We start from the raw sequence: 484,043 nt of genomic DNA, 5'->3' as shown, positions 1-484,043 counted from the left end.
TAGTCCAGTCAGCACCTCCAGGAAGGACCTCGCGGCAGATACAGGGGACTTAGCCTGTATAGTCAAAGATTTCCAGATAACTGACTGTATCAGGAGAGAGGGATTAGGAGAAGAGGGAGAGGGGAGAAGAGTAGCAGTTACTGTACTGAATTTTTCCCCAAGTACATGTATTGCACATTCTTTTTTTAATTGTAAAATAGACAGATTATCAACTTTCTTATTATATGCTGCACCTAACACAGTACCTGAAATAGTTGGTGTTCAATAATGTACATTAAATAAATTAATGGAGTGCGATAGAGGAAAATAAGGAACTTCAAATCAGAAGTCTTGATTTGAGTCTGAGACTACTCTAATGCCAGTTGTACAGTTGCCTGCCCTTGTACAGATCACTTAGTCTCCATAAGTCTCCATATTTCTACCTGCAAACTGAGAATAATACTATCCACCATCCCTAAATCAGGCAGGTGACAGACTCAAATAAAATAGAGCATATGAAAACTTTTTAAACTTTTTTTCTTTTTGAGACGGTGTCTTGCCCTGTTGCCCAGGCTGGAGTGCAATGGCGCCATCTCGGCTCACTGCAACCTCTGCCTCCCGGGTTCAAACGATTCTCCTGCCTCAGCCTCCCGAGTAGCTGGGATTACAGGCACAGGCCACCACGCCCAGCTAATTTTTGTACTTTTAGTAGAGACAGGGTTTCACCATTTTGGCCAGGCTGGTCTCGAACTCCTGACCTCGGCCCGCCTCGGCCTCCTAAAGTGCTGGGATTACAGGCGTGAGCCACCGCACCTGTCTGAAAACATTTTTTAAATTGCTTAGCATTAAATATATAAAAAATTGCTTTTGTTGTTCTCAATTTTTTTTCAGGAACTCATTTAGAGATTTAACATTAATCTATCTCTTGAGCTTCACAGTTGTAAGCATTCTAAAATACCTCACTGAAAAGTTAATACTATGTAGCAATACTCTGACTTCAGATCTCACTGTGCAACTACCATGGGTGGTTTTCTTTGGCGGTGGCTCCTATCCTCTAAGAATCTGTGTAGGTGGAGATCCAGGTTACTGTCCGGATCGTGCTGTTTGGGGTGGTGCTAAAGACAGATAACCATCTTCATCCTCTCTGATCAACACCCTTAATAGCTATAAGATATATTGGTTTCTCCATCCTTTCAGCAAATATTTATTAGTGGCTGCAATGTGCTGAGCATTGGTACTGGAAATGCAGTAACGAACAAGACAGACAAGGTCTTGATACCTAGGGAGAGTTCTTTATAATAGGAGAGAGGGTAGGAACAGGAAAATGAAGTAAGTACTGTTTGTGATGTGCAGTTTGAGGAGTCAACAAAGAGTGATGTAATATTGACAGTAATTGGAGTAGACCACTTCAGATAGGATGAATGGGCAAGGCTTCTCTGAATAGGTGTGATGTGAGCAGAGATGTGTAATGCAGCAGGCCTGTGCTTATCCGGACAGAAAGAAGAGCATGCAAAGACTTAAGGATGGAGTGTGCTCGGCATGTGCGCAGACAACAGGGAAGCAGGACTGTGAGAGTGGTAAAGAAGACAGGACAGGGAGTGGGGCCAGATCGTGTCTAGCCTTGTAGGTCATGAGAAAGCCTTTGATTACATTCTGAGAGAAATGAGAAGCACGTGGAGGGTTTTGAGCAGAGAACTGACAAGATTTGACATCAATTTCTGATCACACTCTGATTGCTGTGTGACTGCAGGCCATGTGAGGATGAATGCAGGATGACCAGTAATGAGATGATGATGGCTTAGTGTCCCTAATGGAGGTGGAGGTGGCACACAGTCTGGATGTATTTTGAAGATGGAGCTGTCATGATTTACTGATGGGTTGGGAGTAAGCTGCATTAGTTTCCTAAGATTATCATAACAAATTACTGCAACTAATGTTTTCGTTGGCTGAAAACAACAGAAATTGATTCCTTCACAGTTCTGGGGGCTAGAAGTCCAAAATCAAGGTGTCAGCAGGGCCTCTCCAAAGGCTCGAGTAGAGAATCCTTCCTTGCCTCTTCTAGCTTCTGGTGGCTCCAGGTGTTCTTTGGCCTCTGCCAGCATACCTCCAATCTCTGCCTCTGTGCCAGCACACCTCCAATCTCTGCCTCTGTCTCCACATGGCCTTCCCCTCCATGTCTCTGTGTCTCAAATCTCCTTCTGCCTTTCTCTTATAAGCATACTTCCTTATAAGTGCATACTCATTCCGCTTAGGCCCCACCCTAAATCCAGAATGATATCATCTCAATATATTTGTAGGTCTTATGAAGATCCTGTTTCCAAATAAGTTCACAGTAACAAGTTCCAGGTGGGCATATCTTTTTTGGGGGGTGGGCACTATTCAACCCACTACATGGACAATGAGGTAAGATGAGCTTTGAAGTTAACCTTGATTTACATTTACTATGTTTTATGTTTTACTTACCACTTTTCATTTGAACTTCAAAAGAACTATGTGTGGCAGGTATTATTATTCCATTATTAGAAACGTGGAAACTAAGGCTATGAAAATGGTGCATAGAGCTGGAGATGGAACCTAGAATCCTTAGGCTGTACCTCAACTGCTTGCCTGCTTTGTGGGTGGTAAGGTAAGAAGATTTCTTCTTAGATGGCAGACAATGAAGGGAGTCAATGGAAAATTATGGGAGAACGAAGAGCTGCTTGGTTTGTTATTTTTTCAGTCATTGCTAACAACTCATCAAATTCTTCCTTATAGGAATTCTCTAACATGATAGAATTCATTTGTGAGCTATAGTGAGTGAGCAAGTGCTATGGTGGAATTTTGCTTTACTTGCTCATGAACATAGGCAAACAAAAAAACTCTTCCCTATTTGAGTGGAGCTTTTTTTTCTAGCCCAAATCAGGTTTATTAGGTCTATTCTTAAATATTCTTGGTTTTTTTTGTTTTTGTTTTGTTTTGTTTTGTTTTTGAGATGGAGTCTTGCTCTGTTGCCAGGCTGAAGTGCAGTGGCGCTATGTCGGCTCACTGCAACCTCCGCCTCCCGGGTTCAAGCAATTCTCCTGCCTCAGCCTCCAGAGTAACTGGGACTACAGGCTCCCGCCACCACACCCAGCTAATTTTTGCATTTTTAGTAGAGATGGGGTTTCACCATGTTGGCCAGGGTGGTCTCGATCTCTTGACCTCGTGTTCCGCCCGCCTTGGCCTCCCAAAGTGCTGGGATTACAGGCTGAGCCACTGCACCCGGCCTATTCTTAAATATTCTTAAGATAGTCCTTAATGTTCATAATATTCATATGAATATGCAAACATTCAAAAATATTCATATGAATATTTCCAGGCAGATAAGAGATGAGGCTGAGACTAGGTATCTGTAACATAACCAGGAGTAGAGGCAGAGCTGATTCTGGCTTGAGAAATGATGGGCTCTGCTGGGAGACCAGGCTCTGAGAACAGGCTGTGAGTTATACAACCAAAAAGAACACTTCAGCAGGTAATGCCAAGGGTACTGGCTGAGACACAGAGATCAGAAGCCCACACCCACATTCAGCACTCAACCACGCCGAGGATAAGTAAGCTCCTTTTGCAACCAGGAAAAAGGAGGAGCCTTGTCTCAAACGTTGCATAGGACACACTTGTTCTAAAAAAAGAAATTATTGTTCATTTGAAATTCAAATTTAGGAGGCAAGTGAGCTGAAGCTTAGAGTGTGAGAGGCAATGTAGCATGGACTGGGACATCAGCTGGCACCAAAAATCCTGGATTGGAATCTTGGCTCTGCTGGGTCATCAGCTAACCTTGGACCTTTCACTTAAAACAGTCTCTCCATTAACACCTATAAAGTGGAGCAAATAGTCATATTAATACCTACCTCATAGTTTTTGTATGAAGATTAAATGACTTAATAGGTGTGGAGTGCTTAGCACAGTGCCTAACTCACAGTGTTAGCTCTTATTCTTTGAGTTTAAAATTGCCTAAATATTCATCTTCATCTCATAATAACTATTTTAAACCAAAAGGACCTTTATTTGGCTGAGTCTGAATTGTAACTTCCAAATCAAGGTTTGTTTGCTAGTTTGCTTTCAACTAAAGGAAATGTAATAAGATATAGTGGGACCCTACCTCTCAATTTGTCTGGGACACTCCCACTTTAGGGTTGTTGTCCCAGCATGATTTTTTAAAGTACCCACCTCTTATTCTAAAAAATGTTCCAATTTGGACAGTAGAATTTATGGGTTATCCTATTACAGAGATATCAAGAAGTCACTCATTTTTACACGAGTTCAGTGTGAAAATTTCAATACCTGTCCTTTGCCCCTCCACACAGTCATCACTAGAGTCTATTTTAATTTTCCTTAAAGAAGAGCAAACTCAGCCTGTGTCCCACTTGTTCGTGGCCTATAGCTTAGTGTGTCCCTTTAATACAAGTGGAAACTGAACAGCCAGAAGAAACCTTCCCTAACACTGAAACCAATGGTGAATTTAGTAAACGCTCTGCAGAAGATATGGAAGAGAAACAAGCATTGAAAAGATCTAGAAACACTGATGAGATGGTTGAGTTACACATTCTGCTTCAGAACAAGAATGCTGGGGCAGTGATTGGAGAAGGAGGCAAGAATATTAAGGCTCCCTGTATAGACTACAGTGCCAGTGTTTCAGTCCCAGATAGCAGTGGCCCCGAGTGCGTACTGAGTATCAGTGCTGGTATTGAAACAATTGGAGAAATTCTAAAGAAAATCATCCCTACCTTGGAAGAGGGCCTCCAGTTGCCATTACTCACTGCAACCAGCCAGCTCCTGCTGGAATCTGATGCTGTGGAATGCTTAAATTACCAACACTATAAAGGAAGAGACTTTGAGGGGGAGTTGAAGCTGTTGATTTATCAGAGTCTAGCAGGAGGAATATTGGGGTCAAAGGTGCTAAAATCAAAGAACTTTGAGAGAACGCTCAAACAACCATCAAGCTTTTCTAGGAATGCTGTTCTCATCCCACTGACAGAGTTGTTCTTATTGGAGGAAAACCCAATAGGGTTGTAGAGTGCATAAAGATCATCCTTGATCTTATATCTGAGTCTCCCATCAAAGGACCTGCACAGCCTTATGATCCCAGTTTTTACAATGAAACCTATGATTATGGTGGTTTTACAATGATGTTTGATGACCGCCCTGGACGCCCAGTGGGATTTCCAATGTGGGGAAGAGGTGGTTTTGACAGAATGCCTCCTGGTTGGGGTGGGCGTCCCATGCCTCCATCTAGAAGAGACATGAGCCCTCATTGAGGACCACCTCCTTCTCCTACTGGACGAGGTGGCCGGGGTGGTAGCAGAGCTCGGAATCTTCCTCTTCCTCCACCATCACCACCTAGAGGGGAAGACCTAATGGCCTAGGACAGAAGAGGGAGACCTGGAGACTGTTATGATGACATGGTTGGTTTCAGTCCTGATGAAACTTGGAACTCTGCAATAGATACATGGAGCCCATCGGAATGGCAGATGGCTTATGAACCACAGGGTGGCTCCGGATATGATTATTCCTATGCAGGGATTGGTGGCTCATATGGTGATCTTGGTGGATCTATTACTACTGCACAAGTAACTATTCCCAAAGATTTGACTGGATCTATTATTGGCAAAGGTGGTCAGTGGATTAAACAAATCGGTCATGAGTTGGGAGCTTCAATCAAAATTGATGAGCCTTTAGAAGGATCCGAAGATCAGATCACTATCATTACAGGAACACAGGACCAGATACAGAATGCACAATATTTGCTGCAGAACAATGTGAAGCAGTATTCTGGAAAGTTTTTCTAAGACTAGTGAAGAACTGGAGGAGTCCTGCATCTTTTTTTTTTATTTGCTTCTGTTTAAAAAGCCAACATTCCTCTGCTTTGTAGGTGTTCTGCATTTGAAGTGTAGTGAAATCTTTGCTGTTCACCAGATGTAATGTTTTAGTTCCTTACAAATAGGGTTGTGGGGGAAGGCCGTGCAAAAACTAACATTGAAATTTTGAAACAGCAGCAGAGTGAGTGGATTTTATTTTTTGTTATTGTTGATGGTTTAAAAAAAATTCCCCCCATGTAATTATTGCGAACACCTTGCTTTGTGGTCACTGTAACATTTGGGGGGTGGGACAGGGAGGAAAAGTAACAATAGTCCACATGTCCCTGGCATCTGTTCAGAGCAGTGTGCAGAATATAATGCTCTTTTTAAAGAAACATTTTATGATTTTTAAAATAAATTTAGTGAACCTATTTTTTGTGGTCATTTTTTTTAAGACAGTCATTTTAAAATGGTGGCTGAATTTCTCCACCCCCAAACTAAACACTAAGTTTGATTTTCAGCTCCTCTGTTGGATATGTAAGTGCATCTCTTCTTGGACATAGGCAAAATAACTCGGCAAACTTAGTTCTGGTGATTTCTTGATGGTTTGAAAGCCTATTTCTGGGAATAAATTCCAACATACATATTCATGCTTATAAAAAGCTGGGGATTTTTGGTTTGTTTTTGCAAATGCTTGCCCCTGCTTTTCAACAATTTTCTATGTTAGTGGTTGTGAAGAACTAAAGTGGGGAGCAGTACTACAAATTGAGTAATGGTATGAGTATATACCAGAATTCTGATTGGCAGCAAGTTTTATTAATCAGAATAACACTTGGTTATGGAAGTGACTGATGCTGAAAAAAATTGATTATTTTTATTAGATAATTTCTCACCTATAAACTGTCAACTTGCTCTAATGTCTTATTAAACTTTATAAAATACATATATACTTGTTTTTCCATTGTATGCAAATTGAAAGAAAAAGATGTACCATTTCTCTGTTGTATGTTGGATTATGTAGGAAATGTTTGTGTACAATTCAAAAAAAGATGAAAAAAGTTCCTGTGGATGTTTTGCGTAGTATATTGGCATTTGTAATGATAGTTAAAATTCACTTGCAAATAAATAAAACACCCATGATGCTAGATTTGATATGTGACCAATTTGAACAAGGGTTGATTGACACCTATAAAATTTATTGAAACGTTCCTCTTACAAGGAAATACAGTAATCTTAAATTGTAAAAAAAGAAAGAAAAAGAAAAAAGAAGAGCAAACTCAATTGTTTTTCTCAAATACATATTTATGAAAACGTCTATCACTCCTTCTTTCTCATATGGTAAAATCTTAAAAACTCAACTTACTCTTGCTTTCTAGACTCTTCTCCTTTTCCTACGTCCTGCTCCATATTTCCCAGGCACCCACTGCAAGAATCTGCCCTACCGAAGCCTGAAGCCGTGCACCTTTGCCCCTATCAATCCCTTTACCTGAGCATGTTTTTCCCTTTCCACCTTCTACTAATAGGTATTCTTCACTTTTCAAGGACTTGCTCAAAGTTTTCTTCTACCATAAAATCTTTTTACATTGTAGTATTGTTGGCCGTACATGCTTATATTCTCTATTCATTTATGAGCTCCTTGATGGTAGTAACTTTGGGTTTAGAATACCACTACATTCAAATTTTTACGTGAGTGAGTACTACGAACATGTTTTGAATTTAGTTGAATTTTCTATTAAGATTCATGTGCAGCACACACATAGCAAAACATCCTCATAATCATCTTTTTTCTTCTCCAAATATGAGTTCACTAAAAATATTCTTGTAGGAGACAGAACAAATGTTTCTTTTGAAAAATTTGAAATTTTCCTTTGAATAAGAAACCATGCCACTAAAATTAGTTCTCTGGCCAAGGAATCCCTGTTAATATGCAATAACATATTGCAGAGTATTCTAATTGTTTTCTAGAATTTTGTGTTTTTACAAAGTTAAAAGTTTGCATAACTTCAAGCAATAGCTCTCAGTGCATGATACCTCCTAAATATTTATATCTGTAGTAGTGTTTCTCAAGACTTTTAATTCACAGAACATTCCACTTTTCCCTTTTAATTTTTATGATAGTTTAGAAAAGGAAACATAACACAATTGTTCCTACAAGCACCTTCATTTTCAAGCAATATTTAAAGCTCAGGGCCATGTGCTTTTTCTTTTGTCAACTCAGCTTTTCTTTAATGCTTAGAAGTGAAATTTTGACAAGAGAGCCTGTGAGGTGAATGAGTCCAATTTATGTAACTCCCCAATCAAACCAGCTGCATGGGAACAGCCATTTGGTGTCCTTCTGCTTCCTATCTCATAGAACTGCTTCTAAGCAGGTCAGCAGGGTTAGGTGGAAAATACACTAGATTAGGAATCTAGCACAGCTTCTGCCACTAATTAACAAAGCAACTCTTGTCTGACGGTTACCTTCTCTGAGCTTTAATTTCCTCCCCTGATGAGTGAGGGATAGTTAAACGATTTCTGTAGTGAGCATTCATTATGGTTAGCTTCCTAACTAGACAAAAGAAAATAAGACATTCTTCCTTATCAACATAGATGAAAAGGCTAACTCTGGGCACACTGCCTCGGAGTTAGCCCCGCAAACAAAAAAAGAAAAAACAAAAAAAATTCTAGGTGAAATGTTAGAAAATTGAATTGGGTGATAGTGATGATGATGATTGATGATATACATTGTGACTAAGTAATGTTGTTTTCCTCCCAGGAATAGAAGAGTGGTCCTACGTCAGAAAAATTTATTGATGATTTAACAAATTTAAAAAGAAAAGGAATCTGATAATACCAGTAGATACAGTTAAAAACATTTGATAAAATTGAACTCTTATTCATAACTCTTGTTAAACTAGGAATAGAAGCAATCATTAACCTGATAAAGGACATGTACAAAATAACATAGCCAACACACTTAAGTAGTGAGATAGAAGCCTTTCATTTAAAGTAACAATGTAAAAAGAGATAAAAAAAATTTTAACATGGAAAAAACACAGCTATCCTTATTTGTAGTAAAAATTCCTGTTGAAATGATCCAGTAGGTAGTACTTGTACTTCTTTTCAAGCTCCCAGTGATCTTCACCAGTCCACAGCCTTAAACAACATCTGTATGCTAATGACTTCCATCTCTATATGTCCAACCATAACTTCTCTCCTAAACTCTACAACTGTTTAATAGCTTCACTTTGGTGTCTAGGCAGGAGACTAATTAAAACTCTCAGTGTTTCCCCAAAATATCCTGCCCCTGTTGTACTCTTCCTACTCAGTAAATGGCAACTGTGCTTTTCTAGTTGCTCTGATAAAAAGCACCATGGGTCCAATCCAACATCACCAGTAATAAGTCATGTTGAGAGAATGTACTTTTGATATAAAGTAATGAAAATGACACTTTTCCTCGGTGGTCTTCCTCCTTCAAAACCGTAATCCCAGTGTAATCATGAGAATAGAGAGATATTCTGCAGTATATCTGGCCAGTATTCCTCAAAACTGTCACGGTCATTGAAAACAAGAGAAGCCTGAGAAACTGTCATAGGCAAGAGGAGCCTAAGAAGACAATGACAGCTAAATGTACTGTGCTGTGGAAAGAAACAAAGAGAACCTAAATTAGAGCAAGAAAAGGCTATTTAGAGCTTACTATAGCAGAGGAGTAGCCACCATCACTTGCATTTGGTGGAAACTCAAAGGCAGACTCACAGCAGTGGAAAAGCTTCAGAGTGGGAAAAAGAGAAGCTTCAGATTGGAGGCTTTTATCATGGGGAAGCTGTAGGTGGGCCAAACAGAAGCAGGGTTAAGGATGCAGTCATTCATTTAACGGAGATTGGTCGACCATTCAAGTGCCTCCTAAGTACTTGGGACTTAAATGGCTTCCTTTAGTTTGTCTTAAGTTGGAAGCTGCGGCAAAAATTACAGAAGCTGTTTGTCATTAGGTTCTGGCCATGTGGGGCCAATTGCTATAGGGCTTGTTGTTTAGCTTCCTGGACTGGTTGCTACAGGTTGTGGGTCAGAGCTCTGTTTTTATATATGGTCTGTCATTACCCACTGGGTATTCAGTCTCTCCGTGGTATCCTGCATGAGATCCTGGAACAGAAAAAGGCATTAGGTAAAAACTAAGGAAACTGAATACAAGTATGGGCTTTAGTTAATAAAAATGTAGCAATATTGGCTCATTACTTGTAACAAATGTGCCATACTTATGTAAGATGTTATTAATAATAAGCAAACTGCACTATCCTTTCAATTTTTCTGTGAATCTGAAGGTGTTCTAAAAGTAAGTTTATTTTAAACACACACACACACACACACACACACACACACACACCTTGGAGACCTCCTTGACTCCTCACTTTCCCTCTCACTCCACATCCAGTCCTTTAGCAAATTCTGTCAGCTCCACAGAGGAAACAGTCAGTGTTTGACCACTTCCCCTCCACCCTCCTGCTCCCACCTGAGCCCCGATTTCACCCAGTGTCACTTGGAAATCTCACTAGCACTGTAACGGCCCACTTGCTCCACATCTGCTTGTCTGTGGTGCTTTTCCACAGAGCTTTACCATGGCCTGCAAGACCCAAGTGACCCAATCCCTGCCCCCACCGCCTTCAGCCCTCACTTCCTACCACCCTTTCCCTCACTCCCTCTGTTCCATCGCCCTGGCCTAGTGGTGTTTCCAGCTCCCTCACATCTTGGGCTCTTTGCAGCTGCTCCCTCTTGCTGAATGGAGTCCTGTTTCCTCATATCATCTGTCCCAGGGAGGCCTTCCCTGAACACCTTGCTTCATTTTTCTTCATAACACTGAGCACTTCCTGATATTATAATATAAATCTATTTGTTTACTGTCCATCTTCCATAAATATAAGCTTATGAACTCAAGGGCAAGTCTGTCTGTTTCATTCACCACTGTATCCTCAATGTTAGCCCCAAGTACTTAGTAGACAGCCAATCTTCATTAAGTGAATAAATAAATGAATGCACCAAGGATCATAAAGTTTCATCAGTGCACTGCAGTTGCTGATGCTGCAGAGTGCTCTTATCATTCTTTTCCAAAAGGCTCATAATTTGCTCCCATCGTATCAAAAATATTCCAGAGATAATTTAGTTCTTCGTTTCCTTCACATACATAAAATTCATTTTACTTAATGTGAGTCAATTAAACTTGGCCTCAGAATATGATCTAAGATGGGAGCTAAGATTCCTTCCAAAATTTATATGCATAGGCATGTGGCATTGCCCACAGCTTAAATTTCTAGAAGCTACAATTCCTGGAAATATTTCAAAATATTCACACGACCAACATTTATTGAGTAAAGCACTATGCTAGAAGCCATATACCAGAAATAACAGGAACTAATTCCTTCCCTAAAGGAGATTACAGGCAGCAGGAAATATATCTATCAAAGCACAAAAAATGCAAGAATAAAAAATGCCAGATACTATAACAGAAGTACACAGAAAATGATGCAGAGAACACAAACTGTATGGCATAACTACACAGTGTTGTATGAAAAGAGAAGGGTAATTGGGAGAAGAGTCATTGCAGCTGGCAGTCAGGAAACAGATCTGTGGTGGTTTTGTTATTCTCTATATTTGTTCATACACTATTACTTTTTTTTTTTTTTGAGACAGTCTTACTCTGTCACTCAGGCTGGAGTGCGGTGGCATGATCTCGGCTCACTACAACCTCCGTCTCCTGGGTTCAAGGGATTCTCCTGCCTCAGCCTCCAGAGTAGCTGGGATTACAGGTGCCCATCACCACGCCTGGCTAATTTTCTGTATTTTTAGTAGAGACGGGGTTTCACCATGTTGGCCAGGCTGGTCTTGAACTCCTGACCTCAGGTGATCCACTCACCTCAGCCTCCCAAAATGCTAGGATTACAGGGGTGAACCACTGCGCCTGGCCTGACTATTACTTTTATGGAAAAAAAAGCCAGTCCTTTTCAAGACTCTTTCTTTGAGTTCATGATGCTGCATTCATCTGTTCTCCAACTCCTTTTAACTTCTGCTTATCTCTTCCAAATTTACTTTCTTTTAGGTCTCTCTACCTTCTTATTTGAGAGATACTTATTTCAAGTGAGTATCAGGCCCTGGAATCATTTAACAAGGGCTGGCTCTGTCACCTTTTATTTCTGCTGTCCCCAGACGCACACTTATGAGAGATGACACCAGGACTTAAATCATGTTCCTCTGCTCCAGTCGAGAATGGCAGGAACCAGTACATAGTCAACTAACTTTTAGCATTTGGCTTGCAAGAGATTTTCACCGGCCACTGCCCCACTGCCCACATCTATCTCCCTTCACCCCACCACTACATTAGACAGAAAGGGTCTGTATTAGTTCATTTTCATGCTGCTGATAAAGACATACCTGAGACTGGGCAATTTACGAAAGAAAGAGGTTTAATGGACTCACAGTTCCGTGTGCCTGGGGAGGCCTCACAATCATGGCAGAAGGCAAAAGTCACGTCCCACATGGTGGCAGACAAGAGAAGAGAATGAGAACCAAGCAAAAAGGGTTTCCGCTTATAAAACCGTTAGATCTCATGAGACTTTTTCACTACGATGAGAACAGTATGGGGGAAACTGCCCCCCAAGATTCAATTATCTCCCACTGGGTCCCTCCCACAACACGAGGGAATTATGGGAGCTACAATTCAAGGTGAGATTTAGGTGGGGACACAGCCAAACCATATCAGGGTCAGACTCTTGGCGTATCTCTTTACAAGATGGCAAACCCAATTGTATATTCCCTGCTTATACACAAGAGAAAGAATCTACATTCAAAGCCTTAACAGAAACACTTGATTCTACATCTCCCTCTCTAATCTTTCTCTAGAATGTCAGTTCCAGTTTCTAACCACATAGAAAGCTCACTATCTTCTCAAATGCAATCAGATAAAAGATAAATTAATTACCTTATCCATGAAACTATTTTCAGATTTTGCCTTTTTAATTTTATTAATACTGTCATTATTATGCAGTAATTATAAATAATACCCCACAGCTCTCCCTCCTGCACCAACTATAGTCATCAAAATTCTGAAACTGTAAAGCTTTCTATGGCCTTTTGCATCAATGGCTTTATCATCCCCACAGCTCTGGTGCAAATTTAAGGCCTGTGCTGGAACTCTTGACCCCAACTCAGATTTCTGCATACCACCACCAGGCTGACCACATGATCCTTGCTTGAAAACTTTGATTTCCCTCACTTGACTACAGGATAAAGTCCAAATCCTTTAGCTTAGATTTCAGATTGTACTAACATGGTCCCATTCAACTTTCAACTCTACTACCTCCTTACCTAAACCTTCCATGAAGAGAGTAGATTGCCAATTATTTAACTTGTATTAATTCTGAATATTTAGTTCATTTTAATCTTTTGCTAATCCCAGCAATGCTATATTGATCCTACTTAGATATGTCTCATTTTACACATGTGCAAGTATTATCTGTAGAATAAGTTCTCAAAAGTAGTGTTGTTTGATCAAATGATATGTGTCTTTGGAATTTCAATGGATATCGCCAAGTCGCTCTGCATTGATGTCATACCAGTTTATACTCTCACCAGTGAACTATGAGTGCCTGCTTCCCTACTTCTTCTCCAACTACAGTTTGTTACCAAAGATTTGAATCTTTGCTAATTTACAGGTGTGTTTATCATATTAAGAGTAAAATTATTTTATGTGTTTAAGGTTATTTGTGCTTCTTTTGCTGTGATCTCCATCTTATATTATCTTCTTGATTTTTAAAAGTTAGTTTATGGGAGATCTTCACACCATAAGAAAATTAGACCTATATATGCAATGCATGTTGCAAATATTTTGACTTCTTTGTGATATGAATTCTGTCTTTGTGTGTGTGTGTGTGCATGTTGCCATATATAAACTTTTTCTAGAGCAAAATTTATTATATCTTTAAAATCAGCTCATCTATATTAAAATAAAGCTCAGATGGTATTTTTATGGGGATCCTATATTTTAAAATATAGATTAAAAAGATTCATTTTAATTTATATTGTCTTATAGATAGGGTCTCACTACATTGACTAGGCTGGCTTGGAACTTTTGGACTCAAGTCATCCTCCCACCTCAGCCCCTGAGTAGTTGGAACTACTGGCACATGCCATTGTGCCTGGCAAAAATATAGACAAATATTTTTCATAAGCTTCTCTTAGGTATTTAATCTTTTTTCTTGCCATTATTGATAGAGTCTTTTATTACATTTTATAGTTGATTATTGCTTGCATATAGGAAGGCTATTTATTTAATATTAATTTTGTAACCAGTCACCTTACTGAACTGGCTTGTTTCCAATAGCTTATGAATTGATTTGCTTTTATTTACTCTTCCTTTACCATATTTTTACTTCTTATATTCATATTTTCATCTTATAATTTTGAAAAATTGACTAAGGTTTTATTTGTGGTCTAAAATATGGTCAGTTTACTCCAATGCTTTGTGGGTATGTGAAAAGAATGTGAAGTCATGGAATTTAATTCCATGCAGAGCAATTAGTTAGCAAACTTAACTTATTACTTACATTATTTATGTGTTCCATTTACAAACTTATTTTTTATTCACTTGCTATGTCATGAACTGAGATATGGGCATTAAAACTGCCTGTACCTAATGTGTTTCTATTTCCTCTTGTGTTTCCTGTAATTTTTGCTTTAAGTATGTTGATACGAGGTTATTTTATTCATAGATATACATAATGATGAGATCATTGAAGTGGATTGTATCCTTTATTATTTTCTTTACATTTGTCTGATAGGCCTTTACTCATTCTTTTGTTTTCGTTTTTTCTGAGTTATTTTATCTTAGATACATATCTTGAATTTGAAAATATAATTACATTTTGCTTTATGATTTAGTTTGAGACTTTTTAAAATGAGGAGTTAATCTACTTACCTTTATTTATATGGCATATATGTTTACTTTTTATCTGATATATTTCATATTATATTTCATATTGTGTTTTCAGTTATTTTTTTCCTTTTTATAATTTTTTGTTATATCATCTATAATATTTTGTATATGTGTGTATTGTCTGGTAATTTGGAGAGTTCATGTTTTTGTACTAATGGTTATATTTATAACTACTACTTTATGTTGTATATTTAACTTTATGTATTAGCATCTATTGATTCCCTACTATGAGAAAAGATGAAACCAGTATACACCCATGGTTCTCCTGACTGCTACCATCTCACTTCAGTTGATTATATATTTTTGGTAGTATCTACCTTTTCTCTTTTTTGAGACAGGGTCTCACTCTGTCACCCAGGCTGGAGTGCAGTGTTGCGATCACGGCTGACTGCGGTCTCAACCTCTCTGGGTTCAGGTGATCCTCCCACCTCAGGCTCCCAAGTAGCTGGGACTACAGGTGCACCCCATTACACCTGGTTAATTTCTTTGTATTTTTTGTAGAGACGGGGGTTTCTTATGTTGCCCATGTTGGTCTCGAAATCCTGGGCTCAAGCCATCTACCCACCTCATCCTTCCAAAGTGCTGGGATTACAGGTGTGAGCTATCACTCTCAGTGGTAGTATTTACCTTTAAATTTTAAAATGAGACACTTGTGTTACTTGACTTACGGGCTTAATATGATTCCCAAGACCCTTCCTAGTCTTCTGGTCTGTACCTCCAATCTAAACTTCTTACATCTAATCTGAGAGTCAAAATCAGAGTCTAGACAAGCTTAAAACTAAGTCACTGTGGCAGAAAATCTGAGCAGGGCAATATAAAAATTAGCAGCTATGGGCAAATCTGGGATCTATATTTTCAGAAATTTGGGCAAAGAGAAGCAAGGAAGCATTATAGGAAGCAATGATTTTCAATTAAATTTGGAGGAGCAAAATAAAATGGACTTTGTAAGAATACTCTTGGAAATGAATATGAAGTTTGTGAAGTTAGAATCTATGAAGGAGTCGGTGAAGCCAAGTTCATGTTCTGAATGTGGGATTTCTGCTGCCACTATCTAATGAAGACAGGTGCTTCTTGTTGTAAAGCTAAATATATGGCCCAGTGCGGTGGCTCACACCTGTAATCCCAGCACTTTGGGAGGCAGAGGTGGGCGGATCACCTGAGGTCAGGAGTTCGAGACCAGCCTGACCAATATAGTGAAACCCCGCCTCTACTAAAAATACAAGAATTAGCCAGGCATGGTTGCAACTGCCTGTAGTCTCAGCTACTCAGGAGGCTAAGGCAAGAGAATCGCTTGAACCCGGGAGGCGGAGGTTGAAGTGAGCCAAGATCGCGCCATTGCACTCCAGCTTGGGGGACAAGAGCGAGACTTCATCTCAAAAAAAAAAAGAAAAGAGATAATGTGGGCCTTCTTCATTTATCAATATCAGAACCCTTCTACCTGAATATAGGCAAAGTAAAGCCCTATATAACTAGAAACATCTATCAGAAGGAACAGTAGACGAGTGGTGTGCTCACTGGAACATATATAGATTAAACACGAAAAAGGTGTTAGGACTGATTACTGACACATTTCTTACATTACTCACCAACACTGGTGTTGGCTGGAAAAACAAATCAAGCAGCCAAAGATGTAAGAATATAAAACTACAGTATTAAGGGTAATTGTTCTGGTTTTCAGACATAAAAATATCTTGGCAACTGTTGTAACTACTGCCAGACACTCCAACAGTCTGATTTTGTCATGAGATTTTATTTCTCCTTAACGAAGCAACTAAAAATCAGTAAAAAATCCTACTTGTACAAAATTCTAACATAAAATCTTGACTGTGTAAGCATTTTTAAAAGTCAAAACAAATTTAAGAAATGAAATTTTGCATCCATGTTATCTTTGGAAGAATAATGATCAAATCAAAACTTCAACTGTAATACCATGTTATTATGATCATCAAATCCAAATTTGACAAAACATTAAGCAATGTAAATTTAATTTCAGAAATAGAGAGTAGAAAATTTTTTCCTCAAAATGAAAAAATTATTGATTGTTTCATGAGACTCCATATGCAGGTTCAATTCCTGTATGCTTGCATTGTTGAGGGTGAGATTAGGTTGAAGGTTAGTAGGAAATTAATAAGGTGGAATTGGGCTGGCCCAAGGAAACCTGGAAACTTTGTTATGAACACATGGTGTTGGGTTTTCTAGGAACCCCGGAAACAAAGAACAACCACTGCTGAAGCTACAATTTTGTAAATTGTTAGTGCCTGAAGTATTGCTCCCTCCACTTTGCTTGTTTTTTTTTTACTTACAGCTATAAGAGGTATAGTTGACATACAACTCATCCATTTAAAGTATACAATCCAATGGCTTTAGTATATTCACAGAGCTGTGTATCCATCACCGTAATCAATTTTAGAACATTCTCACCACCCCAAAAGGAATCTCTATACCCCTTAGTCATGGGCAGGTGATGACCTGCCCATACCCCTAGCAGACCTCACCCCTAGTGCTAGGCAACTATTAATCTGCTTTCCATTGCTACAGATTTGCCTTTCCAATTTACCTATTTGAAATGAATGGAATCAGACAATATGGGGCCCTTTATGACTGGTGTCTTTCACTTAACATATTTTCAAAATTTATTCATATATCAGTACTTTATTTCTTATTATTGATGAAAAATATCCTACTGTATGAATGACACACATTTTATTCATCCATTCATCAATTGATGGGCATTTGGGTTGTTTCCGCTTTTTGGTTATTATGAATAAGGGTGTTGTGAACATTCATGTACAAGTTTTTATGTGGACATGTGTTTTCATTTCTCTTGTGTATACACTTCAGAGTCTAATTGCTGGATCATAGAGTAACTCAGTGTTAAATCTTTTGAGCAACTGTCGGTCTGTTTTCATAAATGGCTGCAATGTTTTATGTTTCCACCAGCAATATGAGAGTTCCAATTACTCCAAATCCTTGTTAACACTTGTTATTATCTGTTCATAGTATTCCTTCATAATCCTTTTTATTTATGCAAGGTAATGTCCCCTGCTTCATTTCTGATTTTAGTAAGTTAAGTCTCCTCTGTTTTTCTTTGGTCAGTTTAGCTGAGGTTTGTCAATTTTGTCTATTCTTTCAAAAAACAAAGTTCTGGTTTTGTTGATTTTCTTCATGGTTTTTCTAGGCCCTGTTTCATTAATTTCTGCTCGAATCCTAATTTTCTTCCTTGTTTGCATTGCATTTAGTTTTCTTTTCTACTGTCTTAGGTGAAATGTTAAGCTGTTGATTTGAGGTCTTTCTTCTTTCTTAATATAGGTATTTACAGCTATACATTTCCTTTTAAGCACTGCTTTAGCTACGTCCTGTGAGTTTCATTATGTTGTGTCTTCATTTTCATTCATGTCAAATTATTTTCTAATTTTCCTTGCTATGTGCTTATCATTTTTTTGAAGATTGTCTAAACTGTCCAATTTGACAGCCACCAGCCCCATATGACTACTTAAATTTAAATTGAAACATAATAAAATAAAATAAATTTGTTCTTCAGTCATACTAGCCACATTTCAAGTGCTAATTAGCTACATTTGGTGAATGCCTACTATATTTGACAGTGGACAAAAACATTTCCATCATTTTACAACATTCTGTTGGGCAGCACTGCATAAGCATTCTCAGAGAGTGGAATATTCAAAGATGAAGTGTCAGTTCACAAGATAGCTTACTGCTCATTTTCAAATGCCACATAGTGTATAAATTTCAATCCAGTTCAGTGCCTCATTTGCTTAATATATTCTCTTATTCACAGTAGTCTCTCAACAGGAATGCTTTTTATGTTATGCAGCCTCAAAAGTTGATCTTTTTGTTAGATCATCTCTGGCATCTTCAACTACACTTTTGCTTCTGCTACTGCTCCTGGTGATTTCTTGCCCATCTTCTCCTACATTGTTTAGTAACTATCAAGTAGTAATGTTCATAAAGAAAGGGAAAGCTAGAAGAGTTAATAAATGCTGAATGTCTACTGTGTACCAGGCTCTCTCTGGAGCTTCTCATGTATTAGCTCACTCAAATCCAAAATAATTCTAGGAGGTAAATATTTTTATTTTCTGATGAGAAAAAAAAAATCAGTTTCTAAAATGTAAGGACAGAAGCCCACACAAATTATAAGTGAGAGAACCAGGATTTGAATCTTTGTTAGGCTCCAAAACCCTCTCTCTCTTGCTTATTTAATTAATCAACTTTATTTTTTAGAGCCATTTTAGGTTTACAGAAAAAATAAGCAGAAGATACAGAGGGTTTCTATTTATCACCCCAATCACAGTTTCTCATTTTATTAACATCGTGCATTAGTGTAGTAAATTTGTTACAATTAATGAACTAATATTGATGCACTATTATTAACTAAAATGCATAGTTTACATTAAGGTTCACTCTGTGTGTTGTACAGTTCTATGGGCTTTTGCAAAGGTATGATTCATATATCCACCATTATAATATGGTACAAAATAGTTTCACTGCCCCAAATTTCCCTATATTCCAACCATTCATTCCTCCTTCCCTCACTTTGAATGCCTGGAAACCACTGCTCTTTTTATTGTCTCCATAGTTTCGCCTTTTCCAGAATGTCATATACTTGGCATTATATGCTGTGTAGTCTTTTCAGGCTGCTTTCCTTTACTTGGTAATATGCATTTCATGTTCCTCTATGTCTTTTCATGACATGATGGCTCATTTTTTCTATCACTGGAAAATAGTCTATTGCATGACTCTGTAACAGTTTGCTTATGCATTAGCCTATTGAAGAACATCTTGGTTGCTTCCATGTTTTAACAATTATGAATAAAGCTGCTATAAACATTAATTTACAAGTTTTTGTGTATATATAAGTATTCAACTCATTTGGGCAAATATCAAAGAGCACAATTGTTGGACTGCAAGGTAAGAGCATGTTTAGATTTGCAAGAAACTACCAAACTGTCTTCCAAAGCAGTTGTGCCATTTTGCATTCTCACTAACTTTGAATGAGGGTTCCTGTTGCCCCACATCCTTGTCAGCATTTGGTGTTGTCAATCTCTTGAATTTTAGCCATTCTATGGGTGGTAGCGATATCTCAATATTGTTTTAATTTGCAATTCCCTAATAACATATGATGTTGAGCATTTTTTCAGATGCTTATTTGCCATCCGTATATCTTCTTTGATTATGTGTCTGCTCAGACCTTTTGCCCATTTTTAAATTTGGTTGTGTATTTTCTCATTGTTGAATCCTAAGGGTTACATTTTTAAGAGGTAGACTGTGTCTTTCAAGGAATTGGTCCATTTCATCTAGGTTATCAAATCTGTGGTCATAGAGTTGTTCCTAATATTCCTTTATTATCCTTTTAATACCCATTAAATCAGGAGTGATGGCCTGTCTTTCATTTCTGTATTAGTAATTTGTATCTTCTCTCATTTTTCCTTAGTTAGCCTGGCTAGAGCTTTATCATTCTATTGATCTTTTCAAAAAGCAAGCTTTTAATTTCATCATTTTTCTTTATTGGTTTCCCCTTTTAAATTACATTGATTTCTGCTCTTATGCTTATTATTTCTTTTCTTCTGCTTCATTTGGATTAAATTTGCTCTTCTTTTGCTACTTTCTCAAGGTGGAAGCCTTGATTGTTGATTTGGGATTTTCCAGGTATCTTTCTGTTATTAATTTCTAATTTAATTCCATTGTGGTCTGAGAGTACACTTTTAATAACTTCTATTCTTCTAAATTTGTTAAGGTGTATTTTATGGCCCAGAATATGGGCTTTCTTCGTAAACGTTCCATGTGAGCTTGAGAAGAATCTGTATTCTGCTGTTGGTGAAATATTCTATAAATGTCAATTTAGATTCACTTGATTGATAGTGCTGTTCCGTTCAACTATGTCCTTAATGATTTTCTGCTTGCTGGATCTGCCAATTACTAATAGAGGGATGTTGAAGTCTCTAATTACAATAGTAGATTCATTTATTTCTCCTTGCAGTTCTGCCAGTTTTTGGCTCACACATTTTGATGTTGCGTTGTTAGGTGCATAGACATTAAGAATTGTTATGTCTTCTTGGACATATGACTCCTTTATCATTATGCAATATGCCTCTTTATCCCTGACAACATTTCTTGCTCTTAAAAATCTGCTTTGAATGACATTAATATAGCTACTTCAGCTTTCTTATGATTAGTATTAGCATGGTGTATCTTTCTCTATTTCTTTATTTTTAATCTATCTGTGTCTTTAAGTTTCTTGTAGACAACATATAGTTGGGTCTTGTTTTTAATCTATTGTGATACTCTGTAAATTAAATGGTTATTTATTTATTCATTGATTCATTTTTCCTCCCACAAGTTTTATTTGTTATTATTTGTGTGTGTGTGTGCAACAAGAACACTTAACATAATACAGTATTAACTATAGGCACTATGTTATACAGTAGATCTCTAGGATTTATTCATCTTGTGTAACTGAAACTTGCATCCTTTAACTAATACCTCACCAAACCCCTACCCCCACCCCAAACCAGCCCCTGGCAACCATCATTCTACTCTTAGCTTCTGTGAGTTGGACTGTTTTAGATTCCTCATACAAGTGGGACCAAATGGTTTTCGTCTTTCTATCCAGCTTATTTCTAAGTGATATATTTAGACAATGATGTTTCATATGGTTATTGGTATAATTGGATTAATATATACCATAATTGTTACTGTTTTCTATGTGTTGCCCTTATTTTTTGTTTCCTGTTTTTGTCTTCCACTCTTTTTCTGTCTTCTGTGATTTTAGATAAACATTTTATACAATTCCATTTCTCTCCTGTCTTTGCAAATAAATTATGCTTTCACTTTTTATTTTTTAGTGGTTGCCCTAGAGTTAACGATTTGCAATTACAACTAACCCATGTACACTTTCAAATAACACTATACCACTTCACAAGTAATGCAAATTCCCAATGTTTTCCTCCCATCCCTTACAACATTGCTATTATTCTTTTCCCTATCCCCAAACTGAGTACAATATTGCTGTTATTCTTTAGAACAAATTGTTATCTGCTAAATCAACTAAGAAAAATAAAATATTTTATTTTGCTTTCATTTATTTCTTCTCTAATGCTCTTCCTTTATGTAAATCAGAGTTACCGACCTATATGATTTTCCTTCTTTTTGAAAGACTTTCAGAATATCTCATGTTCAACTAGTCTACTGGATACAAATTCCCTACTTTTTAATTTGTTGAGAAATTATTTCTACTTCACTTTTGAAAGATAATTTTGCTGGGTGCAGAATTCTAGGTTGGTTTTTCTTGTTTCAACACTTTAAATATTATGCACCACTGTCTTCTCACTCGTGGTTTCTTTTCTTTTCTTTCTTTCCTTCCTTCTTTCTCTTTCTTTCTTTCTTTCTTTCTCTTTCTTTCTTCTTTCCTTCCTTCCTTCCTTCCTTGCTTCCCTTCCCTTCCCTTTCCTTCCTTCCTTCCTCTTTCTCTTTCTTTCCTTTCTTTCTCTTTCTTTCTTTCTTTCTTTCTTTCTTTCTTTCTTTCTTTCTTTCTTTCTTTCTTTCTTTCTTTCAAAACAGGGTCTCCCTCTGTCACCCAGGCTGGAGTACAGTGGCATGATCTCAGCTCACTGCTACCTCTGCTTCCTGAGTTCAGGTGATTCTTGTGCTTCCTAGCCACCTGAGTAGCTGGGATTACAGGTGTGTGCCACCACATCTGGCTAATTTTGGTATTTTCTGTAGAGATGGGGTTTCGCCATGTTGGCCAGGCTGGTCCCGAACTCCTAAACTCAAGTGATCCTCCCACCTCAGCCTCCCAAAATGCTGGGATTACAGATGTGAGCCACCATGCTGGGCCCTACATGGTTTCTACATAAAAGCCTGATGTAATTATCATCTTTGCTCCTCTATAAGTAAGGTGGGTTTCTTTTCCCCTCTGGCTTCTTTTAAGACATTATTTTTGTCTTTGCTTTTCTGTGGTTTAAATGTGATTTGCCTATGTATAGATTTTGGGGGGATATTTATCCTGCTTTGTGTTCTCTGAGCTTCCTGAATCTGTGATCTGGTGTCTCATTAATTTGGAGAAAATTCTCTGTCATTATTGCTTCAAATGTTGCTTCTGTTTCTTTCTCTTTCTTCTCCTTCTGGTATTCCCATTATATGTATTTATACCTTTGGCAATTGTCCCACAATTTTGGGGTATACTATTCTGTTTTTATTCATTCTTTTTTCTCTTTGCTTTTCAGTTTGAGATGTTTTTACTGATATATTTTTATTTTTTAATTTTTTATTTTATTATTATTATACTTTAAGTTTTAAGGTACATGTGCACAATGTGCAGGTTAGTGCTGATATATTTTTAATTTCACTGATTCTTTTCTCAGCCATGTCCAGTCTACTGATAAGTAATCGAAGGCATTCCTCCCTTCTATTGCAGGATTTTTAATTTGTATAATAGCATTTACTTTTGAGTCTTTCGTAGAGTTTTCATATTTGTATTTACACTACCCATCAATTGTTGCATGTTGTCCACTTTTTCCATTAGAACCCTTAGCATATCACTCAGAATTCTTTCAGATTCCAAGTCTGATAATTCTAAAATTTCTGCCATATATGAGTCTAGTTGTGAGGCCTGCTCTGTCTCTTCACACTGTGGTTTTCACCTTTTTTCATGCCTTGTAATTTTTTGATGGAAGCTAAATATGAAGTACTGGGTAAAAAAAACAGATAAACATGTCCTTATTGTGAGGTTTTATGGTTTATATATTTTATGTCTTTATTGTGAGGTTTTATGTCTTTAGTTTCATGTCTTTAGTGTGAGGTTTTATGTCTTTAGTGTGAGGTTTTATATGACTGGGAGTTTGACTGTGTTTCCTCTTTGCAGTAGCACTGTCAGAGGCTAAAGTTTCCTCTGGCTTCCCTGTTTTTGTCTCCTCTGTTGTCTTTGGATTTCCCTGGACACTTCTTAAATCATTCCTGAGGTTTGCAGTTCTTTCCACTGTAATTCCTGTTGTTGTACAGGAACCCTATTAAGGAGAAGTAAGGTGTAGAGTGAAGGAAATTGTTCATAGTCCTAAAATTTGCTTCAGTATTTTAGTGAGCCTGTGCCCCTGGACCATGACACAGTCATAAATTTGTTGTATTTCCTCTAGCACAAAATGACAGGTTAGGCTGAATCATGTCAAGAGCCTCAGCTAGTGCTATCTAAATTCTCTGATTGCAATAATTTAATCTCTTAGTTTGGAAATATCTTTGTGTCATTTTTGTAAACATCCACTAGGGGGAGAGAAAATGTGTCTCTCATCAGTAACAGGATAACAGGTAGACAGGAAAGGACATTCCCACAACAACATTTGGATATGCTCAGTTTTTCCCCACAATGAATGCTCTACTTAAAGTAAAACAGCAATCTGAACATTTTGAAGATGTTCTTAAAACATCTTTATTGGAGATTTATTACTTAAGTAAAGTTGTCTTATTGCTTCTGGGAATTTTACCAAAGGCCATTAGAGGGAGCTCAAAGCTTTTAAAATAATATATATATACATATATTTTTCTTTCTCTGCTTTCAGCACTTGGTTGTCATTGCTAGCACTTTATTCTTAAGGCCCTGAATTTTCCTCATTTTTTTAAAAGATCAATTGAAATGCAGGAGATTTACCCTAATGTGTGTACCTGAGAATAAAAAGAGAAAAAATTGCTTTTAACGAATTACTTAAATAATATAAACATGTCATTGAAGTATCACAGTATTTAGAGAACAGTCCATTTTCATTATAACCATGTGAAGAATAAGAAATTACTTTAGAGATTCTCATAAATTAAAATTTTTTAAAAGGAATGAATTGCTTTCTAAAAAACACAAAGAATATACATGATCTAATACAACAAAATCTATAAGCAACATCTTACTGGCATTTAGTAAAGGTTAAATCCTTACTCTATATAGGCAATTTTTCCCATGTAATTATATTTTAGTTTAAATTAAATTTTAGGTATACAAATTTTGATCCACAGGGATTTTTTGGTAATTCTGTTCTAATTATTTTTTAATTTCCATTATCTTCTTTGATTTATGACTTATTTAAAACTGTGTTTTAAACTTTCCAACTGTATGAGGATTTTATCTTTATTTTTTGATTTCTAATTTTGTTACATTGAGATACAAGAATGGGTCTACATTATGTTGGGTTTTTTTTTAAGGCTCAAATTTTGGGTGCAGGTAGGTGTGTGTGTGTGTGTGTGTGCGCGCATGTGTAAGAGAAAGAGAAGATTTTAGCTGTGACTTTTTTGTTGTCTCGATGTTTCAGCTAAAGTCTCAGCTTCTCAATGTGCATGTTTGCTGGGCATCTAAGATAATGTGAGACTGGGTTTACAAAACTTAAATCATCCTTCGCTTCAAATGCTGTATGAAACCAGGCTAGAGAATTGGTTATGGGATGATAAAGATGAAGAAAAGAAGTACAGTATTTCTTTAAAGAGAAAATTGGAGAATCATGATGTTTCTCGTCTCCATCTAGATGTGGCGCTAATGCTACTCTCATTTTAATCACAGCCAGGGACATATATTGACAGAAACAATCAAAGAGCAAGACAGATGCTCCCTCGAATTTGAGGACACAGTAATTGGTATGGGGTTCATGAGTAAATATATTCTAAAAGTTAGAGCCAAAGTGATCTGCTTAGAAATGGACTGCACTTTCATAGTCTGTTAGGGCAAAAGTGAATGTACATTTCTCTCAAGATTTTATGGCTACTTGGGAGGGACATACTACCTAAAAGTATTACTTAGAAGAATAGGTAGCCACAACAGTAGGGTGAGCTGCTAGAATCTAGTAGCTAAGCTTAGGATTTGTAAGCTGTATGCATAAGCAATACTGCGGGATCTTTCACAGTTTTTTACAAAACCGCCTTTAAAAGAAAGAGCATTGCGTGTGGAATACAAAGCAAAGCTTCATACCAGATTGTGACCCTGTGAGCCTTGAAAAATTGTTTTCTCCTTAATGCCCCTTTTATATCCTTCCTTCTCTTCCCATTGACCAAAAGCACATCCAGGAAGTGAGAAGGGGGTGTACCAAGAAAGAGGAAAGAAGCCAACCATGCCCTGCTTTCTCGTTGTAAGTTTTTGAACCCATGTGAGCTGAGCTGGGGAAGGAGAATCATCTAAAATTGGATGAGAATGTAGGGTTTATATTTGACTATGCTGTATTTTATCACATGAAAATGATTAGAAGAGCTATAAAACTTGTCAATATTTCATTCAGGAGCAAAGTCTTTAGAAGTTGAAAGATTAGTTAGTTTCTCCTTGCACTTTGCAACAAGCTTGATAGTTCAATATACCATGTATAAGGATACAAACAAATATAGCCACATTCTTATCCATATCTATTTCTATATCTATGCTATGTACACACACACACACACACACACACACGTTAGCCCAAGATGGTTAATTCGATTTTTTAAATGTGTATACTTTTCCCAATGTTTGACATTTTCTACTTTTTCTCGAAATTCTTCAAATTTTCTTTACATAGTTTGAAGCTATCTTGTTCACATGGGTTCAGAATTATGGCTTACGGGTAAATTGTTTATTTAGCCACATGTTGGAATTTGGTTGTCCCTAATAAATCTTTTGCCTTACATTCTCTTTTGTTTGAAATTAATGTAATAACAACCACCTTCTTTTGGTTAGTGTTTGCTTTTCCATCTTTGATATTTCTATTTTTCTGCACCATTATGCTTTAAGTATGTGGTTTTTTTGTTTTGTTTTGTTTTTAGCTGGAGTCTTGCTCTGTCACCCAGGCTGGAGTGCAGTGGCACTATCTCAGTTCACTGCAACCTCTGCCTCCTGGCATTTAGTAAAGGTTAAATCCTTACTCTATACAGGCAATTTTTCCCCTAACATATGTATTTATATTTCCCTTTCAATTAAATTTTAGGTACACAATTTTTGTATTTTTAGGAGAGACAGGATTGCACCTTGTTGGCCAGGCTGGTCTCAAACTACTGGCCTCAGGTGATCTGCCAGCCTCAGCCTCCCAAAGTGCTGGGATTACAGTCATGAGCCGTTGTACCTGGCCCTTTTGAGTACGTCTTTTAAATAGCACAGAGCTGGGTTTTGTTATTTTACACAATATAAAACTCTTTGTCTTTTATCTGGAAAGTTTAATTCATTTTATTATTATTATTATTTTTATTTTAGATTTATTTCTATCATCTTATTTTGTGCTTTTTATCTCTACCAGTTTTCTATGCTGCTTTTTCCTTCTTTCTCATTCTCAATTGGATTAACCTAATTTTTTATATTTTCTTTTTGCACCATCACTAATTCCACTTTGCATTGATTTTATTTCTATATTTTATAGGTATACTTCACTGAATAAGTTAATTTTCATAAAGTCATGCAAGAAGCTTAAAAATCAGAACTTTCATGTGTAGGCTTATGAGGAAAAGGAGCAAGCCTAGCCTGTCTATTCTTAAATCCCACTCCCCAGAGGCAATCAGTTTAAACACTTTAGTTCTTTCTTCTAATAATTATCTTTATTGTCTCTAAATAATATTTTTTCTGCTGCTTTTTGAATTTTTTATTTTGGATACTGTCTGTTGACTTGCTCCTACGGCTATTGCCCTGGGACTTTCTTTACTATTTTCCTGATATTTCTATATTGGATCCTGTACTTCCTAGACCCCATGGCTTCTTGTTTCCTAGTCCACCAGCTTATTTTGGGAAAATACATCCTTCTGCAGATTACTAAAATTGGATGCCTGGAGGAGAATTCTTCTCAGAACTTACATATCTGAAAATATATTTATCCTACTCTCACACTTGATTATTAGTGAGGTATGAAGATATGAAATTTTAAATTAACAATCATTATCCCTTAGAATCTTAAAAGCATTTTTCCATTGCTTTATCCCTTCCCACATTCTGTTGACAAGTGCAATGTCATTCTCTATATGACTTCATTATTTCTCTCAGAAACTTTCAAGTTTATCTCTTAATTGCTCGTGTTCTGATATTTCACAGTGATGCGCTTTGGTAAGAGGTTTCTTTTCCTTCATTGATTATCCTTTACACTCAGTGGGGCTCTCCAGTCTACAGTCTCATATCCTTAGGCCCTCAAATGTTTTGTACTGTGTTTTTGATACTTTCGTTTTCTGAGTTTTCTCTTTTTTTCTTTTCTTCATAAATTACCCAGTCTCGTGTATTCCTTCATAGCACCACAAACAAACACAAAACAAATTAGCAGAAGAAAGAGAAAATAATGTAACTCCCTCATCTGTTAGGTCAGGGGTCCCCCCCATTCCCTAGATCGTGGATCCGTACTGGCCTGTGGCCTATTAGGAAGCAGGCTGCACAGCAGGAGATAAGCAGTGGGTGGGCAAGCATTACCATCTGGGCTCCAGCTCCTGTCAGATCAGCAGGCATTAGATTCTCACAGGAGTTGGAACCCTATTGTGAACTGCACACGGAAGGGGTCTAGGTTGTGCCCTCCTTAAGAGAATCTAATGCCTGATGATCTGAGGTGGAACAGTTTCATCCCAAAACCATCCCCCATCCCCATCCATGGAAAAATCATCTTCCCTGAAACCAGTTCCTGGTGCCAAAAGGGTTGGGGACCGCTGTGTTGACTTATTAGATATCATTGGCCAAGAAAGTTTTATCTTCTCCCCTTCAGCATTTTGGCCATGCTATCTGCGAAAGTACTCAACGAAATCAGTCAGTTGTATAAAATTAATATTTTTGAGAATTCATACCTTAGTGGTTAGGAACACAGGATCTGGAGTCAGACTGCCTGAGTTTAAAGGTTTAAAGGCTGGCTCCTCCACCACCTAGTTTATGACCTTGGACAAGTTCTTTAGCCTCTGTTTTGTCACTTGTAAAATGAGGATAATAATGGTTCTTACCATTAATTCTCCATGTTGTGAATATGAAATTAGTCAATAATGTAGAGCTTAGAACATTGACTGGCATGTATGCTGGTAGTTACCCAGCTATGCATAAACTACTGGCAGGGCACTCGGTGAGGTATTGGGAATACTAAGCTGAACAGGGTTCTTATTGCAGGAAGATAGGAAATTGATCTTGAGCTAAACATTTGTCAAAAAGGATAGATTAATGATTGAGTGGGAACAGAAACCAAATAAACTTGGCAAAAACCTTGATATAAACCACTACCTTTGATTTATTTAAGGAAAAGTAGATTTAGCTCTTACTACCTGTATTAATGGGAAGAGCAGTGGTGCCGATAATCACAAACAGAAGATGATCTGAAATTCATTTCCATTTGGCTTTGAAAAGTCTGACATTATTATTCAGGGGCCATTTGTCTTAGTATGTCTTACTGAAGTCAATATTAAAATGATTTTTCATTTTATGAAGACAACAGTCCATGGTAGAAGGAAATAGCACACATCTTGGCAAGGAAAAGCCAATTTGGATCATTAATTGGTTGCAGAGAATTCACAAGTTATATAAATACAGACAGAGAAAAACAAGCATTAGTAAAATCTCTCGAGTGAAACGGTAATTCAATATGAGTGTAAAATCATTTCAATTGAAAAAGAGGGGTTAAAATCTAAGAATTTATTATATCATTGAATTAAACTAAATTCTTAATGTGAATGAATTTAAAGTTTATCTTTGTTTCACACAGGTTAGATTACAATCTTTGCACTGTCATAATATATGCTTTAAGGAGGTAGTTGAAATTAAGATAAAATATTGCAACAATTTGTTTTTTCTTTAACATCATCTAAACTCTATCTGCTGTGGAATACAGAAAGAGGCACAGTTTCATATTGAGATAGCTTTCTAAAATTATGATAGGATGAAAGATCGATGACAGAACTAAAGTATAGAATTTAAAAATTATAAGTTATGATATGTCATTTTTGTAACGTTCATTTAGGTGAAAAATCTTTTTGGAAATATAGAATGTAATGTTGATATAATTGTGATTTCCACTCAGAAGATTTGTGAATCTCTATTTATGCCAGCTATTTTATTTCTTTTTTCTTAAGCTTTTGTTGAAAACAAAACTTTTGTTGAAAATAGTGAAACATGATATGAATTTCCTGCCGTAGATATTTTCCACTTTTACCAAATAGAAATTTGAAGGGCCCAATGGAGAACCTGTCTAATAGATTTTCCTAATGGTTTTTTTCTATTCATTTTGACTATATTAATTCACAGAATTATCTTTACTAACAACAAACTCTAATAGTAAATCCATTTTAAAATATTTGTTGGTGGTACTAAATGGTAGACTGCAAGGAAAAAAGAGTAATGAGACATGTAGTAATGCAAAATTCAATCAAGCATCTGTTTGTGATAGTGCAGGAATGCAATGATATGGGAGTTGAAATGCATTTTATCATGAAAGGCATCAAAATTCAACATGGGATTTCTGAAACTTTTGAGGGAAATCCTGTCAAATGGGGGCCTGCTAACACAATACTTTCACCCTTAGAATAAGCTATTATGTTTCATACATTTAAACATTCCACTATTTTTTTTTCTGCCAGAAGCGTAGAATTCTGAACTCCAGCAGACAATGCACAGAAACCCAAAGATCAATGTGTTTCTAAAGGATTATATTGCTGTCAATGCTTCCCAGCCTGTTTATTTATTGTGAGAAACTTAACTCCTTCAAGCTTTTCAGTAATTCACCCCTTTTGTCCATGTCAAGATGAAGTGGTCTCTTGTTTCTAACAATGGACTATTTGCTGATCACATCATCAAAGCCACTGGAAGTGCACAAAGCAAGGAGGCATGTCACACTGTGCAAATGGCCTTCAGCTTGACTGCCATGGCACCGCCACCATTGTGTCACATACGTGGCAAAGCCAGTGCCACAGAGGACACAGAGTCATCAGGACAGACCATCACCCAGGATGGGAGAATTCGCTTAAAATACAGAGTCCATGACCATACTCATGGGGACATATTTTGCATTCATTATTGATAGCAGCAAACCATGAACAGAATTTTCAACCCTGCCTGAAAGATGACTCGAAATAAAAGGAGAGAATGGGAGAATATAATCAGAGAAGACTGTATTAAAGGACGATTCTTCCCCACAGGGAGAAGGCATATTTGATTTAGTAACAATTCCTCTTGGATTTTGCTTGCATTTGCTTCCTTTGTTCACGAGAATCTGGCAGTTTTAGGTACCATTGAATCCCGTGTTTCAAGTTGGTAAATGAGGCCTGTTTTCTTAGAAAGTTGTATGCTAACAGTAAAAAAAAAGGGGGAGGGGCATTGTACAATACTTTCCCTCACTTTTATAAGAAAATCACTATCACAATTAGGCATTTCCTCTACACTCAATCTGTACAAAATCGATTTTATTTCTCACATTGTATTGTCATTTTCATGTAAATGTTCGTATCCTCCATTATCCTGTAAGTGCCTCATGGGCACATACAATGTCCCTGTCATTCCTTGTTTACTTAAAAAAAAGTTTGCAAATCTAATATTTGGACATGGTTAACAAAAATTAGTACAAAAGTATATACAATAAAAAAAAACTTTCCTTCTCACTACAGAATGACTGTCCTTTAGCCAGAAGCAATTACCATTGGTTTTCGTGTGCATGTTCTTCAAGAAATGTTCTGTGCATATAAAATGTTTATAACATGGTGGTATGTTACATGATCTTTCCTGAACACTGTTTATTTCCCTTTAACAGTATTTTTTTGCCTAACTTTTCACATGAGCCTATGATCTATGGATATGACATATTTTATTAACAAATTTCTTATGAATGAACATTTGGATGGTTTCCAGTTGCTTTTGTTACAAACAAGACCTCAATAAACATACTAATTACATTTTTATGTACATATATGAGTATAACTGGATGCTAAATTTCTAAAATAGAATTTCTAAGTTAAAAAAGGCTATCACTTAAATTTTGTAAGATATTTCTGAACCTCACTAAATTTTACTTCCATCAACAGTGTATGATAGTCTCTTTTCCCCATGACTTTGACAATGATGTGTATCACCAAACGTGATGACCTTTTCCAATCATGTAAGTGAAACATGACGTCTTATCTAAATCTGTGTTTTTTAAAGTAATGAATGAATTTGAGCATTTAAAAACATGTATATATACTAGTTATATTTTATAAGGTATTTTGTACTGTAATTGTGGTTAGTTTTAGAAAATATTGGAAGAGTAGAATGCAAGGCGTATTCTCTGTCTTCAGAGTATAAAGTTCAATTCATCTTATTAAGTTACTTTAAGTCCTTTCTAGTCTCTTTTTTTCTGATCTATTTGTCTACTTTGTCATGAACTGACTTTAGGAGTTAAAGCCTCTTACTATTATAATGTTTATCATTTTTCTTGTATTTCTTATTATTTTGATTTATAAATTCTGATGTTATATTTGTTTTGATAAATAGTTTATTGAACCACTTATTGATATAAGTTGTCTTTCTGGTCTTATTTAATGTTGCCTACCTGAGTTTAGCAGTCTGATATTAACATTAAATTTCCTGATTTTTGTAATATTTTCCTGTAATACTTTCCTGTAATATTTTACTTACACCTTCACTTGTAACATTTCAAACACTTTATTGTTTATATGTATTTTGTATATCCAACTAGTTGTTTTATTTTTTATCTGTATGTTGTTTATATTACCTGTATATCATTTATACTGACATGTTAATGTTTATACTATTTACATTTGTATGTGGCATATGTATTTGATCTTTTTTTGCCATTTTGTTTTATGCCTTCTGTTTTCAATACTTTTTTAGATTTTAATATTTTGCTCTATTGATGTGTTTTGTTTACTTTTGTGTGTCCATGCTTTTCCTACCAATTTGGAAGTTTTTTTTTTTTTTTCCTCAGTGGATTTATAACTTGATGTAATTTACTTAAATTTTTATTCCTTTATCAACTTTAGACAGCATCTATAAAAATGTAAATTTTTACTGTAAAAATGAAGAATTAATATACTATCTCACATTTCCCACTGAGATGAGGAATTCACCAAACTGTACCATTGGATTTTTGGTGGCTATAATGTATACATTACAGTATGTATGAACTTAGGCAACTAATTTGAATGTGTATGACAGCTTCCATACACATTCAAATTAGTTGTACTTTTCCAAACAAGGGATTATTAATAAGACTTCTTAGGAAGTTCAACCTATCTTTGGAGAACTCCGAGTTTTAGAGAACTCACTGCCTGAGATGATTAGAAGAAAACAATACATTTTCTTGTGGCTTCCTCCCTTGACCATGTCCAATTTGCTCTGCTCTCAGCAACACTTCTCCACGGATAGAGGATCTGGGTTATGGCTGTTGTCTAAGTTCATGAAAAGTAATGAAGCACAAGGGATCAAATATAGCTTACCAAGCCACATTTAAACTAAAGTCTATTTATTTGTCTACTCTTGGTGGCTAACACAAAGTTAATTCTTAGTTAACATTTGTTAAATTAAGAACAAAAGAGTCATCTCTAGAGATTCTGGAGTATATCCATACTGTAATGTATACTTTGCCAATAAGTAATTCCTATACTTGCTTTTTTATTTTTACAGTAAATGTCAGTTACCTTGTACCTATGCTTCACAATGTTGTTTCTGAAATTATGTATCATTCTTATATCTTTAAGATCAGAGTTAAAATTTGTGACAAATGAAATAATGTGGATTTGATAAAGGAGAGAGCTTCTCTTTGTTTAAGAAAGGAAGGAATAGGCTGGGCGCGGTGGCTCACGCCTGTAATCCCAGCCACTTTGGGAGGCTGAGGTGGGCAGATCATGAGATCAGGAGATCAAGACCATCCTGGCTAACACGGTGAAACCCCATCTCTACTAAAAATACAAAAAAAATTAGCTGGGCGTGGTGGCAGGCGCCTGTAGTCCCAGCTACTTGGGAGGCTGAGGCAGGAGAATGGCATGAACCCAGGAGGCGGAGCTTGCAATGAGCCGAGATCGCACCACTGCACTCCAGCCTGGGCGACAGAGTGAGACTCCGTCAAAAAAAAAAAAAACAAAAAAGAAGGAATAAATATAAGGAAATACATTTTTAAAAATAAATTGCCTTTCACATTTGACCTTAGTCATCAACTAATATCATGGTTTATAACATCACATTAATTCATGTTAAAAAGATTCACTTCTAAAATTGCAGTAACATAGTTGCTATGGTTTGAATGTGTCCCCCAAAAAGCATGTGTTGGAAACTTAATCCCCAATGCAACAGTATTGGGAGGTGTTTAGGTTATGAGGGCTCCACCTTCATGAATGAATTAATGCTGATTATAAGAAGGCTGGAGGTAGGGGGAACCAGGGGACAGAGAGAGATTTGTTAAAGGATACAATATTATAGTGAGGTAGGAATAATCAGCTCTAGTGTTCCATAGCACTATAGGATGACTATAGTTAACAGTAGTATATTTTTGCAAATAGCTAGAATAGAGGATATTGAAAGTTCCCAATCCAAAGAAGTGATACATTTTTGAGATAATGGATATGTTTTATTCCTTGATTAGATCAATACACATTGTACGTATCAAAACATCACTGTGTACCTTATAAATATATACAATTAGTATGTGTTGATTAAACATTTTTAAAAATATTTTTGGGGCAGAGGTGGGGAGGTAGCTTATTAAAAATGCAGGTACTGGCCCCATCCCTAGTGAGTCTGAGAGATTTCATGGCTGGAGGACAGAGGAGACGGGCTGGAAAGGTAGAACTGAGAGCAGAGGTGATTCTGGTTGTGAAAACAGATTCACAGACTAGTGCCTAGGCCAGAAAGGCATTGAAGAAGAAGGCAGGAAACAGACAGGAGGCAGGTTCTGCACTCATGTTAAGGAAGGAGGAATGTTAAGGAGGGTAGATTTTTGTTTCTGGAGGAGTTTGCAGAACTAGGCAGCCCTAAATTATGTGAATATTTTTTCTACCCATACCTTTGAGGTAATATTTAATAAAGTTAAATATTTCAATCTAGAGGGTAGACCTAAGGTGACTTTGATCATGACACTCAAGAAATGAGATGGTTATCACTTCAGATTTATGGAGAAGTGATAGTTGTTACCCTCAAGCTCTAATGCTTCTTCTGCAGCCAGTTTTGATACTATGTGAGCCCCAGGTGTCAGAGCATCCTTCACCATATACTACAGCTTGGCCTCACTTTTTACAATGAGAAGATGGGTATGTTAATTCATTCTACTATAGTAACCATATATATATATGGATATACACATGATAAATAAGATGAATGCACTGTTATATATAAATACATATTTATGTTTCTCATAACATCATCTTGTATATCTTAAATATACACAATAAAATTTATTTTTAAATAATGTTAATATAAACTAAAACTTCTAAGGCCCCCAACCATCTGAATGGACTCCTTCCTTGGTCAGGCACTGCAAAATGTAACCTGAAAGACTGGTTCAGGCAGTGATAAAAAGCGGGGGTCAGATATGCCTCATTATACCCCTCTAGCATTAACATCAAACAGACTTAAGTCTGATAAGAAACATATACAATTTATTCTCTCTGAAGCCTGTTACCTGGAGGTAGCATGATAAAAGTTTTATCTTAAGGATAAAACTCTGGTCGCCACAACCTCTTTCAACCAATTGCAAACAGAAAAATTTTAAATCTACGTATAACCTGGAAGTCCTCCCCACCTTCAAGTTGTCCCACCTTTGGAACTGAACCACTGTATATCTTGTGTATTTTATTGATGTCTCATCCCTAAGATGTATAAAATCAAGCTGTGCCCTGACCACCTTGGGCACATGTTCTCAGAGTCTCCTGAGGGCTGTATCATGGGCCAGGTTCACTCATATTTGGTTCAGAATAAATCTCTTAAAACATATTACAGAGTTTGACTCTTTTCATTGACATTAAATAAATTAATTAAATTGAAGGCTTAAGGCTGTGGCTGCAAATTTGATCTCTTGCTCTCTCTTGCCCTCTCTTTCCCTCTCTTTGCCCTTCTGCCAAGTTATGATGCAGCAAGATGGTCCTCACCAGATGCCAGGGCCTGATTTTGGGCTCCCCAGCATCCAGAAGTGTGAGAAATCAAGTTCTATTATTTATAAGTTACCCAGTCTCATGTGTTCTGTTATAGCAGCACAAAATGGACTAAGGCAACATATAACTCATTTAATATATTTTTAACTGTTTTGTTGTTTGTTTTACAACTTAAACACAAAATGTTTACACTTCACACGTCGATCTTCCACCCTCACCCTCCTATGCACATACACACGCACACACACACACACACACACACACATTTGTCTCTAATTATTCCTTTTCTTAATACACTGATTTAACCACAGGAATCTTGACAAAAGTACGCTAGCAAAAGGGTCTGTGAGTCTGAAGGGCTTTATTGTTCTTTTCCCAGTAGTTATTTTTAACATTATATTTAACTAATAATCAAATAGAGGAGTCGAAGATAAGGAAAGTAGTCTCCTAAATCCTATTTTCCAATGTTGGTCTTTCTGCCTGATGAAAGGGCCATATGTAAGTGCCCACTGTAATATGCAACCACTCTAATTTTCCTGCCCTAAACGTTGAACCAAATGCTTTTTAATTATTATTCTTTTTGCTAATTAACACTGTCCCCCATCACACCCCCATTAATTTCTTATGCTCATAGGCACCAGCAAAAGGCTTTGTAGGAGATTTTGCCTTAGGTATATTTGTCCCTCTAATAAGAGAACCTCTTTTTATTCTGGGGACAGAGGATGGTGGGGAGAGAGAGAAAAAAAGAAACATAAGAAAGAGAAAGAAACACATGAAAGAGAATTTAAAAAACTTTTTATTAAATGCATGTTGATGTCTATCACCAGACATTTAATTCTTCTCTACTCCATCTTGTATCAACCTCTGAAAATTTCAAATAAGAAAACTAGACCTTGGTTCATCGTATGGAATGGGAATCTACTAACAACTTGCTCTTTTCTTCTTTTCTTTTCTTTCTTTTCTTTTTTAAGGTGGTGTTTCACTCTTGTTACCCAGGCTGGAGTGCAATGGCACGATCTCGGCTCACTGCCATCTCTGCCTCCCGGGTTCCAGCGATTCTTCTGCCTCAGCCTCCTGAGTAGCTGGGATTACAGGTGCTCACCACTGTTCCCGGCTAATTTTTATATTTTTAGGAGAGACAGGATTTCATCATGTTGACCAGGATGGTCTCAAACTCCTGACCTCAGGTGATCCCCCATCCTTGGCCTCCCAAAGTGCTGGGATTACAGGCGTGAGCCATCTCACTCGTCCTGCTTTTTTCTTTTAAGGTGAAAACATTTATAGATAGGTTGGCACTAAATCTTTCAGATGGTAATTTGGCTACAAGCATCAGATACTTTAGACTTTTGTGTGTCCCTTGAGTCATAAATGGCACTTTTAAACATTTTCCTAAGGAGATAATTAAAGCTAAACAAATGTGTTATAGTACTGTCTTATTAATACTGAAAAATTAGAAGCAACATAAATATCCAGAGAGACATCACTAAATAAATTATATGGTAAATATATAGAAGAGACTAATAAAAGCTATTACAAATATAGAAGAATGTTTAATAACATTTAATGATAAAGAAAACTGTTCAATGAGAAAAGATTTCAAGACAGAACACACAGTGTGATCTTTGTGTTGTTTGTTTAAGGAGAACAAAATGTTATTTGTTCCTGTCTCTGGAAGGCAATTTTATTTTCCTTTATCTGGATTAAAATAATTCACAATGGGTATGTGCTGAATTGGTAAATAAAAATAATTATAAATAGTCATTGAAAAAAATAACAAATAAGATGAATGCATTAGGGTTTATAACATATTCTAAGCACAGGTAAATAATTTTCTCTTATGTTTTAACCAGTTTATCACCCCCAACAAATGTTTACCAGTCTTACAATTGATTTGACAGTACAGACTATCCTGTACTTCTGATGGTTTGACTTAAGATTTTTCAGCTTTTACGATGGTGCAAAAGCAATACACGTTCAGTAGTAACTGAACTTTGAGTACTAATACAACCATTCTGTTTTTCACTTTCAGTACAATATTCAATGAATTACATGAGATATTTAATGTTTTATTATAAAATCAACTTTGTGTTAGATGATTTTGCCCAACTCTAGGCTAATGTAAGTGTTCTGAGCACATATAACATAGGCAAGGCTATGCTATGATGTTTGGTAGGTTAGATGTATTAAATGCATTTTTAACTTCTTATGATATTTTCAGCTTCCAATGGGTTTATCAGGATGTAACTCCCTCATAAGTTGGGGAGCATCTGTATGTGCTCTAAATCATGAGTCCTATGAAGCATCATCAATCATAATGCTATGGGGATACAGAATCACTTTTATATAAGCTTTTGGAAGCTGTTACCTCTCTCTCAATGACCTAAGGTTCCATGTCCTTTCTTGACCCTGTAATTGCCTTCTTGAGAGTTTAATTAAAATTTTTGTCAAGTCCATAAAACGAATATCCCTGAGACCCTTTTAGAGAACCTCCATTGAAGCCTACTGGGTTATTTCCCTGATGATCAGAATAGTTTAGTAGGTTTAAAGATAAATGTTAGCTTTTACATTCCCAATGACATACAATAAGACCAAAATTTGCACATCCAAATTTTGACCTTTGCTACTAAAAAAGTAAGTATTTGAACCTTTTGGGTTGATTGCCATTTATTCAAAGTTTGTAAAGATCACAATGCCAGACATCTAAGAAATGATTCAAATTCAAGCATTTCTATACAATGCATTCCACTTTAGGCACACATGCTTATAGCCAAGCCAAAATCAAACTGTGCTCTTGGTATGAGGGCTAAGGCTCAAGTCAAACTGCTGTTTGCCTCTCTGGGTATTCTCTAACCTGGACATCCCACAGATGGATCTCTGCTGGGTCAGAGAGCACTCACCAAATGTTCATGGGATTCCTTTGCAAATTGTTATTAATCTGTACTGTTTCTCCTCTGATTGGACATAAATCTATGGCAGGAGCTTAGGTTTTTCATTCCAGCCTTGAAGGATGTCTAGTTCTTCCTGAGTTTGTATTGAGGTAGAATTCCACTTTTTGCATAACACTTTTGGTTTCTGAGTGAAGCTTTGACGTAGGAGAATTCAAAGCCCTGCAATGGAAAGTGCCAAGTTATCATGAGACTGGACTTTCTGCATTTCGTATTGCTGTTTCACAAAAATTTCATGATACTAAGGAAAAACAAATAGCAAATCCTTGGGGCATTATATCTGTGTGGACATGATAATGAATTACATTCTAATGTAAGCTTTTAGCTGTGGACTAACTAAAAAAAAGCCTAGCCCCATCTGATTGATGCGCTGAAGGATTGTGAACGAATCTTTTGCTTTCAAAAGTGATAAATGACCATACTCTGTTTTAATTTAAGCCATGGAAATACATTTTTTAAAAATGCAGTATAGATTACATGTGATTCTGAATCTGTGCAGCACATTCTTTGATAGCAGAAGCAAAGATGATACCATGTATTGAAAAGTAATAAGACCATTGAACAAGGTATCTGAAAATAATTGCAAAGAAATAAAAGGTTAACAGAGGTATCCAACCCTTGTTTCTCTTGGGTTTGTCTTACTAATTTAAGCAACTGTTTTGATGCCTTGATCAGAGATCAATGAAATCACATTGCTTAAAATAGAAGTGATTTATTGCCCAGCAGTGTCTTGACATAAAAGGATTCAGCCATTATTTCATATATGTTGGATGAGAAAAACAAGAAAAAAAAGTATAGAATCATGCAGTTTGTATGCATTTTAGACTCTTTCAAGAAAATAAAGCAGCAGTCTGACTTAAGCAGTATAAGAACATTTACTTACATTTATTTTAATGACAATTTTAATAAATATTGTGAACCTTATTCTTAGGCTGCATATTTTGCATTTTAATATTTTAGAACTTTTATTGTAGTCTGAGACCAGCAGGTACTGAGAAGAGATGGAGAACATTAACATTTTTCTCTTGGCTTTGCCATCATACCCTAGGAAAAATGGCTGCTGTATGAAAGGAAGATAATTCACTTTAGACTGGAAGCTCCCACAGGGTAAGGATAATTTTTTTACATACAATATGTCATATGGCACCATATATATAATATATTTATATATTTATATATTATAAATATATTTATATTTATACAAGTTACATAAAATAATAAAAATTAAACTTTTCAATATGCAAATTTCTTCTATTATTAAAAGAAAAGGAACAGTTGAAATGTTAATCATTACAAATTCCCAGTAATACAAAATGGGTCCTTTTAATTCTAGTGTTGAACTAAGGAGCAAGAACCTTTGGCATATTCAAGAAGAAGGAGTGAATCCAGCATTTATTCTGCAAGGCAATTTCATGTCCATAGTTTTAGGAAGTCATAAAAGTCATTAAACATAGAAGTTCTACTTTAGGCTCCCAGTTTCTGTTCTGGCACATAAGGAGCTTGTAAATCGCCATTCCATCCTTAAAAGGGTAAAAAGCTAAACAAACTGAAAAACAACAACTCTTCTCAGATCTGTCAGAGAAGTAAGTCCACAGGGCAAATCACTGCTCCCAAAACTGGAGAGACAGACAGGGGGATACAGAGAATCACGATTTACTGAAGCAGAAACCCAGGAATAGGAACCTCTACAGGAACGAGTGTCAAGGTGGGAAAGCCTAAACTGTAATTGACAAATCGCTGGCGGCTCAGTATGGACAAGTTTGAGAGCTGGAAACTCCAGTGGGGGGCTCAGTCATGGGGATCCTCAGTGCTTCTGAGAGTTTTACCTTCAGGAGCTGGACCTGGTCCTCACAGTGAATATTACGGAAAAAAAAATCCACTCTTGCTAGGAGGAGAAAAAATGGCCATTTTGAAATCTTCCAGAGCATTCTGTTCTGCTTTACAAGTCCTGCCTACAGGACAAACTATCTTATCAGAGCCTAACCTGCTGGGGTTTTATCACAGCTAAACTGTTGTTGGGAAAGGAAAATATCCAACTCCAGCCCCCTGTAGCCATCCTGTCTCACCTAAGAGGGATGGGTATACTAAACAGCACCTGTGAAGTTCACAGCTCAAGGGTACAGGCTTACCAAAAGATGGAGACTAATAAATACCAGGACTATAGAATGCTTCCCCTCCCCCTACACCTTACTACTACTTTACTAAAGGTTTATTTGTTACATTTTCTTCACCCAGTACATCATGCCCACCTTTCAGTAAAAAATTACAAGGCATTTGAAAAGGAAAAATACAGTTTGAAGGACCAGAGCCAGAGTCAAATACGTAAGGAATGTTGGAATTATCAGACCAGGAAATTTTTAAAAACCTAATTAATATGCTAACGCTTTTAATGGAAAAAGTAGGCAACAATGCAAGAACAAATGGATAATGTAAGTATTTGCTGCTGTTAAGAATGCAAAATGGTGCAGCCACTTTGGAAGACAGTTTGACAGTTTCTTACAAAACTAAACATACTCTTACCATATGATCCAACAATCATCCTACTTGGTATTTACCCAAATGAGATGAAAACTCATATCCATACAAAAACCTACACATGGATGTTTATAGCGGCTTTATTTATCATTGCCAAAACTTGGAAGTAATCAAGATGTCCTTTGCAGGTAAATGGATAAGCAAACTGTGGTACATGTAGACAATACAATATTATTCAACACTAAAAGGCAATGAGCTATCAAGCCATGAAAAACTTGGAAAAAACATAAATACACATTAGTAAGTGAAAGAAGTTGATCTAAAATGGATATATACTGTATGATTGCAACTGTAAAACATTCTGGAAAGACAAAACTATGGAACTAGAGAAAGGGTCAGTCGTTATCAGATGTGTAGGAGGAGGAAAAATACAGAGAATTTTTAGATAGTAAAACTATTCTGTGTGATACTACAGTTGTGGACACATTTCATTTATACATTTGTCCAAACCTGTAGAATGCACAACACAAAGAGTGAACCTTAATATAAATTATGGACTTTGGGTAATGACGGGGTGTCAATGTAGGTTCATTGATTGTAGCACATGTACCATTGTGGCAGGAAATATGGATGGGGGAAAGTTGTGCATGTATAGGGAGAGAAGGTAAATGGGAACTCCCTGTACTTTCCACTCAATTTTGCTGTGATCCTAAAACCTTTCAAAAAATAAAGTTTATCATTATAGTTAAATATGATATTTCACTTATATAAGATCATCTCTGTATTAAAAATAATATTTATTGTTTTTATAGCAGCATTATCCCAAAAAGGTTGGAATCTTTCCAGAAATTATCTGATGGACTTTAAACGTTTCCATCCTTATTTCTTTAATGTGGTCAGCTACTAGAAATGCCAGATGACACCCATAAGATGGAAGGCAAAGTTGTTTAAACAGTGCTCCCCATAAAGTTCATCTTAGAGCTGCATAGGTTAAATTAGGATTTGGGACTACCAATCTTATTCTTTCCATGTTTACACCCATGACCCTATTCTGTAAGAATTTATTGCACGACATGTCAGCACAGCAATGTATTTATGACATTTTGCTATTTCTAGGAAATCACATTTATGTCTCTTCTTTCTTGATCCTTCAAGAATGATAATTTTGGTAAATTCTAGCTTCAACAGATTATCTCAGTTACTCTTAAGCTATTTTATGTTATTTTCCAGCAGGTAGCACATTCACTTGGAGTTTTAAAATATTGTACACTGTACATGCTGTGACAATTCTATGAGGAAAAATCAAGTCAATATCTTTCCTTTTCAAGTAAATAAACTAGACTCAATGAGATGAATTACCTTGATCAAGATCACACAAGGTATCAAAACTGGAAATCTGTCAACAGTCTTGTCATTTTCACATTGTCTCTTGTTTCTATATCGTTCTCAAAATGATTTACCAATTTAGAGTACATTCCTTTCAATCCTAGAAAGAATTTGAGGTAGCCACAATAAAAGCCGCTTCCACAGCACTGCAAAAATAGACAATAAAGATAGTAAGGTACAGAGAGAAGGTAAGATAAATAAATACAGAGACTTAAATAATGACTGTGACTAACCATTAAGTTGAGATGAGATTTCCTTAATTATAATGGCAAAATCTTCTGCGCATTATAAAGCAATGCTACTTGGAAGAGGTAGCATGGTTTGTGCATGGTGGGGTGAGAGGAAAAGGAGAGGAGTTCAAGAAAGGATGGAATGATCCTCTATATCCTAGTAGAGATAAGTCAAATCAACATCTTTAAGTTCTACTTAAGAATGTAGCAAGCTGCCTATTCTAATTAGAAAAGAAGTGGGGATGTACAAGCATCCTTCTCCACTTTTGCATGCTTCAAGTGGCAAGATGCTGAGAACAGCTGTGAGTAAAAATGTCAAGAAGAAATCCACCACAGCCAGAGGATTTGGATACTGGCTGATCATATTCAAAAGCGCTGGGTTCACCAGCCAGCTCTGTCACTGGGTAAGGGGACACTACATTCACTGCCTCTCTGAGCAGCTACTGATTGTCTCCGATTCCTCTGAGGCTTCCCTCGAATAATTTGCTTTCCATTCGCCTCTGAACTGATTTCTAACAATGTAGAGCTCTGACTACAGAAGTGGTGAGTCTGGTTTTTAAAAATGAATAATTCAGGATGTGAACAGCCAAGCAAATGTTTTCCTGGAAGGCATCACCTTGTGTAGTAACACCATTATTCTAAGAGATGCTGTCTTGGCTTAAATCAGTCTGCCTTTAAAACCAGTAACAGTCACAAAGGAAATTTGTATTGCATTATGTAATATAGTAATACCTCATGTACGTTGCTTTATTGAGCTTCTCAGATACTGCATGGTTGCTGTTGTTTTGTCCAATTGAAGGTCTGTGGCAATTCTGCATTGCGCAAGTCTATTGGTGCCCATTTTCCAACAGCATGTTCTCACTTTATAACTGTGTCACATTTTGGATATTCTTGCAATATTTCAAATTTTTTATTATAATTATATCTGTTATGGTGATCCGTGATCAGTGACCTTTGATATTACTACTGTAATTGTTTTGGGGCACCACAAACTATGTGGATAGATGATGAACTTAATCGATGAATGTTGTATGTGTTCGAACTGCTCTACCAACTGGCAGTTCCCTTGACTTTCTCCCTCTCCCTGAGCCTCACTATTCCCTGAGACACTACAATATTTAATTAGGCCAATTAATAATCCCACAATGCTTGTAAGTGTTCAAGTGAAAGGAGGAGTTGCATGTCTCTCGCTTTCAATTAAAAGCTAGAAATGATTAAGCTTACTGAGGAAGGTGTGTCGAAAGCCAAAATAGGCTGAAAGCTAGGCCTCTTGTGCCAAACAGTTAGTCAAGTTAGGAATGCAAAGCAAAGTCCTTGAAAGAAATTGAACGTGCTACTCAAGTGAACACATGAGTGATTTAAAAAGTGAAAGAGTCTTATTGCTAGGAGAGAGAAAGTTTGAGTGGTCTGGGTAGAAGATCAAACCAGCTACAACATTCCTTTAAGCCAAAGCCTAATCCAGAGCGAGTCCCTAACTCTCTTTAGTTCTGTGAAGGCTGAGAGAGGTGAGAAAGCTGCAGACCAAAAGTTGAAGCTGACAGAGATCCGTTCATGAGGCTTAGGGGAAAGAAACCATCTCCATAACACATAAGGGCAGGGTGAAGCAAGAAGTGCTGACGTAGAAGCTGCTGCAAGTTATCCAGAAGGTCTAGCTAAGATCACTGATAAAGATAAGTACACTAACAACAGATTTTCAGTGTCAGTGAAACAGACTCGTATTGAAAGAAGATGCATCTAGGACTTTTATAGCTAGAAAGGGAACATCAGTGTCTGGCTTCAAGTTTTCAAAGGACAGGCTGACTCTGGTTAGGGGCTAATGCAGCTGGTGACTTTAAGTTAAAGCCAATGCTCATCTACTATTCTGCAAATCCTACTACCTTTAAGAATTATGCTAAATTTAGTCTTCCTGTGCTCTGTAAATGTAACAGCAAAACCTGGATGACGGCATATCTGTTTACAGTATGGTTTACTGAATATTTTAATTCCACCATTAAGACCTGCTGCTCTTAAAATAATATTCCTTTCAAAATATTACTGCTCACTGACAATGTACCTAGTCACCCAAGAGTTCTGCAGAGATGTACAAGGATATTAATGTTGTTTTCATGGCTGCTGGTACGATATCCATTCTGTAGTCTATGGGTCAATGATCAAGTCCAACTTCAAGTCTTTTTATTTAAAAAATATGTATTATAGAGTTATAGCTGCCTGGAAAAGATTCATCATTCTAGATGCCATGAAGAACAATTGTGATTCATGGGAGGAGGTGAAAATACTAACATTAATAGTAGTTTGGATGAAATTGATTTCAGTCCTCATGGATGACTTTGAGAGGTTTAAGACTTCAGGGAAGGAAGTAGCTATAGATGTCATAGATATAGCAAGAGAACTAGAATTAGAACTGAAGATGTCACTGAATTGCTGCAATCTAATGTTATAGCACATAAGGAGTTACTTTTTATGGAGGAGCAAAGAAAGTGATTTCTTGAGATGAAATCTACTCATAAAGATGCTGTGACCATTGTTGAAATGACAATAAAGGGCTTAGAATATTATATAAATTTATTCTTAGAGAAGTGGCAGAGTTTGAGAAGATTGACCCCAATTTTTGAAAGAAGTTCTACTATGGGTAATATGCTATCAAGCAGCATCACATGCTACAGAGAAATCTTGCATGAAAGGAAGAGTCAATCAATGCAACAAATTTCATTGTTGTCTTATATTTAGAAAACATCTCAGCCACTTCAACCTTCAGCAACAACCACCCTGATAAGTCAGCTACCATCCACATTAAGGTAAGATCGTAAACTACCGAAAAGATGATTTGTCGAAGGCTCAGCAGTTTTTAGCAATAAAGTATTTTTAATTATGTTCATTTTTAGATATAATGCTATAATGCACATAATGCACACTTAATAGGCTATAGTATTGTGTAAACATAACTTTAATATGCACTGGAAAACCAAAACATTTGTGTGACTCACTTTATTATGATAGTATCTTTATTGCAGTGATCTGGGACCTGCAATATATCTGAGGTATATGCCTGTATGTAAAGTTGCATGACAGTGTTTTAATAGATTGTGCTTAGTCTTTAAGCTTTCACTTAATGGCAATGTGGCTTCTTAATATTTATGATATTTAATACTGATTTTTGTCTTAAAAGTGTCTAAAACATTTAGTGAGTCACATAATGTTTTTATATTGGCTCACGCCATCAAAAACTTTCAGTGGGAACCTATCTTACATGTACCATGTGCTGATCTCAAAGAAAAATGAGTTTTCTCACCAAAGGAAAAATGCTCTTTTAATGACAAAAAGGCATTTTTCTATTAATTAATATACATGGTTCCTCACTCTGGGTTTAAGGGTATTCATTGGCAATCATCTTATACTTTTCTCTAAGAGGGAAAAGAGCAATATTGTAAGCCTCTGTATCTTTTTTCTTGCACTGTTTTCTCCCTTTCTCCACTTTATAAATAATGCATCGTTCCTGAAGTCCAACATTTCAGAGCCTGTCAAGGGTCTCTCTCAATATCGCAGGCAAGTAAGAAAAATCTAGCCTTTCATTCTGGTGTTTTAAGATTACCTTTTTTGAATGGCTTAACTCTAGTTTGTTTTCTGCCAGAAGTAAGATCTACCTGCAGTACAAATAAAATATTCAGTACACTTTATTTTTACTTAATTTGCAGCTGAAACCAAGGATAAAGGCCAACCATTGCTATTTATCAATGCCCAGCTAATTAGTGAGTAAAAAGATGAAAGTGAATCTTTTAAAAACTAGTCTAATATGAAGAAAACAACAGTTAACTGAGCTCTTATAACATAGTCATCTATTTTTAATGGCCTCTGTTAATTAGGCATGCATCCTGGGAAAAGTCTCCAGTGGGCTCTAATAAAGTTAAGGAACACTGTCTGTGTATACTTATAAACAATTGATTAAATAGCTTTGTGCATCAGTGCATTTCTTTTTCTGAAAGGCAATTCATAAATAAATCCTCATGCAAAGAGTTTATATATTAAAGGGAATCTGGGACCTTTTAGTAAAGTCATCCTCCAACTCAGTGTTTCACAGGAAAGCCGCTAGAGAATAGAACTCCTCCAGGGCCAAATAATTCATTGGATGATCTATTAACAAAAGAGGGAATCCAATTTCCATCATCTATTCCTGGTAAAATGAGTATATCAGAAATATATACACTTGAGGAGACCCAGTTCATGGCATTTTCCTTACTTGAATGGATAAACGCTGTGGACATCAATTTTCCTAGACATAAAATGAACAAGTAGGAGAAAACCTGCTCTCAGCTCCTTTCCAGCTCCTCTACTGTATAAGTCAATATCAGTGGCTTGGGTAGAGACCTTGTAACCCCTGCTTGAACAATCAGAAATCAAGGTTGTGGTAAACTAGTAATGTGCTGAGGCAGCTCATACAGACTTATGAGAGCCAATTGTTAAATTTTCCAGAATTTCATGAGCCACTTGTTAAACACAGCCATTATTAAAATTATTATAGCTAGGTGTGGTGGCTCACACCTATAATCCTAGCACTTTGGGAGGCCGAGGCTAGTGAATCACTTGAGCCCAGGAGTTTGAGCCCAGCTTGGGCAACACAGTAAAACCCTGTCTGTACAAAAAATAGAAAAATTAGCCAGGGTAGTGGTGCACACCTGTAATCCCAGCTATGTGGGAGGATCACTGGAGCCCAGGATGTTCAGGTCACAGTGAGCTGTGATCACACCACTGCACTCCAGCCTAGTGACAGAGTGAGACCCTGTCTCAAAAAAAAAAAAAAAAAGAAAAAATTAAAGTATTTGTTACCTTTTACTATTAGCTATGTCCTTGAGGTTAGTTGCATCTATTGTATCTGTAGTGTGAAAATGCTGTATAATGGTGAGCTACTCAGCATCTCTTTCTTACTCTGCATTCAGGGATGACATGTTGGAAGCTTGAAATTACCCATGGTGGGAGGATTTACACTATAGGAACAGTTAGGTGCTACACATCAGTGCCTTCTAATTTTATTTTATTTTATTTTATTTTATTTTACTTTATTTTTGAGATGGAGTCTCACTCTGTCGCCCAGGCTGGAGTGCAGTGGTGCCGTCTCGGCTCACTGCAGCCTCCACCTCCTGGGTTCAAGCGATTCTCCTGTGTCAGCTTCCCGAGTAGCTGGGACTACAGGCATGCGCCACTGCACCCAGCTAATTTTTGCATTTTTCGTAGAGACGGGGTTTCACCATGCTGGCCAGGCTGGTCTTGAACTCCTGACTTCAAGTGATCCGCCCGCCTTGGCCTCCCAGAGTGCTGGGATTATAGGCGTGATTATCTGGCTTTTAAAAATTTTTTAGTGAGTTGGTTTTTCAACATTTACCAGCATACCACTGAGGTCACTGGGCTGAGACCAAGCAGAGGGAGCAGTGGATTTAAGTAAGGGAATCAGAGTCCCACCATAAAGCAGACTACACAGATGTCTCTATAGGGTGAATTCCACATGAAATATTTTTGCCTAGGTAGATGGGCTCCTATATTCTCTTTAGCCTGATGCAAGTTGGGTCCTGTAAGGAGAGATGGAAGGAAGGAGAGTTGGATAAGCAGAATCTTAGACTGAAAAAGCAGTTCTAAGGTAGTTTAGGTCAGGCCAAAGTGGAGTCTTTTAGCCAAAGTCACCCATCAAAGGGGTCCTGCACCTCACAAAAATAGGCCTTCCTTAATTTTCCCCTGTGCTCAATCATTGCCTGAGAGCAGCCTGTTGAAAGTGTAGTCCTGGTGCAAATGTGGTGTAGGCAGCCACAAGGGCAAAGGTAGAGATGAGAGAAGTGCAGGGAAGAAGATGGTGGGGGCTGGAGGGAGAATGAAGATCAGCAAATAGACCAACTTGGCTGTAATGGAGGACTCATAGAAGCAAAGAAGGGAAATGTTGAATGTAACATTTCTCATTAAAATGCATTGCTTAGTGTCACCTATTGACACATATAATGAAAATGCTCTTGACACACAAAAACTCTAAAGCTGGGGCTCTTAGCTTTGTGGATAAGTATCAAAGACCTGACTTGAGCCTTGAAGTAAAAGAAAATATTTTTCTAAACAGACAGGCTCTTTTTATCCTATATCCCTTTAGGTTACCAGCTTCCTGAATTTGCAGCTCTCATTCTGAATTATTGCAATTGTAGGATGTGAAAGGAGAATATTTCCCCGTCACCTAAGATGAATGCTGAGGAAGAACAAAGCCAAATTTGGCATTGACAAAGTAAGAAGAAGCCATTATTCATTTATTCAATCAATCAATATTTATTGAGCCTTTGCCATGTGCCAAACAGCAGTAAACCATACAGAAAAGATCTTACCCTCATGGAGCTTACATTCTAGTTAGAAAGGCAAACAATAAATGAATAAACAAAATAATAATACATCTTCAAATACTAAGCCTCACGAAGTCAATCAAGCAGGGTAATAGGATATAGAATGATAGTCCTATACCACACAGGTGATCAAGAAAGGCCTTCCTCCAGAAGTGATGACTGAGCAGCAGGCAACATTAGAGCTTTTCCCTTTCCTGTTGAAAACTATAATTTTACTCTCACTATTCTGGTTTCCTTTGCTAAGAAAAACTGCATCTCACCTAACATAGCCTCCACTTTATATTGACTCCATTCTCTATTTACCACCTGCTCGAAAGCTAATATGTATTATAGATACACACATTGAAGCAGAATAGCCTGTACTAGTTTCTTAGTTCCAAGAGCATTTGTTAAAAAGAATCCTCCTAATATTTTTCAGGATGACAAAAAATAATTTTTAAATGATAATGACTAGAATCTCACAAATGTGTAAACAAGATCGTGGGGATTTTTTTTCAATGTTTACTTTTTTCTTTAAAAACAATAGTTTCCTTTATGTTTTCCCCTCAAAGCATAAGGGTAAAAAATAAACAAGTTCTTATACCTTTAGATATATATGACTTAAGCATTATTTTCTTGAATTGTTAAATTCTATTCGGTTTTGGAAAATTTGTTAATATACAAAATATCGGGGCCAGAAAAACTAAAACTCTTTTCTTTATTGTTACACTGAACATTAGATAACTATCTAATATTTAGATATTTAAGTTGGGGCAAAATAAGTATTTTGGCTTGCCTCTACATTCGCATGTTGATATACTAATTAAATCATTATACTCAGTCTTATTGTCAAGCCAGGTTTACCAACCATCCATACAAACTAGGTAATAAGAAAGATGATCTCCTTCCCATTAACTATAAAATCAATCCTACAACATGACTTTAAACATTGGAATGTGATAACAAATGCTAGCTCTGTCATTCATAATCCTTTGTGACATGATGGCTAGAATTCAAGCATTGAAACCAGTGTTGAGCCTCCAGAAGTGCGTGTGATGTGTAATGGCTACTGGGTCAGTACACTTTGACTTCCTACAGTCTCTCAATTCTTCACCTTAATTTCAGTATGTATGGAATCTGCAGTTCCCTTCCAAACACTTGGGAAGCCATGTCTCAAGCTGCTGATCATGATTGGCCTCCAGAGAAGACTGTTTTTGTTTGTTCTTCTAATTGTCCCTAATGTCCAAGATGCAGGTAAAGCAAAGCTGGTCTGTACAGCCAGTTAGAAGCCTAGAAAATGGAAAAGCTCAAATGTTAATTCAGCAGTGTATTCTCCGTTTTGTGGAGTGTTCAGCAGAGATTACAAGAAATCAATGGACTTCAAGTTCTGGTCTTAGGTATTTAAAGATTATCTGTTCCATAAACCTCTCCATTATATTCCAATCATTGAATATACCATGGTGGATTAGCCACTGTGTGGCATATTTGGATTTTTCTGTTTCTTAATCTTCAGTATAAAAAAGTTCAGGTCATCAACATAGAAGGAAGTACAGCATGCCATAGGCCAAGAGCCACACAAGGCTTCCAAAATTTTCAGGTTGAATTTTTTTTCTGATTCTTTAATAGCAATTCAATTAATCCAGATAAACAGGAGCATCTGTCTCACCAGTCCATCCTGGCCAGATTATCCAGTGCCAGTCCATCATGTAGGTTCCTTCTCTTCTTCCTGTTGCCACTGTCTCTGTCTGGTCTAAACTAGTTGGGGTCAGAGATTTGAAGCAGAATGAAATGAGAGCTATTTAACAATCTGCTGTCAGGTAGCCATTGCTGTCCTGGGAGGAGGGACAGCTTATGCTACCGCTGGAGAATAGCAGGCAGGTGCATAATCCACTTTGCCAGGCAGTCACCTGTCCTGACCTATGTGGCTTTCTCCTTATTCCTGCTCCCACCTTACACTTTTCCTATTTGATGCAATTATCTTTCCTGTGTAAGCCATATGTTAATTCTGCTTGTACAATTCTAAGTTTGTTTTTCTATCCTTAGAGTTCAGAAATTTGACTAGGATGTATTTCCCTCCATAGTATTTTATTAATTCTGTTTCATTAATGTGGTAAATCCTTTTATATCTGAAATAAAGATCTGAAGATCTGAGATTCATATTATGGAAAGGCGTAGTTTATGGAAGTTTTTTCTATTATTTCTTTGATTTCTACTTCTCCATGATTCCTTATTTCTTCTTCTGGATTAGCAACTACTTAACTATTGGGTCTCTTGGACCAGTCTTTTCTGTTTTCTCAACTATGATTTCAATTTTTGAAAATTTACTCTCCTAAGTCTCAGCAGTTAACATACAAAATCCATGTGCAAAAATCACTAACATTCCTATACACAAACAACAGTCAAGCTGAGAGCCAAATCAGAAACCCAATCCCATTCACAATTGCCACAAAAAGAATAAAATACTGAGGAATACAGCTAACTAGGAGGTGAAAAATCTCTTCAAGGAGAACTACAGAACACTGCTCAAAGAAATCACAGGTGACACAAACAAATAAAAAAAGTTCTATGCTAATGGATAGGAAGAATCAATATCATGAAAATGGTCATACTACACAAAGCAACTTATAGATTCAATGCTATTCCTATTAAACTACCATTGACATTCTTCACAGCAGTAGAAAAACCTTTTTTAAAATTCATATGGAGCCAAAAAAGGGCCCAAATAGCTAAGGCATTCCTAAGCAGAAAGAACAAAGCTGGAGGCATCACACTACCTGACTTCTAACTGTACTACAGGGCTACAGTAACCAAAACAGCACGGTACTGGCACAAAAACAGACACATAGACCAATGGAGCAGAATAGAGAACCCAGAAATAAGGCCACACACCTACATCTATCTAATCTTCTACAGGCCTGACAAAAAGAAGCAATGGGGGAGAGAGTCCCTATTTAATAAATGCTGCTGGGATAACTGGCTAGCCATATGCAGAAGATTGGAACTGGACCCCTTCCTTACACCATATTAAAAAATCAACTCAAGATGGATTGAAGACTTAAATGTAAAACCCAAAACTATAAAAACCCTGGAAGACAACCTGGGCAATACCATCCTGGACATAGCAACAGGCAAAGATTTCATGACGAGGATGCCAAAAGCAATTGCAACAAAAGCAAAAATTGACAAACGGGATCTAATTAAACTGAAGAGCTTCTGCACAATAAAGGAAACTATCAACATAGTGAAAAGACAACAGAATGAGGGAAAATTTTTGCAAACTGTGCATATGACAAATGTCTAATATCCAGCATCTTTAAGGAACTTAAACAAACTTACAAGAAAAAAACCATTAAAAAGTGGGCAAAGAACATAAACAGACACTTTTCAAAAGAAGACATATATGCAGCCAACAAGCATGTAAAAAAAAGCTCAACATCACTGATCATTAGAGAAATACAAATCAAAACCACAATGAGATACTATCTTACATCAGTCAGAATGGCTATTACTAAAATGTCAAAAAATAACAGATCCTGGCAAGGTTGCAGAAAAAAAGGATCATTTATACACTGTTGATGGGAGTGTAAATTAGTTCAACCATTGTGGAAGATAGTGTAACAATTCCTCAAGGATCTAAAAACAGAAATACCATTTGACCCAGTAATCCCATTACTGGGTATATACCCATAGGAGTATAAATTGTTCTATTATTAAAGACACATGCACACGTGTTCTTTGCAGCACTATTCACAATAGCAAAGACATAGGATCAACCTAAATGCCCATCCATGGCAGATTGGATAAGGAAAATGTGGTACACACGGAATACTCTGCAGTCATAAAAAAGAACAAAATCATGTCCTTTTCAGGAACATGGATGGAGCTGGAGGCCATTATCCTTAGCAAACTAAGGCAGAAACAGAAAACCAGATACCACATGTTCGCACTTATAAGTGTGAGCTAAATGATGAGAACACATGGACACATTGAGGGGAACAACACACAATGGGGCTTATCGGTGGGAGGAGGGAGAGTATCAGGAAAAATAACTAATGGGTACTAGGCTTAATAACTAGGTGACGAAATAATCTGTACCAAAAAACTCCATGATACACGTTTTCCTATGTAACAAACCTGTATATGTACCCCTGAACTTAAAAGGTAAAAATAAAAATAAAAATAAATAAAAACATATTGCTTTTGTTTTTACATCCTTCTATTGAATTTTTTAAATTAGGAAATCATTATTTCTAGTTCCAGGGGCCTCTCTCTTGTCCTGTGACTGTAACACTTCAAGAGTTTTAATCATATTTTATCTAGGTTTTCTTCTATTTTCTACATTAGCTCTACCTCCATAGTAGACGCTTATTGCAGTTTTTCAGTTTAATCTCTTCTAACTGGGCTGCAATGTTCCTGAGTGGGTTGTGATCTTTCTTTGTCTATTTATACTGAGAGGGTGCAGGTTTGTATTGCCTCTGATTTGACAGTTAGGGTAGGCATTTTTTCTTTAGTGACTAGCTGGTGATTAGTTTAGTCCCTTTGTTGTTTGTTTATTTGTTTCTTTTTTGAGACAAGGTCTCACTCTGTGGCTCAGGCTGGAGTGCAGCGGTGCGATCATGGCTCACTGCAGCCTTAAACCTTTAGGCTCAAGCAATCCTCCTATCTCAGCCTCCCGAGTAGCTGGGACTACAGGTGCACATCACCATGCCCAGATAATTTTTTGTATTTTTTGTAGGTACTGGGTTTTGTCATGTTGCCCAGGCTGGTCTCAAACTCCTGGGCTCAAACAGTCCTCTTGCCTCAGCCTCCCAAAGTGCTGGAATTACAGGCATGAGCTACCAAACCCAGCCTTATCCCTTTTACTGATGTAAGTGGCAGAAGGCCTCAGTTCACGAGTCCAAGTGGAGATAGGTTGACCTCAGCCCAATGTGGAAACTGCCTCTCCTAAGTGCCATCACCCGGGGAATAGTTTGCCTCTTTCATTGCCGCATAATGCAAACAGCAGAAACATTTCTACCTTCCTTTCTCTTTGTGTATCCACCCAAGATAGCTGACTCTCATCATGCACCCTCTCCACCTCGCATTAACTCTCATTTACATCTTTAGCCCCAACTGGCACATTCTTTCAAGGACTTGATGCCTCCCTGTATGCAGAACCCCTTCTGGTTGCCAAAACCAGCCCTTGACTTTTTCTGGATGGTCATATTCTCTAGAATGTTCCCAGGTCACCATTTTCCTCAGAAACTCACATCCAAATGTTGTAAAAGCATTCCTAATTCCAATTAGATAACATGTTACTGGAAAATATAAACATATTATTGCTTTCCTAAATTACATCTCTAGAAATAAATTATGTATGGAATTTTGTGCTAGTATAAAAATAGATCAGGATATGGTCATTCAAATGTATAGCTTCTATAATATTCATTAAATACTCTCTTCTGATCTATTAGCCCCATCATTCATCTGGTTATTGCAAACTGGTTCATATTATTAGCTAATTTTTCATAATAGCAATGTCAGCTAACATTTACGAGGTGCTTAGTGTATGCCAGGCACTGAAGTGTTTTGTATGTATAAAGTTATTAAATTCTCACAAACCCTATGAAATTTATTGTACTGTTACTTCCAATGTATTGCAATATAGAAACCAAGGCCTTAAGAGGCTAACTTAACCCACAGAACCACAGTCACACAGCCAGCCAGATGCTTTATTTCCCTAACTAAATAATGAAGGACTCCAAAACAGCTCATGCCTTACACGTCTCTGCATCCCCAGCTGTGCTTGGCATTCAGGGCCCCAGTAAAGAAACAGCTATTGAAAGAAGAAACAATGTTTTACTCATGTTTGGTCCCTGCTCCGCAGTGCTATAATGCAAATGTTTCAAAGATGTTTTAGTCATAAATGAAAGTACTAATGGGCACTGAGATTTAGAAAGCAAATCCACATAAGATAACCTAAAGCTAGTTACAGAAGACTTGACTCTCAGCCCCTAACCTGAGTTCCAGGGATCCAAATATGAATAAAATGTTGCCTCTGTCCTTCAAGAACAAGAAAAAATATTATTTTTTCCATACGAGCACAAGGTTTTTTCTCTCATTAATCAACAGTAGAATCAGATATAGAAAGAAACACTAGAGTTTTTTATTAGAAAGTTTATTGCATTAATCTATAAACTCATTTGGTGATATAAATGACAATGTAGGCTAAGAATGATGAAAGTTTATCATCTTTGGAAAATAGAGATATTTCAACGCTGAAAGCATTTTTTGTTTGTTTGCCACAACCAAGTAAACCCTAATGTATTTTGATTTTTCTTTTTAAAAATATAGATTGCAATTCAGTCATATCAAAATTAAGCCTAGACCAAATACTGAACTAGCATAAGCAGACCCAGTGTTAGGACATCAATATTAACAGGACTCTAAACGGGCAGTTTGCTGTACATCTTTAGTTAATAAACAAGCAACCATCCATACCACGTAATTCACACTTGCATATGCATGTACACTTTCATGACGTGAAGCCTTTAAGACCAAAATCTCCCTTAAACATTCAGCTTGAATAATAAAGACATGTTGCCTAGAGATAGAAAATTCATTATTTTAAAAAATATAACCTTAAAACTTGATTTTTTATGATTTTGTTTAAGCATAAAGTGGACTACTAATATTGACATCAATTATAAATGATATTGTGGTACCCTTGTTTAACTTTTGCAACATTTACCATTTAAAAATCTCAATAATTGACAGCTACTGTGGCTCTTTGGGGGTCAAGATGACCACACTTTCATAAAGTTGTTTGCATTTCTCAGAACACACAGTCATTATGCTGATGGATTTGGTTCAGTCAGGTTATAACTGTCCTATTATAAAGTTCTATGGTTGGTTTTCCTGAAATTGGTGAATATAAATTCCATAAAGATAATGCTAAACATATTAAACTCTCTGTTAACATTACTACTGTATCATAGGACAGCAATTAATGTCAAACACTGTAAATAATTGTAAAATGTTCCTTACTATCATATAATTAACCTCAAATAACATATTTTCCTTATTAAAGCAAACATGAGTTATCATGTGGGCAAGTTCTGATGTACTTATATATAAATACAAATAACTTATAAATTTTCTGATACATCAACTTCTAAGGAAGGAATAATAGTTTGGCTAACAATACTATATGAATGGCGTTTGCTAAGTATCTCTAAACTCCTTTACTGCTTTGACCACCATGGGATACAGAAAGGAAATTAGTTATAGGGTCCAAAATTAACATGGGCTCAAAGTTCATGAGAATAGATTCACTTGGTATGAAGAGTGACATCAATGTCAAATTAAATTCGATACATCTGGAAAAGTTCCTAAAGTTTGTAATTTCAGAGGGAAAATTTTGCCAAGATTCTTTTGTTTTCTCTTTAATTCTCATTCTAACAAAAGTATTCCTTTCTTTACCCAAATTGATATCAAAATATTTAGAAAATTTTGCCTTCTTAACAAGACCTCTCCAAATGTAACACGTAGTTTTACAACATCCAAATTGCTATGTGTGTCCTGATGTTTGAAAAGTCCTGAGTAAGCTCTAATAAGAATTGCCTCAGGTACAAATGTCATTTCAGGACATCAGCTAACTGGAGTGATTTACTTGTCAAAAAGAGCACACAGGAAGGGATGGCAGTGGCCCCTTGGAGTCCACATCTATTGTCCAGATTTTCTTTTTTAAGTTGCTGTTGCCTTTGTACAGCAAGCTTTCAATTTATTAATAGTGGAATAAGAAAAGAAACAGTTGTTTTTTTGACCTATCTCTAGAGAACAATGGGGAAATTCAAATTTACCATGGAGCTCTGAAGAGATGATCTTTAAAAGGGGGAAAATGTCTTATTTTTTCTTACCAAAAAGGACCCCGATGGCTACTGACTCACACGTGTCTCAATTAGATGCCTATCACCTAGAGTTGGGAGCCAGCCAGTGGTTAACTATTGGAATAAATCGTTTCTAAGGCATGTTCCAGGTCATTCCTTATTTCCTTGAATTGACTTTGGAGTTCCTCAAAATGAACAGCCACCAATGCAGTGAGTGTCCTAAGTGTGTCTGCTGTATTATCCATCTGATCAAACCACCATCATACGTGCCGATGTGTGACATGAAATAACTGGATATTCCAACTCGATACCTGGCAGGGATAATCACTTATGTGCACTACTAGCAGAAGGGTTGCACATACATATTTGTTAACTGACTCACTGAGACACAATGCCATATAGGATTTCATGTCTTTAAAAGATTGAAGACCACTGTTTCTCTTATAAAGTTGTTTCCTTATTCAGTTTTTCAGCCCCTTTGCTTGGTCAAGTAGATCAACAAAAGAGAAACTGGCTTTCCTGCATTGTGTCAGCATTCTCATATTGCAAGATAAGTCTGGTTTGCCTGGAACAGTCCTGATTTAAGTTCATTACAAGATAATTATTAATAATGCCCTCCATTTACTCTCAAGAGTGTCCCAGTTTGGATGGTCAATTCTATGATCACCATAATGAGAGTTTTTTTTAAGATGAGTCTGTGGTACTCATCAGTAACAATGTTTCCTTTCTGCTCCCTTTCTCCCTGGTTTAACCAAGGCTCAGAACCAACAGATCAAAAGGAACTCTATTTTGGAATATTAAAAAGCATCTCTATTTCATTTATAAGCCAATCACTTGTGGTTACTATACTATTTTAGTAACGACCAATTTTAATCAATTCAAATTATATATTTTCATCTTGTCCCTCCAAAAGAAAAAAGAACAATGCATTTTTATCAAGCAAAAGATAAGTGGCAATAATACAAGGAACAACGAACATATAATATTTTTTCATTAACAATCCAAACACTACAAAACATAGAATATGCAATTTAAAAATGGAAATACAAATTAATGAAAAGTTGGGTACATGTCACATTAGCAATGCAAAAGACCAGCTTAAGCATAGTTTCTCTAAATTGACAATTAATAAAAGGAAAGTGCCCTTTCTCAAATATGCACAAAAATATTTCAGTCACTTCTAGGGAAAGATTAATCAAAATGTTCCGCTAATTCTATATTACAGCATGTATTACTAATGGTTTACAGAACGTAAGCGTCATCTTGCATTTAAAATTTACAACCTTTATCAATCATTACACACTCATTCCATCCAGTCTGTCAAAAATAAAATTATTTCATTTCTATATTTATGAAATAACTATTGATATGTTATGAATCTCAAGTGGTGAATATGTGTGATGGAGCCAGTGATCAGAATAATGTCATAGATCTGAAGTTGGTTGAGGGTCAAACAGAGAAAACCACCTCTGCCTGGCACATTTGTGTATTGCCTTCTGCAATACTTCCTACTATTTCTAAAATTAATTGTATATTTTCTCATTCTAAACAAAATCTAAGATTTTTGTATTTAAATTTTCTGTCCACTTTTAGAGTATATTCAAAGTCTGTCCAGTTATACCACCTGACAGAATGTTTCCTCCTGCATTCATATTATCCCTACAATTCTGAGTCCAGTTGAATAAAGTTAAGAATCAGGAGTTAACAATATGTTCCTTTTCTTCTACATGTTCAGTGATTCCCACTTTCAGGAAGTAAATTTTATGGTAAACTGTACAATCCTAGGTAGAGCTGTATGATGCCAATGAGAGAGAAAATATTCAAATTTTAATTTTTCAAGCAACAATGCCAATGTCCACTGCAACCTGCGTCTCCGAGGGAGTTCTGCAAGTTCATGCTTTCAGCCAACATCTTACAATAAGTCATGCTTCACGGGTATAGTTCTAAAACTAACAGCAATGGCAAACCACATCTCTAACTCCTTCGAATCCACCTGAACAAAAAGCACCTATAGTCCGTGTCAGCCTCAGCTTTCAGCTTTCTGGTTCATGTCCAACAATTGCCCACCGAATTGACTAACATTCACATGAAAGTGGCAAAATTGAGGATGGAGAAGAACCAAACAGCAGTTCTGGAAAGGGTTCCAGTGGCTACCAAGCGGTCCTTTGGTGTCATTCACTGTTGCTGCTGCTGTTGCTGCTGCTACCGCCACTGTCCTCTTGCTTAGGGGAGGATGAACTGTCTCGGACTGGCAGCAGGTCATAATGACAAGGGATGTGACTGTTCTTTGGGAGGTCGTATGGATCCTGGGAGAGATGCCCATTATTGCTGAATACTCCTTGGACAACACTCACTGTAGGTTCTGTGATAACCAAGGACATATTAATTTATCAGCAATGGAAATGTTTTTAAAAAGAATATGGCATTTCTTGCAAATGTCAAATACACCAAAGGGACTTTTAAAAAAATATAAGAAAATGCTGGTTTTAAAAACATGATTTTAAAAATCATCACATACAGGTGGCAACTCTGTGTAGTTGGATCAACTGGCAAACACAAATGGTGTTCAGAACAAAAGGAGGACCACATAATCAGGATGAAGACATTAAGGGAATATACAGAATCCTGGAAGTAAATCATGGTCTGAAAAACACCTTGGGGATAAGGTAGGCCAAGCCCCTTATTCCACAGGTGAGAAGACTGACATTCTCAAACGTTAATTCAGTTCATGAAAACACTCAACAAGTTCACAACTTTAGGACTCAAGACTCAGGCTCTCATTTGAGTTCCCATCCTACTGTGGCAGGTTTGTGGGACAGTTTAAAGGAGAATTGTTACTGACTTTCCAAAAATAAATTTAGTTCACTTTAACTTGCATTTTAAAAAGCTGTCTTAATACTTTAAAAATAAATTATTTTGTATATTTTTTCCCGGGGACATATCTGGCATAAAATAAATTACTAGTAGTAAAGTAGACACTTCATTTACAAGTAGTAGAGAATATTTTAAAGTTAAAATCATAAATACTCAGAGAGATATAGAAATAGAGACAGAGAGAGAGAGAGAGAGAAATGAAAATATATAGCCCTATTGTTTAGCCAACAGTAGTGGTGGAATGTTTTATCATTTCCCAAGTGGTATCTGCAAAAGACAATCAAAATAACTCCAATTTTAAATTGAATTCATATTAATTTGCATCACATTCACATCAGAGAATATTACTGCTATTTTGGACAAGTTTAAAAGTAAAATGTTTCAATCTTGCTAAACGCATTATATTAATATAATGAACCAGGAAATGGAATCACCTGTTTAATCCACTTGAACCATTTGTTTTGGCTAAGTAGATATATTAGCTAATATGATACATATGCTACCCACATGTGTGCCAAAATATTCACTATGGTTACAAAACAAAAGATGGATGATTAGGTGAAAAATAAAGAAACTTTACCTTAAATTTTTCTAAATAATATTTTCCCTGGAAAATTCCTTCGGCACCAATTAATATGATCGCTAAAAACACAGGTCGCATCTATTAATAAAATACGGTGACAAAACCCCGTCTCTACCCAAAAGACAAAAAATTAGCTGGGCGTGGTAGTGCATGCCTGTGGTGCCAGCTACTTGGGAGGCTGAAGTGGGAGGATGGCTTGAGCCCGGGAGGTGGAGGTTGCAGTGAGCTGAGACTGTGCCACTGCACACCACCTGGGTGACAGACAGACCCCATCTCAAAAAAACATATAAAATAAAATAAAATAAAATAAAATAAAATAAAATAAAATAAAATAAAATAAAATAAGGACCATTATTTTCAATAAGATTTCTATGACCTGCAACTATTATATTCGTAAAGACTTTAAAATTGTTTTTAAAAACTTATGCACTCAGTTCTTTCTATGGTTAAGAGAACTCACCAACTTCATAGACATTCTTGTTGGCTGAAGTTGAGTTATTGATCTCTGCATATGGGGAATCTCTTCGTGCTGGCGATTTCATCTCCACATAACCACACTCTGAGCTTTTCGGGATAAGTACAGGTGGGTCTTTAATAGTGGCATATGGGTTCTCAGAACTGCTTAGGGAGCAGTTACTTGAATTATATTCAGAATTCTTTCCCAGGTCTGTGAAGAGAAATGAGAAGAGAAAGCTAATGCTGTGTCACTGGCAACATCATTTCTTGGTGATATTTTACTGTTTTTCTTCATAGCTAGGTTTCCATAATTCTACACACTGAAAATAATACTGTACCTTTTCCACTTGTTTTGGAGAGAATCTGCTATAAAATGACCCATCCCTAAAGTAGTTTTAGCTCCTCTCCAAGATGAGTACTGACATCAATATCATTAACTGATTTCATTTTTATGATCACATTCAAATATAATCAATTACGTTCTGTTTTATTAATAGAAAATTTACAGAAGTTCAATCAAGAAACCAGCTGTTGATGGCCCCAGGAGCATCAAGAGGGCTCTATTATCATGACAAGAAGGCATTTGTGCTGGGAGGACTCCTAGTAAAAGCTCTGTACTAGGCACCTAATCATGCACACCCATCCTAAACAGCAGACCTTGGTCAACATGTAACCATGTGGATCTTTTCTTATTGTCCCTGCTATTTCCCTTTATATGTTTCCGTCTCCCCATAAGCCATATTTCTTTCAAATGAAATATGAGTGTTTCCTCAGAAAACTGAATCTTTTGTTCCCCAAAGACTTAAGCTCTACCAAGGACCACCTCTGGTCACTTTCTTGATGTCAGTCACACATGTTTGTGTGTTTGCTGTAGTAACTGACCACACTAAAAATTCTACATTTTCTCTTGCCATTCTAGCTTGTTTAAAAAATATTTCAGTCTTTGAGGTTAAAAAAAAAATTTAATTGTGCTTCTGATTTCTTCTTCAAATTTACACGATACCTTTTAAGGATTTTCCCATATAGCTTCTGTCAAGTCCAAAAGCACCTGTAATAAAGGAAGAAAAAAACACCCAGTGAGAACTGAAAGGAAGAAAAACCCCATCCAGTATCCCAAGGTCCTGGAAGAGGATCTCCCACTGCAGCAAACAACCAGGCTGCTGCTCTTCAAGCCTTTACACCAGATCAGTTGTCCCAGATGTCCCCAGTGCTTAGAATTAAACACACACACATTTGGTCATTCACCTAGTCATTTACAGTGACTCAGGAAAAGCTAGTCAAAACAGGATAGAAACTGAGGCCCAGAGATAAATCAGTATACTTGATTCAAGGTTGCAGTGAAAAGAAAGGATACAGCCAAGACCAGAGTTGACATTTCACACCTACGTGCAGCTCTTTCAAGGCTCTGATGGTTTTCAAATAGTTTTCCCAATAATCATTATTCGGTTATATTATTGTCTTCACTATAAGCATGTTTTCTGGAGACTGGAAGCTTCAAACACTGTTGACTAACACTTTACAGGTGATACTAGCTCTTGCCCTTCTTTATTCAGCTTTTCATAATTTGACTTTTCCAGGTATGGGGACATAATTGTGTATGAGCCTGGATACACACAAAAAAACCTGCTTTCTCATTGGAAAATGGCCAGCCTTTATTTCGTGGGTGTGGGGAGGGAAATAGGAGTGTTCTGGCTCATGCTGGAAAAATTGAGCATGTAGGCAAGAGAACCTGCAACCACTTACAGAAATCAATCAGGTCACAAGCTTGTTGTATAAAATATAAGCATTTAATCACAAATTCGCACTACTAAAAACAAAATAAGAGGACGTTACCTAGCCCATTTTATACTATCTGGTGTATACATGCAAAATTGCATTGTTAATACTGCATGGGAATCAATTATTCTATTGGAGCTGTGTTGTGACAAAAAAGGAGAAAACTATAGATTAGGAGACAAAGGAATTACATGTTATAACTTATTGGCCATAGGACTTTGGGCAAGATGTTCCACCCTCTGAGTGTCAATTTTCTCATCTCTAAAATGGGGAAAACAAAATTTGCCTTCCAGCCTTCCAGGGTTTTTGTCATCATTAAGTGAAACACAGCATATGAAAAGGCTTTGTAAACTCTGAAGCACCATACAAATGAAGTGTGTCAATTACTCTAATGCTCAGTGCATTATACTACCCTCTGCTTCAGTCTTTCCTTAAGCACTCCAAGGCATTTTCAATTGCCTTTCAAAAGAATATTACAGGCCAGGTGCGGTGGCTCATGCCTGTAATCCCAGGACTTTGGGAGGCCAAGGTGGGTGGATTGCTTGAGCCCAGGAGTTCGAGACCAGCCTGGGCAATATGGCAAAACTTCATCACTAATCTTTTGAAATACAATACAATACAATACAATACAATACAATACAATACAATAAGAATGTTACAGACTTAGGTTAAAAGCAGAGAGTAAAGTAACAACTAGCAATGAACATTCCAGGTAAGTATTTGAGAATGTTAAGGAAATGATATCCTTGCCACTGTGCATGCATCTCTTAGAGTGATGTTAAGCTCAAGTTCTGATGTTGGTGTCCTGTGGGGATCACTGAGTAAGCACACACTGTTGTGGAGAAGGAAGCAGCCTCTCCTAAAGGGAGAGGGTCTGTCAGATATCAATCATCGTGGGACAGGAAATGGGAATATTTTCCTCTCTTAGGCACACTCTCTTGCATCTGGGTTGTGAAGAGTCTAACCAAGCCCATAGCTGGGGGGAAGGGCACACGGTTATGCAGGGAGGCAGCATAAATGGGTGTGTAGTGAAGAATTAACCTTATCAAAGAAAGGGGTGGCCTTTGCCCTCAGCTCCTGGGAGGTGATCTTGAAGTCCTTGGACTGTCCTGCCCAATAGGAGTGCTTTTGTTCACCCGGAGGCCCAGGGATACACTGGATAGTGTAACCAAGTGATTTATGGTGGGGGGTTTGGGCCATATGGTATCATCTCCACCTCTGGAAGGGGAAAGACTAAAGGTCAATCATGTCTACATGATGGGAGTCAATCATGTCTACATGATGGGAGTCAATCATGTCTACATGATGGGAGTCAATCATGTCTATATGACTGAGCCCCCCATAAACTGTAACCATGAGAATGCCCATTCAATGAGTTCAGTGAGTCCTTGTAGCAAAATGTTGATCCTGAGGGTCGTCTTGGTGATCCTTCAACTTGTAGCTGATGTCAGAAGTCAGGGTGGTCTTGGGAATTCCCAGAAGAGGACCCATGAAGATGGGGCACAGTCTGTGGCCTCTGAGAACAGCTTTATCAAGGAGCTCTGTCTATGCTCCTCTTTGCCAAATACTCTTGGCCATCTCCAGACTGTAGCAAAGTCTTATTAAATGCCCATTTTAATCTTAGCTGTGCAGTGGCTAGCCTTCCACCAAGGTGTGAAAGAGAGAACCAGCATGGAGCAGATAGTAAGTTAGGGAATAAGAGCTGGGGCTATGAGGCCAGACACCCCTGCCAGATTCTGTCTTCATTGCCTTGGAGGATCAGGGAGCTGTTTTAATGAGGGAGCAGTCAGGATTCCCTATAAACTCCTATATATACCCATCCCTGGAGCAGGGCTTTCAAATGCTTGGTTTAATTTAATTCACAAAACGAGCCAGTACATGGTTATTACTCCCATTTCACAAATGAACGAATCAAGGGTAAGTGAGGGTAAGTGACTGGCCCAGTGCTATATCTCAGGGTCTTTTGTGTCTAGTTCAAGGCTCTTTCAGATACCATGACAACAACTATTCCATCATTTAAAGCACCTGTACGCTTTATCATCCATAACATGCCTGACTCTGTCCTTTGTGAAGAACTTTTTCTGTGCAACAACTTTAAAGGGATGTTAAATGCAGAATTATTCCTGAGTGAGAACAAACCAAGAAGATCCAGAATTTCCAATGAAGATCCTAGGTTCCTAACACTCAGTCCCTTGGGTCTCATTGAGCCAGAAAGCAGAGACATTTACATATGACCAGTACAGTGATGCCGTATCTTCTGGAGTCTTCACAGTGGTCTAAGATAGAACAAGATGACTTTTCTTTCACTAGCGCTGGTTGGTATTTTGCTGAATATCAATTCATATATTCCTTTGAGCTAAATTATAAATGTAATTAAGACTCCTAAAAAGTCTCCTTTAATGTTAGATGATGTTACCAATAAGCATATTGTGAGTCTCGTATGTAAATAATTTTACTGTGGTTAGAAATACTCATCCTATTGATAAAAATGGTATAGAATACAGATAAAAGTTAGGAATTTGTACAGCGAGCGTGATAACGACTACACTATGGAAATGACTAAGAATTTGTATTCACCAGTAAAACATTTTTATTTCCATAGAAAGAGGCATTCCCACAGGGATCAGTTCCTATGACTGGCTCAGAGAACTTGACACTGCTTACAGGAGAAGCAGTGTTTAAGGGGAGCAGTCAGAAGATCAACTTTGAAATCTGGCTTTACCCCTTTCCTTCTTTGAAATTTCAGACAAGAGGGTTAACCTCTCTGTGCCTCCCAGCCTATTCCTCTACAAAACAAGATTCATAGGAGAGAGTCCACCCAGGAGGATCATCCAATTTAGCAAATAGGCCAAGTGTGGTGGCTCATGCCTGTAATCCCAGCACTTCGGGAGGCTGAGGCAAGAAGATCACTTGAGGTCAGGAGATTGAGACCAGCCTGGCCAACATGGAGAAACCCTGTCTCTACTGAAAATGCAAAAATCAGCCAGGCATGGTGGTGCACATCTGTAATCCCAGCTGCTTGGGAGGCTAAGGCAGGAGAATCACTTGAACCCAGAAGGCAGATCTTGCAGTGAGCCGAGATCACGCCACTGCACTACAGCCTAGACGACAGAGCGAGACTCTGTCTCAAAAACAAAAACAAAAACAAAACAAAACATTAGCAAATGAAAATACACAAAGGTCAGTTATATTAAAATTTAAAAGAAACAAAACATAATCTTTAGTGTATATCCCATGTAATATCTGTGATATGTTTATACAAAAAAATTTGTTGCTGATCTATCTGAAATTCAAATTTAACTGGGATTTCTGGCACCTACCTCCAAATAAATGTACGTGAAAGGATTTGCTATCCGTAAGACACTGCACACCTGTAAGTTACTACATCATCAAACTCCTGTCTGAAAATATGGGGTACAGGCTTGGAAACTGCACTGCATAATTAATGGTGTATCACAGAAGTTCTTTAAGTATGGACCAAGCATTCCTGCCCCCTTTTCAGGAGGCCTATGAGATCAAAACTATATATACACATATATATTTTAAGAGGTGAGTCTCGCTATGTCATCCAGATCAGACTCAAACTCCTGGGCTCAAGCAATCCTCCTGCCTCAGGCTCCCAAGTAGCTGGGGCTATAGGCCTGTGCCATTGTGCCCAGCTGCAAAACTATTTCCATAACAATACAACAACAATATTTGCCATTTTCACTCTAATTCTCTTTCAAGTGTACAGTGGAGTTTTTCAGAAGCTACACAAAGTATGAAATCAAAACCAACTGAACGTAAAAGCAGACATGATAATCCAGCTATCTTCTATTAAGCTGGACATTAAAGAGATTTTTTTATAAAAATGTAAAATAGCATTGCTCTCACTAATTTTGAAGGGTTTTGGAAAATGTAGTTTTTTTAATAAAAACACAATTTATGTTACCATGAAATGTGATTATTATTAATTTAAATAAACATTCTATTTTTTCTAGTTTTTATTTACATATTAAATTTCATTTAGTATGGTAAATATAAATAGATATAGCCCCTATCAACAGAAGCTCTTTTGGGTCCTCAATAAATTTTAAGAATGCAAAGGAGTCCTAATTTCAAAAAGTTTGAGAACCACTGATCCACTATATTCCTGTTGGTATCTCTGATTCCTCACCTGAAAGGGAAGGGGATCTCAAGTACAGATACCCTATATCAAAAGAGAACAAGGAAGAGCACACAGCTTGAGCCAAGCTGACAGGGTCGAATACTAGCTCTAACATTTAATAGGCGATGAGGTCCTGTGCAAGTAACATAACCTTGTTATGACTCAGTTTCTCAACTGTAACATGCAGATGGTGATAACAATAGTACCCATCTATTAGAGTACTTGTGAGAATTAAGTTAACAGGCATAGAGCAAGAATGTAAGCTACGAGCAGGCAGAGATCCCAATCTCTTTTGATCAATTCCTGGCACATAGTAGGAACTCAATAAATGTTTGTTGAATAGATAAAGCCCTTAGGACAGTAGATAGCCCTGTACAGGTGTTAGGCATAATTCTGCTATTGTGCTTTTTGATGCAAGTTTTCAATAGAACACCTTGGCACAAACAGAGATCCCCGACTGTTTCAGGGACTGACAGGTCAAGGTGCTTCTGGGGACGTGCGTTGGGAGAACTCACCGAGCTCGTTGAGGTAGCCGCCATGTTTCCAGTCAGCCGGCAATGTCCCAGTGCAGTCCCCCACAGGGCCTCTCTTCCCAGGGTTCACATTTTTAAGATTCACAAACAGTTGATTGTTTTTTGACTGATAAAAATATAAACAATGAAAGATTAAAAACAAAATACAATGCGGCACAGCACAGCGTTATGGACCTGGGGAAAAGTCCAGGGCACATATTGAGGACCAGTCCTTAGAGTGACCTGAGCTCAGGGGCCGAGGTGACTGCTTGTAACCTGGTGGGACTTGCAAGCTGGCAGGAGTTCATGTCCTTCAGTCCTAGTTACTCCCTCCACCACCTCAAGATCTTCATTTCACTCTGTCATCCTGTGCCAGTTAGACCTTATTTGGATTTATACACATGTAACTTTGATTTGGAAAAAAAAAAAAAACTCTTGGTCTAAGCTCTCCCATCAAAAATTGTATGTTTGTGTGAATCACAGGTGACTCTTAGCAGTTATCCTAGGCATAAACATGAGGATAAGATTATCTGCTTTGCCTCCTTCCCTGAATTTGTATGAGAATAAATTGATGAATGTGAAAGTCTCTGGGGAATGTGGAGTGATATTTAACCATGAAGCACTATAATTAAAATCTATAGCTGCATTAATTAAATTACAACTGGATTAACTTAATTAGCTTGATTTTTTTTCTAATAGAGCACTGGAATTAGACAACAGAGATTAGAAATATAATTTGGGTATGACTGGAAAAAAGAAATGTTTGAGACTTCAGAGCATTGTGGGGAAGACCTGGGGTGAGTTGGGTGCTATTAGAGTAGCAGCTCTGGGTTCTAGACACTCTGTCTCCAACCGCTCTGTGACTCAGTTTCCTCATCTGTAAAATTGGCATAATAATCACTCTTGATTTATAGGACTGGTGTGAAGATTAAATGAGTTTATATTTTTTAAGTGATTAGAAATGCTTGGCACATAATATTAGGTTGTTGCTATGTGACCACTGTTGACCTACAAAAATAGCAATTTCATGTGGTTCAACCCAAATCAGTGCCTATTACTGTTGTTGTTACTAAAGCACAGGTGGCCAGGAAAGGGTACTGGAGGACGGGCGGTCAGAAGAGACACACTTGGAGATTTTGCCCACGGCTGATTCTGCTATAGGTCTTTATGTTTTTGTTAATGTCATTATGAGTCATTATTTTAAAATCTCATGTAAAATTAGAAACGTGTTTCTAAAGCAGTGTAATGGAAACAGTACAGATTGTAGAGACAGAGAGACTTTGACTCACACAGCAGCTGCCTCACTCATTATCGGGAAGCTATGTCTGGAAGTAACTTAAACTCCCTACTACTCAGGTTTTCATCAGTAAACTTGAGATTCCCAAAGCACACTCAGAGGACTGTTTAGAGGAATAAATTAGATAATATATGTAAAGTACCTAGAACAGCCTCTGGTGAACAGCGGCCCTCAATAAATGCTGGTTTCCTTCCTCTCTCCCCAGCCCACTTCCAAAGACTTGAGCCAATTCCTCTCACCTTCGTGACAGTCATCCTGTCCCTGTTGTTGACGTGAGGGGATGTGGCACACTGGGTGAGCGTGTGGTAACTGGGATTGGTGAAGTAGTGGCTATTAGCATTTCCACCATTGCTGTGAGGAAGGGTTCCTGCAAGAAGGGAAGGAAATGGTTAAGGCAGCAGGTTCCCATAAATGTGTGTGAAAAAAGGGAATCAAAATAACAAAACAGGCCCAGCGAGGTGGCTCACGCCTGTAATCCCAGCACTTTGGGAGGCCCAGGCAGGCAGATGACGAGGTCAGGAGATCGAGACCATCCTGGCTAACACAGTAAAACCCCATCTCTACTAAAAGTACAAAAAAATTAGCCGGGCATGGTAGCATGCGCCTGTAGTCCCAGCTACTCGGAAGGCTCAGGCAGAAGAATCGCTTGAACCCCGGAGGTAGAGGTTACAGTGAGCCGAGATCGCACCACTGCACTCCAGTCTGGTGACAGAGCGAGACTCCATCTCTAAATAAATAAACAAATAAATAAATAACAGAACAAATGTCTGGACTCCTTCCATATCACAAGCTGGGCAGAATCTCCTCCTGCCCAGCCTACTCAGCAAAGCTTCTAGAAGCAACAGGCCTCTACCTTCCTAACTGCCTCCTTGGAAAAGTATGAAAGCTTGTGAACAAATGTGAAACTGAAAGAACCAATTATTTAAGATCCATAGGAGTGGCTGCCTAGGCCTAAATTTAAAATAGAGTCAAGCAGGCCTTTGCTGACTAAGGATCACAGCTGTACTCTGAGTTCCCTGAAAACCCAGCTTTTTATCTTTGGGTCTTTCAGAGCTCAGCTGAACCAACCAATCAGAGCTTACCTGCCTTAGCTAATCAGGGCTTAGCTTTATCAAACGATCAGGGTTCAGCTGTGTCAACCAACCAGAACTCAGCTGCACTGATCAATTAGAATTAAACCAGTTTCAATCCTTCACTTTCCTAAAAGGGCCTGATTGGAAGCTGGGTGGGGACTTTTGCTATAAAACCCAAGTCTTCCCTTTGTTCTCTGAACTGCACTTTCATTTTACACTGGCTGCAAGTCCTGGGTTTGCAAACCGTTCACTGGAATAAAATCTCTTTCCCCCAAATTCCTTTTCAGAGAACTTTTGTTCACAGTATCCACAGATAACTGCTCTTTGCTTTGGGGCTGGTACAGCTGGGAAGGTATCATTTGAAGCTACTCTGCAACTTTCCTTTTTTTAAACACTTGAGTTCTTGACACAATAATTCTGCACTGAAAATGCACTACATTTTTTAATTTAAATTTACATTTTTAAATGTAAATCAGCTACTTCTCATATTTCCATGGAATTTTGTAGTTTTAAACATGTAACCAACCAGAAGGCCTTCAATAATCACCCAAAAAGTAATAAAGATTTTAAACTTTTAAATTCCTCCATGTAAATGGTTGCTTCTACTGATGGTTGATTATAATTTTATTTTTCCTTTTATGAGGCATTGTGACAGAACAGAAAAAATCAAGAGTTTTCTTAAAGGGCTGCCTTGGTTCTTACTAATACCAAAAAGCTGTTTCTGATATAACTTTGTTCCCTTCAGTTAACGATTCGGGTAGGCCTAGGGAGAGGCTGGGAAGCACATAGAAAGTACCCTCATTCAGAGACAGGAGAACTGGTCCAGCTCCCTAATCTGATCCATGACCTTGGTAAACTTATCATCCTCTCTTCCTCCCCACCCCCGTCACATATGACAAAAGCTTGAGGCTGGATACAAAGCTCCTTATGGATTGAAATTCCCTAAATCTAAACCACAAACACAATGAGCTCAATTTTAAAACCCTTATAGCAAACCACAGAATGACAATTTACTATTGTTGAAATAAAAAACTCATCTCTAGCAATGTATATCTTTTCCAAACATAGAATTCTCTCGATGAGAATTGACAGAAACAATGGACAGCACAGCCAAACACCCAGTTTTAAGGAACCAGAATGAAATTTAACTTTTCAAGAAGCAAAATGCCTCTCTTGCCTCTGCTCTTACCTGAAATGGTATAATCTGCATTGATGACCCTCATAGCAGGGGTGTAGGTAACTGCTGGCATGCTTGATTCCTTTCCCTTCTGCTTGTGTCTATAAATAATGAACAATGCCAGTAGGAAGAGAACAACTAGGACAAGAATGATGATGCCCGCAATGGCCCCGATCTGGTAGGAATCAGCAGGGAGAGCAGTACTGGTTCGGCTTAAGCTGTTCAGATTTCCAACTATGATAACACCAGCTAGAAAAAGAAGAGAGACTTGAGAAAGGATGACAATGTGCTGGATAAACGTTTGATCTCTACTTACAAAAACCTCCTTCTGTGCTAATGCCGGCATATTTTCAGTTCATAAAACATTAATTTGGAAACAGAGCACGAAGAAAAAGCAAACATTCCTCATTGTCAGATGTTGTTGGCCTATCCATGCCCAGAGAAAGGCTGCTGTAAGCCTCAAAAAGAGACAGAAGCTGGGCACAGTGATGCGTGCCCGGAGTTCCAGCTACTCAGGAGACTGAGGCAGGAGAACTGGTCTAGCCTAGCAGTTAGAGACCAGCCTGGCCAACATAGCAAGACCCTGTCCCTAAAAAAATATAAAGAAAGAGACAGGATTTTCTGAACCCAAAGAGATTCAACAGTAGGGTTTGAGAGCTTCTTATATATTTCTGATTAAATACTTAGACTGGCAATTAATTTGGGGTAACAATTTATCTAATTTTTTTTTGCTTTATTATTCAATACTGAGCTTATGCAGAGTTAAATGCTAAATGTCCCAACTGCTTAACCAAATTTTATGTCTATCCTTAGCATTTCTAAGAGTAATTTTCCTTCCAAGCAAGCATAACACCATTATAAATCTAGTCTAAGAACAGGATCTACCTTTTGCTAATTTCAATGGGTCTTTTACCTCAGAAGATATTGTTCTGTGCAAAGTTATTTTCCATGACAGAAAGATTTGTCCTGATAATACCTGATAGCATTACCCTAACACCTTACTCATTAAATTCAAAATTCGGCATTACATAGTTCTTCCTTATGGTCCATCAAGTGATAACGCTAAAGGCATGGGTTGAGATTCAAGAAATCTGGCATCTAAAAAAATTGACCTAGATATTCTGAACTTTCCCTTAAGCTTTCAGGCTGCAGTTTTATCATCTATAAATGAGAAAAGAGGCCTCCATGTCACTGCTTCCAGCTCAAGTAATTGTTCCTATGATTTTATGATTCTAAATGCTGAAGGACCTTTTTACAAAACAATCTGCCCTGAAACACAGACCACCAAGGATAATGTAGTGAGATTACAGAGTATTTGTAATTATGACGTGATAATGAAAGATCGCATTCTATTGTTATGACAGTCAAATGTAAATCATAAGCATGTAAAAGTTATTTTACCAAAGAAATTAAATGTTGTAAATATTTACATGGTCTGCAGTTTAAGATTACTCCATCTACAACAGTGTATCAATTTTCTAAAGCCTTTTATAGCCCAACTGCTTATTGCCTACCAGGGAGTACCACGTGCAGTAAGAGCTGTGGCTCTCTGGAGGGCACGCTTCAGAACCATCAGAAGCACTTTCTCAAAGTCCCCAACCCCAGAATCGGAATTTCCCAAATAGGATCATGTACCTGACAACTATTCCCAGGTCGTTATGACATACACCCCAATTAAAAACCAGGGGCACAAGTTTTACAAAAAGTTAAACATATGTCTACTATATACCCCAATTATTCTACTCCTAGGTATTTACCCAAGAGAAATGAAAGCACATGTCCATGCAAAAACTTGATTCACTCTTGTTCATAGCAGCTTTATCTGTAATAGCCCCAAACTGGAAACAATCCACCTGTCCATCAGCACATGAATAGGTAAACAAATTATAGTATATCCATACAATGGAATAGTATTCAGCAATGAAAAGAACTGAATTGTTGATATGTGCTACAACATGGTTCCATTTCAAAATAATTATGCTGAGTAAACAAAGCCAGACCCAAAAGAGTACAGTATGATTTCATTTATATAAAATTCTAGAAAATGAAAACTAATCTATACTGACAGAAAAGAGATGAGTGATTACCTGGGGCTTAAGGGGTGGTAGAAGTAGGGAGGGGCATGAGGAAACACACGGTGATGGATATTTCATTTATTATGGTGATGGTTTCATAGGTATATAGATAGTCGAGATTTTATTAAATTGTACACATTAAATAGGTGTGTTTTTTGTGTATCAATTACACCTCAATAAAGCTGAAAAAAAATCATAGACCCAGTAGAAAGTTCATGAGTTTTGGAATAACAAAAATCTGGCACAAAAGCTGTGACATATTCTAGTATTAGCTATGTGACTTTGGGAAAATTACTCAGCCTCTCTAAGTTTTTGTTTCTTTATCTGCAGGACAGCAACAATAAGGCATTCATCTGGCAATTAAATAAGTAACCAATTATGCCATTTAGAGTTGTGGTGAAGATTCTGCTGGATAACATAAGTGAAAATACTTCACATTGCCTGGTACATGGTGTTCACACAATACTACAGTGCTACAAACATTAGCTACTATATTTACCTTGATCACATCTTGCTCCCTTCCATCCGGGGCTGCAGTAACAGGTCCCGGTGATGTGGTCGCAGGTGGAGTTGTTCAGACAATCACATATCTGGCGACAGCCATAGCCATATGTTCCTGCAGGGCACTCTAGAGAAGGAAAGTCAAATGTAGCTTTCCAACCTTGGGAATTTGGAGCAAGGCTGTCTCTGACTGCAAGCCCTGCACATCTAGAGCTGAGTCCTTTCAGGGGATTCCTATTGAGGCTGACTTGTACCCCCAAGAGTGTCCCAGAACTGGACAGCATTCCTGGAATCATGGTGGCACTCACAGTCCAGACTGCACAGGGCTAGAGACAGGGCTGCTCAACATTAGAGCTCCTGACACTTTCAGCTGCTACATACTTACCTCTATGATGTGTATATGGAGAGTCTGTGGAATTCCCATGGAACAGATGAAGATAATCACTAAGGGCAATTTGATACAAGTCCACCAGGCAAAACTGTAGGCTGGAAGGGGCCTAGACTGAAGAGCACTAAAGATGCTTTCTTGAGAACATATATATTTTACTGTAGGCTCAGGGATCTTCATAAACGCACATTCTCAATTGAATTAGCCAGGAATAGGGGAAGATGCAAACAATAAGTTTTGCTGATTTTCTAGGTAAGAACTTCATTTGCTATGGAGTGATTCAAACTCTGGATTTTGTTGAAGTCTTGAAGACGAAAGTAATAGGATTCTTACTATGCGGTCTTAATAAGAGTTAGGCATGAATTTCAAAGGATAGTGTAAGCATGTTGAATCTAAAAATCTTCGTGACAAAATATTGATATTTTTCATAAAGTGAGCAGCAGGGGGCAATGTGCTATTATTATTAGAATTCTCTGTCAAACACAGGGTTTCTGTTTACAAATAAGCATTGGGAGAAGTCTCCAAAAATAGGGACACTTTAATTTGCTGTTGAGAGTAATCATGGAAGCACTTAAGAGGTTTTCTTATTTAATAAGACCTTAACCAGTCATCTGGCATTCAAGTAAAATTTTGAGCCTATTCTGGTTTCCATGCATATTTAGACATTTATACACAGACACACAATATTTATATGCACAATAGAGTTATGTATGCAACTGTGTCACTCAGTCAGGATCTGTTTCATGACTCAATGAAACAGTGATGCAAAACTAAAATTGGGCTGTCTCTGTTGTGAGCTGATTCCTGGACATCACTTTTGTTACATTTGCTAGAAAGAGGATATGCAAAAATACCCTAGGGTTTAGCACATAAAATTGAGGCAACCAGGTTCAGAGTGGCTCTGTGAGGTGCCAGTGGAGTGGGGTGGGGAGGGGTGCTTTATTGTCAGAGTCCTGCTATCCTGATCAATCTTTCCAGGCCACACCACTCCTATGGCCATAATCTTGGCAGATCCTTCCCAAGAGTACAACCTCTGGTGAACAGGAATTGTTCTTCACCTTTTCCTGCCCAAAAGGTTTTATCACAAGAAAGTGGGTCTGATACAGCCCTAAGCCCTTATTTATTTATCGTGAATACTGAAAGAAAGTCATAGAGGAAAGGAATAATAAACTAATTTGCAATATTCAATTTTATTAAGACTAATGTTTTTATAACTCTGTGAGGGGATGCATAGCTAGTGGGGTGGAAATAAAAAAATAAGGATGAGTAATTCCAATGGCATATTCTCCCCCAGTGGGACTTAAACAAAATTTTAAGGCAGTATGTTGTCTGGAAGGTTGTTAAGACTAAGATGAGAAGTTGTTAATGGAAGCAGTATAAAAGTACGATCTAGAGAAGGTTGTTGAAAGGGTGGCAATGTTTGCATGGATTTGTTCCCTCACCAGCAACAGGGATTGGCCCTGGGCCACCAGCCCTCCTCCCCACCGCATGTACTGTCCTCCAATGTGAGACCCGGGTTCTGCCTCTGCCATGAAGAAAGCTCGACTGGATCTTTTAAGGCTCTGAGCAGCCACATTCCAAAAATAAGAAGGAGAGGAAGGGAGAGCCCAAAAGAACAGAATGGAAAACTTGAATTCTGTCTTCATTCTTGTAGTCACACCTCCTCCGCCCAGAGCAGTGAGTAACCAGCGATGATCCCAGGGAGGCCTGACCTCTGGGAGGGGAAGTCAGTCAGGCTGAGAAGTAACCAGCCATCAGCTCAAACAACCTCGGAGTGGTGAATTCTGCCTTAATATTTCCTGGCATCTAGGAAATGTGATTCTAGAGGAAAAAAATACCACCCAGTGATGCCACACTCTCATACTTACTCTGCTCACAGTGCCGTCCCATGAATCCAGTGCGGCAAGTACACTGCCCGGAAATGTGGTCGCAGTCAGCTCCGTTTTGACATTGGCATATCAGTGCACAATCTTTTCCATAAAACCCTAGAGGACATCCTGTGGGAGGAGGGAGGACAGTAGGAGTCAAGAGGCTGCTGAAGAGAAACACTTGGAGGCTCGTGCCTCTAACATATTTGTGTTTAAACTTGAATGACACTGAGCCATCAGAGAATACAGTGAATAGTACATATCTCAGCTTGCCACAAGAGCTTCTTTGAAGTCCCAAGACAGGGCTCTTGCAAGGAGGTTGTAATTCATAAGCAGGAGGCAGAAGAGTTCCATTCCTGTCAGTGTAACCATCACTGGTACCCCTGGAGGCAAGACTAGTGCCTTCTAACAAAATATCCCTTCAATCCTGGAAGAATAGGACATTTCCTTTCATTCTTTCACATTTCTACTAGAATCCTGGACTCAAATTCCAATGGACTGAGACGGGTACTTTATATTAAAATTACCTGTATGCTTTTACTTGTAGTACAGAACATCTCTATTGTTGCTACTAGCCTTGTCCACTGTATCTGTTATTATCTTAGATAATATCAACTTCCCTGAAGAGGTGTACTAGAATGCTTACCTTAAAAAACAATTGTACTTCACAGGTGCTTTGTAAAAAGCAATAACCCTTCACACTGCTGCATGATTTTCAATGCTTAGACCGGCGAGTCTCTTGAGCTAAAGACACCCACAAATTCTGTTGGCTTACATGGGCTGGCAGCTGCCCTGCAAGAGTGTCTTGGGGATCTCTGGCGTGATGAAAGATTCAATGCAGGCTGATTCAATGATTGTTTCCAAATATTACATATGCTTTTCATTTTCTCATTTTCTTATGGAACTTTCAAGAAGCAGAGGCAGTGCCCAGATGCCAGTACGCACTGATGACTCCCTGCTGTCATGCATTTATTTAGCACCTACTCTGTGCCAGATTCTTTTCATGCATTCTCTTGTTTAATCTTTACAGCAGGCCAGAAATGCAGGGATGGATATTCCCATCTTGTAGACAGGAACTAAGCCCCAAGTACCCTAAGTCACACAGCTGGCAACTGGCAGGACGGCAGGGCCATGATTCAAACGCAGGGAGGTCTGGCTCTGGACCCCATGTTGTTCCCACTGTATCATGTTACTTGCACTTGAAAAAGGGTTCTCTGTTTGAAGCACGTTCTAATTTTAGAATTATAAATAATATCTTACAAGTACCTTTCTCTAAGAAGTTAAACAATATTTATGGATATACGAACTCTGAAGAATATGCTTGGGCCAGCTACCTTCCTTGCCAATTATCCTTTTCAACTCCTCGTTCAAGGTCTACATTATCTTCTAGAAAGTTTCTAAAGACTTTTTCAGCCTATTCTTTAATTATGTACTCTAATTAGTATTAAATAAGAATTGCTCAATTTCAGACCCATCTGTCCTCCTCAGCTTCTTGCTATTATTTTAAAATATACGCTATTATTAGTACTTAACCATAACACATGCCTTCCTTTCTTGTCTCCTTTATTCAACCGAAGGTAAGAGGTCAGAGAATGATCTTCCTTCCCCAATGATGCTCAGCTTTGGAGTAAGTACTTTGCACACTATATCCTATCATGCTAAAAGCCTAATGGAAGAAAAAATGATTAGGATGCTATGAATTACAAAATGGGGAAAAGAACTAGGGCAGTGGCTCTCAAAGCATGTTCCCAGCCTGGCATTACTACCAGTTGATAAAAATGGCAATTCTCAGGTGCCAGCCCAGACTCGCTGCTTCCGGCTTTCTGGGGATGGAACTAGCTTCTGTGTTTGTTGTGTCCTCCAGGTGATTCTGAAGCTTGCTACCATTCGAAAAACACGGAACTCCACCTTTTCCAAGAGCGCACATTAAATCAGGCAGTGAGGCTTGTTGTCTTCTCTACCTTTCTAATCTCTATACTTATCCTAACTTTTGTGCCGTTAAAGGATTGAGAATTTGATCCATATAAATATGATTTGGTTAAAGGAGAGAAGAGAAATAAACTGCATACCATCACACAGCATTGCTCTACCTCAGTGGAGATAGAACCTAGAGACAGAATACTTGGAATGAAGTAGCTCTTAATCACTTAGAGAAATTTATATGTCTACAGGTCATTAGGAGAGGGAAGTACTCCAACCTCAGGGACCTTTGTTGAGCTCCAGTCACGCATGCGGAGGGTAAGGCTGTTTCCTCCTTGGACAAGGCTCCCCTTGGTGAGCCTCAGAAGGCTTGTCACTTACTCTGAGTGCAGTAGAGCCCTGTCCAGCCAGGAGTGCATTTACATTCCCCATCGTAGGCGCTGCAGAAAGCTCCATTGTGGCAGTTGCACGTGTGGATGCAGTTTGGGCCCCAGTGGGCAGGTGGACATGCTGAAATTACAGGTGTGGAGAAGTCCATCAGAGTTCTGAGGCCAATACTAAGTAGGGAGAATTCCATCCACCTCTACACATCTCCCTGCATGTGAGAGGTTAGCAGTGTACATCAGGACTAAGAAAGCACACTGCTCTGAATTCTGCACTAAATCCCAGATGGCCATGGCAACTTCAACAACGACTGTCATTACTGACATATGTATTCATTTACAACTGCAGAGTGAGGTGGCTGGGGCAAAAATCACCTCAAGTTTACAGATTCAGTTATTAAACAAACACATATTCAACACCTACTATGTACCCAACACTGTTCCAGGCACAAGGGAGATAGCAGAGGATAAGACAAAGTCCAAACCATCCTCTGGAAGCTTCTATTTTGGTAGGGGAGGCAGGCAAACCAACCAACCAACCAACAAAATGAAAAATCAATGGTGGTAGGTATTATGAAAAAACATAAGGAGGATAAGGAAGACAATAATTTTGGGAGCTACTCCTCTGAGGAAGGCCTCTGTGAGGAGAGGACATTTGAGCAGAGATAAGGTGTGGAAAATGACTTGACTCAAGAGAGGTTAAAGGACCCAAGGCCGCATGTAGCTCATGTTCACAATTTCTAAATCCTGTACCCTTCAGTCTACTCTAGAGTTGCCACTTCAGGCTCCTTTTAAATATTGAGGTTCCCAGCGGTATGTAAAAATTGGTTTCCTTGTAAAAACTCTTAACTGGAAGATCCAGAAAATAATACAATTAAATCATTAGGGGTCACTGCCGATTGAAGAGACATCAGAAAGTCAGATAAAGTATCTGTGAAATAATAACATAAGATCAGGGGGTAAAATAATTTCACTGACAAAAAATACTTTTTATTCATATTAATACTTTAGGAACATAATTGCATAAAAGGAGGACCACCTGTAATTTCTATATGGCTACCCCATAGGGAATGTGGACCAATAAAGACAATCAATAATACATATGAAGTAACTTTTTAAATGAAAAAAATTCTTCCATAATTGTGTGCACCGTTTTTGTCCAAGAGCAAGGGGAAAATACTAGCTGACACTTGAGGTCTCGAGTGAGCATTGGAACAAATTTTCTAAATACAACACCCTAATTTTACAGATGAAGAAACTGAGCACACAAAAGGTTAATAGTGACTCGTACAAGGTCACATAGATTAATAAAAATATTTGTTATTTGTTAGACACATACAGCTTTCCCAAAGCCACAGTGAGACTCAGTGAAAACTGTTGAAGCGTCTAGCCCATTTGATGCTCAGTGAAGCACTCTTTACCTAAAACAACCTATTCCTTAGATGATATTTAACCAGCTTCTGTAAACCCATTTATGTTCACAATATATTTTTCTGAGGTAACCCACTGCCATTAGGTTTTTCTCCCTATATTTGTTATGATCAGAGAATGGGAATAAGCATCACTCAACTTTATATTCCCAAAAGGTAAACGTAGAGATAGTGCTTTAAAAAATCATTTTCCCAAGGACACCTGCCCCTTTAAATGTACCCCTTTAAGTTTTCAAAGTCTGTGTTTTCACTGTGAAGGACTTTGCTCTCTTTAGACAGGCTCACAATCAGCTAAGAAGAAATATGAAGATGGTTCCATAGAGTTCATAAGGGAATCAATGAAATCAATGATCCCCAGGAGAAGCAAAGGCTTTTGCCAAATAAGTCAGCTTCCTGTGGAGTGATTATTGGGACAGGCAACACTATAGTCTCCATTCATAGTTGTGTTTCTATTTTTATTCCTTTCAGCACATTCCTCCTCCAAATGAGGAAGGGACAAATTTCCAAAATAAAGACTACTTTTTAAAGGAGCAATATAAATCAATCATTTTATGACAATGATATTGGACCTTTTACTCTTCCCAAACCCATATGCCCAACCATCAGTCAGAGCCCTTGCAACACATGTAGATTTAAACAGACTGATTTCTTCTGACGTGATGCCCCCAGAATGGAGTGAAATCATATCGCATAACACTTCTTTCACCAAAGAGCTACACTTCTGAGATTTATTAGCTCTCTTCCCTTATTCCTAAAAAATGGGGTACAGCCTGGACTACTTATGGAAAAAATTAACATTCAGAAAAAAATCTTCCAGCAAAAAATATATTGCTCATCAATTAGTATTTGCAGGTTGCTTGTAACTGTGAAGTTTGAATTAAATTATCAATAAAGCACCATGTAAAATGACTGCACACAGTCATTCTTTGATTTCTCTTATGTGCATGATGGGGGAATTCAATATAAACTGAGAGTGTTTCATAAAATTTAAAATGAATGAAACCAGATTACCCCATACATATGCTATTCTTTGGTCGAAAGTTGAATACTTTTAGACATTGCACTGACCCTTTCAAAACATTCATGAATGACTTATAGTCAATGTCATTTTTTTCATGACATGGGTGCTCTAAGAGTCATCTATATAGTCCCTTATAAGGTCACACAATTCCTGTCTGAAATCCAGTGGTGTGGAAGGCACTTGGGTGATGCCAAGGTGAAGCTAAGCATATTAGGTGGGCAGTTCGCTCAGGTTCCCAATAGGTTTCTAAGGCTCACATCATTTAATTCCATTTTTTCTTTCTCTGTAATTAACTCTCCAGATAAACACAAAATGAAGAGATAGATTTCTCAATACAGCTGTTTTTGCTTTATTTCAATGGACGATGAATCACTGAAAAGGGGATAAGCAAAATGTTACATATTTAGGTTCTTTCCAAGACATTATTTGGATTTAAACATAGGACCATTGCATAGAGGTCATAATGGGAAAAAAAAAAGAATTTAAAAAAAGAATTTAAAGTAGAATATGTCTTTTAATTAGTCATATATTCTTTCTTGATTATATAAACACACTCATACTTCAATCCTAAAGAATCTGAAAACAAACAAATAAGACCAGTTTATTAATTGTTCTCAGACAAGACTTACGTTGAGAGCAGTCACTGCCGATCCAACCGGGGTAACACTGACAAGATCTGTCAATGGGGTTACAGGTTCCGTTGTTGGTGCAGGTACAAATTCCTGCACAGTTTTTCCCAAATCTGCCACTGGGACACACTGTGAATAAGCTATAGGTCAGTAACTCACAATCAAAACCCCTCTCGTAGAACCCTAGAATCTTAGCACAGGAAATAACTTTAAAGGTCACAGGCCCAGCTGCTCATTGGTAGCTATCTCTGCTCAACAGCATCCTTCATCTTGAATGGGCTCATTTTTACAAATCCATGAAGCCAAAGATTTGCATTAAGGCATCACAAACCAGGGGACATCATTGCACTTCTAGAAATATGACTTCACGACTTCTTGCTCTGGGAGTCTAAAATTCTTCCGCATATTGATTTTTTATGGGAGGACATGTCCAGCTAAAACTGAAGAGTAGCACATCTCAGGAAATAAAAAGGTTTTGTTGGAGTGGCAAGCCAGCTTTTCCAAAGCTCAAAGTCCTATCTGAGAAGCTGCAGACACAGCACAGCAGAAGACATTCCCAGCAGACAGCTGAAAACATGGCCTTCAGGAAGGCCAAGGGGAGGCCTGAGGACAGACTCTCCCGGGCGTGCTCATCACCACCCAGCTGTCCAGGATGCTTCATGCCTTACCTTCATTGCAGAGGGCGCCTGTGAAGCCAGGCAAGCAGTCACACAGGCCGGTGATGTGGTGGCAGGGCCCGCTGCTGTGAACGCACTGTGGGCATGTCTGGCTGCAGCGATGCCCATAAAAACCAGGGGAGCAGACTGAAAACAGAAGGGAAATCAGCAGTTATCCTTCTGAGATGCGTTTGTCTCGCATTCCAGATCGGGATCTAGTTAAAGTTTGAGAGGTTAAAAAGCAAAACCTTAAAAAAAAGTAAAAAAGATACGGAGAATTTTCCAAGTAGAAAACAAGAACAACGAAGGAACAAAGGAACTCTTTAATGAGGAAAAGAAGCCACTAAACTCTGAGTTTCTTGAGAGCAAGCAAATGTCTTAGTCTTCTTTATTTTCCCATTTAAGGCCCCAGTTAGCTCAAGTCTTGGCATAAAGCAGGGCTCCAGGAATTTTCATTGAATAAATAAAGAGATAAAAAAATTGAAATACTAATAAGTCTCAAATAAGTACTCTCAAACCATTTGTTGATTCTTTATTCTTTAAGAGTCGTTTCTGGCAATAAAAATCGATCAACAGTCAAAATTTGAAGATTTTTCCTCCTCAAAATGGTCCAGGTTAATGACTGTAATCGAAAAGTGATTAACCAAAATGCTATATACTTAAGTTCTTGCCAAGATATTATTCAGATTTAAATATATGATAACTGCATAGAATTCTTATGGGGGGAAAGGCAATTTAAAAAATTACAATAGTATAACTTATAATTAGTTACATATTCTTTTTTGATTGCATTTACTAAAAGATTATTTAATCTTCTAACTCAGAAGTCTTAAGGACCAATGTCAACAGTCTCCTTTTTCAACTTTGCAATTCCATTTTCCCCATAGCACTAATTTTAAGACTACTAGCAGGATGAATGATTTGCCTCAAGGTTTGGCTGATGTTGACGTCTGGTAATTGAGGTAAGGCCAATGCCAAATTGCTGAATAACATATTTACAGGTCAGTGAATTTCTAGAACACCATTCCAAAGCTTTCAGGAAGGGTGAAGAAATATATCCTGATGGTTGTGCCAGTGAGGCAATGAAGTAATTATTGAGAAGAAATGGTTAAATCCCCATCTGTTAGGTTAGTTCTGAAGGCTGGAAAGAATGAAGCTCTTAGGGAAGTGCTCTCAACACAGTTCTGCAAAGGACAAGTGAACCATTACACTCTCTTTTGCCTTCAACTGCAACAGGACATCACTATAAACTGAGAGGTGGGACAGAGATCATTATTCAATACATGGTGCCCAGGGAAGGGAAGGTGGAAATTACTGCCTAATGAGACACTTACTCCTCTGACAAGTGGTGCCTCGGAAGCCTGGTGCACACTCGCAGATGCCATCATCGGGGGAGCATGAAGCCCCATTTTTACAGTAGCAGGGCAGGGAGCAGTTGGGGCCCCAGCGTCCCTCAGCACACACGCTGTCACAGTGGACACCTGAAATAATGCACATGGGGCAAGGCTGAGTGAGAGGCAGTGCGGAGTTTCCACAGATGCTAATTCAAAGATGAGGACTAAGCTCACAGTGTTAAACCTGAGGATCACCAGCAGCAATGAATGGAGAGTTACCATCTTATAAATATCAATACACAGTATCATAACATTAAAATAATACCCAGAACGATTTTCTATGGAGTCACGAAGAAGGAATAACAAACTTTTGTTATATTGATTTTTCTTCTTCAGGAGGAGGCAATAAAGTGGAAGCCCAAGGGCTCTGTCTATTGCAAGTAAAATTTATCAACAATACGATATCTTTTAGCCCTTGGTGACTTCCTCCTCCTCCTCCCATTCTTTGTTTTCACAGAGAAATAAAGTGTAAAAGGATAAGGCAATGAATAGTTCCATAAAATGTTTTACATAAAGAAAACCATCCCCTGGATTAAACAAATAAACATAATCTTAAAATAACTTGATGGTGCATTGTGCAGAACAGAAAGATGCACTGACACGTGCCACCAAATTCCTCCTTAAAAATCTTACCTGACATTGGAGAGATATTGGCAGAATATCACAACTGACATTATTTGTAGCTGTTGTCTATGCTATCGATTATTATGAAACTGTATGCAGGTGTTTAACTCTCATTTCAAATACTGAGAAACTTTAGAATTAAAAAAAATGACAAAAGGAAACAGAAAGGAAAGCCAAGTTTGCAAAAATAAAACTAAAACCAGGTTTTATTTGAGATAAATAAAAGTCTCTTCTGTACATTCGTATTGGAAATACAACAGGGGCCTCTTTCTTGCCAGAATTCCTCACAACTCAAAGAAATGTTCTTCACATTGAAAGGCAATAAGTTATAATTAGTAGTGAACTGGCAGTTGCTGGCCTCAGACCAAATGAAAACACATTAAGAGCAAGCACGCAGACCCTCCAAGATTCCAGAATACTAACAACCACCCAGTACCACGATGCTGAGACGGTCATGTCTTGTGTTACAGTTTTGGCTTCTAAAGTAATCAGGCAAAAAGTCACCACAGTCTGAACCTTAACATGGAAGCAGTCCCAAACTATAATATGAATGTTGCTAATTGGTACACCATTTCCGGTGAACACTGGAATAGCAAGAAGATCCACTTTTTACTGTTCCTGTTTTTTTCCTTCTGAAAGTCTCCCACGTGGTAAAGGCCATTAAATAGGCAAGAAAGCATGCAGACCTCATTGTGTCTAGCTTGACCCAACAATAGACTTTTATTTCATTCGGACCATGGGCTGAAGAAAGGAGACCAGGTCTGTTCATAAACCAATTGGGGTTTAAATGTTTCCCATAGAATAAAGTATGAAATCTGGGCCTACTATGTTGATTTTTTTCTTGCAATCATAAATATATTATCTTTTTTTTTCAAATCTCTTTTGAAAATCTGAGATGAAATTGCCAACTCTACCCTCCCCAGATGTGATACATCAGCCTCAGAATCTTACCTGGAATTTATATCCACACCTATACTGGGCAGAAGCTTCAAACATATTAAGCAGTAAACCACTTCAAAACGAGGCTGCAAACCTAAACTTTGTTTTGAGAAATTAAAGAAAGTACCAACAAGGGTAACCTGCTAAACACTTCACTCTCAATTCAAATTCAGGTCCTAGACTCTGACCGTGAGCCAAGACTCCTGCTTAACAACAGCTAAGATGGGGACACCTGCTTATCACAGAGACTTAGACAATCAACCCAGGGCATTTTGGTCTGATGCCATCAAGACAAATCCCAACGAAGATTTTGAAGAAGTGGAAACTGAGTAATTATCTGGTTAATCTGACTGATCATCATCCTGAAAAAGCAGTCCCGATTTTTTATGCTTTTTTGTTAGGGTGGGGACTTGGGGGACAGGTAAGATTTAGCCATTTATGATGACTTAGTTTATCAACTACTTGCCAAATCACTACTTCAAATTGCACTTAATAAATTCAGTTAAGATGGAATGGAGTACACTTTAGGTCAAAAGTATTTGCTGCTTTTTTATATCATAGGTTATCATGATTTATGTACAGCTTAGCCTATTCTCAATCAGAGCATGTTAAGAAAAATGACTACAGGCCAGATAGGCAAATCTGAATAAAGAGATCCTCTCTTTCATAACTGATTCCTCTTCCCTTAAGAGGTTTGTTCAGCTGATTAGCCTAGCCATCAGTCATAATCAACTATATCCTGGTAATGTTTGTATAAGTAACAAGGCCCACCCTATAGCAAGAAGATCCACTGCAGAGATAAGCTTGTTTCATATGGTTTACCCATCATTTCATTTCCAGAGAATCATAGCAAATTCTATAGATCATTGATCAAACCTTCTGTGTCCAATCATATAAGCATCTTTCAACAGACCCAAGCTTACTTGAAAATAACTTTTAGTTTAGAATTGCAAAGAAATGTTTCCTTTGAATATAAATTATAAAAATTCTATTACCAACACCCTCTTAAAAATTCAAGCCCTTTTATTTACTCTGTCATCAGTAAAAAATGAGTCAGCATTTTGCAGATACTAATGCCTAATCTATGTGAAGATAAATATCAAGTATGTCTCAGTTAGGGGGCAATTCCAGGGAAAGGCGTGGAGTTGTCTTTCCTCCTCTTGCTGTACCCTCTTCTCCTATTGCTGCTTCTCCCCTTCTGGCCCTCTGTGCCCTCCTAGTTATTTTTCCCTTCATCTTACAGTCAGAAAAGGACAAGATACATTTATTATTGCTGAGTAGTACCTTCTCTGGAGAATATTGATATTCTAAGAGAGCATGCATTCTAAGAGCCTAAGAAATAAATATCTAATTGTGGAATTTCAGGCAGTAAGTATCACGAAGAGAGTGTTGGGTAAGTGTTTCTCTAAGTCGCACCAGGTATATGACTGCTGATGTGACTTCCATGTAAGGATAACCCTGCAATGAAATATTCTCCAGGATGAAGAGTTGTAAGTTTTGCTTTAACCATTATTTCTGGCTCTGTGTGGGTACATGTGTATTATTTATATTTATCTCCTCTTATTTTTTGCCAGCTTTGCTAGGGTCCTACAAAACATCTTTTTGTTTCCTTGTTTGTCAAAGGCAGAAAAGGAAACCCAACTCAGCAAACATTCAAGGGATCTGGCCAGCTACTGGTTTGCTGTGAGAAGTTTTCTTAAAAATGTAACTCCAGGGTGATAATGACCACAGAACAGGCACACCCTGCTCTGCCTGGGGATCATGATCAGGAAGGGAGGTAGCTTGTGAAGGGGGAAGAGGACTGCAGGCTAAGGGAACAGTGGTGGCAAAGCTCAGAGGCCCAAAGAAGTGTCTGTCCTTTGGGAATTGCAAGTGTTGGGTACAGCTAAAACTCAGGGGCTGGGGAGAGCAGGTGAGGCATCTGGGCAGCCAAGCAGTGGCCACGTTGAGTTGAGCCAAGAACGCCATGCTATAGAGTGTGAACCTCCCCCTGGTGTTAACAGGGACCAAATGAACAATTTTAAGAAGGAAGGGGCACAACTAAATTTGTGCTTTATAGGAGGGCAGAAGATGGCCGGAAGATGTTGAGCCTGGGAAGAAAGAAAACCTGTCAGGTGCTCTTTTACCTGCAGAACCCCCATTTGGGGTTCCCCAAATAAAAAAATGATCAAAGTGACAAGGCATGAAACTAAGTCAATGTCAGCAGAGATGCGGGGAAGAGGAATTCTGGAGAGATATAGAAGAAAATGCAGATGAAGACTCCCCTCCAATTCTCCACCAAAGGCAATTAATTCTGGCAGCTCCCTGAGGGAGAGACAATGCCTGTTTTTGCTCACCATAGCACCTAGCACATGGGAGGTGTTAAATAAATATTTGTCGAATGAATCGATACACATAATTCCTATTTCCTGTATGATATTCAGGACCACTTTCCAATGGGATGGAGCAACCACAGCATTCTTTGCTTTCCTGAATAAGTCTTCACTCAAACCAGGAAGCCCAACATATTTATAGGTTGTATATCAAAAATGGTGACCCTTCCCTGCTAAGGAGGTGGAGATGTCTGCCTTGCTTATTCTTGAGCAGATACACATTTAGGGGCTCAGGTCTGTGTTTTTACATGTAAGCCCAGATTATTAGGCCATAAAAGAATTATATGACATCTTAAGGAAATTCCTTCAGAAGTTTTAGCAAAAAACAGATAAAAACTTTAATAGTTCAGGAAATAACTTCTAAAATATTGGGAAGAAGGGGCAACGTGGGAAGGGGGTAGGTTTAAATCTGCAGCCATCTCTGGTTCAATGGGAGCATTTCTTTTCTGATAAATGTTCTAATGCTGATAAGGAGATCTGTAAGGGACTGTTTTTGCCACGACTGAGGACAAAGAGCTCTTTGATAGCCTCCACAAGTTGCTAGGCAATGGCTGAATGATCGTGATAAACTTCAGCTAAGCAGCTCTAAAGAAATGTTCGTGCAATTAATGCCTGAAGCATTATGCCAGCGGCCTCAATGTGAAATCAGCATTCACTGGGCATTTGTGATTGCATGAATGCAGTAAATAAATCATCTGGGGTGTCATTCTTTCCCCTCTCATAGATATAACCCCAAATCCTTGTCTTACTTGATTGCTTATATTCCTTATGCCAGTATTCCAATATTTGGAGCGTTAGTGAATGAAGGAAATTATTTTGATTCAATGTCTAGTTCCTGGGCAACAAGCTATTAAACATATATTAGAGCAAAGAGAGATATTTGTTAATAATAATTGGGCTTGGTAATTATAAGATGGAGGAACTATAGTATTTAGTCACAACACTTTTTCTGCTTTTCTAATCCTTTGACCAACAAAGCAGTGGCATAGTGTAGTGTAGTGTAGTGTAGTGTAGCGTAGTGTAGTGTAGTACAGTGTAGTGTGGTGTAGTATAGAGAAGTTATTCACTGGTATATCCATCTCTGCTGATACAGCGACTGTCCTGATGCAATGTGAGCTTCTGCAGGATGGGAGTTGGCATCACTTCCTCTCCGTGTTCCCAGCACCCAAGCATTATGGTTGCATAGAACCTGGAGACACTCAACAAATGGTTGTTAAACCAAATCTTTCTATTTGGATACTATGGATTTTAAAGACCCAGTAAAAAAGAATCTGCTTTATATAGTTCAACAAAGTTGAAAAAAGTCTTAATAAGTCATATAAATCAGAGGTGTTTGCCTTTGCACTTGCAAGACAAAAAAAAAAAAAAAAAAAAAAAAACCAGACACCATGGCCTGCCTCAGTCTGGACCCAGATAAAAGCAAGTAGAAAGGATTGCTAGGCAGATCTTGGAGCTTTGGTTTTTTCTGTGGCCTTTTTTTGTGGGGGGAAATGAGCACCTCCCTTCACCCTCACAGCAGGGGCCCAGCCTTCTGCTTTTATATGATCCCCTCTCCCAAGACCAAACAGACAGACATATACATATGAACCTGCAGACACACTCTCCAGACCTCAATACCCAAAAGGGTCAGATAGTGAGTCATTTGTACTTGTGACTGATTGGGTGCAGGCATGTTAATTAAACTCATTTGACTAAAGTTATTACCTCCAACTTGGATTTGCACTTATATGTCACTGGACAAAGGAAGGTAGGTCTCCCCTTATTTTAACAGTTCAGGCATCCCTTAGCTGCATGAGACATCACTTCACGACAGATTAGTCCCTGAAGTAGCAGCTCACTCACTCAGCTGGTCAAACTTGCTGTTTGGTAAAACATGGAAAGGAGAGCTTTCCTTGTGGAGGGAGGATGCGGCCACTCTAGGCCTGGTTCTGCTTGCTGGGAAGAGCGGAGAAGTGGGCTCTTCGCATCAACTTGCCCACAGGTGCTCCTCCTTCCAATTCCACCCTTCCTGGCTGGGCTCAGATGAGCCCCCAACCTCTCCTCTTATTCTCCTTCCCCTCCCCTTACAATTATACCATGCCTTGATAGTCTCTCCTCTCTTTCTCAAGATCCCTAGAGTTTCATTGGGTGTCCTATTCTCCTTTTTATCTGTTTAGTGTTTAACTTTTTTATTCTGGTATAAACACATCCTTGAACCTCCTCTTCTCATTTGCCATTGATTATGTGGTTTCTGTCAAAGAAATGCACCCCAGACCCCAAGCTCTTCAATAACTAGAGTAATATGACACAGCAGATGCCACTATGCAGACCGTAACTGCCACTGCCTGCCTGGGTCACCAGGGCAGACAAAGCCACCAAGTAAGGTTTTGCAAGTTGTGCACTATGCAAGAGCCCCTGCCCAAGGGGCTAAGTTGGGGCAGAAATCCGGCTTGCACTTCATGTGCCAAAGAGTACATCCTGAGGGATTTCCAAATCTTTTCCAAATTTGTATCAAAGTTGCTTTCTGGATGGGCAGAGGCTCCATAATCTTCCTCCTCCTCAGCCACTTTCCAAATTCTCATTTAGTAGGTGTGAGGTGGGGACTGGGAATATGCAAGTTCAAAGAGTTCCCAGGTGACAGTGATCTTAGCCAGGGCTGGGAATGAGGCCGGACACCGCACATGTTCCCAGTCAGCTGGAATGAAATCTTGATTAGCTGTAATGCTCAGCAAATGGGTGTTCTGGCTGACTGAAGTCAGAGCAGAAAAGAAGACATAAACTTCAGCCTGTTTCTGTAATTTTGGGAAAATGCTTTTATAAAGTATATCACTCCACTACTCTGGAAACACACATACATAAGTATACACAAACACTCATAATTATATTTCATTGACATCTGAAATTTCAGTATAATCATTTTGAAAAGCGAGCCTCATTTTATAGCAGAGAGAGAGAGAGAGAGTGTGTGTGTGTACCAGAGGTCCAGAAGTGTAGGAGAAGCAGCATAGGACACAGCCTAAATCCTGAATGGTATTTCATTTTCCTCATTCTTCTACTGCAATCTGCCTCTTTTTGATAAAATGGTGTATTGGCTAAAAATGACAATAAATTAAGGTTTTAAATAACCACATACTACAATAAAATGGTACTTTTTTTGGAAATAGGATCTAAAATGTCAAACACAACTTTTATTTTGTTTACTTTTCATAACAGTATATTTTGAGGACTTATTTTATGACTAGGTAAAATAGGACTATCAATTATAATAGAAATAAAAAAGCCTCAGTTGCTTTGAGAGAACAGTCAAATGCTAGATAGTGGGTTGAAGTTATAAGAAATGGTGGATGTGGGTACACAGTAAGACAGCAAGCCATCTTCCTTGGCATCTCACCTTAGGGTGAGACTTCCTCAATTTAGTCATGTCAATTCCTTTGTAAAGAGGAACAAGGCCCTCCTGACTCTTATCTCTGGCTCCAAATCCAACTGATCAGCCTCTCCCCACAGTGTCCACAGTTGACGGAGCACTTAAGGCCATCTTGTTGATTTGATCAGGGGAAGAGCCCTGGCTTCTGTGTCAGATTTCACTGATTTATTCATAAAAGCCTCACTACACACAAGCCTCCTATCCTACATACTGCTGCCCTGTCCAGGGATACTTAACAGTTCACCTACAGCAATCTCAGCAACAGGGATGAGAGGAAATAGAATTGCTCGCTTCCCTGGGCTTATGTTTATCTTTTGACCTCAAACCTGGTGTCTTAAATGGAAAGTAAAACCTTCTTTATGTTCAAAAAGGTCCTAACAGGGTACTAACCCTAAACAATTTTATGGGTAAAAAATTATTAGTCTGTCCAGTGTAGACAATGAAATGATGACCTTTGTAAATAATATACAGAAGCTGCTCTTTCTTTAAAAAAAAAAATAAGCCAATTCTTGGTCCAATTGTAGGTGTTTTTTGGAACTTCAGTAATTTTCTTTTCCTCTACATGTGTTTTTGTATACCAAGTGTATTCTGTAATTGTGAGGGATGACCTCACAGCAGGCTTAGATACTGACAGATGCCTACAGACCAACAGCCCACACAGAAGACCCAGAAATGAGACACTGGGGCAACTTAGCTGGTCTAGGAGCAATAATGACTGACAGGCCATGAGGCAGAGATGGTAGGCAACAAGCAATAGAGCAGCATGAAGCAGTAGTCTTCCCGTTTAGAGAAGCAGGCCGGCCACAGATGGACAGAGGATTACAAGATTACATTGTGTGACAAAGCCACTGCATTCCCGTAGGAGCTTGATAGGTCTAAGGCCAGATGGGATAATTTGTCTTACCCCATGACCCAGACTGTGGAATGCAACTAACACATTTTCCGGCTGGCTTCAGGCCAAATCCTATCTCTTGCTCTTCTCATGTACACTAGAGTGTGCCTTTCACAGGATAGTTCTAAATCATCAAAGCAGGTGGACACTTGAGCAGTGACTGGTGTGTTCAGGAACACCTCACATTCTTTCTATCTTTATAAGACAGAAGTAGATTTGGTGGAGTGTTGTATAAAACAAAAGATGTGGTCTCTCTGTTAGAAAATTCTGAATTTGCCAGAAGGTTTAAAATTTTATTTTGCTTCACCGTGGTCATTGAGAAATTAGTATCGATCTCTCCATTTGAGAACTTCAAGAACCCTAGTGAAGTCACAAAATCTGGTTCAATCCCTAGTTGATGCAGTTTTAACATTTGGGGATGAAGAGCCAAGCTGAAACATTGGAAGGCAGAATTTCCTATTGTGAAGTCAAGTTATCTCAGGTGTTGCAAGTCAAGATGGAACTACAGGGTTGGGGAGGCCTCGTGTCTGTGGGTAGCTCGTATTGGTAGAAAATAAAGTCCATTGCACCAGCCTTAGCCTGTTTCCCAAGGTAGCTCTCAGACACTAGAAATCAAGCACATGACAGTTCCTCTCAGTTTACTCCTTTAGAAACCAAAGAAGCTCTCAACATTTTCCAAGGGGCTGAGAGACACTACTGAAGAGGTTGCTGGTGACATCCCATGTTTATGAATCTGAAGACTTCATATTGTTAAGTGGACAGTATTCCCCAAATTGATCTATAGATTCAATCTCCATTAAATTTCCACCTTGCTTCTTTGTGGAAATTAACATATTGATGTTACCATTCACATGGAAATTCAAGGACCCAGAATAGTCAAAACAATCCTGAAAAAGAAAAACCAATTTAAAAGGATTTCAATTTCTCAGTTTTAATGCTTCCTCCTAAGCTACAATAATCAAAACTGTATGGTGCTGGCATAAGGAGAGACATATAGACAAATGAAATGAAATACAGAGTCCAGAAATAAATCCTCTCACATTTATGGAATGCTGAATTTTAAAAAGGGTATCAAGACAATTCAGTGGGGGAAAGAATAGTCTTTTCACAAATAGTGCTGGGACAACTGGATAGCCACATGCAAAAGAATTAAGTTGGACCCCTACCTCATATTGTATGTAAAAATCACCTCAGAATGGATCAAATATCTAAATACAGAAGCTAAAACTATAAAATTTTTAGGAGAAACATGGACATAAATCTTGTGACCTTGGATCAGGCAATTTTTTTTACATTTAACACCAAAAGCACAAGCAATGAAATAAAAAAGATAAACTAGACTTCATCAAAATAAAAACTTTTCTGCTGCAAAAGTCATCATCAAGAAAGGAAAAAATAACCCAAAGAATGGAAGAAAATATTTGTAAATTATATATCTGATAAGGACATATATCTAAAAAATATAAAGATTATAACGCCATAGTAAAAAGAAAATCCAGTTAAAAAATGAACAAAGAGTCTGAGTAGGGATTTATATAAAGAAGATAATAGAGATGACCAATAAATGCACAGAAAGATGTTCAATATCATCAGCCATCATGGAAATGGAAAGCAAAACCACAATGAGATACCACTGAACACTGACTAGGATGGCTAGAATCAAAAAGTCAGATAATAACTAGTGCTGGTGAGGAAATGAAAAAAATAGAACCCTCGTATATTACTGGTAGGAATGTAAAGTAGTCCTAGAAGAAGAACAATGTTTTTGCTCATGATACTTGGAAGGTGGCACTAAATATCTTAGCAAGTCTGTATACCATGAGCAGAAACTTCTTCTTTCAGTATCACTTTTAGCTTGATAAACTTCCTGGCTGAAACCGTGAAGCTATATAAATAAGGAGAAACTCCCACCCTGTGGTTACAGAATTTGTACTCAATCATATTATGAATTTGTCATGACCAGAACATTATCGTAAAAAAAGAAAGTTTTAAAACTTTTACTTCCAGCAATGAACATTTTAATATTTGCATATTAACCATACAATAATATGCATATGCATATTCACCATATTAATATCTGTATTTTTTTGCCTCACTAAGGTGACCCTTGTCATATTTTTAGGGTTTATTTCAATCATTCTTTCTTCAGTGCTCAAAATATACCACAGTGGTCTTGCTGAACTCTTCAAAGCAATTCACATTTTCCCCATCTTGCTGGCCTGAATTTTGACAGCTGGACCTTACTTGTAGCTCAAGAGAACTGCCCCTACACAAATCAACAAAAAATCAGTCCTGGATTATAGATTAAAGGTTTCAGTTTACTGGAAACTTTATCGAATTTTCATTTTTTTTGAAAAGTTGACTTGTGTGTGTTTCTGTGAAGTGATAAGGAACAGCACTAGGTGTTAAGTTGGCGGGTTTCACCTTTCAATTAGCGGTCCTTGGCTCTCACCTGACCACCCGGGGAGGCAGCGGCAATGGCCCGTGGTAGGGTGGCAGCCATCTGCGTGGCTGCAGTCGCAGCGCTCAGCACAGTTCAGCCCGTACGTGCCATCCTGCATGGAAAACAGCATCAAAGGCAGCAATGAGGGCCTGGGAAAACCCACAACAGAAGAGGAAAAGGCCACTGTCAGCCATTTCACATACAGTACCCTGCTGTCCCAAACGCTTCTTACAGGGATGTATCTTTATTTTTTTTTCTTTTTTTTTTGAGATGGAGTCTCGCTCTGTTGCCCAGACTGGAGTGCAGTGGTGTGATTTCAGCTCAGCGCAACCTCGGCCTCCCGGGTTGAAGGAATTCTCAGCCTCCCGAGTAGCTGGGACTATAGGCACCTGCCACCTTGCCAGGCTAATTTTTGTATTTTTAGTAGAGACAGGGTTTCACCTTGTTGGTCAGGCTGGTCTCGAACTCCTGACCTCAGGTGATCCACTCGCCTCAGCCTCCCAAAGTGTTTGGATTACAGACGTGAGCCACCGCACCCAGCCAGAGGGATGCATCTTAATCACCTCTTTCTATGTCTTCTTAGTCCCCAAAATATAGGCTCCAGGAAGTCAGTGTTTTAAAGTCACTCAAACCCTAGTTTATGCCTGACACAACGGTTGGGACATATAAATAGTGAAGCCAATCATGCCAACACACTTTAAAAATTTTTTTAATTATAAAATTATAGTTTTAAAACTATAATTTTAGAGCTTTTTTGTGTGGGTCAGGGTCATTTTTTTTTTTTTTTTTTGAGACGGAGTCTCACTCTTTCACCCAGGCCGGACGGCAGTGGCGCTATCTCGGCTCACTGCAAGCTCTGCCTCCCGGGTTCACACCATTCTCCTGCCTATTTATATTTTATAAAATATTAAAATATTTATAATTTAAAAAATTTTTAAATTATAAACTAATCTTAAAAATTATAGTTTTTTTGTTATTTCTTTTTTTTATTATTATACTTTAAGTTTTACGGTACATGTGCACATTGTGCAGGTTAGTTACATATGTATACATGTGCCATGCTGGTGCGCTGCACCCACTAACTCGTCATCTAGCATTAGGTATATCTCCCAATGCTATCCCTCCCCCCTCCCCCCTCCCCACCACAGTCCCCAGAGTGTGATATTCCCCTTCCTGTGTCCATGTGATCTCATTGTTCAATTCCCACCTATGAGTGAGAATATGCGGTGTTTGGTCTTTTGTTCCTGCGATAGTTTACTGAGAATGATGGTTTCCAGTTTCATCCATGTCCCTACAAAGGACATGAACTCATCATTTTTTATGGCTGCATAGTATTCCATGGTGTATATGTGCCACATTTTCTTAATCCAGTCTATCATTGCTGGACATTTGGGTTGGTTCCAAGTCTTTGCTATTGTGAATAATGCCGCAATAAACATACGTGTGCATGTGTCTTTATAGCAGCATGATCCATAGTCATTTGGGTATATACCCAGTAATGGGATGGCTGGGTCAAATGTTATTTCTAGTTCTAGATCCCTGAGGAATCGCCACACTGACTTATAGTTTTAATTGAATTAAGTTCATTGCCATAAGTTGCCAATGAGATACATGGTACTATAAAGAAAAATGAAGATATTTTGTTACTTTTCTCTGATTATTATCCTGCTTTTCAGGAAGAAGTCTAAGCCACACAAAATATCCTGACTCACAGTCCTAAGTATGAGTTGACACACCTCCTTGCTCCTCCCCTTCCAGATCTTTTATATTTTCATGTGCACGTCAGTTTGGATGGTCTGATGGAGACAAGACTCCTCATAGACATGATTGTTTTGTTTATGGAGAAAGAATGGAAAGTTCAGCTCTTTCACCACAGATCCTGGAAAATGAGGGAGGCACTACAAGCCTTCCCAACACCACCCAAGAACTAAGAGAAACAGGGGTACAGAATTACCACAGAGGAGGAACATGGGAACCAGCATAGACAGGTAGTGGGTGCTAGATGAATAATTATTTGTCTAGAACTTGTTAAAATAAGAAAAAGAAAACAATCATTTTGTAGACCCCACCAATGTTTGATACAGCTACACAGGATTTAGTTTTGTCATGATATGAACCACTAAACCCTCAGCCTTCACTGATTTACTAACTCCTCTAAGGTATGAAAAAGGACGAGATTGTGCCAGGGGCTTTGCTTTGTCTACAATCAGATAGGGAGTAAAAAGTGATCTTCAAGCTCATCTCCAAGTACTGATAATTTGTTCACTAGACTGATGAGAGGCAGCAAAGCTGACAGCTCTGTCCATGGGATATCCATGAGTGGGATCCTTTCTACTTTGGGAAGTGGGTTGTACTTAATGAGGAGGAAGCCCAGAGAGACAAGAGCATTGTGGAAGGCCCTTCTCCAGGGGCCCAGTTCAGGGGGTCACATTGTTAACTCGCCATCAGATGATGTCCTGGAGGCAGAGAACACACACCACAGAGAGAATGCCTAATGGCTCAGGAGAAAATAATTGCTATAGAAAGAAAGAGTGATGGAAAAGAAATCAGCAGCTTACTCCAGAATGCACTTCCCGTTTGCACTCCCTGACAGCTTGAGGTAGATGCAGTATGAGATTTCTAATGACCTGTATCTCCAAAGTAGGTCAAGGGAATAGAGTGAGCTATAGGGACATCTTAAGAAATTCTTGTGGCTCCAGAGATACTTATGTTAAAAGACATTGTTTCCAAACCTTCTTTCAACACTTCCATGAGCATTTCTATGACATCAGTCACCACCCTCCTTTCAACTCCCTGCCACTTTCTACCATAAAGGCAGGGAGATTTCCATGATAATGGAAACAAAATATTTGGAGACCAGTACTGTTCACTGGCTGCCACCAAGAGATGGGTGAATAAGAAACAGAAAGTAAAGGGTGGGGGTTGAGGAAACTGAACAAGATGAAGGAAAAGAAGGAAGAAATTCTCGCAGAGCCTATCTAACCAGTTTCCATGTCTATCTCTTTTCCAATCCTACGTCCAATTTGAATCCAAATACCTGGATTCTTCCAGTAGTTACCGAAGTTGGGTTCACAGTGAGCCACTTGAAGTCAGGAAAACTGCAAAAAGAAGCCAACTTTACAACATCAGTTCCTCACAGGCGTTTTCCGTCAGGGCGCTGATTTGTGCATACCTGGCAGGGAAGTTCGCATTTCTCCCCGCGCCATCCAGGTGCACACGTGCAGGTCCCGTCCAGGGTGTTGCAGGCTCCCCCGTTGAGGCACTGGCATGTTAAGTTACAGCCAAAGCCCCATGTGCCACTGGGACATCTGATGGAGCAGTCCACCCCGTGCCAGCCTGTGCGACAAGAACGCCAGAGCATGTGAGCGAACAAAGGCAGCAGGGAGCCTTGTTGAGCCTTTCCAAACCACGTTTCTCTTTAGAAACGCCTTGGAGATGCAAGCCCCAGCCACAGCAGCAGAGAGCACTGGTTCTGCCAAGTTAGGCCTCCATCAGGAATGAACAGAAGGCACCCCTGAGGACCCAAACAGCCATGTGTGTTGTGTGATCTGTTGAGGATGCTAGCACTGCATACTAGTGGACTACTGAAAAAGAGATATAGAGTCAAAGCACCTTTAATGGGCAGTGATGCACACTGTGGAATGCTGAGTTTTGTTCAGATCAGGAAAGTGAAATATTTATATGGAAGGGAGACGAAGGATTCTGCTTGAAAACACAACACCATCTTTAAAGCAGGACCCCATTAACCAGCAACTGTGTATATCCAGGATCCTGGCTGCACCTATGGATGGACACGTTCTAGTGCTCATATAAAATTGGTGCTTGGCTGCGTTTCTTGTCATGATTCCAAGCCAGTCAATTTAGGGGCATGAACACATGTCTGCTTGTTTACTCTTCCCAAAAGTGCACCGACACAGAGACTTTTGGAGCTGGCAGTGACTTCAGAGATCATCTAATGTGAGCCTCTTCCCTTGACTCAGGAAAGCGTTCCAGCCCATACTGGATGAGGGGCTTGTGGAGGTCAGACACTGAATTTTGGTGCAACTGGAGCTAGTACCCTGGTTAAGGTTTTTCTTTTTTGTGTCTTTAGGAGATAACGTGACCAGGATCAAATTAAAGACTTATTTACCCATTCTTACCTGCCTTGCAAGTACAAGACCCGTCCACCGGAGAGCAGACTGCATCATTTTTACAGCCACAGCGAGAGGAACAGTTTATCCCATAGGTTCCCAGAGGGCATGGGGTAGAGCAGTCAATTCCCTAGACAGGTACAAGTAGCAAAATGCATTCAATTTTGCCAACTGAAATAAGGCCAACACAAATAAACAAAAATATATCTTGGCAATGCTAATTATACTTCCTCTCTAATTTTAACACACTGTATTTTTAAAATTTTGTCATAATGTCACCACTATACAAATTTTAGAAATTTAAGGGCAACACTAGCTGGTCTATGTTTAGGATATATTATTAAATGGGATCCAAAAAAGCTCGCACCTACATTAGCTTTGCCTTCATAGCAGAACTAAAACAAAACAACAATAAAAACCCTTTTTCATTGCTCGGACAAGTAGATATATAAAAATAAATTGTATCTGTAAAATTACTCTCAATAAATAAACATCAATATGAACTATACATTAGATCTCAACCCTTCCTAGACATCCTTGTATGATATGTAATATTTTTAGTAGGTAAAGCAAAGCAACAACAGAACACATTCAGCAACATGATTCACTTTATCCGACAGGGAGCTTTAAACGCAGAATTAAGCTACCAAAGGCAACTGGAGGTCATCTCCTTTCAAAACAGAAGGGACTCTTAAGACAAAGCTAATTCAAGGGCTGAACCAAAGGGTTATGACATAGGTTAGAAAACCCTTTATAAAGTCCTCTCAGCTCTGTGACTTTATGATCCACCAGTTCTACATTATGTGCTCTGGAATAATCATCAACATTCTTCATAGTTCAATGTGCTCTTTAAAATGGGAAGGAATAATTCAAGAACAACACATTCTCCTTTAAAGCAAAGATTCCTAGCCTATCACTACGAAATCTTAGAAACTGTAAGCAAAATTCTGCTCTATTATGCATGGAATACAGACATATTTATAGGGTCTGGATTTTCAAAGGGACCTAAAAACTTATGTACTACCAACTACAGAATGTAAATACATTACAAATGCTAACTCGATGTGTCTTCAAATTTTGTGGAATTAAAAACAAAAGCTGTCAACAATAATAATCTACTTGGAAAAGTAACTTCTTTGTCACCTATAAAACACAATAAAATAAATTACTTAAGGAATAATTATAATATACTTTCTGACATGTGTTTATATTAAAAATTAATGCCACATTTATAGTTTTACCAGCTTTCGCAGTCATTATTCTAAGGTAATTCCTTATATCTCTATTAGCATTTTTCCCCTCATTTTCTCTCTCTCATTAATGATGTGGATGACTTTAGCACATTCACTGTATTTCACTGGAGGTCATATAAATCATGGTACTGAGATGCTTCACACCGCACCCCTCTTCTCCTTCCTCCAGAGCCCTAGTCACTCACTTTGAATCCTGGGGCACAGGTGCACTTTCCAGTCACACTGTCACAGTCTGCCCCATTTTGGCAGCTGCAGATCTGCTGGCAAGCTTCCCCGTAGAATCCAGGAGAACATGTCTCATTACAGTAGAGTCCTGACCAGCCCGGCTTGCAGGCACATTCTCCAGACATGGGGTGACAGCTGAGAGACATGGATGAAAGGAATAAGTCACTTTGGGGTAAACATGACACCCAACTTCTGTGCAAATGTTGCTTTAGCAATGATCACTAAATGTGTGGGTAATTCCATGCAGAATAATTCAAACTTCATTCCCAGGCTTGGTATGATTTAATTAATTGGCTGAAACCTGATGGGTACTACAGGAACGTTGTATGAAATCAGCATCATCAGCATCATCTCTAGCAGGATGTATTACAACCACATCCTTTTGTCTGAAATTCTTTTTAATTCTCTTAAATTGAATGCACTAATTTTGTAAGAGGTCAACTCTATGAGAGGAGCTAAAAAAAACTCCATCCAATGGACAATACCAAACCAGTTAACTAGTATGATGTCCCAGGAACACCAAAAGCAGTGACCTTGTCAGCCTGTTTCTCCTCTCAGTTCCCTATACCTGGTAGCTGGCAGCTGTCTCCACCTGAAACAGCAGCCGCATTGACCCACCAGGCAACCAGCTGTTGCTCCATAGCAAATGGACATATCAGCTGCGCTGAGATGCACGCGTAAGTGAGTTGACACAATAGGGCCCTCTGTGGCATGCTGGCTCAAAACACATGTGCTTCTCACCACTAGAAAATCTTAACAATCAAACTAGTTCTCCTGACAACAGGAAGACTGTTTAAAGATGGTCTTCCTTGCCTGATGGAGCTAAAACCCTCCCTTAACTAGGGCCAAAAACAAACACCTGTGTCATATCCATACATTTGCTAAGTGACCTCCCATCAGAGGACTGTTCATAGATTTTCTACTCTTGGAAAGAATGACAACCTGGGAGGGATGAAGACTGAGGATGTAATCCCAGTTCTCCCACTACCTAAGTAGCCTCAGTGAAATACAGCTTCCTTGGGCCTGATGTCCTAGTCTGCCAAGTGAGGGTCTCAGCCACGCCCCATAATCTTATATCCTATATTCCTCCTCCTCCTTGTTCAGAAAATTCCTGTGGGTTGAACAGTTTGGTGCTCATTTTTGGAATTTTATTTAAATATACTTTTAGACCCCTGCTGCACCTTAGTGTTCACAGGCAAGGGCCTAGAAATTCATCAAACACTCAGAAAACATGGCATGAAGAATACCTAAGTACAGTTCTACATATAAGGTGGTTTCTTGAGTGCAGGTTTAGATTCACAGGACCAGGGCGTGAGTCTCAGATCTACTTAGAACTACTCAAGTCTGCTTATCTTCTATTATCCTTGGGCCAATTTCTTATCCTTGAGCAGTCACATGGCATCTCCACGGCATCTCAAACTTAACATGTCAAAAACTGAGCCCTTGGGCCAGGCATGGTGGCTCAAACTTGTAATCCCAGCACTTTGGGAGGCTGAGGCGGGTGGATCACGAGGTCAGGAGATCTAGACCATCCTGGCTAACATGGTGAAACCTCGTCTCTACTAAAAAACACAAAAAATTAGCGGGGCGTGGTGGTGGGCATCTGTAGTCCCAGCTACTCAGGAGGCTGAGGCAGGAGAATGGTGTGAACCTGGGAGGTGGAGCTTGCAGTGAGCCGAGATCACGCCACTGCACTCCAGCCTGGGGACAGAGCGAGACTCCGTCTCAAAAAAAAACAAAAACAAAAACAAAAACTGAGCCCTTGTTCTTTCCCTCAGTATCTACCCCTAATTGTCCAAATTTTCATAAATAGCACCATCAGTCACTTAGTTTATCTAGAAGTTTTTTTTTTTTTTTTTTTTGAGATGGAGTCTTTCTCTGTCGCCCAGGCTGGAGTGCAGTGGCACGATCTCAGCTCACTACAATCTCCACCATTCAAGTGATTCTTCTGCCTCAGCCTCCCGAGTAGCTGGGATTACAGGCGTGTGCCCCATGCCCAGCTAATTTTTGTATTTTTAGTAGAGATGGAATTTCACCATTTTGGCCAGGCTGATCTCGAACTCCTGACCTCAAGTGATCTGCCCGTCTCAGCCTCCCAAAGTGCTGGGATTATAAGCGTGAGCCACCATGCCTGGCCTAGGGGTTATTCTTGATAACTTCTTCTGCCTCCTCACTAGAATTTAACCATTCTAACTCCAAAATATATTTTGAATCCACCCACATCCCTTTATCTTCACTGTCCTCATTCTGCTCCAGCCAATGCCATCTATCTCCTCACCTCCTGAACAGCCTTCCAACTGTGCTGCCCATCTCCACTCATGCCTTATCACCTAAAGAGTAAATCATATCATTCTCCTTCTTAAAACTCTGCAAAGGCTCCCCACTACCCTTAGAAAAAAATCCAGACTGTTTAATATAGCTACAGTGACTATAAAATTTATTGTCTAAACCAGGGCATTTTTAAGAGTGAAGAGAGAGCTGCTAATAATTATACTAGGACAACAGGCCTAAACCAGACTGTCCTTGTGAAACCTGATATACAATCACCCTAAATACAGCCCGTGGGGCCTCATCATCTGGCCACTGCCTACTCCTCAACCTCTTCTTTCATCATTATTCTCTCTTTATTGCTATGCTTGACCACATTGGATTTCTCCTAGTTTGTAAAAGCATCATTTTTTTTTTTCAACTTAGGGGCGTCCACATGGGCTATTCCATGTTCTTAGGATGCAGTTTCCTTACTCTCTGCCTATTTCTCTCCAGTTTGTCTTTCCAGTCTCAGCTTAAACATCCCTTCCTCAAAGAAACCTTCCCTGTCCACCCAAATTGAAGGTAGGTCTCTCCACTTACACTCTTCCTTACCACCCTGATCCTTCTTCCCATCTCACTTTTCACAATCTATAATTCTGTTTATTTTTCCAGTCCTTTAATGTCTTCCTTCTCTTCTACACTGTGAGTTCCAGGAGGGCCAGAATTAAATCTGTTTTGCCACCTTTCACGGGCACATGGTAGGCCCACAGTAAATGCAGATTGAATGAATAAGTGAAAATGCCACAGGTGATACACAGCGGATGTGACTCCAGGGATCTAGCTTTCCCACATTAATCTGCTTCTCCCTGACATCTCAGAGTCACTGAACAATGTTAAATTATACTCAGTACATATGTATACAAAGGGGAAGATTTCCTCTAAAATTCGTTTTTAAAATGTCAAAGTCTTGGCTTAAAGGAAATAGCCATTAATCACAGAGAACAACTCATGAATGTCACCATGTTTGTGATGATATTGTAAGTGAACGCACAGACCAGGAGTCAGCATTTACTGGGCACTGAGTAAGTCTCAGCAATGTGCTGAGCACCATTTAGTTCAATCCTCACAACCATCCTAGACGGTATGATCCCATTTTATAAATGAGAAAATAGAGGCCTAGAAAGGGTAAATTATTTATTCAAAGTCTCACACAGGTAGTGAGGCAGAATCAAACTTGAACCCAGGTTTGCTTTTATACCAAAGAAAAGGGAGGTTTGCTAACAGCCTGCTGAGGGGACCAGACATGAAGGACAATTGCTAAGATTTAGAATTTGGCACATATAAAGGGGTCAACAGGATCAGTAAAAACAAATATTGTACAAAAAACGGGAAATTTTTAAGTTTACTTCAGTAAGTCCTTACATTTGATAAAGGGAAAAGAAATATTTCAAGTGATAGATTGGTTTAAGTAGCCTACCTTATCTTAACATATTGTAAAACAAATGATATTTTTGGTAGAAAATATTACTTTACATTGAAAAGTAGAAAACAGTATTCATGGTGTAGACATAATGTTAAAGAAAATAGACAATTTGGATGACAATGAATTCAACAAAGCAAGAGGCAGGCTGAGAAATTGATATTCAATGCCCCCCAGTGAGTGTTAGTGCAGCACACTGGTTTTCAGATTGATTGACACCAAAATTAGTATTCTGCAATTTATAATTAGATGTAGGAAGCTAGAGCACTTTGGAGGCATTTGATGGGTTCTCATGCAGGCAGCTTAATTGGTAATGAGATTTACATGTTGTTGTAGAAGCAGCAGTTTGGAGGTTGAAGGGTGATATACTCATTACCTGTTTTCTGTCTAAAGAACAGATTGCTTTGTGTATATGAAAATAGGATTATACACATATGGGAATAGTTGTCATTTTATAAACACATATAACTATATACATATATTCCAGGAAACTGTTTAATAGTTGAATTACAACAAAAGTCCAATACTATATAATATTGGCTGAAACAGAGTCATTGAACTTCTTTTTATTCATTTCCTTAGATGTTATTAATGATCAAATATAATGACAATTACATGACATTTGCAAATAGGCACATCCGGATTGTCCATGGCTATTAAATGTCTTTATTACCAAAAGCAGTTAATCTATCTCTCTATATTGCATGTGGAATATTATTAAATCTCAAATTTTATTTTCTTGTTCAAAATTATTTCCACCATAACAGTTAGTTTTCAGTTGAAAAGTCCAGGTCACAGTGAATATCTTTAGGCTCAATAATACTGCTAAAGTTTGAAATACTAATATTACTTATAAATATATTTAAATTCATTTCAGCTCTATGATAGATTGCAAAATAAAAATGGCTACAAATTCTTTGCAACACCTCCCATCGAGAGGTGGGGTATATTGAATCTGGACTTGGTTAGATGACTTGCCTTATCTAAAGGGATATTAGCGAACATGACATAACCAAAGGCTTAAAAAGTGTATGTTGGGGGTCTGTACTGTCTTCTGTTTTAGAAACCAGTCACCATGTGAAAAAGCCCAGGCTAGCCTGCTAGATACTGGAGATGTGTGGCTCAGTCACCCCCATCACCCAGCCAAATGCCAGACATGTGAGTGAGGATATCCAGGACCAATTAGCCTCCAGTTGATCTGCCAGCTGAACACAAGGAGACCAGCAGAAGAACCACCAAGTTGAGCCTAGCCCACATAGTCAAGCAAAAAATCATCAGTTAGTAAATAATTGTTATTTTATGTCATTAGGTTTGGAGTAGTTTTTTTGTTTGTTTGTTTGTTTGTTTTTTAATGCTGCAAAAGCTACCTGATTCAAACCCTTACCCAACTATATGGCTAAAATATATGTCAATGTGTATATCCATAGAACTCAATATGTACCTAAAGACAATGTACATTATTAATTTACACTGTATTTGTTATCTCATTAATTATAATGGAAGGCTTTAGTATATCATAAATTATGTAACAGCAAGGCTCCACTTGCTTGATAAATGCTAATGTGAACAAACTAGACTTTCAATTAATACAAGGATTCTATGCCTTTTGGTTTGAAGGGACCTTGGGCTTCCAGGAATTTTACACATAGAAGTTTAAGATATAAGAACTAGATAGATGGCTCCAATGATTAATTCAACAAGATAGAGTCATATAATCAACATTAAACTTGTTTTAATAGAAATTCGTAAAAGCTAATCTTTAAAAATACCTTTCATGATTTACAAAATCATGAAAAGACTGATTTTTTAAAATATTCGGATTATTTGGTATACAATATTAGACAGATTTTAGTGTTATTGATCTATGTAATTGTCAAAAAATGTCATGTACTTCTTTGTTAACACATATATGCTTAGGTACATATGACCTATGTCAAAATTACCACAGTATTGCCATCAATTAACTAATTCTCCACTTTGCACCTTGCCACTACTAATATGGTATCCAATTCCAACAAAACCAACATGCTCTCTGCTTCTCCAATTCTTCTCATAGCAGAGCTCTTCCTTTGCATAGATTTATTATTCCATTTGATTTCAGTTGTCTCTATGTACAACGGAACAGCACACTGGTGTAATGTTCTTAGTTGTCACTACATGAGGCTTACTTTTTGCTGCAATAAGACTTATACTGTAGGAAAGGGACCCAAATTCATGACTTGTCCCTAATCCTGCCAGCTCCTTAAATATTAGAGAGTTGAAAAACAAAACCCTGTGGAGATTATTCATTTTTATTCCCCCAAATATTTACGTAAACTTGTCAAGTAAAGAAAGGCAATATTTTCCAATGAAGAAAACCAAAGTTGACTAATGTGGCTTACAAAGTTACTTGAATCATATTGAGAATACACTTCTTTCGTATGTCCCACTAAAATGTATTACAGCACACATATGCGCGCACACACACACACACACACAGAGTGCAAACTCTATATTTTTGTTACTAACAATGGTTTAAAGAAGAGACCAACCACACGCTTTTGTTTACTTTTAACTTCTATGCATTTGGGATTTGATGTGGCTATGAGTTATCTTTCAGAAGTATAAATGAAGTAACAGCTGTGCTGAATGCAAATAAAGTAATTCTAGTAAGATCTGAACTGCTATATAACGCACTACATTTTTGTCAAACTCAGCTTTTCCAGCAGTCTGCAAAGGAGGCCCAGAATTCTAAGTTATGTGTATCTGGTCCCTGGGGGAGGGAAAGAAGAAACAGGGGTAAGAAGACATTTTCAGGGCAGACAAGGTAGAGTAGGGTGGGTAGGATCGTGGTTTCCTGTTCTCAAATTCTTGGAGAGGTTTTTGAGCTAAAAGTCCCTTGTGAGTTCTATGTCAGAGTAATCAATTCGAAAAAGATATTTCACATGTGACAGCCACATGTGAAACACTTTCACAAAACTTCCACCAGTTCACTTCCTCTCTCTAGCCTTTTTTTTTCTTCCACAGATGTGCTGTCGAATAAAAGATGCTGCAGTAAGAATCACTTTTTGATATTTTTGCATACTAAATTTGGCTAAACTCCTTGTCTCTCATTGCATCTTTGCTTCTAAGGGAATGTCACAGAATCCCTTGCTTAAGGGAAAGTTCTACTAACCTCAGCAAATTTTGTCTTTATCAGTGGTCATTAATAGAGAATAGAATTTGCTATCCACCAGTAAACCATTGAACAATTTTAGCACCTCAAATGTAGACCATCACACATTAAGTTAAAATGTCTTCCTTTTACTTGGCGATTCCTGCCCAGAGTAGCCTAGAGGCAGGAGGGGGCTTGGGGTGAGAATCACTCTATCAATCCCTCCTTCCAAATCCTGAAAACCAAGGTTAAAACTTTCACAGGACACGTCCTTCCAGGGGAAGCTGACACTCACCTATGAGTGTTTTCCAAGTGGCAGGGACACCGTTTGTCACATTTGATGCCGTAGAGCCCCTCAGGACACAGGCGTGCTTCGCAGTGCTCGCCAGCAAAGCCTGCTTCACAGAGGCATGCGCCGCTCACGTGGTAACACTTCCCTCCATTGACACACTGGCAGGTCTCAGCACAGAGAACGCCATAGGTCCCAACAGGACACTCATCCTGGCACCTACCAAGCAAGAGGCAGAAGCAAGAAGAAAGATTAGTTAGTGCCATGTGAAAATAAACAGTTAATTTGGAATGGTTTTGTTATGCATAAATCGAAGCTGCTTTTTGGTCTTGCAATTATTTAGTGATTGTCCCATTACAGGGATGAAAAGCGTTAAGATACATTACTCTGGCTACATATTGTAGTAACAGCAGCATGACCTGTAGAAAACAAAAACAAAACAAATAACAACAGCAACAAAATGAAACCAAAACAAAAATAGGAGCTTAGGACACGAGGCATGTTTACACTTGGTGCTTGCCAAAGTTACATAGCACTTTAATAGATACTAAGAAAATGGGGAAAAAATTTTCAAATGTTAGTCCATAATTATGAAATTTCAAAACATACTTTCCCAATTCCAAAGAGAAAACTTTGTGTCAAATTTGAAACTAAATTTTAATTCTCTTGGCTTTTATGTGGACATTAATTTTTAATCTTAGCCACGTTTCTACTCTTACTCAAAGCTGAATGGTAATCATTCCTCCTCAGTTAGAAAGTTCTTTAACTAATAAGCCAAGTCCTCTTTAGATCTGGGAAACTCTGAGCTACCAAAATCAGACGTCCTCGATTCCAACATGGGAAGTGCCTGCCAGTAGGAAGGCTTGGAGTTTTCTAACACGAAGTGTTTGGCTAGTGGGGTATTGCCCTCTGTTGGGAAGAAGGGCTGCCAAATGGCAAGGAGTAAAGATCAGCCCTCAAAAATTCACTTTATTATCTTTTTAAAAGTGGCATTGGAGCTCTGTCCAAGAGAAAGGATATGCTCTAGGTAAGACGAATGAGGTGGGAGCTGAGTTGCTAGAGGGAATCGTGATAGAAAAGAGAAAATGATCTCTCATTGCTCCATGGAAAGCACAAATAGTTCTTAGACTAGCCAAGTTTCTTTTTGACTAGGCCAGGTGACTGGCTCTCTGCAGCAGAAGGGGAGGTTTCTGCCAAGGGAAGGAGACAGGGCTTTGCCCAGCCGAGCACTTGCCGCAAGAAGGGTACACTTTGTCTCGGCAGCCACTTCCCATGTGGCTCTCAAGTCAGGCCAGAACCAGAGTCCAAAATGTAGGTCAGCCTTGCATTTTTTAGATCTGTATCATGTGAGCAGTAAGGCATAATAACAAATTCAACCACACTTAAAAGAAGCAGAAAAGAAACATACTTCAAAGAAATAGCGTTTCCACAAAACTTTGCATATTTTTAATGATAGGGTGCAACAAGTAACAATACCAGGGTGGGAGGAATTCTATTTTAGTGTAGAGGACAAATCTTGATACTTTTTTTTGAGACAGGTTCTGCCTCTATCACCCAGACTGGAGTGCAGTGGTGCCATCATAGCTCACTGTAACCTCGAACTCCTGGGCTCAATTGACCCTCCCACCTCTGCCGCCTGAGTAGCTAGGACCACAGGCACTCGCCACCATGTCAGGCTAATTTTTAAATTTTTTGTAAAGATGAGGTCTTGCTATGTTACCCAGGCTGGTTTCAAACTCCTAGACTCAAGTGATGCTCCCGCCTCAGCCTCCCAAAATGTTGGGATTATAGGAATGAGCCACTTGGACCAGCCCCTTCGATGCTTTTCTGGTTACCTCTGGCTCTAGCATATATTTAATGTGATGGAGACAAGGAAAAGAATCTCATGTAAATTTAGTTTCACAGATTCTAGACATCTTCAGGTGTATTTGTTAACAGGTAAAACCTTCAACTGCTCAACAAACCATTAGAAAAGTTATGGAGTAATTGAACTAATACTCAGCATAAAATAAAACGTGTGCCTAAAAGTTATACATGGGTACACCTATTTTTGGACCAGAGTGTATTTTTAAAAGGTGCTCTTTATTTTTAACCTCTAAGAAGCTTCAATAAGCCAAGTCATTTAGTTTCTTCCTTAAAGATGTAAACTTTAAGGAAATAAATGCTTAGGTACAATAATGTGGTCTCATTATGGCTCCTACTGAAGGCTGTCAGGACAACTTTTCAACCTGTCTGTTAGATTTTCTTGCAAGTCAGTTCCAAAAGGAAAAAGGTAAAGATAAATAATATCATTTTCTGTCTCCTAAAAGGATTTGAAAACAAACCCAAATGTTAAGTTTTAAACTATCTTCATTATTTCAACTTGGTAAAAAGCACAGCTTTAAAAGTGGTTGAAAGTAGTATAGATCGGAAGCCTGGGAAAGTATCTGTTACCAAATTACAGGGAACCAGTGTGTATATTTTATCATATCTTGGCAGAGACTTCCTTTCTCAGGAAAAATAAAATCTATAATAGCTGGCCTTGACCCACATTTACATTTCTAACCTACAATTAAACACACTACTAGTTTGCATTATAAATATAAAACAAAAAGTCCTATTTGAATGTTACTTACTAAAGCAGCCATTATTTAAGCTGGATTCATATTCCCATTTTATGTTTTGTCAATGTTGCACTTGTAGGACAATCCTGTTAATAATAGTTATGTCTACTTCTATCTGCCAAAGGAAAATGGTAGGATATCTTTCTAGAAGTATATATTTTCCATCTTGAAAATAAACATAATCATGAAATAGCTGATGCCTGTCTGATTGGCTGCATTAAAAGTCTTTATCAAGCAGTTTTATCTCCTTCTTGGTCTCTTTATCTTCAAGAAGCACCATTTCCCAACAAATTTTATGCCCTTAATGCTGCTTCTGCGGTTCCAAATGGAACAGAAGCTCTCAAAAATCAGTGAAATAGGAAATGCATTTTCTTAGGACAGATAGCAGAAAAGTAATAAAGATAGAGCAATAAATATCAGCCACAGTAGACATATGGAAATTTGGGGTTTCTAATTTTTTTACATTTCAAGTAATGTCCTGGAATTGGTAAGAATGGATAAGCATTAAGTAGAGATAAAGTATTAACACATCAATTCCCAAAACCAGTGAGGGTCATAGACTGGTTTTAATATTGTTTCTATTATTATGTTGCATGTCATTGTGAACTTAAGGAAAAAAGGAAGTGAGTTAACGTGTAAGGGGTGACAGGTACCGCTTTCACCCCTGACCTTCTGTGCATGTCCTTCCCTAGAGCGATTTGAATAGTTAGGCCAAACCATGATTTAGTGTGAAAGAATCGCATTCTTCATTAAACCTGGAATCTATGAATCAGCTGCCTACCTTTCTAACATCCAGAACTGCTGCTCTGGGGGAAATGTAAAAAGCACTGGGAAAGAGCCAACATTTCCACGCTCCTAGACACAGGAAAGAGTTCCTCCATTGACGACCAATGCTGCATTCCCCCAATTCCTGTCTATAATTTTTGACTTCACCTCCTTTCACCCACATTTATCTTCACCTTTAGGGTACTATGGAACACAGACTTGGCAGAGCTGTTTTGGACTTCACCTTAACAGAGTTCATCACTGAGTCATGTATCCCTTCATCCAGCTAATACTCACTGAGCACCAATCATGTGCATGGGCCCCTAATAGGCTGTCGCAGGGCCCAGAGTGATCCTACGGCAGCACTATCGGCATTCGAAACTGTTTTAACCCCTTCAGAAGGTGTTTTTTAAGGATCTGGAAACCATTGTCTCTTCACTCTTACTTGACTGTGTCATGTTACATTTACTCACCACAATATCCTCTCAACCTTTCCACAAACCCCAAAGCCTTTTATTTGGGCAATCTATGCACTACTCTGCCAGCCTACAGGGTGCCTGTTTGGATTTTTCTTATTTCCCTCTGGCGGGGAGGACTGTCCCCACATCCTGGGAATTCTGTGCAGGCTCCTAGGGCCGGCAGCCCTCTGCCCTAACCTCACTGATCAAATTTCGCTGACTTCTCAAAACAAGGGAAATGGCAAATTAAGACCCCAGCCTATCAAGGCCTTTCTCCCCACACCTCCCGCCACAGACTGCCTCATGGCCATTCGTTGTTGTCCTTTCATAGTGACAAATGTGTTTGTTGTGTATATGTGTTAACTATAGAGCCCAGACAGGGATAACAGCTGAAAACAGGAATCATGTCACTCACTGGCTCATCAGAAAAACAATAGTTACAAGAGCAGCAGGTCGAGAAGCAAGTTCTCTCTTTACTTCCCTTCTCTTTCTCTGGCCCCTGGCCTTCCTTGGCTCAAATGTAAAATTTATCTGAAAATTAACTGTTATTCCCTTTCCCTGTACTCCAGATGAAATAGGTATAAGCTCATTTGCCTTGTATGTTTATTGTTCTTGTGCTACCTCTAGTTTGAAATTTAAATCCCTAGAGGGCAAAAAAAAAAAAAAATTATATTGCCATTTTAGTGGCCTAAAATATGACAAGAAACTATTATTAAGATAGTGCTTGGTCTTGTGCCTCCCTTACCCCAACTCATTTTTCTATAATAAGATGTTAAATGGATCCAGAAATTATCTAACAGCCTAATCTATCCAAAATACAACCTAAAACCAGGATGTCAGTTACAAAATCTGAGTAGTCCAATTACATGTTATAAAAACTGTGTACTAAGGATGTCAATAATTCATTGCATGAAAAATTAAAGGAAAAATATGTAATTATATTAGCAAAAGAAAAAAAGGCATTTAATGAAATTAAGCAGCTACTATTAACAAAATTTTTAATTAAAAAAAGGGATTTAAAAAACTACTTAAGAATGAAGAAAATAATTTACTAAATACCAATAGCAAACATGAAACTATACTGAAGCCATTTCCAATAAATTTGGAAACAAGACAGGGATTTTTACTTTTACTGCTGTTTGTCAACATTAATTTGGAGGCTCAAATTTATGCAATAATTCAAGGAAATGAAATAATCATTATACATATTGAAAAGAAAAGACTAACTTATGTTTATTTGTAGATGATATGATAGTATAACTAAATAACTCCAGAGTTTGCTAAAAACAACATTAAAATTACCTTGAAAGTTTGGTAGTATGAATAAATTAAAAAGTAAATAGTCAAAAGCAAGTTTTTCTTCAACCAGAAATATCCAATTACAGGCAGAAATGAAATTTTAAAAAATTACAAAATACTCAGAAATAAATTTAATAAGAAAGTACAGGGTCTAAGTTGGAGGCAGGAGGGAACAAACATGACAGTATCTTATTAAAAGTCATAAAATTAGACCAAGATTTTAGAAAGAGAAAAAATAAGGGAAAAAAAGTTGAAGGAATTCTTAATTCAAAGACATCATAAAAAATAATGATAGCTAATATTTATGCAGCTTGTAAACAGCACTCAAACTGATAATCACTAGTATTTACACAGTTCATAGAAATTGCTCTAGAATAATAAAATCTAATATTGATAAGTTCCAGGGCTGTTTTAAATGTTTTAACACACTAACTTATTTAATCCTTACAACCCTAGAGAGAAGCACAATTATTATTAGGATGTTACAGACAAAGGTGTTTCCAACGCCTGTAATCTTAGCACTTTGGGAGGCCGAGGCAGGCAGATTGCCTGAGCTCAGGAGTTCGATACCAACCTGGGCAACACAGTGAAACCCCATCTCTACTAAAATACAAAAAATTAGCCTGATATGGCAGCATGCGCCTGTAATCCCAACTACTAGGGAGGCTGAGGCAGAAGAATTGCTTGAACCCGGGAGATGGAAGTTGTGGTGAGCCGAGATCATGCCACTGCACTCCAGCCTGGGGGACAAAACAAGACTCCATCTCAAAAAAAAAAAAAAAGTGTTTCCAGGGACACATTTACCTAAACCTAGATTCCAAATAATTGTTTTCAATCACTATGACCTTCTGCCTCTCAAGTCTCTTCTCAAATCCTACACACACATCCAGTGAGCCTGGCTACCTAGTCTTCCAGGACATGATAGATTCAAGAGCATTAAAAGAAGGATGCACACATCATGTTAAAAATTTTCTGTAGAGCAAAGAATACAATCAACAAAGTGAAGAGCCAGCCCACAGAATGAGATAAAGTATTTCCAAACTATCCATCTGACAAGGGGTTATAGGTTGGTGTAAAAGTAATTGCGGTCTTCACCGTTACTTTCAATGGTAAAAACCGCAATTACTTTTGCACCAACCTAATAACCAGCATATATAAGGAGCTCAAACAATTCTATAGGAAAAAGTCTAATATTCCAATCAAAAATAGGCAAACGATTTGAATAGACATTTCTTGAAAGAAAACATACAAATGGCAAACAGGCATATGAAAAGGTGCTCAACACAATTGATCATCAGAGAAATGCAAATCAAAACTACAATGATTTGCATTTATATATGCAATGAGATATAATCTCAAGCCAGTTAAAAATGGCTTATATCCAAAAGACAGGCAACAGCAAATGCTGGTGAGGATGCAGAGAAAAGGGAACCCTTGTACACTGTGAGTGGGAATGTAAATTAGTACAACCACTATGGAGAACAGTTTGGAGGTTCCTCAAAAAACTAAAAATTGAGCTACCTTATGATCCAGCAATCCCACTGCTGGGTATATACCCAAAGAAAGGAAATCAGTATATGGAAATGATATCTGCACTCCTATGTTTGTTGCAGCACTGTTTACAATAGCTAAGATTTGGAAGCAACCTACGTGTCTATCAACAGACGAAAGGATAAAGAAAATGTGGTACATATACACAATGGAGTACTATTCAGCCATAAAAAGAATGAGATCCAGTAATTTGCAACAACATGGATAGAACTGGAGATCATTATGTTAAATGAAATAAGCTAGGCACAGAAAGACAAACATCACATGTTCTCACTTATTTGTAGGATCTAAAAATCAAAACAATTGAACTCATGGACACAGAGAGTAGAAGAATGGTTACCAGAGGCTGGGAAGGATATTGGGAGGGTGTGGAGGAAATGGGGATGGTTAATGGGTACCAAAAAAATTAGAAAGAATGACTAAGACCTATTATTTGATAGCATATGGGGTGACTATGGTCAATAGTAACTTAATTGTACTTTCTGAAATAATTTGAAGAGTGTAATTGAATTGCTGGTAACTCAAAGGATAAATACTTGAGGGGATGGATACCCCATTCCGCATGATGTGCTTAGTTCACATTGCAAGCCTGTATCAAAACATCTCATGTACCCCATAAATATATACAACTACTATGTGCCCACAAAAAAATAAAAATAAAAAAATTAAAGAAAAAGAAGTAGGGTGTGCAAAGCGCTCTGAGATAACAGTTTACCATTAAATACAGAGGATGATAAACAGCGGCAGTAAGACCTGCATGAGCACAGCCATTTTTTCTGTTTCGTGTGGGACCAGAGGGCCCTATAAGTTCCAGCAGATCTGACTCTATCGCCACCACACAATATAATGATCAATATTCTTAACAGAATACTGAATCATAAGAAAGTAACTTTATACTTTTGAAAGGTACCTAAGTACACATCCCATTTAAAAATAAATCTATCACCAAGTACTTACAATGTAAGTGGCAGTACTAAACACTCAGCTCTCTAGAATGACATTTTCATCATGGGTTCTGAATAGCTGATATTTTATGGTCTTTTTTTTAGTGCTTTTTCTGTTATCTTCAATTTACCATTGCTATTTATGATTCAGTTTCTATACACTGAATTAGGATAGAATCTGTCAAACACATTGAGGCTGTATAGCTACTTCTGAAATATTATGGAAGAGTCATGGACACATGGTATTGAAGATGCTCCCCAGACCCTACAAACTTTCCTTTCACATCATTATAAACAGTCAGAGAAATACAAGGGCATCCCTTACCGTTCCCCTGTGTATCCTGGACTGCAATGACATTGGCCTGTGGCAGCATCACACGTCCCTCCATTATGGCACTGGCATTCTTGGGAACAGTTCTTTCCAAAGCGACCCTCGGGGCAAGGCTGACCACACACTGTGCCCTGCATTCAAAGAGACTTGGAAAATTAGATGGGCCTCCAGCCAGGGAAAGACAACTGATGGATGAAGAAGAAAAGAGAGGAAATAGAAAGGAGGGATGGGGAACAGGGCTGCAAGAAAATTAGATTAGAGAATTTTAGAGCACATAAACTGTTCATCATCTTTAAAATATTAGAAACATTAAATTGACTTAATTACTCAGTAAGCCCAAATCTCAAGATACATTCAAAGACGGCTGAATAGTAATGCTAAGCAAAATCCATATTAAAAACTGAAGTTTAAAACAAAGTTACATCAAATTATTATGGCAACCTAAGGAATGTATAAATCCTCATAAGTGTTATTCCTTGTGTCTTACATGCACAATAAGTCAACAATACTTATTGAGCATCCGTTACATAAATGGCAACATCTGCCGCACATGGAATATCCAAATGCTTTACCATGTGTTCTAGAGAAAATACATGTTTTATCATTGGCTTTATTTCTTAAAATGTAGCATAACACAAGATTGAAATTTTGTGTACCTGAATTAACAATCACATTGCCGAAGACAGACTTCTACAGGAACGAACCTAGACATTTATTTCAGAAGAAAAACATTTTATTTTCAGCAGATTCAACAAGCATTGCTGAGCCAAGATCAATAGGAAAACTTATTTCCTGGGGAGAAAAACCAAGAGAGTAACTTGGATATTTCTCCTCACCCTAGAGGCTGTCCATCTTGTCAAGCACAGTCATTATATTTACTCCAATCTTGCGTGGATAGGAATAAGATACTGTACCAACAAGTCAATGAAATACTCTTGTTTTCTTCTTCACTTGGCTGTATCACTTGGGCTCATAGCTTCTCATCTATTTATTGGAGTTATAATTAGACAAACAACATATCCCAAATAACAGGGATTTTTCTAATGTTTTTAACTATTGGAAGCTGTTGCTCTGTCCTCCCTCTCTCTAAAAAAAGGCAGACTGTGGGCACTCTGAAATTGGAGGCTAGTGAACACCAGATGGTTTCCTAAATGTTTATTCTGGACAGCATAAGAAAATACATTTCCTCTAACTCCTGGCTACCCACAAAGGCAGTTGGTGTGCTAATTAAGTCTCCTCTGGTGGTTTCTAGCTATCTACAAACAGGGAAATTTCTTCCACAGACTCTTGGAATGGAAAAGGCCTTTGAGAGATGATTCGAATCAGCACTACTGAGAATCATCTATGTGCCTGTGTTGAGCTAAGCACTGAGAATCAAAGATAAGGTAACAACCCTCAATTAGCTCACAATGTGGGGAGGGGAACGGATGTAAAAATCGCTCTAGTCTCTCCATTCTAGCCTGACATGGTATACTTAATGTGAGGTAAAAGCATGACTGTAGGAATAACATACTGAAGGTCAGTCTGTGGTAAGCAGGGGTGAAAATTCTCACTCTCCCAGGGCCTGACTTAACTACCCATAATGGTCCCACATAAGCTTCAGAAATGCGCTGAAATATTTTCATGCATAAAGATTAACATTCACAAGCAGCTTTAAAGAGGACATGATTTCTCTTAGTTTCAATATGAAGGTATGTGTGTCTATAGGAATATATATTCATCTTTGAAAAGCACCTAGGATGACAGCACAAATAACATGTTGTAAAGAAGAAGTATAAATTGAAAGCTCAGCTACACAGGAGAAAAAAACAAACTGAAGCATTTTTGAAGCAGAAGTAAGGTAAGGGGCCCAGGACACAGATAAAGAGGTGAGGGGAGGCTCCCTTAGGCCGCTAGGGAGGGGTCCATCTGTCCACGTGCTGGGACTCATAACCCAAGCCTGTGGTTACCATTAACCCACATCCTGACCATCCCAACTGAGAAGAGCTTCAGCCTCAAGGCAAGGCAGCTCCACAGACAATATCTACACAGAAGTCCTAGGAGTAAAAGGCCTGAAGTTCCTTATCCAAAGAGCATGGAGTTCTCAACACTCTGCTGCTCCAGCAAAATACTTTCATTGCAAAAGACCAACACTGGCAAAAGGCTGAGTATAGGAAATGAAAGAATAGGAGGAGTCAGAAATAACCCAGCTTCTTTACCTCAGACAACTAAGAGAGAAGTGTTAGTTTTAACCAAGACAAAAAAGGTAGAGAAGGAGTAGCCTTACTAAAGGCTTGGGTGTACAAGTTTGGATTTATTAAATTTATTATCATTGACTCTGCCAGGCCTGCTCAAACCTGCTCAGTACTCCTTAAACAGCTTCTTTTTCACCTTGTCTTCATCCTCAGGCACTCAAAGTTCTCCTCTCTCTCTAACTCCATTGCCTCATGCTGTTTCTCCATGCTTTGGCTCCAGAATGAACTTTGTCTGGGCTACTCACCATTTCTAACCCTCTCAGATCTGATTTTTATTGTATACTTGTCCCAATGGCCTTGACATTTAAACTGTTCTTACTTCCCAAGACCCTCATGGAAAAGTGGACTCCAGGTCTCCTTTGTTCCATAGCCACAAGAAAAGGCAATACCAGACCAATTCTACTACCAGGTCTGGCTTTGGAGACTCTAGCTTGGGCATTGCCCAAAGAGACGGTGGCTTTGTGTCTATAGGTTATCAAGGTTGGGGTGACAAATATAAATCTAAGCTCAAGGCAGGTAAGATCAAAATCTGGAAAAACCATCAAGTACTTCTTAAAGCTATGGGTCTGGATGAGATTGCCAGAGTGGATTTATGGTGAGAAAAGAGAAGAACAAGACTTAAACCTACGAAATCTTGTAATGAAGAAGTATGCAGAAGAAGGGAGATTAGAAAAAGGATCTTTAGTATGAAAGGTAAGAGACGGGATGATTAGAAAAATAGAAGGCAAAGGGATTAAGGAAGGGAGGTTGGTACTCAACAGAGTGAAAAGCTTTGGAGAAATGAAGCTGAATGAGAACAGAAGGGTCTTGGTAATTAAGTCCGTTGTAACCTCTGAAAGAACAGCTTTAGCACTGCTCATGGAAATAGAAGATGATAAAAAAGTCAATTGCTCTGTTAAATAGTTTGTTAATGAAGGAAACAGATATCGGTTGCTCACTCATCTGCCTTCAAGCAGACACAGGCACAAACCAACTCAGAGAGATGACATCAATATTATTATATTTCCTGATTTCAGATGTCTAATTTGAAGCTAATTGTCACTGTGTATTCTACATAACTCTAAGCATGTGAAATTGCTACACGAAGAAAGGGTATTCTCGTCAAAATTTGGAAAACATGTTCAATAGCTTCCTCTTGGATTATCACACTCAAGGCTCTGAGAAGTCCTGCAATACTTGATAAATGTGGTTTACCTCAATGTATCCCCAGATTTCTATGATTTTTTTTCACGTGACACTTGCACTGTTAAGAATAATGTTCCCAAAGAACAACAGCAACTCATGGAACAAAATTATGAAAATGATTGTTAAATAAATCCAGTGTTTATCAGCACTGACTGTCATGTGAGACTAGATATTTGTCTCTCTTTTTTTTATCCTTAAGGGAAATGCAGGACAGATGGCCACTACCCTTTACATGACAACCTTCAATGCACTTCAAGTCTAGGACTAAATCACCTTCTTCTGTCTCCTCAGAACTGAAGAGTTTCAGATTTAAAATGGCTTGAGTCTTTCCAATTTTGGAATCTTCAACCATCATGGTAACTTTCCTTTGTGCTAAAGTCTCCTGCATGTGTATGCACTGAGTATCCTGGAATGGGTGACTTTGGGGCAGGGGCAGAGGAGGTGGGAAGGAAGCTTACCATCCAGCCAGAAGGGCAAGAGCATTCTCCAGTGACGTGATGACACACTCCTCCATTTTGACAAGGACATCTCTGCTCACACTGTGGACCATGTTTACCAGGAGGACAAAGATCCTCACAGCTGAGGGATTAACATGTGACAAAGGACACTGTTATTTCCCAGACACATGACCCTCGGGTTCACTGTACACAGGGTCCCCAAAATAGACAAGCTTTCTGTGTTCAATAACTGTTCATTTAATTAATTAACATCAAGAACATTAATCATATTGCCTGGAAGTGTCTTTGAGGAGTCACCCAGTCCTTCCCTTTGTTTGGGGGTACTTTCTAATAAAGCCATTTCGGTTTGAAGAGAAGCTATCCTATCTGAGAACACTGAGGAAGAAAACTGGCCAAACACTCATTGATGACAGGAACTTCTCATGTAACACTTATAAAGCACTTGTGCTCCAGTTTAAGTCTACTTTTGTTTATATGTTTGTTCTGTTCCCAAAGAAAATTGAGATGTTGCACATCACACCCTTTGTGCACATATTCATCATCCATTTTTTTTTTTAATTTTTAAAATTTTACTTTAAGTTCCAGGATACATGTGCAGAATATGCAGGTTTGTTACATAGGTGTACATGTGCCATGGCGGTTTGCTGCACCTATCAACCTGTCATCTAGGTTTTAAGCCCTGCATGCATTAGGTATTTGTCCTAATGCTCTCCCTCCCCTTTCCCCCCACCCCCAGACAGACCCCAGTGTGTGATGCTCCCCTCCCTGTGTCCATGTGTTCTCATTGTTCAACTCCCACTTATGAGTGAGAACATGCGGTGTTTGGTTTTCTGTTCCTGTGTTAGTTTGCTGAGAATGATGGCTTCCAGCTTCATCCATGTCCCTGCAAAGGACATGAACTCCTTCTCATCATCCATTTTTGGTGTTCCCTCCTACTGACTGACAAGTTTCCCTTCCCTCACCCACCCACGTGTCGCATGGCCCTTCTTCTTTAAGCCTTTGTCTTTCCTGCTGTCCTGGGAAATCGCTCCAAGTTTCCCAGAGCCCAGTTCCATTGTGGTCTTGATGAAAACCCATAAAAGCAATATTAACAATTAAACAGTTTGAGATAATCATCAATTCTGAAAATCAGAGCTTTCTAGGCTAATGCAATTTTTTTCTTTAGCTCCACTCTACAGGCGTTTAACACTGTTGGCAGGAAGTGTTTACCTAATCAGCCACATTTTGTTTTTTCAAGTTTTAGTTCTTTGATTTATAAATGTAATTTTCTCAGTAAGGGAAGAGGATTTTTCTATCTCTTACTTTTTTTTTAGCAACTTCTGCCTCTTAATTCTGTTGGTGAATAGAAGTGAACTGAAGAATGCCCTTCCAACAAAATAAAGACAGTGGAGGTTAAGTAGTTGCTTGAATGTTCCTCAGAAAGAATTAAACTATGTGTGTGCACAAAATCTACATAGATGTAATACATATATCTTCACATTCACAAAGCAATATGTATCCATGAGCATTAAATAACGTATGTATCCCTAAGAGTTAATCTTATATTATGGATTATTTTTAACACCTTCCTCCTTTTCTCTTCTAATGCACTGAACCCACCCAGCTTTCCCCAGCTAATTAATTGCCACAAAGAGCAAAAAGACATGGACCATTAACAACCAGCAGTATAAATGAACATAATCTCAGGAGATCCAAACAGAATCCCAAATATGCCCCAACAACCCCCAAATAGTGCCATTCAACACAACATCCTGACTGACCCTCTCTCTCTTTGCCTGCTAGAAGGAAAGCATGGAAGCTGACCCTTAGATTCAGGCTGGGATCTGATGTGCAAGGGCCAAACAGCAGCAGCACCTAGTGGCCATCACTGCTGACCTCTATAACTGTGCCTGCAGCCTAGACCCATCAGTAACTCTTCAGGCAGCAATGCAAACTGAGGCACAAGAAATATGATGGCAGCAGCAGCATGAATGGAGAGGGTGGGTGGGCTCTGCTCTGCTGCTAGGCAGCATGTGACTTACAAGGCTCCGGTGTATCCTGGTGGGCAGCGGCATCCCCCCGTGACGTGGTCGCAGGTGGCTCCATTCTGGCACTGGCATCTCTGATGACAGTCGTTACCATAGGTGCCCTGCTCACAGCGGTCCTCGCAGCGCCAGCCCCGGAAGCCCGCAGCACAGTGGCAAGCCCCGGTGATGGGGTTGCACAGAGCCCCATTTTTGCACTGGCACCGGCTGGTGCAGTGGGGACCCCAGTGATCACCATCGCAGGCTGAGGTTGAGGAGAGAAACAGTGGATATCAGTGGGTAAGGGAGAACCAGATTTCTTCGCCTCTCGGGGAGAATGGCTTGGTGACCTCTCATCGCCATTCATTAGCTGGACATCAGGGCCCTGGCCCCAACCCATGGCAATGCTTCACAAACTGGTGCTCAGCACCAACTGGGCCACCTCCTGTCACTCCATTGCTTAATTATCACTTCATTGACAATCATGTCAATAAATAAATAAAAAGTCTCCATGCCTTTACTCAGACTGTGTTCTGCATTCAGAGTGTGGAGTTTGATGTGGCTAGAGAAGTGGGCTAGGGGAAGAGCTCAGGGGTTCTGCAAGGAGAGCAGGCTGGCTAGGCAGACGGGAATGATCAGCTCATGCAGGGACTTTTTTGCATATTAAGGGGTTTGGATTGCATCTTGTGAACAAGGGATTGGTAGTGAAAGATTTTAAGAAGGGAGAGCACAGATTTGCCTCCTCCTAGGTGTGTGGAAGGAGCTGACGATGAGAGGCAGAGAGATGGAGCAGGAAAAAATGGCAACAGTCCAGATGACCATCACAGGCAGTAACCGTGAAAAGGGAGAGGGGACACAGAGTCAGAAGTACTGGGGAGTGGACTGACCCTGCTACAGGTCTGGGCCAGAGTCCTGAGTCCTCTAAGAAGTAAACTACTGATCTGCTTTTAAGATATCAGTCAACGGTGGCTCACGCCTGTAATCCCAGCACTTTGGGAGGCCGAGACGGGCGGATCACGAGGTCAGGAAATCAAGACCATCCTGGCTAACACGGTGAAACCCCGTCTCTACTAAAAATACAAAAAATTAGCAGGGCATGGTGGCGGGCGCCTGTAGTCCCAGCTACTCGGGAGGCTGAGGCAGGAGAATGGCGTGAACCCGGGAGGCGGAGCTTGCAGTGAGCTAAGACTGCGCCACTGCACTCCAGCCTGGGGGACAGAGCAAGACTCCGTCTCAAAAAAAAAAAAAAAAAAAAAAAGATATCAGTCAAAACATCTGTGTTTGGAAGGTAATCTGAATTACTGACCAAAAAAAAGGGCAGAAAAAATGGACAAATATGCTTAAATATATTGACATATTTAAAAAATAAGACAAGCCTGAAGCCGAAGAATGCAAATTAAATGAAAAGATAATAGGCAAACGAAACCAGGTAAAAGACAAAGGAAGAAAATGGCATTTGAGAGATATATTTAAAGTGCAGTTCCAAAGAAAAGAAAGAGTGGCTGCAATACAAAAGTCAGTGAGTAGAAAAGGGGAGCAGGGAAGGAAAAAAACTTCAATTCCAGACATTCTAAAAAATTAAAGAGGGTGATGATAAACAAAATCTACTCTTAGTATGTATTGCTGAGCCAGCGGTATATTTATTAGATGCTATAAAAATCACTTGAAGAAGAAGCACCCTGCCTAGAGCTCAAAATAAACTGCTTTTACGATTAAAAAAAAGTTTCATTTCATAAAAATTTTGTAACTTCAACAGATCTGGAATAAATTGTTCAAAAGAAAAAAACTCTAGGTACACAGCAAACAACTCATCAGAAGTACTGAATTCGTCTTCCAATATTAGACTCTACCTTGGATTTCATAATATCAAAAGGTTTAAATGAATAGTTCTGTTTTTAATCAGTATGACTTTGGTCTCATTAGTACTTTAATAAACACACTTTAATACAATTAAAAACAATGAGAGAGAATTATTGAACCTAAAGCAGATCAAGAAAGCAATTACCTAAGAACTCACAATCTTCTTTCACAAAATAAGATTAGGTGGTAGTTTCAAAATGAGACTGAAGCCTAATTGTTATTCATATGAGTTGTTTCTTTTATTGCCTATGGATATGGACAATGAGTCTTTTTTCCTCTGTAATTCTTTTAATCTAGGATCTCAAAAGAAAAAAATCTTTAAGAAAATTACATGGTATGTCCCTTTTGATCTCAGCTACCCCAGGTAGAGAAGACTCCATCCTGTTTTGAAGGGACTCCAAAATAAATTACACAGGCCTTTGTAACTTGTTACTTGATTCATCAATCCTCAAGAGTAAGAAAAATCATTCCGTATGAGCCAAATCCATTATCTTATCATTGAATCCTTTTTTTCTCCTGACTTTTTCACAATATAGTAAACCAGTTCACCACTCTCCTCTGTATTAAAAATGACCTTATTCCCAAACGTGAATGCAGCTTGGCCTGCTCTTCTCTAAATACTACAACTCCAATACTTTTCCATAGTTTCAAAAAGTTTATTCAATTTCATTTATCCTTTCACTGAATGCTCTCCAAAGTTTCCATGTCCCTCTTAACTTCTAGGAACCTCAGATATTGAATTAAATATCTGTCAACTCCGTATGTTCAGTAGAGAATTAGTTGACCAACAAAAAAGAAATTTTACCTAATAAAAATTACTTTGATAAAAACAAGAAGATCATGTCAAAACACTTTTAAAAATCATGGTGGGTTATTACAGAATTTTCCCCCATGTGACACTGTGGTCAGGGTGGCCCCAAGCACATACACTTTACAGAACATGTTTTATATAACAAGAGAGAGGTAGGGAGAAGTAGAGGAACTGAGGGGACAGAACTGATTTTTCCTCTTCTTCACAACCCTGTTCTACACCTCATTCAACAACTTATCTCCCAGTGGGGCAGTCAGGCAGACACCAGCTCTGTTTTCTTAGGATTAGAACAAAAAAAAAGAACAAAAAAAACTTTGAAGATATCTTATCATAATACAAGTGAGTTTATAGCAGAAACTGATAACTATCAGCATAGAAAAATGGGTTTCAGGCTTTTCAAGAAATATTATCATGCTGACATGGTTAATTTCCTGGCTATGTCCAAGCATGATGACATGTTTTCAAGTGATAGCTTCCCCACTTCGGGCTATATTTTCCTAAAATGCCACTAATACATGGACCTCACAATGTGAATACCATACATCAACATGGTCTATTCAGGAAAAAAATCCACATGTTTACAGACAAATAGGTATAAGAACAAGTAGGACACAGAAACCTGGGTTGAATTCAGACATTACCGTGACTTCCTTTCCTTTCTTCATTTGTCATATTTAACCACTTCAATGCATCCATTTTTAAATGTATCCCAGTGAGTTACACAGTCTACAGCACATAAGCCAGCTCTCATCCCTGATAACTACAAGGGTACACTGACTTTGTCTAGACTGGAGGCAGAATTCATTCCTTATGTTTAGTGCAGAATTTGACCAGTTATCCTGAATTCAAGTACCACGTTTGGAGAGACAGCTCGGAGAAGGTCTGAATTCAAACTATCTGACATCTTTTCCTTAACACCTCACTCTAATCTCACAGGACAAGAGTTTCTTTCACTCCACAAGAGAAAGTGACTGGTTGGCTACTCCTACTAACAACTTAGAAAATATATAGTTAACATGAAAATAGCTTGAGTATCCTAATTTTAAAAAAGAAGTAAAGGAACAAAATTTTATTTCAGATTAAACTGAAAGTGACCTAAATGCTAGTGAGCAAGTGCCGACTCATTTTCAGCCTCTGGTTTCAGTTCTAACTGCGCTAACCACCGGAAATGGGCTCTCAGATGCAAGATGCCCAGATTCATGCAGATATTTCATGGAATGGCTTAATGAGAGTCTCAGACAGGCACAGACAGCTTGCTCTAATAAGCTCTCATAATAAGTTGGAAGTTTAAACTGCTGGGTACTACTTGGATTACATATAATCCAAGCTCCAGTCCGTAAGTGAAAACTAGTAGAGAACTGGATCTTCTCAAGACAATAGACTCACATTGGAACCCTTACGGTTATAACTTCCAATACCCCAGTAACCCCAGGTTACATTCACGGGCTGGGTACTGAAGTTCATTCAAGTGATATTTTTTAAGTACCTGTCATGTGTCAGACGTGGTGCTAGGCTGGAATTCAAAGGAAAATAAAGAGCACAGGCTTCCAGTGGCTTTCCATTTAATGACAGAGACATCAAGTCTGAAGCAATACAATACTGAATAATAAGTAATAAGGTCAGGGGATGGATTAGGTACAACGGAAAACATAAGGAGATGGTACTTAACCAACCAGTGTTGGTGCATCAGAAAAGGCTTCCCAGCTAAACTGATGCCTAAACTGAGACCAAAAGGCAGGGTGTGCCACATTTAGGTACAGGGTAGAGGACTGTTAAGTAGGAAGTCTGGGTGTGAGGGGTGCAGGGGCTGCAGGGAATGATACATGCAACAGCCAAAAGCTTATGAACACGAACTTGATTCTCTCTGCTATTGTACTATGGCCATTATCATTTTCACAGCTCTGTACACAACAAAAAGAAGTAGAAATAACTATGGAGAGATAGTAGACCTGTCCTCTTGCTCCCTCAGTACTCCCCAGCCTTCGAAATGCAGCTCAGGAAACTCTGTCCTTAGGCACACTTTTGAGAACCGATCTAAGATGCTCTCTGAAAATGGCATTATCTATTTTCCGTGTCATTCACTTTGAACTCAGATGATAATTTTTCTTTATTTTACTTTTTGTAGAGATGGGGTCTCACGATGTTGCCCAGGCTCATCTTGAACTCCAGGCCTCAAGAGATCCTCCAGCCTTGGCCTCCCAAAGTTCTAGGATTACAGGTGTGAGCCACTGTGCCCAGCAACTAGTTCATAATCTTTATATTTGCTTGCCTTGTTCTGTAATTTCCAAATGAAATGGAATTTCATAGATGTTAGGAGGCAATGACACTCTTTCTTCATTTCAGCAGAGTCAATAGAAGGTTTTGTACTATCATGAATGACAGTCATCTGTTTGACAATGATGATTAGATGCATTCTGATTTCAGAGGTGAAAATCTGTGCACCCTGAGTCATAATAATAATAATAATGTTGAGACTGATACTTACAGTGATAATGGTAGCCTCTCCCTTTGTGTGGAAACCAGCACTCTTTTTTTTTTTAGACAGGGTCTCACTCTGTCACCCAGGCTGCAGTGCAGTGGTGCGATCTTGGCTCTCTGCAGCCTTAACCTTCCCTGGGCTCAAGTGATCCTCCCACCTGAGTAGCTGGGACTATAGATGCATGCCGCCATGACCGGCTTATTTTTTGTATTTTTGGTAGAGATGAGGTTTCATCATGTTGCCCAGGCTGGTCTTGAACTCCTGAGCTCAAGCTATCTGCGCACCTTGGCATCCCAAAGTGCTGGTATTACAGGAATGAGCTGCTGCACCCAGCTAGAAACCAGCACTCTTATATAGTACTACAGGACAGTAAATTACCACATCCTTATTAGAAATTAGTCTGGCAAAGTCTAATAAAGCCCCTTTACCATAAATTCTTCTCTTGGGAGTTTTTCCTAAAGAAATAAGCATGTATGTGTGTGTGAGTGTGTGTGTGTGTGTGTGTGTGTGTGTGTGTGTGCGTGCGCATGCATGTGTGTGTGTATGTATATATACACATAAAGACAATAACCATTCATAAAAGATAAATAGCTAACTCATTAATAATACCTTAGCATGCCCATAGACACTGTTCCAAGCATTGCGATAGATTAACTCTCATAGTGACCCTATGAAACAAGTGCTATTGTTGTCCCTATTATGTAGATGAAGAAATTGAGATCCAGGTGACTTGCTCAAAGTTACGCAGGTAGCAAGGGGTGAAGCACAGACCTCCTGCCTCCAGAGTCCATGTTCTAAACCACTATATTTCACTCTCTCCAAAGCTATAAGGACATTTATCCTAGCACTGATTATAACAATAAATTGAAAACAACCTAGTTTTCCAGGAATAGGCAGCTGGTGAAAAAATTTTGGTACAGTCATACAATGGAATACTATTGATTAATTAAATGATTTTTATAGAAGATGATTTTATGAACTGGAACAATATTTATGATATCATAATTATAAAAAGTAGATTTAAAAAAGGCCAGGCACAGTGGCTTCTGCCTGTGATCCCAGCACTTTGTGAAGCTGAGACAAGAGTATCATTTGAGGTCAGGAGTTAGAGACCAGCCTGGAAAACACAGCAAGCCCCTACCTCTACAAAAATATACAAAAATTAGCCCAGCGTGGTGGCTTGCACTGGTAGTCTCAGCTACTCAGGAGGCTAAGGTGGTAGGATCACTTGAGCCCAGGAGGTTGAGGCTGCAGTGAGTCGTGATTGCTCTACTGAACTCCAATCTGGATGACAGAGTGGGATTCTGTCTCAAAAAAAAAAAAATGCCCCATGTAATCCAATTTTAGCAATATACCAGAATGAACCTGATGAAACTGTCATTAATTCAGGTAAGGATGCAGCAACTGCATATGGTTGAAACTACTATCTGGGGAAAAGAGAGAAAAGGGTTAAAATGAGAAAGAGAGACAGAGCTACAGTGAAATGGCATCAGTGGGTATCTCTGGGTCTTGAGATTATGCATGATTATTCTTTTATTCATTTGGTTTAACCAGGTTTTCTAAATGTTTTACAGTAAATATGTATCCTTTTGGCAGTAAAAGAAAATCAAGCAGTAAGGTTTTTTAAATGGTTCTATCTGCTGGGCATTTACATCATGCCAGGTTCAGTGCTTTATGCTTTACATATCTCTTTCTTTTTAAAAAGGAAGTATATGTGCGGGTTTGTTATGAAGGTAAACTCGTGTCATGGGGGTTTGTCATACAGATTATTTCATCACCCAAGTACTAAGCCTAGTACCTAATAGTTATTTTTTTCTGATCCTCTCCCTCCTCCCACCCTCCACTTGCCAATAGGCCACAGTGTCTGTTGTTCCTCTTTATGTGTCCATGTGTTCTCGGCATTTAGCTCCCACTTATAAATGAGAACATGCAGTATTTTGTTTTCTGTTCCTGCATTAGTATGCTAAGGATAATGGCCTCCAGCTCCATCCATGTCCCTGCAAAGAACATGATCTCATTCTCTTATATGGCTGCACAGTATTCCATGGTGTATTTGTAGCACCTTTTCTTTATCCAATCTGCCATTGATGGCCATTTAGGTTGATGCCATGTCTTTGCTATTGTGAACAGGGCTGCAATGAACATTGACCTGCATGTCTCTTTATGTTGGAACAATTTATATTCCTCTGGATATATACCCAATAATGGGATTCTTGGGTTGAATGGTAGTTCTGCTTTCAGCTCTTTGAGGAATCGCCACACTGTTTTCACAATAATTGAACTAATTTACACTCCAACCAACAGGGTATTCCCTTTTCCCAACAACCTCGCCAGCATCTGTTATTTTTTGACTTTTTAATAGTAACCATTCTGACTGGATTACAGCTATTTCTAGTCCTCATGACAATTATGACAAGCACATAGAGGATATTTAGGATTAGAACATTTAGGTAAAATGTCCCAAAACTAGTCAGTGGTGGCATCAGTACTCAAACCCAAGGCTTTCTGCATACAAAAGGTCAAGGGCTTTACATGAGGCCATTCTGCTCCTGAAGTGCTGAAATGATATGTTTCGGTTAAGTATAATATTCCACCATTATATTTCTCATCTAATATGAAACCAGCACTCTTTCTAAGGCAGAGCAACAAATGATTAATGATTCACTGAGTAAGGCTTTGGGGGTCAGCCAATTACTCAGTATTTAGGGACACTGAGAAAGAAATTACCTCAGTATTGAGAACATAAGACATTTCTCAAAGAAAAAATAAAATTGGCCAGGGGCAGTGGCTCATGCCTGCAGTCCCAGCACTTTGGGAGGCTGAGGCGGGTGGATCACGAGGTCAGGAGATCGAGACCATCCTGGCTAACACGGTGAAACTCTGTCTCTACTAAAAATACAAAAAATTAGCCGGGCATGGTGGCGGGTGCCTGTAGTCCCAGCTACTTGGGAGGCTGAGGCAGGAGAATGGTGTGAACCCAGGAGGCGGAGTTTGCAGTGAGCTGAGATCGCGCCACTGCACTCCAGCCTGGGCGACAGAGCCAGACTCTGTCTCAAAAAATAAATAAAAAAAAAAAAAAATAAATAAATAAATAGAAAAAAGAAAATTAAGGAGCTAGCCAGATTTGAAGAGCTTCTAGAAGTTGATAATAATTCTATGTAGGCTGGGCATGGTGGCTTACGCTGGTAATTCCAGCACTTTGGGAGGCTGAGGTGGGTGGATTGCTTGAGCTCAAGAGTTAGAGACCAGGCTGGGTAACATGGTGAAATCCCATCTCTATAAAAGATGCAAAAGTGAGCTGAATGTGGTGGCATGCATCTGTAGTCCCAGCTACTCAGGAGGCTGAGGAGGAAGGATTGCTTGAGTCCAGGAGGTCGAGGCTGCAGTGAACTGAGATGGTGCCACTGCTCTCCAGCCTGGGTGACAGAGTGAGATCCTGCCTCAAAATGATAATAATGATAATACTATACAAACAAAAAAGCTAGAAAACTTGCTATGAACATAGTATCAATGTCATTAGCTTTAAGAGTATATGGATCTGAAAATTAGGCCCATGTAGTACCTGGCACATGGCTGGCATTCAGAAAATATCTGGTGAATAAATGAGAGTGATTGTGAGTGTAGAGCGCTATAACTTTCACAAGCAGAGAAACCCAGAAAATCATCATCAAAATTCTAGGTACATTCTTCTCTCCTAACCTGCCTCAAACCCTCAGCCTAATTTTCCATGCAAACGACATGAAACAGAGAGTGGAGGGGGAGGCTTTCTAAGATACACTGAGTTTCTAACATGTGCCAGGCATTATTACATTATGAGGGACATTATGCAGCTATTTTATTTAAACCTCACAATAACTCAATGAGTTAGATATAATTATTCCAATATTTCCATTTGCAAAATGAACTCAAATGGCAATTTGCTCAAAGCCACTTGGCGTTTGAGTGGCAAAAGCAAGGGTTCAACCCAAATCCATCAATGCAATGTCTCCAAAGCTGCAATCATCCCTTATACCACGCTGACCACCCCAAAGAAGTGATGGTCATCAATTACAAAACCGGAATCAGTGCAGATTAACTGCTTCTGCCTGGTTTTCAAAGGGGAACATTCTAGAACAAATGTCTCACAACTGTTTATCTGAGAAATAATAGTTGTTTGCTTAAAATGACAGTTCCCAGGCTTCAAGATGTAGCAGCAGGTTCATCAGAATAGTTTTGATAAGGAATATCCTATCATGTCCATAATCACACAGGTATTGACAAAAAAACAGGCATTAGAAAAAGTCTTTGAACACATGGAGAGAATCTAGTAAATCTCTTGTTTTCAGGTAGACAAAGGACAAGAAAGGGGGCACGATTAGAGTTAAACAGAAATGTTAAATGGAGAGGTGCTCTGGAGGAAGGAATAAGGGTACATTAATACATTGTCTCATCCAAAGGACTCCATCAGCAACCAACGAAGCAATTGATAAAAATAGATGAACTCATTTTGCCCTTTAAGAAAGAAGTGATGTTTACCATCATGCTCACCTTGTTACAAAATTCCTCAATCACTAGCTGGCTCAAGGAGGGACTGTAGCCTCTTTACATTGCCTAGACCTGGGCCCTAGCTAGCCCATGGCCAATTCATCGCTATGGAACCTTGGGGTAGTCTGCAACCTTTATTTTTTGTAAAATGAAGATGGTGGAACACACTAATTACACAAAAAGTACTTTTTGTTATATGTGACACTGCACAGATCTAGTAACAGCAGAAATTCCCTGATTTGCACATTGGGATGTCCCAGCCCAGCAAAAAGAATGCCCTAGAAAAACATCCTCCAACTGTGTATGAAGCTGCACTAACGTGTCTGACCTTGGTTTGTATTATTTGTTTGTCTTGCATGAATCATTCATGCCAGAAAGGACAACTTAGTTCTCACAATGTAAAATTTCAAAAACGAAATTGCCCAGTAACTCTATCAAGAAAAAACAAGGCTTGGACCTTTTATTCATTTTTACAAAGACAACTGGAGTGAGTTCAGGCCTGCAAGGAAACCCAGAACTACTTTACATTTAGTCTTTTTCATTGCCAATTAAAAACTGGAGTTTAGACATTTCCTACTTGCTGGTGACTGTATGTCCAGAAGTATAGGCTTGTATATGGGGTCCGGAAATATGAAAGGAGAAATAAACAAAAACATGACTTTCTTAGCAATCCCCACTTTAGTATAAAAAGATGTCATAAATAAAATCTGGACAGCATTGCCAAATTGAGAGGCACCAAATAACCTCACTGCCTTGATTTTTCTTCAGTTTATCTATGCCCATGGTTCACCAACTAAGACAACAGATACAACCTTAAATGCATTTTGAACTGTAAGATGCTTATTAAAGGAACTGATTCTAAATGACAGCAACAGAAATGCCCAGTTCTGTGTACCTGTACTAGGTGTAAACAAACCCTAGATGAACTGAGCAGGTCAGGTGTTTTTTATTGTTTGTTTTGTTTGTTTGTTTTTAGAGACAGGTTCTCACTGTGCTACCTAGACTGGAGTGCAGTGGCACAAACATAGCTCACTGTAACCTCTAACTCCTGGGCTTGATCGATCCTCCCACCTCAGCCTCTAGAGTAGCTAGAACTACAAGAACATGCTACCATGCCCAGATGATTTTTTAAAAATATTTTGTAGAGACAAGGTCTCACTACGATGCCCAGGCTGGTCTTGAACTCCTGGCCTCAAGCAGTGCTCCTGCCTGGGCCTCCCAAAGTGCAGGGATTATAGTCATGAGCCACCATACACAGCCACGTTGTTGTTGTTATTGTTGTTGTTTTAAAGTCTTAGTTTAATAGCCTTGGGATCTAATTGTTGAATTATATAGCGGTCAAGAACTTTAAGATACATCTCTACCAGATACTTACAGTGGGATAACATATCAAATCTTAGAATATCAAGCTTATCATAGGGAAAGAGATGTCCGCTTATAATACATAACTAACCCCACTGGTGTTACTGTTTGCAATAACTAACACTACATATGCCTTCAATATTATAAATGTCGGCCCGGCACAGTGGCTCATGCCTGTAATTCCAGCACTTTGGCAGGCCAAGTCGGGCAGATCACCTGAGGTCAGGAGTATGAGACCAGCCTCGCCAACATGGCGAAACCCCATCTCTACTAAAAATACAAAAATTAGCCAGGCATGGTGGTGCGTACCTGTAATCCCAGCACTCAGGAGGCTGAGGCAGGAGAATCACTTGAGCCAAGATCACACCACTGCATTCCAGCCTAGGCAACAGAGTGAGACTCTGTTTCAAAAAAAAAAAAATTATAAATATCAAGTATTTATTAGGATGCATCAAAATCAGTATACTGACTTGACAATATATATTTATATGAGGTTTGGCTATAATGTTCTCCATGGACTTTAAACATAGGAAAATCCATGACTACGAGATAAATTAATAGAGAAGAAAATTTAATACTTTATAGTCTAAAACATGGGCAAAGTACAAATAAGTCACTTTCAAGAAAATATCTCTACAGAGTGCCTTTTAGAGGAGACCAAAATAATTTTCCACTGTCTCAAAGGATAGAAAAACATGGTTCTTCCTGAAACATACACCCTTTCTTCTTAAGCCTCAGTTCCCTGAGGGTCTTTTATCTCCCTGGGATTTCATTCCTTGCGCTTCAGGCTAACAAGGCTGTGGTGTGTCATTCCCTTTGTTAATGGTAGAAGAAAAGATCCTCATTCAAAACATCAAGCACTTTAAAAATAAAACAACTTTGTAAAGCTTTTCCATCCATGAAGAAGAACAATAAAAATGTATTTTCCAGATACTCTGAAAGCACTAAAACCCCACGTCCTTCACATGTCAAAAACCCCTCTGGAGAGCTGACAGAGTGCCAACAATCACCGTGGACAACCACCCAGTGCTGTTTATATTAATTTTATTCAGTGACTGAGAGAGAACCTTTATTCTTCTTTTAAAATGTTTGTTAAATGAACTGTCATTTTATAACTTCAGTGTAAGCTTATCTCAAATTATGAACCAGAAAAAGGGGTGTGAAATATTTATTCTCTATTGTGCTGAAGTGCAAATGTTGATGTGTCTCTATGACAACATATTGATGACCCTATTCACGGTGCAGGAAAATCTCAAGGATATAACTTGTAGGCTAAAATTACATAATTTGGGAGGATTACATTCATTCACTGATGTGAAAAGAATAATAACAACCTCAGGAGCCCTTATAAGATGTCTTGCTATAAAAAGTCTTGTCATATTTTTATTCTGTTGATCATTTATTCTTTCATTAAAAATTTGTTAAGCATCTTCTCTGGCTACGAAGTTCTATTTATTGAGCACTTACTACTTGCTCCTTACCAAGACATGTACCATAGCTAAGATTTCCTTATCTATTGGAAGAGACTGGCCCACAGTGAGATTTATCACAAAAGAATGTGCTAGGTGTTACAAGACATAGGATTGCACACATTGCTGGGGAACATACAGGACCTATGTCCATGTACCTTTGGGCAGTGGAGAGAAAGGAGGGGGAGAGAAGGTTTCCCAGAGGAAGTAGGAATTGAGATGAATATTAAAGGATGAATATTCAGGACCACTGTTGTGAAAATGCTTATTATCTTCCTTCTGGACACATGAGGATAAAGGATAAAGGCTTTCAATGACTTCCCTAAAATCTCAGAGTAAGAAAACTAGAATCCTTAATGCTAATTGTTTGGTCTGAAAGATTTAATATGGTTTTCTTGAGAAAAAAATTTAAATGATGGGACTATGAGAGACTATGAATAATGCTATAACAAAGGCTCATGTACCCACAGCAGAGACTTAACTGTTTATGAACATTGTATAACATTTGTTTCCTCACTGAATTCAAGAAATAAAACATGGCAGATAAAGTCCTATCTGACTCCTTTGTGCCTGGTTCCCAGCTCTTTCCCTACCCTTTTCCCAAAGGTAAATGCTGTGATAGTTTTAATATATGTTCTTCTTGTTTGTGGGTGTGTTGGGGGGTGTATTTAGAAATAAGATATAGAATTATTTTATATATGTATTAGCTTTATATAAAATGTTCATGTTGCTGTGAATCTTTTGTTTTCACCCAATATTATGATATTGAGATTTACTTTTTATTTTTATTTATTTATTTATTTATCTCACTCTGTCTCCGAGGCTGGAGTGCAGTGGCGTGAGCCTAGCTCACTGCAGCCTTGAACTCCTCAGCTCAAGTAATACTCCCACCTCAGCCTGCTTGGTAGCTAGGACTATAAGCTGATTAATAATGATAAATCTGCTAATATAATGGAATGCTATATACAAGTTTATAGTAATGGAGTTCATTATTATACTATAAACTGCTATGTAACATTTCACTATATTAACAGCCTCCAAAAAATTTACCTTTTCCCATATACACAGATATTTTTAGTTGTTTCCAAATTTTCACTGTTAAAAAGATGCAAATAATCTATCTCCTAATACATGTTTCCACAAAATATATAAACAAATTATAAAGAAGTAGAAATAAAAATTGCTAGGTTACATGGTCCACACATTAAAATTCTACTCTAGACATAGTCAAATTGATCTCTCAAGTTACTCTGCCAATTTACCTTCATGGAAGTGGTATGTGGAAGCTTCCTTTCACATCCTTGGCAACACTTAACTTTTTAACCATTGCCAGACTTCTTAACCATTGCCAATCTGATGGTGAGAAATGACATCTTGTTTCTTTATTATGTACTTTTCTGTTATTACAAAGATTAGCATATTGTCATGTTCATTGGTCAATCAGGTTTCTCGCCTCTGAATTACCTCATCCTACCCTTTGCCTATTTTAAAGTTCAGAGGTTCTTTTACTTATTAATTTGTGGGGGTTCTTTACATATTTTATAAATAATCATTTGTCTGTTTACTTATGCTGCAAAAATATTTTCCTAATCTCTCACTTCTCCTTTAACTTTGCATATAGTATCTTCTGTCTTAAAAATCTTTTAAACTCTGATGTGGCCTAAATATTCTAAAAGCTAATTTAAGGCATGGATAAATCTGCTTATATAATACTGATTTTACCACATAAGTTTCTTTTTTCTTAAAATGGCTGCTTTTCTTTAATGTATGAACAAAAATTTCCAATTATATACTAACATCAAGTTCAAATCAATTCCATTAAAATTTAGACTTTCTTTACAAGCTACCTACCTCCACTAGTTTTATGCAAAAATAGTGAGTAGTAAAACCATTTGGTTTTCACAGAATTTTAAGATGACACCATTTATTTATGGACCAAGAGCTATGTTCTTATAAACTCTACTATTTGTCCTACTGGAATAGTCTGTATAACTAGGACAAATATTATTGTCTTTTTACTTCTGCCCTTCATGAGTTTTATCCATCTCAAGAACACTTAATTTTCTCCAGGCTATAGGCACAAATGTTCAAACTCATTAAAATTAACTAGGTTGTGTATGAATTTTAAAAATACTTTGATCAAAGAAGGAAAAAGAGTCATTAGCTTTTGGGGGGAAATTCTGACCTGGGGAAATTTTCAAGTGTTTTAAAAAGTTCTTTAACACACTCACAAAAAATAAGATATCAGATATAGCCATGACAGACGCCGAATTATAAAAATAAACCAGAACAGGCTGGGTGCGGTGGCTCACGCCTGTAATCCCAACACTTTGGGAGGCCAAGGTGGGTGGATCATTTGAGGTCAGGAGTTTGAGACCAGCCTGGCCCACATGGTGAAACCCCGCCTCTACTAAAAATACAAAAATTAGCTGAGCATGGTGGTGGGCTCCTGTAGTCCCAGCTACTCAGGAGGCTGAGGCAGGAGAATCACTTGAACCAAGGAGGTGGAGGTTGCAGTCAGTTGAGATCACGCCACTGCACTCCAGCCTGGGTGACAGAGCGAGACTCTTGTCTCGAGAAAAACAAAAACAAAAACAAAAAGAAACAACAACAAAAAACAATAAAATAAACTAGAACACCTAGTTTCAGCCAATGGACAGTGGACAGTATAATCCCCTGAGACAAGACACACATGGCTCTATTAGAATCGGGCAGTAGCCCAAGACAATAGGAGAGGGAAACAAGCAGGTCTACAGCACCATCTCGTACATATTATCACTTCACTCTGAGCACGGCAGCCAGCAAGCACATTGGTACAGTCAGAAAATGGTTTGTATATGTTTCATGTATATGTTTATATGAAAGAAATTATAAAGATTTATGATCTAATATTTCTGCTCCCTGTACAAACATTCTTTTAAACTGGGCTGTTATTTCCTGCTATTTATTTAATTAAAGAGGAGTCTAAGAAGATTAATGAAATTCGACTCATCACTATGTGATTAGAAATAATTTGTAGTCTGCATTTCTTTGCCTAATTTCTTACTGTTCATTTGCAGTTTGTATGCATTTGTACACCATTTGGGTACAAATTTAACAACTAAGTTCTACATCCTCACATAGAATTTCTACCTTGAGAAGTAATATGAGAAAGTTTAGATAGCAAAATTGTTAAACATTCTCCACTCAAACAAGGGCTGATTTTCAAACACCTTCCTTAGTCATGGGGCCACCATTTCGGAAGTCACTCCTCCATCTCAGTAATAACCTTGATGTTTACACTATAATTTTTTCTCTCTTGAGGGTGAAGAACTCCGAGACACACATTTTCCTCAAAGTTCACAGAAACCACACCCAGTACATCTTGCCTGACTTCTATAATTTCATTGCAGCTACCAGTCTATGGCCAGGGGATCTTCTGCCAAGTCATTAAGAATGAATGTGTCAGCTGGGCGCGGTGGCTCACACCTGTAATCCCAGCACTTTGGGAGGCCGAGGCGGGCGAATCATGAGGTCAGGAGTTCGAGACCAGACTGGCCAACATGGTGAAACCACGCCTCTACTAAAAATATAAAAAGTTAGCTGGTCATGGTGACAGGCACCTGTAATCCCAGCTACTTGAGAGGCTGAGGCAGGAGAATCACTTGAACCCAGGAGGCGGGGGTTGCAGTGAGCCAAGATTGCACCACTGCACTCCAGCCCGGGTGACAATGCGAGACTCCATCTCAAAAAAAGAAAAGAAAAGAAAAAAAAAAAAAAGAATGTGTCTACACTGCACATAGCCAAGGTGCGTCCTGAAGCCACAGAAGCCTGAGCAACCTTAGGCCACTGAAGGAAGGACTTCGCATCATGCCCTCTCTGTCGAAAACCTTTGGTCCCTTCCTCCCTGGCTGCTCCACATGCTTTGCCAATCTGTTTGTTTATATACTTCAGCTCCTCTATCAAACTAAGAGCCCCTAGAAAGAAGAGGCAGTGTCTTACTCATCTCTCATGTCTCATTTTTATATCTGTCACCGCTCCTGGCACATTTACGCCTTCATTCCTTCCATCCACAAATATTTATTAAGCATAACTGAGTGCCCAGGACTGTGCTAGACATTCAGTGATAGCTAGACAGCAGGTATAAAACAGACAAAAACCCATGTTTTCATGGGGCTTACATCCTGGAGGGGAAGACAGACAAGAAAAAAAAAAAACAAGTTAACAAATCAAGTATTTTTAGAAAGTTCCTATTTAAAAACGTGAAAAAGGAGATATGATACAGAGTAATAGGGTCATACTCTGCATATGGAGGTCAGAGATAGTGTCTGTATGGTGGTGGCACTTAGGCTGACTAACTGACCTACAGAAGCCAGCCGTGTGGCCAGGCGTGGTGCCTCACACTCGTAATTTCAGCACTTTGGAAAGAAGCTGAGGTGGGCAGATCTCTTGAGGTCAGGAGTTTGAGACCAGCCTGGCCAACATGGTGAAATCCCATCTCTACCAAAAATACAAAAATTAGCCAGGCATGGTAGTGGGCGCCTGTAATCCCAGCTACTCAGGAGGCTGAGAGACAAGAATCACTTGAACCCGGGAGGCACAGGTTGCAGTGAGCCGAGATTGTGCCACTGCACTCCAGCCTGGGCAACACAGTGAGACTCCGTCTCAAAAAAAAAAAAAAAAGAAGCTGGCCATATAAAGAACCAGGGAGACGAGTATTATTCTGAGCAGAGGAAATATCAAGTGCAAAGGCAAAAATAAAACTAGTGTGTTCCATAAATGAAGGGCAGAGACTGAGCAGTGTGATACCCTGAAAGGTAGAAGAATGAGAAGGCATCAGGGAAACAGGAAGGAATAGATCATGCATGGCTGGATGGATTGTGCTCAGGGCTTTGGAGTGTATTCTAACTGTAAGGGGAAATTCCAGCCAGTTTTGGGAAGGAGAGCAGCATGCTCTAAAGTACATTTTTACAAGATCACGCTAGTCTGACTCTGGTCATAGATAATTGACTTGGGTGGCATCTGAGGAAGAAGCAGGGAGACCAGCAAAGAGACTACCGTGATCACCAGTTTAGAGAGAATGTGGCATGGACTGGACTGGCAGCAGTAGGGATAATGAGAAGAGGTTGGATTGGGTTATATTTTGGAGTTGAACCAACAAGATTTGCTGAAAAATGAATATTGCACCAAGTATCAAAAAAAAGAAAAAGAAAAATCAATGAATGATATGAAGTGGAGTTAAACAACATGACAGCCCAGTCTTATCTTTAAAGCCACTGCATGAACTCACTAGCACAAGTAATTTAAACATCATTAGTATTCTCACTATGCCAGAAGCAATATAAACTGGATATGATTTCATCTGGTAAGGACATCTGTGATCAGAGGTTGGAAATAATGCACCAAAAAAAAAAAAAACAAAATAAAACTTTACTAGGTCTTCTGTCAGGGGAATCTTGTGGCAAGCAACTGTGGACAGAGAGAGCCTCCATTTAAAACAGGGTGTAGGGGGCGGGGCACGGTGGCCCATGCCTGTAATTCCCAACACTTTGGGAGGCTGAGGCAGGAGGATCTCTTGAGCCCCAGAGTAGGGACCTGCATGGGAGACATGGGGAGACCCTGCCTCTACAAAAAATAAAAAAATTAGCTGGGTTTGGTGGTGTGTGCCTGTTGTCCCAGCTACTCGGGAGGCTGAGGTGGGAAGATGGCATGATCCCAGGAGGTCGAGGCTGCAGTGAGCTATGGTCACACCACTGCACTTCAACCTGTGTGACAGAGCAAGACCCAGTCTCAAAAATAAATAAGTAAATAAAGAAGGGTGTGGCCTGTGAGACAGGAAGAGATGTCACAAAGGGCTGCCCCATCCTCTGTTCAGTCAAAAGACTGGGCCATGTGTGAAGAAGTGTGGTGTAAGCTATGTTTGTCACACAAGGAATCATAAGTAGCATTTACTTGTCATTATATACTGCCATGCACAGCACTGGAGAATACCTGTTAAGTCTTCATTTAATCCCCACAAGCCTATGAGTATAATAGATATTCTTATCCTTGTTCAAAGCATGAGGAAAGGGAGGCACAGAAACATCACAGAAAGGAGAGCAGTTAGGGGGATAGCAATTCCATTCCAGGATGGGTGACAGAGGGTGGTGGTAGTAGTTCTTTGCCCCTCCTGAAAGTGGCAAAGAACAGTCCAAATTTTGGACTCCTTAGGAAAGGCAAAATCAGCAGTTTCTGTCTGTGACCTCTATCAAACTATTTGGATGGTCCATCAGTGAAACTACCTTTCGGACCGTTCTGATGAACTGTTCAGAACCCAGTCCTTCCCAGTTATCATCATCAGCCTGACCCCAACACCAGTGAACCCAACTGATCTACTCTTATTCTTGCTGCTCCATCAACCTGATTTCGAAAGTAATTCTGACAGCACAACAGGCCTGTTAATGACTGCAGCGAGGACTGGGCTCCCAGCATCTACTCTCCGCAGACAGCATCGATCCCACCATTGTTGCCAGTCAATAGATCTTTACAGCAGACTTTGCTAGGAAATATGTCAGCTTTTTGTGCCTTACATTTCTGGCTCATAATATCCTTCAAATGGATTCCCCCATTCGAATATCCTGCAGGCAAAATCTTATTACTTTCTCCATGCTGTACATCATGCCTGCTTTACACAAAAGGTTATCAGTGTTCCTTACGCTGCACCTGAAAATGTTTGAGCTAGTCTTGCCTCCTAGGGATATTTTCACTACTGCCAAGTATATTTAACCGGAATGCTATTAGTGACTCAATAAAACCCAAGTTTGGAGTTTCTAGACCAAAGCTAATTTCTATTTTTGCCGCTATGTGGTACTAATGTCAAAAGCAAAGAGCCCGAAGGACAAGCATTTGAAAACCATATGCTGGCTGATTTAGGACTCTACCATTTGTGCCCTATAGCTGTAGGTGAAATAGATTTCTCTATAGATGTTTGGGAAATTATAAATAGGATTATATGGAATAAGAAAACAAATGTGTTATTGCTATTCATACAAAAGGTTTAAAGGATTTCCATCACAAAGAAAGATCTCAGGAGTTGCATATACATATTGCTTAAAGTAAGTCATACATAAAATCACAGAATTGAAAAGGATCATAAATAGAATCTGCCCCAACATTCACAAGATTATGAATGAGGAAAGTCTAGATGGGTGCCATTATGAATTCATCATCTCTAGTATTAATGGGCCCTCAACGTCTCTCAGAGGGTTTATTTTCATAATCGTCCGGTGTCATCTGCCCCTGTCTCCTGCTCTCATTCTCCTCTCTGTTGCTGATTCTTGCTACTTTCAGTAAACCTGTTTTCCAACTTCTGTTAGCCCCATACCATGGTGATTAAAGTTACTGGCTCTGAATGAGATGCAAGTTTGGCTCCACCACTTAATAGATACATAAATTCAGGCAACTCACCTAAATGTTCTGCACCTCCGTTTCCTCATCTGTAAACTAGGAACAATAACTGCAACCATCTTATAGTATGTTATGGCCATTAAGAGAGTAATTCCTGTAAAGCTCTTATAATGATGATTGCATATCAAGTGTTCAATAAAGGTGAACTATTACTATCATCATGATCATCAATGTAACCATCCTTCTGCCCCCTTTTATATCAGCAGACTCTCTCTCCTGCCAGTTTATCAAGAGAAGGAAGGTCATCTGATATAGACTTCCTCAGATTCTCCATCCCATTGCCCACCAGCACCCTTGACACCTAGAAACCTGTTTACACCTATTCTGGCCATGCTTTTCTTCCTCATTCTATTGGGAATGGGCAGTACTCCTCACTAATCTCTCTGTCAGTGCCCAGGATCCCATCCCATCTGCCAGCTGTCTTCTCAGGAGCCTTGTTGCCTCTATTCCGCAATCCACTCTCTCAACCCAGTCTCCAGCCTCTCCCTCTTTTCTTTCACCATCTTCTCAGCTTCTGAGTCTTTTTTCACCTTAAAACATAGACAAAGGCATGAAAACAAAAAACTTTTTCTTGACCCTACACTTACTTCTCTTGACCCTACACTTACTTCTTACTAACTATTTCTTTGCTTCCTCTCCTTGGCTTCTCAGAGAAGTTTCTGGAAGAGAAGTCTATTGCAATCTGTTTTCTGTCCCCAACTGAAAGTGAAGGGCTGTACACTCTTAGCCCTTGTCTCCCTTGTCCACTCAGAAAATCTCTCACTACCTTATCTGACTCCATCCAGTTTCCCTCAATCTACTTCTTCTACAGAGGCAGTTCTCTTTCTTTCACTTTATTTTTCTCCCAAGCTATGAGCTCTGTCAGAGCAGCAACCATTACTCATTTGTTCCTTTATCCCCAGCATTCAATGCAGTCCCTTGCACACAGTAATCATTCAATGAAAGTTCACAAAATGAACACATGAACGACCTTCTCAGAATCATATAGAATCATATGGTTCCTTCAATCTAATTAAATGGAAGTTTTACTGTGCTCCAACCACATGCCAGGCACAATGGAGGCTTACAGAGATTAATAACATATGGCCTTTGCCCTCCAGGAGTTGTTTATCATCCAGTGAGGGGAGAAGAGCAATGGAGGATTGATGCATGGGCAGATAAATTGATGGGGGGAAGAACAGAGCTAGAGCAGGGAAGAGGGGAGGGAAGAAGGAGATGGGATAAAATAGATTAATGTCATTCACTCATAAAAGCTAGGATACGCATTAGGATGCCAATAAAGGTAAAACACATGTGTGCTTTTTTAAAACAATAATTTAATCAAATTTAAAAAGAAGGAATATGTCTAAGCCTAGTCAAATAAATCATGATTTCATTTTGGGAGAACAAACTTTTTACAATTCTCTGACATACCTGGTTTTTTATACAGAGAATACATTGAGACCCAGGAAAGCCAGGAACACTGACTGTTTGTCACAGGCAGGAACCCTTCCCTCAGCTGCCAAGGTAAACAGACATATCAAATCTCAAAGAGAAGCCTTTTGAAACTGGACTGAAAGTATTTGTCAGTCCCTTAATCACCCATGTATTTTAGAAAGGAAAAAAAAGATAGCTATGTAGGACAGTTATCAATTGATTACCATCTGACCATTTTAGACTCCTAATGTCAGTAAAAGGAGTTAAACTTCTGGTTGGAGTGATTGATCCAGATTATCAAGGGAAAATTGGGTTGCTGCTGCACAGGGAGGGAACACCTAGGTCTGGAACCCGAGGATTCTGTGGAATACCTCTTAATACTCCCATGACAGTAATGAAGTTGATGACAAATGTCAACAACCAGAAAAAAGGCAGGACAAGTAGGAATGCAGATCTTTCAGTAATGAAGGTTTGAGCCACTCCACCAGGTAAATAACCCCAAGTAACTGAAGTTTGGGCTGAGAGTGGGGGAAATATGGGATGGGAAGTAGAAGAGGGAAGCCATAGATATCAGTTACTACCTTGTGACCAATTACATGAAAGACATTTGTAATAGCTCTTAATGTTTGTTATTTGTTTGTTATATGTATGTGTTTATTTTATTTGCTATTTTCTTTTTTTCCTTTCTGTTTTACATGCTAGTTGTTTCAAGTTAACTTTAGTATCTAGGAAACAGAATATTCAGTAGAACTGTGACTTAATTTGAAAAAAATTTAATATAACCAGCAATGAATCCAATGAATGTTGGGACTTGCATCTCCTCATTTTAGGAAGAGAGTATGAGCATGTTCACTTCTAAGATGAATTGCTGTATATTAGGTGGAAATACAGGGGGTTTTTTTATGTATAGGAATGCAAACGTGTGTGGAGGGTGCATATAGGAATTGGATAACCAAAGGAGTATGCATCAACAGTTATCAGTTTATTGCCTTTCAGCTCTAAATTTATCCTTCATTGCCTGCTCTACAAAAATGGATATGTGCCCTCCAAATATTTTTCTATTGCCGGTTGGCCAAATGTTAAGTATTTTCAATAGGGGGCGCTAGAGAGACATTGCAAAAGGAGTTTTTCCATTCTATTTCCAGTGCACTCAGAGCACGTAGTGCACTAGTGCTCTTGGCTCCTAAAGCACCAAGCTTCTGCAATGTAAGCACAGTGCCAATAGCTGCTCCAGTACCTGGCTCCTGGAGCACCTACGGCTTTTCCAATGCCTTGTTTCTGTAGCACAAATTGCTTATCCAGAACCAAGCTCTTGCAGCACGGACAGCTTCTCTAGCATCCCGCTCCTGCAGTACACTGTGGCTAGCTGCACCCATCAGCCAACGACTTCCCCTTTTTTGTAGCAGAGTGCTTCTGGTGAGACTTTTCCATGAAGAGTTTTTTCCAAAGTCCTATAAAAGTTCTAGAGGGCATATTTCCAGCAAGTTCTGCTAGGATAGTACCACAGCACCTCTCTGGATCTGAGTGAGCTGTGACTGTGCCCTCTCCAGCAGGTCTGGATCACACCCTTAGTGGGGTTTCCTTTTTGGACATTCTATGTCCACCTTAGAGGTAGTGGTTGCTTCTTATATCTGCTATTCCTATATTCTCTAGAGATCTATCTACTTCTTACTAGCCCATTCCTCATTACTCCAATCTCCTGTTACAGTTAGTTAATATTCTTTATATTAAACTTTCTCCTTTCCAGTTACTCTGTGTTGCAGTAGCAGTGACCACACCAGCACCTAGATCTTGGTTTATAAATACCACTCTACAATAAAAGGTACCAAGGCTTCTTTGAAAAATAGTTCATTTTAGGGCTGCAGTAGGAAAAATAAAAAATGAGCCTGGAATATCTTCTAGCACCAGAAAGTAAGAAAGCACTCAAAATCAAAAAGATGAGTCATGTCAAAGAGACACAATGGGTTGGGCGCAGTGGCTCACACCTGTAATCCCAGCATTTTGGGAGGCCGAGGTGGGTGGATCACCTGAGGTCAGGACTTCAAGACCAGCCTGGGCAATATGGTGAAACCCCGTCTCTGCTAAAAATACAAAAATTAGCCAGGTGTGGTGGCACATGCCTGTAAGCCCAGCTACTAGGGAGGCTGAAGCATGAGAATTGCTTGAACCCAGGAGGCAGAGGTTGCAGTGAGCCAGGATCAGCCATTGCACTCCAGCCTGGGTGACAGAGCGAGACTCTGTCTAAAAACAAAACAAAAAAAAGACACAATGGCCAAAGCTGGAATGACCTGGGCAACAAAATAAATTATGTAATACTGTTTTATAACCCAAAATGTCAAATAAATATACATGAGTTCTTACTGATATAAATAAATGTTGGAATAAATGCAGGAGAAGAAGCAAATCTTCCTTACAGAAAAATTCCAAATAATATAGGCAGATATTCCTTCCTCAAAGACATGGAGCTTGAGTCCTGCCCTTCATCCCCGAAGGCTCGATAGTCTTAGTGACTTGCTTCTGCAGAGTAGAGTACAGAAAGGGGAAAATTGTAACTTTATGTGGAGAAGCCTAGCACACTACCTTAACCAAGTGATGACATCAGTGATGTCACATGGATATCATGATATCATGTGAAGAGAAAGAGCACTTCAATTCTGGTATTCTCTTCAAAACTCATAACCCACGTCTGATCATGAGAAAAGCACCAGACAAACACAGATTGGGGAACATTCTACAGGATACCTGGCCAGTTCTCCTCTAGACTATCAATTTCAAGGTCACGAAAACAAGGAAAGACTGAGAAACTGTCACAGACCAGAGAAGGCAGGGGAGACATGACAGTGAAATGTAGTGTGTTGGCCTGAGCTGGAATCCGGAAGAGAAAGAGGACGTTAGTGGAAAAATTGATAAAATCCAAATAACATCTGCAGTTGATTGAATAGTAATATACTATGGTCAGTTTCCCAGTTTTGACAAACTATAGTAATTTAAGAAGTTAACAATGGGGGAGACTGGGTTTGAGCACACAGGAGCTCTGTACTATCTTTGCAACTTTTCTATAAGTCTAAAAGTGTTCCAAAATAAAACCAATTTGTATTTTAAAAATTTAAAAATTACTGTGGTTTCTATCTCCTAATTGGATCTTAAGTGATACAAGGAGCCAGTCTAATTATCAAAGCAATTATATTATGGATCTAATGTCCACCATCAAATTGATGCATAACAATAACCAAAGAGGGGGGGAGATGGAAATAGAATCCTTAGAAATTAGGCCATTTAAACTCTGCTAAGTAGCATATTACTAGACAATAGATTTTGGTTCCAGAATTATCTAGTCAAGAATGAACAAAATGATACATTTCCTGACATTAGGTTGATTGCCACAGACAAAACCCAGATAGCAAGACCTATATTCTGGGTTCAACTCAGAATATCATTTTTTTACCTGCTTAAAAAGGTATCAAAGATGTTTTTCTCAGAACACCTTTAAACATTTCAGACATCTGTTCATGTTTATTTGTGCTTTTGCTCATCATAAAGCCAAAACGTGAGTTGTAAAAAATAAACTAAAATTTGCTTCAATATCATATTTCAGTGTTAAAAGAACATCTGTTCTCAGAATTCTAGAGTCTTCATTAAACTCCAAAATAAAGCAATGGTTTATTTTCTAGAAGGTCCTAATCAGTTCTAGAGAGTCTAAAACCCATGTAGGCTTTTGTTTTGCTTACACAATCACTTCAGTCTGAGCCCTTAGCGCGAGGTAGTCTGCAATTCTTAGGAGACAAAGTATGAATACAACTGAAGTTATTCTGTAGCATTCTTGCCCTGGAATTAGTGGCAAACCACATAGTTTTAAATGACTAATACGCCCACTCTTCCCTATCCCACTAGTTTATAATAATGTTATTTTTCTTCAAGATGTCTAGGCACAACTGATTTTTAAACTGGAAAAGTTAATGAAAGCAACATCACATTTGAGGTCAGTCGGCCAGAAAAATGGACATGAGCCAAATCCGACATCCCAAACATTTTGCCTCAATGGCGTGTGAACAAAATGCCCACTCTCCTCCTGATTTCCAACAGAAGCAAAACAAAACCCTGCAAGACAGTTTTCCCCTGGAATTGAGAAGCCTGTCAGGGGCAGAAAGACACACACATACACACACACACACACACACACACACACACCGAGTCCCAGTCCCTGTTTAAGGTACAGTTAAAAGGCTCTTTCACACCAAGTGTTCTGTGCACAGACAGCACAAGGGCTTCCCCTGGAGAAGCTGCTTCAAGGACAGCCAAGAGATCACAAGTCCGAAACAAGTAGTCCTAGCAAGATAAAGAATAATCTCCCCAATTCCAAAATAAGCAAGTAAAAATTTTAAAAATCAGCTTATTGAAATAAGTCCATTCAGACTAATTTCAAAAAATTACTTGGTGGCAATGAAGAGAAATGTGTGCTCTCATGCGAACTTGCTAACTTTTTAAAACGATGGCTTCCTTTTTCAAAATGTAATGTTTCACGCATTACAATTTAGTTGCACTTTAATTCCTTCTCACGTTTCTCAAGGCGAAAAAAGAAGTATAAAGGAAAAGGAAGTGGATGCAATTACGTGTACAGCAACAAGTTAGCCAGAAGATTTTGGTTTAAACTGTGAAATTTAGAAAAGCAACTGTATTACACGACATTCCATGATATAATCTTTGTGATAATGCATATGAAATGTTACGTGTAGACTGCTTTTAGTCCAAAATACCATCATTTTAGAATTATAATTCTAACATAATGGAGACAAATTATATACTATGTTAGGAATTGATTTAACAAGTACCAAAATTTTCATGAATTTTCTTTTATTACAGATAGGTCTCCCTAAAGTTATCTGAACAAGTACTCGTTATTTGCATCTCAGAATTCAGAGACAAAAAGATATGTTAGTGTCAAAAATGCCAATTTCACTTCTGAGTTAAAAACCAACAGGTGGTAAATTTTAATCACCAAGAGATTTTCTTAGAGAAATCAACAGGTAAAAACAGAAGTTAGGATACAATAGTTATGTTACCACAACTGCCTTACTGAGGTAAGGAATCTAAATTGTGGACCCTACTCTAGAAAATGCATTCATATCCACAGAAGTATGAGCTGTTGTATGATCGTTGAAATTTCCTTCTTTCCAAGAACTTTTCTTTATACTTAATTAACGAATAATGTATATGTACATGTACAGATTTAAAAGAAACTGTATGGCTGAGTTGGTCGTGGCATTTACACTATGCTCTGTGTAGGGATGAAGAGGGAAAGCATGGCTCAGGGTCATCTGCAGACGAGGAGGGCCTTACAGCAAAAACATCCCGAGACAGACAACAGCAGGTGGAAACTTACCACTGGAGCAGTTGGTCCCTCCCCAGCCAGGCTCACACTGACAGGTGTTTGGAGCAATGCAGCGACCATGGACACATTTATCAGCACAGTGGGCTGTCAGAGAGAAAATCAATCAAATAAAGAAAGTTGGCACAAGAAAAAAAAGCCAACAACACAGCTGTTGCACATCCAAGTCTCAAGTATCACTTAAAAACAACATGCATGCTTGATAATTTTCTTCAGTCCGTTCCTCAGCCCTCTTACAGTCTGCTGTAGGACCAAACAATTCCCCTTCTTATTTTGGTATCACCAAATAAATCCCATCATTTCTACTATTCTATTCTACTTCATGCTAAATTAGAAAAGAAGTTTCAAGGAAAATTGCCTAATTCACTCTTTAAAAAAATTATCAGTGAGTATCAAATATTCCTTTTTGTTTCAGAAGAAGCCTATATAGAGAAACAAAACACAAAGCAAGATATCAGGGCCTCAGAGTGACAGAGTAGATGGGGAGTATTATGATTATGTATTATGATTTTTTTTACATAATACATTCACCAGAAACAATAGTCACACTTCTTTGTGAACACGTTGTTCACAACTATGACACAGCAGAATTGCTTGCTCTTTTTCTTTTTCTTTTTTTTTTTTATTATACTTTAAGTTTTAGGGTACATGTGCACATTGTGCAGGTTAGTTACATATGTATACATGTGCCATGCTGGTGGTGGCACATATACACCATGCTTGCTCTTTTTCTGTTGGGGAGAATATTTGAAAAATTCCACCCAGGTCTTTGGGAAACAGTAAATCTCAATCCTCTTTCATTAGTAAAGATCTTAGGTGTACTCAACCCTTGGAGACAAAAGGGGCATCACTGCAAACATGAGTGAATGGACAGTCTGATGATTTCCAAAATAGGCATTAAAATATGCTGTGCCAAATCTTAGCATTATCATCAACCTTAGTACCATGCACATCAGTTAAACATTCTTTAAAATATCTGGATATATACATAATTGTGAGAACGACTTAAAGGGTTTGGGGTTCAGATATTCTAAAATTTTATTTAAGGGTGGGATGAGGTGCTCTGTACTTTAGAGATGCATTTTATTAGTGTATGTCTTATTACAAAAGACTTACTGCTCAAATATATAAAACACCAAAAAGTAAAATAAGCCTTATCTCCAGTAGCTCAAACTGGTAACATTTTTGTGGATGTAGAACCTTCAGAAATTTTTTTCCTACATATTTTTCTCCTCAAAAAAATAGAATCATATTTTTCAATGTGCTTTTTCCACTTAATATAATGGCAGTATTATTTCCATGTCATTAATATTAATATATGTGATTTATGCACTAAGGTGTATATTTAATATGTATGTATATATGTATATACACATGTGTGCACACACTCACAGTGCATTTATATTGCTGAACCAAAAATGACTACTTCTAAGGTCTTGATCATAAGATTTAGAGATGAAGATATATAAGGGAGGGCATTTTAGGTGAAGAGAAAGCAAAAGCAACAGGTAAAAAGAGAAACAAATGAAATAAGTTCTGTTGGGTGCAGTGTTTGGGGCAATAGCTTTGCAAGGTAGAGAGAGAGACCCTGAAAAACAAATTAAGGTGTTGGGGCTTTATTCTGAGAATTCGCTAGGAACAGTTTAATGAAAAGTATACATTTGTTATAAGAAACCAACAGGGAGAGGACACCACAATGAAATAAAGTGGCCATAAATTTTGGAAAACACAACCTCTCTTGCTATCATCAGAATAACTCTTTAGCACCTAGGCGATTTAGTGAGGAATACCAGGACTGGTAACCTTGGGACCCTGGTCCAGGGTAGAGTTTTCTGGTACTAGAGTTTGAAGGAAGTGCTTAGCAACCTCATAATATTTGAGTCAGACAATTACATATTTCAATTACAAATTGCAATTAAAAGCAGAACTTGCCTGTAACATATGAACACACTGGCCCTGCATTATTTTGATTTTTGCTGCCAAGTTAAGTCAGTATGTGCCAACTTCAGGGTTCAGTGTCTGCTTCCACCTCTAGGTATGTGTTTGAACTTGTAGATGTCATCCATTTGTAAGCACAAGGTACTGGTCTTTTGTTAAAATTTAGATATGTACATACCTAAAGCCAGCAAACTACCATACTTGAGTGTGGGAAGTTCAACTAAATGTCACAGTAGGCTTGGGTCTAACAGTGCAGGGTATGCTCTGGATGCTATCTCACACTGTGTTAAATGGCAGCATGGGTACAGGAGACTCTCCTACCAGTGAGAGCTCTGGCACCAACTGTAAATATGTCAACACGAGAGGGTTTTGCCTCCCACTTGTCTTAGGTACTGATGGCATCTATGTTTGCAGCTATTACAGTGAACAGCCTTCAGACCCAAGTTTACCAATTCTTCTTCTTCAACATAGTAAAGCTACTAAAATTCTGTTTGAATATTTCCAGAAGTTTTAAAAATTAGATACTCTTTGCCTTTAATGTGAAACAAGACTTCTTTGACACTGTGCATTTAAACCAAAACACAGAAATTGAATGTGGTGGCTGATGAAAGGAAGTATTCTCCATATTCTTGAATTTCAGACTTTTGTGTTTAATAGTGTAGTTCTCACCAATTAACTTCATACTAAAGAAATGTTATAAATGTTCATTTATATGGTAAATTTATATTAATACTACTTAAATTGTTTTTATATCTTGGGCATCTATGTAAGATTTTATTTGACAAAAGGATTAATATTACCATTTGAGAATTTGAAAAGTTCTGGGTACTCAAAAAGCTGGATTCCATCAGAGCAACCTGGAGTTTTGTATTCATCTAGCAAGAAGCTGGCTATGAGGGGAGAATATTTCCAGTATTCTATGGACAGGTCTCAATTCACTGCTCTCCCTTTCTTCTCTATCCTTTCATTTTTTTTCACTTTTTATCTTCATTTTCACTTTTTACCACTCGTCTTTCTCTCCCACACACTACTTATTTGATATACACCATAGAAGCTGGAGATTAAAATTTGGTTTTAATTGTAGTTGTGTTGACTCTTAACTCCAGGATGACACCAATTGAGTTCCACCTGAATCAACTGGTAAGAAAGGTAAGATTGAGCAAGCCAGCCTAGCACCCTGCTCTAATATCAAGATAACTTATTAGATTGGGTAAATAAATGCATGACAAGTTAAGCATATGTTCCAGAGAAGTAAGAATCAGAATTGCATATGGTTGGATCCCAATCCATTGGTTTTTTGTTGCTTTTATTTTGTTAACTCCAAAAAAGATAATAAGTAAATTTCTAAGTTCAGAATCAAAGGAGACCTGCTTCAGAATGTTTTGAGATTGCTAGATAATCACACAATGTTCTCGTGTGATTCCTGATAGTGCAAACTTTGTGTTTTATGAAATGAATTCCAAGAAGTTCAGTCAATTGTAATAATTTTTTTAAAAAATCCGTGATGGTAATTTTAAAATATGGATTACATTTATGAAAACCTTGAGCTAACATTTGGCCGAAGTCTGAAACAAAATGTGGATGCGTCATTACCAGAAAACAAATTTGCCTGTAAGTTAATTAGGAATTGGAAGGGGGAATCTGCTTCCCTAATGATTTCTTTTTTCTTAATTAAAGCTAAAGCCAATGGAATCACCTCTGAGCATTGATGCCTAAAGGCAAATAATGATCTAAATGATGAGAAATATTGTTGGGATGGAGTCTAAAAGGAAAGAACACAAAATCCTACTTCCATGATGGAGAATCTTCACACATTAGACTCCCTTATACAAGTGCCATCTCTGCTGCATGCCCTTTTCCACCATCTCTGGGCTCTCCACATCCAGCAACAAACCTCGTTAAAGATGGAAAAGAGCAAAGGGAAGCAACAGAGGAAGGCAGAGTAAGCTATAGAACTCTCTTTATTCTCTGATGTCCCAACTCACCAAGGTGTAGAAACACTGACTATGGCACATTCATGACACAGATGCCCACACCACCACCAAGAGATTAGCTGACCTCAATTACTACCTTGGTCTTACCTCCCCTATTCAGCTTCAAATGCCACCTACTCTGGGTGCTGCTTCTATAACTAACATGCTCCAAATGAAAAACCAATGTAGGCTAAAGACATTAATTGTTCATGTGGAAAAACCCAAAATGAACTAGAAAAGAAAAAAGGGAACAGAGGTCCACTTAGCAGATGTTCAGTAGCAGAGATATAAAGAATAGGTACAAAGGACCCATTATAAGTGTGGCTGTCCCATGAATGGGAATAGATATTTTATTCCCTACCCATGTCCTTTCTTCTTTTTTTAAAAGGGCAATTAAAACTAGAATAACCTAAGCAAAGATAGTCTATCCAAAATGATTTCTTTTCTGCACCGATCTTTAAGAAAATCATTAAAGATCATATTCTGAGTCCAAATCTTTTTTAGAGGCCAGATATAAGCTGAATCTCAACCTACTCTCAGTATGCTCCTTCAGACACAGCAAGCTGCACAGGGCAGCCAAGACGTCTTTTCCCTCAAGAACTAGGAGGCAAGAGACACTAATGAGAAGAACAGGCCATGTCTTTGAAACGAAAGCTGTGGACAGTCTGTCTGCCTGATGGACAGGTGGGCACTGACATGATGACCCTGGAATCTTCTCTAATTAGGCTCCTGTTTCAGTCTCAGTTCCTAAATCCATTTAAATCCCATTACCAATGACATGGACCTCATTCCTTTTACTTGTAAATACTTGGCTTTAATACTGAGAGCCATTAACTATACTCAATAGTTTTTCTTCTGCCACATACAATTCCCTTTGGATTTTCACCTAGGGATGGCAAAAAAGTGAAAGGAGGAGTAGAAATACTAAAGACTTCTTTATAAATCAATTATATCTCTAAAGACAGTATATACCATTGTCTTAAAGAATATATTTATTTAAATTAATATGGAAAATGTTTTCAGAATCAAAATAGTTTTTTAAAACAATTATCCAATAGAAACACAAACCTTCCAGCTAACCTATCTGTCACCAGAAGTTCCTTTTATTCTGATGCTATGAGCAAACAGTGTAAGTCACAAATCTTATTTTCTCTCATTTATTCAGTGAGTTGCTACAGAGGAATATAGAGTTTTAGAGTTAAAGGTGCCTTTACTGAGCATCATTCCTGCATTTTTCAGACAAGAAAACAGATCAGGAAAATGGGTAATTTCCCCAATATTCATAGTTGGTATTAAAGACAGAAATAGGATTAAACCCTGGTCCCTGACTCCCAGTGGACCAAAATATAAGATGGATTTTAATGGGAGTGAGAGGGAGTAGGGGTGAAAAGGATGATAGAGGGTGTTCTGGGTCAGATACCATGGCAGGTGTACTAGATGGCCAGGAGTCAGGAGTCAGAAGATTCGAAGGAGGAAGGAGAAAGAAGCAAACAGAGAGTTGACTTCCAAGATATACTTTATCTTCCCCACACTTTTATCTGAGGACTATTACATGCAAAGTCCTTACAAAATTACAAAGTGCACAGGAATCATTTTGCTTTCATATTTCCAAACATTATATTGCAGCCTACCCTATTGTGTTTGCTTATAAAAAGGAAAGGGAATTCTCTTTTTCTTCAGTTAAATATGTACTGATGCACTAGGTACACTGATAGGCACTACTGTGTATATTAAGATGGCAGACTGGGAACTCTTAGTCTGTAAAGGAAATCTGATGTAGATCCATCAAACTCAATAAATGCAGAGTAGAATCCAGGGATAATAAGAGAGGTTTCAGAAAAATACTGTGAGAGCATATTGAATGATTCAATTTATTTGAAATGTCCAAATGGACAATTCCATATGGATAGACAGGATATTAGTTGGTTGTCTGGGGATGTGGGTTAATGCGGATTGATGGGTAATAGGTACAGGGGTTGTATTGAGATGATGAAAATGTTCGAAACTTGATTATGTGATGGCTGTACAACTTTGTGAATATACTAAAAATGGTTGAATTGTACACTTTAAATGGTTGAATTGTATGGTATGTGAATTACATCTCAACAAAACTGTTATAACAATACTGTGGGGACTGTGGAAGCAGTTAATTCCAACTGGGGTGAGATCAAGGGGATCTCATGAAAGATAAAACATCTGAGCTGAAAAAGTGGATATCTTTGAAATAATGTTGCAGGGAGGAGTGCCCAAAAACAGCTGCTTCACACACTTTTTTCCTTGCATCCCATCCCTGAAGTTGCATAATGTTTTACCTGGGGTCAAGGGCTCTTACCCCACAGCCACCAGTGGTCCACATGTGTGATGTCCATAAATGGCTGATCAGTGGTGGAAAGAGCTTGAGAATGCTAGGAACCTAGATGTTTGCACTTAGTAAATGTAATAATAATAATACAAAAACTTTGTATCTATAAGTCTTTTCTCTCCATTCCTTATAGGGCTTTCGTGTCATTTAAGGGCAAGTACAAAGAGCTATTACTGGCAGTATCTTTGGCAGACATTGCCAATTGTATACCCAATGTCTATTCTTCCTTCAACCCTTATTAACAGAATCTTACTTGTACCAGGGCCAGCAGTGATGTCAGCAATAAACTACATTTATTGGCCCTCTTTCTAGATTGAAATGCCCATGTGGAAAACAGTTTCAAGAGACAGATTCAGGTGGTAAGTGCGACTCCCCTTCTCTTACTCCTTCCTGCTGTCTGGTGTGTAGACATGGCTGAATCTGCAAAAAGCACCAGGCAACTCTGAGGGAAGGACCAAGAGAATCATGGAACCCTTCACTCTGAATTCTTTGCATGGATAAATAAGTGCCATAAACCACCCACTTCCAGACTTATCATGACATAAGGATCCTTATTATGTATATGTTCCTATTTTTCAAATCTCTATTTATTGCAGCAAAACATGATTTGTAACTAATACACTGCTCTTTTGAACGATCTTTCAGGTGAGTCAGTTACTAAATTAAATAAAAATCTATACTAGCAGAAAAATGGAAGACCCATCTATATAAGGAGGAGATACAAGAACTCAGAACTTCTGCCATACATTTTAAGTAAAGGTGTCACGGCCTAGTGCAAGTGGGATGACCAAAAGATATGAGGGGAATTAGAAATCTGGCCATTAGATACATACCTCATTCTCTCCCTGAAACATCATTTTGCCTCAAATTACAATGTGAGAAGAGTTAAATGTGGATACTATAAACCCCAAAACAACCACAAAAACAATACAACTAACAGTTATAGCTAGTAAGCCAATGAAGAAGATAAAATAGAATTATAAAAAATATTCAACTTAAAATAAAAGTATAAAAGAGAAAAATGAGAACAAAAAACAGATAGGACAAGCAGAAATCAAATCTAACTACATCAATAATCATATTAACCATAAATGGTCTAATATCTAAATTAAAAGACAGATATTAACAGATTGGATTAACAATGTAAGACCTAACAATATGCTGCTTATAAGTACAAGAAACACACTTGATAAAAACACAAATATTTGGCCGGGTGCGGTAGGTCACGCCTGTAATCCCAGCACTTTGGGAGGCTGAGGCGGGCGGATCACGAGGTCAGGAGATCGAGACCATCCTGGCAAACACGGTGAAACCTCATCTCTACTAAAAATACAAAAAAATTAGCCGGGCGTGGTGGCAGGCGCCTGTAGTCCCAGCTACTCGGGAGGCAGGAGAATGGCGTGAACCCGGGAGGCAGAGCTTGCAGTGAGCCGAGATCGCACCACTGAACTCCAGTCTGGGTGACAGAGCAAGACTCCGTCTCAAAAAAAAAAAAAAAAATTTTTTTTAAAGTAAAGGTATGTAAAAAAAAAAAAAACCATACTAACGCTAATCAAAAGAAAGCTGGAGTAGCTATATTAATATCAAATGAAGATTCCAGAACAAAGACTATTATTAGAGATAATGAAGGTCACTTTATAATGATAACATGTTCAATTCATTATAATGAAATAATAATCCTAAACATTTATGCATCTAATAACAGTTTCAAAAACTGCAATGAGAAATAGATACAATTAAAGCAGGAGATTTGAATAACTTGTCTTAATAATTGATACAACAATTAAAAAGAAAATAAAAGATATAGTAGATTTGAAACTAAAAACCAACTTGATGTAATTAATATTTATAGTACGCTCCACCCAATAACAGCAGAATATATTTGCTTTTCAAGAACATACAGAACAATAATCAAGTTATATCATATTCTATGAAATAAAACAAATCTCAATCAATTTTAAAAGATTCAACGCATACAAAGTAGTTTTCTAACCATAAGGAAATTTAGTTAGAAATCAGTAACAGCAAGATATCTGGAAAATCCTTCTAAATATTTGGAACTGAATAACATACTTCTAAATAACTCAAAGTCAATGAAGAAATCAAAAGATATATTAATCAGAAAGTATTTTAAAGTAAATGAAAACAAAATCACAACATGTCAAAATTGTCAAATGCTCTTAAAGCAGCACATAGAGGAAATTTTATAGCACCAAATGCCTACATTATGAAAGAAGAAAACTCTGAAATTATCTCAGCTTCCACCTTAAGAAACTAGAAAATAAAGATCAAATTAAACCCCAGTGAAAGGGGGAGTAAAAGAAATAATAAAAATCAAAGCTGAAATCAATAAAATAAAAAACAGAAAAGCAAAAGAGAAAATCAACAAAAGTAAAACCTAGTTCTTTGAGAAGATCAGCAAAATGGATCAACTTCTAACCATACTTATCAGGAAAAAAAGAGAGAAGACACAAATTACCGGTATTAGAAATGAGAGAAGTGATATCACCATAAAATCTATAGATTTTTTTACAGGTAAATGTTAATAAAAACTTTATGCCAATAAATTTGATAACCTAAATGAAATGAAGAAACTGCTAAAGCTTATTCAAGTAGAAATAAATAACCTGAATGGACCTATATATTTTAAAGCAATTAAATTATAGTTAAAAGCTTTCCCATTTTAAAAAACCTCCAATTCCAGATGGTTTCAATGATGAATTATACCAAGCATTAAAAGAAGAAATAATACCAATTCTTAAAAAAACTTATTCCAGAAAATTGAAGGCCAGAGACTACTTCCCAGCTTCCCAACTGTGAGGCCAAAATTACCTTAACACTAAAACCAGAGACATTTGCAGTAAGAAAGAAACAAACTACAAACAAGTATCACTCACATAGGTGCAAAGATTCTAAACAAAATTTTAGTGAATTAAATCCAACAATATGTAAAAGGATTAAACTTTATGACCATGTGAGGTTTGTTCCAACATATATATATATACACACACACACATATATATACACATATATATATACCTTCATACATATATATATATAACCTATATATATAGTTCCTTCATATATATACATATAAAACCTAAGTAGACCTGAATGATACAATAATCACATATATGATTATTTCAAAAGATGCCTGCATTTAGCAAGCATTTAGAAAAATGTATTTATTCCTAACAAAAAATTTCTGCAAACTAGAAACAGAAGGGCGTTTCCTCAACCTGATAAAGGGCAAATATGTAAAACCTACTACTAACATAGTCAATGGTAAAAGAATGAAATGCTTTCCTCTAAGATTAACAACAGAACAAGGATTCTTGCTCTTACAATTTCTATTCAGCACGATACTGGGGGTTCTAGCAAGTGTAATAAGGCAAGGAAAAGAAATAAAGCTTATATAGATTAGGAAGGAAGAAGTAAAACTGCCTTAATTTACAGACTATGTAAATATATGTATTTAGAAAATCTAATGGAATTTACAAAAAAACTACTAAAAAAAGAGCACTTAACAAAATTATAGATAAAAGTCACTATGCAAAACCTCAATTATATTTCTATATATTAGCAACAATCAGAAATTGAATAGCCATTTACAATAACATCAAAAAATATGAAATACTTAAGGACAAATCAAGCCAAAGATGTGAAGGACCTGTACACTAAAAACAAACAACATTGTTGAGAGAAAGTAAAGAAGAATTGAAAAAAACTGTCAATCAATTTGATCTATTTGACATTTATAGAACACTTTACCCAACAACAGCACAATATACACATTATCTTAAATAGTGAGACAGCACTTGTTTGTGAGTCAGATGACTCTATTAATAAGATATCGATTCTCCTCCAATAGTTGTATAGATTCAAAGCAATACCAAACATTTCCAGATTTTGGCTATTTCAAATAAAGTATCTCTGAACACTTCTGTATCAACTACCAAGTGGTTCAGCCATTCAACTCCAGGTATTACCCAAGAGAAATGAAAGCATATGTATGCCCATACAAAGATGTGTACATAAGTTTTCAGAGAAGTTTTATGTGTAATTGTCAAAAACTGGAAAAAATCCAAATGTGCTAAGTACATGAAAGTATAAATTGTGGTATAGCTATACAATAGAATCCTACTCAGCAATAAAAAGGAATGAGCTAACAGTGCATAGGGCAATGTCATAAATCTCAAAATGATTATGATGAGTGAAAGAAATCAGATATAAAAGCGAGCATACTCTATGAGTCCACTTATATAAAGCTCTAGAAAATACCAAGTAATCTAGAGTGACAGAAAGCTGATCAATGGTTGCCTGAGCAGGGAGGGGTGGATAGGAGAAATTACAAAAGGGTATGAGGAAACATTCGTATGTGACGTATAGGTTCACTATCATAATTGAGGTGAGGGTTTAAGGGTTGTGTACATATGTCAATATTTATCAAATTGTACCTTTTAAAATGTGCAGCTTATTGTATGTCAATTTTACCTCCATAAAGCTGTTTAAACAACAAAAAAAAACCCTAGAGTATGAGGAGAACTTTTAGAGAGAGGCAAAGAGCCCTCTCTCCATAGAGAAAAAAAAAAATCTGAGCTAACACTCAAATCCTCTATGTACATACTATTCAATTTAACTAAGAGTCTGTCATCACTGGAGGGTAGAGCTCTTCAAATGCCTATGAAGGTATTGGCTTTAGACCCTCCCAATAAATATTTATTTGGGGAACTGCTAATACTAAAAAATGACAATGCGATGTTCTACTAAGCTTTTCCTCTACAAAGTAATTGACTTATACAGAAAAAAAAAAAAAAAAAACCAGCTTGTGTTGAAATAGTCTGTTGTAATGGATCCCACACAAGGGATTGAAATACCATCTGTGGAGCACATAATCCTATTCATTTATTTGAAAACAGAAAGAGTTTTTAGCTTAATTCCACACTTATATAGGCATTATCTATTCTGGCCACAACTCTCACAGTGTGTCTCTATAGGTTGAGTCAGATTTAAGTAACGTAAGTAACATGAACTTAATGGACTATAACATCAAAATGTTAACCAGCACTGGAATAAACTCTAGTTTTCCTGAGCACAAATTCCTAACAACTGAACCTACAACAGGTCTGATGATACAACTGCAAATTGATTCAATTTGAGAAGGATTTCAAAATCGTCAGCATATTGTTTAGGGAAGAAATCAGAAGGAAGGTACCTTCATTTGGGACAAATTATTTACCAGCTGGTCCTGCCATGTCTGTATCTATAAGGAAAGCATGACGCTTCTATGCACAGGAAGTGCCATCCCAGGCTCTTCTGTTTTTAGAATGGCATTTCTCTTGCCCTGACCACTCTCTATGGAGCCATGAAATTCTTTTACAAATATTGTTTCCCACAGCATGTTTTCCACCACATGGCATTTCCCCTGGTCTGCCCTATTTCATCTTGCTGTCATTTTGCTTCCGGTTATCCAATACATCTGAATCACATATGAATAATAAACGCCAGCCCTAGAGAAAGTTAATAGGGCAGTGGAAGTCATAATTAGAGTACCACTTTTCCCACTCAGTTTCTTTTGCCCCTTCTCCCTCCTTAGTGGTGGTCCCTGGACATTTCCTCTAGAACTCTGGTGCCCTCATGTTCTTTCCACTCTCTTTCCCTGTCTACACCAGCTTGAGAATAAATGGAGTCAATGACTAATAACAACAGCTGAGATTATTTCCCTTGTCAGGAACCTTTGCATTTTGGTATGAAAGTCTTAATTCAAATGTATAAATCAAGCAGTTAGAATTTCTTCAAAAGGAGAAGTGTTACAGTTTCAAGAGAAAGCTGGCAGCAGAACTTTTGCTATGAGAATGCCCCAAAACCAGGGAACACAAACTCAAATGCCTTCAGAGGCCACATGGATAAATTAAAGAACTATTACAAATCAGGTTAGACCTGGGGAAATTCAGGGAGCACTTGCTCATCCAAAGTGGGATGCTTCCCTTCAGTTTCTTGTCTGTTGCCACATAGGAATATCAAGCCAGTGTTACCAATAGCCTGATTTTTCCATGGGAGATGAAAGTCTCAAGTTTTAAGTTAAAATTGTTTAAAATATAAAATTGTATGGGCCCTAAAACCCCTACAATTATGCATCAGATCATCCAGCCCCTGCTAAGTGATGGTCCTAAAAGAACACAGAATAAAGGGATTTTAAGTTCTTAGATGGGTCACTTTTTTTTTCTTTCTCCTGTTTTTAAATTTTATTTATTTATTTATTTATTTATTTTGAGGCAGGGTCTTGCTCTGTCACCTATCCTGGAGTGCAGTGGCACAATCTCAGCTCACTGTAACCTCTACCTCCCAGGCTGAAGTGATCCTCCCACCTCAGTCTCCCTTTTGTCTTCATTTCACTTTTTTGACCCTGTATCAGCTGCCCGATCTATCATTTATATAGCTATTTTGATTCTTTTCTTTCTCTCTACCCTATTAACCGATCATGTAGTTATTTTGAATTTCACATCAGGAGCCACTTTATATGCATATTTATTGACAGCTCTACTTTTGGTGAACAACTGTTTGTCATAAAATACCTCTGTTGATAATAGTTCAAAATATGGGGGAGAGGTCCAGAAGAAGTTGTCCCCATCAATGAGGCAATAAAATACGCATCTCCTCCATGCCATAGCAAAGGTAAGGAAGTATCTATTATAGCCTTCCAGCTTCAACTAAAGCTTTCCCTTTCTTGAGTTGTTAGAACAGATAATATAATTGTCCTTAGAAGAAATTACAGGTCCAAAGAGTCTCAAATAAATTATAAATATTTAAAATTACCCAGTGTATGTTTATAGAAAACAAAATCCCTCAAAGCAGTGTTTTCCAAGTAAGTAGATCCAGAGAACTATTTCTTCCATTATGTTCTTGGGGAAAGAAAAGGGAAGAGGGTATAGGGAGTAAGGAATTCCATGGTCAAAAAAGTTTGAGACATGCCTTTACTGCAGGCATTCCCAGAGCCTTTAATAGGCTGAAGCAAATCTTCAAGAAATGGGATCCAACATACTGCATTTCCCAAACTAATTGGATAATGCAACAGTGAATTCTGCAGGATGAGTATTCCATATCTCACACTAGAGGGATTCAACTACAGATAATGCCTAGGATCCAAGTTTCTGGAAACCTATTCTCCTCCCTGGATCAACATGTATGTTTCATTCATGGTGGCATATTTCCTTTTATGTCCCTCAATTTCATGCTAAGTACAATAAATTAACTTAGCTATTGTTTTTTAGCTTAAATCTACATTACTTTGACAGCCATATCTTTAAACTTGCCATAACCACTTTTGCCCTTCCAACGTGGCCAGCCGGTCAGGGAGGCCCACCTTGAGCTAATGCTGCCTTCTGTCACTTGAATCAAGAAGTCTGAGTTTCTCTGTCTTAACTCTCTTGGAGCTCTCTGATTTTTTTCCAGCCTTTTTTAGAATTGGTTATCAATAAGCAATATAGGTCTGGACCTTGGGATATTACTACAACCAAAGGAAAGAAGAATGTCAGTGCAGCATTGATTCTACCAGCACATCAATCTCTCCCTCCTTTAGTGTCTCTTGTGTGTGGCCCAGACGGATGCACTAGGTTTACCACTGGATTATCTGTAAAAGCGCTGGCAGGCGCTATCCCAGACTAAAAACATCCAAGTTCTGTCACCACCTGGTCATGTCAATGTTTTGTGGTTGGTCACTTAGATCAAACTGTGTTTTTTCCATTATTTTTAAATTACTTTGCCCTGAAAAGATTTGAACCATAGTACAATAAAAATTGCTTCTCAGTTCTTGGCTTTTATTTTAGCCGTTTTCTATCCCTGCAAGGGGATTGCATAAATTATTAGGCCTGTAAAAATCCTACCTGTCCTGCAAAGACTGCAATTTCAGGAACTAATTTTCTAGAGATAAGGCAAGGATTTTTTCATTATTTCCTTTTGACCCTGTCTCCATGGGACTCTAAAGTCAGGCTTTCTCAAGAGAAAAAAAAAAAAAATAGGCAGCAGACATAATCTCCTTCTGTTTAGATTGAGGCTATCTTGAATTTATAGTGGGTTTTTAAAAAATTAAATTCTTAGTTTCTATTTATAAAATCCTAAACACTGAGCAAGCACCGTCAATCAGTAAAGCAACAAAGGTTTCTTGTTATTTATTAGATTTCCTATCTTCCCTGCTAGCAGAGACCAACAACCCAAACTGGAAAGCAGAAGTTTAGGTTCCGATAGATGTGTGGGAAAATTGGAATTTCTGCTGGCACGGTATGTGGACAAAAGGCCTTCCCCTGTATTTACTGGTAGGTTCCTCTGAACCACGTCGGACACCATAGCAACAGAGTACAGGGTCCCTATGGAAACAGGAAAAAAATCCACTGCTGGTGGCAGGGAGGGCATCATGGGTAGGTATATTTGGGAACATACCATCTGATTGTTGTCAGTCAGGCTCTCTTTGACTAGCTTAACAGGATTGTCTCACTTTTATCTCTACTCGAAAGGATCTGCTTAAATGGATCAAAAGACTATGGTTTTTTTTTTAATATTTGACAAGATCACAATTTTATCATTAAACAAGCCTGAGAGAATCAAACAAATCCAAAACAGAAGGCTCTGTCTGCCTCAAACTCCAATAAGAGGTACTCCTCCTTTCCTGAAGGTCTCCCTTTGCTTCCCCAAATCCACCCAAGGAGCCTAGCTCTCCCCTAAACAGACCTCTGCCGAAGGCTAACTCTTCTCACCCCAAAACAAGGCATCTTCCCTGCACTGCAGCTCCTCTCAGCCTGAAGAATCTGGGCCCTAAACTTTTCAGCAGGAAAAGACCAAAATGATACAAAGCCAGGATAAATAATTAAATGTGTCCTCACATAATTGTAAGGTAGGGAAAGAAACTATCTTCAGTTCAGCTCTTCCCAGAAGCCGTGCCCAATTTGCTCAAGCCTGCCAATCCCTCTCCTAATCAGACCCCCCTGTGGCTGACACTGAGGCAAAACATAGCCATTGAAAATCCTTTCCCATCCCCAACACAAAACTGTTGACAATATGATCCCGAGTTAAGCATGTCAAATATTCCAGCTCACAAAGGAAGGTAATTTTTTGCTGGGGACAATAGCAAGAACAGTAAATATAACTTCTCACTTAAATGACAGACATAGGTATAACAGGAGCCTTTGGCCAGGTGTGTGATTCAGGAGCCTCAGTTGCTATCTCCATGATTCCAGAATGCCACAGGATACTATGCAGTCAAATACAGGGATGGCAAATGAGGCGCACTCGGGCCACCCATTGCCACTCCAATCCCGTGGCAGAAATCACTAGTGAGTCACTCTGCTCTTTCTCTCTTAGCCCAGACACAGCCTCAGAATCCTTCTAAACACAATGTTCCAGGCAGCCACTTCCAAGAGGTAGCACTCCCTTTCCCAAAAGAAAGCTTTTTGTTAATTCCAGTCTAAAATAACATAATATTCTAATTTAAAAAAGAAGAAATAAAGAAAAACGTATTATATGGCAAACAGTTATTGTGACGCCCAAAGTGCCACCTGTGTAGCATATCTGCCTCCTGGAAGGAAAAGAGTCCTGGGTTAGTGAACTGCAGGTGTTTTTAAGCCCTCGCCTCAAAATTTGGGCTTAAAACCCATTGTTTTCTGAAGCATGACATTCAAACAAGGGTAAAGTTCATCTACAGAACTATTTTTCATATAGACACCAACCACAGTTCCAGCTCCTTATCTGCCCACAGCCGGTTCAATTTTACATAAAGTTGGCCAAGTTAAAAATCAGCTGTGAATATTCATTCACTGCTCTGGTAATCAATTGTCACACTCCTTTCTGTTAAGAACAGGAAATCATATACAGTTCAGTGTGTGGGAGTTAAGGCTTCTTATTTACGGTTCCAAAGTTCTCTTAACCAGTGCCAACGACAGGCAGGACACATCCATGGGAACTGATCTCTCACCATCAGAGCTGGCCTGCCAGGCAATAAAGTGGGTTACCCAGTCCCCAAACCTCTTCCCTCTGTCCTTCTTACAAGCCACACTTGCCTGGACGCCCCCATGAGAACTTGAACTTTGAGTTACCATTTGACTTTCTCCATCTAACAAAAACAGAGTTAGCAGACTTAAGTCTACCCCAAACAAAATAATCATCAGAACAGTCCCTTCCTTTACAGCAGTATCCAGCGGGAGAAGACAAGGCATGTGGGGCAAAGAGAATGGGAGCTGGACTGGAGAAGGGACCCCTGGCCATCTCCTTTGTCCATTCACGATTCTGCTGCAAGCGGCGCTGCTTACAATGATTCGCTTTCTCTGCCATCAGTGGAGATGAAGCCAAGAACATCCGACTGAGAATGTATGGCCAGCCTTCTCTCTGGATTAACCAATCCTTCCCACAGAGGGTAGCTGCCAACTTCCCACTCTGCTCTTCTGCTGCTTTTCCTGTGAGCTTTTCCAAGTCCCATGTTACTAAATCTATAAGCAGTCCCCAACATGCTAAGAGGTCGGGTTTCAAAGATGTGTTTGGAAACCAGTTGTGTAAATTTTCTTGGAGTTATAATGTTGTAAATAATGGTTAGGTCCCTAGGGCAACCTCAATAGTTGTTCATTTATTCCAGCATGTGCCTGAATGAACCACAGTATGTGGGGATCACGAGTCTCTCTCCTTTCCATAGGTCAAGCCATTCACATATCAGTTTGGACTGCCAAGAGCTTACCTCACTGCCAGAAATCAGAGATCATTCCTCTATCCACAATGCTCATGGGAGAGGTAGGTAGTAGGAGAAGACAAGAAATTTCCCTGGCTCCAGATCATCCCTGCAAACTGCAAACAGTTGAGGTCTTGGGAAAGGAGGCCTAATGGAACTATGGGGTGAGGAGAGAACGAGCATCCGTGATGTCGATGAGGGCAAGAGCTAGGAAGGGCCTGGGCCTCCTGCTGCTGCTGCTGGGCACATCCATGGGAACTGAGCTCTCTGGGGCATATGTTAGTAAAGTCTCTCTCTCAAACTGTCTTCTTTATCAGCCCCCAAATCAACCTGTTTCTCTTTCATTTGCCACTGTCCCCTGTTGCTTCTATTCATTGTTCTTATGGCTCTCTGAAGAACAAGGCAGTCTCACTGTATCTCCCACCCTGGTCCTGGCCCTAAAGCCAAAATACAAATGGTAAATAAATGCTTTTTTTTTTTGTCTTTCTTTTTGAGACAGAGTCTCACTCTGTCGCCCAGGCTGAAGTGCAATGTCGCCATCTCGGCTCCGGCTCACTGCAACCTCCACCTCCTGGGTTCAAGCAATTCTCCTGTGTCGGCCTCCCAAGTAACTGGGATTACAGGTGTGCATCACCAGGCCCAGCTAATTTTTGTATTTTAGTAAAGACGAGGTTTCGCCATGTTGGCCAGGCTAGTCTCGAACTCCTGACCTCAGGTGATCTGCCTGCCTCGGCCTCCCAAAATGCTAGGATTACAGGAGTGAGCCACCATGCCCAGCAATAAACATAAGTTTTTAAAGTGAACAGCATTATTAATGATTAGGAAATGCAAAATAAAGCTAGGTACCATTTTTCACCCAAAAGGTTGAAAGCAATAATAATACTTAGGTCAGCAGAAATGTAAGGAAGTGGGTACCCTCATACATTACTGGTGGTCATGTAAGTTGTTACAACCTGTCTGGACAGCAATTTGGCAATGTGTCTCAAAATGCATTAAAATGTGGCTAAGATTATTCCTGTCTCCCAATATCCATTTTACCCTTCCCAGAGAAATATATATATTTATATATATTTTTACTGGGCCTCTGACCACACAGACTAAAGATGCATTTGCAGCTTGGTGAGACCAAGTGACCAGTGGGATATAAAAGGAACATGATCACTTCTAGGAACCTTCCTTAAGAAACAGTTGGCATTGCCATTTGCCTCTTTCTCCCACCTATTCTGTCTGTTGATGTGTGGAGGTCAATAATGGTACATGGAAATGAAGACCATAACTTTGTAAATGTTAAAATGATGTCCCATTGCACTTTGCAAGTCTCATGGCTATGTTTGGAAGTGAAATCACGACCTCTAAGGTCATCTTGTTCACTCTCTTCCACCTTGCCTTTGGGCTCATTCCATGTGTAGTGTGAAGTTACAGGAGTGGCAGAATAAAGATGCCCTTGTAGCTTGGCGAGAGCACGTGACAAAGAGATGGTGGAGCAGAAAGGTAAAAACTGCTTGAGTCCCCTGCTGGCTTGCCTACTTCTAGGCACTACATAGCCAAATCTAATTCTAAATGATACAGTATGCATACCTCTCATTCCAGAAATTCCACTTAAAATAATTTATTGTATGAATCACTAACACATGCAAAGGGATAAATAAAATGATGCTCCCTGTAGCCGCAAAACTACGTGTGCCTAACGTTAGTATATATTAATATAGTAAAATGTAATTATAAGATTATTATTTAGATGTAATTGATAGACAAGAAAATATGTCTACAATATAATACAAATGAACAAAGCAGCTTACAAAAAATATGCATGGCATAACCTACAAATTTATGTTGAATTTAAAGAAATGGAAATATATCTGGAAAGATACAAACAAAAATGGCAGGACTATGAATGATTTATTTTCTCTTTTTGCTCATCTGCTTTCCAGTTTTTTACACAGATAAAAAAATAGCTTCACTATGAAAAATAATTTTAGGTAATTAAAAAATATATACAACAAAAAATCCAATTTTACTCTTTTAGTTATTTTTTAAAGTACGATTAAATTATTACTGACTATAATCACCCTGTTGTGCTATCAAACACTAGATCTTATTCATTCTATTTTTTCTACCCATTAACCATCCCCATTTTCCCCCTACCCCACCCCCACTATCCTTCCCATCCTCTGGTAACCATCATTCTACTCTCTACCCCCATGAGTATAATTGAATTGTTTTCAACACAAATAATAAATGCTTGAGGTGATGAATACCCCATTTACCCTGATGAGATTATTACATATTGTATGCCTGTGTCAAAATATCCCATACACTCCATAAATATATACACCTACTATGTATCCATAAAAACTACAACTTCAAAATTTTTTTAAAAATCAATGAAAAAAATATATATACAACAAATTTATGTCTTTTTTGAAGTGGCCTAGGTGTTTTACTTCTGATAAACAGTGTAGCACAGTTGAGAAGGGAAGGGCCCAGGGGTCTTTCCCTTCCTTCCACAGTTTGTATTTCATTCCTTCTGTTTAGTACAGACTGAGCCCTGAAGAACATCAACAGTGATTTACTCATCCTTCAGTCTTCGGTGTGCCTGCTGTTTAGAAAGGAAGGAGAGAAGAAGGGGAAAAAATGGAGGAGAGACAAAAGGAGGAAGAGAACCAAGGAAGGAAGAAAAAAGGAATGGAGGGCAGGAAGGGGCAGGGAGAAAAGAAGGAGAAAGTGAAGCAAGACAGGCACAGCAATTGGGAGGGAACAGACATTAACAGACAAGCTTGGGACACACAATATTCAAGACAACTTGAGTTATACAAATTTTTATCTTAGGAACAAGGTCAAAATTCTAAATTAGAGAACTATCTGGAGCCTTGGGCAGGCTGAAAGGTGGGGACAAAGAAATGGGAAGTGTCTAGAGATTGCTGATATTGCAGATGAAATTAACACCCTGGAGAAAGAGCTACACCAGTGTCACTGGTGTAACTTCAGACTATATGTGAGATGAGCCCAAAGGCAAAGTGGAAGAGAGTGAACAAGATGAACTTAGAGGTTGTGATTTCACTTCCAAACATAGCCGTGAAATTTGGAAAATGCAATGGGATATCATTTTAACATTTACAAGAAATAAAGGACCACACATCTTATAAGATTTTCATATAAGAATTATATTAAAAGAATACATAATTCTGTCAATTATCATGGTACTTAGGCCAAAAATATTTACATATCTCAATGACCAAAGATATGCACAAAAATTTAATCAATCAGAGTAGCCAACTGGATTGAGAGTTCTAATCTAATTTGAAACTAGTACTAGGAAATAATATGTCTTACATTGAATGAATACTGGGTACGCCATCTAGAACAGGTGGTAGGTTCAGTATGATCCATCAAGGTAGTAGTCAAGGACCATGTTCTCTGATATTTAAAATCTTCAGAAAAAATATTGTGTAGCCTAAAAAAAACAAAAAACAAAAAAAGGAAGTCCTGTCCCATGCTGCTACGATATGGCTGGATCTCAAGGACATTATGGTTACCGTAAGTGAAATAAGCCAGTCATGAAAGGACGAATACTGTCTGATTCCACTTATATGAAGGACTTAAAGTAGTCAAAATCATAAAAACATAAAGTAGAAAGGTGGTTGCCAAGGGCTGGAGGTGGGTAGGGGTAGTTAGTGTTTAATGAGTCTAGAGTTTCTGTTTTGTAAGACAAAAATGTTCTAAAGATATGTTGCACAAAAATGTGACTATATTTAATACTGCTGAATGGTACACTTAAAAATAGTTAAAATGGTAAATTTAATGTCATGTGTTTTTACCGTATAAAAATAAATATCAAGAAATTCAATGAATTGAAGAGACTACCAAACTTATATTAAAAATTAAACCAAAAATTATGAGGTGATGCTTAGAAGGTAACTATCTTTCAACCTTGTGAAGATTTTCAGTTAAGCACAGAAATGTGAGAGAGAATCAAAATCTATAGCGTTCATATTTTTAGTTTTAAGAGGACATTTATAATATTTAAGAGAATGTGGTCCGTAGAATAAAAGGTCAGCTTACTAATTTTATTCTTTAAATGTGTACTGGAATAATTGATTTTAAAATGTTATTTTAAAGTTTAATCTTACTAATACAAATTTTTTTTTGAGATGGATTCTCGCTCTTGTCACCTTTCAAAGCGCTGGAATTACAGGCGTGAGCCACCGCGTCCAGCCTATATTTTAACATTTTAGAGTTCATAAGATTTCACCTTATTTGTAAGTTGGGCTTATTAGATTTACAAAAATTATTTAAGTATATGGGAAGGTTTGTCAGCCTGGAAGCTGAATTATTTAAAATGAAAATCAAATCTATTAAATGTACGAATTCCATTTTAAAAATTTGAAGGTGTTTAAGTTTATAAAACATTAGTCAAAGGCTTCTTAATGTGTTTGTTAAATTTGTTAGACCAATGAATGAAACATCTGTCAGCTGAATTTTGCTTAAGAAGCAACTATGTTTTTGGATTTATAACTATAGTAAATCAAATACTAATTATTAAAAACAAAGTAAATCTCTGAATAGGTTTTTTCATATTGCATATACGTGTGTGCACATATGCACCCACCTACACATATAGAAGCACACAAACTTCACGTTTAACAAATACTAAATAGTAGTTAGCATATTTGGGTGATCTGGCTTATTGTATGAAAAATTCATTGCCTTTGTAGTTTGAGATAAAAAAATCAAAAAAGTATTTTTGATATAAAAATAATTCCACATTTAAATTTGATTGCATTTCCATTTTAAAATAGCTACATGTGTTACAAAGCTAGAATCAGAAAAAGAAGGCAGGCTTTTTCATTTCAGGGACACTCTTCTGCTGAGAGAAAAGCAAAAGACAATACATTTTATATGACTAGAAAGGAAGATTTGATCATATTTATTATCTCTAATCACAGTAGTCATAAGCACATGGATATAAGCAAATGGATCATGGTGCATAGTTTAGCAAGTCAGTTTGATATTCGTGATAAAGAATTGCCATGAGAATTACTTTAAACTTCATGAAAATCTTATGGCTTAATATTTACTCAACTTTAGAGCTACAGCAGAAGAATTCTTATCTTCTAATTGAAATCCAAACATCACAAATATTACTAAAATCAAGTCCAGAACCATCACTTTCAGTTAGTTAATACTGTACATGCAAGTCTTTTGCATTTTTCAAAACACTTTAATATATCTTACTAGATCCTAACAGCAACCCTACATGATTAATAGGCATGAGAACCCATCTTACAGATTAAGAAGTGAGGTTCACAGAAATCAAGGATGTTGTGTCCCAGGGACATTACACATGCAGGGTAGCTTTGGGATTTGAACCTAGGTTTAATTCATGTGTTTTCTCCATTCTATGTTAACAATCTGAACTGAACTTTTTTTTATTGGAGGCCAAAAGGGAGAGATAATAAATATAACAGTTTTCCTTGGAAAACTATACATTGGTCATGTGCACTCCACTTAGGATGTCCATATTTGAATTTACAGTCAAATGATGGTTATATGTTGAAAGCAGAGAATAGTATCCAGTGATTTCTCAACCATAAACATTTAAACTAATCATACTTCTTGCTTCTCTATCTCCCTAACATAACTATAGTTCCTATACATGCATTAGGATTAATGTATGTAACAAAAAAGTGTTGGTTAACTCTAAGCCATCCCATGAAGAACCACAGAAGTCTCTCGAATACATAAATATTTATTATAAAAACTGATATGTGTTAAGGAAAATATATTGGAATGTGTTTGGATCAATATTTATTTAGGTACAAGAACTGAGATTTAAATCAATAGCAATTTTATAAGAGGCAGTTATGTGACATTAAAAAACATACAATATATATGTATACACACAACACAAACACATATATACAAGTACACATATGTATATGTACACACACATATATTACAACTATTTCATTCCTCTGGACATTTCTCAATTTCATTTCTCTGAGGATTTCTTTATTAATGCAGGTGGAGCATCCCTAATGCAAAAACCCAAAAGCCAAAATGCTCCAAAATCTGAAAATATTTTGAGTACTGACATGAAGCCACAAGTGGAAAATTTCATTCCTGAGCTCCTGTCATAGTCAAAACAGTCAAAATCTTGTTTCATACACAAAATTATTTAAAATGTTGTATAAAAATACCTTTAAGTTATATGTATAAGATATATATAAAATATAAATTAATTTCATGCTTAGACTTGAGTTCCATCCCCAGAATATCTCATCATGGATGTGAAAATATTCCTAAACTCAGAAAAATCCAAAATCTGAAACACTTCTGGTCTCAAGCATTTTGGATACTCAACCTGTACTTAAAATTCTCCAAATTATTATGACCAAGAACACAAAAGCAAATGCAACAAAAACAAAGATAAATAGATGGGACTTAATTAAACTAAAAAGCTTCTGCACAGCAAAAGAAATAATCACCACAGTAAACAGACAACCCACAGAGTGGGAGAAAATCTTCACAATCTATACATCTGACAAAGGACTAATATTCAGAATCTACGAGAAGCTCAAACAAATCAGCAAGAAAAAACAAACAAACAATCCCATCAAAAAGTGGGCTAAGGACATAAATAGACAATTCTCAAAAGAAGATATATAAATGGCCAACAAACATATGAAAAAATGCTCAACAGCACTAATGATCAGGGAAATGCAAATCAAAACCATAATATGATACCACCTTACTCCTGCAAGAATGGCCATAATTAAAAAATTCAAAAATAATAGATGTCGGTGTGGATGTGGCGAAAAAGGAACACTTCTACACTGTTGGTGGGAACATAAACTAGTACAACCACTATGGAAAACGGTGTGGAGATTCCTTAAAGAACTAAAAGTAGATCTACCATTTGATTCAGCAATCCCACTATTGGGTATCTAGCAGAGGAAAAGAAGTCATTATACGAAAAAGATACTTGCACATGCATGTTTATAGCAACACAATTCGCAATTGCAAAATTAAGGAACAAGCCGAAATGCCCATCAATCAACAAGTAAAGAAAATGTGACAAATACATACATACATACATACATACACACCATGGAATGCTACTCATCCATAAAAAGGAATTAAATAATGACATTTGCAGCACCTGGATGGAATTGGGAACCGTTATTCTAAGTGAAGTCACTCAGGAATGGAAAACCAAACATTGTATATTCTGTCTTATTAAGTAGGAGCTAAGCCATGAGGATGCAAAGGCATACGAATGATACGATAGGCTTTGGGGACTTAAGGGAAAGCGTGGGAGGTGGGTGAAGGATAAAAGACTAGACGCTGAGTACAGTGTACATTACTCGGTTGATGGGTGCACCAAAATCTCAGAATTCGCCAATAAAGAACTTATTCATATAACCAAACACTACCTGTTCCTTAAAAAACAATTGAAATAAAAGAAAAATCTCCAAATCAAAAATAATGAAACATGTCTAAATTCTTACCACAGATCAGGCAAGAATATTAATCTTAAAGGATGAACAAATTTAGAGTCTAATTAAATTTATAAACAGAGTAAAACCACCACAAGGAATCACAGATTTCTTCCTGTCCTAGTAATATTTTAATTAAAAAATTTCCAATCCTTTCTTTTTTTCAAATCACATTCTAAGAAAAGGCTTTTAACCACACTGTTGCCCACACTCTCTGCTCTGGTCTTTCCTGCCTGATGACATGCATTGGTCTTTCGGACAGACAGCCTTGTTAGTCAAAGTCTGCTCTGTGGACCAGGAGTTCCACACAGCCTGAGGGTTCAGTAGAAATGCATACCTTTGGGCCCCACTCTGGACCCATGGAATCAGAATCTGCATTTTACCAGCCTCCCCAAAAGTTCTGTGTGCTCATTCCAGTCAGAAGCAGAGCCAGTCTCTTCATCATGCTCTATACACAAGAAAACTAGAGTTTTCTTCTCCAAGAATCTCCACAGCTGACAGAATGAAGAGCCATTCAGTGACCACCTGCTGCTTCTATTGCACATAAACATGAAATGAGAGCCTCGTCCTGGGACAGTTTCCATGTGAATCTACATGAAAGACTAACTCCAGGACGCTCTGGCCCTCAATGTATTAATATGAAACTTAAAATCTTCAGGATCTTTCTGAGCTACTGTCCTTTTCCCTGGAACCTTGACAGTACAGAGAAGGCAGGAGCACCTGACTAGGCTGCCTTGCTAAATTTCCCAAAAGTTTAGAAACTGCAGCAGTAACAAGAATCCTGAATATCCACTAACGATACCTGTAAGGTCAGCGATCAGTCCTCTGGTCGATGTAGACAGAATCACCGCATGTGTAAGATCTATTTACTTAATTTCTCTAAAGTTCTTTGTTTTCAAGAACATTTTAAAAATCCAATTTCAAAAGAAAAGAGATTTTTACTGATTTTAGTCACCTTAAAAAGAGAGATGGAATTGAACATAGAGAACAGAGAATTTTCTCAACTTTTTTTTTCAAGGCAAAATTATTTAATACGTATGTTTTTTTTAAATATTTGAAGTCATGTAATGAGATGCAGCTGAGAATTTCTTGACAACATGTGACATGGACAGGAGTTGGATAATCGTTGGTTCATAAGCTACTCTGCCAATTTCATTTATTTTATTTAGGTAAAGCATCTCATTCTCTGTTCAGCATAAATATCTGCATCCTCCTCCTCCACTCACCACCGATTGATCAGAATAAAAAAGTTATTTAATTTCTCAAAGCCACATTTTCCTCATCTTTAACATGGGTATGATTATATCTGCCTCATAATGTTTTAGAAATTTTATAAGATAATGTATACACCTGGTACGTAGTAAGCACACAATAAATTTAACCATGACTTCGTTGTTGTCTGAAATGCATTAAAAAAGATACTTAGACTGCAAAACTCTTTGATGGCAGAAAGTATGTCTGGCTCACATATACATACATAATCTTTAGGGTCTAGCTCACTGGTTTTTACATTGTAGGTCAATCAATGCATGTTTTATTCAATTGAATTGAATCTACTGTGTTGAGTCTGATTTTTCCTGTGAAAGAGGAAATGACTACGATAAAGGAACAATGACTTCCTTTATATGGACAAGTAGAATAGAAACCTGCTTTTCTCCCAAAACAAGTTAAACTAAGCTGCATGGTCCTACCACCATCCTGGTGACATCTACAAGCTGTCCTTATGGTTCTGAGACTGGCACTATTCCATAGACTCCTTCACAAGGTGAGCCTGGCTCCTGGAGGCCACTCAGCTCCCCTTCCTCAATCATAGCTGACTCTGAACTGGCAGCCCACTCTTCAGTAAAGTCTCTGGAGCCTAGAGAAGATGACTTTTTTTTTTTAAGAGACGGGGTCTCCCTATGTTGCCCATGCTGGTCTCGAATGCCTGGGCTCAACGGATCCTCCCACCTCAGCCTCCCAAAGTGCTGGGATTACAGGCATGAGCCACCATGCTTGGCCCTGAGAAGATCATTCTTCACCAAACATATCCCTGACAATTTTCTAATGAAGAGCTACTTTTAATATTTGTGAAGTGTTCTGATCTCTGAAAGTGGGAGGAGTGGGTGAGGGGAAGATAAGAACCAAAAGGACATGTCACTAACACTTGATAACGAAGACAGCCGGTCAGGTCCCCACAGGAAACCTCAGAAAGCTGTGGAAAGAGGGTGAGGCAGCTGGCAGTTCCATGTCAAGCCTCCAGAATGACCATCTACAGTGGGGTCTATCATGGAGGAGCGGGTGGGGCAGGATGAAACAGAGGTGGGGAGGGAGGGGAAGACAGGACCTGCTCTCCTGAAGGTGCTACTTGAGTACATAAAAGAAACTTGTTTCAAATACAGGTATTTGCATTAAATCATCCTTGTTTTCCTTCTAGGTAAACTACCAAGAATTAATTTGAAATGATGACTGATTCCTGTATTTAATTTATCTTGGTGACTGGAAACAGTTAAGAAAGGTGACCATGTTATCTGTCTGGCAGCAAAACTTGGTAGAAAAAAAGAGACTATGAAAACACAAACAAGAATCATGTATTTTTTGTTCCTTCTCTATCTACAAGCTTGCCTCACTTGTGCCAACTGTGAAGAGTACAGAAAAGTCACTGGGAGTCACCTCCAAGAACAAAGAAGCGTAACAATTGTTGGGCAGGGTGGGGGTGTGGGGAAGCAATGAAATCAAGACATCAGAGTGGAGAGACACAAAATATTTTAGAGACCAGAGACCAACAGCTTCCAGGCCAGTGAGACTAGAGAGTAAGCTGATTAAATATATTAGCATATCTAAAGGAAAAAATGTTGCAGTCTCAGGGGCAGTTGGTCAGCAAGAGGCCTAGAAAAAAGGAGAATTTTTGAGGCAAATGCTAGAGGTGGCCATTCAAGCAGTTTGGGGGATGCTTTGCAAGCTGTCTAGCAGGAGAGAAAATGTATTTTTACCCATGTAATTTCAGGCATGATAGTGCTAGTGGAATTGCCTAACTTTCTAAGAAGGGCTGCACTACTGAGTTAAAAAACAGAGGTGTTGAATTATGCGGCTGATGCCAGGAAACATTGAAGCTGTCTCTCTAACTGAGCTTGCTTGGATCTACACTCCCCCACCAGCTTGCCAGTGAAATCTAGCATCCCACATGCCAGGCCTTCAGGGAGAGAAGGTATGGCCAGAAGACAGGCACAAGCACCTTTCCAAGTTTTGTATGAGTTAGGAAAATAGCATCCTGGCTTCATATACAAATTCTATGACCCCTGGGTTAATAGAAATGTGTGCTGGGAGGCAGAAGTACTCTCTTGGTATGTTGATGGTTGTGCTTGTAAGGTTGAACCCAGGTAAAGGCATCAAGATAATGTCACCGAAGGCCTCTGGGAAATGGCCAGCCTGAGTGGCCAGGCCTCCCCAATCCCCACCCCTGTGTGTACTCCACACTGCTTTCTTTTGAAAATTTCCCATCAGCCTGGGCCACTGAGATCTGCTCATGATTATTCTCTAAGATGTTTGATTATAAACATGTAATTTTTCTTATTCAGCATCATTATTAATCAAAGAAATGCAAATTAAGAAAAAATTAGTGAAAGGAAGATTGGCTCAGGGTATAAGCAAAAAGCCATTCTCATTTACTGCTGGTGGGTATTTAAATTAGAAATACACCGAAAGTCTTAAAATATGTACACTTCTAATCCAGCAATTCTACTGCTAGGAATTTATCTTTACTTAATGAAGGATATGAACAATTATTTAACCACAATGATGTCCTTTAGAGTAGTTTACGATAGGTAAAATTTGGAAATTGTGTGACCATTCAACAGCTGAGATTGATTAAACAAATATTTATAATGCAACAATATACTGACATTTGCAATATGTTACAGAAGTATAATTACTGACCAGGAAAAATATTCACAACGTATTTTTATTTTCTTCTTTTTGCTTAGTTACATATTCTAATTTTTCTTTCTATGAACATGTATTATTAAATATAGCCCTGATTCTGAATCCAAGCTAAGGAGCTGCCCCTGTCTGCATACAGAATAGAATCCAGGGGTTGGAAGAAAGATGAGATATGTACTATTCCAAGCCCTATCTCTGAGACAGCAAAGGAACCTCCAAGACGTATAAATGGTTTATCTGAGGCCACCCAGCCAAGTGATGGTAGAACCAGTGATATCACTGGGCTTTCCAGATTCTTAAGCTGAGATCTATCCAGTCATTCCTGGTGCCTCCAAATTACAGCAGAACCTTCTCTCTATGCTACTCAACATCAGCATCTCAACTCAGAAAGCAGAGCTGTCCCTCTAGCTGTGTGTTGAGCCATAATACTCAAATAAAATAGTCTTTAATGATCTCTCTTCTAAGTGACCTATACACAAAGAAAGAAATCTCAATTGCAAACTGCATCTCACATGCATCTCATATTCTAGGATTCTCTGAAGTGTGTCATAAGGTACCAAACTTCTCTCAAGACATCTCAGAATGAACTGGTGAAGTGGGGAGGATAGAGAAGAGGGAAAATGACAATGAAAAGAAGTTCTATTTTGTGATGCAGACTTATTGTCATTTTTTAATGTGAAAACTCCTCTACATTTAATAAGCCTCATCATTCTGTGCACCAGAAAAGAATATGCTGGCCTCTCGGAAGTTGACTCAGGTCAGCTGCAGGAAAGTTAGGTCTCTGTTCTCTTCTGGGACCCAGGTCCAATGAGTCCTGACCAATTTCCAATGAGACATTTATTGAAGAATTATAATTTACATCACCACATCCGGCCTTGAATCATCTTTCTGTAACAGCTGTTTTCACCTTAAGCAACATTCATTTGGAGACTTTGGATGAGACAGGAGGACAGAGTTAATGTTTCCTTCATTATACAAGCCAAGGAAAAGTAGCAACCAGAGGGAAAAGGAATGTTCCAAGACACCCATCTCCCCAGGCCTCTATCTCAGCTGCTATTAATGGAAGCAAACCAGCACTGGGAAAAACTAGCGAATCTCAAAGGGGTGAAAGTCTTACTTACGGACACACATTTCCCCACTTTCATAAAATCCAGGACAACACTGAGACTTGCGCCTATACATAGTCTTCTCCCCATGTCGATAGGCTGTCCGATAGCTGACTCTATAGAGAAGGAAAAATTAGCTATTAAACATAATAAAAGTCTGAAAAGCAAAGTATTTCAAACTAGTTATGAAGAAATATGGAATACATGTCTAGACCAATATAATACTAACTTATCAATTTGCTAAGAAGATATTAAGATTCCCTATTGAAGCCAATCTATGCTTTATTTTAAGGGGTCAGTAGTTTCATGATTTCCCTCTTTCACTTATCTTAAGATATGTTGAAAAGTATTGATTAATTCATATATGATACCCATCAAAGCATCATTCACTTACATATGTTTTAAAGGAAGAATTCAGAGAATTCCCTTAAAAACCTTAGGGCAGTCTCATCCCATTATAATATAGAAGACTAACAGACAAAAGACCTCTCCATTGAACTAAAGTGCCATTTATTCACTGATTCACTTACATAGCATGTGTTTATTGAGCACTTACTATATCCTGGGCACTGTTCTAGACACTGGGGAAAGAGCAGTGAGCAAAACAATACAAATCCCTTGCTCTCAAGGAACTTACATTTTACTTGGGAAGACAGATCTGGCTGAATTTGTTAAAGTAAGGACATGCATTAAACAAATGATTAGATCATATAATGGCAGGTAATGATTACATGCTGTGAAGAAAAATAAAGCCTGAGTCAGGGAATAGAATGTGACAGGCGGGAAATGCTAATTTACACAGAGTGGCCAAGGCCAGCTTGTGTGAAGAAATGACATTGAGCATAACATCATTTAGTGCAGTACAATCAGCAGATGCTGCACTCAAGGCATAACTCATACACTATAAATGTTAGTATACTACCAATAAAATTAGGGCATCAGAGTTCCCTTCTATACTAACATTAATATTTAATTATATTTTAGTTTTGTTTCTGTGTTCACATTTATAGAAAAAAAATACATCTTGTTTTACTTAAGGGTCAATTTAAGTTAGCCTAAATTGAGTCAGATGTTCAACTGGAAACATATGCGAAGATATGAATTGCTTGACATCTGCTGCTGTCCATAGGTAACAGTGTCTCCCCCAGTTATGCGCAACACAGAGGCTAGATGAATTCTTGTTAACAAATGATGGTAAACAGCAGACACTTTCTCTGCAGTTAGGCTGTAAGCTCCTTTAGGGCATGGGCTACCTTTCTGCTTTTCTACATCCCCTGTGATTTGGCACAAAAATAAGACAAGAGCAAGCCCTCAATACCTATTCACTGAATGAATGGATGCACTTTCTGCTGTCATTAATATCTCTGTATTAGAATCTATTCCCAGTTAGCCAAACTCACAAACATGCCTGAGCTTCTATTACCTGTGCCGCGTGCATTTAAACCAGTTTAGAATGTCAGTGCAGCTTGTGTAGTAAATTTGATCAAAAGGATGTGGGTATGACTCTTGCACAGTCACTGAGTAGCTGAAAAGAAATGGAAAAATAAGAAATCAGTATTTCTCTTTTTTAAATTAATAATATACTATGTATTTAAAAGTTTGTAAGCTAAATTATCTCCATTTGCAACTCCATAGTGACTTTTAACAGAGAATTTCCATGTTTTTATGGGTTTTTATTTAAACTAGAACCCCAAAAGGATCCATTTTAACAATACATTTAAAATACAACGATTTGTGCTGTAAATTTTAAAGAAAATTCTCTTTTACTCCTCACTATAAACCCTAATATTCCCAAATTTAAAAATACCACTCCCTATTTTTCTGCATTTAATTCCCTCCTCTTACCCCAGGGCTCAAAGCATAACAAAGATCATTCACAGAAGGTTTTCATTCTAAGTCTGCATGCAAATAATGTTACTCAGCAAAGAAACAATTCAAGTAAAGTAATAGAGTGCATTTTGCTACTGATTCTTAAAATATCAGAAAGAACATATTTACTCTAGTTGGAACTTGGAATAATTTGATTTCAGGCAATGGAAGACTATACAGTATACAACAACTAAATAAATACTATAAAGTAGTCTTTAAACCTGGTTCTAAACATATGGCTGAGACAATTAGCCTAAAATAATCATACCAACAGCTTGCTACTACTTAAATAGTCTGTTTTCCAATACATTTTCACTAACAGGTTCTTGTTAGAGTGAAAACATACAAGCCTATGGGCCTAAGAACATGGGTGGAAAACATCCATGAAATATGAAGAATACTCACTGTTCAATTCCAGACTTCTTCATTTTAAACAGTCTATTACATGCTAAAGAGCTTAGTGTCTGCCTATAAGAAAACATGGATAATCTTCTCCAAACAATTTATTCTATTTGCTTTAATTCTCTTAAAGATTTTCAGTAAAATCTTTAATTCACACAAACAAAAAAATGGGCCATAATCACAGACTCATTTGCTGCAAATCAATAGCCCAAGTTCACTAATAGGAAGGAAGGAAGTTAAAATGCCAGCATGAAGAATTCAGGTTAGACAGAACCTTCTCATTTGAAAAGCTATGTGGTGCTAGCCTCACAAACAATGGGTTTTCTTTCTGCAGCTGGTCTCTGGTAGTCATTATGTATCAGGCTTCAATAGGACAGCCATGAAATAATCGTACTATTCATAGTTTTGTGTATTTCATTCTTTGGGATATTGCAATTTATTTCTAGGTAAATTTAGGGACCCTTCATAAATGTTGGGCAATGAAACAGGCTCTGTTGAAAAGAGCACTGGATTAGAAGGTTATAATTCTGTACTGACACTGAGAAACTGGGAGATGTTCAGCAGATAACCTCACTTCCCTGGGTCCTCATGATCACGTTTTAAAATAAAAGGAGTCAGAGATGGTGTTGAAGATCCCCTCTTATTTAGCATCCTGAATCTCTAACATATACTTTAGATGACTGTTTCTTTCTACCTCCAACAAATGTTACCCATTGCTACCTGCAAAAATAAGTTCAGATGAGGATACAGTGTGCAAATGCCTGCATGCTATGATGTAACCCTTTTGGGTAAAGCAAGAGGCCCCTGCTAAAATATTAATATTCTTGGAATGACATATCACATTAAGCTATCTGTATTTTCTTCAGAACCCTAGCAGTGTCCTGAGGTTCTAAGACTTCCTTACCAATATTTTTTCCTCCTGTGAAATTAAATAATTCAAATTTAAAGCTATTGGAACTTTAAATTATTTTGAGCCTTGAGAGGAATATAACTATGTGGCCTGAGTCATGCAGCAGGCAGCTGCAACTTCTTTTTCCTATAAATGATTAGAAATAACCAAATGGCATCAGAGATAAGACCCCCTCAGATCATTACCCTTCCTCATGAAATGTTGAAGCAATCTTCCTTGAAATGTAGCAAACTGTAATCAATCAAATCACTGTAACATATGTACTGGCTTTCTATGGAAAATGTCGAACCTTACTAAACTTCTCTGTTTCTGCCTATATAGGTGAAACTTTAACTTCCCCACTTGGGAACACTGAGCCCATTCCTTTGAAGTCTGTTTTCTGTATGGCCATCCTCAAATTTTGCGCCCGAATAAACTCAATACTTAATCATATTTTCTGACTCTCATTGTTTAAAGTTGACACTTTCTATCCAGCTGCTTGTAAATAGCTGAATCTTAAGGCCTACAGCATTATATCTCTGTTCCATTTCTAGTGGAGAACAAAGTGAATGAATGTCCTCTGTGTATACAACTGGTGTACAGGTACAGTCCTACATCACCTATGAGCAAAATAGAGCAACTTACCACATATGCTATAAGAACAAAAAAGAAGCCACTCTAAATTAATGCCAGTTGGGAGAAAAAATTTATTCAACCAGTCTCTACAGTACTAATTTAGCTGAACTAAATTCATTTGTTGGAACTAGACCTGATACAGAGTTTCCAGAAAATTTCAAAGGCCATGTTATGATATTCAAGTCCGTGTGCCTTGGAGTGCAAAAGTTATCATCAGTAAATGCATCCTGGCCAGTTCTATTTGATGTGGATGGAAGAACCAATTCCATAAGCAAACAAGTAAAATGTTTTCACTGATTTCTAGGAACCAAAAAGAGTTTTTAAATGAGAGGGAATGTTGGAGTACATCAATTTCCTCTTCTTGTCACTTGCTGCTCACCAATAGCTCTTTTATTAAAAGGACAATCAAAGTATTTAGGATTTCAATTCAACAAACATTTATTGAGCAACTTCTATGCAATTCCTGCCCTCAAGGAGCTCTCAACCTAATGAGAGACCAATATTTAAATGCTGAAAGTAATATAATATAGCTTTCCATGGAGAAATATATATAGCTTGGGGGAAATAGGAGTATAAAATTCATTATGTTTTGAGTATTTCTCCTCAATCTTGGCTCTACTCATTAAAATTATTTTGACACTCAAACCCAGTACAGAACTGACTGCATATAAATTATTTTGAACTATATTAAACTATAGTACAACTAATTTAACTATGTTAAACTACAGTTCAACTAATTTAACTATAGTTAAATTACTGTGTAAACTTAAGTGGACGCTTCAGTTTCTGACCGATGATAATTACCTGCCTAATTATCATCGGTCAGAAACTGAAGCGTCCACTTAAGCTTATAGGAGAAAGGTACTAAGCCTTTTCAACATGAATTTCTTTTCTGTTGTTTCTTACACATTATTTTTCTTTCTATACAGTTTTTCCTTTTTTTCATTTGTAAAGGTATTATAATCACACTATGGAATTTGGAAAACACATTTTTAAAAAACAGAGCAAGAGACAGAACTCCATAGCTCTCACATAACCACCAACAGCATGTTGTTGTGCTTCTTTACAGTTTCCAGGAGGTTTTAGTCTTTGGTTGAGGGTATTTCTAAATTCTTAGGTTATAATAATCATGCCATGCACATATTTCTAAAACATTCTTTTTTAACTTGAGTATATCATAAGCATTTTCCCATGTTAGTACATAGTCTTCAAATTATGACTGCCAAATACTTTGTAAGTGACTACACCTATTTTGCTCAATACCCACCAATCATTAGGCAATTAAGTTGTCATTCTTCAAGGGGTCCATTTTCTGGAAGTGATGTGTTTGAATCATGAAGAAAAGTGTCTTCAAGAATGGGCCTGCCTCCTCTGGTCTTTATCACGGCCACTATGGCCAGTGCTTAGGCTGCTGGCCTAATTAGCTCCTCTGCTAACACTCCATACCTCCACATTCACCAGCAGCTGCTCCTGAAGTCACAGAGTGTGAGGGCACCACCTCTATTATCTGGTCCAATCCTACTTTCATTGACAATGAGCAACACTGAGCTTCCATATAGCGTCAGCAGTAACACCAAGACCCTCAGACACTGTCCTGCCCCATTCTCTCTCAAACATCACTATAGAACATTTAAAGCTTCTAAAACAGACAAGGAGTGGGAAACTGGAATTTTAAAAATCTGATCCCAATTCTGCACAACTTTCAGCATTCAGAGGCAAAACTCTTTATTTCCTGTTTGTTTGTTTAATCTTCTCAAACATACTGAAAATATATCATTGCCGTGATTTTAATCTATTAAGTATTATCTGGGGAGAAACCCCAGCAAGATTTAATTTAAGGTCAAAGAACCAGGGAGTGGGGGAGGAGATGGAGAATAAGGGGAGGAAGCCATTATCACTTGGGCACGTTCCAAAGTGGTTAATTACATTTTACCTGCCTAAATTATCTTGTTACTTTAATCAGATATGGTAATAATCTTCATTTCTTATCTCTGCTTGCTTCAGGACTGCTGATTCAATTACTCTCCCTTCTGTGTTAGTAATTGAAGGTTTGGTCAAAGTGTGGTTTCTCTTCACTTGTGCCTTCTTTAGAAGAAACCCCACTGAATGGAAAAGCTCAAATTCATAGAATACAGAAAGAAGGTTAGGAGAAGGAATAGATAATTTCTAGAGTTATTCATTTTCCAAAAAGACACTGTACAGAGTTCCTTTAATCATAAACACCCCTTGAGTATTTTAAATGATTTCATTTTCTTTAATTTCATTTTATGTACAATTTCTTACAATCACAATCGCTGCATTAAAACAAGGCACATCTCTATTTCAAAATAAATATTCAGATATCAATTGGGATGCAGCTAGAAGCCATTGATGGAAGTATTTTTGTTTAGTGCTTCTCAAACTTGAATATGCAGACAAACCTCCCTGGGATCTTGTTAAAATGCAGATTTTGATTTAGTAGGTCTGGGGTGGGACCTGAGAGTCTGTATTTCTAACAAGTTCATGCCTCAGCTCTGCAAACCACAGTCTGAGAAGTAACCTCCAGGTGATTGCATGGTTCTGAGCCATTGGGTACAGGTGGTTTTGAGCATAAGAAGAGCTTAAAATGAGCTCTACTACCAGAATTATGCCCTTGGAGCTCATCTTCCTCTCCCCATTTCAGTTCAAGCCCATTTACATTTTTGAAAATACTAGACGAACCTGTCACCTGTGCCTTTATTTGATCATTTTAATTTATCTTCTATACTGGTCCCCATTCTTATCAAAACAATTCTACTTTCTTTTACCTTTCTTCTAGAAATCATTATCTAGCCTTACAACAGAAAATTTATCAGTAAGAAGATTATAGCTGTTAACTCTTCTTCCTGGCAGTACATTTAAAAAAACTGGAAGTTTTTTTCATCATTTTCCTATTTGTTCACATTCAATTTCCCTCCCCCTTCGTGAGCATTTTAGAGTTTGCACTAATCACTTGCACAGTTGTTGGGTTCTATTAGGTTTAGAGATTAATGTGCCCCTTGTCTATCTGTCTTTCTCACTCTCCATGCCCCTCCCACATTGATGTACATATTTAGTCATTTCGTTTCCTATCAGAAGATGAACTCACTCATTCAACAATTTATTAAACACATGCCACATGCAAGGCAGTGTTTTAGACAGTGGGAATTATCAGTGGTGAACCAGACAATGCACTTATGCATTGGCAGCTCTGGTCAACTGCTGACCAGGGAAGCAGGACAAAATGTGTATTTATAAGTGGGTGCCGGATTATTTGAAGCCTTGAAATTGTTTTCTCTCTCTCTCTTTTTTTTATTTTATTTTATTTTTTGAGGCAGGGTCCGCTCTGTCACCCAGGCTGGAGTGCAGTGGCATTATCTCAGCTCACTACAGCCTCCACCTCCTGAGTTCAAGTGATTCCTGTGCCTCAGCCCCCCAAGTAGCTGGATTACAGGCATGCACCACCACACTTGGCTTTTTGTATTTTTAGTAGAGATGGGGCTTTGCCATGTTGGCCAGGCTGGTCTCAAAATCCTGGCCTCAAGTGATCTATCTGCCTCGGCCTCCCAACGTGCTGGGATTACAGGCTTGAGCCACCGCACCCAGCCTTTTTTCTCTTATAGTCTTTCCCTCAGAGAGTTCATCTGTTCACATCTCACATCTCATCATGCTGGATATTCCCAAATCTATATTCCCAAATACTTCCAGGCCCATATTTTAAACTGATTTTATAAACACAACGTGGCAAACCCACACTAACCCCTTCCCTTTCAAATCAAATCTCTTTCTTTTATTTTTCCATATGCGCAATGTCATCTGGATTACTTCACACAGCAAGTTCTAAATCCTCGTCTTCTCTGCCTCCTTCACTTCCTCAGTCAATGTATTATCAAGATCTGTTGATTCTTATTTCACAGCATCTCACAAACTTGACTTTTCCTCCCATCCCAAATCTATCATCCCTCCAAGAAGTTCAACCACCAATGGTCTCTTCCTTTACTAAATTTGACCTGTACCCATTGATGTAGCCAATGATTCATGACTTTAATAAGTATTTATTATATATTTTATTGATGAAATGCCTTATGGGAGGTGCTGTAAATATTATAAAGAGCACTAATAGGAAGTCCTTCTGCTTAAATTCTGTATAATGTAGTTAATACCACAAATATATAGAACTTTATTATATACATATATTCTCTCTGCAGCTTTAAGTTTCATAATAATATATAACTCCATTGACTAATCAGGTAATTATGTTTTAATTACCCTGCTTGTAACACTACCAATGGAGGTAGGGATAAGCCCTTACCAAAAATAATACTGAGTGAGAAACCAGCATGTCCCCAGAATAATACCACTGCTGTGCTTGAGAGGCTCTGGGCTTTATGCATCCTAACAGTGGGGAACAAAGGTGATTAGAATGTGTGCTCTGTGGTTTGCTAATCATGGTGCTGAAGATCAAGAGTTTGATATAATTGTACTTACAGCTATTAAAAATACATATTACCCTCCAGTACTTAACATCTTCTCTTTGTTTAAAACACTTGCATTTACACTTTTTGGATAAAGATAATTTCTGGGAAATTCAAGTAGCACATTAGAGCAGAGCCAACTGGACTTAATTGTACTGCAATATCGCTGGATGGGTTTGCACTATTTTTGTGTTCCAAAAGGGACTATAAAGTCCCAGAGGATGATCTACTGTTTTGTACTTTCTACTGCAAATTGCTCATATCTAGACATTACATCATCTGCCTTCATATAACCACACCCTCCTCCAATACGGTACTAACTCTGCTCTGGTCGTGCACAGTTCTTGGTGGTCCACATGGCACTGATTTCAAACTGCCAAACTGCCTCCCCTTCCAAGATCCCCTTCCAATCATTGCAACCCACTCATCTTATTCAGTTCTTCAAGAGCATCTCAGGGGACACTACCTCTATGCAGCCTTGCCAGTTTACACCAAATTCAGGTCTCCCTTTTCAAGCCATCTACAGCAAAATTCTTTTAAATCTCATATATTTCAATACTTTAGTATATTATCTCATGCTGCTTTCCACTTCTCACTCATGGGTTCCCATGCATAAGTCCAGCTCCCCAAAATTAATGCAAATTCAAATCAGAGACAAGACCTTAGGAAGATCTTTTAATTGTGCTATTAATGTCTTCCCTGAATCTTACAATTGCACCTGCATTAGAATTAGATATATCAAGACTTTTTTCACATAATGTATATGCTATAAGACAAAGGTGACTAACACTACCTAATTTGCTAGCTATGACTAATGATTTTTACATAAAAGTAATTTCACAATCTCTTCACAAATTCTAATTTTATACATCTGACTGATAATTACAGTATATAAGGGAACTTCTCAGCAATTCTTTGTCAGGCTGCTTTCAGAACCATTACCTTTCCCAGTGGCTACACACATTAGGGTCTTCGAGATTCAGAGGTGATGCTGTCCCAATCCAGTGGCATAACAATAAACAAATAAAGCTCAGGCATGAGTTCAAAGAAATAACCATTTTTTTCTGAAGAACAACCTACAAGAAAAAAAAATCCCAATTAGAAATGCATCGAAATGACTCACACAGAATTCTTTTCAGTACAGCAATCACCAGGTACCAGTTGTCACTGGGGCTGAAATGTGCATAACAAGCCATGTATTTCAATAGCCAGGTCACCAAATTCCACGGTCCAGGAGACAGGGGTGTTTCTTATGTTGTGCAGGGTGGCTACTATTTTGTAAATTACTAAAATATGCAAATCATCATCAATTGCCAGAAGAACAAAAGCCCTTCTCATTTATGCCAGCCAATATTAAAGAAATCTACCAGAACAATTCAGAGCAACACAAGCCTCCACATTCTCTCACCTGGTGTATTTCCCTTCTAGAAGAGGAGGGCACACAGAGGTAGCTGGCCTCATTTGTTCTAGAAAATAAATGATGAAACAGAAGCTCCATCGAATCAAGAGAGAGGTACCTCAGGCTCAAACTGAGATTCATTTGATAAGTCACTCAATGCACTGAATGCCTGCTCCATCCTAGTCATCATGCAAAGACTGGATATAAAACACAGAACCAGTCCCTATCTCTGCCTGTTAAGATACTTATAATTTAGTAATCATGACATAAGTTTCTTAAACATAGTGCTTCAATTTCTCCATCTGCTGAACAGAAATGAAACCAAACATCTCACAGGGGTTTCTAAAAACTAGATTATACATAGAAAAAAAGGTAAAGCTGTTTGCAGGTCAATGTTAGAGAAAATGAACCTAAAGACTGTAAAGTAACATATTTAAAAGCTTGGAAAATAGATAGGCTGGCAAAGGAGATTGAAGAGGGTGAATGTTCCAGGCAGAGGCATCCACATGTAAGGGAGGGCCAGGTGCATTTAGGGAGTTCAAGTTAATTCATGGCAAGAGAAAGGGGACAGCTGGAGAAAGAGACAGAGGGTGAGTCGCAATGGGTTTCATAAGCCATTGTGCAGTAGGGAACTTCATCCAAGGATAACATGGAGCTAGTAAATGGTGCAGAGTGGCATTAGAAGAATGACTCTAGCTGCAAGGGGAGGCTCTTGGAGGGAGGCCAGGTAAGACATGACTGTGAGCAGATCAAGGCAGCAGCAATGGGGTTGCAGGAAGTGGAGTGGCTCTGGGAGATTTTTAGGATGCGGAATCGACAGGACTTGTCTATTGAACATGGATTAAGGGAGGGGAGGAGCTTCTGGTTTAGCCCCTTGTGGGGATTGTTAGCCCCTCGCTGATATGGGACTCATAGAAGCCCTCCTCTGTGGAGGGGAAGCTTTCAGTTCAGTTTTAGATAGGTCAAGTTGAAGGTTCCTCTGATATCATCAAGCAAAGCCACCTACAAGCATTTATTGAACACATACGATATGCTAGGACCTGCGCCAGGCCCGGGTGTGTAACACGTGTAATGGTTTGCACCTGAGAATCACACGCACTCCTGCAGCCTCTGGAATTTAGTAAGAAGGAAAAGTTTAATTGTCATACTATGTCATCTAATCATTATAAAAATGGATACAAAATTAGAAATCACTGATCCATTTCTTAATTACAAACAAAATAAGTGCCAACCTGCCTGTTGGTAAACTAGTGAAACTAGTAATAATGAGCCAGATTATTTGAGCAAAGCAGTGATTTTCTGGGTGGGAGCTAGCATTTTAAGAAGTTATACTCATTTTCCATGCCAAGAAGTTTTTAATATTCGGGAACCAAATATATTGAATAATAACTTTATGGCTTGAAAAGACAAATTTATCTTAAAACAAACAAATAAACAATAATAACAGCAAAAAACAAACAACTTTAGGAAATAGTTTATCATTCAAATTCAGGACAGATCAAATGAGGAAATATTAAATTCTTCAAAATCAAGATTCTTTAAGTATACTATGACAAGTTACCTATTGCTGACTCAACAAAGGCTAAAAGAAAATGTTTGACTTGGAATAAGGAAAAAATCATGAATTTGTAGTATAATTAAAAGATATTGTGTAAGCCATTAAAGAAGCTGTAAAATCTTAAAAAGGATATTTCAATGGTCACTAAATAATTCCAATAGATAAAGCGTAAATAGGTAACCAAAATTAACTTATAGATTAATTCAAATTATTGACATTTCTCACATGCATCATGAAGTTGTAAAATCTGAAGCTTAACATTATATAAAGAAGCTCAGACACAGTACTGAGCCATTTATGTGAATTATCTATGTAATCCTTACAGCAACTTAACTAAGAAGTAGTAGTTTTTATTGTCCCTGTTTTACAGTTGAAGCCATGTAATATACAGCTAGTGTTTTCCTCATCCATCAAAAAAATCTTTAATATATTTGGCTGTAACAAATGAGCATGGCAATTATTTCCTGTCTCATTGCTTTATCTATGTGAGGAGAAGTATTTCCCTTCAATGAAGTGTGAAATGTGTTTAACTTTCATTCTTTCCTCAAAGACATGAAGGCTGGTAAGCAGTAACCTACTCATAAACAATTACCCCAAATTGGAAAGTTTATTTCCTGAGTCATCTCAGACTCAAACCATCCATTTACCAATTAGAAATGTTTAGTCTGTAAAGTTAGAAATTGCCACAAGCCATGAATCAAAGTCCCAAAACAAGAAAGAAGTTGTGAGTTTTATTTTAATGTAAAAATATTGACACTAATCTTCTGGTTTCTCTTCTTGCTTTGTATCTGATGCGTTGCCCTGTGAAGAGGAGATGACAGAGAAAAAGCAGAATTTGGCCACCTTCTCATTGCTTTGGAAGTTCAGTATACAGAAATATCAAACTGCATTGAAAAGTCGCAGGTACCATTTTTGAAAGAAAAAATATCAGTACATTGAAAAATATGTGTGTGTGTGTATATGTGTGGATGTGTGTGTGTATTACTTGGTATCTTTGTCCCAATACATTTTCCTAATTAAAATTAGAAAATTAACTGAGCTCTAGAATAGTCTGAAAAACCAAAAAGAATTGTTTGATCAAGAGGCAAGGATCATGCAAATTCAAATAAGCTGGTTAAAACTGTTTGAGAAAATAACACAGATGTTATAGACGATGAGGAGAGAAGACATCTCACAAATATGCCAATAAGCTGTAGAGAAGTAAGAAACACAGCATTTCTCCAAATTAGGAAACATGGACTGTCCTTTCATTCTATCTTGTTTAATAAAGGCACTGAGATGCAATCAAAATCAGAAGTTGATAGGACATTTAGGCCAGGCGTGGTGGCTCACTCCTGTAGTCCCAGCACTTTGGGAGGCAGAGGCGGGTGGATCACCTGAGGTCAGGAGTTCGAAACCACCCTGGCCAACATGGTGAAACCCCGTCTCTACTAAAAAATAGAAGAAATTAGCCAGGCATGCTGGCAGGTGCCTATAATCCCAGCTACTTGGGAGGCTGAGGCAGAAGAATTGCTTGAACCTGGGAGGCGGAGGCTGCTGCAATGAGCCAAGATCGTGCCATTGCACTCCAGCCTGGGCAACAGGAGTGAAACTCTATCTCAAAAAAAAAAAAAAAGAAAAGAAAAGAAAAGAAAAGAAAAAAGAAGCAGATAGGGCATTCATTTACTTTTTCCCTATCTTCCTTGTTTTCTTCTATAGGTTTTTGTGAGTAAACATAGTCAGTACCCTTTTTCCACTATGCCTACTCTGAAGAAGGAAAGTCCAGTAAATTTACTCTTCCTCATTTCTCTCTTCTATGCTGTGTCATCGTGTCTTATAATTTTCCACTTTGGAATGCAAATGAAAACAAAATGCAATTTTTTAAAAATAGTATTATTTCAATTGAAAACAAAGGCAGTGCAGTGGTGATTTGCTTCATTAAGATAGACATTTTGAATATATTCAAATCTCTAAATTGGGTGTTGGCTACCCTCACCCACTCAGACTTCCTCTTCAAATAACTTTCCTTATGATTCCGTTTAACAAAATTTAAAATGTAAAAAAAAAAAAAGAGTCATTTGCATGAACCCCCTAGTGCCAAACTTGATTGCATTTCAGATCATTCACTTAATTATTATGGAAAAATCAAAACAAAATCAGTACAACTGATTAGCATTGCTAAAGTGCTCCTCCTATTAGAAAGGGAAACAGCCCACAGAGTTAACCCTTGCTGCCTGGGTTTTGCAGCTCCACTTGGAAGGCAAGCTTTGCTTATTCTACCACAAAAACCTCAGTAAATAATCAGGATGAATAAAATCCTTACAATGGATGAGTCTTAGTTCTGATGATAAGCAGTAGTTTCTTTATCATTGAGTTAAAGAGAAATAAATAATGGGGTGTTGACTTACTAATTTATTTTTGAAACAACAGAGGGGAAAATTATTCCAGACGATTCCTTTTGGCTCCAAAATCTATTTTCTTCCTAGAATCAATTAAGTGCACACATAGAAATAACTTCGGTACCCTCAACCAGTTTTTTCTCAAGCTCATTTTCTGCTACTCACATATCACTAAGATTCTCTCACATATCTCTAAGTTAAATTAAAACAAATTTATTGATTAAGAATAGCCACTTTTCAACAAGAGCCATCCATTTCACCTGACCACTCCATCGTGTTATCTATAAAGGATGTACTCACTGTTCCTCAAACTACTCAGAAAGGCCGGCAGAGGCAGTGTGCTAAGTTCTTCCTGGAGCTTTGAGGCCGTGAACAGGGAAGAAATGGTCCAGCTTCAGTGCATTAAAGATGTAGGATGAGTAATGCTTGCTGGTTGCCCTGAGAACAATCTCAGATGAGGACTTCCATGGAAATACTAGTTTGCTGATGAAAGGAATCCTTAAGGCATTAGCATGACTTCTCTGTTCACTGAGCAAGGCTAGTTATTCTAATAACATATTATCCAGGTATGACTATTCATTTCAAACAGTACAAGTGCTATATTTACTTTGTTTTGAGGGCCTCATGTCATTTTGCTAACATCAAACCCACAACAAGCATATTCTAAATCAAATTAAATCACATAATGGCAGGAACAGAGTATTCATTTAAGTTAAATGAGTGTGCCTACCAGCATTAATAAAAGAGAGGCCAGGTGCGGTGGCTCACTCCCATAATCCTAATACTTTGGGAAGCCGAGGTAGGAGGATGACTTGAGCCCAGGAGTTTGTGACTAGCCTCAGCAACATAGCAAGACCACATCCTTATTTAAAAAAAAAATTAGCCAGGCTTGGTGGCATGCACCTGTAGTCCCAGCTACTGAGAGGGGTGGAGTATAGGGTGAGGTAGGAGGATCGCTTGAGCCTCGGAGGTCAAGGCTGCAGTGAGCTGTGATTGTGGCACTGCATTCCAGCTGGGTGGCAGAGCAAGTCCCTGTCTAAAAAAAAAAAATATATATATATATATATATATACACATATATGTATATATATATATACACATATATGTATATATATATACACATATATGTGTATATATATATATACATATATGTGTATATATATATACTCTCAAATCTGTTTATAAACTTAAAATGGTTTTATAAACAAGCCCCCCCTCCACAAAAAAATCCCTAAACATTAGCATGAAGTGAAGTTTACTAATGGTTCTAATTCTTTGGGCACTTCACATCAAACAAAAACTGGGCAAGTCACTGACAATGTCCAGTGCTGAGCTATCCCGAAGGAGCTCACAGCCCCACATGGAAAATGGCCACAAACTGACCTATTCAATCAGCATGATGCACACCATGATTAAGACCAGAATAAGCTGCTATGGGAACAGAGACGTGGCCCTACCTACCTAAACAGCCAACCCCACGGTCATTATATAGGTGGTGTTAAGGGATAATTTGGGGAAGACCCTGGTAATTCACTCATCATCAGCTCTGGAAAATCCTCTACAATGTCTCTGTGAATCCATCACCCACAACATATGAGGGAAAAAATCTACAAACAATACTCATTAAAGATCTAAGGGCAAGAAACTATGGCAACTCCTGTGACTTGTAAAGCACAGTCTCTGCCCATAATAGCTTAAAATCTACTAAGGAAAAAATTATAATCAAAATATGATTATTTGCCAAATGAGTCCGTTTAGAGATGACTTGCCAGAGTTTTAAGAGGAGAGGAAGCCAACAAGAGCTATGAAGGCTCATGAAGAAAGTCAAACTTGAGCAGGGACTTGAAAAAGAAAGGAAACTAGAAATCACTGAGTGGCACCTCACACTAGCAATGAAACCTCACTGAGTCCACAGGAGAGGGTCTATTATCCCCATGCAGGGAATACTGAGATTAAACGTCTCCCTGGAAGTCAGACAATCAGGTAAGAGCAGATATACGAACAGGCCTGGCTGATGGCGACAATGCCTGTGACCAGCCCTCAGCATCACACCTGGATAAAAGGAAGCTTCTGAGTAAATAAAAACTCAAGGAGGGGCCACAAGGCAAAGAGAAAGATAAGAGCCAAGCCTTGAGGGTGGAGAGCAGAAGGTTTTATAACAGATTGTGAGAAGTAACGCTAGAAAGGAGGGTGGTGTTTGGTGGTGATAAAGGGCCTTCAGCACCAAGCTAAGGGGTTCAGTTTAATTCTTCCTCTCTGCAGTAGAATTTACTTGAAGTCTTTGAGCAAGGGCATTATTTGATGAAAGAGGTGTTTGGGAGATTAACAGAGAAGGTGTGCAAAAATCAACCAAGGGACCAAATCCTTTGGAGGCAAAGACAGAGCGTGGAGGTTACTGCACTCACGTGTGAAGTGGAACGACCTTCCTAGGGTGGTAGCCTAGGAATCAGAAGTGTGCGAGAAACCAATGAGAGAAAGAATCAGCAGGACTGGGAGAAATAATAGAAATTATGGTAGAGATCAAGGAGAGCTGTTTTGGGTTTAAAGCATTCTGAATCCCCTGGTTATATCTTCTGGGTTCAATCTGTTTATTTCCTACTGAGAAAACAAGTTACTTCTCTTTTTTATTAGAGAAAGAAACTTCAAACACTATTTCTTGTTCCAAACTTTGATGAATAAAATCATATTTATTTTTCCAAATTTGTCATAATTTGATACACTTCAATAACATCCCTACTCATTCTTCTCAACCTTAAGAGTCTTAATTTTCCTGGCCTGTCCACCAAAATAAAAAGCCCTCTTAGCGTTTTTATAAAGTTCACTCTTTTTTTCCTCTTTTTTTCAACGCTGCTACAGCAACCATAATTATACCCTATTATTGTAGCCAGCCTCCAAGATGGCCTCCAATGATCCCTGCCTGTGTAAGCCCTTCTCACAATGAATAAGTGGGCTTCTATAACCAACAGAATATTACAGAAATGATAAACTTCCAAACTAGGTCATAGAAGGCACTGAAATTCCCATCTCACTTCTTTGAACACCATTTCACAGGAAGCCAGCTGCTATGATATTCGGATGCTCAAGCAGCCATATGGAGAGACCAACACAGTAAGGAACTGAGGCCTCCTGCTAACAGCTGTGTGAGTGATCCATCTTGGGAGTGGATCCTCTAGCCCCTGTTAAACCTTTAGATGACTGCAGCCCTTGCTAACATACTTATTATAAACTCATGAGACCCTGAGCTAGAACCACCAGCTAAGCTACTCTCAACTTCCTAGCCCACAGAAACTGTGAGTAATAAATCTTTGTTGCTTTAGGCCACTAATTTTTGAGTTCATGTGAAGCAGCAATATATAACCAATATGCCTATGTTTAAGTATGTCATACCAAAATTAGTTTTACTTCCAAAACACCTCCTAATAATGCCCATCATTTCATTGGCATCTTTAGTAGCATTAACATACAGAAGTAACCACCTGCAATGATTCTGAAATCTTTTCTCTACATTGTAACTCCTGGCAAGAGCTCATCATCTTCTAATCACAGTTTGAGTTATTTTGTGCCAAGGGGCATAACCTCACAATGCCTGTACTTTGAGGTACATCTGCTATTCTTCCACACAGGGCACCATCCCAGATTATCTGGCCATTTAGGCATAGTCATCTAGCATGTGACTTTCTAGAAGAATTGACCTGCCTCATCATAACTTGGAGAGTTCATCATGTGCTGTGTGTAGGTCACTTATAAAATATTAAATAAATGAATTTCAGACTGTTCACTGGGTTACTTTTTCATCTACAAATAAATGTTTCTTTTATTTTTCCGCACTTGGGCTACTTTTCTATGATTATCCCTGATCAGTAATAAATAACAATTTAATTTTTAAAACTTTTTATTTTAAAATAATTTCAAATTTACTTGAAAGTTACAAAAATACCACAAAGAATGCCTGTGCATATATATATATGCATATATATGTATATGCAATGTGTGTGTTTGTGCGTATGTATATATATATACACACACATTGTATGTGTATACACACATTGTGTAAATATATATATACACATTATATATGTTTTTTGTAATCATTTAAGGGTAATTTGTGCATATCAGGCTCCTTTACTTCTAAATACTTCAGTGTGCATTTCCTAAGAATAAGGACATTTACTTGTATAATTATCGTACAATGATACACAAAAAATTTAACATTAATGCAATAGTACCAATTTAATCCATAGACCTAATTCAAATTTCATCAGCTGTTGTACTCATGTGATTACTTTAACAATTTTTCACATGGACACTTTTCAAATGCTTTGCCAATGAACAAACATTTGTTATTTCAACCAGCAAACACTGGTGAAGGCCATGTTTACCCTCAAAGAATTAACAATCTAATGTGAGAGTAGTACCACGTAGATGGTAATGACAGGGCAATGTAAAATGTGATTAGGGTCAAAGGAGGATTACAAAACATGTATGGGCATTCAGAAAGCACTTACAACCAGTGAATGGGGATAACAGATAGCATTATTGAAGACTCCACAGAAAAGGTCTTTAAGAAACTTTTTGCTGGGTAGATGGAGCAGTATAGGCAGAGGAATCAGTAAGAGGGAAGGCAGGAGAAAGTGAGTGCTCAGAGGAAAGGCAAAGAGGCAGGATTGTTTGAAGCACAGTGTGAAAGTGAGTGGGAAAGGAAGTTTAGGGCCAGATCAGGAATGGCAATGAATATTATGGCTTGAGATTTACTCAAGGTGAAACATCCAAACACCTCATGAGACCTCAGGCAGTTCAACAGTGAAGGAATCTGAGAAAAATGACCCAGAAAATGGAACATGATCAAACCAGGAGGAAAAGAAGACTTAGGGCTTTTTTGTTCTTTTAACCAAAAGCATTATTATTATTTTTTTTTTTTTGCAAAAGCGCTAATTGAAGAAGCTGAAAGATTTCCACTTTGACCAATCCTCTGATGATACAAGCAGGGGAAAAAATCCAATCACAACAGAATAAATGACAAAAGAAGGCAATTTCCTTGAGAAAAGAAAAGTCAAATTATAATAAGGAGAAGGAGGAGCAAATATAATTCTCTGACATGTAGCAGGGTACTTGAGCATCATCAGATTCTTCAGTCTTTCCCTTCCCATGGTAGGGGGAGGACAGGGACACTGAGAGGAAGCCTGAGTACAGGCAAGGTCCCTCTCTCGGGAAGATCCTTTTCAGTGGCGTCTGCAGCAACGGTCAGAAGGATGCTAACAGATATTCTGCCCCCATCACTGGCATGACAAGGGGCACCTACATGTCATCTGCTCTCCTATCTTTGGGTCATTAAGCTGACCTTCAAATACTGAAACATTCACTATTAGGACACAGATGAGCAATCCAAGTTAAGCCTTCCTTTCCTCAAAGGTCAAAAGAAAACCCCATAGAGGAACAAAGACCTGATGAGGAAAAGAATTTCTGTAAAACCAAAATCTTAGAAAATTTTCCTGTCAACTAAATCTATCCAGATTCCATTAAGGCAAGCATGAGCACACACATGCATGAACACGCACACACACACATACATACACACACACATACATACACACACACATACACACACACACACCCTGAGCATTCCTCTAACAGGATACAGAAATTTGAGTTTTTAAACATTTACTTGGCTCCCAAGAGTTTCTAGAGCAATACATATGTCCAGAATCCACAGAGCTCTTGTGTAAGAAATAGTAGAACAGAATGTTAGAGTTGAAGGCCTTCATGGAGTCCAATCAAAATCCTTTCATTTTATGGATAAAATAATAGAAGGTCAAGTTAAGATGACTTGGCCATGATCACAGAGCTCATTTGTAGGTGGCTCAACACTAGAACCCAGAACTCAGTTCTCTTAACTTATAGTCAAATCACCTGTCCATCAGGTAAAACAGTCTCAGTCTTTCTAAAATAACACTTCACCTGTGCATTGTAGCAATAAACGCTTCTTGTAATGCATATTCACTAAAAGTTAGATACTCTAAGAGACTAAGCTACTTCCTGGTCAAAACTGAATATGTGAATTGGAAAGTACAAAAGATATTTCCATATTTACACTGTACAGATGTTTTGAATAATCAGTGACATTTGTGACTCAACTGCCATTCTTCCCAGTGGACTCAGTTCTGAACCACTAACCCAGACCAGGAAGCAGAGTGACCACAGGTATCTCGCAGCAGGCATTGCCACAAAAGAATCTGAACACATTTATCCTCATGGTTTTAAGCCCACATTGTCAAAGGCTTTGAAGATTTGAGGCAAAATGCGAGGAAACTGCTGAGGAAGTATAAGTAGGTAAAAGAATGTCAGTATTCAAAGCTGCATTTGGTCAGGATATTCAGGAGAAAATGCTTGGGCAGCCTCACCTCCCACTTCCACTTCCTGGCCAATCGCATATGTATGCAAATATACAAAGCCACAACCCAAATCCCATCTTTATGACTCTTAAAATGGGGCTTTGTTTCAGTAGATAAAGTGCCACATGCTGAATTAGCAACACCACTTCCTGTGGTATCTAGACTGATCTTTCACTCAAGAAATGACCCTGTCTGACCCTAATGGTTGGAGAACAATCTCATATTGTTAGGAAATCGAGTGTCATTTTCCATATTACTTCCTTCATTCACATCATCCATAATTATCTCTTCTAATTTCCCTGTGTCTCCTGGTTTGTCCTTCCCTGCCATTTTTAGTGAAATTCAGGACCTGATGCCATGGGGGCAGGTGGAGACAATGACAGGGGTAAATTCTAGTCTGATGCAGCATCAAACTGATCACTCACAGGTTACTGGCTCCCTCTCTGTTTTATTTCCTTTTCAGAAACATCAGTCAGGAAAGCAGCTTTCATGGCACGCAAACTTATAATGAGAGTGATATTTTCTCTTTGCTTTTCTTATAAACCTCCAGAATGCCTAAGATTCATCGACTTTTGTGTGAACATAGCCTTTAGCAGAAAGCTGGTCCAACACTCTAATTTTACAGATGATGATGCTGTGGTCTGGAGAAATTAAAAGTATGCCCAAGGTCACAAAGCTATTTTCTAAATGGCTTCTCCTTAGGCCACTATTAGCCAAAATTCAAGATCCTGTCAGTTTGTCTTGCCCAATAATATGAATTGCTATACGCAAAGATAATAAAGATGCAATTACTTTCTTTCTGTGGCTGATGCCACTGTTAATAGAGTACAAATATAGAGATAATTGGCCCTAGGGTGCTTATAAAAGTTTAACGGTAAAAAATTGATTAGTTAGCCAAAGACTTTAATAAGGCAACTTGTGAGTGCTCCTTTTCATTCCCAGGAGGAAGAGCTCGCAGTGAATTATGTCTACTCAATCTATGCATCAAAGGAGCAGATTAGATACAAGCATGGTAGAAGTTTTGCCAATGGCCATGTGAAAGAGCTGATGGAAGGTAAACTGACATCTCCTAATTTCCTCAGTGCAATGATGCCTTCTTTGTTCTCTGCAGTATCCTCAGTACCTAAAACAGCACCCAGCACAGCAAATGAATGAATGAATCTAAACAAAGACATAGAGACGAGTCCACTATGTAAATCTGAACAAATAATTTAAGAAAAGAAAAACTAGTTTAAAGAAGAAAAGCAAGGCCAGGCACAGTGGCTCATGCCTGTAATCCTAATACCTTGGGAGGCCGAGGTAGGTGGATCACTTGAGGTCAAGAGTTCAAGACCAGACTGGCCAACATGGTAAAACCCTGTCTCTACTAAAAATACAAAAATTAGCCAGGCATGGTGGCAGATGTCTGTAATCCCAGCTATTTGGGAGGCTGAAGCAGGAGAATCACTTGAACCCGGGAAGCAGGGGTTGCAGTGAGCCAAGATCATACCACTGCACTCCAGCCTGGGCAACAGAGCCAGACTCCATCAAGAAAGAAAGAGAGAAAGGAAGGGATGGAGGAAGGGAGGGAGGGAGGGAGGGAGGGAGGGAGGTAATGAAAGAGAGAAGGAAAGAAAAGGGTTTGGAACAAGATTTAGAATTGGTGAGTTTGACAAATAAAAGTTTATTGAAAAATGTATATTTCAAGTCACAGGTTTTTCAGGAATTAGCAATTTTTATATACCATTAGGCAATTGTGCATTGCTTATGTACCGTAAAAATATTCTCTTCTGTTATTTTTTAAAAGTTCTGGGAAAGGAGTTTGAGTTTGTTTGTTTGCTTGCAATTGGGCATACATAGTTTTACAACTTTATAGGCTTACCAGCATTTTAGTTTTTCCTCCCCTCATTCTCAGCCAATTATGTTTGATCTGCTTATTGGCAGTGTTTTTCATTAACCTATTTTTTTATGTTTAACTCAATTTTTCAATGGCAAGATTGTTGGAGAGTTCTCATCTCTTACTTCATGCATTTTTAAGCTTTGTATATTCTAGGATGATTTTACAAGTTTTTAAAGCATATCATCTGGCTACTTCATCTGCTTTTCAAAGTTCTTGTAGATGCATTTTTAGCCAGTGATGCCAACCATGGCTACTTGGTATGTTCCCATGATTTAAAACTGTTTATCATTTTTTATCTTAGCAAAAACTTCTATCAGGGATGAGGAAATGGCCACTTTTTTGGTTGGATATTCCTGAAAACATCATCAAGTTTTTATCCCTCAGTTTGACTTTTTACTGTAAAGATAAAATGGGTGTGTTAGGTCAGGCTGCTGCAACCAAGTGCCATAAACAGGGTGCCTTAAAAACAGCAGAAACTTATTTCTCACAGTTCTGGAGGCTGGAAGTCCAGAATCAAGGCGCTGGCAGATTCAGTGTCTGGGGAGGGGCTGCTTCCTGATTCATAGATGGTGCCTTCTCCTTGTGTTCTCACATGGTGCAAGGCGCAAGGCAGCACTCTGAGGTCTCTTTTATAAGGGCACTAATCATATTTACTGATCCCATTACTGAGAGCAAAGTTTCAAAACCAATGTCAAGAAACACTAACTTTGACTAGTTTTTCAGTTTGATCAGTTCATCCTTTTTACCAATCAACTCAATTCCTCCTCCACACTGTCACCAATGCTTTAAAAACACAAGTCAGAACATCACACTCCCCCCTCACTTTTTTTTTTATTATACTTTAAGTTCTAGGGGGTACATGTGCACAACATGCAAGTTTGTTACATATGTATACATGTACCATGTTGGTTTGCTGCACCCATTAACTCGTCATTTACATTAGGTATTTCTCCTAATGCCATCCCTCCCCCATGACAGGGGACACATGACAGGCCCTGGTGTGTGATGCTCCCCACCCTGTGTCCAAGTGTTCTCATTGTTCAATTCCCACGTATGAGTGAGAACACGGGGTGTTTGGTTTTCTGTCCTTGTGATAGTTTGCTCAGAATGATGGTTTCCAGCTTCATCCATGTCCCTGCAAAGGACATGAACTCATCCTTTTTTATGGCTGCATAGTATTCCGTGGTGTGTATGTGCCACATTTTCTATGTAGAAAGCTGAAACTGGATCCCTTCCTTACACCTTATAAAAAAATTAATTCAAGATGGATTAAATGTTAGACCTAAAACCATAAAAACCCTAGAAGAAACCTAGGCAATACCATTCAGGACATAGGCATGGGCACAGACTTCATGACTAAAACACCAAAAGCAATGGCAACAAAAGCCAAAATTGACAAATGGGATCTAATTAAACTAAAGAGCTTCTGCACAGCAAAAGAAACTACCATCAGAGCGGACACGCAGAATGGGAGAAAATTTTTGCAATCTACCCATCTGACAAAGGGCTAATATCCAGAATCTACAAAGAACTTTAACAAATTTACAAGAAAAAAACAAACAACCCCACACTCCCCTTCTTAAAAGCTTTTGAGAGCTTGCCTTTTAGGTAAAATTCAAACTGGCATTTAAGACTCAAGATATCTGAGTCCAGCCTCATCACTCAACAAACTCATGTATATGTCACTTGAACAATTCTCAGGTACTTGATTTTCCCCAAACACTAGAGGTTTTCACTCCTCTGTCTTCGCCCATGCTGTTCCTTCTTGGAATGCCCTTAACTATCTGGTCAACTTAATTCTCACTCATTCTTTAAGGATCAACTGTCACTTTCTTTTAGAAGAGCTCCCTGGCTAACCTTGTCATTCTTCTTCTTTGCTCCTGTAACACCCTGAAACATCCCAAGAGTAGCTGATGTGTTCTTCGTCAGAGTAGTAACACACACCACACCGCTCATCTCTCCACTAGCTACCAAACTCCTTAATGTCAGAATGGTACACTGTTCATCTCTACATGTTCTTGGTATTCTTGAATGAATGTATGGCCCACAGGAAAAATAAAGCTCAGAATATGCAAATCACTTGTTCTGGAACCCTGAAATCATTATTCTTAATATTTAAAAGGCAGAAATGGAAGGTCAAGATTATCATTTAATTGCTAATATACAACTGCAGTGGAAAATCCTAGAGTTGTAACAAAATGATTGCAATACCAGTGATTATAAATATGGAAAAACACTGAAAGTTTTGTTTGGGGGATATTTGTTTTAATTAGAGATAAAAAATATATAGTCTCTGAAAAGAACGTATGGGCACTTTCAATGGCTTAATTAATAGTTAATCATTCTGTAAATTCATTTAAAGCTTAAGGCTTTCTACTCATTAGCCTTCCTGTATTGTCAATAATTGGACCTGCTCAAACATGGCTGCATTGGTGATGATTCTTGCAGGCATGGTATTCATATCAGCTGAGGGCAAGGTGAGGTGACTATGAGCAAACATTTGACAGCAGCAAGGGAGCATCCAGGAGGGGCTGGGAGTCATGCAGCAGAAGCCAGCAGGAAGTAATAAAGCAAGATAAGGAGGCAGAGCAAAGGTGCAATGGCACCAAACTTATATGGCAGACTTTTGTTGCACTAAAGCGTCTTCTGAAGTGTTGCATCTCCATTGATAAAAAGCACAATTCCTGGGGCCTGCCTGTGGGCCTGGTACAGGGACCCATTTCAGCAAACTTCACCAGAAAGAACAATGTGTGGGAATATACCCTAGGATGAACCTTCAGTAATTAGCAGATTGCTACGGTCTACAGCAACTGAAAGACTGCTCTGCTTCAACATGTTCTTGGAGTGTTAGATTAGCACACTTTAGAAAATAAAAAGATTTTTATTACAAACTGATTCAAAATATATGCTTGAAATATAGACAGAAAGAAAAAGGGTTATTTTGTTTTGGTTTTTTTTTTAAGACAGGGTCTCACTCTGTCACCCAGGCTGGAGTGCAGTGACACAATCACAGCTCACCGCCGCCTCAACCTCCCAAACTGAATGGATCCTCTCACCTCAGCCTCCTGAGTAGCTGGGACTACACATGCATTCCAACACACCTGGCTAATTTTTGTATTTTTGTAGAGACGGGTCTCATCATATTGCCCATGCTGGTCTTGAACTCCTGGGCTCAAGCAATTCACCTCTATCAGCCTCCAAAAGTTCTGGGATTACAGCCATGGGCCACCACGCCCGGCAAGATTCATATATTTTTAAGTTTTAATTTTGAGAAGGAATTAAGATCTGTGATGGTCTTTGATGAAGGTCACATTGTGACTATAAATTTTAAAATATATTAATGGACCCCAAATGTACATAAGTGTTTGTATATTACCCAAATAAGGCAAGAATTTCCTTTATGCACAGGTGGGCATAAATGCACACCAAGTATAATGTTAAAAATAAATACATAAATAAACTGGAACATTAATATCAAGATAATTACAGTTTTTATGGGGAAAAAACCTTTAATTTTAAGCAGGTTCTGATAACTCTTTAAGGGCAATTTGAACTAAGGAAGCTAAAGGTTTTTGAACTAACACTGAGTTCTGAACTCAGCAGGGCCACAAGCTTTGCAACCTCTGACATTTTCGTTAATCTCTTCTGTTCTTGTCCTCATCAAATGTCATTTCCCTGTTGCCTTTATTATAAATTCTCTCCCTCAGCTCCTTTTTTTTAAGATTCAAAGTCTTTAATAGCAGTATCTTCATTTTACCGCAAATATTGGAAACAACAGCAGCCAAAAGCACTTAAAATTAAGTGCACCCCATCACAATGAATACATTCATTTCCTTCTTATAAAGACAGTTTCCATAAACTATATTACTGTCATTTGTTCAAGATTTTAAACTTCCTAATCATTTAACTTAAACAGGAAAATAAAATCTAATGAACGTAAACCATACATGAAGAATATCTCAATTGAAGAATCTATGAAGGGTGGAAATAGTTCCTGCCTGGAATATATTTTTCCTATCCCGCTAATTTGAAAGAGCCTATGATTCATTCCTAAAATTCCCTTAGTCCAACATGTAAGCCTCCCTAATTGTTTGAAATTCAAACCATTACATAAGCTTTCTGTCAACTTACTTCTCTCTTTGCAATAATTTATTTTCTCATCTAAGATCTACTTAACAGTGTGTTCAGGACATAAGTAAAAATTCTCTAGTCTTTTCACTAGAAACTGCATAGAAATCTCTAACGGAACCAACTCTCCACATCCTTCATCTGATATTTCTCCATTGCCTTGGGCTGCTGGTCATCTTTTGACATAACCAATCCCACCTCTTCAACTAGACTGTTGGGTCCTTGAAAGCAGAGCCCATGGTTTTGTCTTGTCTCCTATTCTACTCCTCCCTGACTTCTACTTCTCTCCCCATCTGCAAGAATATATAGATGATCAATATACGGTTGCTAAGTAAGAACAATACCAGGATCTATAAAGTCATGAAACATTAAAGTATATTGAGCACTTGAGGAGAGTCAAGAGATCATATCCTGTGAGTCCCAGACAACCGATCCAGAGGGGTGAGGTGGGAGAGAAATAACAGAGTGGGATCCATAACTGGGGAGAACAGATGCCTCAGCAGGCAGCCTGGGTAACTGAGAAACAATCCCTGAAGTGACCTATTCCGCCAGGAGGTGGCGCTTCAGCTCAGGGCCGCCCTTGGTTGGCCAACTTTCCACTTCATCTTCAAGGCATCTCCCCGAACCTACAGAAATATCTCCCCACCAGCAATGGAACCGAAAGTAAAACATGAGGTGTATCATCCCAGAAAGTCTTGCCCTTCTTAGGAAAAACTATAAGGAAGTTATTCTGAATCTTATTTAAAGAAAAGCTTTACTTTTTCAGCAATTGAATAATCCTGAGGGAGGTGTCTGCCTGACCACAAGTCTTCCCCAATGTATCTGGGAGTTCTCACTTTTAGATACAAGGTGTATATAGGGGTGGTTTCTTAAAACAAATTTTAATGTGGCAAAATCTGAGTCTGTACATTGCTGATTTTACATTTAGCAAGAAACATGTTTAACATCAATGGAGGAAAAGGTTGTCTAAATGGATAAAGGTAGTAAAAAGTGAATTGTAAATATTGTTTCAGACGAGAAAACAAATATGAAGTGCCATAAAGGTTAGTACTGTTTTTATATGTGTCCGTGCATATAAGTGTGTACAAATGTTAAATACACACAAATTACATTTTAGGCTAATCGGATGAGTAGGTTAAGTTTATGCTTTATTAACACAAGAATTGAAATTATAATTAAATCTTGATTCTTCTCCATAAATCATATGCTTTATGGGTCAGGTTAAGAGAATCTAGTCAACTACAAATTCTCTTAGAGGTACCCTGAAAACTCAGAAGTATGCATTTGGAGAAAGATAATAAAGCAATAATCTTACAAAGTGGATCTATGGCTACATGGAATTAGAAAAAAACAAAAAAATTATCTCTGGGATATAGATGTGGCTTCCAAATCTACACGATCCCATAGAGCCGTGTCAGAAAGACAGCCATCCTTTCCCAAGAGCCCCAGGGTCACAGAGAACCAGCCTTCACAATCCAGGAAGAGCTAAAGAGAAAGTTTTCAGCTGTGTGTTCTTGCTGTTGAGAACGTATACTTTTTCTACCTGTCCCAAGTCATTAAATTCTTAGATTAATTTCCTTTAATGATGAGCCAGATTCATGTTCATCATTTAAAAAGAAAGAAAAACAACCTTAATGAAGACATTTGCCTTAGAAACTGCCACAATCAAAGACAGACCTTTTCAGATGTAATTAAATTTTTTTCAAGATAATTTATCTTATTAAAATATGGTAATTTACCATGGTTTCAGGTTATCTGAAACCTTTCTAAGATTGAAAGCTATAGTTAATTTCTTGCTATAAGCAGTAAAATTGAACCTAAGAGAGTCAGAGAACATTTTACATTTACAAAAGCACACAAAAGCTAAAACTGTTTATTTATATCCAAGGTACTTATAGGAAACTGGTTGTACCCCAGGATTCTGCATATGGTTTGGTATTGGAGTGCAAAGCACAACCCAGAAAGAACATAACTGTCCTGGCTAAAAGGATCCAACCTTCCCTCTGAGGCATCCTTGCTGATAAGAACTTCAGAAGAAAGTCCTTACAGAGATGTAAGTTTTTACCACATCAGTATGCCCAATTCAAAACTCTGTGCGATTGGGGGTTTAATGAAGCACTTTGTTATTCTCTGAAACAAAAATGAAAAAATAGAGACAGTTCTTCAGGCTTAATTACCACATCTGTTATTAGGCCCTTTACTGTGATTGACTGGAGTGTATGTCGGACACGGTGCCAAAAAGCTCCCCATAAAAGCAGCTTCCTGCTCACTGCCTGAATGGCATTGGTCTCTGTTATGACCAGGATTTCTATGGCAAACAAGCAAAGCCTGGTGCCCACAAGCCACTGTGCCAGCTGAAGGCACTTTTTCCTGGTGCCAGTTAAGATAGAAGTGGGACCTGGGCTGCTTGCTCTGACTTCCATCCCTCTTTGCCTTCTCTCCCTCCTTCAAAACTGACCATGCTTCCCTGGAGACCATGAAAAGGAGGCACAGGGAGAGAGGAAGGAGCAAGGCGAGATGAGGTGGGGGCTGAGCTGTGGTTTTGTTAGGATGCCTACTTGCACACATTAAAATTAGGAGTTGTGATGGGATGCTGCTGATTTAAAGCATTTCCTAGCTCCTGCGGTAATTATGACTTTTTAAAGTGCACGCAACACTGAGAAGCTGGCTTCTCTGGATATCTAGTCCCTTAGATGATTGAGGCCCTGTGAATAAAAATGATTCTTTTTGAAGACCATCACCAAATGAGATTTCAGGAATTTAACACTGCATTCTGTAACATGCATATTAGAGAAACTTACTGCCAGCCTTCCTTGACATCAGTAAAACTATTCTCCGACTTCTTCAAGCCTATACATAGGCGAGTGAGGGATCTACTAATTAAACTACAGTTCATTTGAAAAGAGTTCTCTTTATGAAGTATGTCATCATTCAACTTCTTAAAACTGCAAATTCCAGACACAGTTCTCTGTATTCCTGAGTCAATTTACTGTGCAGGCAGCAGCACAGGGACAATTATTGGCACACAAAACCATTTTTCATACCAGACGTACAAGCATAAAAGCAAACACCTCACATCTGAACACATGCTGGGTAGGAAAATACTCAAATACTCACCTAACTCAAAACTGTCTGTCTAAAGTAAACAGCAGCCCTATGGCTCAGAAGTCCACAGCTGTGACATAAGTAAAGAGAAAAGACTAAAACTTACATAACATTTAAATATATGCTTCTGGAACTGCCAAGTGTAAAGAAGAATGTCCTTCAGGCTGTCTCTGTATTTAGTTTGCTCTTCAAGATGAGATTGTATGAATTTATGATGTACTCCCCAGTTGCTTTTTTATACTAAGCAATATCTACAGTGTTTGGATGTGTAGTTACTATTAAATGGTGATTTTTGTACACAGAATATAATCCAGAAATAATAGTGAGTAAAGTATAAGAAACTGGCAGGGAGGAAAAGGATTTTCAATTAGAAGCATTTTACCAACACTTAATAGAAATAAGAGGAATATATTGTGTTTTCTAAAAGGGAATGAACATTTATAAAAAGTCACTGTCTATATACTTGGAGAAGTTTCAGGCATGGAATATTATGTCTTTGGGAGGGGGACTGAGGTTCCTTAGAGGTTCAGCTAGGGGCCTGCTCACTTTTCAGCAATCTTTCCAGCCTGAGGACAAAAGGAGGGTGCTTTAGGAAGTAGATCTCAGCCTTCTTAGACAAATGGCAGTCCAGTTTGGTGTCACAGACTCCTTGCAAGTCTTGATTGCTAAAGAACCCACTCATATGCCCCAGACATTCTGAAACCTGCCCTTTCTCTCCTTAGCCCCTATAGTACAAATGATTGAGGCTATTTTCAAACTAAGTGTTTCCCTCACTCCCTCTTTTCTTTTTATCCATAAATGAGCCTTTGTGATCTCCCTGAGAAGAAGAGAAGAGAATGATAGAGCATGGTGAAAGTGGAATCAACCAATTCCCAAGTAATAAAAAGGCCACTCTCCAAACAAGTAAAAAAGAGACATCTCAGAGCAAAATCCCTTCAAAGAGAAATTTCTACAAGTAATGGTTTTTGTGGTATTACAGAGAAAGGGGCTATCCTTAAAAAAAAATCTAAAAGCAATTGGCAATGATTCTTGGATATGATACTAAAAGCACAAGCAATAAAAGAGAAAACAGATAAACTGGACTTCATCAAAATTAAAAAATTTTTGCAACAAAGGACATTATCAACAGAGTGAAAACACAACCCACAGAATGAGAGAAAATATTTGTAATACATGATAAAGGATCAATATCAACAATATAAAAAGAACTCCTACAACATAGCAGTAACAAAACAGACAACCTAATTAAAATATGGGCAAATAACTTGCATAGACATTTTTTAAAAGAAGATATACCAATGGCCAATATGCACATTTAAAAAAGGCCATATCACTAATCATTAGGGAAATGTAAATCAAACCACAATGCGATAACTTCACACTGATTAGGATTGCTATTATCACCCCCTCCGAAACAAAGAAAGAAAGAAAGAAAGAAAGTAAGTATTGGCAAGGATGTGGAAAAATTGGAACTCTTGTGCATTGCTGACGGAAATGTAAAATGGAGCAGCCACTGTAGAAAAACAGTATGGTGATTCCTCAAAAAACATGGAATTACCATATGTTGCAGCAATTCCCCTTCTGGGTATATATACCCAAAAAAGAATTGAAAGCAGGGAATTGAACAGATATTTGTACACCAATGTTCATAGCAGCACTATTCACAATACTCAAAAGGTGGAAATGACACATATGTCCATTAATGAATGAATGGATAAACACAATGTGGTATATACTACAATTGAATATTATTTAGCCTCAAAAAGCAATGAAACTGGCACATGCGACAACTTGGCTGGACTTTGACGACATTATTCTAAGTAAAATCAGCCAGTTACAAAAGAATAAATACTGTCTGATTCCATTTATATGAAGTACATAGAGTAGTCAAATTCATAAAGACAGAAAGTAGAATGGTGGTTGCCAGGGGCTGGAGTAAGAGGAAAATGGGGAGCTGCTATTTAATGGGTACAGAGTTTAAATTTGGGATCATGAAAAATTCTGGAGATGGATGGTGGTGATGGTTTCACAACAGTGTGAATGTATTTAAAATGCCACAGAACCATACATTAAAAATGCTGAATTGTATGGTATGTTATGTGCATTTTACCACAATATTTTACAAAGTCTAAAAGCAAGCTAGTATTAAAGCGTAAGTAACAGATGTCTGCCCAAAAGGTGAGAACTCCTTGTTTACTTCTTTTCACTACTCATCTGCATGATTAAGACAGACATTCATGAATTCTTCCATGGATCACAAGGACTGCACATGGACTGGTAATGCAGTTGCTAGGACTTGAAAGTGGAAGGAGGGAAAACATAATGACAACAGTGTGATCCTGTGTCAGGCTGGTCTCTTCACCCCCTTCTCCTTGGGCCAGTGTCCCAGAATTTTACCTCTCATTCTGGAGAGCTCTAAAACAGATGGCAATCCCTCCAGAACCCATACACAGAAACCAAAATAGAGCAATTTAACTTTCTCTTAACCTTTTATTTTAATTTTTTTGTATTTTTACTTTTATTTATTCTTATTATTTTTTTAATTATACTTTAAGTTTTAGGGTACGTGTGCACAACATGCAGGTTAGTTACATATGTATACATGTGCCATGTTGTTGTGCTGCACCCATTAACTCGTCATTTAACATTAGGTATATCTCCTAATGCTATCCCTCCCCCTTCCCCCCACCCCACAACAGGCCCCAGTGTGTGATGTTCCCCTTCCTGTGTCCATGTGTTCTCATTGTTCAATTCCCACCTATGAGTGAGAACATGCGGTGTTTGGTTTTTCGTCCTTGGGATAGTTTGCTGAGAATGATGGTTTCCAGCTTCATCCATGTCCCTACAAAAGACATGAACTCATCATTTTTTATGGCTGCATAGTATTCCATGGTGTATATGTGCCACATTTTCTTAACTTTAAGTACACGGAAACCAAAAGGGCGTCAAGCATTTCGAAGCCACTGTGCAATGTCAGAATTCCAGCTCTCGACGATAGCCTGCCTGAATTCAAACTGATTTGTTTGTTGAACTTGGAATATCTTAGGGATCTGGACCTGTTTGTGTTCCTTACGTTCTCAGAAAAGTTCTAAGGAATTTGAGGTTTTAAAGGAGTTTGTCTTTCTCAATTTCAATTCTTATTTCCCTAATTTGGATTTTCTGCATCATAACAAAGTCAGTTTGATTTTGGGTTTTATTTTTCTCCTCTCTCGTAATTGCTAATGAAGTTAAGATTACAAAAAACAATGCTTTTTGAGTACAGAATGCAGATCTCAAGCCCTCCTGGCAGGTACTCCCACAGAGCAGTTGTTATTTATAATACCTATAGGGAGAAAAGAGCTTAAAAGATCAAGTCACGCTGCACTTCCCAACAAAGCAGGCCACAGCTGTAAAACGGACTGTGAGCAACTGCTCCATGAGGGGACAGCGAGACTTCTGTTTTCCTACAGGGTCTGCTCAGGTCATCGCATGTGGCATGGATTAGAATCCCAGGGCTCTATTTCCCCATGGAGGGGGACCAGGGTTTACACACCACACTCCTGAACCGAAGCTCTGTGCCATCAGGGTCTCTTGGCATACAGAAAACAGACTTTACAACATTTTTAAAGCCAACAATTTCCTTTTTTTTAATTTGTAAGTTCAAAATAAAAGAAGATAGCAACATTAATTTTTATACATGTTCCCAAAGATCTATCATGGTGGGGTGGAAGAAAATATCTCCATCATGGATAGAAGAAAATTTGGATTTGGTCTGAAGTTAGTGAAATTTTGAGACTAGGCTAAAGTTGTATTTGAAGAGACATGTCAGTAGAGCTCTTTAGGCTGTGCCCTCACCATGAGCCAACATAGAGGAAGAGCACCCAGGGAAACAGCTGCCCCACAGATATTAGATATTAGTACTCATCCTCAAAATAAACACTTTTGTCACGCAGTCTTATAACTTCCATTCGGTGTGCAGCTCCGTGGCCAGGCAAAACATCTAGCCCAGGCGAAGCTGGGGCTCTGCCATAGCTTTTGCCAGTGATGAACCCTGCCCACCCCATTCCCACCACTCAGCTGCACCCCAACAGCCCAGACATGGCCCCAGAGGCTCCCTAGTCAAGTTCACAGGGTTGGGAAGGGCCTTTTTGATCTCTTTGTCTTGTGAAGAAAGAAACTGAGACACAGAAGAGTTTTCTCAGGTGTCTAACATCATATGGTGTGGCAAAGCTACAACTCAAGGCAAGGTCTTTAGGCTCCAGATCCAGTATTTTTTTGAGTATTCTGGGTTATCTAACAGAACTCTAGGGGAGAAGTGTGCTCCTTTCACTCTGGAAGGATTTCTTTGTTGTTGTTTCATTCAAGGCCATGCCAAAGCAAAATAAAACAAACATTTTCATGGATTAGTGACATTGGCCTTGAAATCTGCATCACTGTCAATGCTTTTCATTTGCTCCAGGATTAGAAAACATTAAAAAAATTACCTCAAGTTGATGCAATTCTAAAAGCAGGCAGCTAAGCTTGGCTCATGAGTAATGCTGGAATCTCAAACTCGGCTGATTCCACCACCCCCCACAACCCAGCATAAAGTACCTTTAAGATAAAACTTGAACTGAGTCAATGAAGCGAAACCTCCTGAAAGCATGTCTCTCCTTAGGTAGCTCCGCTTCGCCTGGACTTCTTTCCTCTAACCATGGGTTCCCCATTGGGCCTTCAACAAGGAATCTGAGGCCCAGCGCTAACCACCCGCGAGCATCTTCGCTTAGCTGCCAACAATGCTGGGCCACAGTGAATGGATGGGATGGCCACTGCACATGGCTCTTTCTTCTGGGGCACAGCAGCCGGAGCCAAGCTGTGAGGCCCAGTCCCCTCCTCATTTCTGTAAGTGCACCATGGAAGAAGGGCATAGTAGTTCCCAGCATACGCTAAATGGGTTTTGCTCTACCTGGAGTTTTACTTATGCTGGATCCAAATCCTAGACACAGATTGGGAAGTTGCTTGTTTTTTTTTAAAGAACTGTTCCTTAGAACTCAGTGACAAACCTTGCCTGGCTTGCACAGACCTTTCTTCACTCACTAACACTTTGTTCTGAAAATCTGCCTGTCAGGACTTGGTTGCCATCCTTCTCAGCAGTGACATATTCACCATTAAAGGAAACAGAGAGGGCACAGTCAGCCACTAACCCATGAAAACACTGTAGTCTCTCTTATGTACCAGTGAATGGATCCACACGCCACCGGGGCCCTAATTACATGGCCTCATTTTTGTAAATAGCACAACCTGGCCAAGAAATGAAAAATGGTCTTCCAAATTCTCTAGCTCAGCAGAAAACTCCTTAGGTTAAGCTATAAGAAAGCTTCCTTGGGTGAAGAGTTAATGTCTCAGTTAATGCCTACCACACCTGAACTCTAGAAAAAGTCAGAAAGATCAGAGTCCTGTCCTTTAGGGAAAGAGCTACACATAAGCACATGCTCGAGCTTCTATAAACAGATTAAGGTGATCACTTTCTGAAGATATTTGGCTTTCATAGCAATTCAGTATAGTTCAATATCTTCAACCAAAGATGATTGTGCAGGGAGGTGACAACTAGACCTAGACGGTTAGCTTATAGGATATTCATAATCATAAAAATCAGATTCTATAGCAGCCATGGACTTCAGTGAGGCACTCTAAACCATCCCCAGTGGCTGCACAAACAAAACAGCATTTACATACTGCCTTGGAAGGAAAGCAAGGGACTTTTTTTTCCAGCCCTAGCTTGGCAGAGCTCCACATCACAAGCTTTTTTGTCTCTGTTTTTGCTTTGTTGTTTTTTTTAATGGCGGAAGAGAAGTGCCTTTGCTTCAGGTTGGCCTTCACCAAAATAAAAGTGGACCATCTGGCTTAGCTATAGTGAGGAACTCTCCACACCTGAATCCTTGTCTGGGTTCAGGCACAGTCATCACTCTTCTGGAAGCAGGATCTCTTGGGTGCAAGGAACCACCTCACATGTCTCCTAGCCTAGGTGAAGTGTTTCCTCACTGGCAGGCCTCTGCTACTCAGCCTCCCCTCACACTTTCACCCCCTCAAATCTGGGTGCATCCTATGAAAACACAGCTATGAGGCCAATTGTTCAATAACTAAAAGTCTGAAATACAAACTGTCCAGGCTCTTTCCTTACCTCATATTCTCCGACGATGGTTCTCACTAGTTTTGATCTATTTCACTGCTCATTAGCACCTCCTGTAGAGGAAAAATGAGTCTTGGGGGAATTTTAACCAACAAATTCTGTAACCTTTTGGCCTCACTAATGTATGGTAGGAAATAAAGTCAACATTATCCATTTAAATGAGTATTAGGACTGTGGGTTAGGTTCAGTTTTTCTTGTTTTTCTTATGTCACCACAATTCTGAATAATCTTGAAATTAGGTCCACAAATACTCTTTTAATGCTTTCGTCTGCTCAGGCTGTTAACAAAATACCATAGACAGGGTGGCTTAGCCAATAGAAATTTATTTCTTATGGTTCTGGAGTCAGGAAGTCCAAGATCAAGGTCCTAGCCAATTTGGTTTCTGGTAAGGGCTCTCTTTCTCGAATACACTCATAGGAACACACCCCCAGGCCAGTTGCAGTGGATCACCCCTGTAATTCCAGAACTTTAGGAGGCCAAGGCAGGTGGATCACTTGAGGTCATGAGTTCGAGACCAGCCAGGCCAACATGGCAAAACCCTGTCTCTACCAAAAAATACAAAAATTAGCAGGGCATGGCGGCAGGCACCTGTAGTCCCAGTTACCTGGGAGGCTGAGGTGGGAGAATCACTTGAACCCAGGAGGCAGAGGTTACAGTGAGCTGAGACGATGCCACTGCCCTCCAGCCTGAGCGATAGAGGGAGACTTTGTCTCAAAAAATAATAACAGTAAACAAAAAAAGAACATACGTCCTGATAGTTGTTCTAGTTGGCTATTTCATCCAAGCTCATGGAAAGGGGCACAGAGGCACAGAGAGCTGAGGAGGCCCATAGCCCTTATGATGTGGTAACACAAAGAAATTAAATTCAAACTATGGCTTCTCCAGAGGGAGACTAGATGTCCTGAGGTCAGGTCACCTCTCAGGCTCTCTCAGGCCAGGATGCTTCAAAAGACTTCTTGATTCAGGGTCTAGAAGGAGCATTATCTAGAAGCTTCTGCCCAAAACAAGACCAGAACTGTGGTCTGTTGGAAAGAAGAATTTTGCAGCTTGCCTGAATTAGGAAGGCAGAGTTTGTATGCTAATTAATTCAACAAGTTCAATGTCCAAAATCATACGGCATATTAAGGAGAGCTCAGACCTGAGATACAATATGCCAGGATTCTGAAATAGACTCACTCAGTTAAAAACAGAAGTGACCTAGACAAATCCTTGAGTAGAAATTAAAATCTCAGATACAAAAAACAAGAAAGCCCTACTGAGCATTTGCTATATGCCAGGTACTATCCTAAGTCCTTTTCATTTATTTTCTCAATTAAACTTCATAACAGCTCTATTAAAGAGCTACCATAATTATCCCCTCTTAAATTATAAGGAAACTGAAGCGTAGAGTAACTGTTTCATGGACATACATTCAGTTAACAATGGGGCAAGCCAGGATTCAAAGCCAAGAAATCTGATTCTAGGACCCATACCCCACTACATTCTAATACATCCACACCTTAACTTTTCAACTACATTTGTCCACTGGACATAGAAGTCAATGCTTGAAATGTGTACTAGAATGCAACTCCAGGAGGGCAGGAAATGTGTTTAATCTTAGATATTGCCCTGTCCCTAGCATAGAAGATTGCATGAAGTATGAGGGCTCAATCAATATTTACTGAATAAATAATGATGGGTTGTGTTGCAATTAGTGAAATTACTGCAACAGTCTCCTTATTGTCTTCCCCATTTTTATTTCATTTTCTATTTTTATTATCAATGATAAGCCTTTGCTATCTACTGCCTGGTGAATTTAACTTAAGCACTGGCAGCCGGGTTTCCAGGACTTCACTACTTGGCTCCAACCTACACTTCCAACCTTATTGCTTTTTTTTTTTTTTTTTTTTTTGAGATGGAGTCTCGATCTGTTGTCCAGACTGGAGTGCAGTAGTGCAATCTCGGCTCACTGCAACTTCTGCCTCCTGGGTTCAAGCGATTCTCCTGCCTCAGCCTCCCGAGTAGCTGGGATTATAGGCACACACCACCATGCCCAGCTAATTTTTGAATTTTAGTAGAGACTGGGTTTCGCCATGTTGGCCAGGCTGGTCTCAAACTCTTGACCTCAAGTGATCCGCCCACCTTGGCCTCCCAAAGTGCTAGGCTTATAGGCATGAGCCACTGCACCGACCCCAACCTTATCTCTTGATATTCCATTATACAAATCCTTTAGTCTGGCCATCCCTGCTTGTCCTTGCCCATACTCCTCTCCCTCCCCAGGGCTGTACATTTCTGCCATTGGGGTACTCTCTCCTCTTCTGTGATTACACAAAGCTCACAAATCTTTCAATGTCCCATCTCTTCCAAGAAGCCTTCTCTGGTCACCAAATCCGGTGATCTCTCCTTCTGAGATGGATTCACTTGGAACAGATTACCTGCTTCCTCCTCCTTTCCTTTCCTCATAAACAGACTGGCAAGGCACTGAAGGCTGCATCTTGCCATTTTTGGCATTCTCCTCAGTATGCAACAAAGGCTTGCCTCATAGCACACACGTGACCAGGGGTCAACTGATCTATGCAGACACATCTCACCTAAAAGCAAACATCTGCTGATTTTTTTGAAATAATTTTTTTAACCTTTAAAAAATTTGCATAACCAAACATTCATCATTTTAACCCTGTTGTGCAACCATCATCACTATCTAGTTCTGGAATATTTCCATTGTCCTAAAAGAAAAAGCCATGCCCATCAAACAGTCACTCCTAATTTTTCCCTTCCCCCAGACCCCGGAAATCACTAATCTACTTTCTGTCTCTGTTGAGTTGCCTCTTCTAGATATTTTATATAAATGAAACCACACAATATGTGGTCTTTTGTGTCTAGCTTTTTTCACTTAGCATAATGTTGCTAAGGTTCATCCATGTTGTAGCATGTATCATACATACTTCATTTCTTTCCATGACTAAATAATATTCCATTCTGTAAATATATCACATTTTGTTTATCCATTTATCAGTTGATGGACATTTGGGTTGTTTCCACCAAAAATAATTGTTTTGGCTGTTGTGAATAATGCTGCTAGGAGCATTTGTACACAAGACATTGTTTGAACACCTGTTTTCAATTCTGTTGACATCTTACTAAGGAAAAACAAATTCATTCACTAGCAGCCTCATCCTAATTCTATAGTTAAGATAAATAATTTTTTGTTTAGTAACATACTATCTTAAAAGACATTTATGCTTATAAGTAAATTTAACTGTTTTGTATTCCAAAATATTGTAAATTCCTTATAGTTTATGACTTCTATCAGAGACTACATTTTCTAACATCTGCATTTAATTAATAGAATCTTATTTAAGCATTTGAATGATTCTTTCATGAGAAGCAGACCTGATTCCTAGATATGTTAATTATTCTTCCCTATTTTAACATTACTTGGTGTTAAATAATAATAACTAATATATATTGAGCATTTACTATGTGCCTACCACTATGCTAAATGCAACAATCTTTGAAGTATATGCTATTATCTTTTCACATTTGATGAAAAGAGGCTTTAGAGAGCTTGAGTAGCCTGCCCAAAGTCACCAAGATGTCAGTGGTAGAGAAGGGATTCCAGCCCAGTTTGTCATACCTCATACAGTAAATGACAAGGTCAGCAATAGACCCAGAACATCAGAATCTTGTCTGTTAACCCACAACTTTAATCACATGTGTTTGTGTAAATCAACATCCAACCTGTAAGTCCAATGGCCAAAATGAAGGGTACACATTTAGTACTCAGACCTCTCATAGATGTGCTGCACCCATTTCAAAGCGAAGGGCCCCAAACTCTCTTTTGGAGAAAAAAAAAATGCTCCTATTTTCTCCATTTCAGTCTACCAACTCCATATTACAAAAGCAAGCTGGAATGTTCTATCAGTACAATGACTCATGGCTCACTTTAGTATAATATATGCAGCGCCACACTGATGGAGGACAAGGGTCTTCTCAAGAGAAAAAGGACGACAGGTTGTTCTGGGACTGGAAGCATGGGTTTGCAGGTATTGCTCCTGTGGCTCACTGAGGAGCTCAGGAAGTGTCAGTGGAAATGAGTGACGGAGATAAACCAAAGACTTCACCCCTCATATCAACTCATCCCAGTTAGAGAAATCAGAGGGAAACAAAGCATTCCACTATTAGACCATAAGAGAGATGTCATCCAAAGATTCAGGAAAACATCCATAATCCATAGAGTCTTCTTCTGATTTCTCCTGACAGACTAAAATGAATGAAAGGAGGGTGGAAAGTGGGAATGAAAAGATTTGCTGCTTGGCCAACTTAGAGAGGTGCATTTGTTTTAGATTCTAAAGAGTGGGGCTCTGCTAACACTATTGATCTCTTAGGCACTGGAGTTGCTGCCTAGAGAAGTAAAGCAATCACCTATGATGGTGCTAATGCATTGCATTCTGACACACAGCTCTCTGACTGTAGAAGTAAGGGTGAATTGATGGGTATTTAAAGCTCTAGGCCCTCCCAGCTGCACCAGGATTCAAATTATGTGAGAGTTTCCAGTTTCCCATCATGGTAGATTCTTAATTCTACATTAAACATGGGGCTTTAATTTTTGGATTTTTTATTGAAGTGTAAAATGCAGACAGAAAAAAAGCCATAAATCAAAACTGAACAGGTCAATAAGTTTTCACAAACTGAACATACCCATAACAACCAGTGCTTAGATTAAACGTAATGTCAGCATCCCAGAAGCCCTCGTTGGGCAGGACCCTTATTCTGACACAAAACTAAGTCCCATTAAGCATCCTATGCCTACAAAAGCATTTAGTATTATATATACTACTTGGGACACAAACAACAACAGTAAAAGGGACCATTTAACTTTCCTATTTTTTAAAAAAGTGCTGTACCTACACAGAACTTCAAGGATAGCACAGTATTCGGGCCTGGAAGCACTGAGGGCAAGCCTCTCTATATCACACAAATGGGGAGCCAAATGAACAGGCCTAATGGCAACAAATTGAAAATTAATGAACTAATCAGGAGAGTGTTTAGCACAGTCCTTTCACCACCCACGAAGTCTCCTCTTCCCATTCTCCACTTCAAAGTCATCTATATCATTGGCAAAACCATTTAGTAAAGAAGAAACAAACTGTAACAGAGGGGGGGAATGAAAACATAATGAAGAAAATAAAGCCACTTGCCTCTCTGAAATCCGCTTGCTTCTCCTTCTTTAATGGATTTGCAATGATAATCTATAATCAAGGTACAATGACAGACATAATTACTAGGAGCTCTAAGTGACCTCAAGCAAATCACATATTGCCCTCTCCTGGACACAAACCTCTTATCTCAGAGACAAAAGGATTCCTACTGGCCAGGGAACACCAGCTGCCTAACACTTGGTGTAAATGGACTCTCCAGAACCCATCACGTCCAGAAAAGGCTTTCCCTGTTCTGCCTCATTCAAGTCTGTATTCTGTGCCTAACTTAAAAAAGAAAAAAAGGAAAGAAAAGAAAAGCCACCTACAAGTATCCACAGGAACTAGGAACTAAGTCTCCCTTTGAAAGAAACCCAGAGGCAAAGGCTGAATGAATGACATACTTTTTCATAAAGGGAGTAATCAGGCTAAAAGAACAATCCTGTGGAAAAAGTCTGCGACCTTTGCAAAGGCTGTGACCTTGAATTTGAATCTTCTTCTGACACAAAGAATGTAAGCAATTGTTGGGCTCAGGATTAGATCTTTACAGGAAGTTTGCAACCCTTTCCCTCCAGGGCTAGAATCCAGTTTGAAAGTTAGGGGTGAGGGAGGGTATCTAGATGGCATCTGGAGAGTCCCCCAGCCTCATAACTGTCCAAACTTATCAATAACTTTCCAATGGCACTCATTGTATTTCAGACTCAAAAAATTCTTAGCTTCAAAACAGCTATCTAGATCTGGAAGGGAATTATTTATATATACACAGTGACCATTCCCAGGAACACAGAATTGTTCTCTGAAGTCATAGACCTTGATTTAGGCAGGCTTTCAGATCAGGTACCTTTGATGAGCCTGGGGACACAGGGAGGCTTTTTTATTTTTTAAATCAGTAATAAAATCCTGCAATCAGATAAGTCCTGCAATCAGTGTGATGCAGCAGAAAATAATTCTTCCTTGGCCAAAGATCCACTGGCTTTTTGACAGACTTGTGTTCCCCCAACGCCATGTCTGCAGCTCCAAAACCAGAGGATTAATGATGCTTCCTTGGAATTACTTTTTTCCTTCCCAGATCCTACTTCTGACACATTGCTGCAAGTAGTTTAACTGTGGAAGGCCTTGACCTCCTTTCTTTGTCTCTCTGATTTAAGTGTGTCTGTTTCCTTGGGGCTACCAAGCTCAGTTGGACGGCTGGCCGCAGCGGAATGGCACATCAGCCAACCCCTGAACAATGGGTCCTTTTCTCTGGCTGTCACATGAACAGCGTTGTGTTACAGCCATTGTCCCTTCAAGTAGAGAGGAGAGGCACGGGTTCTCACAGACCAGCTATTCTCTGTGACCCCCTCTGGCCAAGTCACTAAAATTTAAAAACACACAAAAAAGGCATGCCTTTTGAATGGGGCACTATAAGTCCAACAAGGATTATCATGCATATATGGGCCACCTGCATCAGCACACCTTGTTAAAAATACACATCCTGGGACCCCACTACGCACCTACCGAATCAAAATCTAGGGAGGAGCCAGTATCTGCAGGTGATTCTCATGCCTCTGAAGTCAGAGCACAGGGTAAACATGCCTCAAGCATTTCTAACCTCACTCATGGTCTGATTTTGCACATCTGTTTAAGGAACCAACTGAAAGCAGGGAGGATACTGGAAGGACAAATACTTTATATTGTGGTTATCAAATCTTAGTGTTGGGGGAAAAACACCTGAGACGAAGACAGGTGAGAACGATGAGGGCTTCAGACGATAATAGGAATGTGGGTGTGGGTCATCAATGAGCAAGAGAGGAGGAGTGCAGGGACAGCAGGACAGCGCTGAAGCCACCTGGTGGAGGTGGTAGCCTTCAGAAAAAGATGGGCGGTGAGAAAGTGGCAATGGTAGGATGAACTGTTAGAAAGCAAGGATGTTTAGTATTTAGTTTTAAGTGTTAAGATATGAACTCTTTCCATAGTCCCAAACCTTAAAGTTCTAAACACTCAAGCCACACATTTGGTGGCATTTTATGAAGTGAAGGTTATTCGTGGCTGGGTGAGTGGCTTCAGATCATTTTAAACTTCTTAAGGGAAAATATGAATTCAGATCCAGGTGACACTAGAAGAAACATGAGCCCTGTCTCCGTCTCTAGCCCCAAGAATCCCATAGTGGTTGAAAGGAAGAACAGTTTTCTCATTTTACACCTTCTCATGGAATAGGGAGGAAGATTTCTAGCCAATTTTTACTTGAATCTCAATAGGTCCCCCTAATCCTATCTAGTTTCTATAAAATAACTGCAGTGTAATGTGAAGGGTTCCTTTAATGCAGATAGTACTATGGGGATGGGCAGGTCCTGTAAGTGCCTATTATAAAATTATTCTCAAATGTAAACTCGCCACTACTATGGAATGGTTTAATCACTATTGCTTGAAGATGCTTTGTAAATTCCTGCCACCACATGTTTGCTGAGCCCATTGCCCCACCTAAGATGCCCCATCCATTCAAATCTCTCCTTCAAGGTCCCACACTGCCAGGAAGCCTCCAGTGAGCTCTTGTGGCAGCTCTCAAAACTGCTACTTGGCTCTTACTATACCCAGGCTTACCTGCTCAGTTGTTGTTTTTTTTTAATTGTTGAGGGTACATAGTAGATGTATATATTTATGGGTTACATGAGATATTTTATATGGGCATGCAATGTGTACTTTTTTAGTCTGTTTTTTTCCTCAAAGGCAAGAGCTTCTTGGTAATTACACATGGTATTTTCCCCTATGCCCTACACAGCTAATAAATATCTGATAAACAGCCAGGTGCAGTGGCTCATGCCTGTAATTCCAGTACTTTGAGAGGCTGAGGCAGGCAGATCACTTGAGGTCAGGAGTTCGAGACCAGCCTGGCCAATATGGCAAAACCTCGTCTCTACTAAAAATACAAAAATTAGTCAGGTATGTTGACACATGCCTGTAATCCCAGCTACTCGGGATGCTGAGGCAGGAGGATCGCTTGAACCCCAGAGGTGGAGGTTGCAGTGAGTTGAGATTGCGCCATTGCACTCCAGCCTGGGCAACAAGAATGAAACTCCATTTCAAGAAACAAAACAAAACAAAACAAAAAAAACTGGTGGAACAAAAAGTAACTCTCCAACCTATTACTTTTTTAAAGAACCAAGTCACATCCTTTTATCAATTCTTGATCCAAACTCAAGTACTTTTCTCAAGATGTCAATAGGGGTGGATATTTAAATTTTTTTGTTTTGATTGTAGGATTAGTCTTCTATGCCACCAAGCAAAAATTTCATAGTTCTATTTCACTCTGTGAGGAACAAGTTAAATTTGTGTGTTTTAGTTTTCAATTTGCCATCAAAAATTATTTTTTAAGAAAGCCAGAATTCTTCAGCAGAAGGTATTCAAAAGATCCATCTTGGGAACCACCACCTGTGGCTATGTTGAGAAACAGCCAAATCTGTACAGCTCATCTGGGTCAGACGAGACATTAATGACAAGGCACTTAGTCATCCTCTAGGATGTTCCCAAAGATAAGATGTTTTTAACAGATGCTAATATCCTGCACATGTACCTATCAAGATGAGGTTTTCCATACTGAAATACTGTTTTCTTTGTCTTAGAAGTGGGAAGGGGTACAATTTATTGCCCTCTAAGTAGGAAATTGAGGTGGTTAAATGCTTTACATAGTTTCTTTATCTAGGAGTATAAATCACTAGAAATGAAATAAGAAAGGAAATCACTAGAAATGAACAACCATAATAACAGGATGTATTATCACATTCACACTTTCCAGATTGGCTAATGCCACAGAGTTTGCATTATCAAATAACACCCACACAGTGACTTGCCATTCCACAAATAAAGTTCTATAAAGTAAAATAACATTGGTTTGTACCTTCTTTTTCCCTCATAGTATGAGAAATCCTTTTACTAAATGCTCTAAATTAGTCCTCTGCAATAACTATATTTAAAAAGAGTTAGAATGATCATGGTGAACAATAATGCAAAATGGTAAAGAGAGACAAAAGGTAAATTAAAAATTTCAGGACATTCAGATATGAAGAATGAATGAATGACTGAATAAAGAGATTAGGAGACCAGTTAAAAGACTTTCAAAGGTTGGCAGAAAATGATACAGGCTTATGCTAAGCTAGAAAAAGTTCATTTCAGAAACATAATTTTAAAAGAAGACAAATCAACAGAACCCAGTGAATCTTACATTAATTCTTAAAACTAAACTAATTATTAAAACCAGATACTGGGTACACACCCTTGAGAAACTGAGAGTAAAGGCAGTCCTCAATATTGCTTCGTTTGAAGTCCATCAATGTGGATATTTGTACTACATCTACTGATGCTACTACCTCCCTGCCCTGTGTCATGATGACACTCAGATGCCAGCTAATGAATGAACTTTTTATGTTGTTTATTTTATGGTGCAGCTGCCCTAAGCCAATAGTTCAATTTTTGCAGAATCACCATCCTTGTCATTACCCAGAGAATTATTCATTCACTTATTCAAATGTTACTGCATATTTTCATTATTACAAAAAAGTGAATGGGAAATGGGAAAATTAAAAGCCTAATAGTAAATATGAGAAGTGTTTGTCTCATAAACTAAGTAAGACAAAGGTAGAAGTTATTAGACATGCCAAAAATGGCAAATCTTTTCATCTGAATCAGACATTTATTGAAATAAATGTCAACTGTTATTGAAATGAGGAGAAAATAACCAAAATTGTGTAAAGTTTAAAGAAAGAAAAATTAGAAAATGGAGTATACACTGAATGCTGTGTCTAAATAGCAAGATATAATTAGAGATTTCATAATATATTTGGCTCTCTATGGCCAGAATCCCTTATAATATGTAGGCTTTTATACAATCTTCAGACCTATTTTCAGGAATGTGTCCTTTCAGGAAAGAAGGAAAGACAGTATTGAACCAGTCACCATGTTTCTGATCAAATACAAAAACAGAGGCAGAAGTGTTTTATAAATGGAAAAGCACAGAGCAAAGTTGGTTTTTATTGGCATTGGCACTTCCTTTCCAGTGCTCTGACACGTCATTCCAAAAACCAAACCAAAACCATCCTAAAGGATAAGCTCAGCTCTTCATTATACTGCCTGCAATAATGTTCAACATGTAACATTAATTCAGTGGCATTTGGTGTTTCATAAGTCCTCTTAGGATATTCTGTCTTGTCCTTTTTCTACTCCAAGTTATTTTATTATTATTATTATTATTATTATTATTATTATTATTATTATTTGAGACAGAGTCTCACTCTGTCACCCAGGCTGGAGTGCAGTGTCGCGATCTCAGCTCACTGCAACCTCTGCCTCCCAAGTTCAAGTGATCCTTGTGCCTCAGCCTCCCAAGTAGTTGGGATTACAGGTGTGTGCTACCACTCACGGCTAATTCTGGTATTTTTAGTAGAGACAGGATTTCACATTTTGGCCAGGCTGGTCTAGGATCCCTGGCCTCAAGTGATCTTCCCACCTCAGCCTCACAAAGTGCTGGGATTACAGGCATGAGGCACCATGCCCAGCCCCACTTGAAGTTATTAACTTCCTAGGCTATGTCTAGCCAAATTGGAAATTCCCAACTGGCTTTTCCACACCCTCCATATGTATACAATACTGTCCCAACCACTTTGTCTGATAAGAAAATGTTGACTATCATTCATCCATTTACTTTTCTCCAACATTCTTTAGGCATTTATTCCATAACTACTATGGGCCACCCACTTGTATAAGAGCTTACAATAAGGAATGATGAACTCACCAATCTGTTAGGGATAAACATTCAGATAATAAATATGGCTGATACAATGTGATTATGCTATATTAAATCTATCCACAAGAATGGGAACTCGCATGAGATATCGCTAAGTTTATGAGAGAATTGGGAAAAACTTCAGAGGGAAAGTCTTCAAAGGGATTTGAATAGTGTCTTAAAAGATAAATGGGCGGTAAGTGGTTGGTTAGACAGGAAAGAGGGTCAAAGACATTTTCAGAGGAAGGAACAGCATATACAGCTGGGTCATGGAAGAGTGAAAGTGCACAGCGTATTCTTGAGATAGTAACAAGATCAAGATCAGTGGGAGCTGGAGAGCTGGGGACCAGAGAAGCAGAAAATAACCCTGAGAAGTGCTGCAAAGGTGGTCTTGTGCATAGTGGTAAGGAGGTGAGACTTTATGCTGTAAGCCAGTGTTTCTCCAAATGTGATCTGACGTCAGCTTTACCAGGTTCACCTGGAGATCTCAAAATGCAGATTACTGGCCCTTACTTCTGGGGTGAAGCCCTGGAATCTATATTTTCAACATGCTCCCAGGTAACACTGACATTCACCATCCAGAGAGCTGCCAAAGATTTTTAAACAAGGGAATAACATAATCAGATTTGCATTTTAGAAATACACTATTAACCCAAGCAGACAATCACAAAGAAGGTAAATTCACTGCTGCTAAATGAGCATGTGACTTGAGTTTTGCATTAGAATCACCTGGGGAACTTGTAAAAATGCAGACTTCTCACAACTCACAGAAGACTTACTACATCTAAATCAAGGCAGAAGGGATTAGGGTTTATATAGTTTGAACCATACAAAATTGCCATTTATTTAGGTCAAAAATGGTCAAATATGAACAATTTCTCATAGTTCATTCTAATATTTTAACAAGTCTCCCCACTTCATGCTTCTGGTATAAACCAAAGTCTGAGAATAGTGAAATACAGACAGAGATAAACGCTTTTCCCTTTTCATTAATTATCGATGTTGTTACTCACTTTGATTAATATGCAAAGATGGAAGTAACATAATTTATGTACCTAAAACAAATGTTAAAAGAGAAAAGTGGGGGTTCAAAAACAGCCACCAATGAAGTAAGGCAGCTAATTTAAGGATTTTGGAGCCAGAAGGAACACTGGAGATTATTCTACTCTTTCCCCACCTCTCAACACAAGTTTATACATAATAAAACTGATGCCTAAATGGAGAAAAGCAATCTGCTTGAGGTCATAAGGAATATGTTGTTCAATTTCTCAATGATACGTGCTTTTTATGTGCTCTTATGAGCATTTTAACAGGTATGGAAATTGTGTAGCTAAAAATACTTGGGATTTAATTTATAGAGTGCTAGGTCACACACTTGAAATGGGAGGAGGCACATAAAGCCAATACTCATGCATAGCCATTTTTAAAATATAAAACCTAAAACAGTGCTTGACATGTAATAGATGTTTAATAAATACTTACTGAACAAATGAGTGACCTCTAAAAAATAGGTTAAAGAAAGTATATTAATGCAAAGGATTTCCAAGGAGGTATACACGCTGTGAACTGAGTGTAGATTTCCCACCTCCTCACCTGTTCCAAGTAGTCTTTGGTGCCCATCCATGACCCACCACCCTATAAATTCCAGCTCTGCCATATACACCTTTATTTTTCCAACTGAAAGTGCCACAACAAAAAAGCAATACAAAGATCATGTCTGAGCTAAGTTTGACAATAGGTGGTAGTGAAGCTTACAGATGAGCACAGTCTTCAAAGTCCATCCAAATAGGAATAATAGCTAGCACTTACTGACAGCTAATAGAAGCTATACTAGAGGGATACAACAATAGTTAATGCTAGCTATACAATAATAATAAAGCTAATTTGTGCCTACTATGTGTCAGGCTTGTTAGTCCTTCACATGCATTAACTTACTTAATCCCTTTAACAATTGTCTGATGTAAGTGCTATTATTATCATTTTGATTTTACATATGTGGATAAACAGATTAAGTAACTTACCCCAAAATCACAGAACTGAAAAGTGGCAGAGTTGTGAGCTGAACCCAGGCTGGCGGGTGCCCAGAGTTTACCAACTGAACTCTTTGACCTCTCAGTGGTAAAATTAAAAGTTCCCTGCAAGCTGACCTCTTGGAGCACTCGTGTCAGGAAGATGACATTTCTGGATAATATAAGTTGGCCCCAGTATTTCTGTCCATAAGGAATGAAGCATTTTTATTTGGGAACCCTATACACAAAGTGAGACCCAGGATATAAAGGAGTAAGGCAAGAAGAACAAGAAGAAATGTCATTCTCTTCTGCCTTGGCACAGCATGGTTATCACAGCCTAAGAACAATAATAATGGCTAATTTTGGCTAATAAGATCTCCAACTTTGACTTTCTCCTAAACAATGTGGGTCCTTGCATGAGGATATTTTCTAAAGCAGCAGCAAAGATATTGCCATCATTCATTTGCTCAGTGGTGTCACTAAGAAAAATACTTCCAGAAAGAAAATTAAGGCCAAAACACTTCCTTAAACCAGGCGTAAAAGTCCTCTAACAAGGAATTTAAAAGAAAAAGATCAACACCGGATTTATCTTTCTTAAGTAACTATCACTTGAAAAACCGTCCCTCCCAGCACTCCTTAAGGAGCCAAGCATACTGACAAGGCCCCTTTGGTCTAAGACTGCGACCTCACACCCCTACTGATCGCTGAGAACTCAGGAAGGGGGAGCATCCCGCCAGCCTAGAGCGTTATCTGCACAATCTGAATACCAAGGACGGGAGAAAGAGAAGTTTAGAGAACAGTGAAGATCCCAGAAAGGAAGTTCAACTGACCTAGAAGAAAGGGCCCAGCTGAAACTGCCTTTCAAGCTCAGTCCGATTCCCCACAAATCTCCCTACATCCAGCTATATCGCCCGGCAAAATGAAACAAACACAAGGTAAGGCAATACAAGGGCAGGAATTATGCAAAATAAAATGCGTAATGAGGATGTCTCTCCATCAAAAATACTCCAGGATTTTCCTACACAATCCCATGTAACAAAACCAAATGCAAACAACAATAAACCCTTAAGAAGCCCATGAACAACGCAGACTGAGCCCATCTCGCCCCACCTCACGCCGCACCCCGGTACCCTGGCTAAGGAAAATGTGACCCCCGCCCATGAGAAGCCTTCCGGCGTCCGGCCAAGGTCCAGCAGCCGCCGGAGTTGAGTTTGCCCGACTCTTACCCAGGTCCAGAGATCTTGAGAATCGCAGCGCAACCTTTTCTCCCCGGTCTTCACCCAAAGCCAGCCAAGACACAAAATCTGTTCCAATCAACGCGGTTAGCGTCCAAGCAGCGTCCCAGAAGAAAGCGATCTTTGGGAGTCTTCTTTCAGGCGTAAAGGTGGAGAAGCGGGAAAGAGGAACGTCTCAACGCGTTCCCAGTCGCCCAGTTTTGCGCACCGGGAAAGTACTTGCTGCAAACTTGAACAAGGTTTTCTCTGTCTGGCCCGAGATGCTGGAGGGGGTGGGGGCGGGTAACCCGAGCCGGGGCCGGGATTCGAGCAGTTGCCGCTGCTGCAGCTGCTGCTGCCGGGGCAGTGGCCGCTGGGGGGTTGTAGCTTGGCGCCGCGCGCAGTCCCAAGCGCAACATGCAGGATCTTCCCGGCCTGACTGCTGCACCTCGATCGTGAGTCGCCCCTGCCTGAGCGGCTTCCACCGCCTGGTGGGTGACCCCGCCAAAGGCCTGGTCGCGAAGTTAGCAAATGTTGGGGTCACCGCAGGGGGTGACCGAAGGGGTGTCAGAGTGGGTGCCCGCCTGATTCCCAACCCACGTTGGGTGCAAGTCCCTCGTCAGAGTCCCTGGGAGGTGTTCTAGACCCTCTGTAAGGATTTGTGGGACGGTGGCCGGCGCCCGAGCGGCCAACTGGAGTGGACGGCGGGTCCTCAGTGGTGTCAGGGGAGAAAGCGCAAAGGTGGGACCCAGAAAGGATGGTGATTAAGCTGTGCCAGAGAATGTGATGTGGCAGCAAAGTACATGGAAAGGTGGGGCGGGGAGGTGAAGGCAGAGGGTGGAGGGTGGGATAGTCTGCTTTACCATGGAGGGGCGGAGAGAGAACTCCCCGGACGCGCAGGAAAATCCCCCCAGGTCTTCGGAGGCCTCTCGCGGCAATTTATTGGGGAATGGCTCCCTCTGCCGACTCGCCGAGGAGGCCCCGGGAGGCCCAGTGATGGAATGTTAAAACCATGAACGGGCTTTTCCATTTGTGGGTTAGACAGGACATGAATTCTGGAATCTGCTTCTCTGACTGTCCATCTTCCTCTTCCAGACTAAAGAGTTTTCCAGCTTTTACAAGACCCCAAAAGATACAAATTTGACTGCTGCAAAGTTCTTTCTTGTGTCGTTGAATTCTATCCCCCTCTCCCCACAAAAAACAAAAACAGGCTTAAGCCCCATAACCACTCCAGGTAACCATCTCCTACCAGGCTTCTCTTCCTCCCATTAATAAGAACTCTTTCTTTTTAGAGAGACTTCAAGAGCGTTCGAGTCCCTACTCAATAACACTCCTGGAAAATAGTACAGACTCCATATTATGTTTGAGTGAATAAATGAATGGAATGAATGAACATAGATATGTTTGAAGCCCCTCACCATCCTCTTTACTCTCCCCGGAAATACACAGGGGAAGACTGTTTTGGTGTTTGTTTGTTTGTTTAGCAGTCATCATTGCCCCTTCTCTGGTAACAGTACCTCCATTTTTCTTTGAGATACCATCCCTGCCACAAGGACAGCAGTCTGGGTGGGAAGGTCAGTCAGGATGGTCCAGCTTTTCCCTGTCCAGAAGAGAGCAACTGACCTCAGCTAAGCCCCTCAGGCCCTCTCTGCCAGGAGTTGGAACTTTGATCTGGGCAGCACAGGCACAAATAATTCTAGAGGTGATTAATCCATATGGCTGTTTTCTAAGGAAATTGGCTGTTAGTTCATGCCACTTATTACCCAAAGATATTTTGCTTTATGAAACTTGGTTGCCCCACTTTCCTTTTAATTTTTTAATCAACTTTATTGGGGGATAAGTTACATTCCATATATTACACTCATATTAATTATACAGCTTCATGAGTTTTGAATAATGTACACACCCATGTAACCACTGCTTCAATCAAGATAATGAACAATTCCATCACCTCAGAGGGTTGTCTTGCACCCCTTTAAAGTCAACTTCTATCCCACCTCATATTTGGCCCACTTAGCAGTTTTCTGTAACTACAGATTAGATTTGTCTTTTCTAACATTTCATATGAATGGAATCACTTACATATTCCTTTGTGTCTGACTTCCTTCACTCCACACAATGTTTTTGAAACTCATTAATGTTGTGCCTGTATCTGAAGTTTGTTCCTTTTTATTGCTGAGTAGTATTCCATTGTATGGATATACCACAATTTGTTTACCAGTTTACCAAATGATGGACATTGGGGATGTTTTCAATATGGGGTTATTATGAATAAAGCTGCTAGGAACAATCTTTAACAAGTCCTTTTGTGGACATACATTATTATTTTTCTTATCTTACAGGAGTAAAATTATTAATACAGTAACTGTGTGTTTAACTATACATAAAGATGAACTGCTTTCCAAAGTGGAAAACATTTTACATTCTCACCAGCAAGATATGATAATTGCTTCACATCCTCATCAACACTGGGTAGTTTCTGTCTTCTTATTTTTGCCATTCTAGTAAGTATATAGTGGTATCACATCATGGTTTTAATTTGCGTTTCCCTACTGACTAATGATGGTGACCATAAAAGATGTTTACCAGCTTTTCATGTGCTCTCATGCCACCTGTTCTTTGATAAAGTGTCTGAATTTATTGCCCAATTTTTAATCAAGTCTTTGGATTCTTATTATTGAGTTGTAGGAGTTCTTTATATACCAGGCATTTGTTAGATATGTATATAACAAATATACACTCCCAGTCTGTTTCTTGTCTTTCAGTTTCTTAATAGTGTCTTTCAAACAGCAGTTTTTAATTTTGATGAAGTCCAATTTATCAAGTGTGTTTTTGTGTGTGTGTGGTTGTACTTGTTAGGTTTTACATAAGTAATCTTTGCTTACCCCAAGGTCATGAAGATTTTCTATGGCTTCTTATAGAAGCTTACAGTTTTAGCTGTTATATTTAGGTCTACAATCTATTTGATGTTAACCTTTGTGTATGGTATGAAGTAAGGGCTGAGGTTCATTATTGTCTACATGGATATCCAGTTGTTTTGGCACCATTTGTTGAGAAGATTATCTTTTTTCCCATTGAGCAACTGGATACCTTTATTGAAAATCAATTCGCCATAGATGAGTGAGTCTATTTCAGGATTCACTCATTATTCCTTTCATTTGATTTATATTTCTATTCCTATGCCAAAACCATACTGTTCAGATTGCTATAACTTTATAATAGGACTCCAACTTAGATGTAATAAGTCTTCCAACTGTGCTCCTTTTATTTTTTTTCAAAATTTGTTCAACTCTTCAGCTTTTGTTTTTGTTTTTATTTGGTTTTCATCTTCCATGTAAATTTCAGAATTCGCTTGTCAATGTTTTAAAAATTCACTTTTCTAATTGAGAGTGCCTTGAATCCATTGATCAATTTAAGGAGAACTGACATAACAATATCGATTCCTCTAACCTATGAACATGTTATATCTCTCCATTAATTTAGGTATTCTTTAATTTTTCTCAGCAATATTTTGTAGGTTTGAACATGGCAGTATTACACACAATTTAAAAAATGAATCCCTAAGTATTTTATTTTTAATATTTCATAAATTGAATTATTTTTGAGTTCTTGTTTCCAATTGTTCATTGCTAGTATGGAGAAATACAGTGGAATTTTGTGCAGTACCCTCACATTTTGCAACATGGCTAAATTTACTTATTCGTTCTAGTAGTTTTTCTTTTTCAGTTTGCTTAGGATTTTCTACATGCTCTGCTTCTTTTATTTATTTGTCTTGCCTTATTTCACTGGATAGGATGCCCAGTAAACACTGAATACAAATGCTAAAATTTAGTATCCCATCCTTGTTGCTCATCATAAACCAAAGCAATCTGTCTTGTACCATTAAGTAGGATGTTAGTTGTAAGTTTCATTAAACTCCCTTTATTAATTGAGAAATTCCTTCTATTTATAGTTCATTAGAAATTGTTTATTTTACCATGAGTGACTATTTAATTTTGTCGAATGTTTTTCTGTATCAGTTGAAATTATTATACGGTTTTTCTCCTTTTTTCTGTTAGTTAATTGAACTGCTTATTAAACTTGCCTTGCATTCTTGGGTTAAAGCTTACTTGGTCCATGTAATGTATTATACATTTGATATACTGTTGGATTTGATTTGCTAAAATTTGTTCAGGATATTTGTGTCTATACTCATTAAAATTATTGGTCTGCGTTTTTATTTTCTTGTTATCTCTTTGGTTAGAAGTTCATCAATTTTTAAAAATCAATTCAAAGGATCAGACTTTAGTTTCATTGATTTTTTTCTATTACTTACACATTTTCTACTTTGTTGATTTTAGCTCTTACCTTTACTATTTCCTTCCTTCTATATACATTAGATTTATTTTTCTCTTCTTTTTTCTTTAATTTCTTAAAGTCAAATTTTTGCTTATTGATTTTTAGATTTCTTTTTTCTTATATAAGCATTTAAAATTATAAACTCCTCTCTAATAACTACTGTAACCATGTTCCACAAATTTTGATAACCTGTTTATATAGTTCAAAATATTTTTTCTTTAACCCATAGGTTATATAGAACACTGTAATTTAATTTCCAAATTTCAGGGAATTTTTTAGGTATTTGTTTTATTGATACATAATGTTTTACATATTTGCAGAATACATGTGAAAATTTGTTACATGCATAGAGTATGTTAAAAGGGGAGCATCTCGGGTATTCATCACCTTGAGCATTTATCATTACTATGTGTTAGGAACATTTCTAGTCCTCTCTTCTAGCTACTTTGAAATTACAACACATGGCTGCTAACAATAGTCACCCTTCTCTGCTACTGACCATTAGAACCTACAACTTCTATCTAACTGAATATTTATACTTATTAACCAACCTCTCTTCATGTCTCCCTCTCACTCACACACTCTTCCCAACATTTGGTATCCATTATTTCACTTTCTACCTTCAAAAGATCAACTTTCTTAGCTCCCACATATGAGTGAAAACATGTGATATTCCTCTTTCTGTACTTGGCTTATTTCACTTAATGTCCTCCAGTTCCATCCATGTTGCTGCAAATAACACGATTCCAATTTTTTATGGCCGAATAGTATTCCACTTTGTGTATATACCACGTTTTTTAATCCATTCATCAATTGATGGATGCTTACATGGATTCCATCTCTTTGCTATTATGAATAGTGCTGCAATAAGCATGGGGCACAGGTATCCTTCTGATACATTGATTTCACTTCCTTTGATTAAATACCCAGTAGTGGGATTCAGATATATTTTTATTTATTTTAATTTAATTTTATTACAGCCAGCGAGAATAGTTCATCTTATTTCAATGCTTTTAAATGTGCTGAGACTTGCTTTATGGCAAAAATATGGTCTTTCTTGGTGAATGGTTCATGTGCACCTGAAAACAATGTACAACTGCTGCTGCTATTGGGTAGATTGTTCTAAAAATGTCAACTGGGTCTCATTAGTTGACACTGTTTGTCAAGTCTTCTATTTCCTTACTAATCTTTACTATCTTTATTCTGAACACTACAACATAACTAATGCAATCTTAGATTAAGTAGACTTTTTTGTTGGTGGTAACTATATCACTCTGTTAACATAGAATTTATAATCTACTAAAATTCCAATTATTTTTCATATTTGCTATTAATCTTGACGTCTTAAAATATTATTTGTATTTTTAGTTGAGAATTTCATAGTAATTTTATAAGACTGTTCATTTAGGTCTATCAAATTCCATTTTTGTATATGCAGTCCATCTTTAGAACCTGTCAAGGGCTTGGTGGAGCTAACTCTTTTCCTAGTATATTAGCTAGGCAGCTTGAAATCATGATATTGGGAATTGATCAGAAGGCCACGATGCTCTTGAACAAATAATTATTAGACATGTAGAAGCAGATAGAAATAAAATGCATATTCTAACGGAGACTTTCCTCTCCATTTATATTTATTCACATCCTGTAGTACAGTCATTCAACTGCTGATAAATTCTACAATTCTATTATTACATCCAGTCTACTTTCTTCATCTGATCCACAAGGATTTTATGAGATATTTTTTCAATTACCTTATAAATCCAGAGATATTCTCATTTGTTCCATTTACCTGTCTGCTAATATTTTGAATAAAGAAAACTAAGTCACCCTACCAGTTCTACCTCTTAGCAAACAAGATTGGCTTCTTATACCCATAATTTCCTTTCAGTAGTGCTCTCAAATTATGCTTCTAAATCTATGATTTAAAAGCTTGCTTAGTTACAGCAATAGACTAGAGTTCACAGAGTTTACCTTCTTCCCACTTAAAAAAATAGAAGTGGGGGTTACAGCAGAGTGTAAACTCATAAGTATGGCAGAAGGTTATCATTTTTTTTACTTCATTCAATTCTAACAACAAGAGGCATGTATAATTATTCCTGCTTTACAGGTAAGAAAAAGAAGGCTCAGAGAGATCAATTATCTTGCCCATGATCCCATATCTAGTGAGTGGCAGAGGGAGGACTGACCCTGGGTCTGACTTCAAAGCTTATGCTCTCTCTACCACTTCACCTGCCTCAGAACTACATCTGTTTATTCTGGTCTTCTGATTGCTTACTGTGGTTCCTCAAATCTCACCATTATGCTATGTTTAAACACTTTTTCCTCATAGTCACTGAAAATCTACACTGAAAAAAAAAATGTTCAGGAGCCTTAAAGCTCTTGTGTGTACACAGCTTTATCTCTCCCCACAACACAAATGCAGGCAAGATTGGAAGAGGTCATGTCTTTAGCCATAGGTCTCAGCCAAGGGACGTAGAGGATTAGAAAGGTGGGGTTCTTGGCCCATGAGTCTCCTCCCAGATGCCTTCATTTCGGTCTTCTTCTTCCAGTCCTAGATATTTTTTAAGCTCCCTTCTCCAGTATGAGTCTTGTCCAGGTTTTTGAAAAGATCACTGTCTTTTAAAGGTAGTGGAGGAAGAAAGGGAAGAGCAGAACAATGGATGAGGAAATTGTATTTGCAGCCTTGGACCGTGTATCAGGAGTTAGGAGTACTTTTCTGTCTTCTTCATGTAACATGTCTTCACAGATTTAAGGCAATCCTAGTATTCTTACTTTGAAAGGGGCAACAATGGGATTCCAAATTCATCCGTTTATTTCCCCTAGCTTAGTGTTTTCCCCCCAAAAAAGTTTTAATATGATCCACAGTAAGAAGTACATTTTTCATTATGAACAAATTCTTATCTTTGTAAGTATATAATTAGAACAGGTTTCATGAAACAACACTTACTCTTACCATATGTAATGCCCTCTCATGTTTTCTTAACGATGCTTCTCGAACTTTAATGTGCTCATTCATCAGCTAGAGATTTTGTTAAATATGAGGTTCTGATTCAGTATCCAGGGTGGAGACCGCATTTTAACAAACTCCTACGTGGATGCTTCTGTTTCTTGGATTTCACTTTGAGAAGCAAAGTTCTATTCTGTATTGTTTTATTTAAATGTTAAATTACTTTTAGGACTCCCAAATGTGTCTGGACTGGCAGTTTGTAAAAGCATTGCTGGTGTATTGGGGCAGCATGCCTATCTAGGATATTCTTGTAAACATAGACTTACTGTGGAGTGGGATCATGCTTGGAAGTAGTTCAGCAAGAAACAGGATTTATCTTCCATATACCAAGACCAGAGAATCACAGAAGTAAAGACATGAATATCTTCCTGAAATTGCTTTTTTTAAAATTTCAACATTTGATATAGTGAATACATCTATTACAATTTGGAATAAATAAATCTAAATATTCTGCATAATGAGGACTTATGAATGTGTGTGAAAAGAAAGTTGCAAAAGTTGACTGAAGGTGAATATGGCAATGATGTAAGTATCAGGGGGAATAAAACATTTCCTGTAGTATGATCTTTTGTCTGCAATATGAATGCATACTGTATCAGTCAGGGTTCTTGTTTTCAAGTAACACAAACCAACTCCAACTAACTTAATAAAAACAACACTGAGGGATTCCAGAAGAGAGGGCAGCTGGGAGGCCCAAAGTTAAAAATGAGCAAGAATCCCTTTAGAGGACTGGGAAAAAAAAAATCGAAGCCATGGTCTCAGAGCTGAACCAATCTGGTCAGGCTGTCCCTGCTGAGATTGATGAACTTGAACCATTTCTTTCCTTAGTCTTCACATGATGCTCTCAAGATCAAAGTCACAGGAGAGAGCATTCATTTGACTGAACTTAGGTTTTGCACTTCCTCCTGACTATTCTGAGAAAACAGGAAGGCTTTGGCCCTTCAAACTTCCATAGTGAGACAGGTGCCTGATACACCATCCTTCCAGAAGCACAGAAAAGTGGGGAGAGGGGATGTTGTCCCAAAAAGAAAAGAGGATGCCACTGGGAAAAGAAACTATTAGATTGGTACAAAAATAATTCCAGGTTTTGCCATTAAAAGTAATTAGAAGTAATGGCAAAGCCTGCAATTACTTTTGCACCAATGCAATAGATTCTAAGTCATCAATAAACTATACTGGACACAGCACTGCGAATTGGTCAGGCCTTTATTACAAGTATAGCAGTAAAGTAAATGGGATTTCAATTTTGGGGAACCATGGGCATAGTCTCAGAGAGTAAATCATAATTGGTGCATATTCGAACGTGTATCCAAATCCACTCCTTGAAGGACTTAATAAAAGGCATCAGAAAACCAACTTCGACACCACCAGCAACCACTGCTGCAGCTACCCCAACCCCTATTCCTTTTCCCCTATAGGAAAAAACTAAGAAACTCAAGAGGAGTCATCAGAATTCCTGCCATGTGGGAGTCATCAACCCAACGGGTGACTTTTTTCTGCTCCACATATAAGAGGTAAGAGGAATATTTCTACCCTCCTATGACAGGTTAAGTAAAAATGGAGGGGGAAGCAAGAGAAATAATCACAGTGATGAAGAATACTAGCAAGAGGTAGAAACCAGCCATCTCCAACCCTAGTTAGACTTCTGTGAAGTGGGGCAGGCAGATTTACTCTCCCCACACATTTCAACAGGAGGAAAGGAATTGGAAAGAGATAGTAGGCAGCTTCTGTTCCCATTGTTTGGTGAGGCAAAAATGCCTGAGTTTCCTTAGGGCCAAATCGACACCACAAGAGGTATCTGGGCTTAAGCAATCTTGTCCCTACCCTGCCTAAGAGGGTTGCCTGCTAGTGGAGGAGCACAGCCAAGGAGCGGGAGCTGAAGGTGGAGGGGGCAGAAGAACTCGGGTTGTGGTCATCACCCACATCAGATGCCTGTGCAACTGGGGCCCCTGCTAGGCCTACTGAAGAGCCTGCCCATGCCCTGCCCTTCAGCAGTGTCCAGACATCTGCCACAGGCACAGTTGGCCATCCCGTGTGCACCACAGCAGCAGCAGCAGCTAAGCAGATGCCTGTCCTTTCCTTCATCCCTGCTCCAAGACCCCAACACTCCAGGAGATACAGAAAAGATGAAGGAAGAGCGGGAAGCAGAGGAGCAGGAGAGAAGCAATGTACACACAATTCCCCCAGGGTAGGACCACTGGCCCCTGGTCACACCTGGACTGACAGGAAGAGTGAAAAAGTGGATATAATCTGAGACTCGAGATATAAACTTAACTTTTTAAACCTGAAAGTGTCTGAAATGCCACAGACGCTTCCTGAGACGTCGTGAAGGGACAGAAAACTCTCATCAAAGCATGCCTGAAAACAATGTAGGAGAAATCAAATAAAAGGGCTTCATGTTAGTATCCCACTGACTCTCCAATAAACTGGTTACACAGCAAAAGAAACTGACTTCCAGTACTTTAAGCAGAAAAGGAATTTATCGAGAAGCTACTGGGTGCTGAGTATAACACCCAGAGGGCTGGAAGACTAGGTTAGGAAGATGGTGCAAGGACAGAATGAAGTTCTGCTCCCAGGGTTAAAATCATTCCTCGGAACTGGTCTGGGAAAGCCCTGCCACTGGATGCCAGATGCTGGAGTTCTCACCGTCAATGCCTTCAGCCCTGGACACTGACTCTGAGGCAACCACTGCCTCTGGGAATAGGAGGTTGCTGACTTCCCTGAGCTGCCAAAAGAATTCTCCATTGTCCCAGGTTCCAATTCAAAGCCCAGGGCTGATGCATCTGATTGGCCGAGCCCCAGACGCATGCCCAAGGCCCCTTTAGAAAGGAGTCCTAAGAAGCAAGTATATGCCCTTTGTTGTTTCTCTCCTGCGAGGAAAGCTCTTCCTCTAAGCAAGTCTCATAAGCAGCGTTGCTATAAGCCCATACGGTGCTTTGTGCAAAATGAGGAAAATGCATGCCTCTAGTTGGGAAAATAAGCAGGAATCTTTCCTTTCTCCAGTGGCTACAGAACACTGTCAGGAATCAGGGATCACAGCATGCCTGGATTTCAGTCTCACGTGCCCTCTCTGCTGGGAGCCTTTGTGCAGTGCACAAACTGCACGCGTGTATGTAGTAGCCCTGCTAATAAGGTGAGTGTTTCTCAAATACAAACGGGAATGCAACTGAGGTAACAAATACATACTACAGGAGACTTCAGACAGGGAGAAACACAGTTGACAGATGATGAGCACACAACTTGATGGGGGCCAGTGGAGAAATGCTATTATGAAACCAAGACAAGTGAACAAAAGCCAGGCAAATATTGGACTTGGCTGAGCACACACTTCATGTATTAATAAAACTGAACCACCATCATGAGGAGCATCTCTTTGCATCTTGTATGGAATTTGTCCTCCAATGAATGGAGGCATCAAGTAATATTGACAGAGAGAAGGCACATCTGAATCATCACGCAGAATTACTTAGAACCAGCAAATGTTTAATCAGTGCAAATGTTATGATTTACAACACCACCCCTCCTGAATGAGAGGATCATTTTCTCATATTTAACAAAGAAGATTTATTTTAAAATTTTGTATGTTTTCATGTTAAAATTAATATTCATTTGTTCACAAGTACGACAATAATTTAGCCAAGTGTTTTTGAAAGAAAACAGTGGATATTATTTTAATACAATATAATAATATATAAACTCTTTTGCCCACATATTCATGATCAAATTAAAAGTAAATACTAGTGAGTTATTGCTATTTTCATCCTGAAAGTAATAGAAATAGAAATAGAAAAGACAAATAGATTGATCAGATCATTTTATATCAACTAGTCAGGAGGGAAAAAGCAGATTTGATTCAATTAAGTGATTTGTCTATAACACCATCCTGCATCAGATCAATTGTATTGTGCATGCATTACCCTGTCAAGCTTCTACATTGGTTGATTTTACAGATGCTATGTCTGGAGTCTCTTTCTATAGTAGGGTGCTGGGTTGATAGTCTATTTGGGGAGGGTTCAAATTAGAATGGAAGGAGAAATATTTGACACAGAGTATTGTCTTTCAAGTTTTATTCTAAACTGTAGCAAAAAAGTGAGGCAGTAATTAGACAGGGATATAAGATCACAGGAGAGTTTTCTGCGGTGGGAGGAACTGCTGTTTTCATATGCTGTTGGGAATGACCCGTGGAGATCCAGTGTGGCTGAGGGGTGGCTTGCTATCACTCCAACACTATTTCTGAGAATTCTTGGCTATTTTAGTATTCTCTGTGGATGACCTTTTCAACAATCCTGGGCACTCAGTTCCAGGATCTCCTTTCTTCCAATGAACATGTTCTCCATCCTACCTCAGCTACTCACTACTATTGCCACAACCTAGACTTTGTCATGATCAATAATTGCAGCCTCTCCATAATCTCAGTTTCAAGCACCTCACTCTTCCATAATTATTTTTCTAACTCTCTTGTTCACTCAGTCTGGAGCACCAACTCAAATAATTCTTCTAATAAATCAGTATCCAAATCCATTGATCCTAGCCTTTTCATGTTCCTCAACATTTTACGTCTTTGCCTCCCTCCTTACTTGGCTTAAATACCATGGTCAGTCGTCATGGTAATTTACTTCCATACACTCAACTCATTTGCTCCTCTCTTGCTGCATTTTACTCACCCGGCAAAATCCCAGTGCTGGTTCAGTCCAACTCTCCACAAACTCCATGGTGGCACTGGTGCAATTTAATGTGTTGGAGAAAAGTAAAAATACAAACATTAATGAGCATCACTCTAAATTCATGACTACTAGTACTAAGTGGATCCTTGGCACTACCCAGCAACCCAATTATATCTCCTTAGTTCACTTGCTCTTCCATTCTTCTAGATGGTGACCTTCTCTCTTTTCAAACATCCAATATCTCTTCTTTCATCTTCACTGTCAGTTGAAGACCTTGCTTCTCATTTCCCTATTTCACTGAGAAAACTGAAGCAATTAGAGAAGAATCTCCACAAACTTCTGCAACTACAGCTGGTCATCCACCTTCATGTCTGGTCGTGTGCTTTGTCTTCCCTCCTGATGAATTGACCACACTCTCATTTAAGGCCGTCCTCCTCACTTATGCACTAAATTCTTTCCCTTGGGCCTCCCAAATGACGTGGATTTCTCCATGTCTTTCCTGCATTATTAATTCTCTCCTCTCAACAAGAGTATTCCCATCAGCATTCACAAATATCTCTTCCACTTAAAAAAAGAACTTTGGTTCTCCTCCTACAGCTATTCTCTTCACTGTAAACTCCTTGAATTAAATTTCTAAACTTAGTATCTTCATATAGTTTCCTTCTATTCTCTCTTAAATCTCCTCTAATCAGGGTTTTGGCCCCAACCCTCAATTTAATACTGCTCTCTTTTTTTTTCAAGGTAATCAAATGAGATCCAAGTTGCTGAAACCAATTGTCAGAAACATTTTTCTCTTCCCTTCATTGAATATCTTCCTTGACTTGATATCCTGGATGCCAGACTTTTTATAGTTTTCCCTTTTTCTCTCTGGTGGCTCCTTCTGTGTTACCTTTGTTGGTTTCTTCACATCTTTCCAACCTCTAAATTTTGAAGCACCCAGGTCTCAGTCATTGGATCACTTTTCTTTTCTAGCTACAATAACTCAATAAACTATCTCATTCAGGCTCAGAACTATAAATCCCATTCCTTTACTGACCACTCCTAAATGTAGATCTTCAGCCTTGACCTCTGCCCAGCTGTCTCCTGGACATCACCACTTGGTTCACAGATGGGCATCTCAAAATTAATATGTTCAAAACCCAACTCCTAATTTTCCCCCAAAAGTCTGCCCTTCCCAAATTCATCCTTGTCATCTCCATCTCAGCAAATGGCATCTTTATCCTTTCATTTGCTTATATCAAAAACCTTGGTGTCATCCTTGAGCTGCTCTTTCTCTGACACCCTCCATTCAAACTATAAGCAAATTCTGTAGGCTCTACCTTCAAAATACATTCACCAACCTACTCCAGACCTTCATCATTACCCCTGAATTAATGCAGTGGTCTCTTTATTGTTCTCCCTGTTTCTGACCTTAACCCTCCACCAATCACTCCCAGTGCCACAGCTAAAGTTATCTTGTTAAAACATAAGTTAGATCATGTTTCTCTCTTACTCTAGCCCCCATGTTCTCCCATCTTACAGTCAAAGTGTTCACAGTGCCTCTGTTTCAAGTCTTGTTCTCCAGAAAATGGACTCTGGGATGGAGATTTGTAAGCAGGAGGTTTCTTGGGTTTGCTCTCAGGAGTAACACTTGTAAGGAAGTGAGGAAAGCAGAATTTGGCAGAAGGACCAGTGGACTGTGATATAGTTACAATAGGCCCACAGAGCTGGCCTGAATTGAGGCAAGGGCACCCAACTCCTATACTCCCTCCAGGACAGTCTTTGGATGTAGTCTGCTCCCAGGAGACAGCATAACCTTGCAAATGAAGTTCTTTTCTGTTGAAGGCAATTCCAGATGAGGAACTGAGCTAGGAGCCATCTACATCCAAAAACTCTTGCACCTGGGGAAATGAGTGCCTTGGTCCTGAAGTGCCCATGGTATCCACTACTCTCAGTGCTTCTTGGTTTTATCTTCTGCTCTCCTCTTGCTCTATACTTCAGATACTTTGCTCTCCTCTTGCTCTATACTTCAGATACTTTGCTCTCCTCTTGCTCTATACTTCAGATACTTTGGTCCCCTTGCTTTTCTTCAAATACACCAGACTGACTTCTACCTTAGAGCCCTTGCAGTTCCCTCTGCCTGGAATGTGTGGCTTGCTCCCTGATCTCCTGCACATCTTACTCAAATTTCATCTTCTCAGTGAGCCTTCTTATTCAGTATTGTAGCCCATCACCCCTTCCCCAACACACCTGATCCCCTTTACCATGCTCTACCTTTTCTTTTTTAATACCACTTTTCACCTTCTACTATCCTATATAATTTACTTATTCATTATGTTTATTGTTTGCTATGTCTTTCTCCCACTAAAATAAAAACTTCTTAATCTTTGCCTATTTTGTGTACTGATGTATCTCAAGCATGAAGAGGTGTCCTCATGCATAGCAATTCTCAAATATAATGAATATATTTTAAACAAAAGTTTTATAACTCAGTAGAGGATTTTTGTTTTCCACTTGGAAATTATCTTTCCTAAGTAGGAAACTCTTTTTAACATCACAGTCTTCTGAATATGAATTTATTAAGTCACTTAATCCATTTGCCCAAACCACAGAGTTGCCCAAACACAGCTCTCAGTTGAAGCAGGCTTATCTCTCAGATTATAATAATTATCTCACTCCTGCTATAAAAGTAAAGGAAGGGAGGAGAAGCTGCACATAATGAATTAATTAATCAAGGCTTTAATTTTTCTTTAAACCCAGGGAATTCATATCAGCCTGCCTTGTTATTTACCCAACTACCCTCTGGGATATTAATATTATATCCTGCAGTTTACAGCCTTAAATGGTCATGATGTGTTTACACAGGTGAAGAGCAAGTGCTCTGGCAGAGCCTTTCCTTACATTTCTTGTACATTAATTTACCTCAGAGTCTTCACACTCTGGAATGTCACTGACATGAAAACAACAGAAGGTTGTTTCACTAAGTGCAGTGCTTTGACTACACTAAGAAAAAGATAGTTATGTTTATATGGTTATAATACGGTAAACAAGGGAATTGGAGCCCCTAGCAAGACTTTCCTGGTTACCCAGCCCTGCTCAGCCACCCCTACTACCCTTTGGGCTGGCTGACCTATCAGTTGGGGAAGCTCTGCTAGATTAGCTGATGTCATAGGAAGTGAATTCTAACCAATTGGTGAGTGAAACCAATCCTCTATGACAAATATGATTCACAATTTCAAATTGCTTTCTTCATCAAATAGTCTCACAAATATCTTTTCCTATAACAAAAACAGTCTACTCTCGGTGTCAACAATCCCTTGAATTTTTAAATAAACATTTAAATATGTAGGAAAGTCCTTCACCCCTTCTGTTGGATTTGTCTATTGACACTCAGCCCACCTTATAAACTTTTCCATCCTTCCTTACAGTGTAGAGGCCAGAAGCCTGAGAAGTATATTTCTGTGACATCCTAGCCAGCAGAGTTCTGGAGGTATTTTTAGTCTCCATCTTAAAGATAAATTCACATGATCTTTGAAAGGCAGCAGTAAGGCAGAAATTATTTCTCTTCTTTCTCTGGCAGCAGTAGAAGGCATAGCATGGGCCTCCTAAATGTGAGCTTCTGTAGTAGTTTCTATGTCCCTTGCCATTCCACCCATCTTGGGGCTACAAAGTCCCATGAGATAAGCAGGAGCTTCCTGCAAGCTCCCAACTCTGATAGATAGAGACTCTAACTTTCTGTGGTGCTGCACCTAAAAGTTAGTGGCAGGCCCCTGACTCACTCTCCTTCAGCCCTTGATTATTTAAGCACCTGATGCATTGTAGTAAATCCTCTACTTGAAACACTTGGAATGCTTTTCATATTATTGCCTGATCCCTTCTTATAAAACAGGCATAGACACTTTCCTTTCTGATATAAGACAGGCAATAAACATATACTTTAACTTTCGTTTTATGGTAACAGATATGTTAGTACTGTCTAAGCTTTTTCCTATCTATTTAACATGATACAATGATGGCTAGCCCAGGGCTTGTCTGCTGGTGCCTCAACAGACTTTCATTCTTTCAATTTCCTATTAAACTACCAACAAGCACTATGGTTTTTCCTTCAGTTATTTCTTAGCCAAGGGTAAATTAAAGAATATGAGGCTTATAATTTTCTGTTACTGTTATTACACAAAACACATGACCAGAAAAATGAGAGGGATATGGATCCCTAAAGAAAAAGCAAGGGCTTTTCTAGAAAAAAATGGTAAATAAATTTAGAGAATCAAACAAAATATTCACTACCATCTAACTACCTGAACATAAAAGTCATCTTTATCTCATACATCACATCAAAACAAATTTCAGAGAGATAAAAGATTTAAGTATTAAAGTAAATGACCCATAAGAATACTTGAAGACAATCTCAGTAATTACTTTTAAAACCCTTGCTTGAGAAAACATTTTCTAAGTGTGACACCAAAGGCAAAATCCATTTTAAAAAAATAGATTTTTAAAATCTTTTGATTTTAGAAGTTCTAAAATATATCAAAATTTAAAATAATATAATAGTTTCCACCACCTACATTTCACAATTACGGCATAGTTGGTTTACCATCTGTTTTTATTCTAAAGTATCATTCTAAAGTAAATTTAAAATATGAAAATACTTTACTTCTAAATGCTTCAGCATAGATCTCCAAAAAATTGAAATATACTCTTACAAAACCATGATACCTTTATCACACCTAGCAAAACTGAAAATAACTCTATTGTATTATCTAATATCTATTAGTCCATTTTCAGGTTCCTTCATTGAAACAAAAATTTTTCACAAAATTATTTCCGTTCAGATCAGGATCAATCATTACATTTGGTTGTTAGCTCTTTTAAGTAAGTCTTTTAAAATCTAGAACAATATCTTCTGCCCCTCCTTTTTTTCCCCATGATACTGACTTTTATAAGATCTCAGATCTGTTTGGGTTTCTTTGTAGAAAACACAACATTCTGGGCTGATTGTTTTTTCATGGTGTTATTTAACATTATTTAAGATTGCTAGATTTCATTCTGAAAAAAGAATTGAGATAGACATCCAGAGCTGTCCAGTGGAATTTTCTACAATGATGGAAATGCTCTATATCTATGCTGTTCATTAAGGTCACATGGTCATTCAGCACTTGAGGTATAGCTGGTGTGAACAAAGAAATGAGTTTTAATTTCATTTAATTTAATTTTAACTAATTTAAATTCTAAACTTAAATATTACATGCGGCTAATGCCTGCTGAATCATTTAAAGTACCTATATGCTGCCTGTACATAAGTAGGTATTTGATAAATGTTAGTTCTTTGGCCTTCCAAATATAGTTTACGAAAAGCATGCTATCAAATATACTACTATATAGATTCAAATGAAGCTGTGTGTGTGACCTTATCATGTAATTAAGACCTTTTCAAAAGCAGAGAAGTAAAGGCCATCTGTTTACTTCAGGAATCTTCATGATCAGCCCCAATTGCTATGGTTATCTGGTTTCATTATCCACATGAAAATATCTCATAAGTAGTGCAGTTATTCTGCAGTCTGTATCTTTAACATATATACATAAGGCTTAAGAGTTAGAATTCAAGGGATCCAAGATGGCCAATTAGAAGCAGCTGCAGTGCATGGCGCTCACAGAGCAGAATGAAAGCAGGGAGTGAATACAGCACCTTCAACTGAAATATCCAGGTACTCACATTGGGACTGATGAGGGGAAACAACTCGACCCATGGAGAACGAAGAAAAGCAGTGTGGGGCAATAGCCCACCCAAGAGCAACATTGAGCCAAGGGAACCCCCACCCCTGGCCAAGGGAAGCAGTGAGTGAATGCACCACCCTGGGAAACCACACTTCTCCGACAGATCTTTACAACCTTCAGATTAGGAGATCCCCTTGTGAGCCCATGCCATCGGGGTTTTGGGTCCAACACACACTGCTGTGTGGAGTCTTGGCAGAGCAGCTGCCCCAGCATGCACAAAGACCTGGGAGTTTTACATACTCCAGCCCCAGGATCCCCAACAAATGTGGCTGCAACTCAGGCAAGGAGGGAGGTCTGTACATACCCCTAGGAAGGGGATCTAGAGATTGCCCTCTCTCACCACCCCTATTTTGGAAGTTCTGGCCATAGTATTGGAAGATCTGGCCAGGGCAATCAGGCAAGAGAAAGAAATAAAGGGTATTCGAATAAGAAGAGAGGAAGTCAAACTATCTCCGTTTGCAGATGACATGCTCCTATATCTAGAAAACCCTATCATCTCAACCTAAAAGCTTCCTAAGCTGATAAGCAACTTCAGCAAAGTTCCTAAGCTGATAAGCAACTTCAGCAAAGTCTCAGAATACAAAATCAGTGTGCAAAAATCGCTAGCATTCCTATACACCAAAAACAGGCAAGCTGAGAGCCAAATCATGAATGAACTTCCATTCCCAATTGCCACAAAAAGAATAAAATACCAAGGAATACAGCTAACAAGGGAAATGAAGGATCTCTTCAAGGAGAACTACAAACCACAGCTCAAGGAAATCAGAGAGGACAGAAACAAATGGAAAAACATCCCATGCTCATGGATAGGAAGAATCAATATCGTGAAAATGGCCATACAGTCCAAAGCAATTTACATATTCAATTCTATTTCCATTAAACTACCATTGACATTCTTCACAGAATTGGAAAAAAACTATTTTAAAATTCATATAGAACCCAAAAAGAGCCTGAGTAGCCAAGGCAATCCCAAGCAAAATGAACAAAGCTGGAGGCAAACTATACTAACTATACTACCGGGCTACAGTAACCAAAACAGCATGGTACTGGTACTGGTACAAGAACAGACACATAGATCAATGGAACAAAATAGAGAACCCAGAAATAAGATGGCACACCTACAACCATCTGATCTTCAACTAACCTGACAAAATAAGCAATGGAGAAAGGATTCCCTATTTAATAAATGGTGCCATAAGAACTGGCTAGCCATATGCAGAAAATTGAAACTGGACTCCTTCTTTACACCATATACAAAAATCAACTCAAGATGGATTAAAGACTTTAATGTCAAACCCAGAACTATAAAAACTCTAGAAGAAAATCTAGGCAATACCATTCAGGACACAGGCACAGGCAAAGGTTTCATGACAAAGACCCCAAAAGCAATCGCAACAAAAGCAAAAATTGACCAATGGGATCTAATTAAACTTAAGAGCTTCTGCACAGGAAAAGAAACTCGAAATAGTGTATTAATCCATTCTCAAGCTGCCATAAAGAAATACCTGAGACTGGGTGATTAATAAAGGAAAGAGATTTAATTGAGTCGTAGTTCCACGGGGCTGGGGAGGCCTCAGGAAACTTACAATCATGGCAGAAGTGGAAGGAAACACATCTTTTCCCCATGGCAGCAGGAAGGAGAAATGCCAAGCAAAGGGGGAAAAGCCCCTTATATAACCATCAGATCTTGTAAGAACTCACTCACTATCAGGAGAACAGCATGGGGGGTGACCACCCCCATGACCACCCACTGGGTCCCTCCCATGACACATGGGGATTATGGGAACTACAATTCAAGATGAGATTTTGGTGAGGACACAGCCAAACCATATCAAACAGAGTAAACAAACAACCTACAGAATGGGAGAAAATGTTTGCAATCTATGCACCTGACAAAGGTCTAATATCCAGCATCTATAAGGAACTTAAACAAATTTATAAGAAAAAAAAACCCCACTAAAAAGTAGGCAAAGGACATGAACAGCCACTTCTCAAAAGAAGACATACATGTGGCCACAAACATATTTTAAAAAGCTCAACATCACTGATCACTAGAGAAATGCAAATCAAAACCACAATGAGATACCATCTCACACCAGTCAGAATGGCTATTATTAAAAAGTCAAGAAACAGGTGCTGGTGAGGTTATGGAGAGAAAGGAACACTTTTACACTGTTGGTAGGAGTGTAAATTAGTTCAACCATTGTGGAAGATAGTGTGGTAATTCCTCAAAGACCTACAGGCAGAAATACCATTTGACCCAGCCATCCCATTACTGGGTATATACCCAAAGGAATATAAATCATCTACTATAAAGACACATGCACATATATGTTTATTGCAGCACTATTCACAAAAGGAAAGACATGGAATTAACCATCAATGATAGACGGGATAAAGAAAATATGTGGCACACATACACCCTGGAATACTATACAGCCATGAAAAGAAATGAGATCATGTCCTTTGCAGGGACTTGGATGGAGCTGGAGGCCATTATCCTTAGCAAACTAATGCAGGAAAATATAACCAAATACCACATGTTCTCACTTATAAGTGGGAGCTAAATTATGAAAACACATGGGCACATGGCAGGGAACAACACAAACTGGGTCCTATCAGAGGGCAGGGGGTGGGAGGAGGAAGAGGATCAGGAAGAACAGCTAATGGATGCTGGGCTTAATACCTGGGTAATGTTGACAGTGGGGTGTTAAAGTCTCCCATTATTATTGTGTGGGAGTCTAACTCTCTTTGTAAGTCTCTAAGGACTTGCTTTACAAATCTGGGTGCTCCTGTATTGGGTGCATATATATTTAAGATAGTTAGCTCTTCTTGTTGAATTGATCCCTTTACCACTATGTAATGGCCTTCTTTGTCTCTTTTGATCTTTGTTGGTTTAAAGTCTGTTTTATCAGAGACTAGGATTGCAACCCCTGCCTTTTTTTGTTTTCCATTTGCTTGGTAGATCTTCCTCCATCCCTTTATTTTGAGCCTATGTGTGTCTCTGCAGATGAGATGGGTCTCCTGAATACAGCACACTGATGGGTCTTGACTCTTTATCCAATTTGCCAGTCTGTGTCTTTTAATTGGAGCATTTAGCCCATTTACATTTAAGGTTAATATTGTTATGTGTGAATTTGATCCTGTCATTATGATGTTAGCTGGTTATTTTGCTCATTAGTTGATGCAGTTTCTTCCCAGCATCGATGGTCTTTACAATTTGGCATGTTTTTGCAGTGGCTGGTACTGGTTGTTCTTTTCCATGTTTAGTGCTTCCTTCAGCAGCTCTTTTAGGGCAGGCCTGGCGGTGACAAAATTTCTCAGCATTTGCTTGTCTGTAAAGGATTTTATTTCTCCTTCACTTATGAAGCTTAGTTTGGCTGGATATGAAATTCTGTGTTGAAAATTCTTTTCTTTAAGAATGTTGAATATTGGCCCCCACTCTCTTCTGGCTTGTAGAGTTTCTGCTGAGAGATCCACTGTTAGTCTGATGGGTTTCCCTTTGTGTGTAACCCGACCTTTCTCTCTGGCTGCCCTTAACATTTTTTCCCTCATTTCAACTTTGGTGACTCTGACAATTATGTGTCTTGGAGTTGCTCTTCTCGAGGAGTGTGGCGTTTTCTGTATTTCCTGAATCTGAATGTTGGCCTGCCTTGCTAGATTGGGGAATTTCTCCTGGATAATATCCTGAAGAGTGTTTTCCAACTTGGTTCCATTCTCTCCATCACTTTCAGGTACATCAATCAGACATAGATTTGGTCTTTTCACATAGTCCCATATTTCTTGGAGGCTTTGTTCATTTCTTTGTACACTTTTTTCTGTAAACTTCTCTTCTTGCTTCATTTCATTCATTTGATCTTCCATCACTGATACCCTTTCTTCCAGTTGATCAAATCGGCTACTGAAGCTTGTGCATTTGTCACGTAGTTCTTGTGCCATGGTTTTCAGCTCAATCAGGTCATTTAAGGACTTCTCTACACTGGTTATTCTAGTTAGCCATTCATTCTAACCTTTTTTCAAGGTTTTTAACTTCTTTTCATTGGGTTTGAACTTGCTCCTTTAGCTCAGAGTAGTTTGATCATCTGAAGCCTTCTTCTCTCAACTCGTCAAAATCATTCTCCATCTAGCTTTGTTCCATTGCTGGTGAGGAGATGCGTTCCTTTGGAGGGGGAGAGGTGCTCTGATTTTTAGAATTTTCAGCATTTCTGCTCTGTTTTTTCCCCATCTTTGTGGTTTTGTCTACCTTTGGTCTTTGATGATGGTGACCAACAGATGGGGTTTTGGTGTGGATGTCCTTTCTGTTTGTTAGTTTTCCTTCTAACAGTCAGGACCCTCAGCTGCAGGTCTGTTGGAGTGCGCTGGAGGGCCATTCCAGACCCTGTTTGCCTGGGTATCAGCAGCGGAGGCTGCAGAACAGCAAATATTGCTGAACAGCAAATGTTGCTGCCTGATCGTTCCTCTGGAAGCTTCGTCTCAAAGGGGTACCTGGATGAGTGAAGTGTCAGTCTGCCCCTACTTGGGGGTGCCTCCCAGTTAGGCTACTCAGAGGTCAGGGACCCACCTGAGGAGGCAGTCTGTCCGTTCTCAGATCTCAAACTCCGTGCTAGGAGAACCACTACTCTCTTCAAAGCTGTCAGACAGGGACATTTAAGTCTGCAGAGGTTTCTGCTGCCTTTTGTTCAGCTATGCCCTACCCCCTCCACCTCTGTAGGTGGAGTCTACAGAGGCAGGCAGGCCTCCTTGAGTTGTGGTGGGCTCCACCCAGTTCAAGCTTCCTGGCTGCTTTGTTTACCTACTCCAGCCTCACCAATGGCGGGCACCCCTCCCACAGCCTCGCTGCCGCCTTACAGTTCTGTCAACATTAGACAGATCAACGAAACAGAAAGTTAACAAGGATATCCAGGAATTGAACTCAGCTCTACACCAAGCGGACCTAATAGACATCTACAGAACTCTCCACCCCAAATCAACAGAATACACATTCTTCTCAGCACCACATCGCACTTATTCCAAAATTGACCACTTAGTTGGAAGTAAAGCACTCCTCAGCAAATGTAAAAGAACAGAAATTATAACAAACTGTCTCTCAGACCACAGTGCAATCAAACTAGAACTCAGGATTAAGAAACTCACTCAAAACTGCTCAACTACATGGAAACTGAACAACCTGCTCCTGAATGACTACTTGGTACATAATGAAATGAAGGCAGAAATAGATGTTCTTTGAAACCAATGAGAACAAAGACACAACATACCAGAATCTCTGGGACACATTTAAAGTAGTGTGTAGAGGGAAATTTATAGCACTAAATGTCCACAAGAGAAAGCAGGAAAGATCTAAAATTGACACCCTAACATCACAATTAAAAGAACTAGAGAAGCAAGAGCAAACACATTCAAAAGCTAGCAGAAGGCAAGAAATAACTAAGATCATAGCAGAACTGAAGGAGACAGAGACACAAAAAAACCCTTCAAAAAATCCATGAATCCAGGAGCTGGTTTTTTGAGAAGATCGACAAAATTGATAGACCACTAGCAAGACTAATAAAGAAGAAAAGAGAGAAGAATCAAATAGACATAATAAAAAATGATAAAGGGGATATCACCACTGATCCCACAGAAATACAGACTACCATCAGAGAGTACTATAAACACCTCTATGCAAATAAACTAGAAAATCTAGAAGAAATGGATAAATTCCTGGACACATACACCCTCCCAAGATTAAACCAGGAATAACTTGAATCCCTGAATAGACCAATAACAGGCTCTGAAATTGAGGCAATAATTAATAGCCTACCAACCAAAAAAAGTCCAGGACCAGACTGATTCACAGCTAAATTCTACCAGAGGTACAAGGAGGAGCTGGTACCATTCCTTCTGAAACTATTCCCATCAATAGAAAAAGAGGGAATCCTCCCTAACTCATTTTATGAAGCCAGCATCATCCTGATACCAAAGCCTGACAGAGACACAACAAAAAAAAGAGAATTTTAGACCAATATCCCTGATGAACATTGATGCAAAAATCCTCAATAAAATACTGGCAAACCGAATCCAGCAGCACATCAAAAAGCTTATCCACCATGACCAAGTGGGCTTCATCCCTGGGATGCAAGGCTGGTTCAACATACACAAATCAATAAATGTAATCCAGCATATAAACAGAACCAAAGACAAAAACCACATGATTATCTCAATAGATGCAGAAAAGGCCTTTGACAAAATTCAACAACCCTTCATGCTAAAAACTCTCAATAAATTAGGTATTGATGGGCTGTATCTCAAAATAATAAGAGCTATTTATGACAAACCCACAGCCAATATCATACTGAATGGACAAAAACTGGAAGCATTCCCTTTGAAAACTGGCACAAGACAGGGATGCCCTCTCTCACCACTCCTATTCAACATAGTGTTGGAAGTTCTGGCCAGGGAAATCAGGCAGGAGAAAGAAATAAAGGGTATTCAATTAGGAAGAGAAGAAGTCAAATCATCCCTGTTTGCAGATGACATGATTGTATATCTAGAAAACCCCATTGTCTCAGCCCAAAATCTCCTTAAGCTGATAAGCAACTTCAGCGAAGTCTCAGGATACAAAATTAATATGCAAAAATCACAAGCATTCTTATACACCAATAACAGACAAACAGAGAGCTAAATCATGAATGAACTCCCATTCACAATTGCTTCAAAGAGAAAAAAATACCCAGGAATCCAACTTACAAGGGATGTGAAGGACCTCTTCAAGGAGAACTATAAACCACTGCTCAACAAAATAAAAGAGGATACAAACAAATGGAAGAACATTCCATGCTCATGGATAGGAAGAATCAATATCATGAAAATGGCCATACTGCCCAAGGTAATTTATAGACTCAATGCCATCCCCATCAAGCTACCAATGACTTTCTTCAAAGAATTGGAAAAAACTACTTTAAAGTTCATATGGAACCAAAAAAGAGCCCGCATTTCCAAGACAATCCTAAGCCAAAAGAACAAAGCTGGAGGCATCAAGCTACCTGACTTCAAACTATACTACAAGGCTACAGTAACCAAAACAGCATGGTACTGGTACCAAAACAGAGATATAAACCAATGGAACAGAACAGAGCCCTCAGAAATAATACCACACATCTAGAACCACCTGATCTTTGACAAACCTGACAAAAACAAGAAATGAGTAAAGGATTCCCTATTTAATAAATGGTGCTGGGAAAACTGGCTAGCCATATATAGAAAGCTGAAACTGGATCCCTTCCTTACACCTTATACAAAAATTAATTCAAGATGGATTAAAGACTTAAATGTTAGACCTAAAACCATAAAAACCCTAGAAGAAAACCTAGGCAATACCATTCAGGACATAGGCATGGGAAAGGACTTCATGTCTAAAACACCAAAAGCAATGGCAACAAAAGCCAAAATTGACAAACAGGATCTAATTAAACTAAGGAGCTTCTGCACAGCAAAAGAAACTACCATCAGAGTGAACAGGCAACCTACAGAATGGGAGAAAATTTTTGCAATCTACTCATCTGAGAAAGGGCTAATATCCAGAGTCTACAAAGAACTCAAACAAATTTACAAGAAAAAAACAAACAACCCCATCAACAAGTGGGCAAAGGATATGAACAGACACTTCTCAAAAGAAGACATTTATGCAGCCAACAGACACATGAAAAAATGCTCATCACCACTGGCCATCAGAGAAATGCAAATAAAAACCACAATGAGATACCATATCACACCAGTTAGAATGGCGATCATTAAAAAGTCAGGAAACAACAGGTGCTGGAGAGGATGTGGAGATATAGGAACACTTTTACATTGTTGGTGGGACTGCATACTAGTTCAACCATTGTGGAAGACAGTGTGGTGATTCCTCAAGGATCTAGAACTAGAAATACCATTTGACCCAGCCATCCCATTACTGGGTATATACCCAAAGGATTATAAATCATGCTGCTATAAAGGCACAGGCACATGTATGTTTATTGTGGCACTATTCACAATAGCAAAGACTTGGAACCAACCAAAATGTCCATCAATGATAGACTGGATTAAGAAAATGTGGCACATATACACCATGGAATACTATGCAGCCAGAAAAAAAGGATGAGTTCATGTCCTTTGTAGGGACATGGATGAAGCTGGAAACCATCATTCTCAGCAAACTATTTCAAGAACAAAAAACCAAACACCGCATGTTCTCACTCATAGGTGGGAACCGAACAATGAGAACACTTGGATACAAGAAGGGGAACATCACACACTGGGGCCTGTTGTGGGGAGGGGGAAGGGAGGAGGGAAAGCGTTAGGAAATATACCTAATGTAAATGACGAGTTAATGGGTGCAGCACACCAACATGGCACATGTATACATATGTAACAAACCTGCACGTTGTGCACATGTACCCTAGAACTTAAAGTATAATAAAAAAAAATACCTGGGTAATGGGATGATCTGTGCAGCAAACCACCATGGCACATGTTTACCTCTGTAACAAACCTGCACATCCTGCACATGTATCCCAGAAATGAAAAAAAAGTTGGAAATTTTAAAAAAGAGTTAAAATTCACATTTTCTGAAGCAGCTACCCTTTTTCTTTATTTTTCTTTCAAATTGTTTTTAGCATGTATTTAGGATTACTTAGACCAAGCCAGGACAATGAGATTCAATCCTGAAACTTTTTTCAAACTTGGAAAGAGGATCTCTTTTCCATGGGATTGAAAATAGAGCTCCTGAGAGCCTGCCTGATGGAGAGTGCAACACAGAGAAAAGCAGAACTAAGACACAGAGAGAAGGAGTTCCATTTTGACTTCTAGATCCAACCATGCCTGCAGCTGAGCTTGTTCACTGAGTAAGATTATCACTATACTTTTCAGTTTTATGAGCCAATAAATCCCTCACTTTTCTTCAGCTAATTTGGATTGGTTTCTGTCTTTCACACCTAAAACAGTGCTATCAAAATGTAACAATCAAAAGTACATAGAATTTGGAATCAGACAAACTAGATTCTAATATATCTCTGATACAGTTTCCACCTCTAGAGATAATAATTCCCTCTTCCTAGGCCTGTTATGAGGATTAAATGAGATGGTATGTTAGAGATGCTCTGAATATGCTAGTTTCCTTTTTGAATTTGAGAGTTATATTGATACCACATCCTTGAGTTTTCACATAGTGTTTTCCTTTCCTGTAGTTCATTAAAAAGTACCTTATTTATACCCATATGTAACGTGAGGTCATCTGGGCCTAAATTGAAAAGGGATAGGGGCAATTTATACAACTGGTAACGGAAAGTTTCCCTCCTACTTTCATAAGAGAATCAGTTTGGTGAGGAATACTATTTGTCTTTGGGTCGTCAGACCCAAAACAGTGGCTGTGAATTTGTGTTGCTCTTCCCACAGTCTATTTCTTTTAAATTACTGTCATAATGTAATGGGAATTACATTGTGCAGGCTCTGGTCACATGATGCAGTTCCTTTTGCCTTCTCAAATGTAACCATGTGTGGAATCTCCATCATTGTCACTGAAGATTTACTTACCTTTTATGATCATACTGGATTTAAGTTAAGTACCTTGGTAATCGAACAGAATATAATTTACTAATCATTTACAGGATTACTTAGCCTAAAAACCAACACAGTAAAATACAGTAAGCATGTTTATGTCTGTTCAAATCCCATATTAATAAAGATGATCATATTAATCAATTCAAATGCATTTTCAAGAAAATATTCCTGGCATAGAAGATTAGAAATATGCTTAAGCTAAATTTAGAATTCAGGAAAAGTAATCCTACAGCTTACTTTCCACTATTTTTTTCCCTTCAACTAAGCTCTTAAGCTGAATAAATTAAAGTCTCCCAAGATGTTTAAACAGTTTAGTCTATATTAGTATGCTATGGTTCATTATAAAATACAATTGTAAAACCATTGCCAAATTACCCTCTAATACCTGCTTAGTCATAACTGGAAATCTATAGCAAAGGCATGAATGTCCTGCTTATCTATTAATTTTAGCTTCTTATCTATAATTATTCACCTCCCCCTGAGAATCCCTCTTCCTTCACCAAATCTTATTCCTGTCTCTGACACGCTGCATCACATTCATGAACCCATCTTCCCAATCTGTCAGGCAAAGGGCTGCTTTCTATTGTCTAATATTCAGTCTAAAATAATCTTGTACCTTTAAGATTTTCTTTCCTTCTTTTAAAAGCTTACCATAGTATGTTTCAAATTGTTTTGAAATTAAGAAAAGCAAGGCAATATACCTTTAAAGGTAGACAACACCTCATACGCTCATATGCATATATTTCTTAGAGAAGTAGGACTTTTTTGTTGTTACTCTTTTATCTTAACATGGCTACTATTGTTACTTTCAGCAAGTACTATACTAATTTGCCCCACTCCACACCCATCTCATCTCTATTTCTACCAGTGTATGGCAGGATAAAACTTCAAAGTATTAATTAATAACAAAATTTTCCTCATCTCTACCAAGGCCCTCCTTTTCAGGCAGTTTTACTTAAGGATCCAATCTAAGAGAAGAAAGAGATAGAGATAGAGAACAAAAGTGTGGAAGGCAGAAATATCTGGAAAGATATAGGACAGAGTTTTTCTTAGACTCAATTTTAGAATTCTCTGGACTAGGGAGAAGGAAGAACAGAGATGAGAGAAATAAAATAGAGTGAGCTGGGATCCCACATTCTGCATCCATCCCAAGATTTGAGGGTGATAAATTGATCCTTGATAGGTTTAGGATCTTTGAACAAAAGGAGGCATGTGGCTTGCTTTCTGTCTAGACACCCAAGAGACAGCAACCCCCACAGAAGCCTAATGCTTATGGTAGTTAGGTGCTAAATACTGTGGGTTGGTCCCCACCCTTGTAAACTCTCTCATATCACAGGGGCTAGACGTCTGGAAACTAGATTTTCCAATTTCCATTTTTAGCCTAATTTTAGTTCCAGACCTGCCAGTGGAAGGGACTTGCACAAGATTAAAGGGAAGTGCTGGGACACCTGGATAGCCATATGCAAAAGAATGAAGTTGGACCCCTTCCTTACATCATACACAAAAATTAACTCAAAATGGATCTAAGATCTAATTGTACCTACTAAATCTGTAAAATTCTTAGAAGATAACATAGAGAGTAAATCTTCATGATTTCAGATTTGGCAATAGATTTTTAGATATGATACCCAAAGCACAAGCAGCAAAAGGAATTACAGGTAAATTAGACTTCATCAAAATTAAAAACTCTCATATACCAAAGGGCAGTAAGAAAAAGTGGAAAGACAGACTATGATATAAGAGAAAATATTTGCAAATCATGTATCCGACAAGGTGCTTGTATCTAGAACACATAAAAAAGTATTATAACTCAATAATAAAAAGACAAATGATCCAATTAAAAACTGGGCAAAGCATCTGAACAGACATTTCTCCAAAGAAGATATACTAATGGCTAATAAGCACAAGAAAAAATGTTCAATATTATTAGACATTAGGGAAATGCAAATCAAAATCACAATGGAATATCACTTCATACCCACTAAGAAGGCAATAATAAAATTTTTTTTAAAAAACAGATAATAAGAACTGCCAGTGATAATGTGGAGAAATTGGAACCTTCATATATTGCTGGTGGGAATGTAAAATGGGGCAGCTGCTTTACAATCAGTATAGCAATTCTTCAAAAGGTTAGAGTTAGCATATGAACCAGCAATTCCACTCCTAAGTATACACTCAACATGTATAATTCCACACAAAACCTTGTACACAAATGGTCATAGCAACATTATTTACAATAACCAAAAAGTAGAAATAACCCAAAGTTCATTAACTAATGAATGGATAAGTAAAACGTGGTATATTGATACTATGCAATATATTTAGTAATCAGACCACATGAAATATTGACACATATTACAACAAGAATGAATGAACCATAACACTGAGAACATTATGCTAAGTGAAAGTATCCATTACAAACGGCCACTTATTGTAAGATTCTATTTCTATGAAATGTCCGGATTAGGCAAACCTATACAGACAAAAAGCAGATTACTGATTGCCCAGAGCCAGATAGTGGGGTATAAGGGGATTTGGATTGAGGGGTGATGTCTAACGAGAAGGAACTTCTTTCTGGAGGTAATGAAATATTCTAAAATTTATAGTGGTGATGAATTCACAACTCTGAATACACTAAAGGCATTGAATTATATATTTTAAATGATTGGATTGTATGGTATATAAACTATATCTCAATAAATCTGTTTATTAAAAAATGAAAAGGAAGAAGGAAGGCAGAGGCACATCTTCTCCTGGCTTTGGCTTTGGAGCAGAGTGCCCCGTAGGAACTGCACTACAGTTCCTGTTCCTACTACTGTAGGAACTACAGGAACAAACGAGAATAGTTTCAGAGGAATGAGGGATTGCGCAGTTGTGGTTTCCTGCAGGAGCAGTAGCATCTTCCTAAAGTTCCTGAGCACTGACTAACATCATATTATCCCCCTTCCTTTTGTCTCTTTTATCCCTTCCAATAATTTTGTCACTTAACTCCCTTTGTTAAAATCCACTCTGCTCGAAATGCCTAGAGTGGTTTGTTTTCCTAACTAAATTCTGATTGGTAGTTTTACTCAGAGAATATCCATCTTCCTTGTTCTCTTCCTAATACATTTTTAAATTTTGTCCAGATACTCATCTCTCCACCACGTAGCCAACTACAACAGGAGACAGTGAGTGACAGAGTTACCTCAGCTTCAGGGTTCAGCCTGATTTTGGTCTAAGAGTAATTCCATTTATCTTTCTAAGAATTGGTTCAGAAACGAGCATGCGACCTAGTTATGACAATGAGACATGAAGGGAGGTTTACCAGAAACTTCTGGGAACACTCTTTATTCTTAAGTATGAATCATGAGAAACCAACTAGATATAAAAGAGAAATCCCTATTTTCTCCTTACACCTATCAAACAACCAAGACAGGAGTCTGCTTAAGAACAAAGGTGACAGGTCAGAGGCAGTGTAGAGAAACACAGAGAACCTGGGTGTTTAATTGCATTATTGAACGGTTGGATCAACACAGCCTGAAACCCACCTTACCTCTTGAATTCTTTTTTATTTTTTTTACATTTATTTATTTATTTACTTATTTATTTATTTATTTGTGAGATGGAGACTCACTCTGTTGCCCAGGCTGGAGTGCAGTGGCGTGATCTCAGCTCACTGCAACCTCTGCCTCCCAGGTTCAAGTGATTCTCCTGCCTCAGCCTCCTGAGTAGATGGGATTATAGGTACACACCACCATGCCTGGCTAATTTTTGTATTTTTAGTAGAGACAGGGTTTCACCATGTTGGCCAGGCTGGTCTCGAACTCCTGACCTCAGCTGATCTGCCCACCTCAGTCTCCCAAAGTGCTGGGATTACAGGCATGAGCCACCGTGCCCGGCCACCTCTTGAATTCTTATACAGTATAAGCTAGTTTCACTTAGGTAGTTTAAGATAAGTTTCTTGTTATTCACAGCTGGAAACATGTTAACTGACACCCTGAAATACCATGACACTGCAGTCTCTCTAGGCAGAGAGGGCTTGAGACAACTCCCCAGTTTCCCATGGTTCCAGAGTGGCACAAGACATCATCCAAAAGTTACCCCTAAAAGCTGAGCAATTTAGCTGAGAGGGGGCTGATATACCTGGAGGGGTCTTGCAGCCATGATTAGGGGATACAGCAGTATAAGCCACACAAAACCAGAAACATTGTAGGAATGTGGACATTATATTGGATATCACAACAGCAGGATAATGACAACCAGGAACCAGATAATTTCTAGGTCACAGCAAATTCCACACAGGACAGATGATGTCCTGAGACCACACTCTCCCCCATTGACATTTCAGTGCAACTCAAGGACCTATCATCCCTCAGACCTTGGAAGAATGAAGAATGGACTCTGTTAATTTTCTACCACCAAATAGAATGGAAGCTCAAAATAGAGATTGTTAGATCATGGAAAAATAAAAAGTTATAGACTGAGAAGATCATAGCCCTAGAAGTGTATATCCCAATTATACAGAACTAGGTCTTTGGCCTGGGAGTGGCAGATGATTATTTTGATCATCTTGAGCATCGCCTCCCCCATTCTGTGTTTACCAATCCTGCATCATGGAGGGTCACAATCAGCCTCACTCTATCCTCCTCTGCTTCCTATTCTCATCTGGAATTGTTCAGATTTCAAGCTCAGATCATCTCATAAATGTAAATTATATTGTAATGGGCTCTTGGACACAGCTAAGATCAGAAGTCTTACTGTATAACTGTGGCCCCCTCAGCCATTCTCCAATGACCCTCACCATCATAGTCGCCTTGATCAAAAGATGGATATATAACTAGGTGTCCCAGTCTGTTTTGTGTTACTATAAGAGAATACCATAGACTGCGTAGTTTGTAGTGAACAGAAATTTATTTCTCAAAGTTCTGGAGGCTGGGAAGTTCAAGATCAAGGACCTGTAAACTGCAAGCTGCCTTCTTGTTACATCACACATGATGAAATGCATCACATGGCAGAAGGACAAAAAGAGGATGGGAGAGAGCAAGAGAGAGCAAATCCATTACTGCAATTACAGCATTAGTCCATTCATTAGGGTGGAACACTCATAACCTAAATACCTATTAGAGGCCCCACCTTCCAGTACCATCACAATGGCAATTAAATTTTGACATAAGTTTTGGAAGAAACAAACAAACCTTAGCACTAGGTAAGGGAAACTCAGAGAAATGTCTATAAATTTTGTCCTACAATCCTATTTTTTCCTTGTGTATCTTTCAAAGTAATATTGCTCCAAATCTGAAGCAAAAAAATCAAATAATTACTAACGGATGATATTCAACTCAAAATTGCTCTAACTTGGAACATGAAAGTACTTATAACTCTGTTCTATAATTAATTTTGTAGAATTTAAGGTACAGTGCTTGAATCCACTACTACCATTACATAATTCCTTATTTCTTTATTTTCTTCATCCTCATTTGTATTCCAAACTCTTAAAACTAATCTCATTTTCTCAGTGTTGTCATAGATTACCCCAAAGAGAGAATGACTGATGCTAACATAAAAGTCATTTGGTCTCAATTCTGAGATTAGGAAAATTTTTTCATGCTTTTATTCCAGCAGGAAGAGAATTTGCTATGCAAGCAAGAATACTGAGCACAATTGGAAATTAAAGCTAAGTATCAGATTGATGGGTCTCCATCTGATTCATATTGTCACCCATCTATTTCAACAATTTAAACCCATGGACTTGCAGAAAATAGTTTCATCACTATGTTACAGATATTCTTCAGTTGAGCACTTGATAGCAAATGTTATTCAAATAGTAGAAACAAATCTTAATTTTTAATAAATGTGAAAAAATAAGTCTGTTTACTCTTTGTGACAGCTCTTACAACTTTCAAATATATAAGTAATATTTAGCAATTATGTACATACCTATTTCTAAGAAATCTAAGTTAGAATTATACATTTTTTTGTCTCCAAAAAGTTGAGTTTCTGCCTAGGTCAGTTTGCTAAGAACAAAGCTTTCTTATAATGCTTGAAAGTGTTGGGGGTACAGAAAAAGATACCCCTAATATGGCACTCAGGACTTCCTGAGACTGTCACAGGCATGTCCCTAACCTTGGCAAAATAAACGTCTAAATTGATTGAGACTTTTCTCAGATACTTCTTGGTTTACAAAGGTAATCCTTTTTATTTGCCCTGCTGAGGCACAAGAAGCAGTACCACAAAATATGGCGCTTGTCATGCTGAGTTCTTTGAATCAAAGAAAATTGAAAAGCCTCAGAAATAAGCCACAGAACCAGTCTCTCTGACCTTCCCCCAAAGCCCTGTCTCTGGTATTCTCTTTCTTTCCCAAAGAACCAGGAGGGATTCTCTCTGGAATTTCCTTATTTGACTAAGAAAGCATTTTTTTTTTTTTTGAATCAAAAGAAATGCAATTGTCTTAAGACTGTCCCCTAGGAATCTCATCAAATAGCCAGGAAAGATTAACCACTGGAGAAGAGTCAATTCCCACAGAGAAGGGACTGGGAGTCACTCCCACACACAGACAGACTTTTCATCTATAAGAAGTAGCTCCAAGAGATTAACTGGGAGACTCTATCTGCATAAGACAACCTTTGCTCACAATGAAGTTCTGCCTCTCACCTTGCAGCCACTTCCTCCAGAGCTCACAGAAACTTTGCCCAAGGCCATTGTTCTTGGGACTCATTCATTTCCCCTGCAAATCATTTACTCCTATACCTTACTCCCCATCTCCCTCTTCCTTATGAAGAAGAGTATATAACCAACTGGACCTCATGGGATTAGGGCAATCACTGTCCTGTGATTCTCCCCAGGGCACATTAAATAAATTTTGTATGGCTTTTTCTCCTATTAATCTTCCTTTCATCAGTTTATTTTCAGTGAGTCTTCAGAGGGTGAAGGGGAAGCTTTCCCTCTTCTACCCTACAAAGCTTTATTTTTAATATTTCTATAAAATGTTGACTTACAAACTTGCAATTAGACCATGTGATATAAGTTACTATGGTTAAAGAAAAACATATTCATGACACTTGTTAAAGCAGACTTTACTCAAAGCAAGGGAGCCCTTAGCAATAGGTATAGGGACCACAGTAATAGGGTCTCACTGCAAGGGAGAGAGATCAAACTCAACTCTGACTTCAATAAGAACAAGTGGGGATTTATGACCATGGAGCAGGATTGTGGGGGTGGTCAGTGGAAGGAAAATTACTAAAAGAAAACATCAAGGATAAAGGATATCCTTGAGGAAACATCAATAATAAACATCAGGGATAATTATTAACAGGAAACATCAAGGACTATCTCCTTTGGTCAAAACAACTGTTGTAAAAAACTGTGTATGTTAACTTAAAATTATAAACTAAGTTTGTCATCACAGGTTGTTTTTACTCACCAACTTAATGAGAATTAATCCATTTGAATATCACCTGATCAAGCTCAAATTATTCCAATCTGTGTAAATAGATTGGAGGAAATTTTTTTTAACATTTCTTAACATTTAAAAACACAGCTTGTAAATATGTATTTAAAGAAAAGGGTCTAACAGATTAATTTTAAAACACAATACCAGGTACAATTTTAACTTACAGGCACAGATGACTGCAGAGGCTTCCAGGCTTTGGTTAGGGCAGTCATGGGAGCCCAGATTTCCCAGAGGATACCAGTGGTTGGTTTGAGCTGGGGGATGCAGAAGCAACAGCAGTTTTCTCTGGTGCCTGTTGGGGCAGTGGCAGTAGCATTTCCTCCCTAGGTCAGTTCTGTAGCACAGTTCCCTGGAATCTACTCAATAAAGTGCTCCCCACAAACAAGGTTGTAAACCATGAAAGAGGAAGACATAGAATCCAACAAATGGGAGCTCCAACATCAAAAAAAGGAGGTTGTGTTCCCAGGATGACAATGAAAGGAATGTCCTGAAACACGGCAAGACAGTAAGACTAGAAAGAGACGAATCCATTGTGGAGTGGAAGGATGGATTCAAAATCCATATTTTCAAGAACTGGAGTTCTTAGATTTTCCTTAAGTGCTTGAATGTATTAAGAGGTTCTTATTTTCATTCTTACTCTCTCCTCCCCTTTAGCTCTATCCATTGTATTGAAACCACCTTTGCAAAGTTTATGGCAGTGAGAGAAATGTAGCATGGCTAAATCCATCTTGCTTCTAGCTTCATAGGCTGGCTGTCCTCACTCATTCCTGGGTGTAGGCCAAGCAAGGATGATAATAGTTCTTCCCTAAAACTGCCCCTCTCCTTGTCTGGGGACTGAAATTGCCTTTGTAAGACTATTGAAAGGCTATGAGATTAGGATTATAAGACGGGCCTGAATTTTGCTAAAATGTAGGCATAGTTAAATGATAACCAGTCATTGTTCCCTAGCTTGCTTTTCTATATAATCTCTTGCCGCTCAGTTGTCACGAGGCCAGAGATCACAAGATTTGTGACTTCCTCAATTGCCCCTATAGATAACATCACTATTGTAAAACCTAAGATTGGTCTTTTGAGATGATTTTCAGACTTTTGCATTCTGGCAACCAACTGACTCCACCTGGACCTGTGACTCATGATTCAACCAGTCCTGCAGCCCCCACCCAGAGGCTGACTCAGTACATAAAGACTGTGTTCCACATTCCTATGATTTCATCCCCAACCAATCAACAGCACTCATTCCCTGGCCCTCTGCCCACCAAATTATCCATACAAACCATAGCCTCTGAGTTTTCAATGAGGCTGATCTGAGTAATAAATTCCCATCTTCTGCTTGGCTAGTTCTACATTAATTAAACTCTTTCTCTCCTGCAATACCACTGTCTCAGTGAGTTGGTTTTATCTGTGCAGGGGGCAAAAAGAACCTGTCAGGTGATTATGATATCAATATCAATAACAAAGCAACATTTTTTTTTTGAGATGGAGTCTCACTTTGTCACCCAGGCTGTAGTACAGTGGCGTGATCTTGGCTTACTGCAACCTCCGCCTCCTGGGTTTGAGCAATTCTCCTGCCTCAGCCTCCCAAGTAGCTTGGATTACAGGCATGCACCACCACACCCGGCTAATTTTTGTATTTTTAGTAGAGACGAGGTTTCGCCATGTTTGCCAGGCTGGTCTTGAACTCCTGACCTCAGGTGATCACCCACCTCAACCTCCCAAAGTGCTAGGATTACAGGTGTGAGCCACTGCACCCAGCCACAATGCAACTTTTAAAAAATGAAATAATTATTAGCTTTTCTGGAAAAGCTTTATCTCTTTTAACCTATGAAAAGTATTAATATTTGTCATAAAAAAAGCTTTTGCATTTTTTAGAAGAAACAGTGCTTCATTTCTATTATAAAAGGAAATTGTAGAATATTGTGACACTCACCTGTGAATGCTATTTATATAGACACTATAATTTTAACACTGTATATGAATAGAACCAAAGAAGATTAAATGTGCATTTGTGTAGGGTGTATTTGAGTTGGGGGACGGAGACTGGTTGGGGTTTGAGGAGTGGTTAAGAAAACTAAATCCTATCTTCAATAGTAGGAAATCAATAGATAATATTCAAAACTGAAAAAGAAAAACAAAACTTAAATAGCAGAAAAATCTGCTTATTTGAAAATATGGATGTAAATACCAGTAAAAACTGCTTAAACTGTTGGAAATTTTTTACTTTGGAAATGGGAATCAGAAGCTAGAAAGTGCAAAGCTGTAGATTGCTGTTATAAGCTAGCAGAACTCAGCATAAAGTGAATATGTATGACTTTGACAAAAATAAAAATTAAAATTTTAAATAAGAACTATTTTTCAATTTTTTCTCAAATTACATTATTGTTTTTTATTAGAATTGCATTGAGTTTATAGAAAGATAATTTAAGGAGAACTGACATCTTTCTAATTCTGAGTATTTTCCTTTAGAAACATGGTTGAGACTTCTTTTCTATTCTCAAAAAAAGTTTATCATTTTCTTGTTATAAGTCCTGTGAATTTTCTGTTATTTTTGCCTGGGCCTGCTATATCATTTTTGCTATTATAATGACATCCTTTTCCATTATATACGTATGATAACTGGCTGTTTCTAGTGTGCAGGAAAGCTCTATATTTTTCTTGTAACTTGACACCTTACCAAATGCCCTATCTCCTAATACTTTTTCAACTCATTATCTTCAGTTTTCTAGGTAGAGAATCATATAAATGTATAAATAACTATAATTGTGTATTATAATTTTCTTTTCCTATATATGACATTTCTTTTATATAGCCTATTGCATTGGTTAGTACTTATTAAACACAGCTTTAATAATCATAATAGTTGATTGTATTGCTTCCAACTTGAATAGGAATACTCCCGGTTTTCCCTAACATGAATATTATTTTCTATTGCTATCAGATAGAAGCTTGATTATCTATTTCTTTCATATCTAGGACTTCCCCTATCTAAACACTCCTTCATACTTTATCATATTTGTATTTGCCTCTATACCAGAATTTAGAATAATCCCTGGCTCAATAAATTTTTTTTAAACAAATAGATCAATAGGTGGAAAAGTCACCTCTAGACAATCACATGCTTTGTCTCTTTTAACCTATGAAAAGCATTAATATTTGTCAAAGTGTTAAATCACTTTTGCATTTTTAGAAGAAACAGTACTTCATTATTAACTGGATTTTTCAGCACTTTATTTTAAATGTTTGTATCCATGTTTATGAGTATGAATTGTAGTGTGTTATCCCTATGTTATCTTTGTCAAATTTGGCTTCATGATTATGCTAGCCATATTAAATGAATTAAAATTCATCACTCTGTCTCAAAAAAAAATTCATGTCTTTGCGCTGAAACAGTGCTAAAGTCATAGGAATTAGATATTAAGAGCATTTGTCAAGAAAACAACCTGCCTCCTGGTCTTTCTTTGAGATCTTCAGTAGCTATTCTTCTATTATGTTTCATTGTCCTTTATTATACAAGATGTGTATAAGTGGACTTTCATCATAGAAAGTTAAAACTATACCTAATTGAAAAGACTAAAAATGCAGTCTGTCTCTCTCACCCTATCCCACCCATCCCCAGAGTTAACCACAATTAACAATTTAGTACTTTTATTTTCATTATTTTTCCTACGCCCTCACATATTTATATGTAAACACAACGTGCAAGTATATGTGCATTAATACATGTGTAAAGAATAAATAGAGCTATTCTGAAACTACTCTTTCACTTATTCCTTGAAAAGCTTTTCACATATATATTATAAATGATATGAAACTATATGTACTTCATCCTTTTTAATAGCTGCATAGTATTCAACATTATGGCTTTACCATACACTATTTAACTACTCTTCTACTATGAGTATTTGGATGTTTCCCTCTTTTCACTATCATGAACAAACCTGCCATGATCATTCTTGTACATAGACTTTTAGGCCCACTGCATGCAAAATATTCTTCAGAATAAGATCATAAATGTGGAATAACTAAGTAAAAAAAAAAGGCAGTTTTAATCTTAATAGATAGTAAAAAAATTTTCTCCAAAAAAATTTTGTCATCTTATCCTCCTACCAATAAGGTATCATTGTGTTAATCTATCATATCCTTACTAACCCTGGGTATTATAAAGCTTCTATAATTTTGTTAATCTGATTAGTGAAAATTGATTAAAATGTATCACATTAATTTACATTTATCTGATTAGTGAAAATTGATTAAAATGTATCACATTAATTTACATTTATCTGATTACCAATGAGGTTGAATATTTTGTAGGGTTTATTGAACATTTGTATTTCTTTTTCTATAAATTGCTTTTTAATATCCCTCATTCATTTTTCTATTGGAGGGATTGTTATTTTCCTATTGATGCTTAGTGATATTAATCCTTTGCTAATATAATGCAAATATATATCCAGGCTGAAGGTTGTCTATTATGTTACTACGTCTTTTGCATGCAGAAGTTTCCTTTTAAATTTTAATGTATTTAAATATTTGATTATTTTCCTTTATGGTTTTAATGTTTTATATCTTACTTCAATAGGCTTTCTTTACCCCAAGCTTATATTTTTTCTGCAGCTATGTCTAGTACTTTTATGTTTGGCTTTTTGGGTATGGTTTAAGGCATATGTCTAAATGTATTTCTTTCAAAATGGATAACCAATCACCCCTAACTGTATTGCTTTGAAAATGGATAACCAAGCTTCACCCTAATTTGTAAAGTAATTCATTTTCCTACTTAATTATTTGCCATTTTTATTATTAATAGCAGCAAGCACTTACATAGTTCTGACCATATTTCAGGCACTCTTCTAAGTGCTTTCTGTATATTAATGTATTTAATCTTCACAACAACCATAAGACGTAGGTAGTATAATGATCCCTCTTTTACACATAAGGAAACCAAGGCACAAAGAGTTTAAGTAACTTCAAGAACGCACAGCTACTGTGTGGCCTGGCTTGAGATCCAGTGCTCTTTACTATACTAAACCCTGATGTGCATACTGCTCCTCCTAGATTCCATCCAATCTTATTAACCAATATCTCTGCCTATACCTGCGCAAACCCCATACTTTTATATTTTCAAATTTGTTTTAATTTTTGAAAGACAAGTTTACCTCATTTTTTCTTCTAGGAGTTTTCCAGGTTACTTGCTATTTTGTCTACCATTTGACCAATAAAATAGCATGTTAAGTTTCATAAATAATGATTAGGATTGCATTACATTTCTAAATTAACTTGAGGAGGACTGATATCTCAAAAAAATCGTCTTCTGTTTAGGAAAGTCCTGCATATCTGCATTATTGGATTTTTTTCTATATTTTACAGTTTTCAACATATGAATCTTACAACTGTTAGGGTTTTTTATTATTATTGTAAATAGGTTTTTTTCTCTGTTTCATTCTTTAGTATATTATTGATAATATATAGGAAAGCATTGATTTTTTTCTATGTTAATTTTGTATCTGTCGTACTGAATTTTACTGATTCTAATAATTTTTTCAGATAATTCCTTGGATTTGCATGGCAATCTTTAGTTTCCAAATAATTATATCTGTGTCTTTTCTTTATAATATTTATGTGTCATGTTATTCTTTTTTGGTCTGTATATATTTGCATTGGTTAGAGTTAGGCCCTCTATTACAAGGTTAAAAGACAACAGTGCTGGGAGCAAGTTTATCTTGTCTCTAACTTTAGTAGGAATGTTTCTAATGATTTACATCACACATGGTGTTTATTCTTGTTTTATGCTAATCTTTATTAGTTCAATGAAGTTTCCTTCTATTGCTAGCTCACCAACACTTATTGTTTACTTGTTTTTAATCACAAATGATTATTGAATTTTAGCAAATACATTTTTGCCCATATTGAAATGTCATAAATTTTTTTATCTATTTATATAGTAAATTATATTAATGGATTTTCTTGTGTTGAGTCATCCTTGTATTAATAATAGCTGCATTTAATGTATTCATCCTATGTGCCAGAAATGATGTTAAACATAGTTATTAGGTAAATACATGTTTAAGATTACTGTCTCTTCTTGACAAACTGATCTTTCTTATGAAAGTTTTTTTAATCTATAGTAATAATCCTCATCTTGAAGTCTATTTTGCCTGATATTAACATAGCCACATAAGTTTTATTCATGGTTACTATTTGTATGGTATATATTTGCTATCGTTTAAATGGGCCCCCAAAAAGCATGTGTTGGAAACTTAATTACCATTTTAATAGTATTAAGAGGTAAGACCATTAAGAGGTAATTAGGCCATAAGGGCTCCTCCCTCCTAAATAAATCAACGCTGTTATCACAGGAGTGGGTTTGCCATAAAGGGGTAAATTTGCATTCCTCCTTTCACTCTTCTGCCATGTGAACAACAGTGTTGCCTCCTCTGTTGGATGCAGTATTCAAGATGACATCTTGGAGGTGGAGACCAGAACCTCCCAGACACTAAACCTGCTGCTGCCTTGATCTTAGACTTCTCAGCTTCCAAAACGGCAATAAATAAATTTTTATTCTTTATAAATTACCCAGTCTCAGGGATTCCACAGCACAAAACAGAATGAGCCACAATTTTTTATGTCTTTCCTTTCAACCTAGCTATGTGGTTTTATTTAAAGAGACTTTCTTACAGACAGCTTTTAGTTGGCTCCTGTTTTTATATCCAGTCCAATAATCTCTGCCTCATAATTGTAATATTTAGTACATTTACATTCAATGTAATAAATGGTTGACTTTAATTTTACTATCTTGCAGTTCATATTCTATTTGTTCCATCTCATGTTTGTATGTTTGTTTCTTTTATTTGTCCTTTTCTACCTTCTGAAATCAATGAAATATGATTTAGTACTCTATTTTATTGCCTCTATCTCTATTGGGTATTTCTCTCTTCTCCTCCTCCCCTTCCTCCTCCTTCTTCTTCTCTCTCTCTCTCTCTCTCTGTGTATGTATTAGTGATTGCACCAGGGATTATAGTATATATTTTTAACTTATCACAGTCTACTTCTAATTAATACTGTAACACTTCACATAGAATATAAGAATCTTCCAACAGTAGAATCCCATTTACCCCACCCAATTTGTAATGCTATTGTCATTTTTACTATTACATATATTAGAAATGCCACAACACAGTACCCAAGCCACAACGCATTGTTATTATTTTTGCTTGAACCAGTCAATTATGTTTTAAAGAAATTTAAAGGTGAGAAAATAAAATTTACTCATATTTGCCCACGTTTACCATGTCCAATGATCTTCATTCCTTCCTATAGTTCTAAGTTTTATCTTCAGCTTGATGAACTTTCTTTAGCATTTCTTTTAGTACCATGGCTATTGTGGACAAATAGTTTCAGTTTACATTAATTTAATTTTTTTTTTTACTTTTCAATCTAGAAGAATACTTTAAAAGACATACTGCTTTGGTGTTTTTAGATCTGCAGATTGATTTTTTTTTCACCAAGTTCACCTTTCGTTATTATTTCTTGGAATAGTTCTGATTCATTCTCCTTTTCCTTTTCTTCTGAGACTTCCCTACATATGGGACAACTGATATTATCCCACAAGATTCTGAGGCTCTATCCATGTTTTAAAATATATTTTCTCTTTGTTTTTCCATTTTGTTATCTTCCATCATTGTGTTTTTCAATTCTCTGATCTTTTATTCTGCATTATCCAATCTCCTCTTGAGCCACTGAGGGAAATTATTACTTCTAGTATTTTTAGTTAGGTATTTTTTATACCCTGCTTTTCTCTTTTGAGATTTCCTACCTGTCCATTCATTACATTCATGTTTTCATTTAAATCTTTGAACATGTGTATAAACATTGTTTTAAAAACTGTGTTCTAACTCCAAAATCTGAATCATCTCAGGATCTCTTTCTATTGTATTTTTTTAAATCTTTGTTATGGGTCATATTTTCCTGGTTCTTTGCCTCTATAGTAATTTTCTATTGCACATAAAATGTTGCAGATGATCTATTATACACAGTTTGGATTATATTGCCTCCCTTTTAAAGGTATAATATTTTGTTCTGGCCAGCAACTACACAACTGGCTCATTCTCTTGATCCTTCAGGCTTCATTTTATGCTTTGTTTGGGCTAGGTTATACCCCTTTTTTACTTAAATCCCTAGATATGATCATAGTCCTTGTTTCTATAGAGTGGTTTCAACTAAATGACTGACGCATATGGTGAAGTCTTTCCATTATAGCTGGGCTAAGACTGCAATATCTCTTAGCAGTGCAGATCTCTGGCATTTCCTTTCCTTTGTTAGCTCCTTTGCAGCTTCTACTTTTCAGAATTGTGAGGTCTTGCAGAATCTCGACCTGACGTGTAAAGCCCACACCAGCTCTCAGCCAAAAAGCTAAGAAGAATATCTACACAGACTTCTGGGACTTTTCCTCTTTACTGCTTCTCCCTCTCTGGAATCCTACCCTGCAAATTCCAGCTTTCTCTAGAGCCCTGTGTTTCCATTTCTGCCCCCTCAGCTCAATCAGACTAATGATCTTCACTTGGTCTCCATTTCTCTGTGCCCCACATTCAGGAAAGTGCTCCCAGATATAAAATGTGGTGCTTACCTCATGTTATTTCTGTCTCTCTAAGACTCTAATCCTACACTGCCAATTTTCCAATGCCTAAAATGGTCACTTTACATATTTTCTTTCATTGTAGTGTGAGGGTAAATCCAACAGCAGTTACTCCATTATGGCCTGTAAATAAAGTTGCATAGATAAATCAAATTCATGAGCTTTTTATTCCTTCTGTCTTACTTCATAGATTCTTTAAATTTTTCTTCTTCTTCTTCTTCTTCCTCTTGTTCTTCTTCTTCTTCTTCTCTCTCTCTCTCTTTCTCTCGCTCTCTCTCCCCCACCCCCCACCACACACACACTTTGCTGTCTTTTGGAATAATAATACTTTCTGGGAGTTCTTTTTTCTCCTCTAATGGTCTCTTTTAAAATTTGTTTTGTCTAAAATTTTGTAAAACATGTTTTAATTTATTCTCCATCAATGTTAAGAACCCAGAAACATATATAGACCCTTCTTTTTCAGGCTGAAAACTATTATGCTTTACTTCCTCTTTCCCTCTTCATCTCACACCTCCAGGGAACTTTAGGTCATTCATTTATGTATGTATGGTGTGTCTATATATAGATATAGATATAGATATAGATATAGATATAGATATATTCTTTTGATACATATGTTATTATATATTATTTATTATATATAATATAATCATATATTATTTTAAACATTTATAAATTATATGTAATAGTATATATTATCTATTATTTTACATATTTATAAATATTATAAATTATATATAAAGATATAAATATAATTTATAAATATTTTATGTAAACATAAAATATATGTTTTAAATCTAAATTTTATATATGTATATCTTTTCAAAATTTATTGTTGTAAATTTCACTTAGTTTCACAACCACATTACAAACTACTCTTTAGACTTAAATCTAAGTTTTTATTGCTCACTGCTATTTTTTTTTTAATTATACTTTAAGTTCTGGGATACACGTGCAGAATGTGCAGGTTTGTTACATAGGTATACATGTGCCATGGTAATTTGCTGCACCCATCAACCCGTCATCTACATTAGGCATTTCTCCTAATGCTATCCCTCCCCTTGCTCCCCACCCCCCAACAGGCCCTGGTGTGTGATGTTCCCCTCCCTGTACCCATATATTCTCATTGTTCAGCTCCCACTTATGAGTGAGAACATGCAGTGTTTGGTTTTCTGTTTCTGTGTTAGTTTGCTGAGAATGGTGGTTTCCAGCTTCATCCATGTTCTGGCAAAGAACATGAACTCATTCTTCTTACGGCTGCATAGTAGTCTATGTTGTATATGTGCCACATTTTCTTTATCCAGTCTATCATTGATGGGCATTTGGATTGGTTCCAAGTCTTTGCTATTGTGAACAGTGCTACAATAAACATACATGTGCATATATCTTTATAGCAGAATGATTTATAATCCTTTGAGTATATACCCAGTAATGGGATTGCTGGGTCAAATGGTATTTCTGGTTCTAGATCCTTGAGGAATCGCCACATTGTCTTCCACAATGATTGAACTAATTTACACTCCCACCAACAGTGTAAAAGCATTCCTATTACTCCACATCCTCTCCAGCATCTGTTGTTTCCTGACTTTTTAATGATCACCATTCTAACTGGCGTGAGATGATATCTCATTGTGGTTTTGATTTGCATTTCTCTAATGACCAGTGATTATGAGCTTTTTTTCATATGTTTGTTGGCTGCATAAATGTCTTCTTTTGAGAAGTGTCTGTTCATATCCTTCACCCATTTTTGATGGGGTTGTTTGTTTTTTTCCTGTAAATTTGTTTAAGTTCCCTATAGATTCTGGATATTAGCCCTTTGTCAGATGGATAGATTGCAAAACTTTTATTCCATTCTCTAGGTTGCCTATTCACTCTGATGATAGTTTCTTTTGCTGTGAAGAAGCTCTTTAGTTTAATCAGATCGCATTTGTTAATTTTGGCTTTTGTTGCCATTGCGTTTGGTGTTTTAGTCATGAAGTCTTTGCCCATGCCTATGTCCTGAATGGTATTGCCTAGGTTTTCTTCTATGGTTTTTACGGTTTGGGGTCTTATGTTTAAGTCTTTAATCCATCTTGAGTTCATTTTTGTATAAGGTGTAAGGAAGGGGTCTAGTTTCAGTTTTCTGCATATTGCTAGCTAGTTTTCCCAACACCATTTATTAAATAAGGAGTCCTTTCCCCATTCCTTGTGTTTTGTCAGGTTTGTCAAAGATCAGTTGGTTGTAGATGTGTGGCATTATTTCTGAGGCCTCTGTTCTGTTCCATTGGTCTATATATCTGTTTTGGTACCAGTAGCATGCTGTTTTGGTTACTATAGCTTTGTAGTATAGTTTGAAGACAGGTAGTGTGATGCCTCCAGCTTTGTCCTTTTTGCTTAGGATTGTCTTGGCTATACGGGCTCTTTTTTGGTTCCATATGAAATTTAAAATAGTTTTTTTCTAATTCTGTGAAGAAAGTCAATGGTAGCTTCATGGGGATAGCATTGAATCTATACATTACTTTGGGCAGCATGGCCATTTTAACAATATTGATTCTTCCTATCCATGAGCATGGAATGTTTTTCCATTTGTTTGTGTCCTCTCCTATTTCCTTGAGCAGCTCACTGCTATTTTTTAAACATGTCTTTACATTTCTAAAATTCTTTATTTTGATTAGCTTTTTCTTAAAGGTACACTTTGTTTTTTTTTTTTTTAAAGCATATGTGAGTCATACAATTTCTGAATTCTTGCAAATCTGAACCAGGCTTTGATTTGCCTTGCATTTTGATAATAGCTTGGTTTAGTATATAATTATTGGAACATAATTTCTTTTCTTCAGAAGTCACACATTTTCTCTCAGGTTTTCTAATGTTAGTGTTGCAAATAAGAAGTCCAATGTCATTTAAACTTGTGGGGTGGGGGGTGACATTTTTTCCTAGCTGGCTGCTTCTAGCATTTGTTCTTTATCCAGAATATGGTGAACCACCTGAATATGGCCTTTTTTCATTATGCCTGCCCAGTCTTCGGTAAGCTTTCTCTATGTGAAGACTGAATTCTTCAACTTGGAAAAAATGCCTTCTTCTATTTCTTTGGCTATTGCTTTCATTCATCCATACTGTTTTCTCCTTCTGGAACTCCTGTGATAATGATACCATTTCTTTTTTTTTTTTTTTTTTCGGAGTCTCGCACTGTCACCTGGGCTGGAGGCTGCAGTGCAGTGGCACGATAGCCCAATAATACTATTACTTTTGCTTTCATCTTTCCTGCCTCTTGACTGTCTTCTAAATTGCCAGTTCTTGAAATTTATGCCCTACATTCTGGAAGAATTTTTTTTTTTTTTTTTTTTTTTGGACAGAGTTTCTCTCTTGTTGCCCAGGCTGGAGTGCAATGGCGCAGTCTTGGCTCACTGCAACCTCCACCTCCTGGGTTCAAGCTATTCTCCTGCCTCAGCCTCCCAGGTAGTTGGGATTACAGGCATGCGCCACCATGCCCAGCTAATTTTGTATTTTTAGTAGAGACGGGGTTTCTCCATGTTAGTCAGGCTAGTCTTGAACTCCCAACCTCAGGTGATCCGCCTGCCTCCACCTCCCAAACCGCTGGGATTACAGGCATGAGCCACCATGCCCAGCAGAAGAATGCTTTATAGTTACTCTTCTCTTCATTTTCAAGACATATTTTTGGTCTCTAGATTTTGACTGGTGATTTTTCTCTTATCTTTACAGTGGAAGAATTCGTTTTTCCAGCATGAACAGCCAAAATGTGAACAGTGGCTTATTAGTGACCCCCTCATTTACTACCACCTCTAGCATTTCCAACTAAAACTCCTGAGCTTCATCGATATAGGTAAAAAGTTTCTGATGATGATACACAAATGACCTTTTTACAACCCTTTTACATGTTTTGGATTATTTCTTTCTAGAATAGGAAAGAGGAAGTCATCAGATGTAATCAGGATACCATCTTTGTCACAAAAGATTCCATTTATTTTTTCTAGACTGTGATGAAAGAAACTTTGTATTTGTTTCTCACTTAAGAAAAATAAATTTTTTAAGAAAGAAAAATTGGACATACTCAACTTCCTTCCTTACAGAGAAATAGGAAAGTTATTTAAATTTCAACATTCTTATGAAAAGAGCTTTTTTGGGAGGGATAAATTTTTTACTTACTTTCCCCCACTAAAAACATTTTGAAATACATTCCTTGAAACCATCTTTAACAGTCCTGAATTTACTATGAACTTCTGTGTCCAACTGCCCAAACAAGGACAGGGAAATATGCCCATGAAAGTTAACCTCTGCTGAAAACAACCATGAGGTAGAAAAAACAATGGAAACATCTGTATTTTATCCTGACAATATGTTCTCTCTTATTCTGGAAGCACAGGATGTCTTTACTCTGTCAGCTGCAAAAATATTATCTCTCTGCAGGAATGAAATAAGTGTGGAATATATATTATGCTACCACATTACATGCATACCTAAGCAGAAAACAAAGAAAATAGCCATTTAATATATAACTTAGTTTTGCCTCCAGGGACAGATAAAAATTTTTATTATAATACCTAAATGGTACAGTCCATAAATATACATGGGAAATGTGATAGGGCGAAGTCAGGCTCTTTTGGCTAGATACTTGTGGCTAAAAATTTATCATCTGACCCTCATCCTAATCTTTCCTTCAAATAGACATAAAGTAGGCTATATTTTTTGTGAGGTCCAGGAATCTGGGGGCAATGGAGATCAAAACCTATCACCATTTTTTAGCAAACAATTCATTTTTAAACGTCTGTGGAAAATAACTATTGGCTGATATCTTTCAGTTCCATTTCAAACGTTTTACCTTATGCAGTTTACCTAATAAACAATCAAGTTACTAAAAAAAAATAAAAAACAGTAACTAAGTTGATAATTTAATAACTTCGGATGATTCTGAAGGCTTAGTTGTGTTTACCCTTTTTGAAATCAATAACTTTTCATTTGGAATTTTAAATCCACTTTAATGAGCATTCTGCTAGCAGCAGTTTAAGATCCGAACCTATACAAACAAAAGTAATAGAGGATTTTACCTAGATTACAATTTATACTTACCTTTTGCAGACCACATCACTGATTTGAATGTATAAATCCCTGCAATTTCATTATATATGCCTCTTAAAATTTTTTAATGCTTTTAACCAGAGAAGGGGTTATATAGGAAGAGTATTCCCAATGTAAGAAGTCTTAATGTTGCTCAGATATTTGCAACATGACTGACATGGTTCTTCTAGTACTGGTGCTGTCTTTGGAAGCTTTTACAGAGCAACGACATGACTTCCTTATAGGCAGTAAATGAGAAACATCCTATGATAATGCCACTGGCTTTCTACATAAGCTGCCTGTTGTATGTCTTATCAAATTGAAGCATTTGTCAACATACAAACCTTGTTTCTTTGTATCTTCACATTCATTCACTGATTTCATGCTGACAGTGTGTTCTGCATTGTTCCCCTCCCTGTACGTAACCTTTTGGGGTCATGTAATCTATCCCTATAAAACTAAGTGGAAGCATCTCCCATAAACAAGGAGCTATATCTACTGTTTCTAAAATCCACTCTCTGGCACCATACCATAGGGACCCAAGCAGCTCTGGAGTCTCCAGAGGGTGCTCAAGAGGGAAATTATAGCCTTTGGGCTCCTCAGTGCCTCCCTGTGAGATGCTGTGCTGTCTTGCACTGTAGCTTCCTGGAAGCATTTTATAGCTATCACACCCTAATGTACCAAAACTGTACAATCCCCTCAAAATTTATGAAATTCTTCATAAAAAGTGATTATTTCACCCTCTGTTATAGATCTACTTTCCACAGAAGCTCAAAAAAGTAATTTTTAATGGCTAAAACCACAATTACTTTTGCACCAAACTAATAGTCCTTGAACCATGGTGGAACACATAGCACCAAGTAATGCCTCCCCATTTTGCCCCTCTCCCAGCAGTCTTGTAACAAATCCTCTCCTTAAGCCCCCCACCAAAAAATCATATCACATAAATTGACACCCAGGCACAATCCAAACCCCAGTTTAGGCTCAGCTGGAGCCTTTTACCCCATCTGTAAATATCCAAAATTCACCCTATATCAATGAATAACTTACTGTGTTGCTTCATGAACATTCCTTTGTTACCTATAAGAAGAGAGCTTACCTGAGAATGACAGTAGCACAGGGCAAAGCAAGCCAGGAGATGAAGAGACACCCCTATCAACCTCATCTGAGTCCCTGAAACCAACCTCCACCTTTGCTTTCCACAGTTATATGTGGCAGTAAATTCCCTTTGTTGCTTAAGTTAACTTGAGTTTGGTTATATGTCACTTGCAACTGAAATAATCTTGACAAATACACTAATAATTATCAAATTTTATTGGGTTATATAAATATCAGTGCCTCGGGAACTTGAAACAACAAATCCCAGAGATGTGCAACCATAAACACTATATAGCCTGATGAGTGATTTAATTAAATATGTACATATAGATCATTGCCCAAGCCACATATATAAAAATAAGGAGAGATAAATCTGAAGGAGAAGGAAAAATCTTTTGCATTTTGACACAACTTATTAAGCAGAAGACATCTGCCCAATGTCTAGGTCTGGAAAGATAAATTATTCCATTTTATGTTGTTATTAAATTGTATTACTCTTCATTAAAGTTAAATGCATTTGGAGGAATTAAGCTTATCAAAAATTTGGCAGTGTAATATAAGTGATGATTCTTTGTTTATTTGACAACATCCTCCTGTGAGTTGATTCACAATTTTAATTTTAGAAAACAATATTTCCTTCATAGGGGCTGACAGAATGATGTGAACTGCTGCATCATTTTGCATGAAGTCATATTGATTGTGAAAGGAAACAGAAGCCAAGTGACTTAACCAATTTTTCAAGGAGCATTATGACAATAATGTTTCCATATTGTCAGAGGGGATCACATCAATTTAAGAACTAAAATTCAGCTTCAGGAGACAATCACCTGTCCTTTTGAAGATAAGTACAAAGGAATTCTATGAAGATAAAAATTCTAAATAATGTTAGTGAAAAAATAGTTTAAAATGTATGAAATTATGTGTCGATATCAAGCACCTTCTATGGATACAATGATGAGCAAAACAGAGACATCAGAGAGCTTTCAACCTAGAGAAAGGCATTAGCCAATCACAGAGAATTATAATTCCAACTAGGATGTTACCAGAGAAATGGACCTGCTACCAGGCCCATGCTGGGGCTTCATGCTAAGCAAATAGACCAGGGAAGGATTTCATAAAGAAGTGATATTGAACTGATATTTAAAGAATGAATAAGCCCTGACTTGATAAAGAGGGAAAACAGCATTCTGGTCTGAGGGACAAGCCTCTACATAGGTGTAGAGAAGACTGGGGCAAGAATAAGAGACCTAAAACTGCCCTGAGGCCAGAACCCAGGGAAAGGAGCCCGTGAGTGAGGAGTTTCCTCCTAAAATACTCGATAGACTTTGAATGGTTTCAGGCAGGGCTTGTGTGATCAGTTTTGCATTTTAAAAAACATCACCTTGGCTTCAGGCTGGATAATAAATGGGGGATGGGGTCAGGGTCCAGGCAAGGGAAAATAGTAGCTGGGTCTGGGTAGAAGTAGGGGTGAGGGTAAGACACAGGTAGAGAAGTCATCTGTCATGGCAGCTTATCCTCATCAAACATTTATTGAGAGTCAGCAGCAGGAAATCTGACTAAATCATTCCTTTTTAAAAACTCTTTATTGGGCAAAAATCTCAAACACCTCAAAGAGTAGACAGAATAATCTAATGAACCCCTATATGCTCAACCCTAAGCGCCAACAACAATCAATGCTGGCCTAATCTTGCCTGATCTATATTCCCAATCTTTCTCTACTCCCAGATATATTTTTAAATTATGAACATTTCAAACCTTCAGAAAAGTCATGAGAGTACTACAACAATCATCCATTTAACATTCATTTAGATCCACTGTTAACATTTTGTTAACTTTATATAAAGTATATACATGTAAAACTGTGTGTGTGTGTGTATATATATATAATATATATACATATATACTGTGCATATTCTCTCTCTCCCGTGTGTGTGTGTGTGTGTGTGTGTCTTCCATCATCTATCCCCTAAGAGCAAAGGCATTCTCTTATACAACCAGCATATAATTATTGCTCAGGAACTTTAACATTATCTAATATACAGTCCAAATTCAAAATTTCCCATGTGTTCCAATAACATCCTGTATAGCTGTTTTTTCCCCCCGATCCAGGATCCAAATAATGCTCATGCATTTATTTTGTTATCCTGTCTCTTTAGTCTCCATCAATCTCAAGCGTTCCTCAGCGTTTGTGTCTTTCATGACATTGATGCCTGTGAAGGGTCCTGGCCAGCGGCTTTGCAGGATGTCCTTTAATGTGTGTTTGTCTGATTGTTTACTCATGATTAGATTGAGGTGAAACATTTTGGCAGTACTATCGCATAGGTGATGTTTGTCCTTCTCAATATATCACCTCAGGAGCCACATGATGTCAGTTGTACCATTACTGATGATGATTCTTTCACTTTTCTAACCTATTGAGTTCATATCCTATAGACATAATCCATTACTTTGGAAACCAGACAAGGACTGCAAAATATAATTTCTATTTCCTCATGAGCCATCTTAATACCAAGAGACATTTACACAGATCATTTATACAGACAAAACTTTATTGGTTGTATTCACAAAAGGTGGTTATAGATCATAAATAGACACGGATGGGGGATGAATATCTTACAGCAATTAGAAGATATTAGTAAGTTTGGGAATTAGAATCTGGAGAAGAAGTGAAGTGTGGAGGTGAAGCACATCACCTCAGGAGCCAGACCGCCCTGCCACTTCCCACCCGTGTGACTTTGGGCAAGTTACTTAACCTTTCTCTGTCCACATCTGTAACATGGGATGTCACAGAACTCTTCCTATATGGCTGGTGTCAACACTGGGTTGCTACATGAGCAGTGCCTGGCATACCACAAGCTGTCAATGAGATGATGATGATGATGGTAATGTTTCCAGAGAAGGACCACTAACCTCCATGTGTTGACTAAAGGAAGACCTTGGTTTTTTTTAATATATAAAAAATATTGTCTGAGGCCAGGCATGGTGGCTCACACCTGTAATCCCAGAAATTTGGGAACCTGAGGTGGGTAGACCACTTGAGTTCAGGAGTTCGAGACCAGCCTGGACAACATGGCAAAGCCCCGTCTCTACTAAAAATACAGAAATTAGCTGGGTGTGGTGGTGCATGTCTGTAGTCCCAGCTACTCGGGAGGCTGAGGCAGGAGAATTGCTTGAACCCGGGAGGTGGAGGTTGCAGTGAGCCAAGATTGCACCATTGCACTCCAGCCTGAGTGACAGAGCAAGACTCCATCTCAGTATATACATATATATATATATATATATATATATAGTCTGAAGTTTATACCCTGTTAAAAACATAATATGGTAAAATGTCAACACATTTGTATAAAATCATCAACATCATTTAATGAGAACTACATAGGGTAAAAGAGTTTGATTTTAACAGTTAGATGACTAGCATTAACATTTCCCAAATATTCAGTAGAAGACACCATAGGGTAGAAACATCTAGATGACAGAAATAGAGGAAGGGAGCAGGGAGAAGCAAGGGAAGGGCAAAGAGGTGGAGGGAGAGGGAAAGTCCCACATCCCTGGCCCTGAGTCCTCAAATCTCACCCTGCCCAGGACTTAAAATTACTGCCCTTTCTACCACTCACAGGCTTGCTTCCCTAAACAGTCCCGTCTGGGCTTCTTCCTGCTGTAGGATTTAAAAATCCAGGCTTTCATTATTGTCTCCCCAACTCAGCCTACCTACCATACCCAAAACAAAACACACATAGCATGTTTTCTTTTTCTTCTTCTTCTCTTATTTTTCAGTGAAGTCCCACCATTTATCAAAGTTAAATAACTTTTTTTTATTTTTTTGGAGACAGAGTCTAGCTCTGTTGCCCAGGCTGGAGTACAGTGGTGTGATCTCAGCTTACTCTAACATCTGCCTCCTGGGTTCAAGTGATTCTCCTGCCTCAGCCTCCCAAGTAGCTGGGATTACAGGCACCCACCACCACGCCCAGCTAGTTTTGTATTTTTCGTATAGACAGGGTTTCACTGTGTTGGCCAGGCTGGTCTTGAACTCGTGACCTCGTGATCTACCCACCTTGGCCTCCCAGTGCTGGGATTACAATCATGAGCCACCACGCCTGGCCGAAGTTAAATAACTTCTACAACAGGCATGAATTTTACAGTCCCAAAACCCAGATGTGCAAACATAAAACCCCCCTTTTTTTTTAAACTGACTTAGATCACAAGACCCACTTCCACAAATGGAAAAATATCTTACTGCCAATTCAAGGAAAACGCAGACATTTCTGGGATTTCTTTCTTAGTTTCTTTGGGTAAATAGGAAGTCAATATGGAATTCATACTCTCTCTTATTTCCTTCTGTTCTCTCCATCACTCCCTAAATCTGGGGGCAACAGGTACAGCAGCTTGAGCTGCAGAAAAGAAAGAAAGGATTCTCTCAGTTCTCTCAAGGAGACTGTCTAGAACAGCAGACTGTTCTAATCTTGATTACAAATAATCAAGTAAATGCCCAATTGTAATATAGGTAAGTTTCCCAAAAATGTTTTGGGAGTACAGAGCAAGTATAAAGAAGCATAAACTCAGTTCAAAGGGCCAGAGAAGCTTCCAAGAGGAGGCAGTTTTTAAGTTTTATCTTAAAGAGTGAGATGGAGACAGTAAGTTTAAGAAGACAGGGAAGGATATCTCAGAAAGCATTTGCTAAGGCATGGAATAGTGGGAGAGGGGGACGTCCTTGGGAAATAGAAGTAGTTCTGTCCAGCTGGAGCACAGGGCATGCTCAGAATACTGGGTAGGAGATGAGTCTAGAGAGATGAACACACTGTACATCAAGCCAAAGGATTTGGAGTGTCTTCTCTAGACCAGGGCTTGGCAAACTGTACATGGAGTCCAAATATAGCCTGGTTTTGTAAACAAAGTTGAACTGAACACAGCCATACTCATTTGTTTACATACTGTCTTCAGCTGCCTTCATGCTTCAACATCAGAGTTCAGTAGTTATGGCAGAGTGTATATGGCCACCAAAGCCTAGTATATTTACTATCCAGCTCTTTACCTTAAAAGTTTGCTAGCTGGGCCTGGTGGCTCACGCCTGTAATCCCAGCACTTTGGGAGGCTGAGGTGGGCAGATCATAAGGTCAAGAGATGGAGACCATCCTGGCCAACATGGTGAAACCCCATCTCTACTAAAAATACAAAAATTAGCTGGGCATGGTGGCGCATGCCTGTAGTCCCAGCTACTTGGGAGGCTGAGGCAAGAGAATCACTTGAACCCTGGAGGCAGAGGTTGGAGTGAGCCGAGATCGCACCCCTGTACTCCAGCCTGGTGACAGAGCGAGACTCTGTCTCAAAAAAAAAAAAGTTTGCCGACCCTGGGCTAACCCACTTCAGTAATATATGCACCCTCTTTAAAAGGATAAATTATCCTAGAGCCAAAACTCCACTTAAGTATTGTTAGTATATTGTTATTTAGATATAAAATTAAGTGCAAGCATCTTATGCTTATAGCTCTTTTGCAACTATAAAAATGTGTATAAACTAACAAAAACAATACAATTCAAATTAATTTATTAATTCAATGTGAATGATGACATCACTTGTATGGAGACAGATTTCCATGCAGGAGACAGATTTGGTGCAGGTACCAAAATCAATTGTCAGTACTCAGCTCCAAGGAAGACATTGAGGTGATCCACAATTGTTCATGTTTTAAAATATCATCCAAATGAAAACACAATAATTTAAAAATTACCGCAGAGAGCTGCAGATTCTGGATGACATGCAGTTACTGAAGAAATCTAACAGACAGCTATTCATATGGCAACAAATAGCTAAAAACAACTAGTCCAAACTAGGTGAACCCAAGGGGTAGCAATGGATTAGAGAGAAGAGGACACATTTGAGAATATTCAGTACACTATCTGGACAAAACGTTAAACATCAAATGGTTGTGGGGAGGAAGAAACATAAGGGAAGATTCAGGAATGACTCACAGGTTTCTGGCGTGGGCATGTGTGCTCACCGAGGTGAATAAACACAAAGGAGGTAAAAGCTTGGGAGAGAAAGACACTAAGATCCCTTGGGTATGTTGAATTTAAGGCATCTGTGAAACTAGTTCTTATTCTGAATAAAGTTGGATGTATAGGACAATGCAGTTATAAGCAATAACTGGCTCATAAAGATATGCAAGTTGGAGGCCAGGCACGGTGGCTCACACCTGTAATCCCAGCACTTTGGGAGGCCAAGGCGGGTGGATTGCCTGAGGTGAGATGTTCGCAACCAGTCTGGCCAACATGGTAAAACCCTATCTCTAGTAAAAATACAAAAAAATTAGCTGGGCATGGTGGCATGTGCCTGTAATCCCAGCTACTCGGCAGGCTGAGGCAGGGGAATTGCTTGAACCAGGGAGGTGGAGGTTGCAGTGAGCCGAGATTGTGCCACTGCACTCCAGCCTGGGTGACAGAGTGGGACTCCATCTCAAAAAAAGAAAAAAAAAAGATATGGAAGTCGGAAATAAGTTGTTATTGAACTACCAATATAGATGAGATGATAGCCCACATAGAAAAGTAAAAAGTGAGAGAAGAAAGCACTAAAAGACACTTAACAAAGAACTGGCCATTATAGGGAGCTTTCTAAATAACTACATTTATGAATCCCTAAATATAATCAATTCAGTATGATCTATGTGAATGGAGGGAAATTATAATATGCATAATATGAGATACCAATACAAAAGTTATTTCTTTTTGGTGGATTCATTTTGGTGGATGCATAGAGGAGAGATGCATTGATAGAAGATTTATTTATGTTCGCTAAAATTTGGTTTGCTCTCCCAGGAGGCACATTAACTTGGATAAAAGGACAAAATGGTACAGAATGTGGCAGTCACTGTTAGTTGTCTATTCAATATCCATTTCTTCTTTACAAACCAACCTGAATTTTTCTCAGTGGCAATGTGCCTAGCTGAAAACTTTATTTCCCCGCCCACTCTGCACCTATGAATGGCCATGGAACACAGTTCTGGCCAATGAAATACAAGTGAAAGTCAAAGGATGAAACTTCTGTGGAAGCTCTTTAAAAGGCACATAGACTCAAGTGACTGGATGCTTTGTGCATACCTTCTTCCTTCCTAGATACGTCGTGTTGGAGGTGGAGCCACAATATTGTGACCACCAGGCCCCAAAAGCATGGTAAGGATTACTGAGCGTAAATACAGGAGGATCCTGGGGGCTTCACAAATCCTCAGTATGAGCCCTGACTCTGCTTCCAGATGTAAATAAGAATAACTGGATCCCTAATTTTTTAAGTCACTTTTTTTCTGGGTTTCTGTTACTTGAGGCCTAGTGAATTTCTCCCTACACAGAAGGCCTATTTGAAAATGGTCTCAGCTAAAAAATCCCCACAGATAGCTTTCAAAGTTAATGTAATGTCCAGGAATAAATGAAAAGTTGATTCCCACCTAGATGCAACAGGAAACCTCTCAACCCTATTACTAGGGCCACCTGCTTCAGCCTTGATTAAATGAAGTGAAGGAAAAAAGGAAGTGGGCAGCCCAGAGTTAAGCTGGCCATGACAAATGAGTTCCCCGTAAGACTGTATCCTCCAAATCTCCAATTTCTAGCATCCTCTACTGTGCTTTCTTTTTGCTTTTCATCTTTCTTTCCATTCTTAATCTAATGGGAAAAAAAGTGAATAATAAAGTATGAATACTATTATTCATTAACCTTCAGTGCCTTCTCACTGTCCACCCAGTTAAGCATATGAAGGATGATTTATTGAATTATTAATTTGTGCTTTTTATTGCCAGTGTTTTCGTCTCCTATTCCAAGCAAGTAGCCAGGCTAATTGCCGCCTTACTTCAGGGAAGTTTGTGGCAGAAGCTTGAAAGCAAATGACCTACTACACCTGCTTGTGTCCTGGTCTTCAAGAGCTTGGGTTCCTGAAGTGGATTATGCTGGAGGAACACAGGTAGAAGCAGAAGTAACAAAGGAGAGAAGGAGACTGCCCTACTGCCCTATACCAGGAAGGTGTGGTGGTTTCCACAATCATCAAGGGGCCTGTGTCCTACTTCTAGCAGAACCTGGGGAAGAAGACAAGGACTCTGCGGGGCCTAACTGTGTGGTGAAGCTAGGGAGGCTGTACCCTTGGCAACAGGGCTTCCATTGTGAAGAAAGATGCCTGCAGGCCAAGAAGAGCAGAGAAACAGAGTCACTGCCATTCAACAGTTCATGACAACTTCAACAATAGGGCCACCATAATGAGCCAAAAATTAGGAGCAATTCTCCTGTGTTTTAAGGAACCAAAAAGTCTCTGAGAGACTGAAGAAGAGAGAACACCCAAATGACAGATTAAATTTACCTCCAGCAAGGTGGGATTAAGGCTCACAGAAACATCCAGCACACTCTACTCACATCTACTGGGGTCCAAGGCCTCAACAGCACAGTCTCCTCAACCTGCTGCTCCAGACATTTCGCTTTTCTTCCTCTGCTTGAATCCTACAATTGCGATGCTTTCCTGCCTCTGTGTTTGCTTGGAATTTTTTGTCCTTTGGCAATTTAATGCATGTATTCATCCATTTAATAATAAGTGCCCATCTTTTCTATCTTCAAATACTTGCCCTTCATAAGGTTCTCCCTGACCCCTCTGAAAAGCCATAATTTCCTCCTTTACATCTCCAAGTTTTGTACTTCTCTTGGGACATTTACCCTGTACTACTTTTTGTTACCATTTCACATCTGCTCCCCCTAACATCTTAAACATTTATTGAACATCTACTAAGCATCCTAAAGACAGTGACTGTTTCCCAAGTACCTAGCATAACACCATATGCCATTGACCTTAGGACACTAAACTGAACAGAGCACAGAGCCTGCCCTCAAAGTTCTCAAAGTCTATGTATCATGCTCAGAGATCACAGGATTGTATGTAGTAGCTTCTCAGCCTTTGTTGATCTTGATTGTCAGCATTTTAAAGCTCCATTCAGCTACTTATATAAAATTTAAGCAAAATGAGGAAGATAATTTCATTGGAGAGAAAGCTTCTGGATGCTTCAGAATATGCCACCTCACCTGAATGGTAACCATTACACTTGTAAATAAGATAAAATAGCAAGAAAAATATAAACATATGCTTTGATTATTTCCTTTTTGAAAATCAATAAGATCATTTTTATTTTCAAAGAAAATGTGCAAATAAAAATATTGTTACCGCTTATTTGAAATCCATGAAAAATGCTGAGGTGAAGGAACTGTTGTCCAAAAACTGCTTTCTCTTCCTGGGCTTACTTCCTTTGCCTTCATTGTTTTCTGCTGCCACTGCTGCTTTGGAATTTGCTGTTATGTGTAATAAACTCCATCACAGTGTCTGTGGATAAATCAAGAAATATTCACTGGAGATCTTATCACAGGCCACAGTCCAGACTTAATCCCTGCTCTCCCTTCCCACGCTTCTCAGTCTGTTTAGGCTCTCTCTCTTCTTCCAAATTCTCCATTCTCCTGATTCTATTAGCCTTTGGAGGCGACCTTTCTGTTTTCCGTCTCCCAAGTATGTCACACACCTATATCACAGTGGGCTAATGAAGGAAGGGGCACTGGCCAGGAATCAAGAAGCCTAAGTTCATTTGGTCATTTATTCAATCAACAAATATTTTTGAGTATTTTCTATGTACCAGGCCTTGGTCTAAGCCTTGGAAAGTGGTAATGAACAACATAGTGAAATCCCCAGCTTACATTCTAGTGGATAAAGATAAGTATACAGATTATCAGGAAGATTATAGATGGTGATAAATGCTATGAAGAAAATAAAGGGGTTGATGTGATAGAGTAATTTTACAGGGTCACTTGGAGTGCAGCTGTCAGGGAAGGCTTTTCTGCCATTTAAGCAGAGACCTGATGGATGGGAAGGTGCTAACCAGATTCCAAGAAAGAGTGTTTCTGGCATCACATCCCTAATATGCCCAAGACACAGGAAGGAGGCCATGTGGCAACAGCAGGGAGCAGGAAGAAGAGAGGGACCCTAGCAAGATCAGCAGAAAAGGATGAGCTCATGGCGGATCTAGCAGCCATGCTGAGGAGTTTCGATTTTAATCTAAGAGTATGAGATTTATTTGATGTGCTTTAAGCAGAGGAACGAAACCATTTCATTTTTGTAAACATCACGATGACTACAGGGTGAAGAGTGGAATTAGAAATATCAGTTAGGAGATTACTGCATAAACTCAGGAGAGAGAAGGGGAGGATTCAGTTCTTTAGAGCTGAAGCTTATAGGAGTTACAAATGGATCCCGTGTAAGAGGTAGCGGGGAGTCACCAAGATAGTGTCCAGATTTGGGCTAAAAGGCTTGGGTGGATGGTGGGTGCCCTTCACTGACACAGGACAGCATTCCAAGCCTGCCTTGCCCAACTCTGGGCAATTTTGCCTCTTCAACTTTGAAATAAAGGCGCTGAAAGGGACTGAATAAGTGGCCCCAGGCACTTTTCCAGCACTAAAATACCACAGTTCTATTGGGTTATTAGGACACAAATATGTTTTTCTTGCTTCCCATTAAGAAAATAACACAAGATTTAAAATGACAGAGGCTGAGATTCAAATCAAAGATCCACAAACCCACGTGGTATTGGCAAACAGATTCCACGTGCCTCAGTCTCCCCATCTGCAAAATGGAATCACAAAACAGGCCTGCCTCACTGTGCTGCTGGGAGGGATACATAATATATGTAAGGAGCCTGGAATATAAGCGTTCTTGGTCAGTCCCACATTCTCCTTTCCTGACAGACCCAACAATTGTTTATTTTCTTTCTTTCATTCATCTCACTTTCTAAGTCTCTTGGCTCTAGGACTTTTCTCCAAGGATGAACTAAGATCTGGGACTCCCAGAGCAGATTTCACTTGTGTCCTTCCCTCCCTGGGGTGGTGGCTTAGTCCTGGACCTCTCTGCCTTCCCGCTTGGATGTAGACCATTTAAAGGGTGAGCGCCATGCAGTTAGCTTCAAGCCTGGGGACACCGGGGTTTCAACACCAGGGTTTTAATATCGGAGCTTAATTTTGACGCATACTTTTCCCTGCCTTCCAGCTCCACCCCTTTCCCTGATCAATGGGGCTAGGAAGGGGAAAAAGTGAACAGCAAAAACCAGTCCTGAGAAGAAAATGGGATGGAATGGCTGCTGATGAGAGAGATCTCATCCCCTGAAATCCCACCAATACGCTTTTTTGCTGCCGATGGCCATAGTACTTCACACTTGGGGAACGACATGGACAAACTACAAGGGATATTACAGTCTCATCTGCTGCCTAAAACTAAATTACCAAAAACTAAAATTTTAGATGCCATAAAAATTCACTGATGAACTCTTTCGTTTTTCTTATTGATGCCTCTCTTTTTCATTTATCTTAATTGCCCATTTTTGCTTTCAGGAATAAAGCCAAAAAAAACCAGAATTCTCCAAGTGTCAAGCAAAAACACATACTTTGCACACGTTTCTCGAGGTCCAGCCCGAAAGCCTGCGCCCTGGGCGTCCCTGCTTCGGCCGCTAGAGGGGGGTGCGCTGCTCGCTCCCCTCCCTCCACCTCCCGCGTAGCCTGCGGGCCCCTGGCGGCCCAGGGCATGGGGCAGAGACGCCATGCCGGCTGATACACACGCCCAGAGGAGGTGAGGGAGGAAGCCACTTGAAAATAAACAGGTGCCGTAAAGGGCATAGGTAGCTTGCCCGGGTTTCCTGCTTCCTGGTCGCTCGCGCTCGCCTCCCCGCCGCCTCGCCTCCCCTCGAGCAGCCTCCGCACCCCGTTCTTTCACTCCTCGGCGAGTGAGCTCCTGGCAGCCTCACCCTTTTGCACATGACGCGTCTCCCCGGGTCTCCCGCAGGCAGGCCTCGCTCCTCCCTCCGCCAGGCCTGCCCGGGAGGCCTCGACCCGGCGAGGTGACCCGCCCCAGGGTCGCCAGCGCGAGGACGAGGCTGGCGGTGCGCTGCTTCCTCAGAGCCGCTTCCTCAGAGCCGGCTGCGGCGGGCCCGGGCGGGAACCACGGAGCCCAGTGCACCAGCCTCCTCGGTGCTACCGCGGGACACAGAGGAAACAGGAACAGCTGGTTTCTGTGGGCAGGCCCCGGGCTGGAACTAGAGCCAGGGTAAGGGAAGCAATAATAACATCTCACATTTGCAAGAGGGCTTTATGCTTTCCAAAACGCACTCACAAATACTCTGGCTTATGTTACTTCCTGTAAGGTGCGCAAGTATTAGGGACCCCTTTTTACAAGTGAGAAAACTGAGCCCATAGGAAGGTTAAGCATTAGTGACAGAGCTGGACTGGACTCCAACGCCACGGTGAGAGGTTTGCCCAAACATCCCTGACCTGTGTAACATCTGTCAGGAGCTTAGCGCGATGAAGATCAGATGACTCAGCGGCTCCAAAGCTTGAGAGCCCTTACTGTGGCCCTTTACTGTGTCCAGGTGCGGCCGGCGGGGGACAGGGAAAGAGATCACAGCGAAGACCCAGAAGAAACAAAAGGCAAGCGAATGTAAGAGCTTCACCACCTTCCCACTCCAGGACGGTGGACAACAAGAGGTTTGAAAGCTGTGATGTCCTCACTGTCTTCCTTCCCTCTCATGGAATGAAAAGTCGTTTTTGCCAGAATATTATACCTGCAAGATCTCACGGGGAGGAGACTGCAGCCCACCCGCTGGAAATTTTTGCCTACAGAAAGCTTCCGTTTTTTTGCAACCCAAAGACAGACTTTTATAGCCTCTCCAACTCCCCTTGAATTTTTAAGAGAGAGAAAGAAAAGCCCCAAAGTGAAAGATAGTGGTCATTTATGCCTTGGAAAGATAAACGGGTGTTTTAGTTTTGTTTTTAAATGAATTTTCCTTTTCTAAAGAATTTCAAAAAATTAGTGGGAGTTGAGGTGAGGCATGTGTTTTATATTTTTATATCCACTTTAGTAGGTTTTAATATAACGTCTTGAGTCCCTTTTGAATTTCTTTACGACCCAGGTCAAGCTGCCCTGATTCAGGTTCCACGCAGCTAAAAATTAAGTTGTAGCTTCCATCCATGTCACAAATATGTAAGCTGGGGAGGTAACCTACTATCAGGCCATATTTACAGAATGGCTAAAAAACTAAGCTAAACTTCTCGAAGATGTCAATACCTAAGTGTCTTTGGGATACTTCCTGAAACTACCTGTGAGAATCTGTTCATTTTTTCTTTTAATTAGGGCTTTATTTTACTGAAAAAAAAAATAACTTGAATGAAGAGAGCCAAAGTACATGGTGATGTGAGTGTGAGTCATGGAACTTGTTCTTTTTTCTGAATAATTATTTCACTTAAGAAGGCATCCAGATACATCCAGATAATTTGACTATTTGCCGACCTCTTGGATGTACCATAGATTCTTATGCACTGGATCCTTGAAGACTTAACGCTTCAGGATGGCATGCTGGGCACACAAGTTCACTTCCCCCTTGCAAAGCCACATGACATTTACGGTAAAGAAATAAGGCAGAAATAAAGCCATGACACTACTGTGACCAGAAGGAAGACCATCCGAGAGAAATATACTTTTGTGAAGTTCTTGGCAAGAAGAAAGAGGAGAGGCCCAGGCCGGGCGCTGTAGCTCAGGCCTGTAGTCCCAGCACTTTGGGAGGCCAAGGCGGATGGATTACAAGGTCAGGAGATCGAGACCATCCTTGCTAACACGGTGAAACCCCGTCTCTACTAAAAGTACAAAAAATTAGCCGGGCATGGTGGTGGGCGCCTGTAGTCCCAGCTATTGGGGAGGCTAAGGCAGGAGAATGGCGTGAACCCAGGAGGTGGAGCTTGTAGTGAGCCGAGATCATGCCACTGCACTCCAGCCTGGGCAACACTGCAAGACTCCGTCTCAAAAAAAAAAAAAAAAAGAAAAGATAAGATAAATAAAATTGATAATTTGACTATTTGCCAACCTCTTGGATGTACCATAGATTCTTATGCATTGGATCCTTGAAGACTTACACTTCAGGATGGCATGCCGGGCACACAAGTTCACTTCCCCCTTGCGAAGCCACATGACATTTATGGTAAAGAAATAAGGCAGAAATAAAGTCATGACACTACTGTGACCAGTGCAGTGGCATGACCATAACTCACTGCAGCCTCAAATTCCTGGGCTCAAGGGATCCTCCTACCTCAGCCTACTATGGAGTAGCTGAGACTACAGGCACGTGCCACCATGCTTATCTAATTTTTTTTTTAAGTACTGGTAGAGATGGGTACCTTGCTTTGTTGCCCAGGCTAGTCTTAAACTCCAGGCCTCAAACCATGCTCCCACCCCAGCCTCCTGAAGCACCAGGATTACAGGCATGAGCCACTGCATCAAGCCCAAAAGAGGCTTCTTATAAAAAAGGAACAACCAGAAAACAAGAAAGGGTTACTGGAAATTAAAAATATGGCTAAGGTGCCTCGTTAGCTCAGTCGGTAGCACTTCAGTCTCATAAAAATATGGCTGCTAAAAAATTTTACCTGTAACACAAACACTGAAAAATGAAATCAAGGAAATCTACCAAAATGATGAGTAAAAAGAAATCAAAAGTATGAAACAAAAGTTATAATCAGAGAATCAATAGAAGTCCTATACCCGCCTAACAGAACTGTCAGAAGAAAGCTGAAAAAAAAATGTGCAGGAGAAAATCATTGAATAAACCATAGGTGAAGAACGGATAAACAAAATGTGGTATATACATACAATGAAATATTATCCAGTCACAAAAAGGAAAGGAGCTACATGCTACAACATGGATGAACCTTGACAACATTATGCTGAGTGAAAAAAACCAGGCACAAAGGCCACATATTGTATGATTCCATTTATATGAAAAGTCCAGAATAGGCAAAGCCATAGAGACAGAGAGTAAATTAGTGGTTTCCCGGGACTGCGGGAAAGGGGTAATGAGTGAGTGATTGCTAATGGGTGTGGGATTTCTTTTGGGGGTGATGAAAATGTTCTGAAGCTAGATTGTGGTGATGGTTGCACAGCTTTGTAAATATAAAAAAAAACCATTTCTTTGTATGCTTTAAAAGGGTGAATTTTATGGTGTGTGAATTATTTTATTTTTAACTAAAGAAAAAATAGTAGAAGAAAATCTCCAGAACTGAAAATAAAAAGATTGAAGGTTCTATATGAAGCAGAGTAAATATATAGATACTCTCAAATTCATTCTTGTGGAATTAAACACTAAAGAAGGGCAGGGAAAAATGCTAAAGAGTGTCAAGAAAAAAGTTACAGAAAAATTAAAATAAAATTGGCATCGAACTTCTCATTTGAAATACCACCAGAAGAAAATGGAACAATGCCTTTTTCACAGTTCTGTAGGAATATGTTATTGACCAAATTAGGATAGGAAATCAGACACCTAGGAAAATAATATCTTCTAAGAAAGTTTTTTTTCATTCAACAACAGTATAACTAAGAAGCTGATGTCTTTGTGATATCATGAAGAACACGTGTGTTTCTGTTTGCAACAAGAAAAATGTAAGACAATTAGCAATTTTGGATAAAAAAAAAAGTTTCAAGAACCAGTGTGTAAATATGAACAACTAAAGTGTGGCATGATTTTGAAGAAATTGAGTGTGAAGAAAGAGAATCCATTTGATCTCAATGCCTAGAACATGCTTCTATGACTAGTTTAGTGACATAGGATTACATTCCATTTTCTGGGGATTAAACCGCTTAATTCTGCATTTAATTATATATAATGTAAAAAATGTGAAAAGTGGCACTTATTGATTTAAAGCTATAAATGTAGCTGTAGAGGAAATGTAATACATGTGGGGAATAGTAGAAAATAAATTCTTTCAAAGTAGGGAAGGAATATATACTGTCTAAATAATGTGTTCAGTATAGAAGAATAGGCAAATTACCCTAAATTACAGTCTAACCATCAGAGGACTGAAACAGAAGCAATTAAAAGTAGTTGCCTCTGAGGAGGACACTGGGAGCTCGGAATAATACTTGTACTTGCTATTTAACACCATGATATATTTTTCAACATTTTGCTTTACCATATGCATGTATGACATAATTTTTTAAATTATACTTTAAGTTCTAGGTTAACTGTGCACAAAGTGCAGGTTTGTTACATAGGTATACACGTGCCATGTTGGTTTGCTGCACCCATCAACTCATCATTTACATTAGGTATTTCTCCTAAAGCTATCCCTCCCCCAGCCCTCCACCCCAACAGGCTCCAGTGTGTGATGTTCCCTGCCCTGTGTATGACATGAATTTTTTTAAGAGAGAAAGAACAATTTCCACGCTTGCAAATTGGCTGTATCATTAGAAATACTTCCAGCAGCAGCATACAGAAACCTTTACTAACAGTGGCTTGCATCATGACATTTGCTGTTTGTTTAAAAAGTGATCTAGAGGTAGGCAGAAGGAACTGACTGCAGTTGATTTGGTGGCTTGATGACATCAGCAAGGGCTCAGTTTCTTCCCATCTGTCTGCTCTGCCACCCAAAGTTCTGGCTATGGTCTCCACTCAAGAGCCCAACATAGCTGCTGGCTCCAGGAACCAGTTTTCTCACAGCCACATGCAGTCTCAGGAAGGAAATTACAGAAACAAAAAGGACTAACTTCCACATGATGATCACCTTTTATTTTCTTTTCTGGAAGCCACCATCCCTTCCTTCTCCAACCCATTCAGCTCCTTTCCATCCTTCTCTTGCATTTCATTGGCCGGAATTAGGTCACTTCCTCACCTCTGAACCAATCACAGGGAATTTAGTTCACCGGAACGGAAGCAGATCTATCATATCTCATCATCTGGAGCTGAGCACATTGCTCCCTGAACAAAATTGGTGTTCTTAATAAAGAAGAAGAGGGCATTGACTGTTAGGTAGGCAATAACTGGGTCTACCAGGCTGACTGACTGATTAACCAGCTACCATCCCTTATGAGACAATTGCCAGCCTGTCTGTCAGAGTCACAAAGCCTGGAATCTCTCACAACGAAAGGCTATACAATTCTGAGGCCTTGGTCCTATGTTAATTTAATGTGGATTAATCTTTTGAGTTAAAACCATTTAGTCATGTGTTGGCATCTGCAAATTAACACTGGCTTCTGGGGAGAAACTCTGGAGAAAAAAAAATCACATCACTGCATTTTTCAAAGGTTCAACATCAAAAATTTATCAAGTGTAAAAACCCAGTCTGTTTGATACTGTTAAAATGATTAATATTACAAATAGCTGCTAGAAACAAGGCACATCTGACAACCTGAAGGACTGGAAGGAGAGGCAAACATTTTCCTTTCTGAAGTAGGAAAAGTTAGTTTCATCATTTGCATTTTCCCTCCCTCATATCATTTTATGTCTCTGGCACATTTCCTAAATCAAAGACTTTCCTGGGGATTCTATTTATCAGACAGGTATTGGCTTGCTTTTCAGCAGCCCTATCATAGTTGATTTACTAATATACTCTATAGACTTTCTGCACAATCTATACAGCTAAGGCCCATAGTGCCTCATAATTCCCACCTATTTTAAGTGAAAGACTTAATGTGTAGATGGGATCTGACATATGAGTGCTGCTCACCAGTTCACTGTCAGAGCAGGTCTGAATAATTAGCACCAGCAGCTCTTCTTTGCAGTTATTAATACCTTATATCATAAATGTCAAGCATAGCACAAAGATGCAACTGGAAAACCTCCGAAGGGAAGGGAGCCCATAAATCATGAAGGTTTCACTCTATTTTTCTTCCATTTTACTATCAGAGAATAAACCCAGGGTGGTGAGATTTAAAATCCTGCCCGCCTCTTATTTATTACTTAGCATGGGGCCTTTCCTGAAGCTGGACCCTGGAGGAAGGGCTGATGGGAAGGAGACACCTCAGGCGGGGAGGGATAATGATGCATTCAGGGGTGAGGGGTAAGTGGAAAACAAAACCTCTCAGCAGCACTCCCGGACAGTTCTGTGCCCCTTACCCGTGTGGCTGTGTTGTGTACATTTGGGACTTAGAGGCTGGGAGATTGTACAGTACAGGCTATTGGAGGGGTTGCTTATAAAAAATCATAACCCCCTGCCCTACTCAGCGAAGAAAATATTCTCTTTTATGGTTGGAGAACAAGTGTGAGAATGAATGTTGTAATGTAATGTTCATAAATTTTAATGAACATGCTGAGGACACCAGGCCCTAAATAAACACCTCATTCAAACTAGGCCCTAGCTCTGCAGTTAGCAAGGCCACATCCAACCTCACCTCCAACAGTAGGTATCACTCTTCTAACTGCAATTTAATTTAATTTAATTTAATTTAGAGATGAGGAAGTCTGTACTGCTGAAAAAAACAAAAGCAAAAAACTATTCTATCCTAAGAACTTTGGCACTTTGGCTATTAGAAGGTTCCCACTATATTTAGCTGAGGTTAGTTTCTCTGAAACTCCTTTTGGTTCATCCTACTTCCCCTTCTAGGGTCCCATGGGGATAATTCTACCTTTGTTGTTGTTGTTGTTGTTGTTGTTGTTGTTGTTGTTGTTGTTGTTGTTTTTGAGACAGGATCTCACTCTGTCTCCCAGGCTGGAATGCAGTGGCACAATTAGGGCTCACTGCAGCCTCAACCTCCTAGGTTCAATCAGTCCTCCCACCTCAGGTTCCTAAGTAGCTGAGACTACAAGTGGGTGCCACCACACCTGGCTATTTTTTTTTTAATTTGGGATTTGAGGGTACATGTGAAGTTTTGTTACATAGATAAACATGTGTCACAGGGGTTTGTTGTACATGTTATTACATCACCTAGTTATTAAGCTTAGTACCCAATAGTTATCTTTTCTGCTCCTCTCCCTCCTCCCACCCTTCTCCCTCTGATAGGCCCCAGTGCCTGTCATTTCCTTTTTCATGTGCATAAGTTCTTATCACTTAGCTCCCACTTATAAGTGAGAACATGCAGTATTTGATTTTCTATTCCTGTGTTAGTTTGCTAAGGATGATAGCCTCCAGCTCTATCCATGTTCCCACAAAAGATATGATCTCATTTTTTTATGGCTGCATAATATTCCATGGTATATATGTACCACATTTTCTTGTCCAGTCTGTCATTGATGGGCATTTAGGTTGATTCCATATCTTTGCTGTTGTGAATAGTGTTGCAATGAACATTTGCATGCATGTGTCTTTATGGTAAAATGTGTTATATTCATCTGGGTATATATCTGGAGGACTTGCTGGGTCAAATGGTAGTTCTGCTTTTAGCTCTTTGAGGAATTGCCATACTGCTTTCCACGTGGCTGAACTAATTTACACTCCCACTGAAAATTTATGAGTTCCCTTTTCTCCACAACCTTGCCAGTGCCAGCATCTGTTGTTTTTGTTTTTGTTTTTGACTTTTTATTAATAGCCATTCTGACTAGTGTGAGATGGTATCTCATTATGGTTTTAATTTGCATTTCTCTAATGATCAGTGATATTGAGCTTTTTTTAATATGCTTGTTGGCCACATGTATGTCATCTTTTGAGAAGTGTCTCTTCATGTCCTTTGCCCAGTTTTTAATGAGGTTGTTTTTCTCTTGTACATTTGTTTAAGTTCCTTATATATGATGTTAGACCTTTGTCAGATGCATAGTTTGCAAATATTTTCTCCCATTCTGTAGGTTGTCTATGCACTCTAATAATAGTTTATTTTGCTGTGCAGAAGCTCTTTAGTTTAAGTGGGTCCCATTTGTCAATTTTTGCTTTTGTCGTGATTGCTTTTAGTGTCTTTGTCATGAAATCTTTGCCTGTTTCTAGGTCCAGGATGGTATTGCCTAGGTTGTCTTCCGTGTTTTTATAGTTTTGGGTTTTACATTTAAGTCTTTAATCCTTCTTGAGTTGATTTTTGTACGTGGTGTAAAGAAGGGGTCCAGTTTCAATCCTTTGCATATGGAGAGCCAATTATCCCTGCACCATTTATAAAATAGGGTATATTTTCCCATTGCTTTTTTTTGTCAGCTTTGTCAAAGATCAGATGGTTGTAGATGTGTGGCCTCATTTCTGGGCTCTCTATTCTGTTGCATTGGTCTATGTGCCTGTTTTTGTACCAGTACCATGCTGTTTTGGTCACTGTAGCCTTGTAGTATAGTTTGAAGTTGGGTAATGGGATGCCTCCAGCTTTGTTCTCTTTGCTTAGGATTGTCTTGGCTATTCAGGCTCTTTTTTGGTTCCATATAAATTTTTAAATAATTTTTTCTAGTTCTGTGATGAATGTTTTGGTAGTTTGATAGGAATAGCATTGAATCTGTAAATTGTTTTGGGCAGTATGGCCATTTTAATGATTCTGATTCTTCCTATCCATGAGCATGGGATGTTTTTTCCATTTGTTTGTGCCTTCTCTGAGTTTTTTGAGCAGTGTTTTGTAATTCTCATTGTAGAGATCCTTGACCTCCCTGATTAGGTGTATTCCTAGGTATTTTATTTTTTATGTGTAGCAATTGTGAGTAGGATTTTGATTTCTGATTTGTCTCTCAGTTTGGTTGTTGTTGGTATATAGGAATGCTTGTGATTTTTGTACATTGATTTTGTATCTTGTAACTTTGCTGAAGGTGCTTATCAGCTGAAGGAGCTTTTGGGTCAAGACTATGGGGTTTTCTAGATATAGAATCATGCCATCTGCAAACAGAGATAGTTTGACTTCCTCTCTTCCTAATTGAATACACCTTATTTCTTTCTCTTGCCTGATTGCTCTGGCTAGGATTTCCAAAACTGTGTTGAATAGGAGTAGGGAGAGAGGGCATCCTTGTCTTGTGCCAGTTTTCAAGGGGAATGCTTCCAGCTTTTGCCCATTCATTATAATGTTGGCTGTGGGTTTGTCATAGATGGCTCTTATTATTTTGAGGTATGTTCCTTTAATACCTAGTTTATTGAGAGTTTTTAACATGAAGAGATGTTGAATTTTATCAAAAGCCTTTTTTATATCTATTGAGATAATCATATGGTATTTGTCTTTAGTTCTGTTTCTGTGATGAGTCATATTAATTGATTTTCTTTTTTTGTGTGTGATTTTTTTTTATTATGCTTTAAGTTTTAGGGTACATGTGCACATTGTGCAGGTTAGTTACATATGTATACATGTGCCATGCTGGTGCACTGCACCCACTAACTCGTGATCTAGCATTAGGTATATCTCCCAATGCTATCCCTCCCCCTTCCCCCCACCCCACAACAGTCCCCAGAGTGTGATATTCCCCTTCCTGTGTCCATGTAATCTCATTGTTCAATTCCCACCTATGAGTGAGAATATGCGGTGTTTGGTTTTTTGTTCTTGCGATAGTTTACTGAGAATGATGATTTCCAATTTCATCCATGTCCCTACAAAGGACATGAACTCATCATTTTTTATGGCTGCATAGTATTCCATGGTGTATATGTGCCACATTTGCTTAATCCAGTCTATCATTGTTGGACATTTGGGTTGGTTCCAAGTCTTTGCTATCGTGAATAATGCCGCAATAAACATACGTGAGCATGTGTCTTTATAGCAGCATGATTTATAGTCCTTTGGGTATATACCCAGTCATGGGATGGCTGGGTCAAATGGTATTTCCAGTTCTAGATCCCTGAGAAATCGCCACACTGACTTCCACAATGGTTGAACTAGTTTACAGTCCCACCAACAGTGTAAAAGTGTTCCTATTTCTCCACATCCTCTCTAGCACCTGTTGTTTCCTGACTTTTTAATGATTGCCATTCTAACTGGTGTGAGATGGTATCTCATTGTGGTTTTGATTTGCGTTTCTCTAATGGCCAGTGATGATGAGCATTTTTTCATGTGTTTTTTGGCTGCATAAATGTCTTCTTTTGAGAAGTGTCTGTTCATGTCCTTCGCCCACTTTTTGATGGGGCTGTTTGTTTTTTTCTTGTAAATTTGTTTGAGTTCATTGTAGATTCTGGATATTAGCCCTTTGTCAGATGAGTAGGTTGCGAAAATTTTCTCCCATTTTGTGGGTTGCCTGTTCACTCTGATGGTAGTTTCTTTTGCTGTGCAGAAGCTCTTTAGTTTAATTAGATCCCATTTGTCAATTTTGGCTTTTGTTGCCATTGCCTTTGGTGTTTTAGACATGAAGTCCTTGCCCATGCCTATATCCTGAATGGTAATGCCTAGGTTTTCTTCTAGGGTTTTTATGGTTTTAGGTCTAACGTTTAAGTCTTCAATCCATCTTGAATTGATTTTTGTATAAGGTGTAAGGAAGGGATCCAGTTTCAGCTTTCTACATATGGCTAGCCAGTTTTCCCAGCACCATTTATTAAATAGGGAATCCTTTCCCCATTGCTTGTTTTTCTCAGGTTTGTCAAAGATCAGATAGTTGTAGATATGCGGCATTATTTCTGAGGGCTCTGTTCTGTTCCATTGATCTATATCTCTGTTTTGGTACCAGTAGCGTGCTGTTTTGGTTACTGTAGCCTTGTAGTATAGTTTGAAGTCAGGTAGTGTGATGCCTCCAGCTTTGTTCTTTTGGCTTAGGATTGACTTGGCGATGCGGGCTCTTTTTTGGTCCCATATGAACTTTAAAGTAGTTTTTTCCAATTCTGTGAAGAAAGGCATTGGTAGCTTGATGGGGATGGCATTGAATCTATAAATTACCTTGGGCAGTATGGCCATTTTCACGATATTGATTCTTCCTACCCATGAGCATGGAATGTTCTTCCATTTGTTTGTATCCTCTTTTATTTCCTTGAGCAGTGGTTTGTAGTTCTCCTTGAAGAGGTCCTTCACATCCCTTGTAAGTTGGATTCCTAGGTATTTTATTCTCTTTGAAGCAATTGTGAATGGGAGTTCACTCATGATTTGGCTCTCTGTTTGTCTGTTGTTGCTGTATAAGAATGCTTGTGATTTTTGTACATTGATTTTGTATCCTGAGACTTTGCTGAAGTTGCTTATCAGCTTAAGGAGATTTTGGGCTGAGACAATGGGGTTTTCTAGATATACAGTCATGTCGTCTGCAAACAGGGACAATTTGACTTCCTCTTTTCCTAATTGAATACTCTTTATTTCCTTCTCCTGCCTAATTGCCCTGGCCAGAACTTCCAACACTACGTTGAATAAGAATGGTGAGAGAGGGCATCCCTGTCTTGTCCCAGTTTTCAAAGGGAATGCTTCCAGTTTTTGCCCATTCAGTATGATATTGGCTATGGGTTTGTCATAGATAGCTCTTATTATTTTGAAATACGTCCCATCAATACCTAATTTATTGAGAGTTTTTAGCATGAAGGGTTGTTGAATTTTGTCAAAGGCTTTTTCTGCATCTATTGAGATAATCATGTGGTTTTTGTCTTTGGCTCTGTTTATATGCTGGATTACATTTATTGATTTGCGTATATTGAACCAGCCTTGCATCCCAGGGATGAAGCCCACTTGATCATGGTGGATAAGCTTTTTGATGTGCTGCTGGATTCGTTTTGCCAGTATTTTATTGAGGATTTTTGCATCAATGTTCATCAAGGATATTGGTCTAAAATTCTCTTTTTTGGTTGTGTCTCTGCCTGGCTTTGGTATCAGAATGATGCTGGCCTCATAAAATGAATTAGGGAGGATTCCCTCTTTTTCTATTGATGGGAATAGTTTCAGAAGGAATGGTACCAGTTCCTCCTTGTACCTCTGGTAGAATTCGGCTGTGAATCCATCTGGTCCTGGACTCTTTTTGGTTGGTAAGCTATTGATTATTGCCACAATTTCAGCTCCTGTTATTGGTCTATTCAGAGATTCAACTTCTTCCTGGTTTAGTCTTGGGAGAGTGTATGTGTCGAGGAATGTATCCATTTCTTCTAGATTTTCTAGTTTATTTGCGTAGAGGTGTTTGTAGTATTCTCTGATGGTAGTTTGTATTTCTGTGGGATCGGTGGTGATATCCCCTTTATCATTTTTTATTGCGTCTATTTGATTCTTCTCTCTTTTTTTCTTTATTAGTCTTGCTAGCAGTCTATCAATTTTGTTGATCCTTTCAAAAAACCAGCTCTTGGATTCATTAATTTTTTGAAGGGTTTTTTGTGTCTCTATTTCCTTCAGTTCTGCTCTGATTTTAGTTATTTCTTGCCTTCTGCTAGCTTTTGAATGTGTTTGCTCTTGCTTTTCTAGTTCTTTTAATTGTGATGTTAGGGTGTCAATTTTGGATCTTTCCTGCTTTCTCTTGTGGGCATTTAGTGCCATAAATTTCTCTCTACACACTGCTTTGAATGCGTCCCAGAGATTCTGGTATGTTGTGTCTTTGTTGTCGTTGGTTTCAAAGAACATCTTTAGTTCTGCCTTCATTTCGTTATGTACCCTGTAGTCATTCAGGAGCAGATTGTTCAGTTTCCATGTAGTTGAGTGGTTTTGAGTGAGATTCTTAATCCTGAGTTCTAGTTTGATTGCACTGTGGTCTGAGAGATAGTTTGTTATAATTTCTGTTCTTTTACATTTGCTGAGGAGAGCTTTACTTCCAAGTATGTGGTCAGTTTTGGAATAGGTGTGGTGTGGTGCTGAAAAAAATGTATATTCTGTTGATTTGGGGTGGAGAGTTCTGTAGATGTCTATTAGGTCTGCTTGGTGCAGAGCTGAGTTCAATTCCTGGGTATCCTTGTTGACTTTCTGTCTCGTTGATCTGTCTAATGTTGACAGTGGGGTGTTAAAGTCTCCCATTATTAATGTGTGGGAGTCTAAGTCTCTTTGTAGGTCACTCAGGACTTGCTTTATGAATCTTGGTGCTCCTGTATTGGGTGCATGTATATTTAGGATAGTTAGCTCTTCTTGTTGAATTGATCCCTTTATCATTATGTAATGGCCTTCTTTGTCTCTTTTGATCTTTGTTGGTTTAAAGTCTGTTTTATCAGAAACTAGGATTGCACCCCCTGCCTTTTTTTGTTTTCCATTTGCTTGGTAGATCTTCCTTCATCCTTTTATTTTGAGCCTATGTGTGTCTCTGCACGTGAGATGGGTTTCCTGAATACAGCACACTGATGGGTCTTGACTCTTTATCCAATTTGCCAGTCTGTGTCTTTTAATTGGAGCATTTAGTCCATTTACATTTAAAGTTAATATTGTTATGTGTGAATTTGATCCTGTCATTATGATGTTAGCTGGTTATTTTGCTCATTAGTTGATGCGGTTTCTTCCTAGTCTTGATGGTCTTTACATTTTGGCATGATTTTGCAGCAGCTGGTACCGGTTGTTCCTTTCCATATTTAGCGCTAATTGATTTTCATATGTTGAGCCATCCCAGGGATGAAGCCTACTTGATCGTGGTGGATTAGCTTTTTGATGTGCTGCTGGATTTTGTTTGCCAGTATTTTAGTATATGTGCTGCCAAAGTGAGCATGTTTGCCAGTATTTTGTTGAAGATTTTTGTATCAATGTTCATCAAGGATATTGGTCTAACGTTTTCTGTTTTTGTTATGCCTATGCCAGGTTTTGGTATCAAGATGATGCTGGCCTCATAGAATGAGTTGGGGAGAAGTCTCTCCTCCTCAATTTTTTGGAATAGTTTCTGTAGGAATGGTATCAGCTCTTATTTGTACATCTGGTAGAATTCATCTGTGAATCCATCAGGTCCTGGGCTTTTGTTGTTGGTGGTGGTGGTAAGCTATTTATTACTGATTCAATTTCAGAGCTTGTTATTGGTCTGTTCAGGGAATCCATTTCTTTCTGGCTCAGTCTTAGGAGGGTTAATTTCTGTGTATCTTCTTTTTCTTCTGGAATTCCTTTGTGTAGTTGAAAGATGCTGCCTCAGACCTCCTGCACAGCAAGCTGACCAACCCTAGGCTCTTTCAGCATTCATCATGTGACAAAATTTCAGTCCCTCCTCTCAGTGAAGCACTGACTACCTGGCCCTCTTAAAGTAAATTCACCCAAACAATAAGTAAAATACAATAGCAACAACAACAATAATAATGCTTATTAATTTTTCAGCACTTACTGTGTGCCAGGTACTCTGCTAGGTGCTTTATTTTTTATCATCTTATTTCATTCTTACAAAAACACTATGCAGTAGCTGTTTTTATACCCCCAATTTACAGATGAAGAAACTAAAATTCAAAAACATAAGGTGCTACCTTTACATGGTCCATATGAGGCACAGTCAGGATTGACTATGGCTGAAGTTCTTAGCCCCTGCACCATCACCTGGAGCCAGAACTATCACTTCCCTACTTTGACGAATATGAGGAAGGACTGAATTTACTCTTTTTATTGGCTCTTAGGGATTTTTTTCCCAAATCTGTATCTTCAGCCTACACCTCTGTCTTGGGTTCTAGATTTTTATATCCAACTGCCTACTGGACACCAACCACTTGGACAAGTCCTGGTTGCCTCAAACTCAACATGTTCAAAGCTGAATACATCACCTGCTCTCCCAAATATGCTCCTCTCCTGCTGTTCCCAAAATCAGAAAATGGCTTCACGATCAGCTCAGTCATCTCAAGAGCAAATGCTGAGAGTCACCCTTGAATCCTTCTGTTGCCTCCACATTCAAACCATCACCATATCCTTGATTTCTCTACTGTATATTTTTCATATGTGTCCACTTCTTTCCATCTGCACTCTCATTAGTGAAGGCCACCAACATCTCTCATCTGAATGCCTGCAATACCTCCTCACAGGTCACCAGGCATCTAGTTTTGCCCCTGTCCTGCCCTTCCCTCATCTAGAGTGAAGCCAGTAGGAACCTTCCAAAATGAAAATCTGATTAAGTCACTTCTTTGCTTAAAACTTTTTTATGGTTTCACAGCCCATGAAAATAGTATCCAATGTCTTTAAGTGCATTGCAAAACTCTTCAAGTCCTCCCTCTCCAATCCTTCTAGTCCTCCCTCCCCAGTTTCATCACTCATTATATACCCCATAACCTTTATGCCAGAGTTGTCATGAACCTCCTCCCATTCCTTCAGTATTTTATGTCTTTTTGCCTTCAGGTCTTTACACATGTTGTTCCTTCATATTGAAATATTCTTTCCTCTCCCCATTGCCTGGTAGATTAACTCCTGTTTATCCTTCAGATGTCAGCCTTAATGTCACTCTCTCAAGGTGAACATCCCTGAATTCTCTGATGCATTACATAGGATACCGTTTTTATTCTGACATTGTATGTGTCACCCTTTATTGTTAAGAAACATTTAAATAAGAAATATTTAATTGTTAATAAACAGTTTTAAATAAAAAATATTTAATTGTTTCCATAAGGAAATTAATTGTGTCTGTCTTACTCGTCATTAAATCCCGGAATATCGTTAAAGCACTAAACAAAGATAAGGCTTGAAAAATATTTGTTGACCAATGAATAAAGGAATTAATGAATATTCATAAAAGTAGGGAAGTGATAGTTCTGGCTCCAGGTGACGGAGCAGGGGCTAAGAACTTCAGCCTTAGTCAATCCTGACTGTGCCTTCTATGGACCATGTAAGGGTAGCACCTTATGTTTTTGAGTTTCTGTTTCTTAATCTGTAAATCGAGGGTATAAAAATGAACGAATGCCAGTTGAAATCCTGGTCAAACAGTGCACCTAAGAATCTCTTCTTCAACATGTATGTGTGAACTTGACATTTTGGATTCCAGAGAGGATATCACATTTATTCCCCACTAACCTTCCTGTTGTTGGGTTCAGAACATTTTTTTCGGATTGCTGAGATGTTTTCAGATCCTGATTCTCTTACCTATTCTCTAGCATATTAGCTATCACTGCCAATTTCATGTTATCTGAAAACTTGATTAGCATATCTTCTGTATCTTCATTAAGCAAGGGCAGAGCTAGTGACCCCCCATTAGATACCCATCTCTATTAATCAGCACCTATTGAGTATGCTAATTCAATCAGGTTCAAACATGCTACATTTTCTCATCCTCAAGAATATCATGGGTAAACTTGTCAAGAGCCTTGATGAAGCCCAAATCAAGATTACTATAATTCTCCAAACCCACAATTCTCAATTTTCTTGGCCTATCACACTGACAGATAATATTCAGATAGTATCCCCTGAGCATACTGAAGTTGTTGTGAAATTCCCAGAAGCAAAACTAAAACTCTACCTCTCCCTCTCTCTCCCACTAAAGAAATCATACTGTGGAGCAACTGGATGACTGGGGCTGTAATGACAGCCAGCAGGAGTCCTGGCTATTCTAGAGCTGAGGCTCAGCTGTGTGCCTGACAGCTGGCCACCGAGTGGTCACTCCTACCTACACAGCATTTCTGCAATTCATGCTTGGGCAGTCAGCCTGTCTGTCCCCTCCAAGGAGAATGCAACATTTCAGCAACCTTACCTCTGCCCTGACTCTACATTCTTCTTAGATGGCACTTTATTCTTCCTGATTCCATTTCCTGGTGGTCTGCAAACATACTGGAATGAAAATAGATCTATGTGGTTAAACTGATTCAATTAAAATCAGTAGAGACTAAGAAGGGCAAGGACCTTTTACCTGGAGAACTAGATATTCCACCAAAACAATTGTATTGTGAAGCACCAATTGGCTATGCAACGCATTACCCCACTGCCCTAGTTGGCTGACTCTGAAGTCCTAGAATTGCATGAGATGACTAATGCCAGCATAAACTATATCCATGAATGAAGCAGGGATCAGTGAGACATACGTCATCTACTGCACACTGATTGCAGGAGGCATCGAAGCAATTGAGACAGAAAAAATATGTTTATTCTTTGACAGTGAAACCACTTTAATTACTGGTGCTGGGTAAGGTCTCTTGGGCAGGGTCCTCAAAGAAAACTAGAAATTGAATTCTCTAAGAGAGTGGGTACAAAGAATTGTGATATTGTAACATCCCATTTCTAATCTACCATGCTTTGTGGACTAAGATTCTATCTATATACTGGCAATCAGATCAGTAGAAGACAACAGTCGAGAGAAATACAGAGAAAACAGCTAGAGCAGAGATATGTCAGATGTCCAGGCAGTGAGGGAACGTAAATGTGAGATTGGACCAAGAACTTGTGAAATAGGCAGACATAAGGATTACTGGTTGTGGCATTTACTGCTCATTGCCTCCTAAGTCCTCTCCCCAGTACTTTCTTGTAAAAGAATCCTGAATTTTTTAAAGCAGGATACATTGTTATTTAGCTAAAAGATGATATTTTCCATGTTCCCTCTCAGTCAGCTTAGGATATAACTAGTTTTGGCCAACGAGCTGTGTGAAGAGGTGTTGCATGCTAAGTTCAGGAAATCTTCTTGTAAGGGAGGGGGTACATTCCTTCTCTTACCTTCCTGCATCATGCCTTGGAATGGTGATATAATGGCTAGACCCAGGTAGAATTCTTGGACTGTGAGGTGGCCTTGAGAATAGAAACCACACACAGAACACAGCAAAACCAGTGCCTGTTTCTGGCCCTGTTGCTGCCACACCAGCCCTGGATTGCCTTATCTCCAGGTTTCCTTTGTGTGAGCAAGATATAAACTATCTTGTCTAAGATATAATTTTTCAGGGCATTGTTCCTTGCAGCCAAAGCTCCAAATCATCTCTGCTCCCTCTTCTAAGTGTTCGCAAAAGACCCAGGCTCAGCTCCCCTGTCTGGCTGCCCATGCTTATCACAGGAAGAGCCAGGCCAGTTAGCTCAGGCCTCACTCTTACAAGGGTCCTCAAATGTAAGCTTTTAAGCTCCTCCTCAAATGAGATTTTACAGAGTCTTTGTGGGACTTCTGGTGTTAAAAGCATTGATTTGTCTGCCACATTTAGAATCCTGTTTTGAAATTTTTTATATTTTTTTAGTATCCCAAATGTCTTAGTCTGCTTTGTGTCACTATAAAGGAATATCTGAGGTTGGGTAATTTATAAATAAAGAGGATTATTTAGCTCATAGTTCTGCCCCCTGTACAAGAAGCATGGTGCCAGCATCTGCTTGGCTTCTAGTGAGGGCTTCTGGGCTGTGTCAAAACATGGTAGAGAAGGTCCAAGGGAAAGCGGGCATGTTCAAACCTATGGGGCATCCTGGCTTTATAACAACCCACTCCTGAGGGAATTAATCCATTCCCCTGAGGACTGAGCCAGTCTTGAAAATGATAGAACTTACAACCCCAGAAGGACACTGAGCCACTCATGAGAGATCCACCACCATGACCCAAACACCTCCTACCAGGCCCCACCTCCCAACACTAGATCAAATTTCAACATGAGATTTGGTGGGGACAAACAAACCATATTCAAACCATAGTATTAAGACCCTCAAATAAATAGAAGCCACGCATAGCCCAAGGGTGACTTTGCTTGCTGCCATTGGTCTCCTATCAGTACTGATGGCAGAACCTGGTCTAAGACTCTTATGGTCCCTCATTTCTCCCAACTGTCCCCAGAACAGAGTCCTAAACAAATAACACCTAAGTCACCAGTGAAGTTAAGGTTTGATCACTTTTAATTTTTTTTTTTTTTTTTTTGAGATGGAGTCTTACTCTGTCACCAAGGCTGGAGTGCAGTGGTGCGATCTCAGCTCACTGCAACCTCTGTCTCCCAGATTCAAGCGATTCTCCTGCCTCTGCCTCCCCCAAGTAGCTGGGACTACAGGCACTCAGCCACCACGCCCATCTAATTTTTGTATTTTCAGTAGAGACGGGGTTTCACCATGTTGGCCAGGCTGGTCTTGAACTCCTGACCTCAGGTAATCTGCCCACCTTGGCCTCCCAGAGTGCTGGGATTACAGGCATGAGCCATCATGCCTGGCCCATTTAAGATTCTTGTTTGGCTATTCTAAAATTCACATGGAACCAAAAAACAGCCCAAATAGCCAAGGCAATCCTAAGCAAAAAGAACAAAGCTGGGGGCATCAAGCTACCTGCCTTCAAACTATATTATAGGGCTACAGTAACCAAAACAGCATAGCACTGTTACAAAAACAGACACATAGGCCAATGGAACAGAATAGAGAATCCAGAAATAAAGCCACACACCGACAGCCATTGGATCTTCAACAAAGTCTACTAAAATAAACAGTGGGGAAAGGACTCCCTATTCAACAAATGGTGCTGGGATAACTGGCTAGCTATATGCAGAAGAATGAAACTTTACCCTTACCTTTCCCCATATACAAAAATTAACTCAAGATATATTAAGGATTTAAATATAATACCTCAAACTATAAGAATCCTAGAAGAAAACCTAGGAAACCCTATTTGGGACACTGGCCTTGAAAAATAATTTATGGCTAAGTCCCTAGAAGCAATTGCAACAAAACACAAAAATTGACGAGTTGGACCTAATTAAACTTCTTAAAGAGCTTCTGTACAGCAAAAGAAATTGTCACAGAGCAAACAGAAAACGTACAGAAAGTGAGAAAATATTTGCAAACTATGCATTCAACAAAGGTCTAATATCCAGAATCTATAAGGAACTTATAAACCAATAAGCAAAATATAAATAACCCCATTATAAAATGGGCAAAGGACATGAACAGACACTTCTCAAAAAATATATATATAAGTAGCCAACAAACATGAAAAAATGCTCATCGGCTGGGTGCAGTGGCTCACACCTGTAATCCCAGCACTTTGGGAGGCCAAGCGGGCAGATCACCTGAGGTCAGGAGTTCTAGACCAGCCTGGCCAACATGTTAAAACCCCTTCTCTATAAAAATATGAAAAACTTAGCTGGGCTGGTGGTGGGCACCTGTAATCCCAGCTACTCAGGAGGCTGAGGCAGGAGAATCACTTGAACCCGGGAGGCAGAGGTTGCAGTGAGCCGAAATCACAACACTACACTCCAGCCTGGGTGACAGAGTGAGACTCCATCTCAAAAAAAAAAGAAAACTCATCATCACTAATCATCATAGAAGTGCAAATCAAAACCACAATGAAATGCCATCTCGCACCAGCCAGAATAACTATTATTAAAAGGTCAAAAAACAGCAGATGTTGGCAAGGCTGAGGAGGAAAGGAAAGGGAATGCTTATACACTGTTGGTGAGAATGTAAATTAGTTCAGCCACTGTGAGAAGCAGTTTGGGGGTTTGTCAAAGAACTTAAGACAGAACTACCATTAGACCCAGCAATCCCATTACTGAGTATATATTCAAAAGAAAATAAATCATTCTACCACAAGACACATGCACTCATATGTTCATTGCAGTACTATTCACAATAGCAAATACATGGAATCAACCTAGGTGCTCATCAGTGGTGGATTGCATAAAGAAAATATGGTACATCTATACCATGGAATACTATGCAGCCATAAAAAACAATGAAGTCATATCCTTTGCAGCAACATGAATGCAGCTGGAGTCCATTATCCTAAGCAAATTAACGCAGGAACAGAAAACCAAATGCCACATATTCTTACATATAAGTGGAAACTTAACACTGGGTACTCATGGACAAAAGGTGGCAACAATAGACACTGGGGACTACTAGAGAATGGAGAGAGGGAGGGGGAAAAGGGTTGAAAAATAAACTATTGGGTACTATATTCACTCACTACCTGGGTGACAAGATCAATTGTACCCCAAACCTCAGCATCACACAATATACCCATGTAAAAAATGTGCACATGTAGCCCCTGAATCTAAAATATACATTGAAATTATCTAAATAAATAATTTATAAATTTAAAATTTAATGTTTGAGGAAATAGATGGGAGAACAGATTGTTGTGTTGCAGCCAGCCCAGTTCTATACATCTGAACAGGAGAGTAAGGGAGGTAGGCTCCATGCCTCTGGTGGAGTTCAAAGTGAACAAGAAGATGCCACCTGAGAAGGGAATTGGATGACAAACTCAGCTTTCACTCAGGACCCTCAGCTCCAACAGCCCTTGCTAATCATGCTTCTTGTCATAACCCAGGGTCAAAGTCTTCTGGGGAGAGGGGGCAGTGATCAAGCTCAAGGGCTGTGTGTTCTGGAGGGCATCTCCTCCATGGAAAGATGCCTCAGAGAAACTGGAGCCCAGCTACCATCTATGAAGAAAGGTTGCAGTGGGATCCCTGGGGACTGTGGGATGAGAGCCTTCACTGATCCTCAGGTCTAACTCATTACTTTGCAGGCAGCAACACTGTCAGCCTGATATCAGAGCTGGTGGATCAAGTGGCTATTCCTACTCTCCTGCTCAGGGAATAACATGACCCAGATGGTTGTCACCCCCAATAAAGACCCCATAGAGAGAAAAGATTGCCATCCCCTGTGTTAGAGAGGCAAAAGGTATATCCTCAAATATCTTAGTTCCCCTTACTAACACATTTAGCTCTGTCATTATGAATTTATCTACAGCTTTCTAAAAAGCCTGTATAGTTTCCATTTCTTTTCTCTTGGGATAACAAGTTCCATGGTTTCATTATCCATAATGACAGGCGGCTGGTCATTCCACTGATTTGTTCTAAATTACGCAGCATTTTCAAGTCTGGATAATGCAACCTTTTAAATTAGGTCAACTATTCTGTCACCATGTCCAACAGTCACAGGGTTGTTACTGAACTTGAACAAGAGTCGGTCCCCATCTGGCAGTCACAAAACAAGCTGAGCCTGGCTTTAAGGATCAAAAGGCATCCATTCCTCTCCACCTTCTGGAGAACTTGGGCCTCTGGACTCGTCTGGATTACTATCCCTTGAGATAAGGCTAGGGATCAGTCTCTAAGGAAATTATAGGGAAATCATGTGGTAGCAGCTTCAACAAAGCAAGATCAGTTGCTTGTGTTCTTCTTGTCACCCCAGCACTCCCCTAGACACCTGCCCTGTTCCCATAGCAAAAGTTAAACTCTTCATCTTCACATCAATAAGTAAAATATCTTTATCCAAATAGAATAAAGCAAATTCATGGACCACAGCTGAGCCTCTCTGACTATCAGGTATAAAACTATAGTCTCTCTTGCATGAACATCTATTTTTTTCTGACTATCCATCTATCCTTTCTTCTCAGGCTCTTGGTTTTTCTATGAACTCGAGCAATCTTATCATTTTTTCAGGAGATAGCTGAATCAAAGTAGGTACATTTCTGAATCCAAAAAAAAAGAGAGTGATATTAGATCAAAAGGAAATATTTTAAGTGATTTCTAGATTCTAAGGGTATCCTAACTCTCCATCTTTGAGCTTCATCCCTATCTTTGACATATTTCAATTGGTAAGTTATGAAGTAATTAAAATATTTCTCCCAGGCTCCCTAGTTCTTACCTAACTGCAAATTGGTTTTTCTTCAGCTCTTAGCAATTCTCATCTGATGTACTTTATGACCAGAAATTCAGGCTACCATGGGACTATTTTGACCATTTTGGAAGGAGTCAATATTGTTCTGCTGGAAAAAACTAATTCTAAAGTATCAAGCAGGCATTCATTGGCCACACAATCATTCCGTCTGACAGTGATGATAATATTCCAAGTCACTGAATGTTGTCATTTACTTTCAAGTCATTGGGTCCTTACCATGTGCTGAATGCCTCATTCTGTGATCTGTCGAGGCTTTTGATGGAGTAATTTCTCCTAGTGAGTTTTCTGTTAAAATTTGTTCACATATAAACCACCCATATCATTTACCAATTCCATTTGACATTTGCTAAAATATAACCCCAAGATGAGTTCATGAGTTTGGAAATGGTATATAATGCAAGTCTCAAAGAAATCTGAAACACAGGTGATCATTATAGCTGATTGTCTTTTGGAATTGCTGAACAATGCTTGGGGCAAAATACTGTCCACAATGCTAAGGAGAATAGTACTTGTAAAGTTCCTACCTTCTACTTTGGACATTGAAACCTAAATAGGGGAAAATCTTAAGGCCCACTGTTAACACCATTGTTTGATGAGCTCCAAGGTTCAATATAACATAAAGTTATATTGACCCCCAAACATGCTCCCCTATGTAGGGAAGAATATTCCCTATCTTTATCAGCAGGGTGTTTTTATTCAGTACATGTGAAGGTTTTCTCCAATATATTTCTAATTTGTGGTTAAGTCACCCTCATAAGGGACATTTCAGAAGCAGATATCCCTGGAAAATATTGCATATCACACATATTGCCATTTCTAACAAAGTCTTTTAAAGTAAACTTGGGGTTGATTCACAGAAGTATTCATGTTGCATTTTCATTTTGAATATTTAAAAACTCCTCTTACCTGGTTCTTTAACAAAGAAAAGAACAAAGGAAGCCAGCCCAAGAATAGTCAGAATATCTTGGTCTGAAAAAGCAAGAAAAAGGCATCTAAAGACTATCTAAAAGTTCTAGTCCCTCTAGTGTGCCTCGGCAGCCACTGGGCAAGCATCTATTCAGTAAAATCCTGCTGGTTTTCAGTTTTCACTTTGTCTTTTTACAAGCATAGCCTGCACGCTCTGGGCCCACAAGATGAGTGATTAGGGAGGTGTCAAGTGGAGAAATGCTGCCAAGCCTGGCAAATGAGTTTGTAGTTAATGTCAATGCCGGTTTTTCCAGATGCTTTCAAATATTTGAAGGACATTGCTTGAATGATGAGCTTTTAACCTTGCAGCTGGTCATTTGTTTTTCTGATTAGGACATGCCACTGTCTCAACTTCCAGGTGGTTGTTCACCGTAGGCAATAATGGCCTCTTGTTTACTAATCTCCAAACTGTGCCACATGTTCCTGGCTCATCATCATGTGTAATCCTGCCTCTGAGTGCCAAACAATTGTGGAGAATCACTTTTGATCTTTTTCTCTTTGTTGTGTCAGAGATAATCATAGAATATTTAAAAGTCTAGCATTTACAGAGGGAAACAAATAGTGTGTGTGTGTGTGTGTGTGTGTGTTTTAAGACAGCAAATGTGGAATCAGGGAGTTCCAAAACACAGAGCAAAACAATTCAACAAAATGCATTTTCCAAAGTAAAATAAGGAAAGATGAAACCCAGGTAAAAACACCACCTCAGAAATGTTTTACATTAGCCAATTGCTATGGTTTAAATGTCCCCTCCAAAATTCATGTTGAAACTTAATCTCCAATGTGTCAAGTATTGAAAGGCAGGGTCTTTAAGAGGTGAATGGATTGTATCAATTCATTCATTGCTTAATGTATTAATAATGGGTTATAATGGGAGTGATACTGATGGCTTTACAAGAAGAGGAAGAGAGACTTGAGCCAGCACATTCAATCTTCTCACCATGTGATTCCCTGTACCACCCTGAGACTATCCTGAGTCCCTACCAGCAAGAAGGCCCTTACCAGATGCAGCCCTGGAGCTTGGATTAAACCTGCATAACTATCTTTATAAATTACCCAATTTCAGGTATTCTGTTGGAAGCAACAAAAAACAGACTAAGACACCAATCAAGCCCTAAACTTTACAGTTTAGCATTTCATTTGTTGCATTTATAATTTACTTAATTTCTATCCATCCATACCCTCCCCTTGTGAACTTTAATAAAATCAGGGATTTTAGCAAAACCCCAGTGGTATGTACTTTCAGAATTGGGCAAAATTCCATTATTATAGTAGGCTCTGAATGATTGTTTTATTCTCTGCATAAGAGAAAGCCATGATTGCTAAGACTACAGTGGTGCATAATACAGTAAATCAGCTTAATGATGTGTGAATAAAACTATATTAAGAAAAAAAGGCTTGTTTCCCTGGATTCAAAAGGAGAAAGAAAAAAAACAATTCTGGGTGCTTCAGGGAGACCAGAAAATCTATACCACAGAGTTCTAGGATTTTTTTCAAAGCCTTAAACCAACATGAGAAAACTGAAGTATCTTGGCCAAAAGCAGTCTCATGAATAACCCACTGAGAGTGAGATCTCAGCTTGGTTTTATATTTACATAATGTATCCAGAAGTTAAAAATTTGAAAAGCACCGAAGAACTAATCATGGCTTGAAGGGGTATGCTGGGGAGGTGGTGAGAGAACACTCTTTTTTCCATGTCAACATGAGATCCTAATGTTCATTGCAGTTGTCATAACAACTGTTTTTAAATAAAATTTGTATTATTCATCAAATATTGGCATCCAGAACATGGTGCCATCTAAAAATTATCACCTATTCTTATATCCATACAACTGGCTTGTGTGGCTAAGGGAGAGAAAAGGTATAATTCTGTGTCATGGCAGAGATTCTCAGCTAAGAAGGGAAGGCTTCCAAGAATGCTCCATTGTCCCAATTTGCTCCTCTAATTTCCCATTTTCAGAATCATCACCCACCTGTGCCAGAAAATATTTGGGGGATAGAGCAGAGTGATACAGCCAACAAGACAATGGTTCAAGTTGCTGTACACTAAATGGGAAACATCAGTGAATAATACAAAAGGCTACAGTATAAGCCCCTTTCCTATTCCAAGTTCCTGCCCCCTGGCCATAGCTAACCCTCATACTAGTTTGTATGCATATGCAAACATATATTTTTATTTTTTCATTATTTCATTCAACATTTAAAATTGTATACACACTGTTCTGCACCTGAATCTTTTCACTTAACATATCCTGGAGAATACTTAATAACAGTAGTATATAGAGAGCTACTTTATTTTTTTTCCCGACAGCATGGCTTCATTTCTATTGGTTGCTGTTTAGCTTATTTCAGTGTTTTGGCCCTGTAAATAACACTGCAATGTGTATCTTGGCCTTTTGTCTTTATTGCCATAGCCTTTCAATGGGCCTCCTTGTCTTCCACATTAATCCTCTCCAGCTTTCTAATTTTCCACATTCCCTCAGAATATCTCCAAATTCCTCAGTAGGTAAAAATCCTCCATTTGGTGCCGCCTGTCTTTTAGCCTCACCTCCTACCACTACCCACCAAGCACTCATCATGCTGCCCGTGCTGAAGCAACAGCTAAAATACTGCTGGTTTACTCATGCTGCCATACTCTTGACATCATTTATCTTGAATCCTTCTTGGAACTTGCTGGATGTGCTAGGAATGATAGTAAGATTGACCTTGAGTTCTGAACCTGAACCCTCCAGGGAAGCCATATTTAACCGCTTGCTGCCCGCTCAGGTTCCACCTGATGATCCCAGCTAAGACTCAGACACCTACAATAAACACACCTGCAGCTTTTTGTATGAGGTGGGAGCTGACCTGTGCCTACCATCTGCCTCCTAACACCTTGCCTGGACCTCTGACCCTGCCTTGCTGTGGCTGCTCCAACCCATGAAATGCCATAAGCAAATTGCCTGGCATACAAAAAGAATACTCAAATAAAATTCTTTCCTGAAGGCACTCTAGTTCCTACTTGTGTTAGGCCATTGTCTACATGATATAAAGAAATAACTGAGGCTGGGTAATTTATAAGAAAAGAAGTTTAATTGATTCATGGTTCTACAGGCTGTACAAGCATAGTGCTGGCATCTGCTCAGCTGCTTGAGAGCCTCAGGGAGCTTTTACTTACGGCAGAAGGTGAAGAGGGAACAGGTATGTTGCATGGCCAGAGCAGGGGCAAGAGAGAGGGTAGGAGGTGCCACACACTTTTAAACAACTAGATCTTGAGAGAACTCACTATTGCGAGGATAGCACCAAGCCACAAGAGATCTGCCCCCATGACCCAATCATCTCCCACCAGGCCCCACCTTCAACATTAGGGATTACATTTCAACTTGAGATTTAGATTTATTTATTTATTTAGATTTTTCACTATGCCACTTCCCTGTTTTGATCAAAGATCCAGGCACATTTCCTGGTTCTTCACAGTTAGTCTTCTGGTCCACTTTCAATCTGACAATACCAGGCATTGCCAGTTTCACCAGTCAGCAAATTTTCTTCCTCCAAACGCCTTTCCTGGCATTACTTCACCCAAGTTAAAGATCAAATTTCCTCAATTCTAAAGTAGGATGATACTGTCCAGCTGGTGAAATGCCGTTTTCCACCCTACAAAGATATTGGCACAGGACAAATATATGTTTGTTCATCAGGGCATATTCAAACAAACAGAAGTAACAAAAGTATAATACTGGCATGTCCCTTTGTCCCCTCTCCAAAACCTACCATTACTGCATGCCACAGACAGTTAAATAGAGAAGCCACACACTTCAAAATGTGACTGTGGCTAAATAGTGTACCACTCATGCATTGTGTTCAAGGATGCAGTTGACATTGATGCAATATGCCAAGCATTAGCAGGAAGATCTTTAACCAATGCCTTTTAAAATGAATATTGAGTCTGATTCCTGCCCCTACCCCGCTTTCCCTCTATAAACACTCATGGGAGAGCTAGGGGGAAGATTCTCTTTAGAATGAGGTCAGTCTTATGAGCAAATGGATGAATGGTCTATGTGTCATAATGTAAACAATGAGGGAACTCTGTTTCAAAACATCCCCCATGGGACCAATTGTTAGATTTATTTCCTTGCAGTAAGCCATTGTCTACAGAATAGCAATACTAAAATACAAATATCTCCTTTGGCAGGGGCAGCAATACATTAATGCAAGAAGAAAAATCTCTACACATTTGTATTTAGCAATTGCTACTCTGTTCAAAGATATTTTAAAGTAGATATTTAAGAAGAAAGAAAAAAAGACATAAGTCCTTTAAGAAATAGGTTGTTCTAGAAAACAGTATTAATCATATACTGTTATGTGAGGAAGGCAGATTATAAATGAATTTATAATAGTCCCATTTTTGTAAATGAAAAAATGTGTAAATACCAGACTGCCATCCTTCCTCTTAAAAAGACTGGAAGAATAGTTTCCACAATGTTCGTAGTGCTAATAGCCAAGGGGTAGAATATGAGAGATTTTTTAATCTTCATTTTATCTACTTCTTTTGCTTCAATTTTTAATGAACATACATTTCTATAAGAAAATATCCTTAAAATTTATATGTATATATTCATGCACTTTTCTGTATGTTTCTAGGTTTAATTAAAGCATATCCTTAATGGAGAAGAGCATTTTATGTGAAGTAGAATGAATAATTGGGATTTGAAAGGGAGAAGGATACATTGCACAGATACTTTCTCTCCTGAGAGCTGAACCATGTAACCTAAGGAAAATTTTTTTTTTCTCTGAGACAAATGAGATTCAGAGCAGGTAGAATGAACAGAAAAGGCCCTGGGAATGCTTTTGGTACATGGGCACACCTTGCCTTCTTCCTGAGGAGTTCCACGAAGGTAACAAAATTTGAGACATTTCCTTCCTGGGCTTTGACATTTGAGCGAAGCTTTCTGAGTTATGGGAGTGGCTGTGTAGGTCCTTTTCTGTTTTTTGTTTGTTTGTTTGTTTTGTTTTTACTTTATTGTAGTAAAACACAACATGAGATCTAGTCTCAAATTTTTACGTGTACAGTACATTGTTGCTGACTATCGGTACAGTGTTTTACAGATCTCTAGAGCTTATTTATCTTGCTTAACTGAAACTTTATGCCTATTGATTAGACATAATCAATAAGGAATCATTTAGGGAATCTCACCATTTACCTCTCCCCACAGCAAATATCATTCCACTCTTCAATTTTATGAATTTGATTATTTTTGATACCTCATATAGATGGAATCATTTGTCTTTCCATGACGGGATTATTTCATTTAGTGTAATGAAATATGCTCAAAGTTCTTTCATGTTGTTCACATATGGCAGGATTTCCTTTTGTTAAGGCTGAATCATATTTCACTGTTTGTATATACTGCATTTTCTTTATGCATGCATCTGCTGATGAACATTTAGGTTGTTTACATATCTTGGTTGTTGTGGCAATGAACATGAAAATAAAAATATCTTTTCAAAATATTTTTTAAGTAAATATCAAGAAGTGGGATTGCTGGATCAAAGGCAGTTCTATTTTTAATTTTTTAAAGAATTTCCATACTGTTTTGCATAGTGGCTGCATCATTTTGCATTCCATAAACAGTGTGCAAGAGTTCCAATCTCTCCACATGCGTGCCAATACTTGTTACCTTTTGGTTCTTTGATAATACTTATCCTGACAGGTGTAAGGTAATAGCTCGTTGTGGTTTTGATTTGCACTTCCCTAATGATTAGTGACATTGAGGATTTTTTCCTATACCTATTGGCCATGTGTATATCTTCTTTGAATAAACAGCTATTCATGGCCTTAGCTCATTTTTTAATTAGGTTCTACAACTATTGAGCTGTAGATGTGCTTTATATATTTCACAGATTAACCCCTTATCAGATATATGGTTTGCAAATATTTTCTTCCATTCTATTGATCATTTCTTCACTCTGTTGATTATTTCCTTTGATGTGCAGAGGCTTTTAATTTCATATAGTCTCACTTGTTCATTTTTGGTTTTGTTGCCCATGCTTTTGGTGTTATGTTCATGAAATCAGTATCAAGACCAATGTCAGGAAGCTTTTCCTCTATGTTTTCTTCAATGGGTTCTTCAGTTTCAGGTCTTGTGTTTAAGTCTTTAATTAATTTTGAGTTGATTTTTTGCATACAGTTTAACATATGGGTCTAATTCATTATTTTGCAGTGGACATCCAGTTTTCCCAACACCATTTGTTGAAGAGACTATTCCTTCCCCATTGTGTATTTCTGGTATCCTTGTCAAAGATCAGTTGACTGTATATATGGATTTATTTCTGGTTATATGTATATCATATACATATACCTGGTAATAGGTATATGGATTTATTTCTGGGCTCTTTATTTTCTTCCACTGATCTGTATGTCTGTCTTTATGTCAGTACCATACTGTTTTCATTACTGTGGTTTTCTAAAAGTATTGTGAAATGAGGAAGTATGATGCCTGCACCTTTGTGCTTTCTGAGGATCAATTTGGCTATTCTTGGGCTTTTGTGGTTTCATATGAATCACAGAATTTTTTTTCTATTTCTGTACAAAATGCCACTGAGATTTTAATAAGGGTTGCATTGAACCTGTAAATCACTGTGAGTATGGATATTTTAACAATACTAAGTCTTCCATTCTATGAACGCAGGATGTCTTTCCATTTGTTTGCATCTTTTTAAATTTCTTTCATCAGTGTTTTCTGGTTTTCTGTATACAAGTCTTTCACCTCTTCAGTATATGCTTAAGTTTTTATTCTTTTTGGTGCTATTATAGATGGAAATGTTTTCCTAATTTCCTTTTCAGAGAGTTTGTTGTTAGTATACAGAAACACAACTGACTTTTATATATTGATTTTGTATCCTGCAATTTTACTGAATTTGTTTAATAGTTCTAGAGGTTTTTTTTCCTTGAATCTTTAAAATTTTGTAAGTATATAAGATCATGTTGTCTGTAAACAGAGCTGTTTTGTTTTCTCCTTTCTGATTTGGATGTCTTTTGTCTCTTTTTCTTTCTTAATTGCTCTGACTAGGACTTCCAGTACCATATTGTATACATATGTTGCTGTGCTCCTGGTCTTAGACGAAATGCTTTCCGGTTTTTGACCACTGAGTGTAATGTTAGCTGTGGGCTTTTCATATACAACCTTCATTATATTGAGGTACTTTCTATTCCTAACTTGTTGAAGATTTTTTGTTATGAAAGGGTACTCAATTTTTTCAAATGCTTTTTCTGTATCTATTGCAAGGATCATGTGATTTTTATCCTTTTCTTCTGTTAATGTGGTATATCACATTAATTGATTTTTGTATATTGAACCATCCTTGCAGACTAAGGATAAATTACACTTGGTCATTGTGCATTTTTTTAATAATTATTATACTTTAAGTTCTAGGGTACATGTACACAACGTGCAGGTTTGTTACATAGGTGTATATGTGCCTTGTTGGTTTGCTGCACCCATTAACTCGTCATTTACATTAGGTATTTCTTCTAATGCTATCCCTACCCCTGCTCCCCACCCCAAGACAGGCCCCAGGTTGACACGTTCACTGCCCTGTGTCTAAGTGTTCTCATTATTCAATTCCCACCTAAGAGTGAGAACATGCGGTGTTTGGTTTTCTGTCCTTGTGATAGTTTGCTGAGAATGATGGATTCCAGCTTCATCCATGTCCCTGTAAAGGACATGAACTCATCATTTTTTAGGGCTGCATAGTATTCCATGGTGTATATGTGCCACATTTGCTTAATCCAGTGTATCATTGATGGACATCTGGGTTGATTCCAAGTCTTTGCTATTGTGAATAGTGCCGCAATAAACATGCATGTGCATATGTCTTTATAGCAGCATGATTTTAATCCTTTGGGTCAAATGGTCAAAGGTATTTGGGTCAAATGGTATTTCTAGTTCTAGATCCTTGAGGAATCACCACACTGTCTTCTACAATGGTTGAACTAGTTTACACTCCCACCAACGTGTAAAAGTGTTCCTATTTCTCCACATCCTCTCCAGCATCTGTTGTTTCCTGACTTTTTAATAATCACCATTTTAACTGTTGTGAGATGGTATCTTATTGTAATTTTGATTTGCATTTCTCTGATGACCAGTGATGATGAGCATTTTTTCATGTGTCTGTTGGCTACATAAATGTCTTCTTTTGAGAAGTGTCTGTTTATATCCTTTGCCCACTTTTTGATGGGGTTGTTTTTTCTTATAAATTTGTTTAAGTTCTTTGTAGATTCTGGATATTAGCCCCTTGTCAGATGGGTAGATTGCAAAAATTTTCTGCCATTCTGTAGGTCACCATTCACTCTGATGGTAGCTTCTTTTGCTGTGCCAAAGCTACTTAGTTTAATTAGATCCCATTGGTCTATTTTGGCTTTTGTTGCCATTGCTTTTGGTGTTTTAGTCATGAACTCTTTGCCCATGCCTATGCCCTCAATGGCATTGCCTAGGTTTTCTTCTAGGGTTTTTATGGTTTTAGGTCTAACATTTAAGTCTTTAATCCATCTTGAATTAATTTTTGTATAAGGTGTAAGGAAGGGATCCAGTTTCAGCTTTCTACATATGGCTAGCCAGTTTCTCCAGCACCGTTTATTAAATAGGGAATCCTTTCCCCATTTGTTGTGTTTCAAAGGTTTGTCAAAGATCAAATGGTTGTAGATGTGTGGTGTTATTTCTGAGGCCTCTCTTCTGTTCCATTGGTCTATATCTCTGTTTTGGTACCAGTACCATGCTGTTTTGGTTACTGTAGCCTTGTAGTATAGTTTGAAGTTAGGTAGCTGATGCCTCCAGCTTTGTTCTTTTGGCTTAGGATTGTCTTGTTAAATGTGGGCTCTTTTTTGGTTCCATATGAACTTTAAAGTAGTTTTTTCCAATTTTTTGAAGAAAGTCATTGGCAGCTTGATGGGGATGGCATTGAATCTATAAATTACCTTGGGCAATATGGCCATTTTCACGATATTGATTCTTCCTATCCATGAGCATGGAATGTTCTTCCATTTGTTTGTGTCCTCTTTTATTTTGTTGAGCAGTGGTTTATAGTTCTCCTAGAAGAGGTCCTTCACATCCCTTGTAAGTTGGATTCCTAGGTATTTTTTTCTCTTTGAAGCAATTGTGAATGGGAGTTCATTCATGATTTAGCTCTCTGTTTGTCTGTTATTGGTGTATAAGAATGCTTGTGATTTTTGCATATTAATTTTGTATCCTGAGACTTCGCTGAAGTTGCTTATGAGCTTAAGGAGATTTTGGGCTGAGACAATGGGGTTTTCTAGATATACAATCATGTCATCTGCAAACAGGGATGATTTGACTTCTTCTCTTCCTAATTGAATACTCTTTATTTCTTTCTCTTGCCTGATTGCCCTGGCCAGAACTCCCAACACTATGTTGAATAGGAGTGGTGAGAGAGGGCATCCCTGTCTTGTGCCAGTTTTCAAAGGGAATGCTTCCAGTTTTTGCCCATTCCATATGATATTGGCTGTGGATTTGTCATAAATAGCTCTTATTATTTTGAGATATGTCCCATCAATACCTAATTTACTGAGAGTTTTTAGCATGAAGAGATGTTGAATTTTGTCAAAGGCCTTTTCTGCGTCTGTTGAGATAATAGTGTGGTTTTTGTAATTGGTTCTGTTTATGTGATGTACTATGTTTATTGATTTGCATATGTTGAACCAGCCTTGCATTCCAGGGATGAAGCTGACTTGATTGTGATGGATAAGCTTTTTGATGTGCTGCTGGATTCGGTTTGCCAGTATTTTATTGAGGATTTTCACATCGATGTTCATCAGGGATATTGGTCTAAAATTCTCTTTTTTTGTTGTGTCTCTGCCAGGCTTTGGTATCAGGATGATACTGGCCTCATAAAATGAGTTAGGGAGGATTCCCTCTTTTTCTATTGATTGGAATAGTTTCAGAAGGAATGGTACCAGCTCCTCCTTGTACCTCTGGTAGAATTTGGCTGTGAATCTATCTGGTCCTGGACTTTTTTTGGTTGGTAGTCTATTAATTATTGCCTCAATTTCAGAGCCTGTTATTGGTCTATTCAGGGATTCAAGTTATTCCTAGTTTAGTCTTGGGAGGGTGTACGTGTCCAGGAATTTATCCATTTCTTCTAGATTTTCTAGTTTATTTGCATAGAGGTGTTTATAGTATTCTCTGATGGTAGTTTGTATTTCTGTGGGATTGGTGATGATATCCCCTTTATCATTTTTTATTGTGCCTATTTGATTCTTCTCTCTTTTCTTCTTTATTAGTCTTGCAAGCGGTCTATCAATTTTGTTGATCTTCTCAAAAAACCAGCTCCTGGATTCATTGATTTTTTGAAGGGTTTTTTATATCTCTATCTCCTTCAGTTCTGCTCTGATCTTAGTTATTTCTTGCCTTCTGCTAGCTTTTGAATGTGTTTGCTCTTGCTTCTCTAGTTCTTTTAATTGTGATGTTAGGGTGTCAATTTTAGATATTTCCTGCTTTCTCTTGTGGGCATTTAGTGCTATAAATTTCCCTCTACGCACTGCTTTATATGTTTCCCAGAGATTCTGGTACATTGTGTCTTTGTTCTCATTGGTTTCAAAGAACATCTTTATTTCTGCCTTCATTTCATTATTTATCCAGTAGTCATTCAGGAGCAGGTTGTTCAGTTTCCAGGTAGTTGTGTGGTTGTGAATGAGTTTCCCAATCCTGAGTTCTAATTTGATTGCACTGTGGTCTGAGAGACAGTTTGTTGTGATTTATTTTCTTTTACATTTGCTGAGGAGTGCTTTACTTCCAACTATGTGGTCAATTTTGGAATAAGTGCGTTGTGGTGCCGAGAAGAATGTATATTCTGTTGAGCTGGGGTGGAGAGTTCTGTAGATGTCTATTAGGTCTGCTTGGTGCAGAGCTGAGTTCAAGTCCTGGATATCCTTGTTAGCCTTCTGTCTTGTTGATCTGTCTAATATTGACAGTGGGTTGTTAAACTCTCCCATTATTATTGTGTGGGAATCTAAGTCTCTTTGTAGTTCTCTAAGGACTTGCTTTATGAAAATGGGTGCTCCTGTATTGGGTGCATATATATTTAGGATAGTTCGCTCTTCTTGTTGAATTGATCCCTTTACCATCATGTAATGGCCTTCTTTGTCTCTTTTGATCTTTGTTGGTTTAAAGTCTATTTTATCAGAGACTAGAATTGCAACCCCTGCTTTTTTTTGCATTCCATTTTCTTGGTAGGTCTTCCTCTATCCCTTTATTTTGAGCCTATGTGTGTCTCTGCAGATGAGATGGGTCTACTGAATACAGCACACTGATGGGTCTTGACTCTTTATCCAATTTGCCAGTCTGTGTCTTTTAATTGGGGCATTCAGCCCATTTACATTTAAGGTTAACATTATTATGTGTGAATTTGATCCTGTCATTATGATGTTAGCTGGTTATTTTGCCCATTAGTTGATGCAGTTTCTTCCTAGCATCAATGGCCTTTACAATTTGGCATGTTTTTGCAGTGTCTGGTACCAGTTGTTCCTTTCCATGTTTAGTGCTTCCTTCAGGAGCTCTTGTAAGGCAGGCCTGGTGGTGACAAAATCTCTCAGCATTTGCTTGTCTGTAAAGGATTTTATTTCTCCTTCACTTATGAAGCTTAGTTTGGCTGGATATGAAATTCTGGGTTGAAAATTCTTTTCTTTAAGGGTGTTGAGTATTGGCTTCCACTCTCTTCTGGCTTATAGAGTTTCTACCGAGAGATCTGCTGTTAGTCTGATGGGCTTCCCTTTGTGGGTAACCCAACCTTTCTTTCTGGCTGCCCTTAACATTTTTTCCTTCATTTCAACCATGGTGAATTTGACAATTATGTGCCTTGGGGTTGATATTCTCAAGGAGTATCTTTGTGGTGTTCTCTGTATTTCCTAAATTTGAATGTTGGCCTGCCTTGCTAGGTTGGGGAAGTTCTCCTGGATAATATCCTGCAGAGTGTTTTCCAACTTGGTTCCATTCTCCCTGTCACTTTCAGGTACACCAATCAAATGTAGATGTGGTCTTTTCACATAGTCCCATATTTCTTGGAGGCTTTGTTTGTTTCTTTTTATTCTTTTTCTCTAAACTTCTCACTTTATTTCATTAATTTGATCTTCAATCACTGATATCCTTTCTTCCACTTGATCAAATTGGCTATTGAAGCTTGTGCATATGTTATGTAGTTCTCGTGCCATGGTTTTCAGCTCCCAGGTCATTCAAGGTCTTCTCTACACTGTTGATTCTAGTTAGCCTTTTCAAAGTTTTCAGCTTCCTTGTGATGGGTTCGAACATCCTCCTTTAGCTCAGAGAAGTTTGTTATTACAGACCTTCTGAAGCCTACTTCTGTCAGCTCGTCAAAGTCATTCTCCATCCAGCTTTGTTCCATTGCTGGCAAGGAGCTGTGATCCTTTGGAGGAGAAGAGGTGCTCCGGTTTTTAGAATTTTCAGCTTTTCTGCTCTGGTTTCTCCCCATCTTTGTGGTTTTATCTACCTTTGGTTTTTGATGCTGGTGATGTACAGATGGGGTTTTGGTGTGGATGTCCTTTTTGTTGATGTTGATGCTATTCCTTTCTGTTTGTTAGTTTTCCTTCTAACAGTCAGGTCCCTCAGTTGCAGGTCTGTTGGAGTTTGCTGGAGGTCCAGTCCAGACCCTGTTTGCCTGAGTATCACCAGCAGAGGCTGCAGAACAGCAAATATTGCAGAACAGCAAATATTGCTGCCTGATCCTTCCTCTGGAAGCTTCATCCCAGAGGGGCACCTGCCTTTTCGAGGTGTCAGTTGGCCCCTACTGGGAGATGTCTCCCAGTTAGGCTATACAGGGGTCAGGGACCCACTTGAGGAGGCAGTCTGTCCATTCTCTGAGCTCAAACACCATGATGGGAGAACCACTGCTCTCTTCAGAGCTGTCAGACAGGGACGTATAAGTCTGCAGAAGTTTCTGCTGCCTTTTATTCAGCTATGCCCTGCCCCCAGAGGTGGAGTCTACAGAAGCAACAGGCCTTGCTGAACTGCAGTGGGCTCCACCCAGTTCAAGCTTCCCCAGATGCTTTGTTTACCTACTCAAGCCTCAGCAATGTAGACGAACCTCCCCCTGCCAGGCTGCTGCCTCGCAGGTCGATCTCAGACTGCTGCATTAGCAGTGAGCAAGGCTCAGTGGGAGTGGGATCCACTGAGCCAGGTGCAAGATATAATCTTCTGGTGTGCCATTTGCTAAGACCATTGGAAAAGCGCAGTATTTGGGCAAGAGTGTCCCATTTTTCCAGATACAGTCTGTCATGGCTTCCGTTGGCTAGGAAAGGGAAATTCCCCAACCCCTTGCTCTTTCTGGGTGAAGTGATGCCCCACCCTGCTTTGGCTTGCCCTCCGTGGGCTACACCCACTGTCCAACCAGTCCCAGTGAGATGAACCAGGTACCTCAGTTGGAAATGCAGAAATCACCCATCTTCTGCATCAGTCATACTGGGAGCTGCAGACAAGAGCTGTTCCTATTCGACCATCTTGGAACAGAATCCATGTATGATTTTTTTAATGTGCTGTTGGATTTGGTTTGCTGGTATTTTGTTGAGAGTTTTTCTTAAGAGTTTGGAAGTATTCCTTCCTCTTCAATTTTTTGGAAGAGTTTGAGAAGAATTGACATTAATTCTGTAAATGTTTGGTAGAATTCAACAATGAAATCATCTGGTCCTGAGCTTTTCTTTGTTGGGAGGTTTTTGATTACTGATTCAATCTCCATAGTAGCTATAAGATTGTTCAGACTTCTGCCATAATTTAGCTTTGGTAGATTGTATGTTTCTATGAATTTATCCATTTCTTCTAGGTTATTCAGTTTTTTTTTTTGGTGTATAATTCTTCATAGTAGTGTCTTATGAATCTTCTTATTTATGTGGCATCAGTTGTAATATCTTTTTTCATTTCTGATTTTATTTATTTGAGTCTACTCTCTTTTGTTCTTAGCCTAGCTAAAGGTTGTCTATTTTGTTTATCCTTTCAAAAATCCAACTCTTCATTTGCTGATGTTTTTCTATTTCATTTATTTCTGCTCTAATCTTTGCTATTTCCTTCCTTCTGCTAACTTTGTGATTAGTTTTTTCTTATTTTTCTAGTTACTTTAGCTATAAAGTTAGGTTGTTTATTTGAGAACTTTCTTCTTTTATAGTGCAGATTTTTATTGCTCAAACTTCCCTTGTAGTGTTGCTTTTGTTGTATCTCATAAGTTTTGGCATGTTGTGTTTTCATTTTCATTTGTCTCAAGGTATTTCTAATTTCCTTTTTTCTATTTCCCCTTTGACCCAGTGATTGTTCAAGAGTGTGTTGATTCATTTTCATATTCCTGTGAATTTTCCCATTTTACTTGTGCTATTGATTTCAAGTTTCATTCCATCAATGTCAGAAAATGATTTCAATCTTCTTAAACTTGTCAAAACTGTGTTATGACCTGACATGTAAGCTATCCTGGAGAATGTTCTATGTACTCTTGAGAAGAATAGGTGCTGTTGTTGGGTAGAATGTTCTATATATGTCTATCAGATCCATTTGGCCGATAATGTTGTTCATATCCTCCATTTCCTTATTGGTAGTCTGCCTGGATGTTCTATTATTGAAAATTGGGTAGTGAAATTTTCTACAATTATTGTATTGTTGTCTACTTCTCCCTTCATTTCTGACAATGTTTGCCATATATATTTAGGTGTTCTGATGCTAGGTGCAAATGTATTTATTCCTGGTGGATTGAACATTTTATCATTATATAATGTCCTACTTTGTCTCTTGTAATAGTTTTGACTTACAATTTATTTTGACTGATGTAGGTATTGCCAACCCTGCTCTCCTTTGGTTACCATTTGCATGCAATATCTTTTTCTATCTCCTTACTTTCAGCCTATGTGTGTCTTTAAATCTAAAATGAGTTTCTTATAAAGAGCGTATAGTTGGTCTCATTTTTAATCCATTCAGCTATTTTATGTCTTTTGATTAGAGAGTTTAACTCATTTACATTTAAAGTAATTATTAATAAAGAATAATTTACTATCACAACTTTGTTAATTGTTTTCTGTTAGCCTTGTAATTCTTCTACCTGTCTTTTCCTTTCTTGCTGCCTTCTTTTGTGTTTTAAAAAAATTTTTGGTATTGATAGGCTTTGATTCCTTTCTTCTTTGGGGTAACTTCTATTTTTTGTGTATGATTTCTTTGGGACTTACATAAAATATCTTTTACTTATAATATCTTATAACAGTCTGTTTTAAGCCAGTAACAACTTAAATTTGATCATGTACCAAAACTCCATACTTTAATTTCTCCTCCCCCTACATACATTCATTTTATGTTATTGCTGTCACATTTTATATTATTCATATTGTGCATTTTAACATATTTTTAGTTATATTTATTTTTTATACTTTTTCCTTTAACTTTTATGCTTTTTAAAGCGATTTTCCCACCACCGTTACAGTAATGCAGTATTTTGTATTTGTCCATATATTTACCTCTACCAATGAGTTTCATACTTTCTTATGCTATCATACTTCTACTTGGCATCCTTTCGTTTCAACTTTAAGAACTCCCTTTAGCATTTCTTGTAAGGCATGTCTGGTGGTGATAAACTTCCTCAGCTCTTGTTTACCCCTGGAAAAGCTGTCTTCACCAGACAAACAAAAGCTGAGGATTTCCATCACACAGGTAATTTGTCTACGAGTTGTTGCTGGATTGATGTGTTTGTAGGAGAAGACGGGTCCAGGGCTTCCTACTCCACAATCTTGCTGACATCAGTTACTGTATATAGGTTTCTGAACAGCAGAAATATTGAAGGAAAAAGAAATATTCTCTCCAAGAAATAAAAAGGAAAAAAATGGAATTAGGTTAAGTAGAAATAGCTTAAAGTTAATGCTTATATAATCATTATACCCAGGTTAAATTATCATTCATATTAAGAAAATCAATATTTACTTTTCAAAACAGTATGTTTGAAACGGGGAAAGCTTGTTTAGTTGACCATAAATTTTTCTTGATATGCAATGCTATCCAGCTTCTCTTTCTTTTCCTCACTCCCTCCATGATTTTCTCCTCCATAAGGCCAACAAGAAAAACAAAAAGGAAAATAAGAATATGCCACAGCTATGCTTTCCCAGTAAGGCTATGCTGGTTTTATTTGCATGGGTTTATAGTGAATGTTCCAATAATCAAATCAGAGTGCAGGCTTTCAAAATCTTTCATTTCTAAACTCTGAGCAGAGTAGTACATCAATTAATAAAAGAAAAGCCTTTTTAAAAATTGCACAGTACATTTTAGTTTATAAAATGCTTTTATATTTTCTCATTTCATCCTCAAACCAACTCAATTTAAATAGCTACTTCAAGTGTCCATTTCTAGCTTTTTCCTGCATGGAATTCATTCCTTTACTTCTTTTGGTAATAGACCTCTCAATTTTCCTTTGATGAGGCACCTCCCTGCCCTTTGCAGATAATTTGGGTGAGACTGACTTTATTCCATCTCCACATCTAAGTCTGGATATGTTTCTCAGGCTTGGGCTATCAGTGTAGTCCACTTTCTTGGCCACGGTGATTGTTGAGAGACAAATACACGACTTGAATCAGTCCCATAGACTAAATTATGGGATTTTCCCAAAGTAGATACAAGAGGCAGGTCACAGAAAGAAAGTAAGAAGGTGCTAAAGACTACTGTGATCAAATCTACCATTTTTCCAGGAGCCAGTACTCTGGACTTTGGGCCTACCCAGGGTAACCAGCCATTTCAGTTGGCTTTGAACTGAGGTGTCTCTTAGGAACGCTTAAACCAGGAAAGCCCTGGACAAACTGGGATAAATTGTTTACTCTACCAGTCACCACAGTGCCACGTAAAGTAAGAGCTTCACAGCCTGGAAGGGAGATCAAAATATTTCTTCCTTACCAAGGAAGACCAATGGTTATCACCCTCCCCTACTCCAAGAGAATAAGTATCCAAAGTGCCAGGCAACAATTTTAGAGAAAATGAATCTAGCAGTGACCATTTCCCTTATTCTATTCAATCCTTAAATGTTTAACCAAAAAAAAAAAAAAAAATCTAAGATCATTTTTTAACAGCCTCATTTTTCAATTATCAAGTGCTAAATTAAAATGGAATGCAAACACTAAAATTTAACACACTGCTAAAAATGTACATGTCTAAAATATTAATAGCAACTCTAAATGATTTATAATGCCCTCTTGGGCATATTTTATGATTTATTGATGTCATTTTAGTGGCTCTATGGGCGACAGAGTCACCTCACTGTGTGTGTGCTCCGGCGGGTTTCTGGGCTTGTTACTCAGTAAACTACACACTCAGACCTTTGCCGCATGCACATGAGATGATAGGTGAAGTAGAAAAAGTAAAGATGTTAAATTTTTCCATAAATCAAAGAATCCTAGGGCTAAAAGGCTTTAAAAGTGGTTATTTCTTGTTTTCTCAACTTCATGCAGGGCCACACTGGGGCTATCTTCAATGGTTGTGAATTTCACAACCTCCCTTGTTGATTTATGATATCAGTCTTTGTCGACAAGAAATGCTACTTTGGAGCTAACGTTTACCCTTTCTGTATCAAGTAAAGCTTGTTTTCTGGAGAATAGCTCATAACATTTTTGGTAGTTAACTTCCTGTGTTTGACCTAATCATGCATTTTTCAAATCCTTCTGTTCATCCCACAGACATGATTGCTCCGCCCTCCACGCTATGATTTGCTTCTAGTTTCTCTGCAAGCTTCCTAGGACTCTCTCAGATTCTGCTACTCAAAATTTGCTCTCACTGAAATTGGGTTTGTCTTTTTCTTCTTCCCTGGACACTGTCCTCCATCTCTCAGCTGTTTCTCCCTTCCCAGAAACCTAAAGCTCTGATTCTGCCCTCTGGACAAACAGACCTTCTTTCCTTTCATCTTCCTTCCACTGTCAGCCACACACACCCAAGCAGTAGCCACATAGGCCTATGCTTCTGGGAAACTGCCCATGCTCAAAGGTACTATTCCATAGTGGGTGCAGTGGCACATATCTGTAGTGCCAGCTGCTTGGGAGCCTGAGACAGTAGGATCGCTTGAGCACAGGAGTTCGAGGCTATATTGTGCTATGACCACACCTGAGAAGAGTCACTGCACTCCAGCCTCGGTGATATAGCAAGAGACCCTTGCTCAAAACAAATAAATACAAGCTACCATTCTTTTCCCCCAGCTGCCCCCCACTTCAAAATTCCAAACCCTTCAATATAGGGATGTATGGATATGGGAAGTTAGGAAGGCAGCATTCTGAAAGCCCATCAAATTAAATCATGTTGACACTGCATTTCTCCCTATTTGAAAGTATAACCAAGACCCAGAATTCTGTGTAATATTCATAAACTAGCAAAAAAAAAATCTCAGAGTCTTTTAGTCTATTTTTTTACATATAATAAACTGAAGTTATAGAGATAAATAACTTTCTTAAGGTCACAGAACTTGAAGGAATAGTACTGGGACTTGGATTAATTGTCGCATTCCAGGGCCTACCTCCTTATCCATCATACCAGACCTATACATGTCTATGTAACAGTGGTATCTATGCCATTTGGCCTCTGCCACTAAGCAGCAGAACATACAGCAATTGTCATATATCCCCAAAGTTTTAAAGTCATGTCCCTGCTTAGAGCGGAGATAGCTATGGAATGCTTTATATATTTTTAATTGTATATCACACCCCTGGCCCTTAAAGCCAGAATGACCCCTCCATACCTTGTGCCTTCTCTTGCCCATCAAAGTAAGTCTTAAATTCTTGCTGGTGTCAAGACAAAGCCTCAGGTCATTCCCGAGTTATAACACTCCCTCCCATCTTTTTTAATCCTGACCTTATTTGAGTTTAACCCATTTCACTGAGCTTAGAATCCTTGGTTCCTTATATTTAAGTTTGATCTTCAGCTTTCCTGGTTGTTTTCTGTGGTAGCCCATGTTGCAGGCCCCCCCTCAAGAAAGAACACGTTGCCCAGGAGTGGAGTTAGCAGACAATTCCAGCTGTTAACTCATTCAGGCCTGCTTCAGCTTTTGAGCCCACATCAAACTATTTTTTGGGTGGCCCCCAGGCATAACCATCCACTAATGCTGACTCCTGTAATGAGCAATCTGTGCTCAGAGCTCTCTAGTGGGCTGGCACATACTTTGTCCGATCAGCATCATGGTCTGACAGCGCCTCACGTCCAATCCTTACTTTCCCCTTTTCTCTTCACAAACGTTACTCTCCAGTGCAGTAAATCTATTGCACTCCTCGTTCTGTCTCAGCATCTGGTCCCCAGAGGTCTGAACCAACACCTCCTACTACTCAAGTGAGAGCTCCCACTAAACCTAGTTCCAGTTACTTATCCTAACTGGCACCTGGCTAGGCCTGGCTAGTACCCCCTAGACATCTATGATTAGCAAGGTGCTTAATTATACACCAGCACTCAAAAAACTGGTGCATATTGAGTAACCATAGTATTTTCATGTCTTCATGAGCAGAATCATCTCTTCTAAATGTCTGAGATAAAGACGAAATGTGGCAAATTTTAACATCATGCTTCTGTGTCTCCTATAGTTCCTATGGTGAATTGTTTGTCAGAGTTTAAACTTTAGTAATTACATATAACATCTTAAGATCATTGGGTACTGCATGTGTAATTATAGTGTTGTAATTTAGTAAGGAAAAGCAAATGTCACCAAAATAAGACCAGAAGTCACTAGCCATGTCTGATGAAAAACTTCTGTGACCCTGAGTCATTTCTATGACCCTGAATCAGTGATATTGAACTGGAGTTCCAAAAGTAAGTCAAATACTGGGTAAAGAAAAATAATTGGACAAAAAATAGTACCTATCAGGTAGGGTCGTTGTTAAGGTTAAACCATGCTACTCAAAGGGTGGATCCTGGACTAGCAGCAGCACCATCATCTGGAAGCTTGTTAGAGGTGTGGAATCTTGAGCCCCATCCAAGGCCTAGGGAGTCAGAATCTACATTGTAACAAGATCTCCAGGTGACTTGTGTGCACATAAAGGTTGAAAACCATGGAGTTGAGGATATAATGTACATCAAACACTTAATACAGTGTTTGGCATGTAGCAACCCACTCAATAGATACTACTTGTTATTGTTTTTGTTATTATAATTGTTAATTTCATTCTGAATCATCTTGGGAAGGCATATACTTAGGAACCTGAGCTTTCCAATCTGTAAAACGAAGATCATAATAATATTCAACTACCTGAGGACCAGATGAACTTTTAAAGCCCTTTCAAACTCTAGGAGACCTCTGTGATTTGCTCAGGATGACATAATGGTAATGGTTAATATTTCAGCAGCATTAACTATGTGTCAAGCACATGTTCCTAGTGCTTTACATGTATAATCTTGTTTAATCATCCAAGGATGCCATGAGATAGGTACTATTTTAATGCTTATTTTATAGATGAATAAAATGAAGCATGGAGAGATTAAATAACTTGCTCAATAAAACACACAAGGATAAAGTCTGGATTTGAACTTTGGAAGTCTGGTGTGACAAACCACATTCTTAATGCTTTCCCTCTAGCCAGGCCATGAAAAAGAGACTTAAACTAAACTGACTGCAATACAACCAGTGCATTTAAATGTAGCATTTAACACATCATGGCCACAGCAGGCAACATTCAGTCTATAGGTTCTCAAATCTGGCTGCACATTGCATGTTAAAGTATTTTTTAAAGAGTGGAGATTTTTAAAAATACAGACTTCTTAACTGTCATTCCCAGAAATTCTGTTTCAGTGGAAGAGTGGCTCAAGCTTCTTATTTCTAAAAAATTGAAGATAATTCTGATACAGAATCAAGATTGAGAATGTGCAGGAAGATAGGTGAACAAGCCATTTTTCTGTATTCAGTATGTGGCAAGTTAAACTTCTTTTCAAAGTAATTGGAAGGAATCTGGAGGGGAGGGAGGGAGGGAAGGAGGAAGAAAGGAAGGAAGGAATTTAAAAAGAGAAGGAGAAGGAGAGGTTGGTTTGTTATGGAAGTATGAGCAATTCTCCCTAACTCCTGCAACACATCCTTGTGTCTAAGTGGGTTTCCTGCACATGGCGTAGATGGGAATTGCACATCTCCTGAGCCTTTGTTGCTTGGGAATGATGAATGGCATTGAGTAGGAGCTGTCTTGGTACCACTCAGTGGAGGAATCCATTTTCACCTTGACTCCATGAGGGACATACTTTTTCAGCAAAAAAGGGGGTGAATAGAACCCTTCACATCACCTAAGACAATAGTGAGAGGACTACACCACCTCTGGAAGAGAGAGTGTGGATGCAAGACAGTGCTTAGATGAGAAGTATGGAGTGGAGCGGCTGCATAGACTCCATAGTTGGCACCCAGGTGCACAGGGAAAGTAAAGCATCTGCATTTTCCAGAGCATTCCAGACACAAGCAGGTCTATAGAAACAGTTCATAAAGCCTACACTCAAAGCAAACTTTAGCCCTGATATACATAGAGCCAAAGAAATGTCTGAAAATAGCAATATGGGCTCATCTGATAGCCTGGGACATTGAAGAGCATGGACTATTGACAAGAAAAAGGGGAAGCCCAGAGAACAGATATCCTAACAGAAAATGTTCCCTGAACCACTCATGCAGAGGAGGAAACACTGAAAAGGGATATCAAATTCCAGTTTATGATAGCTCATAGGTTGTTATCTACATTAATGCTGAAGTTGGAAACTAGTTTTAATTGTAGGGTTTGGATTCAATCATTCTCAACAAATCATTCTATTATCTTTGTAAAGCCCTTAGTTAAAGAGACCCTCGAGATTACCAGACAGAGATACCTGGACCAAAGAGACCCATGCTGAACATTACAGCTAGGGTTGGGTGCCCAACTTGAGTAAACAGAAAAGCTTAGAAAGCACTACCTCAAGCTTGCTTTTGCTCTCAGTGTATAACCCATATATTGCCATCCCTCAAAGCCGTGGAAAGATAATGGGTGAGCAAACATGAAGAAAAATCACTCCTTCTGTGAACAGGGTATTTTGAATTGAAAAAGATGGCATAATGCACTAGACTACAACATACATTCATCCTAGATTTGAATGGAGTGAAATCAATAGCTGAAATTGAGGAGGCATTTAGATTAAAAACAAGTAGATAATATTTTATAAATAAAGCTTTAATTAGCATTTATTCTTAAGTAAAATATTACAAATTTCACTTTCATTGTTACTTAACATCCCAGAATTCCTCACAAATGTCTGAGTACAAGGGAGTAAGCACAGAGGTGAATAATTCATGCAGAATATAGAGCCATAGATAAAAAGAGAAGAGCAGTTGATTGGTTTTTTTCCCCAAGAAATTGTTAATGTTACATTACATTTTATTGAACCAGCCTCAAAAAATAACAGAGCCTGAATATTATTATTGCAGTTATTACCTTTCCTTTCCAAGTGCCATATCTTGTTCTCTCTTGAGTTGATACATTCTGATTACTTTTGCTTACTGTAGAGATTTCCTTTTTTAGTGAAAAATACTCCACTAGAACCTCTTGTATTCAAATTTCTTCAAGTTATAACCACTTGCTATCAAATTTAAATAATCTCCCATATCTTATTGGAATCAGTGTGTTCATTTCCAACCTACACCTTCTATTTAATACATGGAATTGTTCCGTAGTGCCCTTTCTCTTTCACTACAAAGGACAAATGTGTCTTTCATTAGTCACAGTCGTAGCTCCAGCCCCACATCGCCCAAGGAATCAGGACAGCTGACACAACATCTGTGCAAATATGACTATGGCGGAATTGAGTGTGACTGAATGATTCCGTGAGTCCAATTCACCTTGGATTAAGCTAGGGAACCAATTTCCAGGACCTTGAAAACAGCTGTCATGGAGCAGACAGGCCATTTAGCAAGAGGCACAGATATGGGGACTGGCTTGGGCCATTTGCTTCTTTTCATTTCCAGAAAAGCTCCAGCAGCCCGTCCTGCTCCACGTTTCCTATCAGACTTATCATTGTTTTTTGAAACTGTGTTGCTCACCCTAGTGTGTGGATCCAATGATGCATCAAGTGTTTCTGTTTGTATGGGGGTTTTTTTTTTGTTTTATGATTTGGGTTTTCTTGTTTTTGTTTGCTGTTGTTGCCATTATATTTATTGGTTGCTATTCAGAGAAGCTAAGGTCAGAGTTCTTTATGTTCGGCTTTAAGCTATTAGGCTCTTCTTTCCTATCTTTGATCAAAAGTATAATTTTGCATGGAAGAAATATAGAAATTGGATTAAAGTGTATCTTTGTGAGTTGTAGAAACTAGCTTGGGTTCAACAGGGGCAACTTGAGAGGGGGTGCTTTGGACACAGAAAAATCATGTCAGATCTAGGCTTCCCTGTTTGCACTCCTTTCTCTCCCCCATCCTGTCATCTTCAGCTGCTCGAAAAAAATATTAAATTACAGGTAACCAGAGTTGCTAGTGTCAAGAGAAATTGAGAGAGAATATCAGTAAAATATGTGTAACCAGTACATCTTATTTCACAGCCTGTATCTTGAATAACAGCCAACCTCATTCCAGGAGGGTCCCCAATGCAGTGTTCCAGCCCCCAGTGTCCATATTAACAGGAAATCAGTGTATCTGTTAGACCCCTTACACCTTTCATACATCGAATACTTCCGGGATGCTAAGTAGCCTGAGAAGGGAGTCCTGCTAATTCCTATCTCACTATTTTGCTACTTTGGAGCCAAAGGTTCTCCCTTAACGTTGGAGATTTTAGCAAGCATTACAAAAGCTGATTGATTTACGATGCACAGTCACACTAAAGGCATCTGAGGCCTAAGCAGCTTGGAAGTGACTTCTTCTGCACCGATCCTGCTGTTTCTCCTGGTGCTTAGATATGGTCCTAAGTGATCAGGTGAGGCGAGGCATCCACCCATTCACACCCTGCCCGGGCTACAGTGGTTTTTCCAGTTTCCATGCCTTAGAATTCCAATCCCTTAATGGTGGGCTCAGCCAAGAAGTTCCACATCAACCTTACTGGGCTTCTAGTTGTAGCTCTTTAGATTCACTCCACAGCCTTTTCCCCAGATCAGGAGGCCCATCCTGAAATCCTGGAATGTTGGTGTCAGAAACCTCATGGTCCCAAAATTACCTGCCCACCCCTTCTTTCTCTTTTTTCTTTTTCTTTTCTTTTCTTTTCTTTTTTTTTTTGACAGAGTCTCCCTCTGTTGCCCAGGCTGGAGTGCAGTGGCACGATCTCGGCTCACTGTGACCTCTGCCTCCCGGGTTCAAGCGATTCTCCCACCTCACCCCCGCAAGTAGCAGGGATTACAGGCATGCGCCACCACACCTCCTTCTTTCTATTTTTAGGCCCAAGCCTAGGGTCACATCCTACCACCTAATGAGTGAAATACTCTTCAGAGGAGGAAAACCCACTAACAACTGCTACTTGAGGATCTATAACTCCTACACCCCAAAGTCCGTTTAGACACAAGGCAGTCATCTGCTTTCATATATAATGTTTTCTTGAAAATGTGTGTAACAGTCAAATATGATAATATTGAAAGATTTACTGGCATCAATTTCATATGCACAAAAATATATTTAATTATGTTGTTAATATACATTGTGGTGAAAGTGGTCATTTCTGATAATAAGGAAATGGGGAGGGGTGAAGTGAGGAAACAAAGGCTGCTTTTCGTAAGACAACAGAACTCTTTGTCTCTTTAAAATATGACCTTTTGCCAGGCACAGTGGTTTACACTTGTCATCCCAGCACTTTGGGAGGCCAAGGCAGGAGGATCACTTGAAGCTAGGAGTTCAAGACCAGCCTGGAGAACAAAGCGAGACTCCATCTCTATCAAAAATTTTAAAAATTAGCTGGGCACAGAGTCCCAGCTACTCAGGAGGCTGAAGTGGGAGGATCTCTTGCATACAGGAATCTGAGGCTGCAGTGAGCTATGTATGATTGTGCTACTGCACTCCAGCCTGGGCAACAGAGTGAAGCCCTGTCTGTAAAAACTAATAATGATAAGTAAATAAAATATGATTATATAAAAACAGAAAAATTAAGAATAAATACTACTTTGAGATAAAACAGAAAAGCTTTAGAGAGAAGAAGCAAATCATATACATGGTCTCAAAACGGAATGGCTTTGGACTTCTCAGCAACAACGCTAGAAACCAGAGACATTGGAGAAATGCTTTCTAATTTTTGAAGAAAATGGTTTCGAAATTAGAATTCTATACCTGACCAAACTTATGTCTTACAGAAGGACAAGGACATCTTTAGGCATACAAGGGATATATTGGCCAAGTTAGTTTAGCAAGGCAGAAATTACTGTAGCCGGTTTAAGCCAAAAGGACTAGTTATGACATAGTGAGAGCTCAAGACTGAGGGAAGGAAACGGATTGTGCTTCCAGTTGTGACACCCAGCTCCACAGCACAACGCTGCTCACACAAGCCACGAAACCAGGAGGCTACTGCCACCAGTGCCAGTTCCAACCTATGGCCTCTGCCATCACCAGGAAGTTGACAAATCAGGTGCTATGGTTGCACATTTAGACTCCAGAGTCCTGCTGTACTGCCGGGCCCAGAGCTGCACCAGCAAAGTAACAACCTCAGACCCTGGCTTTTTCCCAAATAATTCAGTTCTGGACCCAGATTTTGAATCTGGCACAGATGCAGTTGACTGGTGGAATCAAAACCACATGTCTGCAATCTCACAACTGGAAAATGACCTGAAAAATCTTCTTTGTTAGGAATGCAGAATTTATAACGTGGGAAACTGCTAAAACAATGTTCGGAAACTGGAGCCAGCCTGAATAACAACTGACCACTATGCATAGACATACATTTTACCTTTTACAGACTCTCTTAGGACGCTATTAGAAGATACTAGTTTCTTCACCAAACATGAGAATGAATCAAGAAAGAGGTAGATACAAAATTAGGAAACTGGAAATCTAACATAAGGAGGCAGGCAAAGGAAATTCCCAAGATCCTGATGAAGGGAAGGTGTGAACAGAATCCAGCATAGAGCAGGAAGTTAGAGCCCGCACGGAGGTTGAGGAGGAATCGGAGAGATTGCCTGATGTGTTCAACTCTATTGAAAGTATCCTACAACTGTCAGAGAATTAAGATAGGCACGTGATTCACTGAACAACTTGGGTAGCTGGGGGAAGACAAGTATTAATCCTAAGAAAATAAAATGTTATATAAGAAAAGGAATATAATCTTAGTGTGCTACATGTCTAAGGTGTGAACTGTATTCACATGGACACAATGGTATAAACATGGAGTGCTGATAATGAAAACAACTATATTGGAACTATACTGGAAGAATGAAGAACATATATTGTTCAACTATATTGGAATTGAAGAAATGAAGTAAGGAAGGGAAGAGAATCTGTGGCAAGGCCAACACAGTGATCACCTGGGCTAGCTTCTCATTCTCCATGCAAGGAAGCCAAAGAAAATAGCTAACATTTTAAAATCAAGAAATAATGATATAGGCATTTATTTAGAATGTGGAAGCAAATACCAGGAAAAAAAAAAAGCAAAAATAAAAGTTGAAAATTTTTGCCTTAAGGGAGCAGAATTGTGGAGTACAGAAGGGTTGGGACTGTTAATTTTTATTATAAGCCTGACAGTATTGTTCGACTTTTAACGTATATGTACACATGTGCATGTGTGCATGCACACACACACACATTAAAATAAAAAGTAAATGTAGAGAACAGCATCTCTTGCTGTACCTTCATAGCCTTTCCCTCCCTAAGACTCATCCATCTCCTGTCTCCGTTTCTTTCCTTTCTATGATACACCTGCTCATTCTATAAACCATTCTTTCATCCTGTCAAGATGAAAAACTACATTGGCCACTGGCTGCTTCTGAAAATCAACCCTAGAGAAACTATAGAAGCCAGAGGGAAACATATTTGAGAAACTAATAACAAATCATAAAATAAAACACTGTGAGAAGGCCCCAGGGGAGTCTGAAGACTCAGGATTGTTGTATGTTGGGGGAGGGAAAAGAGAGAATTGATTCAGCCTGGGGGAAAGGCAGCCATAAGTAGCTACTAGAAGGAGGTCAAAGGGGAACAGCATTTCTGTTTCTGTTCTGCCACGTGGACCATCACGGCCTGCCCAATCACCACCGAGATTGGTATCAGCAGCCTAAGCTACAGGTGTCAGGAGGGTGCTACAAGTGCGGTACCAAAGCCCTGCAGGAAGGAGGAGGAATGAAAGGCAGGCGTGTGCAAACCAGTATCCTGGGCATTCACTGCTGTACTACTCCCATTCCAAACCCCCAGGGAACGCGAATGAAATCTATGCAGACTGCTTTTAGAGAGTTTAAATATGAAACATGGACTACACACATTCTGTCCGGAATCGGTTCCTTCCAGTGAGTTCTTGGTCTCACTGACTTCAAAAATGAAGCTTCGGACCCTCGCAATGAGTGTTACAGTTCTTAAAGATGGTGTGTCCGAAGTTTGTTCCTTCAGATGCTCAGATGTGTCCGGAGTTTCTTCCTTCTGATGGATTTGTGGTCTCGCTAACCTCAAGAATGAAGCTGCAGACCTTCGCCGTGTTGCAGCTCTTAAAGGTGGCGCATCCAGAGGTGTTCATTCCTTCTGGTGGGTTCGTGATCTTGCTGGCTTCAGGAGTGAAGCTGCAGACCTTCACAGTGAGTGTTACACTTCATAAAGGTAGTGCAGACCCAAAGAGGGAGCAGCAGCAAGATTTATTGTGAAGACCAAAAGAACAAAGCTTCCACAGCGTGGAAAGGTACCTGAGCGGTTTGCTGCTGCTGGCTCCGGTGGCCAGCTTTTATTCCCTTATTTGGTGCCGCCCATGTCCTGCTGATTGGTCCATTTTACAGAGTGCTGATTGGTCCATTTTACAGAGTGCTGATTGGTGCGTTTTTACAGAGTGCTGATTGGTGCGTTTACAAACCTTTAGCTAGACACAGAGTGCTGATTGGTGCGTTTTTACAGAGTGCTGATTAGTGTATTTACAAACCTTTAGCTAGACACAGAGCACTGATTGGTGCGTTTACAATCCTTTAGCTAGACAGAAAAGTTCTCCAAGTTCCCACCTGACCCAGCAGCCCAGGTGGCTTCACCTCTCAACATGATTTGGCCATGGTGGGAAAATTGGGATAATCACCATCAGTTCTTCAGGCCCCGAGGTTCTATCCCCTGGGCAGTTTCCAAAGTTTTAATTCATTTGGAGGTACATAAACTGCAGGCTGGGATTTAGCCCTTTTCCAACACATAGCCGTGGCTAGTAACTAATAATCCAGGAGGAAGAGTTTTCAAGACAACATAATCAAAGAGCCATATAAAGAATACAACTATCACATAAGAAAGACAACAAACTCAACAACATAAGCCATCTAAATTAGGATTATGAGAAGAGGTGGACCAAGAAATTAATATAGTGATGATAAATATATGAAGAGGTTAAGGCTGATAATCAGCAATATGAAGCAAGAATGAGAAAACATAAAAAAGGACCAAGTTGAATATTAAGGATGGGATATATAACAGTTGAAGTAAATAAAACAATGAATAAGGTATATAGCCAAGTGGATAAAGGTGATGAATAAAGCAGTGAGTTGGAAGAACAGATGGAGAAGCTCTCTTAGAGGTCAGCAAGAAAGGGTGAAGAGACAGGAAATGTAAAAGAAAGCTAGGAGATGTGGAGTGTGGAAGGAGAGTGCAAATACTTGTGAGCAGTGGCTTTGTAATGTGTCAATGTGACTAGACTGAACTGTGCTTCCTAAAATTCCCTTTCCTGTATATTTCTAATTAGGGTGGGCCACAAGAGAGAACCCTGTGAAAGGTTTGCTGGGCATTAGCCCTTGTCTGCCAGCTCTCCTTCTTTGTGGGAAGCATCAGTGGAGCCTCCAGCTTCCCCACTAAGCTTCTCTGACTCTGGGCCAGGTGTGTGCTTGGCAACTATGATGCAGGACTCCGGTTTCTGCAATAAACAAACATGCACAATCAAAGTTAAAGGCAATAATCACTAATACAAATTGTAGTCTGTCCTCGTGGGCTCCAGTTTGTGGGTTCCAGCTTGTTCTTGCTCACCTCCACTTTACTTCACCTCCCCTTCCCAACTGTCTGCTCTGTATTTCAAAGCTCTAGCATTGGAAGTACAGATAATCTTCTTACAGAGGCTGCTTGACCAGCTCTTACAATTTCATTAGGTCAAATCCCTGCGATGTATATATTCCCATTCACCATTCCTATCATATTGATATTGTCTCAAATTTTAATTATAAGTTGTTTTAGATAAATTGTAGGTATGGTTTTTTTCTCACTTTAGTGAGGATATACAAACTTTACCGAGGAATTTTATCACCTTTACCATATTTCTTAAATATTAAGGATTGCTTCAAACATGTTTTCAGTATGTATCTTTTTGTGGCGAAACTTCATTCTTGGTCTTATCTAAAGCATATATATTAGGCCATCATAGTTGAAAGACAATTTGGCTGGATATACAATTCTAGGTTCAAATTTATTTTCCTTTGAGACAGGATCCCACTCTGTTACTCAGGCTGGAGTGCAGTCGCACGATCACAGCTCACTGCAGCCTCCACCTCCTCAGGGTTAAGGTGATCCTCCCACCTCAGCTTCCAAAGTAGCTGGTACTATAGGAATGCACCACCATGCCTGGCTAATTTTTATATTTTTTGTGGAGACAGGGTTTTGCCATGTTGCCCAGGCTGGTCTGGAACTCCTGGGCTCAAGCAATTCACTTGCCTCCACCTCCCGAAGTGCTGGGATTACAGACATGAGCCACTGTGCCTGACCTTTCCTTTGATATTTAAAAAACATTTTTTTCCCTTTTGTCATCTTCTGTGTACTGTTCAAATCTTATTTTTGTTCTAATTGCTGATCTCTTCACTATCTCTGGAAGTTTTTTTAATTCTTTCCTTATCTTTGATGTTCTTAAATTCTATTGTGATGTTTCCAGGTTTAGACTTTTTCCCATCTCTTATTTTTCTCTCTTTCTGAAGCTGGGTATAATAGGGTTCATTCAGAGAAGCAGATCCATTAGGATATATTTCTGCAAGTTAATATATATGCATTCATATATATAAATATGAACAATAACTAATATATATACACGAGTCCACTAAATTGTCCAGTTAGGATGAATATACAGACATTGATAAATTTAAGAAATTAACAGGAATAAATAAATATGAGTAAGGGTCTTCAGGCTAGCCATAATGAAACCAAAATAGAATATATAATTTTCAAGCCAGTAGAAAACAAATGAAAGTGGAGTAAATTGAAAATATAAAATATGGAATAAATAATTCCTAATATAATAAAAATTACAATAAATATAAATGGTTTTAGTTCACAAATGAAAAGACAAATACTCTGTATGTTATTAAGAAGTAAAAATGAAATCCAAAAATATGTTTTCTATGACAAACATTCTTAAAACCAAAAGACATAATAAGTTTGAAAATGAAAGAGTGAAAGACAAAAAAAAAAAAAACAAAACCAGAAACCTAAAGAATTCCAGAATTGCATTCATAATAGCTGACAAAAGAGAATTTAATGTGGGGGGTAAATAAAACAACAGTGAGAAGATATAACCATTGCAAATATACATGTGCACCTAATAATAGGTTACACTAACTGTATAGTAGAGAAACAGATAAATCACTGGGAGTTTTTTTTAACACCCAACTATCAAAAATTTACTAAGCAGTATGTTGAGAGCCTCTTAGACTATCCACCTCTGCGTTGCTTTGCTGTTCGTGACATGAGACAGACAGTTGCCACGGGTGTCATCAAAGCAGTGGACAAGAAGGCTGCTGGAGTTGGCAAGGTCACCAAGTCTGCCCAGAAAGCCCAAATGAATATTACCCCTAATACCTGCAACCTCAGTCTTAATCAGTGGTGAAGGAATGGTCTCAGAACTGTTTGTTTCAATTGGCCATTTAAGTTTAATAGTAAAAGACTGGTTAATGAAAGCAATGCATCATAAAACCTTCAGAAGGAAAGGAGAATGTCTTGTGGACCACTTTGGTGTGTGTGTGTCTGTGTGTGTGGCAGTTTTAAGTTATTAGTTTTTAAAATTAGTACTTTTTAATGGAAACAACTTGACCACAGATCTCTCACAGAATTTTGAGACACATTAAAACAAATTTTAATGAGAAAAAAAGTACTAAGCAAAAATTAAACAGATTTTTATCTAAACATTATAATTAATAGACTCATACTATTAATTATATTGTTCAGATCTTTAATATGTATGTTCCAATGGTATGATTTATATATATATATATGCTACAATAGTTTATGCAACAACTAGCACATACATATTTTTAGAATCATGCACATATTTACACTAGTAGACTAGGTTTACAGAAAGTTCCAATAAACCCAGGGACAATATTATGCAGATTTTTTATTGAAACAAGATCTAACTCTGTCACCCAGGCTGGAGTGCAGGGACATGATCATAGATCATTGCAATCTCTAACTCCTGGGCTCAAGCCATCCCTACCACCTCAGTCTTCTGAATAGCTAGAACTACTACAGATGCACATCACCCCACCCAACTATTTTTCAAGAATTTTTTTGTACACACAGGGTCTTGCTATGTGCCCAGTCTGGTCTCAAACTCCTGGGCTCTAGGGATCCTCCCTCCTCTGCCTCCCAAAATGCTGGGATTACAGGCATGAGCCACTGCACCCAGACTTCATGCAGATTTTATCTTCTAAACATGAGATAATACAAGAAATTAATAATACAAAACTTTTACAAATGTCTCAAATTCTGAAGGTAACATATTGCTAAATAACTCACAGGTTAAAAATGAAATTATAATCAAAATGAGTAAATACCTAGAATTGAATGAACTTGGAAATACAAAATATATGGTACATAACTAAAGTATTATTTAGAAAGAACATTTATACCTTTAAATATGTTTATGAAGAAACAATAAAAGTTGAAACAAAGTATGCTAAGCATCCAACTCAAGAAGTTATAAAAAAGAACATCAAAGCAAACCCAAAGAAGAAAAAAGATATAATAAAGGAAACAATATAATACATTTTTTAAGTAGAAGAGATTTATAAAACTAAAAAGCTCTATTTTTGAAAAGATTGCTAAGATAAACTTTTGATAAAAGTGAATAAGGAGAAAAGGAGACAACAAAGGTAAATAAAACGCTGATCAAAAAATAAAGATAGGAAAATAATTACAGGTTTCAAAAGAGATAAAATAAATAAATTCCTGGAAAATATATAAAATGCCAAACTAACCCAAGAAGAAAAAGGAAACTTAAAATAGACTCACAAGGATTAAGGAAATTTAATTGGTAGTTAAATCTCCAAACCAAAGATCTCCAGGCCTGCCGGCATGCTTTCAAAATGAACTCTATCAAACTTGGTTTTTGTTGTTGTTGTTGTTGTTGTTTTGAGACAGGGTCTCGCTCTGTCACCCAGGCTGGAGTGTAGTAGCATGATTGTAGCTCACTGCAATCTTGAACTTCTGGGATTAAAGGATCTTCCTGCCATAGCCTCTGGAGTAGCTGGGACTACATACGGGTATGAGCTACCTCATGCCGGCCTCTATCAAACTTTCAAAAACTAATTCCTGTTTTATAAATTATTCCAGAAAATGCAAAAAAAAAAAAAAGAGTTTCAATTCATTTTATAAAGCTAATATAATCTCATTTTCCTTATTGCTTCTGGATTTTACCCATAGTTTAGAAACTTTTCCCAACTCACAGATTGTAGAGGACTTCATCCTACCTTCTCTAGAACTTGTGTGATTTCATTTTATTTTTACATTTATCTCTTAGAGCCATTTGAAATTTATTCCAGTATGTGCTATAAATAATAGGTCTGATATTCTCTATTCCCATGTAACTACACACAGCTCACAGGCGCCAATTGTTAAATTTTCAGGGATTTTGTGAGCTGATTGTTAAACATAGCCATTATTACAAAATAAATTATATCAACTTAAAATAAAATAAATCATGTTAGAAATGAAGCTAATAAATATTCACAACTTATCATTCATATTACTTTGATACATTTTACTACTATCAAGACTTCTGAGGTTATTTATATCTATCGTGTCCATACAATGGAAATACTATAAGCATGGAATGCTGCTATGCATCTTTTCCCAAGTCTTTATTTCATGATGCCATACTGATAGCATGAAATTGGCTATGGTGGGAGCATTTACATCACAAAAGTTAGTGATGCTAAAATCAGGGCTTAATTTATTATTTCATTGATTGTGTAGAACAAGGATCACTATGGCCAGTAGGCCAAATCCAGCCTGCCAGCTGTTTGTGTAAATAAAGTTTTACTGGAAGACAGCCACAGCTCTTTGTTCACTATCATCCATGGCTGCTTTTATGCTTTCATGGCAGTTGAATAGTTGCAACAGATACCATATGGACCAAAAAGCATAAAATATTTCCTATCTGGCCTTTACAGAAAACCCTAGTCTAGACTTTAAAAGATAACAGAGAAAATGTTAGCAGCATAGATTAATTTTAAAAGTGTATGATAGGCAGTCTCAGTATGAGGGCAGCTGAAGCAGCTGGCTCAATTAAGATGAGGCTTCTGCTACTTCTCCTGGTGGTGTCGGCAGTGGTGGCCAACCTGGGCAGCATGCCCAGCAAGAGATTAAAGATGCAATACACCACAGGGCCACCGCTCAAGTTCTAGATTTCTGTTTCCTAAGGTTACAGGTGGGTGTTTGAGGAGCACATGTGGGTTATTAGCCAGCAGTACCCAGACATCACACTGAAGGAGAGAATTACCTCCCTCAACCAATATATAGACACATAGCATCTTTCCTGACAGCCTTCAATCCATTACTAATAGTGTTAATAATTGTTGTCAAGGATCCTTTTGCTTTCTTTGGCATACAAGCTCCTAGCCTTCGGTGAAATACATAGCATAGATAAAAAACAATCACAACTTCTGGAAATCAAGGACACACTTAGAGAAATGCAAAATGAACTGGAAAGTCTCAGCAATAGAATCAGACAAGCAGAAGAAAGAACTTCAGAGCTCAAAGACAAGGTTTTTGAATTAACCCAATCCAACAAAGACAAAGAAAAAATAATTTAAAAAATGGACAAACCCTCCAAGAAATTTGGGATTATGTTAAATGACCAAACCTAAGATTAATTGGTGTTCCTGAGGAAGAAGAGAAATCTAAGTTGGAAAATATATTTAAGGGAATAATTGAGGAAAACTTCCCAACTTTGCTAGAAATCTAGATATCCAAATACAAGAAGCTCAAAGAACACCTGAGAAATTTATAGCAAAAAGATAATCACTTAGGCACATAGTCATCACGTTATCTAAAGTCAAGGCGAAGGAAAGAATCTTAAGAGGTATGAGGCAAAGCACCAGGTAACCTCTAAAGGAAAACCTAGCAGATTAACAGCAGATTTCTCAGCAGAAATCCTACAAGCTAGAAGAGATTGGGGCCCTATCTTCAGACTCCTTAAACAAAACCATTATCAGCCAAGAGTTTTGTGTCCCGCAGAACTAAGCTTCATAAATGAAGGAAAGATACAGTCTTTTTCTGACAAACAAATGCTGAGAGAATTCACCAGTATCAAGCCAACGCTACAAGAATGGCTAAAGGAGCTCTAAATCTTGAAACAAATCCTTGAAATACACTAAAATAGAACCTCCTTCAAGCATAAATCTCACAGTGCCTACAAAACAAAAACACAATTAAAAAAAAAACAGGTATTCAGGCAACAAACGACAAATAGCACCACGAATAGAACAGGACCTCACATCTCACTACTAAACGTTGAAAGAAAATGGCCTAAATGCTCCAGTTAAAAAATACAGAATGGCAGAATGGATAAGAATTCACCAACCAAGTAACTACTGTCTTTAAGAGACTCATCTAACACATAAGGACTCACATAAACTTAAGGTAAAGGGATAGAAATAGACATTTCATGCAAATGGACATCAAAAGCAAGCAGGAGTAGCTATTCTTATATTAGGCAAAATGAGCTTTAAAGCAATGGCAGTTAAAAAAAGACAAAGAGGGACATTATATAATGATGAAAGGACTTATCCAACAGGAAAGTTTCACAATTCTAAATATATATGCACCTAACACTGGAGCTCCCAAATTTATAAAACAATTCCTACTAGGCCTAAGAAATGAGATAGACAGCAACATAATAATAGTGGGTAACTTCAATACTCCACTGACAGCACTAGACAGGTCATCAAGACAGAAAGTCAACAAGGAAACAATGGATTTAAACTATACCCTAGAACAAATGGACTTAACAGATATTTACAGAACATTCTGCCCAGCAACTGCAGAATATACATTCTATTCATCAGCACATGGAACATTCTCCATGTTAGACCATATGATAGGCCACAAAACAAGTCTTAATACATTTAAGAAAACTGAAATTAAATCAAGTACTCTCTCAGACCACAGTGGAATAAAATTGGAAATCAACTCCAAAGGAACCCTCAAATACATGGAAATTAAATAACCTGCTCCTGAATGATCGTTGGGTCAACAATAAAATCAAGATGAAAATTTTAAAATTATTTGAACTGAATGATAATAGTGACACAACCTATCAAAACCTCTGGAATACAGCAAAGACCTTGCTAAGAGGAAAATTCATAGCATTAAATGTCTATATCAAAAAGTCTGAAAGAGCACAAATAGACAATCTAAGGTCACACCTCAAGGAAAGAAACAAACAAGAATGAGCCAAACCCAAACCCTGCAGAAGAAAATAAATAACAAAGATCAGAGCAGAATTAAATGAAATTAAAACCAAAAAATACAAAAGATAAATGAAACAAAAACCTGGTTCTTTGAAAAGATAAATAAAATTGGCCCGGTGCGGTGGCTTACGCCTGTAATCCCAGCACTTTGGGAGGCTGAGGTGGGTGGATCACGAGGTCAGGAGATCAAGACCATCCTGGCTAACACGGTGAAACCCCATCTCTACTAAAAATACAAAAAAATTTAGCCAGGTGTGGTGTCGGGCTCCTGTGGTCCCAGCTACTCAGGAGGCTGAGGCAGGAGAATGGCGTGAACCTGGGAGGTAGAGCTTGCAGTGAGCCGAGATCGCGCCATTGCACTCCAGCCTGGGCGACAGAGCAAGACTCCATCTCAAAAAAGAAAAAAGAAAAGAAAAGATAAATAAAATTGATAGACCACTAGTGAGATTAACCAAGAAAAGAAGAGAGAAGATCCAAATAAGCTCAATTAGAAATGAAACAGGAGATATTACTACTGATACCAGAGAAATACAAAAGATTATTCAAGGCTAGTATGAACAGCTTTACACACATAAACTAGAAAACCTAGAGGAAATGGGTAAATTCCTGGAAATATGCAATCCCCCTAGATTAAAACAGGAAGAAATAGAAATGCTATTCTATTCTAAAACCAATAACAAGCAGCAAGATTGAAATGGTAATTTTAAAAACCTCCAACAAAAAAAGTCCAGGATCAAATGGATTCACAGTTGAATTCTTTCAGACATTCAAAGAATTTGTACCAATCCTATTGATATTATTCCACAAGATAAAGAGGGAATCCTCTTTAAGTCATTCTATGAAGCCGGTATCACTCTAATACAAAAATCAGGAAAGGACATAGCAAAAAAAGAAAGCTACAGACCAATATCCCTGATGAATACAAATGCAAAAATCCTTAACAAACTATTAGCTAACCAAATCCATCAGAATATCAAAAAGATAATCCACCATGATCAAGTGGGTTTCATACCAAAGATAGTTTGACATAGGCAAGTCAATAAATGTGATACACTACATAAACAGAATTAAAACCAAAAATCACATTATCATCTCAATCAATGCAGAAAAAGCATTTGACAAAATCTAGCATTCCTTTATGATTAAAACCCTCAGCAAAATCAGCATAGAAGGGACATACCTTAACGTAATAAAAGTTATCTATGACAAACCCACAGCCGAAGTAATACTGAATGGGGAAAAGTTGATAGCATTCCCCCTGAGAACTGGAACAAGACAAGGATGTCCACTCTCACCACTTCTATTCAACATAGTACTGGAAGTCCTAGCCAGAGCAATTAGACAAGAGAAAGAAATAAAGGGCATCCAAATTGGTGAAGAGGAAGTCAAACTGTCGCTGTTTGCTGATGATATGATAGTATACCTAGAAAACCCTAAAGACTCCAACAGAAAGCTCCTAGAACTAATAAATGAATTCAGCAGTTTCAGGATACAAAATTAATGTACACAAATCAGTAGCTCTGCTATACACCAACAACAACCAAGCTGAGAATCAAATCAAGAACTCAACCCCCTTTACAATAGCTGCAAAAAAAAAAAAAAATAATAATAATAATAATAATAATAAATAACACTTTGGAATATACCTAACAAAGGAGATAAAAGACCTCTACAAGGAAAACTACAAAACACTGCTGAAAGAAACAAATCTGGAGGCATCACATTATCTGACTTCAAACTATACTATAAAGCCATAGTCACCAAAACAGCATGGTACTGGTAGAAAAATGAGAGCAGCAGTAGAAAGACCAATAGTGGCAGCAGGTGGCAACAGAGTCTCCACCTGGACAAGTCCAGCAGCTGAAGTGGCAGTCACGAGTATGACACTAGTGGGGGCAACTACAGTGGCGTCTTGCATAGTTATAGCTTCCCAGCACCAAAAATTACTCGGGCAGGGCGAGTCGCGCAGCAGCTCCTGGGGTGGAGGGGTGGAGGGGTGGAGTCGCTTTCCTCTGGGGCCACCTCTTCAGCTCTTGTCCTAGCTGAGTGAGGAAGCGGTGGAGGATGGCCTGTTTCATGAGTTCAAAGGCTTCAGGGATGTAAGGGTCAAAATCAATTACCTGTCTGGTTCTGGCAGTGGAGATGAGCTGGTAGTCTTTGTGAACTTCCCACAGCCAGAGGACGCGCGGGTGGCCAAGCACGCAGAGGCAGCCTGGTGCTCTCTGACTTGCCTCTGAAGACAGAAGCTGTGCATGGGAGCAGGCACCACAGCTGCTCCCCTTTAGACAAAGATATTTATCCTCCATCAGCCAGTGTGGTGGGAGCCTCTGTAGGTGGTCACCCGCACTCCCCTGCAGGTGGTGGAGGCCAGAGATCACTTTCCCCTGGTGGTGCGGCTTTGGGATACAGAGACTAGGTCTGCAGCAGATGGCTCTTGGCTGCCTACCCTCTCCACCTCTGCCACCATTGCCTGGAGAGCTGGAAAGAAAAGGAGACTATCTGTTCTATGAGAGAGTGCCCCCAGCATACAGTCTTAAACCAAGGGAGGGAGCTGAAGCAGATGCTGCTCCTTTCAGAAAAGTGGATGAGATGTCACCCAAGGATCATCATAGAACTAACCAGATGCTTTTCTTGGGCAACCTAGACACAACTGTAACAGAGAGTGACATAAGAAGGGCATTTGATCGCTTTGGAGTCATCACAGAAGTAGATATCAAGAGCCCTTTTCTTGGCCAGAGCAGTAATTACGGCTTTCTCAAATTTGAGAACCTAGATATGTCCCACAGGGCCAAATTAGCAATGTTCAGCAAAATTATAATTTGGAATCCTATCAAAATTGGTTATGGTAAAGCTACACACACCACCCGCCTCTGGGTGGGTGGCCTGAAACCTTGGATGCCTCTTGCTGCCCTGACATGAGAGTTTGACCAACTTGGCACCATACACCCCACAGACTACAGAAAGGTGATAGTTGGGTGTATATCCAGTATGAAAGCCTGGATGCAGTGCACGCTGCCTGGACCCATATGCAGGACTTCCCACTTGGTGGCCCAGATCACCACCTTAGAGTAGACTTTGCAGACACCAAACGTCGTTACCAGCAACAATATATGCAGCCTCTGCCCTTGACTCATTATGAGCTGGTGACAGATGCTTTTGGACATCAAGCCCTTGACCCTTTGAGGGGTGCTTAGGATAGGACACCACCCTTACTATACAGAGATTGTGATAGAGACCTTTATCCTGATTCAGATTGGGTGCCACCCCCACCCCCAATCGGAGAAGGCGGCACTGGGACTGCAGCTACTGCTGTGCCTGCTTACGAGCCACTGAATAGCCTGGATCACAGGCGGGATAGTTGTTGGTCTTTGGACAGGGACAGAGGTGATCAAGATCTGCCCAGCAGCAGAGACCAGCCTGGTAAGCAAAAGCTGCCTGAGGAGAGTGGAGGACGGCATCTCGATAGGTCTCCTGAGAGTGACTGCCCACAAAAATGTCACTGCGCTCCTTCTTCTGACCACAGTCCAGAATTGAGCAGTAGCCAGGATCCTTACAACAGCAACAATAATCCATCTTCCCGTCTTCTCTTGGAAAGGCCCTCTCCAATCAGAGACGGATGAGGTAGTTTGGAGAAGAGCCAGGATGACAAGCGAGACCATAAAAACTCTGCCTCAGCTGAGTGGATAGGAAGCACCACTGAGGGGAAAAACCTTCTGAAAAAAGAAGACCACACTGATGGGAGTGGACCTAGCACAAACACTGCTTCCTGGAAGCTGAAGTCTCTTCCCAGAAACAGGATGAGGGGACAGCCCCTGTGGCAGCAGCCTCTCCCAAACTCTGTTTGGCCTGGCAGGGCATGCTTCTACTGAAGAACAGCAACTTTCCTTCCAACATTCCAACATGCAGTTGTTGCAGGGTGACCTGCAAGTGGCTAGCAGTCTTTTTGTGGAGGGCCAAAGTGGCCCAGCTCAGGATCACTCAGTGTCTCTGTTTAGACCAGCCCAAGTTGGATGAAGTAACTCGATGCATCAAAGTAGCAGGGCCTAATGGTTATGCCATTCTTCTGGCTGTGCCTGGAAGTTCTGACAGCCGGTCCTCCTCTTCCTCAGACACTGTCACTTCTACTAAGAGGCTGCTTAGGAGCCTTGTGTCCTATTTAAAGCAAAAGCAGGTACCCAGGGTGATCAGCCTGGTGAGGGGGGCACAACAAAGACAAGGAAAACGCCGGGATCCTTCTTGCCTTCCCACCTTGTGAGCTCTCCCACCAATTCCTGGATTCCAAGGCACTGGCTAAATCTGAAGAAGATTACCTGGTCATGATTATTGTCCATGCAAAACTGGTTGAACAGCAGATGGAGATGTGGAATTCAAAGCTCTAATGGACCTTTTTGAAGAGAAATTGTGGCTTATGTGGAATTTACGTGGCCCTCTGATGGAAGAAAGGTAATCTATTTAGTATTTGTGCATTTCACTAAAATGGCAGCTTAAAGTTTTGTATCTGCCATTGTGATGCCAATGCCAGTGTTTTAAGTGGGGAAAAAAATGACCTGTTTGCTTTGTGCTATGTACATAAGATTTCTAGAAGAGTAAAGAAAAACCTTTTTGATGGCTCACACAGCTTAAGAGTAGCTGTCTCTCAAACATGCACTCACAGTTGAGCTGCTTTTGTTTTATTCTAAATAAATTGTTTCTTTTGAAGAAAAAAAAGAAGTAGGCACACAGACCAATGGAACAGACTAGAGAACCCAAAATAAAGCCAAATACTTACAGCCAACTGATCTTTGAGAAAGCAAACAAAAACATAAAGTGGGGAAAGGACACCCGATTCAACAATTGGTGCTGGGATAATTGGCAAGCTACATGTAAGAGAATGAAACAGGATCCTTATCTCTCACCTTATACAAAAATCAACCAAGATGGATCAAGAACTTAAATCTGAGACCTGAAACCATAAAAATTCTAGACAATAACATCAGAAAAACACTTCTAAACATTGGCTTAGGCAAAGATTTCATGACCAAGAACCCAAAAGCAAATGCAACAAAAACAAAGATAAATAGGTGGGACTTAATTAAACTAAAGAGTTTTTGCATTGCAAAAGAAACAATCAGCAGAATAAACAGACAACCCACAGAGTGGGAGAAAATCTTCACAGTCTATACATCTGACAAAGGATTAATATCCAGAATCTACAAGGAACTCAAACAAATTAGAAAAAAACAAACAATCGCATCAAAAAGTGGGCTAAAGACATGAATAGACAATTCTCAAAACAAGATATACAGATGGCCAACAAACATATGAAAAAGTGCTCAACATCACTAATGATCAGGGATATGCAAATCAAAACCACAGTGCACTAACACCTTACTCCCACAAGAATGGCCATAATAAAAAAATAATAGATGCTGGCGTGGATGCGGTGAAAAGGGAACACTTCTACACTGCTGGTGGGAATGTAAACTAGTACAACCACTATGGGAAACAGTGTGGAGAACAGTTTGGAGACCTTGTAGAACTACCATTTGATCCAGCAATCCCACTACTGGTTATCTACCCAGAGGAAAAGAAGTCATTATTCGAAAAAGATACTTGCACACTCACGTTTATAGCAGCACAATTCATAATTGCAAAAATATAGAACCAGCCCAAATGCCTATCAATCAACAAGTGGGTAAAAGAAACTGTGGTGTGTGTGTGTGTGTGTGTGTATATATATATCACATATATATATATGTGATGATTGATGAGTGCACCAAAATCTCAGAAATCACCACTAAATAACTTATTCATGTAACCAAACACTACTTGTTCCCCAAAAACCTATTGAAATAAAAAATAAAGTATACTATTAAGATTGTTTAATTTGTATATTTGTAGCTGTTACATTGTGAATAGCAAAAATAATGGCAAATAATCTCCCAATATTTAAAAGGTATTATCCAATGCAGCAAGGAAGTCACATCTTTGATAAACAAGTCAATATTCAATGTCTTTGTCATTTTACTCTATATGGTATGGTAAATGAAAATATCAACTGACATTCATGTGACAACTCATGTGACATTCATGTAACTTATCAATTACAATCATAAATTGGTTATGGATAGAAAAGTTCAGCAAAAATCAAGAAAAGCATTCTGTGAGAATTTATGAATCACTTAGAATTTATAATAGAAAGAATTGTATATTTTATTATTATTTTTAAATGCTTGCTAAACATCCTTTCTATCGGTAAAATTTATACTATACATACATACACACACATATATATATGCACATACATGTGTATTAAATATTTACCAGGCCAACGCCAGCTACACAGCATCCCAGTTCCACTTATTAAAAAACTTTATCACTCTAGTTTAAAGTGAACAACACAATAGAACTATTACCTATGGTACCTACTCAGAACTATAATGCAAAGAATAATATTTTAAGTTTGATCAGCTGAATTCCATTGATACATATTGTGCAGAATTTTTCCTAGTTGTATTAATCTTTCTAAAGTAACCACAATCCTTCCTATATTTTTTAAAATACTTGTTTTTTAAAATGTATCTTTTCCTTACTGATTTGAGAGGCTGTCTTTATTGTATACTAAATTTCCAAATGCACTTCTACTTTATTTCTCATTTTTCTATTTTTTGTCCCATTAGTCTGTCTGCCTATTTGTGTGTCAATACCAAATTATGTTAATTATAAAGGGTTTATGGTATATTCTAATTTTTGGTAAAAGAAACTCCTCCCACTCTCACTTGATTGCTTTTCTTTTTCAGGGTGTTTGGCTCTTCTTGTTTGATGTCCTTTCAGGTAAATTTTATAATCAACTTGTCTATTTGGGGGTTGTGGGGATGAAATCTGATTATATTCTTATTGGGTATTTCACAAGTTTATAAATTAAAATAGTGAGAATGTTATTTTTTATGATGTTGAGTTTTTCTGTCCAAGAACAAGGTACATTTTTTCATTTGTTGCAATCAACTTTTGTAATTTTCAAGTGTATTTTTCTCATATAGGATTTGGATACTTGTAATTGAGTTTATAACTTGGCACTTACTTTCTTTGTTATATCATAAATGAGAGGATTCTCTTCCATTATATTTTGTAATGGGTTTTGTTTATATTACAAAAGCAATTGATTTTTAAATGTTAATTTTGTGAGCTGCTACGTTACTATTTTTTTTATTTGAGGTAAGTTTTTATCAATTGTTTCGGATTTTCCAGATATATAATCATGTCATCTGAAAATATCTCTTCACTTCCAATTACTGTATCCTCCAGTTGTTTTCTCTTATCTAATTACAATGGTCAATAGCTTCAAAATAATGTCATAGAGGAGTAGAAATTGGTCCCTTTCTAGAACCTGACTTTAGTGGGAAAGTTTTCAGTGTCTCCTTATTAAGATGCTAGGTTTGGGGCTGAATTATATTTATCATTGAGGAAGTGTAGTAGGGCAAATAGTGGCCTCAAATATCAGGTCCTATTTCCTAAAACCTGTAAATGTTACCTCATATGGCAAAGGCTTTGCGGACATGATTAAATTAAGGATTTTGAGATAGAGAGATTATCCTTGATTATGTGAGAGGGCCCTAAATGCAATCACATGAGAGGAAGACAGAGGGAGATTTTACATATGCAAAGAAGAAAAAGGCAATGTGACCATGGTGGCATAGACGGGGGAGATGCAGCCACAAGCCAAGGAATGCCAAAAGGTGGAAGAGGCAAGAAACAGATTCTCCCCTGGAACCTCCATAGGCAGTGCAGACCAGCCAACACCTTTGTTTTGGCCCAATGATACTCATTTTGAACTGCTTCTTATTAAAAAAAACCTCTTGTCTCCAAAACTATGAAAAAATAGATTTGTTGTTTTAAGCCACCTATTTTATGATAATTTGTTCCAGCAGCCTCAGGAAACTATGACAGGAAATATCCAATAAATCTCTTTTCTTAAGTCTTTTTAACATAACTAATAACATTATTAAATGTCTCCTCTCCATCTGTGGATACAATAGTAACTTTTTTCTCATCTTTATTAATATGATGAATTATATTGACTTATTTCCTTGGATTAAATCACCTTTATATTCCTGGAATAAATTCCACTAAGTAATGATGTATTTTTTTTTAACATTCTGTTGGGTTGTCTTTGCTGATCTTTTAAGATTTTTGCATCAATACCCATAAGTGAGACTGGCGTGGGGTTTGTTTTGATTTTTCTTTTATTGGTGCAACCTGTCTCAAGTTTTGAGATCAATGTCATGCTCAATTCATAAAGCAAATTCAGAAGTTTAATTTTCTATTCTCAGCAATAATGTAAGTAGTATTATTATTAGACGATTTTCAAGGTTTGGCAGAATTCTATGCAAACATCTGAGATTGGTGCTTTTTACTATGGGGAAACTCATTAATTACTTTTTGATATTTATATTTCTTCTGTGATATTGATCAGTATAGACTTTCTGTCTCTGTCAATTTTGAAAACATATTTATCTGTAAAAATTATCCACTTCACTTTGGTATTTATATAATATTTAATTTATATGTATAATATATATAACATACATTTATCTATTATATATATATTATTTTAGAGACAGGATCTTGCTCTGTCACCCAGGCTAGTGTGCAGTGGCAAGGTCATAGCTCACTGTAACTTAAACTTTTAGGTTAAAGTGATCCTCCCATCTCTGCCTCCTACGTAGCTAGGACTACAGGCATGCGCCACCACATTCAGCTAATTTTTTTTATTTTTTGGAGAAACAAGGTCTCGTTATGTTGCCTAGGCTGGTCTCAAACTCCTGGCCTCAAGTGGTCCTCCCACTTGGTGTTACACTTGTGAGCCACTGTGCTCAGCCTAGTATTTGTCTTTGTTTTGAATAGATTTGGGCAAAATGGCTTTATGATTATAAAAACTTCCCTTTTCATCCTTATTGCTCTCTTGTCATTTCTAATTTTATGTATTTGTCCTTTCTTTTTTCCTCCATTACATTAACTAATGAGTATCTATCCTGTAATTTTTTTAATGACAACTTTGGGGTATTTGTTAATTCCACTGCTTTAATTTTATCTCATTAATATCTGCTTTTGTCTTTATTAATTTTCCTGCTGCTTTATTTTGAAATACATTGTTCTTTTTCTAGCTGTTTGCATTTGGTATTTAACTCATATTCTCATTTTTAAATTATTCCTGCAATAGACACTTAATGCTGTAAATATTTTCCTGATAATTGCTTTAGCCATATCCCATAGCTCTAATATGTTTTCATTTTCATGATTTTCAAAACTTTGAATTTTATATTACATTTTCCTTTAAAACCCCAAATCATTTAAGAACATGTTTTAAATTTTCAAATTGAACAGATCTTTTAATATTTTGTTATTATTTCTATTATGTTATATCAAGCTCAGAAAATGTGTTTCATTTCTTTAGAATTTATTAAGGTTTTTTGTAATTTAAGATAAGGTCAGTTTTTATGAATGTTTCATGAACACTTAAAGAGATTATGAAGTATGAAGTCTCTGTTTTCAGTGTTCAGGGTTCAATGCATCTATAGAATTATATTCATGCACCACATGCATGACATTTAGGTCATAATGACATATAGGTCAACAATGGACAGCCTATTTGATAGTGGTCCCATAAGATTATAATACTGTATTTTATGGTGTCTTTTCTATGTTTAGATACACAAATACTTACCATTATATTATAATTGCCTACAGTATTCAGTACCGTAACATGAACATGAACATGTTTGTAGCCTAGGAACAATAGGCTATACCATATATCCTGAGTATGTGGTAGGCTCTACCATCTAGGTTTGTGTAAGTATACTCTATGATGCTTGCAAAATGATAAAATTGCGTAAAAATGTCTTTCTCAGACTGTATCCCTGTCATTAAATGGTGCATGGCTATGTATTATTTGTTGTTGTTTAGGTCTTCTAATTTTTTTCCACTTGATCTCTCTTGTATGCTGATAGCACTTAGCAGCCTTTACTTTTGATCAATTTGCTTTTATTTGAAGTTCATGGCTCACTTTTTCCCCCATGAAATTATTACATTTATTATTCTGGTATCTTCTGGCATAAAACAGTACTATCATAAAGTCTGGTGACAATCTGGCTTTCCCCTTATTAATGACTTTTTTTTGTCTTGGATGCCCAAAGGATTTATTTTCGTTCCTTTTTAAAATAAAGTCCAATCATTTCACTAGACTATATCTTGGTTTTAGCTGTTCTGAGTCAATTTTCTCAGGAACACAGTGGATCTTTTCAATATATGCTTTCAAATTGTTTTTTATTTTGGAAAAATTTTCTTCAATCATAGTGTTTAATATATATTCTCTTTCATTGACTTCTCCAGGGGCTCCTTTTGTTTGTATTTTGGATCTCCTTTGCCTACATTCTATGTTTATCTCTTTCTCTTATATCATTATTCTCTCCTTTTTCATGTCTTTTTTATTTATAAAAATGTCATCCTTTCCACCTTTTACTTAAGACATTATCAGTTGTATCCACTTGCCTTCTTTATGTCTATAATGATTTTTAAATTTTATTTCTAATTCTTTATTGAGTCATCCCTCTTTTCAAGGCATTTTTTCTCAATGAACACATCTTTAGTATCTCTCATTCTGCTTTATGTTGTTGTTTAAGTTTTGTAATTTTTAAAATTTCTGTATCTTCATTTTAAATATTAGGTAGAAATTTTAATTTATTTTCATCTCTATTGGCATGCTTTCACTGTCTGTAGAGAGGTTATTCTGCTCCTTATTCTTTTCTTTTTATAATTTTTTATGAGATGTGACTGTTCCTCTAGCTAGCACTACCTTTGTGCTTTGTGCTCTAACTAAAATGACCTTTGTATCTTTGTGGCTACATGTTCTGAGATTTACCTTCTCTGCTTCCTTCACTTTTACCTGGGCCCTTTCTTTTTGTCCCTATTGTTTCTGTTCAGCTTGATTTATATTGTACTTGCTTCAGTTTCTTCTAAGAGTGGAGTTTTGTTTTGAAATGAAACTTCTGTTTATTAATTTTAAGAGTTTATAAACCCAGGTAGCTCCAGAATAGTCAGACTTTATTGTAATTATAGCACACTTGCATTCTCTTACAAATTGAACCTTGTAGAACATTACCCTCTCCCATCCCCAATTTTAGCTTCTCTTCCCTTCTTGCCTCACTGTGCTTTCCAATGAGTACATCATGGCAATTTGAGGCTTTTCCTATTCATAGGACCATTAGAAATTCAGTTGCCATTCCTCCACTTTGTCCTACTCAAATTCTGATACACAGGACTGGGATACAACAGTGGTTTGCTCCCACTATTTAGAGGGTCATCACGATACCTTGTTATCTAGCTGTATTTTAGATATCGTCTTGAGTCCTTAGTTTAGATGTTACTGTTCCTCTATCTATTTTTATGAGGCAATATGGAGAGAGTCAAAGTTATATGGCCATCTTCCCAGAATACCAACCACAATTCTTACTGGAGAAACTTTAGGTGTATTCCTTTTAAGATTGGGAACAAAACAGGAATGTGCTTGATTACCACTACTGCTTATTGTAACTCTAGAGGTCATGACCAAAATATAAAGAAAATAAGTACAAAGTGTAAAAATTGAAAGAAATAAGACAAAATTTTGGGTAAACATGTGATCATCTACCTATAAAAATCCACGAGAATGAATAAAATGATTACTATAACTATTCAGATAGTTCAGCATGGATGCCAGATAAACACTTAATATAAAAATTTAAAACTTACAAAATCACAAAAGTCATATTAGAAAATTTGAAACAAAAACTACCACTTACAATTTAAAACTATATAGTATTAGGAATTAATTTAACCAAGACTATGCAAGACTACTATAGAGAAAAAATGAAACTACAATGAAGAATATAAAGATAACCTAACAAATAAGAAGACAATTCATATTCTTGGATGAGATGACTAAATATTATAAAGATGATAATTATCTCCAAATTGATCCACAAATTCAATGTAATACTAATCAAAATGCCAGTTGCATTTTTTGAGGAACTGATAAATACAGTTTTAAAATTTTATAGGAGAACAGATATATACAAATATTTAGATAAATGATGAAAAAGAAGACTTAAGAAAAAAACTTGCCATACAAGTTTTTTTCTACAAGTACATCATCAGATATACAATGAAGCCATTTTAAAAAAGAAAAGTGTGGTATGCACTTCAAGAACAGGCATATAGACCAAAGCAACCAGATAGAATGCTCAGCATCAGACACAGATCTGCTCAGAGTCAGACCTAGAGAGACTCTTATTTTATTTCCAATTTAGGTGACACCACAATTCAAATGGGAAAGAATTCATTATTTTGGAGTCAGTACTGGGAAAATTGAGTCATTACATGAAGAAAAATAAAGTAATTTTTGGACCAAAAGTGGTCACCAGGGGTATTAAAAATCTAAATGTAAAGATAAAACTATCAAGTTAATAGGAGAAAATGTAGGAAAATATCTTTGTAACTTATAAGAAAAAAACTTTTTAAACAAAACCCAAAGATACAAACCATAAAGTAAGAAATTTATGAATATGATTAAAGTAAAACTAAGGATATCTAGTCAATGATCAAAATGATGAATAAAGTTAAGAGACTAAAATTGGGGGAAGATATTTGCAAAATGTAAAATTAATGAGGGACCAATATACAGAATAGAAATCCTGCAAAGCAACTAGAAATCCTGCAAAGCAACTAGAAAAAGATAGGATCCCCAAAATAAAATGGACAAAGGACATGGCAAAGTAATTTACAAGAAAGAAAACCAAAAGACTAAGAAGCACATGAAGAGGTATTCTACTTAATGAGTACTCATAGAAATGCAAATTAAACAAAAATGAAGTCAGATCTTCCCAACTTGATCTATAGATTCAATGCAATACCAGTCAAAATCCCAGCAAGTTTGACAATCTGATTGTAAAGTTTATATAGGGAGGCAAAAGACCTAGAATAGCCAACACAATATTGAAGAGAACAAAGTTGCTGAACTGACATTACCCAACTTTAAGACTTACTGTTATAAATCTAATAGTAATCAAGACACTGTGGTATTGAAGAAAGAATAGATGGATCAATGAAACAGAATAAAGAGCCCAGAAATAGACTCACATGAATATAGTCAACTGATTTTTGACAAAGGAGCAAAAGCATTCACTGGGGAAGAGATATTATTTTTCCACAAATGGTGCTGGAACAACTGGACATCACATGCAAAAAAAATGAATCTAGACACAGCTTTCTATACCCTTCACAAAAATTAACACAAAATGGATCACAAACCTATATGTGAATGCAACACTATAAAAACTCCTGAAATACAGGAGATACAACACCAAAGGCACAATTCATGAAATAAATAATTGATAAACTGGACTTCATTAAAATTAAAAACTTCTGTTCTGTGAAAGACACTGTCAAGGGACTACAAAGACAAGCCACAGACTAGGAGGAAGTATTTGCAAGACATATCTGATAAGGACCTGTTATTCAAAATATACAATGAACTCTTAAAACTAAAATGAACTAAACAATAAAAAATAAGAAAATAAGTGGGAGATAAGGCCAAGATGGCCGATTAGAAGCAGCTGAGGTCTGTGGCACTCACAGAGAGGAACGAAAGGGCCAAGTGAATACGGCACCTTCAACCAAAATATCCAGGTACCCACACTGGGACTAATCAGGGAAACAACCCACGGAGAACGAAGTAAAGCAGGGTGGGGCTGTGGCACCAAGGGAACCCCCACCCCCAGCCAAGGGAAGTGGTGAGTGATTTTGTGACCCCCGGAAACCATGTTTCTCCCACGATCTTTGCAACCCATGGATCAGGACCCCTCATGGGCCCACCCCACTAGGGCCTTGGGTCCCACACACAGAGCCTTGTGAAGTCTCGGCATAGCCGCTACCCAGGCATGCACAGAGAGACCCAGGAGCTTTACATACTCCAGCCCTGGGATCACTAGCAAGGGTGTCTGCAGCTCAGACAAGGTGGGAGGTCATGCATACCCTTAGGAAGGGGGCTGAATCCAGGGGGCCAAGCAACATCAGTCTGCAGGCCCCATTTCCATGGCACCTCACAAGATAAAGACCCACTAGCTTGGAATTACAGCCAGCGACCAGCAACAGGGTGGAGCCTGCCTGAGAAGGGATGGAGTCCCCGGGAGGAGGAGTGGGCTGCCATCTCTGCTGTCTGGCCAACTCAGCTCTTCCAGCCTAAGAGCTCTGGAAAATCCAAAAGGTCCAGACAAGGAAGGGTCACCACAAGCACAGCATAGCTGCTTTAACAGAATGTGGCCAGACTGCTTCTTGAAGCAGGACCCTGATCCATTCTTCCTCACTGGGCCCAACCTCCTAGCCAGGGACTCCAGCCACCCCGCCTGTATTCCATAAACAGAGCTCTGATCTCTCACTGAGATGGGGTGTGTGTGTGTGTACGTGTGTGTGTGTGTGTGTGTGTGCGCATGTTTGGGAGGGGAATGGGGATGGACCGCCATCTTGGTTGTTTGGAGTACTCAGCCATTCCAGCCTGCATGCTTTGGAGAGTCCAAGCCAATGGGAGCAGATGCTGTTCCCCAGCACAGCATGGCTATTTTGTCCAGGCATGGCCTGACTACTTCTTTAAGCAGGACCCTAACCTATTCCTCCTCATAGGGCGGCTCCTCCCAGCTAGGGCCTCCAGCCACCACCACCTGTGTTCTATACAGTTCTAATGTCTCCCAGGATTGGAGTGCCCAGAGGGACAGGGCAGGTTGCCACCTTGGCTATTCAGGCATCTCAGCTTGTCCAGCCTGTGGGCCTTGGAGAGCCCAAACTGATCAGGGACTGAAAGGATCCCCAACACAGCACAGCTGCTCTACCATAAAGTAGCCAGACTGCTTCTTTAAGTGGGTCCTTGATCCTGTTCCTCCTGACAAGGTGAGACCTCCCAACTGGGGTACCCAGCCACCTCCTCCAGGTGCCTTCCAGCTGACAACAGGTCAGTACACCCCTGGGATGGAGCTTCCAGGGGAAATGGCAACCTGCCATCTTTACTGTTTCACAGCCTTCACTGGTGGTGATACCTCCTGGTATGGGAAAAACTAAGATGACCAGGGTCTGGAGCAGACCCCCAGCAAACTGCAGCAGCCCTGTGGAAGAGTAGCCAGACTGTTAAAAACAAACAGAAAACAACAACAACAAAACACACACACAAACCCCATCCAAAAGTCAGCAACTTCAAAGATCAAAGGTAGATAAGCCCACAAAGATAAGAAAGAATCAGTGCAAAAACAATGAAAACTCAAAACACCAGTGTGCCCCTTTTCCCCCATATGACCACAATACCTCTCTAGCAAGGACTCAGAACTGGGTTGAGGCTGAGATGACTGAAATGACAGAATTAGGCTTCAGAATGTGGATAAAAACAAACTTTGCTAAGCTAAAGGAGCATATTGTAACCCAATGCAAAGAAGCTAAGAATCGTGATAAAACAATGCAGGAGCTGACAGCCAAAATATCCAGTTTAAAGAGGAACACAACCGACCTGATAGAGCTGAAAAACATACTACAAGAACTTCACAATGCAATCACAAGTAATAATAGCAGAATAGACCAAGTGGAAGAAAGAATCTCAGAGTTTGAAGACTATCTTTCTGAAATAAGACAAGCAGAAAAGGATAGATAAAAAAGAATGAAAAGTAATGAACAAAACCTCCAGTAAGTACGGGATTATGTAAAGAGACCAAATCTACGACTGATTTGGGTACCTGAAAGAGACAGGGAGAATGGAACCAGTTTGGAAAACATACTTCATGATATCATCCAGGAGAACTTCCCCAACCTAGAAGACAGGCCAACATTTAAATTCAGGAAATGCAGAGAACCCCAGTAAGATACTCCATGAGAAGATCATCCCCAAGGCACATAATCATCAGATTCTTCAATGTCAAAATGACAGAAAAAATGTTAAGGGCAGCCAGAGAGAGAGGCCAGGTCTCCTACAAAGGGAAGCCCATCAGACTAACAGCAGACCTCTCTGTGGAAACCCTACAAGCCAGAAGAGATTGGGGGCTAATATTCAACATTCTTAAAGAAAGAATTTCCAACCCACAATTTCATATCTGGCCAAACTAAGTATCATAAGGAAGGAGCAATAAGATCCTTTTCAAACAAGGAAATGTTGAGGGAATTCTTTACCACCAGACCTTCCTTACAAGAGCTCCAGAAGGAAGCACTAAATACAGAAAGGAAAGACCATTACCAGCCACTACAAAAACACACTGAAGCACACAGACCAGTGACACTATGAAGCAACCACATAAACAAGTCTGCAAAATAGCCAGCTAACATCATGATGACAGGATCAAATCCACACATAACAATACTAACCTTAAATATAAATGGACTAAATGCCCCAATTAAAAGACACAGAATGGCAACTTGGATAAAGAAACAAGACCCATTGGCATGCTGCCTTCAAGAGACACATTTCACATGCGAAGACACACATAGGCTCAAAATAAAGTGGTGGAGAAAAATTTACCAAGCAAATGGAAAACAGAAAAAGGAAGGAGTTGCAATCCCAGTTTCTGACAAAACAGACTTTAAGCCAACAAAGATGAAAAAAGACAAAGAAGGGCATTACATAATGGTGAAGGGTTCAATTCAACAAGAAGAGCTAACTATCCTAAATATGTATGCACCCAATACAGGAGCACACAGATTCATAAAGCAAGTTCTTATAGACCTTCAAAGAGACAGACTCCCATGCAAAATAGTGGGAGGCTTTATCACCCCACTGACTATATGAGACAGATCATCAAGACAGAAAATTAACAAAGATATTCAGGATCTGAACTCAGCTTGGGATCAAGTGGACCTGATAGGTATCTACAGAACCCTCCACCCCAAAACAACAGAATATACATTCTTCTTATTGCCACATAGCACTTACTCTAAAACTGATCACATAATCAGAAGTAAAACACTCCTCAGCAAATGCAAAATAACTAAAATTATAACAAACAGCCTCTTGGACCACAGCACAATCAAATTAGAACTCAAGATTAAGAAATTCACTAAAAACTATACAACTACATGGAAATTGAACAACCTGCTCCTGAATAATTTTGGGTAAATAATGAAATTAGGGCAGAAATCAAGAAGTTCTTTGAAACTAATAAGAACAAAGATACAACATACCAGAATCTCAGTTGCAGCTAAAGCAGTGTTAAGAGGGAAATTTATAGCACTAAAATGCCCACATTGAAGAGCTAGAAACACCTCAAGTTAAGCTAACACCACAACTAAAAGAACTAGAGAATCGGCCAGATGCAGTGGCTCATACCTGTAATCCCAGCACTTTGGGAGGTCGAGGCAGGCAGATCACAAGGTCAGGAGATCGAGACCATCCTGGCCAACATGATGAAACTCTGTCTCTACTAAAAATACAAAAATTAGCTGGGTGTGGTGGTGCACATCTGTAATCCCAGCTACTCAGGAGGTTGAGGCAGGAGAATGGCTTGAACCCGGGAAGCACAGATTGCAGTGAGCTGAGATCATGCAACTGCACTCCAGCCCGGCAACAGAGTGAAATTCCATTTGGGAGGACGAGGTAGGCGGATCACCTGAGGTGAGGAGTTCAAGACCAGGCTGACTAACATGGAGAAACCCTGTCTCTACTAGAAATACAAAAAAAATTAGCCAGGTGTGGTGGCACATGCCTGTAATCCCAGCTACTCTGGAGGCTGAGGCAGGAGAATCACTTGAACCCAGGGGGCAGTGGTTGCGGTGAGCCGAGATCGCGCCGTTGCACACCAGCCTAGGCAACAAGAGTGAAACTCTATCTCAAAAAAAAAAAAAGAAAAAAAAAAGCTAGAGATTCAAGAGCAAATAAACCTCGAAGCTAGCAGAAGAGAAGAAATAACCAAGATCAGAGCTGAACTGAAGGAGATAGAGAAATGAAAAACCCTTCAAAAAATCAACAAATCCAGAAGCTGGTTTTTTGAAAAAATTAATAAAATAGAAAGACCAGTAGCTAGACTAATAAAGAAAAAAAGAGAGAAGATTCAAATAAATACATTCAGAAATGATAAGGGGGATATCACCACTGACCCCAAAGATATACACATAACCATCAATACTGTAAGCACCTCTATGCACAGAAACTAGAAAATATAGAAGAAATGGATACATTCCTGGACACATACCCTCTCCCAAGACTGAAAGAGGAAGGCATTGAATCCCTGAATAGATCAATAATGAGTTCTGAAATTGAGGCAGTAAAAAATAGCCCACCAACCAACCAAAAAAAAAGCCCAGGACCAGAAGGATTCACAGCTAAATTCTATTCAAGGTACAAAGAAGAGCTGGTACCATTCCTACTGAAACTATTCTAAAAAATTGAAAAGGAGGGACTCCTCCCTAACTTATTCCATGAGGCCAGCATCATCCTGATACCAAAACCTGGTATAGATAACAACAAAAAAAGAATATTTCTGGCCAATATCCTTGATGAATATCAATGCAAAAATCCTCAAAAAATATTGGTGAACCAAATCCTGCAGCACATCAAAAAGCTTATCTACCACGATCAAGTAGACTTCATCCCTGGGATGCAAGGCTGGTTCAACATATGCAAATCAATAAATGTGATTCATCACATAAACAGAAATAAAGACAAAAACCACCTGATTATCTCAGTAGAAGCAGAAAAGGCCTTTGATAAAATTCAACATTGCTTCATGTTAAAAACTCTCAATAATCTAGGTATTGAAGGAACATACTTCAAAGTAATAAGGGTCACCTGTGACAAACCCACAGCCAATGTCACACTGAGTGGGCAAAAGCTGGAAGCATTCTCCTTGAAAACTGGAAAAAGACAAGGTTGCCCTCTCTCACCACTCCTATTCAACATAGTATTGGAAGTTCTGGCCAGAGCAATCAAGCAAGAGAAAGAAATAAAGGGTATTCAAATAGGAAGAAAGGAAGTCAAACTATTGTTTTGAAGATGACATGATCCTATATCTAGAAAACCCCATTATCTCAACCCAAAAGCTTCTTTTTTTTGTCTGTTTGGTTTTTTTTTTTTTAGATGGAATCTTGCTCTGTCACCCAGGCTGAAGTGTAGTGGCACGATCTTGGCTCACTGCAACCTCCGCCTCCCATATTTAAGTGATTCTCCTGCCTCAGCCTCCCTGGTAGCTGTGATTACAGGCACACACCACCAAGCCTGGCTAATTTTTGTACTTTTAGTAGACACAGGGTTTCACTATGTTAGCCAGGCTGGTCTCGAACTTCTGATCCCAGATGATCTGCCCGCCTTGGCCTCCCAAAGTGCTGGGATTACAGGCATGAGCCACCATGCCTGGCCTCAGCCCAAAAGCTTCTTAAGCTGATAAGCAACTTCAGCAAATTCTCAGGATACAAAATCAATGTACAAAAATCACTATCATTCCTATGCATCAACAACAGGCAACCAGAGAGCCAAATTGTGAATAAAGTCCTATTTACAATTGCCACAAAAAGAATAAAATACATAGGAATACAGCTAACAAGGGAAATGAAGGACCTCTTCAAGGAGAACTACAAAACACTGCTCAAAGAAATCAGGGATGACACAAACAAATGGAAAAACATTTGATGCTCATGGATAGGAAGAATCAAAAAAGTACAAATCTGGAGGCATCACGCTTACCAACTTCAAACTATGCTACACGGCTACAGTAACCAAAACAGTATGGTACTAGTACAAGAACAGACACATCGAGCAATGGAATGGAATAGAGAACCCAGAAATAAGACCACACACCTACAACCATCTGATCTTTGACAAACCTGACAAAAGCAATGGGAAAGGATTCCCTCTTAATAAATGATGCTGGGAGAACTGGCTAGCCATATGCAGAAAATTGAAACCGGACCCCTTCCTTACACCACATACAAAAATCAACTCAAGATGGATTAAAGGCATAAATGTAAAACCCAAAACCGTAAAAACCCTAGAAGAAAACCTAGGCAATACCATTTAAGACATAAGCACAGGCAAAGATTTCATGACAAAGACACTGAAAGCAATTGCAACAACAGGAAAAATTGACAAATGTGATTTAATTAAACTTAAGAGCTTCTGCACAGCAAAAGAAACTACTAACAGACTAAACATACAACCTACAGAATGGGAGAAAATGTTTACAATCTGTGCATCTGACAAAGGTCTAATATCCAGCATCTATAGGGAACTTAAACAAATTTACAAGAAAAAAACAAGACTTCATTAAAAAGTGAGCAAAGGACATGAATAGACACTTCTCAAGACATACATGTGGCTAACAAACATATGTAAAAAAGCTCACTATCACTGATCATTAGAGAAATGCAAATGAAAACCACAATGAGATACCATCTCACACCAGTCAGAATGGCTACTATTAAAAAGTCAAAAAACAACAGATGCTGGCAAGGTTATGGAGAAAAAGGAACACCTTTACACTATTGGTGTGAGTGTAAATTAGTTCAACCATTGTGGAAGACAGTGTGGCAATTCCTTAAAGACCTAGGGGCAGAAATATCATTCAACTGCACAATCCCATTACCAGTTATATACCCAAAGGAATATAAATCATTTTATTTTAAAGATGTACACATGTATATTCATTGCAGCATTATTCGCAATAGCAAAGACATGGAATCAACCTAAAAGGCCATCAATGATAGACTGAATAAAGAAAATGTGGTACATATACACCATGGAATACTATGCAGCCATAAAAAGGAGCAAGATCATGTCCCTTGCAGGGACATGGATGGAGCTGAAGGCCATTATCCTTAGCAAACTAACACAGGAGCAGTAAAACAAATACCATATGTTCTCACTTATAAGTGGGAGCTGAATGATGAGAACACACAGAGGAAAACAACACACACTGGAGCCTGTTGGAAGGTGGGCGGTGGGAGGAGGGAGAGGATCAGGAAGAATAACTAATGGATGCTGCGCTTAATACCTGGGTGATGGGATGATCTGTGCAGCAAACCCCCATGGCACATGTTTACCTATGTAACAAACCTGTACATGCTGCACATGTACCCCTGAACTTAAAATAAAAGTTGGAAATTTAAAAAAAAGAAAGAATATAACCAAAAAGAAGCCATAAGAAAGCTAAACAATAAGAAAATAACCAGCCAGGCACAGTGGCTCACACTTGTAATCCCAGCACTTTGGAAGGCCAAAGCAGGAGGATGGCTTAAGTCCAGAAGGTCAAGGCTGCAGTGACCCATGATCATGCCACTGCATGACAGAGCAAGTTCCTGTCTCAAAACACAAAAAAGAAAGAAAGAAAATAAGCAACTTGATTTAAAAATGGGGCTGGGTACGGTGGCTTATGCCTGTAATCCCAGCGCTTTGGGAAGCTGAGGTGGGCAGATCACTTGAGGTCAGGAGTTCAAGACCAGCCTGGCCAATGTGGTGAAACCCCATTTCTACTAAAAATACAAAAATAAGCAGGACATGGTGGCTTACACCTGTAGTCCCAGCTACTCTTGAGGCTGAGGCGGGACAGTCACTTGAACCCAGAAGACAGAGGTTGCAATGAGCCATGATCACGCCACTGCACTTCAGCCTGGGCAACAGAGTGAGACCCTGTCTCAAAAATTAATTAATTAATTAATTAAAAATAAAAATGGGCAAAAGACCTGGACATCTCGCCAAAGAACATATACAGATGGCAAATGATCATAGGAAAATATATTTCACATCATACATCATTAAGGAAACACAAATTCAAACAATATTGAGATACCACTATGTGCCCATAAAAATGGCCAAAATTCAGAACACTGACAATACCAAATGCTGGTGAAGATGGAATAACAGGAACTGCCATCAAGAACACAAAATGGTACAGCCACTTTGGATGACAATTTGGCTGTTTCTTAAAAAACTAAACATACTCTTACCATACAACGCAGCAATCATGTTCCTTGTTATTTATCCAAATGAGTTGAAAATTTATATCCACAAAAAAAACCCATACACATATGTTTATAGTGTATAATTGTTCATAACTGCCAAATATTGTTCATAATTGCCAAAACTTAGAAGCAAACATGACATCCTTCAGTAGGTAAATGGATAAAGAAACTGTGATAGATCTGTTATGGTTTGGATATTATTTGTTTGTCCCCATCAAAACTCATGTTGAAATTTGATCCCCAATGTGGTGGTTTTGGGAGGTGGGGCCTAGTGGGAAGTGTATGGGTCACAGGGAAAATCCTTCGTGAATGACTTAGTGCCATTCTCACAGTAGTGAGTGAGTTCTCATTCTGGTGAGACTGGGTTACTTCTCCAGGAATATTTTAGTTCCCTCAAGAGTGGGTTGTTATAAAATTAGGAAGCCCCTTGATTCTCTCTCTTTGTGTGTGACCCCTTCCTCTTTGAACTTTTCCACCGTGTTATGATGTGACATAGAAGTCCTCACCAGAAGCCAGTTTAGTGCCCTTGAACTTCTCAGCCTGAAGAACTGTGAGCTAAATAAACCTCTTTTCTTTATACATTCTCAGGTATTCTGTTTTACCAACACAAAATGGACAAAGACAACATCTAACTAAAGGAACATTATTCAGTACTAAAAAGAAATTAGCTATCAAGCCATGAAAGTTAATGGAGGAACCTCAAATGCATGTTACTGAGTAAAAGAAGCCAATCTGAAAAGGATATATACTGTATGATTCCAACCATATAACATTTTGGAAAAAACAAAACTATGAAAACAGCAAAAAGATCAGTGGTTGCCAGAGGATAAGGAGGAAGAAAGGGGTGAATTGGCCAACCACAGAGAATTTTTTTTTTCTGAGATGGAGTTCCTCTATTGTTGCCCAGGCTAGAGTGCAATGACGCGATCTTGGCTCACTGCAACCTCTACCTCCAGGGTTCAAGCGATTCTCCTGCCTCAGCCTCCCGAGTAGCTGGGATTACAGGCATGCACCACCACACCCAGCTAATTTTGTATTTTTAGTAGAGATGGGGTTTCTCCGTGTTGGTCAGGCTGGTCTCAAATTCCTGACCTCAGGTGATCCACCCACCTCAACCTCCCAAAGTGCTGGGATTACAGGTGTGAGCCACCGTGCCTGTCTCCGCAGAGAATTTTTAAAGCAGTGACACTATTGCATATGTTACTATAATGGTGAATACATCTCATCATACATTTGTCAGAACTTATAGAAGATGCAACACCAAGAGGAAACCCTAATGAAAACTGCCGACTTTAGGTAATAATGATGTGTAGATGTAGGTTCATCAGTTATAACAAATATACTACTCTGGTGCCAGATGTTGATTATGGGAGAGAGTGGTGAAGGGTGGGGGGAAGCTATGAGAACTTTCTGTACCTTCTGCTCAATTTTACTGTGAATCTAAAACTGCTCTAAAAATTAAATCTACTTAAAAAAACAAAAAGAAAACAAATGAGGCATCACTTTACTCTTGTAATATGTGCAGATATTAGGAAGCTGGGAAATGCCAAGTGTTAGTGGAGAGGTGGGGATATCATGCACTTCTGGAGGACACGGAAATAGGCCTACATTCTATATCACAATTTGGTACCTCTATAGCACCATTTGGTCAGATTGGGTGTTCACATAACTAGGACCCATTCCTTAGTACCTATCCCAAATATAGTCTCTCACATCTAGAAAGGGACATCTGAGAAAATGTACATTTCAATGTTGCTTGTAGGGACAGAGAGTCAGGGTCCATCTGGGTGTTCATTACCTGGTGTAGAGGAAGTGAACGTGGATAGGTGAAGTATGATTGTTGCAGAAGTTAAAAAGCCACAGTTCTGATGTGCATATAGCAACATGTATATTAAAAATAGTGAAAAAGAAAGATATAGAATGAGATATAGAACACAGTACCATTAAAAGAAAATTTAAAATATGTGTACACCAAAGAATACATACAAATAAAAAGATCCTCATTAAATACATTGGAATAGTTTCTTATGTGGGAGGAGAAAAATAGGAGTGAGGAATGTCCATAGAAGTTTTAATAGAGTTTTAAAAAAACTAAATAGCAGCTTTGTGTGGACCAGCAGTAATAATATACCATAAACTGAGGAGTGTGATTAATCTAAATCTCTATATGTGAGATACAACTATTAGTTGATTGGTAGCTAGATATACATGACAGACAGATATAATACATAGAGATGATAGATTAGATAGATATGACTGATAGGTAGATAGATAGAGATAAAGAGAACATTCTCTCTTCCATTATGGCCATTGAAATACCAACACTACCACCACCAAACCCAGAGAGTTCTATTCTCAATCCATTTGACCTTGTTCTTGTTATGTAACTGTGAAACTCTTATTCAAAAAACAAAATACTAAGGCTTCTTATTCAGGACATAAGTACAGTGCACCCAATCTTCTAGATTCTGGAACATCCTAGAGGGAAATGTGCAAATGTATGGTGGCATAGAGGACACATTTGGAGAACTACATTGAGCACATTTAGAATCCCGTTATAACTGCAATTTAGAGTGAGAAAAGAGAGCTCTAGGAGATTAATCTACAGAGGGAGATAAGGTTAGATCAGTTCACAGATCGTAGATGAGGCTAAGGAGTTTAAATTTGGACCTGAGGTAAATGGGGAGTCATCAAAGAATATTAAGCAAAGATGAGAATGACCTGATTTGTATTTAGAAAGATTACTCTGATTGTAACATGGAGAAAAGGGGGACAGGAAGACAGAGCCAGTTAGAAGGATGTTGCATTTGTCCATGCTAGGGCATTCATGAATTTAACAAGGGACCTTGGTAGCCTGACTGTGTTAGTAGATTAGACATACAATTGTAAAGGCAAAGCACTAGACAAAATAATTTCCACAGGTCCCCCCCAGCTCCATGATTTTCAAATTCCATTTATGTTATACTCAATCAAAGACAGGAGTGATGAGGCATAAGCAGAGAAATTTTCAGATTTGTGATCAATATGCAGAACTCATGCTCCGCAGACAGAGGCATTAAAGGCTATGCATGATGCTGATTGCCTGGATAATTCTCTGTGATCAAGCACACTTTACAATTAATGATAAACTTTTGTGGTTCAGGTGAGATCTGCTGTTTTTAAAAGTTTTGGTATTTGAAATTTCATGGGAAAACTCTGTCAAATTTAATGTTGAATATCCTAAATAGGGGCAGAAGTATTTTAACTTCACAAGAGTCACTTCTGTGTCTCCCACCCTAAATAAGATTGGATTTGATAGGAAAATCTAGGGCATTGCCATGACAATTACCAGGCTTAGTCTTAGTTCCACTTGGGCTTTATATAACTCCAATCAGACAAAAAGCAGAGGGCTGTGAGGAGCAGAGCGGGTGCTCACCTCTGCTTCTTGTTATTAGGGCATTCGGACTCCAACAGTAACCCAACATGACAGTAAGCCGCTGGTTCTAAACCCTGGCTGTATGTTAGAATCACCTGAAGATCTTTAAAAAAAAAAAAAAAAAAAATCACTGGTGCCTAGGCCCTATCCCTAGAATTTTGTATTTAATTGGTCTGGAGTGAGAAGGCTTTAAAAGTTTCCCAGGTGATTTTAATGTGCAACCAGAGTTAAGAACCACCACTAGGTAATTATCACAGCAATTCTCAAGGTGCTGCCCAGAAAGAGCTGGAGGCTGGCAACATTTTCCAAGTGGCTGCCAGTCTGGATTCTTGCATGTTTGAATTATTTCATAGGTTGGGCAAAAATATGGATTTATCACACTAAAAACAAATCTGTTGTTGGGAGAAAATATTTGCAAACCATACAGCTGATATGGGGTTAATATCCAAAATATTTAAGGAATTCATAAAGCTTGATAGCAAAAAAAAAACTTAAATACTCGATTTAAAAATGGTCAAAGGACCTAAACAGATAGTTTTCAAAAGAAGATATACAAATGAACAACAGGTATATTAAAAAAAAAATCCTCAACATCACTAATTATTCGGGAAATGCAGATCAAAACCACAATGAGATCTAATCTCACTCCAGTTAGAATGGTTATTACCAAAAAGATGAAAATAACAAATGTTGGCAAGAATGTAGATAAACAGGAACCCTTGTACACCATTGGTGGGAATATAAATTGGTACCACCATTATGGAAATGGTGTCTCCTCCAAATTTATTGAGTTTCCTCCAAAAATTAAAAATAAAACTACCATATGGATCCAGCAATCCAACTTCTGGTTATTGTATCCAAAAGCAATGAAATCATGATCTTGAAGGGATATGTGCACTTTCATGTTCACTGCAGCATCATTCACAATAGCCAAGATGTGGAAACAATCTGAATGTCTATCAACAAGTGAATAAAGAAAATGTGGTGCAGGCCGGGCATGGTGGCTCACGCCTGTAATTCCAGCACTTCGGGAGGCCGATGCAGGCGAATCATGAGGTCAGGAGATCGAGACCATCTTGGCTAACACGATGAAACCCTGTGTCTACTAAAAATACAAAAAATTAGCCGGGTGTGGTGGCAGGCACCTATAGTCCCAGCTACATGGGAGGCTGAGGCAGGAGAATGCCATGAACCCAGGAGGTGGAGCATGCAGTGAGCCAAGATCACACCACTGCACTCCAGCCTGGGCGACAGAGCAAGACTCTGACTCAAAAAAAAAAAAAAAAAGAAAGAAAGAAAGAAAGAAAGAAAGAAAGAAAAAGAAAACATGGTGCATATACACAATAGAATATTATTCAGCCATAAAAAAGAAAATTCTGCCATTTGTGACAACATAAATGAACCTAGAGAACATTATGCTAAGCAAAATAAACTAGACACATAAAGATATATACAGCATAGACTCACTTATATGTGTGATATGGTTTGGATCTCTGTCCCTGCCCAAATTTTATGTCGAACTGTAATCCCCAGTGTTGGAGGTGTAGCCTGGTGGGAGGTGACTGGATTATGGGTGTAGATCCTTCAAGAATAGTTTAGCACCATCCCCTTGGTGCTGTTCTAGTAGTGAGTTCTTGTGAGATCTGGTTGTTTAAAAGTGTGTAGTACCTCCCCTCTCTCTCTCCTGTGCCTGCTCCTGCTTTGCCTTCTGCCATGAGTAAAAGCTTCCTGAGGCCTCCCCAAAAGCAGAAGCCGCTATGCTTCTTGTACAGCCTGCAGAACCGTGAGCCAATTAAACCTCTTTTCTTTATAAATTACCTAGTCTCAGGTATTTCTTTATAGCAGTGTGAGATCAGCCTAATACAATGTGGAATCTAAACTAGTTAAACTCATAGAAACAGAGAGTAGAATGGCAGTTGCCCAGGGAGATGTTGGTCAAAGGGTACAATCATTCCGCTATAAGCTGAATAAGTTCTGGGGATCTCATGTACAGCCTCGTGACTACAGTTAGTAATACTCTGTTGTTTACTGGAAATTTGCTAAGAGATCTCAAGCATTCTTACCAGAAATACACACACACAATCATAATTGTTAGGGTGATGGATGTGTTAATTTACTCTATTATAGTAATCATTTCACAATGTGTATATATCTCAAGTTACCACATTCACATCTTGTATATATATGTGTATAAATTGTATTTTTTATTTTACCTCAATAAAGCTGGGGGGTGGATAAAATAGATGAAATAAGACAACAAATCAGTTATATCATTGGTGACCCATCTACATCCTGGTTGGGTTTTTTTTTATTATTATTATACTTTAAGTTCTAGGGTACATGTGCACAACATGCAAGTTTGTTACATATGTATACATGTGCTATGTTGGTGTGCTGCACCCATTAACTCGTCATTTACGTTAGGTATATCTCCTAATGCTATCCCTCCCCCCTCCCCCGACCCACGACAGGCCCCGGTGTGTGATGTTCCCCTTCCTGTGTCCAAGTGTTCTCATTGTTCAATTTCCACCTATGAGTGAGAACATGCGGTGTTTGCTTTTTTGTCCTTGTGATAGTTTGCTGAGAATGTTGGTTTCTAGCTCCATCCATGTCCCTATAAAGGACACGAACTCATCCTTTTTTATGGTTGCATAGTATTCCATGGTGTATATATGCCACATTTTCTTTTTTTATTTTATTTTATTATTATTATACTTTAAGTTTTAGGGTACATGTGCACAACATGCAGGTTTATTACATATGTATACATGTGCATGTTGGTGTGCTGCACCCATTAACTTGTCATTTAGCATTAGGTATATCTCCTAATGCTATCCCTCCCCCCTCCCCCCACCCCACAACAGTCCCCAGTGTGTGATGTTCCCCTTCCTGTGTCCATGTGTTCTCATTGTTCAATTCCCACCTATGAGTGAGAACACGCGGTGTTTGGTTTTTTGTCCTTGTGATAGTTTGCTGAGAATGATGGTTTCCAGCTTCATCCATGTCCCTGCAAAGGACATGAACTCATCCTTTTTTATGGCTGCATAGTATTCCATGTGTATATGTGCCACATTTTCTTAATCTGGTCTATCATTGTTGGACATCTGGGTTGGTTCCAAGTCTTTGCTATTGTGAATAGTGCCGCAATAAACATACACGTGCATGTGTCTTTATAGCAGCATGTTTTATAATCCTTTGGGTGTATACCCAGTAATGGGATGGCTGGGTCAAATGCTATTTCTAGTTCTAGATCCCTGAGGAATTGCCACACTGACTTCCACAATGGTTGAACTAGTTTACAGTCCCACCAACAGTGTAAAAGTGTTCCTATTTCTCCACATCCTCTCCAGCACCTGTTGTTTCCTGACTTTTTAATGATTGCCATTCTAACTGGTGTGAGATGGTATCTCATTGTGGCTTTGATTTGCATTTCTCTGATGGCCAGTGATGATGAGCATTTTTTCATGTGTCTGTTGGCTGCATAAATGTCTTCTTTTGAGAAGTGTCTGTTCATATGTTGTTGTTGTTTTAATGAGGCAAGGGAAAGTCGGAAGAAAAGGAAAGTAGAAAGGAAATGCAGAGATTCTACTGAGAGGGTTTTTATACATGAGTTTGAGAACCTCTGGGCTCAAGAAGCAACTGTGTCCAGGGCAAGAATACAGCAGTTGTGCAGGATACCACATGATTCCCATCATGTGTTCAGGATACTTTGAGCTCTATCCAAAGCATAGTCTTCTACGTTATAACACAAAATTGTCAGATTTTTTTTAAAGATCATGGGTCACAGCATTGCCTAATGACCTTCTGAGGTCTCCAGATATTTACATAGGTAGGATCTGATTTATGGTATATTTTCTTTTTCTAAGATTATAAAAAATGATAATTATTATTAGAAGCTATATTAGTTTCCTAGGACTTTGATAACAAAGTACTACAAACTGGGTGGCTTAAAACAACAGAAATGCATCACCTCACAGTTCTGGACACCAAAAGTCTGAAATAAAGATGTCAGCAGGTCCGTGCTCCTTCTGAAAGCTGCAGGGAAGTCCTTCATAGCTTCTGGTGTTTGCTGGCAATCTTTGGTGTTCTTGGCTTGTAGCAGCATAATTCTTTCTTCTGCCTTCATTATCACATTGCATTCTCAATGTGTGTCTCCGTGTCTTCATATGGCTGTCTTCTCATAAAGACACCAGTCATATTGGATTAAGGGCCTGCCCTACTTCGGTATGACCTCATCCTAACTAATTATATTTGTAACAACCTTATTGCTAAATAAGTTCACATTCTGAGGTATTATGGGTTAGGTCTTCAACATATCTTTTGGGAGGGCACAGTTCAACCCATAACAATATCTGACTAGATTATTTAGGGTTTTAAAAATATACAAAGTCTAAATTTTTTACAGAATTAATTCATTAACCTCTATAGGCTAAGGTAACTTTTTATAAAGCTATTTCACTTCCAATGCTGTTTGCAAAAGACCCAAAGGCAAAGTGAATCCCTATGTTAATAAAAGAAATCCTTAGCTAAAATAGTGTATCCTTGAGACTACTTTTCTATAATTTATCTTCCTTTCATTTAAAGCAAAAGAGAAAATGGAGGGATTTTTCTTTCATCCAGCCCAAAATGACAGAAACTTCTTTTCTGGTTTCTTTTTACCAAATTATAGTTGAGAGTTCATCTTAAAACCTTGAGTCTTATTGTTAGAGAGGAGAATGTCTTTAGGGAATAGGAAAAGTCTCCATCTGAATTAGTGTGAAACATTAGAACCTAAAAAGATAGACCCAAAAAAACTGGAATTTTTAAAAGTTTTTTGTTTTTGTAATTCTTATGACAATGTGAACCAGAGAGACCTTGAGGACACAAAATATTATTCCTCAAAGTTTTTTATTGGTAAAACGACCCACATTGTTTTCTATGCTAATGAATGAAATTTTATCTTTCAATCTATTGAACTAAAAAGAGTATTCCTATCAAGGATCTAAGGTCACAAAACCAAAGAGAAAGAAGTTTAGAGTTGTTTCTCCTTTTATATAAACTTATACTAAAAATATTTAAGATTAAAGATATAAATAAGTAGGCAAATATCAAAACTCCAAATGTTTACTTCGCCACCACTACTCTAAAAGAGTAATAGGTTTAAAGCACAACCAGGAGGCGCTGCTTGGGCTCCAGCATGGTGACGGCGGTGCGCGCTGTGGGCCGCCTCCCTGCGCTGTGCAGCGGGACAGCGGGTCATTTATTGGGGAAGCAGCTTTCCCTAAACACCTTACCAACAGCTTCCATTTTGGCATGGGAGACTGCTCTCAGCAATGGCCCTTTGTCATCACTGGGAACCAGAGACATCCGTCCTTATGCCAGCTTGAGCCGTACGTTGCAGACACTATGCTGTATTTCTTCTCCCAGTCATCTGATGGGCCAGCAGTATAGACCGTACAGTTTCTTCACTAAATTGACTGTAGATGAGAGCTGTGGAAAGGTGCTTTAGCAGAGACTGGTGCCGGAGCAAGAAAAGGAAGAGGCAAAAGAACTGAAAAAAAGAAAGGAAAGGATCTGAACAGGGGTCAGATCATTGGTGAAGGGCGTTATGGTTTTCTGTGGCCTGATCTGAATGTCCCTCTTATGAAAAATGAAGCAAAGCAGACCATTGCCCAAAGAAGCAAGGAAGAGCAGGAGAAGGTGGAGGCGGACATGATCCAGCAGAGAGAAGAGTGGGACCTAAAGAGGAAGATGAAGATTAAATGGGAGTGAGGAAGGAGTGGAAACTCATGGAGAGGCATCAGTCATGGCCCCACTGACCCTGGTTCCAATGGAGAAACATATGAGGATTTTGATACCAGGATACTTGAAGTAAGAAATGTTTTCAATATGACAGCGGAAAGAGGGAAGAAAGAAATTGGTCCGTGTCCTGGTGGCTGTGGGGAACGGAAAAGGAGCTGCAGGTTTTGCTGTTGGGAAAACCACTGAACGGGTGGACGCTTTTAGGAAAGCAAAGAACAGAGCAGTTCATTATGTGCATTATGTAGAACGATATGAATATTGTATGAAGACCATACAATTTGCCATGATATTTCATTAAGATTTAAAAGGACACATATCAAGATGAAGAAACAACCCAAAGGTTATGGCCTCCACTGCCACAGGGCCATCATCACCATCTGCAGTATCATTTGCATCAAAGACATGTATGCCAAGGTCTCTGGGTCCGTCAATATGCCCAACCTCACCTGGGGCCTCTTCCTTGGCCTCTCCAGACAGAAAACCCATCAACAGCTGGCTGTTAAGAAGGGCCTCCATGTTGTGGAAATCCAGGAGGAATGTGGCCCTCTGCCTATCCTGGTTACCTCCTCCCGGGGGGCCTTAAGTAAAGATCCGGAGACAAATGATGAGGTTCCAGACATCAGACTGGACTGGAAAGATGTGAAGACTGCCCAGGGAGAGAAACGCTCTCTGTGGTCTGGTTTAAAGAGAGCCGCCACCTAACCTCTCTGGCCTTGTGCAGCCAGTGCCTGTGCTGCCCTGCACCTAGGAGAGACTCAGCTCCTCACAGCTTGGGGTGTTGCCTTGGTTTTTTGTTTTGTTTTGTTTTGAGGAAAGTTTAATCTTTAAATTGTTTAGAAATGAATAATTATAGCTTTTGTTTATTGAGCACATGGTATATGCCAATGTGATAGGACCTTCACATACATATCTCAGTTCAAGACTACTTTAAATATTCATCCAAAGTAGCAAAAGTAAATGAATTAGGGATACAGGGCTAATAATCTGACCCAATCAGTAATAATATGCACAATAATAATTGCTATAATAATTATAGCTAATATATATGAACTCATTCGTCCAAAGTGAATGTGATTAACTTCATTTTACAGAGCAGTTAAGTAACTTGACTACCCTGAGGAACGGCCAAACTGTTTTCCACAGTGGAAATGGAAGCTTGTAGGCTACTATTGGGAATGTTAAATGGTGATTAATTGTACACCATTGTAATTTTGACTTGTATTTCCCTGATGGCTGATGATGTTGAACATCTTCTCATGTGCTTATTGGCCATTTGTACATGTTTTTTGTAGAAATGTCTATTCAGAGCTTTTGCCCATTTAAAAAGTTTTTTTTTGTTATTGAGTTCCTTGTAGTTTCTAGGTATAAGCCCTCTATCAGATACCTGTTTTACAAAACTTTTTACCCATTCTGTGGAATATATTTTTTTTTATTTCTTGGCATAATTTTTCTGCCCCACCCACATCCTCTTTCTGGGACACTGATGAAACAAATGTTAAATCTTTTATTATCATCCTGTGAGTCCCTGAGGCTCTGTTTATTTTTTTTCAGTGTTTTCTCTCTGTTGCTCAGTTTAAGTAATGTGTATTGTTTTATCTTCAGGATAACTGGTTATTTTCTCTTTTGTTTCCATTCTGCTCTTGAACCATCCATGCAGTACTTTCACTTTGTCTATCATCATATATTTCAGTTAAAATTTCCATTTGATTTCTTTTTTATATCCCCTATTTCTTTGCTGAGGTTTCCTATTTGCTGAGACTTTTTTTTAATGCCTTCAAGAGTGTTTATAATTACTCACTGAAGCATTTTTATGGTGGCTGCTTTAAAATCCTTGTCATCAGTTTGGTGTGGTGGCTCATGCCTGTAATCCCAGCACTTTCTGAGGATGAGGCAAGAGGATTGCTTCAGCCCAGGAGTTTGAGACCAGCCTGGGCAACAAAGTGAGACCTCATCTCTACAAAAAATAAAAGTAAATTTAAAAGTTAGCCAGGCATGATGGTGTGCACCTGCAGTGCCAGCTACATAGGGGGCTGAAGTGGGAGGATCATTTGATCACAGGAGGTTGAGGCTGCAGTGAGCCTTGTTCACACCACTCCAGCCTGGGCAGCAGAGTGAGAACTTGTCTCCAAAAAAAAAAAAATTATTGTTATAAAGTTTCAATATCTGTGTCATCTTAGTGTTGACATCCCTTGATGTTTTTTCTCATTCAAGTTTACAATTTCTTGGTTCTTGTTATGATGAGTGACTTTGGCTGTATCCTGGACATCTTCACTGTTATGTTATGAAACTCTGGGAGTTATTTAAATCCCTCAGCATGCTTCTTTTGACGGTGCTGGTGTGGGATGGGGCACGGCCTCGTTACTGCCTGGTAAGGATGGAGATCCAGGTTCCCTAATGTGGCTCTACCCGAGACCTCCACTGATGCCTTTCTGCTGGAAGTAGGAGGAGCATCCTAATGACACCATGGGATAGGGAGAAGGCTGTGTTAGGCTGGATGGTGAAAGTTCTCAGCCTGTGACATTATCCAGGTGGGGATCCTTTTTTTTTTTCTTTGGTATTTTGCTAGAGTAAGGTAGTTATTTCCTAAAAGTTACCTGTCTTGTTAGTTTATCTTCTTTCCTTAAATACCTAATAAATATCAAGACAATGAGCTTTAAGCAACAAAGGACAATGATCCTGTGGAGAGGGGAAACAAAATTATCTGTACTTACTATCTGGAGAAAGTCCATGGCTCCAGGAAGGGCTACCCCATCAGGACCTGGCAGTCTTCTGGAGTTGAGGTGTAGTTGGGCAGTCGAGGTGGCTGGAGTTCACAAGGGAGAATGCCTTTGAGGAAAGAGTTGCACAGCAGGAGAACTAAGATCTGCAGAGAGTTTTCATCAAATATTCAGTTACACACTAACAGTGCATGCCTGTGAGGAAACTCACCCAAAAGAATTAGAGGGAACAGTGTTTGGAGCTGAAAATAGTGCTTATTTCTAGGTGGCATTGGAAGAGAACTAAGATGCCCTAGTAGTAGAAAAATTAACTCTATATAAAAACTACCCCGGTCCCAACTTACAAAGCTTAAAAACAAGACCAAACTGAAACACAACTTTTTCCAAGTAACTTAATTGTGTTCCAGAACAAAGCTTAAGAATATAGGAATACAAAAAATATACCCAATAAGGTAAAATATGCAATACTTGTCATCTAATAAATCACTAGGCATGCAAAGAAGCATGACAATAAAGCTCATAATGAAGGGAAAAATCAGTCCATCAAAACTGACCCAGGAATGGCACAATGACAATCAGTAGACAAGGACATTAAAGCAGGTATTATGGCTGTATTCCATATGTTCAAAAAGCTAGAGAGAAAAATATACTAAGTAGAGGCATGGAAGATACAAAAAAACCAAATTGAACCTCCAGAGATGAAAACTACAATATCTGATGAAAAACACTGGATGGGGTTAACAGCAGATTGGACATCACAGAAGACGATATGAAAGGATTTGAAGACAGCAACTTAAAAATAAACAGGAAAAAGACTGAAGAAGAGATGGTAGGAGAAATTAGGCATTAGAGAAATATGGGACAACTTTGGGAGCCAAATATATATGTAATTGGAGTCCCTGGAAAAGGGAGGTATAAAAAAAATTGAAGAAACAATAGCTGAATTGATGACAACTACTGAGACCCAAAAGATACAATGAACTGTATCAATCAAATTTCAACTAGTAATAAAGAGGAAATTCTAGAAGTGAGAAAGAGAGAGAAAGAGAAGACAGATTAGGTACAGAGGACAAAGGTAAAGATGATAGCAGCTTTCTTGTTGGAAACAATGCAAGGTAAGAGACAGGGAACCACATCTTTAAAGTATGGAAAGAGAGACATTACCAAGCTGGAATTATTTGCCTAATGAAAATATGTTTCAAAAATGAAGGCAAAATGGAGGGTTTTCCAGACATAAAATCCGAAAGAATTAATCAGCAGACCTGCCTTACAAGAGTTGTTAAAGGACATTCTTCAAGCAGAAGAAAGATAGTAACAGATGGAAACCTGCTTCTATGCAAAGAAATGAACACTAGAAATGATAACTACGTAGGTTATCATTATATGCATAAAGAATTTCATATATCCTTTTATTTAGATATCTTTAAAACCTAATTGACTATTTAAAGCAAAAATAATAATAACATACTGTGGTTTTCAACATGTAGAAGTAAAATATATGATAATAGCCCAAAGGCAGAGAGGGGAGAAATGGAAATATGTAGTCATGTGGTTCTTACATATTTGAAGTCATGTAGTATCATATGAAGGTAGACTGGTTTAGATGTGCACTAAAAATTCACCCTAAAGGAATCACTGAAGTAACACAGTTACAGCTATTAAGCCAACAAAGAGGATAAAAATGCAATCTTAAAATTTTTTTTATTAAGTTTTAACATTGCATTCTAAAAGAAGGCAGAAAAAGGAAAAGGGGAACAAGGAACAAGTAAAATAAATAGAAAACAAGACGCAAGATAGTAGATTTAAACCCAGCCATATTCATAATCACCTAAAGTGTAAATGGTCTAAATGTGTCCATTATAACCAGTTGGTTGATGGTGGTGTTGCTTTCAACTGTGTCCTTACTGATGTTCCTCCTGCTAGATCTGTCCGTTTCTGAGAGGGTTGTTGATGTCTCTAACCTATAATAGTGCATTCATCTATTTCTCCCTGCAGTTTTTGCCTCATGTATTTTTTGATGCTCTATTGTTCATTAAAGATTGTTATCCAACGTAGGCACAAAAAAAAAAAAAAAAAAAAAAAAAGCACAACCAGACAAACCAGAAAAGTATAGAGTATCAGAGTCCTCACTTCCGGGGAAGAGCTCTAAGGCATTTCCTGGGCACCAGGAGACAATGTCCTCCTTATTCACGTTGCTTCAGCCCTAGATGAGTGTGGTCATGTTTGTGCCTTACAGTGACAGGTTGCAAATGATAGAAATTCAACTCAAACTGTCACAAGAAAAGAAGGAAAGGCTTGTAACTATTTAAACATATTGCTAATTAAAGATGTCTGGACAAAGTGACTCAATAATGTCCCAGGATTCAATGTTCTCATGCCTTCTTTTCCCTCTGTTTTCTTTGGTGTTGGCTTGGCTCTCCACATGGAGACCCCTGGCAGGCTCACACCATTCAGCTTCAAGTACAAAAGAAAGGGAGCACATTTCTGTAGTTCTATGAGGAACCTCTGCAACTGGCGTGTGTTCCATTCTTGAATGGTGGCCAAACAGATGGAAGCCCTTATTGGACAGATCTGAAGTCAGTACCTACCCACTGAAGAATTAAGGAAGTCAGGTCAGCATCACTTGAACTGAGTAAGAGAGGAGCTGTGACCCACATAAATCATGAGCTATTACCAGGGACTTGGAAACTGGACAGGCAAAACAACCAATGTCCACTTCAAATGAGGATAAAGAATCTAGGAGAAGAGGTCTATGTGGGGAAATGAACTGGACCCTAGGTCTCCTCTTTCTAAAGCTGTGATTAAAACATATAATTAAGTTTTACTTTTTCTGTGTCCCTCCAAAGTAGTGTATCAAATGAGAACTACTCAAATGCTACGACGTGAGTGAAACTTGAAAACATTATGCTAAATGAAAGAAGCCAGACAAAAGGTCACATATTGCATGGATACATTTATATGACTACCCAGAAAAAAAGTCAATCTATAGAAATAGAAAGCAGATTGGTGGCTGTCAGGAACCAGGATGAAGGGGACTGGAGAATAACTGTTTAATGGGTACGGGGTTTTCTTTTGGGGTGATGAAAATGCTTTGAAACCTGACATAGGTGGTGTTTACACAACATCATGAATATACTAAATGCCACTGAATTGTACATTTTTAAATGGTTAATTTTATGTTATGCTGGTTTTACCTCAATTTTCAAAAAATGACTCTAGTCAGTAGGCAAGACTTTAACTGGGGTAGAAACACTGATCTTTCTTTCCAAATACCTGTTTAAATGCTGATGGAGACTCAATAACCTCTCTAACTTTTCTTACCTGGCCTGTGAAGCATTTAATCTGCACTCTCAAGGAAGTGGCCTTCCCCTCCTTGTCAGCCTTCTGGAAGCCCCCAACCATAAAGTTTTAGGTGATTTTATAGTACATGGCCTCTGAGCACTCACTCCCGCTTTACCCTCCTGCCTCCAACAAATAGGCTGCTGGTGTGCTTTGGCTTAGGGCATGTTCTACTTCCTCATTTTCTGCATTCTGCTAAGATGGTTCGGTTTTCAGTGCATAAGAGTATAGCTAACACCACATTGATCAATTCCAGTTTTGCATTTTGTAAATTCCAGCTGAGTCCCAACATATAAGCCTCATAACAACCTGTCCAGAAATATTTCCAGCAGAGAGGCCAAGCCATTTGAAGGATGGCCCTGGTGGGTTTTGCTAAAGGTTGTATTTCTTCCAAGTGTCAGATCAGATTTTTAGACTGAAGTTTCTAAAGTCTGCACAGATACCAGAAAAATTGGTTTGGAACCATAGGAAGCCACAGAGTTTTAGGAAGATTGTATAAATTTGTATCTGAATCCTGCCTGTGAAATTTCAATGGTTCAAACAAAGACAAGAGTAATTGTTTAAGACATATTTTAGGGAGGAAAATAAATTGGCATAGTGCATATGAATCCCAATGAATGAATTGAGGGGTGCTGAAAATAAAATGTCATTCTTCTGTAGCAAAACCCTTCTTCTATTCAGAAGGCCTATTCCTCCCAGATGGCAGGAAGCTCTTCTCTTCTAAGTTAAAGACTTTCACCCTTTCCTAGGGTTGTGTCTGAGTTTCAGAAGGTCAATGTCATGCCAAGTTTTGGGAAGGGAGGTATCTGGTTTTTGTTTGCAGCCCCTGCAGGCATGGCTAAGACATTCCCCAATCCCATCAGCTTACCCCATCTCCTACTTCCATGCAGGCATCATAATCACTTTGCAGGTTCTCTGCTCAATTAAGATATGGGAACCTATGGGAGCCTACAAAGCTGTCCACACTCTGTAAGTCTTGACTCTGTGCAGACATTCTCTCTTTGCAGTCTTTCAACCTCCCCAGGACTCTGCTTTCTAAGTTATAGGACCCCTTTGGTCTCAAACCACTCCCTTTCTTAGGAGTTTCTACCACCTACCCAGGACTCTGCTTCAAAAGCAGTGCTCATTCCTCTCTCTGGAATGCACCAAGCACTCTTCTCACATCAACTTCCTTTATCTCTACCCTTTGACCCTGCAGGCACACACATATACCCCCAGCTATGAGAATCTTATAGTGGGGAGACCAGAATCACCTAGAGGCTTGAATGGGTGAAAGGGCAAGGAAGGGAATAAGGGGAAGGAAGTGAACATTTTAAAATTATTCCGATTGCATTGGCACTTTGAAGATTGCAGACTAGAATGCTAATTAACACCCCCCAACACACACACTTACACACACCCACAAAAGCAGGGGGTGAATTCTGGGGCATGCAACTGGTTTCAAGACATTTATACCGATTCTTTCCTTTCATTCATTGCTGGGGCATTGGCATCCTCCCAAGCCATCTCCTTGAGTTAGCTTCCCTGTTTGCAGGCCCTATCTAATCAAGGAGATGCTTTGGAAAGGAAACCTAACATGATTGAGATGGGGAGTGTGCCCTATCTCAGAAAACACTCAAAATAATGGCTATGACTTGTAATTATCTGTAAGACAATTCAGTACATGTCTCTATTTAAAGAGATCTGGTCCAATTAACATTTTTGCCTACACAGATGGAATGGTGTTCAACTCTCTGTATCATAATTTTGAGAAGTAACCTATATTGCTATGTACTATTATTAAATATGTGTGTGTGTTTATATATGGGGGAGGGCAGCATTTGCTCCCCAACTGGATATTAAGCTCCCAGGGCTTGGACCCTGTTTTACATTCTGTTGTTTGTCCCATTATTTTATTCTGTGTGCATAACATAGCATTCTGCTTATAGGAGGCGCCTTAAGAAATACTTGCAAAAGAAGATGGATGAATGAAAATCATGTACTCTTAAGGCTAAAGAGATTTTGTAAAGCTATATAGTCTTTTTTGAAAACTTCAGATGGGCCATACTAAAGCCAACTCAAATAAATGAGAACTTATTCAATTTTTTTAAACCTCCAGCAAAAAGTTTCTAAATCTATTTTCATAAACTAGTATTATATGGCATTTGACAACTCTATCTAAAACTTCATCACCACATCCTACCTGAATATATCAGAGAAAATAACACACTGGACCGCAGTCTAAGAGATCTGGATGGGCCTGGTTCTGTGGCTCACAGGATTTGACCTTGGCAGCATCATTTACCCTCTACAGATTTCACTTTCTTCATCTGTGAAAGTATTGGGGTGGACTATAGCACCTCTAAGCTCACTTCCACCTCCAAATTTTTTTAATCCTTGTTATTTATGTGTCAGGATATGAATGAGTGAGACTATTTCAATATAGCAACTGTGGCTTTTCTTCTCTTGCTTTGCTGCTTTAAAGTACTTAGAATATAATGTTTCTTTTATTCTTCTGGGAGGACTTTAAGATTAACAGCCTCTCTCGCCACCCCAGGAAGGAGGGATTAGATAATTGGCCTGATAAATAATCCAGGGTCTATTTTTAAAAAGAGAAAAGATATTCAGAAGAGAAGGAGCATCTGTGATGAATACTCAAAGAAAGAGGGGGATTTCCTCCAGATGAAGAAGAAATCAGGGTCTTTGACCAGGGGTAGGGAGAGAGGGGTTGGTGAAGAAGCCTCTAACCCTATCCTGTGGAATTTACCCAAGAACTGAAAGCTAACTATAAGTTCAAAGAAGCTCATGGCTCATTACCCATCAAGTGCCCAGCCTTGAGTTAGGCACGAACCTCCCAAACCTTTGCCAGAACCCTCTCTGCTAGCTCCTGTTGGTTGCCCCAAGAGACTCCACTTTGACTGCAGCCAGCACCTCTGACAGAGTGCCCAGTGGAATGATGCCTATCAGTGCTAGACTTTGTTCAGTCCCAGCCTAAGTACCCCATGGGAAAAGCCCGCATGCAATGCGCAGGACACACATAAACACAAGAAAGTTGGGGGGCCAGGACATCTAGTGGGAAGGAGCTGAAGAAAACTGAGATCCCCTGAGCCAAGGCAACTGAGGCTCCTCCCCAAAGGGGAGGATCCAGATTTTGTGGGCCCAAAACATATACGATTTGGGTCCCTCTTTAATAAATCAACACAACATTACACATACAGAAATAGGTAAGAATGGAAGTATACATTCAGCATAAGAAGCCATAACAAATTGCACATTTTTGGCCGGGCGCGGTGCTCACACCTGTAATCCCAGCTCTCAGGGAGGCAAGAGGCGGGAGGATAGCTTGAGCCCAGGAGTTCGAGACCTGCCTGGGCAATATAGCGAGAGCCCGTTCTCCAGAAAAAGGAACAAATTGCACATTTTTAAAAGCTAACAAAGACTACAAACACCACAAAATCCAGAAAAAAAACAGAATATGTTTTGTGCATTAACTGCTTGACACTACTGTCTCATACTTGTTTTCCACATTCATTGGTGACATATTATTTGATCGCCTCTTCTTATGAATGATTTTATAACATTTTCTGTAGAGAAAATAGAAAAATAAGTCAGTCTTTCCTCTAGTATAGTTGATCAAAATGTTTTTTGACAGTTGGGATGAATAAAACATGACTTCACACATGGACATCATTACTGTTTCGTAGTATTGCCATAGGTTTGTGCCTCCAAATACAGAAAGTCTAATTCTATTTTGTGTAAGTCCCATGAAAAAAGGAAAAAACCATATATGTGGTGTGTTTATAATTGCATATACTGCATCATAAAAGATATTCCTAAGACTCAAGAACTTCCATTTTAACTAGACATCAATGAGAAACTAATCCTCCACTTAAAATTTTTAACATAAAGTACACCAAAAAACTGAAAGCAGTGACTCAAAGAGATATATGGACACCCATGTCTGTAGCAGCATTTTTTTAAAAGCCGGGAAGTGGAAGCAAGCCAAAATGTCCATCAACAGATGAATGAATAAAGAAAATGTGGGATATACATATAATAGAATATTATTCAGCTTTAAAAAGGAAGGAAATGCTGACACATGAGACACCATGGCTGAACCTTCATGACATTATGCCAAGTGAAATATGCTTGTCACAAAAAAGACACATATTATATGATTCCACTTATGTGAGGTTCCTAGAGTAATCAAATTCATAGAGACAAAAAGTAAAATGGTGGTTGCCAGGGACAGGAAGAAAGGGGAATGGAAAACCTCCATTCTACTTCTTGTCTCTATAAATCTGATTACTGTAGGAACCTCACAAAAATGGAATCATATGAATATTTGTCTTTTTGTGGCAAGCATATTTAATAGGTACAGAGTATCAGTTTCACAAGATGAAAAGACTTCTGTGGATCCATGGTAATGATGGTTGCACAACAGTGTGAATGCAATTAATGCCACTAAACTGTACACTTAAAAATGGTTCAGACGATAAACTTTAATGTGTGTTTTACTGCATTTTTAAAATACAAAATATTGCACATCAGATCATTGAAAGAACATTTCAGAGTAACTTCTGGCTTTCTACATTTCCAACCTGGTCCTCTGTTACTGCTCAGATACTTCAGGCATGGGATGCTGTAGGGCAGTGTTTCTGGACCCACACCTTCAGGTCATGATGCCACGGTGGACAAAAGAAGATTCCTGGAATACATTTCCTCACCAAATGTCTGGAAACAGTTTCACTACACACAGAAGCGGTTGTGACGCTCATAACTATAGTCCACTAAATGCAAAGTAAAGGCATTCTCAGTTCAATTTCCTCTTACTTGGATCCCAGAGACGCCCCTACTTTTTCTGCCCCCACCCAACACAAGGGAAGTATGACACAGATAAAGTCGGGCTGGAAAGAAGCAGTGATCAAAACTGATAGTGATGAAAATGTGTTAATTATAACACGAATTTTACAAAAATAGAAGAACCTGTGAACATACGTCTAGCATGTTTCCTGGGATGTTGGAAGTGGCCATGCGGATGCAGGGCCCTGAAGGGTCAGCTGCATTGATTTCTCAGTAAATCCTTCTCTGAAAGTCCATTCCGCTGTAAAATCCTTTCTATTTCAGGAGCACTCTCGCTTGTTTTGTTCTCACATGATATGTGAACTACCAGGTCAAAATTGTTTGTACAATAATCTTTTTGGATAGACATTCTATATCACTTTTTATATTCTATCCAAATATTCCTAGTCTTTTTAACTTGTGTTTGTAGTTATTGTTTTTCAAATATTTTATTGTGCCTGCATCTGCGTGATCTATCATGCATTGTGAACTACTTGAAAACAAGAAATATTCCTATCATGAAACTCAGTAGAATACTACAGGCAATCACATGCTTCATAAATCTATTTGGACAAGATAATGCATGTGTGTGGTGTGTGATGAGTGTGTGTGTAGCAGGGATCTGCTCTGAAAGCTTAACAAGTTGTCCAAATCCATCTTCAGTTGTGGGATCCAGAGCCAGATACAGAACTTTGGCCAGGGTTTTTAAATTTTGCTTTTTATTTTATTTTGGGTTTTTATTTTATTTGCTTTTGTGTTTACTACACAAGTGCATATACATCTGTGTCAGTTAGAAATTTAGTTCAACTTTGAGTAGTGAGACCTAAACAAAGAGTGACTTAACTAAGATAGATTTATTTCTTTGTCATGTGGTAAATCCAATGGTGAGCAGTTCAGGGCTGGCATAAGAGCTCCATACTGTCACCAGGAATCCAGGCTCCTTTCAGCTCTCTGTTTCAACAGTACTGGCCCTTATCCTCACACTTACAAGTTGGTTGCTGGAGCATCAGCCCTTTGCAGGCCATCACATGTGCATTCTTGGCAGAAAGAAGGAGAAAAGAGGTGGGGAGGCAAGCAACATGCCTCCTGGGGACCTGCTTCCTTTTTAGGAGTATTCCCGGAAGTTCTGCTAAACCACTTCTGCCTGTATCTTATTAGCCACCCCTAGCTGCAAGAAGTGAGATGGGGGAATATTTGGAAATGTGGTCCTTCACTGGATACATGTCTACCTAGAATGAAAATTGAGACTTTGACACCACAGAGAAGGATGGGTATTGGGTGGGTCTGCTGCAACACCCTGGGCTCTCTGGCCCTAAGCAGACTGTGGAGAGAGCATGGGCTGCCTCTTGCCTCTCCATTCTCCCTCCACTCCACTTAGAAGCCATCTTCCTGCTTCAAAATAGAGCCAGACACTGAGCAATGAAGCAATAAATGATGAGAAATTTTAAACGCTCCCTTTCTGTATTAGGCCGTTCTCACATTGCTACAAAGATATACCTGGCTGGGCGTGGTGGCTCATGCCTGTAATCCCAGCACTTTGGGAGGCTGAGGCCAAGGTGGGTGGATCACCTGAGATCAGGAGTTCGAGACCAACCTGGCCAACATGGTGAAACCCCGTCTCTACTAAATATAAAAAATTAGCTGGGCGTGATGGCGGGCGCCTGTAATCCCAGCTACTCGGGAGGCTGAGGCACGAGAATCACTTGAACCTGGGAGATGGAGGTTGCATTGAGCTGACATGGCACCACTGCACTCCAGCCTGGGTGACAAGAGCAAGACTCTGTCTCAAAAAAAAAAAAAAAAAAAAAAAATATATATATATATATATATATATATATATATATATACACCTGAGACTGGGTAATTTATAAAGAAAAAAGGTTTAATTGGCTTTTGGTTCCATAGGGTGTACAGGAAGCATGATGCCGGCATCTACGCAGCTTCTGGGGAGGCCTTAGGAAACATAATCATGGCAGAAGGTGAAGGGGGAGAAGGCATGTCACGTGGCTGGAGCAACAAGACAGAGAGACAGAGAGAGAGAGAGAGAGAGAAGGTGCTATACACTTATAAACAATCAGATCTTGTGAGAACTCTATCACGATCATGAGGACAGTACCAACAGGGTACCACTCATGAGAAATCCATCATTTAACGTGAAATTTGGTGGGGACACAGATTCAAACAATATTACTTTCCCAGGAATTTGTGTTTTAACCAGGAGCAAAGCCTTGAACTAGAGAAATAAAGTCATCTTCATATATATTCAAGTATCAATAAGTAAGATATGTGTGATTGGGTCTGGTGGGAGGGAAAGGTTTTCAGATCATACAGATGATGTTTCTGTTTTGCTGCTTCTTTTTTTCTTTTAATGTTCCTGTTTTCATTTCAGTGTGTCCCTGAGCACTAATGGTGAATGTTACCCACTATGAATCCTACCGTTTTTTTCTTTTTGTTTGCACATGGCTAGTCATTCTCCTGATTGTAACTATGTAGTGCATATTTTCTCCCCCAAATGGGTGAAAGTCTTTCTAACACTAATACTAATTGTGCTTAGTGCTCACAGGTTTTATTGGAGGTTTAGCATTCACACAGCAGTTGAGGAGGCATGGTGACAAAGTGCTTTTCATTTTGTGTTGTGATTACTCAATAACAAGCCTGCTTCAGCACACACTTATGCAGTACATGAGAGATGGTGGGTGACTTTTTATTCCACTAAGTCTGTCAAGTGGGCATTAAGCAGAAAATGAGGTTTAGTTTCCCATGCTGCAGTAAAACATATGCTTTAAAGAGGAATACAATTGCCTTTGAATTACTCTTCCTTCATTTTGTGTACTACGGGGTCTTCAGGCAAATATTTCTGCAAATAGTCTTTCAGAAAGGATGGAAATAACTGACATTTGTAGAGCCTGTTCTGGTTTATAAGCCATTTTTACATTTATTGTCAGAGCCTAATTTCTCTACTCTCAGATGCTAGCAAGCAGGGAACTGAGTTTCACAGTTTTGAGATGGCCTCTGGGACATAGCTTTTGATCTCCCTTACCTCTAGAATGGCTACCAGCAGTTTTAATAATGTCCTAAATCACAGGTTTCCAGAAATAATAACAAACTTACCATTACCTGATCTTTTTCTACCCAAAAATAATGCTATTCCCTTTGAAGCAAATAGCTCTCTACCAGGGCAAGTCAGCAAGGAAATGCTCATTACAGAATGGAGAGGGATGTCACAGGGTAAGGATAATTCCTTTCCACCATATTTCATTCTTTCCTCTGTTCTTATTCCATGGCAGCCTGACTCAATATACTACGCTAGACCAAAAAATGCACTTATGTTTCTTTGGGCCATCAATAAATCAATCAGCGAACCTCAGAGTAGACAGAAAACATTAAAGATTATTAAGATCAACCAGCCAGATCTGTACTAGTCGTCGTAGAAAGGGGTAAATTTAATCTAGAAGGAGCAAAAGGATCAGGAGTTCAGGTTCCCAGGGGCAACAGGCAGCCAATGTTATAGTTAATAGGACCTGGGTCCAGCCCACCTCCCATCTTACCTTCTGAACATTTGAACACTCAGCCTATTACAATGCTCAAGCATCTCTCACCTTTAAAAAAAGAAAAAGAAATGAAATGAAATGATCTCTTAGATTCCAATCACTCAAGCCCAATAGCTTTCAAACCTTTCTCACCCAAAAATTTCCTTACAGCATCCCATAGTCATTGTCACCGCTTCCTCACCTCCCATATAATCCTCAACCTATTGACACCTGGTCTATTCCCATCAGTGCTCTCCAAGTACCCTCATCCTCATCTCCAATTAAATCCTATTGACAAACCCAATGAACATTCTTCAGTCATTTAATTGCAAGGCTGTAGCATTTGGCATGTTGAATCCTTTTACTCTTTTGAGGGCTGTGAAACTGTACTCCCCTGGCTTCCTCATGCCTCCCTCTGGTTTGCTCTGATGCCTTCCCAAGCTGCTTTTCCAGATTCCCATCTTGGTTCCTGCACTCCTTTCTCTCTACACCTCCCTGAGTTAGCTTACTCCTTTCCTGGTTTTCAACTACTACTTTTGTGCTGATTCTTCTTTAATGTGCACCTCTCACCCAGATTTCTCCCCCAGCTTGACTCAGATACCACTTTCCTAAAAAACGCACTTCCATTGCGTTGCTTAAATACGTGGTCTTCTCTCAAACCATCTTCCTTCCCTGCCCCATTTTTCATCTAATGTTTCTACCATCCACTCTTTCACCCAAGCTAGAAAGCCTAGAGGATCCTCTCTACTCTTCATCAACCTGACATTTAATCTACATATTTCTTGATTCATCTCTTCTCTTTACTCCTAAGATTATGTCTTTAGTTCATAACTCTGACACCTCTTGCCTAAACAACTGCCACATCTCTGAACTGATTGCCATACTTGCATATTTTCCTGCCAGGGTGCTTTATCTGAGATGAACATTTAAGCAACAGGTAACATTCAAGATCCTTACTGTGCCACAAAGACTCTCAGTGCCTTAATCCCAACTTTTTGTATCCAGTCTCACCATTCCATTCTGTTATGTCCTTTATGCTCCAGGAAAATGGAGCTGCTGGCAGTACCCAGGACTTACTGTTGTGGTCTTCATTTACACGCTGGGTGCTCTGCTTGGAACACTCTGCCCACCTCCTCCTTTCCCCTCTTTTTCATCTAGTTTAATAGCACTCAGGCTTTAGAAATGATCAGGGGAAACCTCCTCCAGGAAACCATTGCTCACACCCAAAGTGGGTTAGTTGCCTTTCCTGGGTGTCCTCATAATAATCCCTGCATATTTCTACCCCAGAACTATCTCCATTCTACCTGTTATTTCCTTTTAAAATTTGTTTGTGCACACAGGTGAATTCACTGTGAAACTAATGAAGATTTTGGGTCTTCACTTGCATAGACCCCTTCCAAGGCTCTTAGCTAAATATATATAATATTGCAATTTTTTTCTTAATGAGGGCCCCAAATTTGTACAAGCCACAGGTCCCTCAAAATTCGGATCCATCCCTTTTGGGGGTCTATTTATCTTCTAGTCAGTAAATTCTATAAGGGCAGAGCCTATGTCTTATTTATCTTTGTATCAACTACATACATGAGGCACTTAATAGTTGGTTGTTGAATGAATGAAGGACCCAAAAGTCTAATGCAAGATTGAAAATGAAGGAAAAGACCAACAATGGGTGCAAGCTGTGGCAAATGTGGAAGCAGAAGTCCACAACGAGCGGTAATCCGAGAACAGCCAAGAGGAGGACATTATCCAGGATGCCAGGGTCAGAGCAAGGCAGTCAATCAGATCTCACACAGGGAGAAAGGGTCAGAAGCCAGGCAGGCAAACACAGGCCTGGAATGTGCAGATACTGGTGGGCAGTGCAGAGGAGTAGGTCCAAGTCCATGCCAATGGTCAGGAACCAGAGGAGCAAGACAAAGCTAGCAGGAACACGGAAACAAAACAGCAACAACAAGCAAGCACTTCCTGCATCGTTCATGGTTCTTCTATAGTTCTTCGGCTACACAAACCATCCCGGGATAGCCAGGGCAAAGGCAGGGTAGGGGTTCATAACACCCAGCCAAGTGATGGAGCATGAAGGGGACAAAGGATTCTGACTACTAATGTGTTTCCCACTTGGATTGCTGTCCAGGGAATATCTATGTCCAAACCTGAGCACCTACTTAAAATTAAATGATGAAAACACTGCTGAGTTTACAAAGCCCTTTAAAAAAAAAAAAAAAGGAATAAATAAAAATTCTGTGATCTATTCTGTTTTGAGGTATTCCTTTAAAGATTTGCTTTCAATGATGTGACAATAAATGGTTATGTTGCAGTATGAAATCAGGACAGCAGTTATGTAAAGGAGGCAAAAATTATTTCATTAAAATGCATAGAGGGAGAAGCAATGGATTATAGTATAGATCATGCTAGAGATGAGCAGATTACTGAGCACCAGGCACACAAGGGAGACAGATTAATGAAAAATAAATAAAGGAGCTTCAGGAAAAACAGCATGAAGCTGAACACTGGTCTGCTGCATATCATAAAATATGAGCCCAAAGGTGAGTGGAAAATCATTTCATTTGGAATGTTGAGTTGAAAGTTAATGTTATTTGCTTCTTTTCATATTCTCCATTGCATTTGTTTACCTTTTAGATAATTAAAGATAATTTTTAATAATAGGAAACATCAACATAGTGGAACATCTAATGCAAGCTGCTTACCCTGGAAAAACGTCAAGGGCGTTGGTACAGTTTTCTGAATGGTATGGATAATCACTGAAACTTGTAAATTAAAAAACTGACCCTTCTTGTCATGACTTCATTATGTGTTTTTCCTGAAGATCTTCATGGTTGTTACTTTGAAGGGGAGGCCACTTAAAGCATTAGGAGAAGAACAAAATTTGGAGTCAGATGATGCAGGGTTCATAAGCCAAAACTACTTAATATTCATAGTGTGTGATTAAAACAAATCACCAAGTGTCTTTGAGCTTCAATTTTTGGCAGGGAAAAAAATGACACCTGTCTTAATTAACTCAGAGTTTTCAGTGCATCTCAAATGATATAAGGAAAAACAGGGTTTTTTTATTATTATACTTTAAGTTTTAGGGTACATGTGCACAATGTGCAGGTTTGTTACATACGTATACATGTGCCATGTTGGTGTGCTGCACCCATTAACTCGTCATTTAACATTAGGTATATCTCCTAATGCAATCCCTGCCCCCCCACCCCACCCCACAACAGGCCCTGGTGTGTGATGTTCCCCTTCCTGTGTCCATGTGTTCTCATTGTTCAATTCCCACCTATGAGTGAGAACATGTGGTGTTTGGTTTTTTGTCCTTGGCGATAGTTTGCTGAGAATGGTTTCCAGCTTCATCCATGTCCCTACAAAGGACATGAACTCATCATTTCTTATGGCTGCATAGTATTCCATGGTGTATATGTGCCACATTTTCTTAATCCAGTCTATCATTGTTGGACATTTGGGTTGGTTCCAAGTCTTTGCTATTGTGAATAGTGCCGCTATAAACATACGTGTGCATGTGTCTTTATAGCAGCATGATTTATAATCCTTTGGGTATATACCCAGTAATGGGATGGCTGGGTCAAATGGTATTTCTAGTTCTAGATCCCTGAGGAATCACCACACCAACTTACACAACGGTTCAACTGGTTTACAGTCCCACCAGCAGTGTAAAAGTGTTCCTATTTCTCCACAACCTTTCCAGCACCTGTTGTTTCCTGATTTTTTAATGATCGCCATTCTAACTGGTGTGAGATGGTATCTCATTGTGGTTTTGATTTGCATTTCTCTGATGGCCAGTGATGATGAGCATTTTTTCATGTGTTTTTTGGCTGCATAAATGTCTTCTTTTGAGAAGTGTCTGTTCATATCCTTTGCCCACTTTTTGAAGGGGTTGTTTGTTTTTTCTTGTAAATTTGTTTGAATTCATTGTAGATTCTGGATATTAGCCCTTTGTCAGATGAGTAGGTTGCGAAAATTGTCTCCCATTTTGTGGGTTGCCTGTTCACTCTGATGGTAGTTTCTTTTGCTGTGCAAAAGCTCTTTAGTTTAATTAGATCCCATTTGTCAATTTTGGCTTTTGTTGCCGTAGCTTTTTGTGTTTTAGACATGAAGTCCTTGCCCATGCTTATATCCTGAATGGTATTGCCTAGGTTTTCTTCTAGAGTTTTTGTGGTTTTAGGTCTAACATGTAAGTCTTTAATCCATCTTGAATTAATTTTTGTATAAGGTGTAAGGAAGGGATCCAGTTTCAGCTTTCTACATATGGCTAGCCAGTTTTCCCAGCACCATTTATTAAATAGGGAATCCTTTCTCCATTTCTTGTTTTTGTCAGGGTTGTCAAAGATCAGATAGTTGTAGATATGTGGCATTATTTCTGAGGGTTCTGTTCTGTTCCATTGATCTATATCTCTGTTTTGGTGCCAGTACTATGCTGTTTTGGTCACTGTAGGCTTGTAGTATAGTTTGAAGTCAGGTAGTGTGATGCCTCCAGCTTTGTTCTTTTGGCTTAGGATTGACTTGGCAATGCGGGCTCTTTTTTGGTTCCATATGAACTTTAAAGTAGTTTTTTCTAATTCTGTGAAGAAAGTCATTGGTAGCTTGATGGGGATGGCATTGAATCTATAAATTACCTTGGGCAGTATGGCCATTTTCACAATATTGATTCTTCCTACCCATGAGCATGAAATGTTCTTCCATTTCTTTGTATCCTCTTTTATTTCATTGAGCAGTGGTTTGTAGTTCTCCTTGAAGAGGTCCTTCACGTCCCTTGTAAGTTGGAATCCTAGGTATTTTCTTCTCTTTGAAGCAATTGTGAATGGGAGTTCACTCATGATTTGGCTCTCTGTTTGCCTGTTATTGGTGTATAAGAATGCTTGTGATTTTTGTACATTGATTTTGTATCCTGAGACTTTGCTGAAGTTGCCTATCAGTTTAAGGAGATTTTGGGCTGAGACGATGGAAAAATAGTTTTTAAGAAGCTGTACAAACATAAATTGTAAACTATATATAACAAATTCTATCCAGTTTCAGCTGGGTGTGAGTTTCATGCTAATTGAAGAATAAGAAAGCACACAGCAACCACCTGAAAATTACACCCACTATTTATGTGTCGATACTGACAGTATAAGACAGGTAGTGACTATTTTTTAAAATGATATTAGTTTCTGATAATTTACTTAATCATTTTTAAATTAGGCTTATAATTTCTATAATGTGTAAGGTTAAACAAGTCACCTTTTTTGGATTTAATAAGCTACATTATTTTTGATAATTATATATGCTTCTGAACATTTATATGCTTAATCAGTGGCTTAAAAGTTTTAAGGCAGGTAAAAATAGCTGAATTATATGCAAAAGCTCTGAAAAAAATGTAGAAAACTGCTAGCAACTATAAGACGGAAATAAAACTCTGTGAAAACGAACAATGAAAAATAAGAATGATACTGTGACAATTCCCTATATTGGAGCAGCCCTCCATGGTTCATGAACCTCTTTCCCTGAGGGGAAACTTAGAAGAAGGAGGTTAATGGGGAGAACTACCCCTGTCATTGCTGCATTTGTCCTTGGGGCTACAACTAGTAATCACCATGTCCCTTCTCCACTCTCATTCTAACTTCCCCTCACTCTCAGCTATCACCTCTGTAGGTCTAGGTGGCATATCTGAATGTAGGACCCAAATGTTTATTCCTGAGGGCTCTGAGCCGCTGGTAGTAATACTCTTCTCAGGCCAGAGCCCCTGCACATATTTGTTTACATTTATAATTGGGTAAGGAAGTACCAAGAGGTGTCTAAGTATATAGTCTGGGTTCCACATGTTTTCCTCCCTCCCCCACGTATAAAAGTAGCCCTAGGCCGGGTGCGGTGGCTCATGCCTGTAATCCCAGCACTTTGGGAGGCCGAGGCGGGCGGATCACAAGGTCAGGAGTTCGAGACCATCCTGGCTAACACAGTGAAACCTCGTCTCTACTAAAATACAAAAAAAACTAGCCGGGCGTACGTGGTGCATGCCTGTAGTCCCAGCTACTCGGGAGGCTGAGGCAGGAGAATGGCGTAAAACCCGGGAGGCAGAGCTTGCAGTGAGCCGAGATCACGCCACTGCACTCCAGCCTGGGAGACAGAGTGAGACTCCGTCTCAAAAAAAAAAAAAAAATGTAGCCCTACCTCCATCTGATTAGGGACAATTACCCCTGCCAAAATAGTGTCTTCTGCTTTGTCTCCTGGTTTCTAAACACAGAGAGTCCAAAGGACCAAGAACAATGATAGCTTGTAGTTCAATGGGATCCCAGCTGTGTCCCCTGGCAAGAGTATGCCCCCTTTGTGGACCAGAACCTCTAACCTTGCAAAGCCCAGAGTTGTAGGGATGAAAAGCAATGTTTCCCAAGGCGAGTACTGAGTGTGATGGTAACTGGAAACATTCCTGCTTCAACTCCTTGTGATATGGTTTGGCTGTGTCCCCACTCAAATCTTATCTTGAATTGTAGCTTCCATAATCCCCACATGTTGTGGGTGTTGTGGGAAGGACCCCGTGGGAGGTAATTCAATCATGGAGGTGGGTTTTTCCCATGCTGTTCTCATGATAGCAAATAAGTCTGTGAGATCTGATGGTTTTCTAAAGGGCAGTTCCGCTGCACATGCGCTGTTGCCTGCTGCCATATAAGACATGCCTTTGCTCCTTCTTCACCTTCCACCATGATTGTGAGGCCTCCCCAGCCATGTGGAACTATGAGTCCATTAAACCTGTTTTCTTTATAAATTACCCAGTCTATGGTATTTCTTCGTAACAGTATGAGAATAGACTAATACAGTAAATAGGTACCAGGTGCTACTATAAGGATGCCTGAAAATGTGGACATGACTTTGGAACTGAGTAACAGGCAGAGATTGGAACAGTTTGAAGGGCTCAGAAGAAGATAGGAAAACGTGGGAACATTTGAAACTTCTGGGCTTGGACAGTTCAGAAGGCAAGAAGATGTGGGGAAGTTTGGAACCTCCTAGAGACTTGTTCAATGGCTTAGCTTTGACCAAAATCTTGATATGATATAGACAATAAAGTCCAGGCTGAGGTGGTCTCAGATGGAGATGAGGAACTTTTTGGGAACTGGAGTTAAGGTCATTCTTGCTATGCAAAGAAACTGGCAGCATTTTGCCACTGCTCTAGAGATCTGAGGAACTTTGAACTCCAGAGAGATGATTTAAGGTGTCTGGCAGAAGAAATTTCTGGTGGCAAAGCATTCAAGAGGACGCAGAGCATAAAAATTTGAAAAATTTGGAGACTGACGATGGTATAGAAAAGAAAACCCCATTTTCTGGAGAGAAATTCAAGCCAGCTGCAGAAATTTGCATAAGTAACAAGGAGCCAAATGTTAATCACCAAGACAATGGGGGAAAATATCTCTAGGACATGTCAGAAACCTTCACAGCAGTCCCTCCATCACAGGCCCCAAGGCCTAGGAGGGAAAAATGGTTTCCTGGGCCAGGTGCAGGTCCCTACTACTGTGTGTAGCTTCAGGACTTGGTACCCTGCATCCCAGCTGCTTCAGCTGTGACTTAAAGGTGCCAAGGTATAGCTTAGGCCATTGTTCCAGAGGATGCAAGCTCCAAGCCTTGGTAGCTTTCACATGGTATTGGTCCTGTGGGTGCATAGAAGACAAGAAATGAGGTTTGGGAACCTCTGCCTAGATTTCAGATCATATATGGAAATGCCTGGATGTCTGGGCAGAAGTTTGCTGCAGGGGCAGATTCCTCATGGAGAACTTCTGCTAGGGCAGTGCGGAAGGGAAATGTGGGGTTGGAGCCCCCACACAGAGTCCCCACTGGATCACTGCCTAGTGGAGCTATAAGAAACCAGCCACCATCCTCCAGACCCCAGAATGGTAGATCCACTGACAGCTTACACTGTGCACCTGGAAAAGCCACAGACATTCAACGCCAGCCATGAAAGCAGCCAGAAGGGAGGCTATACCCTGCAAAACCACAGGGGCAGAGCTGCCCAAGGCCATGGGAGCCGACCTCTTGCATCAGCGTGACCTGGATGTGAGAAATGGAGTCAAAGGAGATCATTTTGGAACTTTAAGGTTTAATGACTGCTCTATTGGATTTCAGATTTGCATGAGGCCTGTAACCTCTTTGTTTTGGCCAATTTATTCATTTGGAAAGGGTGTATTTACCCAATGCCTGTACCCCCATTGTATCCAGGAAGTAATTAACTTGCTTTTTGATTTTACAGTCTCATAAGCAGAAGAGATTTGCCTTGTCTCAGATGAGACTTTGGACTTGGACTTTTGAGTTAATGCTAGAATTAGCTAATACTTTGGGAGACTTTGGAAGGGCATGATTGTGTTTTGAAAAGTGAGGAGATGAGATTTGGGAGGGGCCAGAGGCAGAATGATATGGTTTGGCTGTGTTCCCATCCAAATCTCATCTTGAATTGTAGCTCCCATAATCTCCACGTGTCATGAGAGGGACCCATTGGGAGGTAATTAAATCATGGGGGTGGGTTTTTCCCATGCTATTCCCATGATAGTTAATAAGTCTCAAGAGATCTGACAGTTTTATAAAGGGCAGTTCTCCTGCACACACACTCTTGCCTGCCACCATGTAAGTCATGCCTTTGCTCCTCCTTCACCTTCCATCATGATTGTGAGGCCTCCCCAGCCACGTGGAACTGTGAGTCCACTAAACCTCTTTTTCTTTATAAATTACCCAGTCTTGGGTATGTCTTCACAGCAGTATGAGAACAGACTAATACACCTTGGTTTCAGGATCCATGTATTCTTGCTACTGGGGACATGGCCTCATATAAAGCTATCTAATTTGATGCATGTAATACTTCTGGAACTATGGCATTTCTTCCTTGGAAAATTTTTCCTCCAAAGCAGCACTTCATGTGGCCCTTCAGTTTCTAAGCTCTACAAAACCAATTCCTTCTATATGGTGCAATTTCTGATATTTCCATTGGATCCCAGTGTCATATGCCCAATCCTTCAATTCCTTTACTGTGAAGGTAAAGGACAGATGCTATGTTGTGTAGAATTCCATGCCTGTGGATCAAGCATTGTAGAAGCCCCTGGATAGTGTTGCTGGCTAAGACCCTGAGGGAAGGAAAAGCAAACTCATACCAGGAACAGGTAGAATAAATATCTGATCCTGAGAAGACAAACCACTGATAGCTCCAGGATAGAAGGGGTCCAGTGTAGCAAACTTGCCCCAACTAGCGGTCTCCTTGAGGAATGGTGTCATGTCGGTTGTTCAGCATTCATCTATGTTCTGACAGATTGGGCATTCAAACAATGTAGTGGCTAGGTAAGTCTTGGTAACTGGAAGCCCTACTTTTGGGCCCATGTGCGGCCTATTTCTCTGCCACCATAGTCATTCCGCTCATGTGCCCATTGAGCCACTTTCATGATGGCCAACGATGGCATTAATTGGTTGAGTAATTTTGTCTATTTGGTTTTCAGGACTTTTCTGTGGTGAGTGCTTTCTGGTGTGCATTAATGTGTGATATAAAAGTCTTCACACTTGAGGCCCATCCCATATGTCCATCCACATGCCTCTACCCCAGGCTTCTTTGTCTCTAATCTCCCAGTTGTTTGTCTTTTTTGCCCCTGACCAGCTGTGGCCACTCTTCTTCCACATGTAGTGAATGACTGGATGCACCACTTACAGCTTCACCCATTAGGAGGATCTCCATTCATTACTGTCTTTCAAAGCCACCCTTTTGACTGGATATAATGCAGGAACTGTCTTTTTTTTTTTTTTTTTTTTTGGCTTGCACTAATTTATTGAGCCAGCCCATCTGTAAATCAAGTTTAAGGCTTTTCATCCTCTTTGAGATGAAATATATAAGATCCTCTCATACGACCATAAATGTGAGCTGGGACAGGGATGCTGGTGCAATTATGATAGGTGACAGCAGATCTGGACCACCTGCTCATACAGCTGATTCATGCCATTTTAGTTCTGCATGGGTTGAATCTTAGGTGCACAATTTCCATCTTAAGAGGCATTGTTGCTGGTTCCCCGTGACTTCATAATACATGGTCACTTGGTACCATGTAGTCAAGCATCCTATTTCAATCAGTACACTGTAATATGCCAGTGTCTTAGTTCATTTCATGCTGCTATAACAGAATATCTGAGACTGGGTAATTTATAAAGAACAGAGATTTATTTCTTACAGTTTGGAAGGCTGGGAAGTCCAAGGTTGAGAGGACTACAACCTGGCAAGGACCTTCTTGCTGCATCCCATGGTGGAAAGTGGAAGGGCAAAAGAGCAAAGACTTGTGCAAAAGAGCGAAAGGTGCTGAACTCATCCTTTTGTAAAAACCCACTCCTGCAAAGTAAACCCACTCCTGATATAATGACATTATGAGGGCATAGCCCTCATGACCATCACCTCATAAAGGACCCACCTCTCAATGCTGTTGCACTGGGGACTAGGTTTCTAATGCGTAAACTTTGAGATACATTCAAACCATAGAAGCCAGAACCATTCTCAAAATAACTGTGTAATTTTCTACTGAGATGGCATAGCCTTGCTACAGAATTCCAGGGCCCTTCTTCGTGATTCTCCCTCTGGGTCTTGCCATAAATCCCATGCTGAATCTTTTCCTACCACCAACACCTCCAACTCCAGCGGCTATATCATACGGCCCTAGCAGTAGAGCTGTGATACAAAGTAGCTTGGATCCCCTAGCCCAATACATGGGCCAGAGCAGGAGTCCTATGAAATGTGCTGCCTCTGGAACCCATTTGGTTGCTATATTTCTTTCTTTATTGTAGAGGATATACAATGCAATCACTTGTCTTTTACTTTAGAGGGGATATCCTGGCATACCCCTGACCATCAGACTTCCAAAAAACTTTACTTAAATTGTAGGTACCTGAATCTTCATAAGGTTTATTTTCCTATCTCTGAAAAATATGTTCTTAACAAAGGCTTCCAACATACTAGCAACCTATTGCTTGTCCTGCCAAATCAACATGATGTCATCAATATAAGATCAATGTAACAATCTGCAGAATGGTCATGTGGTCCAGATGTCTTCAGATTATACTATGGTAAAGAGTAGGAGACGTAACATAGCCTTGGGGCAAAACTCTAGATAAATAATGTCCATCCCACAATCTGAACTATTTCTGATCCCCTTTTCTGGTTGCAATAGAAAATATTTCACCAAGTCAATGGCCATATACCATGTAGCTGAGGATTTATTAATCTCCTCCAGTCATAAAAACATGACCAAAATAACAGCAGCAACTGGGGCTACTATTTGATTGAATCTGTGCTAGTCTGCAGTCTTTCTGCAGGATCCATCCAGGTTGAGTAGGACCCAGATTGGTGAATTAAATAGAGATGATTGAGAGTATCACCCCTGCAGTATTTAGGTCTTTAGTGGTGGTACTAATCTCCACCCTTCCCCAGGATGTGAAATTAGTTTTGATTTACACTCTTGGCCATGGAGGAGTGGGAGTTTTAAAGGCTTCTACTTAACCTTTCCCACCATGATAGTGCTTATCCCATAGCCAAGGATCCGATGTGGGAGTTACTCCACTGGTAAGTATATCAGTTCTGGTAATGTACTCAGACACCAGAGAAATAACCACTGGGCATGACTGCAGACCCATAAGCCAGCTGGAAGCCAGACATTAAACAGGACTATATTTTCTGTCTCACTTGCCTCCACTCTAACAAAGGGGGCTACAATGATGCTTTGGAGCTCCAGGTGTCAATTTACACCTTATATACATAGACCTCAAAATGTCTAAGTATTCCTCTTTCCCCAGTGTACAGTCACCCAAGTAAATGGTCATGGGTCTTTTTGAAGAAGGATTAGAAGAGACATCGCAGCATATTCTGGCTGCAGTATTGCAAGGTCCTTCTTCCTGGGGGTCCAGCCACTCTTCAGTCAGTGAGCTCTAGTTTTGAAAACTGGCTAAGATCCAAGAACAGAGGAAGAACTTTTTTATTGGAGAATCACCTTCATGCTCCTGCTGTTCTATTCTTATCTTCTGATTAAAGACGTTCAGCAGCACCTTTATTGGCTGCCTGTCTATTCTGTCCCTAAAGATACCCTGCTTTATTAACTGTCTTCACAACCGAATGCATGTCAAGCCCCCTTGACTGCACCTCTAACCTTGCTAATCATTATAGTTATTATGACCTCCCAGTTTCAGGCAGTTAGATACCAACATCTGACCTCTCTTGAGGTCGGAGAAGGGATTATTACCATGATTGTTAATGAGCCCTGCCCTGGGACCCACCTGCCCTACCATCTACCCTGACCTGCCGTGGAGGCTCTCCACTGGGTTTAGCAAAGCTGGTGCCATCTCACTGGCACATTCCTGATTGCCATGGTGAGTGGTGTGCCCTCTAGACCTTCCCATGGAACATAATTCTCCAGTAGGTCTTATGGTCTCACATAATATATTCATTCCATCTGGCCCATTTTCCTAAGGCTTTTTATTTCTTCCTCTACTAGCTGTCGGAAAAACTCTGCTATTTTCACTTTTCTTCTCGTGGGCCATTGCTTCCTGCCGATTTCTAGGAGTCACCCCAGCAGCAATTCCGCCCCATCTCCTAGGATCCTTGCCAGCGTGTTATATTTCATGTCCTGAGAAAGATCCCCCCAGTCAATGAATTCTGGTTTAAACAATCCTTTGCCTGGTTCCCTTAATGAAGGCCCCACAGAATCCAATCCCAGTGATATTCCTGTGAATCCTGCTGGTACAGGACAGGCAATATTTGCAGCTCCTTCAGGGTATAATCTCTTTTCTCCCTTATTAGGTCTCATATATCTCCAGCCAGATTATGCTTGGATTTAACCCAAGTTGTGGATCTAACAGCCAGGAGAGGAGATGGGGGCAAGTGCTAGTGTGACTAGGGAGGGGTGGGCCACCCCTGTAGGCTCTGAGGATTCAAGGTTTCTGCAGAGCCACAATTCTTAGGGACATCCATGCAGATGTCTCTATCCCATATTTCAGGGTCCCAGATTTTCCTAGTCAAAGACCTGAAATTAACATAACAGACATGCCTTTGCTGAGCATTTAAACGCATCCCAAACTCTGAAATGTCATTGCATTCTGAGTCTGCCTCCTAGCTGTGTCCAATCTCCCACTGCAGGGGAAAAGGGCCTCTTTGTAAACTATCAAGTCCTCTGGCATTCAGATTTAGCCTTTAGTTGTTTGTTAACTATCTCAGTTTCTCTTCAATTGTCCCTCACTCCCAAAGGCATCATTACCACCAGCTAACCTCACTGTTCTTGTAGACATCATTCCCTCATATCTTTCAAATACCTGAATCATCACACTGATAAAAGTGTTTCTCTCCACTGGGACATTTTCCCCAAATCATCACAGGGAAAATCTTCAGCAATTGGACCACTACCTTGTGCCAGGGATTATCTATGCCCCATGTTCCATTCAGGGTGAGATCCTTCTTACCAACCAGGCAGAAAGTGAGCCAGTCCCCACTTAGTCCACATTTTCTTAGACCACTTCTGCAACTATTTTCTTGGACCAATTCTGGTACTACCTGTGTCAATTCAGGTGCTCCAAGAAACAGACACCAAGACAGGATGAGATATGCAAGAGATTTATTAGAGACATGCCTGCGAAGGAGCAGGAATAAATAGGCAGAGAGAACCTTCAGACAGCAATGCATGTCTGACAACAGTGAAGAAAAATTGGGTAGGAAGAACTTCAGATTGCAGTGCAGCTCTGAGAATAGCCAGGCCAACATGGAGACCCCAAGCAGGGGCTGCCTGTGAGGGAAGTCAGGCACCTGCTGTCACCGATAACTCTGCCATGCTCAGTCATTGCCAGGGAAAGCATGGCCTCAACACGAACACCTTGGCAGATTTGAAGGTATAGCCACAGCTTCTAGAAGCTGCAAGCCAATTCTGCTCCCGCAGCAAGTTCTCTCAAAGGGAGATATGAGCAGTGCTTCTCCATGGCACCACACACATGCAACAAAACACACATACAATGGTGTATTTGCACGGGAGACTTAGCTATGAATGAGTCCTATTAATGCCTATTATGCATTAATGCATATTAATGGACGTAAGAACTAATCACTACCTTGGAATAATTCACACTGTGTTCAAGCAGGGCTAGATAAACAAAATATGCAAATATTAATAAAAATTATGACTTCTCAGAATGGCATATGTTGCACCAAGTTATAGCTATTATTAAGAGTCAGTAAGGATGGCAATAGTGATAGTTGCCTTTTCTGATGAAGGAATTCAAGATTAATTGGCAATAAATCTGCAAGAAATGCTTCCATCAAATATAGAAGAATCTCAGATCTATACATTTTTTTCTCATGTCTTCAAACATTGTTTACCATGCCTATGTTAGAGGTATATTATATTTATTCCAAGGTACATATTGTGAGAGGGCCATAAAATAGCAGTTTACTAAAGATATGCACACACAATGCTTTATCCTGTCTTCTAAATTTCTAATAGATCTTTTTCTTTCTCATTTAATACCTTTTTTCTGCACCTGAAAGAATCTGAAAGCAGTTATAATATGGTCCTGGAAGAAGGTAATTACAGATGTGATGTGAAGATTGTATCTTCATAGCAATAACCTGAAATGAGATGAGTTATCCATATTATCTGATCAATGTAGGCAGACACTATGGCTAATTCAAGCTTCAATGAGTTTGGGTGTTACTCTTTTTTAAGCAAAAATATCTGGATTAGGAGACTTTTATTGTGTCTAATAAACCAGATAATCTACCTTAATTGTGTTGCTTTTACCTAGCCCATATTGATCTCTACTTTTTCCAAAGTCCTTGAGAATTTAATATCCATAACTTTCATTCAACACACATTTATTTGTTCTAATAATGATTTATAATAGCAATACTACCTTTTGCTACCATCTTATATGTCCCAGAGACTATGTTCAGACTTGAATGTAAAAAAATTAAGAGGGACCTTGTTCTTGAGGACTCACAAACTAAATGGTAAGACAAATGTGTAAAGCCATAACTAAGGTTTTTATAGAGATACGGACAATGTACTCTGAGGATATACAATAGGCACATGAATGAATACTCTCCCATATGTTCTTTTCCTGAATAGCATATTGTCAGATATTCAAAAAGAAATCTCATACTTTTTTCCGATACCTGTAGTAAACACACTATCTAACATGTTGAACATTTATAGTAGGCATTATATATTATATATATATATAATATATATATATATTATATATATATAATAAAATATTATATATTTTCTCTTTTTCAGTCATTCCACCAATATTGTCGGGTTTAATCTTTGTTGATCATCTCTATCAGTAATATATATAATGATCTAGAGAAAGAACGAAGAGGCCAGGTGTGGTAGTTCATGCCTGTAATCCAGCACTTTGGGAAGCCAAGGCAGGAGGATTGCTTGAGCCCAGGAGTTCGAGACCAGCCTAGGCAACATAGTGAGACCCTATCTCTACAAAAAATAAAAAATTAGCCATACGTGGTGGTGCACATCTGTAGTCTCAGCTACTCAGGAGGCTGAGGCAGGAGAATTGCTTGAGAAGGGAGGTTGAAGCTGCATTGAGCCATGATTGTGCCACTGCTCTCCAGCCTGGATGACAGAGCAAGACCCTATCTCAAAAAAAAAAAAAAGAAAAGAAAAAAAAGAGAACCCAAGAGATATATTTACTTCTTAGAGAAAAAATACAAAGGAGCATTCAATATGACTGAGATCTATGCAAGGTAGGATCAAAGTGTTCTGGAGTCAAAGCAGAATGCCTCAGGGAGAGCTGGCCCTATCTTCTTCCAAATACTGATTCATTCATTCTTTAAAAAAAAAAAAAAAAAAAAAACTTTTATTTTAGATATGGGAGTTAAAAGTGCAGGTTTGTTACATGGGTATATTGCACCCAGGTAGTGAACATAGTACCCAGTTGGTAGTTTTTTAACCCATGCCTCATCCTTTCTCCCTCCTGCCTCTAGTAGTCTGCAGTGTGTATTGTTCCAATGTTTAAGTCCATGTGTGCTCAATGTTTAGCTCCTACAAATAAGTAAGAACATGCAGTATTTGGTTTTCTGTTCCTACACTAGTTCACTTAGGATTATGGCCTCCAGCTGCCTCCATGTTGCAGCAAAGGACATGATTTCATTCTTCCTGTGGCTTCATAGTGTTCCACTGTATATATATCTACCACATTTTCTTTAACCAGTCCACCATTATGGGGCACCTAGGTTGATGCCATGTCTTTGCTATTGTGACTAGCACAGCAATGAGTATACGAGTACATTATGTCTTTTTGGTAGAATTATTTATTTTCTTTTGGATGTATTTCAGTCATGGGATTGCTGTGTCAAATGGTAGTTCTGTTTTAAGTTATTTGAGAAACCTCCAAATTGCTTTTCACAGTGGCTGAACTATTTACATTCCCACCAATGGTGTATAAGCGGTTCCTTTTCTCCTCAGTCTCTGTTGTTTTTGACTTTTTAATAATAGTCATTCTGACTGGTATTAGATGGCATCTCTCTGTGGCTTTGAGATGCAATCCTTTGATGATTAGCAATGTGGAGCATTTTTTTTCATGTGTTTGTTGGCCCACTTACAGGTCTTCTTTTGAGACATGTCTGTTCATGTCCTTTGCCCATTTTTAATGGGGTTATTTGTGTTTTGTTTAAGCTCCTTATAGATTCCTGGATATTAGACCTTTGTTGGATGTATAGTTTGAAAATATTTTCTCACATTCTGTAGGTTGTCTGTTTACTCTGTTAATAGTTTTTTGTTTGTTTGTTTTCTGTGCAGAAGCTCTTCAGTTTAATTAGGTCCCACTTGTCAATTTTGGGTTTCTGTTGCAATTGCTTTTGGGGACTTAGTCATAAATTCTTTGTGAAGGTTGATGTCAAGAAGGATATTTCCTCAGGTTTCTTCTAGAATTTTTATAGTTTGAGGTCTTACACTTAAATTACTATGCATTTTGAGTTAATTTTTTTATATAATGAAAAGTAAGGGTGTAGTTTCATCCTTCTGCATATGGCTAGCTAGTTATCCCAGCACCATTTATTGAATGGGGAGTCCTTTCCCCATTGCTTGTTTTTGACAGCCTTGTTGAAGATTAGATGGTTGTAAGCATGTGGCTTTATTTCTGGGTTCTCTATTCTGTTCCATTGGTCTGTGTGTCTACTTTTGTACCAGTACCATGCTGTTTTGGTTGCTATAGTCTTATTGCATAGTTTGAAGTCAGGTAGTGTGATACCTCCAGCTTTGTTTTTTTGCTTAGGATTACTTTAGCTGTTTGGGCTCTTTTTTGGTTCCACATGAATTTTAGAATAGTTTTTTCTAATTCTGTGAAGAACGATGTTGGTAATTTAACAATAGTAGTGTAGAATCTGTTCTGGGCAGTACATTTTGGGCAGTATGGCCATTTTAATAATATTGATTCTTCCAATCCATGAGCATGGAAAGTTTTTTCATTTATTTGTGTCATCTCTGATTTCTTTCAGCAGTGTTTTGTACAGATTTTTCATCTCCTTGGTTAGCTGTATTCCTAAGTATTTCATTTTCTTTGTGGCTACTGTAAATGAGTTTATGTTCTTGATTTGATTATTAGCCTGGACATTATTGGTATACAGAAATGTTACTACTTTTTATATATTTATTTTGTATCCTGAAACGTTGCTAAAATAGCTTACTGTTCTAGTAGCTTTTTGGTGGAGTCTTTAAGGTTTTCTAGATGTAGAATTATGTTGTGAGAGAAGAAAGATAGTTTCACTTCTTCTTTCCCTATTTGGATGCCTTTTATTTCTTTAGCTTGCCTGATTGTTCTGGCTATTACTATACTTCCCATTCATTCATTTTTTAAAAATATTGATTGAGTGCCTCATCTGTGCCAGGCACTGTGACAGGCACTGAGGACACAACCTGAGTGAACAAAGCTGACAAAGACCCCTCCCTCATGGGGCTTTTATTTTGGTAGGGCAGATAGGCAATAAACAAGTAAATAAATTAAAGGTATACTATGTCAGAGGGCAACAAACGTTGCAGAGAAAAAGAAAGCAGAGATAGAAGACAGAGAGTGCTGAGGGCTAGAAGTATTAGACTTTTAACTAGGTTGGTGGGGCAAGCCTCCCTAAAAAGTTGATGGTAGCCAAAGGCATGGTCAAAGGAATGAGCTATACAAATATATCAGATAAGAGTATTCCAGGCAGCTGGAAAAAAAGGCCTTTAGAAGGGAGAGTACCTGGGGTATTGGGGGAACAATGAGGGGGTCCATGTGGCAGGAGCAGAACATTGGAGGAGGTTAGGGAGAGATGCAACCAAAGGAGAAATGGGAATCCAGGATGTGCTGGGCCCCAGAAACCCTTGTAAAAATTTCGGCTTTTACAATGAGAGAGATGGGGACCAGCAGAGGATTTGAAGTGGAGGAGTGACATGATTCAACTCACTTTTAAAAGGTTAACTGTCTCTACTGTGTGAAGAGAACAACAGAAGAATAGGGCAGAAGCATGGTGATGGGGAGGAAGAGTAAAACATGGTCAGTTCCACATAGATTTTGAAGGTGAAACCAACTGGATATAAGATGTGAACAAAAAAATAAAAAGGAGCCAATTATGTCATTTGCAATTTTAGCCTGCCCAATTAGAAGATTGAAGTTGCCATTTACTGACCTGGAAAATTCTACAGAAGGAGCAGTTTCAGGGAGGAGGATTAAGAGTTGTGCTTTGGGCTGGGTGCGGTGGCTCATGCCTGTAATCCCAGCACTTTGAGAGGCCAAGATGGATAGATCGCTTGAGTCCAGGAGTTCGAGACCAGCCTGGGCAACATGGCAAAACCCCCGTCTCTACTAAAAGTACAAAAATTAGCTGGGCATGGTGGAACATGCCTGTAATCCCAGCTACTTGGGAAGCTGAGGCACGAGAATGGCTTGAACCTAGGAGGCAGACTTTTCAGTAAGCTGAGATCATGCCACTGTACTCCAGCCTGAGCAACAGACTCTGTCTGAAAAAAAAAAAAAAAGAAAGAGAGAAAAGAGTTCTGCTTTGGACATAATATTTGATAGTATATTAGGATCCAAATGGAGATGTCAGGTGGTCAGTTGCCTATACAAGTCAGTAGTTTGGAGAGATGACGGAGCTGGAGACATATTTTGGAATCATCAGTCTGTAGATGTGTTTGAGTCATAGAAATGGAAGTAAGCATAACGGGAGAAAAGGTCTAAGGCTGAGCTCCAGGACCCATTATGTTTCAAGGCCATGAAGAAGAGTATGATCCAGCAAAGGATATTGAGAAAGATCAGCCAAGTTAGGTAGTAGAAAAAAACAAGTGGAAGATCAGCCAAGTTAGGTAGTAGAAAAAAACAAGTGCCCTGAAAGACACATGGGAAACAGTTCAAGAACTGAGAAGTCATATCAGATACGGAACGAATAGAAAATTCAAATGGATCTAGCAACCTGGTGATCATGGTAACCTTGACAAGAACAATTTCAGCGGATCTGGCATCAGCTGACAGTGGGGATGAAGAGGAGATGTTGGGGGTCCCTCGATAAGCATGTTGATGTTTTATATTATCTTCCCCTGATCTTTTGATTTCCTTTTTAACCTGAGCCCAAGAATTTAATAAGCAGGGAGGACACAAAATTGAAGAGGATAACCTGAAATTAAATTAGCCCATAGTTTACAAAGTATCTCTGTAAGATAATAAAATCTGTTTTGATATAATCAATTCCCCAAAGAGCATAGACCTCAATAGACCACAATCTATATTTTCTGATGCAAAGGTCTCATGAAAATTTTTTCTGAGTAGTGAACTTGGCCACAGAACTTTAGTTTTACATTTACATGTGTATTGAAAATAGTAGAGGGGCAGCCAAGATGGCCGAATAGGAACAGCTCCGGTCTACAGCTCCCAGAGTGAGTGATGCAGAAGACAGGTGATTTCTGAATTTCCATCTGAGGTACCGGGTTCATCTCACTAGGGAGTGCCAGACAGTGGGCGCAGGACAGTGGGTGCAGCACACCATGCGTGAGCTGAAGCAGGGCGAGGCATTGCCTCACTCGGGAAGCGCAAGGGGTCAGGGAGTTCCCTTTCCTAGTCAAAGAAAGGGGTGACAGATGGCACCTGGAAAATCGGGTCACTCCCACCCTAATACTGTGCTTTTCCGACGGGCTTAAAAAATGGCGCACTAGGAGACTATATCCTGCACCTGGCTCGGAGGGTCCTACACCCACAGAGTCTCGCTGATTGCTAGCACACAGTCTGAGATAAAACTGCAAGGCAGCAGCGAGGCTGGGGGAGGGGCACCCGCCATTGCCCAGGCTTGCTTAGGTAAACAAAGCAGCTGGCAAGCTCAAACTGGGTGGAGCCCACCACAGCTCAAGGAGGCCTGCCTGCCTCTGTAGGCTCCACCTCTGGGGGCAGGGCACAGACAAACAAAAAGACAGCAGTAACCTCTGCAGACTTAAATGTCCCTGTCTGACAGCTTTGTAGAGAGCAGTGGTTCTCCCAGCACGCAGCTGGAGATCTGAGAACGGGCAGACTGCCTCCTCAAGTGGGTCCCTGACCCCTGACTCCTGAGCAGGCTAACTGGGAGGCACCCCCCAGCAGGGGCACACTGACACCTCACACGGCAGGGTATTCCAACAGACCTGCAGCTGAGGGTCCTGTCTGTTAGAAGGAAAACTAACAAACAGAAAGGACATCCACACCAAAAACCCGTCTGTACATCACCATCATCAAAGACCAAAAGTAGATATAACCACAAAGATGGGGAAAAAACACAGCAGAAAAACTGGGAACTCTAAAAAGCAGAGCGCCTCTCCTCCTCCAAAGGAACGCAGTTCCTCACAAGCAACAGAACAAAGCTGGACGGAGAATGACTTTGACGAGTCGAGAGACGAAGTCTTCAGACGATCAAACTACTCTGAGCTACGGGAGGAAATTCAAACCAAAGGCAAAGAAGTTAAAAACTTTGAAAAAGATTTAGACGAAAGTATAACTAGAATAACCAATACAGAGAAGTACTTAAAGGAGCTGATGGAGCTGAAAGCCAAGGCTCGAGAACTATGTGAAGAATGCAGAAGCCTCAGGAGCTGACGCGATCAACTGGAAGAAAGGGTATCGGTGATGGAAGATGAAATGAATAAAATGAAGCAGGAAGGGAAGTTTAGAGAAAAAAGAATAAAAAGAAACAAACAAAGCCTCCAAGAAATATGGGACTATGTGAAAAGACCAAATCTACATCTGATTGGTGTACCTGAAAGTGACGGGGAGAATGGAACCAAGTTGGAAAACACTCTGCAGGATATTATCCATGAGAACTTCCGCAATCTAGCAAGGGAGGCCAACATTCAGATTCAGGAAATACAGAGAACGCCACAAGGATACTCCTCAAGAAGAGCAACTCCAAGACACATAATTGTCAGATTCACCAAAGTTGAAATGAAGGAAAAAATGTTAAGGGCAGCCAGAGAGAAAGGGCAGGTTACCCACAAAGGGAAGCCCATCAGACTAACAGTGGATCTCTCGGCAGGAACTCTACAAGCCAGAAGAGAGTGGGGGCCAATATTCAACATTCTTAAAGAAAAGAATTTTCAACCCAGAATTTCATATCCGGCCAAACTAAGCTTCATAAGTGAAGGAGAAATAAAATACTTTACAGACAAGCAAATGCTGAGAGATTTTGTCACCACCAGGCCTGCCCTAAAAGAGCTCCTGAAGGAAGCACTAAACATGGAAAGGAACAACCGGTACCAGCCACTGCAAAATCATGCCAAATTGTAAAGACCATCGAGGCTAGGCAGAAACTGCATCAACTAATGAGCAAAACAACCAGCTAATATCATAATGACAGGATCAAATTTACACATAACAATATTAACTTTAAATGTAAATGGACTAAATGCTCCAATTAAAAGACACAGACTGGCAAATTGGATAGAGTCAAGACCCATCAGTGTGCTGTATTCAGCAAACCCATCTCACGTGCAGAGACACAAATAGGCTCAAAATAAAAGGATGGAGGAAGATCTACCAAGCAAATGGAAAACAAAAAAAGGCAAGGGTTGCAATCCTAGTCTCTGATAAAACAGACTTTAAACCAACAAAGATCAAAAGAGACAAAGAAGGCCATTACATAATGGTAACGGGATCAATTCAACAAGAAGAGCTAACTATCCTAAATATATATGCACCCAATACAGGAGCACCCAGATTCATAAAGCAAGTCCTGAGTGACCTACAAAGAGACTTAGACTCCCACACAATAATAATGGGAGACTTTAACACCCCACTGTCAACATTAGACAGATCAACGAGACAGAAAGTCAACAAGGATACCCAGGAATTGAACTCAGCTCTGCATCAAGCGGACCTAATAGACATCTACAGAACTCTCCACCCCAAATCAACAGAATATACGTTTTTTTCAGCACCACACCACACCTATTCCAAAATTGACCACATACTTGGAAGTAAAGCTCTCCTCAGCAAATGTAAAAGAACAGAAATTATACCGAGTGTCTCTCAGACCACAGTGCAATCAAACTAGAACTCAGGATTAAGAAACTCACTCAAAACTGCTCAACTACATGGAAACTGAACAACCTGCTCCTGAATGACTACTGGGTACATAACAAAATGAAGGCAGAAATAAAGATGTTCTTTGAAACCAACGACAACAAAGACACAACATACCAGAATCTCTGGGACACATTCAAAGTAGTGTGTAGAGTGAAATTTATAGCACTAAATGCCCACAAGAGAAAGCAGGAAAGATCCAAAATTGACACCCTAACATCACAATTAAAAGAACTAGAAAAGCAAGAGCAAACACATTCAAAAGCTAGCAGAAGGCAAGAGATAACTAAAATCAGAGCAGAACTGAAGGAAATAGAGACACAAAAAACCCTTCAAAAAATTAACGAATCCAGGAGCTGGTTTTTTGAAAGGATCAACAAAATTGATAGACTGCTAGCAAGACTAATAAAGAAGAAAAGAGAGAAGAATCAAATAGACACAATAAAAAATGATAAAGAGGACATCACCACCAATCCCACAGAAATACAAACTACCATCAGAGAATACTACAAACACCTCTATGCAAATAAACTAGAAAATCTAGAAGAAATGGATAAATTCCTCGACACATACACCCTCCCAAGACTAAACCAGGAAGAAGTTGAATCTCTGAATAGACCAATAAGAGGATCTGAAATTGTGGCAATAATCAATAGCTTACCAACAAAAAAGAGTCCAGGACCAGATGGATTCACAGCCAAATTCTACCAAAGGTACAAGGAGGAACTGGTACCATTCCTTCTGAAACTACTCCAATCAATAGAAAAAGAGGGAATCCTCCCTAACTCATTTTATGAGGCCAGCATCATCCTGATACCAAAGCCAGGCAGAGACACAACCAAAAAAGAGAATTTTAGACCAATATCCCTGATGAACATTGATGCAAAAATCCTCAATAAAATACTGGCAAACCGAATCCAGCAGCATATCAAAAAGCTTATCTACCATGATCAAGTGGGCTTCATCCCTGGGATGCAAGGCTGGTTCAATATACACAAATCAATAAATGTAATCCAGCATATAAACAGAACCAAAGACAAAAACCACATGATTATCTCAATAGATGCAGAAAAGGCCTTTGACAAAATTCAACAACGCTTCATGCTAAAAACTCTCAATAAATTAGGTATTGATGGGCTGTATCTCAAAATAATAAGAGCTATCTATGACAAACCCACAGCCAATATCATACTGAATGGGCAAAAACTGGAAGCATTCCCTTTGAAAACTGGCACAAGACAGGGATGCCCTCTCTCACCACTCCAATTCAACATAGTGTTGGAAGTTCTGGCCAGGGCAATTAGGCAGGAGAAGGAAATAAAGGGTATTCAATTAGGAAAAGAGGAAGTCAAATTGTCCCCGTTTGCAGATGACATGATTGTATATCTAGAAAACCCCATCGTCTCAGCCCAAAATCTCCTTAAGCTGATAAGCAACTTCAGCAAAGTCTCAGGATACAAAATCAATGTACAAAAATCACAAGCATTCTTATACACCAATAACAGGCAAACAGAGAGCCAAATCATGAGTGAACTCCCATTCACAACTGCTTCAAAGAGAATAAAATACCTAGGAATCCAACTTACAAGGGATGTGAAGGACCTCTTCAAGGAGAACTACAAACCACTGCTCAAGGAAATAAAAGAGGATACAAACAAATGGAAGAACATTTCATGCTCATGGGTAGGAAGAATCAATATTGTGAAAATGGCCATACTGCCCAAGGTAATTTATAGATTCAATGCCATCCCCATCAAGCTACCAATGACTTTCTTCACAGAACTGGAAAAAACTACCTTAAAGTTCATATGGTACCAAAAAAGAGCCCGCATCGCCAAGTCAATCCTAAGCCAAAGGAACAAAGCTGGAGGCATCACACTACCTGACTTCAAACTATACTACAAGGCTACAGTAACCAAAACAGCGTGGTACTGGCACCAAAACAGAGATATAGATCAATGGAACAGAACAGAGCCCTCAGAAATAACGCTGCATATCTACAACTATCTGATCTTTGACAACCCTGACAAAAACAAGAAATGGGGAAAGGATTCCCTATTTAATAAATGGTGCTGGGAAAACTGGCTAGCCATATGTAGAAAGCTGAAACTGGATCCCTTCCTTACACCTTATACAAAAATTAATTCAAGATGGATTAAAGACTTAAACGTTAGACCTAAAACCATAAAAACCCTAGAAGAAAACCTAGGCATTACCATTCAGGACATAGGCATGGGCAAGTACTTCATGACTAAACACCAAAAGCAATGGCAACAAAAGCCAAAATTGACAAATGGGATCTAATTAAACTAAAGAGCTTCTGCACAGCAAAAGAAACTACCATCAGAGTGAACAGGCAACCTATAGAATGGGAGAAAATTTTCCCAACCTACTCATCTGACAAAGGGCTAATGTCCAGAATCTACAATTAACTCAAACAAATTTACAAGAAAAAAACAAACAACCCCATCAAAAAGTGGGCAAAGGACATGAACAGACACTTCTCAAAAGAAGACATTTATGCAGCCAAAAAACACATGAAAAAATGCTCACCATCACTGGCCATCAGAGAAATGCAAATCAAAACCACAATGAGATACCATCTCACACCAGTTAGAATGGCAATCATTAAAAAGTCAGGAAACAACAGGTGCTGGAGAGGATGTGTAGAAATAGGAACACTTTTACACTGTTGGTGGGACTGTAAACTAGTTCAACCATTGTGGAATTCAGTGTGGTGATTCCTCAGGGATCTAGAGCTAGAAATAGCATTTGACCAGCCATCCCATTACTGGGTATATACCCAAAGGACTATAAATCATGCTGCTATAAAGACACATGCACACGTATGTTTATAGCGGCACTATTCACAATAGCAAAGACTTGGAACCAACCCAAATGTCCAACAATGATAGACTGGATTAAGCAAATGTGGCACATATACACCATGGAATACTATGCAGCCATAAGAAATGATGAGTTCATGTCCTTTGTAGGGACATGGATGAAATTGGAAATCATCATTCTCCGTAAAGTATCGCAAGGACAAAAAACCAAACACCACATGTTCTCACTCATAGGTGGGAATTGAACAGTGAGAACACATGGACATAGGAAGGGGAACATCACACTCTGGGGACTGTTGTGGGGTGGGGGAGGGGGGAGGGATAGCATTAGGAGATATACCTAATGCTAAATGACGAGTTAATGGGTGCAACACACCAGCATGGCACATGTATACATATGTAACTAACCTGCAAGTTGTGCATATGTACCCTAAAACTTAAAGTATAATAATAATAAAATTAAAAAAAAAAAGAAAATAGTAAACTTACTTAGAGTCATAGATATTCTGGAAAATGTGAGACATCCTCTTGCCCTTAGGCAAGATTATATCTGAACTTTTGTTAATATTTAACAATTAATACTGGTCGTAACAGCATTTAACCTAATAGCTACTATGTTAAAATAATACATTGAGCACTGTTTTTTCATCAACATATTGAGGAAAACTCACTAACCCATCATATTATACTGTCAGAAAGCTCTAATCAATTCTCTTGGAAGGATCTTAGTATGGGACATTTTGATGACTTTGGGCTCTTTTGGTGAACCTAAAAATAAACTTTTAAATATTTAATTTATTGTATTACTATGAAATGTATCCATATGAAATCCTGCCTCTATTCTTGAGTTTTAACCATCCCTGTCTCTATCTTTTGCATCAAAATGCATTGCTTCGATTTGCTCTTTTTCTCTTTCAATGTGCTGGGTAGATGGGGAGGGGCAAGAAAAGCTCCCATCTGTAGGATATGATGGTCTTTTAAACACCATTCATCTATCTTTGGGGTGAAACCATGACGATACCTATAATTTGTCTCCATTAGTCCTTTTCTTTAGTCCAACCATTATTTTTACCTCTCTTGTCTAATCTTGTCAAATCCAATGGGCTACAGAATTCTGGGGAAAGTCTGGCCCAATTTCACAATAATTTGATTATTCTACAGTTCTTACAAGTTCAGTTTCTCCTTTTAGAAAAATACATTGCTTTTTCTTCTATTCCTCTTAAAATTAGCACTGCCCTAGAGGAATGCTGCCTTTCAAGATGTCCTTCTTTGTAAACATGCTATTTTCCATTTATACTTAGAATTCTCATGTTTGTTTTTCTCTTCTGTAATCTACTTTCCAGAATTTTCTTGCCTCCCTCCTATAATTAGTGCTACAAACCACTGGTAAAAGACCAACCTTATCAGAGAGAAGGAGGCCATAGGAGCATATTATGAGTCCTTGAAGGAAAATATTTCACCACATGAGTTTACATAGTCAAATAAGAAGTTGCATCCCACATTAGAAGATAAGAAAAAAATATGATTAGAAGCATGCTTTCTTTACAAGCATTCATTTTTTCAACAGGTATTTAAAGAGCAGCTACTATATGCAGGATATGTGGACCCTGGGGAATACAGAGATGACTCTGGCACAAATCCTGCCTTAAAGGAATTTATAGTCTAAAGGGGAGAAAGTAGGGCAGATCTTGTTAAAGTGCAGTGGAGTACAGATTAGGGAGAGAGTCTTTCCAACCAGAAGCCTAAAGGAGCGCAGTGGGGAGGTGGCATTTGAATGGCTCTTGAAGAATAAGTGGGGCTTAGAGTGGGGTTTGAAGGCTATAATGAGGAGGAGGGAATTTCCAGAGGAGGGAGATGTGTGAACATAGGACAGCATCCAAAAGGGAAATGAATCCGTGCAGGAAACCAAGAATTACTCAGTAGTGTACGTGAATGGGAGTGGGAGAAGATAAAGTGGGAAAGACAGGTTAGAGCCAGGCCTTGCAATGCTGAGAACACCAGGAGGAAGAATTCAGGCTTTGTTTCTTAGACAGTGAGAATCCCACCCCAGGGGATTTTTGAGCAGAGAAAAAGCAGGATGAGAGCATTAATATATAGGCGGGGTTGGAATGAGGCAATACTGGAAAAGGAAGGCCAGTTACAGGGTTTTTGTAATGATAGGCTGGGCCTTGATGAAGTAGTAGGATAGCAGGGCAGTAGAATTAGAGAGGAGAAGGAAGATTTCAAGGGTGTTTCATAGATAGAATTGATAGAACTTGGCAGCTGATTGACTAGGGAAGGTGTGGGGAAGAGAGGAGTCAGAGTTAACCCTGAGAGTTTGAGACTGGCTGATTGGGATAAGAAAACGAAGATCCCAGGAAGGAATAATGGGGAGGGAAAATGCATGAGGGAAAACGCCTGGTGACTGTTGGGAAAATAATGTAGTCTTTTCAGAAAGAATTCAAAGCTGGAGGTATAAACAAATGTGGAAATCATCTGCACAGATGTGACAACCAAAATCATGACTTTGGATGAGATTTTTAATTGAGAAAGAGCCACAATTACTGTCTTTACATCACAAAGTCAAATGGTGTTTTGCTAATTATCCACTTAATTTGATGAATGTAGACAGCCAATGTCAGATCATTACAGCCTAGATACTTTGCAGACTGAATGGCCCAGTTTTGCAGTTCACATCAATAAAATTAAAGAAATCATTGTCAAATCTGCCCTTGGCTTTGTGCTGTGTCAATACAGCCGGTGGGTACATGCATAAATTGAAATTGAAAACCTTCTTCAAGACCCTCAAGTGCCAATGCAAGATCTCTATACCTCGGGGAATCTCAACTCACACCTGAACATAATGCCTTACACCAAGGCCCCACTGTCCAGTTTACAGAGCAATTTCATGAACACTATATTCTTTAAAGGTGAGGATGACACAATAGTTAGGTCTATCTCCACTTTATAGATGCAGAAACCTGAGGCTCAGAGAAGTTTCTAATTTCCTAGGATCATATGACTAGTAACAGATAGAGGCAGAACTAGCAACCAAGGCTTCAGACTATTAGTAAATGGCAGGGAGGAGTATTTATTTATTTTACTAAATGACACCGTCTGGCCTTAAAAAAAAAAAAAAAAAGAATGTTATGCTCATTACTAATTAGCACAGCTGAATGGAACAGGAGGTTTTCTGTGACCATGGTCCACTTATTTTCCCTAATGGCCACTTCTTTTGTCTTCTCTGTGTTATTTCACTGGAATTGATTGAGTGAATGGTATGTGTATACACACACACACCTTCCTCATTAATCTCAACCTAGTAGGCCAACTTAGAAGGAAAGCTATATCTCTAACGATACTTACTGTCAAAACCATAGGCCCTATTCCTAGGTGTACTTTTTATGGTTCTTTGGCTACAAGCAACCAATACCAGTGACCGCATGTCCATGTATCACATTACACAAGACAAATGTGAAATTTGATGTAGCTTTCACACCATCAAGAACATAACTTCTAAACCCAAAAACATCATGTTGAATTGTAGGCTTTAAAATGAAGGCCACTGCACTACATAGGAAAAAAATCAGTCCAAATAAGAATGGAAGTGTATTTCCCAGTAGGATGGTAAGAGGAGCAAGAGAACGATGAAAATCACTTTCTACCTTGCTCTGTGTTTACAGGGGTTTACAATAATTCTTCAAACTCTGCTAGATCCTAACATGTGACGTTCATGATACCATACTTAGGATCAAATTAAAAAAAAAAATCAGAGAAAACCATTCTAATATACCTTCACTTCAGCATGTTCTGTCCTTCTTAGGATTGAAAAGGATTGAAAAGAAGAACCCGTAGCCAGGCGCGGTGGCTCAAGCCTGTAATCCCAGCACTTTGGGAGGCCGAGGCGGGCGGATCACGAGGTCAGGAGATTGAGACCACCCTGGCTAACACAGTGAAACCCTGTCTCTACTAAAAATACAAAAAAAAACTAGCCGGGTGTGGTGGCAGGCACCTGTAGTCCCAGCTACTCGGGAGGCTGAGGCAGGAGAATGGTGTGAACCCGGGAGGCGGAGCTTGCAGTGAGCCAAGATCGTGCCACTGTACTCCAGCCTGGGTGACAGAGCGAGACTCTGTCTCAAAAAAAAAAAAAAAAAAAGGGAAAGAAGAACCCGTAAGACACATCTGAATTGTAACAAGGGGTCTTGGCAAGGCAGACACTGAGCCTTAAGTGCTTCTGGGAAGTAGATGGAGGAAAGAGCCTATCTCTCCTTCACCATTCAGACCCACTTATTGTCATTGGAATTGAAGAATGTCTCAAAGGAAAAGAAAAACTTGAAACATTATACTATTGGAATTCAGACACGGACCACCAGGTCTGATGGCTGGGGTGGCCGTAATGGAAGTCAGACCACAAAAAGGAGCAACCCAGCTTCTGAGAGAACATTTCAGCTAAAGCATAAGTTGATAGATGTCACAATCCAAGTTCTTTTAGATTTCCACGCAGGAACTTCAGAGTTGGTGACAAGAATTGGTGAGACATCTCTTAAACTTTTCATGTATATGGAGGGTACAAAATCACCTGAAAGCTGAGGACTTAGAAAAAGGGGTTTTGGTTGGAGAGAACCATGCTATGCATCCCAGGCTTCCTCTCTGTTCCCTCCTCCCTGCAGTATGGCAGGTGGGCAGTACCTGCCCCTCGTCTCATGCCTAGCAGTGATCAGGATTTCAACAGACTGCAGTTTAGGGAGCATATAGGGTAGTGTCTCACTCTCGCTTGAAAATTAAAATGAGCTAATGAATATGTCAAAGAATGAGTAGCTGTATTGGGCAGCCTATACTCTCAGAGTTTGTCAGGGAGAAAAATGGGTGAGGGTTTCCTATGGGCAGATGTGAGCCACATAACAAAGATTAATGTGGGTCTCCGTCAGTCCTTTCCAAAGAGGCTTCCCGGAGGGGTAAACAGGCCCTCATGGAAAGACACTAAAGGTATTGCCAGATATCTGGGGGCTGCAGAAGGAGTAAGCAATCAGCCATAGTAGAGGCTTCACCTGAATCAAGAGAGGAATTGCCCTCAGTGATCTCCAAAGGACCAAAGCTCTGATGAGATGATCAAACCTAAACACCTGCCAGGCCTACCAACCACAAACCCATCTAAAGAATTTCAGTCACGTGAGAACTTTTCTGCTCCCCTTTTAACTCTCCTCCTTCCCCTCTCCTATTCCAACCCTGGTGGGTGGAGGCTAGTAAGGGAGGAAGGAGAGAGGCAGAGAGTGACTCCACCTCCCCTCCTCTACCTCTAGGGCCCCCCTTCCTGTGGCAGGACTTAACTGGAGAAGGGGAGATTTTATTTTAAATCAAGTTTGGAGTATTGATATTTTATGGTTGGACTTGCTGAATAAAGATTGTGCTTGGCAACCTAAAATTTTTACCCAGGGGTTGGGAAGGCAAAATAAAATTGCTTCATGATTACACCCCATGAGCCCTGCTTTTTCCCCATGTCAATTACACACACTTGTCTTCCTATTTATCCATTTGCCTCCAGTGATTTGCGTGGATCTGAGGAGCCTCCTTAGACTGGGAAAAAGAAAACCTAGAAATTTACTGAGACTCAGACATATGCAGCCACATGGGACATATACAGCAGGTGGGTGAAAGTCAGATTGCAAGGGGGTAGATTGTCATCCAGACATTAGTTGAAGTCTTCTTGTCTTCTGAGAATTACATGAAATTGGCTGACAGCCACCCCATTCTATGGCTAATAAAAACCCAGTCTCCTCCTAAATATTTCTCTGAATCCCCCCAAAGGCCCCTATCCATCCCATGGCTGCTCCATTTGCTCTGTATTCTAGCTACTCAGATTTGGAACGAAGACTCTTTCCTTTGATTTTCCAGAAACACCACTCACCACTCACACATGGCCTCACTGCAGGCGATTAACTTTCAACACAGAGCAAGCAGCCTGAAATGGCAATGCAAACATCCTTGTCTTTGAACATTCCCTGGCCACTGGTGATGTCCAACTTGTGGTGTTCCCCAATGACTGACAGTCTTCCACTATGTGGCTTAACCCCTCATTCCTCCCGCACCCTTGTCTGCTCTTCTCTGCTTTTCTCCCCTGTAAAATCCTTGTTTACTTTTTATGCTGATTGGTTTAGCTATCTCTTTGTTTCAATGCCTCTTTCCAAATCATGCCCTGGGGGGCCTCATCTTTGCTAAATAGAAGGCTACTTACTCCAGAGAGAAATTATGCTACTTCCTTACAGGCTGAAGCTGCCGCAGTCACTCATGGTTTTAAATAGTAATTGCTTTATCTCTGCCATAAGACCCTGCAACAGGGCTTGAAGTTGTAGGCGGGAGGTAATTATGGTTATAGGATGTGGCAGGTTCCAGAATTCACTGTCACCCAAGGAGATTGACAGCATGTGTTTGTCCTGAGGAAAAGGAGGTTCTGTGTGTTACCTGAAAACATATTAAAATGCTGGAACTCTTTGGGCTCTGGTAAACTCATTATGGGTCCTTTGGCTTTTCCTGCATCCCGCCCTTCCACCTGTAACACACACACACACACACACACACACACACACACACACACACACACACACAAGAACTCTCTCTCTCAGAGAGAGAGACAGAAGAAACTTTCTCTTCATTTGGCAGCATCAGATGTGGTAGCCATCAGGTTCCCTGACCCTGAGGCACAACAGAGATATTCCTGATTCCTCAGGAGTGCTTTACCAGCACCTGTGCATACGTAACAAAGACAAGGAGAGAGCGTTCTAGCACTTCGTTGTCTCTTGGAATTACTGGACCTGGCTACTGTAGAGCTCTGGGCCTGCCATCTGTAACTGAAAGAGCTCTGTCAGCAACCACTGTGGGCTCAGACAACTTTGCTGTCACTTTCACAACTGAGTGCAAAAAATAAAAAAATAGAAAAGAAAAATCCTCCATCTTCACAAAAGCAACAATGGGGATCGTAAGGCTTGAGGTGCAGTGGTTTGACTCCATTTTTAAAATGACATCATGTGTGGGAACCTCCATCTTCCCTAGCAGCAGCGGCAGCACCAACAGCTGCGCTCATAGGAGCAGTATGGCAAGCTGCATGCAAAACGATGTAGAGCTACACATCTGGGCTCAGCAAACTGATGAGGAATAATTGTGGACCTATGCGAGCACCCCTTGGAGGGAGCTCTATAAAAATTGGGCTTCCTTGACTCAACAAGAAGCCAGTCAAATGGGGGTTTGCTCACTGCTATTGACTTTTGGGGTTTCATATATGACTGCATTTGCAATCAGCAGCTGCTAAATCCGGAGACACTTGGATTACATGAGTATAAACAGCTTTTGTCTTTAAGTCTATGAAATTCACAGAAATACAAGGCTGCACTGCTGTAGAATTATTCTGTGACTTTAACCCATTCTATTGGCAATGTTTCCAGAATGCTACTAGATAAATTTCCACACAAACTATTGGAAGAAGACTAGGTAATAATATCTGAACACCACTTATAAGGAATATGTTAAGTGCTTTACCTGTCTTATCTCATTAAATCCCTATCATTGCCCTAAGAGGTAAATGTTATTTATCCCCATCTTAGGGATATGAAAAGAGGCTCAGAGACTTAAATAATTTAAGGTCAGGCAACTAATTAACATTATAACTACTTAATTGAAGATCTGAAAATAAATACAAAACTAGGACAACCCAAAGACTCTGGGACACACTTCTGATGCCCTTTATCTTAAGGTGAGCTCCTCACCCCTGGCTCCCGGTCCCTACTACTCACCCTGGCAAGGGAGGATGGGTCACAGAGCTTTGCTTCAGAGCTCTCATGCACCCACTCCCATGGGCAAATTCCCTAGAAGCAGAATTTGAGATGAGGATTCATGAGCAAGCAATTTAGTAAGAAAGTCTTCCCAGACATCACTGACGAGGGAGTGAGGGAGGCAGAACGGGGGAGGGCAGGGAATCAAGCGAAGTTGTGACCTCAGGTAAAGACCCACTCAGTGACTTCACCTGATCCCACAGGGGAGCTCTGGGATAGGGCATAAGCAACACCTCAGAGCTGCCCAACCAGAGGCTCTCTAGGAAACAAAGCCCCAGGCACTGGCCACTGAAAGCATATTTCACCAAACCCACTGGCACACACAGTCAAAAGGGAACTGAGGAGCCTGACCAAAACAACAACATATCCACTGCACCCATTCAACAGCAGAGCTGGCTCACAACCAGCTGCAATCCTTGAAAGCCGTCCCATGAGAGCAGAATTAGAGGGAGTGCTTCCATAATTTGGGCTTCAGACTGACTGTGTATACCCAGGAAGAATAGAAAGACTTAGGTCAGCCTTTTTGTTTATTGAAGCCAGTCTGTGATTGGGGAGCCCAGCATTTTCAGGTTTCTAGAAGGCGAATGAGTATGTAGTCAAAGAAGCAGCTTGATGCCGCCAAAGGAGCTGTGGCTTTTTAATCCAAACATGAGGTGTGCTTCCCCACACATCCCCCACTGCCTGGCTCTGTGATCCTGAGCAAATCATTTAATTCATGTAAGCCTCAAGTCCCTTAGCAGGAAAAGGAAGAAAATTATCTTCCTTAGAGTTTGCTAGAATAACCAGATGAGGTGATGTCTATGAAAGTTCTTTGTAAATGGTCAGCATGATATAAATATCAGTTAGTAGTAGGATTAGGTTGTAGTTGGATTAAACAGAGAGAACTGTATTTCCATTCAAATGGGCTGCAGGTAGTTAAATATAAATGAACATGGTTAGATATCAATTTGAGGAAAATGGAGTGTTTTATTATTCACATGCCCATTCTCTAACATCTCTATCCAAGCCATCATCCAGCTGAGGATTAGATGGATTTGAAAAGAGAGCAGCCTTGAGCTTCAAGAACTCCAGCTCACAATGACACAACCCCGCTACTCCCTCTGAAGGCTTGGGCCTCACTGTCTGCTCCACCCTGGAGGGGCCCACACCTCACACGTCTCACACATTCTATAGCCCTGTCTCTCCAGCTTTTCCTACACAATCTGCGCTGAACTCTGCAGCATCCCAAGAGAATATAACATGATAAGCACATTCTCATGAAGGCCAAATGACATAATGGAATAAACATTCCCCGCTACAGGGCACAGCTTTAACCCAAAGGAATAGCTCTCAAATATCAGTGGAAAACTGGCTGCTGAGTGTAGTGGGCAGATTTGAGCACCCAGGGCAATACTCTAGAAATCACACCAGAGACATCTTTTGGGTGAAATAAAGCTAGCATTGTTTGTGAGAAGAATGTTCCTCTTCAGAGCAATTTCCAAGTGTAGAACACAAAGGGCCTCAATTAACAAAGAATATTTCTTTCTCAACTATCTCTTGGGCAAGTGAATAAAGAAAGAATAGACTTTGGGATCAGAACAACCTGAGTTTTACTCCTGGCTTCAGCATTTACTAGCTTTGTGACCTTGAGCATTATCTGAACCTCAGTGTTCTCATCTGTGAAATGGAGATGAGTACCTCCTCATGAGGTTACTATAAAAATAAAGTGCATGTAAACTGTTTAACAGACATCCAACTGCATAGCAGATATTTGACAAATGTTATCAATAAAGTCAGTAATAATATGTAAAGGAATTAATACAATGCCTATGACATCATCAGACATTTTTATCATTATTATGCTCCTCACGGAGGATTTCAGTGGTTTGTACTTGGTGGGCATGCAGTAAATACTTGTTAAATTAATGAACACAGTAATGGTTGCAGCCAGCAAGCTTGCTAACCCATAAAGGAAAGAGAACACCTCTGAATTTTCTTTCTGAAGAATCTCTTTCATCCTAAACATCTTAAAAATAGGCCCTGGGCCTCTGCTGTGGTTCCATGTGACACACTGTCATCATGGCAGTTCCTCTCTCCTCAGCCGGAGATGAGCAAGGTCCCTGAACAATTGCCAGCACACACAGCCCTCACAGGCAGGGGCTAGACTCGAGGCCATCATCATCAGCAGGGCTGTACATCACCAACTGCTTCATTTGGGATCAGGATGGAAAGTGTTCTGATGTGGGTTTGTGCTAATTTACCTAGCTCCAAAGCTAAACATCAGAAGTGGGAAGCCGGGCACAGTGGCTAACACCTGTAATCGCAGCACTCTGGGAGGCTGAGGCAGGCAGATCACCTGAGGTCAGGAGTTTGAGACCAACCTGGCCAACATGGCGAAATGCTGTCTCTACTAAAAATATAAAAATTAGGCAGGCTTGGTGGTGCACACCTGTAGTCCCAGCTGCTTAGGGGGCTGAGGCAGGAGAATCGCTTGAACCCGGGAGGCTGAGGTTGCAATGAGCCAAGATTGTGCCACTGCACTCCTGCCTGGGTGACACAGTGAGACTTCATCTCAAAAAAAAAAAAAAAAAAAAAAAGTGGGCACATCACAGGTATTGGTGTTTGTGTCTGGGATGACACCTGCATTGACTTTATGCAAAACTTGGAGCCATTAGATATCCAGACACCTCTCCATGTCAATGAAAAAAGCACAGAAATACAGGACATCAGCAGTACCACAGTGAGATATTCTCCAAATCTTTTTACAGCCACCTGCACAGCTGGTGGACATCGCTTTCCTTGTAGATTTTGAAGGGAAAGAAGAAGGTAGGGCAGCCAATCACAGAGAAACCACTGTCTCCTTAAGTCAGGCCTGAAAATAACCAGAGGGAAGAATCCAGACAGGAACAAGAGGCGTTAAGGGAGGGCTGGCTGACCGCTCATAAGGAGACTGGGTTGGCAGCATCCTATAGGACACAGAGGAAAGAGTCATACTGCCTGGAGTCAGGTTTCAAATAGATATCATGGAATAGGGCTAAGAAGTCCTAGAAATGACAGCCTCTTCAGGGAGAAAGGAAAGAGATCATATTTACTGATTATCTACATGACAATAACAACTGTTATTAATTGAGAACATACGCCAGGCTCTGTGCAAGAATCATCCCCTTTATCTGCATAATAAGCATGTAAAAGGTACTACTTAAGTTTGCTAAGGCTGCCATAACAAAATACCACAGACTGGGTGTCTTAAACAACAGATGTGTGTTTTCTCACAGTTCTGGAGACAGGAAGTCCAAGACCAGGGTGCCGGCAGGATTGGTTTTCTCTCTCCTCTCTCCTTGGCTTGTAGATGGCTGCCCTCTTTCTGCCTCTTCACTTGGTGATCCCACTGTGAACATGCATCCCTGATGTCGCTTGTGTCCAAATTTCCTCTTCTTATAAGGACAGCAGTCAGATTGGATTAGGGCCCAACCTAAAGGCCTCACTGCAACTTAATATACCTCTGTAAAAGGCCCTGTCTCCAACTACAGTCATTCTGAGGTACTGGGATTAAGGCTTCAATATATGAATTTTGGAGGGACGCAATTCACCCCTAGCAGGTACTATGATTCTCTTTTTACTGATAAGGATTTTAAGATCTGTGGTGTGTCAATGTGAGTAAATGATGAAGGCGGGATTTGAATTCAGGTCTATTGTCTCCACCAAGTGACACTGCCTCTAAAAGCTGATGAGCAGTACAAAGAAATGAGGCTAAGAGTGACATACATATCAGTATTTATAAGCTACTGACATGTCTAGGTTTTGGTATGTGGTTTACTTGGAAGTCAGCTTTGAAATGCATACTAAGTGTAAGTCCTGCAGTTGTGAATTAATTTACATTTTATTCCTTTGTTACTATAGAAAATTTCTCTAAGCAACAGAAAAACCTGTAAGCCAGCCCTGCACAGGCACATACCCGCCCTGGCTAATTATTTTAGACATTGTTCAAATCTATGATCCTAATTAACAGTGTGCACAGCCTATCCAAAGCATGAGCCCAGCATCTCTCACAGTTTGTAATCCATCTGGTTCTCCAGGTCCACGCGCCAGATTCAGGTATGGCTGCCGTCCACACCATCACCTCTCCTTCTGCATGAGGTGGGAGGAGGGGTCGTGATGGGTAATGAATCAATAACGCTCAGCCAATTCCCTGAACTCGGTTGACATGCATGGCCAGTTTTCTCTTGTGATTAATTACACTTGCTTTTGCAAGAGGATTAATTCACTTTTCTAGAGAGCTTTTCTGATTTCTGCTATTAAAAAGCCAATCTCAACAATTCCTCTAGCTCAGAAGGAATGGAGTCCAGTTCAGTGTGTGTGATCAAAATTGTTGAAATTCATGGCTTAAAAGAGAGCGTGGTTACAAACAGAAGGAAGAATGTATGTGGTGGCGGGGAGGGTTGCACGTGCATGTGTATGTGGATTCATGTAATATACATACATGAGCATAAGTATAATCTCACACAATTACGATTTTTCTCATTAAGGTGACTGTATGTCCCTTTTTTCATGGTTGCCACCTATTTCAAAAGCCTACCAAGTTAAATGTACAAGCAAATCAGATACTGCACATTTTAGATAATAATACAGTCAAAAAGAGGAACAGATAATTGGAGACATATTCACAATTAGATATAACTCTCTTCAAACAAAGAACGACCCCCAGTTAATTAATGTTTGTCAAGCACTTTAAAATCGTATAATTCAACATTCTAGACATTCCCACCTAAAGATAGGAAGACAAAGGGGCTGGGGAAGCAGCTTAGGCTGGTTCTGGGTCTTGTCTTCTTCAGTTATTCATCAGATTTACCAAAGAGGGAGGGGAAAAAACACATGCACACAAAGTAGCTGGAACTAAATTTCCTTAAAAGCTATTCCTCTGTCTCTTCCTCTCGTTTTTCTTTATGAGTGAATGGGGAATAATTCTTCTGAGAAACATTTCACAGGAGCACAAACATCAATTCTTAATTATTAATAACATGATTTGTTATTTATCGAACATCAACAGTGCATTAGATGTTGTACAAAACACAGATAGCTTCAAATCTTAAATCAAGTTGGTTCACTTGGAAATGTGGGTCTTCAGGTGTTTTTCTCTTTCAGTTTTTGCTTTCTTGGATGGGTTCTTGGGCACTGAGCTGGATAATGAGGTGCTGCCTACCTTGGAGGAAAGCGTCTTCCTGGTACTTAGGCTTTATCACCCACAGCTCAGGTAAGAGCAGATCATTTACCAGAGACTAGAAGACTCGAAGCTAAGGAATGGACACTGAAAGATGTCACATCCAGTAGTCTCCGAACTCAGCTGACCATGTCCCATCTTAGTAAAATATCTGAGTAGGCACGCTGTTATTTTTATATATCCACTTATAAGTTATGTACACACACTATGGTACTGACACATTATGAACATTATAACACATGCACAATAATTTAAAAGATCACGTGAAGATAAAATGTTTTAAAACAATTTTTGTTTTATTGTATTTTATACAAAGAATTTTTACTCTCACTAAAAAGCTGCCACCACTGATAACATTTCTTTACTGAGAATAATCCACTTGAATATGCTTCATTACAAAAAAGAAAAATCTTGGTTTAGTTCCTTGTGATAGAGGAATCTGAAAGTTTGGTGCAGCCTTAATGGCTGTCATTGCTGAGAAAGATGCTTCTCCAAAATATGTTGATCCAAATGTGGGAAAGATTCATTGTTGGCTGGGCTTACTAAATCATGAAACTTATTTTAACTTGCATCCACCAGTTACGAGAAAGTTCTTTTTTTAAGTTTGCTAGTGAATTTCATTTTTTCCTGCTCTATCATTTGTTCTTGCCAGCAAATTAGAACTTAATGTATTTTTATGTGTTTAATAAATGCGTTTTTCAAAATATCCTGAAACTTTTCACTTTAAAATCGATTTTAAAATTTTATTACTAGGTTTTCTAAGTTTCCAGTGTTCTGATTGTTAAAGGTTATACATTTACACAGCTTTGGCAACAAAAATAACATTAACGATGGAAACATTTTCAGCCATTATTTTCAAAATGCTTTTATCATTGCAGAGGTTTTTGGTTTTCTTTGTTCAAAAAGCAACTGATTTCTCACCTTAGAGAAGTAAATTAGTTTGTTTGACTGAGAAAGACTCTTCCTTTAAACCCCATTCTTTCACTGATTACTGAGTGATCTTGGGGAAGTCACTTTTTGCCTTTCTGAGCCTTGGTTTCCTCATCTGTAAAATGGAGTTAATTGTCCCTACTTTTTAAGGCTGTGTCATGAGTCAATGACTTAACCCACTGAAAGCAGAACATGCCTGGTCCATGTATTTAAATGGGACCAGTAAGTGTGTTTATTTGTTCAAAACTGTCTAAGAAGTCTACTACCATCTGCCACTTGTCACAGGAGGTCAGCATACTTGCATGATTGCATGCTTCTTCTTGTAAAAAAAAAAATGCACAAATTTAAGTTAGACTATGCTTTATTTCATCCCAAGATAACCCACAAACCTCTTTGTGACACAACAATTGTCATGTTTATTTCCCATTTCATTTAAGCTAAAGCTAATACTATTTGCAATTCTGCAATTTAAGATGCATTTCTTTCACAGGGCACAGTTAAACTACAGGTGTATGGAAACATGTGAATGTAAACAAACAAAGGAAGATCCTGCTGCAGCCTTCCGTGTTGGAGGACTCCTGCTCTTGCTGCAGTGTCCTGTGTGACCTCTCACATGTGGCACAAGACTGTCTGATTCACTAGACATCAAATGTTAGTAGGCCTACTTTCTTTTTTTTACTCTTATATAGAATGTAAATATCAAGGGGATTTCATGTATCTTGTGCCCTCCACTGTGGAGTCCACTGCTCTGGTCTAGCAGTTTCTAACAAAGATTCTCTACATACTACCAGAGCTACTAAATCAGACTCCTTGGGTGAGGTCTGCTTCTCCACCAGCTCCCAGCCTGCTGGCGTCTGACAACTTGATGACACTAACCTCCCCACGTGGGCAGCTCCTTTACAGCAGCCTTGACAGGTGTTCATCTTCTTGAACATTTTTGATGATGAAGAGCTTATTACCTTCCAGTGTGATCCAGCTCATTTTTGGACTCCTATAATTGTCAGAAAACACGTTCTTCTGCCCTCCCTGTAGCTCTTCCCACTGGTATAAGTATATTGCTCTCTGGTGTCACACAGAAAATGATTCACCATCTCCTCCCCTGTTCTCCCTCTCTCCTCCCTAGACCCTTAAATCAATTCCCAACTGACTTGGTTTCTAGAATGTTTCTCCCACCCAGATTCCCCTCCCCTGGCTAGTCTACTACTTGGAAATATTGTTCAATATCTTGTGTGTCATCAGGCCAGGGCAGAGCACTGTGGGTGTGTGGCCTCCTCTGATTGCTGCTGCAATGGGACTGTTAATGCCAAAGAGATTCATCATCACCAGCTGAGATTTGCCTGCTCTCTCCAATTGGGTGCTATGTATATATGCAGCACTACATTCATGAATGGTAGAAATATCTTGCATAATTGAGTTGAGGGATTTTGAAACTCTCTTCAAGATATTTCCTCTGTGTCTACACGTACATAATATACTGGTTCATGGTGCAAAGTCCTAAAGATATGATATTCTAAAGTTTGTGTTTCTATCTTCATCTTGTTTCTTACCATTAAAAATATGGCATCAGGCTGGGTGCAGTGGCTCACGCCTGTAATCCCAGCACTTTGGGAGGCTGATCAGGAGTTCAAGACCAGCCTGGCCAACATGGTAAAATCCCTTCTCTACTAAAAATACAAGAATGAGGCAGGTGTGGTGGCTGGCATCTGTAATCCCAGCTACTAGGGAGGCTGAGGCAGGAGAATCGCTTGAACTAGGGAGGCAGAGGTTGCAGTGAGCTGAGACCATGCCACTGCACTCCAGCCTGGGCAACAGAGCAAGACTCCATCTCAAAAAAAAAAAAAAAATGGCATCAGGACAAACACTGAACCTAGGATCATGTCAGTTGGTACTATGTAGGCCCACCTCTACTGTGTGACTTTCAGCAGGACACTTACTCTTTTTGTGTCTCTCAACCCTCAACAGATAATATGAGAATATCAGTGCCTACCCTCCTGACCTCAGAAAATTTTAGCAAGAATTAAATTAGTTACAAATTGTGAAAATTTTTTACAGTAGCTTTTAAAAATAGAATGTATATATTACTACCGTTATTATTACCATGTAAGCTATAGGCACTTAATAAATATTAATGGAGAAATGAAACAGATAAATGATAGAGAAAGGGCTAAATAATGACAAGAAGGAAGATCAGAGTAAGATAAGACATAACATCAATTCAAGCTCTTGGCACCTTAAGCCATTGTCTGTCGCCGATGGCAACACAGAAAGAATCACAGTACTTTAAGTCCAGGACAGTGTTTAAAGAATTCAGGGCTTACTTTCTGGCAAGGGATCATCTCACCCATGATTTCTAAAGCTCCATGCAGTTAATGAGGCATCTAGTAGCACCTGTTCAGAATTTACCCAGGAAGAAATGTAACGGGGAAGAGGCAGAAGCTAAGAGGTAAGGCTCACATTCATCAATGCACATTGCTAGTCTTCCAAGGATAGCAAAATATTTAACTGCCGGGCAGCAAATCCCATTTGACTGTTTAAGTAAGAGGTAATGATTAATATCAAGCTAAAAGTATGTGCCTTTCTACATTTTATTATATAAAATACACTAATGGCGTATATATGAAATAAAATTGCATTTTCAACAAGTTTTTCATTCTCCCATGAACTAAGCATCACAGGATATTTGTTCCTATGCATTTAGTCATCCATCCATTTATTCAAACAAACATCTCTTAAGTGAATATTATGTGCTCAGCTTTGTCCCAGGTATAGCAGGACTAAAAGATGAATAACCTTGTAGTCTGGGCATAGGAGACACACACACATACAGCGAGAGAGAGAGAGATTTAAATGCACTATGATGTGATTGAACACAGACAGATGACTCAGGGTGCAGAGGGCCTTACAGGTGATCTTTGAGCAGCAGATCAGTCAGGACTCAGCTGTAGATCAGAGAAACCATTCTAGCAAGTTTAAGTAGAACAGGATTTAATACAGGAAATCAGGTGCTAACAAAATCTTTGAAACGTCAGGAAAAACAGTCTCTGTGAAACCTGGAGAAATATATCCTAGAACAATACTGCAGAACCGGACTCCCAGGTGGAGCTGCCTTCTCTGCCATATTCAGGAAGCTTGGAAATCAAAAGACTGACAGTGCAACCATTGGCTCCAGGAATACACCTCATTTGCAATTTTCAAGGGTACAATTGTTGGTTCCTGTTAGATCCTTGCTGGGGGGAATAATAAAGGCTAACAGACCACACAGCTCTTGCCATTTAACTCAATTCTGATTTTAAGTCTTCTGTGAATGCATCTGACTAACAGAGCCCTAAATCATATTTGGAACCTCTGCAGTACAGGAACCCCAAGAAGAGGGTTTGAATAGCTACCAGTGAGCCTGTTTAGCTCACCCAGATCAGCAGAAAATGTAAAGATGAAACAATATTAGGGTGGAGAAGGGGAAAGGACTGGAGCTAATAGGAACAGCATGTGCATGATACTAACCAGTATTGGACCTATGCCCTTGATGAGCTACGAACAGAACCACGGAGAGCACTTGAAATGTCAAAATCTCTTTGGTCATCCTTGTTACTAATATTGTAATACTAACATCAAATCCATATGCGTGCTCTGGTACAGTATATATGAACTCAGAGTCAAGAGACAGCAATGCAATATTCTTCCCGGCTCTGCCAGTGACAACATCCCTTGGGAGGTCACTTAACATGGCTGGCTTCATTTTTCCTATCTGTAAGGTAGAAAGAGTTTCCGTGATTCTCTTCTAACGGGAAGTAATAAGAAATAGAAACATCAAAACTCTTATCTTGGTGTGAGTGGTTATACACATACTAGTTAGACATCCTGTTTAATGGAGGAAAGGGGGATAGTTACAATGTGTGCAGGCTCACTTTTGACTAGTAAATTCCTTTCCTAATAATACATTATTGCAGTTTTGTTGGGATAATATTAGAACAGTGGCCACTCAATAAATGCTCATTGGCATGAGATTAAAATGTAATAATTCTGGAATTCAGTTTTCTTTGGAAATGCAGAAGTCTTCCCAGCTTTCCTCTCATGACTTGTAGAAACCTGTAATTGCACAGTACATGTTGACTGGCAAGGTAAATAAGTGAGAGAGCCAGAGCTTTGCATTGTTTGCTGGGCCTTGTGCTCAGCCAGTGTGAGGGCTTGGCAAGCAGAGTTGTCTTCCATTTCACAGTTTTCATGAATATGTAATTCATCTAGTCACAATAGACGTATTTCATGCAGTTTGGAAAGCCACATGTTATTTCCTTGCTCTAATGGCCTCTTCTGCCCTTTTTAGAAACAGAGAGGCTCAGCAGCTGTTGAAGGTCAAGCTACCATTGGGTTACTGAGTTACAGCACACAGCAATGGTGGAGACCACGTGGCGTGTAAATTACCTGCAAGAGTACAGGCGGCATGCCATGGCGAACTACCTTTAAACACCTCTCCCTCTGTCTCTTTTCCCGAGACCAAGAGGAAAGAGGAGTCCAAGCAAGCTATGAGAGATAATATACAATCAGATAAGCTTTTAAGACAGGCACTGGGCAGAGAAAATATGACACATGTAGTAAGGATTCCATTTAGTTAGATTTTCTCCCTCATCATCTGCACTTATGTGAGAATCGATGATGACCAGAAAAAATAGTGCAAAACCAAAAAACCACAAATAACCCTACAGTAAGACCTGGTGGCAAAGAAACTGTGAGTGTCTTCAAAGTGACCATCTACCTCACGATAGCAGAATGGAACAGTAAGTCTGGGGTTTGGGCCTTCCCCAGATCCAGATAGAGGCAGCTAGTAACACATGTCTCTGCTGTTTCTCCATTTCCTCATTTTTGTATACAAACATACACACACATACACAGACACACACACACAGACACACACACACAGACACACACACACATGCTTGGGAGGAAAGAGAGAAGAATTTCACAGAAATGCTCTATGCCTTAACCAATTAACAATTACAAAATAAGAAATATGACTGTATGATAATTGAATTGCCACCAGCAGTACAAGAGGACAAAGCCAGTTTCATTGTACTTATGTGTTTCTTAGATTAACTTTCTCTTATTCCACCAAACTTATGCCTTACTCCTGTCTTCTCTCTTTGACTAATGAGAATATCTGATCCCCACTTTCTAACATTCAGACCTGTCAAAGTATTGATATCCTTCAGTCTTCCTGCTTTTTCCACTCTTGGAAGCTACTAAGAAAGTAGCTACCACTCTTGATTTTATAAAGAATCTTCTTAAATATATTACCATTTCAAGAGACTTCTTCTGAATCCTGGCCAACTTTGACTTGCTCTTTATTAAAAAATGGAAATGTTTAAAATGTAAGAATGCTTTATATCTGCAAGGTAATCAGCACCAATGTGGCTAGTTCAAGCTGAGATTCTTTTCCCCCTCTGTTTTAATCTTTCTTACATGTGGTAACCATTTAGAGTTTACACAGAGCTTCGGAAAGACGGTCTTGGGCTTGGGGTATGGTAAAAGCCAGGGTGCCATAGAAGACTGGCACCTTTTATATTGGCAGAATAATTTTCTTTAAAGGGTTATTGTGAGGACTAACAGGGGCAGAGCAGGAATTATGGAAAAGAACCAACCGTATACAGAACTGGCACATGGCATAGGCCTTGGGTCAGAGGGAACTTCAGAGCCCATTCCTCTAGCATTCTCTGGGTCATCTCAGGACTGCTGAGACATGAGGGCCTCTGTTGAGGACACCTTCCCTCAGCATGCAGGAGTCATGTGCACATGACTTGGTTCAAACAAAAAACCAGCTGGTTCTCAGAGGCTTAAGAGGATGACTGTGAGAGTCACCAAGAGGACCCATCTTTTCTCAGCAGCTAGAGAACACAAATTCCCTGACATAATTCAGGAGAATGGATGGGTTAGCCAATTCCTTCAGGGGTAAAGTAGAGCACCATTCAGCCCTTCTAACCAACAATCCATGCAGGGTTCACAAAGTGAGAGAAGACCCTAAAGGTTTCTTGCCTAAATATCCAAACACAGCCTCATATTGCATTCACAGTCTCTGTGTAATTGCCCGCTTTTCACTTTATTTTGCCTGGGCAGCCTCAGTGCTCATGACACAACTGAGATGATGAAAGTTTCTACTGAGGTGCGATGTGTTAGCCACCAATAATACCTTTGCCAACTGCAAATTTTCTCGATTTCCTTGAACTGCTTACAGAATAAACAAAAACCTGCTTTATTAATTATTCTAACCATTTGCCAGTTACTTAGGTTTTAAGGAGGCTTTGATATGCTTTAAAACCACATTTGTGTTAAATACCAATGTAAATGAAGCACAGAAATGAACAAAAAGGCTGCAGTGCAGGAGTTGGTAGTTCATGGAGATGGTAGTTCTTCCCCCACTTCAGGATATTTCACTCTGAGGACATTACACTATTATTAAGATTGTCTTCCCTTCTAGGCCTCAAGGATGGATTTAATTTTGTACAGTTCTCAGACTTGATGGCTAATAGCAGTAATGCCAAACACAAACATCTGGACTCACTGCAGGAAATCACTTCCTTTGTTTTGAGAGTCGAACCACCAACCTGAGTGAATGGCGTGGAAGAGCTTCAGTGCCTCAGCCAGCGATCCAGAAATAAAACGTTAAGCCTTACTGAAGTAAGAAGGGAAACTGACAAGACCTAAAAACTGAACTTCAGGGAACATTCTCCCACCATCAAAGTGATCGTCTATTCAGAATTTTGATATTTGGAAAATGGTAGGGCAAGAGATGTAGAATACAGGATTTGGGGTGTGTTTTTCTTAAGTAACTCATAAGCACTCTAAATATAGCTAAAACCCTGCACTGTACCCTCAAAGGGTTGACAGCACCAAATGAAGAGGAAGATTTTTAATAACTATATTTGAAACCCTGGTCCTTGCCCAACAAGATGGAGATAAAGTTTCCAAACCCGCATGCTAGAGATTGTGGAAATTCAATATTTCTCTGAATATCTGGGAGACCAGGACACACGAACAGTGGTTTACAATCACAGAATTACTTTTTCCCGCCACCCTCCCCAACCCCCACCCCCACCGCCAGTAATTAATCGGATTACTGGATCTAATGGTAGTTCTAAGTCCTTTGAGAAATCTCCAACATCTATTGAATTTTTCTCTGGAGGTTTCCTATGATTGCATCCTTTATGTCAGCAACCCTAACGTGGGACCCAAGTCCTTCTCGGTGACCCCACTTGTCTTTTGCCCCCTCATCTCCTCCACCAAAGCATCAACAAACACATGTGTAATAGAAGTGTCACTGAAAAGGTGGGAGTCATCACCCTGGGCACAGTGGGGAGACATTTTGTAGGCTGTCATGTCTTACACGGGAAGAAAGATACTTATTTATTTTTGGATCAGATCTTTATTTTTATAATTTTGACTTTCATTTTAGATTCAGGGGGTACATGTGCAGGTTTTTTTACATGAGTATATTGTGTGACACTGAGGTTTGGAGTACAAATGAGCCCATCACACAGGTAGTAAGCATAGTACCCAATAAGTAGTTTTTCAACCTTTATCCACTCCCTCTTGCCCCACTCTAATAGTCCCCAGAGTCTGTGATTCCCATCTTTATGTTCATGTGTACCCAATGTTTAGCTCCCATTTATAAATGAGAACATGCAGTACTTGGTTTTCTGTTCCTGCGTCAGTTCACTTGGGATAATGGCCTCTGGCTGCATCCATGTTGCTGCAAAGGAAATAATTTCATTCTCCTTTATGGCTGCGTAGTATTCCATGGTGTATATGTACCACATTTTCTTTATCCAATCCACCATTGATGAACACCTAGGTTGATTCCATGTATTTGCTATTGTGAATAGTGCTTTGATGAACATATGAGTGGATGTGTCTTTTTGATATAATGATTTATTTTCCATTGAGTATATACTCATTAATGGGATTACTGGATCTAATAGTAGTTCTAAGTCCTTTGAGAAATCTCCAGACTGCTTTCCACAGTGGCTGAACTAATTTACATTCCCACCAGCAGTGCATAAGCATTCCCTTTTCTCCACAGCCTTGCTGCCCTTATTATTTTTTGACTTTTAATAGCCATTTTGACTAGTGTGAAATGATAGCTCATTGTGGTTTTGATTTTCATATCTTTGATGATTACTGATGTTGAGCATTTTTTCATGTTTGTTGGCTACTTCTATGTCTTCAAAAAGCGCTTTAAAATGCATTATTAGTCTGCTCAGCCATTCCACCACCAGCAATTTCTTAATGGCTGTAGCCACCCTAACCCCTTAACATCTAATGATTTTTCTGATCCTTCTCACCTCTCTCCCTGTTTACACCAGTTATGGGTTGAATTGTGTCCCCCAAAAAGATATATTCAAGTCCTAACCTCCAGTGCATGTGAATGGGACATTATTTAGAAAACAGGGTCTTTGCAGATGCAAGCAAGTTAAGATGAAGTAATTTCGGTGGACCCTAATCCAATATGACTGGCATCTTTATAAGAAAAGGAGAAGATGCACAGACAGAGACACACAAGGAGAATGCCATGTGACAACAGAGTCAGAGCTGGAGAGATGGAGTCGCAAACTAAGGAACACCAGGGATTGCACAGGCACCGGGAGTAACCAGGAAGAGGCAAGGAAAAATTCTGTCCAGAGCTTTATAGAGGGAACATGGCCCTGCTGACACCTTGATTTCAGACTTCTAACCTCCAAAGTGGAGAGAATAAATGTCTGTTATTTTAAGCCACTCAGTTTGTGGTACTTAGTTAAGGCAGGCCTAGAAAACTAACACAAAACTCCCCTTCCTTCTCTCTCACTCGCTTTTATTTTCTCAGCAGAGATATTTAGCATCTCTTTATTATCTCAACACCTGTCCTCAGATCTTCATCTCTGACCCACAAGCTGCCAATGAATGCATTTTCCTGAATAAGGACAGTTCCCTTCCTAAGAGAAATTCTGATGCCAGAGGTCAAGAAAAAAAATTTTTTTCTCCATTACCTATAGTGTATTTAGATTAGGAAAATATACAATCCAAGTATGCAAATTAGATTTGGGGGTCTAAACTCTACAAATTGGCTGTTGCTCTTGATCAAATAAGCACACTCTCACTTCACATGCATTGGCAGCTTCCCGCTGTCAATAGAGATGAAGATCCCCTGCTCATGAGAGCCCGGAAAGCTTGCATGAAGTGGCCTCTACCTCCCTCTGCCTCATCCAGGACTGCTCCCCAGCTGCCACTCTCTGCTCCACCCACACTGCCTTCTTTGAGTTCCTCATTTTCAACACATCCTCCCTCCACCCTCACACCATTGACCCTGCTACTCCTGCTGCCTGGAACGCTTTCTCCAGATTCCTGCCCCAGCCTGTCTCTGAGGTAACTCTAATCTTCGTCTGATCTTAGGTCAACAGTCAAGTCTTTCCTAACGCCCCAGGACTGTGATGTATATATCACATCCCCCAATCACAGACTTTTATGGCACCCACTGCTTTTCTTTAGTAATATTTATTCGTTGTTAATTACAACACAAGCTCTCTTAATTCAGCACTGCAGGGAATTAAGTGATGCTTTCAAATCCCTTTGTAAAACGTATTGATGGATTGCCCGGATCACGATCAACACTTGCGGCTTCTGCCACCTGGTAACCTCAAGGCCTCTACTCCCACCAGCTGAGCTTATGCTTACTAAGAGTGGGTTGTTTTTGTTCCCAAACCTGTTTATGGCAGTTGTACTTGATTACTATAATTATGTAGTTTGATTAAATATCACATAAACTGATCAAATATGAGCATAAAAAGAGAGTTACTGTTTCTATGAAAGCTCAGTTAAATGCCTTGGAAAGACCTGAAAAGCTGGGGGAAAATAACTGCTCTTAAATTAGTTGTAGGCAAGACAAGTGTAAAAGATTGGGGGAAAAAATAAAAATCTAAGTGAATTCACTTAGTGAAGACACTTCACAAGTGTCTTTAAGTTTTCCCTCCACTTTAGAGTATCTGAAACTGGAAATTGTAGATGATAATGTATATCCCATCATTTTGAGTGAGCTTTATGCAAGAAAGATAACGTAAACTTTCAATGACTGGACAGATCCTAAAAGAAACCATCTTGACTCTAACAAATTTAGCAAATGAATGTTCGTTTATGTATTTTAAGTAAAAAAATAAAATATTTATATATATATAACCATACCTATATGATTAAATATATATATATCAAATCATATACATACTTCCCACTTTAACTGCATTTTCCAATTAACTAGTTACTGGTCTTACTCCCATTGGAAAATGGGTTTTCTACAGTAAATATTGACATGATCATTTCATTAATATTTGACTGTGAGCTCTATTACAAGGTGTACATGTGTGTGGTTCAACACTAACATTCCAAGCTGGGTGCGGTGGCTCATGCCAGTAATCCCAACACTTTGGGAGGCCCAGGCAGGTGGATCACTTGAGGTCAGGAGTTCAAGAGCAGCCTGTCCAACATGGTGAAAACCCATCTCTACTAAAAATACAAAAATTAGCCAGACGTGGTGGCGTGTGCCTATAATCCCAGCTACTCAGGCGGCTGAGGCAGGAGAATCACTTGAACCCGGGAGGTGGAGGTTGCAGTGAGCCAAGATCCCACCACTGCCCTCCAGCCTGGGTGAAAGAGCAAGACTCTGTCTCAAAAAAAACAAAAACAAAAACAAAAAACATTAACATTCCAGGAAGGGCACAGTGGCTCACACCTGTAATCCCAGAACTTTGGGAGGCCGAGGCAGGCAAATCACATGAGGTCAAGAGTTCGAGACCAGCCTGACCAACATGGTAAAACCCTGTCTCTACTAAAAATACAAAATTAGCCAGGCATGGTTGTGCATGCCTGTAATCCCAGCTACTCAGCAGGCTGAGGCAGGAGAATTGCTTGAACCCGGAAGGTGGAGGTTGCAGTGAGCTGAGACTGCGCCATTGCACTCTAGCCTGGGCAATAAGAGTGAAACTCCGTTTCAGGAAAAAAAAAAAAAAAACAAACACTAGCATTCCAGCGCTTGACTATGGCACATAGTAAGTACTCAGTCAGCATTATTCTGAATAAATTGGAAATTTTCCTTTATTTTGTCCTGTGCAGACACAGCAGATAATATAGTAAAATATTTAAACATATGTCTCTGAAGGAGGTTCAAATATGTGCAAAAAGATTATCCCTCAGAATTCTTCCGAGCAATAAGTATTAACTTCAACTTTGTGGAAGACTGCTCAGTATGCTGGGGCATGTTTGAGGGCCACAGTATCTTTTCTTTCTGACTGATAGGCTGGCTGCCATGTTTTGTCTGAACAGGACTCTCTGGATGGGGGTGAATCTGAACCAGGGAATAAAGGAGGTGCATTTTACTCTCCTCTCTTTATGCCATGAGAAATCTATCCTCCTCCATGATCTAGCCTTAGTGAACATAACAGATGGGTTTAATCCATAAAAATGAAAAACTTTTCCCATTTCAACTCCATTTCCTGCCTGTCCAGGTAAAACAAAACTTTCCCTGAGGAAATGATGTAAATGCACTCAACATTCTTAAAAGATCCTACATAGCACAAAATATTGCTAGGAACTGAACCATGTTTCTTTTCATTTACATTTAAAAAGAATTATGAATGGGGTAATGAAAAAAATATAGATGAGAGTTAGGAAATGCTTTCCAATTCCAGCTTCATTGTGATTTCCTTCATGAAGCTTCAATTGCCTTGTCTGTAAAATGGGACTGATAAAAATGCATGCCCTGTCTATCTTACAGAATTATTGTGAGGAATCATATTAAATGATATCTATAAAGATGCTTGCAGTACTACAAAGGGTGACATAAATGTGCCCTGGTATTGTTACTACAAGGTCCCCTATGCCATCTTTCCTCAACAGTGTCAGTTTCTGCCCTTCTTCTTTGTGCCTGGCAGGCTGCACTCAATTCATTTCCTTTAGCACAGACACAAGTAATCTTCTGTTATTACAGGTGAAAGGAGGTTGGAAGCTACTGATTTTGGAGTAGACAACAATGGTCTTGCTCCAACAAACCTTCTGGGGAAATCCACAGGACACTTCAACTCCTATCTTGCCCCACAATCTTTTCAAGACAGATAAAGAAAGAGGCATGAGTCAAGGTCCCTGCAAAAACTGTAATTTCATCACCAGTATGGGTTTAAACTTTAACAGCTTTGGTATCCATCTGTAAAATGTCATTTGTTGGTTCCATCCTAGTAGCTCAAACAAAAGAAAAAACACACATCTACTTCCTTCGATAAAATGTAAAAGTCTACAGTTTCTCTATATTTGTGCACTCAAGCCATTCTAATTTATTCTACAATTACTTTTATTTTTTAGCATTTTTATGTGGCTGTTATACTACATAATTAATGGTGTTTACATGGAAAGGTTGTTTATGTAAATGACCTAAGTGGATTACTGAGCAAGCTTTAAAACAAATAAACATTTTTCTCCTTTTAAAATTTACTTCACTCTCCTCTGAATGTCTGGCAGAAGAGCAGAGTTTTTAAAATGTCAATGGGGACATAGGAATCAGGCTTTTGAGATTCATTCTCCCCTGGTGAGTCGGGCTTATAATTCTGTTTCCTGTAATGGTTGGCCTTGGGGGAGTCAACAGTGACCCCACTGACCCAGCACATCCCAGACTCAGAAGCCTGTCTTTTCTTTGGGAGGTTGCCACTGTTTTTCTCCATGACCTTAAACATAACACAATATCTGGCCCTTAGAGTTCATTTCCTGCAGAGTTTGCAGACCTGAGGATGGGAGACTCATGAGATAAATATGCTCAATATAAAGTCCAGAAATACACCAGGAAAGAAAACCTACCAAGTTTCTGAATACCTCCACCAAAACAATCGCATCACCTAATTGTGGCAATTACTGAGACTGTCCCTCCTAGTCAAAGTTCAAATTGCACGTTCTTTGAGTGGCAACACACAGCCAAATTACCGTAAAACAGAGCTGGCATGACAGTCACTACTTGCCAAGACATACATTATTTTTCTAAGGCATTCTGAAGGGAACATATTGACATCAAAGCCCACTTCTTTATTCCTGCCAGAGGCAAAGCTAAGAGGACAGGAGTGAAGATGCCTCCCTCCACACCCACACAGGCCACCTTTCAGAGGCCTTAAGAGGGAAGCCTGGCTCCAGGTCATCTCTGGAAGAATAGGTCATGTGTCCTCTAAAGTACCTTTGGAGTTATGTCAGGAGTTACAGATCAGACTGTAACAGCAGGCTTTCTCTACACCAGGCTTCTGCCTCAGAGATGACCATTGAAAAACTCAACCCAGGTGAGTTCTGAACATTCTAGCACACAGATATCCCTGCACCAGTCCTATCCAGATTGGTAGCGCATAGCCTAGAATTGCAGTCCAGACCTAGAGGAGGACATGCAAGTCAAATGCCTAATGACAAGCATGTTTTTTTGTTTGTTTGTTCATTTTTTTGTTTTGTTTTGTTTTGGAGCCGTAGTTTCGCTCTTGTTGCCCAGGATGGAGTCTCAGCTCACTGCAACCTCCGCTTCCCAGGTTCAAGCAATTCTCCAGCCTCAACCTCCTGAATAGCTGGGACTGCAGGTGCCCACTACCACGCCCAGCTAATTTTTGTATTTTTAGTAGAGAAAGGGTTTCACCACATTGGCCAGGATGGTCTCGAACTCCTGACCTCCGGTAATCCACCCACCTCGGCCTCCCAAATGGTGGGATTACAGGTGTGAGCCATCATGCCCGGCGACAAGCATGTTTTGAATGAACAAAATTGTACAAGATCCAGAACTGTCTTAAGGCCTTCATATTCTTAAAACACTCTTTCACATCATTTGAAACATATTAAAAGGTATATACATTTCACACTTAATAATTTTTCTATAAAAGGATTTTTTAAATTTTGCTTGTGAAATTATGTGGCTAAAAGTTAAAATATAATTTCTCTACACTCATCACATATACTTAGGAACTCTCACTTGGTGAGAGCATCTCATCTAAAAATTGTTGTCCAATGTAATGAAGTTGTTATGAATGCTAAACCCATCCATTAATGAAGCTGACACAGTGTTCAATTTTGTGATCATTTAATAAATGTTCATTAATTTTGCTATGAGTGTCCTTTTTTTTCTTTTTTGGTTTTGTAGACATTTTTCCTGGCCAGACTCCAGACATTTTCCCAAGCAGAGCTCCTTTCCCCAGCACTGTAGGCCCTGGACCTAGAGGCTAAACTGGTCCTGTGAGCTCATGGCAGTCAGCCAGGCACTCCCAAAGAGGGTATCAACCATAGTGAGTTCTCAGGGATTCCCAGACATTCGACAGGACTCCCTCTAACCAAAACAATAATGTGGAGGCTCCAGGTCTTCTGCTATCACTTACAAACCCAAGAAATTCTTACTGATTAAACTCAAATTCTGAAAATTTATGAACTTTTGGCTCCTTAGAGAAATTTACTCATAACCAGTGCTAAAAGCCTTCATCGTTGGCCTTGGTTGAATCCATTCTTTTCCTTCAGTGGGTGAAATCAGGTTTCATAAGTCCAAGTGATTTTATAAACCTTTGTTTTCCAACAATAAATAAGATTTGGAAGCTGATCTGGAGTTACATTTCTAGTAAGCTTTTCTGTCACTCCACAATATCTAAGATACTCATGCCCCACCAAGGTGTTTATAACCCACCGAGGTGTTTATAACTAGATCCCAGATTCCTTCTTTAAAGGTATCCTATCAGCAACTGTTAGGTGGACTGTGCTTTAGAAAATTGACTTTTTTTTTCCAGAAAAACTAAGTCTTATCAGAGTGCATCAACTCAAAAATAACTATAGGTAGTCTGTTGACAGTCACAAAATTCCCTCTTTAGCCTATCAGAAAATGCTGAAGTGACAAAGAACTTGTAAATTCTACTATCTTAATGTGGCCTCTAGCAACATCACATAATCAGTGTGGTTTGTTTAAAGAATTCATTCCTGACCTTGGTTTGCTTTGTATCTTTTTTAAAACCACTGAGTACACATTGAATTTATAGTGGTAAGCTTAAGGCGTCAGACAGCATGAGATGGAATTCCAAATCTACCATTTTGTAGCTGTGAGAACTTGAGCAAGTCATTAAACCTCCATTACTTCATCTGTAAAATGGTACTAGTAATACTTAATTGCATTGTTCTCAGGATTAAACAGACTAATGAGTATAAAGCTTTTTGTGAGCAATCAATAAATGTTAGCTTTGAGTATTACTATAATTATTATCCATCATTTTCTCATTATTTACTGTACCACCATTCAAGCCACCACACCTAGAACCTGGAATGTTCAGTAGCTTCCTCACCTCCCTGCTTGTTCTACTCTTGCCTATCCTAAACCCTTCTCATCTACTTCCCAAAGCTAAGGGGTCCTTTCAGAAGGGAAAAGCAATCAGTTCAATCCCCTTCCCACATAAAACAGAAATGCCCCCCAGCTACCCTTAGCACAAACCTGAAAGGCCCTGCATGGCCAGACTCTCGCTTACCCTCCCTAGCCTGTTTCCACCTCTCTTCCCCATTCCCTCTAAGTCTCAGCCATACTCGTCAGTCTTCCGCGTACAACCCATACTGCACATCCTCCACCAGACCCTTCCCCCAGCCTGCAGAGCTCTGTCCCCAACCCACGCCCTTCAGATCCCAGCCCCAAAGCTACCTCTTCAACGAGATCCCACTCAGGTCTTTTCTCATATTCCTTCCCTGCAAAGCACTTAGCTGAATAAACGCATGGCCTATTTAATAAGGGATAATTTCCTAATATCTGCTTTCTCACACGATTTGCAGTTTGCGGGAGGGTACGGCTGCCAGTTTTGCTCATCGCATTCCCCATAACCTAGTTCAGCCAAGACCTAGTGGAGGAGGCAGTAAATATTAAATTAACGAAAGAATGGACGCATGCAGAGCGGTTAAAATGGCTCGGACTCCGCAGCCTCAAAAAGTTGGCTCCCGCACCTGAGGCTCCTTATTAAATGGTTCCCAAACATGCGGGGTCACTTTTCCGTGTTTTGTTTTTTAGTTTGGCCTTGGTTTGTGTGTCACTCTTCACGAGTAAAGGTTCAGGCGCGGCCACCCTTGAGAGCGTAGACGGGACACCACCTGAGATAGAACGCCCAGCAGCAGTGCTGCCGGCGTGGGGCGGAAGTGCGGGGCGCGGGGCCGGCGCCTGGTGGGTGCGGGCGGAAGTGCCCGACGCAGGGCGGAAGCAGAGGCGTTGGCGGCGTGAGGCTCAGGTGGGTGCCCTTAGTCCCGCGCCGAGGGTGAGCGCTCGCGGCTCTCCGGCTCTGAGCTGACGCGCAGGATGGCGGGGGTTCGCTGTGCCGCGTGCTGCCAATTTGGATAGTCGTTATACGGAATTTAATTAAACCGGGAGCCATAAATCCATGAACCACTGGGGGGAGATTATAAACGCGTGTGTGTGTGTCTGTGATAGCGCTCTGGGAAGTAAATAAATGACGGGCGGGAAAAGGAAGCCTTTTTTTTTTTTTTTAAGAGAAAGCAGAAAACATCTCAACTTCATACTCCTCCAGTGATTCACCGATGCCCCGTCCCGGGTTTAATTGAATTCTATGAAGTGGTAGTGTAATCACACTTGGGAGCCCGCTGAGCTGACTGCCTTTTTAAATAAATATTTTTGAGCAGCCATGTTGACCTTTAATTGGGGTGAAAAGGTTGAAAGGTGCAGCAGGGAACATTGTGAGTGCCGGGGCTCTCTGGATCAGCTGTCTGGATCTCCTCTCAGCCTTATTGGGCAAAAGCAGCCCTCTGGGTACTGAACAATGAGAGAATAAATCAGAGACTGTACATTCTCAGCAGATATTCACTTCTGACAAATAGCAGCTCATACAGTTTTTTAATAAGTCCAAGGGTAGAAAAGTCCCCACTAAAATGTCATTGTGAGTTAGGCTTGTGACTGTTTCTAAGGCTGTCTTTCACAGGGAATGTTTTGCTTGGGTGATCTTTATTCTTGTTTATTAATAAATAGTGTATATGTGGTACTTTATATTTTAGTGCCCTTAAAAAAAAAATCCATAGTATGGCCTTAGCTTGACCCCAAGATTCTCAATTCCTCAAGGACAGAGATGGTGTCTAAGATCTGTTATATCCCAATACTTTCTAGCGCATTTCCCAGAATTAGTATACATTGCCTTGTTTAAGCAGCCACTAGAGCTATGCGTTGGTGCACAATGCTGAACAAGTTGAGGTGCCTATTAGAGGTCGCAGTCTTCTCATTTGGTCATATTCTGAGGACTAGCTTATAAAAATGCATGTGAAGCTCTCTACCAATATTTGGAGCTGTATACATTGGGGTGCATTATAGGTAATTAGAAAGATTTAAAACACGGGGAAAAAAGATACACCCTGGAAATATTGGATAATTATGATAATACTGGGGCAAAGCAGAACTAATCATGGTTCTGTGTAAAATATCGTAGCCCCATAACCTGCGTCCTGCTCTGCTGAGGAATTGCCTGGAACCAGAAAGACCCTGTTGTGAAAATTAAGATTGGTGGGGCTGGTGCTTTAAACAGGCAGGATCCTCAGATTGTCTTTCTTCCCTGCTGCTCTGGCAGCAGTAGCCACATGCCAAGGAAGGATCAATATTTTTTTGTCTCCTTCATCAGAGGAATATGTGGCTGTGTGGTTTTATTTAGATGGACTGTTGGCAGGTAAGTAATAGAAATGAGGATTTTTCCAACTTGGGAATTGATTGGACTGTGTTTCTATTTTGTTCCAGATGCCTGGCTCTAAAGTACTCAGAGGCACTATGAGAAATCCCTTTAAAATAGGTTATTTTTTATTATTAAAGTTTTTTTATTTCATAACTTGTATATACTCTAGCTGGCTGATGTATTCAGTTACTCTAATGCTAGGGCTTGGGGTTTCAAACATAGCAGGACCTTGAGGTGATCTGGTACAAGTAGCGAGGTGTTTTTATGTTCCTTATTTAAATCTAATTTTTGCTACTGCTTTATTCAAGGACTATACATCAGAGGAAGCCAAAAGCCAGCTGGAATACTTCCTGAATACAGTTTTAATCTTGTTTGCAATTATTTCGAAGGGGAGAAATCATCTGGATCAGGTATGTGTAGCTACACAGCAGGGACTAGGTGAGCTTCCTCTATCCTTCCCCTAGTATTGCATAACAAATTCTAGGGACAAAATCATTTGGGGAAGAATATGCAAATGAAAAGTTTTGGCTAAGTTTATCATAGACATGATTCCACATCCCTAACTTCCCATCCCAGTACAGCCACGGAGAACAGGAAACATGAAAATGTTACTCTCTTTTTATTCCAATCCTTACCAAAGTTAAAGTTCCTAGATATGGAGGCAAACTGAAAGTACCTACCTACTATTTTTAGAAAGTATCCATCTCCAAGGATTTCAGACCATTTCACCAGTAATATCTAGTAACAGCCTTTTTACTGTTGTAGCCTTCATCACTGTGGTATTGTGTTATTTGTTTGTGAGTCTTTCTCCTGCTCAAGGTGTGAGTTTCTTAAGGGCAGTGACAATATCTTAATCACTTTTATATTTCTAATACATGGCACAGCACCTGGCACATTGCAAATGCTCAGTACAAGCTATAGAAATGAAAAGATAGTGTCCCTGAAGGGAGGTTGGATCTATAAAAAGTATAAAACATTGAGAATGTAACAAGATACTGAAAAGAATATAAAGCAGTCACCTCCTTTCAGGTTGTTACTAGAGACAGAAGTAATGCTTTAATAAACAGCTTGGAGCAGGGAAGAGTGTATTTGGGAATCCATTAGATGCTCCTCAAACTGCCTTCCAAGGAGATCTGGCCTGGTCAGTTGTGGGTCCTTTGTTGTTTAGAATATGCAAGCTAAAAGCTTCCACCAGTCCTGTCTCCACACTTTCTCCAGGCCTGCCATGCAACGCCTCACCCAAACACCTGTTTAGCAAATATTTGAAGAGTATCTGTTTGAAAGTGTGCCAAATTATTAGCTTATGTAGGGCACCAGTATCTTGGTTTGGTCTTGCCTTAAGGATAGAGGACCTCTGTAGAGTCACTATCTTAAGTCTGGTCACTATTTTAAGTCTAGGTTGCCCAAATAATATTGAAGGAAATCCACACTTGTCTTTTCTACTTTACTAACAACATTTCAAAGGAGTTCAAAGTTGACAGCTTTTTGTGTTGTAATAGGACAGTGGTGGTATATGCTGCTGCCTTCTGTTGCCAATGGGATTGCAGCAGAAATCGCATTGTTACAACTGGAAACAAATGAATTTCCTCTCATTGTTCCAGTGCTTTTTCATGTTAATCATGAAATAATGGGGAAATGATTTTTAGTCAGGAGGGAAGGACATGACGTTGAATTATTTGATTTTTTAAAAACTCTTTGTTTCTTAAAACACATAGTCCTTCCATCCAGTGAAGAAAAATGATTCTATTATTTAATAGAAAACTCAGTAAATTCAGCCATTTCTCCAGGTTCAAAAATGAAATGAATGTGAATCTTAGATTTAGAGAACAGAGCCTAATTCTTATGGTAAAAGAATTCTACTGTCTGAAACTGAGACTTTCCTCATTCTCTCCATCCTTAAATTAAGCCTTATACAAAATGAAGTGTCTGTTAATTGGTATACTCTGAGGATTACTATGAAAAGTGTTTTGCAACTTTTTGGGAAGAAAGAGGATTGAACTTGGAGATGCCTTCTAGTTCTGAAATTCTGTGTTGATCTCATTATATATAAAAATATGCCATTGTTCCAGGAGAAAATACAGAGAAATGAACTAAAAAATATAGTATGAAAGACTTTAAGCATTAGTTTCCTTATACATAAAGCAAGGGGAATCTCCAAAGTCACTTCCAGTTCCAAAACATTAAAAAAATTCTATCAATGATAGCTATTAAAAAACAGAATAGGACTCAAAAGATTGTAGAATCCCACATAACTGAGGGATGCCACAGCCTAATGTCAAGCAAGAGTGGATGGCTCCCAACATTCAGATTGAAGACTGTATTTCTACAGGCCTGGGTCTTACTGTTATCACAAGTCCAGGGAAATGCTGGATTTAGCAACTCAATGTCCAAAGTCACTTGCTACAAAATGGCAAGCAATGAATGAAACATCTTTTAGGTTTTGTGGGGGCACAAAGATAACTTTATCTCTTTGACAAGATAAATTGAAAGTGGGTGGAATTTTAGGGACAAAGAGAAGACATTGCCTGGGTGGATGGTTTTTGAATTGCAAACAGTTGTTTTTGGAAATGGGATTATGTGCTTTTTAAATAGCAGGGAAACTTGCATTACTAGCTGGGTACAATAAGACTAAGATGTTTAATGAAATTGCCTTCTTTCTAGGTCAGTATTAAGTATAAGAGATATCGTCAAAGGGAATGGGTCATGTTGGTTAAGAAGGATAATGTGGAAAGGAGCCTGCCTAATTCCTTATATACTTTGTTCCCATCCCTTGAACTAGAATGATTTTGCCCTCATCTTAATGCTATCTTTATGGAATGAAGGAATTTTCAAATTGGTTTTTAAACTCTATTAAGGCCTCATGTATGATATAACCCAACCACATTATTCAGGTTTTCTTGGCTTTCAGGAACAGCTTTGCAGCCATTATGTCATAATTGAACCAAGCATTGTTGTACACTCTGAATTTGGAATATGCTGCTCTGGCTCCAGGCCAGTTGCTGAGTCAGTATCTTTGGAGTTGAGGATGGAGGGGAGGGGTGTAGTGTGTGCAAACCCCACTGTGTTAACAGGAATTAGTCCAGAATTCCCTTTGGACTCTTGGGAACTAGAGGGGGTATATGGTGAGCGTACATTACTGTTCTTGATTGGCATCATTATTTTATTTTCTTAGCTGAGTGTTTGGAAACTCTTCCCTGACATTGTCATGTGCACCAACCCCATTACTGAGTAGACTCCTCCAAAGCAATGATCCGGAAAGTGTGACTGCTAAGATCTACATATTCTAAAACAAAATCTTGCTTATACTGAAGACTCCTCTCCCCTTCCACTTTACATTTGTCAGCTTGCCACAGCTGAGGCAAAGACAGCAGTGCTTCTGGATGGGAAAGAGAATGCCAGGATGAAGAGGATCTTTCATTTAAAATCATCTTTAAAATGTGTTTAATAGTAAGAAAGAGAAATTCATTATTTTTTCTTTGTAGGGAGAGTTCCATCTTGGATGCTTAGACAGTTGCAAGATGAGTGCCTTAGTGTCACCTTCCCCATTTTCCAGCTTGGTTCCTTTTGACACCAACACTTCCCAGTTATGATTGAGAGTGAGAAAAGAGAGTATGCAGTGAACAAGTACCTTTACACTTCTGCCTGGATCTATAAGTGAATTCGAGTCCTCTTTAAGGGGCTATTTTAGGCTCCTACAGATAAAAACTACTTTGGATTTTTTATTCAAAGCCTTATTTAGTCATAGACTATTCCCATGGCATTTGTTTAGCATGTGATTTCCCCTTCTCTGATCAGGAGAATGCTTGAGGCCCAAAGCCCCAGGCACAGTTCCTTTGGGTTTCTAAAATGAGAGAATGGGACAAGTGGTAGCATTTCCATTTAATTGTGGATGAAACTGAGGCTTTAGGAGATGAGGATTTGCCTCTCTCTTTGGGTTTTATGTTTATGAAATCCTCACCTAAAAATGCACTCAGGGAAGTCAAACATGCTGAATTTCAACGGAAACTCTATGTGAAGAATAACTTCAAAGCTCAAAATGAAGAACCATACCATTTATGCTTAATTCCTCTGACTGATTAGTTAGTAGGAGCTGTGTTGGTTTAAATTTATTTTGACCTCTCTAGACAATTTACTCAGAACCACTTGGAACAAGTTTTGTCTTTAAAGATTATCAATAAAATCCACCTTTACAATTACCTAGGCGGCTTCTTTTTTGACGTGCATGAATTGAGGATATCCTTGGTAAAATAGTAATGGTACTGAATTTTTCCCTGTTTGAGAAATAAAAACAAATATTGGGAAAAACCAATTGGAAGGGAACTGGCCTTTGCTTAAAACCCATCAAGGGGAAACCTTGATTTCTCAAAATCTAAATTTCAGTACCTTCATAATTTTGTGAAGGCTGAGTAAGTTTAAGCCAATACCTGGTGCCAAGGTATTTGCTAGTCAGTCTTACCTAGGCTTAGTGACATCCTTAGGTGCAGATAAATATGTTGAATATTTAAACAGTCATATCTTAGAAATTCCTGTTTAAATAATATTTGTGAGAAAACTTTCAGTTATTTCTATTTGAAATTTTTTTCAGTTTTGCAATTCCCCATTTCTGAGACTGCTGTTAATAGAGATTTAAATGTTTCATTTGATGCCAGTAAAAGCACATTTCAGTCAATAGAATCATTATTATTAATAGTGATCTCTTACTTTTAGTATTTTTAGTAATCAGTACTTAAGCTTTACTTTTCTATTCTGCTTTATAACTTACACAGAGATTTTTACCTTCATCATCTCTTTTTAAGATACCCAGTCAACTTTTGCCTTCACTCTTCCCACCCTTCCCACTGCATCTTCACCAGAAAGATCTCCTTTTCGTTAAGATGTTAAATTGGGTAAGAACCACTTAAGGTAGTTCATTTTAGGAGTAGGCATTGGTTGAAAGATTTCATTCCTTTGAAGCAACATTAGATGCATCTCTTCTGATTTGTGGTAGATTGTCTCACTGTCCCTGTTCTAGTCAAGCCCTCATCAGTCTCCTTGACAATGGACAATTCTGTCATTCTGGAAACACTTTCTCATTGACTTCTGTGATGACACACTTTTCAGGTTTTCCTCCTACCTCACCAGCTGTTCTGTCTGCCTCATTTGCTGGTTCCTCTTGATCCAACCTCTAAATGTTGGATTGCTTCAGAGATCTATCCTGGGCCCTCTTTTTTTTTCTGTACAATTTTAGATGATTTCACCTAGTTTCATAGCTGTAAATATAATCCTTAAACCGATGGAGACTCAAGTCTTTATCTTTAGACCCGGATTTTTTTCCTGAGTATCAAACCTGTGTATGTCACTCTCTGTGTGAGTTCTGACATGTCCCTAACCGAGCTCTTGGTCCGACATATTCTTCAATCTGTTCTTGCCTCAGTTTTCCTTATTTTAGTAACAGGCACTGCCACCCACCTAGAGGCTCAGGACCAAAACTGAGATTGACCTTACTGCCCTCTTTTCTTTTCTTTAATTCCTCATGTCCAATTCATTGGCAAGTCCTGTTGGCTCTGTTTCTGTTCTAGTCCATACCATCCCGTCTCATCCAAACTAATGCAGTAGCCTTCTACCTGCGTCCCTGCTCCACTCTTGCCCCCCAACAATCTGTTCTTCGCACAGCAGCTGAAGTTTCCTTTTAAAAATGTATATGAGATCATGTCATTTCCCTCTTCTAAATCTAATTGTACTTAGAATAAAATCTCAATTCTTTAACATAACCCACAAGGCCTACGTGATCTGATCCCTGCTTACTGTGGGTTAATCTTGTCTCCTGATTGTATCCCCTTTTCCTTGGTGTACTCTGCTTAAGCCATACAATCTTTTCTGTTTCTTTCAATAAATCATTTGTCCTCGCTTACAGGCTTTTGCATTTACTGTTTCCTCTCCAGTGCAAACAACACCTGCTCAGAGAATACCTTAATTAAAGAACCTGCCTCAGTCAGCATCACATCACTCTGCTATTATCTCTCCCCTGTATGTATCACCATCTCAAGTGGCCTGACATTAAAGAGTCTCTTTACTAGCACATGGACCCCATGAAGGCAACGTACCTTACTTTCTTGTTCATCACCATACCCCAGCACCTATAATAGTATCTGATACATGCAAAATATTAGATAATTGTTGAATAAATAATGCATCCCACACCTAGATTTTCATAACTGACTTCTCTTTCCCACCTCCATTCTCCTTTTCTCAACAGTCTTTTCTGCCTGCTGCTGCCAGATTAATCTTTCAAAACACTGATTTTATCACATCACTCATTCAGAACCCTTCAGTGGTTCCCAAGACATATACAACACATCACACATTGCTTAACCACCATTAAAATCCTCCACAGGCTTATCCTAGTCCACCTTCCAAAGCTTATTTTCCACAATTATTCAGCAGAAGTCTCTTTACCCCGTTCAAGGTTTCCCCCATCAGATAGCCATGGCATTCCTACCTCCATTACCTTTGTGTCTAACCCTGAATTTGGAAAGCTTTACCTTTTTTCTACATATCCAAATTCTCAATGAAATGATTTAAGATATTTCTCTTGTGAAGCCACCTCCAATTTTAGCCTATAGTACTCTTCTTTCCCATTCTCTTATAACATTTGAATTATATGGCCCTGTTACAGTATTTCCTGTATTTCTAATTTACCTGCTCATATACATGTCTTAACTTCTGACCAGATTTTTCATGGGTTGGGATCAACCCTTATTCATTTTTAACCCATCTTTCCATCCCCACTGTGGAACTAATGAGTGAATGATATCATTGGTTCACTAATCACTGTGAAGCCTGACATAAAACTTTATTGTTTTAGTTAAGAATTCAACACCTTTCTCCTGAATCTGTATAACTGAAATACATCTTGTTATTCTTGTTACTTGTATCAAACATGTGGAGTTGATTAGTCCATCTGAGAGCTTTATTTAGAGGTGAAAAAATGAGCTAAACAGCAGGCAGGATACAAAAAAAAAATTAATGGCTTAATGTTACTGAGAACTAGAAGGGTAAGGGGATGTGCATCTACTAAGTGAAGGATATGTAAATGCTGTATACCTTCAGTGAAATTGTCATCTTAGGCAAGGCCCACACTTCAAATAGCTAAAGAATGTTTTCAACTGAGCAGTGTGTTGAATACAAATTAATGTAGCACCCATTGAGTCCAAACAGTGGAATAGAGACATCCAGCTACTTAGAAATTATCATGGTAATAATTTGAAGGGAAATAAAGGGTTTTTGTCCCAGGCACTCATGTGACCAATCCTTTCTGGAGACTGATTCTTTGCTGGCTTCTCTCATCCCCTGTGTGGTAAACCTGTTGACACTGAAATCTGGAAGTAGAAGCTGCATAGAGGGAGTGGTATGAGGAGCTGCGTCTCAGTCCCCAGGGCTGGGCCATAATATAGGCCTATTCATAGTTTAATGTGTTGTGTGGAAGCAAATCTGCAGTCCAAACTGTGTAGTCAGAATGAAGCTGAGCATGACACCATGTATAGCCGGGCCCATAGGTGGGTGGTTAGCTCAGGATCTTTGTTGCAACATTTTGTTTGAGTTGGCTCTACCTCCTTAACACTTCCCCCTGGATGCTAAGGCTGAGACACTAGAAAAGCACCTCTGATCTCACCTATGCCAGTGAGTTAGAGCTGCACTCCAGGTTGGGCCTTCTACTCCCCACTCCCTGTTTCTGTTCCAAAGCCTCATTTTCCCTCTGTGTAGCCCCTTGGAATTGACATATCAAAGTATTTACTCAATTTGCAGTTTTGGTTTTGTCCCTATATGGCACCTCTTCTTGTCACTTTTGGCTCCACGAGAGTCATTTTCTCTCTTGCCCTTGAACCCAAGATCCCAGGCTAGGTTCCCACTTGTTTGGGAGAGTGGGAGGTTTGGACACCAATGACTGACCAAAAGCACAGAGGCACACTGGGGAGGCATCAATTGTCCCTGTTTCGCTGGATTGGTAGAGCCCAGTGACCCAGATGTGTCCCCTAAGAGCAACCTCACCTCATTACATAAACTTCCAGTAATCTAAAATAATGGTTTTGTTCCCAGAAGAGGTGTGTGTGTGTGTTTGTGTGTACATGTTTCCAGTCATTTGGGTAAAAATAGGAATGTTACACTTAGATAGTAATAAATGTGAAATAGAGCACTTAACTTCTCACATGGCACAAATGACTGAACAGAAGCCCTGAGTCTTCTTTAGGGAATATAGGTTCAGTGAGAGCTACAGTAATAGTATTTAGTTAATGTCAGCTCAGCATTAAATTTACATTATATTCTTGTGAACAAGCTCCAACATTATCTGTTAAATAACCAAGGCAGTACCTGGGCTGATGTAGACTTTTTGATTTTGCACATGAACTAACACTGCAGCTTGCTGATGAGGGATCACATGAGCTTGAAAATTTGGTGTGCCAAAGGATTCTTTGTATGAATAAAAATTCTGGTCGGTGAAGGTCAGTTTCTCTACTCAAGCGAGAATAATGTTGTTTCCCTTCTAATCAGACACACACAGTGTTTGAAGAATCCAGGAGCTCCATACAAGTGATATGCAGCCATAGCCTGGGCAGCTCCTCATGCAAGAAATGAATAATCTTTAATAAAGGCTCAAACGACCCTGGCTTCTTTCTGTACTATAATCAGTTGCCTTAATGGTGTGCCCTTTAGTCCCTTGCAGGGAAAATACCATAAAGTTATTTTTCTTATGTTGCTTCAAGGAGGGCTGAATTGGTCCAGTCAGTCCTCCTCCCATGTTGTATTTGACTCTGCCATAAAGACCACTGAAATCAGCCTCAGTTTTATTGAAAGGCCAGCATTCCCTTTCTCTTTCAGGGTGATCCATGCCTCCGAGGGGCACTGGACTTGAAACAGCAGGAGTCACCATCTTTATTGTTAGGCTGTGGAATTTGTTTTAAGCACATTCTAAATCCAGTCTTATGTTTTTTGCTTTTTTATTTTAGTCTGTGACAAAGGTGACCCAATTGTTCTTCTTTGATATTGTGAACACAGCTCTTTTTGCTCATATCATAGAGGCATATAACAAAATATGAAGGATAAAATCGTGTCTGTGTGTGTAGTAAGGACACATATTTCATGACTAAATTCAATGACATAATCAAAAAAGTGTTGTCCTCTCACAGTCATGAGCTAACAGGCAGAGACCATGTTTCAGGATATTTTTATAGTGCTGAGATACTGTTCAAAAATAATAGAACTAATGAAAATGTCACATTGACAGAGTAGCCCATATTAAAATTTTACTTCAAGAAGGCATGATTCGGTGAATGTGACATTGACAGCAATGGTGTTAGGGTTTACAGAGTTAGTAAAATGTTCTAAGAAGAATATTATAGAGTTCCCATTGAAGTGTATCATTTTTCATTTTATTTTTTTCTTTCTAGGATTAAGTAAATGTTAGAAATTAAGGAATTTTAGCATACTATCTGCCTAGAAGAGGTATAGGGAGCTTTTTCTATCAGGCTCTAATATAATTTTATAATACAGTGCTTCCAAAGAAATAAGTTAATTTAACAAAATGCATATACCTTAGAGTATTTGAAGAATATGCAGGTAGTAAAATTGCATAATATGGATGCATTTCTCAGTAAATAGATGTGCCATGTTTAAGCAATTTAAAATGTGTAAAAAACTAGAAATGGAGAATAACAGTGGAAAAGAGAACTAGTTACAAACAGAATGGTTGTAGCATCACTGAAGACTTTACTTAGCTCTGTAGATTGGTTGAACAAATCCTCCAGCAAATCTGGAATGAATAGCAATTCTGCTTACTATGACAGGTTTTATTTGTCTTGGGTGCAACCAAGACCACATGCTGTGTTTTGTCATGTTGGAAAAACTGAAGCAGATTTCCGTTGTGAATTTGAAGTTTTTAAAAAAAGCCTTAATACTTCAGTCTCAACTCAGCCAGGTAAAAGCAATGTTTTCCTTTTCTTATCAACCAGACGTCAATAAATCTTAAATCCCTTCACCAGGAGCATGTAGCTGCAGTTCACTGCCCTGGTCGTAGTCAAATCACCACCACAGATGGCCTAATCCTTCTCATTTCCAGGGACCTTTAATAAAACTAATTTTTCTTTAATGAAGTTAATTCTTCTGCCTTTAATAAAGCTAATTTTTAATTTTCTTTCTCTTAGAAGGGTGTGTCACCATTAGCATAGAGACTTTCCACATCCCATGATGTATAAGTTTCTACCTAGAGTAAACATGGCTAACAATTCTGTACCTCCTCCCCATTTTTATAGCCTGTGTAGACAAAGCTGTTTAGAAGGTATGTCTCTAACTACATTTACCTATTGGAAAATTGTTCATTCTGCTGAATCTATAAAAATATGTATGTACCAGTGATTAACACTTCGTTGAGAGTAGCACAGAATGTTATGAAATTGTTTAGATCTACTTTTTACCTTGGAACAACTGGATAGCAGATCCTTGCAAAATTCTCATCATATTCCTTTTTTATGCATTTATCAGGATCATTAGGTGGCACAGAGATCCAAGTAGAAGTGGAAGAGTAAGGGCTGAAGAATAAGGGAATAATCATTGTTTTCATGGATCAGTATCCAGTCTTTTTGTTCTGTGGTCTTTATTCTAGCATGATATGGGTTGGTGGTTTTCTCTAAAGTCGTATCATTCTGTTTGAAATGAGTTTAAGGCTAATCTCACACTGAGGAGCCTGGTCTCTAGTGAAGATTAGCATTTAATTAATATAGTAATGCTCTGTGAAGCAGAGGAGGGCAAGATTTGAGGTGGTGGTGAAGGAGTTAGAACCAGTTGCAGTACCCCAACCCAAAATTTTGTGGGTACCCTGAGGAGCACTGATCTTTAGTTATTATATAGAATAGGCCCAAATAGTGACTGCTGTACATACTGAGTATCTAATCAGGGGTAGAGGTGAGATTAAAGAAGGTGAGAAAAGCTCACTTCAATACTTTTAACATCCAAATAAATATTTGAGTGCCTATTATGTGCCAGGTTAATTGTGGGTACTTGGAGATACAGGGTTGAACAAGTACCTTCTTATAGAACTTGCATTGTAGTGGAGGGGACATAAAAAATTTTAGATAGTAAAGGGCAAAAGAAAACTACAGCAAGATGTGAGGGTGGGGAGTGTTGGGCTGACTAACATTGGTAAGTTAGTCACTAAGACCTCCAAGGAGATTACATGAGGCCCAGGCCAAGTGAGGAGAAGCTACTTCAGAGCTTTTCATGCAGAAGTAAAGCAAGTGCAAAACGAGGAAGAAATGATATTGGGTATACAAGGAACAGAAAGAGAAACTTTGCAGTTGCAACTTGCCAAGGCAAGGGAGGGGAAAGTGATAGATGAAGTTGCAGAGATACAGTAAAGCAAAGTTTAAAAATGATGATCTCAGGAATTAGTTCATCCTAGAAATACTGATAAATGACAAAGCCAATAGTGCACATGTGTTTTTAAAGTGAAATTATAATATTTACAGTTTTCAGGACAAAACTGGAGACTCAGTAGAATAACTAGGAATAAACAGAATGACTGTAGCATCACAGAGGACTTATGTCTTATGTTGAGCAAAGTAGCAGGATGAGGAAGCTTCAAAGCCTAGTGTTTGAGATGCTGCGATCACCAAGCTGTTCTTACTGGAATATGTCCAGTAGAAACACAAGTACATTTGTGTATGAGGTTTCCGAAAGTTATGATAATCTCCTTTTGAAACACTTCTTAAGGAGTTGAGTAGATTTTTTTTTCTGACAAGGTAATTCAGCCTGATTCTCTCTTATAGTTCCTGTAAGTAAGCTTTGTGGTTTTTGTTCTTGTTTTTGTTTTTTTTGAGATGTAGTTTTGCTCTTGTTGCCCAGGTTGGAGTACAGTGGTGCGATCTCGGCTCACTGCAACCTTCACCTCCCAGATTCAAGTAATTCTCCTGCCTCAGCCTCCCGAGTAGCTGGGATTACAGGCTCCTGCCACCATGCCCAGCTAATTTGTATTTTTAGTAGAGACAGGGTTTCTCCATGTTGGTCAGGCTGGTCTCAAACTCCCGACCTCAGGTGATGCCTTGGCCTCCCAAAGTGCTGGGATTACAGGCGTGAGCCACCACGCCTGGCCAGCTTTGTGTTTTCTTATGTCTCACAGTGGAGAAGCATAGGTCTCATAAGGGATAGTCTGAACCTTTACCTGGGGACTTATGCTGCTTAGCTGCTTACCCATTGTTTCTTTTTCTTTTTTTTTTTTTTTGAGATAAGATCTCATGTCCATCCCCCAGACTGGAGTGCAGTGGTGCAATCATGGCTCACTGCAGCCCCAACTTCCCAGGCTCAGGTGATTGTCCAACCTCAGCCTCCTGAGTAGCTGGGACTACAGGTGTACACCACCACACCCAGCTAATTTTTTGTATTTTTAGTAGAGATGGGGTTTTGCCATGTTGCCCAGGCTGGTCTTGAACTCCTGGGCTCAAGTAATCTGCCCATTTTGGCCTCCCAAAGTGCCAGGATTACAGGTGTGAGCCATGGCACCTGGCCCTCATTGTTTCCTTTACCATGGCAGTGGCTAGGTGTTGTTGAATGCTTGTCAGTATAATAAGCTATCCATGAGAATAAAAGCCATCTCAGGAAACCTCCATATTTTAGGGGATCATCAAGATGCCGGCAAAATCTGCAGATGAAATTTTATATTCAAATTAACAAACCCATGCAGTTTACTTTCAGAAACCAAGTGATTAGGCATACAGCTAATTCATAACAAGGGATTTTTTTCTATTCTAAATTCTGTTTTGTTCGGAATACAATGAATGTTGAGGCATCAGAGAGACTTGCCAAATTTCTAGGTCTTTCCAACACTCCTGGACTTGAAGAAACAATTCTGAAGCCCGCAAATTCCATCATAAGCTTGGAAATTACTGTCCATATTGTAAGGAACAAAGTCTAGGGCACATAAGTTTACTGCTTTATTTTTCTTTTGGCAGAATTAAGATGCTCTGGTTTCAAGGAAATAGCATGCAACTTGCCAGATCCTCCTTTGGACTCTTCTTGAGAAATTGCTCTGCCTCTAAGACAACTCTGCCTGTGTTGACCTTATTCACAAAGGTACAAAGTGAAAAAGTAAAATTGTTGGGTGAAGAAAGTTGTACATTTAAGAAAAAGGGACAAAGTTGAAAGGAAAGGCAATGGAATAAACTTTCTTCAGACCTGCTCTTCAATTTTTCTATCAGCACAACAGCAGCAACTCAGTTTTCTCCCCAGATACCTTATTATCTCCCAATTAGCAAAGAGTAAATTGATGTATTTAATGGTCGTCTGGCCCCTACATTGAAAAAAATGAAGTATAGGTTATAATATGGTGTTTAAAAAATGTATCATTTAGAAATACAATCAATTATTTTTATTTGTGGTAATTATGTTCTATAAAGTCACCTTGAACGCTGAATTAATGAATATTGCTCCTAGGGGAAATACACAGTTAGGTTCCTATGAGTCTCTGGTCATAATATTTTAATCAGCCTACCAAATACAGAACCTTATTTTATGTGTGATTCTATTTAAAGATACTTTATTTTTATATTTGCACCATGGAATACTATGCAGCCATAAAATAGATGAAATAATATCTTTGCAGCAACATGGATGCAGTTAGAGGCCATTATCCTGAGCAAATTAACACAGGAACAGAAAATCAAATACTGCATGTTCTCACTTATAAGTGGGAGCTAAACACTGAGTACACATGCACACAAAGAGGGGAATGATAGACACCAGGGCCTAATTGAGGGTGGAGGGTGAGAATCGAAAAACTACCTATCAGGTGTATGCTTACTACCTGGGTGATGAAATCATTTGTACACCAAACCCCAGTGGCATGCAATTTACCCATGTGACAAAGCTGCACATGTACCCCCGAACCTAAAATAAAAGTTGAAAAAAAATTTTTTTAAATAAAGATACCTTATTTAGTATATATTGTTGATTCATTAACACTAAACTCACAGCCAATAGCACTTGTGTATAACTCATGCCTAAATGAAGCTTATCGAACACATGTATTTTCTCCATAAGGCACATCACAGTCTTCTTGTGCTTAGGAACACTAGCCAGCACTTCAGCACTGTGTCTGGGGGCTTATTTAAACAGTGAAATCACCAATAAAAAGCACAAAAATGCAAAAATCCTGGCACTATGCAGACCATGAAAAGGACACTAGCTTACATTTACAGTATGAGAGCTAAAACAAGAAGGCAGAGCATCACCTTGTTTGACCTCAGCTTAGAATGAGTGCTTTGGGTAACTGAAATCTCTCACCACTCTCTATGCATGTGCATGTCTGTGAATACCTGCAGAAGCGCTTCAAGTATTGATTTGGGGGTTGCAAAGAAGTTTTAGCAATTAGGCAAATTCATAAATATGGAATCCATAAATAATGAGGACTGATTATAGTTGTTTTCTTATCCCTAACACTAGTTTTAAGCCATAAAGCTAGTTTAAAATATTTAACAGCTTTATCTCCCTGAAATTATAATACAGATATTACTGATTTCTTTTTTTGCTAATTAACATCACTTTGTGTGATTTAACAAAAAAGAAATAAAGTGCAGGTTAATAGAAGTAACTTTGGTGAATAATACTGCAATTCAAACAAAAAAGATCTCTTTTCAATAGGTTTTTGAGATTTCAGGCATTTTAGCAATTTGGATATATATGACAGTTATTTAATAACAAAGTTTAATGAGTTTTAAAAATGAATTTATTGATGAAAATATTTAATCTAAACTACTTTTTATATCTGTAAGTATATATTGCACTGTTGGAAATTATGGAACCAAAAATATTTCATCATCTGAGAGTCTATGATGGGAAACCCATGTGCAAACCACAGAAGTTAAATAATCCCTTAAGGCTGGTGTTGCTCACTCAGCCTAACAGTTCTGCACTGTTCTTCGGTTTGGGCAGCAGTTTATATAGCCAGAAACATTTGTTAAAAACAAAACGAAAAAACCACACCAATTTTCCATTCAGCTTAATATTTATACTTAATGCTTATTCTGTACCATTAGGCACACAAGAAGATGGTACTCCCACCTTTGGCAGCTTATAATCCAGTGAAGTAAATGCTTAAAAGTACAGTATCAGATTGCTATCAGTTATGAAAAATAGAAAGTACTTCCCAGAGTGAGTTAAACAAAAAGATTTTTGAGTTGCTCTGGTTTCAGGAACAGCTTGATTTAGGAACTAAACATGTTAACAATCTCTTCAGCTTTGCATCCTCAGGGTTAAATCCCCCTCTAGTTCTTCTCATGTGATATGGTTTGGCTCTGTGTCCCCACCCAAATCTCATCTTATAGCTCCCATAATTCCCACATGTTGTGGGAGACACCTGGTGGGAGATGATTGAATTATGGGGGTGAGTCTTTCCTGTGCTGTTCTTGTGATAGTGAATGGGTCTCACAAGATCTGATGGTTTTGAAAACAGGAGTTTCTCAGCACAAGGTCTCTCTTTGCCTGCTGCCATCCATGTAAGATGTGACTTGCTCCTCCTTGCCTTCCACCATCATTATGAGGCCTCCCCAGCCATGTGGAACTGTAAGTCCAATAAACCTCTTTCTTTCATAAATTGCCCAGTCTTGGTATATATTTATCAGCAGCATGAAAACGGACTAATTCATCACGGATGACTGCAGCCATCCCAAGCCTCAGATCTCACATCTCAGTCATCTACAGAAACTCCAGCAAAAGCCTTATAGCTACCCACTGGCTCTGATTGGCCCATTCTTGAGGGATAGGATGCACTGATTGCCTGAGCCTAAGTCAGGTTTCTCACCTTTGTTGTTCTGGGATGGAGTCAGCCACATGCTGAGAGTAGTTCCTGTGAAGCAATATTATAACACGCTTGCTACAAGAAAGGGAAGTGGGTGGTGGACAGCCAACCCAACAAATGCCCACTATGGTTAGGGACAGAGTAAATAACAAGTGCCATGGAAAATCCTAGAGAAGGATATTTGAATGGTCCATTCCACTGGTATCTTTTTTTGGTTCTTTATCGTTTTAAAATTTGATGAGCCTTTCCTCATAAAAATATATACACATATTTTCAGGTATAATTTGCATAGACTTCTGTGGACCCCAGGTCTAAAAAACAAAACAAAACAAAAAACCCAATCTAGATTCTTCTAAAGTTCTTAATATAAAAGCAAAATTTTAGCACAATTGGTACTTCTGTAATTTAGCATGTTCTTGGTTTTTTTTGCTTTTAAGATCCTGTGTTGACTTTTTGAAACTTTCTCTGAAAATTTTAGGATGATTATCTTAAAACATTACAAACTATCCATAATCTATGTATTGCTAATGCTAATAATAACATGATAAGCCAATTCTCTGTTCTAGGAAATTAGGGCCACAAAGACCCTTTAATGGTGTGATTCTTATTTCAAAACAAGCTGTGAGTTAAGCTGGAGGAAAGCCCTCTCTTTTACATAATAGCTTATCTCTTCCTGTCATGTTAAAAAGAAGGTTTTATATAAGCATAAGTAATTTGGGGTCTGTTTTGAGCTCATCCAAGAGAACCTATAGCAGGTCCCTGTTCAGTCAGACCTTTAAAATCTGCCGATGTAGCCTTGTAATATAGTTTGAAGTCAGGTAGTGTGATGTCTCCAGCTTTGTTCTTTTTGCTTAGGATTGTCTTGGCAATGCAGGCTCTTTTTTGGTTCCATATGAACTTTAACGTAGTTTTTTCCAATTCTGTGAAGAAAGTCATTGGTAGCTTGATGGGGATGGCACTGAATCTATAAATTACCTTGGGCAGTATGGCCATTTTCATGATATTGATTCTTCCTCCAAGCCTACAGTAACCAAAACAGCATGGTACTGGTACCAAAACAGAGATATAGACAAATGGAACAGAACAGAGCCCTCAGAAATAATACTACACATCTACAACCATCTGATCTTTGACAAACCTGACAAAAACAAGCAATGGGGAAAGGATTTCCTATTTAATAAATGGTGCTGGGAAAACTGGCTAGCCATATGTAGAAAGCTGAAACTGGATCCCTTCCTTACACCTTATACAAAAATTAATTCAAGATGCATTAAAGACTTAAATGTTAGACTTGAAACCATAAAAACCCTAGAAGAAAACCTAAGCAATACCATTCAGGACATAGGCATGGGCAAGGACTTCATGACTAAAACACCAAAAGCAATGGCAACAAAAGCCAAAATAGGCAAACTGGATCTAATTAAACTAAAGAGCTTCTGCACAGCAAAAGAAACTACCATCAGAGTGAACAGACAACCTACTGAATTGGAGAAAATTTTTACAATCTACCCATCTGACAAAGGGCTAATATCCAGAATCTACAAAGAACTTAAACAAATTTACAAGAAAAAATCAAACAATCCCATCAAAAAGTGGGCAAAGGATATGAACAGACACTTTTCAAAAGACATTTATGCAGCCAACAGACACATGAAAAAATGCTCATCATCACTGGCCATCAGAGAAATGCAAATCAAAACCACAATGAGATACCATCTCACACCAGTTAGAATGGCGATCATTAAAAAGGCAGGAAACAACAGGTGCTGGAGAGGATGTGAAGAAACAGGAACGCTTTTATGCTGTTGGTGGGACTGCAAACTAGTTCAACCATTGTGGAAAACAGTGTGGCGATTCCTCAAGGATCTAGAACTAGAAATACCATTTGACCCAGTGATCCTATTACTGTGTATATATAAAAATATGTACACATATTTTCAGGTATAATTTGCATAGACTTCTGTGGACCCCAGATCTAAAAAACAAAACAAAACAAAAAACCCAATCTAGATTCTTCTAAAATTCTTAATATAAAAGCAAAATTTTAGCACATTTGGTACTTCTGTAATTTAGCATGTTCTTGGGTTTTTTTGCTTTTAAGATCCTGTGTTGACTTTTTGAAACCTTCTCTGAAAATTTTAGGATGATTATCTTAAAACATTACAAACTACCCATAATCTGTGTATTGCTAATGCTAATAATAACATGATAAGCCAATTATAAATCAAAGGATTATAAATCATGCTACTCTAAAGACACATGCACAGGTATGTTTATTGCGACACTGTTCACAATAGCAAAGACTTGGAACCAACCCCAATGTCCATCAATGATAGACTGGATTAAGAAAATATGGCACATATACACTATGGAATACTATGCAGCCATAAAAAAGGATGAGTTCATGTCCTTTGTAGGGACATGGATGAAGCTGGAAACCAAGATTTGGAGCAAACTGTCGCATGGACAGAAAACCAAACACAGCATGTTCTCACTCATAGGTGGGAATTGAACAATGAGAACACTTGGACACAGGGTGTGGAACATCACACACCGGGGCCTGTCGTGGGGTGCGGGGAGCAGGGAGGGATAGCATTAGGAGAAATACCTAATGTAAATGACTAGTTGATGGGTGCAGCAAACCAACATGGCACATGTATACATATGTAACAAAACGGCACGTTGTGCACATGTACCCTAGAACTTAAAGTATAATAAAAAAGTATAATATATATAACATATTAAGTATAATAAAAAAATATAGGAGAAAGTGGGAAAAAAATAAAATAAAATAAATAAAATCCATAGTATTCTCAACAGACTTCTCCGCTAGATGGTTTATGAGTGCAAACAATGGACACTAAAAGTTGTTTGCTCTTCAGGTGGAGAATTTGTCCAGGAAACCTCTTGTTGACACTTGTAATGAGAAAACAGGCGGTGCAATAATCATCTGAAGTGAATAGAGATTTGTTTTACTTTTTAAAGATGAGGCAATTACTATCTAACTCCATCCTAATGGGTTTCTTCCTGTGGACTGATTAGGAAAAACAGGCTGGCAAGCCTCAGTGCTTTTCAGTCAGAGCAGACTTTAAGCCATCCTCGTGGTGTCAGCCAGGCCAACTGTATGAGGCCACAAGGGTGCACCTGACCTAGGAAGGACAAAGCCCTTAGATCAGTGAAAAAGAGAAACGTCTATGTGTATGTATTATATATACACATAGATAGATGGCTTGATTTATGGAGAAAAATCAGAACAAAACAACCAAAAAAATGCACAGAGCCTATGAAATATTAGTTATTTATAAGGTTCTATGGTAGTGTTTTACTTTGGAAAAACAGTGTAACTAACGTGGTAGAAAACTATTCTTTAAAATAAGTATAATCTGCCTCTTATGGGTTTTTTGTTTTGTTTTGTTTTTGTAAGGGCAAATGCCATTCTTTGGGTTTAATCGCTTGGTTTTTTTTTTTTCTTCCTGTAGGACCCATGCCCCCTTTGTGATGAAGCCAAGGAAGTACTCAAGCCTTATGAAAACAGGGTAATATAATACAGTGTGGCTTTTATGTATATGGATTGCATATTAGATATGGTATAAAGTATCTGCCTGGATCCTTCCTTTAGGAAAAGAGATTAAACGATTTTTCTTTTAAATTTTCTTTCTGTTCTTCAGAGAGAGAGTTTAGTGCTTATTACCATAAAACTCATTACACCTAAGTGTTTTCCTCTGAGCAGTACTGGTTTTCTTACTCTGGCTCTTACTGAGTCAAAGTTAACTAGCAGGTGCAGCATTCATGTTTTCTTTAAACTTTTGCCCCATTCCTTTTATCTTGTTTTGCAGTTTGCACCGATGTGTTTTCATGTAACACACCATCACACCTTTCCAGTTCCTGTAACCAAAACGTTTCTGTCCTGATTCTCAGTCAGCTTCCCAACTGGGACATGTTTTATTTCATTGGAACTGAGTACTGTCCTGATGCTGAATGTAACAAGGGTAACAGAAAAGCAGCAAGATCAGGAAGTAGAGAATATAATGAAACCAGTCAAGTTTTGGAAATCAGGGACATTAGATCACTGTGGACCTAAAACAAACAAACAACTATAAGGAAAATGGCATTAGAAATGGTCTGGGGATCAGTTTATCACTGCAGTTGTTACATCACCCCATGGTCTAAAATACAGAGCTTTAGTCTGTCTCTGTTTCAGTTCATTTTACAGGAGGTGAACATCACACTTCCAGAAAACTCTGTCTGGTATGAAAGGTATAAATTTGATATTCCTGTCTTTCACTTGAATGGCCAGTTTCTGATGATGCATCGAGTAAACACCTCAAAACTTGAAAAACAGCTCCTGAAACTTGAGCAGCAAAGTACTGGAGGCTGACTGATGCCCTCATGATTTTCCACCCTCTCTTCCCATAAAGCATCTTCCTAAGGAAATGACCATGGCCTGATACTCATTTTGTCACTTGTACAGAGCCCTAAGGATGTTCTGAATTCAGTGGTGCCAAATAAATGTTGACATTCCCCTTTTGGTTGATGGAAGTATCAGTGTGGGAACTGTTTGCTTAATGGCATTTTATAAAATAAGAAGAGCATATTAGCAGGGAGGGAGATGATGGAGGGAGGGAGAAGTCCATTTGTCTTATTTATCCTTTTTGTATTAATAGAGAAGCACTTCACAGTCACTGGGCAATGCCATTTATAGGAAGAAGGTTCTGCATTCCTGCTGCTGCCCCGGAGGGCTTAACTTTTTAATGAAAGAATAAATGCTCTTCCACTCAGTAGATAAAGTGAAATGTGAATTGTTAATAACTGTGCACGGTCAATAAAGCGATGTTTTAAGGAATACATCTGCATGAAGCCTATTCAGTGGGATTTAATAATACCTGTTTAAAATTAGAGTTCATTTTTGTTGAGTAGAAGAGAATTATTATCCTAGCCAAAGAGGCATCATTTGAGAAAAACAAAAGAAAAACTTAAACTCCTAAAATGTATATAAAAATCTCAACATTCTCTACACAGTCATTGAATTGATTTGTAGTATTTGAGGACTGCCTTTCATAGTTATTCAGTTACCATCAATTGAGTTAATTCAACTTATTTTAAGACAGTAGGTTTTTTTAAGTCAGATTTTAATATCTTGGAAAAAGTCACTCCTAAATATGTCATCTAAAGATAAAATACTCTTTGCCATTCTATGTAAAGTGTTAGAAATGTATTTGCATACCCTTATTTATATTTAGTCAGATTAAGCCAGTGTAGAAATGGATTCACTTGAAAACAAAACTTTGTCTTTCCTCTTAAAATCTTACCACTGCAATTCCATGTATAATGAAATTATTTTTTAAACTATTTGAATGAATTTGGATATTGTGAGTCACTAGATTTAAATTTGATCAGGATGATTCAGTCTTAGTGTAGAATACTAGAGCTAGCTGACCTTAGACATTGTCTAGTCCCACTCCCATTTTATATATGAGGAGAAATCTGAAATTCAGAGAATATCAGGGACGTAACCCAAGGTCACACAGCCAGTCAGTTGGCAGGCCAGGTCCTGCCCCACAGCCCCAGATTTCCAGTACTCTCTGGACTCATTGCAGGGGGCTCCTGTTATCTCACATACAGCATCCCCAACCATTTTGGATCCAACACAAATCTGGAAGCAACTTAAAAAGCCTTTTAAGCTGAGTACAGTGGTACATGCCTATAGTCCCAGCTACTTGAGAGGCTGAGGCAGAAGAGCCCAGAAGTTTGAGTCCAGCCTGAGCAACACAGTGAGACTGTGTCTCTTAAAAAAAAAAAAGAAAGAAAGAAAAAGAAAAGAACAAAATCTTAGCAATTGAATAGCAGTGTTTATCATTTACAAATTTCTGGAACATTTATTTGACATAAATATTGAACCCTGGGGTGGGCAGAATTCTAGGATAACCCCAGTGATCCCCACTCTTGGATAATTCCCTGTCCCTTTGAGTGTGGGTGGAAATATCACTGCTGTGATTATGTTACATTATATGGCAAAAGGGAAATTATCCTGGCTGGGCCTGACATAACTGGGTGAGCCCTTTAAAAGCAGAGAATTCTCTCTGGTTAGTTATAAAGAGGAAAGTAGAGAGACGTGCTCTAGCAAGCCTGGAAGAAAGCAAGCATCATGTGAATTGCCTAGTGGAACCACATGGCAAGAAACTGGGTAACCTCTGGGAACTGAGTAATTCTCAGCCAAAAACTAGCAGGAAGATGGGGACATCAGTCCTATAGCTTCAAGGAAATGAATTCTGCCAATAATCAGTAAGCTTAGAAGAGGATCCCCAACGACAGATGAGAACTGCAGCCTTGACCAACATCTTGATTTCAGCTCAGTGAGACTCTAATCCAAGAATCCAGCCACACCAAGCCTAGACTTCTGGTTTACAGAAACTGAAAGACAATAAATATGTCTTGTTTTAAACTGCTAAATGTATGATAATTTGTTACATAGCAGTAGAGAATGAATACAAGTCCTTACAGCATTGAAGCACCGTAGTAGGTGATGGGAGTACAGAAATGAATAAATCATAGTCCTTGTCTTTGAGATACTCACTATCCATTAAGGAGCAAGGAGAGACAAGTGAATAAAGCACAGCATAGTGCAATGAGGGCTGGAACTGACACATGTCAAATGGTACCAGGTGGGAAAAGTAGCAGGAATGATTCACAGAAAATTAGACTTAAGCTAGGTCTTGATGGCTGAATAGAAGCAATGGATGGGGATTGGGAGTAAGGAGGGTATTCTACAAGGGAACAGTATACGTAAAATATGAGGGTGTGGAAGGACACAGCATATTCAGGAAATGCTAGGTGGCTTTGTGTGGCTGGAGTAAAGGGGAGGAGAGTGAAGGAGATGAGACTGGCAAGGTAGATTGGGATCCATATTGTGAAGGCCTTAGCTAATGTGCTTTTGGCCCAGCATCAGTAGCCTCCCATGCTTCCTGCCTTTATCCATAGTCAGTCCTTCTGACTCCTGACTACTCAGGGGTGTCTGGCCTCCCTACCCCAGCCTGTTGCAGTCCTTCTTCCTGTCCTTAAGCATGCTGAGCTCAACAGTCCCTTCTAGTAGTCCTGAAGGACAATCCCACTCTCAATACAACCAGGGATGCCACAGACAAAGTCCTCCACTTGTGTGTCTGGGTGTCCTGTGTTCATTCCTGCCTTCTCAGGCAGGGTGAGAATTGTGTAGCCCCTAGGACCCAGGTTGCTGATCCTTCTCCTAGACCACCAGTTGGAAAGGTTCCAAGAGTTTCCTTCAGTGTCTGCTCAACTAAGATGGAGAAAATCCATTGGTTCCCTTCAAAAAGCATGGCTGGCCAGAAAGCCTAGAGACGTTTGTTCTGTTGGAGCACTTCTTACCTGAGTATAACCATGTGGTTATAGTGTGCAGGAAGTGCAGAGACTAAAGGTGAAACAGTATTTCAGCAACAAATTTCTGACACTAGAATTTCAAACAAGAATCCCATGATATAGGATGCTCAAACTAAAGTACTGGCTAAGGCACTAAGAAACAATAGATGCTACATTTCAAGGAAATACTAGATCACGTGGCGGATTATTATAGACCTGGGAGAGAGGATCTTTGGAGGAGTTTTTTAAAAATAAGATGTCCTCTCACTGATTTTCTACCAAAGTAGAAAGGTTGGGAGTCACTTCATATCAAGAGGGAGGGGCATAAGTTGGACTCACTGGAAAGCGAATGTATGTCCTTGGGTAAGAAGAACATAGCGGTCTAACTCTCCTGGGAAATCAGGCAAGAGATAGTTTAGCAAGCAGCTTTGGCTGTACAGTGAAGGCAGCTGATGCTGTTTCTCTGAGTTTGTCCCAGGGAAGTAAAGTAAGTTGTGTGTGTGTGTGTGTGTGTGTGTGTGTGTCCTCATGGACCAAATATGAACCAAATGTGAGAGGGGACTGGTATGAGGGCGCCTTCGTTGCAGGCAGGCCTCAGAAGGGGATACCCAGAGGGAAACACTGGGTTCCGAGGGGCTGAGGGGTCTGCTCGAATGGAGAGCCCATTTGCCCAAATCAGGGAACTGCAGGCAAGACATCGCCAGTAATCGGTACAGTCTCCCAATAACCTGCACAGCCTGTACCAAGTGTGGTCTGCTTTAACTGTTTATTGGGTCCAGAAAGTAGGCCAGTATACAACTCCACCACTGAAATAAGAACATTCTCACCCCTCTCCACTTTTTCTTTCTCCCATAGCAACCCTACAAGGATCAGAAACTGCCAGGAACAAGGAGAAGACGCTCCCCTTCCTCACCTTCCCACCCCCACATGGCTTCTCAGTCGGGGAAAAGATACAACTTAACTTTAAACCAAGTCTTAAGTTTTGATTATGACATGGGATTAGATGCACCAAAAACAATTTCAAGTGACTATGGGGCATTCTATTGCCTGAGAATGTTCAAGAGTCCTGACATGACCTGTTGTTTTTATCCTAAACAGCGAAAAATTCATCCACCAAATATATAGGGATAGAGGGAGACAGAAAGATGCTTTCTGAAAGTATCCCATATTTAGAGTATTGGTTACATATACCTAATGTTGGTTTTAACCTATAGCTCTTCAATAAACTTACTCATCAATTCTTATTTCAGAGAGGAATATGGTCATGTGACTAGGAATCCTGCAGATCTTCAGCAAACCCATGGGTCCCAACAGCTGGCAAAATGAAAGGTAGATACCTACAAACATGGCATCTAAAAGGTGGTTTGATTATCCCACTGTCAAGTATCAGTGTTATGTCACCTATTACTGTGATTTTCATGTGATGTTTGTAGCAGCAATTACTTTTCCTTTCTGAAATTATGTTTGCAAAGATCAATTTGTTTTTATATAAAGATTAACTTTGATTTAAGAAGCTCATCATTCACCTCCAAAGGAAAAGGTGATACAACCTTCCTTTTTTTCCCCCTTCAAGCTAATGCCTTATGAAGGAGTGGAATAGTTTGGGACTTCATATTGCTGCTCTAGAATAGTGCCTCTTTCTTCCACATGTCTCTTCATAACATTATGAGCTTACTGGAACACATAGCTCTTTGGCCAGTTTATTGCACGAAACAAGGGTATACTCAGACTGGGGTTTTTTAAATAATGCAGCAATCTCATGGACATCTGACAGTAGGAATCACAATACAGCCAGGCTTCAGAAGTACAATTAAAGAACCACCCAAAACTGAAACATCACCCTTCTCACAGTGCCTTGGCTTATTTTCTTCCTTGTTCTCTCCTGGCTCACAGCTCCCCTGCTTACACACACTATCTGCTTCCTCATAGCTGCAGCCTGCTCATGCCCATCATTACTGCTAACCTTTCTGTTCAGCAATACAGCACCCTGAGCCTCTCAGGCTTCTCTATTCTGAAATCCTAAAAGAGGAATTTTACTCAGCTTATATTTTACAACCAGGCACCCATGACCTAAGTTGGCTGACCAAATCTATAGAAGGAGCCACCTTTAGTACAGAAGCCTATCCCTGGGCCAACTGGCTATGGAAGCGGTATGCAAATCACAGTCACTGCCCACTGGCAGAGGCCAGAAGCAGGACAGGCAATGACCAGCAACTCTGGCACACCTCCAAAAAGCTTAAGAATGTGACATTCTACCATACTCAAGAGAAGTCAGGAGGGACATATTGGTAAGTTCACTTATATCCTACTCCATAGGAGTAATAAGGACATGAACCAAAGCAATGGGAGTCAGACAGAAAGAGATATCAGGAGATATTTAGGAGTGAGGTTGACAAAACTTCATGACTGACTGGATGGGTCGGTAGTGATGTGGAGAGGGGAGTAGAGAGAAAGCATGGATTCTGGGATAACTCCGTTTTCTTGCTTACACTACTGGGTGAATTCTGATACTTTTTATTCCCTGAGGCAGAGAATATAAGAGGAAGGAAAAGTTAGTTTTGGGCTGTGCTTGGTGGATGGGAAAGATAAGACATGGTGAATTCTCCATGCTTGTGGGATATCAAGGTAAAGATAAAAGTTAGAAGTGCAAAACAAAGGTCTGGGGTTAAGGTATACATTTGAGAGCCCACTGAGTATGGTTGGAAATGTGGCCACATGGCATATAAGGAGAAAAGCAAGCTATTCCCAAACCATGGAGAATACTAATCTTAACCCATGAGAATAGAGGAAGTTGCTAGTGAAGGAAAATGAGAGAGTGGTGGTGGAACTAGGAATGGGAGAAGCTCATCCAATTTACATTACATGATGCCTTTTGTGATTTGATAGTGGCAGGTATTATTCCAAGCACTGGGGATAAAACAACAAACAAGATAGCCAGGATTCCTACTCTCAGAGTCTTGCATTTTAAGGGAGAGACAGACAATAAAGATATCGTATCAGAGGAAAATAATCATGAAAGTCAGGGAGGAGCTTTTCCCAGAGTAACTGACAGTATCAAATAGCAAGAGAGTTAGGATGAGGACTGAACAGAAGACATCAGATTTGAAAATTAGAAAATCAGTGCTGCTATAGGAAGAATAGTCCCCAAAGATATCCAGGTCCTAATTCCTGGAACCTGTTACTTATATGCATAAAGGACTTTGCAGATTTAAGTTAAGGATCTTGAGATGGGAAAATTATATTGCATTATCTAAGCAGGTCCTAATGTAATCACAGGTGTCTCTATAAGAGGGAGTCAGAAGGAGATTTGACTAGGGAAAAGAGAGTAGGAGATTCGACAATGGAAGCAAAAGGTTGGAGTGATAGAAGAAAGCGGCCATGAGCCAAGGAATGTGAATGGCCTCCAGAAGCTAAGAAAAGAAAAAGAAAACAGATTATCCCCTATAGCCTCCCGAAGGAGCAAGCCCTGCTGACACGTTTACTTTAGTTCTGTGAAACTGATTTCTGACTTCTGGCCTATAGAACTATGAGAGAATAAATTTGTGTTGTTTTAAGCCAAGTTTGTGATAATTTGGTACAGCAGCAATAGAAAATGAATACAAATGTTTCCTTGACCTTATCAAGAACAACTTTTGTGGAGAGGGAAGAGGTAAACTAAAAGAAAATTGCGGTGGGATGATGACTGAAAGATACAGAAAAGACAGCAAAGTATCCATTTTTTAGGAAGTTTTTATATATGTCATTTGACCCACTAAGAAACGACATCCAGAAAGGAGCTAAAGACCGGAGGTAATTGATTAGCTCAGCACCCAGAAATGGCAGGCAGTGTTGGGGCAGTACTAGAATGAGGTAGCCGGCCGGGCACAGTGGCTCATGCCTGTAATTCCAGCTCTCAGGGAGGCAAGAGACGGGAGTATAGCTTGAGCCCAGGAATTCGAGACCTGCCTGGGCAATATAGCAAGACCCCGTTCTCCAGAAAAAGGAAAAAAAAAAAAAAAAAAAAGCATAGAATGAGGTAGCCATAACATTCTACCTGTCTTTTGGCTGAACTGTGGGGAGGAGAGTTCAGAGGCCTCAAAAGTGACCCTGACACTGGAGAGTAAACCATAGTAACCCATTATAGTCCACAGATATGCGCACCAGACCCATGACTCTTGTTCACCATAGAGACAGGATACTTTGATGCTGTGACCCAAAATCCTGCACCTGGAACAGACCTGGTACCTCTCTATTGACACAGAAATTCGTGTTGAGCATGGAGACATAATCAAGAGAGAATGGCCTCATTCGATCGGTCTTCAGCTTAGGCACTGACATTTTGCATTTTACCTCCTCTCTCAGGTTCAAAGATGACTACCAAAGCTAAACCTCTGAATTCTAAAGTCTACAAGGACATAAAGCTTCAGGGAAAGGGGAAATATTAATATTAATATTAATGTCATACAAAAGAGGAGAAGCAGCACATAGGAGTGCCAGCTAATAGACTAGTAGTAATAAGAAGAATCCAACCATAGGCCTATATTGAGAGTCATGGGCATCCCTTCTTTATGCTAAAATGGTATATTTGAACTGAATTCCTGATGGAAAACTTTCTATCCTTAGAAATACTGTAGGCCAAATATTAATTGGAACTTTTGTTAATGATTTGAGAACACCAAAAAGTTTAGATGATACAAGTTAAAGGCAAATTGAGCCCATGGCCTCATTGTGCTACTTAGAATACACTGTGACCCAGCTCTCCTCAGAAACCCTGATGGCTTTGTTGCAGCATTGCATTGCACAGAAGACCTCAGTGGTGATCCTGAGTCCTCACAACAAGGTCAACCCGTGGCCTGGCCACTAAGGCAACAGAGAGGGAAATAAATTTTAGAAAACGCTTCCCTTAAAAATGAGTTAAAATGTACATTTGCATCATGAGACTAGGTTAACTGTCACCTGAGAAAGTCCTGTATTCAGAAAGACTTAATCCTGGGCCAGGTAAATGAGGCATTTGCTGTATGTTCTTTGTTATGAATTTAATGCTACAAAGAGAAAATGGGCATTGATGCATAATCTGGGTAAAAAAGAGATGTCAGAAGTTGGGAAAGAACTGCCAGAAGAGCTATGTTTTAGGATTTCACTCCACCTTACCCTGTGTTTTCTTGTAAAGATATTCTCAAAATTAGGCCAATTTCACTCTTTTAAGGTCAGAGGAGATTAAGATATTTAGAAATCAGATTGTGGGATTGATTCCCATTGTGATTGCTGACTTCTAGTATCAGCCTTTTGTTCTGCATGGATTCTCTCATCTTGCAAACTAGCAAGACTCCTGAGTTTGGCAATGATCCTGCTCTGTGAAGCATTCTCAAGTTAGGGTTCTTATCAATGTCAGATTTCACTAAACCAGTAATAAAGGAAAGGTTGAGAGAGCAAAGGATGTCACTGAGTTGACACCTAACAGCACAAAACAACCTGTCAGCTGGCAGGACAAGCCAGCACGTTCAGGGTGGTCACAGCCTTTGAGTTGGAAAGATAGTCTTTTAAACATCCTTACCTCACCAAATAACTTTAATAGATAAAATTTAGTTACTCCCTCCCACTTTTGTTCTATTCATTTAAAGCAGTGTTTTTTAAAAATTTATGTGTATGTGACTACATGAAAAATACATTACTGTGTTTCTTGATGTTTTATGACCTGTACACAAAGTGAGACCAGCAGATGCCTTCAAGAGAAATAAAGGACACTGCTGTCATTCTAACTAAATTGTCCAGAGGAGGAAAGAAGAGTACAAAAATGATTATGAATACTTAAGAGGCATGACTTTGTCATTGGTGTGGAGCCTATAATTATGTGCAATTCCCTACTTAAGACTTTTTAGTTATGCTGAACATTGAAAAAAACTAAACAGCGGAGAGGAGAAAAGAAAAAGGGGGAAATTTAAACATTTAACGGAACACATTCATTAAATGGAGACATCGCTTCACCATAAGGGGGCAGTTAAGGGTTTGGTAGTCCTACTCACTTGCTATTGTCAAATCATTTGTTTTATCATGGATTTGAGATCCTTATAAGTCTTCTTTATTATTTTGAATTCAAGAATGATTCCTTCTGCTCACAAAACATGATCACTTTTCATAGATTTTTTTTAATATTCTGACTGGTTTTGCATATCTGGAAAAGATAAATCTTCAAAATTTGGAAATAAATATTTTTCCTCCCTGCCAAATCCATAATATGATCCCTTTCTGTCACTGACAGCACCATCAGATAAGTGGACGTGCCTTGCTTGGTTAGAAGGATGCTGCGATTTTCAGCAGGAACAAGAATGTAGTTATAGACCCAGCCTAAGACATGTTTAGGGCACGTTGTTACAGATTCTTTTTGGTTCTGTTCTAGAGATGTCTTCTTAAGTCCCAATTTGACATTAGAAATTCTCATTCAGGGCCAACGTCCCCAGCAAACCAGGTATCCCACAGGCAGGATTCACCTTCAGGACTTGGGAGGAGGCCCTCAAGACGTGGGCTGCAGCAGGAGACACAAAGACAAGAGACTAAAAAAATACAGGGGCTTGGCCTCTTCAGATTCTTGGGATCTTCCTCTCCTCCTCAAACTGGAGCCTGAGTTTACCCCAGAACTGATGCTGAGAACAAATTGGGGAGGGAGAGGCAAATCTGAAGATGTGCAAACCACAAAAAACTGGAGGCATGAGAAACTGAAATCTAGGATTCTGTAATAGCACCAATATTTGTTGTTGTTCCCTTCCATCATTTATAAGTAAAATGTGAAATAAGACAAAGGGAATCAGTTACACTACCTAAAGCTGTATTTTCTAGTTTTCCCCAGCTTTTATTTTTAAAAATACATATTTTATTTTATTTTATTCTTTCAGCAATCCCATGATATAAATAGGGCAGGTATTACTATCCTTATTTTTGAGATGAGAACAGTGAGGCCCAGAAAGAGGAAATGACTTTATAAGGTTATGCAGTGAGTCAGACAGCCCAAGGAATAATAAATACCCAGTTCTGCTCTTATTTAATCCAGAACATTTCCCTTCCTGGCTTTAAGCATCCCTTTCCTCCTTCTCCCTTTGGTGGTTCTCCTTTGAACATGATCTCTCACCAACTGTGGATGAGTCCATGTTCAGAGTTGCAGAGAACTGTTGTTTATAGATCCCCCAAGGGGCTATTTTCGTTGCTTACCTGCGAAGCCCCTGTGATGGAAGTCCCTTAGAGGCAGCTGCTGGGATTCTTCTCACCTGAGACTGCTGTAATTAGCTCTGCTAACAACTGTGATCTGCGATTGAACATTGTTCACTGACAGGCACAGATAAGAGCTGCATCTCGGTGAGTGGTGTTCTAAATGGTGTTCTCCACTTGATAAACTCCTGTAAGGCACTTGTCAGGGTCACTGTTCTCAAACTCAGCTAGCAGCAGGCAGTTTCACTGTAACACCTTCCAAAACACACAAAAGAGGTTTTAACAGATCCCCAGGGAGTGCACCGCCATGCACTGGGAGAGACTGTTTCTATTTTGACCTTGCCCAGGATTTGCCTGCCCCTCCTTCTAATGGAAAACATAGGTGTGGCCTTGCATGAGAAAAGGCAGTCTTTGTCTTCCTGATCCTTGAGACGCCAAGGTTTCAGATCTCCCCATAAGAACACTTGTAAGTGAAAGTATAATGGGTGATACGTTCAGACGATGCTTTTCAAAGCCTACACTCTTAATAGAAGCAAAACAAAATACTGCTTATGAACACCTGCTGGTGAGGACCCAGCCAAGAGGCAGTGTGGGCGTTGGATGGGAGGTGTTGCCCTGGCAGTAAATCCAAGTTGCTCACACCAAAGGAAGTGTTTCTAGGGAAGCTATCTGAGCAAGAGGTAAATACTTAGTCATTCGGAATAGTCCATAAATGACGACTGCTTCATCTTCAACAAGGGGAGGTCTGATTGGAAAGTGCTCACAGAATGATTGGATTGCATTTCTGTCTTCAATCCACCTTTGATTCACAATATACATTCCTTTGTTAAAAAATTTAAGAATGTCTGTAATCAAACCCTTGTTAACAGATGTAAAGAGCTACAATTTGCTTGCTGGACATTATTTCAACAAAAGTTTTTTCGTTCAAAATAATTTGTCAAAAAAGGACCCATGCCCTTACGTGGTTTCAGATAGTGTGCTGTCCAATTTCTATGCTTTTCCACCTACTCCCCCAGGGCCATCAGGGAGTACGTGAGTTTAATGATTCTACTTCTTAACCATTTCTTAAATCTGTCTCCTTGGTCGGGCGCAGTGGCTCACACCTGTAATCCTAACACTTTGGGAGGCGGGAGGATTGCTTTGAGGTGGGAGGATTGAGGTGGGAGGATTGCTTGAGCCCAGGAGTTCAAGACCACCCTGGGCAACATAGTGCCCTGACTCTATTAAAAAAAAAAAAAATCTGTCTCCTTGTTTCAGTCCTCACGGCTGTTGCAGTAGTCGAAGGCTTCTTCATCTCTCACCTACACATTGCAATGCCTTTGCCTCCTAAATGGCCTCCCTTACTCACTGCTCTCCTATGCCATCTTCTATCTACCTCATCACCACTTCTAATTATCCTTCCAAATCACAGGTCTGATCATCCACTCACAGACCTATCGTGGCTTTCCATTGCCTACAAAAATGAAAACCAAACCACAGAACTTAGCATGACAGTAAAAGCCCTGCATCTAGCCTCCATCTACTGTATCCTTCATGCATCTTAAACTCTTGTCTATTCCAGATAACTTGCCCTTGCATGAAAGCACCCTCACTTTGAGTGTCTCTTTGAGCATACCTTCCCTCCTTTCATCCACACCATCTTACAAAAATCATCCTTTTTGAGTCAGCTCAAATATCATTTCCTCCAGGAAATTTCCCACAACTTTCTTCCAATCCAAATTAATTAATCTCTCTTTCCTCCAAGTTCATACAGCTCTATCTATCTATCTATCATCCATTGTCTTTATTAGAGATACAATTTGCATATCATACAATTCACCCATTTAAAGCATACAATTGAATGGTTTTTAGTATAGTCAACAAAGTTGTGCAGCTGTCACCACAATCAATTTTAGGACATTTCATCACTCCAAAAAGAAACCCTGTACCCACTAGCAGTCACCCATTTCCTCCATCCTTCCCCATCCCCAGCCCTAGGCAACCATCTATTTTCTGTCTCTACAGATTTGCCTATTCAAGACATTTCATATAAATGGAATCATACAATATGTGGTCCTTTGTGACTGCTGTCTCTCACTTAACATAGCGTTTTTAAGATCCATCCATGTTGTAGCATGTATCAGTACTACATTCCACTTCATTGTTTAATAATAATAACAATAACAATAATAATAATAGTTCATTGTATGGGAATACCACGTTTGTGACTGGCTTCTCTCACTTAGCATAGTGTTTTTAAGATCCATCCATATTGTAGCATTATCAGTATACATTCCACTTCATTGTTTGAATAATAATAATACTTCATTGTGTGGGTATACCACATTTATCCATTTATCAGTTGATGGATATTTGAGCTGTTTCCACTTTTTAGCAATTATGAATAATGCCTCATCTAACACTTTGATTATACTTTTTATTATCATATGTGTGGCTTCAGGGTTTTGTTTGTTTCGTTGGTTTTGCCTGTGTCTGTTTTTATCACTTGATTATAAACTTCTGGAAAAAGATCATTATTTTCACTCTGAAATTTCCATACAGCAAGTATTCAATAAGTGTTTGGCAGATGGATGAATGGGCAGATATTATAGGTTCTTACCATGTTGATTATGAAGAAGTACAAAGTATTCAGAATAAAAACATTAAGCACAGTAATAAACCAAGGGTGTGCCAGTAAATTTACCCAGTAAATTATAACTTTCAAAAACTGACGGTTCTTAAATAAACTTTAATCTCTGCACTATTTCCGGGAATTTCACACGTGGTTATTACAGTTGATTATTTCAGGGAGGCAGTTCCTCTGCTAATAATAGTTGTGAACTGGCTGGACAGAGGCCTGGAAGACACCAGACTTTCTCTTCTGAATTAACTCCACAGTGTTTTGTTGTTGCTCTTGGCCTGACCGATGTTACTCTTCTAGCCTAGAGTAGTGGTTCTCAGCTCTGACTGAGCATCCAAATCCCCCGTGGAGATTTTTCAAGGCATAATTATCTAAATCCCACTGCCCAGATTATGATTCTGTCGGCTGAGTAGGGGTCTATGTGCTCACATGTTCTAAAAACTCTAGAGACATTTCTGATGCATAGCCAGGTTCAAGAATAACTATTTCAAAAGTCACCCACAGGTTAAAAAAAAAAAAAAAAAAGAGAGAGAATTAATATTATATACCATGTATGAGCACTTTACTCCTGAAGAGTATTTTACTCACTCTGGGATCATACCCATTAATACTACCTAACATTTATAAGGTACTTTTTATTTGGAAAGAGCTTTGTAGTCATATTTTATTAGCTAGGCTTGCATGCTGGGTGACCTTGTACAAATCACATAATCCCTTTGTATCTTAAATTTCCTCATATTGTAAACTGTAATACTGACCTACCCTCAAGGGGTATTGTGGGGACTAATGGAGGACTATGAAGCACTCAGCAAATATAAAAATGTTACATGCATGCTTATTAGACAGGTATGAAGTCCTAGTCACAGCCTTTAAAAATGAAACAAATACCAAAATAAAACGTTTCAACAGTCCTTCCTGCAACCTTTATTATCATCTGTAAGATCCTGTCCTAACACAAAAGTACTGTACAGCAATTCCCCCTTACCACCAAGACTAATAAACAACACAGTCTGCAGTCACAAAGGAAGACAGGGCCAGTGATGGCAGCAGATAAGTACAGCAAACAGCCCTGAAATATAGTTTGCTAACTGTCTCTTATTTATCATTTATAATGCAATTAGAGATTATACCTATAATTACACTCTTCTGAAAAATATTCTTAGAAAACATTTGTGCACATTCACAGTCTTTAAACTGATGCTAACTACCCCCTGTTGATAGTAAGCCTGAAGTTGTTTTCCAGTTTAGTGATGAGTTTTGCTGGTCTTGCAGAGCTACATTTAACCCCTTCTCATGTTCCGCATGTGACTGAAAGAATATGTGATCAAAATGGGACCTGGAGACCTATTTCAAGTTGGGTGTGGGTGAGAATGAAAAGGCAGAGGAGAAATCTCTAACCTGAGAACGAGGGGCAGGTGTTGTAAGGATGTTGACCCACGACCAAGAGTTCATTTACACTATATTTTCAGCTTCTTGATAAAGGGAGGCAGAAAACAAATGTGGTTTTTCCTTGTTGTCATTTTGCTTCGAAAGAGTCACATAATTTAAAGGACCATGTTCATTTTCTGTATTCTTGAAATGAAGGAAAATGTCATGGTGTTTTTAAGACAGGGCAGAAATAAGGTACAATATCCTGGTATAGTGCTTGTTTTCCACATCTTTTAGGTGGGAGCTTTAAAATCTTAGGTGAAACTTAATCATCTTGGCATATTTTTCTTTCTTTCAAACTTCCTAAAAAACAAAAGAAAAAAACAAGCAAATAAACAAACATGGAGAAACATTCAACCTTTTATTCACAAATCTCCATGACTTCAGTCGTAAAGGACAGTCTGTTGTGTAGTAGATTTGGGATTTTAAAATGTTCCATTTTGGCCAGGCACGGTGGCTCACGCCTGCAATCCCAGCACTTTGGGAGGCTGAGGCAGGTGGATCACTTGAGGTCAGGAGTTTGAGACCAGCCTGGCCAACATGGTGAAACCCTGTCTCTACAAAAAATA

General features: G+C 38.9%; 3 protein-coding genes, 2 long non-coding RNA genes and 3 pseudogenes across 10 annotated transcripts; 7 read left to right on the top strand and 1 right to left on the bottom strand.

Annotated features, from left to right (window-relative positions):
• Positions 1 to 1,447: 1,447 nt before the first annotated feature.
• LOC100612518 (heterogeneous nuclear ribonucleoprotein K-like) lies at positions 1,448 to 6,223 on the top strand (annotated as a pseudogene).
• A 25,491-nt stretch (positions 6,224 to 31,714) lies between these two features.
• On the top strand, positions 31,715 to 46,652 carry LOC107974843 (uncharacterized). Its single transcript, XR_001717895.3, has 5 exons — positions 31,715 to 31,790; positions 36,747 to 36,869; positions 39,769 to 39,827; positions 45,539 to 45,606; positions 46,504 to 46,652. It is a non-coding gene; the product is annotated as an uncharacterized LOC107974843 (long non-coding RNA).
• MEGF10 (multiple EGF like domains 10) lies at positions 38,360 to 226,180 on the bottom strand. Of its 3 annotated transcripts, none has more exons than XM_016953721.4 (25): positions 226,100 to 226,180; positions 185,891 to 186,024; positions 178,104 to 178,205; positions 176,696 to 176,796; positions 147,171 to 147,263; positions 120,463 to 120,709; positions 118,442 to 118,562; positions 114,559 to 114,695; positions 106,620 to 106,832; positions 99,422 to 99,596; positions 97,993 to 98,113; positions 97,026 to 97,189; positions 93,863 to 93,965; positions 83,121 to 83,267; positions 81,799 to 81,933; positions 81,131 to 81,259; positions 78,049 to 78,177; positions 75,748 to 75,876; positions 73,490 to 73,618; positions 70,928 to 71,164; positions 68,905 to 69,032; positions 67,372 to 67,495; positions 61,937 to 61,981; positions 60,938 to 61,144; positions 38,360 to 38,882 (listed from the first exon to the last, which is right to left on the bottom strand). In XM_016953721.4, exons 2-25 carry the CDS (start codon positions 186,004 to 186,006, stop codon positions 38,875 to 38,877), a joined length of 3,240 nt encoding a protein of 1,079 aa, XP_016809210.2. In that variant the 5' UTR covers positions 186,007 to 186,024; positions 226,100 to 226,180; the 3' UTR covers positions 38,360 to 38,874. The 3 variants fall into 3 exon arrangements, with proteins under 3 accessions (XP_016809210.2, XP_001158953.2, XP_024212487.1); XM_001158953.7 differs by lacking the exon at positions 38,360 to 38,882 and adding an exon at positions 57,983 to 59,382; XM_024356719.3 differs by lacking the exons at positions 38,360 to 38,882; positions 60,938 to 61,144; positions 61,937 to 61,981; ... (7 more) ...; positions 81,799 to 81,933; positions 83,121 to 83,267 and adding an exon at positions 83,274 to 92,297.
• On the top strand, positions 225,545 to 277,491 carry LOC134810104 (uncharacterized). Its single transcript, XM_063811502.1, has 3 exons — positions 225,545 to 226,578; positions 273,187 to 273,307; positions 276,282 to 277,491. The coding sequence occupies exons 1-2, from the start codon at positions 226,033 to 226,035 to the stop codon at positions 273,268 to 273,270; spliced, it is 630 nt and encodes a 209-aa protein (XP_063667572.1). The 5' UTR covers positions 225,545 to 226,032; the 3' UTR covers positions 273,271 to 273,307; positions 276,282 to 277,491.
• Positions 277,492 to 287,179: 9,688 nt separating this feature from the next.
• On the top strand, positions 287,180 to 288,495 carry LOC134810103 (uncharacterized). The gene is made up of 2 exons (XR_010157322.1): positions 287,180 to 287,259; positions 288,056 to 288,495. It is a non-coding gene; the product is annotated as an uncharacterized LOC134810103 (long non-coding RNA).
• Positions 288,496 to 338,104: 49,609 nt separating this feature from the next.
• Positions 338,105 to 350,810, top strand: LOC471784 (RNA-binding protein 15-like; annotated as a pseudogene).
• Positions 350,811 to 377,004: 26,194 nt separating this feature from the next.
• LOC471616 (small ribosomal subunit protein uS5m-like) lies at positions 377,005 to 378,311 on the top strand (annotated as a pseudogene).
• A 69,205-nt stretch (positions 378,312 to 447,516) lies between these two features.
• On the top strand, positions 447,517 to 473,491 carry C5H5orf63 (chromosome 5 C5orf63 homolog). 4 transcript variants are annotated; one of them, XM_063811493.1, is made up of 6 exons: positions 447,517 to 447,616; positions 449,365 to 449,466; positions 462,034 to 462,154; positions 468,356 to 468,412; positions 469,078 to 469,133; positions 469,541 to 469,719. In XM_063811493.1, exons 3-6 carry the CDS (start codon positions 462,041 to 462,043, stop codon positions 469,626 to 469,628), a joined length of 315 nt encoding a protein of 104 aa, XP_063667563.1. In that variant the 5' UTR covers positions 447,517 to 447,616; positions 449,365 to 449,466; positions 462,034 to 462,040; the 3' UTR covers positions 469,629 to 469,719. The 4 variants fall into 4 exon arrangements, with proteins under 4 accessions (XP_063667563.1, XP_063667564.1, XP_001158651.1 ...); XM_063811492.1 differs by lacking the exons at positions 469,078 to 469,133; positions 469,541 to 469,719 and adding exons at positions 464,532 to 464,641; positions 473,103 to 473,491 and having other exon boundaries at positions 447,533 to 447,616; XM_063811494.1 differs by lacking the exon at positions 469,078 to 469,133.
• The last annotated feature ends 10,552 nt before the right edge of the window (positions 473,492 to 484,043 follow it).

This window comes from Pan troglodytes, chromosome 4, assembly GCF_028858775.2.
Source record: "Pan troglodytes isolate AG18354 chromosome 4, NHGRI_mPanTro3-v2.0_pri, whole genome shotgun sequence".
In the NCBI taxonomy this organism is placed as follows: Eukaryota; Metazoa; Chordata; class Mammalia; order Primates; family Hominidae; genus Pan; species Pan troglodytes.
This window is presented reverse-complemented; position numbering and strand designations above follow the sequence as displayed.

Coding starts and splice junctions, on each gene's coding strand:
- MEGF10 (XM_001158953.7), bottom strand. CDS start 186,006: ATGGTTATTTCTTTGAACTCATGCCTGAGCTTTATTTGTTTATTGTTA. Junction 114,696..118,441: donor CTTGCCCTTCTGGCTGGATG/GTAAGCTTCCTT, acceptor CTTTGAATGCAG/GGCACAGTGTGTGGTCAGCC. Junction 78,178..81,130: donor CGGCAGTGACTGCTCTCAAC/GTAAGTCTTGTC, acceptor CTGTAATTTCAG/CATGTCCACCTGCCCACTGG.
- LOC134810104 (XM_063811502.1), top strand. CDS start 226,033: ATGAGAAGCCTTCCGGCGTCCGGCCAAGGTCCAGCAGCCGCCGGAGTT. Junction 226,579..273,186: donor TGAGCGGCTTCCACCGCCTG/GTGGGTGACCCC, acceptor TTATCTTTACAG/TGGAAGAATTCGTTTTTCCA.
- C5H5orf63 (XM_063811492.1), top strand. CDS start 464,615: ATGAGGCCTCCCCAGCCATGTGGAACT. Junction 464,642..468,355: donor CTCCCCAGCCATGTGGAACT/GTAAGTCCAATA, acceptor TTCTTCCTGTAG/GACCCATGCCCCCTTTGTGA. Junction 468,413..473,102: donor TCAAGCCTTATGAAAACAGG/GTAATATAATAC, acceptor TTTCTCCCATAG/CAACCCTACAAGGATCAGAA.